At 36.1% G+C, this 576,716-nt stretch overlaps 1 protein-coding gene across 1 annotated transcript; it reads left to right on the top strand.

The window, feature by feature from the left end:
• Positions 1-99,937: 99,937 nt before the first annotated feature.
• Positions 99,938-555,959, top strand: THSD7A (thrombospondin type 1 domain containing 7A). The gene is made up of 28 exons (XM_059074016.2): positions 99,938-100,639; positions 295,076-295,907; positions 350,490-350,738; positions 353,995-354,176; positions 390,365-390,520; positions 391,830-392,042; positions 458,450-458,644; positions 468,755-468,989; positions 473,635-473,750; positions 486,856-486,988; positions 488,737-488,840; positions 500,489-500,683; positions 502,024-502,287; positions 518,052-518,230; positions 520,823-520,828; positions 522,461-522,594; positions 526,766-526,919; positions 530,138-530,282; positions 531,654-531,769; positions 535,214-535,331; positions 535,582-535,727; positions 536,146-536,320; positions 543,576-543,749; positions 547,727-547,822; positions 550,509-550,591; positions 550,940-551,150; positions 553,874-553,961; positions 554,728-555,959. Exons 1-28 carry the CDS (start codon positions 100,477-100,479, stop codon positions 554,810-554,812), a joined length of 4,947 nt encoding a protein of 1,648 aa, XP_058929999.1. The 5' UTR covers positions 99,938-100,476; the 3' UTR covers positions 554,813-555,959.
• The last annotated feature ends 20,757 nt before the right edge of the window (positions 555,960-576,716 follow it).

Raw genomic sequence — 576,716 nt, 5'->3', positions numbered from 1 at the left:
TGCAAATAACAAAGATAGGAGCAGAAATAAGTGAAACAAACACTAGAAAAACCATAGAAACAAATCATCAAAACTAAGAGTTGGTTTTGTGAAATGATAAAACTATTTGACAGATGTTTTGCTAGACTAACCAAGAAGAAAAGAGAGGACTCAAGTAAATAAAGCTATAAATGAAAGAGGAGATATTACAACTGCTACCACAGAAATACAGAGGATTGTAAGAGACGACTGTGAACAATTATGTATCAGCAAACAGGATAACCTAGAAATAAATTCCTAGAAACATACAACCTACAAGACTCAATATGAAGAGATAAATAAAATCTGAACAGACCATTAAAGAGAAAGGAGATTAAATCCGTAATAAAAAATCTCCCAACAAACAAATGTTCAGGACTAGATAGCTCAAAGGTGAATTCTACCAAACATTTAAAGAATTAATGCCAATCCTTCTCAAACTCTATCAAAAAAATTGAACAGAAGGGAACTCTTTCACACTCACTTTATGGGTCCAGCATTACCCTTATGCCAAAGCCAGATGAGGGCACCACCAAAAATAAAAAATTATAAGCCAATATCCCTGACGAACATAGATGTAAAAATCTTGAAAAAATACTAGGAAACAGAATTTAACAGCACATTAAAAGAATCATATACCATGATCAAGTGGGATTTATTTCTGGGATGCAAAGATGATTTACTATACCACAGATCAGTAAAGTGATACACCACATTAACACAGTGAAGGATAAAAATCATAATTATCTCAATAGATGCAAAAGAAGAATTTGACAAAATTCAGCATTGTTTCAACATAAAAACTCTCAAAAAATTAGGTAGAGAAGGAATGTACTTCAATAGAATGAAGACCATGTATGAGAAGCCGACAACTAACATCACATTCAACAGTAAAAGCCCAAAGCTTTTCTTTTAAGATCAGGAACAAGACAAGGGTGTCTGCTCCCACTTTTTCTATTCAACAAAATACTGGAAATCCTAGCCTGAGCAGTTAGGCAAGAAAAAGGAAAAAAAAACACATCCAAATCTGAAAGGTAAAAGTAAAATTGTTTGGAGATGAAGACATGGTCTTATATATAGAAAATGCTAAGATTCCACAAAAAAACTGTTAAAAATAATAAATGAATTCAGTAAACTTGCAGCATACAAATTCAACATAGAAAAATCAGTTGAATTTGTATACACTAACAATGAACTATCTGAAAAAAAAGATTCCATTTATTATTTTATCAAAAAGAATAAAATATTTAAGACTGAATTTAATCAAGGAGGTGAAATATCTGTACACTGAAAACTAATACAATGATGAAAGAAATTGATGACATAAATAAATGTACCAATATCCTGTATTCATTGATTGGAAGATTTATTTTTTGGATATGATACCAAGAGCACAAACATCAAAAGCAAAAATAAACAAGTGGAACTACATCAAACTAAAAAGCTTTTGCACAGCAAAAGGAATAGTCAACAAAATGAAGAGGCAACCTATGCAGTGGAAGATAGTATTTGCAAACCCTATATCTGAAAAAGGGTTAATATGCAAAGTATATAAGGAACTCATACAACTGAATAGCAGAAAAATAATCTAATTAAAAAATGGTGAACGAAACTGAATAGACATTTTTCCAAAGAAGATATACAAATTACCAAGAGGCATATGAAAAGATATTCTGTTGCTAATTGTCATGTAAAAGCAAATATTTTAAAACTACAGTGAGATATCACCTCGCATTTGTTAGAATGGCTATTAATGGAAAAGACCAAAGGTAGCAAGTGTTGGTAAGGGTGTAGAGAAAAGGGAACCCTGTACACTGCTCATGGACATGTAAATTGGTACAGTCATGGAAAACAGTATGAATGTTCCTCAGAAAATTAAGTATAGAGCTGCCGTATGATCCAGCAATCCCACTCTGGGTATATATCCAAAGGAAATTAAATCATTCTCCTGAAGAGATATCTGTACTCCCATGTTCACTGCAGCATTATTTGTAATAGCCAAGATATGGAAACAACCTAAGTGTTTGTCCAGGCATGAATGAAGAAAATATATTCATATATTTATATGTGTGAATGTTACTCAGCCTTAAAAAGAAATCCTGCCATTTGCTACAATATGAATAAACCTGGCGAACATGTTAGGTGAAATAAATCAGACACAAGAAGATACAAGTATTATTTGATCTCACTTATATGTGGAATCTAAAAATATCAAACTCAAAGAAGTGGAAAGTAAAGGTTTTCTTGCTGGGGGCCGGAGGGTGCGGTAAATGGGGAGATATTGGTCAAAGAGTAAAAACTTCCAGTTATAAGATGAACTAGTTTGGAGGATCTAACATATAGCATGATGACTGTAGATAATAATGCTGCTTTGTGTAATTGAAATTTGGTAAGAGAATAGGTCTTGGGAGTTCCCTGGTGGTCTAGTGGTTAGGATTTGGTGCTTTCACTGCTATGGCTGGAGTTTGATCCCTGGTTGGGGAACTGAGATCCTGAAAGCTGCGCAGCGTGGCCAGAAAAAGAAAAAAAGAATAGATCTTAAGTGTTCTCAGCAAGCACACATGGTAACTATGTGAGATAATGGTTCTGTTAATTAATCATTTAAAAATATATAGATGTATTAAATCATCATGTTGTGCATCTGAAATATATACTATTTTTATTTGTCAATTGTACTTCTATAAAGCTGGGAAAAAAACCATATCACCTAATTTAAGAGTTGTAAAGGAATAAAAACAAGAGCAATGAACCATAGCTTTCTCTTTTTTCTTTTTGGTATGCGGACCTCTCACTGTTGTGGCCTCTCCCATTGCGGAGCGCAGACTCCGGATGCGCAGGCTCAGCGGCCATGGCTCACGGGCCCAGCCGCTCCGCGGCATGTAGGATCCTCCCACTCCGGGGCCATGGCTCACGGGCCCAGCCGCTCCGCGGCATGTAGGATCCTCCCACTCCGGGGCACGAACCCGTGTCCCCTGCATCGGCAGGCGGATTCTCAACCACTGCGCCACCAGGGAAGCCCCTATAGCTTTCTCTTGACTATAAGAACAGTGAACCACAGGAGCAATGACACTTCTATGAAGTACTGTATTAAGTCAGTTTTGTCTTGAGATTTGCAGATGGTCATGTAGTTTTTATGCCACGCTTTCTCTTCGGTGGCTGATATGTATAAACAGTCATGCCTCCTTGACAGTTCATTTTAGCTAAGGAGGAACCTAGGAGAACAATACAGTATCTAAAATGGCTAATTTTTCTGAAGTTTGTTGAATTTGAGTCATTGAACGTGTGATGTTTGTTTAAATTTTAAAAAATCTTTTAGACATTAAAACAAAATTTTAGAAGTACTTTAGAGTTACACACCTATCAGTTTATGATGGCTACTCTTATGATATTCCAAAGAAAGGATATTATAACCTTGACAGTGACATAGATGTCTCATGGAAAGAGTTCTGATGTCCTCATGCCAGGATTGGGGGAGGGGGCGGTGGGGAAGGGGGAAGAAATATATTGAGCCAAAACAGCTTGCTTGATCCCACAATCCAGGGTGTACTTACTGATGATATCAGGAATTGAACATGTTCCAAATGTACCTATATGGTACTCATGTGTAATAACTTAAAGGTCATTCTAGCTTATGGTTGTGACTGGGCCTGAACACTCTTCTTAATTTCTGCATTTCCATAGTTTATAAACATAATTTGTCTATAACGTATTTTTAATCTTTGTGTGGCTTGAAATTGTGAAACTGGGTAGAATTAAAATCAGCTTGCAGAATACTGTCACTAAATATCGATAATATTTCCTGATGTTATTAGTAGATCTTTACACTGGTCCCTAGGCATAGTAAAATAATGAAGTGAGGGAGAATTAAATATCTTTACTTCCTTTTCAAAGTGTGGTAATCATCATTTGTCTAAGTCACTGAGATTGTTGTGTTTTCTTTAAAAGGTAGCAGTTAGTGCAATAATGTATCACCTTAGTGCTTCACCAAAGGGAGTTAGACACTGCTGTGAGGAAAAGCCCATGGGGGTTCAGTGCATATTCGCAGTTCTAAAGAAACTGATTTTAGATGAAGGCGAAGAGGTCTGCCTGAGAAAGGCTTTCCCCATTGCATAGAGCGGAGGAGACCATGGAGATGATTAACTGAGAGAAAGTTGAAAGGAGTTTTTCCTCCTTATTTTATATATACCATATTCCATTATTCATATTTTGGTGGATTTTACTACTGATGATTCATATCTTCATAATCTTATGTGATTTGATTGAAAAGTCAGGACTCCTTTTAGTATCTTGACTGGTTAATTCACTTTGGACTTTTAAGTTTTCATTGATTCATATGTAAAATGAGGATTAAAAAAATCTCTGTGTACTATGAAAGGTTGTGAGTGTGAAATGAGATAATGTAATAAAAGTATTTTATAAGCTGAAAGGTATCATTAATGTGCTAAGTAACAGTATTATGTATGTGTCCCTGTATAGCTGAAAGGATTTCAGTATAGCATACCATACTTTTTTTTCACTTACTTATGTATTTTTATTAAGACTTTATTATTTTAGAGCACTTTTAGTTCACAGCAAAATTGAGGGGAAGGTACAGAGGTTTCCCATATGGTCCCTGGCCCCCGAAGATGCACAGCCTCCCCCCATTTTTTTTTTTTTTTTTTTTTTTTTTTTTGCGGTATGCGGGCCTCTCACTGTTGTGGCCTCTCCCGTTGCGGAGCACAGGCTCCGGATGCACAGGCTCAGCGGCCACGGCTCACGGGCTTAGTTGCTCCGCGGCATGTGGGATCTTCCCGGACCAGGGCACAAACCCGTGTCTCCTGCATCGGCAGGCGGATTCTCAACCACTGCGCCACCAGGGAAGCCCTAACCTCCCCCCATTTTTGACATCCTCCACCAGAGTGGTACATTTGTTATGACTGATGAACCTACAGTGAAACATCTTATCATCCAAAGTCCATAGATTACATTAGGGTTCACTGTTAGCTTTGTACATTCTACGGGTTAGGACAAATGTATCAGTATAAGGATATGTATCCATCATTATGGTGTCATGCACAGTATATTTCCTGCCCTAAAAAATCATCTGTTCATCCCTGTTCATGCCTGTTCATCCCTCCCTATCTCCTAAGCCCTGGAAACCTGTCTCCATAGTTTTGCCTTTTCCAGAATGTCATACCTTAGAAATAGTACAGTATGTAGCCTTTTCAGACTGGCTTCTTTCACTTAGTCATATGCGTTTGAATTTCTTCCATGTCTTCTCATGGCTTAATAGCTCATTTCTTTACTGTGCTCAATATTTTGTCACAACCTATAAAGGAAAAGAATCTGAAAATACAGGTATATATGTATGTGCAACTGAATCACTTTTCTGTACACCTGAAATTAACACAACATTGTAAATCCACTATACTTCAATTAAAAAAAAATTTCAGCAAGAAAACAACCTGATTTAAAAATGAGCCAAAGATCTTAACAGACGCCTCACCAAAGGAGGTATACAGATGGCAAATGAAGATATGAAAAGATGCTTCACATCATATGTTATCAGAGATGTGCAAATTAAAACCACAACGAGACACCACTACACACCTATTAGAATGCCCAAAACCAGGACACTGAGAACACCGAATGCTGGCGAGGATGTGGAGCAACAGGAACTCTCATTCATGGCTTCTGGGAGTACAAGACGGTACAGCCACTTTGGAAGACAGTTTGGCAGTCTCTTACAAAACTAAACTAAACATACTTTTACCATATGAACCAGTAATCATGCTGCTTGGTATTTATTCAAAGGACTTGAAACCTTGTGTCCATACAAAAACCTGCAGATGAATGTTTATAGCTGCTTTCTTCGTAATTGCCCAAACTTGGAAGCAACCAAGATGTCCTTTAGTAATGGAACAGATAAATAACCTTTGGTACAGCCAGACAATGGAATATGTATCAGCACTGAAAAGCCTACCATACTTTTAAAAATCTGTATCCAAATGTGATTTATGGAATGATTAGTTGACTCCATTTATAAACTGCCTCTGAACCTCTAGTTTGACTGAAAAAACAGTTGCTTGTCACATGCTTCTCTGCATTATAGCCGTACTAAGTGGAGAAAACCCAGCTCTCATGCCATGGCCCACAAGCTCTGTGCCCATATCTCCACACTCATTTTTTGTCAGTCTACTAACCACTCCATGTACATCACAATGGCTTTCTAGTTTTTCACAAGAGGATCATTCCAATCTCAGAAAGTTTTTAGTTGGAATTTTCCCATCTTAGACTGTTCTTCTGCCACATTGCCTCATGACTTGCTTTTCACCTCATTTACAGCTCTACGAAAATGCCATCTCTTTGGAGAAGTCTTCCTTTGCTATTCAGTCAAAAATTTCCTCTCCCAGCCCACTCACTTTACTCTCTGTTCTTTTACTCTCCTTTATCTTACTCATAGCACTTATCGTCATCTGGCATCATACATACTTTTAGATCTTTTGTTTTGAATTTTTTTGGTCTCTTTCCCCACTGGAAGGGAGTCATGACATGGTAGAGCATTTAATAGCTTTTAAAAAAAACTGTATCCTGGCATATTGAGTGCTACATAGCACAAAGAAGGTGCACAACCTGAGTGTTGGAAGAAAGCAGTAAAGAAAGGAGACAACAAGAAAGAGAAGGGAGGGAGCAAGGAAGAAAAATATGGATAGATTCTGGGTGTACAGTTTGGTCATCAGTTGCTACTGTTTGCTAGTAAGCTAAAGTATTGCTTCAGTATTTGGATCTGATTTTCAGAGCATCTAAAGCTTGATTAAGTGCTCTATGACTTTTGAGACTGTCATATATTTCATGTATCTAAGTGGATATAGATTGATATTTCTAAATATGTACCTACATATATCTAATTACCTATATATTTCTGTTACTCATGCCTTCATGTGTGTGGTCGATATACTTCATTTCACTACATTATAGCTATTTGGGCAAAGAGCTGCTGTGTATTTTCCTGGTACATCAAAGAAAACAAAATGTTATAAACAGTGCAACAGAAAGTTGTACTGTGGTGGGTATTTCCCCTTCAGTAAGTATTAATAATGGGTGTTTTTATTGTTGTCATTGCTGCTTGTTTACTTATCCTTTGGTGAGACTACCAGGCAGCATTATTATTATAGCTGTCCACATAAGCTTTTTGTGGTATTGATGTTAATATGCACCTTAGTAAAATAATGAGTTTGATTTCTATCAAATTTACTGGCTATATTGTAAATACATTTTCATAGTTAATTAATAACTTGACAACTAATAGATCATAAATATTGCTACTTAGGTTTAAAATAATTAGCCTGGAGACCACATTGGTAATTATTGCCATCCAATGTTCTAATAGCTCTGTTCTTCTCTACAAATATAGACTTCATTTGTGAGAATCAGTCTCTAGATTTCCCTACTGTGGTCTGATGCAGTAGGTATTAAATCATTATATTTCTTCATTCACTGAGGTTGAGAGTGAGTTTGGAGTTGAAAGTAGTTCCTATTCTGTAATAACCATTGGTCTCAGTTATAGGTAGGTTTAGAATCTCATTATCCCTCTACTGCATAAAGGGAAGCACTTCTGAGTATTTACTCTGTGTTTTATGTGGCATATGTTAACATGCCCTGCATCTTGTTTTGTGTGTCATGATTTTTCTCCCTCTTAATATTCCTTTGAATCACTTTATTAGGGAAGAAAAAATCGTATTTTCTAGATATCTTACCAGTATAAAAAAAATCCTTGTTAATCAAGTTGAAAACTTTAAAACAAAATCGGTCTCAAATTTTTGTCAGCTTTCTACTGTAAAAGACAATTCAGAGAGCTTTACCTGATATGAATATTTTATTGAGTGAGAAACTGTTCGAGAGCAGAGACACTTCAAACCTCAAACTGGCCTGACACTCAGGGCCATAATGTTACAGGATGACTTATAAAGTGAAAATCAGAAAGTTTTTTAACCTTTACAAGGATTAATTATTACTGTGGGTATTTCCAGACAGCAGGGAATTGGGTAAAAGTGAGTATCTTGGAAGATGACTTAAGTTTGTTTTATGATTATCAGAGGCATTTATAAGAAATGACCTAAAGTAAGTTTCGATTATATCCATGAAATAAACTAGACTTAGTTTTGCTTATGTGGCTTAAATGATTTTTTGTCTGCTTGGGAGAATTTTAAGCTTGGTCTCTATTTTATTTTAATACTATTATATATTATGTATTACTTTTTGTACCTGTAAGATCTAGATTAAAACAACTTTCGGTAAGTTAAATGACATAGCTTTTCCTAATTATATTTTTTCAAACATCAGTAATACTCAGCATTATTATTCAAACTAGCTTTTTATGTTAGATATAAAATTTTAAGTATAAAATTGCATATTTCTTTAAAAGATCTCCTTTTATTGAATGCTAGGATGTTGATGCTTCTCTAATGATTTTTATAGGAAAAATGTTTCTTATGGATATCTCCTAACACTAGTGATGAATTTTTATTTGTAAACTTTTAAATTTACTGAGAAACATTTGAAGTATGAATATTTTCATTTTATGTCAAAGTAGTACAGTATGATCCACATATGAAGATATTTAAAAGTTTTCTCAAATTTCAAATTAGAGCCTAAATTTAGTATTCAGTATTACTGAAGTAAATTTATAGAATTATATAATATTGAAATATGGATAACCTACAGAAGTAACATTTTTTTAACCTGAAACTCCATTTCAATTTATGAGAATAGACCATTTTAATATCCTTTCTGTTTCTCCTTAAATATTATGATGTACTCTCTGTTTTATCCCAGTATAACATTTCCAACTGAGAGCACAGGCAATGATTTCCACCTGTACTGGAGGAAATTTATGTGTCCATGGATTTCATCAGCCTGACAAAGAGTATCATGACTCCACAAAATGTAAAAACTGCTACTCTAGATGGTGTACAGAATTTTGTGTATGATTCAGGGGTGTAGTTATTTACCAGAGCCCATTCATATTTAGGTATATTTTTATTTTGTCACATGAAATATTCCAGCATTTAGTTGTCCCTATAAAAATCCAAGATTATTATACCACTTTTCTTGCAGACTGTAAAGAAGATTGCATTTAACCTTCAGTTTAGAATCCTACTTTCAGTCTAAACAGGTATTGCTTATAAACAGCTTGTCACTCCTCCAAAAATAGTAGGGTCACCTGGACAATGAGAGAGTTCTTGTAATTTCTAAGGTCATCAGTTGTGGGTGTTTTTCTAGAATACCTGAAAGTTATGTAGTAAAATGTAAGTTTTCAACAAGATGATGATATTAACAGGATTTTAGTTCAAAACACTTTAATATGAAGTTGTAAAAAAGCCTGTTCCTATTGATATAAGCCCTCTCTTCTGGGGGAAATTAACTTTAACTTTAATTAATTTCTTTCTATATTTTTTTGCTAAGCTGTACTACAAAAATATTTGATTCCTCTGTCCTTACGGTCTCAGTGGAGGACAAACTCTCATTGTCTACCCTTAATAATGTACTCTGTACCCAATACTCTGACTTTTGCTCGAGGACTTTGTTTCCATGGTTATTCCCACCATCTCTATATCATATCCCTCTCATTTTCCTTCAGACTATAAAATGCTTTTCTTTCATAAAAACTTGTATTTAGTCTCTAATCCTGTTTCTCTCTAGTTTCAAGCTGTCTTCATCTCTCCATACCTGAGTTCCTTGAAGAGGTAATTTATTATCTTTGTCTCCAGTTTTTTTCTCTCAGTTCACTCTTCAAATTAGATGACCAAGACAGCCTCAAAGATCCCCTCATCTTGACTGAACTTTAGAAAAGCTTCTTCCTAATTCTAGGCCCCTAACTTTCCTTTTCTTAGAGCATTTACTTGAGAAAAATTGTGATTTTTCCATTCTTTCTCTACCCTGTGAAATGCAAATCTTTTAAAAAGCCTCTTGCCAGTTTTATTGGTACAACCAAGGAATGTCTTTTTCAAAGACCTGGGAGCCCTCCCTTAATCATCAAGGAAGATAGGGCCCCTAGCTGCCAGTTTCTGTGAAAGAGTGGGAAACCTACCTTTGGGAGACACCTTGCTCCAAGTTGTAAAACTACCACCTGTCATGAAGATAGGAGAAAGTTTACTTTGTCCCCAGGTAAAGCCAGTTAGCGAACACAGATGGCCTAAAATGCCCCCACCCCACCTCTTAAAACTCTGCAGCCCTTTGTTTCAGTGGAGTTGATCTCAGGCTGAGTCTGGTCTTTCTCCCGTCTTTCAATAGCCATGAATAAAGTCTTCCTTGTCTTTTTAACTTTGTCCAGTACAGTTTTTGCTTTGACCAGTACAATCTTTATTCCCCAAACACTGCTCTTCTTATCTTCTTCCACTAAGATCACAAGTTTTCTTGTAATGAATATTCACTTTTTAAAAACGTTTCATTAATTGACATCTCTAAGACTGTTCTTTAGTGATAACTATGACTTTTTTCTTAAAATTATATTGAACCTCTTGACCTTTCCCAGTATTTGTTCCTGATTTGGCAGTTCTTTAGCCATAATTGTTGGTAATCCACATGTATTCCTCTTCCATTCTTTACCTATACATCTCTATTTGGTTGATTTCAAAATATTTCAACTCCCAAATACATGCTTATGGCTCTGAAATATTCTTCAGGCCATACTCCTCTTGAGTTGCTAGACCATATTTCAGCTTCTTTCCTGTACCTCAACCATATGCCTCATAAGCATTTCAGAACTTTAATTTATTTGGAAGCTCACCTTGCAGCTTTTTCAGTGTCCTTTTACTGGATGAGTGCACACCTCTCCACACAGCTGGCCAAGCCAATAACTTGGGCATTGACCTAGAGCAGATTCATTAATTTACTTTTTCAAATACAAAGGAAGTGCCTAATAAATTTTGTTGAATAAAGCAATATGTAATATTTTATAAAATCTTGGTTTTTTTAACCTGACTTTATATCTTCTCTCTGAATGATGGCCAGGGAGTGAGATGTAGCCAGTTGAGTACAGCTTAAAAAATTAACCTGAGGATAGGGAGACTGATAACTTGGTGAAGGTTGGTTGCTTTTTGAACTATTAAGAGCCTAGCTCAAAATAGGATAATTAATTTATAACAACATTTCAGTTTATTAATGGGTACAGTATACTCAAAACCAGGACAAACTTACTGTAAATACTCAGATAATAAACAGTTAAATCTTTGTATGCCAAAGGCAAAGCTGAGAATATTACGTAGGTTCTTATATCATCATTTAAAATGTGATCATATAAAAATGTGAAAAAACAATTTATTCCCACCACTGATATAAAACCAGGCAGGAGCCTGATCTAGCCCACAGGCCACAGTTTACAAATACACGTTCTGTAACATATTATAAATGAGAGTATCAAATTCATGGTCCAATGAGCCTGACTAAAGCTTTTTAAAAAATTAATTCCAAATCTACCACCAATTATGCTGTGTGGTGTGCATGGATGCATGTGTGCATTGTGTATTTATTTTTTGCTGTGTTCAGAGTTTTTATCGGGACACGGTAATTTTAATATCTAGGGCTTAATTTTTATTCCTCTGTGTTCCTTTATAGTTTCTTGGTAGATGTAATTGGTAAAGAACTAAATAAATTATTTAGCTACATTTTTATTGCAGTTGTATGTGAACAACTAATCATTAGATGGAAATGAGATGAATTAAACTCATTTCTTGTCATGAAGAGAGAAGGTAATATTAGTCTAATTGGTAAATGCTAGAAAAAAAGGCAACATTTTCATTTATCACAAGATCACCTTATTCATGATATAAATTTCATTCAGAAGAGGTGTTCGTAGTTTATCTGTGTTAGTTTCTTTCTAGGGTTATGGAGCTCAGACACGCTTCCCCCGCCCCGACCCCCCCACTTAACGGGGCTTTATTTTAAGGATACCTTGTGGACCAAGGGAGCCCAGAGGAGCTAAAACTTTGTTTATCCTTGTCAGGGATAAGTCAGTAGCTCTTATAGTCTGTCAACAGCTCTGGTGACCCAGTGGGAATTTTAGCTCTGTCCTGATATGGCTCCCTCTTGCCTACTTCTCTCCTGTCCTACCTGCTTCCTTCTGCTTTGCCTTCCTCTCTCTATTCTCTGATCAGTGTTGTGACTTCTACTCCACGTAGATTTTGCTTACTTTCTTCTTAATGTTTGTGTGTGTTTGGCAGTTTTTTTGGTTTGTTTTTAAATTGCTAACCTTGGCACCTTCTAAAGGAATCTCTAATCAAGAAGATAGACATATTTCCCCAATGCTATGGAATTGGGGTGTAGTTTGATGCTTTGACCCATTTCCTCTCCTCCAAAACGTGTATTGGATTGGCTTTTCCTTATTATTTACTTACTTTAAAAATTTTTTATTTTTATTTTTTGGCTTTTCCTTTTTAGAGGCAGTCAAAATCAAAGTTTCCAACCTGAAACACTGTCATTTAAACAAGAGGATGGTCAATGTTTTTTTTTTTAAAAGGACACATTATGGTTTGAATATTGTTCCCACCAAGGGAAAATGAAATCTGATTTGTGGGCTTGACAGACAATCATAAATGTTTCTAGAATGTCTTTTTTTCTTTTACTGCTGCTTGGTTGTTGCATGTCTGCCATGTGGTTAAAAGAGAAACATGGAGATTAGGCCCATAGTTCCTAATTCTTTTAAATTCAACCAGTTTCTTTAGATCCATTTTATTATTTTGAGTAGCTGCTGATAATGACTTTTGGCCACTTAATAGTTCAGTCTGAACCTATCACATGGTTAGTCCAATGATTACTTATACATAAAAGAAAGATGGCTGTATTCACGGCAGTCGTGAAAGACTAGATTCAGTGCAGTTGACACTAGTAGAATGGGAAGTTAAATGTTCCTGTATTATTCCAAGAACAGAAAGGCTTAAAATAGTTCTTGGTATTCATAAATTTACAGATGACAAGCATTAAACCAGAGATTAAGGAATTAAGAGATTAGGACAACAGAAAAAGAGAGAGCACGGCATACAGGAGAGAGCAACCACAGTTTAACTCATGCTGATGGAGGCTTTGCAGGAATGCAAGCTCACAGTTGCCAAGTCGTGTGATTTATTTTTTTCAATTAAAGCTAAAAATCTGGAATTTATTGTTACAGAGTGTTAATGGGTTGAGTTGTGTTCCCCCCACCCCAACTTAAAATTCATATGTTGAATCCTTGTAACCAGTACCTCAGAATGTGACCTTATTTGGAATTAGGGTCTTTACAGAGAAAATCAAGTTAAAATGAGGTCATTAGATTGGACTCTACTGGAATATGATTGGTGTCCTTATAAAAGGGAAATCTAGGCACAGAGACACACAGGGAAAATGATGTGAAAAGACATAGGATGGAGAGGTCAACTGTAGGCCAAGGAGAGAGGCCTGGACCAAATCCTCCCCTCACAGGCTTCACGTGGAACCAACCCTGCCAACTCCTTGATTTTGGACTTCCAGCCTTTTTTGTGGCAATCAGTTTCTGTTGTTTAAATCACCTAGTTTGTGATACTTTGTTGTGGCAATCCTGTCACACTAACACACAAAGTATCCCTGGTTTTCTAATACTGGTAACATATTGAATTAAAGTTGAAACCCAAACATCTCCATCCCTTTCCCTTTTGACTCGGAAGTACAGCCCATTTCAAAAATTTTATCAAAGGCAAAGGGCCAAGTGCACCTGCCATTCTAGGGATGTTAAATGATAACTGAACATTTGGTAGTGTATTTGGGATTTGTTTCAATCGTTGGACAATAAACCTTGCTAATTATTACTCATTTTTCCTTTATAAAGGTCCCAAATTCAATTTATCCAAGAGAAAAGATTGTTGAAAAAATCAACACACTGGATCAAATACTTCTATTTTTCAATGTTCGATTTATTTATTTATTTTTAAACCAGACCATCTCAGTGGTTGAATGCCAACCTTTAGCCTATCGTTTATAGCAGGGGGAGAGGGTCACGACCAATCACTATGTAAGCACTCACCTGTGGTGGTAGGTATAGCAGGTAATCAGGCTTTTACAGACTACTTTCCACAATACTTCAATTCACTGATAAATACGTGTCAGATCCTGGCCGAATAAGGTTTGTCCAGAAATTTATAATCTTTACTCACTGAGTTATTGAAGAGTGATAAGTGAAACTCAAAAATCTTTATGGTTGGTCAAGTCTTATGGCATCCGTGTTCATCAAAAATTTATCCAAATCTGGAAAAATATAATAATCACAGTTGCAGGCAGAGAACAAGGCTTCAAAACTGATTTACCTTTCAAACGTAATATCACTCTTAGCTCTATTTAGATTCCAAATTGTTTAACAATATAATCTTGTTGGTTCTGTTAGTTAAATGAAAATCAGAATCAGCTGATCCATGCTGCTAGCAATTTTAAATAGTTCATAATCAAAAATAGGGTCTGTTGTTAAAGTAACTGTTTTCTCTTGCTATTTTATACTAAACCAGGCCTTAAATCAGTGTATGCTATAATAAATTAGAGAAGCATTAAATATGTATGTATTTCATAAGCTAAGGCATTTTTTGCTTTGGGAAAATATTTTGAAGAGATGTAACTAATTCAGTTAGATAAAACATAACTTTGAATGTATGTCTCATCTTAATCTGTGAAACTAAGAAGTTGAACTAAATGAATTATAAGGGCCATCTTGGGACCACAGGGAAAAAAAACAAGGACATATAGTTTTTTTTTTTTTTTTTCCTTAACATCTTTATTGGAGTATAATCGCTTTACAATGGTGTGTCAGGGCTTCCCTGGTGGCGCAGTGGTTGAGAATCCGCCTGCCGATGCAGGGGATACGGGTTCGTGCCCGGGTCCGGGAAGATCCCACGTGCCGCGGAGCAACTAAGCCCGTGAGCCATGGCCGCTGGGCCTGCGCGTCCGGAGCCTGTGCTCCGCAACGGGAGAGGCCACAACAGTGAGAGGCCCGCATACCGCAAAAAAAAAAAAAAAAAAAAAAGAAAACAATGGTGTGTCAGTTTCTGCTTTACAACAAAGTGTATCAGCTATACATATACATATATCCCCATATCTCCTACCTCTTGCATCTCCCACCGTCCCTAACCCACCCCTCTAGGTTTTGTCTCCTGTAGTTGTATAAAATAAGTTTTATTTGATGGTTAGAAGAAGAATATTATGGAAAAGTAATATTAATGTGAATACCATGTTCTTTGGTATAATTTCTTTCTTTACAGCCTTTTTGCTAATGGCACAAATAGTCTAGAGCATACATTTGAAGAAGTTACAGCCTGTTTTCTCCCCTATTTTAAACTAATGAGCACTTATTGAAGAATTTTTTTTTTAAGGGAAAACTACCCACAGACTTTAGTGTGTACCTCAGAAGACACTGGGGACAAGGCCATGTCACTTGCTAAATAAAATCTTCTAGCTGTAACTACTATTTTTACCTGCTTAATAAGCAGCAGACCTCCTGAAATACATATAAGTAAGCTAATGGTTTAGGCATTAGGAGAACCTATGAGGGGGACATATGAGGACATTGGGTGAACAATACAGAATCTTTTCTGCTTTGAAGATGCTGTAACTCAGGAAACACATGAGGAAAATGTGATTTTGGGAATAGAAACATATACATTTTTAGTAACAATTAGCTAGACTGGAAAAACTGACTTTTAAAGAATGATGCCCTGTACTTTCTCTAGAGAGCTCCTACAAATGTCTCCATGGCATTCTGTGGAGAGTTTACATTCTGTTTGGTAAAGCCCCTGGTGACACTCATAGCTTCTCTCCCAGTGCCACATGCTGATGACTCTAAATAATATATAACCCCAAATTCTAAACTGTGTACTTGCCATTAACTTTATAGGATTAACATATATCAGAGCAAGGAGAAAGAACAGGGTTTAGACAGCATGGTTTATTTTTTGTTATACTACTCGTTGTGATTGATATATGTGTAGCAGCTGGCTTTTATTTTTACACTTTTATTTTATTTATTTTTGGCTGTGTTGGGTGTTGTTGCGCATGGGCAACATGCGCAACAGGTTTCTCTAGTTGCGGCGAGCAGGGGCTACTTTTCGCTGCAGTGCGCGGCCTTTTCACTGTGGTAGCTTCTCTTGCTGCGGAGCATGGGCTCTAGAGCGCGGGCTTCAGTAGCTGTGGCTCGCGGGCTCTAGAGCGCAGGCTCAGTAGTTGTGGTGCATGGGCTTAGTGGCTCCGCAGGAATGTGAGATCTTCTTGCACCAGAGATTGAACCCGTGTCCCCTGCATTGGCAGGAAGTTTCTTAACCGCTGCACCACGAGGGAAGTCCTGCAACTGGCTTTTGGTATAAAATACGATTTAAGCCTTAGAGATCTATTAACCAAAGAGCCATGATTGGCATTAAATACAGTTATTCCATTCAGGGGAGTAAACTCATATTTGTAGAATACAACATCAGTTTTGAACGTATATTGTAAACGTCTGGGCAACATATCAAGATGTTTTGCCCAGTTTTTATAGGCTGATGTGATCCACATTGCCATGGTACGTTTTTTCTTCAAGTGATAAGAAGATAAATAGGGACTCTGTTGTATAATTGCTTCCTTTCATTTCCCAAATGCCCTTAACTGGATTTTAGGAAATACAAGCTATTCTCACAATAGGGCAGGTCAAAGCCCAGTAGTACCCTGAGTGACAACAGCATTAACCGGCAGTTATAACCATCAAGGGTACTGAACTCTAAACATGAGGAATTCATTTTTTCAAATGTAACACAGACTACTTAATACTTTACCAGATGGCAATAGATAAGTGGTAAGTGAGTTTTATTGCAGTTTATAATGCATATTGATATTGTAAAGTCAGTTTTATCATATTAACATTTCTAAACGTGTTTCGTTTTTTTCCATGTTTGTTAGCTACTGAAGGATGATGTCAACTATACTGATTTTTCTTGGGAATACACAGAGAAACAGCTAATTATAAAATAGCATAAAACTCCAGGCAAAGTAATTTGTTACTGTCCTTTCTTTAAAATGGACTGCCAAATCTCCATCTCATTTATAATATCTTTTGCTTCAGTAAAAAATGGTGAGAAAGGAAATTTTATGGGATTAATATTTTTTTGTATCTTAAGTACAAAAATCTCATGTGTTTTCAAATAAGTCTCCTCAGGTGCTTTTAAAAAGATGGATTTGGAAAGCCAATCTGCAGCTATTCTACTTTAGTGGATCTTGCTGAAGTGGAACCTAAGTTACTGACTAGTAACATCTCCTTTCTCAGAGTGATTCTGATGAAATGCTCCTGAGTGAGGGAAACGTGGAAGATACTAGAAGCAGCAACAGTTGATCTCATTACATGATTCAGTCATTAATTTTTCTTTCAACCATTGATTTAATAGATATTTATTAAATGACTGTCATCAGTAGCTTAGTATAGATTTATATAATGTTTCTGTTGGAAGAGATCAAAGGGTACAATCTTTTTTTTTTGTTTTTGTTGTCATTGATGTTTGTTTAGGACACTAACATTGCTATACTATTATTAAATTACAGACTTCATTGGAATTTCACTAGACTTTCCACTAACTTATGGAATTTTTTAGAAAAGGAAAAAGCAAGACTGAAGAGGAGTAACTCTTTTATTAAATTTTTTTTTCCATCTGGCACTCATGTTATCTCAATGATCCTTCTATATATCTATTTTCTGTATCTCTTTTTCCCCAGAAGTTTGTTTTTAATTTTTTTTCTTTTTACCTTTTGCTCCCCTTCATCCTTTTCTTCCACCCCACCTCCAACCTCTGGCAACTCCCAATCTATTCTTTTTATGTATGAGCTTGGTTTATTTGTTTTTCTTTTAGGTTTCACATGTAAGAGAAATAATACTGTATTTGTCTTTCTTTGTCTGACTTATTTCACTCAGCATAATGCCGTCAAATCCATCCGTGTTGTGGCACATGGCAAGATTTGCTTCTTTTTTATGGCTGAATGATATTTCATTGTGTATATATATATATATATATATATATATATATACACACCACAGTTTCCTTATCCACTCATCCATTGGTGGATACTGAGGTTGCTTCCATTTCTTAGCTCTTGAAAATAATGCTGCAATGAACATGGAGGCTCATATATCTTTTCTGGTTAGTGTTTTAATTTTCTTTGGATAAATACCCAGAAGTGGAGTACTGGATCATATGGTAGTTGTATTTTTAATTTTTTGAGGATTCTCTATACTGTTTTCCATTGTCACTGCACCAATTTACATTTCTAACAACAGTGCACCAGGGGTCTCTTTTCTCCACATCCTCACCAATACTTGTTATTTTTTATCCTTTGGATACTAGTCATTTTGGCAGGTGTGAGGTGATAACTCATTATGGTTTTCATTTACATTTCACTGATGATTAGTAATCTTGAGCATCTTTTCATGTCCTTATTGACCATCTGTATATCTTCTTTGGGAAAATGTATATTTAGATCTTTGGCATATTTTAAAATTAGGTTTTATTTTTGGTATTGAGTTGTATGAGTTATATATTTTTGATATTAGCTCCTTATAAGATATATGATTTGCAGGTATTTACTCCTCTTCAATAGGTTGCCTTTTCTTTTTGTTGATGGTTTCCTTTGCTGTGTGGAAGCTTTTTAGTTTGATGTAGTCCCATTTGTTTATTTCTGGTATTGTTGCTTTCGCTTTTTGGTGTCAGGTCTTGGTGATGAAGGTCAGATTTCAAAGAATCTATGTCAAAGAGCTTACCGTCTGTTTTCTTTTAGGAGTTTTGTGGTTTCAGATCTTATGTTCAAGGGTTTAATCCATTTTGATTTGATTTTTGTGTGTCATAAGACAGTGGCTGAGTTTTATTCTTTTTTGTGTGTCCAGTTTTCCTAACACCATTTATTGAAGAGATTGTTCTTTCCCATTGTATATTCTTGGCTCCTTTGTCATAAATTAATTGACATATATGTGTGGGTTTGCTTCAGGACTCTATTCTGTTTCATTAATCTGTGTCTGTTTTTATACCAATACTGTGCTGTTTTAATACCATGGCTTTGTAATATAGTTTGAAATGAGGGAGCACAGTACCTCTAGCTTTGTTTTTCTTTCTCTGGATTGCTTTGTTTGTTCAGGGTCTTTTGTGTTTCCACACAAACTTCAGAATTATTTTTTCTAGTTCTGTGAAAAACACATTGGAATCTTGATGGGGATTGCATTAAATCTGTAGTTTGCCTTGGGTAGTATGAGCATTTTAACAATATTGTTTCTTCCAATTTATGAGCACAAAATATCTTTCCCTTTATTTGTGTCTTCTTCAGTTTCCTTCATCAGTGTTTTATAGTTTTCAATGTACAGGTGTTTCATCTGCCTGGTTAAGTTTATTCCCAGGTATTTTATTCTTTCTGATGCAATGATAAATGGGATTGTTTTCTTAATTTCTCTTCCTGATAGTTCATTATTGATGTTTAGAAATACAGCAGAATTTGATATATTGATTTTGTATCTCACAACTTTGCTGAATTATTTATTCTGGTTTTTTGGTGGAATCTTTATGGCTTTCTATATATAATGTCACCTGGAAACCATGATAGTTTTACCTCTTCCTTTACAATTTGGATGCCTTTTCTTTTTCTTGCCTAATTGCTCTCTAGCTAGGACTTCCAATACTATGTTGAATAAAGGTGTTGATAGTGGACATCCTTGTTTTGTTCCTGATCTTAAAGGAAAAGCTTTTAGCTTTTCACCATTGAATATGAGATTAGCTGTGGGCTTGTCATATATGGCTTTTATTATGTTGAGGAACGTTCTCTCTATACCCACTTTGTTGGTAGCTTTTATCATAAATGGATTTGAGTTTTGTCACTTTTTCTGCATCTGTTGAGAGGATCTTATAATAATTATTTTTCATTTTGTTAATGTTGTGTATCACATTGTATGATTTGTAGATATTGAATCATCTTTTCTCCCTGGAATAAATCCAAATTGATCTTGGTCTGTTATCTTTTTAATGTATTGTTGAATTCTCCTTGCTAGTATTTTGTTGAGGATTTTTGCATCTATGTTCATTAGGGATGTTGGCCTGTAATTTTATTTTCGTACAGTGTTCTTGTTTGGTTTTGGTATCAGGGTAGTGCTGGCCTCTTAAAATGAGTTTGGAAGAATTCCCTCCTCTTCTGTTTTTCTTGGAAGCATTTGAGAAGGATTGGTATTAATTCTTTGGAGGTTTGGTCGAGTTCATTAGTGAAGCCATCTGGTCCTGAATTTTTGTTTGGTGGGAGGTTTTTGATTACTGAATAAATCTCCTTACTAGTAATTGATCTGCTAACAGATACTTTCTGTTTCTCCCTAATTAAGTCTTGGTAGGTTGGGTTTCTAGGAATTTATTCACTTTTCTCGTAGGTTTTCCAGTTTGTTGGCATATACTTGTTCACAGTAGTTGCTTATGATCCTTTATATTTCTGTGGTATTGATTTTAATATCTCCTCTTTTACTTCTGATTTTATTTATTTGCATTCCTTCTTACCTTTGCTGAGTCTAGCTAGGGTCTTGTCAATTTTGTTTATCTTTTCAAAGAACCAGTTTTATTGATGTTCTCTTTCATCTTTTTAGTCTTTATTTCATTTATTTCTGCTCTAATCTTTATTTCCTTCCTTCTAACTTTGGGTTTTGTTTGTTCTGCTTTTTCTAGTTCCTTGAGGTGTAAAGTTAGGTTGTTTATATGAGACTTGTTCCTTGAGGTAGGCATTTATTGCTGTGAACTTCCATTTATAATTGCTTTTTCTGTATCACAAAGTTTGGTATGTTATATTTTTATTTTTGTTTGTCACAAGGTATTTTTTTATTTCTTTTTAAAATTTCTTCTTTGATCTGTTGTTTGTTCATTAGCATGTTTTTAATCTCCACATTTTGTGAATTTTCCAGTTATTTTGTGTAATTATTTTCTAGTTTCATCCTGTCATGGTTGGAAAAGACGCTTGATAAGATTTCAGTACTTTAAAATTCATTAAGGATTTAAAATTTAAGGATTTAACTAACACCTAGAGGTGAGGTGGACTTACCAAAAATAAAGCTAGTTATCTCTAAACCTCCAAATCATGATCTAATGATTAAATTTCTGCTTTTTCATCAGACATATTAGTTATAAAAGTTTTTTCTTCTGTGTCCATAGATGTATATTCACTCAGAATATTAAATAAACCAAGTATTAGGCTCAGTAAATCTTGAAGATACCTTGCTTGGCTTTGACATATGTTTCTCTTTATTATAAAAAAGGCTCCTGGGCTTCCCTGGTGGCGCAGTGGTTGAGAATCTGCCTGCCGATGCAGGGGACGTGGGTTCGTGCCCTGGTCCGGGAGGATCCCATATGCCGCGGAGCGGCTGGGCCCGTGAACCATGGCCACTGAGCCTGTGCGTCCGGAGCCTGTGCTCCGCAACGGGAGAAGCCACAACAACAACAAAAAAGGCTCCTTCAGTCAGGAAAACAAACAAGAAACATCAGGGATTAGCTATTATAATTGGCACTTCTTCAGTGTTTTGTGTTTTTTTTTTTTTTTTTTTTTAAAAAAACACTTAAATTTTTACTTTTTTTTTTTTTAATTGAAAGAGACTTAGGGTATGGTCCCAATGAATAGACTAGAAGAGTTAATATGATTTTCTTTATACAAGTAGAGTAATATCCTGTAGAACAGAAGAGAAGCATTTTTTCAGGTAAGCAAACAAACAATTAAGAAATACACAAAGCCAAAAACCAGAAACTTATTGAGTTTGTGTACCTTTTCCAGCTATTTTAAAGAAAAAGAGACAAAGAAATGTATTAATATTTTAATAAAATTCTATTTAATAATTCCAATCACAAAAACATATGCAGATACGCATTTAACTGTCATTTTAAGTGTGCATAGTTTTCTCTTACCTGGTGACATTCAGAAAACTATTTTGACATACATAAGAAGGATCTATCCCTGTTACGAAGTTGTATTTTTTGTTCCTATCATCTTAGGAATTTTCTAGTTTCAAGCTGGCTGATTTTTTTTTAAAATAGCAAATTTAACACATTATTTCTTTTCAGAGCATTAGGAAAAAAATATGTGTATGCAGAGACATGGACTCATCCAAACTATTGTGTTTATCAAGGATATGAAAACATTGGTGGGAGCCAGTTGAGTCCATGCTGAGTAATTTTTAGTGGAAATGAGTTTGGCCATTTACTTTATGCGCTGGGAAATTTAAACAATATTGTTGAGTAAATATTGATACTGTTTTTGTGCATTCATTAAAGTGCAAAAGCTTCTCATTTTAATTCCAGTGGTGTGGATTAGAAGAAGGAAAGGATTAGATGGAAATACCCTGCAGCATAAATGTATTCATGGGATAAATTTGCTTTAAGTAGAGTCACAATTGCAGAGGAATCCCCATATTCTCATAGTTGCCCCTGAGATGATTTGACCATTTGGGGAGGAGAGGACCAACCACTGGTCGAACATGATTAGAAATAACATCAGCTGTTAATTAGGTAATAAAATTATTTCATGCCATAATTTACAGATGATAAGTTGTTAATTGATTATTTGTCTCTTAGATAAATAGCTGTAATAATGACCCATCCTTATTTTAACAGCCTTAGTGAGTTTCTCTCTAGGTCTTATGTATGATTGCTTTTCATATTAAAAACCATGGCATTAGAGTTGCTTTTTCAAATGTTGCTGTCCACCAGCACCAAATTTTATAATATGTTGTTAATATTGTGTAAACATAACTGCATTTATTTTAAGATATATTTGGAATATAATACATATTATGCTGTTCTTTTTAGAGAAAAATGTAGGTACTACATGTAGCTGACCCTAAAATATTTTTAGACAAATAACACTTTTTCAGAAAATGTGTTGGATTACATGAAAAAAATGTGTGATGAGGAAAATTATATGTTTAGAATAATGTATTCTAAACCCAGTGCTACCTTCACAATGGGTGGGACTACAGAGGTGGCAGTGTCTTTCTTTGTCAATAGGCCCAAAAGGAGATGGTTTAATATTTTTGCCCTGAACCAAAGTGACATGAGGGTTGTTAAAATTATAAAAACAGTTTAAGAGTTAAAGTAAGGATTTGAAACATATAAACAAAGTAATGGTGTGGCTACCTTTTATGTGCTTACTTACTTTACCACCATGCAATGGCCTGGGCCCTGGCAACAGACATGCTTCCCCATGCTAGATTTTACCTCTGCCTGTGCTAGATGTTTAATTCCATATTTAGTCTTGTTAAAAGAGCCAGGGTGAAGTGTTTCTCAGTGAGAAGTAGCAGCATACATTATTTCCTGCACCATCATCTAAAAGGCCCCAAGTTTCAGATGCGAATGCAGCCAGCTGACCCTTTAATTTTAGATGTGTTACACCCTAAGCAGAGAACCCACCTGTGTGGTGCTGAACTTCTGACCTAAAGAGATGTAATAAATGGACATTGTCTTGAGCACCTTATGTTGTGGTAATTTGAAACACAGCAATAGTAAACTACTAGCCTGTAGAATGTTTTATTTATACTACTGACTTTTTTCCAAACACTTCTCAGCTTTTTGGGGACATATGTTCTCTGTTCATTTTAAAATTATTTTCTGGTTCCCAAAACAAAAACAATAAAAAACAATAATAGGAAACATTAAAATTGTACTATATATTAATTATCAATCATATGGAATTATATTAATTTCAGAAAAAGGGAGTTTATCTCCACTTAAGCCTTTTATTCTTATTTTGATTTCCCAACATTATTGTATAATTTTATGTAGTTTATTTTTATTAAGTTTATTTTCAGTATAAAGACATTTTTATATTATAATTTTAGGTATTTTATAATTAAAAAAATTATTACTATTGAGAATAGGATTTTTTTTCAATATCATCTCCAAAGAAAATACATGTTCTTCATTTTCAATATGCACTTTCAAATACTTAATTTTCTTAGCTAATTGTATTAGCTAAACACTTTAAAATAGTGTTCAATAGTATTAAAACTTTGTTTTATCATTGCAGTGGCATGGTCAGCATTGTACTTTATGAACATTAATTTGTTTTGATCTATAGAATAAATTGGATGAAGAAGGGGTTTAATGGCAGTGGGGAGAACAGTTAGGATCTTATTTCAAAGTCCAGCATAGAGTAAAATGGAGCAAGGAAGCATTGCAGACATGAAATTGACAGAACTTGAGGAGTAATTGAAGTCCTGTTGTCGTGGATGAATTTCAGCAGACTTTGAAGTGTTAAATCTAGATGACTGTGCCATTGGTGATTTAATTAACAGATATGGGCAAGAGCTGGAAGATAGGAAATAGTTGAAGTCAGTTAATTTGGATAAGACTATTGAGTTTATAATGCTAGAGGAACATCTAGGTAGAGGCAGTTTGACTATTACAAGTCTCATGGTATGGTCAAGAAAGAAGTAGGCTGAGAACTCAAAAGTCTTAGATTAAATTATACCCCTGACTTAACCAGCAGTTTTATATTGGATAAACAAGTCAACTATTCTGAGAGGCAAGAGAGTCAGTTAAATTCTCCAAACATTTATTGAAACTACCATGTGGGAAGATATTTTTCTACGTATTACAGGGGAAGAAACCAAAGTGATTTGAAAGGCATCAAAGAGCTGTTATTAACTTTGCTGGATAAAGATGAGTTTAGGAGATACATGGATGGGGAAGACTAGATCTTATTGTGGAACATTGATCCAGTGTAGTGAATATGGTTGGGGATAGGCTAATAGGTTAAAATGGAAGATTGATTCAAATTTATGAGAAAGTTAATGCTCAAACCAAGTGTTTGGATCTTATTTCAGGTCACTAAGGAAGCATACTTTGTCTTTGACTAGGAAATGGCCTCCATCCTCACTGCATTAGCTCACAGTATCATCTTTTCTCATATGGATGGCTTCAGTGTCTTCCCATCTACACTTCCAGTGTATTCACTCTTTATTTCATTCTAACTACAGTGAAATGAAGGCATTTTACCTTCGTATTGTGAAAAATCCAATATATGTTGTTTTATCTCTCAAGAAAATTTAAGTAGATTTACATTGCTTATAGGATAAAAGCTAAACTCTGAGTATTGCCTACAAGATCATCCATGACTTCCCCTTTCTTCCTTCCCAGACTGTTGCTTCCACTTTCTACTTTGTATTTCAGTCATTCCAAACCTATTTACTATGCTCATTTACATATACCTGATCTTGTACATGTTTTACCTTTTGCCTAGAATACTTGCCCTTCCATTATGTTGCTTACTCAGGGCATGTCTATGAAGAATTGAAACAGTTTTATAGTCATCTTCTTTATGAGAACTGTCTCTGGCCTCCTGTCATGCTCATCATGGCATTTACTCATCTGTGCTACTGTTGTTTTGTATGCACCCTTCACTCATTGGCGTTGAAATACTGTTATTTGTTCACATCTCTTTTCCCCATTAGATGGACATTCTTGAGAACAGGACTTCTATTATATTTTAACATTTTCATTATTTGGTTTGAGATTTTTCATCTTGGCATTTACTTAAGAGCAGTTACGGGCTCTACAGGTCCTCTTTTAAATCACTAAGTAAGTGTCACTGTAGACAGATCCATGTTAATTGTCTGAATTACTGTCACTTTAGGTTCTAAACACTTTTCTAAATTGAAAAAAAACCCCACATTCATTTGCATAGTATAGGGGAGAAAGAGCTTATCTAAAACAAAAAATCAGTGTAGAGATCAATTCACTCTTTTGGAGGCTATTTTTTATAGCTTTTAGCTGAAAAGCACTTTACTCTGATGTTTACAAAAATTTTTAGAAAAATATATATTGAATCATTTCTACAGTCAAACGCTCACTTGTAGGTTTGCATCACCATTTGTTTCCATCTCAATTTAGGACCACCTTCTACTAGCACATTTATAGAACTGGGACATCTGCTATTCTTGGACACTCAGGCTCATGTAAGAGCCAGCTGCAGCATACATTATTTATTTGAACAGCTGGTTGATTTGTAAGTTTGTAAAGATTTCTCCTAAAAAATTCTCCCTCTAAAAGCATCAACGTATGATTTTTTTATTTTGTATTTTCCTTTTTTGCTTATTGATTTTCTATATACACAAGTTTGTATGAGCAGGACCTGGGTAATTAAAATAATAACAGTAAGAAATCTCTGAAATAGTGGCATCCACCCCTTAAGTAAAGGAAAAGGATGCATTGGATAAAGGAAAGGGATGGCATTATTTTATGTTCTGGAAGGCACTTATTAATGTATCCAACTTAAATATAAAAAAACTGTATTTTTATTTATACAAGTACTTATGAGTGAGTCAACCAGTAAAATTGATACATAAAGACTATGCATGCCCTAGTGGCAAGCAAAATTTTAACAGGTAAGCTTTAAAGAAGATTTATCTTCTAATTGATTTCTACAAATTTTATCAAAAACTGAATTACTTTTAAATCCTAAAATTTCAACAATTAGAGAACAAAATATTTAAAAAACTGAATATATTTTTCTTCCTAAAATGATGATATTGTTTGTCTTTGTTACTGTTATAAAGGTACGAGGCAGATACTGTTAAAAACAAACTGATATTAAAGTGGATTATGTACATATTTATCCTGTGTATTTTTTCAGGATGTTCACTGAAACACAGAGGATGAAAAAAGACTTAAATACCACACAAAGAGTGCTTGAGAACTCTTTCAATATAGTGTGCTATATAAATACCTGCCTATTTGTGACACATTCACTTACTTTTTTGTTTAGCTGAAGCTTATATTCTGAAACAGTCACTTTGGTGGCTGATCTGTGTGGATCACAACACCACATTATGGGTTATTTCATTATAGTGAGTACCATATTATGTGAGTGCTGATGTTTTTTAAACCATGGATTTTTTATTATATGTGAAAATGAGCAATTTTATTTATTAATATCGGTATTGTTTGTGTGGTGACATATATTGAATAGTCAAATTATGGATTACTCTATTTTGTAATTATCTCATTACATAGTTACGATACATGATTATTGTAGAACATTTGGAAAATAGAGAATTCTTAAATAACATATAAAGAGTCACTTTTTGCCTTGTGGTATATGTGTCCTTAGTAAGGTATCATGTAGTATATACTCTTAAGAAAATTTTCATTTAACATATATTAAACATTTCCCATGCCACTGATAACCTTCTGTGATATTATTATTTTTAAAGCATTCATACTATTCATTCGTAAAGATGATCCACAGTTTATTTAACCAGTCCCTATATTTGAACATCTGTATATGTTGAACACACCATCTCTTCTGTAGTCTTCTTCTTCTTTTTTTTTTTTTTTTTTTTGCGATATGCAGGCCTCTCACTATTGTGGCCTCTCCCATTGCGGAGTACAGGCTCCGGACGAACAGGCTCAGCGGCCACGGGCCCAGCCACTCCGTGGCATGTGGGATCCTCCCAGACTGGGGCACAAACCTGTGTCCCCTGCATCGGCAGGCGGACTCTCAACCACTGCGCCACCAGGGAAGCCCTGTTGTGTTCTTTATGTTAGAAGGGGGTCAGCAGAATAGAGACTGTAATGAAGAATATTGGTGATAGACATTTGCTATTATAAGTAAGTCAGCAGGAACATCTAAAAAAAAATGAATCTTTCTCATCCCATGATAAAATCCTAATTAAACATTGCTGTAAAGAACAAAGGGAACATCCATTTCAAGTGATATTGATACTTACTGTTGATGTACTCACCAGAAATTTTGCACCTGTTAATCCTCTTAGCGATAGCTACAAATTATTGTACACTTAAATTCATTTAGTAAACAAATATATGTTGTGTATAAAAAGTTTTAAAGTATCTCGAGTAGAAGTTCACCTAAACATAATATAAAAATCAGAACTCTCCCAATTTCACTACTGGGATGTATGAACAAAGTTTTAAACAATTAATGCCCGCACAAGAAGTATAAGATGGCATTTTTGTCCCAACATCACTGGATATCTTGGAGGTTTTTTTGTATTTTAACCAGTCTTTGTTTTTTATTTTTTAAAAAATTATTATTTATTTATTTTTTTGTGGTACGCGGGCCTCTCACTGTTGTGGCCCCTCCCATTGCGGAGCACAGGCTCCGGATGTGCAGGCTCAGCGGCCATGGCTCACGGGCCCAGCCGCTCCGTGGCATGTGGGATCTTCCCAGACCGGGGCACGAACCCGTGTCCCCTGCATCGGCAAGCGGACCCTCAACCACTGCGCCACCAGGGAAGCCCCAGCTACTATTCTTGATGCCTTTATTCTGCAAGTATTGCAGGGTTTTCATTTGCATTTTTCGATAACTTTATCATCATCTATGAGGGAAGAATTGTGCAGACACCGTGTTTCTCAGAAAGTGTGGTTAATTGACACTCTTCCAATTTCAAGCCTACTTTTGTGCAGGTCACATCTTCTCAGCTACACAGTGGGGATCAGCTTAATTAACACAGCTCTCAGTCACATCCTAGCTTTAAATAGGTTTCTCCTTGGTCTATACCTTCTCAACTAAAATCATATTTCTTTTTTTTAAAAAAATATTTATTTATTTGGTTGCACCAGGTCTTAGTTTCAGCAGATGGGCTCCTTAGTTGCGGCATGTGAACTCTTAGTAGCAGCATGCATGTGGGTTCTAGTTCCCTGACCAGGATCAAACCTGGACCCCCTGCACTGGGAGTGTGGAGTCTTATCCACTGTGCCACCAGGGAAGTCCCTAAAATCATATTTCTTATCCTTTGCTCCTCCATCCTCAGTCTGTATTTTTTGGGAGTAAGTTAGGTAATGGAATATGTGCAAAAAAAAATTTCTAGAGTTTAATTCTACCAAACTTCATTTTATATGGCTCAACTTCTTTCAGGCAGTAAATGGAATTTTTCAGTGTTTTGTTTTTCAAATCATAAAACCTGATTCAGAGTGTAACAGTATGAAGCATCGTTGTATATTTTCCAATATGAAAAATTTTTAATGCTTCATTGAATATCTTCATGATGTTATGAGGGTGTGTAGCAGTGGGGGCCACTTACCTTACCATGTTCTTTGCAAGTCTCCAAACTAGATTTTGTGAATAACCTCTGAGGCATCATAGTAGTACAGCTTCCAAGATAAACTGCATTTTGATTTTTATCTCTCTGCTTTGTCTCTGCCTCTCTTCTAACCTTGTAGACTTTTGCATGTGAAATTCTTCATGGTTCTGCTGGGTTTTTTTCCCCTCAACATCTTATCTCTCATCTATCTCAGCTTTCATATTTCTAACATCTACCTCTTTCTGCACAATACTCAGTTCTGCAATCTAGTCATGATGTCTATTCTGAAATATCTTGTTGAAGATCACATCCACTTATTTATTTTCCTGTTTCTCAACGAAATATATCTGATCTCTAATTCTATTATTTTTGGCTTATTTCATTAATTTTTCTTTCATTAACTTTCTTTTAGAAATTTGCCATTTCTAACCTTTTTGGTGATCTCATTTTCCTGCTTTTACAGGGTCGATATATCAGAATCACTTTGGTACGGAACTTTTGCTTGGGCTCCAAAGACCTGCTAATTCTGTAGGTTCAATGCTGCTTTTTTCCCTGTACTCACTTTTTTTTCCAGACACTATCACTGCTGTTCAATTCATCATTATGTTTCACTTATTAAGGAATAAAAGCATTCAAGCTAGCTTCTATATAACTGACTGTCCTCTTAAAGTCATCTCCAAGCACACCAAAAATACATTCTCTTCCTCAAATACACTTTATTTTCCAATCTCAAAGTAAAGCCCCTAATAAATACAGTTTCTTACATACTTTGCTGTTAAAACCTTGACTAGATAGATGCTAATCACAGTACAGCAAATGTAGTCATGAACTGTCCTTGACAGTCCAGATAGAAACTTACTGCCGTTTTTGAATTCCATGAGCACCTTAGAGATATTGGCATATGTCTGATATATTTTTGTACATGTCTGGCTTTACCTGTAAGATTCTAGAGCAGTGTGTCTCTCTTGTAGCAGTTAGCCAGATGGGGCTGTTGAGCAGTTGAACTATGATTAGTCTGAAGTGATGTGCTGTAAGTGTAAAATGCATACCAGATTTTCATGACTTACTGTGAATTAAAAACATGTAAAATATCTTAATATTCTCTTATACTGAACCATAAAAGCTACAAGCATGCTGCAGCTTTTAGCACACATACAAAAATGTCTGCAGAAATCTTTACTATGTTAACATTAAATCAATTCTGAAGTCACAGAGTTTCCAGAAAAATACCCTAATTGAAAGGAGACCTAGATCATCTGGGCTGTAGAGACTTTTTATTTTTTTTCCTTTTCAAGTCTACGTACACAACAAACCAACCGAATCATCTTCCCAAGTTTGAGCTCATTTCTAGTTTTTCACACTCTTTAATGGCCTTGAGGTGGAACGGTAATAAAGAGCAGTTAACTAGTTAAGTCATGCCTTTGAGGCCTGAACTGTGCAGTTTCTTAGGTAACAACGATTAACTCAGACCCTGAGCATTCTTAGGTAAATAAGCATTATTTGATAATGATCCATTCTGGGTGCTTTGTGTCTCATGAAGTCATGATTTTGGCTTATGATACGAGGACTGCTGACAATCTGACATAGGCACACTCTCAAATTGGACTTGTGTCTTTCTGGTATAAAATGACCTTGCAGCACCTGATGGACTTTCCCCCCTCTAAAGCCGGGAACACAGCAGTGTCCACTTGAATGGCAAATTGTGATAAAGTAGCAGGAGCGAAATTGCATAGCATAATCACTGCAATTTTTTATTGAATTGAGCCCTTTGCTCTTTCTCTTGACAGAACAGCTTATTGAATGTGCGTGTGGAAAACAAAGGCAGTAAAGAAAAATACCCCTTTTTTTTTTTTTTTTTTTGCCTGAGAATAGAATAGAAAGAAAATGTGTCTACTTCCAGAGTGTATTTAAGTGGAAGAACATTTTCAGGTCCAAACAGACTCTTTAGAAATATCATAAAACTGTGCCGCTCAAGGGCAATTCAGTGACTGATGAGGCTTCTGTCTGGCAGCCCTGTCAGCTTGAACAATGGAAGTTTCTTGTGTCGTTTATTCCTGGAAAATAGAGAAATTCTACCAACTAATAAAAATTTTTCATTAAAAGGTAGAAGGATGATTTTAACAGATGGCTAATGTTTTATTTTGTGCATTCAATAATAGAAGGTCTGTCAGCTGCGGCTTAAAGTTTTATAATGAACATGATTTAATCGAAAATCAGTTCTTCAGAATTTAAGGTAGAAATTAACAATGGGAATTTCTGGTTTGACTCATAGCTTGAGCATTGGTGCCATTTGGCATATTTGGAGAGATGCTTCCTGGCTTTTCTTAGCACTCTTGAACTTAATAACCTTTGAAAATAAAATACTGAAATTGTTTAATTTCACAGATTCTTCAGTTTAAAACAGAAACAGTAGTGTTATCACAAAATGTTTTGGTGAAATTTATTAATAGCCTAAAAGCCTCAATATTCAGCTATTGGATTTTATTTTCTGGTTACTAACCATTCCAATAGATGATTTATTATGATATAATATTTTCAGTGATGCTATAATCTCAGCTCATTGTATTTATGAAACCTAGACTTTTGTCATATCTTTTAAATATTCTTGAAAAAATACAATATTGAAGTGAGTATCAAGGGTCTTGGGACTTTTACCCTTTTGTTAAATTTTTTTCCTGTTATGATTTTTGTTAAGAAAATTAAAAACATGTTTTGGAATTAAATATATTCTCCATTAATAATAAATACTTTGATCATGATATTGTTTTTCTAAAAGTTACTTACCATGAATATCATTTTATAAAGTGTTTTGTTTTGGAATTCTTCCAAGGCGCAAGGAGTAGAAACCATGTTGTACTTCAGGCTTGGAAACGCCTTAGTAAATATATTTTAGAGAAAAAAATCCTTATTTGGCAGAATAGCTGGAAAAGGTGGCAGATATTTATTTTTATCTGTTCTCTGGGAATTCCCTACTGTCCATTTGAACTTCCATTATTACTGATAAATCTTAAATGCAAACTAGTAAGGTCTTAACTCAAAGAGAGTTGGACTTACAGCAATAAGAGTGGCTAAGAAACTAAAGTTTAGCCACTCTTGAATTACCCATTAGCTGTTTTTCACGTTTCTCTTTTATTGGTTTTCCAATATCTGTATCTGTTAACTGAATGAAAGAGTTTATTATTGAGCATTGATGTAAAATTAAGAATTTAAATAGGAAGGGCATTAAAATAGCAGAAGATAAGAATTTCATTTCTCTCCCTCCCCCACTAAAGCCTTTGGATTTATATATTTATATGGTTTTTACAATTTTGTTTGTCAATCTTCATGACTAATCTTATTTGGGGCTAGGAATGCTAGGATGAATTACACCCTTTTAGATGGTCTCTTTTAGTACTCTGTGTCTTTAGTTCAGTTAGGTAACATATATGTATTGGATTGGCCAAAAGGTTCATTTGGTTTTTTCCGTAAGATGGTTCTAGTAGCACTTAGTTGTCTTTAACTTCATTTGAAACAGTTTTGTTAGATTGTATGTGACAGCCGTCATATCAGTGTGCATTTAAAAAAAAGAACTATCAAAATTGGTGAATTTTTGTGTAGCCATTTTAATATTGAAGATGGAAGAAAAAAAGCAACATTTTTGGCATATTATGCTTTATTATTTCAAGAAAGGTAAAAACACAACCGAAATGCAAAAAAAAAGATTTGTGCAGTGTATGGAGAAGGTGCTGTGACTGATAGAATGTGTCAAAAGTGGTTTGTGAAGTTTTGTGCTGGAGATTTCTCACTGGATGATGCTCCATGGTCAGGTAGACCAGTCGAAGTTGATAGCGATCAAATCAAGACACGTAGAACAATTAATGTTATACCACATGGGAGATAGCCGACACACTCAAAATATCCAGCTCAACTGTTGAAAATCATTTGCCCCAGCTTGGTTATGTGAATCGCTTTGAAGTTTGGGTTCCACATAAGTTAAGCAAAAAAAACCTTGACCGTATTTGCACATGCGACTCACTACTTAAACATAACAAAAATGTTCCATTTTTATAACAAATTGTGATGGGTGATGAAAAATAGATACTGTACAATAACGTGGAATGGAAGAGATCGTGGGGCAAATGAAATGAACCACCACCAATGACACCAAAGGCCAGTCTTCATCCAAAGAAGGTGTTGTTGTATATATGGTGAGATTGGAAGGGAGTCCTCTATTATGAGCTCCTCCCGGAAAATCATATGATTAATTCCAAGAAGTACTGCTCCCAGTTAGACCCACTGAAAGCAGCACTCAGGAAAAGCATCCAGAATTAGTCAACAGAAAACCCATAATCTTCCATCAGGATAACGCAAGACAGCATGTTTCTTTGATGACCAGGCAAAAAGTATTACAGCTTGGCTGGGAAGTTCTGATTCATCTGCCATATTCACCAGACATTGCACCTTTGAATTCCCATTTATTTAGGTCTTTACAAAATTCTCTTAATGGAAACTGGAAGACTGTAAAAAGCACTTGGAACAGTTCTTTGCTCAAAAAGAGAAAAAGTTTTGGGAAGATGGAATTATGAAGTTGCCTGAAAAATGGAAGAAGGTAGTGGAACAGAAGTTCAATAAAGTTCAATAAAGTTCTTGGTGAAAATGAAAAATGTGTCTTTTATTTTTACTTAAAAACCAAAGGCACTTTTTGGCCAACCCAGTAGAAAAGAATTGAATGGTGTGGTAAAAGGTAAGGTTATAATCATTCAACTATTGATGGTACTCACAAAGTATAAAGAAAATTTAAGATTCTAATGTATATTTTATCTGATTTACTGATGCATATATTATATCAGCTTTATTAGAAATTGTATTTTGTTTTCTAGACCCAGATTTTATTAAGGTACACAAATAAAATGGAAAGCACTTTCATGTGAAATGTACAAGCAACCTAAATCTTTAAATGGTTTATTAAACCACAAAAAAGTGAAATTAATTTTATCATTTTAATTAGTATTTCTCTATGTAGCAATCATCTTGTACCTGATTTTATACCATCTGTTTGGTGTTTTAAAACTCCCTACTGGTTTACAGTTTCTAATTTGAAGAGTAAGTACTACAGATAATTTTCTAATAATTTCTTATTTCTTGCAAATCAGTGTGAAAGAACAGAAAACTGTGACTTATTGCCTCTCACATCAAACGTGCCGGTTTCTGATGGCCAAGATTGTGTAGGATTCTTCTTCTGGTGCATTGTTTCTCAGATTCTGTCCTTAGGCTAGCTTCCTTACATAATTGAAGCATGTTTCCTTTCCTGCTAACTCAGTTCCATTGTCTGCCTGGAAGGATACAGTTGCTGCAAATGCCCCTGCTGCTATTGTTTTGGCACTGATGGGCTTCTGCTGTTTTGGCATAAATGCTGCATTTACACACTGAGAATAGTTTTCTTGGCATTTGGGAGAACTGTTATCATGAACATGATGAATTCATGAACCAGAGTGTGTTTTTGCACTCTCTATTTTTAATTTACTTAGTGTCTCTGTTATGGTGCCTCAAATAAGCACTCATGATTTATTTTCAGTTTTATTTAGAGCACAGTATACTTTCAGGTATGCATCCTAACAGGTTTTGTTTTCCTATGATGTTATCTTTTATCTAGTTTATATTTGTCACTTAAAAACTAGTTTTGTTTATGTTTAGATTTATTTTTTAGCGGGCCCCTCCTTCGCCTCTTCCACTTTCACTATTCTGTAACAAGATGCCCCAGTCCTCCCACTTGAGTGGTGTCACTCGAGGTCAAGTAGGGAGCCAGGACTTATCATCTCCAAAAGCCAGTAACTAAGAACCCCATTATGTCAATGGAGACCACTTACAGAGCTTGGACTTCCATTCTCACCAGGGTGTAATGAGGTGTCCCTCCACACCTCACTGGGACGTTGTCAGAGGAGCAACAATGGAGAGGGAAATAGAATTGTGCAATTAGAGGAAAACATAAATAATCTCCATACTAAAGGTCTGCAGATGGATGTTAGAACTAGTAGGTATAAAATAAACAGGCCTGACATATCTACATCATCTCCAGTGTCCTCCTCCTACACGTTTATTTAGTAATTAAATAAGGAAGATAGTAGCTATAGAGTGCAGAGTCCTGGCAAGCACCCCTTTCACCAGGCTGTTGAGGTCAACATCCCAGTAATACATACCGGCCTCATATACTTGCTATTATAATGCACTGAGAAGGACATAGTGTCTCTCTATGATTTCTCCCAGTAATGCAAAATCTGAGCCTAATCATGAGAAAACATCAGACACTCTAAATTGGAGGACATTCTAAAAAAGTAACTGATCAGTAATCTTCAGAAGTGTCATGAGAGACAGGGGAGGGCTGAAGAAATCACAGACAGGAGGACTAATGAAACCTGCCAACGAAATGTTGTGTGGAATCCTGGATGGGATCCTGAAACATAAACACAATGTTAGAGGAAAAATTAATAAGGTCTCAGTATGTTCAAAATATTAGTTAAAATAGTATATCAAGGTTAATTTCTTAGTTTTGATAAATACCCTATGGTTAAAATGTTAACATAAGGAGAAGCTGAGTGAAAGGATCTTCTTGGGGTGTAAACTGTACTGTTTTCAAAACTTTTAAATGTGAGTCTAAAATTGTCACAAAGTAAGTTAAAAAATTTGGACATTTTTATCTTAAGCTGGTGAAGCAGAACATACTGTGATCAGCAAATTAGTTTCTTTAATTATTTCCCAATTCACTGTTTACCCTTTTCTTCCAGTTTTTCTAATCTGCTTATCTGACATTTCCTTAGAAGTATCTTTGCTTCACACTGTTACTGTTATCAGTGTAGACTGGACTCCTGAAGTTTGCAGAGAAATATCTGAGTAATGTTATTCCCAAGGACCATATAGTTTTTTTAAAAAATGTTTAATAAATATAAAAAGTAGGTCATGTAATTTTAAGGCTATTCAAAAGCATTTAGTTTCTAGGAAAATTGCAGTGGTACAAAACAGTACCCACCTGAAAGGTGGTTATTTTGAGTGTCCATTTGAACTTCTTCAGTTTTTGCTTCAAAGAAATATTTACCTCTTATGTTTGGGTGACTCTAAGTGAGGGAATGTTGGATGGATAGTTAGGAGAAAATTTAAATTAAGCAACCATTAAGGGCTGGATTACATTATGTTAACATAAAAAGTGAGAAGATAGCATTTTCCATGTTCTATAAAAGTTGTGTTTGTAACATCTGATAGATTTATTTATTTATTTTTTTATTTTAGGCAGGTCCAGAAAATTATCAGAGCTTTTCTTGCAGACTCGGCTACAGCTTATTGAGAAGATGGAGGTGGCACAGCTAATGGTAAGTGATGACCCTGCAGTAACGCTTGGTGGGTTACCTAATGCTTTCATGTACGTCTCATTTAATTCTCATAACAGTTTCTGAGTAGCTTAAAAGTATGAAAAACCAATACCACTATTATATTGGAGTGAAGGGGGTAGGGAAGATACTGTTGGCTAGAAAAAGCATCTTCTGACTGCTAAGTAGTATACAATGAGTAGTGAGTCATGTGCAAGGAGCTCAGGTAATTTTACTTTGAACTGTTTCTTTGTAATAAGGACAAAAGAGTTTAATTCGGATGGAACCTAACTTTTTATGGCTTATACATATTTGTTGATTTACTTCCTTTTTCCTCAGCGTTATGCCTGTCATTTTGCATTTTTGTCTGAGCTTTCCACTAGGTTGTGGAGAACAACCAGCGTAATAATATAAGTCTCAAAAAAAGGTGCATTGATTTTGAGTGTATCAAGTTAGCTTAAGAAGTTTATTTCATTATATTGCTGCCCAGCTGAGGTAAAAAGTTACAAGGAATTTTTGAGTCCTTTAAATTTTAGCCATTCTAACAGTTATGTAACAGAATCTCATTTAGGGTTTAATTTGCATTTCTCTGATGACCAATGATATTGAGCTAATTTTCATGTGCTTATTTGTCATTTTTGTCTATTGTGGAAGGTCTGGTCAAATTGTTTGCCTATAATTATTGTCAAATAATTTTGATTTGCATTTATTTTTTATTATTGAATTCTCAGTTCATTATTTTGTCTACCTGTTCTTTGGCAGGAAATATATTAAGAATATTTTCTGTTATGTGTGATATGCCTTATTTTCTAAATAGTCTTTCAAAGAGAAGAGTTTTAAATTTTGATATCCAATTTTTCACCTTACGTGTTTTTAGTGTGTATTTCTTATAACCTATCTTAGAAACCTTTGCCTACTCCGGGGTGGCAAATACATCTGTTTTCCTTGGGAATTTGTATAATTTTAACTTTTACATTTAGGTCTATAATTCATGCTGAGTTAATTTTTGGATATGGTAAAACTAAGGTTCAATATTTATATTTTTCCTTATGGGATAACCAGTTCTAGCACCACTTGTTGAAAAGGCTGTCATTTCTCCCACTGAATTGCTCTGGTACCTCTTTTGACAGTCAAATGGCCATGCATACGTGGGTTCGTTTCTAGACTCTCTATTTGGTGTCACTGAAATTAGCCTTTTGTCAGTCTCAGGCAGTGAAGATTACTGTAGATTTATAGAAATTTTTGTAATCAAGTAGTGTTAAGACCTCTATTTTTTTTTTTTTTAAGATTTGGTTTATCTCTTCTAGATACTTAGTATTTCCTTATATATTTTAGAATAAGCCTGACAATTTCTAAAAATAAAAGCCTGCTGCATTTTTGGATAGTATCGTCTTGAACCTACAAATCCATTTCGGGAGAACTTACAATTTAACAATATCAAGCCTTTCTATTAGTAAACACGGTGTGTGTGTGTGTGTGTGTGTGTGTGTGTGTGTAATATATTTTATATATATATATAAAGTATGTATATAGTGTATATATATAAAGTATAACTTCATAATATATATAGGATCCAGTGTGTATAATATCTCTTTGGAACTTGTTATTTAAGTTCTTAAAACATGTATCAATGTATGAGAAAATATGTGAGTAAATTTTAAGAGAAATTCAATATATAGCAAATTGGTAAACTGTGTCCCCGTGTCCTTGGCTTTTCCTAATTGAAAAAAGTCACATTAAGTTTCCTTATGCCAGTGAGAAAATGTTTCAAAAAATAGGAAAGGATGTGTAAAATTTGTTCATTATAGGGGTTAGGCCTGAAAAGAACTAGGGAACAAGGAAGATTCTCAGAACCAGACCCTAACCTGCATTTTGGCTTTTCATCCCAAGAACTTTCCTATTTATTTCTTTTGCCGCATACTGGTTTGCTCAAATTCTTCCTGAAAGTTCTTTTTCTTTCTCTCTTCATATCCTCTTATTGCTTTGTGACATATGTGGAATATGTAGCTCTTTTCAGTCTATTTAAACAGGGCCTCCAGGTCCATACCATGCTTAACCTTCCCTGCCTGTTCCAGTCTCAAGTTGATTTTCATGTATTCATAATCACATTTCTGCATTATTACAGTATCCTGGAATATGATTTGTTTGTCTTGGAGCTATGTGTTCATTCATAATAGCTTGGTTATTCTATTATACATTTTCACCTAAGCAAGTTTGTTATATGCTGTCATGTACATGTGTTTTATTATAAAGACAGGAAAAAATAGAGTTGGGTAGGTCTTTTTTATTCTTGTCGTAGTTTTTCATTTCTGTATGTGACATACTGGTCTTACGTCAACACCAATCAATTACAAGTGACTGGGCTTCCCTGGTGGTGCAGTGGTTGAGAGTCCGCCTGCCGACGCAGGGGACAAGGGTTCGTGCCCCGGTCCGGGAAGATCCCACATGCGGCGGAGCGGCTGGGCCCGTGAGCCACGGCCGCTGAGCCTTCGCGTCTGGAGCCTGTGCTCCGCAACGGGAGAGGCCACAGCAGTGAGAGGCCTGCGTACCGCAAAAAAAAAAAAAAAAAAAAAAAAAATTACAAGTGACTGTGTGCCGTGCCGTATGGCGAAAGACTGAGAAGCTGCTTCTCTACTTATTGGTTAAAAAGTGGCATAATCAATTAGCAGTGTCTATCAGGGTCTTGGGTGGGAGCTGCCAGTGTGTCTAACCTGCATTGTATTATTTGCCCGAAATGTGGGCCTATTCCTTTGCTAGTCCTCGTATCATAAACATGGTTCAGAAACTAATTGTAATGTTATTATCTCATTCTAGGTTTAGCATTTCTAATATTCTTATGGCATACAACAATGCTGTAGTAATTAATTTTGGTTTCATATGAGCATTTCTTTAATCATTGCATTTCCATTTCAAACCAAGCTTTATTTTTGTTTCTGTTTTTTTCCTGTCTATCTATGTATCTGTCTTTCTGTCTGATGTCAGTTTATCTGTCTATTTGTCTATCTCTTTATCTATCTATCTGTAATGATAGAAAAAAAATCAGTCCTTCATTACATATAGTTTGTGAAGCCCTGGGCCAGAGAGCATTGATTAACTTAAATGGCATCCCACATTTGGAAAAAAATTATAATCTAAATATGAAATCTTTGAAATGTGATTCGTAGTTAGCCCCAATTATTTTATGTTAAATTTTTTATGTTATGTGGAAATCATTGTTAGGGACTGTTTTTTCCCTTACCTTCTTGACACCCACATTGTTTCAGGTCTGTTGACTGTGTACTTTGGCTTTGTTTTGCTGTTTCCATGCATGGATACCTCAAATAGTTTAAGACTTGACTACAGATTTTAAATGCGTTGTTAAATGAAAATAGTCTGTTCTAGAGCAAAGACTTTAATCATCAGTATTCACACACAAGTTTTTACTGAATTACTGGATTCTAGGTATAGAGGTAATACAATGATATCGCTTTTTTTTTTTTTTTTTTTTTTTCCCCCGGTATGCGGGCCTCTCACTGTCGTGGCCTCTCCCGTTGCGGAGCACAGGCTACGGACGAGCAGGCTCAGCGGCCATGGCTCACAGGCCTAGCCGCTCTGAGGCATGGGGATCTTCCCGGACCGGGGCACGAATCCGTGTCCCCTGCATCGGCAGGCGGGCTCTCAACCACTGCGCCTCCAGGGAAGCCCTGATATCGCTCTTTAATGGGCAAAGTTTATTTTATGGTTAATACTTGCCTAATTAAAAACATTTTACCTATCTGAATAATTTTTCTGACAGGTGAATTATGTGACAAAGAGGTCTATGGATAATTATTAATTGCTTTGGCATATCTCATAATTAGTGATTACTTGTTTCAAGCCTTATACATTATTTTATTTCTGTGTTGTTAATAAGACTTAAAAATTAAATGTATTTAAACACCCTTAGGAAATATATTTCTTCATTTTATTATTACCTAAGACAGTTTTGTGTTAAACATTTGATGTTTAAGTTAAGTTAAAACATTGCTCTAGTTTCCTATTCAAATAAGTGAGTACAAAGGATATTATGTCTAAGGCCTTTCTTACTAACTTCCATATAAAATTTAGCAAATTGCTGTGTAGAAATTACCTTTTATTTATGAACCAATTTTATTAGGATTTCAATTTCAATTTTCTATATTTCTCACCAAATAGTAAAAACATTTTGTCAAATATTTTCATTCATTTTAAATCTAAGCTGGAAGAAAGCTGGGCAACTTAGTCTCCATATTCTTGTCCCTTCTTTAAATCATATTTAGTGTGATTTAGTTCATCCTAGTATGATTTCTTTTTCTTTTTAGTAAATCTGATCTTTTAGTCACATTTTCTCATTTAGGTTACTGAACTAAGACATGTTTATCAGTATCTTTTTATGTCTGTTATCATACTTTTATTGAATTTTTAGCTAACATGGATTTCATGTTTTACTTGACTATTAATGTATTGGTCTACTTTTAAAATCCATTACCTTTGATATTTTTAATTACCTAAATGCTTTTAAATCTCTGAATCATCTTAAGGTAACTATATATTATGAAGTTTAAAGTTCAATGCTACAATTCTTTCTAGAATTAAACGTTAATTCTACAGTATTCTTAGAAATATTTATGATGATGTATCCTTGTAAGCACTCAAAACATATTAATTATCACAAATTAAATAATCTAAAAATGTGTAAAGCAAAATAGCTCCTATTCCCTGACACACTGAAAACCTCAATTCTTTGAGGAAATCGGTTCTCATGTACCATTCTACGTCACTCTTTACACACGTACAAATATAAGCACACCTAATTTTCCTTTATTAACAAAAAATTGATACATTACATTCTAACTTGCCTTTTTACTTAGTGCAGTAGATAATTAACACAGCCAATAATTTATAAATAAGACACAGTTTCTGAAGTACTTATGTCCCTTATTACGTTTTTCTTAAAGAAGGCAAAAGACAAAGGAATGAAACATGTTCTTGACTATTCTAGTAAAAAAAGAAAGATGCCTAAAAGCAAAGTCCAAACCACGTTATGAAGAAATCATGAAATTATGTCTTCAAATATGTTCTTTGTTCCTTTCTCTCACTCTTTTGCTTCTGGGGCCCCAGTAATGCAAATGCTTTTTGCATAAAGAAGTTCCTTTAACATTTATTATGAAGCTGGTTTGGTGGTGCTGAACTCTTTTAGCTTTTGCTTGTCTGTTAAACATTTGACTCTCCTTCATATCTGAATGAAAGCCTTGCTGGGTAGTGTATTTTTGGTTGTAGTTTTTTCCCTTTCATCACTGTAAATGTATCATGCCACTTCCTTCTGGGCTGAAGAGTTTCTGCTGAAAAGTCAGCTGAGAGCCTTTTGGGAGTTCCTTTGTATGTCACTTGTTGGTTTTCTCTTGCTGTCTTTAATGTTCTCTTTTTATCTTTAATTTTTGCCATTTTAATTGCAGTGTGTCTTGGTGTGGTCCTCTTTGGGTTGATCCTCTTTGGGACTCTCTGTGCATCCTGGACCTGGATTCCTGTTTCCTTTCCCAGGTTAGGGAAGTTTTCAGCTATTATGTCTTCAAATATGTTCTTTGTTCCTTTCTCTCACTGTTTTGCTTCTGGGGCCCCAGTAATGCAAATGCTTTTATGCTTGATATTGTCGAAGAAGTATCTTAAACTGTTCTCATTTCTTTTTCTTTTTGTCTGCTTGGCTTTAGTTATTTCCACTACTCTGTCATCCAACTTGTGGATCCATTCCTCTGTATCACCTGATCTACTGTTGATTTCTTCTAGTACATTTTTTATTTAATTTATTGTATTCTTCATTTCTGGTTCTTCTTTATATTTTCTAGTTCTTTGTTAAAAACTTCTAACTTCTTGTTCTTTTTATCCAGTCTTCTCCTGAGTTCTTTGAACATCTTTATGATCATTACCTTGAACTCTTTATTGGGTAGCTTGCTTATCTCCACTTCGCCTAGTTCTTCTGGGGCTTTTATATTGTTCCTTTGTTTGGATCATATTTTTCTGTTGCTTCATTTTGTGTAACTTGCTGTTTTAATTTCTGTGTATTGGAAAATTTGGTTACATTTCCTGACCTTGGAAAGGTGGCCTTTTGTAGGAGACGTCCTGTGAGTCCCAGCAATACATTCTTCTCTAGTCTCCAGAGCTATATGCTCTAAGGCTGCCCTTTATGTCAGCTTTGTAGGTCCTTGTGTTGTGGCAGGCTAACAACTCTGGGAAGTCTGGTCGGCATTCCTGGCCTCTGGTCTGGTTGATTAGCAGGCTCTGCCTTGTGGGGAGGATGCTGGTGGGCAGGGGACTGGGTCATGAGGTGGCTAGCTACAGAGCCCAGGAGGGTTCTGGGGCAAAATGCTGGTTCATTGGTGTGTGAGGCCGGTCCTGGGACTGGTGCTGGCCCATTGCTGGCCCCTATGGTCTTTGGCTGCTGGGTCCTGGTGGTCTTAGTGTTAGTGCTGGAGCACTGGTGTTCAGTGCTGGGTCCTGGGCCCACTATTGGACAGAGTCATGTCCTGGGAAGGCTATTGGCTCAGGGGGTCTAAAGGCAGCTCACCTGCTAGTGGGTGAGTCTAGCTCTCCTGAAAGTAAGGCTTACTGACCTTTAAAGCTAAACATTTCAGGGGCTTATCTTCCCAGTGCAGGACCCCCAGGCTGGGAAGCCCAGTGTGGGGCTCGAACCCCTCACTTCTTGCGGAGAATCTCTGCAATTGTAATTATCCTTCTGTTTTGGGGCTGCCCATTTGGGAATATGGGTTCTAACTACACTGTTTCTCTGCCTGTTTTACCTGTCTCATTGTGGTTCCTTCTTCATATCTTTAGCTGTAGGAGATCTTTTCTGGTCTTTCTTATAAACAGTTTCTCTGTAAATAGTTGTAATTTTGGTGTGCCTATGGGAGGAGTTGAGTTCAGAGTTTTCCTATACCACCATCTTGACCACTGCCCCCAAGCTTGGTTAATTTTTTATGAAACAAAATACCTGATGAAAAGCAATGATATGCTTTCTCATTCATTTCTTCCAAAATCTGTATCTTGTTGCAGAAACTTAGAGCACAAATAAAACAGGGAACTTGACACTTATCCCTTTTTAACTCTTGAGATTACTTCATGAGGTAAATAAAGTCCTTGATGTTTTTCAGTAATGAATGAGCCAACACCATTTCTGGGGCATGAATAAAGAGAGGAAAAGAATATAGCATGCTTTGCAAATTACTACTGAACAAGGAAAAAGAGATGTTGTCTGAAAAGCTGAGAAGAAACATATACTTCATTATAAGTGCCTGAAAAAGAAAAAGTAGGGATCAGTTTGTTACTTTTAATAGAGTACAATAAATCTTGCCCTCTTGGGGTGGAGATAATAATGTATAAAGGGTATATAGGATGACAAAAATGAGAATGAGAAAGGGAGACAAAGTCAAGGAAGAAGAAACAAAAACCCAATACCAGATATAGAATCCACCCTGGAAGAAGTTAAAAGTAAGACTGATGCAATAGAAATCAATTTGTAAAATGGAAAACAAGCAAACAAGAGAAGCTATCCCAAACTGCAAAGAATGCGGGAGATGAAAAATGATTGACATGGAAGACAGAGATTAGAAGACATTATATGGATGTATAGTGTTACCGAAGAGGGACTTAGTAAAAACAAACAAAATCTAATCAAAGGAAAGAATAAAACTATTGGGATGAAGAAACATCTTTATATGTAGATTGAAAGCAACCTGTGTCTTAGACAATCAATAAAAAAATGCTTCAAACTGAGAAGTTACACCCACAATTTCTTAACCAAAATGATTAAGAAAATTCCTGTGTGATTCAAAGGAGTAAACATGTTAACTACAAAGGAAAACCAGGCTGTTATCTGACTTCTCTTGCGCAATGTTAAGTGCCAGGAAATGATAGAGTTATGTATGTAGTTTTTAGTCAAAAGTTTTGAAAAGAATAAAGAAAGTAACATTGACATTTTCAGATAGGCAAGCCCAGTTTTAAAAACTGAGGTCTAAGAAAAAAAAAATCTGTTCAAAAATGGGGAAATAATGGAAACAGAATCTCTAGTCCCCAAATTTCATGAAGTTATTAAAAACTATTTTTGTGAAAAAGATAATGCATAAAGCATAGTATAATAACAGTAAATTGACTTCAAAATCCCATAACATTAAATAAGCTTGGAAAGAATAAAACTTTGTGCAATGCCTTCTGGGCCCCATGACACCTAACTGGGATGCCCTGGCGCTGCCACTTGAGGGAGGTGACATTAAGGTTAATATTTTAAGGATTGAATTTGAAGGAATCTTATTTTGAGAAACTTGAAAAATTAGCAGTTATATAATTTAAAAGATAATATACCTTTAACAATGGATAAAAATTTTTAAAAATCATATATAAGAGAAATAAAACATTGGAAGCACAATAGTAGTAAATATATATGTGAATGGCTTAAACTTCTTACAAAAAATATCTCTGGATAATAATAATCTCTAAGTCTGTTCAACTCATGATTTGCGTACTTAAGACAAAATAATGTAGTATGATAAATATTCAAGAAAGAATAAATTTGTATAATGAATGGAAACAAATATTAAATACAGATGTGCTTCCAAGAAGGAACGGCCCTGGTAAAGCTGAGCTTTGAGTTGGGAACCGAAAGGAACACTCCCTAGGAATAAAAATGAGAAAGAAATAGATTATCCATCACTAAGACTGAAGCTCAACTAGTCTTTTTAGTCTCTGATTAAGATTATTTGGAAAGTCCGGTTCCCTAGATCACTGGCAGAAACATTTACATCCTCTAAAGAGAAAGATACTACCATAGTTCCCCCTTATCTGTAGGGGTTACTTCCCAAGACCCCCAGTGCATGACTGACACCAGGGATAGTATCAAACCCTATATAGACCTTTTTTTCCCCTATACATACATACACATGATAAAGTTTAATTTATAAATCAAGCATAGTAAGAGAATATCTGAATTGCCAACATCACCACTCTTGCACTTTGGGGCCATTAATAAGTAAAATAAAGGTTACTTGAACACAAGCGCCATGATACTGAGACAGTTGATCTGACAACCAAGACAGCTACCACGTGGGTAACGGGTGAGTAGTTTTTACAGCATGGGCATTCTGGACAAAGGATGGTTTACATTCCAGGTGGGACAGAGTGGAATGGTGAGTGATTTCATCACGCTTCTCAGCATGGTGTGCAATTAAAGCTTCTGCATTGTTTATTTCCTGAATTTTCTATTTAATATTTTTGGATTGCAGTTGACTCTGATTTATGGAAACTATGGAAAACAAACCCACAGATATGAGGGGATTATGCTATCATCTAGATCTTAAGTATTTTTACTTTTTAGATCTTTGTTAGTATTTCTAATGGGAAAATTCTTTCTTATATTTACTAGTGTGTATTCTTTCCCTTATATTCTATTTTATTACATGTATATTGTTAAAGGAGATGATGGTAAAGGTAATCATTATTAGCTCTAATTAGTTTTTTATATTTATTGAACAGTTCAATTAAAATCAGTTAACAGTTTTATTCACCATCATTGCCCATGAGATGAGCTCTGGAGAGACATGGGTGGGGGAGAGGCAGAGCTGAGTGTTATCAGCCTACAGGTGGTAAAAGAAAACTTGAATATGAAAATATTCTTCCACAGACAAAATGCAGAGTAAGCAGAGGGCTGAGATAGTCTTCCTCCCAAAGAGCAGATTTCTTCTTGAATAGAAAATCTAATTTCTAGATTGACTGTAGGGTAAATCAAATCAGTCTTTTGCAAAATAACCATCAAAGCAGTTTGCTAATTTAACCTACTATCTGTGTTGAACGATCCACCCCAATTTTTATCTGACATTGAGAGGCTAGACAATAAATAGATTTCATAGTGAAAAGATTTTAATTTTCAAGGTAATTCCTTGTTAGTCCCTGCTGAGAAGGACATCTATTCTTTTGAACTTTCATATGCTTAACTGAGTATGACTGCTATTTTCTTATTTTGCAGATTTCACATAGCTTATTGTGAACTTTAGAAAGCATCATAAACTTGTTGTATTGGCACTACCTCTTTTATTACTTGTATTTTATATATGTAAACTGAAAACATATTAGTTTCACCATTCCAATTCACTTCTGTTAAATCTTCCTCCCATGATGTGTTCTCTATAATCAGAAAGCCAGTGATAACAAAGAAATTAAAGACAGGTGCAAAATATAATTCAAAACATTCATCACACTATCAGTTTACATCTAAAGGTACATTACCCACCCGGGCCCACTTCTTGAAGCAGTTGTGTACTTTATGTTTGGTCATTAAAACTTCTTTCTAAGTACCTAGGGATCTGTTGGGACCTGTATTTATCACTTTGGTTCCCTTTAACTCTTTTTGTTGTCTGTGTGAAAATATTGTAGAATGGAAGCAGCTGTCCAGATTGCCATTAGGGGCCCATTCCCAAAGATGTCTTCCTTGAGCGAAGGAAGCATTGCAGGTGCCCTTCACTCCAGGAATTTGTGCCTTGAAGAACCAAGTGTCAAAAGTGAAATTAAGTGACAGGATAAAGTGTGGCAAACTCCAGTAGTGCCAGTCAATAGAAATCACAGCATGCTCTTAGGTAAATTTCTTTCTTTCAAATATGGAGAAGTCCAAAATCTGTTTCAGAAACCCTAAATTTAAAACTGAGTTTTTTCTTGTGGCTATTATACTATTTTCATTTGCATTCCACTTATTATTGTTAGTATTCATTTCACATCATCAAAGTCAATAAATTCCATTATGATATTCCATTATATTGCTAATTGCTTACTCTTTAGATATTTGTAATCATTACTATGATTTCAGGAGGATATTTTAAAGACAAACCTAGGAAAATGTAGTATTTTTTGATATTGAATTAACTCCAGCTTTATCAATTTGTTTCAGATAATTTATTTGGTAATAACCAAATTTATTATACAAATCTAAAAATGTCACTTCAGTACTGCTAACATCCACTTTCTTTTCACCATGTTAGCTGGCTTTATAATATTTTTCTGTTTTTTTTTTCATGCAGACATCTTTATTACAACTTTTTAAACAAAACCTTTACATAAATATTATATAAAATATTTAAGCTAGGTTTAAAAGTCAACATGACTAATATGATAGTTGATGCATTAAAGGTAAAATATATAGTAATGGCAGGCTGGGGTTTGAGCAGTGAATTATTGAAGACTGTTAATGTTTTGGGATTTCACCTCTGGGTACTTGGTCATAGCTCTGTCCAGACAGCAATATTTGCAAGCTTTCTAGGCCAGATGGTACAGCAATTAATTTTAGGGAGGAGAAAAAAAACTCAACAAAAATACAAGAGTTTAAAAAAAATTTCTTATTTGTTAATTTAATTAGAATAATACAAATTCCAAGCTATTAAGTACTGATTAAATTTATGTGATCAGAAATTGCCAATTTCTTTTTTATTTCAGTATAGTGGTTAGGTTAGGTTGAAAGATGCAGAAAAAATTAAAATACTCATGATTATCTCTTTTTAAAATTAAATTGTTATTTATAGGCATTGAAATGAAGATAATGTTTAAATGAGTTTTAGGAGTTTATATAGTATTTCAAATGAATGATACTTAGATATAAATGATAGCTAAGTAAATTGAATCTAGCTCTTTTGAGATTTCACTTGCCTCCTAGTCTAGTAAAAACGTGCTGAACTGAGATTCAGATAACCAAAGTTTGGCTTTCAACTCTGTTTCCAAATCAGTCACTGTCACTCCTTTACCAAGTATATTATCAAATTATTCAACACAGAGATTCTGTCTCCCTAAAATTTGTAAAGTTGGTGCACTCTGATGCAAAGTATAGAAAGTCAAGGCTTTATTTAACATCTTAATTTTGAATATTTATTATTGGAATTTGCTACAGGTACTTTGTTTAAATAAAACCAGTGTGGGCTGTTTAAATAAAAAAATTACTTTCAATAGTAAATAATATTTAAATCATATTAATGATAAAGTGACTTTTTGGAAAGTAGGGTTTAACAAATTTTTCGTTGTTATTATAGCAAGGTTTTATCTTAAATTTCTTTGATAAATATAATTGTGCCTTTATCTAACATTTATATTTTAAGTAAATATAAATGCAAAGGCAAAATGGCCAATTTTATTAAAACTTAGAGGTCCTGAAGATGAAGTAATATAAAAATAGAAACTGACACTACTAGCATAAATTTTCAGTGCTAATTAAGCTGTGGTCTGCTGGTTCCCATATGGTTTGCTTGGTTGCCATGATCACTGTTCTGTTATCTCCAGGGCTTGAAGGAGATATGAAAATAAGTGGAGGCCCATGTACCCATGGCCTAATGAGAATTGGGCAGTTAGCATAAGCAAAAATTTAGCACTTCCCCTTTCTGTTTCCTTCCATCATATTGTTTTTAATCTGTTTTGAGTGACATGTCAAATATTTCTTCTTTAAGCAAATATCTTTGCCTGTTGGTAAAATAGTTAAACTCAAGAAATATTGATAAGGATCTATTATATACAATGTACTGTGCAAGGTAATGGGAAACAACTAATATGGTCCCTGTTCTCAAGGAGGTTCTAGTAACATAGAAAGGATACGTATGTGAACAAATAATTATTTTATATGCTAGTTCATTGTTGTTTTCTTTCTTTTTTTTAACATCTTTATTGGAGTATAATTGCTTTACAATGGTGTGTTAGTTTCTGCTTTATAACAAAGTGAATCAGTTATACATATATATATATGTTCCCATATGTTTTCCCTCTTTGTCTCCCTCCCTCCCACCGTCCCCATCCCACCCCTCTAGGTGGTCACAAAGCACCGAACTGATCTCCCTGTGCTATGCAGCTGTTTCCCACTAGCTATCTGTTTTACGTTTGGTAGTGTATATATGTCCATGCTACTCTCTCACTTTGCCACAGCTTACCCTTCACCCTCCTCATATCCTCAAGTCCATTCTATAGTAGGTCTGTGTCTTTATTCCCATCTTGCTCCTAGGTTCTTCATGACCATTTTATTTTTTTTTACATTCCATATATACGTGTTAGCATACGGTATTGTTCTCTTTCTGACTTATTTCACTCTGTATGACAGACTCTAGGTCCATCCAGCTCACTACAAATATTTCAATTTCCTTCCTTTTTATGGCTGAGTAATATTCCATTGTATGTATGTGCCACATCTTTATCCATTCATCTGTCATTGGACAATTAGGTTGCTTCCATGTCCTGGCTATTGTAAATAGAGCTGCAATGAACATTGTGGTACATGACTCTTTTTGAATTCTGGTTTTCTGAGGGTATATGGCCAATAGTGGAATTGCTGGGTTGTATGGTAGTTCTGTTTTTAGTATTTTAAGGAAGCTCCATACTGTTCTCCATAGTGGCTGTATCAATTTACATTCCCACCAACAGTGCAAGAGGTTCCCTTTTCTCCACACCCTCTCTAGCATTTATTGTTTGTAGAAATATTGAGGATGGCCATTCTCACTGGTGAGAGGTGGTACCTCATTGTAGTTTTGATTTGCATTTCACTAATGATTAATCATGTTGAGCATTCTTTCATGTGTTTGTTGGCAATCTGTATATCTTCTTTGGAGAAATGTCTGTTTAGGTCTTCTGCCCATTTTTGGATTGGGTTGTTTGTTTTTTGGATATTGAGCTGCATGAGCTGCTTGTAAATTTTGGAGATTAATCTTTTGTCAGTTGCTTCATTTGCAAACATTTTCTCCCATTCTGAGGGTTGTCTTTTCATCTTGTTTATAGTTTCCTTTGCTGTGCAAAAGTTTTTAAGTTTCATTAGGTCCCATTTGTTTATATTTGTTTTTATTTCCATTTCTCTAGGAGGTTGGTCAAAGAGGATATTGCTGTGATGTATGTCATAGAGTGTTCTGCCTATGTTTTCCTCTAAGAGTTTTAGAGTGTCTGGCCTTAAATTTAGGTCTTTAATCTATTTTGAGTTTATTTTTGTGTATGGTGTTAGAGAGTGTTATAATTTCATTCTTTAACATGTAGCTGTCCAGTTTTCCCAGCACCACTTATTGAAGAGGCTGTCTTTTCTCCTCTGTATATTCTTGCCTCCTTTATCAAAGATAAGGTGACCATATGTGCATGGGTTTATCTCTGGGCTTTCTATCCTGTTCCATTGACCTATATTTCTGTTTTTGTGCCAGTACCATACTGTCTTGATTACTGTAGCTTTGTAATATAGTCTGAAGTCAGGGAACCTGATTCCTCCAGCTCCGTTTTTCTTTCTCAAGATTGCTTTGGCTATTCGGGGTCTTTTGTTTTTCCATACAAATTGTGAAATTTTTTGTTCTAGTTCTGTGAAAAATGCCATTGGTAGTTTGATAGGGATTGCATTGAATGTGTAGATTGCTTTGGGTAGTAGAGTCATTTTCACAATGTTGAGTCTTCCAGTCCAAGAATGTGGTATATCTTTCCATCTATCTGTATCATCTTTAATTTCTTTCATCAGTGTCTTACAATTTTCTGCATACAGGTCCTTTGTCTCCTTAGTTAGGTTTATTCCTAGGTATTTTATTCTTCTCGTTGCAGTGGTAAATGGGAGTGTTTTCTTAATTTCACTTTCAGAATTTTCATCATTAGTGTATAGGAATGCCAGAGATTTCTGTGCATTAATTTTTTATCCTGCTACTTTACCAAATTCATTGATTAGCTCTAGTAGTTTTCTGGTAGCATCTTTAGGATTCTCTATGTATAGTATCATGTTATCGCAAACAGTGACAGCATTACTTCTTCTTTTCCTGTTTGGGTTCCTTTTATTTCTTTTTGTTTTCTGACTGCTATGACTAAAACTTCCAAAACTATGTTGAATAATAGTGGTGAGCATGGGCAACCTTGTCTTGTTCCTGATCTTAGTGGAAATGGTTTCAGTTTTTCACCATTGAGGACGATATTGACTGTGGGTTTGTCATATATGGCCTTTATTATGTTGAGGAAAGTTCCCTCTATGCCTAGTTTCTGGAGGGTTTTATCATAAATCGGTGTTGAATTTTGTCAAAAGCTTTCTCTGCATCTATTGAGATGATCATATGGTTTTTCTCCTTCAATTTGTTAATATGGTGTAGCACATTGATTGATTTGCGTTTATTGAAGAATCCTTGCATTCCTGGGATAAACCCCACTTGATCATGGTGTATAATCCTTCTAATATGCTGTTGGATTCTGTGTGCTAGTATTTTGTTGAGGATTTTTGCATCTGTGTTCATCAGTGATACTGGCCTGTAGTTTTCGTTCTTTGTGACGTCTTTGGTTTTGGTATCAGGGTGATGATGGCCTTGTAGAATGAGTTCGGTAGTGTTCCTCCCTCTCCTATATTTTGGAAGAGTTTGAGAAGGATAGGTGTTAGGTCTTCTCTAAATGTTTGATAGAATTTGCCTGTGAAGCCATCTGGTCCTGGGCTTTTGTTTGCTGGAAGATTTTTAAATTTTTTTTAATCAGTTAAATTGCTGTTTATTTGTTCTTGAGATTAAGCTGATTTTCATCTTAGTAGTAACAGGAGGAGAGAGAGAAGTCTTTCATTTTGCACTTGCCAATGATAAGCTCCCAAGGCCCATGCCTTCCTTCATTCCCTGTGTGGGAGGAAGCACCTAATCTTGACCAGCTGGCCCCTCTGTGTGCACTGGGGAGGAGAGTGACAGGGTTAGACAGGGTGGATGCATCAGCTCCAACTTTACCACCAGTTTTCTGCCAAATGCCCAAATGAAGGAGCCACATCTTTGTACAAAGGGCAAGGCATTTCTATTTTCGATTGATAGATACTACTTCTATGGACTCCTGTTTTCAAGGCAAAGGAGAATTATTTGTTTAGATTTTTCTTTTAAATTCTCAACACAGCATCAGAGCCATGCCTTTAAAACACATATAAGATTATGTCGTTCCTTCGCTTAAAGCCCTGCCAGGGCTTTCTGTTTTGCTTGGAGTGGAATTGTAAGCCTTTAAAACTTCTCAGCCAGCCTTACACAACCTGGCTCCACATGACCCTTCCGTTCTCTTTTATTTTTCTCTCTCTTGCTCGCTCTTCTCCAGCCACACTGGCCTCTTTATTGGGTCTCTCACTCACCAGACACTCTGCTGCCTCAGGACATTTGGTCTTGTTATTCCTTCTGCCTAGAACACATTTCCCCCAGATACCTACAGAGTTCACTCCCTCACCTTTTTATGATCCTGGCTCAAATATCCTCTTCCCAATGAGCCCTCGTTAATCACTCTGTTTAAATTGAATCCCCATTCCAGCACATTCTGTCTTCTTTCTAGTTCATTTCCCAACACCCTACTTCCCACCTGGCATCCAGAATCTTTTCTCTGTATGCTTTTTCTTGGTTTTTGTTTCTTCATTAAACTGTAAGCGCCGAGGGAAGGGATTTTATCAGCTTGTATTCACCCAGACCCACAACAATGCCTAATACGTAAAGGTGCTTGATAAGTATTTGTTGAACAAAATAAATGAGATCTTTTATTCTCTGAATATCATGCATAGCATTTCTTTGGGTCTTTTGGCTTATTATAATGATTGCTAATCTTCTTATGGATTTCTATGAATCTAGAGGAATTTCTTCATTCCCCTGCGTATTTTGGGTTATAGTGCTAGAAGCTTCATTTTTGTTTTATATTCAGGACTGACAATGTCATCAGGGTTTTGTTTTGTTTTCTTTTTTTCACACACACTGTATTTTATTTTTACAAGAGATAAGTAAACTGACACCAAGCATTGTAAATGTATGACCACAACAAAAGCAACAATGATTGCAATTACCAAACACGAAACACACTTGTACTATGTAATAATATTGACATTCAGCCCAATAATCCTCCACTGTAACAGCTCCTTTACTGTGCAGTGAAAATTTGATTTGTATATTTTTTGCCTCTTTGTCCTTGTGGGATTTTTTTTAAAATTTAAACAGAAAGTAACAAAAATTATAATCACCCTCATCAGTTCACTCAATCCCATGTAATTAATTTTTTTTTATCTTGATCTTTTGTTAGCACTTTTATGAATTCATCAGCTTTCCATCAGAGTTCTGAAAATGCTTATTTATTCAATTCAGCAGTATAGTCAGTTACCAGAAAACTGTACTTGTCAGAGTCTTTTCCATGAATTCCTTGAAGATGAAATCTTTTTATAGGAACATTTTTGCGAAAGCATCAGAGTACACCCAGAACTGTCTGTAAATGACAAAAGACTTAAAACTGACCACGGTTAAAGATTTGATGAAAGTTCATAATAATGCAGTTGACAAGGAAATTTAGTTATTTCTGAGATATACATTTTAAAGTAATAACTAGAATTATGACCTATAACATTATACCAGAACGTGTAAGATTTTAAGAAATTTCATGTAATGTCTGAAACATTTATATTAACATATTTCTATAAAAATGACCCAAAGAAAGTTTAGTATTAGTTGTTTTTTTGTTTGTTTTTTATACAGCAGGTTCTTATTATTCATCAATTTTATACACATCAGTGTATACATGTCAATCCCTAGTGCCCAATTCATCACACCACCATCCCCACCCCACTGTGGTTTTCCCCCCTTGGTGTCCATATGTTTGTTCTCTACATCTGTGTCTCAACTTCTGCCCTGCAAACCGGTTCATCTGTACCATTTTTCTAGGTTCCACATACATGCATTAATATACGATATTTGTTTTTCTCTTTCTGACTTATTTCACTCTGTATGACAGTCTCTAGGTCCATTCACATCTCAACAAATGACTCAGTTTCGTTTCATTTTATGGCTGAGTAATATTCCATTATATATATGTACCACAACTTCTTTATCCATTCATCTGTCAGTGGGCATTTAGGTTGCTTCCATGTCCTGGCTGTTGTAAATAGTGCTGCAATGAACATTGGGGTGCATGTGTCTTTTTGAATTATGGTTTCTTCTGGGTATATGCTGAGTAGTGGGATTGCTGGATCATGTGGTAATTCTGTTTTTAGTTTTTTAAGGAACCTCCATACTGTTCTCCATAGTGGCTGTACCAATTTACATTCCCACCAACAGTGCAAGAGGCTTCCTTTTTCTGCACACCCTCTCCAGCATTTATTGTTTGTAGATTTTCTGATGATGCCCATTCTACCTGGTGTGAGGTGATACGTCGTTGTGGTTTTGATTTGCGTTTCTCCAATAATTTGTGACATTGAGCAGCTTTTCACGTGCTTTTTGGCCGTCTGTATTTCTTCTTTGGAGAAATGTCTATTTAGTTCTTCTGCCCATTTTTGGATTAGGTTGTTTGTTTCTTTAATATTAAGCTGTATGAGCTGTTTATATATTTTGGAGATTAATCCTTTGTCCATTGATTCATTTGAGAATATTTTCTCCCATTCTGAGGGTTGTCTTTCATCTTGTTTATGGTTTCCTTTGCTGTGCAAAAGCTTTTAAGTTTCATTAGGCCCCATTTGTTTATTTTTGTTTTTATTTCCATTACTCTAGGAGGTGGATCAAAAAAGATCTTGCTGTGATTTATGTCAAAGAGTGTTCTTCCCATGTTTTCCTCTAAGAGTTTTATAGTGTCCAGTCTTACATTTAGGTCTTGAATCCATTTTGAGTTTATTTTTGTGTATGGTGTTAGGGAGTGTTCTAATTTCATTCTTTTACATGTAACTGTTCAGTTTTCCCATTATTTTTTTAATGGAATATTATGTAGCTATTAAAAAAGAATATGGACAATCCAGATTTATAGGCATAGAAGAGTGTCTTGAATTCCTGTTAAGTGAAAATACAAGTAGTAAATGATGTCTCTAATGTCATTGCATTTATGTTTTTAAAAAGTATATACATATGTACATTTTTATATAAATAAAATCTAGAAGGATACTATCCAAGCAGTTAACAGTTATAGACAATAATTTCAAATGAGTATGCTTGGTTTACCATTTGAACCATTTAAATGAGCATATATTGCTTTCTTAATAAAATAATAATTCCCCCCAGTAATATTTTCCTCTCAAGTGTCAAGCATGCAATTTACAGTTCATTTAAAGGAAGAAAAAGGAAATGTATAGGTTTATGTGACCATCCGCAGATTTGCAGCATGTGTTAGATACAGATACCAGAGGAACGTTATCTTTTTATCCATTGCTAAATTCACTGGTTATCTTCTGGGTTGACCTTATTTTTAATCAGTCTCTTGTGAGCTCCAAATTTATTTGGTCCTTATAATTAGCAATGCCATTGAAAAGAAAATGACTCTTCTTTTGATAGTTTTAGTAGTAGTCCTAGCACTGGATCTTACTCTTCTGGCTTTCTTCCTGAGCCCATCCTTGAATCAGTCAATGTGATTTATTGGAAAGATACTTTGTCTCAGTCAGGCCAGACATGCTGGATTAGAAATTTTGCAACATAATTAAAACCTTCTATTACATAAGGTAGTTTTGTAAGAAAAAAAATTTAAGTCAGATCTATCAATATTTTACCTTAATACTTTCCTTATGTATTATGCTTAGAAATAAATGCCCATTTCACAAAAATATTTTCATAATTATTTATATTTTGTTTCAGTATGCTGATGGTCTCTTTTGGTGTTTAGCTCTTCAACCTATTTAATATTATATTGAGAGGAAATAATAAACAATTATCCCAGAATGATTACTTTCATTCTTTGCCTGTCAGTTCAGGCTGGCAGCTTTATACCTCACACACACACAGACAATCTAGAAGTATTTTTATTTTTGAGAGTCTTTACCATTTGTTACAGAACTTTAGCTCTAACACATGTTTTTTTTTTCTTGGTTGTAACAGTGTAACTTATATTACTTTGGATTTCTCTCTGTATATATGTGATTTCCTTTCTAGCTATTTCAATTTTCTGGTATTGGTATAGTGACTCATTTTTTTAAAAAATTAATTTTATTTTTATATGGCAGGTTCTTATTAGTTATCTATCTTATACATATTGGTGTATATATGTCGATCCCAGTCTCCCAGTTCATCCCTCCCACTTTCCCCCCTTTGTGTCCATACATCTGTTCTCTAAATCTGTGTCTCTATTTCTGCCTTGCAGACTGATTCATCTGTACCATTCTTCTAGATTCCACATATATGTGTTAATATATAATATTTGTTTTTCTCTTTCTGACTTACTTCACTATGTATGACAGTCTCTAGGTCCCTCCACATCTCTACAAATGACCCAATTTCGTTCCTTTTTATGGCTGAGTAATATCCCATTGTATATATGTACCACGTCGTCTTTATCCATTTGTCTATCGATGGGCATTTAGGTTGCTTCCATGACCTGGCTATTGTAAATAGTGCTGCAGTGAACATTGGGGTGCATGGGCTCATTTGGTTTTATTGTTATTTTTATTTTTTTTCAGCTTTTTTGAGGTATAAGTATATTTTGATTGAATGTCTATTGTATCTGGTAAAAGTATAGCCAATCCTGCTCTCTTTTGGTTACCATTTTCAAGGAATTTCTTTTTCTGTCCCTTCACTTTTGGCCTGTGTTTGTCCTTAAAGCTAAAGCGAGTCTCTTGTAGGCAGCATATTGTTTGGTCTCTCTCTTTTTTTTTAATCCATTCAGCCTCTGTGTGTCTTTTGAATGAAGAATTTAATCCATTTACATTTAAACTAATTATTGGTAGATAAGGACTTATTCCCATTTTGTTAGTTGTTTAAGACTATTTTGTAGTTCCTTTTTCCTCTTTTCCTCTCTTGTGATCTCTTTATGTAACCTACTTTTTTGTTGTTGTTGTGACACGGTTTTATTTCTTTATATTTTGTGTCTCTGTTAAAAGGTTTTTTGTGGTTATTCTGAGGCTTACATGAAACAACATACATTTATAATAGTATTTTAAACTGATAAAAACTTACCTTTAATTTCATACAAAAACTCTACACTTTTACTTCTCTTCCCTCAACGTTTTGGTTATTGATATCACACTTTACATGTTTTTATACTGTACTTCCATTAACATATAATTGTAGCTATAGTTATTTTTATTGCTTTTGTCTTTTAACTTTTACACTGGAGTTAAAACTGGTTTATGTCCACCGTTATAATATTTGAGTGTTCTGAATGTACCTGGATATTTGCCTTTACCAGTAAGTTTTATATGTTCATATGGTTTCATGTTGTTACTTAAAGTTCTTTCATTTTAACTCTAGGATTCCCTTCAGGGTTTATTGTAGGAGGGTCCAGTGATGCCTAATTCCTCAGCTTTGATTTTTGTCTTGGAATGGCTTCTTCTTTCCTTCATTTCTGGAAAACAGTTTTTCTGGCTATAGTATTCTTGGCTGGCAGTTTTTTTTCTTTCAGTGCTTGAAGTATATAAAACCACTCCTTTTCCTTGGTGTTGTCATGTTTTCTTGATTTTTTTGGTCATACACATAATCTTGTGTTGGTATCTGTGCATCTGAAAAAGCAAACCTTTCCTCTACTCTTTACAGACTGGTTTCAGCATGCGATGACATTCTCTTTTTGGTTCCCCAGGCTGATGGAATTACCTCCAGACTTGTAGTCAGCTTAGATTGGAGCTGGGTCACATGACTGTTGCTGGGTCTATAGTGGGTTCCACAATTGGTGAGCCTGTTACCAGGTGTTTGGGCAGACTGATCACTCAGTGAATGGGACTATCTCCAAAGCCTTGTTCAGTAGGGTTTGGCACTGAGTAAGGGGCTGCTTTAGGGTTCACATTTGGGTCCACAGATGTTGGGCCTGTTATAAGCAACGTATACAGATGGCCTTGAACTCCCACCAGGTCCCTTGGTAAGTCCTTGAGTGGTCAGGACTGTCCCCTTACTGTAGCTGAGAGAGGCTGGAACCATTACTGTTTAAGGGTCCACAACCAGCAGTAAGTACTACAGATGTCCTGCTTGAGGCATGTGCAGATATGACTCCTCCTGGGTCACTTAGTATATGATGTCAGTGGTAGAATAAAAGGCCCCTGGGGCTGTAGTCAAGTCCACAGGGTCAGGGTTGTTTCTGGGTCTGAAGCCAGGACCGTAGTCCCTGAGTCAGCCACCTCAGCCTGGACCTCTCTTCTCAGAACAGCCCTCTTCAGTCTTGGCCTCCACTGGGGTTCACAGTTTTCTACCTGGAACCCACAGCTCCCACAAAAATACTTTGTCTGTAGATGGCTGCTAAATTATTGTGTTGCTGGGGGCTTGTGAGCAGGGCACCTTCTATTCTGTCATTTTGCTGATCATTTTTTTTGTTTTCTAACCTTTGTCTCTCTTGTTTTGTGAACTTTGCAAGAAAAGTCCTCCTATGATTTCTTTCTCTTATTTTTGGCCATTGTTTCTTCCTTTCCTCTCTTTTGCCCCTGGAATTTCCACTGTAGACAGAAGGAATTTCTTTGAAATAATTGATATATCTTGTATGATTTCACATCTTTGTTCCTTTACTTATGAAAACAGGGAAAATTGCTTAAGCTTCGTTTTAACTTCATATATTGAGTTTTATGGAAATTGTCTTAATGCAGTCTGATGTTCATTCTTTCTACTGCAGTGTTTAATTCATCTGTATTTTAAATCTCCATTTCTTGATATCAGTTTTGTTCTTTTCTATGAATGCCCATTCTGTTTGGATAGAGGCAGTGTCTTCTTAAATCTTACTAAGATCATAAATCAGACATGTTTTAAAAATTCCTTGTTTTTTTTGAGTAATTTTATTTTCCTGAAGACATATGCTCTAATATGCACCTCCCCTTCTTTAAAATTTCTAGTATGTTTTCACATGTCTGTATAATTTTTCTCGTTTTGATGATATTTCTAGGTAAAGTCACAAGCCTTAATCACAACTGGTAACTGAGGTGAGTCCTATTAATATATCATTTGCATGCCTGTTTGAAGTTCAGTTCCAGATGACAGAACAGAGATAAACTTTTCTATGGTGGTTTTACTTTGTCATATTAGTGGTCCAGCTGCCTGGTCGAATTAGGAAGGTAGGAATCATCCAAAACAGTTGTGGCAGGAAAGAGCACCACTTCCTGTCTGACAGTCGGAACAGAGTCCCTGTTCTTTGCATTCTGTGCGGTGTGTAAGCAGCTAGTAAGCACAGTTCAGTGGTACTTCCATTTGGGCGACTTCTGACAATTCATCTGTTTCCTGAGGTTTTGAAAAAGATACAGGTGTGCTTCCCTAGGGACCTTATCCCTCTGGGTTAGGGAATATCAGTGTGGTTCAGCAGTGATTTCTTTTTCTTGCTTTCTTTTTTTTTTTTTTTTTTTTTTTAAAACCAAGTAGCCTCTTTCACCACTGAAGCATCTGTAAGGCAGCCCTTCCTTCAGATTCTTTTTCTATTTTCTATTTCTTGATTCCTTTTAATGGAGGAGAACTTCCTCAAAGTTTCAAGTGTGTCTATATCATCCATCTCTAGTTTCCTGGACTCACGCCAAAAATTGAGTGACTGGTAATTTCATTCATCCCTTCAGGTGAAATTTAGGGAAAGGGGGAAGAGTTGGACATGTTTAATGAAATTTGCCTTCACACTGAGAAGTAGACCTGATTTTTTTTTAATCTATCAAAAAATTTCACATTTTCCCCATTAAGTATCTCTTATTACATACGGCTTATCATTTATGTCTTTCCATATATTTGCATATATTTTTATCTGTAATATGTATTTAATATCCCTGCAGTTTAGTTTTGTTTATCAGTGTGATGAACATCTGTCTGGTGTATTCATCCAAAATTTTAATGAAATATATTAAAAAGAATAGATGTGTAGTTTGTCTTGAGTACTTACTTGAGGTTGTCAGCTCTCCTATTATAATCACTAATGTCTTTACTTGTCACTGATCCCAATTTATACTTTACCATATTTTTCTTAAGAACAGGTTGAGGGGCAGTATAACCTACTTTGCTCAAGATTTAATACTTTTGTGTGTGTGTGTGTGGTACGCGGGCCTCTCACTGTTGTGGCCTCTCCCGTTGCGGAGCACAGGCTCCGGACGCGCAGGCTCAGTGGCCATGGATCACGGGCCCAGCCGCTCCGCGGCATGTGGGATCTTCCCGGACCGGGGCACGAACCCGTGTCCCCTGCCTCGGCAGGCGGATTCTCAACCACTGCGCCACCAGGGAAGCCCAGGATTTAATACTTTTTATATTCCACTTTTCCTTAATACAGTATATATTCCAGCTTTTCTTAATTTATAAGACTAAAAACTTTACAAAGAAAATGAGAGTTGTCTAGGATATTATTAATAAATTCATGCTGTTTGTAGTGACCATTGCTTGCTCTTTTAAATGTTCACAAACCATACGCTTATTTCAGGCATACCTCAGAGATATTGCAGGTTTATTTCCAGACCACTGCAATGAAGTGAATATCGAAGTAAAGCAAGTTACACGAATTGTTTGGTTTCCCAGTGCATATTAAAGTTATGTTTATACTGTAGTTTGTTAAGTGTGCAATAGCATATGTCTTATAAAAACAATGTGCATACGTTAATTTAAAAATACTTTATGGCTAAAAAATTCTAACCATAGGGCTTCCCTGGTGGCGCAGTCGTTGAGAGTCCGCCTGCCGATGCAGGGGACATTGGTTCGTGCCCCGGTCTCGGAAGATGCCACATGCCGTGGAGGGGCTGGGCCCGTGAGCCATGACTGCTGAGCCTGAGCATCCGGAGCCTGTGCTCCGCAACGGGAGAGGCCAAAACAGTGAGAGGCCCACGTACCGCAAAAAAAAAAAAAAAAAAATTCTAACCATCATCTGAGCCTTCAACCAGTTGTAACTTTTTACAGTAGCAACATCAAAGATCACAGATCACCATAACAAATGTAATAATAATAAAAAAGTTTGAAATATTGCAAAAATTACCAAAATGTGACACAGAGACATGAAATGAGCTGTTGGAAAAATGGCACTGATGGATGTGCTCCGTGTAGGGTTGGCACAGACCTTCAATTTGTAAGAAACGCTGTCTCTGCAAGGTGCAGTAAACTTAAGTTCCATAAAAGGAGGTATGCCTATAATTTATTATCCCCTCCCGACTAAGATTGACTTGTTAGGTTCACCTTCTAGAGTGTTCAGTATCAAATTATCTCTCATGAAAGTACACCAAATTGCTTACATTAAATTACAAATGAAAAAAATATGGGACACAAATGATCTGTAAAATGTAAATAATTTTAGCCACATCTGCTTCAGATATTCTTGTAAAGTGGGATTTTGGAAACCCTAAAGCTGAAATACATTTTCATATTTTCAGAATATATACACTGTAGAATGTTGCAGACACTATAAAATTGTATACCTGTTTCTTATCATGTTTCTTTCTTTGTGTGTTTGGATGGTTAGGATGCTCAGCAGTCTTGTAAACATGATGTGTGACTAGGTCACAAGGCAGGAAGTGATGCCTTAGTTCATCTAAGGTTCTTATCCTTGTTTTCATTTTGCCTCAATTTACTCAATCATCCCTTTAAAAAGAATCCTATTATCCTTACTGTGTATACAACTTTGATATATGTCAAGTTATTCTTGGGATATGAAGGAATTGAATAGATGGGTAGATAATAGATAGAGAGACGGATTTGATTGAATTAACTTCGTTAGGGTTCTGAGACCATTTACTAAGAGTTTCCTTGTACATAGAAAAAGCCAAGTGAAGGTACAAGTGCCTACATGCCAATAGCTTGTATAGGAGCATTAGAAGGAAAGAGGACAAAGAAAGAATTTGAAAACATAGTTTTTAAGAATGGTGAACTTGGATTTGATTTAGCCATTCATTCTATTGTGTTTAATAGAAAAGTCACTCTCAAACAATGAAATGGATAAGTAGAATTAACAGTAAATAAATTCCTAGTATGCCTCAAATCTGAAAATTCTTCAATGCTTTTCTATTTCTACTTCAGTGGTGATAGCTGTCCAGATGTTTTGTTATTCAGGATACGCTTGCTTTGTTTGTTTGTTTGTTTACATTTCAAATGCCCTAGTCAGGATAGAACTGCTAAATAAGTAGTTAAGCCTGAACACCATTTGGATCCTCAATCAAATGACTGTCACATAATTATTGCACAGCTTGAAAAGGGATTTATGTCTAATCTGGGAAAAGAGCACTGTTTCCTTTGCTGTTTTCTGTTGTTTTCTAGTGTAATTGTTTGATGGTAGAAAGATGTAGCCTGATAGATTCTACTCTCACTATATATGTGAATTCATTTTTTGTAAAGGCATATTTTAAAATAATGGAAACTGAGGCTCCTAGTTACAGAAAATAAATCCATCAAGATTTAAAAATGTCAATTAATTTGAATTATTTGAATAAATAGTCATAAAAAGATATTAGAGGCTTTGAAAATAACTTAATAATAGCTGTGTTTTCTAGGCAATTTGGGTTTAGTGATGAAAAGCCCATCTCCCTCACTTTGGGGAAAATGCTAACCCCCCTGTAGTACATGTTAATGTGTTGTTTTGTTAGCCCTCGATGCCTGGAACAATCATTAAATTCAGTAACTGAAGTCTCATACACCCTTGCTCCTGTTTACCCTGCCTTGTACCACAGATGGACTAAATGGGCCTGCAATTCCTCAGGGTTTTAAAAAATTCTCTGTGATGGTTCAGAAATTGTGGCTGCACCATTGACATCCTACTAAAACAGCCTGCTGCAGTGTGACATCCTAGATGTAAAGCCTGCATAAGATGAAACCATAGCTTTGCTTAAAATCTCTTTATGGACTGTTAATCACCAAATATAATGGATTGCAAATATTTACTTGATCTGCACGTCTCTTTACAGCTGGGTTTAGATAATTCAGTCAAGGTTTGCAAAGCAAAGAGTTTTGTAATTCTGAATTTAATAAGGAACAACCCCCAGAAAAATACTGTGTGTTACAGTGATTTTCATTGTTGGCCATTAAATAGAAAAATGCTTTCATTTATGACATAATATGTAAAAACTGTAAAAACAGACTTAATATTATCTATTAACTATGTATAATTGCATGCTTAGGTTTAAAAGAAATATAGGTACACGAAAGTTTATTGAGGTTTTTCCCATGGGAAAGCAGGACATAGACAGTTCTGTTCAAAGGGCAGAAAAACAGAATAAAATGGATTCAAATCTTAGGAAAAGGGCTGTCACAGTTTTATTGATGATACTTTACTTGACTGATGAATAGAATATTCATTTCAAATGCACATAACATACACCATATCTAATTAATAAAAACCTATCTCACAGATAAGCTTCTTCTCCCCAAGTGGACATTGCTTTATTTAATATTTTTAAATTTACTGGTGAGAACATTTACAGGGGAAAATTTGTGCCCTGATTTGTTTGTCATTTTATTGAGTTTGCTTGTTTCTTCAGCCAATTTTTGGCTGTTTTGAAAATGCACAGCCTCAAACCAGCTATGTAAGTGAATCCTGTAGGAAAACCCATAGGATGAAACAAAAGGCTATAACAATAATTCATATGTAAAAACATTTACCAGTGATGATGATTGAAATGAATTCTGTAGGGAGAAGTTTATCTTCATAAGAACTCATTAAGATAAAAATCAGTGTTGGGAAACAGTTGTTAGAATAAACTCTAAAATCATCACAAAGGAAAAGAAACTTTGTACTTGAAAAGATAAAGAGCCTCTTGACTTTTATGATGAAACCTTCAATGTTTGGGAACTAATCAGTGTGGGTGGAGGATTCAAAGATTAAGTGAGAATAAATTTAAAAGCATACAAACTGCTCTAGGAGGCCTGTGAGGCACAGGCTAAATATTTAATTATCCTGTTTCTTTATCTATAGAGGGATCTAAATGCCATGTTGAAAGTCCATATAATGGGCATATCTTGAGTAAAATGTAAGAACCAATTACCACAACTTTGTGGCACATACAGCAATCAATGTGCTAAATCAATAAGAACAAGTCAGGTTAATTTGTGTTAATAATCTGTTCTTATACTCTAGCCATTTATTTAAAGTATATTGCAGAATAATAGGGGTTTAATAGCTACTTTACAAAGATTCTTCACAGGGAAAGAAAAAAGAGACTATGTAATTAGGGTCCAGGGACACTCTGTTAGGGCCTTGAGGGATGAGATAATCATGGGAGCAGGGAGGCTTTTATGCCACTTCCAAAGGAAACAGCATGTGGTGTGGTAAACCCCTGAGATTACTGGTGTTGACTACAGAATGGAGCCCCTGGGATATTTTGGGGAGGGGTGGCAAGGGAAACTGTATGGGGGCGGTTGGAGGCTTTTCTAATATTCCTGCATATCCTTAAGCCTAGCTTAACTTAATCACCTGTAAATTCACTTGCCTTACCTCTTGGGTAGCTTCATGCATTCCTGCTGAGGATGGCATGGATTAGGAAAAAAGATATAACTGAGGGTGTGTGTAAAACCAATTTACTTTAAAGATTGGTCTTTGGAAAACAAGAGCTTCAAAATGTAAACAAACAAAAACTTAGGGAAGGGTGGACTATTTTCAAATGTAGTATTGACATAAGGTGATTGAAACACTATTTGGATTGTCTGTATGAGTATGAATTGGTAATTACATCAGAATTATTGTTAATTTTCTAAAATGTGAAATCTTATGTGGTTATATAGAAGAATGTCCTTATTTTTAGTATGCTTAAGTATTTAGGGATGAAATGCCTGCAACTTACTATAGAGTAGTTCAACCGAAAAAAAAAAACATATTTTGAGAGAAATAAGAAGATATGGTAGAATGCCAAAAATTGCTGAATTGAATCTAGGTGGTGGATATAGAGATGTAATTATTTAATTCGTTCAACTTTTCTGGGTCCTTAAAGTTTCTATAACAAAATATTGAATAAAAGCTCTAGACTGCACCAAGGAGCATAGGAGACAGCTGAAAGAGGTCCCAATGATCCAAGCCAGAACAATATGAGCAACAAAAATAAAGTACTGGTTTATAATCTAAAGCATAAAGTAATATTGATATAAATAAATGTTTAGTTAAATTAATAAATGAGGGAAAAGAGGCAAATATTCCATGAAGACAAATGCCAAATAATTTATATAGATACTCCTTTCTAAAGCAGAAGGAGCATAGTTCCCCACTCCCTGTGAGCATGCTTCACGAACTGATTTCCTTCAAAGAGTGAAGAAGAAGGAAAAATAAAGCCTAACTTTATGCTGGAACCTGACAGACACTTCCTCAGCCAGGTGATCGAGGTCAACATCAGCATTTGTAAATGATGTGGATGATAGGTACCCTTGATAGAACATAATAAAAATGGCATTTTACCTCTATGTTCTTCTTCCCAGAAACGTAACCCCACTGTTACCATGAGAAAAATATTCAACACATTTCAGTAGTGAGGCAGCCTACAAAATACCTGGTGGATACGGAAAAAATACATTGGGGGCTTCCCTGGTGGTGCAGTGGTTGAGAGTCCGCCTGCCGATGCAGGGGACACGGGTTCGTGCCCTGGTCCGGGAAGATCCCACATGCCGCAGAGTGGCTGGGCCCGTGAGCCGTGGCCGCTGAGCCTGCGCGTCCGGAGCCTGTGCTCCTCAACGGGAGAGGCCACAACAGTGAGAGGCCCGCATACTGCAAAAATAAAAAAAAATACATTGGATCAGGGCAAAGTACATTGGATACAGAAAAACTGCATTAGGGAAAAACTAAGGAAATCCACTAAATTATGGACTTCAGTTAATAATAATTTATCAATATTGGTTAACTCTAACATATATACCATGCTAGTGTAAAATGTTAATAGAGAAAACTGGGTTTGGGATATATGATAATACTTGGTACTATCTGCTAAATTTTTCTGCAAATCTAAAAACTGTTCTAAAAAATAAAGTCTTTTCAACAACTTGTAGATTTTTAATCAGTGATTCACTTGTAGGAATTTACCTTAAAATTATTTAAATGTGTATAGAAATGTTGATTTTTAAAATGAAAAATTAGAAACAAAATAACCAAATATATGATACAGGTTCTGTGAATTATAGTGTGATTATACTGTGCAGCAATCAAAAAGTGTATTACAGGAGAATATTGAAGTAGAATAGTGAAAAGTCCATGAGCTAATGTAATGGAGAAAATGGATTACCAGAAATTTGTATAGTATGATTCCAAATTTCATGAAAGACATTATTTTTAAAATGATTGCTTGAGAAATGACGTAACTAGCTTTCTTCTTCATGCTGTTGTATAATGTTTATCCTGGAGCGTCAATTTTTTGAGCTGCTGGCATTACATTTTTTAAATTGGATGGCTGGGTAGAATATTAAAGACTTTTAAGTATTATATTTTGCAAAATTTCTGAAAATGGACTTGGATTTTGTGTTTTGTCATGATTTGTATTTAAGTGATAATGATTAAAATAATTCTAATTTAAGCCCCTTTTCTCTTGATCCACTAACCAATATAATTGAGAGTTCTATAATGGATAAAAAAATTCCAGCTTTAGTAATCAGCCTATGCAGAGTTGTTAAAAGTGTGTTTTGCTAATGATCTTTAAATTGGTGCTGAAAGATGTTTCTAGGTAATATAAATTATTCCCATTTTCTTTAACTCAAAGTATAAACTCTTTCAAATATATTAAAAATACACAATCAATATGTATCTATGTCCAGTTTAACAAAGTTAAATTTTATCATGTTTTCTCAAGATTTTTAAAGAGAAAAAAAGACTTACGATTAAAAGTGTTCCCTTCCCATCCCTCTGCTTTCACAAAGATAATGAATATCTTAAAGTTGGTTTCACTTCTGTCCACTTTTAAATAATTTTAGAAAGTATTTGTGTTATCATACATAGTTTTAACATGGTACATACTTTTATGTGTTTTAAACATTCACATAACTCAGTAATCTTGTTTGTATCCTTTTGTGACTTCACCCAATATTATATATTTGAGATTTATCTGTGTTTATAAATATAGTTGAAATTAATTGGTTTATTAAAGTATAAATATGCTATTTTTTTATCCCTACTCCTGTAGCTAAACTTAAAATGCATGGCTTCATTTAGTCTGCGTATGTTTAATAAATTCTGTTGTTTTCTGATGTAGCACTCATCCCATGCTTGAGATAAGAAAAGTGAGGCTTATACCATCTTAAGTAACTGATCAACATTCTAGCCAGTGAGCGCTAAAGCTGGGGTGTGAACTGTGCAGTGACTCAGGATAACAAACACTCAGTTACTAATTGCAATACCTTCCCCTGCTGATGGTTTATAAGACTTGTGGATATTAAAATGAGTGTTGCTAGCTTATGGATTTCAGAGGAATAAGAAGAGAATTAAGGGTCATAGCGTACCATGAAGAAAACAAAGTAGAAGACAACTGGAAATAAGTTATAAATGTAGTAACAAACTGGGTTCTTTTCCCTATCCACAATGTTTATTTCCTGATGATTAATTTATCAACTGAACACTCAGTGTGAAAATCCAAATTCAATTCAACAAATACCCACGGTGCTTATTATGCGCAGACTGCTCCTGGAAGCTGTGATACTGAATATTAAAAAACACCATCAGCTCCCAGAATTTACAGTCTAACTGTAGAGGTAAATAATGAAAATAAATTTCTGAATCTGGACACAGCATGATGAACTTATAGCATGCTGTGGGTTGTGTAACAGTCTAAAGATTAGGAAAAGGCCTCTAAATAAGAAAAAGTGATATGAATTTTATAGGACAAGTAGCGGTAAACCAAATAAAAAAGGTGGTTAGGAGTGTTTTCAGAAAGAGGAGCTATCCTGAGCAAAGACAGGAAGGTCTGAGTTTGAACTTTGAACTTGAGTGACCACAGTGTCTTTAGTGCAGTTATTATGTGTGAGGGGAAGAGGTGGGAAATGGTGCTCTAGAAATGGATGATAAAGTGATAGAGATATTAAAGAGTTGAGATAATTTCCTGAAGACAATAAGGAGCCATGGAGCATGTTTTAGCTAGGGCAAAAGCAGACCACATTTCTATGTTAAAAATGTGGTTTTGTTAGAGGCATTGACAATATCACAGCGAGATATCCTAGAGAAAAATACCACTTCTGAGACTAGCGGGTCCAAACCCAAGTTAATGGAAGTTGGCTTGGAGAAGAAAGGGCAAACTTAAAAAATATAAAATTAGTGACTCCCTAATTGCTTTCTTTATTGTCTATGGGGAAAGATGAACATGAACTTATTGAAAATGCAAATTTTAAAATAATTCCCAAATCTTTAGTTTTAGTGTCTCTTAAAAGAACTTGTGTCCATTTGCCCACTTATATTGTTCTCCCACATCTGTACATATTATACATGATCAAAATGGAACTCTTACACATTCTTTCCAAACTGCTCTTCCTCTCACGTTCTCCATCTTGGATGACATAGAGGGAAAATGAGTATGACTGAGAGTCAACAGAAGTAATACCACTTTTAGAATAGAAATTTCATAGTATCTTGTTGACTGAATGAAACTTAGTCTTATTTAAATTCTTTCCATGTAGACATGATATTGACAGATATTAGTAGAAATGAGATAGAAGCGTTAATGTGAGAGGAGATATATAATTTATTTCTGCTATTTAGAGGTCGGTATCTATGAATACTGCAAATAATCATTAATGTGATGTGGGGATTTACTTACCCGGTAATGAGAGAAGGGTTTCTCTAAAAATATGACTTAAAGATAGATCTTAACCCAAAAGTCTCTTTCTTAAAATGGTTTTTCAGAGCTCATTAGCCAAATCAATAAAACTTTAGTTAAGTGTAATATGTTTCTGTGAAGGTCCATTGTTAATTGAAAACTCTAGCTTTCATTCCAAGATTTAACTTTCCATCAGACTCATCAATAAAAATATTGTAAAACAACTATATTCCAAAAAAAATTAAAATTTGACGTACAATAATGTAATTCTTTTCTTCCAAGGACTCTTTGTGTATGTCATAGGTTATCAGTTAAATACCACTTAAAAATTTCCCCCTTTTGTAGAGAGAGTGACTTCCATAATATATTTGTCTTTTCCTGATAAACTAATTTGATAGTTTAAAATAAGAAAGTATAGTTTAAAAGTGAAAGCGAACAATGGATTGGATAAAATGTGGTGAGTGTTAAAGTGGATGATAGAGGGATGTTTTTATTAGATTAAAAATACTCTGTCTTACAACTGAAAATGCAAATTGTGCTGTGCCATAATGTTCCTTTCAAGCACATAAGGTAAAATTTGCATATCTAAATTGGATCAGGCCAAATCGGTTTCCCTAGTCTCCCTTCCTTGAGCATCAGTCAGCTTGGAAAAGCTTGCAAGTGATCCCAATAGTGAGTTTTTAATGTCCACATTCAAGAGTCTTTATGTATGCATATGTCTTTTGCTGTGTATCTACATATATGTGTGTATAGATGATTATGTATAAATATTGATGTATTTATACTGTATTTTTATTTTAATTTCTTAGAGATTTACAACAAAACTTTTCACCTTCTTCTTTTGATAATTACTTGCTTTACATGTAATATTACTTTGGTATATTTTTCAAAATCTTTCTACCCAATGTCCACATTGTGCTTTTTTTTGCACTAATATTTCTCTGCTAGTTGATGTTTTAGATGTGATAAATATTTGAAACTTTAAGTTCTAAATGAAATTACCTTTATATATTAATAAGCTATGTTCTCTATTCCATTCATCTTTAAGGAAATATCTGAAATATTTAATGAAAAAGAATAAACTGGACTTCCCTGGTGGTGCAGTGGTTGAGAGTCTGCCTACTGATGCAGGGGACACGGGTTCCTGCCCCAGTCCGGGAAGATCCCACATGCCGCAGAGCGGCTGGGCCCGTGAGCCATGGCCGCTGAGCCTGCACTTCCGGAGCCTGTGTTCCGCAATGGGAAGGGCCACAACAGTGAGAGGCCCGTGTACCGCAAATAAATAAATAAAAGAATAAGCTGTATTTTATGGAGCTATTTGTTACCCTAATAGAGCCTACATTTTATTTTTTTAAGTTCAAATTCTTACTCAATTTTTTTTGGTCTCTTTATTTATAGGTATATGCTGTAACTAAATTTTGCAAATAATCCACTATTTGACAGATACAAAGTTGACTCCACAATAGAATTTGCTTAAATTTTTATATTTACACATATGTTAACTTTATTTTAATTTTTTTCACTGGAATTAAAATTGTAGCTCAAGAACTTTGAAATCTTGTCATGGTTGATCACCTTAACACATTTATAGGTTTAGGTAAAATGAATATAATGTGGATGGCTTTAGTTGTATTGGATAACCACCTCATTATCAAGAGTTAAGCATTCCAAATCAAGCCCCCCAACTCTAGATGCTATTAATAAAAATCAGCCTTAGATATTTTTGTTAATAAAATCCAGTGTTAATAAGTCAACAATAGCTTTATGTCCAGTTAGTGTTTTAAAAAATTGGCAGTGTTTCTGTTTTTATAATGTCAGATGCACTTCTCTTATATTTGTGTATAGAGGATTCTGTGTTTTAACTAAATGTCATAGAAGTATTCTTATCCTGTCCATTCTTTTCCATTATAGGTTATTTACAAGATACTGAATATACTTGCCTCTGCTCTACAGTAGATTCTTGTTGTTTATTTTATAGAGAGTAGTGTGTATCTGTCAATCTCTAATTTATCCTCACCCCGTCACCTTACACAACCATAAGTTTGTTTTCCATCTCCCTGAGTCTGTTTCTATGTTGTAAATAAGTTCATTTGTATCATTTCTTTAGATTCCACATGTAAGTGATATCATATGATATTTGTCTTTGTCTGACTTACTTCACTTAGTATGATAATGTCTAGGTCCATCCATGTTGCTGCAGATGGCATTATTTCATTCTTTTTCAGGGCTGAGTAATATTCCATTGTAGAATATATATATATATATATATATATATATATATACCACATTTTCTTTATACATTCATATGTTGATGGACACTTAGTTGCTTCTGTGTCTTGGTTATTGTAGATAGTGCTGATGTGAACATTAGGGTGCATGTATCTTTTCAAATTAGAGGTTTTGTCTTTTCCAGATATATGCCCAGGAGTGGGATTGCTGGATCATATAAGAAACTCTAGTTTTAGTTTTTTAAGGAACTCCATACTGTTCTCATAGTGGCTACACTAATTTACATTCCCACCAACAGTGTAAGAGGGTTCCCTTTTCTCCACACCCTCTCTAGCATTTATTGTAGATTTTTTGATGACTGCCATTCTGACCAGTGTGAGGCAATACCTCGTAGTTTTGATTTGTGTTTCTCTACTAATTAGCAGTGTTAAACATCTTTTCCTGTGCCTGTTGACCATCTATGTGTCTTCTTTGGAGAAATAATTATTTAGGTCTTCTGCCCAGTTTTTGTATTGAGTTCTTTCTTTCTTTGTTTTTTTGTTTTGTTTTGTTTTGTTTTGTTTTAATATTGAGCTATGTGAACTGTTTGTGTGTTTTAGAAATTAAGCACTTGCTGGTCACAACTTTTGCAAATATTTTCTCCCAGTGAGTATGTTGTCTTTTTCTTTTGTTTATGGTTTCCTTTGCTGTGCAAAAGTTCATAAGTTTAATTAGGTCCCACTTGTTTATTTTTGCTCTTGTTTCCATTACTCTAAGAGACAGATCCAAAAAATACATTGCTGCAAATTAGGTCAGAGGGTGTTCTGCCTATGTTTTTTCCTCTATGAGTTTTATAGTATACGGTGTTACATTTAGGTCTTTAATCCATTTTTATTTTATTTTTGTGTATGGTGTTAGAGAATGTTTTAATTTCACTCTTTTACATGTAGCTGTCCAGTTTTCCCTGCACCACTTATTGAAGAGACTGTCTTTTCTCCATTGTATATTGTTACCTCCTTTGTCATCGATTAATTGACCATAAGTGTGTGGGTTTATTTTGGGGCTTTCCATCCTGTTCCATTGATCTATGTGTCTGTTTTTGTACCAGTACCACACTGTTTTAATTACTCTAGCTTTGTAGTATAGTCTGAAGTCAGGGGTTGTGATACCTCCAGCTCTGTTCTTCTTTCTCAAGATTGCTTTGTCTATTTGGGGTATTTATTTCCATACAAATCTAAAAAAATTTTTGTTCTATTTCTGTGAAAAAAATACCACTGTGAATTTGATAGAGAGTGCATTGAATCTGTAGATTATCTTGTGTAGTTTGGTCATTTTAACAATATTGATTCTTCTAATCCAAAAACATGGTTTATCTTTTCCATCTGTTAGTGTCGTCCTCTCTTTCATCAGCATCATATAGTTTTCCTGGAGTACAGGTCTTTAGCTAGGTTTATTGCTAAAGACCTTAGGTAGGTTTATTGCTAGGTATTTTATTCTTTTTGACGTGATAGTAAATGGTATTGTTTCCTTAATTTCTCTGATACTTTGTTGTTAGTGTATAGAAATTGAATCATGTATTCAATTTCTGTATATTAATTTTGTATCCTGCAACTTTTACCAAAGTCATTGATGAGCTCTAGTGGCTGTCTGATGGCATCATTAGGATTTATTATGTTTAGTATCATGTCATTTACAAACAGTGGCAGTTTTACTTCTTCTTTTCCAATTTAGTTTCCTTTTATTTCTTTTTCTTCTCTGATTGCTGTGGATAGGACTTCCAAAACTATGTGGAATAAAAGTGGCAAGAAACAATTAACAAAATGGCAGTGATAACAAACATATCAATAATTACCTTAAATGTTAATGGATTAAATTCTCCAACCAAAAGACAGCTGAATGGATACAAAAACAAGACCCGTGTATATGCTGCCTGTAAGAGACTCACATACATACTGTAAGTGAGGGGATAGAAAAAGGTATTCCACACAAATGGAAATCAAAAGAAAGCCAGAGTAACAATACTTATTTCAGACAACAAAATAGACTTTACAATAAAGACAGTTACAAGAGACAAAGAAGAACACTACATAATTATCAAGGGATCAATCCAAGTAGAAGCTATAACAATTGTTCATATATATATACATATATATATGTATATATATACACACACACACAACATAGGAGCACCACAATATATAAGGCAAATTTTAACAGACATAAAAGGAGAAATTGACAGGTACACAGTAATAGTAGGGAAATTTAACACCTCACTTACACCAATGGGCAGATCATCCAGACAGAAAATAAATAAGCAAACACAGGCCTTAAATAACACACTAGACCAAGTGGACTTAATTCATATTTATAGAGCATTCCATCTGAAAACAGCATAATACACATCCTTTTCAAATGCACATGGAACATTCTCCAGGATAGATCACATGGTAGGCCACAAAACGAGCCTCAGTACATTTAAGAAAATTGAAATCATATCATTTCAATGACTCTTTTGCCAAATTTATTTTTATTCAGAATTTCACTGGAATATATGAATGTTAAGAGTGTATGGAGTATAAGTATGCTTTATTTTAAATAGCCTTTGTGTATGATACATGAAGGACAACTTAATAAAATAGATAACCTAAAGGTGTTTTTGATTCTGGTAAAGCAGTTTCATAGTTTGAAAAAACTTTCCAGAAAAGAAAAAGGTGAAATGCAAGAATACACTACCAGTACTATTATTTAGATGTAATTGGCCCTGGACAGATCCACACATTTCGTTGTTTGAGCACATTCACCAATGTTTTGTAACCATGACTTCCATAATTCTTGGTTTTGTAGTGATTCCTGCTATGACCTATCTACCTCAAGTCCCTCAGTTTTAGTTCCTTTCTATTTGTACTTGTTTTCTTCTAGGTAATGAGAGGACTTAACAGAAGTCTTTGTGTAAACAATCACTATTTGAAGATATTTGGGCCTTTAAAAGGAAACTATTTTAGGAAAATGGCAGTTTCACATCATATTCTATACTTTTTGATTCCACGTAAGGAGCATATTTGGTGTACATTACTGATGATGAAGATATATAAATTTTATAGCTACATTGATTTATAGACATACAAATATATTTATACATTTATATTGCCTAGTTATAGAACATATACTGGTACTTAATTATAGTATAAGCACATGTAATTTTATATATACATATTTTCTCATATACATATATATTTACATATATATTTATGTCTATTGAGTTGTTTCTAGTTGAATTCATGTGAGTACTAATTTTCAACTTGGTTCTTGTTTCTTGGGCACACAGAATTCTCTATTTTTTTCCACTTTCTCCAGGGGAACAAATGATTAATTCTGATTTGTTGATTCTTTGAAGAAATATGTAGAAAAAATGAGATTGACAAAATTTTAAAATCTTATGAAATCAGTTGTTGCTGGAATAAAATTTTATTAAATGTTTTGGAGTATAATTTGGCAGCATCTGATAAAGTGAAGATATGCATGCTTGTGATGAAGCATAAACATAAGGGTGTTTAATGGAGAGAAACTTGCCTGTGTGCCCAGGGATAGTGTACAAAGATATTGAAGGCAGCCTTGTATTTAATAGCAATCTAAATGACCAGCAAAACCAAAATGCATACATAAAATATGGTATGTTTATGCAGTAGATTTTAAAGTGAACAAACATGAGTCATCGTCTGTGTTAACATAGACTGGGAAATATAATAGTTTGGGTTGCACAGAAGCATATCCTGAGACAAGGCTTTAAGTGCAGATAGTTTTTGGGGGAGAGGATCTCAGTGAATACCAATGGGGGGTGGAGAAATGAAACAGGAAAGAGAAGAAAGCCAGTAAAGTATGTGTTATCAAGTGACTGACAACTCTGAATAACTGGGATAAGTACAGTCCTGCTGGAGAACTCTGGTAGACTCTGTGAACAGGCTCACTTAAGTGACCAGGGATATCAGCATTGATCAGTTGCTTGTTAAGGGCTGCTGCGGGGGAGGAGAGGGGCTTATTTCTTGGTACTTAGGGCCTGATGTACCAGGATGGGTGAGCTCGAGTGGTCAAAGATAACAGTAGGCAAAGAGATGCCAGTGCTGGCAGTTCTGAGTCAGGGCCATGGCAAGTTCCTGGGGGATACAGGGAGACCCTGGTCCCCACTAAACTGATGATTGTGCTTGTTGGTGGAGATTAGTAGGAGGGAAAGGAATGGAATTGGGTCTGCAAAACAAATTCCATTTACATGATTTTTTTTCTTTACTAAGTAAAAATATTTCTTTACTAAGTAAATATGACAAAAAGTTAATGATTTTCAGTTCTGGTGTGGGTGCACAGATGTTTGGGATGGCATTTTTATTTATTTATTTATTTATTTATTTATTTATTTATTTATTTTATTTTTTATTTTTGCGGTATGCGGGCCTCTCACTGTTGTGGCCTCTCCCGTTGCGGAGCACAGGCTCCGGACGCACAGGCTCAGCGGCCATGGCTCACGGGCTTAGTTGCTCCGCGGCATGTGGGATCTTCCCGGACCAGGGCACGAACCCGTGTCTCCTGCATCGGCAGGCAGATTCTCAACCACTGCGCCACCAGGGAAGCCCGCTATTTTCAATTTTAAGTTATATGGTTGAACATTTTTTCCTGTCTCCTGGCCAATTTGTATATCACTTTCAGTGATCTGCTTATCAACAAACTTTATCCGCTTTCTTATAGTATTGTTAAACATTTTCTCTTTTATCCGTTAAAAAAAATGAAGGCAAATATAGAAAAAGCTTCTTCCAGTTTTTCTTTGTTGTGTGATCTTGTTTTTGGTGGGTTATTTTATTTTATTTGCTATTTGGATAATTAATTATGGTGAAGCCACATATCTTCTTTATGACTTCTGAGTTTTTGACTTTCGTAGGCCTCTTTACAAAATTTATAAAAATATCCTCCCACATTTTGTTTCAGTACTTATACAGTTTTGTTTTTATTCATGATTATGTCTTTGATTGATCCATAATTTAATTTAAAGTTTGAGGAGAGATTCATTATTCCTCACTTCCAAATGGCTGGCAGTTTGTCCAGACAACATTTCCTGTTTTCCTCATTGCTTCTTTGCTGATTTGAAATGTCCCTTTTGTCCTATTCTAAACTATCAAATAAATTTTTGTTTGTTTTAAAATTTCTATACAGTGGTTTGTGTGCAGGCCCACAGTTTTGCACACCTCCAGTTGTGCCACTCCCATGTTGTTTTTAAAATGGTAAGTTTATCTTGTATAACCAAATTCCTTTTTTTATTACAAGGACTGTCTTCAAGGCTGTATATTTCCATTTAAGTGCTAGAATCCACTTATCTGGTTTAGGAATGTCCTATTGCATATTTTACTATCCTTTAATCATATGGAGTAATGCAAGGAAAATATGTGTATAAAGTGGATTAATGAGCATGTATAGTGACTTAGGGAAAAGTTTTCTATTTACATTCAAATAGGTAGTTTTTTCTTTAGTAAAGTCCCCTTAGAAAAATTCAATTGGCTTTTTCTCTCTGTCTTATACAACTCTTGTTAATTCCCAAGTTCTTTTATTTTTAGCTTACCTCATTTATCAGTTATACATAGGATATATAATCATATTTTCTAACTGATTATTCTTAGTTTTAGAAAATTAATGATCATTTTATACATTAAAGATTTAATTTTTGACTTCTCATTCACTTAAAAGGCTTTTCTATTGATATCTTTGGATTTCTTAGATATATAATGTTATAAATTTTAGTTACTGATAATTTTCACTCTAATAGTCATTTATTTTCTTTCTTTTTTCTTAATTATATTTTCTTGTACTATTAGAATAATATAAAACTTTAGTGGCAACAGTGGCATTTGTATCTTGTTCACTAATTTAGTGAGAATATATTTAAATGTTTTCTGAAGAATATAATTGCTTTGTGGTAGGAGTCTTTTACCTCCTTTGTGATGTGTATCTTTTATCATTATGAAAATATGGATCAAGTTTTTTGTAAGAAACTTTATCAGATTTCTTTTCGGATCTCAGAATGTGTCTGTCTTTACCTAGTAATATGGGGGAGTATATAAGTCCTTATATATAAGTTCTAGTATTCAACCATCTTTGCATTCTGGGCATGGCTCTAAATAATATTGTGGTATTTTATTGCTCTACCAAGTAACTCAATTTGTCAATATTTTATTTCAAAACTTTGCATCTACATTTTTAGTGAAACCTTTTTTTTTTAAATTGAAATATAGTTGATTCATAATGTTGTGTTAGCTTCTGGTGTACAGCGAAGTAATTCAGTTTTATGTATATATATATATAAAATACATATATATATATACAAACACACACACTTTTTCAGATTCTTTTCCATTTTAGGTTGTTACAAGGTATTGACTATAGTTTCCTGTGCTGTACAGTAGGACCTTGTTGTTTATCTCTTTCATATATAGTAGGGTGTATCTGTTAATCTTAGGCTTCTAATTTATCCCCCTCCCCACTTTCCCCTGTTTGTCTGTTTCTATTTTGTAAAGAAGTTCATATGTATCTTTTTTTATTAGATTCCACATATAAGTGATATCATATTGTATTTGTCTTTCTCTGTCTGACTTATGTTACTTAGCATGATAACGTCTAGGTCCATCCATGTTGCTGCAGATGGCGTTATTTCATTCTTTTCTGTGGCTGAGTATGTATATACCACAGCTTCTTTATCCATTCATCTGTTGATGGACATTTAGGTTGCTCCCCTATCTTGGCTATTGTAAATAGTGATTAGGGTGCATGATCATTTCAAATTAGTTTTCTCTGGATATATGCCCAGGAGTGGGATTGCTGGATCATATGGTACCTCTATTCTTAGTTTTTTTAAGGAAACTCCATGCTGTTTTCCATAGTGGTTATACCAATTTACATTCCCACCAACAGTGTAGGAGGGTTCCCTTTACTCCACACACTGTCCAGCATTTATTTGTAGACTTTTTGATGATGACCAGTGTGAGGTGATACCTCGTAGTTTTGTTTTGCATTTCTTTACTAATTAGCGATGTTGAGCATTTTTTCATGTGCCTGTTGGCCATCTGTATGTGTTCTTTGGGGAAATGTCTATTTAGATTTTCTGCCCATTTTTTGATTGAGTTGTTTGTTTTTTTGATATTGAGCTGTATGTGCCATTTGTATATTTTGGAAATTAATTCCTTGTCAGTTGCATCATTTGCAAATACTTTCTCCCAGTCAGTGGGTTGTCTTTTCATTTTGTTTATTGTTTCCTTTGCTTTGTAAGAGCTTTTAAGTTTAATAAGGTCCCATTTGTTTGTTTTTGCTTTATTTCTTTCGCTTTGAGAGACTGACTTAAAAAAACATTACTACGATTTATGCCAGAGAATCTTCTGCCTATGTTCTCTTGTAGGAGTTTTATGGTGTCATGTCTTATATTTAAGTCTTAAGCCATTTTAAGTGTATTTTTGTGTATGGTGTGAGGGAGTGTTCTAAGTTCACTGAGTTACATGCAGCTCTTCAGCTTTCCCAGCACCACCTGTGGAAGAGACTGTCTTTTCTCCACTGTATATTCTTGCCTCCTTTGTCAAAGATTCATTGACTGTAGGATGTGTATTTATTTCTGGGCTTTCTGTTCTGTTGATCCATGTCTATTTTTGTGCCAGTACCACACTTTTTAAATTGCTGTAGCTTTGTAGTATTGTCTGAAGTATGGGAGCACTATGCCTCCAACTTTGTTCTGGTATAAGAAGAACTTATACTGATCCTTCTCAAACTCTTCCAGAAGACTGAAGAGAAGGGAACACTCCCAGAGTTATTCTATGAAGCCACTGTTACCCTGATACCAAAACCAGACAAAGACACTACCAAAAAAAGTTACAGGCCAGTATCCTTGATGAATAGATGCAGAAATCCTCAACAAAATATTAGCAAAATGAATCCAACAGCACATAAAAAGGATCATTCACCATGATCAGTTGGATTCATCCCAGGGTCACAAGGATGGCTCAGCATACTCAAATCAATGTGATATACCACATCAAAGAAAAAAAAAGATCAGACCACACGATCACCTCAGTAGATGCAGAGAAAAGATTTGATATAATATTCAATATCCCTTCATGATAAAAACTCTCACCAAAGTGGGTATATAGGGAATATCTCAGCATAATAAAAGCTATTTGTGGCAAATCCACATCCAGCATAATACTCAGTGGTGAAAAGCTGAAAGCCTTCCTGCTAAAATCTGGAACAAGAAAAGGATGCCAAATATCACCACTTTTTTCAACATCGTATTGGAAGTCCTAGCCACAGCAATCAGACAAGAAAAAGAAATAAAGTATCCAAATTGAAAGAGAAGAGGTGAAATTGTCATTATATGCAGATGACATGATACTCTATATGGAAAATGCTAAAGACTTCACACAAAAACTATTAGAACTGATAAATTCAGCAAGGTAGCAGGATACAAGATTAACATACAGAAATCGGTTGCATTTCTTTACACTAACAATTAAATATCAGAAAGAGAAAGTAAAATAAAACACTTAGGAAAAAACCTGACCAAGGAGGTGAAAGACTTATATGCTGAGAACTATGAAACACTGATAAAGAAAACTGAAGATGATTCAAAGATATGGAAAGATATTCTATGCTCTTGGATTGGAAGAGTTAATATAGTTAAAATGGCCATACTACCCAAAGCAATCTACGGATTTAATATGATTCCTATCAAATTACCCATGAGATTTTTCACAGAACTAGAACAAATAATCCTAACATTTATATGGAATCATGAAAGACCCAGAATTGCCAAAGCAATCCCGAGGAAAAAGTGAAATCTTAATTATCACTGTTATATCTTTGTATTATGCTGGCTTCAAATGAAACAAGGAAAAGAATGCAAATCCAAATGATATATTAATAACTCCATATGTTAGTTACATTAAATTGTAAGTGAATTTAGGGAAGTTGGTGAAAGAATGTGTCTTGTTGCACGACTCTGCTCTTCCATCCAGCTTCACATCAGGCTGTTTTTCTCCATTAGTATGATTTGTCTGCATTGTTTTATTTAAAATAAAATATATTTCTGTGAATCAGGTGGAAGCAAGAGTGGGAAGGGTGTAATTTATGTAGTTAAATATTGGTTAATATTTGATTTTGAATGGTAGAAAGATAGGATACCCCAACTAGTACATAAAAAGTGAAGGATTTTGGTGATATTTAGTACTTTATAGGGGATAAAATAATATTTCTTACTATATCCTTTCACTGGTTTACAACCAGATCAGTCTTCTCTTCCCACATATGAAAAAACACAGTCCCGCTTTTACTGTCACTTAAGTACTTCTGAGCAGTAACCATCAACTTTTTATGTTAAACCTTAATAATTTGTCAGTGGCATCACCAGTTCTAAACACATGATTAAATTACTTCAGCATCATGATATTTTTAGTAGTAAATTGCCATGGTTTTCCAATTATATTCTCTTAATAGAGTTTGATTGACTTTGAACTTTTAAAATAAAGGGTTAAAAAATAAAAAATAAAATAAGAGGGTTGCTAAGGTAACTGAACTTGATTTGCAACAAAAATTAACTTTTACTGTAATGGTACACTATTTCGGTGAACATTCCTATTTTTAACCCTCTTTTGAATTCATATTTATTAAATGAAATAAATATAATTTTGAACTTGATCTAACGGATACAAGGCAGACATGGAATTGAGTGAGAGGAGGGAAAAAAAGCAATGTCAAAGTTACATGCTTGCCAAACAAAATGGAAAAAGACTTTACTTGAAAGCTATTACTAGGAGAAAATGAATTTCATAGTTCTTTGTCTCTAAATCTAAGTGAAATATGAATATTTTAAATATTCCAAGATATAATACCTTGATTCTAATCAAAATAATTTACTGCAAAAATTAATTTGGAAATCTCAGTGGTGCTTGGGCGTGTAAAGAACACGTTATCAGATAAACACTCTCTAAAAAGTTGAATAAAAATAAAGCAATGTTCTTGGGCAAACTGTTTAATACTCCTTGAATTTCATAGTCTTTGAATTCAAGTTTGTTTTTGCTGAATCCTTTTTTAGTTCTCACTGTTGTTTCAATAATCAAGTAATTTTCATTCTTTTTATTGTATTTGCTAACTGGGATGGTGTGCACATTAACAACTTGTAGATATATTAAGAGCATCTATATAACGCAGTCTGTTTGCATTTCAAAATTGTAGTCAGAGTTACAATTCTGAAGATAAAACTCACTTTACAAGAGGTACTAAACTTTTTGGTGATTCAGTAGTCTCAAAGCAAGGAAAGGAGAATAATTTCTTAGGTTTTAAAAGCATTCCTTCTGTGTCAATCAAATAAATAACAGAAGCTTGTTAATACTTAGGATTAAAATTATAGATATAGAATGAAGCTTAATTTGATAATAGTTTCATTGTCTATCTGCCAACGAAGCCATAGAAGTCAATATAGACTATAAAGTTTAAAACATTTAAAGCTTGTATTTACCTGCATATTCCAGAGACATTTTAGAGGATGAATCTGTTTGTAGTGAGGTTGGAGTAGTTGAAGGAGTCTTGCTTGGAATTAGACTTGTCAGGCCATTGATAACTGGAATTATAAGTTACTAGATGGCTTTGTAATTCAGCAGCAGCTTAAGTTTCCTGCAGCCATGTAGGGAAATGAAAGTAAGGTTTAATCTCAGAGCAGTATGCATTCATGACCTTTTTGCTGTGTAGTGAACTCTGTTTAACGTTTCCACTTAAGGTGCTGCAGTAATCGTTAACTCAATAAGAATCTTAACTAAAATATAAACAATTGAATGAAGCTTTCAGTGCAGATTTTACTGGTTTAAAGAAGATTAACCTCTTAATCACAAGAAATTATAGATTTCTCTGTTGTTGCTATTACTAAATGAGTTCTCTTTAGTATAAATTGATTTGTGGGATTTAATTACCACATTTATATTATCTCAGTAAAATTAAGTAGTAAACTCAACTAATCTGGTTACTTTTAAGTGTTTCTCTATTGGATTCATAAAAGATCTTCAACATTTCAGGGTGAATGGGGCAGGAAAGATAGCCTACTACCATTCTGGTAGCCACATCCAATAATGAAATTTTGCATAAATTATGACTAGATGTAAATAATATTAATATTTTTCATAAGTAGTTTAATGAAAACTGACAAATAAAATGAACCAATTTGAGAAAGTCTCCCCAGCTCCAGATTTCAAAAACAACACTCTTTTTGATAATCTCTGGGTCACATAGTTACTAGGGAATTAAGATTACAAAAATATTAATTAAACTCAAAGTAACCACTATACTGTAAGTCCCATGATAACTTGGGTATTCTGCAATTATCTGTTGAAACACAGACTTGGTGTTTTGCAAAGAAATCATTTGTTCTGCCTTAGTGAAGCTAATTATTCTCAGTATGCAACCACAGTTTTCAAATTGCAAAAGGCACATCAGCCTTTGCTGTATGTTGCAGGAGTTAAAACCCAATCAAATGAGATAATGAAGTACATACGAAGAATATGATCTCACTTTTGCAATGCAATAAAAATGAACGCCATTCAAAATGTTGCAAAAATCATAATTTAGGGAAGAAAAACATGCTGTAAAGCAAATGTTTAGTATTCATTTTAATTACTTATTGCTTAGAGGTAAGCATTAGCTTTATTTATGGTGTAGTGCAGACTCTTTAACGACTGAAGAATATGGTGGCTATCAGTCCAATATGAAGCAGTATAATGCAGGAGGTTTTAAAATTTCATGGAAAACTAATGAAGTAGTCCATATTATGTCAGAGATAAACGTATACACTTGTAGGAATTTCATGAGAATATATTAAGAAAATAGTTATTATAAATAGGCTAACAGTGGTGCTCCTTTGTACTTGTGTGATCTGGAAGAGTGAAATAGATTAGTACTCTTATTCATTAAAAATAACATCTGTGATAATGTTAACAACATATTACCCATTTAAAAATCTCTCCTACTCTCTTTTTATTCTGTGAAACTTATTTTTTTCTAAGAGTATATAAACCATTAGTAGCCCCCATAATTGCATTATGAGATAGTGAAATACAGTTGGGTGTGAGTCTTTGTTGCATTTTACGAAAGAGAAATCTCTTGTAATTTAAACCCATTGAGTTAATACCTTTTTATATAGTTTGTTTTGGTGTTTTTCTTCCACACTAGCCATTGTCAGTGATGTTTCCTGTCCCCACCAACACTCCTTTTCAGTCACATGGGGTGAAAATAAGATGGATTCTAGGTTTTGTCCTTAGCTTGTTATGGGAGAAACCGGAGCAAGCTTCCCTTTTGGCTGCCAAGAAAGTACAGTCATCGCAGCCACGCAGCATGTGAAAACAGCAGGATCCAAACATCTGCAATGACAACACAGAGAGCCTGAAGTTTCTGCTCATTACATGCTATGGGGGCTGCCTGTCTGTAGCAGTTTACTCTGCAAAGTATCGATTGCGGATAAGGCCCACTGTTAGTTATTTACATGCCTAACAGTACCCTGGGTGTTGATATATTAATGGGCTTTTCTCTTGATTCATTTTACATTTTATCTTTGTGTACGTAATGCTGTCATATGTATTATGTTGTCCTGTGGTCGAGGGACATGCAAGTTTGGCTAGCCTGTACACTTCCAAGCTCAGTACCATACATACATGAAGTCTCAGTGAGTGTTGCATGATGTATATGTGAGTCACTGTATCTCCAGAGCTTGACACAGTGCTTGGCACATAGTAGGCACTCAGTAAACATTTTCCCATTGGTTGAATGAATGGGCCAATTTTCAACAAAAGTTTGATTTGGAGGACATAATGGAGATCACGTAAAAACTGTGATAAAATGGACTTTCACAGCCACATTTGGGTCATGACTTAAAAAGCCCTGGGAAGAGCCTCAATCTAGATATTTGTCTTGCATGATGTTGATAGTGTTGCTCTTGTCAGTGTTGTTTTCTTATTTTTATTTTGGACTAAAAATGTAAAAATTTTAGAATATTCAAACAGCTGCAAAATGTAGTTTCTATCACTTTTCATTTAGAGACACATGTGTTCATAAGGGCATTTTGTCCACACTCTCAACCCTCTTACATTGAGACCTTACAAAAATTTGGTAAATGAGATAAGTTGTAGATTAAATAGTCATGTTTGCTAGTATAGTTTTGAAGTACTGCTTTTATTCACATCCCAGTTAAGCTGCTTATGTTCATCTCTTTTCAGTTGAGTAAAGTAAAATTGCATGGTGAGCTATCATTCAGCCAAAACTTGGCAGTCCTCAACCCACTATTCAATTTAGAAAGGAAAACAAATTTTAAATACCTTTTTGTCCCCTTTATCACCTTCTGGGATCTGGAACATTTTCTGAGCCACCGATTAGCAAATGAAAGAAAAATTATTTTCTTTGTAAATTGCAAAAGGATGCCATTGTCATATAGTAAGACAGGTTAGCATGTGTATCTCAAGGGAAAAACTTTTGGAAGTAGCAGATCTGCCAGTAGCAATTAATTAGAAAGCTTTTCATACTGTTTTCAGCTATAAACGTGTACTAGCAGCTTGAGAAAATTGGTAGTGACGTCTGCTGTTGCCACAGGGTAGTACAATGGATGGAGTTAATTTACTGACATTTGGTTTTTTCTTAAAGTGTCCTATATCTTCATCTTACATTGACCTTGATTTTCGTTGCCAAATGATGAATTCAGCATAACTGTAGGTATTTTTATTGCATTATAATGCACGGTATATAAGATGTAAACATATCTTACTCTATAAAAATGAATGCATCTTACATTTGTGAATGCCAAGATGTGTTGAATAGCTGGTCTCTCTTTTTTTGTAAATTTATTTGATTTATTTTTGGCTGCATTGGGTCTTCGTTGCTGTGCTTGGGCTTTCTCTAGTTGCGGAGAGTGGGGGCTACTCTTCATTGTGGTGCGTGGTCTTCTCATTGCAGTGGATTCTCTTGTTGTGGAGCACGGCTCTAGGTGCACGGGCTTAAGAAGCTGTGGCATGCAGGCTCAGTAGTTGTGGCTTGTGGGCTCTAGAGCTCAGGCTCGTTAGTTGTGACGCACGGGCTTAGTTGCTCCTTGGCTTGTGGGATCTTCCAGGACCAGGGCTTGAACTCGTGTCCCTTGCGTTGGCAGGTGGATTCTTAACCACGGTGCCACCAGGGAAGCCTGAATAGCTGGTCTCTTTTCACCACCTACTAAGCAGAAGTATAAAGAAAGATGTGTCAACTTAAAATATCAGTAGCAAGACTGTCAAAAATTGTCATTAAAAAAAACAAATGTAACTTTTATATAACAAATTTTATCTCAAGGACAAGCTTGAGTTTTTAGTTCTGTTACGGATAATCGTATATGCCAAGATTCATTTTTTTCTTAGGGAAGTATTATACTTGCATTCGTTCTGCACATTCGGTTCTAGAACACTTGGGTATGGTTGTTTCTCTTTAATTACTTTAAAAAAAAAGTTCCTTTAAATTTTAGTCAGTCGAATTATTTATTTAAATTGTTTTCCAGTTTTTCATAAGTACTTTTTTTCATAGGAACTTTTCATGCATTTATTTTGTGGACCTTCTACTACTCTAAATAAATTCAAATTAGACAAATATTTGTGTCTATTATATTTTTAGTGCAGATATTCTCTACAAAACCACTGATTTTCAGAAAGCTATCTCTAATTTGGGCAACACAATGTATAGGGAGATTATGGTATCCTACTACTACTTTTTTTTGGGCCTCACCTCGTGGCATGAGGGACTTCCCCGACAAGGGATCCAACTTGTACCCCTTGCAGTGGAAGCACGGAGTCTTAACCACTGGACCACCAGGGAAGTCCGGTATCCTCCTACTTTTATTTCTTTTTTTTTTTTTTTTTTTTTTTTGCGGTATGCGGGCCTCTCACTGTTGTGGCCTCTCCCATTGCGGAGCACAGGCTCCGGACGCGCAGGCCTGGCGGCCATGGCTCACGGGCTTAGTTGCTCCGCGGCATGTGGGATCTTCCCGGACCAGGGCACGAACCCGTGTCTCCTGCATCGGCAGGCGGATTCTCAACCACTGCGCCACCAGGGAAGCCCTCCTCCTACTTTTAAACTTATCACTAAGTAAATGCGAAAGTTGTTAAACTGTTATTTTTTTCTATTGTCACATAATGATACCTTTCTCACTTATTTCTTCTGATATGAAAGGTTTAGCTGACATTTAACATATGAAAGTAATGAGCATCAATTAAATATTAAAGTTTGTTTTCATAGTTGATTAAAAGAAAACTAAAAATAGAAAATGCACTGACTTATTTGGAGTTTAATTGACTCCCAGTTAAACTGCGCCACCAGGGAAGCCCAAAACATTATGGGTTTAACATAAGGGTACTGCCTGATTCATCCCCAAACCCCACTAAAACGTCAATAGCAGAGTTTAAAATGTATAAATACGTAAGGCCAAATATAATGGAGAGGAGATAGTACAAAATAGTGATGTCAAAAATTTTTAGAAAAAGATTGAGAATTCAATCAGGAGAAACTTTTAAAATGACTCAGTAGACTAGGGGAAGCTGAGATCCTATATGTGTCAAAGAGTAAAGCAAATATATTTATCAGGAAGGGTCAGAAATCAGAGGCATCTCATACTCCGAAGGTGCAGTAAGGAAGGGCTGTCATGTTGTACAGCCCAGAGAGAGCCATTCACATTGTAGCTTATATGAATGATATGTGAGGGATTATGAAGTGAAGCCTGATAACCTGTCACAAAAACCTGTTCAAATATAGAGTTAAAGGAGTAATGCAGCATAGGAAACCACTATCTATTTACCTCTTTTATTAAAGATGCAGGGTATTTTCCCTCTACTGTTCTCTTCAGCCTTATGTGTTTTATACTTTTAAAATTCTTCTGTTCATGTTTCAGTGGGGTTTGAGGATGAAGCAGAGAGAACTCTTATGTTCAATCCATCATTTTACCTTTTATGAAGTAATCACTCCCAGCCTTCCTTCATTGTGAATTTTCTTTCTTATTTGGTCAAGTTAAACCCTGAGAGGTCTACCATTGCCATCTTAATCACTGCCAGCTCTCTAGAGAGTAGACTCCAATTTCTACATTTCAATGATTATTAATCTACTGTCTACCTATGTGCTCAACAGTTTGACCTGGAAACATGTAGAGGGTTATGACATCTAGGTAATCAGACAAAGAAAAATAATAAACGCTTTTGGGTGACACAGTTGCCTGAATGTAGGAATCTATGGTAGAGATATTGATATGTATTTATTAAATCTATTCCATTTTCTTCATCTTGGGCATACTGGGAGACAAATTTCCCAGCTTCCCTGGCAATTAGGTTGCGGCTATATGGTATCATTTTGTCCAATGATATGTAGAGAGAAATAATGTAGACATCACATAGAACTGTAGCACTCTCTTGCCCTCTGCTTTCCTTCAGAGGCAAACATGTAGGATACATGTTGAAATCCTGAGTCAAAAGATGGAAGTACCCTAGGTTCCTGGAAAGTAGAACCATTGAGTCAGTAAACTGGAACATAGATCAGTATAAATGATCTAATTTGATGAATAGAGAGAAAGAAAAAGATAACATGAACAGTGCCTCACAGATCTGTGAGCCAGCATCAAGCGTGCCAACAAATAGGTCATGGAAATCCCAGAATGAAAGGAGGGAGAAGTGAACAGAAAAAAATGTATTTGAAGAAATAGCCCTCAAAACTTATGAAATATGATGAGAAACATTTACCTAAGCACCTAAGAACCTCAACAAAGCCCAGATAAGATAAGAGACCTACATCAAATACAATAAAATTTATCATAAAACATTAAGAGAAAAAAGACTCATCAAGTGCAAAGGAACCACAATTGAAACCATGGATTAAATCTATTTCATCTTCCTTCACTAATCAAAGTCATTTTAAGACTTGCATGTCCTCCAAGCAGTATGTAGCCTAAGCAATAAACTGTTTGCCTGAATTGTTTTCTAGGAATTTGGAGTCAGCTGCTTTAGTTCCAACTGAGCTGGTTAAGATTGGATAGGACCTCTGATCCTTCAAATGAGCAAGCCTGAGTATCCTCTCAGTGACCTTATGAACCTGCATAGATCTGTAGCTTAGTAACACCTTCGCAGAATAACGATTACAGCACCTTTTCCCAATCACCTTTCCCCATGCTCCCCATGCCTCAAACTGCCCTGCTTCATTATTCATTATCCCATAAATACCTGGAACTTCTTGCCTTCGGGGAGGCAGATGTGAGATTTGTTCTCCCATCTCTCTTGGCTGCCTTGCGAATAAACTCTCTCTGCTGCAAACCTTGGCATCTCAGCATTTTGGCTTGCTGTGCATTGGGCAAAATGAACCTGGTTCAATATCATCATAAGACTAACAGCTAACTTGTCATCAGGAGCAATGGTTTCCCAAAGACATCAGAATCTTATGTTCAAAGAGTTGAGAGAAAACAAAAACTGTAAAGCAAGAAATCTTTATTCAGCAAAAGCATCCTTTAAGAATGAAGATGCAGTAAGCACATTACCAGCTAAACAAAGTCTGAGAGGATTAATTACCAACAGACCAGCCTTCCAAGAATTACTAATGGAAGTCCATCAGTCTGAAAGAAAATGAAACCAGAGAGTAACTCTAACCTACTTGAAGAAATGAGGAGTGTCAGAAATGGTAAACATGTTATTAAATATGAAAGAGCCTGTAAATATATTTATCCATATTTTCTCCTAACCTTTCTAAAATATATAAGATTTTATACAGAAGTATTAGTAATACTGTTTTGTTGGTTTTTTACCATGTATAGATCACATAACATAGGGGAGAAAAGGGGGACATGTTAGAAAAAAGAGGCTATATTTCCTGGGAATTAAACTAATATTCAACAGTATATAGTGAAAAGCTGACATAGGTAGATATTGTTGTCTTTAGAGTAACTCAAAAAATTATTTTAAAAAACCCTGGGTGGTTAGAATAGTATGACAAAAACATAAAAGAAGGCATAAAAGGGGAACAGAGGGGGAAAAATATGTAAGATGTATGTAAATGTCCATAGCAACATTATTTATAATAGCCAAAAAGTGGAAACAACACAAATGTCTATCAACTGATTAAAGGATAAAGAAAATACAATATATTCATATAATGAAATATTACCCAACAGGAAAAAGCAATGAAGTACTGATTCATGATATACCAAGAATGAACCTTGAAAACGTATGCTAAGTGAAAGAAGCCATTCACGAAAGGCCACATATTGTATGATTCCATTTATGTAAAATGTCAAGAATGGGTAAATCCATAGATACAGAAAGTTAGTGGTTGCCAGAGTTTGGGGGAAGAAGAGTAACTGAAAATGGGTTTGGGATATTTTTCTTTAGCTTTAGGAAGATGTTGTGAAATTACATGGTGGTGATAGTTGCCCAACTATGTGAATAAACCAGTGAATTGTATTTATTTATTTTTTTGTACATGGATCATCATAGCATCTTTATTTATTTTTTTAACATCTTTATTGGAGTATAATTGCTTTACAATGGTGTGTTAGTGTCTGCTTTATAACAAAGTGAATTGTATTTAAATGGGTGCATTTATGATATGTGAATTATGTGTTAAAACTATAATTTAATAAAGATATAGAACAAGTAGAAAATAAATAGCAAAATAACAGATGTAAATATAACCATATAAATAATTCCATGAAGTGCAAATAAACCAAAAACCAATTGAAAGGCAAAGATATTTGACTGAATAAAAAACAAACTCAACCATATGCGGTCTACAAGAATATACCTTAGATCTGAAACACAAGTTGGTTGAAAGTTAAAGGATAGAAAAAATATTCGCCATGCAGGCAGCAACCATAATAGAGCTGGGCTAGCCATATTATCAGGAAAAATAGACTTCACAACAAGGGAAAATTGATAGAGACATTAAAGGACATGTTCTAATGAGGTAGGTCAGTACGTCAGGATAATAAAACAATGTATGTGTGCATGCCTAACAGCAGAGCTCCCAAATATATGACATTAAAAAACTGACAGAATTAAAAGGAAAAGTAGACAAATCAACAATAATATCAGGAGCTTTCAGTAATGTGCTCTAAATAGTTGATAAAACAACTAGACAGAGAATCAGCCAGGATATAGAACATTTGAGCAGTGACATCAACTAGCTTGAACTTTATAGAACATTTCACCCAATGTCTGAAGAATACATTTTCTTTTAAGTGTGCATGAAACATTCTTCAGTATAGACCACAAGCTTCAGTATAGACCACAAGCTGGATCACAAAACAAGGCTCAATAAATGTAAAAAACTTGAAATCATGTAAAGTTTATTCTTAACACCAGTGAAGTAGACTTACACACAAGAAATAGATCTTGAAAACCCTCAAATATTTTGAAATAAAAAAATACATTTAAAAATAAGTCACACACACAAAAAAATAGTCACAGAACAAGGAATAAATCATAAGGGAAATTAAAAATATATTTTGAACTAAATGAAATGAAACACATATCAAACTGAATGTAATGCAGATAAGCAGTGCTTAGGAGGGAATTTTTTTGGCTTTAAGCCTGTGTCAAAAAATAAGACAGGTTGGGACTTCGTTGGTGGTCCAGTAGTTAAGACTTCTCCTTCCAATGCACGGGGTGCGGGTTTGATCCCAGGTCGAGGAGCTAAGATCCCACATGTGTCACAGCCAAAAAACCAAAACATAAAACAGAAGTAATATTGTAACAAATTCAATAAAGACCTTAAAAAAATGGTCCATATAAAAAAAAAATCTTTAAAAAAAAGTAAGAAAGGCCTACATAACTTCAGTAAGTAACCTAATTAAGTACCTAAGTAACCTAAGGCCTCAGTAACCTAAGTTTCCACCTTAAGAAATGAGAAAACAAAAAAAGCAATTAAGTCTAAGACAGAAGAAAGGAAATTATAAAATTAGAGTGTAAACCAATGAATTAAAAGAAAGAAAATCAATAGAGAAAAATTTAAGAAACCAGATGTTTTATGAAAAGATAGAAAAAAAAGACAAACCTTAAACGAGATTGATTAAGACAAAAGAAAATAGATATGAATCACCAAAATCAGGAATGAGAGAGGAGAAATCAGTACCAACCTTATATAATTTTTTTTTTTTGGCTTAAACAAGAGAAATTTATTTCCTTACTACTCTGGAGGCTAAAAGTCCAAGATCAAGAAGTCCACAGGGTTGATTTCATTCTGAGGCATTTTTACTTGGTTTGTTGACTGCTGTCTTTTCCCTTTGTCTTCACATGGTCTTTCCTCCTCGCATGTCTGTGTCCTATTCTCTTCTCTCTCTTTTTTTTTTTTTTTTTTTTTTTTTTTGTGGTGTGCGGGCCTCTCGTTGTGTCTTCTCCTGTTGCGGAGCACAGGCTCCAGACGCCCAGGCTCCTCCGCGGCATGTGGGATCCTCCCAGACCGGGGCATGAACCCGTGTCCCCTGCATCGGCAGGCGGACTCTCAACCACTGCGCCACCAGGGAAGCCTCTCCTCCTCTTATAAAGGCACCAGTCATATTGAATTAGAGCCCACACCAATGACCTCATCTAACTTTAATTATCTCTTTAAATACTCTTTCTTCAGATACAGTCACATTCTGAGGTACTGGGGGTGAGGACTTCAACATATGAATTTGGGGGAACACAGTTCAGCCCATACCAAGATACTTGCTCGTCTCTCTCTCTTTCTCCCCTCTAATTATGATCTCCTAAAAGAGAAGGCAACCTTATATAAATGTAACGATTTTGTGTGATTATTATGAACAAACTTTTGCTAACAGATTTGGCAACTTACATGATATGGGTAAATTCCTAGAACACAGTTACCAGAACTTATGGAAGAAGAAGTTGAAAACCTGGGTAGATCTATAACAAGTAAAGAAACTGAAATAGTAATTAATAATCATTCCATGAAGGAAATGTCCAGGCCCAGATGGTGTCAGTAGTGAATTCTAAGCATTCAAAGGAGAACTCATACAGTCCTTCACAAACTTTGAAAAATAAGAGAAAGGAACACATCCCAATGCATTCTATGAAGCCTGAATTATCCTGATACCAAAGCCATATAAAGACATCACAAGTAAGCTGCTCAACATCACTAATTATTAGAGAAATGCAAATCAAACCTGCAATGAGATATCACCTCACACCAGTTAGAATGGGCATCGTCAGAAAGTCTACATACAACAAATGCTGGAGAGGGTGTGGAGAAAAGGGAATTCTCTTGCATGTTGGTGGGAATGTAAATTGATACAGCCACTATGGAGAATAGTATGGAGGTTCCTTAAAAAACTAAAAATAGAACTACCATATGACCCAACAATCCCACTACTGGGCATATACCCAGAGAAAACCATAATTCAAAACGACACATGCACCACAATGTTCATTGCAGCACTATTTACAATAGCCAGGTCATGGAAGCAACCTAAATGTCCATCGACAGATGAATATATAAAGAAGATGTGGTATATGTATACAATGGAATAGTACTCGGCGATAAAAAGGAATGAAATTGGGTCATTTGTAGAGATGTGGATGGACCTAGAGACTGTCATACAGAGTGAATTTAAGTCAGAAAGAGAAAAACAGGTATCGTATTTTAACACATATATGTGGAATCTAGAAAAATGGTACAGATGAACAAGTTTGCAAGGCAGAAATAGAGACACAGATGTAGAGAACGAATGTATGGACACCAAGGGGGGAAAGTGGGGGCAGGATGATGGTGGTAGGATGGATTGGGAGACTGGGATTGATATATATACACTAATATGTATAAAATAGATAATAAGAACCTGCTGTATATATGTGTATGTGTATATATATATATATATATATATATATATATATATAAAGACATCACAAGTAACAGCAACAAGAAAAACTAAACAAACTCAAGACCAATATTCCTAATGAATATAGAAGGAAAAACCTAAACCAAATTTGAAAATCAAATTTAGTAACATACATAAAGGATTATACACCGTGACTAAGTGCAGTTTGTCCCAGGAATGCAAGGTTGATTTAACATCTGAAAATCAAATCAATTAATAGAATGTATTGATCAATTAAAGGATATATGACAGTTAAAGGATGCACAAAAATCATTTGACAAAATCCAACACCCATTTTTGATAAAAACTTTCAACAATCTAAAAATTTAACAGAACTTTCTCAATCTAGGAATGGAAATGGCGTCTATGAAAATCTATAGCTGACATCATAGTTAATGGAGAAAGACTGAATATTTTCTCACTCAGATCAGGTACCAAGCCAGGATATGAGCTCTCTCCACTTCTTTTTAACCTTGTGCTGGAAGCTTTAGCTGGTGTAACAGGGAAAATAACAATTACAATAACAGCAATTGTAATAATAATAAAAATGAAGGCTTTCAGATTGAAAAATGAGGAGTAGAGATGTCTATCTGCTGATGGCAGATTTATATGTTAAAAAATCTCAAGTTTGGAAAATATCTATTAGAGTAATAGGTGAGTTAAGCAAGATTGCAGGATATAGAATCAATATGTAAAAATCAATTTGATTTGTGTATTTTAGCAATAAACAATTCAAAGTGAAATTCAGTAAATTCTATTCACAAGAATGTCAGAAACAATGAAACAGGTATAATTTAACAAAATAAGTGCATTCTGCACTGAAAAGTATAAAATAGTCATGAAAATAATTTATGAAGATCTAAATAAATGGAACATTCCTGTTTATGAATGGGAAGACTCAGTATTGTTAAGATGGCTGATCACCTCAAATTGATCTGTGGATTCATTGCAACCTGTGTCTAAATTGTAGTAGGCAATTTGTAGAGATTGAGAAGCTGATCCTAAAATAGATATGGAAATGCAAAGGACCTTGAATAGCAAAAACATTTCTGAGAAAGATAAAAGTTGAAGGTCTTACATAATTGAATTTCAAAACTTAGTATAAGCTAAAGAAATCAAGATTGTGTGGTATGAGCATAAAGATAGGAATACAGGCATACCTCATTTTAGTGCTCTGTGGTTCACTGTGCTTTGCAGATACTGCATTTTTTACAAATTACCATTCTCCGTGGAGCAGGTCTTAATCAGTGACATTTTTCCAGTAGCATTTTCTCACTTTGCATGTCTGTCACATTTTGATAGCTTTTATAATACCTCAGACTTTTTCACTATTATATTTGTTATGGTGACCTGTGATCAGTGATCTTAGATGTTACTATGATAAAAAAGATAACAACTTGCTGAAGACTTAGGTGATGGTTGGCATTTTTTAGCAATAAAGTATTTTTATTTTTTAATTAAGGTATGTACACTTTTTTTAAGACATAACACTATTTCATTATTTCAAGTAGCATTCATTAATGCTGTTTAAGGGTAAGATGACTCTTATGCACTGGGAAAGCAAAAAAATTCCTGTGACTCCCTTTATTGTGATATTGCTTTGTTATGATGGTCTGAAACTGAACCTGCAGTATCTCTGATATATGCCTTGGAGTGGAACAAAAGTAAACCATTCCCTTAATGGTCAGTTGATTTTTTTATTACAAAGTGTTGAGACTATTCAATGAGAAAAATAACACTCTTTTAAATGGTGCTGGGACAGTTGAGTATCCTTGTGCCGAATAATGAGTTTAGAACTTTACTTCATACCATGCATAAAAATTAACTCGGATGGATCAGAGACTTAAACCTATGTGACCACCTCTTCTACTGGTGGCGTGCAGAGAGCCACCGTGAAACTCAGTGATGCTGGTGTCCTTCTTACCACTACCTTTCTGAAGGCCTTGGTGATTGGTGTGGTCTCTGTGTGTCCCCTTGGAGGAGCATAATCCTGTCTTGGGTCTTCCTTTTCCTTACATAATGTATCTACTCCAGCATGTCCCTTCCTTCTCTGACATTTCACTTTCCATCAGTGTTTCCCCAGGCTTCTAGGAACCACCAGTTTGCATCATCCCTTTCAGTCCTTGGTAGAGTGTTAAATTCTATACCCATGGAGTCTTTCTCCAAGTTAATAAACTCTCTATCCCTGTGTTCTGGCCCCTAATCAAACACTCTCAAAATCAAGCCTCCTGAATAGTCTTCTGGCTCCTACCAGTAGTTAGATGCTAATTAATTCTGGCAGCTCCTTTGCTGTGTAGTCCTTTTACTCTTAACAGACCCAACATGACTAGACTGACTTAATGCTGCGACTTAATCCTAGCTAGCAGCCTGAAAACTAGGAAAGGCGGTATGCCAGTACTTAACAGGGAGAGGTGGGCTGCCTTTGAAGGCTTTGAGAGTTCAGAGGAGTCCAGGGAACCAAAGACATGCACAGTGACCCAGAGAAACTTGTCCATGTATCAGGTTCCAGGTTTTCCTAAGCAGACCCTGATCTTTTCATAACAAACTTGCCTCAGTTCATCATTCAGTTATCTTTGCAGTTGTCAACTCTTAACTATTAAGTTTTAATTTGATCTTCAGCTTTTTTTTTTTTTTTTTTTTTTTAACTCTGCCACTGCAGGAGACAAGGGTCTCTTTTTAAGGGCTCCTTTCCTTCATATTTAGTTTTCAATTGTTTGTTAAAGGTCGGTACCTTTTCATTATCCATCTGTAGGACCAGCACAACTAGTGATAGCTAGTCAATTCTTTTGCCTTTGTATACATTATTCCTCTGCACCTTCAAAAACCTGAATCATTGCTTTGGCCTGGGTGTTCTGTGTGGAAGCATTCTCCCAAGTGAACCCCTGGTGAAATGTTTTAACGATTGGGATACTGCATTGTGTCAGGGACTATTGATGCCTCACATACCACCGAGGATGGGATCCTTATTGTAAGGCTTACAGTAAGTGATCCATTCCCCAAACCTAGAAGGATCTGAATCAAAATACTGTACCTTTTTACCTGACACTGAAAACAAGGAATCTGATTCTTCATAGCAGATTGTTTTTGTTTCCAAACAGGTTTAGTTTTGAGTAAAATGGAGAAACCATGGGGTTTATTTTCTTTCTGTAAAACTATTTGAAATTTAGAATCTCCCCTCCTCTCACTGCATATACTTACAAACCAGCAAACTAATCAACTAACCAACCAACAAAGTAGTTATAGAGAAAAAGGAATTGGAAAGAAAAAAATGGTGAATATTAGAGTTAGAATTGGGAAAGTAAAATTTGTGGCTACTTATTACAAAGATTAAAAAGGGAAATGTTTCATCTTTTAATAATCTTGTGGGTGTGGCAAGAAGGGGGGGAATAGAAAGAAGCCCCAAATTAATTTTTTCTACCCCAAATGTTGGTCAAGTATGACACCTAGAGGCCATACAAACAGAATTCCTTTGGGTGATTTTTTTTGTTTTTTATAAGGCAAGATGCATTTAGGTAGAGAAATTTATTTTAAGTTGTTATTTCAAAGTGGATATTTTTAGATGCTTCCCTATGTAGCTGTGAATAACTTTGTATATATTCCTTCACTTATGCATTGTTTTTCTTCATAAAAACTGATTATATTAAAAGTTTCCCTCTCTGTCAAGTAAATGAATTTTAGATGATTGACTTTAAATGCTGGTACTAATCCCTACAAGTCATTGTCTGTATGTCTTTTGGGTCTTCAAGTGTGGTTACATGCTTATGTTCTAATAAAAGAGGTAACACTTGTGTAGATCTGTACACACCCACCCTCTCTGGAGTTTGGAAACGATAGCAAAAATAATAAAGACAGATAAAAGGACAACACATGAGAAGTGATAGGTTCAGAATTGTCTTATTTCTAAATAATAAAAAACATATGCTTTGCATTTTTCATCCATTGGTTTGGAAACTTTTATATATCACTCGCTCATTAATACTTGAACAGTTATTTATGAAAAATGATGAACGATATACTTCATGGCAGGCTGTACAGATGGTCAATTTAATCTGCATCTTTGAGACTTCTCATGACTAAATTTTGACATCATGTCGTTAAACATTTGTGTATTATTTATGTCATATGCTAGAAAACAAAGATTGCTATGTCTTTCTATCTCTTGTAATCTATCAGTTTTATTGATAGGATTTATCTGACTGGACACTATAGCTTTCACAAAGGAACATGTATCTGAAAATATATATCATTTCTGTGTCCTCAGAGACCCATACATTTTTGTCCTCAAATGCAATAATGACATTGTTATAGAACAGATGTGTGGCATTGGCGGAGACAAATGTTTATATGACTTAGTCTCTGTAACCTTGTCCAGGGGTATCTTTATTACTAATTGTACATATGTATGTATCTAGAGTGATTTTTTAAAATTAACTCTTTAAAAACTTTTTAATTGAAGTATAGTTGATTTACACTATTTTGGGTATACAGCAAAGTGAATCAGTCATACACATATGTATATATCAATTCTTTTTCAAATTCTTTTCCAATATAGGTTATTACAAGATATTGAATATAGTTCCCGTTACTGTGTAGTCAGCCCTTGTTTATCTATTTTATATAAAGTCTTATGTATCTGTTAATCCCAAATTCCTAATTTATCCCTCTCAGCCTTTCCCCTTTGGTAACCATAAGTTTGTTTTCTGTGTCTGTGAGTCTATTTCTGTTTTATAAATAAGTTCATTTGTATCATTTTTTTAGATTCCACATATAAGTGGTATCATATTTGTCTTTGTCTGACTTCACTTAGTATGATAATCTCTAGGTCCACTCATGTTGCTACAAATGGCATTATTTCATTTGATTTTATGGCTGAGTAATATTATTTGGAGTGATCTTTAAGCACTGTATAAATTGAAAGTAAAAGAAGGAAACCAATTGTTGGCTAGTTTCAAACACTGCAGCAGAACATTAACCCTAGTTGTGAAATGGTCCCTGGTTCTTTTATATAAAGCTGAAGTTGTGGCTATGATGTTTAAACTCTTGACCAGTTGAGTAATTATTACACAACTGTGGATAAATATAAAAATCAGAATCTTAAATTTTCTTTTGACATTAAGCTATTAGGTATAGCATCTGATGGCTCTTCAAAGGGCTAAGTAATTATCCTGCACATCAAATTGTACTAGTTTGACTCCTTAGATTCTCTGTCTTCTGTTATGTAATGAGTTTCTACTTGGGTTGATCTGGGATTTCCCAAGAATGCTTAGAATGGGCTGATTAACAGAGTACTTCATTTTAAATGCTCTCTGTACCAGAATTAGATGATTTTAAGGTTTAGCACCCTAACAGTAGCTGAGAAATAAAAACAAACAGGATAGGAAAACACTGCCATTGTAGAGTGGTATTACAGCGTGTTCCCTAAGAAGACAGACCCAAGGAAGCCATACAATTCCTATTTTCTATTTTCTTCTTTGGTGTAACTGTTGAAACAAGTGCTCCTTCAGGGTGAAACAAGTGCTCCTTCAGGGAGCCACGTATAAGTTGGAATCATCCTTTTTTGTATCCCTTATCAACCTATAATCTTTTGATTGTTGCCTATTTTTCCACCAGTGAAGAAATAGTAATCCATGCTAGTTTCTCTCTCCTAATCACAGACTCACAGAGCTAGGGCTCTCTGAGCTGTTAATTCCCTCTTAGAGGCCTAACAGAGTGGAAAGTAAATAAGGACCAAATTTGCAACCTTCAACATTGCTAATTTCCTCTGATGTCAGAATACTTAAATAGGCAGGACCTGGGAATTATTTGATCAAAACCTGCTTTTAATCTAATGCATGCAGCAGGGCTGTGTCTGGAATGATCTGCAAAACGACAGACATCCCAAGAGAGCTTTATGGAAGGTTTCCTCTTTCAGAAACAGTAGCTTCCTCATTTTAAACTCTTGGGTTGGCTGTGCTGATGGAGCAAATTCATAGAGTAGTTTTCCTGCTTTTTAAATTTTATTTTATTTGGCCAGATATTGTTGACCGGATATGAATAGTTTTCTTTGGCTTTCTTTTTGCCCAGTTTTTAATTGGCTAAATGCCTTGATATTATTTTAGTTTTACTAGCAAATGAATTAGTAAAGGGTTAGTATTGGGGAGAAGAGAGAAAGAGAAAGGGCAAAGCATTGTCTGACTTCACACACATTCGTTTATTACTACTGGTGTAAGAAAGTGAAAACACAAAGAACAAAAGGCCCAAGCACATTAGATTATATAGATTATAAAGGCATTTTTCTACAGTAACTGTTAAGAGACATTAATGTCAAGGATTTTTTAAGTAAAGAATTTGCTAATTCGGAGATACACAAATAAAGGAAACTCACTTTGTTCTTTAATTTTACTCAGAACTGTGTGGATCCTTAAAGGTAGCATATTTTTGACAGAGCGTAGATAAAGGGATAGCACTTTTATTAACTTCATAGGTGAAATATAATTTCATGATTAGTTTTTGTAAAATGTTATCCATCTAATTAGATATCATTGTGGATACTTAATACTAATTCAGTTTTAAAGGCTGTTAAAAGACAAGGTACTTTGATTTGTAACCGTAGATCAATACTGCTCATATTTTTATTGGGAATAGATTCCTTTAAGTTAGAAAGAAAAGATTTAAAAAAGAGTTTAAGTGCCTTTCAACAGCAAGTAAACATCTCTGCTGTTTTCCTGTGTTTTTCACATCTGATCGTAAATACTGCTCCCCACATAAAGTAATTCAGAAGCCACGGCTTAAAAATAAATGATAAACACTGATGCTTTGCGTAAATAAATATATACTAAGAAGAACATGCCACTAGATCTAGCGTTTGACTCCTTGGTTGACGATGAATTTCAGAGCCTGTTATTTGTCATGCGGAAGCCTGTCGGGTGATGGTTCTTTTTAGTGGTGTATCCGTCCAAACATATTTCACCGCGCCATGTGCACTGGAGTTCTGTGGCGGGTGTGCTGGCTGTGGGTGCCCCCGCTCCCGTTCGCTCGCCTCCTTTCTTGCCCTGGCTCTCTCGCCTCCGCCTGCCTGCGGCTCCCTCGGTGCTCCTGTCGGCTCACGCCCCCCTCCTCTCTCGCCAGCTGGCAGCGGCGGGGGCTGCGCTGCCTCCCGGACCTCGGGACCTGCTCCGTCAGCTGGGGCCCCCTGCGGACGGCTGCCTCCCTCGCCTCTAGGACCTGCCACTCTGCGCGGAATGGCAGCGGCAGCAGCATCCCCGCCAGCGGCGGTGGCGGCGGCAGCCACGGCCACCGCAGAAGCTATTGTTCCCTGGTGTTAAACGCGCTTTCCCTCCTTTTCATCTGACAAGAACAATAGAGGGGAGAGCTTTGCGTTCTGTACTAGGGAAGACATTCCGAGGGCGAAGGAACATTCCCCGCCAACCGCGTCCCGGACCTGGACCCTGGAGCGGCTGCGGGCGGCATGGGGCTGCAAGCGAGGCGCACGGCGTCCCGGAGCCCCGACGCTGCGGGCCCGCGCCCGGCCGTCCTGCTGCCGCTGCTGCCGCTGCTGCTGTGCCCGGGTGCCTGCGGGGCTGCAGCGCCGGGCGCGGCGGAGGCACCCACCCTCTATCTGTGGAAGACCGGTAAGTGGGACGGAGTTCCCCCTGCTTCCCATCTTCCTATCTGGGTCCACATTACGGAACTGCTGGGCTTCAGGAGGGACCCCTGTGCTTCTGATGACCCGGGGGTACTGGGACCCTAAGGTTAAAAAGTACGATTCTTAGGAAGCAAAGTAGGTCATGACCGATGTTGTTTGGAAATAAAAACCTAACAACTAAAAAGCATTAATGAGTCACTGGACTATTTCTCTTGCAGCTCCGTAGTTAATGAGGGCAACCAACGTTGCTCTTTCGTAATTACGTGCAATATTTTTAACCTCGACGCTCTCATTCTGTTAGGACTTTCTTAAATATATTTCTAGCAAAGAACAAGCAAACATTTTAACTCCGGTCTTTATTCTGTGTTTAGGCAAACAGTTCACTCTGTGCCATGATATATATGGATATAGAGTTACATTTAAGGTACAGCTTATGTGGGACACGTGGAAACAAGCCAAGTGAGGGCAGTTCTGACAGTTGAAGGCAAATGGGGCTTCAGTCAGCTGACTGAGACCTTGTGAAGCTCGATTCTTAATGAGTGAATTGAGGGATTTTTAAAGTGTGCAATTGTTAGGATGTTTAGGTTTTAACTTCTCCTGCCTTGAAAAAGTTTTTGCTTTGTTTTCAACCAGCCAACAGAAGCAGCAACTAATTGTCCCTCAGAATCTCCCAGCAAAGTGCTGACTAGAGGTCCTGGTGTGAGGCAGTGACAGGCAGGAAAACAATACCAAATGAGGAATTACCACTGCCTCTCCTGAGGCTCCTTTCTCCTCTAAAGGACACTGAGAATTCTTCAGCAGACCTGAAACTTCGGGTTTATAAGAAGAAAGTGGGAAACATTATTCTTACTGCTTAGTGCTAGGACTGAATTAAGAGTTTCTTGGCAATGACTAGACATTACGAGAAGGATGCAGTAGATAGGAGGGAAAGTATATATTGGTCATGGGATCACAAACAAGTTACAGTTGAGTGTGTCTCTTTCCTGGCTTCAGCTGTCTGTAGCCCCCCATGCAGACAGATCAGTCTATTCTACAATTACACTGATACCCTGAATTTTTAAAGAAGTTGCATCTATCTAACAACTTAGTGAGGAGATTGAATAGAAACTTATTTAAAGCCAGAGTACAGAATTTGCCTCAGAATCTTGCATGAAATAACACACATAAACACACGTTTAGAAAAGCCATTTGGATGTTAGTGTTAGCCATGCTTGTTACCACTTGCAGTTTAAAGATCAGTTGATTAGTGCATGCAGATGAAATCAAATTGATTTTTTTCAATTTAAAATAAAGAAGATCTCTAATTTAGCTGAAGCCATGGTTTTAATTTTCCGAAGCTCAGTCATAACAAACACTAGTCAAACTATAATTTACCATTAAATGGTGTTATTTAGATGCTTGGTAAGAGCTTCTCAAGTAAGTAAGTGTTGGACAAAACAGTACTTGCCCTGTTGAAATTTGTACTATTAAAGTAACAAGAGCCAAGCAGTAATTCAGATCAAAGAAGAGGCTAGGCAACATTCACTGTGCAGCATCTGAGGTTGCAATACATGTCAATATAAATGTCATGGTGGGAACTTAAGCCAATAAACAGTTTAAGATAGTGGAAAGCTCTCAGGAGCAAGGATATGGAGACCTTGGTTCCAGTGCCAGTTCCAGCTCTTGCTAGCTATAGGAACGTTGGCATGTCACTTAACTTTTGACCCCCAGTTTATTCAGCTGCCTGTAAATGGGACCTTCTCCTGACTATTCATAGTATTATGAAGATCAAATGAGTGAGTGATGAGAAAGTAATCTGTAAACTTCCAAGTTATGTGCATGTACAAATATATGGTAGTATGATGAGAATAATGTGCTCTCTTTTATGGTGAGCCTTGGTTTGGTGAAAAAAATGGTGAATTAAACAGGAGAGCAAAATAATGAGCTCTTTATTTTTTTCCAGAGGGAAAGGAGACTTTACCATATCTATAAAGGAACTGAGAATAGTTATTGGAGGAAATAGGGAATATTTAAAGGAGAGGAATACACTGTAAATGAAGACAGAGATGACAGAATCATAAGTGTTCCTCATTTGATGAAAATAAAGAGTCAGGCAGGGATTTGAGAAAGAAAATGAGGTGAAACAATCCAAGATTCTAGTGGGATAAGCTTGGTCTTGGTAGAGCAGATTATTTGGAATCACATTGTTGGTGAGATCATTGAATTAAAGTGATGTAGTGAAAGGTACACTGGATGAGGAGCTAAGAGAGGAACTGTAACACTGTGTTTGTCACTAATGAGCTTTAGAATGTTAGCTAGGTCATTTAACAACTTTAGTTCTTGGTTTCCTATTTTGTGATAGTCATTGATTAGAAAAGATGATATTTAAAGGCCTTTTCAGCCCTAAAGTATGTGCACATATGCACATACATACACCATAAACATACATGTATGCATCTATACACATACATAGTATCTTAATGTATATATACATATATATGTACACAATATATATGAACGTTTAATGCATAAGGTATATTGTGTGAATGTTTTATTAATTCAGTCACAGCAAAGAGTTGTTGAGGACTCACTGTGTGACTTATTTGAAGTCATTGTGGTAGAGGCTGGCTAGGGTATTGTTGTCCCTGCCCCCAAGAAAGTTACAGTTGAACAATACACAACAATTATAACATGGCATACCATACTCATGAACAAAACACTGTGAGAGCAGAGAAGTTGTGTAGCTGATAGAAAAAATAAAAATGCAAGGCATGACAATATTCCTAGGTCTTAGAAGTACTGCAGCTCAAGTCCAGAATATGTGGTGGGAATGAATGGATTTAGTGCTAATGAGGTGAGTTGGGCCAGATTGTAAGAAAACCTTCAAACTATGGTAAAGATGTTAGAGTATAACCTATAAGCAGGTGGAAGCCATTATAACCTTAGAGTAGAGGATTGACATATTCTTTACCCAGAAGGGAGAAAGGTGAATTAAGAGGCTGGGAGGTCAGTGAGGAGAGGGACTGAGAGACAAAGGGGAACAAACGACTTATAGTGAAGGATGAGTAGAGGAGGGCTGGGGGCACATGGCAGAAGTGTTAGCTCAGGTTTGGAGTGCAGGGGACACAGTGTCTGCCAAGGAGAGGTGGAACTAATGCTATCTGCATCATGTCTGCACACAGTTAGTTGATTGAGACAGAGGATGTGAAAGAAGGAAGAACAGCTAGCAAATTCAGTCAGCTAATAGAGGAATTAGTGAATGGGTCGGCAGTTTAGGAGAAAGTGTTAGGCTGAAGGTATAGGCTTGGAACTCAATACATATATAATATTTCCAGGTATGGTAGTGGGAGGGATCATTAAAACAACAAAAATATTGAAAAGAGGGGCCAGAATACTTCCCAGAGAATATTGAGATTTAAGAGTCACTATGGGAGAGAAACTAGTGAAAGAACCTGAGAAAGTATGGTCAGAACAGGTCCAGAGAAAATGCCAGTAAATGAAGACGATATCTTATGAAGGGGATGGGGGCAAAAAGTATAAGACATTTCCAAGAGTCTGGAAAGGGGTTATGAAATATTTCAGAAAAGATCAAGTAAGAGGAGGAACTGGTAAGATAATTAACACTGTTTTGGGAAAAGACATTTTCAGTGGAGTGATAGAGCTAGAAACTTGGTTGAATAATAAACCAGATAGTGGAGAAGTTATAGTATTGATAAAGTGAATAAGCAAGTGGTATTTAAGTCCCTCTACTACACTGTTGTTTTTCAATAGAGAAAAACCCAAAATATAAGATATTAAAATATAAAAGTTAATGTTTCAACAGTTTTGTGCCACAGTCATTTGAAAGGTAATTGTTTGAATACTTGAAAAACATATTTCATACATGCAGAGTTAAAGTGCTTATATTATTGGAAGATGAATAATTACTGTTACTGGTGAGTGTTAGACAGTTTTTCACTTTTTAATGTTCTTGAATATGGAATTGTTTCAGTAATAATTTTGACTAATTATATTCACCTAGCAATTCCAAATGAAGTGCATTGAACAAAATGTGATTGAAAATGAGTCAGACAGAAGACAGTGAATACAACCAACTTTTATCAACTTATGCCATAGAATATATTTTCAAAAGGTCTTAATGAAGTAGTTGAATTAATTTTTATAATAATGAAATTACAATAAAATCCAAGAAAGATACACAGTAGCCATTTTTTCAGCATCAGGTGATGAGGGTATTTACAGTTGAGTTTTGTCTTAAGGAAATTACTTCTCACATTAAACACTTTTGACCAGGGTTCATGTATTGCAAGACAGTGCTATTAGTGACAGTCACTGTGTCCTTTACATAGTTAATTGCACATAAAATAATACTTTGTTTCCTCAGTTTAAAATAAAAAGAAGTGTTTTCTTTTTCTTTCATGTACTTATACTAATATAAAATATTCTACAATGTAAATGGAAAAATGTCCATCCTAATCCTGCCATTCACTAAATAACAAAGGAGAGAGGCGTGTTGTACCAGGTAGTAGTAACATAAGGGTGGCATTATCCTTAAAAAAGTGTTTTGCATTTCAGTTGTGCTTACAATTTGTCTTAATTTGGAACATGACACAGTTTGCTCATTAAATGAAGAATAGAGATGGAGCAGAGATAGGGATGGACAGGGTGTGGCCATCAATGTCAATTAATCTGGAACAACATGGATTGAAATATTTTATCCATGGGACCTATGAAATTATTTCATCTCCCTGAATCTTTTTCTTTCATCTCCAGCATGGATAAATATTATGTATTCTATAGGGGTTTTCTGAGGATTAAATACGGTAACATATGTATATATTAGTAGAGTGCTTGATACGTATTAGGACTTCAATAAATGGTAGGTTATATTATTGCTATTATTCTCTTATATAATAGAATGGTTACTTAATTTTATGACCTGGAACAAGGCTAGTAACTTTAGCTTCCTCTGAAGCATCTTTTCTTGTAAATGCACTAGAAATTACAAATTTATCTAGTTACAGGGCCAGATATTCCCACAAGTTATAAGGGAGGCAGCATTGTGGAATGGAAAGAACATGGACTTGGGGATCACTATTTAAATCTTGCCTCGACCTGACTAGTGAAGTTACTTAAACTCTCTGATTTTGTTTTCTCACCTTGGAGTGGTGACAGAAGTTCTGAAGTGAGAGGGTGTTTGTGAAGTTTTAACAGGTAGTAAATAGAAAGGGTCTAGCACAGTACCCTAAATATAGTAAACATTAAAAAAAATTGGTTCTTTTCCCATTCTTTACCTTTTCCTCTCCTAAAAATGACATATCTTGAAGGAATTTTAATGATCCAACACACTTATCTGTTTTCTCCAACTAAGGGACACCAGGACAAACAAATAAAACAAGTCTAGGAAGAGATGTTATTTTACTGTAGGCTTGTCTTTTCTTATTAGTTTGGCACTTATATGTAGACAGCATGGATCAAAGACCATCAAAATATTTTGAGCACAGATTCAGGGTGAATTATATAAATAGGTATTTTTGTACTTCATTTTGTTTAGTGTCTCGGGATTTCTCGGGAATCTGAAATTTCACATTCTTGCAGTTAACATTGTCACCAGTGCCCTCCAAATTAAATATTTTCACAGTAGAATTGTTTGTGGTTTATAGTTTGTTTAACATCTTAGGTGATTATTTAAATAAATAAATAAATAAACAAACAAACTACAGTTTATGTCTTGTTTTCCTACCCTTCTTTCTTAGCATACATAGCACAGTTAGTGCTTAGAATTCTTTAAGAGCTTATTGGTTATTTGGTCCAAAAAGTCAAATGCTCAGGTTTTATGAAGCTTTAATAGCTCAATGGACTGTGGTAACATGGATCACTTCTTATGCAAATTTTAGGTAGCTGTCTGGTTTGCAAAATAATGAAGGCCCCAGTCAGGACTGGCATTAAGAGTGCTATAGAGCAACACATACCCAGGTCTTTTCCTACCTTTTATTGTTATATAAAGAACTGGTGGTGGGATGAGATGCTGACGTTCTGATTAGGTTATTGGAGAAGTGTGATATGCTTTGGATCCTTTTAGGAGGAAATGAAGCCTCTTAGCCTCTGATTTAAGTTCGAGTGGTGACACTGGACAGTGGATCTCTCTGGGAAGGGGAGAGTGGAAGCCTCTAGGCTTCTTAATATGAAGGCACATTAGAGTGGCCCTTAATGACAGAAGCACTGGGGAAGTGGCATCCAGGAAAATATATCTTTCCTATCACAGGAACATCAGAGAGTGTGAGTTAGAGGTTCCAGTGAGTCATAAGATAGAGATTTTTTCTGATTCCCTTCATCAGAACTTTACACTTGACACTTTAGAATGCATTAAAATGTTGAAAAAATACAGGCATTTGCATTTAATCCCCAGCTACCGAAACAGCAAGAAAAGTACTTCTATTTGGAGGAAGAGATACAACGATTAAAAACAACCCCATACGGAAAGAGTGGGGGAAACCTGGTAGTTCTTAAAACAGTTGATGCCAAAAGTAATCTATTGCTTCCTATGTCATTGGACCTAACCAAAAGGATGTCCTCTCATCTTCCAGAAGAACTAGTGAGCTAATTGGTGTTTTGCATAGTTTACCATGTGAAATCATAATATTTGGGGTATCATTTTACTGATTCTGTATTATTGTATCAAAGTTATACTATGAGAAAAATGAATTAGGGGCAGATGGGGAAAAAATCACAAATACACTCCTTTATAAGGACAATAATTTTCAAATGGCACATGTAATAAAGTTCAGAGGGGCTCTTGTTCCAGGAGCCATCAGAGAGAGATGGTCCACATAGAGTGACATCAGTAAATTCAGGAGGCTCTATGCATGACTGCTAAAACTTGAACAGAAAGTAAGACATTATAAGAGAGAGCAACAAAACAAGGAGAGAAAAAAACAGGCAACTCATCTGCATTCCTTTGAAAATTATTTTTAATAGGCTTTATTTTTGAGCAATTTTAGGTTTTTAAAAAATTAAGCAAAGTACAGAGTTCCCATGTACCACCTCATTCTCTTCCCAATTCTCCCTATAATTAACATCTTACATTAGTGTGGCACATTTATTACAACTGATGAGCCAATATTGATACATTGTTATTAATTAAAGTCAGTAGTTCATATTAAGGTTTAGTTTATATTAGCGTTTGCTCTAATGTACATTGGGTGGTTTTGGACCAAATACATAGTGACATATATCCACCAATACATGTGTCGACCATTACAGTACCATACAAAGTAGTTTCACTGCCCTAAAAATCCTCTGTGCTTCATCTGTTCATCCCTACATCTCTCCCTTTCTCCCCCCAAATCTCTGGTAACCACTAATCTTTTTATTGTCTCCATACTTGTGCTTTTTTGAGAATGTCATACAGTTGGAATCATACAGTATGTAGCCTTTTCACATTGGCTTCGTTGTCACTCAGTAATGTGCTCCATGTATTTTCATGGCTTGATAGCTTAAGTTCCTCCATGTATTTTCATGGCCTGATAGCTCATTTATTTTATCAGTGAATAATATTCCATTGTATGAATGTAGCACAGTTTATCCATTTACCTATTGAAGGACATCTTGGTAGCTTCCAAGTTTGGGCACTTGTGAATAAAGCTGCCATAAACATTCATGTGCAGGTTTTTGTGTGGACCTATGTTTTCAGCTCTTTTGGGTAAATGCCAAGGAGTATGATTGCTGGATCATATGGTAAGAGTATGTTTAGTTTGTAAGGAACTGCCAAACCGTCTTCCAGACTGTACCATTTTGCATTCCTGCCAGCAGTGAGTGAAAATTCCTATAGCTCTACATCCTTGCTAGTGTTGTCATGTTTTGAATTTTAGCTGTTTTAATAGGCATGCAGTTTTATTTTGTTGTTTTAATTTGCTATTCCCTAGTGACATACGATATTGAGCATCGTCTTTTCATTTGCTTATTTGTCATCTGTATGCCTTCTCTGGTAAGGGATCTGTGTCCTTTTCATCATATAAATAAGAGTAGTAAGAGCCAGTAGAACTCTTTTGTGACAGAGTTCACAATTAAAGTCTTAATTCAGCCTGGGCTGCACATACTCTACCTCTTGTTGCTCTGGTGATGTGACCCACACTAAGCACAATTGTTTATATAAAGAGAAAACACACATGGGAATTAAGTAAAGAATAATTGGAGATATGGAGATGGGTGTACACTTGGTCTTGTTTGTTCTACCTTGAGGGAAAAACCTTGGGAGAGTGTTTGGAATTGATGAACAATACCTTGAAAGAGAAGAAGATGGCCTGATATATTAAAGGTTAAATTGGACCTGCAAGCTTGTGAGATTTTCAAGTACACTATGAATGTGCTGTATCTCTAGCTGACTCTGGTCTGGTTAATAAATCACGTACATAGCTACATATTCACTTTTCCTTGTTCTTGCATGGAGGAAGCCATGGGCTGGCAGAAAGTCAAGGTGCAATATCCTTCTGAACTTCTGGGAAACAGTGGAGGTCCACTATCCTGAACCTCTGGTAAATTGACCTGGGAACCAAGTTGTCAAGGCAACCTGCTATTCAGATTGCTCCCACAGAACTTCCTATGAACACAAAGTGCTGAGTACCCCGAAAATGGGGGTAGTAGGACAATGACTTAGAAGTGGATAGTTTGTGTGCATTGGGGTAGAAATATAGCACACGATGTTGCTCTATTGAGAGAGCTTGATAGAAAATTAGTTTTCCCAAGCAAATGTATGAGGCACAGGCATGGATTATGTGGCTGCAATAATTTAACTTATGGTATATGGCCAATGCAAGGCTTTCTAATTGTGCCACACAGTCTGGATAAAAAGTTATCCTTTGGATTATTATAGCAGTAATAGAATATTCTGAGTATTGTAGATGGCTATGTTTGCAAGTATGTTCTATAATATGCCTGCTAGAGAATGGCATCAGAGCACAAATAGTGCCTCTTTGGGTTCCATATTTAAAGATTATTTTTTGTTTTCTCTACCCAAATCAGAGAGTGCAACTGTAAATGTCAGTGGGACCCACTGTATTCAGGTACTTCCCCTTCGCAGTGAGAGTGCTTGCAGAGAACTGAACCTATAACTTGAAATGAAAGAAACACTGATTGCTCAGGAGTTAAATAAATATATATTTGTGTGCATTTGCATGTGTATATAATAAATAAAAGGCGATGTTCAAGAAGAGACTTTTGAGCCAAACATGAATGTTGACTTAATTTTATAATTTTTAAAGCATGTGATCTCTAATCTCTCTGTGTCTCATGTTCCTTAGACATGCCATAGGTATGATGTTAGTATCTACCTCTTCAGGTTATTTTAAAGATAAGTTGAGAGAAAACTGTAAAGTACTTAGACGATGCCTGGCACACATCAGTGCTCGTAAATGTTCTCTCTTACTTGGTGTGATCCTGGTGTGAGCTGTGAATGCCTCCTTTCTGGGATGGAGTTTGTTTCCTGGATCTATCTGGATCCTTTCCTTCGTTTTGAATCTTCTTTCTTCTTGGATCTGCATTTGCATCTCAAGCTTCTCTGCAACTGACGTTGCTCTGCTTTCTACCTGCTGTCAGAGCCACCAGCTTAGTTGCAAAGCCCTTAGCTTTGCTGTTTGCAGAGTTGTTCAAAGTAGTTTTAAAACAGAGACATTCTGCCTTAGTGTTTCATTTTTACTTGTGATGTTGCATATCTTTGCCACGCAAGGAATGCTGGAGGTGTGACTCTTTAAGTGGGACGATGTGTTCCAAAATTCCTTTGTGTGGAAACACCTAAGAATGTTCTTGGCAAGATTTTCCTGGTCTGTGATGCTGAGTGGAAGGGTGTAGGGAATGTACAGTGAATGCTGAGGCTTCCTTCCTCAAAGTCCTCTTTCCTCTCCTATAGTATGTTTTCTATTTCTCTCTCTCCCTCCCTACCTCTGTATGTAAATGAACATGCACATGTCATGTATATGCTCTGTATATGTACATGCACATCTCATATATATAAATATCCTACTTACACACCTCAATATATGCGGTTCAGAGTCTTTTGAAGGAAATTAAAATGTTTCTCAACTTGGAAGAGAAATGATTATTCAACATTTTTATGCCCATTACAACTCGTTTATCTGTATATTCTCTAAAATTTTCTAGCATTTATAAAATTATGGTAGAATTACAATAACAATATAAGACACCATTACAAGCATACATATACATGCATACATACCTAGATACATAAATGCATACAACATACATGCACATGCAAATAGCACAGTTATTTATGGTTAAATGACTACGCAGAACTTCACAATTTATCTGGTATTGTGGAAATTTTTATACCTCCTTGCATGTGTTTTATGTCTGGTGTTTATAGAGGTGAGTTTAAAAAATGTGTGCAATTACTAATACTTTTCACTAAAATATTAATTATACAAAATTTGTTATATTTTTATTTTAGAAAATTTTGTGCCAATACAACATTCATCAAGAGCCTAGTCATATAAAAGATCTTATTATACAAGTCCTTGCATTACCTCCCACTAAATTATAGCTTTTATTTTAAGATCCTTTTTATGTCTAACTATCTTTCTGTGTTTGCTCCTCTGGTGCCTGAACAGTCTTCAAACTGCAGTCCCTGCACAAATTTCCAAGAAGTACTTCTCTTCTAATAGCACTGCCTGCCAGCATGTCCAAGAACATCATTTATAGAATATATTACTTGTGAATAGTTTACATTGATTGTGATATCATTAAGGCAGTACAGATAACAGACCCAGGTGGAATGATCTGGATTAAATATTGTTTTATTCTGTATGTGTGTATATAATATATATGTTATATCTAATGTATTTTTTTCTATGGGAAATATAGTTTACTCAGAGCTACTACATCACACAACTTCAGGGACTCCAGTCACAGTAAAAAAAAAAAAAAAAAAAAGAAAAGAAAAAAGAAAAAATAATTGAGTAACCTTTTTCTTCATCAGTTTGTATCGATCAGGTTCAATTAAGTAAAATTGGCCAGTGCTTAATGCCTGCTTTTTTTTTTTTTGTTTTTTTTTTACGGTACGCGGGCCTCTCACTGTTGTGGCCTCTCCCGTTGCGGAGCGCAGGCTCTGGACTTGCAGGCTCAGCGGCCATGGCTCACGGGCCCAGCCGCTCTGCAGCATGTGGGATCTTCCCGGACCGGGGCACGAACCCGTGTCCCCTGCATCAGTAGGCAGACTCTCAACCTCTGCGCCACCAGGGAAGCCCCCTTTATGCCTGTTATTTGCCAAACTAGGTGCTGGGGGGCAAACATAACCAGCACATGGACCCATCCCTTCTGAAGTCCCCTATCATGGGTAAATAAGTAATTGTTGGTTAGTGAACTTATTACAAAAACAGAAGCCTATATAGATAGATGTAGAATGAGAAGGGGGTTATTATCTTGCAGAAGGAGACAGGGAAGGGAAAATTTCATAATACACAGTTTGAAAAATAAACCGTTTACAAAAGGGACAAAGGCTCTAGAGAGACAGAATTCCAGGCAAAGAGGAACAGTTGTGAAGACATTAAATGACATGCGTGTCCAGGGGCAGCAAGAAGTTTTGAGGCAGGAGGAGCAAGCAGGGAGTGAGTTGGGTGTGTCTGGAGAAGGGCGTTTGTGGACTATAGAGTGAGCAGGCCATCATATGGTGCTTAGCCTTTGTTAGCTATTGTTTGACTTACGGAATCTAGGAGCCTAACTCTATTTGGATGGATAAGATATTACTAAGAATAAAAGAATATATTTGCAAATATTAAGCCATATGTGAATTGATGAATTTTAGAAGATTGTTGATTGTATAGGAAAACCGTTAAGTAAACTGTTCTTTTTGCAAACTTTCTATGAGCAATGCTGTCTTTAAGTAATGCTGATTAAACACAGTTACTTCAAGAGTGGAGATCCTTTCTGGTTTATATGTAAGGGTGATTCAATATTTTTCCTCTACACTTTTTCTTTTTTCAAGAAGGTGTTGGGGGTAGGAGTTTTTATTAATTAATTAATTAATTTTTGCTGTGTTGGGTCTTCGTTTCTGTGCGAGGGCTTTCTCCAGTTGTGGCAAGCGGGGGCCCGTCTTCATCGCGATGCGCAGGCCTCTCACTATCGCGGCATCTCTTGTTGCGGAGCACAGGCTCCAGACGCGCAGGCTCAGTAGTTGCGGCCCACGGGCCCAGTTGCTCCGCGGCACGTGGGATCCTCCCAGACCAGGGCTCGAACCCGTGTCCCCTGCATTAGCAGGCAGATTCTCAACCACTGCGCCACCAGGGAAGCCCTACTCTACACTTTTGATTAGACCAATGTTGAAATGAGTAAATCTGATATCTATGTACTACTTCTCTGGTGGAGTCAGTGACAGAGAATATAATTGAGTGAAGTGGAGCAGCCGTAGTGTAAAGGCTGGTTGAACTCACTCTTCTCTATGGGGACTTGGTTAATTAAAGAAGCTATGCCACTCCTCACCCTGCTGAGGGTCTGTTATTTGCCATAATTTAGAGATGGGGGTTCCATTAAAAAAAAACTCTCATAAGGGACAACATTGTCGGCTAAATACAGTGTCTCGTGAGCCAGAGCTGGATTATGGGGTAGAAGTTCACAGCCTTTGCTTGACCATCATGTCAGGTCTTTAAAAATCTGAAGCTTAAATATAGGATGGAAAAGATAATTTAAAAATACTTTTTTGAGTTTGAGAGGATGACTTACATGAGAATACATGAAACTTCAAAATCAAAGTATCTGAACAGTCCCACTTCCAGCCAGCGTCAGTATTTCCCTCCACATTAATGCTGTGTTTCATTTGTTCTCACTAGTTAACAGGCCCTATGGAGTGAGAGGAGCTAGTTGGAGCAAGGCATCTGCTGCCTTGAGCTGGTGCGAATAATCACAGAAATGCAGTGAAGATCATAGGGTTCAATCACTCTCTAAAACAGCTTTTTCTGACAGTTTGCAGTGGTGACTACACACCACTAATGGGAGAGTCATCAGACTGGATTTGGATTTATGGAATCACATAATTCATAAGGAAAGCTTTGAGCGCCGCTAAGTTACATTTCTTACCCTGTCTCTTACTGCAAGGTTTAATATAACTTCTTCAGTTCCTTTGGCTTGTTTTATTTGAGAATTGGCTTTGAACTGCTGCAGCTGTGAAAATTCCACAGGAAGAGAATAAATATTGTAGAGCAGACATGGTGGTCTTTGAACCGTGGTTGATCAAGCGCTGCAGCAACATGGGCATCATGATGTCCCAAATCGTGATGAAAGTTTTCAGAGCTTTCAAGATCATTCTTCTCAAAGTAATTTTCTCTCTTGATAGAATCATCCACAAGCTAAATCAATTTGATTATTTAATGAAAGATATGAAAAATAGAAGAAAGAGTGATACTCATACTGTGTCATTATAGGCAATATCAATCACCTTTACTGGACATATACTGAGTATTAGAATTGCTGTCACAGCCATTTTAAACAGCTTTACTGGACATAATTCAGATACCATGCAATTCACCCTTTTAATGTGTACAATTCAGTATATTCACAGAGTTGTGTATCCGTCACTACAACCAGTTTAGAACATTTTCATTACTCCAAAAAGAAACCCTGTACCCCTTAGCCATTGCTCTCAAACTCCATGCTTTTCTGTCAGGCCCAGCCCTAGGCAAGTACTAGTCTACTTTCCATCTCTACAGATTTGCCTATTCTGGACACTTCATATAAATAGAATCATGCCTTATGTGGTCTTCTGAGACTGGGTTCTTTTACTTAACATATTTTCATGGTTCATTCATGTTATAGCATGTAGCAGTACTTCATTTCTTTTTATGCTGAAAAATATTCCATTTGTATGGATATACCACATTTTAAAAATCCATTCATCAGTTGATAGATATTTGGGTTGTATCCACTTTTAGGCTATAATGCTATGAACATTCATGTACAGGTTTTGGTGTGGACATGTATTTCCATTTCTCTTGAATATATACTTAGGAGTTGAATAGCTGGGTCTTATGAGAACTACGTTTAATCATCTGAGGAACTGCCAGATTGTTCGAACCATATTTTTTTGAACTCAGCACAGCACAATATATATTGTGTTTTCCAGGAACTTCAATTGTGATATAATTATCATTTGAGAAAATACATTACAATTCCAATAAAAATATCTTGTGTAATTAGAAGGTTAAGTAGTTGTGAAATGTAAGAAAGTGCTGTAGGGAACCTATTTCATAAGAATAAAAGCACATTTAGGAGGAAAATCTTGAATACACTTGATAGGATGTCTAGAAGAAGCTTCTTTTGGGTTTTTTTTTTTTTTTTTTTGTGGTATACGGGCCTCTCACTGCTGTGGCCTCTCCCGTTGCGGAGCACAGGCTCCGGACGCGCAGGCCTAGCGGCCATGGCTCACGGGCTTAGTTGCTCCGCGGCATGTGGGATCTTCCCGGACCAGGGCACGAACCCGTGACCCCTGCATCGGCAGGCGGATTTTCAACCACTGCGCCACCAGGGAAGCCCACTTCTTTTGGGTTTTTAATCTGATCATATAGTGAAGCTTCAGTAAAGAAAAAAAGTGGTTGGGATGGGAGAGGTGTTATGACTTAAAGAATGAGTGGATTACTTAATCACATGTATTTAAAATGCATAGAAAAATCTGCGTGAAACTAATGAAAAATTTAAATGTTAAATGCATTTTAGAAGTTGCCCATTTGGTTTCTACAACTTAGTATATGTAATAACAATACCTGCTTGTGTTTTCATGATAGTCTACAATTCTCTAGGCGCTCATACTCATGTGTTCTTTTACTGAATTCTCACAGTTTCTTCATTAATGTAGGGCAAGAAGTAATGTCCTTCTCCTTTATTGAAAGAGTAAACCAAGGTACCTGAGGTCAAGTAATTTGACCCAAGCCACACTCTTAGTATAACACTAGCAGCCAGGACAAATATCTTATTGTCTTTTATGCTATGACATACACAAAAATAAAAATTTTATACAAAACACTTTAAAATATATGCCTAATGTTTTAATTGAAGAGGAGATAGGGAAAATATTCTTGGGTTTTGTGAAGAGTAAGCTTCAAATATTTAAATTAGCATTATATGGTATAATTACTAGGCAATAACAGAAATTTAGTTTTAACACTTTAAAACAAGCATAGGGAGATACAATAAATGATTACAGATTTATATTTTAGTAACTATTTTGACTATTTGGTATCTTGATTGAGCATTTGACAATGTCCTTGAGATTTCAACCTTTACTCTCATAGTTTTCAGTTTTTGTGATATAAAATAATGACATGTTTTTTCTGAACAATTCATTGCCCTGTAATCAAATGTAAGCATATTCTCATATTGTTCCATGATGCAGTGAATCTTAACATTGAAAAGTATGAACTACTGCTTCAAGTCATAACTCAATATTTAATTTCAGTATATTGATGTTACCCTTTTTTATTCCTCTTTTTTTTAGAATGTTATATGGATTTAAACTGTAGATTTTGTTGACAGCGTCACACAGGAGTTTATCCTGAACACCATACAATGAAACATCCCAAATCTTCTTTACATCTCCCCAAATACCCGACAGAACTCTCTCTGTCACACACACACAGACACACAGACACACACACAGGCGCGCATGCACTTACACATAATCTCCTTTACATCTCCTAAGTAGTCTCAAGTTTCTTTCGCTCTCTCTTTAAAGTTTTCTTTGCTGCTAGGCTCTTCCTATCCCTTCTCTCCCATTACTTTCCACCCATTCTGTGGTTCCTTGTAGCTTAAGGAAACCAAGCATATAGATACATTAGTGATTTGGTTTGTATTACGTAAACTATCAATATAATGACCTATTATAAAAGTATCACAGTTTGTATTTTTTCCTTAAGGAGTAAAGATCTGCCTTTAAATTTAACTTCATTTTTGTTGGCCTTAGTTTGATACAATAGAAAATAAAGTATTACACTGAAAAAAATTGGTCTGACCATCTGTGTTGTGCTTTGGTACAATATTGCACTCCACCTTTAATTTCAGGGAATCATTTTCCAAGTATATTAACTGATGTAATTTCTTGAATAGGGATATTATTGACAATAGGAAATGCTGACTTGCAGTGTGCTGTACAGGGAGACTTGCATTCCAGCTGTAGTTTTCCTTTTCTTTTCTTCCCAGAAAGAGACGAAGTGAAAACCTGCCAGCATCATTATATTTGTCTCTAGGCAGCTAAACTATGATATATTCAGTGTGGACTACTGTATGGGATACAGCTGTGAAATGAGCTATAATTTATTATTGAAAGTAAAAGAACTAGTGTAAATTTATTCAAATGAATTTTTTTGAAACATTACAGTAAATAGGATTTGGAACATTCTCATTCTGTCTCTTGTACTTTAAAAATGACTTTTCCGGGGCTTCCCTGGTGGCGCAGTGGTTGAGAGTCCACCTGCCAATGCAGGGGACACAGGTACATGCCCCGGTCCGGGAAGATTCCACATGCCGCAGAGTGGCTGGGCCCGTGAGCCATGGCCGCTGAGCCTGTACTCTGCAACGGGAGAGGCCACAACAGTGAGAGGCCCGCGTACCGAAAAAAAAATTAAAAGAAAAAAAAGACTTTTCTGAAGACATTATATATCTTAGCACATGTGATGAAAGAGATAAAAATAAGGGATTTTTATCCCTAAAGTGTTCAGGGATTTATGTGGTAGGTTTCTCCTATCACCAGTGTGATAGGATTTTTAATTTGAATTCAGATCTAAGCTTATCTCTTCCTAAATATTGGACCAATATCAAAAATCCCTTTTGACAAAGTAGATGATTAGTTCCTGAATGTGTCATGAGCACATTGTAGAAGCATTTAACTCCTTAAGTATAAAGTATACAACCAGATAGCAATTTTACTTGGAGGAAAATGTGGACTATTCTTTGTATTTTGAAGGTCTTTACTAACTTTTGTACAGTACATGTCCTTATTTTAAGTTGTTTTGTGTGTGTGTGTGTGTGTGTGTGTGTGTGTGTGTGTATTTCATAATTCTCTTGGTTAATGTGCACAGGAAATTTGGTGTCTTAAAGTATGCTTAATGGACAGAAAAGACATTACACACAAATTACCAAGTTTTAAAATATTGTAATCCAATAAGATGTACTTAACAATAACATCATACTGCACACAATTTAATCTGTAGTTTATAGTGATGCATAACTGTCTTCAGAAGGCTGAAGTGTGCCAGAGTCTTCATTGTGAACAAAAATTTATTGCTGAATAGACTTATGAAGAAGTTCTGCAAGAAATTTTTTGTTGGTAGGATGCTGAATTAAGCCATATTTAAGAAGTCTTTCAGTCTTTCTCATTTAATTGTGTACTTTTAAGACATTTAAAAGTGGCAGTGTTTTTCTAGATGATTGTCTACATTCAAAAATTTACAGAAACCTATATCATCCTACTAACATCCACACCTTTGAGAGTTGAAATTAAACCATTCTAGGGCTGTGCTAATATCTTCAATGATTGTGCCTACATGTACAAGTGTATAATATTTCTTTTATTATGTGATGCATCATATTAATGCATCTAGAATGGACAGATAAATTTAAGCGGTAGACAAAGTGTTGTTATTTCATCTTCCAAGCAAAGCTATTCTCCCCCCTTCCCTGTTTTAATCTATTACAAGCATGTTAGTGATATCAGCATTAGGTGTGGTCCCCTTTGAGCCCCATTATTTACTGCACAAACATTTTCCACTCTGGTCTAGATCCTCTTCTAGCAATGGGGAAATATAGACACATAGGACTGGTCCCTTGGTCAGTCATGAGCTCATGTCTTTTAAAGAGATGCAGAAACACAACAACCATAAATCAGTGTAACTGGGGCTATCGAGGAGGCATATTTGAAGTGCTCTAAGGACACTGAAGAGGGAGAGATCAATTCATCTGGGCTGGAGAAGGGCGAGGATCAGGAGGGAAAGGCCTGATGGAGGATTTACAGTTAAGCCGGGCTTGAAAGTATGAGTAAATATCTGAGAGTTGAGAGATGAATTGATGGGATAGCATGCCTGGTAAAGTCACAAAAGTGTAAATTAACCATCGAAATGGATTTCATATTGTGAATAGCTCTTTCCCTGCCTGTGAAAACTACCATAACTCCCTGTCGGTGTCCTCAACCTCAGTGTTTCCTGTCAGTTCTGTTTTTTCCTTTATCAACCTGCCAGCTTTATGCAACAGCTGCAGTTTCTACCTGGTTTCTAATTCCTGGTTTGGTCTCTTATAATGTCTGCTTGAATTCCAAATTCTGACCTTAATCCTAACCAGTTACTTTTCCATGTTCTTCGGTTTCGTAGTTTAAACAAATGGTCAGTTTAGTTCACCTTCCTTGTCCAGCCCACTGTTCCACAAACCCCAACTTCGACATGAACCCAGAAATATCAAATAACTGTAATTGGTTATTAGATCCAACTCCCAGCCATATTTACCTGGGACCATGTGTCACACCATTATGCTTTGGTATGTATGAACGTTCTTTTGGGCTTTAGTGGGAAAACCAATGAAAATTTCTGTCAGGAAGTAAGTTGTATCTCTATTAGACCCAGGAATTAAGTAAGTGAGCAAGTTCCAGATTTACATAAAGTAAGTCATTTGTGTTTAAAGAATGTCTTAGCTCTGTCTTACTTGGTGATATATTGGTGCTTACTCTGATAATCAGTGTGGTTAACTCTTAGAGCTCCCCTTCATGTAAAATGTAATTTGATACATTTGTAAGGCTGTGATGATAAGGCTGTGAAAATCCTCCTACAGTAAGTGAGCTGTGATTTTTCTTTACCCTCATAGGCAACCACACAGAAAGGGAAGGATAGTTGTGTGTAGTAAAATGTAATATTTTGTTTGAAGTTCTTGGTACATAAGCAATAGATAGCTATAACTCTACTAGTAGAAGATTATGGCTTCCAAAAATTGCTCTCCTGTGAAGACTTAGACACCATTTCCTCGTGAAGTCTTTTGTGATCTTTCTTCCTGATTTGTGGTAGCACTTTAACAGATGATACTTGATTTCCTTTGCTTTGAACCCTGTGTATGTATTACACTATGTGCCTCCAGTGAAGTACCTGTAACTTTCTTTTTGATACTATATAGGTCTCTTACTGTTGAAATGTGAACATATTTAGTCAGGGGTTATCTTAATCATCTTTGTTACTATCACATACTAGATGTCAGTATATGGTTAATGAATGAATAAATTACTGCACCTTATTTTAGATCACATAATTTTTATATTACTTTTGCTTTACTTCATAACATTCATGGACAATTGTCTTATTTTATTAAATAATCTTAGAAAAATTGATACCTTTTAATGGAGTATATTTTCTATTATATTACATAATACTGGCCATTTAGGTTGTTTCCTTTTATTATGGAAAAGATGCTGTGAATTTTATTTTTGTAAATACATCTCTTTTGCATATCTCTGAGTATTTCTTTATAATGCAGTCCTAGAAAGAAAGTTATTCAGTTAAAAGGATGAACTCTTTTAAGATTCTTGGTACAGATTGTCAACTTATTATAACTACTAGTAGGGAATGGATGGTGCCTATGTCACATAACTAAAACTGGGCATAAAAGTTTATGAACTTTTGCCAATATGACAAATCTCAAGTCATCTATCTCAGTATTATCATTATTTTTTAATTGATAACTTTTAAATATGTTAAAATATATTTTTCCAGTTTGATGTATAATTATTTTGGTTGGTTTTGTTTGTTTATTTTGGTTTCTTTCTGAACTGTCTTGAAGAGGTTGGAGCTGGGCCCGGAGGTGTTCCAGCCTGGCATAATCAGAACCTCTCACAAGATGGAAGGAGGGTTCTGGGGAGCTGTGTATGGATAGGCAGGTAGATAGGTGAGGGGCAGTGAGAGGCCCTCTGGGGTACTTAGGATAGGAGAGCAATGAGGCATTTAGAAGATGGTTATGGGGGTGGGTATCAATATTGTTCTGACAGTGTATTGTTTATTGGTTATCATTCACTTTGGTATTAATTTAGAATTATTAATCCTAGTTGAGATCTGGAAAATAGGCTTAAAATGTTAGCTTTGCAAGAGACAAATCTTTTTTTTTTTTGGCAAAAAAAAAAAAATAGAAAGAATTCAGGCTTGTGTATTATAGTTGTAGTGAAATATTCATTGATTTAAAACTCATGTCAGGTGATCTTTTACAGAGAGTGAACTGCTCAGACCAAGCTTTAGGTGTGATCAATCTTTTCTTGAAAAATAAAAAGCATACTGTATTAATTTCAGTCATAAATTACTACTGTGAATAATTTGTCACATTTAAAATGGTTTATTCAAAATAATTTCAGGTTTAGGTGGGGCTAAAATTGCAGTATTTAATGTTATTCCAATTTCGTTTATAGTTATATAAGCCTTCAAATGAAAATGATGATAAAACCAATAATGTGCTTTATATTTTTGCTGGCTTTTATATTTTCTTCCCATATCATCTGTATATTTAAGAAAGCAGACTTTATAGTAAATAATTTTGATCCTTATTGATACCCAAAGTAAGTAGTATGTGGGAATACCTTTGTGTCAGACACATTTCAGGTTGTTAACCTTGATCAGAAATATTTAGAAATATTCATGCAAATAAGTTCCTGCTTCCATTTTTCCCAAGCCCACGTCCTCACAGATCTTAGTACCGGCCTTTGGTATCTGCTGGCCATAGCCACATGTAATTTAGAAGGCCTAAGGGTGTAGCAGACAGATTCTAAACATCTTTCTAAGAAAAAAATGAGAAGGCATTTAGTATTGGTGACTTGGGTCTTTGTCATGTCAACCTAAAACTTTAAGGCAAATCAGAAGCCCCTAGAAGGAGATAGGTTTCTGTGTGTGTTCAAGAGAGAAACAATGAGAGAATGAGAGCAAGAGAGGCGAGTGGTGTGGAAAGAAAAGGAGGAGGATTAAGTGCTTTCAGTCCATAAAAATAATAATGTTGCATTGAATATTTCAATGCAGGTGCAGGAATTATGCTGGAGGTCTTAGATTAGCAGTGGAGGGGAGACATGATACTGGATGGGAAAAGTAGGAAGCTTAAGACACAGCTGTGCAGCAGAGGAGACTGCCTGGGGGCTGACACCTGCATTCTCCTAGCTGCATGCTGGACACCTCTGCTCCACCAGCTCTCCGTTCACTACTTACTCCCCATGGGCCTTTCCTGCTTGCTTACTCCAGGTTCTGAACAGTGCTCTGCTTATCTTAAATCACCAATAGTAAATTGATCATCTAAGAACTACTGGGGCAGAACATCAATCTGATTTAACACAAGACTGTTTTTCACACAAGAAGCCCCACACATTGGCCTTTGTATTTATTTATTAAAAAATGATTGTATACCAACAACTGTTTCTAAACTCTGTGGACTAACGTTGAAGTCTCCTATTTATAAATTCTAATATATTTCCTTTTTACCATTTATTTGGAAGGATGTACTGTTTATAAGTCCACGTTCCAAAAGCTCTATGTTTTGCACATTGAGTGTTTGAATTCCTGGTGACTTAACTTTTAATAAAATGTTATATTTAGGTTTACCTTTTGAAATTTATTTATGGAGTTATTTCTATTTCTATTTAAAAAAAAATCTTTCCTGAAATAGAAAAAAATGTATTTCTGGACTTTATTGCAGAGGTTGAAGTTTGAACATAACCAAAAATAAGTGTTTTAAGAACATGAAGTGGAGCTACATTTCCTGACCTGAAGAGCACTGGTTAGCCTTGTGAGGAAGAACTGTGTGAATATTCAGCTGATCATAGGGCATTAAATAGATGCTGTTTTGCTTACAAAAAATTAAATGTGCTCCAGCTATCACAGGGATAACTCGAAGTAATGTGTTGTAGGTCAGAAAAGTATGACAATTAGAACTGCTTTTGATTTTTTTTTTTTTCTGGCTGTGCCTCCCAGCTTGTGGGATCTTATTCCTGGACCAGGGAACTGAATGTGGGCCCACGGCAGTGAAAACGCAGAGTCCTAACCACTGGACCGCCAGGGAAATCCCTGTTGGTGATTTTTGAATGAAGATCAGAATAAAAATAAAGAATCAATCACTGAATAGTGTTCCATTTTGCCCTTGAAAACATCTGAAATCAACCAATAAGACAAACATAATTTGTATTCTTTTGCAAAAGAGTTACAGTCAAAACAAGTGAAATTCTGAGACCTATGTATGTTGTAGCTTCACTATATTTTCATTTTTTATTTAAACATTTTGTAAAAATTTTATTTTATATTGGAGTATAATTGATTTACAAGGTTGTGTTAGTTTCAGATGTACTGTAAAGTGATTCAGTTACACATAAATCCATTCTTTTTCAGATTCTTTTCCCATAGGTTATTACAGAATATTGAGTAGAGTTCCCCGTGCTATACAATAGGTCCTTGTTGATTATCTATTTTATATTTTTAAGATAGTGATTCATAAATGGTGTTGAATGTAAGCATATTATTACCAATATTATTAATTACTAATTATTATTAATTACTAATATTATTAGTGATTCATTTATACATACATATATACATTATTTTCAGATTCTTTTCCATTATAGATTATTGTAATGTATTGAATATAGTTTCCTGTGGTTCTTATTTTTTATCTATTTTATACATAGTAGTGTGTATGTTAATCTTGAATTCCCAATTTATTCTTCCCTTGCTCCTTCCCCTTTAGTAACCATAAGTTTGTTTTCTATGTCTGTGAGTCTGTTTCTGTTTTGTAAATAAGTTCATTTCTATCATTATTGTGGATTTTGATATTTCAAATGTGTAAAATTGCATATGATTATAAATTTGTCTTAAAGTTGAAATCACTATGATTTATTTTACATTATAGTATTAGCTGACATTTCTAAGCCATATAATCAGATGTGAGTCAATAAAAGTTATCATCAAATCTTTTCATCTGTGCATGATATAAGGGAATTATGTTCTCTAAAGAAGCTTTAGAGAGGTGTTAAAAGATTTCCATGATTAGAATATTATCAGGGACCATTAGAAGTCTGTGGAGCGTTTTGTTTATATACATATATATATATATATATATATATATATATAAACAAATATACACATATTTGTCCAAAAACATTGCATGAATAAGATATAGAACCGTGGCCACAAGTGAAATAGCAAGTGCTTATACTTTTATTCAGTAAACAAAGATAATATTATATTATCACATTATGGTGCTTCTATAAGTGCTAACAATAATAAATACAACATAATGTTTCAATTAATATTTTGACGGTGTAGGATCAATCATTGCGATATAGAAAAGAGACAGTCTCCATTTCCTCCATATTCCTTTTGGAATGAGAAGAAATACAAGTATATTATTGCAATGGAAACATGAATGGGGAAGTCTTGAGTAGTAAACAAGAGGAGCAAGTCTGGGAATATGGGCTAAAGGTTAAGAGAGTTGACATGAATAGAAGTGTAGGCAGGTAGTAGGCTAAGATGTAATGACCAAGAGGTGGGCTCTGGCATAATTACAGCCTTTGGCAGGGAATCAGTGCACGGATTCAAGTTTTTACTCAATTCCCAGAACTGGGAGGAAATCTGAGGGCTTGAGGATAGTGTGAACAAGAAAAAAATATTTATTATCAGACTTAATTCTCCAAATTACCAGAATTAAGGTTTTTTTCTTTATGGAGTACCAGATGTGTGTAAATCCCCTATTACTTTTCCACAGTCTCAGTCAAATGGTGGGTGGGCTCAGCCTGCAGATGGGGCCTCTCAGGCCCCAGGTGTGGGGACTGGGCACTACCAGGCAGCTCATTAAACAAACAATGGAAGTGTTTAAAATTCAGTCACAATATTTAAAGCATTAAAGGTGTTACAAGCCTGGTTTCCATTTCCTGTGAAAAAGAGATATTAGCCTTAACCATTAGCTAGGAATTGAAGGTCACATGATATCATAAAGATATAATTTATCAGCCATAACCATTGTCTTGGCCAATTCATGCAGACTGGAACACTATGTATAGCATTTTGTGTAGCGCATTGAACAAATCTCCAAAAGTTTTTTAAGGAACTTGTATTTCAGTTGTGTTGAGTTTGAAGTTGATATATAGGTCTGGGGTTTTTTTTGCTTATTTTTACATCTATGTATGTCAAGAAATCTGTTCTTCATGTCATTTTTTTATAGGAAACTAACAATTTTGAAACATTTTAACAAATCTAGCTGAACATATGTTTTCTGGAAAATAGTTAAGAAATCTTTCTCTTAATACACAGTATTTAAATCCAAGAATCCACAAAAGGAGAACTTTAATCTTTTAATCAATATCGTGCATAAATATCTTGCTTAGAAGGAAAGAATACCTAATCATATGTTTCTAAAACCTGATTTTACTAATTTGGAATAAAAATGACTGATAATTAATTACAGATAAGTTCTATTTAATAATAGGATTGTCTTTAGTGGCAGAGTAAATAATAGGTTGTAAAAAATTGTTAAATATTCATTTAGATTTCTGAAATAGAAAATGTAAACCAAAATAATTTTAATAGCATTCAGTTGCCTTCTGGACAAGATCATTCAATTATCCCACAATTACGCTACATACAGTGTCTCTAGACTGAACTTGTCGTCCTTTCAGCATTGATACTTAAGAGACAAATTCCTCTTTACCATCCCTTCTCTTTGTCTCCTCTCTTCCCCCTGTTATAGACCTAGCTCCTTCCTGATATCTGACTCTTCTATTAATTCTGGAGAGGCCTTTAACATCATTTACACTTTGAAATACATTTGTACTCAAATAGAGTAAGAAATCATAGACTTTGAACTGATTGGAATTTCCACTCTTAGGTCTGTTACTTGTTACATTTCATGTGACTTCGCTTAAGTAATTACTCTTTCTAAGCTTCACTTTTCTCAACTAAAAAATATTGATTGAAATTCCTAATGTAAAGAATTGTAATGATTTCAGATAAAATCCCCAGCTAAGTATAGTCACCCGAACTGAGGCATTTATAGCAGCCCCAAGGGCCAGCACGCGCTGTTCTCTGCCTAAAAGGTACCAGCTGTCCTTACTGTCTTCACTCCTGCTCTTCCTTCAGGTTTCTCAAGAAAACATTTACGTTATCTTATTGTGTATTCCCTTAGCTCTATCTCTTTCTCCTTTTCTATATTTATCACAGAGGTTATTTAATATCTGGGTGATTATTTAATATATGTATTCTCATAATACTTTAAGCTTCCTAATGGTAAAGATTTTGCCACGTCTAGATTTTCTCATCTTTGTTTTTTGATAACATAGCACAGAGCTTGACACATTTTAGGCAGATGGTAGTTGGATGGATGGATGAATGGATGAATATATAGTAGCGGAAATATTTAATGAACATTTAATAAGTGTCTGACATTGTGCATAAAATAATTTAGCACATATATACACAAAAATCTATTAGGCACTTTTATATCCTCAATTTAATCATAGAAGGGCTGACTAACTTACCCAGTGATATAAAGATGGGAAAGAACAGAACTGGAAAAAGTAACTTATTTCCCACCCCACTCGTAACTCATCCTTTAGCCATCCTTCCCTTTTATTTATTCTGCTTACTCCTAAATGCAAATAAGCTGTCCCAGTGTTGGCACAAGCACAGGATCCAGAGACCTTTTTCAGTGTTCCTCCTCGGCTTCTCCCACAAGGTAGTGATCACACATTCACAGTCTCAGATTCAATAGCCTCAAGGCCTCTAACACAAAGTTGGCATTTCTTAAACTTTTGTTTGCATCAGAAGCATGGGAGAAAATGGTCACAGTGCCCACACCCTTTTCCCACCACAAGATTTTTAATTCGACATACAATCTCCATGTGATGATAATGCAGGTGCCATGTCTATTAATGTTGGAGGAACTTAAGCCAGCGGAACTCTGATTTGGGGAAAGAAACAGATTGTGTAGGGCCACTTAGGTATAGAGTAAGAACGTGATACAGTCGAGAAGATTCGTCTACTCTAAAAACAGGAAATTTCAGCGTTTGGAAAACGAATTCTCGCTGTTGGAGACAAAGTTTTGTTGAGAGCATAGCAGCATCTTTATGGTTAGAGATAGTTCTATCACACACAGTAGGCAGAAAAGCTGTCAACATTAAACGACTTTAAAAATCATACCAAAACACTGCCTGTGAGATGAGAAATACTCATTTGACAAAAGTAACACTAGAAGCATTCATGTGAACTAATTTAAAAGTGTTCCTAATAACCATGCCGTGTGAGAGTATGCATGTATATTCTTAAATATATGTCATTGTAGTTTTGTAGTAAGTTTGCCTAATTAGAATAATATACTCTGTGCATAATATCACAGATTTTTAAAATTTTTGCTCTTGAACAAGTTACAAAAACATGATTATAACTTACAGATTTAGTGTGGTTATTTTCATTGTTCTGTATTTTTGTAATTGTTTTTGCTGTTGTTGGACTTCATTTTTTCCCTCTGGTACAAAAGAAAAACTATGTAGCTACTCTTCCAAATATGAACAGATTTTACTTATTTTTTCTAATTCTTTAGAAAAATATTTTACATATTTGAAGTTATATGTGTTAAACTTTTATATGGGTAGATGTGACTATTTAAAATTATAACTCAGTAATGTTGACTACATTAATTTGGAATCCATTATATTTTGAGGGGTGAACTCAAATGTACCTGGTTTTGTTTTTGTTTTTGTTGAAATACAGTTGATGTACAATGTTATGTTAGTTTCAGGTGTACTACACAGTGTCTTGACATTTGCATACACTATGAAATGATCACCGTAAGTCTATTAACAATCTGTCCCCGTACAAAGTTATTACAATATTATTGACCATATTCCTTATACTGTATACTATATCCTGTGACTTATTTCTTATATAACTGGAAGTTTGTACCTCTTAATCTCTTTGACCTATTTTGCCCCCCACCCCTTTCTGGCAACCACCCAGAATGACGTTTTGTTTTGTTTTTTAGATTCCACATATAAGTGAGATCATGTGATATTTGTCTTTCTCTCTGGCTTATTTCACTTAGCACAATACCCTCTAGATCTGTCATTTTGTCACAGGTGGCAAAATTTCTTTTTTATGGCTGAGTAATATTCCATTGTCTGTATATACTACATCTTTTTTATTCATTCATGTGTCAGTGGACACTTAGATTTCTTCCATATCTTGACTACTTTCGACAGTGCTGCAGTGAACATTGGAGTGCATATACCCTTTCAAATTAGTGTTTTTCTTTCCAAAGGCACCTGGTTTAAAATCCTGTTTCTGACACTTTTTAGTATTATTATCTTGGACAGGTTTCTTAAGCTTGTTAGCCTCAGTTCACTCATCTGCACATCACAAAAGATTGATGAAGCATCTTAGAATAAAACATCTTTAGTTTCTAATTAAATGTATTTTTAGTTCCTCTTGTTATACGAAATGGAATAGCTTTATTAACTGAGCATTAATGTTTTCCTGATGCAGTTATGAAGTAATACAATTTGGAGCATGATGTAGTCTAAAAATCAATGTAAATAAAAACAATGTATCATATTAGGTCATTACAAACGAAAAGGACTCAGTACTGTAGAGTTTTCTTCACTGGAAAGTAAAGAATTTATTTGCCCAAATCCATATGCCTATTCTAACCAGTCTTATAACTAAAACAGGGATTCTTTTCTTGTGACTGTGATCATAGAAGTTGTGCAATTAGACTCTTAGCTTTAAAACAAAATATAGATATGTGATAAATAAAAGGGGTAAAGTGCTTTTTATATTATTTGCTAATATGTTTAATATTTCTTTCATATAGCACTATTTTCCCTAAAGTATGAATGTCATTGCTAATATATGTACATGGTGTTAATCTTGATTTTTCAAAATGAATAAAAGACTTAAAGAGGATTATCTGATTTATCAGTTATGTATTGACTTCACGCATTAATAACAAAATATTTGTTCTGTCCTTGTGTGTATTAAAAAAAACATGAAAATATTACTCAAATTACTTAAATAGTGTTTACACAAGTGTGGTCAATTCGTTAATATTCATCAGCAATACATGATTTATATACATTTTCATATGCATGTTTTATTTTTATAAAAGTAAGAAAAAAGGAACATAATTCTATTATAGTAGTAAGAAGATAGTGTGAATAATTTTACTCCTCTGTTCATGTTAATAGGACACAGATGGTTAGATGAATCCTATGCAAACTTTTTATCATAATTGTGCATTTGTTCTGATTGATGCTTCTGCCTTTGCCTCTGCCTGCATGTTGCTCACAGTGTCTGAATTTCGTATATTTTATTTTAAGATGAAGGTCTAGGTGGCTGAGTTAAATTTTCTCTGGTAAATTGTTTAAAATGCTACTAGTTTCTCAGGCAGTATTCTAAATTAAATACAAGTAAATTGAATAACTATTTTTGAGGTCATTCAAAGGAGTAATACATGCTTGATTATCTATTGAGATGATGTCCTACTTTTATTTACAAAGTAATTTAGCATGTGAAAGTGAAATTCCACAAGCATCTACTCTTAGAAGAGTAAAATGGAGAAAGTCAATGAGTGATGTAGAAGCTAAGTTGCCACAAATAACATCGACTTAAATGTATTACCCTTAAATAACATCAGTATTCTGAAATATGAATCAGTTAAATCTAAAAGCAAAATATTTTTATTTCTACTGGAGGAAAAAAGGTAAGAAAATATGCATAAAAATGTATATAATGTATATATATTTAATCAGAGTCATTTTGATTGGCGCAGTTTCTGAGAATTCTTCCATATTGTCTGTGGAGTCTAACTACAATTTGCCTCAAATAATTTTATCTTTTAGTGGCTTCTATTAGAGAGTTTTTTTCAGACTTAGAAGTGAAAACAAAAATAAAAAATACTCTCTGTCACACATTCAATTGAATGATAACTCAGCAATGTTATTTTAGTATGCATACATTATAAACCATATTACACATGCTGTGACTGTATACCTACAAAATCTAATATAGTATAGCAAAATATTACCACTAATGGGAAAGTTTGCTAAGTGGCTGGATGCAAGATGAATATATAAAGATTATATTTATTTTAAAAGTAACTAAGCAAACAAAAAAGGGAAAGACACCTTGTTCGTTATAAAAAATAACAGTGGCAAATCTATAAAATATAAAGAATGAAATTTAACAAGAGAAAAGCAAGACCGAAGTGAAGGAAATGATTATATTCCATTGAAAACCATAAAGCAAGCCTTCAGTAAATAGCAAAGTATGCCGTATTCTAGATGGAAAACAATATCATAAAAATGAAGATATCTTCCAAATCAATATATAAGTATGATGCAGTTGTGATCACAATACCAGTGGATTCTTGTAGAGACATGTGCAGAGTTATCTTGAAGATGATTATAAAACCTAATCCATGCTTGCTAACTGTTTACATTTAGCTGTCATTATGGTTTTAAAAAACGTTATGCTGGGGCTTCCCTGGTGGTGCAGTTGTTGAGAAACCATCTGCCGATGCAGGGGACACGGGTTCATGCCCCGGTCCGGGAAGATCCCACATGACACGGAGCGGCTGGGCCCGTGAGCCATGGCCGCTGAGCCTGTGCATCTGGAGCCTGTGCTCCGCAACGGGAGAGGCCACAACAGTGAGAGGCCTGCATACCACAAAAACAAACAAACAAACAAAAACCAAAAAAAAAAAACCAAAACACGTTATGCTACGCTGAATTTAAATTCAAAGAAGTACCAAACATACATGTCTTAGAACAGTTCTAGGAAACAGTCCAAGCGTAATTTGAAGTTTTACAGTTTATAATGATCAAAATTTTATTTGAAAGTAGTTGATGAGTTGACCTTATATAAAATTTTGAACTAGATGAAGTATTGCTTAGCTGTTTGCTGACTCTTCTTTTGGGTCTTCCTTGAGCCCATATTTTTTACTCCTTTCTCTTCTTCTCAGATATCTTCCATATTTCTTAGGGTTTCTCACTCCAGCAGTTCATTGCATACTCAGCTTCATTGGTTCCAAATTTTTTGGTCTCCATCCTGGTCAGATAACAGAAGAAAAGAGGTTCAGAGAACAATCCAACAAATGTGTGTGTTTATTTATACATTATGTACAAGATCTTCTGAATAATATGATACATATTTGAATTATAAGTAAATATCCTTATTTCAATCAAATATTCTAAAACTTAAACCTATGGACTAATAAAATGGATTATAATGACTGGAGCCTACAAATTGTGTTAGAATTAAAACTTTTTTTTTTAATCAGGCCATTACCAGAAAAGTAATTGAACACCATCTGCTATTTATAAAGCTTGAATTCAACTGTGATTTACTATATATAGATAGCATCATTTTCTGTCAAATCATAAATGGCTTGTAAATGCTACTGGGGGCTGAGTTTAGGATTATTAGAATATTATGTGACTTGAGTTTTTTTGTTGTTGTTGCGGTAGGCGGGCCTCTCACTGTTGTGGCCTCTCCTGTTGCGGAGCATAGGCTCTGGACACTCAGGCTCAGCAGCCATGGCTCACGGGCCCAGCTGCTCCGTGGCATGTGGAATCTTTCCAGACCAGGGCACGAACCTGTGTCCCCTGCATCGGCAGGTGGACTCTCAACCACTGCACCACCAGGGAAGCCCGACTTGAGTTTTTAATAGCATTTTTTCTTTCCTCCCTAAGACAGGAGTTCTTATGCTTGTGTGTGTGTTTGCGTGTGCCTGTGTATGTGTATTGACGTATATATATTTTTAAATAGATCTTTATTGGGAGTGTAATTGCTTCACAATACTGTGTTAGTTTCTGTTGTATACCAAAGTGAATCAGCCATATGCATACATATGTCCCCATATCCCCTCCCTCTTGAGCCTCCCTTCCATCCTCCCTATCCCACCCATCTAAGTCATCGCAAAGCACTGAGCTGATCTCCCTGTGCTATGCTGCTGCTTCCCACTAGCTATTTTACATTCGGTAGTGTATATATTGTCGATGCTACTCTCACTTTGCCCCAGCTTCCCCCTCCCACCCCCTGTCCTCTATGTCTACGTCTTTATTCCTGCTCTACATCTAGGTTCATCAGTACCTTTTTTTTTGGATTCCATGTGTATGCATTAGCATACAGCATTTGTTTTTCTCTTTCTGACTTACTTCACTCTGTATGACAGACTCTAGGTCCATCCACCTCACTACAAATAACTCAGTTTTGTTTCTTTTTATGCCTGAGTAATATTCCATTTTATATATTTGCCACATCTTCTTTATTCATTCATCTGTTGATGGACATTTAGGTTGGTTCCATGTCCTGGCTACTGTAAATAGTGCTACAATGAACACTGTGGTACATGTCTCTTTTTGAATTATGGTTTTCTCAGGGTATATGCCCAGTAGTGGGATTGCTGGGTCATATGGTAGTTCTATTTTTAGTTTTTAAAGGAACCTCCATACTATTTTCCATAGTGGTTGTATCAATTTACATTCCCACCAACAGTGCAGGAGGGTTCCCTTTTCACCACACCCTTTCCAGCATTTATTGTTTCTAGATTTTTTGATAATGGCCACTCTGACTGGCATGAGGTGATACCTCATTGTAGTTTTGATTTGCATTTCTCTAATAATTAGTGATGTTGAGCATCTTTTCATGTGCTTCTTCACCATCTTCCTTGGGGAAATGTCTATTTAGGTCTTCTGCCCATTTTTTTTTAACTGGATTGCTTGTTGTTTTGAAATTGAGCTCCATGAGCTGTTTATATATTTTGGAGATTAATCCTTTTTCTGTTGTTTCATTTGCAAATATTTTCTCCCATTCTGAGGGTTGTCTTTTCATCTGTGTATGGTTTCCTTTGCTGTGCAAAAGCTTTTCAGTTTAATTAAGTCCCATTTGTTTCTTTTTGTTTTTATTTCTGTTACTCTAGGAGGTGGGTCAAAAAAGATCTTGCTGTGGTTTATGTCAAAGAGTGTTTTTCCTATGTTTTCCTCTAAGAGTTTTATAGTGTCTCGCCTTACATTTAGGTCTTTAATCCATTTGGAGTTTATTTTTGTGTATGGTGTTAGGTAATGTTCTAATGTCATTCTTTTACATGTAGCTGTCCAGTTTTCCCAGCACCACTTATTGAAGAGGCTGTCTTTTCTCCATTATATGTTCTTGCCTCCTTTGTCATAAATTAGGTACCCATATGTGTGAGGGTTTATCTCTGGGCTTTCTATCCTGTTCCGTTGATCTATATTTCTGTTTTTGTTCCAGTACCATACTGTCTTGATTACTGTAGCTTTGTAGTATAGTTTGAAATCGGGGAGCCTGATTCCTCCAACTCCGTTTTTCTTTCTCAAGATTGCTTTGGCTATTCAGGGTCTTTTGTGTTTCCATACGAATTGTAAGAATTTTTGTTCTAATTCTGTGAAGAATGCCATTGGTAGTTTGATAGGGATTGCATTGAATCTGTAGATTGCTTTGGGTAGTAGACTCATTTTCACAATATTGATTCTTGTAATCCAAGAACATGGTATATTTCTCCATCTGTTTATGTCATCTTTGGTTTCTTTCATCAGTGTTTCATAGTTCATGTATACTTTTAAAGTTTAAAGTGTAGCTAATTTTCTTGAAAATGCTGTAATTCCTTAAAATGAATATCTCTCTAATTTTCTGCAAAATCCAAGATTGGGTACTGGTGCAGTAAAAACAAAAAGAAACCCCCCCGTCAATAGTCAAAGTATAATCTATTTAAAAAACATCACACTACTAAATTCTCTAACTTCTAGATATAACAACATTCAACTTACATTATACATGTTTGAAACTGTTCTCGAGGACAAAGTGTTCCAAGGCCAGTGGTAGTATTTATTAGGTATATAATTTATTTCATTGTTCTTGATACTTGGAAAAAATTAAATCCTGTTTCTATTCCATTGGTATCTTATTGTCCCTAAATATAGCACAGTTTAAAAAAGTAAACCTTCTGGTGCACAGTGCTCTGACATAAAGAATTTAGTTCTATTTTGAAAAAACCAAAGATGGTATGTGTGCTTTTGTATGATAGTAGAGTGGGTGGGAGGGATGTTGAAAAATGTCTCACTGGCAAGAGACTTATGTTTTAAGTGACTTTATGAAGATGAGCTCCTCATTATTGATTCTTAGGTCTTAGGTGATGATATTAAAGCTTACTGGAAAATGAAGCAAGCTTAAAGCTGGTACAGACCCCTCAGCTATGCTGCCTTTTTGTTCATGCTGTGGATTAGTAAGAGATTGACCTGAATTAAATCCTTATATCGCATTGTCTGTTAGAAAAGAAGCAGGGGGGAGAGAAGGAACTAGATGTGTAGAAGAGAAGAGATTTCCATTTTCCTTTGTATCTGATCTGAAGGACATCACTAGTGATCATTAATTCCTGAGCATAAGTTAGATATGGATATGATTCTAGGCCAGGGAGATGCTCTTCAGTTTGACTTAATAAGAAATTATCAGTTTAATTATGCAGAGAAACAATGACAAGTGACTGGATAAGCTCTGAAGTACTGACTATAATTTTTCAGGTTCTGAGTAAAATTTTTTTTTATGTTTCTGTGTAGTATATCCTTTATTTTTATATTGAAGAAGAAAGTGGTAGGAGGTATAACACATATATCTTGACCTCACATACTTCTTTATCTTTTACCCTCTGTGTTTTACTGAGTTTAATGGAAGTGAAATATATTAGAATATAATTCGGTAAATGAAAATGTAACTTAGAAAATCTTTATGCCCTTGAAAACTCCTGTTCTTCCAATTCTTCTCTTTTCCTCATTATATTACATTCATTTTTGAAAACAGAATCTAAGGTTCATTCTGTTTTTCTTCCTAAACTTTCCAAAATTTTATATCATTTTACATTGGCTAATCTGATCACCAGATGGAAAAAACCTTTGCACATTTAGTTTTTATTTATTTGTTTTTTACTTGTTCTTCCTAAAAATTTTTGAAAAAGAAAAGGAATACACAGGAGGCAGAAAAACATTATATTAGAAGTCCAAGGCAGCATTGTTAACATTACATGAGTCTTCTCATTTTGTTTTATTCAGTTATTTAAAAAAGAACAGTTTGAAATTAGCTGTTTATAAATTTTTATATCTGATTTTTTTTTACTTGAGAAGTAAAGTATAGCATTTCCACAGGACTTTCAGAAAGCATCAATATCTTATGTAATGACTGCATAATATTCCTTTTTGATTATTTTTATAATTTTTTATGTTTAGGTTTCTCCACTTTTGACATTGAAACAATACATCTTTAAAAATTTTTTCATTTCAGACTATTTCCTTAGTTTAGATTTCTAGAAGGAAAAAATATAGTACATTGTATTACCATGATTTCCAGATTCTTCAGTGTTTGCTTCTTTTAAGTCTAAATTTTATTTCTGTGGAAAACTTCTGATTTCTTCCTCAGAGGCAGAAACTTTTTTGAAGTTCACTCTTCAGTTTCTGTCTGTCTTAGCTCTCTTTGTCATTGCTTTATGTTTTTCCATTACATACTGGAAGAATTTTTTGGTATTGGTAATTATGTTTTGTTGCTTTAAAAGTAGATATTAAAATGTGCCATTCCATTCTGATGACTTGAAATACTTCTTACCTCCTTAGTCTCTCCTTTCACCCTTCTCATTGTCTTACCATTTCATCGTGTTAGCTTAATTTCTTCTGTGGTTGTCCTTTTCCCTTGTGCAGAGACTATATAATTCTTTTATTCATTTGGAGATACCAAACAGTTTAACGTACCTTTTTCATTTCTAGTAATAACTCATTGAACACAGACAACAAAATTTTAATTGATCCATGGGTGTCTTACTTTGAAATCATGGTGCTATGATACATTGCAGAGATTGAAGAACTACAACCCACAGGCCAAATCTTGCCCAAAATCTTCCTTTGAAAATAAGATTTAATGGCACACAGCCATGTACATCCCTTTACACATTGTCTGTGGCTGCCTCCATGCTACAATGGAGAGGTGAATAGTCATGACAAAGACTATATGGATATTATATTTGTATATTTACTCTGGCCCTTTACGGAAAATGTGTGCTGACCTATGAAATAGTGGAAATTAAAAAAAAATTGTGTTTTGTTATCTTTGCTTTTGGCTACCCATGCATTTCCCCTCTCTATCTTTTATTGGAATAACAGCTTCTTCATTGGATACAGTTGGGAGCTATTGCATTTACTACATGCTGAACAAATAACCTTGGTTAGTTTATTCAGATGTACTTCTCCTGGAATTTGTATTTGAGTAGATTGCATTTTGTAGTGAAGCTCTGGTTAAATTGTCCCCACTATAAGGCTTGTTACAGATATTTTGGGGGAGAGCAGAATTGGTGATAAACTCAGGAAGACAGAGCTTGGAGTTAGGAGTCAGATTATTAAGGACACATATACCACGAATAGTAGTTTGCAGTGGGCAGCCATCAGGAACTTTTCAACAGGAGAATGACATTCCGATTTATGCTTTAGGGCAAGCAGATCACTCTGCTGCTGTGGAAAAGCTCTGTTGTAAAATTGAAAAGCTTTTCCATTCACAGCAGAATGATCTGTTATGATGCAGAATAATCTAAGCCAGAAAGGGTAAGAAACTTCAGTCGAGGAGTAATGTTGAAGAGGTAATAGAATGATGTTTAGAGAGTAAAAGCAATGACAGATAAGATGAAAAAGTGAAATGGAGGGGGTGGCAAAGACAGTTCTAAAGGTTCTAGTCTGTGTGACTGTGTTTATGGTAGGAAATGCACAGGGAAGAGTGATAGGAACTAATGGTTTACTTTTTAGGCATATGAAGTTGAAGGTGTCTCTGGAAAATTTAGGTGAAGTTATAAGATGAATAGACCACCAGTAAGCAAAAGTAAAATTAAGAAAAACCTCTGGGGTTAGTACCAGGAAATGCCCCAAAGAAAGAGGTAGGCAAGGAAGAGGAGGAAGCAAACAGGAACAAGATGAAGCATCCACAGAAAGGAAATGGTGCAATGCGTCATTACTTTACATACATCACTCATTGCATGCAGTCCATCTGTGAGTTTACAATGTATAAATTATTTTTCATTGCTTATATGAAAGAACAAATAGCCATTAGTACCAATATTTGAAATGTAAAGAACTAGACTTTATAGGTTATATGCTCTTTATGTCTAAATATTTTCTTAAAAGGGAGACAGCAGTAAATACCTAGGCTGCCATAGTTTACTAAGGAATTTTCTTTATGAAACTTTTGTTCCTATGAGCTGATAAAGATTCACCATGAAACATACTTTACAAAAACTCCTCAAGTTTCACAATCAACTCAGCTTTGGGAAACTAAAATTTTTCCCCAATCCTTAATAGAAGGTAAACATATCTGATCTAACTGCCTATCCTCTACAATTTTGTAAGAAAAGGAGATAATGGGGAGAGGAGAATAATGTATTTATTGGTAGGAGAGCAGTCCAACAAAATTGCCATGGCTCTCTATAATAAGAGATAACAAATACCAGTTGCCAAGTCAATTGGCTGGAGGACTCTCAGTGATAATCAGAACAAGCTGCTGAGTCATGCAGACTTCAAGGTTTTAGGCTGTAATCTCAAACTATATTTGTTTATATATTATTTATTATATTTAATACTTGTTTTTCTTTTATATTACTATATATTTATTTATACTATATTTATTAGTATTGACTAGTCTGTGTCCTACCAGGTTAATTAAATACATATTATTAAAGTTGTCTGCAGAAATAAAAGGTTCAAATATAGTTTTATTTTGATCTTGTAAATTTATAGTAGATAAGTGGCTTGATTTTCAACTTCCTCACTATTTTTCATTCTTCACAATATTAGAAGCATGATTGCATGTTACAGTAGAGTACAAGGGGATATGTAGAATGGGTTTTGTGCTTTAAAGAAATGGTGACAGCAGTAAGATTTGTGAGTAGTCAACCCAGTGGAAAAATGTTTATTTAAAATTTTATTTCTTGAATAAAAATTACAGAAATTAAAAAAAAATACTTATTGTCTCACTGACTTGTCAGAATGACTATTGTCTACCAGTCTTTATATGTATTTTATTTTTATAAATTTGTAATATATATTTTTGGCATTTATATGTATATACATAAATATGTGTAACTGAATCTAAAACTCTTAAAAATCATTTGGTAAAAGCTTTTCTAGACATTAAATTATCAGATTTTCATCAGTATCTGTCAGCCTAATATTCTTCAAAGTTTTTACAATATTAGGAAAGTTTTAAGTGGAAACAATGTAATTTTTAATTTCCTCATGCAGAAATACTCCTTTTATCCCTCATTAGGAAGGTCTTACTTTATAAACTTTAATTTTTTGTTGTTGTTGTGCTAAAACAGGAAATGAACCAACATATAAGAATTTGAAGGGCTGAGTATGAAGCCATCCTATTGCAAACTAAGGAACCGTTTGCTCTTTTCTGAAGCTCCATCAAATCTCTATACAATTGCTCTTACTGTTCCTTCTGTGTAAATGTTGCCACTCTAAAGATATGTTACAACTCACTTCCCTTAGAGTGTGTAATTATTGTATTGTCTCACAATATTGGTTATCATATACCACAGTGAGCACCAGTCCTTTCTGTTTTATTTATTTTTATTTTTTGTACAGTATAGCAGTATTTGAGCGGTTTAATTTGATATTCAATCCCCAACAATTTGGTTGCCCTCATTATAAAACACTCAGCAGGTTTAGCTGAGTCATGTCTGCTTTTATTTTGACTCTGATTAGGAAGTCAATAAATATTTAATTTGCCCCTTTTAGATTTCCAGAAGTATCTTTACTTCACTTATAATCTCTTTTTCAGTACACTTTTTGTATCTCCTTGCCTCCTCTCATTGTATCTCCAAAGATTTAATTTTCAAATAATTATTGGAAGAGAAATATCATTGTAGAACAAAGATTTTGTTAATACTTTATAGTATTTTAGTATTGATTCTAGATATGCAAAGTTACATATACAAGTTTACTTTCTCCAGCAAATATTTATGACGCAAAATTGGACACCCAGAAGTTCATATCACATAAATTCTACTCATAAAGAGCTTAGAGGATACTTAGGAAGAAGTGCACTGAAATGAGTCAATATACACCAAGTGCCATAAGGGAAGTACAGATAAATGGCAGTTTAAAGGAAGATCGGGAGAATTTTTAAAACAAAGGTATTTTTTGAGTTGGTTCTTAAAAGACAAAGATTTATCTACTTTGAAAAGAGGATTTGGGGGTATCATCCTCTCTTGTCTGGTGGACTACAGTGGCCTCTTAACTGGTCTTCTCTCTTCCATTTTTGCCCTCCATAATAGCAGTCCCAGTGATCATGCATGCTCTTGCTTAAAATACTCCAAGGGCTTCCCTTTTCCTGTAGACTAAAAGCATAACCATTTACAGTGGACTGCAGTGCCCTACACGATTGGTTAATCATCCATCTTTCTGATCTAATCTCTTGTCTCTTTCTACTTTGCTCAACAAAGTTCCGGGCACACTGGCCTATATGTTGTTCAAACACATCACTTCAGGCCTTTGCACTTTGTTATTTCCTCTGCCTAAAAAGCCTGGCTTTGGATCTATGGGGAACTGGGTGCATTTGGTATTTCAAGTCAGTGCTCCACTGTCACCTGTTCAAAGAGCCTTTCCCTGACCATCCAATCTGTCTCCTCACCCTGAATTACTATTGATATTTGGTAAATCACTCAGTTTAATATTTTTCATTGCACTTATTGCTATATAACTTCTTGCTTCTTGTATGATTTACCTCACTAGACTATAGCAATAACAACAGCTAACATTTGTTGACAACTTATTATTTTCAGTACTTAGTCTGTTACTACTCGATGCTAAGTATTAACTCATTTAGTCTTCAGAGCAACAGTGGTCATTATATTATTATCTGAATTTTACAGATAATGAAATCCAGTCACAAAAGACTTAAAAACTCCAAGTGAGTGATAGAATTAAGTTGTAAATAAAGGCAGCTTGACTCCAGAGCCTGTGAATTTACCCACAGCTCTGTGACACAATCTAGTCTCCACACTGTCTTCTTTATCAGTGTCTAAGAAAGAGCATGTCACATTGTCTGCCTTCAAATAATTGTTAAAAGTTTAAAAGGACAGGCTAGGCCTTGAATAGTATGTGTGGGCATACATGGCTTGTGTAGAAGCTGAAGGGAAGACATTTTCCCAGCAGTGAATAATACCAAGAGGCTCTCAGTAAAAAAAATCGGGGGAATGTACAGGGAGTATTGAATACCTTAGAAATATAAATCTGGTCAGTAGATTTGGGCCAGACTACAGAATGACACATGCCAGATAAAATTAAGCAGTTGAAAAACAGTTGAGGTGTTTCAGTAGGAGAGTAACTATCAAATTTCTGTTTTAAGATTAACGTGGTAGAATCAAGAAAGAACAGTAGAATACTAAAGGTGGCTTCATCATGACTGCAGTAATACAGGCAAGAGATATTGATGACAAATACAGGGGGCTTATGGAAATCATTGGGAAGGATTAGACGCAAAAGATTGTTCATAGGTTACATAAAAACTTGCAGGATGGTGGTGTCATTAAAAAAGAGGGGAAACAGAGAAATAAACCAGCTCTGTAGGGAAGATGATGAATTTGGTTTGGGATGTATGGACTTTGCAGTGACTACAGGATGTTCAACTGGATATTCCACAAGGCACGGGCAGTCTGGAACTGGTGCTTCAGAGTGCTCATGGGTAGTGAGAATGGAAGTTACGAGTGTGGAAACACTGTTCCACTCTGAGTGATTCTCTAGTACAGCAGACTGAGAATGAATAGAGACAGAAAAGAAGATGAAAGATCCTAGGGCAACATCTTTGGAGCAAGGGCAGGAACAGAAACCAAAGAAGAACATGGAGAATATAGCATTAGGGGAGACTGAGGAGGAGAGTGTACACAACAGAAGAAGGGGGTGCTCAGAAGTGACAGTGTTCCCAAAGAAACTGAAGAGATTAAGAACTAAGAAAAGGCTATTGAGATTAGTTGATCAGTGAAGACAGAATCCAGACTGCAAGTGGTAAATGCCCATGGAGGGCAGGCATGTGATGCAAGTGGACAAAGCTGACTAGGTAAGGATGGTAATGACCTGGAGTATAATGCTCACTTCAGTTTTTTTCATAGACTGTCTTTTTGAGCATGTTCAGGTTCATAGCAAAATTGAGTGGAAAGTACGAGGAGTTCCCATATACCCTGTCGCCCTCACAAATGCACAGTCGCCCCCACTATCAACATTGCCCACCAGGAGTGGTACATTTTTTACTATTGAAGAACCTACATTGGCACGTCATAATCACCCAAAGTCCATATAGTTCATTTAGGACTATGTTAGGATTCACTCTTTTTGTAAATTCTGTGTGTTTTGGTAAATGTGTAATGACATGCATCTATCTTTATAGTATCACACAGAGTATTTTCACTGCCCTAAATATCTTGTGTTCCGCCTGTCCTAACCTGTGGCAACCACTGATCTTTTTACTGTCTCCATAATTTTGCCTTTTCTAGAATGTCATTTGGTTGCAATCATATAGTATGTACCCTTTTCACATTGGCTTCTTTCATTAAGTGATGTGAATTTAAATCTTCTCCGTGTCTTTTCATGGCTTAATAGCTCATTTCTTTTTAACACTGAGTAATATTCCATTGTCTGGATATACCACATTTTATTTATGTATTCACTAACTGAAGGACTTTTTGGTTGTTTCCAGCTTTTGGCAATTATAAATGAAGATGCCATAAACATCCGTCTGTGGGTTTTTGTGTGAACCTAAGTTTTCAACCCCTTTGGGTAAAAATACTAAGGAGTTGATTACTGGATCATATGGTAAGAGTTTGTTTAGTTTTGTAAGAAACAGGCAAACTGTCTTTCAAAGTAAATGAATAATTTTTCATTCCCATCAACAATGAGTAAGAGTTACTCTTGTTCCACATTCTCACTAGAAATTAGCATTGTCATTGTCAGTGTTTTGGATTTTAGCCATTCAAATAGGTATGTAGTGGTATTCGGTTGTTATTTAAATTTGTAATTTCCTAAGGACTTATGATGTGGAGCGTCTTTTCATATGCTTATTTGCCATCTGTGTCTTTGGCTCATTTTTTAATCAGGTTTTAAATTCTTAATGTTGAGCTTTAAGAGGTATTTGTATATTTTGGGTAATAGTTCTTTATCAACAATGTCTTTTGAAAATATTTTCTCCCTGTCTGTGGCTTGTAGTATTTTCTTCACATTGTCTTTCACAGAGAAGACATTTTTAATTTTAATGCAGTTCAGCTTATCAGTTATTTCATTCATGGATTGTGCCTTCGATGTTGTATCGAAAAAATTATCACTACACCCAAGGTCATCTACATTTTCTCCTATGTTATCTTCTAGGAGATTTATAGTTTTGTGTTTTGCATTTATATGTGTGATCCATTTTGAGTTCATTTTGCGGAAGGGTGTAAGGTCTGTGTCTAGATTCTTTTTTTTTTTAATGTGAATATCCCAGCAACATTTGTTGAAAAGACTGTCTTTTCTCCATTGTATTGTTTGCTTCAGTTTCAAAAGCAGCCGTTATACAACTTCAACTGTTTTGCTCTCAGGAAGTATGGATCAGTCCAGTGTTCCCTAATCTTTTTATGTTTTGATGAACCCAGAAATCTAAAATTTAACATTTTTTAATGCTTAAGTGTTGGTGATTAATTTAAAATTTATCTAAGCTATTTAGAGCCAAGCAGGTAACTCTTAGCACTAATGTACTCTGAGGGCCACCAGTTTGTAGCCACTGCATTGTGTGAGTGGTTAGTGACAAAATAAAGATTAGCAAGCATGTATAATTTAATGTTCTAATTTTTGTCAGCTGGGTGTGGAGGGAGGGAGATACCAAAGAAAGGTATTTAATATCATATTTGTTTGCAAGTAACAAAAGTCAAACTACAGTAGTTTTGGTTTGTTGTTGTTGTTTTTTGCTGTACGCGGGCCTCTCACTGCTGTGGCCTCTCCTGTTGCGGAGCACAGGCTCTGGACGTGCAGGCTCAGCGGCCGTGGCTCATGGGCCCAGCCACTCCGCGACATGTGGGATCCTCCCGGACCGGGGCACGAACCCGTATCCCCTGCATTGGCAGGCAGACTCTCAACCACTGCGCCACCAGGGAAGCCCTGTTGTTTGTTTTTTAATGAGTATTCTCTAGCATCCAGAGAGTTCTGTGGCTGAAAAAATATATTAAGGTCTCAGGTGCCTTTTGCTTTTTTACTTCACCGTTCTTAGCATTTTTTGTAAGGCCACAGCAATTGCAAGACAGCTAGCTGCTGCACCTCTAGACTGAACAACCACGTTCCAGGCAGAAAGTGGGAGAGACAAAGAAAGAAAACTTACTTCTCCTTGCAAGGTTTTGCCTTTCTTTTTTTTTTGGCTGCATTGGGTCTTTGTTGCTATGCAAAGGCTTTCTCTAGTTGCTGCGAGTGGGGACTACTGTTCTTTGCGGTGTGCAGGCTTGTCATTGCGGTGGCTTCTCTTGTTGCAGACCACAGGCTCTAGGCGTATGGGCTTCAGTAGTTGCAACACGCGGGCTCAGTAGTTGCAGCATGCAGGCCCTAGAGCGTGCGGGCTTCAGTAGTGGTGGCGCGTGGGCTCAGGAGTTGCAGCACATGGGCTCTAGGGTGTGCAGGCTTCAGTAGTTGTGGCACGCAGGCTCAGTAGTTGTGGCACACAGGCCCAGTTGCTCCGCGGCATGTGGGATCCTCCCAAACCACGAATCGAATCCGTGTCCCCTGCATTCGCAGGCAGATTCTTAACCATTGCACCACCAGGGCGGTTCCCTGCCTTTCTTTTTAATGAGGGAATCTTTCGCTCAGGGTTTTCTGGCTATATTTGTTTGGCCACAGCCCTGTAGCATGGCTATTCATGACTGCAAGGGAGAATACACAATGGAGTAATTTGGTTTGCTTGTCTCTATTATAGTGGAGGGTAAGAGAGAGTAGGATTAATGATGGCTTTTGTATGGTTGGTCCAATGTCTGTCACAGTGTAGAGGTGGAAGAAGAGTGAATATAAATAATAAACAAAACATTCTACAATGTGATGAAGGATCTGTTGGAGAAGGAACAATTGAACTTTCAAAATAAAAGGGAATAATAAGTAAAACAAGTTAATTTTTGAGAAGAGAGAAATAAATGAATTAATATGCAGAGATACTCCGTAATGGATAAACCTCTTTAAAGGAAATTACTTCAGATTGAAATTGGAATGACATTGACAGGAAAGCAGAAAAACGTCTCCAAGGTTTAGTGAAAGATGAATTAATTAAAGATTACAAATTAACCCATTTAAATTTTGAGAGAGGTTTTTTGTGCTTGTTGTTTCTTCTTTGTTTTGTTTTGTTTTGTTTTGTAGAGCAAAAGATTAGCGAATTACTTTCGTCGTTAAGTCTTGGCAAACTGATAGCAACTGTATGTGAAGTTCAGTTGAGGGTAGGACATATTAAATGTTCGGGATATGATATAAAATTTAGAAACTAGGTGAGTGAATTTAAAGTACTTATTGGAACATTATTTTAACAATTATGAATATGGAAGAAATAAAAGCAATTAGGGGCACATAATGTGCCAAAGGAATAGGAGATATTTGAGGGACAGGATTAAAATAGTGAAGAAAAAGAGCAGGTAAAAGTGGGAATTAGTAGATGAAATCAGAGATAATATTTCACACACTGTGAAATACTGTGTAACTTGAAAGACCTCCTTATACAAAATGTAAATGCTCAATAAAATGTAGTCTAACATTGAAAGTAGGGGTGAGCTCACAAGAATGAAAAGGAAATTTGAAGGGCCAGAAATAAAAGGATACTGCAATCCAGAGTTGTGAACCCTACAGTGAAGGGTGGTGTACAAACTTAATAATCAGGGAACTTGGATTTTTGTAAGAAGCTGAGGACAGGAGAAAAGGCTATGGAAATAGAAGAAGTAGGCAGTTGGAATTGAGACTTCCCACATAAAGTTCAGACATGCAAAGAGCTATAAACCCTTGCAAAAGGAGGAGTGTAATCATAGGTCTCTATTTCATATATTTAAAGTTCAAAATTGTACTACCTAAATAATGTGAGAAGTTAATTTATAGCGGTCTCTTTTGAGTTCCTTGAAGTACTTTGCAAAAGTCACCACAAACCCAGAATTTACAGTATTCCTATAGTCTGAATATTTGCTCACAGCATTCTGTTTGCAATATACACATAAAAATTGACTAAAGCTCAAGAGAAACTACAGACGTTATTATTCACTGCGTGAAATTATTGGCCCCGATCTATAAAAGTATGTTTAGAATGATTGAAAAATGCAATATGGAGTGAAAACTTCTGAAAACAGAAACAGTTACTATCCAAGAAGAGGGATATTTGAAAGGGAAGGAAGTAAACCTAGAAACAAACAAACAAAAATAGTAGAAATTGAAATTAAGAATTCAGTGGATTAATTAAGAGCAGATTAGGTATGGATGAATAAAGAATTAGTTAACTGGAAGAAGGCAAAGAAATTAAATTTAATGGAACAAAAAGAGTTGGAAATTATGGAAGAGGTTAAGGCGCATTGGAAGGAAAAAAGAGTTGATCTAACCAATATCTAATTGGAAGTTCATATGGCAGTATTTGAAGAAATATTGGTTGGGAATTTTTCAGAATTGATGAAAGACGTATCTCCTAAGGTTCAGGAAGCACTAAAGAACCCCAGTCAGAATAGAATAAATACATATATATAGATTTCTGGAAGGAATAACAGGCAAATATTAACAATAGCTTTCTTTAGCAAGATTAGGGAGAGAGCTTGGTTTCAGAGGAGGAGGTATTGACTTTTATTTTGTAACTTTCTGTGCAATTTAAATTTGTTAATGCTGTAATTTGCAGTCAACAGGGATTTTAAAAACTTCTTTATCTTTAAAAAAAGTATATACTTTATAAAAATGAACAGATAACAAGTGGGTAGTTATGGCCTATATTAATTAACTGATAAAGCAAAGGGGGAATTGTTTTTTGCATTTTTTAGTTCATTTGGATTCTCCTAAAGAGATATTTTTATTGCATCTTCAATATGGAAAGACAAACATTTCCTCTTTGCAAATATACAGGTATATCTAATTAAGAAGGCAGTATTGCCTTGACATTTCTTGACTATGGTATTTATTGTATAATAGCCATGACAAATCAGCAGATGCAGCCAGTTCCCCATCTATCTGTCTTCTCTAACTCACTAGCTGTTTGACTTCTAACTGCCCAGTTCTGTATTTATTTGTCTGAGGGACTCCTCTGGCCACTAAAGTCTGCTTTCTCTGCCTGTGGAGGAGGTCAAACATGCTTAATGTTCTTGAAGTAGCCCTTAAACGACAGTCAGTGAGGGCTGGTGTACAAATTCCCCAGTTGCCCCTCAGTAGATGACAATGAACCGGTAATTCTGTGTTGACTCTCCGAGTTTCCCTAGTGAGTTTAAGCTTCAGTTGCTTTGTGTGACAGCAAGTTTGACCATGTGTCCTTTATTGGCTCCCCCCCCCCAATTCTGTGTCTCACTTTCCTATCCCTCTACTAATGTTTCCTTTACGAGGAAATAAATTATGAACACTCAAATTATTATGTTACAGTTTGATTATGCAGGAACCATAACTAAAACAAAAGTAGCTTATTTTAAAAAAATTTTTGTAATCAAGATTTCAGTGAAATAGATGTTCCCCAGTCATTAAAGTGGAAAAACTTATATAATTTAATCATTCGTTATGGAAAAGTATCTACCTTGTAATATTTCAAAGAAGTCCCTCTTACTGCAGAAATCATTCCCTCTCCTTTTCTGTAGCCACACGTGCCACAGCAAAACATTTCATGGATCTATAAATCTAATTAAGTAGGAGAGAACCACATAATGTTACATTTTACATGTGTATTTTATTTTACATGTATAAAATAAAATAAGATTTTAAGGCCTTTTTAAAGGCCATTATTAAAACAGTTTCTGGCCTCAAATTTATTTAAGACCTTTGGCTAATTTAGGTGATGAATATTGTTTGGTCAAGTTTGAAAGTTTCAGCAAAACAGACCTGGATAGAGATTTTTCTCATCCCCGTTGCTTAAAGGTCATTACTTTTCTTCTTTCCTAAATAATATTTACAGTTCATTTGGGAAACTACTAGAAGTACAGAAAAGGAATGATTGCTTTTTCCAGAGTACCTGTGTCTGTATGTGTGTGTGTTTAATTAAAAGCTTTCTTTATCTTCTGCAATAAAGACATCATACACCCATCTCTAAAAATATTTTTTCATGTTAATTCCTAACATTGGGCTGATCATTTGTTGTGACAATCTGGCAGATTATTAAAACTATGGCAGATGGCCTCAGACTTTTTAATCAGAAAATCCAAACTGAAGGTTCTGGATTTTCCTTAAATCTTATCCTAAAGTATGAAGTGCTACAGAACAGATGGGAACATTCCTACTTGCTGGAAAAAAAAAAAATTCTCCAGTAAATGCTTATAAATTACATTATATCCTGGAATCTGTAACTGTGGTCCTTAGCCAAGGGTGATTTTGCCCTCCCAGGAATGCTTGTCGATGATGTCTGCAAACATTTTTTTATTATCATGACTTGGAGCAGTAGAGAGAATGGTCCTACAAACATCTGGTAAATTGAGGCCAAGAGGTGTGCTAAGCATCCTACAGTACGCGGGAAAGCCCCCTGCAACAGAGAATGTGTAGAGTAGAACTTGGGAAACCCTGGTCTATATGTTAGGATAATTTGCACATGTTTATTTTAATTTACAGCTACTTAAGATATTCAAATATTATTTTCACCTTGAATTTTTAGCAATAGAACCCTTTAGCAACTGGATTTCAAAACAGAGAAGAGGAATTGTCTTGTTTTCATTGTAGAGCCAAATCATTTTGTTGTTTATTTGTTAGTTTCTCAAACAGATGTTCAATAAATACACAAGTAAGAGTAACATGTGACTTGGCAGGTCTTTCTTATTTAGGATCAACCCAGGTTTTGACAATATCTATTTCATTTGTAGCATACACATTAACCATGTATGGAATAAAATGGACTCTGGGAAAAGGCTGTTAAAGTGGATTTTTACATGGGAATGCAGGTTGCAGAATGACCTTCTTTTTCTTTATCTCCTAGTAGAGTGCTTTATAGTGCATCTGCTTCTACTGTCTCTTACCTAGCACCCATGTTTTGATTCTCTATCCAGGATATCTTATTGCTACATAATGTTCCTGAGGAAATGAAAGCTCTCATTGTATTAATTATCCATTGCTGTATTAAAAAAATACTAAAACACCTCACCTAGTGGCTTAAAACAATAAACATTTATTATTGCACAGTTTCTGTCAGGTCAGAAATTTGGGGAATGGGTTAACTGGATGCTTCTGGAACAGGATCTCCTTAAGATTGAAGTAAAGATGTTTGTAGAGCTACAGCCATCTGAAGGCTTGACTGGTGCAAGAGAATCCACTTCTAAGGTGGCTCACTTGCATGCCCAGCGTGTTAGAGCTGGCTGTTGGCTGGAGACCTCAGTTACTTACCACATGGACCTCTGTATAGGGCTGCTTGAATATCCTCAAAACATGGCAGCTGGCTTCCACCAAAACTAGTGATCCAGGAGAAAGCAAGGCAGAAACCAGAATATTTTTTATGACCTAGTCACAAAAGTCATACACTGTCATTTCCACAATATCTGATTGGTTACAAAGATCAGCCTTATTCACTATGGGAGGAAACTGTATAAGACATAGAACCCAGGGGATACAAACCACTGGGGGCACTTGTGATTCTGGTTTCCACACTTTTGATATACTCAATAAAATATTTTACTATAATTAGCCAAAGTTTTTACTTCTGTATGTCACAGAGTATGTTCATAAATTATTTAGTTGTGTTTTATATTAATTCTGCAGCCCATTGATTGATGACTTGAAAAGGAAAAAGACTAGAAGTAGAGAAATCAATAAGCAAGTTAACATAATGATTCATTCAAAGGAGGATGAAGGCTAGGCTTATGGAAGCAGAAATAAATATAGAGTGGTGGGAAAAGAATGGGGAAATGCGGAGATGAGTACATAAACTTTGGATGTCAATTGGAGGCATATACTGCAGATGATTCTGAGAATTTTTACCTCTTCTTGTAGATAGAACATGACCTTAAGTGAGATAGCAAAACACCCAGGTAAAGAGTACTTTTAGATAATGAACCTAGTTTTGATCTTCTTGGCTTTGATATGTCAAAAAGAAATTCACATAAAAATATCCAGGAAGGAGTTGGAAACTTGGATCTGTTATATGGGAGAGGACACCTAACAAGAGATCTTGTCTGGGAATTAACTGCTAAATAGGTATAGTTAACATGGATAAAGTTGAGAGGGGTGTGTGTGGGGTGGAACATTAACATGGAGCAGAAGTGGATATTTCTTAAAGTTGGATGAAATACTTCTTGGTAGTACGTTATAAAATTGATGGAGTAAACACTATTCTCCAATTAAAGTAACTTGGTATAGTGAAAAGGACATCACATTGTGTCAAACCTATCTCTGGTACTAACTAGCAGATTGATCTTTGGCAAATCATTCAATTTCTCTCATCCTTACATTTTACATTTATTAGAGACTTAGGAAATCTCTCTAGTACATCTAGGTCAAAAAGTTAACGACACTTATGATGTTTCCATTTGTTTTATGTGAATATTAGTATTCTTGTTCATAGGATTGGTGTAAGAACAAAATAAGATAATGAATGTAAAAGTGCTTTATAAATTATTAATGCAGAATCTGCATGATGTTTAAAAATTAATAAGGATATTATATATTTTGTTTGTGTATATAGTTGGTAGAATCATTGGGTATATTTGTCAGTGTATGATTTCAATGTGACAGTTTCTGTTCACGTGAGAGTAGTTTCTAAAAACTCGGTATGCAGTTATTCTCTTTTAATTGTCCCTCTAGGCATAAGGCTCGAATTGTGATCTCTCAATATGAATATCATTCTTTATAATTTTAAAAATATTTCATTCATTTTTAAAGGTACTGTCCATTTATTTTGATCTCCTCAAAAATAGGGACTCGGTTATATTGAGCTTTATTTTTGTTGGCACTATTAACCACATACAAATCGTTAAAAATAGATGTGAAACTATAACTACCCATCAAATAAGTGTTACAACTTGGTTAGTCATAACTAAAGCATTGTCTAGTGAGTAATAATGAATGGCTTTATGTTTGAATCAAGTGTTGAAATGTGTGATGAAGATGCTTTTGTCTTTTAGGGATTCCTAGGAATCTATTTAGTGGTTTATCTTTTCCAAAGCCCCACCGAGAAACTGACACCTGAAGTCTGTTAATGTATCTACTGCACAGAGAAGGGTTTTTTTTGTTGTAGGAGCAGATGCAATTTTAACAGCTTCCATTGTGTAATATATTCAGAATGATAATAGAAAAAATATACCAGGTTCAAAAGGAAACCAAGCCACAATTCCCATACCAGTTATTTCATTCCTGTTAAATATTATTAATTTAATATAGATTTGCTGAATTCGACTTCAGTAATACCTTCCTTGCATCCATGGACTTTAAGTGGTAGGGGATTCTATAGGACTGTTTATCCAAGATGAACATTGGAAATTTAGAAGACACACAAATAGGTAAGATCTAGGAATCATCTTCTCTGTTCCCTACTCTGAGTCCTCAGTAAGGGGGATGATCTACCCATGTAGGTAGACTCTGAATCATATTAGAATACACTACATCATAGATGCGGGCCACAGTTGGCTGAAGGCTACAAGTTAAAGTGTGTGTGTGTGTAATTAATTTACATTTGTAACAGCTTTTGTTGTACCATTATGGCACAGTGATGGTCTTTCCTGTGAGTTTATTGGGTCTATGGGCTTTAATATTCTCTGTGTTTTTGGTACTGTGAGGTTTATCTTTACTGAATTGTGGTCTCCTGGTGGAAAAAGAGTGTAATGAATTCTTGAAAATGTTATTAAATGGCACAAAATATCCCCTTCTGCTGGTAGAGACAGCTATAACTTTGCATCCTCTCAAGGAAATGGGCGTTTCAGAAATTGAGCTGAGCAATGTATGTTAACTTTTTGTATTTCTCTCTTTGCATGTTATCTCTTGTGATTTGCTGTCATGCAAAATAAGCATTGCTTTGCATTCTGTTCTTGAAAATGATAAATTATATCTTTTAATGCTTTCATAACAACTAATATATACAGAATGAATGGCTAAATGAACAAATGTAGGACGGTTAGACTTCTTGATGTTAAATCAACTGCAGCATCTATAGCAATGTTTCAAAGGTAATAGTCATTGCCACTGATGGCTGAAATGCCTTAAATTTAACCTGGGCCTGATGGGAGAGAACCACTAATAATTGGAGTTTCACAATTTTTTTTTTTTTTTTTTTTTTTTTTTTTAGCTATGGAATACTTTCAAACTCTCCAGTGTTAGGACTTTTAAATGAAAACAATTGTATTAATTGTTAGGATGTGTCTTTGACTCTTTTAGAACACTTTTGTAATGTTTCATCAGTTCATTCAATAAATATAATGTCTATGTTTTCAGAAGCTGATGTTCAAAAATTTTACAAATTGGGTATGAAGAATGGAATAATAAAATCCCAAGTTTTATGAAACATAAGCAAACATTAAAACAGAAGAATCCAAAAGAGACAACCATGATGTAGTTCTTTACCCAGCATAATGTGAATTCAAAGTAGGTTCTGTATAAAGTCATAAAACAGAAAATGAGATCTGATTATAATGGACCACCCACTCTATTAGCAAATAAGGTTGTGAATAGTGACCAGATAATAAAGGGAAGGTTTTTTTAAATTTTCTTTTTCTCTCTAGGGAATTCTGAAAAGTTATAAAGCCTTCAACATTTTCCTTACAGGCATTGTAGTCTCAGCAGCTTGATGTGTTTCATTATTGGGACTGATTTTTCATATGCAGATTCAGTCTCAGGGGCAGAATTTCATACGTGAGGTTAGAGCAGCTTCTCCTACAAATTTGTTAGCTGCCCTGGGGAAGAAAATGAAACATATGCCCTAACGGTCATGTTTCAGATCTTTGCTGGTCTACAGAGAGGCAGTTCCCCACCCCGCCCCCCGCCCATAGAACCTATCTAGAGAATCATTTTCAGATTGCTTCATTGAAATTGCAATTCCCTTGAGCCAATCATGCCTTAGGAAACATCTGCTTCACCATCAGAAGAGGTCTACAAAGGAAGCCTACTCCACTTATCTTACCTTTTAAAAGAATATCAGGTCTCATTTATTTTACTTACCAAATGTACATTTATAATTACAGTAGTGAGGACATTTTGGGGGAATATATAGAAAATACATAAATATTTCATTATTTGAATGTTCATAGTTATTTTTATTAATTTATGGAACACTTAATTTGATTCCTTTTTGCTTTTTTTAAGTTGTTGTAAAATATACATGATAAAATTTACCATTTTCAAGTGTACCTTTCTGTGGCATTATTTTCACATTGTTGTGTAACCAGTACTATCCTCCATCTCCAGAACATTTTTCATCTTGTAACACTGAAACACTGTACCCATTAAAGAATAACTCCTCATTACCTCCTCCCTGCCAGGCCCTGAAAACTACCATTCTACTTTCTGTCTCTATGAACTTGACTACTGCAGGTACTTCATGTAAGTCTAACCACGCAGTATTTGTCCTTTTGTGGCTAGCTTATTTCACTTAGCATAATGTCTTCAAGGTTTGTCCATGTTGTATCATGTGTCAAAATGACCTTTTTTAAAGTTGAATAACATTCTGTTCTAGGTATATACCACATTTTATTTATTCATTCATCAATCAGTGGACACTTAGGTTGCTTCTACTTTTTTGGCTATTGTGAAAAATCCTGCTGAGAACATGAGCATACATACAGCTGTCTCTTCAAGAATCTAGTTTCATTTCTTTTTATTTTTTAAAATTTTTATTGGAGTATCGTTGATTTACAATGTTGTGTTAGTTTCAGGTGTACAGAAAAGTGAATCAGTTATACATATACATATATCCACTCTTTTTAGCTTCTGTTCTCACATAGACCATTACAGAGTATTGAGCAGAGTTCCCTGTGGTGTACAGTAGGTCCTTATTAGTTACCTATTTTATATATAGTAATGTGTAAACAAATGAACTTATTTACTTTCATTTCTTTGAGGTATATACCCAACTAGAATCGCTGATCATATGGCAATTCTATTTTTAGTTTTTTAGGGAACCACCATACTGTATCTCACAGCAGCTGTGCCATTTTACATTCTGTCAGCAGTACACAAGGGTTCCATGGGTGGACCTGGAGATTACCATACTAAGTAAAGTAAGTCAGACAGAGAAAGACAAATATCATATGATATTGCTTATATTCAGAATCTAAAAAAAAAAAAGATACAAATGAACTTATTTACAAAACAGAAACAGACTCACAGACTTGGAGAACGAACTTATGGTTGGTTACAGGGGAAAGTCTGGGGAGGTGGGGATAGAATGGGAGTTTGGGATTGACATGTTCACACTGTTATATTTAAAATAGGCAACCAACAAGACCTCCTGTATAGCACAGGGAACTATGCTCAATATTCTGTAATAACCTAAGTGGGAAAAGAATTTGAAAAAGAATAAACACATGTATATGTATAACTGAATCACTTTGCTGTACACCTGAAACTAACACAATGTTATTAATCAACTGTACTCCAATATAAAAAAAAAAAAGCCAAAACCTTTGAAAAGTGAAAGGGTGGGAAACACATACACACAGATAAATACACACACATATAATGAGTGATCCAAATGTTTTGTGCAATATTTGGCAATGCTGTTTCATGTAATAGTTCTGTGTTTCCAAATATTAAATGGAAATATAAAAAAAATCATAGTACCACAAGTTATCATTTCTAAAAAGATGATGTTAAATCTAGAGTACTAATAAAGCATATGTTTCAAGTTTAAAAAAACAGTACACATGGGTTCCAATTTTTCCACATATTTGTATAATACTTGTTATTTTCTCTTTGTTTTCTTTTAATTAAAAGCTATTCTAATGGGTGTGTTGATTCCCATTTTTTTGTTAAAGGTAATAGTGCATTAAAGTCTTTTACTTAAATCTTATATCTTTATTTTCTTAGACGACATTTCTAGATAGAGATTTATTGGCATAGAGGCAAGGCTAATTGTATGATTCTTAGCAAATTGTCTTACAAATTATTATTCTAATTTATACTCCAGCTAGCAGTATATGAGTGCCACTTTCAACAAATACTTACCAATGGTGGTTATTATTATTTAAGTTTGAGTAATTTTGTCGGCGAAACTAATTTTTTATTTTTTTTTGGCTGTACGCTGGCCTCTCACTGTTGTGGCCTCTCCCGTTGCGGAGCACAGGCTCCGGACGCGCAGGCTCAGCGGCCATGACTCACGGGCCCAGCCGCTCCGTGGCATGTGGGATCTTCCCGGACCGGGGCACGAACCCGTGTCCCCAGCATCGGCAGGCGGACTCTCAACCACTGCGCCATCAGGGAAGCCCTAATTTTTTTTTAATCAGTGAAGCTTCATAACACTCTATTTTTTTAAGTATAGTTGATTGACAGTGTTTCAGGTGTGCAGCAAAGTGATTCATTTATACATACATATATACATTATTTTTCAGATTCTTTTCCATTACAGGTTATTACAATGTATTGAATATAGCTTCCTGTGGTCCTTGTTTTTTTTTATCTATTTTATACATAGTAGTGTGTATCTGTTAATCCTGAATTCCCAATTTATTCCTCCCTTGCTCCTTCCCCTTTAGTAACCATAAGTTTGTTTTCTACGTCTGTGAGTCTGTTTCTGTTTTGTAAATAAGTTCATTTCTATCTTTTTTTTTTTAGTTTCCACACATATAAGTGGAATTCTTTTAAAATTCCACATATAGATTCCATATTTTTTTTTAGATTCCACATAATGTCACATTCCACATAAGATGTTTGTCTTTCTCTGTCTGACTTACTTTACTTGGCATGATAATCTCCAGGTCCATCTCTTTTGCTGCAAATGGCATTATTTTATTCTTTCTTATGGCTGAGTATATATACCACATCCTCTTTATCGATAGGCATTTAGATTACTTCTGTGTCTTGGCTGTTGTAAATAGTGCCACTGTGAACATTGGGGTGCATGTATCTTTTTGAATTATGGTTTTCGTCTTTTCTGGATATATGTTCAGGAGTGGGATGTCAGGATCATATGGTAGTTCTACTTTTAGATTTTTAAGGAACCTCTATGCTGTTCTCCATAGTTGCTGTACCAGTTTACATTCAAATTAACAGTTTAGGAGGGTTCCTTTTTCTCCACATCCTTCCTATCATTTTTTATTTGTAGACTTTAAAAAAATATATCTTTATTGGAGTATAATTGCTTTACAATGGTGTGTTACTTTCTGCTTTATAACAAAGCGAATCAGTTATACATATATATATGTTCCCATATCTCTTCCCCCTTGCATCTCCCTCCCTCCCACCCTCCCTATCCCACCCCTCTAGATGGTCACAAAGCCCCAAGCTGATCTCCATGTGCTTTGTGGCTGCTTGCCTCCAGCTATCTATTTTACATTTGGTAGTGTATATATGTCCAAGCCACTCTCTCACTTTGTCACAGCTTACCCTTCCCCCTCCCAATATCCTCAAGTACATTCTCTAGTAAGTCTGTGTCTTTATTCCTGTCTTGCCCCTAGGTTCTTCATGACCATTTTTTTTTTTTTTAGATTCCATATATATGTGTTAGCATATGGTATTTGTTTTTCTCTTTCGGATTTACTTCACTCTGTATGACAGACTCTAGGTGCATCCACCTCACTACAAATAACTCAATTTTGTTGCTTTTTATGGCTGAGTAATATTCCATTGCGTATATGTGCCACATCTTTTTTATATATTCATCTGTTGATGGACACTTAGGTTGCTTCCATGTCCTGGCTGTTGTAAATAGAGCCGCAACGAACATTGTGGTACATGACACCTTTTAAATTATGGTTTTCTCAGGGTATATGCCCAGTAGTGGGAGTTCTGGGTCATGTGGCATTTCTATTTTTAGTTTTTTAAGGAAGCTCCATACTGTTCTCCATAGCAGCTGTATCAATTTACATTCGCGCCAACAGTGCAAGAGGGTTCCCTTTTCTCCACACTCTCTCAAGCATTTATTGTTTGTAGGTTTTTTGATGATGGCCATTCTTACTGGTGTGAGATGATATCTCATTGTAGTTTTGATTTGCATTTCTCTAATGATTAATGATGTTGAGCATTCTTTCATGTGTTTGTTGGCAATCTGTATATCTTCTTTGGAGAAATGTCTATTTAGGTCTTCTGCCCATTTTTGGATTGGGTTGTTTGTTCTTTTGATATTGAGCTGCATGAGCTGCTTGTATATTTTGGAGATTAATCCTTTGTCAGTTGCTTCATTTGCAAATATTTTCTCCCACTCTGAGGCTTGTCTTTTCGTCTTGATGATTTCCTTTGCTGTGCAAAAGCTTTTCAGTTTCATTAGATCCCATTTGTTTATTTTTGTTTTTATTTCCATTTTTCTAGGAGGTGGGTCAAAGAGGATATTGCTGTGATTTATGTCATAGAGTGTTCTGCCTATGTTTTCCTCTAAGGGTTTGAGAGTGTCTGGCCTTACATTTAGGTCTTTAACCCATTTTGAGTTTATTTTTGTGTATGGTGTTAGGGACTGTTCTTATTTCATACTTTTACAGGTAGCTGTCCAGTTTTCCCAGCACCACTTATTGAAGAGGCTGTCATTTTTCCACTGTATATTCTTAACTTCTTTGCCAAAGATAAGGTGACCATATCTGTGTGGGTTTATCTCTGGGATTTCTATCCTGTTCCATTGATCTATATTTCTGTTTTTGTGCCAGTACCATACTGTCTTGATTATTGTAGCTTTGTAGTATAATCTGAAGTCAGGGAGCCTGATTCTTTCAGCTCTGCTTTTCTTTCTCAAAATTGCTTTGGCTATTCGGGATCTTTTGTGTTTCCATACAAATTGTGAAATTTTTTGTTCTAGTTCTGTGAAAAATGCCATTACATTGAATCTGTAGATTGCTTTGGGCAGTACAGTCATTTTCACAGTGTTGATTCTTCCAATCCAAGAACATGGTATATCTCTCCATCTATTTGTATCATCTTTAATTTCTTTCATCAGTGTCTTATAATTTTCTGCATACGTGTCTTTTGTCTCCTTAGGTAGGTTTATTCCTAGGTATTTTATTCTTTTTGTTGCAGTGGTAAATGGGAGTGTTTTCTTAATTTCACTTTCAAATTTTTCATCATTAGTGTATAGGAATGCTAGAGATTTCTGTGCATTAACTTTCTATCCTGCTACTTTACCAAATTCATTGATTAGCTCTAGTAGTTTTCTGGTAGCATCTTTAGGATTCTCTATGTATCATATCATGTCATCTGCAAACAGTGACAGCTTTACTTCTTCTTTTCCAATTTGGATTCCTTTTATTTCTTTTTCTTCTCTGATTGCTCTGGCTAAAACTTCCATAACTATGTTGAATAATAGTGGTGAGAGTGGACAACCTTGTCTTTTTCCTGATCTTAGTGGAAATGGTTTCAGTTTTTCAACACTGGGGACAATGTTGGCTGTGGGTTATCATATATGGCCCTTATTATGTTGAGGAAAGTTCCCTCTATGCCCACTTTCTGCAGGGTTTTTATCACAAATGGGTGTTGAATTTTGTCGAAAGCTTTCTCTGCATCTATTGAGATGATCATATGGTTTTTCTCCTTCCGTTTGTTAATATGGTGTATCACATTGATTGCTTTGCGTACATTGAAGAATCCTTGCATTCCTGGGATAAACCCCACTTGATCATGGTATATGATCTTTCTAATGTGTTGTTGGATTCTGTGTGCTAGTATTTTGTTGGAGATTTTTGCATCTGTGTTCATCAGTGATATTGGCCTGTAGTTTTCTTTCTTTGTGACATCTTTGTCTGGTTTTGGTATCAGGGTGATGGTGGCCTCGTAGAATGAGTTCGGTAGTATTCCTCCCTCTGTTATATTTTGGAAGAGTTTGAGAAAGGTAGGTGTTAGCTCTTCTGTAAATGTTTGATAGAATTCGCCTGTGAAGCCATCTGGTCCTGGGCTTTTGTTTGCTGGAAGATTTTTAATCACAGTTTCAATTTCAGTGCTTGTGATTGGCCTTTTCATATTTTCTGTTTCTTCCTGGGTCAGTCTCAGAAGGTTGTGCATTTCTAAGAATTTGTCCATTTCTTCCAGGTTGTCCATTTTATTGGCATAGTGTTGCTTGTAGTAATCTCTCATGATCTTTTGGATTTCTGCAGTGTCAGTTGTTACATCTTCTTTTTCATTTCTAAATCTGTTGATTTCAGTCTTCTCCCTTTTTTTCTTCGTGAGTCTGGCTAATGGTTTATCAATTTTGTTTATCTTCTCAAAGAACCAGCTTTTAGTTTTATTGATCATTGCTATTGTTTTCTTTATTTCTTTTTCATTTGTTTCTGATCTGATCTTTATGATTTGTTGCCTTCTGCTAACTTTGGGGATTTTTTGTTATTCTTTCTCTGACTTCTTTAGGTGTAAGGTTAGGTTGTTTATTTGAGGTGTTTCTTGTTTCTTGGGGTAGGACTGTATTGCCATCAACTTCCCTCTTAGAACTGCTTCTGCTGCATCCCATAGGTTTGGGGTTGTCATATTTTCATTGTCATTTGTTTCTATGTATTTTGTTGATTTCCTCTTTGATTTCTTCAGTGATCTCATGGTTATTTAGTTGTGTATTCTTTAGCCTCCGTGTGTTTGTATTTTTTACATATTTTTTCCTGTAGTTGATATCTAGTCTCATAGCGTTGTGGTCAGAAAATATACTTTATATGATTTCAGTTTTCTTATAATTTACCAAGGCTTGATTTGTGACCCAAGATATGATCTATCATGGAGAGTGTTCCAAGAGCACTTGAGAAGAAAGTGTATTATGTTGTTTCTGGATGGAATGTCCTATAAATATCAATTATGATCTATCATGGAGAGTGTTCCAAGAGCACTTGAGAAGAAAGTGTATTATGTTGTTTCTGGATGGAATTTCCTATAAATATCAATTAAGTCCATCTTGTTTAATGCATGATTTAAAGCTTGTGTTTCCTTATTTATTTTCATTTTGGATGATCTGTCCATTGGTGACAGTGGGATATTAAAGTCCCCTACTATGATTGTGTTACTGTCGATTTCCCCTTTTATGGCTATTAGTATTTGCCTTATGTTTTGAGGTGCTCCGTGTTGGGTGCATAAATATTTACAGTTGTTATATCTTCTTCTTGGATTGATCCCTTGATCATTATGTAGTGTCCTTCTTTGTTTCTTGTCATAGTCTGTATTTTAAAGTCTATTTTGTCTGATATGAGAATTGCTACTCCAGCTTTCTTTTGATTTCCATTTGCATGGAATATCTCTTTCCATCCCCTCACTTTCAGTCTGTATGTGTCCCTGTGTCTGAAGTGGGTCTCTTGTAGACAGCATAAATACAGGTCTTGTCTTGTATCCATTCAGCCATTCTGTGTCTTTTGGTTGGAGCATTTAATCAGTTTACATTTAAGGTAATTATCGATATGTATGATCTGTTCCTATTACCATTTTCTTAATTGTTTTGGGTTTGTTGTTTTAGGTCTTTTCCTTCTCTTGTTTTTCCTGCTTAGAGAATTTCCTTTAGCATTTGTTGTAAAGCTGGTTTCATGGTGCTGAATCCTCTTAGCCTTTGCTTGTCTGTAAAGGTTTTAATTTCTCCCTCAAATCTGAATGAGATCCTTGCTGGGTAGAGTAATCTTGGTTGTAGGATTTTCCCTTTCATCACTTCAAATATGTCCTGGCACTCCCTTCTGGCTTGCAGAGTTTCTGCTGAAAGATCAGCTGTTAACCTTATGGGGATTCCCTTGTGTGTTATTTGTTGTTTTTCCCTTGCTGCTTTTAATATTTTTTTTCTCTGTATTTAATTTTTGGTAGGTTGATTCATATGTGTCTTGACGTGTTTCTCCTTGGATTTATCCTGTATGGGACTCTCTGTGCTTCCAGGACTTGATTAACTATTTCCTTTCCCATATTAGGGAAGTTTTCAACTATAATCTCTTCAAATATTTTCTCAGTCCCTTTCTTTTTCTCTTCTTCTTCTGGGACCCCTATAATTTGAATGTTCGTGCATTTAATGTTGTCCCAGAGGTCTCTGAGACTGTCCTCAATTCTTTTCACTCTTTTTTCTTTATTCTGCTCTGCAGTAGTTATTTCCACTATTTTATCTTCCAGGTCACTTATCTGTTCTTCTGTGTCAGTTATTCTGCTATTGATCCCTTCTAGAGAATTTTTTATTGCATTTATTGTGTTCATCACTGTTTGTTTGCTCTTTACTTCTTCTAGGTCCTTGTTAAACATTTCTTGTATTTTCTCCATTCTATTTCCAAGATTTTGGATCATCTTTGCTATCATTATTCTGAATTCTTTTTCAGGTAGACTGCCTATTTCCTCTTCATTGGTTAGGTCTGGTGCGTTTTTGCCTTGCTCCTTCATCTGTGTGTTTTTCTGTCTTCTCATTTTGCTTAACTTACTGTGTTTGGGGTCTCGTTTTTGCAGGCTGCATGTTCATAATTCCCGTTGTTTTTGGTGTCTGTCACCAGTGGCTAAGGTTGCTTCAGTGTGCCGTGTAGGCTTCCTGGTGGAGGGGACTAGTGCCTCTGTTCTGGTGGATGAGGCTGGCTCCTGTCTTTCGGGTGGGTAGGTCCACTTATGGTCGTGTGTTTTGGGATGTCTGTGGCCTTATTTTGATTTTAGGCAGGCTCTCTGCTAAGGATGGGGTTGTGTTCCTGTCTTGGTAGTTGTTTGGAATAGGGTGTCCAGCACTGTTGTGTGCTGGTCATTGAGTGAAGCTGGGTCTTGGCGTTGAGATGGGGATCTATGGGAGATTTTTGCCGTTTAATATTACATGGAGCTGAGAGGTCTGTTGTGCACCAGTGTCCTGAACTTGGCTCTCCCACCTCAGAGGCACAGCCTTGATGCCTGGCTGGAGCACCAAGAGCCTTTCATCCACACAGCTCAGAATAAAAGAGAAAAGAAAGAAAGGAAGGAAGGAAGGAGGTAAAGTAAAGTAAAAGAAAATAAAATAAAGTTATTAAAATAAAAAATAATTATTAAGAAAAAATTTTAAACAGTAAAAAAAAAGGAAAAAATGGTCAGACAGAACCCTAGGAAAAATGGTAAAAGCAAAGCTGTACAGACAAAATCACACACAGAAGCATACACATACACACTCACAAAAAGAGAAAAAGGGGAAAAAAAAATATATATATATCTTTGCTCCCAAAGTCCACCTCCTCAATTTGGGATGATTCGTTGTCTATTCAGGTATTCCACAGATGCAGTGTACATCAAGTTGATTGTGGAGATTTAATCTGCTGCTCCTGAGGCCGCTGGGAGAAATTTCCCTTTCTCTCGTTTTTTCGCACAGCTCCTGGGTTCAGCTTTGGATTTGGACCCGCTTCTGCCTGTAGGTCGCCTAAGGGCATCTGTTGTTTGCTTAGAGAGGACAGGGTTAAAGGAGCAGCTGCGTCGGGGGCTCTCTGGCTCACTCAGACCGGGAGGAGGAAGGGGTACGGAGTCTCGGGGCGAGCCTGTGGCGTCAGAGGCCGGCATGACGTTGCACCAGCCTGCGGTGCACCGTGCGTTCTCCCAGGGAAGTTGTTTCTGGATCACTGGACCCTGGCAGTGGCAGGCTGCACAGGCTCCCAGGAGGGGAGGTGTGGAGAGGGACCTGTGCTTGCACACAGGCTTCTTGGTGGCGGCGGCAGCAGCCTTGGCCTCCCATGCGCGTCTCTGGGGTCCGCGCTGGTACCTGCGGCTTGCGCTCGTCTCTGGAGCTCCTTTAAGCAGCGCTCTTAATCCCCGCTCCTCACGCACAAGGAAGCAAAGAGAGAAGAAAAAGTCTCTTGCCTCTTTGGCAGCTCCATACCTTTTCCCGGACTCCCTCCCGGCTAGCCATGGTGCTCTAACCCCATCAGGCTGTGTTCACGCAGCCAGCCCCAGTCCTCTTCTGGAAGCCAGAGCCTCAGCTCCCAGCCCCCGCCCACCCCGGCGGATGAGCAGACAAGCCTCTCGGGCTGGTGAGTGCTGGTCGGCACCGATCCTCTGTGCGGGAATCTCTCCGGTTTGCCCTCTGCACCCCTGTTGCTGTGCTCTCCTCAGTGGCTCCAAGCTTCCCCCCCCTGCCACCCGCAGTCTCTGCCCGTGAAGGGGTTTCTAGTGTGTGGAAACCTTTCCTCCTTCACAGCTCCCTCCCACTGGTGCAGGTCCTGTCCCTATTCTTTTGTCTCTGTTTCTTCTTTTTTCTTTTGCCCTACCCAGGTACGTGGGGGATTTTTTTTGCCTTTTGGGAGGTCTGAGGTCTTCTGCCAGCGTTCAGTGGGTGTTTCTGTAGGAGTTGTTCCACATGTAGATGTATTTCTGATGTTTTTGTAGGGAGGAAGTTAATCTCCGCATCTTACTCTTCCGCCATCTTGAAGCTCCTTCTATTTGTAGCCTTTTTAATGATGGCCATTCTTACCTGTGTGAGGTGATACCTTGTAGTTGTGATTTGCATTTCTCTGATAATTAGTGATGTGGAGCATCTTTGCATGTGCTTATTGATCATCTGTGTGTCTTCTTGGGAGAAATGTCGATTTAGGTCTTCTGTCCGTTTTTTGAGTGGGTTGTAAGTTTTTCTTATATTGAGCTGCATGAGCTGTTTGTGTTTTTTGGAAATTAATACCTTATTTCTCACATAGTTTGCAAATATTTTCTCCCAGACCATAGGTTGTCTTTTCATTTTGTTTATGGTTTCCTTTGTTATGCAAAAGCTTTTAAATTTAATTAGGTCCCATTTGTTTATTTTTATTTCCATTATTTTAGGAGACGAATCCAAAAAGATATTGCTGCAGTTTATATCCAAGCATGTCCTGCCTATGTTTTCCTACAGGAATTTTATAGAAACCAGTCTTAAATTTAGGTCTTTAATCAATTTTGAGTTTATTTTTATATGTGGCATTAGAGAATGTTCTATTCCATTCTTTGAGGTGTAGCTGTTCAGTTTTCCCAGCACCACTTACTATAGAGACTGTCTTTTCTCCATTGTGTATTCTTATTTCCTTTGTCATAGATTAATTGACCATAAATGTGTGGGTTTATTTCTTGGCTTTCTATTCTGTTCCATTGATGTATGTGTCTGCTGTTGTTCCAATACCATGGTCTTTTTGATTACTGTAGCTTTGTAGTATAGTCTGAAGTCAGGGAGCCTGATTTCTCCAGCTCCATTCTTATTTCTTAAGATTGTTTTGGCTATTTGAAGTCTTTATTGTTTCCATACAAATTTTAAAATTTGTTGTTCCTGTTCTGTGAAAAATGCCATTGCTAATTTGATAGGGATTGGATTGAATCTCTTGAATGTCTTGGGAAATATGGTCATTTTAACAATATTGATTCTTCCAATCCAGATGGTATACAAACAGATGGTATATCTTTCCATCTGTTTGTGTCATCTTCAGTTTCTTTCATCAGCGTCTTATATGAAACCCATTATTATTGTGATATGCGATTATTATTAGGTAAACTTGTATTACTTATCATCTCTGGCTACTTGTTTCTGTCTGCACTTTTTTGTGAATGGTCTTTTCATGGCATTTGTTCATTTTTTTCTGTGGGTTAGTTTTTTTTTTCTGATTAGTAATAAACTTTTTATTATATACCTTACATGCAATTTTTCTTCTTAATACCTTTTTATAATTTTGCCATGTAGAAATTCAAAGTCTTAGCAATAGAATTTGGGTATTGAGTTTGTCTCGGTAACTGTGGCCCATTTTCTAGTTTCCTTATGTTGTCCTAACCAGGTAATCAGGTGGAACTCTAGGAATTATCCTGAAGTTTAGAACAAAATTCAGAAGAGGACAGCATCAAGTTATCTTTAATATAGAGATGTTCCCTATATGATCATTTTAATCCTTTTAGATGAAATAAAAATTTATTTGGATTCAGGAATAAAGCACAACATTTTGCTAAAGTCCAGTTACATGAGATGTTCTAAGAATTTTTATTTTCTTACAGTAAGGAAATCTGTTTTACTTGACTTAGCTAAATGTTCTTCAGATTTATTTTATCATGGAAATGTTGGGGGGTTTTGATGGCCTTTTGTTTATTTGTTTTTGTTTATACAGAATAACAGAGTTCTTCCAATGCTTGGTCTCTAGTTATTCTTTGGTAATATAACTACAGGATTTTGGGGAGACTTTAGTGTTATTATTAGAAAGGGGTTGTCCATCATAATTTTAGGTTTATAGTTAGGATTATACATAATTTTAGCACACATTGGAAATTGTGAAAAAATAGCCATCATTTGCCCTTTTTGAGACAGAATAAATTCATGTCATTCCTTTTCTTAAAAAAAAAAAAAAAGAAAGAAAAAAGAAAATTCAAAGTGTTACGCATTCAAATGTGTTTGATTTACCCCCTTTGTGTAAAATTCATCACTTTCACATTTAGAAGGTCATTACTCACTGTCTATGATGGTTGTTAAATATTTCTTATAATGCTGTTATTATTTAGTATTGATCTTACATTTAATTGTTAAATTTATGTGGAATTTATTGTGTGTTACCATGGACTCTAAGAGAGTGGTTTTTAACATCACAAAAATAGTCATCCCTTCATTTTCAACAGACATGTGATGGTGCCTTTATTATATATCAAATTCTTGGGTATGCTGGGTCTTATGTAGATTCTTCCATCTATTTAACTAATTTTATTGTTGATTCCTGCATAAGTATCAGTGTTAATTATTGTAATTAAAAAAAATACTTCTTTTAAAATGCAGTTTGGCCTCATTGCTACATTTCTTCAAATTGTTTGGCTGTTGTAGGACTTTTATTCTTCAGAGTGAATTTTAGGGTCACATTTCCACACTCTAGGAAAAAATATCACTAGAATTTTGATTGGAATTGCATATAGTAATCTGATAATAACTGCTTTTGTTATATCAATTCAATATAGATTGAAATTTGATGACTTGCTTCTTTTATCAGTGTTTTAAATGAGCTTTTTTGCATTGGCTGTATTTACTTTTTATTTTTTATTTTTGTATTGAATTATAAATGTACACTTATTTTTTCACATGTCAGACTTTTTCCTCTCTGTATTTATAACATTTTCAGTAGCTTCATATTCTGTCTTGGTTTTATTTTTACTTTTCTAATGAACATTAAATTAAAACTATTTGATTGTTGTGTCCATTTATTCATCTTTATTATTAGAAGTGACTAGAATGCATTAGTATGCAAATTTTACCAGGTTGAAAAGATGCTACTGTTGATGTTTATAATTGTGGAGAAATGGTTTTAAATATATTTATGGGCTTTTAAATTTTAAGTCTGTTTCATAATGTTAATTGTGATAACAAATATTTTAATAGTCAGTATTATTATATGTATCTTTTTCAGCTTTGACAAGTTAGCATGTGAGGGAAAAATCAGAAAGGAAAGGTGTTATGGGACACTTGTATGAAGAAATTGTCCTTTTTGTCTTTTTTTTAGCCTTTTAAATTTCAAAAAAAAAACTGCAAACATTTTTAAATGTTCTTATATTTATTAGGTAAACTTATAGATATTAATACATTTCTTCCTTTCACATATAACTATTATGTTTGATTTAAAAAATAGAATATATTACAAAAAATGCTGTCTTTTACTATACCATAAATAATTTTATTTAGCCAGAAGCTTAGTATATTCAGTGGATTTGGAGATAAAGACTATTAACCCATAAATATTGTCCTTGTTTTAGTATTATTATTTGCAAAGTGTAAATAAATAGTGACTCTTTTTTAAAATGGAAGTGATGTCATGCGTATTTTTCTCAGAATACTGAAAGCTTATAACAAATCATTTAAACCACACAATTGAGAATTATCTGTGATAATCCTATTTAAGATGCATTTCTCACAATGCATTTAGCCCGTGGTATGGAATAGAGGGGGTTTTAGGAAGATTTGAGTAATCATAAAATTCACATGTCTGATTGAAACTACATTTGTCAATTTTCGACTCATAATATTAGTCCTTTCCTGCAGAACATTGGTAAAATGTGGCTCACTACCAGGACTGACCTTGATGTTTGAAGTATGCTTTTGATTCTAGAAAAACAGAAAATATACTCTGTAGTTTCTTGTAAGTAATAATTTCATTAAGATTAAATATTGAGCAAACCTAAGATTAAACCAGATTATTGAAATTGCAGTTAAAATACAATTCTTGAAATGTTATTATTCATGTTAGCAAAATAAATATTTGATTTGGCTCTGAGTGTAACATTAACTATTAAAACACCAATCACTTAAAATTAACTGTGATCTAACTTTGATCCCTTGGAAATAATAAAATATAATTCATATAAATGACTGAATAATTTTATAAAAGTATTCATTATAACAATTTGATGTTATTTTTTTTCAAGTATTTTTTAAGTCTTTTAAATATACATAAAGATCACTGAATTGTCAGTTCAATATGTGAAAGAAAAACAAACACATGTGGAATAGTGGTATGAATGTTTCAGTCACAACAGTTGACAGTCAACTTCTAACATACGTCTTTAGACATATCTCAGTATTTCGTATTAGCATGAAATGCAGTAGTGACAAGGAATTACAAATTAAGATTAGAATAATACAAATGATATATATTAGAATAATATAAATAATATAAATGAAATCCAGTTTTCAAAAATGTTGCTTGTTTACATTGTTTAAATTTTAAGATGCTTGAAATTAATAATTGCTATATATTTCAAGTAATCATAAAAGTGCTTTTAGATTGAAGTTAGGAGGATTCATTGAAATATTTCTCATTAAGAATTAAACTACTGGGCTTCCCTGGTGGCGCAGTGGTTGAGAGTCCGCCTGCCAATGCAGGGGACATGGGTTCGTGCCCTGGTCCAAGCAGATCGCACATGCCGCGGAGCAGCTAGGCCTGTGAGCCATGGCCGCTGAGCCTGCGTGTCCGGAGCCTGTGCACTGCAACGGGAGAAGCCACAACAGTGAGAGAGGCCTGCGTACCAGAAAAAAAAAAAAAAAAAAAAAAAAAAAAAAAAAAAAAAGAATTAAACTACTGGTGAATAAAACTAAATTTGCAACTATTTATTGGGTATAAGTAAATGAACTGTATATAAATAAATAGAAATATTTATTTTACATAAATAAATAGAAAAACTACATGTAGTACTTTATAAATAGTAGGGATTCAAGAACTATTTGCCAAAATTAATAAAACAGGTAAGACAGGATTACATATGGAGTGGTAAGTGCCTTAGATGTAAATACCAGACGTGTTTCTAGCTAAACATACTCAAAAGAATTTTACTTAAAAAAATGTTTCCCTGCTGACCATTTCTTGGGGAATAGATCCTGAACAAGAAAGATATATGTCTAGTTAAACTCATTTATCATCACACGCTAATGTTAAATGGCAATGCAGTGATAATCTTATAGACTCACTTTCTTAAGTCTCAACCATAGGACCACCACAATTGATTGTTTAATAATTAACTCTTGTTTGGTTACAAATATATTTGGAATGAATTTTATGGGATAGCTTGCTTTGCAAATGATTATCTTAAAATCTATTAAATGTATTACGATAGGCCATGTGTTTGAAAGCATAAAGGATTGTGATGCTTGGGATGTTGAGGTTGATTGTGTTCCAGAAAATTTGTAAGCCAAGTGATTGTAATTCAAAATATATTTTTCGGGCTTCCCTGGAGGCGCAGTGGTTGAGAGTCCGCCTGCCGATGCAGGGGACGCGGGTTCGTGCCCCGGTCCGGGAGGATCCCACATGCCGCGGAGCGGCTGGGCCCGTGAGCCATGGCCGCTGAGCCTGCGCGTCCGGAGCCTGTGCTCCGCAGCGTGAGAGGCCACAACAGTGAGAGGCCCGCATACCGCAAAAAATATATATATATATATTTTTTTCATTTAAATATTACATTATAAAATAAGGCTTCAAAGGCAAATTATTGTATGTTATAAGTTCATGATGCATAATAAGTTGTCCTTAATTTTATCCTTTCTTTTAAAAACCTAAGATGCACATTAAACACGTGGAAAATCTTCCAGCACTTTTGAAATAAAACCATGGTCTCAGTGTCCTTGTTCAAGAAGTCTATTTCTATGCTCAGAATCTCTAAGATAGAGTTGGAGATCACGTTTGATCATACTCATCACTAATTTCCTAAATAAGTCCCACCTAAGTATCCAGAAAGAGAAAAGTGACAATGTAATGCATATACTGAAAAGAAGCTTTGAGTGTCATGCCTTCCAACCTGAAGATTCTTATTCACCTCTCCACTCTCTGACAGTTTAAATGATTCCATGTTGCCACAGATACGAATTACATGCCATTGTTTGTTTGTTTCCTGTGGTGTTAAGCTGGTTTATGATTGTGCTGGTGATGTTAGTATTTGAAATATTGAAAACTTAGTAGGTGGTTTTGCCTCATGACAAGCATATGGTTCCATTTGCCAATGTCCTTAATATATTATAGGACAACAAGCATTGTTAGTATCCCAGGCTCTTTTGCACATGAGCTTTGAAGGCAGGTCATACACAATCTCAACATCAGTACCGTCATTAGGATAGTAAATAGCTTGACAAATGTAGTCTTCTTACTCAAATTCTGATTAAATGCTTCTTGCACATTACTTATCAGATACTTCATGAGGGTTCCACTGGATTATATTTATTCTACATCCTTTGATTGTTAATGATCTTTCTCACATTATAAAATATTTAGAGGATAGACAATATATTCATTTCACTCCCTTTTCAGGTCCTCATTCATATTGTAAAAGTGAGCAGATATCTAGGATATCTTGAGGTCATCTCTCATTCCAACTCTTTATTCCTTAGATCTCCTCCCAAACTTCTATGTCTCTGTGCTGAGCTGTTTCCTCCTTGTGCTTTTATCTTCCCCAACCCATTGTGTTGCACCACAAAATTGCACTAAAATCTTTAATTTTCTTACTAAACAGAAAGCAATAAAGTTTTTCTTCTTTCATCAAACTTTGAACAAGAATTAATGAAGAATCTTTTATGTGCCAGGAACTCTCCTAGCTTTTTCAGTGAACATAAAACCCTAAAGTCCATCCATCTTGGAGCTTACTTTGGGATAATGCATATAGTAAAAGTGAAAATACTATGTAATAAAATATGTAATAATTTGAGAAGTGATAGAAAAAAGAAAATATACAGGTTGTGTTGCAGCTGAGTTACAATTTTAAATAAGTTGGTTAGACTAGGTCTCATTGAAGTGCCTTTAAATAAGGAATTAATATGTCTGGAGGAACAGTGTTTCAGGCTGAGGGAACAGGCCAGTACAGAGGCACGCCTGATATGTTTGAGAAGCAACAGAAATGCCGGAGTGGCTGAAATGAATGAACAAAATGGGGAGAATTATGAACAAAGAGATCAGAGAGATTATGAGGAATTAGATCATGTTGGGCTTTGTAGGCCCCTCTGAAGAATGACCTAATTCCAAATAAAATGGCATACTGGTACAGATTTCTGAGCCGATGAATAACATCTGATTTTAAAAAGTTAAAATGTCTTAAACCCATGGAAAAGTTGAAATAATATGCAATGTACCTCTGTACACTCTTTTCCTATATTCATGGAACTCTTTATCTCTTCCCACAATTGCTCAGTCTACACACAGAGCCACACACACACTCTTCCACTTTGCCTGTCATCAAAAGCTGTCTACAAACATGACACTTCCCCTAAATGTTTCAGTATGCGTTTCCCAGAAACAAAGACCTGCTCTTACAGAGCTACATCAACATTATCATACTTAATACAATAAATAATAGTTTCAAATTTCCCACATTTTAAAATTTACCCAGTTTCCTCTTAAACATCCTTTTCACTACCTGATTTTTTTTTTTTTTTTTTTTTTTTTTTTTTTTTCCGGTACGCGGGCCTCTCACTGTTGTGGCCTCTCCCGTTGCAGAGCACAGGCTCAAGACGCACAGGCTCAGCGGCCATGGCTCACGGGCCCAGCCGCTCCGCGGTATGTGGGATCTTCCCAAACCAGGGCACGAACCCGTGTCCCTTGCATCGGCAGGCGGACTCTTAACCACTGCGCCACCAGGGAAGCCCTACCTGGTTGTTTTTTAATCCTGAATAAGCCAAGACCCACTCATTGCATTGGCTGAGCTCTTTATTCTTCTCCATTCTGAGTCCTTCTCCCTCCCTCTGTTCTTCATGGCAGTTAATCTCTGGAAGAGTTCAGGTCACTTGTCCCATAGATCACCCTCATTCTAGATCTGTTTAACAGGCTCCTCATTATTAGATTCAGGTCATAATATATACTTTACTTCTTTCATATATTCGTTGCTTGGCTAGTTTGCAGAGTAAGTCAATCGTATAAAAAGTTCACATGACATTCACTTGTGTAATCTCTAGAAGAACAAACATTGAACCAATAGAGTTATTTGTAAAAGTCATATTCATTTTAAATGATAAATGAGACTCTTGGTGAGAGAATGATCTTGGGTTCAATACCCTTGAGTTTGCCTTGGAAAGTTGCGTCTTATTTACCTATTTTGTTTTTCCCATAGTGGCAGGCAGTTGATTTCTAAGTTTTGGAACATTCTAGTTAGATGTGCTATTGATGAAATTGCTGTTCAGATCTGATGACAATTTAATATAGTACAAAACTAGATTGAGTGACCTTTGCTGCAGTTGATGTTGGCCTTTCTTCTTGTTAAGTGACTGGACAATTTATCTAACTTAAAGGAAATATTGTGATTGCTAAATGGACTGTCATAGATAAGGATATACACCATTCATCTTGAAATGGTTCGCCAGGCAGTAGTAATAAGAGAAGGTCAAGGGGCATGGGACTGCATAAACCTTCTTTTAAAATTCATTGTCCTTCCACATATAAGTAGTTGTATTTTTTTAACTTTTAACTATTTATTCAGGGTCTAGTATCACTGAATAGACACTGTACACACCCAGTGGTTAGAATATGTTTTGCTAGATCATTGCAAAGTTAAACTGTTTAGATTTCTGTCTAGGATAAAAAGTAATCTCTGTTTATTCTTCGAGATGGGAACTCAAGCTCAGATGATTATCATTCAGTTAAGTTGCTCAGGTTCTGGCCTCTTTGTAAGGAAAATGGGATTTATTTCCTTATAGTGTCATACATGTTTGGGGTATATAGGTTAGAAGGGACAGACTATAGAGTCATAACCATTTTGGGGATAAAATGGAAGACTGTTGCTATGTACTTGTATGAAACTACTCAAGGGAACCAGTCTTTCTTCAGGAGACTTGAAGCAGGTGAAATATGTAGTATTCTCACTTAGTGACAGGATGTGTTACTAAAATAAACCAAAAAAAGTAGTTGAAAAACAGAATTTAAGTTGGCAATAGCTGAAGTTCTTTCTCTAGAAATGTTTATACAAACCATATATATTTAAATTTTCCATTAGCCTAAGCAACTTTTAAGTAGTGAAAGCATTTGTTAGTTCTGAGCTAGTATAATTTGCAGTTCTTCATAGGTAGCTGGTTACCTTTGGGACTGATGAAAAGTGCTATTCACATTGCTGTTGACTGGTATGTCTCACTAACACATGCCAAGACTGGGCAAGTCGTAGAGTTTTCATACTGTTATATACTTTCAAACCATTCCTCCCTATGTTAGGGAGAAATTAACCTCTTGAAATCCTTGGCCTATTTTTATAGTTTTTCCTACCTTAAGAGTTAGTGAACTATATAACCAGGGAAATTCACGTAAATTTTCTGAAATTTAGTTGTTTCATTAGAAATAAAATATTTGCCAGAAGGCTGAAGTAGAGTAAACTGACATCTTAAAGTTTCTTCTAAGTATTATGATCTATTATTTACTGTATTTGTTCACCCATAGTTACTCAAAATTATAATGAAATCAAGATTTAGATTTTAATAATTCAGCATATTGATCTGATTCTCTTTCTGATCATTACATGACAGTCTGCCTAAGATCATTATAGTTTCATTCCCTTTTCTTATTTATCCATTTGATTAGCAGGGATTATTTGTAAATATTATTTATTTAACTTCCATTGCTATTTTTAAAATAAATTTATTTACTTATTTATTTTTGTCTGCCTTGGGTCTTCGTTTCTGCATGTGGGTTTTCTCTAGTTCCAGCAAGCGGGGGCTAGTCTTTATTGTGGTGCGCAGGCTTCTCATTGCGGTGGGTTCTTTTGTTGCAGAGCACGGGCTCTAGGCCCACAGGCTTCAGAAGTTGTGGCTCTCGGACTCTAGAGCACAGGCTGAGCGGTTATGGCGCACTGGCTTAGATGCTCTGCAGCATGTGCAGTCTTCCTGGACCAGGGCTTGAACTGGTGTCCCCTGCATTGGCAGGCGGATTCTTAACCACTGCAGCCACCGGGGAAGCCCCCGGGGAAGCCCCCCCATTGCTATTTAATAGGAGACAACCATGTTGTCAAATACTGATGTAATCTTTCTGCCTTACTGTGAATCATTTAACTTCTGAGATTTAAGTTAGGATTGAATAATTCTGTTGTAGTGAATTATTGATAAATCTCTTAGAAAAATAAATTAGTACTTATGTATTTAAAAGGAAGAATTGCAGGATTTATATATATTTTTCTGATTTTTGATTGGAAGGAAATAAAGTAGTAAAGGGAGGAAAATATTTAGCAATATAATGAATAACTAACTGATCATACAGTTTAAATTCTTTTAAGATTTTCACAAAATCTGAGTGATCTCCTCTTTTACTAATCATAGTCTTATTGTAACTACTCCACAAAGCAAATTTTATGTTATCTTTACAACTGACATGTTTTTATAAAATATATCATCTTTAAATCCTGATAAAATGAGCAGTAGAGAAGAGCTGTGAAAAAACCTAAAGCAATTATTGAAATATCTTTTCTTCTGGAAAGGCAGAAACAATATTTAATGACCAGCCACAAATACTGCTATAATCATTGTGTTCTACAGATAAGGTGGTAAAAACTGATTGTTTATTGATAAACTAAATTGGAAGAGCGAGCAAGCTTTATTAATCTATCTACCTGACCTTTTGAGTATCTGTTTTCAGACACTATTCTATATGTTAGGTTTTATTTATATAAAAAGTATATGTACACATACACTATATAGATATCTGTGTATATATGTGTATATACATATATAGGTACACCTGTGCATGTGTTATGTATATACTATACATACATATGTATATGCACATACACACCTAACAATGCCTTGTAAAAATATTTTTAATTTCTATGAGCACAAAGGAGGAAGCATCTAACTTAATCTAATGGAGATACAGGCAGCCAAAAATTACCCAAAGAAGTGCCATTTTAGCTGAGACCTCAAAGTTGAATAGAGTCTGTAAGGTAGATGAGGACAGAGATGGGAGAAGGCATCTGAGGCAGAGAGAACAGCGTGAGTGTATGCCTGGCTGTGAAATGATTTGGTTGCCAGTAGGGTAGGAGCATAGTTTGTTTTGAAAAAAATAGTTGTATAGGAAAGTATTAAAACAATTCAGAATGGCCTTATTTGTCATACAAAACTTTCTTTTCGATTTTTTTTTTTTGGTCGGTGATAGGGACACAATAAAGAATTTTGAACAGGGGTTGGGATGAAATACAAACCAATTTAGTTAGAAATACAGTTGTGATATCAAAAGAGAGAAAGGTTTGAAGGCTGTTGTAACAAGAGTAAGAGACTTTTAAATTTGTCTTTTTTTTTTTTTTTTCCGGTACGCGGGCCTCTCACTGTTGTGGCCTCGCCCGTTATTGCGGAGCACAGGCTCCGGACGCGAAGGCTCAGTGGCCACGGCTCACGGGCCCAGCCGCTCCGCGGCATGTGGGATCCTCCCGGACCGGGGCACGAACCTGTGTCCCCTGCATCGGCAGGTGGACTCTCAGCCACTGCGCCACCAGGGAAGCCCTCAAATTTGTCATTTTGCAACTCTTTCATTAACATGTTAATAGAGTCTTCTCAAGGACACACTCTTTATATACCATGAGATAAATGCCCCTTATAAAAAAAATCCATGCTAAAAGCCTCTTTGTGAAAATAAGCTCTAATATAAGTCATTCCATCTGCAAGTATGTGATATATTGACCAAAATTGTAATGTTCAAAGGCATTATATCTTTTTCAACTTTAGATTAAGCAGATTTTGGATTTCCCTTTTCCATGAAAAAATACTGTTTTTTTAATATCTTATTTAACCAATAATGAAATACATTTCATTAATGAACACCCAGGGCAACTTGTATTTAGAAATGGGCTTACTTTTAAAAAATTGAGTATAAAAGTCTTAAACAGTGTTTGATGTGATTGAATTTTTCCTCAGGTTTCACGAACTGCAATTAAACCTTTAAAGTCTGCCACCAGATGTTTTGTTTGTTTGACATGTTTGTAATTTTGTATGGCCTCTCCCGTTGCGGAGCACAGGCTCCGGACGTGCAGGCTCAGCGGCCATGGCTCACAGGACCAGCCGCTCTGCGGCATGTGGGATCTTCCCGGACCGGGGCAGGAACCCGTGCCCCCTGCATCGGCAGGCGGACCCTCAACCACCGCGCCACCAGGGAAGCCCAGACATGTTTCTATCTTATCACTGTCTTAACAGTATGACAAGTTTGTATTAGAATAATAAATTAGAATACTATAATTGAGTATTTTTTATGTTCCAAAATATGTAAAGTTAGTGGATAATTAGCTTTTAAGTACTTTAAAAAATAAATGATTAGTATCAGGTTAGAACAAGTTAAACTTCATAAATTATTTCTGGTTAAAAGTAGTAATTTTGATTATTTGGTTTTTAATTGGGTGTTTGCTGATACTATTAGCACAGTATGTGCTAAAACCTCTGGTACAACATGAAAGCTATAATAAAATCTACTGTAAACCATCCATGAAGGGGACTTTTACGGATGTTGTGATTATGTGAGCCTGGAGGCTACATTGCTATAATTGGCCTCCTGTGAGGCTGGAGTTCTGCAATCCTTCCTGGAAACTCAGTGAATTAGAAGATTGGATTTCACAACATTTACGTTTGTTGACTGATACTTTTGAGTTAACAAAGTCCACGTATTCAAGCTTGTATCACTATTCTTTGGGTATAAAATGCAAAATTACATCTAGTTTCTTTTTTATCTAGTAGAGATTCAGCTACATTGATATTTCTGAAATGACTATCCAGTGAATTTTACTTGGTGTTCTTATTTTTGACACATTTATTCCTGCCTTTGTGTAAATGTACTTTACTTGTAATCCTCTAAATCTCCCCACATTTCATTCAGTTAATGTTTTTGATCTTCTAGTTTGGTAGTTTTATACTTCTTAGCTATTTAGTGGTTATAATAGATATTTTATCAGAAATATTTAAATTTACAAATTCTAAAGTTAATTACTGTTGCTTCCTTCTGCAAAATACAAGTGCCTTAGACTGTTTTAAATTAAATCACACTTTCCCAACTTATTTGATATTATTTATCATATTTAAGTTTTACATTTTTATTCCCTAAATATTAGATATTCTTATTAATAGAGAGGCATACCCCTGGTGATATTGCAAGTTCAGTTCCAGATTACCAAAATAAAGCAAATATTGAAATAAAACAAGTCATAAGAATTTTTTGGTTTCCCAGTGCATATAAAAGTTATGCTTATACTGCACTGTAGTTTGAAGTGTGCAACAGTGTTATGTCTAAAAAAACAATGTACATGCCTTAATTAAAAAGTAATGCTTTTGGGGACTTCCCTGGTGGCACAGTGGTTAAGAATATGCCTACAAATGCAGGGAACGTGGGTTCGATCCCTGGTCTGGCAAGATCCCACATGCTGTGGAGCATCTAAGCCCATGCGCCACAACTACTGAGCCTGTGCTCTAGAACCCATGAGCCACAACTAATATGCCCGTGCACCACAACTACCAAAGCCTGAGTGTCCTAGAGCCTGCACGCTGCAACTACTGAACCCACACACCACGACTACTGAAGGCTGAGCCCTCTAGGGCCTGTGTGCCGCAACTACTGAGCCCGCACATTGCAACTACTGAAGCCCACATGCCTAGAGCCCATGCTCTGCAGTAAGAGGAACCGCCACAATGAGAAGTCTGTGCACCGCAGCGAAGAGTAGCCCCTGCTCGCTGCAACTAGAGAAAGCCTGCACACAGCAATGAAGACCCAGTGCAGCCAGAAAAAAAAAAAAAACAAAAAGTAACGGGGTTGGAAAAATGGTGCCAATGGACTTGCTCAATGCAGGGCTGCCACAGATCTTCAGTTTGTAAAAAAAAAAAAAAAAAAAAAAAATTCAGTATCTGTGAAGTGCAGCAAAGCACAATAAACTGAGAGGTATGCCTGTACAGTCAATAATGGCTTAAATCCATATACGTACTGCTTCACAAATTTTTGGGCTCAATAACTTCTTTATGAAGTATGTTCTTTAGAAGTTCTCTTAATGAGAATATGTAGTTGGTCAGCTGTCTCAAATTGTGGGTATCTGCAAATGTCCTTAGTTCACCATTATTATGAAATAATGCTTTTCACAGTGTACAGTTCTAGGATGACAGATATTTTATCTTGGCACTTTGAGAAAATTTAATATATTCCTTTGTTTTTGGTGTTATGCTTCTAGATGTGATTTTTGAAAAAAATTCTACTTCTAAAAATTCACTTGACTTTCTGAATCTGAGACCTGGTGGTATCTTTTATGAATAGTGAAAAATTTTTAGTCATTCCTCTTCTGAAACTGCTTTCCCTCATTCTCAGAATACTGATTAGAGATATTAGAACTTCTCGTTCTTTTTCTGCTTGTCATGTATTCATGTCTGTCATACTGTGGATGATTTCTAAAGATCAGTACTTCAGTTCATTAGTTCTCTCTTCTGCTGTATCTAATCAGCTGTTTAACATTCTCACTGAATTTCTAATTTGCAGCATATCTTTCTTTCTTTATTTCTTTGGCTGCCCTACATGGCATGTGGGATCTTAGTTCCCTGACGAGGGATTGAACCCACACTCCTGCATTGGGAGTGCAGAGTCTTAACCACTGGACTGCCAGGGAGGTCCCTGAAGCATATCTTTTATTTGTGATTATTTTATTGCTTGTTTTTCAAACTACTTGGTCATTTTCATAGCCTCTTTATTTCTGCATACTTTTATTATTTGCTGTTACTCGTTTTTTTTTTTTTTTTTTTTTTGTGGTACGCCGGCCTCTCACTGCCGCGGCCTCTCCCGTTGTGGAGCACAGGCTCCGGACGCACAGGCTCAGCAGCCATGGCTCATGGGCCCAGCCGCTTCGCGGCACGTGGGATCCTCCCAGACCGGGGCACAAACCCGTGTCCCCTGCATTGGCAGGCGGACCCCCAACCACTGCACCACCAGGGAAGCACTGTTACTCTTTTAAGTAAGTAAACATTCTTGGATTATAATTCCATTACTTGCCCTTTTTGCACATATTAACTGTAATGTGTTGGTTTTTGTTGCCTTTTGCTCCTGGTTTTTCTTTTTCTGTTGAACCTCTGTTCCTTGGAACATTATTTATGGGAATTCTTTGAAGCCTGGGTTTGAAGTATTTTCTCCAAAAGTGTTTTGTGTTTTCTTCTGCCAGGTCCCTGTATCATTACCAGCATGGGGCCACTTAAAACTGATTTTTTACTTAAGGTACTTTTGACCAGTCATCAGCAAACTACAGCCTTCAGAACAGATTCAGCCTGCTGCCTGCTTTTATGAATAAAGTTTTATTGGAATACAGCCACAATTATGTTTTATTCTTGGCTGCATTTTCTACTACAATGGCAGAATTGAGTGGCTCCAACAAAGACCATATGGTTCACAAATTCTCAAGTATTTACTATCTGGCCATTTGAAGAAAAACTTTGTCAACTATGGTTTTATACCATAGAGGTAGTATGAATTCCTATCCCAACTGTTTAAAGGCAGATTTGTGGTTATGAATTCTCATAGGAAACTTTTTTTCTTATTCCCTTCCAAACAGAGACAGTGATGTTACAGGAAATGACCTTAACCCTCTGTCTTTAGTGTATCAGTGGATTCACCTGGTTGGAATCCTGTATTGTTCTTTGATTTGACTTCCCATTTTGAGCTGCTTTAAGACTTTGTCATATGTCCAGTATATTTTTAATCTTTAAAGCCATATCCTATACCATCAAAGGTGAATGAAAATGTACCTCTGGCAAATATAGATTTTAGCATCTTCTTGTCTCACTGAATTAATGTTTGTCATCATTTCTGCATCTGAGAATTTCCCTTTTCTATTTAATCAGCCCATGCATTTTAAAATATGCATGTTATATTTTATCTAGAATTTTTAGGTTCTCTACACTAAGAGGGTTTATCTAGATACCAGTTCCACCATATTACCAGATATGGAGCATAACCTATTTTAAGAATGATCTCAAGCCATGCTTCTTCTTTCAAGCCAGGGATAGCTAAAACCTACTGGCTTTAGATTCAGACTGTTGGACACATTTAATTGTCCACCGCTTTCTCTACATGTGGCCTTGGGCTAGTTATGTAAGCACCATTAAACCCCTATTTCATCTCAGTAAAATGATAATAACAAATGCACCTATTTCTTAGAGACTTTGTGACAATAAAAATGAAAGCTTGTATAAATATAAATACATAAGTATATATTTTTATATATATATATATATATATATATATATATATATATAGTGTTAGCATCTTGCCCAGCAATTGTAAGTGGTTAGCAAAAATGATATATAGTTATTATTAATATAATTACTACTACTACTATATTGGCCTGTTCTACAAATAATTAAGCCTATCCTTAAATCATTTATTCTAGAATGTAAAAATTAGTAGTTAGCACTTCACTAGCCTCTGGGGGTAAGAGAATAAGTATCAGATATTCACTATATTACATGTACTTTATGAAAGCCCATAAAAGATATTTACCCTAAGTCATAAGAAATGTTGCAGTGGACAAAGGGAATATTAACATTCTGGAGAATCAAAGGAGTCAGCTTTTAATCTGTCAATAACAAAAAAGTACCTCTAATCTCAGTCTACTCATTCTGGGAAGTTTTATGTTATAATTATTTAGAGCAAAAGAAAAGTGAAGGAAGTAAGAGTTTAGATTTCTGTAACACCCCTCTTGATTCTGCCCCAAAGTCTGTTATCAACAAAGAAACAAACGTGCTTCTTTTAGTATAATTACATTATCCTCAAGAACTTCCAGTGGCTTCCCATCTCTCTAAGAGTAATATCCGTATTCTTTACCATGATTATGTAAGCCCTGCATCGTTTGACCTGAATGATTTAACTCTCTGTTCTCATCTGCCAGTTTCCTATGTATTTTATAATCTCCAGTCAAAACTGCTTTCTTGCTATTCCTTGCTAAACCAAGGATGTGTCCATCTCAGTGTGTTTGCACCTCCTATACCCTCTGTTTTGGTCAACTTAATGTTATCCTATAATGTTATCCTATCACTGCCCGTCCTACTTAAAATAGCACCTTCCCCCATCACTTTCTACCCTGCGACTGTGCTTTATATTTCTTCCTCTTCCCCACATCTGTTATTATATTATTGTTTATTTGATAATGGTTTTAATGTCTTTCTCTCCCTACTAAAATAAAAGTTTCATGAGATTAGGGAGAGTGTACTTGTTCATTATGATATACCAAGTGCCTGGGCAAGTTCTTGGCATATAAAAGGGGTTCAATTACTATTATTTGAATAAAAGATGGATTCGAACCCAGACTAACACAGACTGCAACATAAAATTTTGCCCTTTCCATTGCACCACACTCTTCTTATTTGTAACTTCGGTTTAAAGCCTTTTCTCACCTTTCAATCTGATGCTTAATATTCATATTATTTCAACTATGTGCTTTTCTCTACAAACATGATTTTGAATTTCACCATTGACTATTACTTAACAACTTAGCCTAACAGCAGCCTTTCTCTGCCCCTCATGGTTTTTTCTGGGCTCATGAGGGAGATCTAGATACTCAGTGTGTATCAGAATAAGTCTAAACTTCTGAAACTTCCATGAGCAATCAATAACCTTTAGCCTCTAATATCAAAGTGATGGAATCTGGGGCTGGGTGTCCTAGACAGGGATGGGGGTTGGCAAGTACGGAAGAAGCTGTGCCATTAGTTTGAGGGATTACAAGTACTTTCAAAGTTGTGTTTACATTGCTTTCTCTGTGGACTTTTCCTCAGAGTCTAATGTAAGCTGCAGGAGGTCAGAGACTTTTGACAGTTTCCCATACACTTAAAATAGTACCTACTACATATTAGTGGCTTAATACATATTTTTTGAATGCATAGAATTGATATATTTTGAAGGTAAATTCAACAGCATTTGCTTATGGACTGGATATGATAAAATGAGAAGAAAGAAGTCAGTAATTTAAAGGATGAAATTTTCATTTATGAAAGAGAGAAGACTGGGAGAGAAACAGGTTTATGGGGGAAATAAAGGGTTTATTTAGGACATGTGCAGTTAAGGATGTGTGTGAGATATCAAGATAGATATTCTGAGTAGGTAGTGGATATATGATTGAGAAATTAAGGGAAAAGAATGGAGCTGGAGATAGCAATTTGGAATTCATCCTCAGGGCTGTCTAATGGCTGTAGGACAGCAAAGGATTCTTTGAAGGATACTTGGATGGGATAAGCTTTCAGAAGATTATTTTGGCAACAGTGCAAAGAATGAAAGAAATGTAGAAGAAACTACTTGAAGTGGAAAAATAATATTTTATGCTAAATAAGTAGAAAAGGTAAAGAAGTCTTGGACAAGAATAGGGGCACAAGGAAAAGAAAGGAAGAAATGGCTTTATGAGCATTTAAGAGGTGGGATCCTTAGGTTTCAGTAACATACTGAATATGGAGGAGAGAAAAAGGGAGGAATCAAAGGAGCCTGAATGAATAACCTGGTGCACTGACTTTGTAAATATAGAAACTAGAATATAGGGCTGTTTAAAATCATACACAGTGATGAAGTTGCTTTGAGATAGGTTGAGTAAAGTATCTTTAAACATTATTTAGTTTTTAGCTGAAACGTAAAAATGTAGGTGTATATGCAAAATTTTATTTTGAACATAGTCTTTTCTAGACTGCTTTTAAAATGTATTTGGCATATTTTTACTTTTATTTATCTAAAAGTTGTTGTAAATACACAATTACACAAATTCTTTTTTACTTTATTTCAAGTTATTTAACTGAAAACACCTAGCTGTGTTTCCAAGGAGTATTTGAAACATAAGCATATGAAAAAGTCTAACTTATAACAGGTGAACTGCAGAACTCATATGCCTTGAATACGTGCATTTGTTAGCTTAGAAATATGATTACATTGAACTTTCAAGGCTCAAAGTGAATGACACAGCTGGTTTCATAAATGTAGCAACCTCTTTTTATTTTGCTGTTAGACGATATTCCTTTAACTGTGTTATTGAAGGTAGTAGACAAACAAGGAAAAAAATGATTTCATATTGAATGATTTCAAATAACTATGGTGGTGGTCATGGAGGTATATTGCTCAGATATCTATGTGAGAAAATTTGGTTCTGGAAGCATGCTTCACTGACAGCCTACAGCTGCCACACCTTTGGATACATTAGTAGTGGGTAGTGGTCGATGCCAGGACCATGCTTCCCCTGGGCTATTCCCTGCCATTGACTGCCCACAGTAGGGGTACTAAGAGCCAAGCCATCCTGCTCAACAAGAGATTCTTCTGATTTGTATTTTTGGTCCAAACACTTCCCATCAGCCTGACTGAGACTTCCCAGAATTATGTCTCAGTCTGAGGCTTTGTCTACCCCGTCCTTTCTTCCCTATCTCTGTCATAGGTAAGAGGACTGCATCAAGGACTGAAAGGCTCCCTGTTACTTCTGCCCTTTCACTTTTAGTCTTAATAGCATTTTTCTCTGTAAATATCTTGTATGTCCAATCGTATCTTGGCATCTGTTTCACAGAGGACATAAACTGTCACACCTATGTTATAGTGTTCTTGAATTTAGGATTTTGCCCATGACCTCATAGTTTGCATATTTATACTTTTAGTTGGAATTATAATAAGTCAATGTGGATACTTGATATTGTGAGAAATACTTTATTCAAGATTTGTATGAAGTGTTCACCTATTTTATAGTATGTACCTAAACCGGATTTTGTCAACATCACCACTAATAAAATTTTTGGATAATTCTTTGTTTTGACAGGCTGTCTTATGCATTGTATGAAGTTCAACAGCATCTGTGGCCCCTCTACCCACTAGCAGCCAATAGCACTGTCTTCCATTCTGAAGACATTGTCAGATGTCTCCACACATTGCCAATGGCCTTTCATAGGTAAAATCGTTCCCAGTTGTAGAAATACAATATCTGGTAGAATCAATTATGCCCTAGGAAATAAGATATGGTCATTACAGCTGAAATATTAAGAAAGATTTTTAGGAGATGGCACTGAGACAGATTTTGAGGAATGACAATGATTTGCTTACCTTTTAGGCAGGATTAATTGCATGACCTAAATCACAAAAGCAGAAATAAAAGCACATAAAAGAAAGCAGTTTCCAAGGAGACTGTCTTGGCAGAATCAGAAGAAGGGTCCATACTGGTAGTGGTGCAGTAGATATTTGTAACTTCTATGATAGTAATATTCCCTAAGGCGAAAACTACGTATTTCCTCTATTTTATTCCCTTTATTCTGTCAGTTGCTATCTGAATCCTGTGTGGGGCCTCATCATGTGACTTCAGTGTGTCTTCTCTCCATTGTAGTGCAGACTGCTAAACCCGTGATCTTTGTGCCACAACTCCTTACCTAAACTCCCTACTCCCAGTTACTCCCTATATTTTATAATTTCAGTCTTTTTATTGATATTCTCTAGTTTGTGAAACATTTTTCTCATGTTTTTCTTTAGTTTTTTAAGTCACAATTTCCTTTATTTCTTTGAACATATTTATAATATTTGATTTAAATCGTTGTGTACTAAGTCAAACATTAGGGCTTCCTTGAGGATAGATTCTACTGTTTGTTTTTATCTATAAATGGATCAAACTTTCCAGTTTCTTTTTGTGTCTTACAATTATTTTTGTTAAAAAGTGGAAATTTAATGTGGCAACTCTGAAAATTATACTCCTCCCTCTCTGTTTGTTGTTATTATTGTTGTTCATATTGCTCTATATTTGTTGAAGGAAATTCATGAACTGATTCTGTAAAGTTTGGATCTAATTATTTAAAAAATCTAAACTAATGCCTCTTTTTATTCTTGATACTGGTAATTTATGTTCTGTCTCTCTCTTTCCCTCTCATCCTTCCCTATTATCAGTTTTGCTAGGAGTTTATAAGCATATTAATCTTTTCAAAGAGAACTTTCTTGAGTGTTTTTCCCATGTGTGTGATCTCATATCTCAGAACAGTTCAGAATACATTGGGACCCCAAGGTGGGTCCTTCCTTAATCTGGAAACTGGGCCCAGATTAACAGTGGTGACAGTGGCAGCTGCAGCAGACACAGTGATGGTGGCACCAACTGCAGCCATGAGAGAGAGAAAGGACTCCATGTGCAGGGGGTGCTGAGACCCACAATGGGAGGCCAGCTTGCCTTTTCGTTCCTCAATTTCATATCTACCAATATCTATACAAATATTAACCATCTGCCTGAGAGCTGGAACAGGTGGTTGGACAGTAAACTTTGTAAATAAATTATTACAAAGTTTACTTTGTAATAGTGTATAAGTGGACATTGCAATTAAGCTTATCGGGGAGGTATCAAAATTCTTACAAAAGTTTAGAATCGCTAATGTAATATTGCAAAGCCAATATACACAGGTTTAGAAATACAAATTAAAATTAAAGATCATCATATTCAATGGAAAAGAACAGTTTCGTATGAACTTCAGATGAACCAGTTAAAGAGAAAGACAATTTTTAAACCAGTTTTTCTTGTAATTGAAGATACAGTGATAGATGACATAAATGGGTATTTTGAATTATGTATAAATCTTAAATCCAATCTAGTTTCTTGTATAACCTCCATAAGTTATAGGAAATGCCCAAGGAAAGATTAAAATTCTGTTGTATAAATTTACCCTTAGAGTTAAATTAAAAATCTTTTTAGAAAGTTTTTGCATATTGAATCATCACCTCTAGATGTTCTAAAATTTATATTTCAAAATCATAACTCAGAATTTATCCTTATTTTGAACTTTATAGAGTACTCTTAACACCTCCACTAACAGTTTTATTAGCAGGAAGATATTTCTCAAAATTCAAAATTATCAAAAGTTACTTGTGATCCTGTATTGTCCAAGAGGGACTGACATTGTTTTCAGTTTTATCAAAGAATAATAAAGTATGAAAGTATACATTGTGATGACCTAATAAATGACTTTGCAAAAATATAAGCAAAAATCTTATGATCAATAGATATCACATGTATTAACAATGTATTATTATTTATGAAATTATATAAAATAGTGGCATTAAAATATTTTTGTAATTTGTAGTTACATTATTATTCATGTATCACTATTGCCCCAGTTACTTTTTATAAGTGAACTATTTCTAAAAGAGAAAGCTTTATGTTTTAGTATCTTTAACAACACTTCTACCAAAAGACTATTTTTTAGAGTAGTTTTTAGGTTCATAACAAAATTGAGATGAAGGTACAGAAATTTCTCATATATCCATCTATCCCCTGCCCCGATATACGAATGGGGGGGAGAGGTCCCCGCACCTCCATTATGAACATAACTCACAAGAATGATGTTACCATTTGTTACCAATGATGAACCTGCTTTGACATATCATAATCAACCGAAGTCCATAGTTTAGGTTTCACTCTTGATGCCGTACATTTTATGGATTTGGACAAATGTATAATGATATATATACATAATTATGGTATTGTACAGAGTGTTTTCACTGCCCTAAAATACTCTGTGCTCTGCCTATTATACATCTCTCCCCTGACCCAACCTCTAGCAATCACTGATCTTTTTATTGTCTCCATAGTTTTGCCTTTTCCAGAATGTCAAATAGTTAGTCACACAGTATGTAGCCTTTTCAGATTGGCTTCTTTTACTTCCAGTATGCATTTAAAGTCCCTCCATGTCTTTACATGGCTTGTCTTTACATCTCTTTTGAGTTCTGAATAATATTTTACTGTCTTCAGGTACCGCAGTTTTTTGTTTTTTTTTTCCTACCCATTCACATACTGAAGGATATTTTGGTTACCTCCAAGTTTTGGCAATTACTAATAAAACTGCTATAAACATCCAAGTACAGGTTTTTGTGTGGACATAAGTTTTCAACTCCTTTGGATAAATACCAAGGAGAATGACTACTAGATCATATAGTAAGAATATGTTTAATTTTATAAGAAACCATCAAACTCTCTTCCACAGTGGCTGTACCATTTTGCATTCCTATCAGCAGTGCATAAGAGTTACTGTTGCTCCACATCCACACCTGCATTTGGTGTTGTCAGTGATTCAGATTTTGGCCATTCTAATAGGTGTATAATAGTATCTAATTGTTCTTTTAATTTGCATTTTCCTGATGTCATATGATGGTGGGACATCTTTTCGTATGCTTATTTGCCATCTGTATGTCTTCCTTGGTGAGATGTCTAAGGTTTTGGTTGTTTGTTTTCTTATTGTTGAATTTTAAGTGTTCTTTTTATATTTTAGATAACAGCCTTTCATCAGATGTGTTGTTTACAAATGTTTTTCCTAGTCTATGTTTTGTCTTCTCATTCTCTTGACATTGTCTTTCTCAGAGCAAAAGTTTTTGATTAAGTATAGCTTATCAATTATTTCATTCATATATTGTACATTTGTTGTTGTATTTAAAATGGCATCACTGTACACAAGGTCATGTAGGTTTCCTCATAGGTTTTCTTCTAGGAGTATTATAGTTTTGCATTTTACATGTAGGTCTTTGATCCATTTTGAGTTAATATTTGGGTAAGGTTTAAGATCTGTGTGTAGATTCATTTTTTTGCACGTGGATGTCCAGTTGTTCCAGCACCATTTGTTGTTTTTATTTTAATTTTAATTTTTAAAGTCTTCTTTGAAATATAGTTGATTTACAGTGTTCTGTTAGTTTCAGGCGTACAGCCAAGTGATTCAGTTATATGTATATATTCTGTTTTCACATTCTCTTCCATTATAGGTCATGACAAGATTGAGTACAGTTACCTGTGCTATACAGGAGGTCCTTGTTGGTTATCTGTTTTTTATACAATAGTGTATATATTTAAATCCCAAACTCCTAATTTATCTTTCTTTCCCTCTGCTTTGGTAACCATAAGTTTGTTTACTACGTCTGTGAGTCATTTCTGTTTTATAAATAAGTTCATATGGTGTATATATATACAATGGAATGTTAGTCATAAAAAAGGAATGAAATAACACCATTTTTAGCAACATGGATGGACCTAGAGATTATCATACTGAGTGAAGTAAGTCAGACAAAGGTAGCATCATTTGTTGAAGAGACTGTTTTTGCTCCATTGGTGAATTAAATCCATAGATCAAGTGGGCAAGAACTGATATCTTGATAATATTGAGTCTTCCTATCCATGAACATGGAATATCTCTGCATTTATATAGTTCTTCTTTATCATTCACTACAGTTTGGTAGTTTTCCTCATAAAGATCTTTTACATATTTTGTTAGATTTATAGCTAGGTATTTCATTTTGGGGTGCTAATGTAAATGGTATTGTATTTTTAATTTCAAATTCTACTTTTTCATTATTGTTACATTGGAAAGCAGTTGATTTTTTTATATTGCAACCTTGTATCCTGCAACCTTGCTGTAATTGCTCATTAGTTCCAGGAGATTTTTGTTCCAGGAGATTCTTTCTAATTGCCTACATAGATGATCATGTCATTTGCAAACAAAGATAGTTTTACGTCTTACTTCCTGATCTGTATATCTTTTTTTTCCTTATTACATTAGCACGGACTTCCAGTATAATGTTGAAAAGGAGTGATGATAGGGGACATCCTTGCCTTCTGTCTGATCTCAGAGGGAACACCAGTTTCTCATCATTATGTATGAAATTAGCTATAGGATTTTTGTAGTGTTTATTAAGAGCATTCCCATTACACCTACTTTACAGAGTTTTTATCATGAATGGGTATTTGGGTTTTGTCAGATATTTCTGTCAATCTATTGATTTGGTCATGTGATTTTTTTTTATAGTGGTTGATTTGATGGATTACATTAGTTTATTTTCCAGTGTTGAACCAGCCTTGCATACTTGGGATAAATCCTGCTTGGTTGTGGTATATCTTTTTATACTTTTGTTTTGGATCTAACTTGCTAACATTTGTTGAACAATTTTGTGTATGTGTTCGTGAGCAATACTGGTTTGTAGTTTTCTTGTAATGTCTTTATCTAGTATTAGTATTAATGTTAGCCTCATATAATGAAGTATTACTTCGGCTTCTGTCTTCTGAAAGAGCTTGTAGAAAATTGGCATAACTCCTTCCTTAAATGTTTGGTAGAATTCACCAGTGAACTCATCTGGGCCTGGTGATTTCTGTGTGAAAGGTTATTAATTATTGATTCAATTTCTTTTGTAGATACAGGCCTATTTAGATTGCCTTATTTCTTCTTGTGTGTGTTTTGGAAGATAATGTTTTTCAAAGAATTGGTCCATTTAATCTAAGTTATAAAATATGTGGGCACAGAGTTATTTATAGTATTCCTTTATTATCCTTTTAATTTTTATGGGCTGTGAGGTGATGTCCCCTCTTTTCATTTCTGATATTTGTTAGCACTTACTTCTTGCCTCTTGGAAAAGGGTGCTGCATTTTCAGTTTGCACTGGACCCAGCAAATTATGTTACTCCTTAACTCTAAGGGTGTACATAGTTTGGAAATTTATACTTTTTATAATCTTTTACATCATTTGCATGCCTTTAGATGATTTCTCTTGGCTTTGTTCTGAGTTTTGTTTGGGAGAGGATTAAAGATTAAATTACAGAAATATCAAGAATACATGTTTGCTTTTCTTAAGTGTTCAACTGTTTGTGAGCTAACAATTTAAAATGCCAAATACTTTTAAAATTTCTTCCTATACTTTGCCTTAAAAGTGTTTTCAAGAACAAAATACCTTTCATAAGTTGGGAAACAGCTTCATCTCCAGTCATCTACGAGTCATATTCATGAACAAGTTTGACAGTCAGCCCCATTATCGGAAACAACCTTTATTTCATTCTCCTCCTATCCAGGCTTTTCCCAGAAAGAAACCTGTTCTTCACTCCTGAAATTTAATCAGTTCACCAGGTCTTATCAGTTCTGTCTTGTAAACAATTTAGCAAATGACTCATTTCCCTCCATTTCCACTGCTATAATCAGGCCCTCTGTACTTCAGTCGCATTCTACCTGGCCTCTTTGTCTTGACAAGGTGCCAGACTGCTCTTAAAAGTAAAAAAAAAAAAAAAACAGAATGTATATATATGTATAACTGAATTACCTTGCTGTACAGCAGAAATTAACACAGCATTGTAAATCAACTGTACTTCAATTAAAAATATTTTAAAAAAAGTAAAACTCATATAGTATACAGCTCCCCTATTTAGAGTTCCCTAGCTTTTGAATTAAAGCACAAATTCCTTCACATGGCATAGGTCCATTCATGATTTGGCAAATGGCCTCAGCCCTCTTGTTTGCAATCTCCATATATATTCTGACATGCAAAAACTGTTTGTATTTCTCTGAAAGTGGCCTGTTCTGTGAATACCATTGTGCCTTCCTACATACTTTTGTCACTGCCAAACATCTCTACTTTTCCATTGTTCTGTTGGTTAATGCCCTCCTTAAGACTCAAGGCTATATGTCACTTTGTCCAAGATGTTTTCCATGGCCTGCCAGAGAAATTAAACTCTCCGGGCTTTGTGCCTCACAAGATCCCCTATTCCATCTTTACAGCAGCAACATATTCACTGTAGAATTACTGTTCATTTACTTATCTATCCATACTAGGTAATCATTCTCTTACAGGTAGAGACTGTCTTCTCTTTCTGCATCTCCAGCACCTAGCACAGGGCTTGACATGTGCTAGACTTAAAACTTATGGAATGAAAGAATCAATGAATAAACCCAAGAAGCTAAATTGATAAAACTAATTTAGATTACAATATAAGTGTAATTGTACCCATTTAACAATTTGATTAAGTATGGATAAGGAAAGATTGTCAATTTATGGTGGAGAATCCTGGCAAACACTACCTTAGCCAAATGATCAAGGTTAACATCCCTAATGATGTCAAGTTGAAATGATGCACCCCTTACATATTAGGATGAGAAAGGCACTCTGTCTCTGAGGTATTTGTTCATAAAACCAATAACCACAAGCTTATAATAAGAAAAGCATCAGGCAAACCTAAATTATGGAACATTCTACAAAATATGTGACTAGTACTACTCAAAACTGTCAAGGTCATAAAGAAAATCTGAAGAACTGTCATAGTATAGAGTAGCCTAAGGAGACATGACAACTGAATTCAGTGAGGGAATCTTAAATTGGATCTTGAAGCAGTAAAAAGATATTAGAGGAAAAAAACATGAAATTTACATAAAGTCTAGAATTCAGTTAATAGCCATTTACCAATGTTTGTTTCTTAGTTTTGACAAATGTGCTATGGTATATAAGATGTTAACATTAGGGGAAATTGTAAAGATTATATTGGAACTCTTTATACACTCTGCAGCTTTTCTGTAATTCTGTAATTATTTCAAGATAAATGTTCATATACAGACTATAAGGATGAATGCAATAATTGAAAATACCAATAAGTGAATACAGTTTCCAGTTAAAGGTCAATTAAACATGGTATCATAAATATTTATGTAAACACACATTAATCGTTTGAATTGAAAACAAATGTACATTCATTAATCAATCTTTTGATGCCAGGAAGAGGTTTGCTCTACAAGTTTATTGCCACATGTTTTGGTACATTAGTCAGTATGAATGTAGGGCTTAATTTTAATCCAGTAAGGCAGTTATATTAAGGTCAAAAAAAGAGATCTCCTTCTAGACCATTATTGACAGGACAGTTATTGTATTAAAGACGTTTATCTGCAATACTCAACCTGGTATGTGAGAAGTCATGAGATGTTAAATTTCTATGATAGCTGTGGATTAGTTTTGGGTTCCTTGAAAATCAGGGCATCTCCAGAAGGAAAGTGTAAGACCCTTCAAAGTGCTATATCATGTCAGGCCATGTCAATCTAGTCTGTATAAAATGTCTGACAGCTGGTTTACATTCCAGGTAGTTGTGTTGGGAAGAATTCATAGGTGCCATCAAAAGTTAACAACATGGGCAAAGTTTATTTAATGATGGGATATTCTACCATTCATTAATTTTACCTAAAACTTGAATTAAAAAAAAAATCAAGACCCTTGTAATTCTTTATAGACAGTTTGAATATCTTTATAGACAGCTTGTAATTCTTTATAGACAGCTTGAATATCACATAATATAAGCAAGAAGTGCTTTTTGAAGAGATCCCTAAGTGTAATGTAGAGGTATTGGTTGGTGCCCATAGCATAGGAATGGGCAGACAGATCTCTATCTATTAATACAACTCTGAGTGTTTATAGAAGATAATAAAAATAAGTGAGTTTTTTGACAGTAATAAAAATATTTTTTATTTTTACTTTTCATTTACTGTTGACATGTGTTAATGTAAGTCCAGTGATATTAGAGCTTTCTATACAAATAAGTGAGTTTTCACATTAGTTTGTACTTAGTCTTCATGTGACTTCATGTTGTAGTTTGTCTCTAGTGTGAAATGACAGTTTCCAAGAGGAACTGTATCCCTGATAAAATACATTACATACTAAGAGGAATATATTAAAGTGTAGTAACTGAAAATAAAATCTGAAACCAGAATGGATAGAATTAGATTATAGAAGGGAGTGCAATGTTTATTCTTAATTATTTAATATTCTCACAGAAATACTGCTCTCCATTGAACTCATCCAAAAATTGATGAGATACTTAAAGAACATGCAAACTATAAATTTGAACTCTGAGATGTAGATGAATATTTCCAGTGGAGGATAAATTTATTTCCAGTTGCTGTAAATTTCAGGTCTAAGAGATAAGGAAATACAGTACCAGTAAAACTAGGTTCAGTGTTACATTCTAAACACCTTAACTATTATTGACCTGCCTTGTAAAGATAACACAAGTCAATAAAGCATTGGTACATATTTCATCTTTTAGGGCTATGAAGTATTTGTGTGCTTTCATAAATGTTAATGAAAGAGAATAGGTAAACTAATGTCATTGACTATAAATTAGAGTTTGGAAAGGCAGTAATGTGTAGCACAGTATTTTAAATAATAAATTTTTTTGATCTTTACCCTTTGAATAAATGATAAGCCTACTGTGATGTAGCTGATTTCTTCAGTAAGGGAAAGGAGTCAGGGCTCCTGATTGCAGAGGCACACTCTTAACCTTAATGGTAATATTTTTGAAGAATTATATTAGAAAGTAGCAGTTTCTAATGAAGAAAATCATAATGACACAAAAGACAGCCGTTAATTGGGTATGAATTACTATGTTTTAAAGCACTGGCTTTGGAAGGAGAAATGCCACCTTTGAATGAATAGCTTCCTCTGTCTGATCTGACCTCCTTCCACTTAGATGTGAAGGTGATAAATCACGAAGTGCAGCCACAGCAGGGATCCTTATTAATAGAAACATCCAAGACTTCTGGCAATCACTGTGAGTGCAAGTGACACACACAAAGGTTTTCCTTTCAGCTGAAGAGATGTACATTTTCTATGAGAATTTGTTAGAAGTGGATATGGAATTTCTGGGTTGTGCATCTGAGCACTTCATCTACTAGACAGTGTAGGAGTTCTTAGAATGTGTAGTGTCAACACATCAAGCCGCTATCACAACGATTTGAATTGAGAATTTTATATTATTAGAGTAGGTATATTCTTGAAACAAAAAAAAATCACTATTCAATTTATTTCTCTTTAATGAAAAAAAAATTGAAGCAATGAGCAAAGGATCTGGTTTTTACTAATTTAATCACTTGAAAGAGGAATCAAATTTTTAAATGACAACTTAAAACAGGAACTGGATTTAGTTATTTCCCCTCCCCCACTCTGTTACAAAGACAATTGAATCTGATCATTTCTTTTTAAATTATTTTTTTCCAGTTATCTTAAGTTCAGTTGTTCTTGTACTGCCTCTGAGTTTGACAGCTTCTTCTGAAAACTATAACCAGATGATAAGCAAGAAGCAGTGAGGCTCAATTTTGATTTTACAAATTTTCATTACTTCCAAAGTTAAAAGACTTGCTTGAAGGAATAGAAGGAGTATGAATTTAGGAAGCCTGGGTTTAAGTTCCAGATGAAGCCTTGTGTGACTTTGGACACGTTACTAACCCTTGAGATTTAGCACTCACATCTATAAAATAAAAATTACCATGCCAGCATTATCTAACATTAGTATTTTTGGGGTGAGTAACATATTAAACAATGTATGCACCTTCGTTTTGGAAATAGTAAATTTATATAAAGTTTGGAGGTAATATGAGAACTTCAACTATATTCTTTGTTTCTGTCATCAACATAGTTATTAAAAATTGATTTATGTAGATACTATATATCTTACTTTACATTTCACTTTCCTTTTGCCTTCCTAGAGGTGTTAGCTTTATAATTTAAAAATATTATCTCAGATTTACTTTAACCAATGAATACACAGAGGTTATAAATTTAATGAAACCAATACTTTATTTCCACTTATCTATCCAGTATTTTATCTATTATAAAGATAATATAACACTAGACAACTTGACTGAAAAATTGCTCATGAGCTTATTTCATTGTTCATCTTTTCAGTATATATATATAGCAGCTATATTCCTGCAAAATTAATTATTAAGTGTATTCAGTATTTTTCTGATGGGGGAGAGGATGGCCACAGGATAATGAATAAACATTCACTCAGAACTTGGCATGGCATGAATGTTTTAGATGAAGAGAGGTCTGTGTTCCTTTTGTATCTCTTAAGCAGGGACTAACTTTCCTGCCAGAGGTTAATTAAAAGGGTCTTTCCTGGGCTTCGCTGGTGGCTCAGTGGTTAGGAATCCACCTGCCAATGCAGGGGACATGGGTTTGAGCCCTGATCCGGGAAGATCCCATATGCCACGGAGCAACTAAGGCCATGCACCGCAACTACTGAGCCTGCTCTGGAGAGCCTGCGAGCCACAGCTACTGAGCCCACGTGCCACAACTACTGAAGCCTGTGTGCCTAGAACCCGTGCTCTACAACAAGAGAAACCACTGCAATGAGAAGCCCATGAGCCCCAACGAAGAGCAGCCCTGGCTCACCAAAACTAGAGAAAGCCTGCGTGCGGCAACGAAGACCCAACACGGCCAAAAAAAAAATCTTTCCTATAAAAATATTGAATCACTATGTTGTACACCTGAAACTAATATAAATCAACTATACTTCAATTTTAAAAAGTCTTTCCTAAGTCAAGAGCACAAAGCAGGGTAATCTTACAGAGAGCCAAACATCTTGTACATCAGCAGGAAAAGCCACAATACATTTAAATACCTACCAGAGTACCTAGGACACAGGGTAACCATGCCTGCTATTCTGGTATAATTATTAATAGCACCCCTTGCATTCTCCAAGTTTGGACAATGAATTACATAATCATTTACATAATAGGTACTCAGCAAATGTTAACATTCCTTTCAGTGTCCCAGTTTTTTGTTTTTTGTTTTTGTGGTATGCGGGCCTCTCACTGTTGTGGCCTCTCTAGTTGCGGAGCACAGGCTCCAGACGCACAGGCTCAGTGACCATGGCTCACGGGTCCAGCCGCTCCGCAGCACGTGGGATCTTCCTGGAGTGGGGCACGAACCCGTGTCCCCTGCATCGGCAGGCGGATTCTCAACCACTACGCCACCAGGGAAGCCCCAGTGTCGCAGTTTAAATAATAATTTATATGGTCACTATTTAATAAATGACAATTTCTTTTCTTCTACCAGAATTATTTACAGAAACAGTATTATGGTAAAACTAAAGTCATTTATTCATTGATTCAGGAAACATTTGAGTGCTTACTATGTTCCAGGTGCTGGTAAAATCACAGGGAACAAGACAAGTAAACTTCCTCACCTCAGAGAGTGTATATTTTATCAGAAAAGCAGACTTTAGGGTGGTAAATAAACGCATACATAATATACTTTTAGGGACTGACAAGTACTATAACATAAGCTGAAGATATGTAATTGAAAATAAAATGTTGTGGGATGAGGAAGGTACATTGAGATAGAGAAGGCATCTTTCAAAAAATGACCCTTGGGAAAACATTGAAATAACCTGAGGGAGAATGCCATTTAAATATCTTAAAGAAGGATATTTCCAGGACAGGGAACACCTTTCCTAAGTGTTCAGCCACTGAGATGGAAAAGAAACTTGGCATGTTTGATTAGCAGCAAGAAGACCAGCACAACTGGTGCAAAGTGTGCAAAGAAGGGATGGGGTTGGAGGGAGGTTGAGTGTCATGGCAGAGTCTGAGTTGTCTTCTAAATGCGCTGGGGAGCTATTGGAGGTGGACACAATCTGAATTTAGCTTCTAAAATGATCATACCACATGCTATGTGAAGAAAGGACCACAGAGAGGTGTATCACACTCCTCAAATACACCTCATCAGGTACTGGCAGCTGCACCCATCTCTGAGGCCATTGACTAGTTTCACCCAGTCACCATGGCTTCCAAATTAATGTGGGCAAGACCTGAGATTGCTTCTCTTCACGCTTGTGTCTCATGCCTCTCACCTTCCATTCTAGGGCCTCACTGAAGCCATTGATGTGTGAGATGCATGAGATCTTATTAGTGTCCATGCAAGCACAGTCTGGAGTTGTAGGGGAATTAATACTCCAGGCTGAGTCTTTGACGATTAGGAGAGGAGAGCATATGGATAGATTTTTCTCTCTCTTCCTCAAAACAGATTGTCTTGAGATAGAGTAGCTCATGTGGTCTCTTAAATGTCTGTCTTGAAAAAGGGAGCAATCCATTGTGCTTGGTATCAATCCATGGCCAGCATTGTAATGCACTCTGTTATTGGCTTTTTCTTCTCTGCCTGACCTACCACTCCTCCCTTTTGTTTCCTTTGGGAATTCACTTCCTAACACAAGAGACACATAAACTTTTGCCTTTCCTCTACTTTCTAGGGAAACCAAGCTAAGATAGGAAGATGAGAAGTAGAAAGGCTAGTTGGGAAGATATTAAAGTAGTCCAGTCAAGAGATGCTGGTGGCTTGGAATGTAGTGTTTCCTAATGTCTGGTAATCAAGAATGTTATTTAATTAAATATATACGTTTTTATTTCCTCTTTCTTCATCAGCATATTACCTACCTGTTTTGTGTTTTTTTTTTCTTTTACCTGCAAGAGTGAAACGCTCTCGTAAATGGTTTTATTTTGATCTCTTTTCTCTCCTCCAACAACTTTTTCATTTTTCTGTCATTCCTCAAAAGGCTTTGTCCTTCAGTTTATCACCATATTAAATTTTAATTATTTTGTTTGTGTTTCAAGCTCTTCCATTCATTGGCCTCATTAAAGTTATCCAAATTTATCATATTTCTTGAAACATTATAATCTCTTTACTGCTCAAAGTATGTTCATATTCCTAGGATTTTCCTTATTACCTTCTCCATAGCCAAATTTTGTCAGTCCAACAAGATTCACTTCCTTCATGAAGCATATATCATTTTTATCCTGGGCCACCCAATAATAATAATAGTGGATCCAACACTGATCTGTGTGCTTTTACATATTATTACTCTCAGAATTCCTGTGATGTATCCATCAGTAGTATATTACTTACCTGTTGCTGCTGTAGCAAATTACCAGAAAATCAGTGGCTTAAAACACAAATTTATGATCTTACAATCAGGATGACAGCAAGACTTTGTTCATTCTTGAGGCTCTAGGGAAAAATACATTTCTTTGCTTTTTCCAGCTTCTTGCGGCCACTTGCATTCCTTAGCTCATGGCCCCTTCCTTTTTCAAAGTAATATCTTCAAATCTTTCTCACTCCGACTTACCTCTTCTGTTTCCCATCTCCACTTTAAATATGCTTGTCATTACATCAAGCCCACATAGATATTCCAGGGCAATTTCCCTATTTTAAGATGAACTGATTACAACCTTAATTCCCCCTTGCCATGCAACATAAGATAGTCACAGGTTCTGGGAATTGGAGCAGGGACATCTTCAGGGGGCCAATGTTCTGCCTACCACAAACATCCTCACCATTTTACAGTGAGGATTCTGAGGCACAAAGAAGTTCAGGAACTTTTCAAAGACCACGAAGCTAGTTAGTAGCCATGAGCTTCAAAACCTACATGCTTAACCAGTAAGTCATACTGCCATCGCTAAAGAAGAGGAAGGCATTGCTAGTACTATATTATATTTAGATCATATTGGGTTAACAAGTGTTGGGTGAGATGCTATTTTGTTACATATATCTGAAAATAATATGCTAAGTGCTGTTATGGATGTGATGTTAATTGAACTTTGATCCAGCAGGCAAGGAACTGGGAATCTAACAAAGGAGATAAAACATAACAAATCATACTATTCTTGTGTTATACAGTATATCCTTGTTGCTTATCTATTTTATACATAGTAGTTTGTCTCTCTTAATTCTATACTCTTATCGTGCCACTCTCCTCTTCCCTCTCCCCACCGGTAACCTCTATTTTGTTTTCTATATCTGTGAGTCTGTTTCTGTTTTGCTAGGTACATTTGTTTGTTTTATTTTTTATATTCCACATATAAACAACTTCATGCAGTATTTGTCTTTCCCTGTCTGAGTCATTTCACTAAGTATAATATTCTCTTGGTCCATCCACATGGCTGCAAATGGCAGAATTTCATTCTGTTTAACAGCTCTGTATGTGTATGTACACCATATCTTCTTTATCTATTCATCTGTTGATGGATACTTTGGTTGCTTCCGTATCTTGGCTTTTGTAAATAGTGCTGCTGTGAATATTGGGATGCATGTATCTTTTCAAATTAGTATTTTCATTTTTTTCCTGATATACCCAGGGGTGGGATTGCTGTGTCATATGGTAGTTCTATTTTTAGTGTTTCGAGGAACTTCCATACTATTATCAATAGGAGCTGCACCAATTTACATTCCTACCAGCAGTGTACAAGGGTTCTCTTTTCTCCACATCCTTGCCAACATTTGTTATTTATTTTTTTGGTGATAGTCGTTCTGACAGATGTGAGGTGGTATCTCATTGTGGTTTTGATTTGCATTTCCCTCATGATTAATGATGTTGATCATCATTTCATGTGCCTATTGGCCCTCTGCATGTCCTCTTTGGAGAAATATCGCTTCAGGTCTTCTGCCCATTTTTGATTGGTTTGTTCATTTTTATTTTTTTATATTGAGTTGTATGAGCTGCTTATATATTTTGGATATTAATCCCTTGTCAGTCATGTCATTTGGAAATATTTTCTCCCATTCTGTAGGCTTTCTTTTTGATTGGAGATGGTTTCTTTTGCTATGCAAGAGCTTTTAAGTTTAATTAGGTTCCATTTGTTTATTTTTGCTTTTATTTCTTTTGCCTTAGGAAACATATCAAAAAATATTGATTTGATTTATGTCAAAGGGTGTTCTGCCTATGTTCTTTTCTAGTTTTATGGTTTCAGGTCTTAACACTTGGGTCTTTAATCCATTTTGAGTTTATTTTTGTATATGGTGTTTTACATGTAGCTTGTCCAGGTTTCCCAGCACACTTACTGAAGAGAATGTCTTTTCTCCATTGTTCATTATTGCCTCCTTTGTCATAATAAATTGATCATAGGTACATGGGTTTATTTCTAAGCTCTCTATTCTGTTCCATTGATCTATGTATCTGTTTTTGTGCCAGTACAATGCTGTTTTGATTACGGTAACTTTGTAGTATAGCCTGAAGTCTGAGAGGGTGATACCTCCAGCTTTGTTCTTTTTTCTCAAGATTGCTTTGGCAGTTTGGGGTCTTTTGTGGTTCCATATAAATTCTAGGATTGTTTGTTCTAGTTCTGTGAAAAATGTCATGAGTATTTTGATAGGATTGCATTAAATCTGTAGATTGCTTTGGGTAGTATGGTCACCTTAAAAATATTAATTCTTCCATTCCAGAAGCACAGGATATCTTTCTTTTTTTGGGGGTGGGGAGGGGCGGGGTATGTGGGCCTTTCACTGTTGTGGCCTCTCCCATTGTGGAGCACAGGCTCCGGACACTCAGGCTCAGCAGCCATGGCTCATGGGCCTAGCCACTCTGCGGCATGTGGGATCTTCCCAGACCGGGGCACGAACCCGTGTCCCCTGCATCGACAGGTGGACTCTCAACCACTGCATCACCAGGGAAGCCCTATCTTTCTATTTCTGTGTATCATCTTTAATTTCCTTCATCAGTGTTTTATAGTTTTCTGGATATAGGTCTTTCACCTTTTTAAGTTTATTTTAGGTATATTTTGGGGGGGGAGTTATGATTTAAATGGAATTTTTTTTTTTTTTTTACTTTTTCTAATAATTTTTTATTAGTCAATAAAAAAGCAGATATCTGTATATTAATCTTGTATCCTGCAACTTTATTGAATTCATTTATTAGTTCTAATAGTTTTGGGGTGGAGCCTTTAGGGTTTCTTATATAACGTATTATGTCATCTGCAAATAGAGTTTTACTTTTTCCCTTCTAATTTGGGTGCCTTTTCTTTTCTTTCTTTTTTCTCTGATTTCTGTGGCTAGACCTTCCAACACTATGTTAAATAGAATGACAAGAGTGGGCAGTCTTGTCTTGTTTCTGAATTTAGAGGAAAGCTTTTCAGTTTTTCAGTGTTGAGTGTGATGTTAGCTATGGGTTTGTCCTAAATGGCCTTTATTATGTTGAGATACGTACCCTGTATATCCACTATATGACTTTTTATCATCAATGAATGTTGAATTTTGTCAAATGCTTTTTCTGTGTCTCTTGAGCTGATCATGTGATTTTTATCCTTCCTTTTGTTAATGTGGTATATCACATTGACTGATTTGTGAATATTGAACCATCATTGCATCCCTGGAATAAATCCCACTTGATCATGTATTTAGTCCTTTTAATATATCGCTGGACTAGATTTGCTAATGTTTTGTTGAGGACTTTTGCATCTGTATTCATCAAAGATATTGCCCTGTTATTTACTTTTTTCATTGTGTCTTTGTCTAGTTTTGGTATCAAGGTAATGGTAGCCTTGTAGAATGAATTAGGGAATGTTCCATGTTCTTTGATTCTTTTGAATAGTTTGAGGTGGATAGCTGTTTGATAGAATTCCCCTGTGAAACCATCTGGTACTGGACTTCTGTTTGAGATTTTTTTAAATTACAAATTCAGTTTCACTATTAGTGATCAGTCTGTTCAAATTGTCTGTTTCTTCTTGATTCAGTCTTGGCAGGTTTTATGTTTTTAGAAATTACTCCATTTTTTTCTAGGTTGTACAATTTGTTGGCATGTAACTGTTCATAGTATTCCCTTATAGTTTTTTTTTTTTTTTTTTTTTATCTCTGTGGTATCAGTTGTTATTTCTCCTTTCTCCTCTTTCATATCTTATTTTGTTTACTTGGGTCCTCTTTTTTTTAAAATCAATTTTGTTTATCTTTTCAAAAAACCAGCTCTTGGTTTCATTGATCATTTCTATTGTTTTCTTGACCTCTATCCTATTTATGTCCTCTCTGATCTTTATTATTTCCTTCCATCTTCTGACTTTGGGCTTTGGTTTTCTTTTTCTAATTCTTTTTTTTTTTTTTTTTTTTGTGGTACACGGGCCTCTCACTGTTGTGGCCTCTCCCATTGTGGAACACAGGCTCCGGACACGCAGGCTCAGCGGCCATGGATCACGGGCCCAGCCGCTCTGCGGCATGTGGGATCTTCCCAGACCGGGGCATGAACCCATGTCCCCTGCATCAGCAGGCAGATTCTCAACCACTGCACCACCAGGGAAGCCCTCTTTTTCTAATTCTTTTAGGTGGTATGTTAGGTCATTTATTTGAGACTTTTCCTGTTCATTGAGGAAGGCTTCTATCACTGTAAACTTCCCTCTTAGAACTCCTCTTACTGCATCCCACTGATTTTGGAAAGTTGTGTTTCCATTTTCATTTGTCTCAAGGTATTTTCTAATTTCCTCTTTGTTTTCATCATTGACCCATTTATTTTTCCATGTGTTTCTTCATTTCCCATTTTTCTTTCTGTAATTGATTTCAAGTTTCACACCATTGTGGTTGGAAAAAATGCCTTATAGAGTTTCTGTCCTCTTAAATTTTTGAGGCTTATTTTGTGGCCTATTATATGATCTATCCTGTTGAATATTCCATGTGCACTTGAAAAGAATGTACATTCTGCTGTTTTTGAATGTAATGTCCTATAGATATCTACTAAGTCCACTGGTCTGTTGTGTAACTTAAGTCCACTGTTGCCTTATTGATTTTCTGTCTGGATGATCTGTCCATTGATGTAAGTGGTGTGTTAATGTCTCCTACTATTATTGTATTGTTGCCAATTTCTCCCTTTTTGTCTGTTAGTATTTGCTGTATATATTTAGGTGCTCCTATATTGGGTGTGTATATATTAACAAGTATAATGTCCTCTTCTTGTATTGATCCCTTTAGCATTATGTAATACCCTTCTTTGTCTTTCATTACATCCTTTGTTTTAAAGTCCATTTTGTCTGATATGAGTATTGCTACCCCTGCTTTTTTGTTGTTACTGTTTGTATGAAATATCTTTTTCCATCCCCTGACTTTGTCTGTGTGTGTCTTTAGCCCTGAATTGAGTCTCTTGTAGGCAGCATATTGAAGCATCTTGTTTTTTTTTTATTCAATCAGCCACCCTATGTCTTTTGATCAGGGCATTTAGTTGATTGACATTTCAATAATTATTGATAGCTGTGTACTTATCTGCCATTTTATTACTTGTTTTCCAGTTATTTTGTAGTTCTATGTTCATTTCTTATTCTTTTTGTTTCTTCCCTTTTGCTTTTCTTTAGTAGTATGCTTGAGTTCTTTTCTTTTTGGTTTTTGTTTATCTACTGCAGGTTTTCTGTTTGTGGTTACCATGAGGTTCATATATGTTTACCCGTAACATATCTACTTGCTTTAAACTGGTAGACATTTAAGTTGAAACACATTCTAAAAGATCCTGATTTTTTTAATCCTCTCCCCTGCATTTGGTGTTTTTGATGTCATGTTTTATGTCTTCGTGCTTATTGCTTAACAGTTTATTATAGTAGTTACAGTGGTTTTTAATAATTTTTTGTCTTTTAATCTGTATACTGGCTTATTTAAGTAATCTTCAGTCCTTGCTATTTGTCTGTCTTTACAAGTGAGATTTTCTCTCTCCTAAAGATTCTTCTTTTCCATTTAGAGAAGACCCTTTAACATTTCTTTTAGGATAGGTTTAGTACTGATGAATTCTTTTAGTTTTTGCTTGTCTGAGAAGTTCTTTATCTTTCCTTCTATTCTAAATGATAATATTTCTGGGTAGAGTATCCCAGGTTGCAGATTTTTCCCTTTCAGCACTTTGAATATATCATGCCACCCACTTCTGACCTTCAAAGTTTATGCAGAGAAGTCAGTCTTTCTTATGGGGATTCCCTTGTATATAACTCTTTTTCTCTTGCTGCCTTAAGAATTCTCTCTGTATCTTAGACTTTTGCCATTTTGATATGATATGTTTTAGTGTGGGTCTGTCTGTTTGGGTTCATCTTGTTTGAGTCCCTCTGCATTTTGTATACCTGAATATCTGTTTCTTTCTTTGGGTTTGGAAAGTTTTCAACCATAATTTCCTCAAATACATTTTCAATCCCCTTCTTTCTCTCTTCTCCTCTGGGACACATATAAGGTGAATGTTGGTGTGCCTGATGTTACCTCAGAGATGTCTTAAACTGTGTTAATTTTTTAAAATTTGTTTTTCTTTTTGCTTTTATGATTGGGTGGTTTCCATTATTTTATATTCCAAATCACCTATGTGTTCTTCTGTATCACTTAGTCTGCTCTTCATTCCTTCTAATGTGTTTTTTATTTCGGGTATTGAACACTTCATTTCTGATTGGGTCTTTTTTATGTTTCCTAGTTCCTTGTTAAAATTTTCACTGTGCTCATTTATTCTTTCCCCTAATTCAGTTAAAGTTTTTATTACCAATGCTTTGAATTCTGTATCTGATAAATTGTTTCTGTTTTATTTTTTTCCAGGGATTTGCTTTTGCTTTTTCCATTGAGAGCAGTTCCTCTGCCTTTTCATTTTGCTTAATTTTATCTGCCTCTATGAATTTAGGTTAAACACTTACCTCTTGAGATCTCAAAAGGGTGTTCTTATGTGGGAGCATCCTTATACAGACTGTGTGTGCCTAGTGCCTTTGGTGGGAAAGCTGGATTTGACATGGATGCAAGGCATGTCTTTCCTCAGGGTGTGCTGGCAGTTACTGCTTTGGTAGGGGGTGCGACTGAAGATGGAGGATCTAGAGCTGGAGCCAGGTTTGAGTTGGGACTTTCCCTCTACTCAGTGGCCATCAACACCCTATCAGGTGTGAGATCTGTTCCCAGGCTGCTGGAGCAGAGCCCTGGGGATTCTGGCTCTGCTCCCTTGAGGGGTCTGTTTTCTTCTCTCCCCACACTGGGACCCATGCCCTAGAGTAGGGGAATTGTGGAGCACAGGGGGGGCCTTTGTGGGCTCTTGGCTTGTGTAAACCACAGAGAGGTATCCAAGCTGTCTCTGATGCACTGCCTGTGCATACACTTAGAATTGTTTCTCTCACTCTTCACAGACGCAGCTTTGGGTGCAAGTCCCCTTGTCACTTACAGTGGGTCACTGACCCCTGCTTCTGCCACCCTCCCCCTATTGTGGGTCCATACTGCAGGGCAGGCAGGGTCTACATGGACTCTCTGCTTACACTGGGGCATGAGCCCTGATCGAGCACCTGCTGCCAGAGTTGTGGGCTGCTTCTGATGTGCTGCTTGAGTAAGTGCCAATGATGGCCACCACTGCTACACCCAGGCTCTACCCTAGGATAGGGTCACCTCTACATCTGTTGGCCAGGTCTTCTCCCCTGTTGTGGCTGTCCCAGATCCAGTGCCATGCTGTGACATAGAGTGAGCTGGGCCTGAACATTTGCTTGGCTAGGGCCGGGGCATGCATCAAGGTGGTGACAGGAAACCTAGCAGCCACTAAATGAGTCTTCTCTCCACCCTCTCTGCCCTGCCTTGGGGTCAGGCCAGCACACACAATCCTCTCACGCTGAGTCCAGGCTTCCCACAGCCCTCCTGTTAGTCCCAGTGGTCCTCCAACCAGTCAAAGATGCTCATGTCTCCCATGTAGGACTCCAAGACTAGGGTGCCCAATCTGTGGCTCTCACCACTCTCCTCAGAGTAGTTGGCCATCCATGTATCCTCCCTCTTTTTCTGAGTCTTCTCCCAGGGGCATGGTCCCAATCTGATCACCTTTCTTTCCTTCCTATCCAATTATGTGTGGATCTTTCTTACAGCCTTTGTTGTTCCAGGGTCCTTCTGCCAGTTTCCAATTAGTTTTCAGTGAGAATTGTTCCACATGTAGATATAGTTTTGATGTGTTTGTGGGGGAAAGTTAGATCCATGTCCTCTTATTCAACTATCTTGATCAATCTTCCTCAAACCTTTTCTTTTTAATCTTAGGTTTTAATTTATACATGGAAAATGATGACATGATAATATTTATCTGGTGCAAATATTCCTAGGAGACCTGTTCCTCTGAGAAAAAGGCAAATGTGGTGTTTGTCCAAACGAAGTGTCTCTAATTCCATTCCCTACCACCATCACACATAAAACAACTTCTGTCTTCAGAAGCAGACACTCCCCTCAGTCTGATCTGAGTTTCCCCTGGCATATAAAATACTCTTCTCATTATGTCAACAAAATGAAGTAAATGTCATATCCTCCTTTGAAGGTCAAGAATGCCTTTTTTATCATTTAGTTCTTCTTAGTTTTCCATTTGTATAAATGACTATTGTAGGTATACTTAGCCCTTTCTTTTGAGTATCAAGAAAAATGGTGGCTTTCCTTTATGATTTTGGTTCCGGAAGAGTAAAAACAATATCTAGAGCTTTCTTTTTGCAGCTTTACAAAAACTTTGAACAGCCCTAGAATGTTACAAAAGATGAAGAAATTTGCTCTGACTCCTATTACATGGACCTAGTTTATTATTATTAATGATTATTATTCAGAGCATCTTAGATGCATCTATGGTATCTCTGTTTACTCTAAGTATTCATCTTTAGAAAAGAATTTAGAAAAGAATTCACTCAATGTCTATAAACACTGTATTTGCTGCTTCCTTGCCTAGATGTTAACCTGAAAATTTAGTTGTCAATTAATTATGTTAGAAGAAGCATTGTTGAACTTTAAGTACTATGTATTTACCATGTGAATGTTTAAAACTTAATATACTTAAGTATGTTTACTATAACGCTTGAAATAATATACTGCCATTTGAGTATAAGAAACCAGCTCATATTGGTTCCATTTTTCTGGCCATACATTTTTCATCTGAATACAGAATATCTTTATGTATATGTCCATTTTACATCCATAGCTAAGAATGTAAAAACAAGATATTTATATGTATAAACTAAACCCTTGGCTTTGCTGTCTCATCATTCAAAAGTGTCATTATCTATCCAAGAATGAATACTAACAATTTTAGCTTCATGTTACACTATGTCAACTTTTGTTTCTTACAGATTCAGATGAAACAAAAAGTAATTTTGAGACTAATCCATAAAATTGTGCTTGAGAGTCAATTAATTATAATACATCATTCCCTGCCTCTCTTTAATATACAGAAACATAGTTCTGTTCCTGTGACATTAGAGATACTTCAAAAACTCTCACCAACAAATATATTCTTAACACTCCAGTAGAGTACTAAGAATTTGAGCTGGAAATGTGTATGCCATAAACAACTAGAGAACGGAAAGCATTTCACAGAGGGAATTTGAATGTGTAAGAAGACCTATTTGAAGAAGCAGAGGGTTCTTACAGAAAAGTGTTGTAACTTATAAAGGTGGGAAATTCCAATAAGTATAGCCTCTGGTAAAAATAAGATAATTAGATTTAGTCCTCTAAACAATAAAAATCATTGACAAGAAAATTTTTTAAATGATATAAAATTAGAGAAAAGATGCTTTGTCGAAAAAAGTGGAAGTTTATTCAATTACTTTCTCTCTTTCTCCACAGTCACATATTTTTTTAGGAAACAAGATGAGGTACTGTGTTATTCCCTGTGTGAAGTAAAATTTTTTTTTAATTGAAATTCCTATCCTTTGGAGCAATTTGCTTCCTAAGGAAGTTTACATTCTAGAAAAGAAAATAATATGGACATAAACAGTAGTAACGTAAGAAAGGTCGTTATCAGTGCTCTAAGAGAAACCAAAACAGTATCACAGGTGTTCAAGAGAGGGGTCAAAGAGGTAATACAAGGGGATCTAAACGGAAGAGATCCTTAGTTTCCAACTTATGTACAGCTCTCTGTTTTTAATTGTTCTTATTCAGATCCCATATCTTTCTCAATCATGTTGACCTCTCAGCATGGACTTTGTAAAAGTCTCCTTCAGACCTCAACTCCCCACACTGTGTTTAAAAACTGCCTCTTATGTACTGGAAGATGAGTTTTTCTCCTCAGTTACATTCAACATTACTTCAGCCAGATTAAGCCATCAATAGTTTTCTCTGTCTCTAACAGCTACGTAAAAGTGATACAAGACTCACAGACTTAGAGAACGAACTCATGGTTACAGGGGGGAATGGTCAGGGGGAGGATAGATTGGGAGTTTGGGACTGACATGTACACACTGCTATACTTAAAACAGATAACCAGCAAGGACCCCCTATATATCACAGGGAACTCTGCTCAATATTCTGTAATAACCTAAATGGAAAAAGAACTTGAAAAAGAATAGATACATGTGTATGTATAACTGAATCACTTTGCTGTACACCTGAAACTAACACAATATTGTTAATCAACTATACCCCAATATAAAATAAAAAATTTTAAAAAAGTGATACAGGAGCAGATAAAGAGATCAAAGGCTCTTAGAATTGCATTCTTTTTGAACACATATATCCTGGTTTTTTATCATTAAATGTCACTTAAGGAACACCAACATCAACATGAAGATGTCACTGTATGTAAGTCAAGATGTAGTTTCTGACTTTTGGAGCTATCAATCAAAATTCAGCAATGGTGATAACTTGGGTGACACTGACATAATATGAAGTGGAGGAACTCACACCTATAGTGTGTGGATATGTCACTTCTGCTTTTTGGTTAATCCTATATGCATTAGTCCCATAGGAAATGCCAATTTCCTGAGGGGTGTTTTTAGAGGACAAAACCCAGCATGGAAAGAAGTTGTCTTATTGAGAACATGAGATGGGATTGGTTTGTTAGTTGATGACGATAGAACTGTCATCAAAAATTGTCAGTCATTTTTCTCATACAAGTATATTTAGTTACAGTTCTGGGTAATTAACACTAGTCCATACTGTTTGAATATTTATGTTCCAAGGGCTATGTTTACTACAAGTTCATAGTTATAAGAGGTAGTTCGATGTCACTAAATATGTTCAGGGTCAAATCCAATATATATGTGCCTTTGAAATTACATTCTTTGAAGGCATTTAAAAAAAATCTGTGTGAGGTGTATAGGTTACAAACTTTGAAAATGATTCATCTGAAGAAATAGGCTTTCAACCATGGTTCATATGCCCTCACTTCCATTTGATAATCTTACAGTAAGGTCACTGCCATAGGCCTTTTACATGTACTTTCAAAGCCATAAAGATAATTAACTCTGTATCCAAGGTTAGGCAGTGTTCTGTAGATGGAGTTGAAAGCACATTTACTGTTGTTGTTGTTTTGTTGCTTTATCAATAGTTGAAAGGTCTTCACTACATGAGTAAATGTTGTTTTGTGTTTTATATGTATGCTATATACTATAGGTACAGTGTAAAATATCTTTGACTTTAAAATGTGCTGAAAATATTTTGAAAGATGAAAGCACATTGATACATAAGCTTGGAAGAGTAATCCCTGTAGGGTTAAGCTCACGAATAAGGATTAATTTCATGTTTAACATGGTTTCACTCACTTTGCATTCTGTGTTGTGCAGTATGCCACATGGATGACTGCACTTGGTTTTCACAGTTTTATTTTACATTTCTGAATTGTGGCTTATCTACTTAATAATTATGCATTATCATACTTGAAGCAATACATGGTCAATTTTTCAAAATCTTACTGTTAAGGTATTACCAAAGGATATCATGTGAATCTCTATTAAAATAAAAATATGTGTTCATGTTTTGCAAGATCAAATATGTACCCATGTATTTGATGCTCAATAAAAACACCCTCTCTTTTTTTGCACATAAAATCATATCTCTTCCATGAGGATTTTTTTCCAGAGAGACACTCTTAAAAATCCTTAAATAATGAATGGAATTGTTCTAAATTTATATGTAATTGTGTGAATATTCACTTATTAGTATTGTTAAAATGCCTGAAATGCATAGCATAACATACATAAACATTAGTGTATTTGTTTAAATTTTAGTGTAACACTAAAATAAGCTGGACTTAGAGAGCCATTACTTGTGATAGTGGTTAGGGTGATTAAGTATATAAGGCTTTTTAATAGCATTTTTGAAGGAGAGGAATGGAAAGCCATGTGTCATAATACTTCTTTTATCAACAGAATTTGTCTGTTTCCATGAGGCACAAATTAGATTCTTTTGCAAAGGTTGTCTGAGATTTAGTCTATAGTTTGATTTCCTTTGTCATTTCAACCAGATTACATTGCTGTTTTACAGGTGGATTGATTTCTGTGTGGCTCATTGCTTGTATTACTTATTTAGATTAGGCAGTTGAACTTACTCTAACTCCACAAGTGAACTAAAGTAGACTATGATGAAATAGTCAAAGAAAAAATGACCTTGAGATAACAGAAATAGACCAATTTTTTAACCCAAGCAAACTTGGGTTAACTTGACTTTAAGAATTCACTGTAAACATGTCATTTCTATTAATAACTCTGAGGCATAATGGAAGTAGTTAGAACTCCTAATTGTATGAGTTAAACATATGCGTTATACACAGTTGATGAATCTTTCCTAAATTATTAAGACTGTATTAAGAAGCATCTATTCTCTGTCAACAGCATGGTAGGCACTCTTGGGAATGCACAGTAATCAGAAGTCATCTTCCCTCAAGGAAGTTCAAACTTCATAGATTCAAAGCTTATTTTTATGAAAAGTAACAAAACAATTAAATGGAAAAATACATCACTATATTACGGAACAATACAATATGACAGTGTATATAGCACAAGGCACATTATCTGCATAGGGAATAAATATAGGATTTCAGGAGAAAAAAATAGATTCAGTTTATTGAAAAGGGACAAAGTTAAATATGAACTGTCTTGAAGGGAACTAATTAGGTTGCAGAGAGGCCAAAAAGAGCATTTTTAAGAATATAATGGTCAAAGCAAATTGCAAAGTGAGGCCATGTATATACATGGTATGTCCTGGGGAAGATGGAGAGGCTGTTTTAACTGGAGTACAGAGTTGGTTTAGGAGAAAGAAATATGAATGAAAAGGTCAACTGAGATTGCCTTGTGGAGGGTAAATGGGTGCACTACCAGATAAACAGCTGAGGAGCTCTCAGGGGATTGAGAAAATCTCAGGAGAGAGAAAAGAAAATATAAAAGGGATATTCAGTGAAAGATAGGACTCAAAAATGAGTGGCCAGCAGGCTGCAGGAGATGAGTAGTATTAATCCAAAGATAAAGGAACTGAACATGAGTTATAACTACTGACCAGTGTACTGGAGGATAAGCTAATAAACATTTATTTAGCTGAAATGTTTGGGTGAGGAGGGTAAGTTGTAGACAGAAATATCTTGTATTTGGCTCTTATTTTGAACCAAAGGTGAGGAAAATAAAAATGTAATATCCAAACAGTAAGTTTAGAGTCCTAATTTCATAATAAAATATATTGTAATGCATTATATAAAATAACACTTTGTATTTTAAATCATTAATTTTTATAAGACAAACATATAAATTAAAAATAGGGAAAAACAAGATTAAGGAATTTAGAGTGCATTTTATCTCCTCCAGAAGCTCCATTTGTTTTTATTTTATATACTTTATATAACATAAACAGAGAAATTAAAAGAACATTACTCAATTTAGCTAATAACTAATTTATATATTATTAATTTTGTTTTTAAAATGCTTCACTTCTTTTTTTAAATTCCTATTAAACATGTTGAATACAAAGTTTCAAGCTCTGGTTCTGAGTTCAGTTAAGGTGCAGTGTGTCTAGGTGCAAAATCATTCTGCAACAAAATAGGTGAATCCAAAAGGAAAGAATATATCATTGTTCATGCTTACTAAATCATGATGGTCATTTCAAATCCACTCACCAATGATAGAAAGTATACTGATGTTGTTGATGTTGAATATTTCCGCATTCATTATTAGCTGGTTGTATCTCTGTCTTCACTAATGTTAATCAGTTGTTTGGCAAACTAATTGGAAGACTTTTCCTATACATTCAACAAATATGTCTAAAATCTACTGAAAATCTTTATTTCAAACAAGTGAGCAAATTTTGACTCCAAATATAAGTGTGCATAGTGTTCATGGGGACTTCATTTGCTTAAAATACTACCTTGAAAAGACAGATTAAATATGTTTATACTTTTTTCCAAACAATGTAGTAGGCAGCATTCTTCTAGAAGTCAGTAAATTTGGATTTCTTTTTTTAATAAGAGAAAACTGTTCAATGTACCTTTAAATCTGATTCTTTTTTTTAAAGTAGTCCTTTTTTAAAAAAGTATCTTAAATTTATTTATTTATGGCTGTGTTCGGTCTTCGTTTTTGTGCGAGGGCTTTCTCTAGTTGTGGCAAGCTGGGGTCACTCTTCATCATGGTGTGTGGGTCTCAGTATCGCGGCCTCTCTTGTTGCGGAGAACAGGCTCCAGACGCGCAGGCTCAGTAATTGTGGCGCACGGGCCCAGTTGCTCCGCGGCATGTGGGACCTTCCCAGACCAGGGCTCGAACCCATGTCCCCTGCATTGGCAGGCAGATTCTCAACCACTGCGCCACCAGGGAAGGCCAAATCTGATTCTTTTTAAAGCATTTTACATGAGCACACCAGCAAAGCATTCTGTAGTATAAATGATGTTCACTATCACTGCCCATATATCATTACAGATTATTGTTAAGAATTTACTGTAGATCTTGGGTTTTTGTTTGCTTGCTTCCTTGCCTGCTTGCTTCTAAAACATAGTATAGCATTTTTGGCCCTTCACGCTTCAACTTCTTCCTCGCATTGCACTGTACTGGAAGGATGCAGTGAAAGAAATTCACATGTAGTGTTATCTTTTAGTAACCTTGCTTTAGAATCTATTTCATCAGTGGTTACCCTTACAGACAGTGGTCCCTCCACACAAAGCACCACTTTCGTTAAATGTCATCCACCACTCATAACATACCTTTCTCCATACATATTCTTATTTGCTGTCCCAAACTAAACTTTTCATGAGCTAAGACAGAACAGAAACTTTTATATTTGAGTCTCACTATGAGCAACCTCCCAAAATTACATAATTTGACATGCCTCTCCTTTCAGCTAACTCATCAGCAGTGTTTTCTGTGTGATTCTCCCCAGAAGTTTGCTGACAAAGGATTTTGTTTAAGTTGTTATCATATTGTTTACCATATATTATTTTAGTCATTTTCTTTGACCAGGGCAGAAGAAAGCTATATTCCTCTAATGGGACAATTTCATTAAATTATTTCATTATTAAGTTAGAAATTTAAAAGCTACTTCAAAATATTATTTAATTTAGGACATTTCTGTTAAGTGATGGTGTATCATAACTCTTAATGTTGCTGGAAAAGAGACAGAGGTTTGTCATTATTAACAAAATCTTTAGTTTTAAAATGTCTTGTTCACCATGAAGCCTGAAGGTACTAGAAAATAAATGCATTAAGTGTTACTAATATTTAGTGTACTTATTGATACTGGCAATGTCTCTCAGTCTACTCAGTTCTTGTAATATTTTGAGGGAAGTTTAGGTTTTGATCAATGCAAACCTCAAAGTACACTTACGTTAGTTAGTAATAGCTCTTGTGTATCATAATTCAAATAATCTCAATAATTTTACTGGTCAGTTTCTTATCAGATATGACTAGATTGTCATCGTTCCCAACCCTTCCCCCCAAACGACTGAAAGATAGTTTGTAATAGGAAAAGAAGAATCTGCTTTGCCAGTTTCTTGTTCACTTGTGTTTGCATACTTTGTCTGATCTTCAATTCATGTTCACACTTTCATGCCATATATTTATTTTGGGAAAATTGATTTATGCTCCTCTAGATTATATAACACTTCAATCTATGTATTAATATACAAGGAAACTCCAATATATTAAACGAGTGAAAATGAAAGAAAAGTTTAAATATGCCTTTGCTTGATCTCATTCTGACCTTCTTTCAGAATAGCATAGGTAGCCAATGGACTAAGTAAGGCACCAGTATTGATTTGTATGCTAAATATAAGCAATTCTTAATGTGTTTTTTATTTTATAGATAAAATATAATTTGAGTAAAAATTTATAGAACACCTGGAGAACTTTTTGTAGATTCTGATAAAGTAGGTCTGGGGTGGAATCTGAGAGTTTGCATTTTAACAAGCTCCCGGATGACTTAGGCTGCTGGTCCCTGGACCACACTTGGAATAATGAGATTCTACAACACTCCAGTGCATCTTCTCACAGACACCATATGAAGCTTGCTTCAGATTTGAAGACAGCTATAGACAATGGGGTATCATTTAAGGGTTTTCTAAGAGAAAATAAAATCAGGTTTATTTTAAGGACCGAAGAAAGAATCCAGTTAGCAAGCTCTTGCAGTAGTGAGGTAAAAAGTGTTAGTGTTGTCAATGGAAATGGAGAATAATGGATGTATCCTTAGGGAAAAGTAAATCTCAATAATATGAATGACCAAATCCTACTGATATTGAAATAACTTTAAGTACTGTTTTGAGATGGTGTTCTGTTATTAATTTAAAACAGAAATATTAAATCTCCTTCTAAGTAAACTAGAAAAATATGAAGAATGTAATGATATCTTTCACTTTTTAAAAACATGAAACCCTCATTGGTGTTCCACATCTGTCCATTGTGCTAAGTTGGTAATAGTGTATTTCAGTTATTTCAACATTTTGGTCCCAAAATGAATTTAGAGAAAGAGTAATAAATGAAGGTGTTCCTTATAATAGGTGTTTTTGTAGATGATATATTTAATAAGTTATTTCACCACTGGATTATTGTTTTGAATTGTTCCTTCCCCTTATTATGGGTGCTATCATTTTGAGATTTCACACTTTTTTGGTAGGGTGAAGGAGAACAGGAAGGGAACTGCTGCAATTAGAATGAAAGTATGATGGCCTAGAAAAAAAGGTCAGTGAAAGAAAAGACAAGGAGGCGGTAGGGAAGAAATGAATGAGGAGTTCAAGAGAGTTGAAACTGGATATCTGGTGATATTGGTAACAATCTCAATGACTCAACTTCACAAATATGTATCCATTGCCTGCTGCATTCCTGGTACAGTGGCAGAATATTGTCAGTTGCAGCCTACATTTTCATTAGAAAGACACCACCTATAGTGTGATATAATATTAGCACTGTGGTCTCAAGATTAAATTCAAAAATATCCGGATGCCTCTGAGGGAAACCTCAGAACCCCTGCTGTCCAGCCAGTGTTTGGTGTGTCATGTAGCTCTTATCAAAACTCCAGCAGCCTTGTCAAGAGCTATGCCCCAAACCTCTGGTTTTTATTATAAGAGAGACTGGGATGGATATGAGAAATTATTCTTCAGTGACTGAAAAGGTAATCTAGAAAACATGAGACCCACTAGGCATGAGGTATTTATGTTCTATGATTCCCACATCATTGTTGTTTCTTCAGACTATGGGAGACGATATAAGGGGAAAATAGGTTAATTTCAGCACTACTCATACACTGGTCAGAATTCATGTGGTACTCACAGATAAAATAGCCAACGTGGAAAAAATATCGGTTCAAATTGTGTTTCTCCTTGATTCATGTGTGCCATGAGGGACTCACAATCCATTTAGTATATCAGCATAGTCATTGTGCACCTCAATCAATTTAGTGCAAAGAGGGGAAAGGGAATCATTAGGGCGCAAAAAAAAAAAAAATCAATTCTGGGCATCTGTCTGCATACAGACCTCAGGCCAAAACAGATTGAATACCAAAAGATAGGCAAAAGGGAAATCCCACATTTCATTGTGCAGTTCTTTGGTGCTACTCCTGTTATGTGACTAATGAACCTTTCATTTTGAATCACTGTGTTTTACAGCTGCACCTAATCATTATTTCTAAGACCTAAAACTATAATATGGGCAGAAGCTTTAGATTAGGTGAAGCATGATGGATTGTCATTGTCAAATTATTAATAGAAAGTTTCATTTTATATTAGAAATATAAAATATGGTATTTTATTCACATCTCTCTTTTGAGCTCTGATTCAGCTGCCAAAATGGACTGTATCATTCAAGACTGCACAACTTTTGCCAAACGTTGTAGGACATTTGGCAATACATCTATTAAATTCTGTTTTACTGTAGTTCTTATGAAAAATGCTTCACATCATTGTATTTCTCTATAAAGCACATTTTTTTTTCTAAATAATGTTAAAGTGTGATCAAAGCACAGTGTGATAACCACAATAAAAGAAGAGCAATGCAAATTAGTGTTTTTAATTGAAATTGTTTCTGTTGAAGCATTAAGATTTTATATCCGTTTCAGTCTACTTTTACTGTAAATGTATTGTAAAATTTAATATCACAACACTGTTAAATTATTATCTCTTTTTTATAGATGAAAAAACAAACTCACACAGAGTAAAATAATTCATTAGGACTTGCAGCAAATAATTACTGAACCTACAGTTTGAACCAAATTGTTTCTCTAAACCTAGCACTCTTGATAATTAAGAACTAGAGAAAGCAACAGATTTGCACTAAAAGTCACACAAATACTCTTAGATGTTTAAGTAAATATGATATGGATATTCACATCTATTTCATGTACATATATAAACATAGAAAAATAACATGAACATCACAGCATACATAATAGAAGTCTATTTCAAATATATAGATTATTTTCAAACTAATTAACTATATAAAATTCAATCATAAAAAATACAAATAATTTTCCATTTTTTTAATGACCCTATTGACATTTCACTTTCCAATCTGGGTTCTAAGTTAATGTAAAATTACAGAAGGAGAAAGTAGTGAGTCTTAGTAAATCCACTGCCATTCAAAGCCAAACAAGCTAAGTCTTTCATAACTTTAACAACAAAAATATTCCAAAAAACAATATATCTGAAAGTGTTTGGTACAAATATTTATCATAGAAACTGTGTGCAGGTGCTTAAGCAAGTTCAGTCCCTATATACAGTTTCCGATAAGAACATCTCAGGTTTAAGAATATAAACTTAATCCTGTTAATCCTATTTCACTACATGTGTAATCAAGTTAACAAGCGTCATCAGGCATCCCTGGGAATTAGAAAGTAGGATTTATATTGAATTAATGCTTCTGTATGTTCAAAGTTTAGCATTTTTTTTTTTTTTTTTTTTTTTTTTTTTTTTTTTTTTTTTTGCGGTATGCGGGCCTCTCACTGCTGCGGCCTCTCCCGTCGCGGAGCACAGGCTCCGGACGCACAGGCTCAGCGGCCATGGCTCACGGGCCCAGCCGCTCCGCGGCATGTGGGATCCTCCCGGACCAGGGCACGAACCCGTGCCTCCTGCACCGGCAGGCGGACTCTCAACCACTGCGCCACCAGGGAAGCCCAGCATTTTGTTTTAAAAGTGCAAAGGATTGACGTCAAACCTGAAACTTAAAAATACGTTATTTTTCAATGATTCATGTTTGAATAGGATTTTATATTTTACAAAAAAAAGTTGATCAATTAAATGGCTTCTCTGCTATTTCTTTGATCTTAATTTTGAGGAGTGTCTTTAATTTAGGCATCGTCCTTGTCATAGTTCTTACACTAAAGGGTTGTATTTAGGGATTTTTTAAAAAGTGTGTTTCCCTGGTTTGATCTGGGAGAAACATCTCAATGTTTACTTTTTTGATTACTGTACTTACAGCTTACACAGCACGCTTGATCAGTACTTTTTAGCTGTTACATGTACTTATGCATATGTATCTCCTTATGTTCATGCACTGATCTCGGTACTCAGATATATATGATGGTGTATAAGAAAGAAAAGAACTATTTTTCAGTAACATAAAAAATTTTTTTTCCTTTTTAAAAACTCAATTTCCTTAAATGTCCACAACATGTTGAAAATAAGTTGAAAACTACTCTCAATCCACCAAATATCAAAATATCAAAATTTAGGCTTAAATAATACATTGTTATGGTGGGGAAAATATATATACACACATATATGTATATATATGGTAAACACACCTATTTTCTTTTTCCTTAATTAAATTTTTGCCTAGGTTTTGGTCCACAGTAATATTCCATATGACCCTTTATAAGCAATAAAATCTGTATAGAGTGCTGCTGTGAATACCACAGGGTAAGATCAGAGGAGTGTTACTTGAAAATGCTTACTAAAGAGATGCTTCTGCTGCATATTCCAAAAATGGAGCTATCCTGGCTTCACTGAAGGAAGACTGTGCACTGTATTGAATGCTGTACTAGAAATTATTATAGTTTGCCTCCAGAACACTGTTTACTCTAATATTCTGAATAATAACACATCTAGTTGATAGATGGCAACTCCGTTCTATATACTTAGGCAAAAAACCTTGGTGTCATCCATGACCCCTCTCTTACACTCATACCGCACATTCAACCCATTAGCAAGATTTATGGGCTCAATTTTGAGAATATATCCCAATTCCGCAGTTTATCACCACTTTCGTTCCTACTCTTTTGATTCAAGCCACCATCATCTCTTGCCCAGATTATTGCAGTAGCTTCCTAACTAGTCTTTTGATTCTACCCTTGCTACTTTTGGGTCTATTCTCAGTTCAGCAGCTAGAGTACACACAATCCTCCAAGAGCTTTCCATTTCACTCAGAATAAAACCAAAGTTCTTACAGTGTCCTTCAGTGTCTTCTATGGTCTGGTTCAATTACCTCCTATCTGAAAAGCTTCCACTAATCTTTTCCTTGCTTATTTTGCTCCAGCCCTACTGACCTCCTTGTTATGATCAAAACACACTGCTCATGCTTATACCTCAGATCCTTTGAACTTGCTCTTCTCTCTGCAGAAATGCTCTTTTCCCTCATAGGTATATGGCCAGTTCTCTTATCTTCCTTCATCTTCACTCAAATGAGAACCTCTGGTCATAGCTCCAGATAAAACTGCAAAGCCAATCAACCAACCAACAAACAAATAACAGACATTTGCTTTATCTGCTTTATTTATCTTCTTAGTAAATACTTATTATTATCTAAGTTACCATTTAAGTTACTTATTTATTGGTTTATTTTTCTATCCCCTCAACTAGAGCCAAGCACTGTAAGGTCAGGGACTTTTTTCTTTCCTTCACTGCCATATGCAACACACTTTGAACAGTGCCTGAAACCTAGCCGGCAATTAGTCAGTATTTGTTGAATGGATGAATGAATTTATTTCAAGAAGGTAGTTCTCAGGGATGGAAAATATACAGGCTTTATTGCTGCATTTGTTTTTATACATAATCAGAAATGTTACTACAGTGTTTTGGAGTGGTGATGAAAATAACAATTGTATGGATATTAGAAGCGAGTTTTGGCATATGTAAAACACTTTAAAGACGTATTTGTTTCTCTGGGCCAGTATTTTAAATTCAAATTATTTGTGTATCTAAATACCAAATGAATAACAGCTTCAAGTTTTCAAAGTCTTATGAAGAAGGCACATCTACATGATTGACATAAAGAAATAAAGGAAGCAGACTTCCCTGGTTGCACAGTGGTTAAGAATCCTCCTGCCAATGCAGGGGACATGGGTTCCGGCCATGGTCTGGGAAGATCCCACATGCCGCAACGAAGACCCAACACAGCCAAAATTAAGTAAATAAACGTATTAAAAAAAAAAAAGACATAAAGGAAGCAAGGAAAGAGAGGTATGCTACTTGGAAATGTAAATTAGCACGAAAACAAATTAATTGTATGACCTTGGGCAAATTACTGACCTTTTTGCATCATATCTTTTCACATTTTAAAAGTGAGAGTGTTGAACTAGATTAATTCTTGGTTCCCTAATAGCTCAAAGATATTTCATAAATGTATATGGAATATAAATTTGTTCTTGTTTAAAGCCTATGCATACACACAGAAGGTATTACCACTTCACACACTATTTTATCAAAAAAACACGTTTATTGAATTTCTGTTGTGTATGAACTGAGGGTCGTGAAGAAAATCTATGAAGACAGGCATGTTATCTGACTTCAGTGAGTTTACAGTTTGACTAAGAAGACAAACGAAATAGTATTAAAAAATGTGTAAATAAACCTGATCAATGGTATGATGAGAGTATATGATGCCATAGTGCCCTCAGGGGGAGGACCTAACTGGGTTGGGAGGGACAAATAAGGCTTTCTGGAACAAAATGTAGTTTGAGCCACTAGTGTAAATAAGAGTACAGACTACCCAGGCAAAGATGATGGGAAAGTTTTGAAGCAGGAAAGAACATATTAAAGGATCTTAGGGGCAAAAAAGGTAGTAAGAGTTCAGTATATATGGAGCATAGAGAGCGAGAGAGAGACTCCAAATGAGGTTGAAGCGTAGAGTAGGGCAAGATACCGGAAGGCCTGGAATAGCATATGAATTTTGCGTTTTTACCAAAGACCCTTGGGGAATGATTGAAGGGTTTAAAATAAAAATGTAAAAATCAGTTTTCCAGTTAAGAAAGATCACTGGGGTGGTAACTTGAAGAATGAATTAAAGAGGAAGAAGACTCGGTGTAAGGAAGAGTTTTCAGGCTGTCTCAGTAGTCCAGGTGAGAGACACCTGTGGCCACTTTATGGAAGTGCAGTGGGAATGGAGAGACGTGGCCTAATTCAGGATTCTTTAGGACTACTTGAGGAAAAAGCAGATTTGGGGGATAAGATTAGTTTTGTTTTGTACATGTTGATTGTAGAAGTAGAAAATGGAGTTTTCTAACAGTTTCATGTATTAGAAGCCTGGGATAAATGTCTTGCCTTGAGAAAATGATTTGCGATTCATAAGCATATGCTTGGTAATTGAAAGCGTGAGATTAGATGTCATCACTCAGGATACAGAGCAGGAATGGAGGAGGGTCTAAATGGGCCCTAAGGAGTCCCATCAGTTAGGGGATAGGCAGAGTAGAAGGACCTAGCAAAGGAGAGGAAGAGGAGCAATCAAGAGTTGTAAGCTAAAGCTGTAAGTCTCTGAAACACAAGGGAAAATAATGTTTAAAGAAGAGACAGTTGTCAAGAATGTCAATTGCTTCTGAACATCCAAGTAAATAGGGACTGAGGAGGATCCACTGGATTTATCAGTGTCCAAGTCTGAGGTGACCATGATGCTGGCAGTTTCAGGAGTGATGCAGGTGGGAACCAGTTGGTGGTAGGTTGCTTATAGGTAGAGGAGTGAAGAAATGGAAATAGCCACTTTGGATGAGTTAAGCTATAAGAAATAGGTTAGAGAAAGGCAGGAACTGCAATGCAACGTAGGATTAAGGGGGAGTGTTATTGTTTTGTTTTGCTTCATTAAATTGAGAGAATCTTGAGCATATTTAAAGGCTGATGGAAATGAGCCAGTAGAAGGAGATTAAGGATAAGGGAATGGTGATAATTAAAGACCTAGATCCCCAAGAAAGCAGAGATGGAATGCAGAAAATAAGAGGGATCATTCTTATATATTAGAAGGCACTTTGCAGAAAATTGGACTTGACAATGAAAGCCCTGGTTTCAGCTAAGGCAGGAAGATGGAAGGAACCTAGAAAAGAATTTATCGAAGGAGTAGGAAAGTTTGCTAATCCAGGTTTTATATAGGTGACCAAAAGGCTTACCTTTTCTAGAACATGTAAGATGTGACACTTGGCCTTATGTAGACTTTAAAAAGAACACATACGCACTCACACAAAGATAATATGTTTGTACAGAAAAGATAAAGTCCAGCTCTTCTTTTGGCAATAACAGGTACAAAATTCCTCAAAAACTATAAAGTAATGAGTTTGTCTGATGCTTTCTTTGACATCCTTTTTGCTTTCAATAATTTACCCATTTCAACACTGGTATCTATGTTTAAAACCTGTTGAGACAAAAAAGGAAATTTTCAATGAAATTCAGAATTTTATATGCCCAAATTTTACTTTGTCTTAAATTATTTGAACAAAAGTAGGACCCAAATATGCCTCTCAGTTATATTGTATTGTGTTGTGTATTTTTTAATCTTTAAAGGGATTGTGGATTATGTGACAACTTCTTCAGTTTTCTGGATTTATTTAAATTTAATTTTTATTTTATGTTGGACTATAGTTGATTTACAATGTGTTAATTTCAGGTGTACAGCAGAGTGATTCAGTTATATGTATACATATATCCATTCTTTGTCAGAATTTTTTCCCATTTAGGTTATTGCAGAATATTGAATAGAGTTCCCTGTGTTATACAGCAGGTACTTGTTGGTTATCTATTTTATATACAGTAGTGTGTATATGTTAATCCCAACCTCCTAATTTATCCTTCCCCACACTTTTCCCCTTTGGTAACCATAAGTTTGTTTTCGAAGCCTGTGAGTGTGTTTCTGTTTTATAAATAACCTCATTTCTATCACCTTTTTAGATTCCACATGTAAGTGATATCATGTGATATTTGTCTTTCTTAGTTCACTTAGTATGATAATCTTTAGGTCCATCCATGTTGCTTCAAATGGCATTATGTCATTTTTTTGTGTGTGACTGAGTAATATTACATTGTACATATGTACCACATTTTCTTTATCCATTCCTTTGTCAGTGACAATTTAGGTTGCTTTCATGTTTTGACTATTGTAAATAGTGGTGCTATGAACATTGGGGTGCATGTATGTTTTTGAATTATGGTTTTCTCCAGATATATGCCCAGGAGTGGGATTGCTGGATCATAAGGAGCTTTCTTTTTCATTTTTTAAGGGACCTCCATACTGTTCTCCATAGTGGTTGTACCAATTTACATTCCCATCAACAGTGTAGGAGGGTTCCCTTTCCTCCACACCCTGTCCAGCATTTATTGTTTGTAGACTTTTTGATGATGGCCGTTCTGACTGGTATGAGGTGATACCTCATTGTAGTTTTGATTTGCATTTCTCTAATAATTAGCAATGTTGAGCATCTTTTCATTTGCTTTTGGCCATCTGTATGTCTTATTTGAAGAAATGTCTATTTAGATCCTCTGCTCATTTTTTGATTGGGTTTTTTTTTTTATTACTGAGCTGTTTGTATATTTTGGAGATTAATCACTTGTCAGTTGCTTCCTTTGCAAATATTTTCTCCCATTCTGTGGCTTGTTTCTTTGTTGTGTTTATGGTTTCCTTTGCTGTGCAAAAGCTTTTAAGTTTAATTAGATCTCATTTGTTTATTTTTGTTTTTATTTTCAATACTCTAGGAGGTGGATCCAAAAAGATATTTCTACAATTTATGTCAAAGAGTGTTCTGCCTGTGTTTTAGGTAAAGATTTCTTATCAGCTAATTCTTCAGTCAATTCCTTATCCTCAGTGAATGCACTCAGTAGACTAATGCTATATTAGGACCTATTGATTAGAGCAATTTAGGCACAGATTAATTACTTAAAGGGAAAGAATGTGGGTAATTATCACAATTGTATACATTGTTTCCTCGTAGGCCCTAGCTGGGATATACTGGCAGCTAGTTCCACTTAACACAAGCTTTTTTTTTTTTTGCACGGTACGCGGGCATCTCACTGTTGTGGCCTCTCCCATTTCGGAGCACAGGCTCTGGACGCACAGGCTCAGCGGCCATGGCTCACAGGCCTAGCCTCTCCATGGCATGTGGGATCTTCCCGGACTGGGACACGAACCCGTGTCCTCTGCATCGGCAGGTGGACTCTCAACCACTGCACCACCAGGGAAGCCCTAACACAAGCTTTTTAATTATTCATAAAACCTATAGAATGTGCCAGTATTCAAACTGCAGATATTTTAATAGGTCAATATAAATGTGAGACTATTTTGAATATTTTATCAGATTAGACATAGTAAACAAAACAACCATAGTTCATATTGTATATACATATATACTTAGGTAGGTTAAGCAGTTTGATGGAAAGAATACAGTTTAAATATATAAAGTTGTTTAGAGCCTTCCTACGATCAAAAAAGCCCTCATACAAAGAGACATACAAATTGTGTTGCAAAACACGAGGTTGCTAATCCTTGCATAGTTTTGCATTTGCTATGCTATATATCAAAGAAAATTAAAGTACTCTTAAGTGAGAATGCAGAGTGCTCTTTACAAACTTGTGTTTAGGCTCTGGTCCAAAAGAAATTACATTTCCTTTTATGTAGATTACTTCAGTAATGATTGCAAATATATTGTTGGTAATCTTTGACAATACATAGAGAATCAAGTTTTGAGAAGTTAGTTGTCTTGAATTTCATAGAGAGAAACTTTTGATTTCGGAAGGTGCAGGTTGGCAAAGATCCTAGAAAAGATTATCTAGAAGGTACTCTGCAAGCTCTTCACAAAATAAATATCATAGTAACCATATGAAGATATGTATCTGGGACTATAGGCACAAATGTGCTAGTTAAAGACGTCAGAGTTTGGAGAAGCTAGGAGACCAACAAATAATACTTTATATCCACGTCTTAGTTTGGAACCAAATAAGAGACAAGAATCAGACGCAGATGGAGATAGAAATAACAGATTTGTGGATCGAGGGAAATATTGTCACAATGGGTTCCCTATTACTTTGCCGTGGAATTAGACAGACATATCCTCCTAGTAACACTCACAAGTGGACAGTAGATAGACTTCTCCATAGAGGCAGGCCAAATGTCAGAGAACAGATCAGAATTTGCCATCCTACGGAAAGGGTGGTTCCAAGAAAGAATGAGAGAAAGGGGCTTGGCAGGCGTTGTACAATTCTTTTGCTTTAATTCTCTTCCCTCCACGGAGAAGAGTAAATAAAGGGCGAGGTGGTGGAAGGAGTGAGAAGAGGCAGGAATGTGATTACAGTAGAAGTCCCTCCATGTGGAGGCAGGAGAATAGGGAAAGGAGGGCTTGCTGTAACAAGAGTGGAGGAGGTTCCTCACAAATGTAAGCAACAAAGATGGCTTAAGGGAGAACCCTGGTCATGTGGATATTTAAAAGGACAGAATAGTATATAGGCCACCTTTTATACACCTACCTCTGACTGAGAGAGATCACCTTCTTTGCTTTCATGCCGTTCCTGCAATCAGACCTTTGAATCAAGTCAAGTTTAGGTTTTAATATGTTAGGACAGTTAGCAGTATACTTGCAAATGATAAGTTTTTAATAAGTGTTACCTTCTACCCTCTTTGATTTATAAGAAAAATTATGAGCAAATGGTGGCCATGGGGAAGTGTGCTGTTTTTGCAAGGAAGAGATTTAAAGAGTTCATGATAAGAATAGTAGAATGTAAGGTGAGAAATGATTCCAATTCACGTAGGTTCTTTACTGATACTGAGGTTTTTTGTTTGCTTTCTGGGTTTTGGGTTTACGTGTTTTGTGTTAGTTCTATATTGTTATTTTTGTCGTTGTTATCCTTATTATAGGAGCAGTATGATAAGACTTTTCGTTCAGAAAGACAAATAGGACAGCCATGTACATAAAATGTATTGGAATGAGGAATAAAGATCTTCTATTAGGGTTCTCCAGAGAAATAAAAGCAATTATATATCACTTGTATGATTGGCTGAGAAGTCCCATGATCTGCCATCTGCAAGCCTAAGACCCTGGAAAGCAAGCCGGTGGTGTAAATTACAGCTGAGTCCAAATGCCTGAGAACCAGGGTTGCTGACGGTGTAAATTCCAATCCGAGGGTAGGAGAAGACTGATGTACCAGCTCAGCATGCAGGAAGAGAGGGAACAAACCTCCCTTCCTCTGCTGTTTTTTCTACTCAGGTCCTCAACAGATTGAATAATGCCCACCCACATTGGAGAAGGCAGTCTCCTTTACTGAGTCCTCCAATTGAAAGGCTAGTCTCATCATGATAGACCCTTACATTCCCACCCAGAAATAATGTTTAACCCAGGAACCCCATGGCCCAGTCAAGCTGATGCATAAAATTGACTATCAGATTTAAAAACCAATTTGGAGAATACGTAGGCAACAGTGATGTAAACATAAATATGATCAGTGGCAATAAGAACAAGAAAAATGGAATAATATGAGGCATATAATGAGTTAGAAGATACCTACTGAATAATCTGTTGGGTTGTATGATTTTGTTTTTGTTTTTGTTTTAGAACTTAGTGATAGAAGTTTTACAGGGTCATAGTTAAATTCCAAGATCCCAAAGCCCAGAAACCAGAGACTGGGGGAGTAGCAAGACTGCTAGAGAAAGCCCGTGTGCAGCAACGAATACCCAATACAGCCAATAAATAAATAAATTAATTAATTAATAATAATAAAAAAAGAACGGGAGAACCATAGAAGCCACTTGGCCAGATTTGCACAGCCTCACAGGAGGAAAAATGAGAATAGTGTGCTTGCCTGGGTCCTCTTCTTCATATGATTTTCCTGGATTTGCTCAGCTAACATGGATACTCCTCTTGCAATGGCCATGCTAAACAATCTGCTGTAGTTTGCAAGCTTGGAATTCTTTAAACCTGACTGAGAAGATCCATGTAGGCAGAGGGGCATCAAAGAGAAAGAATAATGATGCAGAGTACTCTGTGTACACGGTTTCCTGGCAAATTTAGTCAAATGGTCTTTATTGGCTCCCAGTATTCCATTGGTTAGACTATAATTCTGGACAAACTGCTTTTTCTTTCTGTGGCATTTTTAAGGAAATAGTTTCATGTAACTTATGAAAACATGCATTATTTGGTACTAATTCAACCAAAATGTTATTAGAGGAGCCTCAGATAAATGTCCCAGTAGTGCAATCTGTACAAAGTGGAAGATAAAAATACCCACCTTCCAGGGTTAATGCAAGGAGTAACTGAGAAAATGCAGGTAAATCACTGTGAATGTCACCAGGCACAGAGCACACAGTTTGCAATATTGTTAGACATTTATTTTATTAACACATTTGGCTATTTCAGTATTGCAGGATTTATTACATCTGTGCTTTTCAAACCTTTTTATTTTTTTAATGTGACCCTCATTAAATATTTTAAAATTGGGACTCAGTATACACACACATATACAACTTAAAAGTTTCAAGAAATAAAACCCTTGTTATGTGTAATGCACTGTGATATTTTTTTTCCTTTTTACTTTCCTATTACCTTCTATTCTGTTCTATTCACTTTTTTAAAAGGGCTGATCTTGATCTGCCTATTGGTTGTCACTATTTCAAGAAAGACTATGTTACCATCATTACATTGAATAAAATCTGAGTCCTATTAAATGTTCAGGACCCACTGATAAGAGTTACAAAGTTCAGGTGACATGGGAATATCTGGCTTCAGTGTACCTGCTGAATTTGTAGAGGTTTGTCACTAGACTGAGAAATAATGATCATCTGACCTCTATAATATAGGTTGAGGTATGTTTTTTTCTTAATCCTTAAAAAGAAAAGATTCTCATGCTTAAGATATGCTTAAAATTGCTTCTTGATATATATAATAAGCTTCTATAAATTACTCTGTCCAGGAAGTTTCCCTCTATTCATATACTTGTTTAGGCCCACATGAGTAATCTGCTAAAGGGGCAGAGTGACAGTAAATTCAGACCTCATTCTCAGAGCATGAATGAGCAGAGAGTCTTATTTATGACAAAGAGATGATAAATCAATTCATGTGTTTTTAAACTGCTGCTCACTACTGTAACGTGGCATGTTTTAGCCAAGCTGAAAGGCATTTAGAGAGGAAGGGATTATAAAAATATACTTGAACCCTGTAAAGTAGGATTATAAAAATAAACTTGAACCCTGTAAAGCAGGATCATAGTTTTTTTTCTTTTTTTCTTTCTTGGCCTATTTTGTAGTTTCTTCTAGTCCTTTCCCCTTCTGAGGAATGGAAGTGAAACACAAAGTGCCGGTCTCAGGAGTTGAGTTTTGCATAACTTAGTTGGGTGCTAACTGGTTCAGCAGCAGTGTGCTATGCAGCACTGTTAATTGATGAGCCATAGCTTCAGAGCTATAGGTAGATCAACGCATCCTGTGTTTGGAAGAATTAAGAAGATTATCTGTCTGCTCAGTCAGTCTTTACATATGCATGGACACACTAAGATGAATAATTGATTAGGGGCAAGTAGAGATGTAATGCTGTGGAAGTTCAAAGGAAGGGGAAATTTGACACTTATTCGTGGGCTTAGAATGTTCACATTGGAAGGGACTTAAGTTCGTCTAGTTCTAGAATTACTGTCTGCTCTGTGTTATGAATTGTGCCCTTTGCTTTGACTTACAGTTTAAGAAACCTCGTTAGGAAATTTATGATTTCTAAACGGGAAACAGAAAAGTTTGATTCCTATAATAACTTACAGTCAGCCACTTATTACCTTACCCTTGGATATGAGACTTGATGTTAGGATTAAGGAGAAGTGCCTTGTAAGGAAATAAATGCAGAGTCTAAGTTTGTGGCAACAAATCTGATGTTCTACTTGGGCCGCTGCAGCATCAGGTTCATCTGGGTCATGGATACCTGAGATCTGGCCAGTAGTTGTGTGCATAGGAAAGGAAAATAACTGCCGATATTTGGAAGTGAGGGGAATACCTAAAATCTGCTACCTAGATTAATGATTGTATTTGTGCTATATCTAAATGTTGACCTTTTCTAGAAGTAAATGATTACAGTAAAGGTTAGGTGACATGTGTATGATCTGTAAACTCCAAAGCAAAATGGCATTTTTTTTTTTTTTTTTTCGGTACGCGGGCCTCTCATTGTTGTGGCCTCTCCCGTTGCAGAGCACAGGCTCCGGACGCGCAGGCCCAGCGGCCACGGCTCACGGGCCCAGCCGCTCCGCAGCACGTGGGATCCTCCCGGACCGGGGCACGAACCCGCGTCCCCTGCAACGGCAGGCGGACTCTCAACCACTGCGCCACCAGGGAAGCCCCAAAATGGCATTTTATGTGGTGAGAGGAAAAGTTATCTGTTCCTTTCACTGGTTTATGATTACTTATTTATGGCTTATAAGCCCAAGCACAAACCAGTAGTGAATAATCTTTAGCTACTGTAGTAGACTGTGGACAGTAATATTAGGGTTTAATACATAGGATCAGCCCATCATCCAGGAGTAAACGGACCTGTCATTTTGTATGATGCTGTCATCATTCTTTTAGGTAAATTCACCACGTAGTAGTCCCAGTAAATAGCTGCAAGATAATCTGGAAACATACACCATAGACACAAGTTCTGTAGTTTTTCCCATTCATATTACATGGTTTCTTGCAAGAGGGTTTCTTTTGAACATTTCTCTTCATGTGTTAACTGGGAAGAAGGTTTTAGCTGAGTATTTTGTTTGTTTTGGGGGACAAAACAAAATCCAAATAAGTGAGCACCTTAAAGATAGTCCTAAGGCTTTTGTTGATATGAATACAAAGGTGGTAAATAACCAGTTCTTATCTCAACTAGGATATTCCCATATTAATTCGTCTTTGACCACATTTCTCTTGTTCAGAGTGCTTTCCCAAAAGATGAAATTGGAGCACAGCTGAGTTGCCTATTGTCATTGGAATCACAGACTTCTATCAGTTCTCATTGGGCTATAACCAGTTAGCATTTTTTTCCTTACGAAGATTACCATGTTTAGTACCTACATTGTGCTCTGTCTTATAGCTTCACATTTATTATTTCACATAATCCTAGTAACAGTCTCGTCTGGTAGCTAATTAGAATGCCACTTGCCTGATGAGGAAACTGAGGATGTTAAAGCATGGAAGTGTAAGTGTGAATCTGTATAGAGAGGGAAGAGAAACACAGGAATAGAGAGATTAACTGGTTTTATAACAAATAAATGTCAGATTTAAGATTGAAGTGGTATTTCAAAACCTTCATTTGGGTCCAGGAACGTCACATTCACCTGGAGGAATTGACCCAACAACTAATCAGTAGGACACAGATTTGAAGTCTGGGCTGTGTGGCTCAAGAGTAGGCAGTTTCTGCTCCTCTATAAAATCCTTCATTTATAGCACATGGAGTGGAGGAAAAAACCCATGGCTAGAAACGACTGAGGCACAAAATCATCAAAAGTTCCTTGCCTGTGTGTTCAACTAAATACTTAGAGCACAGTTGCTTATCTGATTTCTGTTCCTTCAACTTTCTAAGACTTTTTAGCAGTCCTTGGAAAGTAAATAAGACAGTATTAGGAATATTCCTAAAGCTTTTTTCTACAAGGGAAGTAAACTGAAGATTCTTTGTTTGCTGAATTAAAACTCTTTAATACACACATTATTTAGTAGATACATCTTAAGGCCATTTAATACCTTATTAAAGCAAATATTGCAAATAAAGCAAATTTTGTCTTATTGGCTCTCCTCAAACTGATAAATACATTATATTATCATATTAGGTAACAATAACAATTATCATTTGAATAGCAACTATGCGGCTGTTAGATCCTAAAACGTACATTCAACTATATATTGTTCTGTTCTCATTTTTGATATAGCCTGCATAATACCGTGATGATCTGAAGTAGATGATAGTCTGTAAATAGGGGCTTGTAACAAATAGAAATTTAACACTGCAAACATATTTTTTGGCATCTTGGGTGAAATAATAAAGCACTTCTCCTCAGAGCATTTTGCAAACTTAATTGTGCTTTCTTGAGAAGTAGGTGAGCATACAAATACTCTCTGCATTAGAACTCAAGAAGTACTTTTTAATTTGGTATGCAAGAATTGAGCAGGGGATATCTACCCTGCATTTTATGGCTACCCTCAAATAATTCTAGCCTCCACTGCCTTGGGACTTCTAGAGTAAATTTTTGCTGCATGTTTTTTTAGGTGAAAACTTACACTACCCGTTACTGTGTTTCATCTCTGAGACTTAGCCTTGATGGGTCGATGGAACAAAATCAGAATTACTGAGAATCTAATTCAGTTTCCCCAAGTGACTTAAAAGAAATATGAGTTACAGGAAGTACATGTTTTTGAAATTAGGAAAGTCACTGAGCAATAGCTGTCAAAGTTTTCTTTCTTCGTGTGTGTGTGTGTGTGTGTGTGTGTGTGTGTGTGTGTGTGTAAAATATATTTAATTAATTCTTAGTGCACTGGTTCTCAAGGCTTGCTCCATGGTCCACTGGCATCAGCATTACCTGCAAGCCTGTAAGTAATGCACATTCTTGGGCCTCATCCCAGACCTACTGAGTCAGAAACTCTTGGGGTGGGGCCTTGCAATTTATGTTTTAATAAGCTTCCATGGGATTCTGATGCTTGTTAAGGCTTTGAAACTACCACTTTAATGCATACAGCGGATCCCTCAATTTTCTGTGCTTATTCAGTTATTTGTGTTTTCAATAGAGTCACACTGTAAAACATTTAGTTTTACTGAATATTCACAAGATTCTTAAGTACAGTGGCATTAAAGAAGTTTATAGATCACACATGTATTTTACGTGCCCTTTTGAGAGTTAGCAGTCAGCAAGACTGGCTATACGAAGTTGTGTCCAGATAGGAAAGCCTATTTGCATTGATCCTGTTCAGAAGCTAGAGTACCTTCAGCTTCTATCTCACATGGGAAGGTAGCAGGCTTTAACTAGCGGGAAATACTACATTTCCTGACAAACTTGCTGTTCCTTCAGTGACCTCCCAGTCATGATTTACCTTCTAAAAAATCTTTTATTTCCCTGTTGATAAAGGACCATTTTCTGCAACCTCCAAGTACTGGTTCCTTCCAGGGATTTAATATAACCTTATCAACGCTAAGCTAAACTACTTCTTAGGTGTCTGTAAAGGCCTTATTATATTTTTTAAATAATACGTCAGATACAGACTGAAATGTAGACCAAAAGAGACAGCAGTTGAAGATGGGTAGAGAAGACACTCCTTCTGGTTCCTTCCATCACAGCTATGAGTTACGGCCATAAAATCAAATCTGAATCACAAGTGATTCAACTGTCCATAACTCATTTACCAGGCCAAATCAGGAGATTGATAAGTCAGAAAGCACAGCAGTCCTGACACTCAGGTGGTGTTAAATCATGTCAGCAGATTTTTATTATCTCAGGCTGATCTGGCTGTAGTAGGGTATTTGTGAATATAAATTCATGTGGTTAAGAGAATCAATCATTTACGAGGTATCATTGGGTGTGCCTACCGTGCACAAGGCACTATGGGGAGTATAAAGATACATGACACATTGAACCTGTGCAGCTTGAGCAGAGAGCCTACAAAAAGCAGGGACTTAAATATTCTGGATAAATGATTCAAAAGCCCTGCAGCCTTGTCGTCTTCGTAGACTAGCTTAGGCTTTACTAGTGATTTCCATGAGAGCAGGGGTCTTATCTTTTTTATTTTTCCAGGGCTTAATACAGAGTTTAGTGCACAGTCATTTCAAAATAAATCAAGGTTATTCAATTTCTTCCTTTTCTGAATTTTTCTTATAATTTTCTAAACCACTCATGTAGCATCAGTCATAGATTGCTTAGATTTCCATTATGTTTCCTATGTTGATATGTTTTATTTGCCAATGTACAATGTCTAGAAATCTGTCAGTCCCATTAGATGATACTCCGTATGCCTAAACTCCTGAGGATTATGCTTAGTTGACCCACAATGGCTATTTGTTAATGATTGTGGAAATAGCATATTGGAGTACAGTGTATTAAACCATGATTCAAGAGATGAAACATCATATAACACTTCCAGCTGAGTGAGTGGTTCAAAACTTTTGAATTCAGAGTAAACATAAATCCCTGGGCTAGAGTAAGTGGAGAAAACTTTAATGGTACAATTTGGAGATAAGATGGAATTTAAAGGTAATCTACTCAAAAGTCTCCATGTTACAGCTGAGAGGACCTAGTTCCTGAAAGAGTAAATGATTTATTTTAAAGGTCATATGGTTTTATGTTGATTTGTACTCTGTTATCTCGAGCCGTTGATCTTTGATTGATTTTATTAGAAGTTTTGTGCACCCTCAATAGAACATAATACAGCTATAGGCAAATATATATTAGAAAGCAAACAGTAAACATTTATGAGTTTTGTTCATTATTGGTTATTTTATTTTTTTTAAACATATGGAAACATTCTCAAACCTATGGAAAACATGAGCAAAATCCATTTGATTTTTTAAAAACTAAATATGTTTTAATAGTACCTATGATTATGAAGTATTGATAATTTATGACAAATATTTCAACGTGCGTAAATGTTTAACACTGAGTACTAAATTATAGCATTGTCCTACATTATCCTTACAATATATAAAGTGTCTGTTTAACTAGCTTTAACTCTAGGCTTTAAGCCAGGCATTTTGAAGATTAATAAATCGTGATTGAGCAGAGAAGCTGGAATTCACTTCCAAGTTAGAGAACTGGGGTGAAAAAGACTTTAAAGTGGGGAAAACTGCAAGGAATATTTGAGTAACCCCTTGGCATTCCTCAGTCTGATTGAGCTACATGCTATTTTTTTAGGTTTAAGAAATCATGGAGAGGGAAAGAGATAAAATATGCATATTCAAAGTTATGAGAGACTGTTAGGAAAAAAAATGAGAAAACATTAAGATCCTTGAATAAAATATTTTATTTGTATGAGCTTCTTTCACTTTCAAGAGTAATCTTGGCCCAAGCCAAATGAATTTCAAAGGAATATCAAATAAGCGTTGAAAAATGCAGACAAGGAAACGAGAGTGTACCACACACTGCTGTAGGCTTTAGAACAGATTCCTTTGGGTCTTTCAGCCTCTGGTTTCAATGTGCATTTTATATTAATTAAAAATAAAAATAAGATTTCTCCACAGCTGGGGAAGATCTTAGTCTCTCTGACGGTTTTGCCTGCCAGGCACACATATCCGAGGTTTTGCAGAGATTAGAATGATAGAATGTATTGATTTTAGCTAACAAATGGCAAAACAAAAGTCATTTGGGGCTCCCCTTAATAATAAATGCCCAGAATTTTCCATGATTCCTAAACCCAACAGAATTATATATACTGGTTCAGCAAGCAGCTAACACACTTGGTGTATGAGACGGTGTGGTGGTAAACAGAAGGTCTGTAAAAAATTAATAGCTCCATAACTGAGAGGCAGCATTCAAACCAGGAGGCCAAAGAACTCTTGCAAAGGCAAACGCTGTGCTTACTTCCCACTGTGGCTTCACCGTGACTTACAGCTAATTGGGCATGAATTCAAGGAAAAGCAGTGGAAGGAATCAGAAATATTAATGGTGTTATGGCTAGAGATGAGAATCTTTCAAAGTGGTGTTTCTGCACCAGGGGCAGAAAGGACTATCTCATTTCGTAAACTCAGTGTGACCCCCTTAGTTCAATGGTTAAATCATTTTGGAAATTTATTCCATTTTATATTTAAGCCAGTTGTATGTTTTACGAACCGTTTTCTCTAGACTGCACTTTAGTCTACCTCTTCAGTTCATGTTTTAAAAAATAAAGAAATGAAAATAACATCAATGAGAAACTCTTCTTATGTACAAAGAACAAGGTGAAAAACCCTGAATCAGAGCTGAGTGGATTGCTTGGTATCTGCTCCGTTCAGATAATGACAAGATGATGACTGATCACTCATTTACCAGTAAGTCATTGGTTCTTTAGACTCTGATAAATATATATTAATGATTTTCTGTTAAGCATGGGCTTTATCTTTGAAAATGATTAGAACACATTTCTTCTGTTTTATGTTACTTTACCTGGTTTACAGATACAGCTTGTTTTAAGAAGCAAATGTGTTCCTGCCAAGCAGTTGATATTTTTGTTTTTAAATGGTGTCCTTTCACAATCTTTGGACTATTTTCAAAACTCACGTGATAGAAACTTTTACAAAGGAAGATTAACCTAAATATATAAGGTTTAAGTGGATGCTAATAGACTACTGAACACAAGCGAAACACGTGTCCTGTCTTAATAGACACGCCTTGTGGATAAAAGTAGATTGTGTAGCTGCCAAAATATAAAGGATATTTTTGCAAACTAATGGCAGTTTCTTTATTTTCTGAGGAATTGTAGCCTCTGAAGTCTCATTGTGTGCTTTCCCACTTGAAAGTTTAATGTGCAATCCCTGCTTTGGAAAGTCATTTGCATCTCAATGAAACTAACGCTTAGTTTGATAAATATTTAGTGTGTATTCATACTCAAGACCATAGCATTTAGTTTGACACCGGAACAATACACATGTAGTAACTATAACAAAATGAGGTATGTGTACAAATTGCAAAGTGGTACCTTTTAAGCACATTTTAATGTAAATGTAGTGGCTGACAATACTACATTTAGGTAATATCTACATGGAATAGCAAACATTAGATCAATTTTCAAGTGTAAAATTACAGTAATTCTGAGACATTTTGTAAGAACCAGATCAATATGGCTTCAGAGTGTATTGGTAAAAAATATAACCTGAATCATTTGTGTAACATGGAGATTGTAATAATACAGATGTTATTCTTGATAATTATGTGCATTTATATGTTATAACATATTATGTGCTCACTCATTTTATTCAAACAGACTATATTATTGGCCAACTGGAAGCCTTACTATGTGATAGGTGTTCTTAGAGACACTGAATAACAGTAAGATTGGAATACAGAAGATGAGGTTTTTGAACCATGAAAGATAATTATTTTGGTAATCTCTGATAGACTCAGGGATTAATTTATAGAAAGTAATTTGTAATGGGTTGTGGTATTCCAACAACATTTTCCCATAGAATAAAGGAACCCCTTGCCCACTAAACCAAGTTAGATGAAACGTACCTAAAATACAGTACAAATCTTATTATAAAACCTAATAGATATGTAAAAGTTAAAAATCCTCCTGCATTCCTCAATTACCAATTTAAGGGCATATCTCCTCTGGTCCTTTTTTAAGGAAGAGAGAAAAGAAAGTGGGGATACAGTGTAAACCCAGGTGCAATAGTCTGATTGAAAGGGAAGTAAGAGGAAATCAAAGTCCCATGTGCCTCTGAAAAGAAAATAGGATTCCTGGAATCCCCATAACACCAAATCAAAGTCAATATCACTGGGTCACCTTTCGGAAGTAAAAGACGTACCTAGGCCTGGCTCATTTAAATTTGCTAATACTTTTATATTAGATTACTGAAATGTATCATAGGTACTTTTAAGCTTTGTGTATGATATTTCCTCACCTCAGTAGCTTAAACATGTTTTTAGGATATTTAACTGTTTCTGTGACTCTTATTAAGCAAATATAATCATGATGAGGCTTTTTATTTTACTTACTACACCATACCTATAAGTTTGAGTCAATTTCCCATTATTTGATAATATTATCTCAAATTAGCAGTGTAACAGTGACAAATACTTTTAAATTACGTGCAGTAACCCAACATTGCTTTTATTCTTCCTCTCTCTGCATGGGGAATTAATCACTTCCTTAAATCGGTCATAGTACTTTGAATGTATTTTTAAAAGTCACTTAGTTCTGAAATGTCAATTGATGATTAGCATTTCAAATATGGTGCAGCCATTAAACTTATCTTGGGTGAAGCACCCACTGACAGTATGTTTTTTCTTTGGAGAGCTATCTTATTTTATTTTTTAACATCTTTATTGGAGTATAATTGCTTGGAGAGCTATTTTAAACGAAGCATGTTAACTTACTTGATTTTCTTTATAGGGCCCCATAATATAGTTCCCAAACCACCACTCAGTGTGGCCTATTATGCCCCCAAAGGTCTCAGAAGCTATAGAGCAATTGTTTCTTAACCTTTTCTTGGTCGTGAACCACGAATAGAATGTAAGCTAAGGACCTTCTCCCTAGGAGGCAAGTGAGAGAAACAGCATATCCATGAATTCACATATAATTCATGGACCCCAGGCTAGCCTCAGGTTACAAACCCCACCCTGGGAAGCACGACTGGTATAAATGTTTCCAAAGTGTTATAAAAACTGCTCTTTGTGAAGCCCTTCCATAACTACTGCTTGACACTGAGCACTGTTAACAAAAGAAGGAAGCTGGAAAGGATTCAAAAGACGTGTGAAAACTTTGGCCTTTGGTAGGGGAGAATTTTGTCTGTTGAAACAAAAAGTAAGGTAGAGAAAGTAGTTCCACAAAATAATAATAACAATAATAATAACCATAATACAGTAATGGTTTTTATTTATCTAAGCTTATCATGTGCCAGGCTCCATATTAAGCACTTTACATGCCTAATTTAATTTGATCCTTGCAACATGCCTAATTTAATTTGATCCTTGCAACAACTCAATAAAATAAAGACTATTCCAGTTTTGCAGATGAAGGAACTGAGTCTTATAGAAAATAGCTAACAGGCTAATGCCACTATTAATAAGTGGAAGAGCCCAGCTCTAACGCCCAGGAACTGAATCATTATGCAGTATTTAAAACAATGACAGCTTTGTAGGTTTGGTAGCAGAAAGTTGAAACTCATGCAGTGGTGTTCTTTCTGATCTGAAGTATGAGACAAGTTTATATCTGGGAACTAAGGGGGGGTAAGTTTGATTTCAGAATATTTAAAATGCTTTTCCTTTTTTGATGGAATATGTGTCTCAGAATTGACCAGAGAAAATATGATTTGCAGAATTTATATGAGGATAATGATCATGAATTTATAAAAAAAATAATGATAATGTGGCTTTTGAGTAGATTTTTTTTCCAGCAATTCTGGGAGACTTTAGTGTAGGTATGGAGAAAGCATACAACAAAAAGATATTAGAATATTGACAGGACCACTAATGAAATTATAGGGTACTGTGTCAGAGATTAATAAGGGAAAATGTGAGAAAATCAAAGAAGTAATATACTCACAATTCCAGTGAAGTTGAAGAAAATTTTGTAGGGGGAATAGTTGAACAATCCAGCTGGAAGATAAAGAAATCGTATTCAGAAAGCATAATCTAGAACTGGTGATTCTGTATGAGGATTGGTCTTTTGCTCCAAGGATGCGACTTGGGGGTAATTGGATAATAGAAATGGAATTCTTTTCGATGCAAGTGACAAAAGTATAGCTCAACTGTTTTCAAGCAAAATTGGCGCAGGCGTGGAGGGTGAGAAAAGTACACAAAGAAGACTAGAGATGGAACCAGTCTTGTGTGACCTTTTGAGGATCCAGATACCAGTGAGACGCCCAAGGGTCTCTATCTCCTCTCCTGCTTCTTCTCCTTGTCCATCAAAGAAATTCAGTGAGGAAGAAACTGTACTAAAACAGTTTAGGGGAATATTCTATGTGTATCCCTATTCCCCACAAGGTTAAGTCACTTAAATTATATCTTGTTTATGATTTGGGAAGAACACCTTGTAATTCTATTAGCAACAAGACATATTTGGGTATACCAAGGTATGCTATTATCTATCTACTATTACTTACTGTGTCTTAAAAATATTGTATTTCTTATTTATCCTTATGTTTAATTTGAAAATGCTGAGGATTTTGGATTTCAGGCAGCCTTGTGTAATTAGGAGTAATGGTGTACCATGATTCATTGCTTTCAATTTTGCTTTAAAGTTTGATTAAAAGTTCAAATAACTTGTAGGTAGAAACTATCTTTTTCCCACTTGTATTAGGGGACCCTAATGAGGGTTTCCAATACTTTGTTCCTTGCAATTAAATGCTTGTTCTGTGTATAGAATTAGTGTAAAAATTGCTTTATGGTTCAGAGATGCCACTAATTAAGTGACAATCTAATGTATTCTGAAACCTGTTGTGTTTCCAATTCAAGTCTATGTTTGTTGCCAATTAAACCCCAATTAACTGCAGTTTCTGTGTGAGCAATTTTTTTCCCCCGCTGCACTAGAGGGGATGCCTTTAACTGAAGCTTCTCTAATCTTACAGCTTTGCTCCTCTTTCAAAAAAGATATGCTCTATGAAGCATATTCAGCGCATTTCAGTAAGTCCTGTTGTCCATCAGAGTCTATTTGATTAGAGCATTAGGAAGATATAATAGGTATAGGTGAAATCAAAGGGAAGGAGAAGGTCAAATCTAGTCAGACGCTGCTGTATTTAATTTTAATATCTGAACAAAAAATTTTAAAGTTCAGACTTCATATAAGATATCATGCCTGGCACTTTGCTTGTACATAGTAAATTTTTGCGAACATTTAAGAAGTACAGATATCTTCAGTAATGACAAATATTAATTCCAGAAGAATACCAACTTCTCAACCATGATTAATGAGAGAGCCAGTAGTTTTAATCGTGGTGCTGCCACTTATTGGGTGTGGTGAAATTACTTTTATTTAGGAAAATAAATTATATTCATTCTGAAATAAAATCTCTTTGATCCTAATATTTCTGAACTGCAAAGCAGGAATAATAAACAATAAGCACAGGTGTGTGTGTGTGTGTGTGTGTGTGTGTGTGTGTGTGTGTGTGTGAATTTGAAGATATTTTTCATTGTTTGCAGATGAGCTCCTGTGTCTGTACTTAGTAATTTAACACAAGTTGGGGAAGGTTTTTCTACACCAGAGTTTGAACACTTGAACACTGCCAGAAAGTGTTTTTGTTTTTTTTGTTTGTTTTGTTTTTTTGCGGTACACGGGCCTCTCACTGTTGTGGCCTCTCCCGTTGCGGGGCACAGGCTACGGACACGCAGGCTCAGCAGCCATGGCTCATGGGCCCAGCCGCTCCGCGGCATGTGGGATCTTCCCAGACCGGGGCACGAACCCGTGTTCCCTGCATCGGCAGGCGTACTCTCAACCACTGCGCCACCAGGGAAGCCCAGAAAGTTTTAATGTATGTGCAACAGTACACATGTTAGCTTGGTTGGGAGGAGTGAAACCAATGGGAGGGCCATTCAGAGAGCTGATCTTACCTAGAGAAAGGCAGTAGTCAAGAGTGTTGTGCATGTTTTCCCTGAGCAGAACTTCTCAGCTTTGAGCATGTCCCTTCAAAGTGTTGTTTGTTTGTTTGTTTTAGATTCTTTTTTAATGAAGTGTAGTTGATTTATAATGTGTCAGGTTCAGGTGTACAGCAAAGTGATTCATTTATATATGTGTGTGTGTATGTGTGTATATATATATATATATTCTTTTTTCAGATTCTTTTCCATTTTAGGTTATTGCAAGACACTGAGTAGAGTTCCCTGTGCTATGTACAGTAGGCCCTTGTTTATTTTATATATAGTAGTGTGTATATGTTAATCCCAAACTCCTAATTTATCCCCCCCCCTTCTTTCCCCTTTGGTAACCATAAGTTTGTTTTCTATGTCTGGGAATCTATTTCTGTTTTGTAAATAAGTTCATTTGTATCTTTTCTTAGTTGTAAAAAAGATGTAAGCAATATCATATGATATACTTGTTTTCTCCGGCATACTTCACTTAGTATGGTAATCTCCAGGTCCATTCAGACTGTTGCAAATGGCATTATTTCATTCTTTTTTATGCCTAATATTCCATTGTTTATGTGTGTGTGTGTGTGTGTATATATACACACACACATATACATATATACCACATCTTCTTTATCCATTCATCTGTCAGTGGACATTGAGGTTGCTCCTATATCTTGGCTGTTGTAAATAGTGCTGCTATGAACATTGGGGTGCATGTATCTTTTCAAATTAGAGTTTTCTCTGTGTATATGCCCAGAAATGGGATCACTGGATCATATGGCAATTCTATTTTTAGTTTTTTAGGGAACCTCCATACTGTTTTCCATAGTGGCTGCACCAATTCATTCCCAACAACAGTTCACGAGGGTTCCTTTTTTCCACGCCTTCTCCAGCATTTATTATTAGTAGACTTTTTGATGATAGCCGTTCTGACTGGTGTGAGGTGATACCTCATTGTAGTTTTGATTTGCATTTCTCTACTAATTAGCGATGTTGAGCATCTTTTCATGTGCCTCTTGCCCATTTGTATGTTCAGAGTTGTTTAATCGAGTGTCTTCTTTGGAGAGTTTCCAGAGGGCTGATCAGACATGATTGTAGTTTTCTATCTAGAGAAGCTAAGAAGAATTACACTGAGCTAGCATAGTCCCCGAGGCAGAAATAATAAGTTTGAAGAAAAGAAAAGGTGTCACCATAATATTGATAATAATAATTGCAGCTAATAGGTACTGAATACCTGGCCTGATCCAGACAGTGTTCTAAATGCTTCATATATACTATAATATTTAATTGCCAAAAAGATCTTATGAGATAGGTATTCATATTATCCTCATTTACAAATGAAGGAACTGAAGCACAAAGAATTATTTAATTTGCTCAGGCAGAATTTTAAGATGACTCCCCATGATTCCCAGCTCCTGGATATTCAATCAAACACTAATCTTGGTACTGCTGTGAAGAGATTTTGCAGATGCAATTCAAATTCAATTGTTGTTAAGGTATGGAGATTTATCCAGGTGGACCTAACTGACAAAATCACACAAGCCCTTTAAAAGCAGAAAGTTTTCTCAAGCTGGTGGCAGAAGTCAGAGATTCAAGCAAGAAGGATTTGAGGTCCCCTGACTTTTTTTTTTTTTTTTTTTTTTTTTTTGCGGTACGCGGGCCTCTCACCGCTGTGGCCTCTCCCGTTGCGGAGCACAGGCTCCGGACGCGCAGGCCCAGCGGCCATGGCTCACGGGCCCAGCCACTCCGCGGCATGTGGGATCCTCCCGGACCGGGGCACGAACACGTATCCCCTGCATCGGCAGGCGGACTCCCAACCACTGCGCCACCAGGGAAGCCCCCCCTGACTTCTTTAATGATGGAGAGAAAGACTGGAAAGGACCTGAGAGTGACCCCTACTGATAGCCGGCCAGAAAACAGGGACCACAGTCTTGCAGCAGCAGACCTTTATACTGTCAACAACCGAATTAGCTTCGTAGTGGGTTTTTCCCCAGACCCTACAGGCAACCACCCAGTCTAGCCAACATGTGACTTTAGTCTCATGGTACCCTGAGCAGACAATCCAGCGGTACCATACTGGACTGTGGCTTACTGAAGTTTGATCAAATAAATAAGTGTTATTTTAAGCTGCTCTGTTTGTGGTGACAGTAATAGAAAACTAGTACTGTCATAAATACACTGAGAGGGAACTTCCCTGGCAGTCCAGTGGTTAAGACTCCACGCTTCCAGTGCAGGAGGCGTGGTTTTGATCCCTGGTCGGTGAATTAAAGTCCCACATGCTGAGTGGCGTGGCCAAAATAATAAAGAAACAAACTGAGTGCACATGTTCTTAACCTGCTGAGCTCTTTAGGAGTAGAAGATAGACTGAGACACAAAACGGACCTCAGACCCAGGAAATACACATAGGCTGCAGTCAGAGTTAAGACTTGGAGGTGACGTGGTGCAGCCAGTAGCTGAGCATGAAAAATCATCTTCAGGGGAAAAGGTGATCTCAGATGTGCCCAGGTCATGAGAGAGATAGGAAGATATCTATCTACTATCTCTCTGTGTAGCTATGTAGCTATCTACTCTGTCTGAGAGACAGAGGCAGACACAGATTGGGTCAGAAGTTGGATCCCTCTGTAACCCACTTAGTATCACAAGAGTCAACCTTAGGGAGTGTAGCCTGGTCTGTAGGTGTTCGGGAAGTGGACAGAACGAGTGTGAGTATGTCACCTAGAGCCTTGCAACTCAAAATGTGGCTTGAGGACCAACATCACCTGGAAGCTTGTTAGAAATGCTGAATATCAGTTCCTGCCCTAGACCTAGTAAGTCAGAATCTGCATTTTGACACGATACTAGATAATTTATTTGCACAGTAAAGTTTTTGAAGCACTGCACTAGGAAAAAAGAAGAAACCAACAGTTTCTGTATTACATTTCTGTCAGTTGTCAAGTAGAGTATAGCTGAGGAAAAAGATCTTGATGGAATTTGAAATATTTTTCTTCATTTTCTGTGTTTTAGTATCCTCCTAGTAAATTGTAGTGATCTATATGGCTTAGAAAAAACTGTTCAGAAAATTCAAAGGATGAAACAAACGGATTGCAGAGCTAAGAAAGAAAATAACTCACATCCATGAATCTTCAGATGATTTGTATACGTCTTTAAAGAACGATCCGCATGTTCAGAATCTGTATGAATTGTATATGAAACCCTGATAATATATTTACTACATACTGCTTGCACTGTCTTATTTATCTGGGTATGCAGCATCCCACATAAAGAAAAGAACCCACACATTGTATTTTTTAACAGTTTGAGTGGTGTGCACATGTTGAAACATGCGACTAGAGCCCTAAGAAATTTTATTGCATGTTCAAATTGTAAAGCAAATATCACTATTTTAAATCAAACAAATCCTTTTTTAAAATTAATAAGAATTACAAAAAGAATTTTTAAAAATCAATATATGAAAGGGAGGTTGTTTTTCATGTTCTTGTAGAATAAAATTAATAATCAAAGATTTCATTGCTTTAAAGAGGACAGTGCAAAAACCTAGGCATATAAATTGACAAAGCAAACAACCTAGGCATATACATTTACATAGTTATTTAAAATTGTCATTTTTTCCAATGTGAAGCTGGAGTTACTTGTAGATGAAGTCTGTTCTTTTTCCTTGGGCTATGAAGCAATCATGAATACAGGAATACTTTATTAGAGAGATAAGGCAGTGAGAGCAAACAGGCATGAAATCCAGGGCACAACAATCCTGACAGGAGATTGCCATTAAGATCAAAATAAATTATTATAATTTTTAGAAATGTTTGTGAGAGATAATTTAGTCTTTTACCTACTTTCGGGAAGGGCTATATGTAAACAGACACAACATGAAAACACTCCAACTACAGTTTTGGCAATAAGATAATTTTTAGCAAAGGCTTTACCTGTGAAGTTCCTGCCATTTGGTTGTACGTTGAACTGTTAACTTTTTCTACTGAAGCCAATATGTGTATGAATTGTTAATTTGAATTGGTAATCTTTGTGTTAGGCTTGAATTTTTTTCTTATTAAGTGGATTTTTCAGTAGGGAAAAATAGAATTATATAAAACCCAACTACTTTCTAAAAGTTGTAAGACATTTCCAATATCATGTGGTTGGTTTGTATTCGAAATGAGTGCCCTTTATTATGTTTTGCACTATTATTGTAGAAAAAGAGAGTACATTATTTAATCAGTTTCCCTTTCATTATCCCATGAGTTGGAAGTCTGCCAGAAATTGATCCAACAAGTGATATCCATTTAACCTGATCTACAATCAGAAGACCTGTAAAATACATTCCACATCTTTTAGCACATTGTATGGCTTGTCGTTTTCAGAAAGTAATAGTGAAAATAGTGAACCTTCAATAATTACAAACAATTAAAATAAATATAACCTTATAAAATTTTCAACCAATAAATACTATTTCCATACAGTTTTAAGAATATTCTTCTTACACATTGTTCTGATTCAGCTTCAGAACCATGTATAAAAATTTTGTTTAAGATTTCGTTTAGAGCAGCACAAGATGTATTGGGACAAAGCAACCATGTATGTGTATACCTTCAGTGCCCTTTTTTGATATTTCTATCAATACAAATATAATCACTTTTATAACACACTCTATTTACATGAGATCCAAGAAATATGTTATGTGATAAACTGTTATACTTCAGTTACACAGATGGAAAGTTGAAGATGTCACCGTGAAGAAGTTCTGTCATCAAGCAGCAAAACTAGTGTGTTCTGAAATTAAGTGTGAGTTTGAAGGGGACTTTTTGAAATGTTACATGCAACATTTATTTATTTAGAATATATTTTCATCATCATAACTAACTTTGAAGGTAACACACTCAATTTTTAAGGATTCTTTCTGCCTTGTGCATGATTTACTTATAATTTATGTATTACTTTTATGTATACTTTGTGAGTTGAGCTCAGGAATTATAGTCATAAAATCAGAAAACAAACTGATGAGAAAATTAACAACCAGTGATAACAAATAGTTGGGACATCTGAAAGATGCAGAGCTTACATTAGTACTTTTTACTAGGAAGATATTTCTAGTGGGTTTTCTCCAGTTTTAAAAAGCATCATCAAAGTAGACCAATATTAGTGCAATATGGGTTTAATTTTATTTTAAAGTATATCATGTATTCCATTTTCTCTTCTCTATGGCTAAAGGACATGATTTTCTTTAAAAAAAGATGTGTTTTAAAGAGTGAGGCTGCATAAAGAAAGAATGAAATAACGCCATTTGCAGCAACATGGATGGACCTAGAGATTATCATACTAAGTGAAGTAAGTCAGAGAAAGACAAATATCGTATGATATCACTTATATGTGTAATCTAAAAATAAATGACACAAATGAACTTAATTATAAAACAGAAACAGTCTCACAGACACAGAAAACAAACTTATAGTTACCAAAGGGGAAAGATGGGGGGAGGAATAAATTAGGAGTTTGGGATTAACATATATACACTACTGTATGTAAAATAGGTAGTCAACAAGGACCTACTATATAGCACAGGGAACTCTGATCAATAATCTGTAATAACCTATATGGGAAAATCTGAAAAAGATAGATATATGTATAACTGAATCACTTTGCTGTACACCTGAAACTAACACAACATTGTAAATCAACTATACTCTAATGTAAAATAAAAATTAAATTTAAAAAGAAGAGTGAGGCTGCAGTGCTTGGCTAGAATGTGAAATTCCATGCCTCAGGGTCAGCCTCGAACTAACCTGAACACAGAAGTCACCCTGTCTTATTAGTATGACAGAGGTTCATGTATTTTCTTGCTGCAAATTTGCAGTCTTGGGCTTTTCTGGCTCTTAATTAGTTATCTGCCTCTTAGCAATGTTAAGGTATATTGACATTGTAAATGCAAAAGCAAAACAATCAGTAACATTTCAAGGCACCTATATACAGATATGCTTATTTTTTAAGTCACTTTGTATAAAATAAGAAGTAAACTTGAGCTACCTAGCTGACTCAAAACCTGATCTGATTCTCCAATTTTAGGTACCTATTTAAAATGATTAGAACTGTTAGTTTCTATAATTAACGTTGCTCTCTCTTCACATCACCATTTCTGAAATCAGCAAATTCCATAATCTTTGTACTTCCTTTCTGTGTTGGATGATTTCCAATTTGAAGTGTTGTTTTGAACCTAAATAGAATCAGCCCAGAACAGCTCTATGATACATTGAGAAATAAAGGTGTCTTTGGAGAGAGAACTTCAAGTGCGAATTAACTTGAAATAATTTAACCTGAGTGTGGAATAATTTGCAGTCTTTTTTCCTTGCAGCTGTGGGAATTGCTTCTATAGGCCCGATTGGGGGAATTGCCTGGCTACTTGCACTTTTGTCACATCTGTCAGCTGTAGCTGAATGGAAAATATAGTAAGAGGTAACATTACATAGATTTGGGAAGTTCCCTAGGGGGTCTTGTCTCTTTGCAGCAGTGAATAAATTATATGAGAGCTGAAATGAAATACAGTATTGTTGATTTGCCAAAGCATGAAATTTGAAAGAAAAAAGAAAATCATTTCTTAGATTCACTCTGTAAATCCTCTACAGCCAGAAGCTCCTGTCTGTCACGATCACAACTTCTGTTCCCCAAATCAGCCCAGTGTTATCTAGGAAGGTCGTGTTTTTTTCTGGTTTGTAATTTTTATGAAAATATTTTACAGAGAAATAATCATTAAATCATATTTAGATACATATAGTCAACAAATTTCCATTTTTGGAAAAAAAAATTATGTGGAGTCGGGCATGCCAGCAGACCTACAATATTAAGTGTCAGAATTCATCAAAGGTTAATTTAATATGATTATACAGTAAAAACAGTCAACAGCTTCCAAATCACATGGGGGCAGTTGTATAATATATATAGTTGAAACACCAGGTATCAGCAGTAGTTTACTAGAAGATGGCAATGTGTAGTGCTTATTAACATGCATTTAATTGGTGTTAATTTTAGTGGAGGAACTTTATGATTTTCAATTCCTAGGAAGGCTCCTAAGTGTAGAAAGTAAGTGACCTTCAGTTTGGTCTTCTTACTGTACATGTTCCTGCATTTCTACAAAGAGATCTTTAGGTAACAGGTTAATAAAAATAGGTTTTTCTCTCATCTTGAAGAGTTCTTGTGAAGGTTAACAAGAAGACATTTGAAAACAATTTATAAACTGTAAAGGATCAATAATGATTATTATTATCTCTTGGAGCTCAATAAGCAGCTGAAGAACAAGGATTGTGCATGCCTCTTGCTTGCGTGTTCACATAAAATATTTATCTCATTGTATAATCTCAAGATTTGCCTTGATGTTCATGCAAGAAATATTTCCTGCACATTAAATTTATGTAGAATACCACATGAGACATAAAATTATCAGTCATAAGTATCCTGAAGGAGTTTTTCATCCACAAATATGGTAGCGTATAACAAACATGAAGAGAAGAAAAACTGTTAGCTGAATTATGGAAAAATAAAATTCTGTTCTTCCGGAGGGGATCTGCGAGGACTTTTGGACGAAAGTTGGCCTTAAAGAGTTAATAAGCAGTCAACAGTCTGAGTCAAGTGGCGACGTTATTCTAAGTATAGGGAATGTAATACATTAAAGTTTTGGAAGATTCAAGGCAAAAGATAGATTGGCCAATGACAAATAATACAATTAGACGCAAATATAGGAAAACATTAAACTATTATATATTAGAACACTGGAAATTACAATATTTATTTGGAGAGCATAGGTTAAAAGAAACCATATCTCACAGTGGGAAATGTCATCAAAGTCCATTGTTAATCCACAGAGATGGCAATATATTTAGCCTCACCAAATTTAAAGATATTGAATTCATTGCAGGTATTTAAAAACTTGATAATGAATTTGTATTTCCAGTTTTCTTGAGCTTCTGATTAAAACTGTAGTGGTGAGTCCATATTCTCTTATCAGCATAATCAGAACAGAATTCATGTTCTAGTATAGATTGGACATTCTCTCCATATTATATTACTGCTGATTCTTCAATTGTTAATGCTTCTTACCTAGTGCCTGTAGGTATGTGAGTTTGCAAACCCTCATCTACTAGATCAGGAACTCCCTGTTTGACATTCCTAACAGTTTATGCTCCCCTCTCTTTGAACACTACCAAAACCTTTCCTTCTGAGGTAGCCCCGTCATGTTTCAGAACATGTTTTAGAAATTCTTCCTTATACTGAATTAAAATTCGCTTCCTAGTATCTTCCAGATATTTGTCTTAAATATGATTGATGAAGTCACATAAGAAGTCTAATCTTTTTTCCTATGGTAAACCTTTAAAATAATATATTATTTCCTGACAAGTTCATCCTTATTTATGGATTTAGTTACCAACCATGTCACCAACTGATTATTTTCCACTGCCTACTGAACACTTCTAGGTCTTTGTGTCACACAGAACTTCGAACACAACATGTGTGAATTGAGGCTAAACTCATCATCTTCCCCACCAAACCAGGTTCTACTTCTATATTCCCTAGCTTAGTAACTGACCTCAGCATTCATCAAATGACTCAGTCTAGAAACCACAGTCTTCCTAAACTCCTTGTGTTACTTCACATCCATATCTATTCAGTACGTACCACATGTACTGAAATTTATTTCATTCTTTCATCATTGCTGTGGACCATGGCAATAGCCTCCTAGTCTCCTTGTCCTAAATTATGCTCACCTTCAGTGTAGTCTTTATCCTGATGCCATAAAGTCTCTCTGAAATGTGGATTTTTGTGGTTATTCCCCTAATTTAAAAAAATGTCATTGGAGTACCACCGTATTCAAAATGAAGTTCAGACTATTAGCTTGCTTTTCAGAATAAGTTACTACTATGTTCTAATATACTGTCACACCAACGTTTAGTTTTCCATATTATCTATCAACTAACTCCTCTCCCAATATCTTTTCTGTCTCATTTGACAGCCTGACTCTCTTGGGACCTGTAATACGAGTTCAGTTAAAGCCTCCCTGGTCAGGCCATTCTGCTCTACCCTATTTGAGACAGATTAGGTACTCAGTTTTGTCTTTCCATAGTAACTTATGCATACAGCTAGCACTACACGGAAATCAGTATTTTCTTTTTTCTCTCTCTCTAATACTAAGTATGCTATTGAGGATACAGATATCTTGATAATTTATTGGAACTCCGGCATCTAGCAAAGAGATTGGCTCACATTTGGCACTCATTAAACGTTAATTGGATAAATGAATCAGTGACTACTTATAGGTTAATAATCTTTAGGTTGTCATATTTTCTAAGACACTTCATTATCCTGACTGTTCTTGATATACTCTCTGTTTTGCCAATACTGTCCTTTAATTAAGGTATATTATGATCAGGAAGAGATGAACAGGAAGACATAATTCTGTGATGAAAGATCTATGAACTTTAAAGTCAAATATACTTGGTTTAATATTTCATTCAGTTGCTACCTGTGTGATTATGGGAAGTTTATTCACCTCACTGGGTTTTGATTTCCTCATCCATAAAATATGATTAATAGTATCTGATCACAGGGTTATTGCTGAGATTAAATGATACAGTCTAGGGAAGGATTCTGACATTCAGCAAGTTAATATAATCCCACTCGAATATTCCAGGGATGTAAGCCTGTTGCAACATTTACAAATCAGTCAGTGTCATGGGCCATATTAACAAAATGAAGGATAAGAATCATATGATCATCTCAAAAGATGCAGAAAAAACATTTGACAAAATTTAACACCTATTTATCATAAAAACTCTGAACAAAATGGGTACAGCGGGAACATACCTCAACATTATAAAGGCCATATATGACAAGTCTGTGGTTAATGTCATACTCAGTGGTGAAAAGCTGAAGGTTTGTCCTCTAAGATCAGGAACACGACAAGGATGCTCACTCTCACCGCTTTTATTCAGTATAGTATTGGAGGACTTCCCTGGTGGCGCAGTGGTTAAGAATCCGCCTGTCAGTGCAGGAGACACGGGTTTGATCCCTGGTCCGGGAAGATCCCACATCCTGCAGAGCACCTAAGCCCATGCACCACAACTACTGAAGCCCATGTACCTAGAGCTTGTGCTCCACAACAAGAGAAGTCACTGCAATGAGAAGCCCTCACAGTGCAACAAAGAGTAGTCCCCTTTCACCACAACTAGAGAGAGCCCTGCACAGCAGTGGAGACCCAATGCAGCCAAAAATAAATAAACTTTAAAAATAAATAAATAAAACCCCATAGTATTGTTGGAAGTCCTAGCCAGAGCAGTTAGGCAAAAAAAAGGGGGGGATCCAAATTGGAAAGGAAGAAGTAAAACTGTCACTATTTGCAGATGAAATGATATTATATATGGAAAACTGTAAAGACTACATCAAAAAACTGTTAGAACTAATATACTAATTGAGTAATGTTACAGAGTACAAAATCAATACGCAAAAATCTGTCACACTTCTATGTGCTAATAATGAACTATCAGAGAAATTAAGAAAACAGTCTCATTTACTATTGAATCAAAAAGGATAAAATACCTAGGAATAAATTTGACAAGGTAAAAGGCCTGTTTACTGAAAACTACAAGACATTAAGGAAATAAATTGAAGAAGACATAAGTGAAAGATATTCCATGCTCATGGAATTGGAAGAATTAATATGTTAAATTGCCCGTACTACCCAAAGCAATATACAGATTAATGCAATCCCTATCAAAAGTCCAGTGGCATTTTTCACAGAAATAGAACAAACAATCCTAAAATTTGTATGGAATCACAAAAGACCCCGAATAACCAAAGCAATCTTGAGAAAGAAGAACAAAGTTGGAGGCATCACACTCCCTGTTTTCAAACTGTATTAGAAAGCTTTAATAACCTAAACAGTATGGTATTGGCATGAAAACAAATGCATAGATCAATGGAACAGAGTACAGAGCCCAGAAATCAACTTACGAATATATGGTCAATTAATTTACCACAAAGGATTCAAGAATATAAAATGGGGAAAGGACTATCTCTTCAATAAATAGTGTTGGGAACTTACCAGTCACATGGGAAGTAATGAAACTGGACAGCTATCTTCCACCATACACAAAAGTTAGCTCAAAGTGGATTAAAGATATGAACATAAGGCCTGAAACCATAAAACTCCTAGAAGAAAATATAGGCAGTAAGCTCCTTGACAGGTCTTGGTGATGATTTTTTAAAATCTGACACCAAAAGTAAAAGCAACAAAAGCAAAAATAAATAAGCAGGACTGTATCAAACTAAAAAGCTTCTGTACAGAAATGGAAACCATCAACAGAATAAGACAACCTACTGAAAATGGGAGAAAAATTTGCAAATCATGTCTAATAAGGGGTTAATATCTAAAATATATAAAGAACTCAGACAATTCAGCAAAAATACAACCTAATTTAAAAATGAGCAGAAGATCTAAATAGACATTTTTTCAAAGAAGACATAAAGATGGCCAACACGTTCATGAAAAAGTGCTAAACATCATGAATTGTCAGGGAAATGCAAGCCAAAACCACAATGAGACATCACCTGTTAGAATGGCTATTATCAATAAAACAAAAGATCACAAGTGTTGGTGAGAATGTGGAGAAAAGGAAACCTTTGTGCACTGTTGGTGGGACTCTAACTTGGTGTAGCCACTGTGGAAAACAGTAAGGAAGCTCCTCAAAATTAAAAAAATATAGTTACCATATGATCCAGTAATCCCACTTCTGGGTATATAGCTTTAGCTATATGCTAATGAAAACAAGATATTCAAGACATATCCACACTCCCATATTCATTGCAGCATTATCCACAATAGCTAAGACATTGAAACAACCTAAGTCTCTATTGATGGATAATAAATACTGAAATTGTGGTATGTGTATATACCCAATGGAATATTATTCAGCCATAAAAATGAATGAAATCTTGCCATTTACAACAGCATTCATGGACCTCTAGGGCATTATACTTACTGAAATAAGGCAGACAGGGAAAGACAAATATCATATGATCTCTCTTACATGTGGATTCTTAAAAAAAAGAAAGAAAGAAAGAAAAAAACTGTACAGATACAGAGAACAGATTGGTGGTTGCCAGAGGTAGGAGATGTGGGGGGTAGGAAAAAGGGGTGTGAAGGAAGTCAAAAGGTAAAAGCAAAATATACAATTCAGTGTTTTTAGTATTCTCACAGTTGTACAACCATTGGTGAAATCTGTTTAAAAAACTAGACTGAGTCTGGTGTGCTGTCTACAGCCAAAAGTATTAATGTAGTGTGAGCTCATCAATATTATATACTTGTTCCGTGCAAGTAAATAAATTTAAAAGATACACACCATTGTTAAGTGCGGTCACCTCTTAGAAAAAGTAGCTGTTATTTTGTAAAAGAAACAAAATTCATTTCTTTACATTAGGTTTATATTCTGGAACTCATCACGTCACTGCAATACATAACGCTTATGCTAAAATTTTTGTCAAATAGTCCTCCAGAATTAGACTTTGAACTCCCACTCTTTTGATAGATATATCAGTGGATTTATATTTCTGAGAAGTGGAATATAACAGTTTAATACATATAGGTTGAAAAATTGGAATAGGATGCCTATTGCATACTTCAATTCAAATATTGTGCCTATGTTCAGAGTCACGTTGCTCAAATACAAACCCACTTGTCTCTTTTCTGGTTGCTGTGGACTGTATTTAACAAGCTTCCTGAGCAGTGTGATGAACAATCTCCACACTTGAAAGCTTTACTACCTCATATTCAGTTGTTGGGATCACAGTCAGCTGCTCTCTGTACAAAGCAGCATCTGTCATTTCAGCCCTTTCATTGGTATTCTACCCTGTATCTGAATACTCTCAGTATTCAGCGTTACTGGAAAGCGCTATGATGGAGATAGAGTAAAGCTTGAATTTTAATGGCTGGCTTGGAACAGACATACAAATGTAGTGTAGTGTATCCGAATCCTGTTCTTCACCAATGGATATTGGTCCAACTGTAGTTTCTGGTGGCCTGGGAAGAGCATAGAGTTGGTCTACTTTTTGCCCTTGCTTAAAATGTTTGGAGGTAACAGCAGTAACTGAAAATGACATATCTAGAGTGACGCTGTAAAAAGCCCTAAATGGAGTCACTAACCATCTGGAGTCAGGCTTAGAAAGATAGCCAAGAGGTACAGCAAAATGAGAGCATGGGAATCAATGAGAGATGAAGTAAGTACTTAAGAGTGGCAAAACTTAGCTACACTCACTTATACCTTTACACACCTGCATATTTAAAATCCCAATGCAAAACCTCTTTGAGTACCCTTATAAACCTAATTACTGAGATGTTGAGAAAAATATGTGAAATTATTCCTCTGAGTTTTATGAAATAAATTACTCCAAAAATATTTATTGAGCTTTCATGAGAGAAGTAAAATAGATGCCTTAATTAGTTATAAATATTATAGAAAAATTTTCAAAAATATACATGCGATAAAAATAATGTTGTGAACCATATCAACAGCTACCGTTTATCATGGTACATGAACCCGATACATGGCAGGTTCTGTGCACATGTATTTTCTAATTTGCTCCAACTATTACCCTGGAAGTATTATTATCCTTGTCTTCAAGATAAGGGGACCAGAGAATAAAGCTAGTCAGTAGCAAAGGTTCTATTATTTTATTACACCTAACCCATTAATCTTCTCTTATGGAAATGAAATAATATGGTGTCTAACTGTGGTTAACCTTATCTTTAATATTCTGACTGGACAGCTCAGTGGTGCTAATCTTGACCTCCATACTAAATGTTAGTCTCATGTTGATTGCTTTCTAGCTAACTTGGAGCAATCACTTTAAAGTTCCTGAGTTTATTTTAAAATTATAATATGTAGTGAGTTTTGTTCTTACTAACTTTACTAGGTTATGAGGCTCCATCTAGTTAGTACATCATTGTACTCTGTGAACTGTCAAATGGTATACTTGTTTTTGATAGTGTTCTAGATCAATAAGTTTACTAGATTATAGTATGCACATATCTTCAAGATTTCACATTTCACAAGACTGTATATATCCCTTGTTAAAAATGTTTCATATATTAGAAACTTAAACGTATGTCTACATAATCAAAGTACAATTCTGTTTTTCCTACTTTGAATTCTCTTTAAGATGATTTGTACAAATTTTGACAAGTTTATAGTATTGAAAGTTCACTAGTTTAGGCTTAAGCATAGAAGCTAAGAATCATGAGGAATACATTTAATATTTCAACAGCATATTCTCTTCAAAAAATTGTTGTAGCTTGAGATTCCCTGTAGTTGCAAGATACAAGTTAGTATCTGAGGAAGTGACTCAAACAAAGGCTTAAGGGCTGTCTGGGGAGCCATAGACATGATCATAGAATCTTTTCCTGAAGGATTTCAACTATTAGGCTTAAATTATATTATTTTGAGTAAGATGTTACACATCTCACAGGATCCTTTGTTTTCAGAGTTCAATATTTAGGTCTAGAAATTCATATTGAAAAGTTAATTCCCAGGTACACATTTCACATGTTCCAAGATTCACCTCAAGAACATTCCCTAAAATGTTCTTGTTATTTTAAAGAAAGCTGTTTTCTTCAAATTGATTTAAAGCAGTTATATTTAAACTGTTTTGTAAGAATACTTGAGGTACTTGGGTGGGATGGGAGGATGGAGTGGGGAGATGAGAGTGATGGAGCTAACTAAATAACAGCATGCTCTTCAACCCAGTCCAGCTTTATCCTTATTTGTTATTACATTGAGCATCTGCCTAATATTTTAGCCTTTTTAAAAAATATTCAGCTGCTAAAACTGAAGAGCAGAATTGTAAAACCAATGGCCTAAAATAAAGCTGTCCTGTTTTCCCATGGGAGATAGAGAATTGCTCCTGAAATAATACACCCATCATATAGCCACGTGGATTGATCACCTTATCCATTTTATTTTCATAAATTATTATCTTCTTATTTAAGTATATCAGAAGCACTGTAAGCACACGCTTCAGTAGGAACTACGTGAAGCCATTGCACAAGACCTGTAATTATGCCCAATCCAAGTATGCGTTATTTCCAGATTTCAAATTTTGTAACCATCATTTCTACTCTTGACTTTCTTCCTCCCACAGATTTTCGTTGTCATTCCTGCTCCCATCATCTTTTATTGAGCTAGAACCTTTGGATCCATTTTGCCCTACCCAAGCCTCTCATAGATTTACATGTTACTCCATTCGACACTGGTGACTTAATCATCCACACAGGCTTTTTGTGATTGGGTTTTGTTAACGTAGAAATTTTTTTGGAGTTTCTCTGCCTTCTAATTGACAGAATATGTGTGATTTTTAAATATTCTCTTATTTGTTAAATTATTTATTTTATATCTGAATATTATATATATATTTTTTGAGAACAGTATTTCCTGTTTCATGGTTACCTATAGGCTTAGGAGAAATATGAATGTTTTCTCTTTTAATATCTTTTATATATTTGTATAACGTCCCACAAGAAGCTGTATGTAGGGAATTATAACATTTATACATCACTCTTGCAAAAGGATCTGTAGAATATGAGCTTTGGAAGAGCTTCAAAGGCAGCTGTATCCTGATCGGAAGGTAGATCTCTTTGTGCCAAGTTATCCTCTCTTCAGCTTTTATGGCAGCTTACCCTCTCATTCCATTAGGAAACCTCCACGGACCCCCTGGTCCAGGTTAAATATCTCTGTTGTACTCTCTTATTACCATGTACTTCTCTTTGGTAGTATTTATTACAATTGCAATTTTCCATGTGTTTTACTATAAGCATTTGATTAATGTCTGCCTCCCTATTGGACTTTGAGTTCCTTGAGGGCCAAGAGAATCAATCTTCTTGTTCATCATTGTATCTTCAGTGTCTACCCTAATGCTGGACCTACCAGGCTCAAAAAATAAGTGTTGAAGAAATTTGAGTAAATGCATGGATGTGAATTATTTCCTTCATTTGGAATTATGTTCACCCCAGACTTTAAAGGATATGAAAACCTAACACATCATGGACATTTTATTCATAGGTAAATAATTTCTTTCCAAAATATAAAAATGTCACCCTTCTTTTTTTAAAAAAAAAGTGAGGGCTTGCATAAATTTTATGATTGTATGACTTCAGTGTTTCAGTTAAATTTATCACTGATACCTATCTACTTTAGGTAACATTTTGTTACTTAGAAAATACCACTAAGTATTTAAAGGGAAACTAAAGATTGGTAAAGGAAGTATCATGCAGGTATCCCACTACATGAACACTTGTGGTCAACTCAGCTAACATGTTAAAAGGGACTATTTCAGCTAAGGAGGGAGGTTAAGAGTATCAGCCCCAAAATGTGTATAGTTGTAGTCTTTCTCTCCCCCTCCCCCCATATATATATATGTCTGTATATGTATGAATGTACAGACATATGTACACACACACACACATATATAAAAACGATTCTTGTAGGGAAATTATTGCCTTGTTTTCCCCATGGAGGAGATTTGAGGAAAGCATGAGTTGTTTGGGGAGTGGCAAAAATTAGCCTTCAGGGTGCTAACATCTCCCTAAAGGATTCTCAAGATGGATCAGCATATGTATCACGGAACAAGAGTCCTCAGTAAATGAAATTTGGAAGTCTCAAACTTCCATCTTCTGAAATACTGGGGCAACTTCCTTAAATAACAGATCTGAAGAGAAAGCACAGACATCAGCCTCAGCACAAATTTCCTGACAGGAAATTACTCTAAGAATTTCAGGAGACCGTGAAATGCTGGTTTTTTCTTCACTCTAAGAAGAATATGTGGTAATGTTGACTATTTAGGTTCATATTTGGTATTTACTATGAATTCCTTATTTGCCAGAAGCTAAACAACCCTTATAATATTCTTCTTGAAATAAAATGAAATTTACAATTTGGCAGCATTTTATTAACAGCCAAAGCTTTGAATTTAATGCAGGCAGATAACAAACCTCTGGAGCCCAGCTTGCTGGGAAAACTCAGCGGTCTTTGTCCAGTGCTAACCGTTTTTCTTTATTCACTCCAACTGGGTGAGAGCTTTCTTAATTGGAGTAGGTTCCATACATGAAAAGCTATCTTCATTCCACTTACTATTGATTTCTAAAGGCTTGACCTCGTATTTTTCGAAATTGTGGGTTAACCTTCTTGCCTCAAGGAGAATGGCACCTGGAATGACATTTCCATTTTCTAAAGTAATATGACCATAGAAGCAGAACTAAAATGACCCGTGACATTAACCCTATGGCTCTTAAGAGGATAACATCATTTACCTAATTTGGTAAAAGAAAACCATGATTTTATGTTCAGTTGACCTAAAAAAAAAAAAAAAAAAAAAAAAGAGCATGGATTCTGTTTTTCAGAAAGATCCTCAAAACCTTTTCTTAGTAGGATGTGACAAGGCCAAGGTCACAGAAGTCAAGTCTACTCGCTGCTCTGTCAGTTATTCGGTCATAACCCTGTTCCAGTAAGAGTTACTTCTTTATTCCCATCAAATTAGGGAAAATGACAGTTAAGAGAAAAGCATTTTATTGCACACCGTGATATCGAAAACAGTTGTTGAACCAGCAACTGCTTTGACCTGACATAATAGTTATCATTTTAGCAGCTTTAACCAGTTTGGTTGTAATTACTGGCCAATAGTTTGTTAATTAAAGAATTCCCCTGTTCAGACTCTGTAGCTTAATCCTTTATGACATAGCCCTATCATGGTTAGAGCTTACATTGTCATATCTTAAATGTTTCCTCTGTATTGTATAGAAATTAATTCTTATCCACATTTTAATCTTAAAAAGAAGGAAAGCCTACAAAAGCTTATTCCTACTTGAGAGAACAAATAGAGGAAAGACAGAGACAGAGGGATACTACTCTTTTTAAAAAAATTACTTTCTATCTACATGAATTCCAGTGAAGTCTATCTTTATTATATAAATATATATATTTTTTGCGGTACGCGGGCCTCTCACTGTTGTGGCCTCTCCCATTGCGGGGCACAGGCTCCGGATGCACAGGCTCAGCGGCCATGGCTCACGGGCCCAGCCGCTCCGTGGCATGTGGGATCTTCCCGGACAGGGGCACGAACCCGCGTCCCCTGTATCGGCAGGTGGACTCTCAACCAGTGTGCCACCAGGGAAGCCCCAATTATATTTTTCTTTGTAGCTGAACCATTACATTTCACTTACCACGGACATCAAAGGGTTGCTATGTGAATTAACTATGGTAATGCAAGGCAAGTTCAGAGTAGTTGACTTGATGAGGGGTAGGCACCCAGAACTCTTATTTCTTGGTCAGTTTCCTTCTCCACCACCCCCATTTCATACCTACCTAACTTTCCCTCTTGTTACTCTCCCCTCACTGCTCTACAGTCCTACACACTCCTTCTTTTCGTCTTCAGAACATTTGCTCATGTTTCTCTCTCTGCCTGAAATGTCCTATGCTTGCCCACTGTGTGGCTACTGCGTCATCATGCAGTCGTGTTTAGGTTTTACCTCTCAGGAAAGTCTGTCTGTGCATCCTGTGAGGTGGTCCCTCTTCTTTGCTAAAGCAGTATCCTTTTGTTCTCCCATGGCATCTTGTCATTTTGAACGTATGTGTGAGTGATTGTACGTAGTGCTTGTGTTCTTGCCATGAGACTGTATGCCAGTGAGTTTCAATCCAGGCTGCACTTTAAACTATCTCGGAAGCTTGGAAAACAGTACTGGTGCTTGGGCTCATCTGCAAGAAATTTCCAGTAATTGGCCTTGGGTAAGGCCCAGATATCAGTATTGTTTAGCAGTTCCCCAGATGATTCTAAATCAAAGCAGAGTTAACGGAGCTCTGCCCTGAGCTGCGGGAAAGCACCAGTCGGCTTCATTGACCACTAGCACAGGGCTTGCTAGGTATGAGACCCATTATGACCAACTATGGGATATGAATGTTTGAATTAAAGTCCGGCTTATTACTGACATTCTAGTTTTCTTTGTGAAAATATTCCTTGGAGATGATAAAAGTATTCTCAAGCAGCGATAGTCTAAAAGTTGAAGTGAAAAAGATACTTGCGAGTGGACGGAGCGCTTCTGAGCTTCAGAGTAAAAACTAACCCTGTTTTCCCCTTCCAGTGATGTAAAGAAAATATTTTCCTTCAGTTTTTTTTTTTTTTTACTGAGAAGAGCGTTTTAAGAATGTCTGCCACAAAATATGACCATGAGCTGTGTGTGTGTATGTATATTTCATTTTTCTTCTGAGAATCTATCCATAAATCACTAAAGCCGTAAACCAGTATCCTTACCATAGGATAGTCATTCCAACTTACTACAGTCAAAATAATTAAATTTTAAATATGTAAACTTGTTATTCGACTTACTGCTTATTAGCAAAATTCATTTTAGTTTTTAAATGTTATCTGTATTTTAGTGCACATTTTTTCACACCTGGTGATTTGTTTATATAATGAGAGCCAGAACAGGAGTGAGGCAAGTGAGGTGTTTTTCTCAGTGCAAAATTTTAGTGAGGGGGTTCCACTCAGTAATCAAAATAGTAACATTTTAATGTAATATTTTTAGAAATGCAAATTAATGCAAAAAATCCATCATGAAAATATCAAAATTGTAAATAAAGATTACTGCCATGCTGAACCATATCACAGTCTGAGGCAAAAGGAAAAATGTGCACCTTTAGATACATGTTTTGACGTATTTTATAATGGGTAATTTTTTCAGAACATTGTAGTTGATGAAAAATGTTTAAATGATATTTATGCTAAATATTTGGCACAAAGCTATTATAATTTTAATTCAGCTGAAGCTAATATTATTTTAGGTTGTCTCTTGGTCAAGAGAAATTGTCAAACATGGCCATTTTCTCAATTCAAAGTGAGATAAGCAAAGAAGTAGATTTTGAAAAAAAAAAAATTTGATGAATTTGCTTCCATTACAGCCAGAGTTCACAGATGTACTTGCGCCTCCACCATGGCTCCTTCACACAGCATTGTGACACACATAATGACTTTTTATTTATAAGGTAATTTAACTGCCCACCAAAGGTAAATGTGTCACACTATTAAACCAAATTAAAATTGTTGGTAAAAGTTAAAAGTGAGACAAAAGATGATTGTTCTGTATTGACAATGAAGGTTTAACATTTATGTCCTTTGAAATGTAACATAATATGGTACAAGCATAAATATGCAACATTTGTTCAAAATGGAAAGGTAATAGAATGATTCATAATTGTAGTATTAACACCTAACTTAATCTAAGATAGTATCAATATGTAATCCAATGAGAGAATTTTAATAATAGAGTGGAAGGCGAGTTTACTGGCTAGATACCAGCTTGACCCAATATTTTTTAATGCAATACATTTTAAATAGCAGTTGCACTTGCTGTTCTCTGATGGCAAACAATAAGAGCAGAAAAAATATTTTAAGCAAAAAATAAAATCAGAAATTATAATCCTGGGTTTTAAAAATATCTTTTTGAGGATTTTAATGTTGCCCCCATGAGAATACCTGAAAGAAAGAAGGAAATGTAATGATTCTCTAATTAGAAATACTGACAGGAAATGAGCAGACCTTCAAAGTTATGATATCAAGTATGCCAGAAGTTCTGGAATCTTTTTTTCTTAGATTCCATATATATGTGTTAGCATACGGTGTTTGTCTTTCTCCTTCTGACTTACTTCATTCTGTGTGACAGACTCCAAGAATAATTTTGTAAAAGTTAGGAATTGAAATTTCCCAAATTGGACTATATTCCATTCTTCATAATAATTGGCCTATTTTCTTAAAAAAAAATGAGAGGAAAAGAAGAATAAAGCAAAGAGAGCGAAGAGGAAAAAAAGTGAACATTATTTTCTTAATACCACTAATCATCAGAAGTTCAACATACTACTGATTATAAATTCTCCTAAATCTGTTAACTAGACAGCCACAGAATGAAAAAATTGAAATTGCTATGGAAAATTTTAATCACCTTTATTTGGATTACATGTATTACAGATGAAATGGGTACATTGTGTTTCATTGCCCTAGTAAGATTTCATGATAACCCGAAATATGTTCTTAATTGAACCTTCTGTTTATCTGTTTTTTAATATGTTATATGCATTGTATATTTCTAGTCATCTACCTATAAAGCTAAGCATCGCAAATTAGAAAATTTAAAGCAAAAAGAGATTTTATATGATCGTCTTTTAAAAGGGTGTGTAAAACTGTAAATGGGTTTCACAGCTATTCAGCAAATTGGAAATTACGATGAATAATCAATGAATGAAAGGTTGGCTCTGTGGGATATTTCTCAGCAAGAGGAATGTCTTCTAGACTTCAAAATACTCATGCCTATAAGATCATTTTACTGTTATTTCTACAATTTAAAAAATGAAGTATTTGATTATTACTAATAAACAATTTATAGCACTGAATTGCATCTGCAACAGAAAAGTAAACTGTTTTATCCTAGGAGTTTGTAATATCTTATAAATAAAACCACTTAGTGCTAGGGGCACAACCAGACACTGTCGGTGGAGCTGACCATTAGATTTCCCTCTCATTTTGAAGATTGATTTCACTAGTGCTGGGAGCATCAGAAAAGCAACTAAAAGCATTTGCTACTTTCCTTTCCCACTGTTTACCATTGAAGGTCCATTAATGTTCCTTTGTAGCCTTCATATATTACATAGACAGGACAGGAGAGCTCTTCATTATCTGCTGTTAGCCTACGGAACTGCACACGTGAAAAACTTTCTATGAAATTTGACACATCTTATGAAACTTCTTAAATCTTATGAAAAATAGCATTATTTTACATAAGTCAGGGAGTCTCACCATCTAAGGCCAGTTGCTGTGCTAGCTGCTGGACTATTATGAAAATGTGAGCATTTAACAAGAGGTATTAATTTAACATCATAGCAGTAAAGAGGTAGAAATATAGGGGAGCAGTTTGAGTATTGGGATCCAGTTTTCTTAGCTTAAGATACTCTGAAATCATCTTCAAAAAGATAGGATCGAATCTCTGTGAATAATAGACTTGTACAAAGACTTTGAAATATATGTCTTGTGGTTTTGTTGAATAAAGTTAATAATGTCTATAGTGCTTTGATATGAGGCCCCTCTGCCCCAGTGGATCACTTTATTAAACTATCAGAATCCCAGAAATGTGCAGCTTAGCCATGATGTCTTTGGTAAAAGTCAGTTTGTTTCCCGCAGGGCTATGTTAGATACATGTTCATACAGCATCAGAGTAAAAGATCAACTGTTATCACCCATTAACATAGGGTTATATTTGTTTATCAGTTTATTTGGCTACCTGGGAGAACCCTAAGGCAAACTCTTGAATACAGATATTCTCCTTCATGTATATGAAAAATCAGAACTCAGGCTTCAACCAGGTTGTGCCCTGCTGAATGCCTGGAGCATCTGTTCCCCCTGCCATTTTACAGCCACAGACCCTTAAATTCCAGCCTCTGCCTACTCGTTGAAGAGTCCCCTAAAGGTTCAAGCAAAAACTCCTTACCTCCGCCTTCATTGCTGTCCAGAATCTGGTGAAAACAAGGTTTCCAATCTGTGCCTCTCTCCTTATATTCTACATTGTAGCCAAAATAAACTCCTCAGTAATATGTTAATCCTAAAAACCTTCCCCCCCACACCTTTTATTGTTGTTGTTTCATGCCTGAGGAATACTACACATTACAACTTATGGTACTGATATTTGTAACACACATGTACACACACACATAAATATAGCACTACCTCGACGTGAAAAGTTTGGGAGAGTTGTCACTGGGAAAGAAAACGGCTCATATTTTGCAATAAGGTAACAAAGGTCTGGAAGACTGAAAAGGAGTTTTGAGGAACAGTAGATTCTTAGATGGAAGATTATACTTGGTTGGATGAGGCAATGTCTATTTCCTAATTTCTGTGGAATTATACTGATAATAGATAAATTTAGACGTGTCTCTAAATGGAGATCATAGATTCTGGTTATGACTTGTTTATTTACATTAATTTATATTCATAAATGTCTAGACGTAATAAGACTTTTTTTTTTAAAGAAGATGTTGGGGGTAGGAGTTTATTAATTAATTAATTAATTTATGGCTGTGTTGGGTCTTCGTTTCTGTGCGAGGGCTTTCTCTAGTTGTGGCAAGTGGGGGCCACTCTTCATCGCGGTGCGTGGGCCTCTCACTATCGCGCGCGGCCTCTCGTTGCGGGGCACACGCTCCAGACGCGCAGGCTCAGTAGTTGTGGCTCACGGGCCCAGCCGCTCCGCGGCATGTGGGATCCTCCCAGACCAGGGCTCGAACCCGTGTCCCCTGCATTAGCAGGAAGATTCTCAACCACTGTGCCACCAGGGAAGCCCCAATAAGTCTTTTTAAAAACCAAAAGTTTAACTCTTTTTAAGCACTAATAATTTATCTAGAATTAGGGAGACTACAACCAAAAAATAAGGTGGCCTGATCTTTCCTCTTAATTCCTGAACAATTACAGTCATTCATTTATTTGCGGGTCACTTGATACTTTGTACATTCTGAAGTTACAGCATTCTTCAACTTGCAGAGTGTCTGTTTCAGAGTTCTCTCACACTGGTTGGCCAAGCATCTTATTTTTTGTATCTCTACACATGATATAGTAGCTAAAAGGAAAAGAAGTCTTTAATTAATGACTTAAAATACTGATTTTTGAAAACTGTCTTTTAAGTGTTATAGTTCTATCACACTAAGAAATATTTCCTGTTGGGGGTGGTCAGAGGTAAAGGTCTTTCTTCTCTTGTGAGGTAGGTTTTTTGTGCATATTAACTGCAGAATTAATTATTAAAGTTATAAATCAATGAATTGATATTTTATTCTGTTCTTTCATATCCCATGTGGGACATTTCTGTAGCAGAGACCCTCTGTATACATAATGGCATGTGTATTAGTGAAATAGAAATATTAAGTGAGAAATAGCTTGAACTGGGGAACATGTCAAACCCTGATTCTAGGGGAAATGCTGAGTTATACCATAGACATAGCCAAGAGCCACTCATCTAAAAATACTATTCCAGCCCACCTTTTTTGGAACTTGGCTTTAATTTGGGTGGAGAATTCGGAATAGTGGGGAAAATCTGTATATTTACATCATGTATATCTTAACCAGTTATGCCCAGGCTCATTATTTGACTTCATGTAAATGTTTATCTTAATGAGATAATTTCTTTCAAGATAGAAGGCTAGATTAAATGTGTTTTCCTCTGTGTTGCACTTTCCTCCATCCATATCTCTATTTTAGGACTTCCATTTACTGACATTATAAAATTGGGAATCTCCCTAGGGCAGCCCTTTAACTCTTAGTTGTGTCTTATAAGTGTTTACTGTTTGTTGTATTCATTTATTCTTGTTTAATTGTGCTGATGTATTGTGAGGTTAAAAACCACAATACTTCCACATCTTATGGGGAAAAATAGATTTCACATCCAGAGAAGAGCACTGCACCGAGTTCAGAGACTGGTAGTTCTTGGTCCAGTTTGCTATCATGATTCCCACCTTGACCTTGGAAATATCACTTCAGCATTCTAGTTTCAATGTACACAAAAAGAAACATTTGAGTTCAGTGGTCTCTGAAGCCTCTTCTAACTTTAAAAGAGTATACACTTGTTTAACTGTTAATATTAAAGTTGTGCATGTTGTTTTCTCCTAATTCACATACTTTTATTTAATGTATGGCTTGGGGTTTTTCTAAGTGCTTTTTATAAAGCAAATGAGCAGTTCATTTAAGATTTTTTCAAGGTTGTTTTATATAATTTACTTACACTAAATCACAGGGATTATCAAAAAATCATGGTAGTCATAGATTACTCTCAGTTTCATAAGTTGATTTGTGAATGGGTTACTGATAACAAAATACTTGTTTAATCATTAACATTTATTGGCATTTAGACTGTGGGCCCAGAGGGAACATCATCTTTTTCAGGAGTGTGTTTATTCTACTGTGTCTGTAATTGACCACTGCAAGTACATTGGAGAGAAAAGATGCTTTTCTTCTCTCCATTTTGCCCTACTCTTAATATTAATTTAAAACTTATTTTAACTGTTGCTATTCGGAAGCTAAGTTTTTGATAGAAAATGGTCCATAATTAATAACGACTATTAAGAAGAAAGAGGAAGCATAAAAAAGAGTACAAATGTTTATGCTTGTAGGTTGAAGCAAGTTGATTTTGTAGGAAAATGTAAAGAGAATTGTTAACAAAGCTGAGAATGCCTCCTAGATTGTTCAACGACTAGACCTATATCAGTTCAGACAGTTAGCACTTAGTATAAATCCTGTTTTTTTAAATGACAATACTGTCTAGGTTCTACAGCATATGAGTTGACATTTTAGTTTTTCTGGCTTAATATGCTTGTATTAAATTAGAAGCCATTTTTAAATGAAGCAACCAGTAATGAATTTCAAATGTTTTAATTCCTCCTTTTCTTAAATTATTAACTCATTGCTCCTATAAAATGGAATATCGGGCTTCCCTGGTGGCGCAGTGGTTGAGAGTCCGCCTGCCGATGCAGGGGATACGGGTTCGTGCCCCCGTCCGGGAAGATCCCACATGCCGCGGAGCGGCTGGGCCCGTGAGCCATGGCCGCTGAGCCTGCGCGTCCGGAGCCTGTGCTCCACAACGGGAGAGGCCACAACAGTGAGAGGCCTGCGTACCACAAAAAAAAAAAAAAAAAAAAAAAAAAAAAAAAAAAAAAAAAAAAAAGGAATGTCATCCTTCATATTTTTTTAAACATCTTTATCTGAGTATAACAGTTTTACAATAGTGTGTTAGTTTCTCCTTTACAACAAAGTGAATCAGTTATACATATACATATATTCCCATATCTCTTCCCTCTTGCGTCACCCTCCCTCCCACCCTTCCTATCCCACCCATCTAGGTGGTCACAAAACACAGAGGTGAACTCCCTGTGCTATGTGGCAGCTTCCCACTAGCTATCTAATTTACATTTGGTAGTGTGTATGTGTCCCTGCCACTCTCTCACATCCTCACAGCTTACCCTTTCCCCTCCGCATATCCTCAAGTCCATGCTCTAGTAGGTCTATGTTTTATTCCCGTCCTACCACTAATCTCTTCATGACATTTTTTTTTCTTAGATTCCATATATATGTGTTAGCATACGGTATTTGTTTTTATCCTTCTGACTTACTTCACTCTGTATGACAGATTCCAGGTCTATCCACATCATTACAAATAACTCAGTTTCATTTCTTTTTATGGCTGAGTAATATTCTATTGTATATATGTGCCACATCTTCTTTATCCATTCATCTGTTGATGGACACTTAGGTTGCTTCCATGTCCTGGCTATCATAAATAGAGCTGCAATAAACATTTTGGTACATGACTCTTTTTGAATTATAGTTTTCTCAGGGTATATGCCTAGTAGTGGGATTGTGGGGTCCTATGGTAGTTCTATTTGTAGTTTTTTAAGGAACCTCCATACTGTTCTCCATAGTGGTTGTATCAATTTACATTCCCACCAGCAGTGCAAGAGTGTTCCCTTTTCTCCACACCCTCTCCCGCATTTATTGTTTCTAGAGTTTTTGATGATGGCCAATCTGACTGGTGTGAGATGATATCTCATTGTAGTTTTGATTTACATTTCTCTAATGATTAATGATGTTGAGCATTCTTTCATGTGTTTGTTGGCAATCTGTATATCTTCTTTGGAGAAATGTCTATTTACGACTTCTGCCCATTTTTGGATTGGGTTGTTTGTTTTTTGGTTATTGAGCTGCCTGAGTTGCTTATAAATTTTGGATATTAATCCTTTGTCAGTTGCTTCATTTGCAAATATTTTCTCCCATTCTGAGCGTTGTCTTTTGGTCTTGTTTATGGTATCCTTTGCTGTGCAAAAGCTTTTAAGTTTCATTAGATCCCATTTGTTTGTTTTTATTTCCATTTCTCTAGGAGATGGGTCAAAAATGATCTTGCTGTGATTTATGTCATAGAGTGTTCTGCCTATGTTTTCCTCTAAGAGTTTGATAGTGTTTGGCCTTACATTTAGGTCTTTAACCCATTTTGAGTTTATTTTTGTGTGTGGTGTTAGGGAGTGTTCTAATTTCATACTTTTACAGGTAGCTGTCCAGTTTTCCCAGCACCACTTATTGACGAGGCTGTCTTTTCTCCACTGTATATCCTTCCCTCCTTTATCAAAGATAAGGTGACCATATGTGTGTGGGTTTATCTCTGGGCTTTCTATCCTGTTCCATTGATCTATATTTCTGTTTTTGTGCCAGTACCATACTGTCTTGATTACTGTGGCCTTGTAGTATAGTCTGAAGTCAGGGAGCCTGATTCCTCCAGCTCCATTTTTCGTTCTCAAGATTGCTTTGGCTATTCGGGGTCTTTTGTGTTTCCATACAAATTGTGAAATTTTTTGTTCTAGTTCTGTAAAAAATGCCAGTGGTAATTTGATAGGGATTGCATTGAATCTGTAGATTGCTTTGGGTAATAGAGTCATTTTCACAATGTTGATTCTTCCAATCCAAGAACATGGTATATCTCTCCACCTATTTGTATCATCTTTAATTTCTTTCATCAGTGTCTTATAGTTTTCTGCATACAAGTCTTTTGTTTTCTTAGGTAGGTTTATTCCTAGATATTTTATTCTTTTTGTTGCAGTGGTAAATGGTAGTGTTTTCTTAATTTCACTCTCAGATTTCTCATCATTAGTGTATAAGAATGCCAGAGATTTCTGTGCATTAATTTTGTATCCTGCCACTTTACCAAATTCATTGATTAGCTCTAGTAGTTTTCTGGTAGCATCCTTAGGATTCTCTATGTATAGTATCATGTCATCTGCAAACAGTGACAGCTTTACTTCTTCTTTTCCTATTTGGATTCCTTTTGTTTCTTTATTTTCTCTGATTGCTGTGGCTAGAATTTCCAAAACTAAGTTGAATAAGAGTGGTGAGAGTGGGCAACTTTGTCTTGTTCCTGATCTTAGTGGAAATGGTTTCAGTTTTTCACCATTGAGGACAGTGCTGGCTGTGGGTTTGTCATATATGGCCTTTATTATGTTGAGGAAAGTTCCCTCTATGCCTACTTTCTGCAGGGTTTTTATCATAAATGGGTGTTGAATTTTGTCAAAAGCTTTCTCTGCATCTATTGAGATGATCATATGGTTTTGCTCCTTCAGTTTGTTGATATGGTGTATCACGTTGATTGATTTGCATATATTGAAGAATCCTTGCATTCCTGTAATAAACCCCACTTGATCGTGGTGTATGATCCTTTTAATGTGCTGTTGGATTCTGTTTGCTAGTATTTTGTTGAGGATTTTTGCATCTATGTTCATCAGTGATATTGGCCTGTAGTTTTCTTTCTTTGTGACGTCTTTGTCTGGTTTTGGTATCAGGGTGATGGTGGCCTCATAGAATACGTATGGCAGTGTTCCTCCCTCTACTATCTTTTGGAAGAGTTTGAGAAGGATAGGTTTTAGCTCTTCTCTTAATGTTTGATAGAATTCGCCTGTGAAGCCATCTGGTCCTGTTTGTTTGTTGGAAGGTTTTTAATCACAGTTTCAATTTCAGTGCTTGTGATTGGTCTGTTCATATTTTCTATTTCTTCCTGGTTCAGTCTTGGTAGGCTATACCTTTCTAAGAATTTGTCCATTTCTTCCAGGTTGTCGATTTTATTGGCATAGAGTTGCTTGTAGTAATCTCTAATAATCTTTTGTATTTCTGCAGTGTCCGTTGTTACATCTCCTTTTTCATTTCTAATTCTATGGATTTGAGTCTTCTCCCTTTTTTTCTTGATGAGTCTGGCTAATGGTTTATCAATTTTATTTATCTTCTCAAAGAACCAGCTTTTACTTTTATTGATCTTTGCTATTGTTTCCTTCATTTCTTTTTCATTAATTTCTGATCTGATCTTTATGATTTCTTTCCTTCTGCTAAATTTGGGGTTTTTTTGTTCTTCCTTCTCTAATTGCTTTAGGTGCAAAGTTAGGTTGTTTATTCGAGATGTTTCCTGTTTCTTAAGGTAGGATTGTATTGCTATAAACTTCCCTTTTAGAACTGCTTTTGCTGTATCCCATAGGTTTTGGGTCGTCGTGTCTCCATTGTCATTTGTTTCTAAGTACTTTTTGATTTCCTCTTTGATTTCTTCAGTGATCACTTCATTATTAAGTAGTGTATTGTTTAGCCTCCATGTGTTTGTATTTTTTACAGATCTTTTCCTGTAATTGATATCTAGTTTCATAGCGTTGTGGTCAGAAAAGATACTCGATACGATTTCAATTTTCTTAAATTTGCCAAGGCTAGATTTGTGACTCAAGATATGATCTATCCTGGAGAATGTTCCATGAGCACTTGAGAAAAATGTGTATTCTGTTGTTTTTGGGTGGAATGTCCTTTAAATATCAAGTAAATCCATCTTTTGCAATGTATCATTTAAAGCTTGTGTTTCCTTATTTATTTTCATTTTGGATGATCTGTCCCTTGGTGACAGTGGGGTGTTATTAAAGTCCCCTACTATGATTGTGTTACTGTCAATTTCCCCTTTTATGGCTGTTAGTATTTGCCTTATGTACTGAGGTGCTCCTATGTTGGGTGCATAAATATTTACAATTGTTATATCTTCTTCATGGATCGATCCCTTGATCATTATGTAGTGTCCTTCTTTGTCTCTTGTAATAGTTTTTATTTTAAAGTCTATTTTGTCTGATATGAGAATTGCTACTCCAGCTTTCTTCTGATTTCCATTTGCATGGAATATCGTTTTCCATCCCCTCACTTTCAGTCTGTAAATGTCCCTAGGTCTGAAGTGGGTCTCTTGTAGACAGCATATATGTGGGTCCTGTTTTTGTATCCATTCAGCCAGTCTGTGTCTTTTGGTGGGAGCATTTAATCCATTTACATTTAAGGAAATTATTGATATGTATGTTCCTATTACCATTTACTTAATTGTTTTGGGTTGTTCTTGTAGGTCTTTTCCTTCTCTTGTGTTTCTTGCCTAGAGAAGTTCCTTTAGGATTTGTTGTAGAGCTGGTTTGGTGGTGCTGAACTCTCTCAGCTTTTGCTTGTCCGTAAAGGTTTTAATTTCTCCATCAAATCTGAATGAGATCCTTGCTGGGTAGAGTAATCTTGGTTGTAGGTTTTTTTCCTTCATCACTTTAAATATGTCCTGCCACTCCCTTCTGGCTTGTAGAGTTTCTGCTGAAAGATCAGATGTTAACCTTATGGGGATTCCCTTGTGTGTTATTTGTTGTTTTTCCCTTGCTGCTTTTAATATGTTTTCTTTGTATTTAATTTTTGACAGTTTGATTATTATGTGTCTTGACGTGTTTATCCTTGGGTTTATTCTGTATGGGACTCTCTGTGCTTCCTGGACTTGGTTGACTATTTCCTTTCCTATATTAGGGAAGTTTTCAACTATAATCTCTTCAAATATTTTCTCAGTCCCTTTCTTTTTCTCTTCTTCTTCTGGGACCCCTATAATTCGAATGTTGGTGCGTTTAATGTTGTCCCAGAGGTCTCTGAGACTGTCCTCCGTTCTTTTAATTCTTTTTTCTTTCTTCTGCTCTGCAGTAGTTATTTCTACTATTTTATCTTCCAGGTCACTTATCCGTCCTTCTGCCTCAGTTATTCTGCTGTTGATCCCATCTAGAGTATTTTTCATTTCATTTATTGTGTTGCTCATCGTTACTTGCTTCCTCTTTATTTCTTCTAGGTCCTTGTTAACTGTTTCTTGCAATTTGTCTATTCTATTTCCAAGATTTTGAATCATCTTTACTATCATTATTCTTAATTCTTTTTCAGGTAGACTGGCTATTACCTCTTCATTTGTTAGGTCTGGTGGGTTTTTATCTTGCTCCTTCATCTGCTGTGTGTTTTTCTGTCTTCTCATTTTGCTTATCTTACTGTGTTTGGGATCTCCTTTTTACAGGCTCCAGGTTCGTAGTTCCCTCTGTTTTTGGTGGCTCATCCTTCATATTTTTGGAAACTTTGTTTTACATTCTTTTTGATATACTTTATAAAACATTATCTCTAATTTTTAACATATTGTTGCACTATAGATTAGAATAATATTTAAAGGAATAAAAAAGTTTCATCACCACTGGACAGTCAGATGTACTATGTGTTCCTTGATAATAAATTCATAAAAGACATTATTCAATAAAATATAAAATGCCTGGTGGTCTCCAGTATATGCTAGTAGCTGTGATAGGCAATATGTAATAGGCAGAATGTAATTTATAATAATATTATTACCTGCCATCCATTTGAACACCCACAGGAACTGCCCAGGATAATTTCTAAATGTATTATTTTTTTCCTCCTTGTGGCCTTTTGAGGTCCAAATAATTAATTGAGAATCAATGAGGTAAATAATCTGGTTACCTTTACCTGGCTAATTAGAGGATGGTTTACTTTGAAGAGAGTAAAGCCTCTTGGTTGCAAAAGGCCTTCTAAGCCCCTGAGCAGTCAAATATTTTTTATATTTGTTTTTATTTTAAAAACTTGCCATATGTGTCTGTTTGCTCATTCTATGTAAAAATGCACTCTTCGATCTAATTTTGTATCTGTAATCTTGTATCTGTAATTTTGTATCCTTTTTCCTTAGAGAGGGCTCCCAAACTGTACAAGCTTCAGATCTCCTTCAACCTGGATCTGTTCCTGCAGCTAAAAGTTCCCGAAGTGGGTGGCTCATCTTTAAGTCTCACAAGACTGCTTTTTTTCATTGTGCCCCACAGTCTTAGAGACCTCTCTGTCTAGTAAAGTAAAATTCCCTATACAAAGGGAGTTTTATCTGCAGACATCTAGAGATTACAAAAGGAGATGAGTGCTGCAAACCCCTTATATCCCATTAATTTGGGGGGGGTTATAATTGTCATACTACAGAAGGTTTTCTTGAGAAGGGATGAGAACAGCTTTTGAATGTGGGATGTATGTGGCTGAACGATCAAGAAAGGTCAGTTGAGGACACAATAGAAACCCAACTCACATTTGCCTTATTTTCCTCTGGGGCTTTAGGTCTTAACCTTAGTGCTTATTAGTTCTAGTCATACCGTATTTATTGAATTTATATGCCTGCAAAGCTGTTCTAGCTGGCAGGGTCTGAAAATTATTCGTAATTAACATTAATGGGCAGGAGCAATTTCAGTGGAAATTGTCGTCATGGCATAATAACTAGTTGAGAAGGTTGGTTCTTCCAACATTCACATTTCCTCCTTAGAAATAAGCTTTGTTGCATGACCTTACATATGCAGAGACAAACGGGGATTTTTCCTTCCTTTTATTTGGAATCTAAATGTGCCTATGCCATCAAGAAGCCCCCAAGTAAATTCTGCTTGACATCACAGAGAAAGCCTTTGATGCTACTTTACCTGTGGATTGGTATTGATGGCTCCTGAATTGTGAAATTCTCCTACAAGTAACAGCACGGTCAGTTTAATACTTAAGTCACCCTCTTCCTTGATTTGCATCCATCTTATTAGAAAGTGACACTCTCTTATTGATTCCATTCAACACTTGAAAGAGAAGATAAGAAAAACAAAAATGTAACAGAGATAAGAGGCTGTCAAGGTGATCTGTGGGTAGAATCTAAAGGGAAGAATTGTTCCCAAGGAAAACTGGGGTCTCAGTAAATGCTGTTAAGGGGACAGTATTCAGAGGTTAGAAAAAGCAGTTTAAGGTTACCATCATGTAGTTGAGAATCTGTTCTGCTGCTCTATCCTTAGTAGTAATTTAAGTGCTTTAGAAAGCATGTATCTCTTATCTTTTATGTTTCTATGTGCAGATCTGTTTAAAATGTTAGAGTTGATAGCCATATACAACCTGGCATCAAATTCAGTGGCTATTTGCTACTCATTGTTGAGTAACTAAAATGTCAAAATATGTTTCTGAACCTTAGGCAAATGTGATTTCTGATCTCTAGGTTTTTCCCTTTCAGTAATAATCATGCTAAGTGTGTGATCTATTTAATACTCACAACATCCCCAGGAGCTGTGTTCTGTTATCATCCTTTATATAAAAATGAGGAAATAGATGCTTACAGAGGTTAAGTAATATAAAGAAGTATAATAAAAGACAAGCATCTACACAAACCCAAATTAATCTGATACCAAGTATACTATTAGCACTCTGTTCTTCTGACTGCCGTAGATTGTATTTTGTTATAAATGGGGATAGTATACATATGCTTTGAGGTATTTACTTCAGAAACCCTGTTTATTGTTTTTAAGAGCTAATTTCTTTGCCTTTTTGAAATACCTTATATTAGAAACTTTTAAAAATCTTTCATAAAAAAACTATGGATGATAGAGACTGAAAGAAATAAAAGGTGAGGATGATAGAGACTGAAAGAAATAAAAGGTGAATAACAAGATTTTATAATAAGGGTGAGTCCAGAGAGCACCAGTGTAATACAAGGGGTGGATAAAAAGGCAGTTTTTAGTTCTAATGGTATCTAGAAGTAAAAAGCCCAGAATGTAGGATTTCAGTTTTTTTACTGTAATGTGTTACATTTCTTTTTTGAAGGAAATTTATCATAATTCATTATTTAAAAATCAAGGGAAAATAAAATGGAGAGTAAGATTAAAATCCATTATCTTATGAGGCAGAAAAAAAATCACTATTAGCATTTTGCAAATGTCATTCCGGTTATGTTTTTGTCCAACAAAATTGAGATTCTTTTATATTTAGTCTAATATTATACTTTGACTTAACAATACATATTGAGAATTTCTCATTCTCATTTTAATGTTTGATTTTCAAACATTAAAGCCAGTCTTGTATTTTTGGAGGAATTTCCAGTTGGTTATGATGTATTATCCTTTTAATGTATTGTTGGATTGGCTTTGTGAAATCATTTTCTTACATGTGTTTATTGAGATAGATTGGTCTGTAATTTTCCTCTCTTTTAATGTCATTGTCAGGTGTTGGGAGCACGGTTATTCTTACTCTGTAAAATGAACTGGTAATGATTACCCTTTCCTCTGTGTTCTGGAATATTTTAGGAATCAGCTTATCACAAAGTTTTTTGGCTTTTTTTTTCTTGGATGTTTGAATGAATTCACCAATAAAGCCATCAAGGGCCAAGAATTTTCTTTGTGGGGATGTTTTTACTATGAATTGAATAGATAGAACAATATGTATTTAAATTTTTTTATATCTCAATGTCTGTTTTGATAATTTTTGTGTTTTTCTAGAAATTTATTTCATTTGGTTTTCAATTCTTTTGGCTTAAGGTTTGTCATAATACCCTCTTTTTCTTTTTAATATCCACAAAATTTCTAAGGATGTCTCCTGTCTTATTTCTAATATTAGTCATTTGTAACTCTTCTCTTTTAAAAATTTCTCAATCTTGGGGCTTCCCTGGTGGCGCAGTGGTTGAGAGTCCGCCTGCCGATGCAGGGGACGCGGGTGAGTGCCCCGGTCCGGGAAGATCCCACATGCCACGGAGCGGCTGGGCCCGTGAGCCATGGCCTCTGAGCCTGCGCGTCTGGAGCCTGTGCCCTGCAATGGGAGAGGCCACAACAGTGAGAGACCCACGTACTGCAAAAAAAAAAGAAAAAAAATTTCTCAATCTTGAGGTTTATCAGTATATTTTTTAAATAGCTTTCTGTATGCAATATTTGATTTCCATTTCATTAATGTCTGCTCTTACCTTTATTATTTCCTTCTTTCTACTTCTTTGAGTTTATTATTCTTTTCTCATTTCTACAGGCGAATACTTAGATCATGGTTTTTACAGTTTTTTTAAATACTTGTAATTTAAGCACGGAAAATTGTAAACTTTTTTCTAAGAATTAGTTTAGCTTTATCTCACAAATTTTGATATCACGTTTTTAGTCTCATTTACCACAAAATAGTTTTTAATATCCATTGTGATTCCTTAGTTGACCTGTATGTCATTTAAATGCATATTGTTAATTTTCAAGCACTCAAGGAAAGTCTGTTTATCTTGTTGTTACTGATTTGTAGCTTAATTCCACTGTGGTCAGAGAACATACTGTGTCTGATATCTATCCTTTGAGATTTGTTGAGATTTGCTTTAGCATCTGCATATAATCAGTCTTGACTAATGTTTTGTGTGTATTCAAAAGAAAGAGTATTTATAGTGTAGCTTTGGATGCAAGGTTATATATATGTCAATTATGTTTATTTTGTTAATATGTTGTTCAAATCTTCTAAATTGCTAAGGGTATCAGTTAATAAGAGAAGTGTCTTTAGGGTCTTTTATTATAATTATAAATTTGTGTATTTCTCCTAGTTCTATCAATTTTAGCTTTATATGTTTTGGTGCCGGATGTTATTAGGTACATGGAAAATTTTACATATTTTATTATAGTGGTGGATTGATACTTTTATTATTAAATGTCTATATTTGCATCTTTTCTTAAAATATACTTTGATATTAATATATCTTTACCAGCTTTCTTTTGTTTAGTATTTGCATGCTATAATTTGCTTCATCTTTTGACTATAACCCAATTTCCTTTTATCTAAGGCATTACTCTCATAAACAGCAAGAATTGGGTTTCAGTTTTCCATCCAATCTGACCACCTTTGCCTTTTACCTGGGATATTTATTTATTTTACATCTGATGTAAATTCGTGCGTTTTGGTTTAAATATACCATCTTACTGTTTTTCTGTTTTTCCATTCTATGTATTTTTTTCTCTTCTTTTATTAATTATTTTTATTATCACTATTTCTCCTCTGATAGCTCATTAATTATACATTGTTTGGATAGTCTTTCACTGGTACACTTATATTCATTAATGTCAACTCTAAATTGGTAATTCTATCTCATCCCAGAAAATTCAATGACCTTAAAACTCTTTGCCTCTGTTTATCCCATCTTCTGTTGTTAACACTCTTAGTGGTATGTATTTCTATTCTATATAAATGTAAATCCCACTAGGCAAATTATCGTTGTTTCATACATTCAGTATTCACCTGGGTTTAGTTTTCCAGTCTTTCTTTATTACTTCCTGAATGATTTCTTCTTGGATTTTTTTTCTCCTGTTATCTTGTTTGAATTGTAAAGATTTCTTCATGTCCCATATGTTCTTTTTTTCAGTCTTTGCATTATGTTAGATATTTTAATTGAATTTTCTTCTTTTTTTAAATTTTATTTAATTTATTTATTTATTACACATCAGGTTCTTATTAGTTATCCATTTTATACATATTAGTGTACACATGTCAATCTCAATCTCCCAGTTCATCACACCACCACCATCGCCGCCACCCACCACGTTCCCCCCTTGGTGTCCATACGTTTGTTCTCTACATCAGCGTCTCTATTTCTGCCTTGCAGTCTGGTTCATCTGAACCATTTTTCTAGATTCCACATATATGCGTTAATGACAGTATTTGTTTTTCTCTTTCTGATTTACTTCACTCTGTATGACAGTCTCTAGGTCCATCCATGCCTCTACAAATGACCCAATTTCATTCCTTTTTGTGGCTGAGTAATATTCCATTGTATATATGTACCACATCTTCTTTATCCATTCGTCTGTCAGTGGGCATTTAGGTTGCTTCCATGACCTGGCTATTGTAAATAGTGCTGCAATGAACATTGGGGTGCATGTGTCTTTTTGAATTGTGGTTTTCTCTGGGTATATACCCAGTAGTGAGATTGCTGAGTTAATTGAATTATCTTCTATCTCACTGGCCCTCTTGCTGCTAAACCTATGTTAAGTTCTTAATTCGGTTATTGTATTTTTCACCTCTGGATTTTGCATTTGACTGTTTTAAAAATAGATTTCTGCTCTCTGCTGATATCCTTTGTTGTGTTTTCCAGTTTCTGGAAAACATCCATCACAGTTACTTAAACATGAAGGTCTGCTAACCCTGATAATATGGATCTCCTACATTTTGGTATTCAAAGCAATTTTTGGCTGAATGCCAACTGTTGCGATTTTTTTTTTTCAAGGGTCTTTTTTTGTTTTTTTTGGTGGATGTGGGGACTCTGTATAATTGACATAATCTTTCAGATAGGATTTTTATGTGTGTCTGGTGTTAGGCTATGGAAGTATCATCTTAATCTAGGCTGAAATTCAGCTTCAAATCAGCTGAATTTAATCTTAAAAATCTTATCATTTTTTCTTTTTCCTTTATCCACAAGTGTAGCCTTTGGAAATTATAACTGATAGCTGAGTTGTTTTTCTTCTTCCTGGTCAACCCTGGACATAATATTTTCTTCTCAGGTCCATAAAACTGCTAAAAGTTCTGCTCTTCTTTTTCACCTCTTGCCCATAGTTTAAGAAATGGAAAATGCCTCAAGGGTACAAGTTGAGACAAATCTCAGACTACTTATTATGCACTTCATTTTTGTCTGGGGTATTAGTTCTCCAAGTTCTTGCTGCATTCATATTTCTCTGATGACTTCAGGTTTTGTTAAATTTAGCTTTTCTAATTGATCTCATTGGAAAGATTGGTCAGGCACAAGCAAGTATAAGAGTCAGTGACAGAAGATGTCTTTCTGTGTTTTAAAAATTTGCACATTTTTCTCAATTCTAGTTTTTTTTTAAAATATTTAACTCTTCTATACATATGTAATTTATTTTGTTGTATATTACCAGGTAGAGATTAAGTGCTTTTGACAAAGAGTTAGTCAGGAGTTCAATGTTATTTATTATTTTTTTATTCATATATTTTATTATGTATTATTAATGTAAAATGCCACTTCATTATATTTTACTTGCATATATATGCTTCTGAATATTGTATTCTGCTGAACTATTCTTCAATTCATACTTGACTGTCATTTTTTTTTTGACACCAAATTGTGGCTTAATATAAAAGCAGACAAATCCCAGTAGCATTGCTTGAATTCATAATGTTTATCCTAGATACAGTTGATTGTAACAAAAGATGAAGTTTGGAATCATTTTCTTTTTCAAAATTGTTTTATTCGAATTTTTTATTTATATTAAGCTGAATTTTCTGTTAGTCTTTGCTCTAATTTTAAGTGTATGATAGTTTGTTTATGCTTTATATAAGCTAATCTTCTGAATAGGTGGGATGCTGCATGAGGGCAGTAGCCACATTACTTTTAAACATCATGGTATGTCCAGGTCTAGCACAGTACTTAGCAGATAGTTGCTACTCATTATCTCTTTGTTGAAAGCATAAATGAATTTATGAATTATTATTGAAAAAACTGACTTTTTTCCATTTTAATTCTTCACATCTAGGAGCACATGCCTCTCTATCTTGACTAATATAAGGGTATCTTTTATATATCAGTATAAAATAATTAGTGATCTGTACTTTTCAAACCTTAATACACATACAAATTATCTAGGAGTCTTCTTAAAATGTAGAATCTGATTCAGTAGGTTCGGGCTAGGTTTTGCAGATTCTGAATTTCTAATAAGCTACCAGGCATTATTGATGTTTCTGTTCCCTGGATCACACACTGGGTAGAAAGGGTCTAGGTTCTTAGATAGGACTTATGTGGAAATTTATATTTTAACGGCATTAAGGTATTGTGCTTATTGGGAGAGGTTTGTCCTCACTACTGTAAAGCAGTGATAAATTTTTCTAATTAGACATGTGAAATTTTATTCATTAAAATGTATTCATTAAACAAGTATTTATGTAGTAGCCGTTAATATGTGATACTCATTATCCTAAGCATTGGGGATAGAAAAATAACAAGACAGTATCTGCCTTTAAGGTACTAATGACCTATAGGGAAAAAAGACATAAGCAAATAATTGCAGCACAGTAAGTGCTATAATGGAGATTTGTTTGTGGGAAAATTATGTAGAAATGAACATGGCTAAAGCACAATGTTGAGAGGGAGCAAAATACAGGACAAATTTGGAGAGGGAGGTTCAGGTCAGATCCTGGTGGAATTTCTAGTTGGTGCTAACAAGCTTTGGTTTAACCTAAGAGCAAAGGGAAGGTATCAAAGAGTTCTATGCAAGAAGCTGACACAAACAGATTTGCGTGTCGAAGAACTACTGCTGGCTGCTCGGTGCAGAGAACAGTGAGAGGTGGGCCAAAGTGGAATTGCATGGCTAGCGTGTTTAGAATTCCAGGTGTGAGTATAGGTTGTTCTAGTGATTTTAAGCACATTAATAAGCTCCTCTGCTCTAATGGATAGCTACTGTAATAAATGGGATCTAAGTAACTCATGATGGGTCATTTACACAGTAAGGAAATCAGTGACAGATGGGTAATAACCAAAAGAGCTGGAGGTAAATGAAAGACGTTTTCCGTTGTTGTTGTTTGTTTTTTAATTTGAATAAGTTCAAAACCCAAAATATGTCAAATATTTTTCCTTTGGAAGTACCTCCAAAAAGTACAGTTTAAGTCCTAAGAAATATGCCCTTGATAAAATTATCGGGGTTTTTTCACTCATCCTCTTAGGCATATAGCATCCTACTGAGTTCTGCTAAGAATCTTAAAATACTTTCCAGTGCATCTTACGTGTGCTCATTTTCTTTTCAAGACAAGCAAAAATTACCATGTTTTCTAGGAGCTACAGAAAGGTCAGAGATAAAAGAGTTCCCTCACCAGTAGCCTCTGCTTTATAATTCCTTATGTCATGAAAACTGCAAGATATCAAAATAATATAAGACTGGAATTTTTTATGGCATAAAATTCTGAAAAACAGTTTATCTACAGATAAAAAATTCAGCCGTTGGCAAAATGAGTTTAAAAACCCTCTAAGAGATGGAGATTTCCTGTGAGAGCTGTGAATCTCAAATCTTAGGTGTAGTGTTTGTCACATTGAGAAACCAGAATGCTTGGGAAGATAGCAATTATGAAAATGTAACACATCCTCAGAGAAACACCGTGACATTGAAGAAAACGACATTGAAATAATGAGTCAACTATTAACACCATCAGGGTGAAAGAAGGCCTATGTGGGGAAAATAATTTGAATTCCATCACTTCTTGCAGTCATCTTCACAAGCATATTAGCAAGTGACAAACAAGTCTAAAGTAAAATACACATGATAAATATGCATCCTTCTGATGACAACCTCAGGAAAAAAATAGAAAGGAAACCAGTAGGTTAATAATGTTAAAGTTTACTAAATTAAATATCATTTTCAACAATCATGGGTGGCTCTTTCTTAAAAAGAAATAGTCATGCTTTACCACTTAATAGCCTAATGTCCTTAAGGCTTGAATTAGCTTTCAGGCACAAATTTTCTTAAGCTATGGTTTATTTTTCTCACCTATTAGCTCTGCAATTAATGAGTTTTTGGTGCTGAACTCACAGACTGCCGGTCCCCTATTGATGCTGGCAGGGTGGCCATCCTATCTGGTGCTTGACTTACACTACTGTCACTTTCTGAGTATACTATAACCTAGACCTCCATAGCTAGGGTACTCTATTTTCTAGCCTCTTGATAATTCATACAGGGTGTCAAGCTATTTGTTTTAATTCAGATCTTTTCCTTCGAGGATTCCTAGAAACAGCCATCTTCTGATAGCTCTTACAGCTCAACAAGTATATACTAAGGAGCAATCCCAATCATATCTTAAATGTACTCTGGAAAGAACTTTCATATGAATTTTCATTGGCAGTATAGCATTATACTGGGAATTACAAAAGGAACATGTCAAAGCTCCTGTCCTTGAGTGGTTTAAAATCTTACTGGAGAAATAGGTTTGCATAGGCAAAATCCTTGCTAAACAAAATAGGACACTATAACAAGAGGTCAGAATATGTAGGACAGACAATGTGAGAAATTCTCTTAAACATATATAGCATGAGAGGAGAATGAATGAGCACAATTAAAGCAGATTATTGAAAGGAAGTTAGGATTTACCTATAGTAAGGTATTATAAAATATATTAAGCTACGATTCACCTACAGAAAAGTTTCCAGTGCCTCCCCAACCTGGTCCCAAGCTCCCTTTCCTTTTCAGATCTATGTTCCACGTGCTTACTTATTTATACAGTCTTCATTTTCTGGTTTTGTCCATGTTGTCCCCTGTTCCTGGCACTCTCTACGCCCACACTAGCAGCTGTCAACCTTATGTCCCTTGATTCCATTTCTGCCTCTCCAACTCAGATCTCATTATTTCCATCAAGCTTTGAGTTCCCCAGTAGGAATATAATATCCTCCTTCTTTAGGCTTCTAGTGAACCTATTTTTCCTCTCTGACTAGAATACACAAAACTCTTTCTACTATTTAAAAGTATTGAGTGTTAACTTGTGATATATGACAAGGAGCTATGATTTAAAGTATGTCATTAAGGCTACTTTGCTAAAGTGTATGTCTTCTCATCCCCACTCTTCAAAATAAGGCCAAAAGAACATTATATGAAATTTACTACATGGCAGTTTTAACAATTGGGTCACATTGAACTTACCTCAGAACTTGTTGTTAATAATAAGTAATTAAAAAGAAGATAACAATGCTCATCTATGTTTTTCTACATTAAAAACTATTTGGAATCTTCCAATAATGACTTTTCAATAATGTGAAAGAAAATTCCACCAACCTCTGATTTCAAGTATTTTTTAACTTAAGAAGTTCATAGGTAATTGAGAGAAATAATTCTGATTCCTTGGATTAGCAAAGAGATGTGGATGCTTAATATTTTAGGTATTCATAATATTTATTAAATCAAACGGAATTGTTCAGTTAACAAGGTACAGTATTAGTATGAACAGGGACATAGGTATTAAATAATTAGTTAGAACTCTTGTGTTAAGAAATACGGGCAATCTAAATTGATGCCCAGAGCCGAAGTGGATACCTCAAAAAGACAAAATAAATTCTGCTGATATCCCTTCAAGATAGTCACATCAGTTCTTTTGGATAAATACCCAAAAGTGGGATTACTGGATTATATGGTAGCTCTATGTTTAATTTTTTTTTCAGGAACCACTATGCTGTTTTCCATAATGACTGAACCAGTTTACATTCCCATGAACAGTGGTCCAGTTTCTCCACATCCTTATAAGTATTTGTTGCCTTTTGTTTTTTAGATAATATCCTGACGGGTGTGAGGTGATATCTCATTTTGGTTTTATTTGCACTTGCCTGATGATTAGTGATATTGGGCATCTTTTCTTATACCTCTTGGCCATTTGTATGTCTTTAGAGGAATGGCAGCACTGTCACAATAGCCAAGATGCGGAAACAACCTGAATATCCATTAACAGATAAATGGATAAAGAAGATGTGGTTCAGGGCTTCCCTGGTGGCACAGTGGTTAAGGATCTGCCTGCCAGTGCAGGGACATGGGTTCAAGCCCTGGTCCAGGAAGATCCCACATGCTATAGAGCAACTAAGCCCGTTCGCCACAACTACTGAGCCCAGGTGCCACAACTACTGAAGCCCGTGTGCCTTAGAGCCCATGCTCCGCAGCAAAGAGAAGCCACTGCAATGAGAAGCCCCGCGCACCACAACGAAGAGTAGCCCCTGCCCTCCGCAACTAGAGAAAGCCTGCACGCAGCAACAAAGAACCAATGCAACCCAAAATAAATAAATAAATTAATTTTTTTTAAAAAAGAAAAGAAAATGTGGTACACAATGGACTTATCTAAAATAGTCAAACTCATAGAAGCAGAGAGTAAAAATTGTGGTTTCCAGAGGCTGGGAGAGGGGGAAGTGGGGAGCTATTAATCAATGGGCATAAACTTTCAGTAAGTTCTAGAAATCTGCTGTACAGCATTATACCTATAGTCAATAATGTATTGTACACTTAAAAATTTGATGCGAGTAGATCTCATGCTAAGTGTTCTTACCAGAAAAAAACAAAATTTTAAAAAATTAGGATTAAATTCTGGTAAGGAACACAGTCTTCGTAGTCGAAATGCAAGTTTCCTCTGTCCCTCTAGTGTGTCCTATTTAGCCTGGAGACCATCTGTGAACTGTGAGCCCCTATGACCTTTGTACTCTAGCAAATAATGAGCATTCAGTATAGAATGCTCAGAACATTTTTAGCACTGGAATTGCTTCCTATAATGAGAATTTAATTTATGAGTGTAATTTTGATTTAAACAATTCTCATTCCTTTCCACCAAAAGAATACTAAATTGATGCAGATAGATGTGTAAAGCATTTGCTTTGTAATTAGCCTAATTTTTCGTGGCATTATATGAACACTATATCAAAGCATGCAAACATATATTATGAACATTTATCTTCAAATATAACCTAAAAGTTATCAATTCTGGACCATGCAGTGGAATTACAGCGTTGTGAGAGAAAAGGTTTGGGGAGTGATAACTGAATGCATGGCACCTCAAGAACCTGGGTCAGAGTGTTGCTGATTAAGGAATCTGGAAGAGCTCAGAAGTGAAACGTACTTCTAGTTCCTTGAGTTGGCCTCTGGATAAGGATTCATTGAAGAAATAGATATTCAGGGACAGGATTTTCAATATGTGCCTTTGTCCTTATGGGGCTGAGTTAGCCAAGCAATTACCAAAAGAATGGCCATAGTGAGTAAGTTCATTACATAGCGTAATATGAATCAAAAAAGTCTAAATCTCGACAGAATATGTGTGAGATGAGTTAACAGAGTTAACATAAGAAGCTTGGGTGAGACTCATCGTGTTGAGATGGATATGAGGTTATTACCTTTTTTATCTCAATTAGAATAAAAGATATGTGGATGTGGTCAGGTGTTTTATTTATCTGTCTAGTCCATTTTATTTACTAGTTTCCAGATTGCTCTATTGTATTACTGCACAATCTAACAATGCCACAGAAAGCAACAAGCCTAATGATCAGACCAGAAGTCTTCTTAGGAATAAGAAAAAATAAGATTAGTATTTAGTTTGGAGTGTTAAAATATTTGGAAAGCTATAAGGAAGTGTTTAGATTAGAATTCTTAGAGTGGAAGGTTTTATAGGAATATTGCAAAGAAATCTGTAATAAATAAAGCTGACAATCACCAGAGTGGGCAACCTTGCTAAACAATGAACTCTTGTCACCAGAAGTATTCTATCTGAGGCTAAAAGAACTTAAGAAAGATTGAAGAAAGTTTATAAATTATTACAGGATCTCTGTGGTTGCTTCCAAATCACATATTCCAAGATAATGGTAAATTAGTGAATTATTTTTGGAGCCTGAGGCTACTTTGATAATTTACTAACTAGAGTTTGAGAAATCAATTTACTAACTAGAGTTTGAGTTCCAGTGTGAGCTATTGCATCTGAATTAAAGTCTCCTGTGGTAGAATGTGCAAGTGGGAAGTCAGAGAGCGTGAGCTGGGAAGTCAGAACGTCTGGGTTCTGACCCAGGCTTGGATAATGACTGTGTAAGCTGCACTTAACTTCTGATGGTCTAAAAGATCTTGCACTGTTTATCACTATGGTGTCCTTCAGTTTTAACTTTTACTATTTCTGTGAATGTGCAACTGTCAGCTCCCCTGTTCCTCATTTAACCATCTGCCTTAGTTGATTCTCTATCATACTCTTGGAACCAATTACTCAGTGAAGCCATGTTTATTAATGCCCTGAGTTAATTTCAGTTGATATATATTACGTTTTTTAAATGCATCCTTACTGTGATTTTAAATCAGGCAAAAGAAGTATTACATCTACATGTGTCTTCAAAAAGAGTGATGATGTCTTAAAGTATAGATTAGCCTAATACACTGGTATTAATATAATATGATTTTTAAATTATAGCTGTTTAATACTTGTGGAATTTGTCAGCCATGGAAATTTAATAATCAAGGAGAAATTTATATCCAAACACAGAAAAGTACATAGAAACAAAAATCAAAAAATGGATGCTTATTTCTGACTCCCTAATTTTTAATAAGATCTTAATGTTTTAGGCTAAAAGAAACTTTCCCTAGTTAAAGATATACTGTCCACAGTTATTAAAAAACAACCAACTGTATGCATCTTCAGCACTGATTTATTGGTGACATTTCTTTGAAGATAAAACTGAATATCTGATTTTATTAAGAAAGGACATGAGTTAGAAATACTCAACAGTGATCAAATGCAGTTTATTACATTTTATAACTTAATTTGGGGCTATCTTACATATGCCGTATTTTCCAAAGTAAAATTATTACATGAAAAATACTGATCAAATAATCTAATTCTTAAGAAATTTGTGCATGTTTATGGGTTATATTTTATCAAAGTTGGGAAGAGCCTCCTAAAAAATTAAGATAGTCTTCGGTTCACTTTCTGGGAAACTGAAGCATATGCATTCAAATCTTAAATTACCTACTGATTATTTTTCACAGCATGTTATAATTTTAAGCTCATGCTTAACTTTACAAATGCTTTACACTTGACTTTACCCATTATGGAAACAATAATCTAAGCTCTAGTAGACATTTCCAAGTCACTGATGTTGCAAATTACCGTCCTAAACTATACACTCAAGTTCCTTGGACACGTGGAGTTTGGAAAGATTAACTTGGCTTCAGATGAAGTATTTTGCTAGCAAAAATCATTTGTATTTAAAAAGTATATTTACAGATAATTTCCAATTACAGTCATATACATACCGATTAGTGTGTTGAAAATTAAATGTTTCAGGTATTTGAATTGCTTACTTCTAACTCTATATAATTACAGCATTTAGTGCGGTATCAATTATATGGAGATTATGAAAATATACAGCGATGCATAAGGGCATTGACTAAGGTAACCATGAAGAAAGGCTTTATAGTCTTTTGTAAAGAAGTCATACTTCTCAGTTTCCTAAATGTATAACTGTAGTCCTTTTAAGTAAGAAGATAAAAATGGAATTTATTTTTATCCTTAATAATTGCCTGTAATGCAGTCTTGCCCCAGTGAGTGAAAGGAAGAAATTAACATTTTTTTGGTGTTAGCCTTATTAATTGTAACATCACGTTAGGGGGAGAATCTACTTTGGTTCTGTTTTACTAGAGTGGTTTATTATATGCAGGGGAGTATTAAATCGTAATATATATCTAAAATTAGCTTCACACAAAAGTAAAAGACATGTACATATTTATTAACCAAAGTATGTGCAAAAAAATGTCCTAAATAATCAAACAATAAAGTATATTTTGGTTGGGTTATTAAAACAGCACAGATGTCAAAAGGTTGTTACTTCCATTCATTTTGATTTTCCATTTTGTGAAGATCATATCCATAATCTCACATTACTGACTAAAAATATATTGTAATTATAGAGGTATGCAGTTAACAGTGTAACATCATCAGAAGAACTTGGAATATATTATTTATAACTATGTATTTAATATGCTAGGCACTAGACCTAAGATGATAATGATGGTATTTCTGAGCTACTGTCTTTTTCCAGTGTTTAATAAGACAAGGAGGGTCTATTAGATCTATAATTGGCTCTTCCCTTTTTGCTTGAAGGTTTCAAATAAATTGCTTCTAGGCTTAAGGAATTTAAGAATTCCCCAAGGCTTTGAACTTGGCAGTAACTTCCTAGAACCTTGGCACCATGTTTCTATATCCAGAATTTTCTTGAAGTTTCATAAGATTATAGATTGAATTTAAAAATTGTTGGCTAAAGTTTGTTGTAGCATTATATGTTTTTTTATTGGGGTAAAATGTACATAATATAAAATTTGCCTTTTTATCATTTTAATTGAACAATTCAGTGATGTTAAGTATATTCGTATTGTTGTGCAACCATATTACCAGTAACCATCTCCAGAACATTTTCATCACCCCAAACGGAAACTCTGCCCACATCAAGCAGTAATTCCCCATTCCCTCCTTCCTTTAGCCCCTGGTAACATTCTGCCTCTGTTTCTATGAATTTGACCATTCTAGGTACCTCATATAAGTGATATCATACAATATTCGTCCTTTTGTGTCTGACTTACCTCACTTAGCCTAAGTTTTCAAGGCTCATGCATCTTGTACCATGTATCAGAATTTCATTCTTTTTTAAGGATGAATAATATTCAATTTTATGTATATACCATATTTTGTTTATTCTTCCATCTTTTTATGTTTCCACCTTTTGTAGTACTTTATTATCTTAATACATATCTATTTTCTTTCCTATCACAGCACCTAGCACATTGTAAGCCCACACTAAATGTCTGTTAAATGAATAATTAAACATGATAAAAATTCAGGCGTCTTCAGCCTTTAGCAATTTTGTCCTGAAGGTATAGTGTTCATAATATGATAGATGACTTTGGTTTGACATTTTTAGAGGAAAAACAAAAAACAAACAAAAACCATCATTTGCTAAGCATGAGATGTCACTTTTGTGCCATCTCCAATCCACATGGCTTCACCTCCACCTCCAGTCACTCCTGTGACTTCCAATATTGCACAGATTTAACTAGATTCATGTAGATGAAAACTGACTGCAACTTATCATAGGCTGAGCAGTCTACTTTACTAGAGCTTCTCTGACATTGTAGTGCAAGACGCCTGCAGAAACCCACTTAGCACTCACTCACGCACAGCTTGAAATTGTGAGGGAGTTAATGATCATGGGACCATTCTTGACCAATGAGGAATATGGGCAAGAGGATAAATGCTTTGCAATATCACCTGCTAGGCTGACGTACAGTAGCTTACTACTGAGAGTTACTAAGACTCTGACTTTTTGATAGATGGAGATGATAGATTGAGATGAATTGTAGGTAGGAAGTGAGGCATTTTGTGTTAGGGTCTAACATAACATCCTTGGAGGAATTACAGAAAGTAGTGCCACATCAGACATTCAAAAGATACAGGAGACATGGTCCACATCATATTCCTGTCTAATTGACCTGTGTTGTTTCTAAAAAAAGGTAAAACAAAACTGGATGGATCATAGAAGATGACAGCAAGCTGCTGTAAACTTAACGGCGTGTTAGGCCCAATTGCAGCTGCTATGAAAGATGTGGTATTTAAACTGCAACAAATCAACACGGTATGCAGATACTGATATAGCAAAGGTGTTTTCCTCAATTCTCATTAGTAAAAAGAATCAAAAGCTCTTTGCTTTTACTTGAGACTATATAACAGACCCAATCACTCCCTTACCCTGGGGACAAATTAACACTTCTGCCTTTTGTCAAAAAGCACATCACACTAGTCCACTATATTCATGACATGACATGGATTTGGTGACTAGGGAGGGATTATTTATTAGAGATATTCTAATAAAAAAAACCAGGGGCACCCTCAACACTTTGACTGGAAATCTTAGATCACCCAGTTCATAAGGTGTATTTTTTACTTTACATGACTGTAGGTGACAGTATTGCTTAAACTTTCTGTCATGATATAAGAATCCCCTTTTCTCAAATTTCTGTAACGTTCTCCTCACTCCTTTTTTTAAAATTAATTTTTATTGGAGTATAGTTGATTTCAATGTTGTGTTAGTTTCTGCTGGACAACAAAGTGAATCGGGTATACATATACATATATCTACTCTTTTTTAGATTATTTTCCCATATAGGTCATTACAGAGTTTTGAGCAGAGTACCCTGTGCTATACAGTAGGTCCTTATTAGTTATCTATTATATATATATTAGTGTGTATGTATCAATCCCAGTCTCCCAATTTATCCTTCCTTCTCTTCCCCCTTGGTAACCATAAGTTTGTTGTCTACATCTGTGACTGTATTTCTGTTTTGTAAATAAGTCCATTTGTACCATTTTTTAAAGATTCCATATATAAGCGATATCTTATGATATTTGTCTTTCTCTGTCTGACTTCTTTCACTCCGTATGACAATCTCGAAGTCCATCCATATCGCTGCAAATGGCATTATTTCATTCCTTTTTATGGCTGAGTAATATTCCATTGTATATAGGTACCACATCTTCTTCATTCATCTGGTTGATGAGCAATTAGGTTGCTTCCATGGCTTGGCTATTGTAAATAGTGCTGCAGTGAACATTGGGGTGCACGCATCTTTGTGAATTGTGGTTTTCTCCAGATACCTGCCCAGTAGTGGGATTCCTGGGTCATATGGTAGTTCTGTTTTTAGTTTTTTAAGGAACCTCCATACTGTTCTCTATAGTGGATGTACCAATTTACATTCCCACCAACAGTGTAGGAGGGTTCCCTTTTCTCCACACCCTCTCCAGCATTTACTGTTTGTAGATTTTTTGATGATGGCCATTCTGACTGGTGTGAGGTGACACCTCATTGTAGTTTTGATTTGCATTTCTCTAATAATTAGTGATGTTGAGCATCTTTTCATGTGGTTCTTGGCCATCTGTGTGTCTTCTTTGGAGATCTCACTTCTTTTTAAGTTCTTACTGGCAGCTACCATTAGCCTTTTTCTAACAGTCTTTTTTTTTTTAAGTACCTTTGGCTTTTACTAATACTTTCCTCATTATCCTTCCAGCTCTGCCCACTGCCTGGTTCCAGTATGCCACTCCCATATTTTACATTTTTGGTTATGGTAGCATACGTCTTCAAGGACCGTAGTCCGTGTTAGGTATCTATTGCTGCATAACAAATTACCTCAAAATTTAGCTGATTACAGCCAGTAAAATTTATTATCTCAGTTTCCGTGTGTCAGAAATTTGGAAGCAACTTAGCTGGGTGGTTCTGACTCAGGGTCTGTCATGAGGCTGTGGTCAAGACTGGCCAGGCCTGCAGTTATCTGAAGGTTGACTGGTGCTGAAGGATCTGCTTCCAAGGAGATCATGGGTCAACAGACTTGCATGGAGTCTAGCCTGAAGAAATCACCACTGCTGCATGCAGAGTTTAAAAGATTAAGTCACATAGGGCTTCCCTGGTGGCGCAGTGGTTGAGAATCCACCTGCCGATGCAGGGGACACAGGTTCATGCCCCGGTCCGGGAAGATCCCACATGCTGCGGAGCTGCTGGACCCGTGAGCCATGGCCGCTGAGCCTGCGCGTCCGGAGCCTGTGCTCCACAATGGGAGAGGCCACAACAGTGAGAGGCCCACGTACCACAAAAAAAAAAAAAAAAAAAAAAAAAAAAAGATGAAGTCACATAAAAATGAAATCTTTTTGTGTGAGGAAAGAAAACATTTCACAACTTTATCACAAATATTCCTCATAATACTGATACTTAGCTTACGGTTCAGATAGTATTATGAGACAATGGAAGTTAATGACATGGTACATATTATATTATGTTTTATAAATAGGAGAAATCAAGATTCAAAGAGATTAAGTAATTTTTGTAAGAGAGATCAAGTTGATAGGGCCTGAAAATAGATTACTATATTTGGCAACTGTGAAATCAGCTATCCTAGTCACTGATTCATCATTCATTGTCTCATCAGATTTAAAGAGCTTGTTCTAATTTTTGTACATTTAATTTGCTACTCATATAATTTCTTATTAAAGTTTAATTACTTATTGAAGATGAAAGCTCAGCTTGACTTCACAGTGATCTCTCCTTATCCACCAAACTGATTTGTCATTTGAGAGTTATATTTTAAATTAAAGTGAAATTAAATTAAAACTCAAGTCAAAAAAGTTATGAGCACTCTATTTTTTTCCTTTAAAAAGAAAATTTAATCCATTTTAGGTCAGTGAATATTCAAAATTTAATTGTTTTTATGTTGATAAATCTACACAAAGGGGCCTCCTAGAGAGAGTGCATACTTATAATTAAATCAATTAGTATAATATAGAATGGTACAGTATGCCAGGCATTCAGTTTACCAATCTGTGGGATTGTTTCAAGACAGACATTTAAGATCACATGTTTGCTTCTACACACAGCAAAAATTCTTTGAAATGACCAAAATGAATACAAAATAAAAAAACTTATTTTTCAAAGTTGGAAAAAGGGAGGATACTAGCAATTCTCCAGAAGGTTTGAGTCTTATGTAGACCACAGTACACAAAGGACTGGATTTAAGGGAATAAAGACTATCTGTGTAGTTAAAATAGTCAAAAGATGGACCCTCTGAGGAAATAAGCACATCAGATTCCCCCAATAGAAGCCCAAATTTGGAAAACTAGCAGTCTGTAGATATCAGGGAAAAAATGTGTATTCATAAATGGCTGTTTGGAGGGCAAACTGGTACATTTGGGTGGATACATTTGCAATACCAGATGTATCAAAAGCTTGAAAATTTGCAAAACTCTTGGCTAAATTACCTGACCAATATATAACAATCGATGTTTACTGTAACATTCTGTATAGTGTTGTAAAAAATTTTTTATAAGACCTAAATTTCCACAAATAGAATATCAATTAGGTAAATCATGGTAAATTGATACAACATGCCGTACAACCATAGTATAGATCTAATTGTGCAAACATGAAGAACATATGAGATTAACTGTCTAGTAGGGTCAGTCTTTGTGTGTGTGTGTGTGTGTGTGTGTGTGCATACCTGAGCCCCCCAACATTTACTGAAACAGTTATTTTTATAGCATATTGTGTAGTTAAAAAGCAAATTATAAAACAACTTATGGGATGACCTTAAATTTATTTAAATATATTTTTAATTGCCTAATAGGATGACAGCAAAATATGAAGACTAGTTACCTTTAGTTTATGGGATTTATGAAAAATTTTCTTTCCTGGTAATTAGCAGTAATTTCTAGGTTTTTTGTCCTACACTGATTTGCTCAAGTAAAAACGAAGAGAATTTTTAAAAATTTTTGTGACTTAATCAAGACAGTGTATGGTACTGGCACAAAAACAGAAATATAGATCAATGGAACAAGATAGAAAGCCCAGAGATGAACCCACGCACATATGGTCACCTTATCTTTGATAAAGGAGGCAAGAATATACAGTGAAGAAAAGACACCTCTTCAATAAGTGGTGCTGGGAAAACTGGACAACTACATGTAAAAGTATGAAATTAGAACACTTCCTAACACCGTACACAAAAATAAACTCAAAATGGATTAAAGACCTAAATGTAAGGCCAGACACTCTAAAACTCTTAGAGGAAAACATAGGCAGAACACTCTATGACATACATCACAGCAAGATCCTTTTTGACCCACCTCCTAGAGAAATGGAAATAAAAACAAAAATAAACAAATGGGACCTAATGAAACTTAAAAACTTTTGCACAGCAAAGGAAACCATCAACAAGATGAAAAGACAACCCTCAGAATGGAAGAAAATATTTGCAAATGAAGCAACTGACAAAGGATTAATCACCAAAATATACAAGCAGCTCATGCAGCTCAATATCAAAAAAACAACCCAATCCAAAAATGGGCAGAAGACCTAAATAGACATTTCTCCAAAGAAGATATACAGATTGCCCACAAACACATGAAAGATGCTCAACATCGCTAATCATTAGAGAAATGCAAATCAAAACCACAATGAGGTATCACCTCACAGTGGTCAGAATGGCCATCATCAGAGCATCTACAAACTATAAATGCTAGAGAGGGTGTGGAGAAAAGGGAACACTCTTGCACTGTTGGTGGGAATGTAAATTGATACAGCCACTATGGAAAACAGTATGGAGGTTCCTTAAAAAACTAAAAATAGAACTACCATATGACCCAGCATTCCTACTACTGGGCATGTACCCTGAGAAAACTGTAATTCTAAGAGTCATGTACCACAATGTTCACTGCAGCTCTATTTACAATAGCCAGGACATGGGAGCGACCTAAGTGTCCATCGGCAGATGAATGGATAAAGAAGATGTGGCACACATATACAATGGAATATTACTCAGCCATAAAAAGAAACGAAATTGAGTTATTTGTAGTGAGGTGGATGGACCTAGAGTCTGTTATACAGAGTGAAGTAAGTCAGAAAGAGAAAAACAAATACAGTATGCTAACACATATATATGGAATCTTAAAAAAATAGTAATGGTTCTGATGAACCTAGGGGCAGGACAGGAATCAAGACACAGACGTAGAGAATGGACTTGAGGACACAGGGAGGGGGGAGGGTAAGCTGGGACGAAGTGAGAGAGTGGCATGGACATATACACACTACCAAATGTAAAATAGATAGCTAGTGGGAAGCAGCTACATAGCACAGGGAGATCAGCTCGGTGCTTTGTGACCACCTAGAGGGGTGGGATAGGGAAGGTGGGAGGGAGGCACAGGAGGGAGGGGATATGGGGATATATGTATACATATAGCTGATTTACTTTATTATACAGCAGCAGCTAACACAACATTGTACAACAATTATACTCCAATAAAGATATTTTAAAAAAATCTGTGACTTGTGTATTTCAAAATGGGATACTGTGCAGCACTCATGAGACAGAATTTAATATATTACTAAGTTGTTTGTGCATTCGTTGATCATGGTAAACTAGGACATGCTGTTCCGTAAACAAATCCAGGAGGGAAGATGCACCATCTCATTTGAAGGATGTAAACATATTTAGTCAAACAAGAAACTGGCTCATCTGAGAGTTTTATAGCAAACAAGGACAGAAAAGAGTTTGCATAATTTTCTCATGCTCCTTTTATAGTGTTTATCTTTTATAAGGCTCTTTGGAACAGTTGCTAGCCACCTGTCAATAATGTGGCCTTTTATAGACTCAACCTTTTATTGTTCTCATGCCCTTGACATATAGAAAAACAGTATTAGAAGGAGTCAGTGTTGAATAGAGTGGGCAACATACTAATGTTAAATTTAAAAGACTGTCTTTTGTAGACTGACATAAAGAGAGAGTTTTGAGTGACGTGAAGAGAATAGGCACGTTATGAAATCTTCTTTAGGGGGAATAAAAATAAATTCATTATTTTATCAACATTTTTGAAAATTGAGTTAAGAATTATATTTAAAGCACTAGTCAGTGGAAAACGAAGCCAAGTAGCATTCATTTAAAGTTGTTGTAACAATTTTGCATAATATTGCATCAGTTCCAAGTGAAAATATTTGTGTTGTGAGTCTAACAATTACATAAATATTTTGTATATACAAACATTTGTTTTAACTTGTTTTTAGTGGAATAAGATATCCAGTATGTTTTTCTCGATTTACATAAAATCTGTCAAGCTTTCTACATGTATTTATTAACCTACATCCTAGAAGTGTTTTCATGATAGTGAATGAACACAATCCTACAAATCTGTATGCGGGAATACATTTGCATCCATAAAGGGACATTATCCAAGCTTTTAAGTAGAAAGGTGCCTATCTTTTGTTTTGCACACTTAGATTCCAAGTTCTCTGTATATAATCACGAACGAGAATAATAAAGGAAGCAAGTTTCAAACCAATGGAAATTCTTTCTATTCTTGCTAAAAATACAAACATCCTGATACACACACACATATACTCACGCACACACACACAACCTTTCCAACACCACCATTTCCCACTCTTAGTAATATGAGATGTGGGGCTACAATTTAATATTTGTGCAGAGACCTATGAATTAAATATCATGTTCTCATATTGTGCTTGGGAGACGACTTCATGTTTTCCTTGATAGGGTTTGCATATTGTTCTTTTCAAATTGCGCTTTAAAACATTTGTACTTCTTGAAACATGGTGGCTAATTGGGCTGATAATTCTTAGCTGCCAAGAGCAATTTTAGATGTGGTCCTCTTTCTGTTCAGTATGTGATTATTTTAAGACTACTTGGAGAACAGAACTAGACAGCTCTTCCTCAGGTGTGCAATGGTGAAGATCTGATTTTTCAATAGGTCTGTTAATTGGACACAAGTGCAATACCCATGGTGTAATGAAAAGTTATGATAGCAGATAAGATACCCTGCAAAGTGAATGAGTTTTCTTTAGGTTCAATTGTGATTATATTGCCACCTCTACTTTCACTGGTGCCTTCATGCGTTATTTTTTCCCCTTTAGGCTAGTATTTTTTATAGATCTCTAGAATTTTCTTGGGATGCCTATCTTCTGGTTTTCAATGTAAATATACTTGGAATAAAATAAACCCAACAGTGTTATCTATTGCTAGCTGGTTAATAGAATCTATGATAATATTTTTGGAATGGAAATTGAATTGAATTTGTATATAGAATGTATGCTTTTTCTAGTTATCTAAGTCAACTTTAGAAATTCTTATTCATTATCAATGTATATGAAATAGTGTAGAATTTTTCTTGAACTCAGTTTCTTTCTTTCTGTTGGCATTGATATCAACCACGTAATGCCTTGGATAATAAAATTTGCAAACTAAATTCTCTCTTTTCTGAACAAAATAATTGAGGAAATTCATTCAAAAGCCAGCCATGAAAATTAAAAGACATGATCAAACCAAATGTTGCAGAAGATAGGCAATGTTCTGTTCTTAAGGAGCCACTGAGTCAGTCTAATGTGCTAAACAGATATTGGCAAACTATTATTTAATAAACTAATTGCAGTTGTGGTAAACATGATGTGAGAGACATGCGGAGTGTTCTAAGAATGTGTAAGAAGGGATCTCTCCCTAATTTGATGTTAGTAAGCCATGGATCATTTTCAAAGTAACCATCATTCACTTTTATTTTTGAAGAAACTTATGAGAAAGACTGGAGTATTCTGATAAAATTTGGTTTATAAGAGTAATATCTTCACCTATCCTTATTTTGTCTAGGGTAAATTTCAAACATAATAGTTAACTAGCGTTGTATAATTCTGCTTCATAATTTTAGAGGGTTTGTTATTTAGTATGTGTGTTTTCCTTACTCAGTAATAACGCACAGACTTAGTCCACATTTTGTATACTCAGATTTCGGTAATAAAATATTAATTTTCATCAGTTAGTTGAAACACACCCATTAATAATAGTACAACCTACCTAAAGAGTACAATTAAATATTGTACTCTTTAGTGTGCCAAATCTATAACTTTTCTATAAAATTTTTTTGTTTTTACTTGGAGGATAAAAGATTAACTTCTTAATAGTCCTAGTATGATTCATCAGTCTAATTTCATAATTAATATCAAAGATTGGAAAACAAAATATCAAGAAGTTCTCCTGAATTACACCTTGGTTTTACACTTTGAGTTAATGCAAGACACTTATATTTTGAAATTTAGACTTAATGGCATATAGCTTACTCCTAACTTGATGGTCCAACATAAACGTATCTTTATATGCTGTATTTAGGATGAGAAATAAAGATTACTGTTGTTCAAGTATGAAGGGGAAAAGGAATAAATAGCAAAGATTTATGGAATTAACTAAAATTTCATACATTTTACTGTGTTCCCTTGAGAAGGGTCCCACGTTCTGATTCCCAAACTGGATATTTAGGAAATCTCTAAGAGAGCGCCAACAGATTTATGAATATATATTTTTCTTTGACAAATTAAAAATAAGATTAAAATATTATCAGATATTCCATGTATACAGATGTAATAAACTCACTGACTTTCTTAGCTCATAAAGTTTTGACATCAGCACTTTGGGAAGGCTTTTCCCTGAATGTATTTTAAGCCACTTGTAATTCTCTATATATGCATACGAACTTCATAAAGTAATGATATAGGTATGCCAAATTTTCATGGAACTGTGGTTAGTTAGCACAGTATTTTCAGTCAATCTGTTTTCTATTTACAACTCCATCATTCCATTTGTAATGAAGTTAACATCTTCAAGTTGTAAACATCTTCCTAGTTAAACAAAATTAAATGTTTAAATATAAGCACATTCTTCATATTTCATTCTTTGTAGATTAATCATTTTGTATATGAGTATCTAAGTCTCAAGCTCTGAAATCTAGCATAAATAATAAAAATAAAAGTCAGAACTAGAATCTAAAATCCAGGATGGTTTTTTTTATTCATTTAAGATGTGAACTTGGCAAGTCACCTCCCATCCTTGTCACTTGTTTTCCTCATTCACAGAGTGAATCTGTTGGCGTAGTTTAGTGGTTTTTACTTGTCGGCGACAGAAGCCTCTTCTCAGACAAAATCTATGTATAATCTCAACATACATAAAAATAATTAATAATAATGGAGCTTTTCTTAGGGAAGCAGCAATGAGGGAGGAAGGGAGTGGGGTGGGGCTGAGTGACCCTAGAGCCAGACCCGGTATGCTGCTCGACCCCTTCCCACACAGCCTATTGAAGGTGGCTCTAGTCTATACATCAAGTAATTCCTCAAATGCCAGGAACCACATTTTGAAAATCATGTAATTATATGATTATTACATTTCTTTAAAATTCCAAAATAATGTAATCTCTATTATATAAATTGCTATTTGTCTATTAAAGCCTTGAGAATCCTATTATCTACCTTAAAAAAGAAATGATATATACAAATATAAGTAGGTATCAATCTATGATAAGAAGGATTCTAAGGTAAAAAGCCCACATTTCATTTTAAAGCCACTGACCTAAGTATTCCTTAAAATTGCTCCATAATGCCAAGTAGTTCATATTTAGGAAATGAATAAATTGATAAAACTCAAAGTAACCCTTTAACATGCAGAAAATTCTAAAAATCTTTTAGTTAAATTTTAATTCTCTTACCCACCTTTCTATTTCACTGTGAAGATGAGAAAAAAATTTTTTTTTTTGTAAGTTTAAAGGCAGAATGTGATAGAATGAAGAATTTTTCACTTCCCAGCTTTGGTTACAAGAAAGTAAACACTTCTGTCAGCACACACGTATGCAACTAATAGATTCTTTCAGTCATAGTATGTACAGCAACAGAAAATGAGAGGGAAGAGAGCATATTCTACAAAATAGCTAATTGCCCAGGAAAAGAAAGGTCTGCAGGAGACAAAGTTCTTCACAAGCAGCCGTTTTCTTTGCCAGATAGTGAAATGAATTTGATGGTTATGAGGCAGGAGTAATGGGTTTTCACTATGACTAGTTTCTAATGTGAGCAAGGGTTCTCTACCTACCTAAAATTAAGCAAGGGTTCTTAATGAGCCAAGGGTTCTCTACCTACTTGAGATTAGGAAAATGAATAAAAGCAAGTTTTCAGTAATCCCCAAAGGACTCAAAATGAACTTGTCCCAGCAGTTACCTTATATAGACTCTGTGACACTGTTCCCCTTCTGCAAAACTTCTGAGTGTAGATCATTACTTTCCAACAGTCATGTACAGAGACCTACTTTATAACACTTCAGGGAAGTTAATGTACTAGATCTTGAAGTGCCTTTCTGGAACGTGAAGTAATTTGTAGTTTTCATCTAGTTAGCCCTGTTAACTCTTGTATTGTTTTTAGGTCCATGGGGCCGATGCATGGGAGACGAATGTGGTCCAGGCGGCATTCAGACCCGGGCTGTGTGGTGTGCTCATGTGGAAGGATGGACAACGTTGCATACAAACTGCAAGCAGGCCGAGAGACCCAGTAACCAGCAAAATTGTTTCAAAGTTTGTGACTGGCACAAAGAGTTATACGACTGGAGGCTGGGACCCTGGAATCACTGTCAGCCTGTGATTTCAAAAAGCCTGGAGAAACCCCTTGAGTGCGTTAAAGGGGAAGAAGGCATTCAGGTGCGAGAGATAATGTGCGTCCAGAAAGAGAAAGACATCCCTGCGGAGGATATCATTTGTGAGTACTTTGAGCCCAAGCCTCTCCTGGAACAGGCCTGCCTCATCCCCTGCCAGCAAGATTGCATTGTGTCTGAGTTTTCTGCCTGGTCGGAATGCTCCAAGACTTGTGGCAGTGGGCTCCAGCACCGGACGCGCCACGTGGTCGCGCCCCCACAGTTTGGAGGCTCAGGCTGTCCAAATCTGACTGAGTTTCAGGTGTGCCAGTCCGGTGCCTGTGAAGCTGAAGAGAGCATGTACAGCTTGCAGGTGGGGCCCTGGAGCACGTGCTCGATACCCCACTCGAGGCAAGTAAGACAAGCAAGGAGACGTGGGAAGAATAAAGAACGGGGCAAGGACCGAGGGAAAGGAGTGAAGGATCCAGAGGCCCGTGAACTGATCAAGAAAAAGAGAAATAGAAACAGACAGAACCGACAAGAGAACAAATATTGGGACATCCAGATTGGATACCAGACCAGAGAAGTTATGTGTACTAACAAGACAGGGAAAGCTGCTGATTTGAGGTAACATTTTATTACCATTAAATAAGTATGTCTCTCTGTCAAGACCACAGGCTAGAGAGTACTTAAGACCTGCTGTACTAAGTCTTGGAATTCATATGTGTACACCTAGGGTGAGCTGCCCCCAAGTGGGACTTTTTCCACTTGAAGACATTTAAACTTTTGTGATTTTCCTGAAGTTACTTCTGTTTTGTACATGTTTAGGCATTATGCCACTAGAGGTAATTTACATTTTCCTGTCAAAATCTAAAGCATGAGAGATTCTCCATGAGGTGATATTGCTTCTTTAGGTCAGCAATGCTGTTTTCACCTATAATGGGGGAAAAAAAAAACCGTAGTGGGCTGGAGTTTGGGAATTTTCAATTCAGATACTTATTTTAGTAAGAATAAGGAACACTTATAATCTCCCCAAGTTTATAGCATGTTCAGAATTACCCTATAAACAAAATCTAAACAACCACCCAGGGAGCTATACCTAAGAATAGTTCCTTTTACATTTTATTAAATGGAATAACTCTCCCCAGAGAAGAAGATGGAAACCAGCAGAAAGTAAGGTAAGTAGAGGTTATTTAATCATGAGTAGCTTACTTTAGAAAACATGTAATTAATTGACTGCATTGTCTAGACAGAAATTATTTGTCAAATTATCTCTGGGTAAATAATGACTATATTATGAAAGACTTCTCATGCATGATTTATTTCTTGTGAAAATGTTCATTGAGGATTATCTAAAGGGTATTATGTTTTCTGGATATTCTAAATTTTGCTTTTGGATAAGCCAGACCATCTGGGAGGGGCTTATTTGGATCACTTGCATAATTGCTTCTTCTGAAATATTTATGCAGCTATGATTTGGACTGAACTGAGAGAAATTATGGCAACATCACTCAGACTTTTATATCATATTTATTGTAGAAATGACATTGGAAGTGTCATCTACTCCATTGCAGTCTGTTCTCTTGATTAAAAACACATAAGATAAATTTCACTGAAGTCTCAACCCATGTGCTTCTGCTGAGCATCTGGATTGTTTTCCTTATGGCCCCTGGAAATCTTGTAATAGATTATGTTTTCCTGTTTACCTTGGGAACATAAGTAGGACTGTGTGGCATGCGTGTTGTTTACTGATACCCACCACCGACTTCATGCTCTTCTCACTCTCATTATTTTCTTTCATTCATTCTTGTCTAATGCTTTTGCTATCTATGGATTTTGAAAGCTGACTGAAAGCCTTTTTGGAGCAGGATATAGTTTAAATAAGTGAGTAAACAAGCAATTGATGTATCTGCCGAAGACAATTTCTCTCATCATACCATTGTTCTTCTGGTCACTATTTTTAGGATATTTGCTACTCCCTCTTTGTACATGCACAATTGGATTTTCTTTCAGCCATACAGTAATTTGCTCTCTCTCTGTTATGAGGTCATCAATCCAACTCTTTTCCTGGTCTTGCTAAAGGCTGCTTCTCCTGCTTTCCATTCCCCAGGTTCCCTGTAACTCCTTGAGAGGGGGAGAGAGAGAGAGAGAGAGAGAGAGAGAGAGAGAGAGAGAGAGAGAATGTGTGTGTGTGTGTGTGTTCACCTCTGATTCTGTGTCATGGACAGTTTAATTTCAATCCCTGTTTAATTCTTTTCTGACTGTCCTTTTCCTGGTGATTTTCTGATCTCTTTTCCTGAAGTATTACAGTTATATTAGTTATTTGGCTCCCACCGTGTAATTGAATAAGCCTCCAAGGCAACTTGAGTTGTCTCTTGCTGTCGCTAGGTTAATATGCTGTAGACATTTAATTTCATGTTGACTACTCAATTAAAAGTATAATTAGGGTAGTAGCTACCACTGCATAGAGCCTGATATTTCCATCCATTTATTTGTAAGCAAATAGATATAAAAATCTGTAGATCCTCTGCCGGGTGCTTATATTCCACTAGAAATACCGTATCTATTCCAATAAAATGGTAGTTGCAGGTATGTTATAACTTACTAGGGTATAAATTAAATATTATGTTAAACAAATTGCTTAATATTTCTCTTATTTGACATTTATAAATAAGAATAATATGAATAAATATATATATGATTAAGAAAGTCTTAGTAACGAAGATATAACAATTAGGTATTTTGCCTACATTTTTCTCAAACATTATACCATATCAGTGAAGCTTTTTAAAGTGAAGAATAGATGGATAGCTCCAACAAAGAACAGGACCACAGGTGAAAGACTTGATGATTAAAGCGTTTCATCTTATATCAAATTCAGAAACAATTTTATTGTGTAAGAGGATGAAAAAGTCATTTAGTAAGGCTAAAACAGTCCTATTACAATAACTAAGTGAATTTATCTAAATAAACCTAAGAATCTTGGGGAAGCAGTTCATAGGGCAAATAAAAATAATTTTAGTAGAATTGCTGCTAGAACTTCAAAGCTAAAGACGATAGATTTCCCATGCTTTCTACTTTCAAACAGACTAAAATCAGTAAGAATGAAAAACATGAATGCAAGTCCATCTTTTATGACAATAGGAAACAATCACAGTACCAAACCACAATTGATAGAGAAGATTATAGATTAACTTTCAATCTATAAATTAAATAGATCTAATTGAGGGAGGAAGGTTAAAGGGGCATTATGTCTTTATAGCTTTGTGAGCACTCAGAATCTCTAAGAGTAGCCTGAAACTTCTGAGGGGCCAGGTTAATGGCATGTTTTATGATGGCATGGTCAGTGTTAGTGAAAGGGCTGCTGAAGCATTCTTGTGTTCTGTTTGAAAACAGAATGGCATAATAGGACTGAGGGAAACTCACTATGCCATTATTGCCAAGAAAAGACTATTAGTTTGATGGACTGGGAGATTAAAGTTTTGGTGACCAGTGGAAGAGAATTATAAATCATTACACACACTATGACACAGGGGGCTTCCCTGTGAACCAGTGATTTTCAGCCAGGCTTGAATAGAGTCTTACCCCAGGTGAAGAGTTGTTTTGAAAGTTTCGACAGACGGCTCTTCAAGAAACCAAACGTATTAAAGAGAATATGGTCTTCTGAATCAAAACCAGAAGTAATTTTAGTATTCAAAGAAGAGTCAAGAAAATAGAATTTTAAAAGTGATTTGACAGAGCTCAGAAAAGACAAGGAAGAGAATTATAAAACAAGTAAATAAATTCACATTACATGGAACAGTAATTGAAAAATACTCAGTGGTAAGAGGAGTCAGTGAGATGGAGAACAGTTTAAGAACATCAACTCCAATTTTTTAAAAAGATGGTGGGTCTGGAAAGGAGATCACTATATAAAATTCTGGGATTCCTAAAGATAGGACCAGAAAAAGAACAGAAAAAAGAGAAAACAAGATAAAACAAAACCCCCAAAATATAATGGAAGACTTTCCTGCAGTTGGAAGACTTTAATCCACAGATTGAAATTGCACAGGGCCAATATTCTGGTAGAGGAGGCTGAAATAATGTCCTCATGGAAGACCTGGTATAGAACAATTTTATAAAGAGAGACAAAGAGACACCAAACCAAAGACCAGGTTAGTACCCAGTTCTGAAACACTAGAAGCATTTCCTGTATAGTCAAAAATGAGACAGGACTGCACATTATCTTCACTGTTAACATTGATCTGTAAGTATTAATCAATGTAGTTAAAAAGAGAAAGAAATGAAAATTGGAAAACAGGTGGGAATATTAAGATTTTTCCAGATGTTATAAAAAACTCAAGATATTCAATTGAAAATATAAACAATAAAATACCTCAATAGGGTGGATGGACACAAATATAATATCTCAAAATCAATATATTCCCTAGATGCAAACAACAATTAGCTAAACATCATGGACACAAAAAATTAAAATACCCCATTTACAATAGTAAAAATTCTGTTAATAAACCTAATTATAAAATTTCTGCCCATAATACCAGACTTTGAAAGTACAAAAGTAAATGTGTGCCTATCTAGAACATCTAATAAATATATCAATTGTCCCTACATTGTTACTGTAAAATTAACAAGAGAAAAATAAGTAAAAGCCAGGAAAATTCTGAAAAATAAAAGTAGAGAGAAAAGACTAGTGTCACAAGATAATTAAATGCATTTTATTCTTTGAATAATAATAATTTTATGTTAGTACATGAATAATCAGATCAGAAAAGGGTCTAGAAAAAAGCTCCTCAAAACCCTGCAGTATGGTGCCAATGGTGAAGGAGCATTTCCAAGTTTGGAGAAAAGATATAATTTAATCAATTTGTTTTTGTTTGGAGGGCAATTGCTTTGCCTCCTAAAGAAGAAGAAGAAGAAGGAAAGGGAAAAAAGAATTGTATCTCTTTTTCAATTGTATACCCAAACAAAGTCCAGGTTCATTTAGTACTTAAAAATGTTTTCTTTTTAAATAGTAGAAGAAAGGCTAGAAAGTTAGTCTCAAAATAAGAAAGGTATCCTTATGTGACCTATTAGGCCACAGAATGCAGAAAACATACAGGAAAAGATTCATCTATACGATTATATTTACTTGAATAAAGAAAATTTTGCTCAGGAAAAATGTTAACCAATTAAAATCCAAGTAGCAAATGAAGAAAAAATATTTGTGATATGTAAAATTGACAAAGAGCTAGTTTTCTTAAATAAAGAACTCCTAAAAATCTTTAGGGAAAAAGTCCAAAATCTAATATAAAAATCAGCATAAATTTAAGAGAATGAAAAGACAAGCCACACTGGGGAAAACATTTGCAAGACACATTTGATAAAGGGCCATTATCCAAAACATACAAAGAACTCTTAAAATTCAACAGTAAGAAAACAAACTACTGGATTAAAAAATGGACTAGAAACCTTAACAAATACCTCACCAAAGAAGATATACAGAAGGCAGATTAAGCATATGAAAAGATGCTTCACATCATATGTCTTCAAGTAGATGCAAATTAAAACAACAATATGATACCACTACACACCTATTAGAATGGCCAAAATCCAAAATAACGACAACACCATAAGCTGGTGAAGATGTAGAGCAACTGGAACTCTCCTACATTGCTGGTGGGAATGCAGAATGGTACCGCCACTTTGGAAGACAGTTTGGCAGTTTCTTACAAAACTAAACATACTCTTACCATATGATCTAACAATCATGCTTCACTAAGAATTTACCCAAAGGAGCTGAAAACTTATGTCCACACAAAAATCTACACATGAATGTTTATAACAGCTTTATTCATAATTGCCAAAACTTAGAGGCAACCAAGATGTCCTTCAGTAGGTGAATGGATAAAGAAGCCGTGTTACATTCAGACGATAGAATATTATTCATTGCTTAAAAAGAAATGAGCTATCAAGCCATGAAAACACATGGAGGAAACTTAAATGCATATTACTAAGTGAAAGAAGCCAATCTGAAAAGACTGCATACTGCATGATTCCAACTATAATATATGGCATTGTGGAAATGGCAAAACTATGGAGACAATAAGTAGATCTGTGTTTCCAGGGGTTAGATGGAATGGAGGGATGAATAGGCAGGGCACAGAGGATTTTTAGCACAGTGAAACTACTCCATATAATACTATGACAGTTGATATATGTCCAAACCCATAGAATGTACAACACCAAGCGTGAGTCATAATATAAACTATGGGCTCTGGGTGATAATGATTTGTCAGTGTTGGTTCATCAGTTGTAACAAATGTACCACTCTGGGGGATGATGGTAATGGGTGAGGCTGTGCATGTGTCGAGGCAGAGGTTATATGGGAACTGTTTATATTTTCAGCTGAATTTTGCTGTGAACTTAAAACTGCCCTAAAAAATAAAGTCTGTTAAAATCAGCAAAGGACAGAATCAGGTCAGAGAAAATATGCTAATCTTCAATCATAATTAAGAAATATAAAACATTTAAAATCTCATTTTCACCTGTCAAATTAGCAAATAAAAATGTTTGATAGTGTATCAGGGATTACAGCCTCCAGGTTTGGTGATTCACTAAAAGGACTCAGAGGAATCAGCATATAGTTGCATTCATAGGTAAGATTTATTACAGTGAAAGGATGCAAAGCAAAATCAGCCAAGAAAGATGTGCATGGAGAAAAGATGAGAGGAAACCAGAAGCAAGCTTCCAGGGTCCTCTCCCTGAGGAGTTTCGCAGCCTACGCTTGACACCTCCAGCAAAGAGCTGCAACAACATGGGCAAGGTGTTGTCTACTTGGGAAAGCTCACTAGAGACTCAGTGCCCCCAAGCATTTATTGACAGTTCATCACATAGGCACCCTCAACCTGGCATGTACAAAAATTCCAAACTCCCAGAGGGAAAGCAAGTATTCACCATAAATCACATTGTTTAGACAAACAAATTAGGCACAGAGAGCCACTTTATCATTTAGAGCAGTTTTATCATTTAGAGAAAATTTTATATCAGTGTAGGGAACTGTTTACCTGGTAAGTTCCCAGATGCCAGCCAAAGGCCAATCCTGCAAACAGTCCTTGTATGGATAGAAGTCTGAGACTTGCTTGCTATTTTATCAACAATAGTATTTAATATTAAAGAAATTGGGGAAAGAGTTGCTCTTATACAGTTTTGGTGGGGGCAAAAATAGGTACAAATATCTGAAAAATAATTTTATAATATGTGTCAAAATTAAAAATACACATTCCTTTGGCAGTGATTTTATTCCTGGAGATTTTTTCTAAAATATATCTGTGTAAATATGTGTACATCTCTCACTGTAGCATGATTTTTTACAGAAAAACAATCTAAATCCAACCAATAAAGGACTACTTAAATCAAGGTGCTTCCACGTGTGGAAGGCCATGTAGTTATTACCAAATGAGATGTGTATTTCAATCAGTGCAGGAGTATCATAGACTAGGTGGCTTATAAACAACAGAAAAATTTTTTTCTCACAGTTCTGGAGACTGAGAAGTCCAAAATCACGGCATCAGCAAATCTGGTGTCTGGTAAGGGCCCTCTTCCAGGTTGCAGACTGCTCACTTCTCACTGTATCTTCTCATGGCAGAAAGAGGGGAAGAGAGCTCTTTCTAGGGTTCCTTTATAAGTGCACTAATCCCATTCATGAGAGCTCTACCCTCATGATTATCTCTGAAAGGTCCCACCTCCTAATAGCATCACACTGAGGGTTAAGGTTTTCAGCATACGAATTTTGGGGGCACACATTCAGTCCATTGCAGTATGTGACTTCTAATTAAGCATAAGGGAGTAAAGGTAGTTTTATTTTAATTCACTGCCTTGAAATTAACCAGAAACACCAATAAAGGAAATAATCACTTCTATTTACAGTAAAAGAAAGAAAGTAGCCACATGAAAAAATCCAGATCTAAAGGACAGAGGAATATAGGACTTGAGGTGGGGAGATTCCTTTAAAGTAATTAGGACCCAATCCAGGAAGATCCATTCAAGAATCTTTTCCTTGGAATATCTCAGTCTTGGGAGGTGGGTGTGGACCATCCACAGAGGCCGTGGGAAAAGTCCCTTAGGATCCAGTTCCTCACCCTAGAACCACAGGGGAAGTATAGCTGGAGGAACAGAACATAACTCCCCTCATCTCTTGGCTGAGTGGAGTTGACAAAAGTGAAGTGGAGAAGAAGGGGATATAGGAGGCAGACATTTCTAGATTGCAGCAAGCATAGCTTTAAGGCTTGTAAGATCTAAGGCTTTGCTGTAAGCCACCCTCACATCTGGAAAGCTTTTAGCTGTCCCAGCTCACCAATTCCTGAAATAAAGACCTGACTATGCATTTCAAGGGCACGTGTTTCAGGAAGAACTGTGAAATCTACTATATGTAATACAAGAAGTATTTAGTGGAAGTAGAGCCTACTTTTGAAAATACCTTCCTTTTGAACACGCATTATTTTATTGTATTGTCTGACAAAGGGAGTTAGTTGTAATTATAAATCTAATGGAAGCATTGCAAAGAAGTGTGGAAAATTCAGCCTTGTAAATTCCTGAGGGAATAAGAATTAGAATTTAAAACTGATTTCTCTTGGCTAAGACAAAAAAAAAGTAGGTTTATCCAGCTTCCAGATAACCCCATAAATCAGACATTTTAGGCACAAATACCTAAGGATAAAAAATAACTGGGTCCATAAATATAGTCAACTCATCTTTGACAAAGAAGCAAAAGCAATACAATGGGGCAATGATAGTCTCTTCAGCAAATGGTGCTGGAACAACTGAATATTCGCATGCAAAAAAAAGAATCTAGGGCTTCCCTGGTAGCGCAGTGGTTGAGAGTCCGCCTGCCGATGCAGGGGACGTGGGTTCGTGCCCCAGTCCAGGAAGATCCCACATGCCATGGAGCGGCTGGGCCTGTGAGCCATGGCCGCTGAGCCTGCACATCTGGAGCCTGTGCTCCATAATGGGAGAGGCCATGGCAGTGAGAGGCCCGCGTACCAAAAAAAAAAAAAAAAAAAAGAATCTAGACATAGACCTTACACCCTTCACAAAAATTAACTCAGCCTCTAGCAACCAAGATGTCCTTCAGTAGGTGAATGGATAAAGAAACTGTGTTTACATTCAGACAATGAAATATTATTCAGTGCTAAAAAGAGATAAGCTATCAAGCCATGAAAACACATGGAGGAAGCTTAAATGCATATTACAAAGTGAAAGAAGCCAATCTGAAAAGGCTACATACTGTGTGATTCCAACTACATATGTGATATTCTGGAAAAGGCAACACTATGGAGAGAATAAAAAGATCACTGTTGCCAGGGATTAGATAGGACGAAGAGATGAATAGGGAAGGTTTTTAGGGCAGTGAAATTACTGTGTATGATATCATAATGATGGATATATGCCATTTTACTTTCATTCAAACTCAGAATGCACAACCCCAAGAGTGAACCGTAATGTAAACTATGGACTTTGAGTGATTATGATGTGTCAAAGTAGGTTCATCCTTGGTAAAAAATGTACCTTTCTACTGAGTAATGTTGGTAATGGGGGAGGCTGTGCATGTGTGAAGGCAGGGAGTATATGGAAAATCTCTGTGCCTTCCTCTCAGTTTTGTTGTAAAACTAAAACTGCTCTAAAATAAATAATCTTTTTAAAAAACTGGGTAATACATGAAGAGGAAAATAATCTAGTAAATTCTAGAAATACTGACAAATTGGAGTACTTTTCTCTCATTTTATCAATTTTCTTTTTCTTTTTTTAGTCTCTATATAAATTCAACTTTAGCATTTCAAATAGTAATGAATCATGCTCAAGTGACTTTCTGATTTTGTTTTCCTAAACTCATGCTTTTTTGGCATACCCTCTAAACTTCAAACTTAAATCTGTTGAATAGGAAATTGTATTTCTTCTCAACACAGTCTCTCTCTTTATGCCTGATTCCTATTTTACTCTAGGATACTTGTTGTTAACTACTCCATCCTCCTCTTTTAGGTTTTCTCTCTAGAATGGTCATGTAAAAGTTCAATATAAAGCTACTGGCTTTACAACAGTCTGAAAATTTCACTCAGTCAACAAGAGGGGAATTTAAGTAATGGATGATGATGAGAAATAAGTACTCAGTAAGAATAGGGAAACCTGTGCACTCATGGCTCCACAACATTGCACAAGTCATTTAAACTTTCTGGGACTCTGTTTTTTCACCCATAAACCATATGTGTGTATGGCAATAGGCAGTGATGAGTGAAAGAAGGGATCTTAAAAATTCTCTAAAGGCCTTCCAAGTTTTGTGATTCCAATGAACCTTGAACCAAAACCATACCTACAATTGTCATGTATGTTTTTCTTGGCAGAAAGTTAATTTTCAACGTGTTCCACAAATCAGTTCATTGTGAAACATGGGAATGAATGTATAGTATATGCAGTGCCTGTAGAATAAGACAGCTCTCCTGGTCTTGAAAGTAACTGCAAGCTTTTTCCTCAGTTGATGTGCTGCATGGCTCCCGAGGGCCCATTCCCACGATACGACTGTGAATCAGTGAAACTGCAAATCTTATCTTGACCTGACCAAAAAGAAGGGAGTAAATGGCCCACTTCTTAAAGTAATATTGACTAGTTTTAGGTTAGTCAGAATCCATTTATAAAATTACTACTTCTCATGCATAAATATCAGGCTTTTAGATGAAAAACTTTCTGTAATATCCCCAGTGTCGATTTGCCTGCCAGTTACTCACCAGCATTTCTCAGGAGCTTTGCCTCAGCTGCTTTCTGGCCACATCTGACTAAAGAAGTAGTTAATATGTCCACATTCTCTTGTAGATAATATATGGCTAACCAGAAAACCTTTGCTTTTCTCAAAATGTAGAACTAACTGGGCATATATTATATTTACCCTTAGAGAGTCACTCGCAGACCTTCTGGATCCTGCTTATGTGCCTGGAGGCTGATCTGGGAGCAGCATATCAATAAGCCTTCCCAGTTCTCTCCTTCCTGGTTGGGCTCTACCCACAGGAGGCAGCAGCAGTCTATCAGAAGGTGGGAAGAGAGGGGTGTTGGGGTATTCATTCTGTCTTCCGGGGTCAGCAGTGCCTGAGTCCCTCTAACAAAAGGCTTCAGCCCCTTTCCAGCAGCCCTCTTCTACTGCTCTGCATTTAGCTCCGTGCTGCTAAAATCCTTTTCTTGGTCCCTTTGTCACCTTGCGGTGATAAATTTCCCATAGTTGCCAGCCCCAGAGTTCTTCACCATCCCTTGGCGATATAACACTGCCCTTGCTGTTGCTGTTGTTAATAATCTTTTTGTTAAACTCTTCTGAATTAACCCATGTGAGTTTGTAATTTGTTTTCTGCTAACCTTGACATATACTAGAGTACAATATTAGAGCCAGAGAACTACTACTGTGTCATTGCTGGTTTACTTATTAACGTAGTCTTCATTTACCCCCATTCAACTAAGACAGTGCCTAGCCTCCAATAAATGTTTGTCAAAGGCTTAAAATTTAAGAGAGTGTTTGGTCTTGGAACTTGAGCCTTTTAGTGAATAATATGGAGTCAAGTAAGGCCAATGGGAAAATGGAAATTTCTGTAGATTCTGAAGAAAGTAACCAAAATATGTAAATAACTCAAGAGAGATAAGTCATATTCAACTAAGAGAATATAGAATATTTAGAATGTAGACTACAGATATTAGACCATTCAGGTGACATCACTTAGAATATATTTCAATATTATTGTGCCTGGTTAACACCAAACAAGTGCTGTTGCATAATTAGATAAAATATATATTCTATAGAACATAGAAAATGTACCATTCCTAATATTGTAAATGTATTCCAATAGTTTCCGAGCATTAGCTTATTTAGCTTAATCTTTAGTCCATTTATTAGCATTTTTAGTTATACTCTAAGTATATTATTTCTGTTTTTACATCTTGAAGCCACTAAGCTATTTAGTCATAACTATCAATTAATTGGTGTTGATGACAGCAAACTAAACGGCTAAGATTGTCAATATCCACCTATAAACATATCAAATTCAGAAATATCAGTGTGACCCTCAGAGTCACTTCCCCCATCCTAAGGTACCACTGTCTCATCATGCCTAGGATATCTTCACCTCTCCTACATCTGTCTCTGTTGCCTCCCAGGAGTATTTTTGGTTTAAATGATGATCCTGTCATGGGACAATTGAAAGGAAGTTCTTAGGTAGCTTTTAATATATGTTTAACTTACAGGAAAGCATTTAGGGCCGGGGCCAACCTTAAGCCACAGTGTAGATATCAAAGCTTAATGTTCCTTCACATAAACTTTAAAGTCCATTCCAACTGCCTCATTTTTTCCTCAGAGCTTTATTAATATCTCCCATTTGACTGTTCTAAGTTTAGCTTTTTTTCTTGAGCTGGTGTGAGAGCATGTTTCCTTGAGAAACTTCCTTGAGCGGACACTTCCTTAAGCAGCCTGGCCACTGACTGGGCAGTGACCTTGCATCTCCTTGGCAGCAATTTTGATCTCATCCATTGTTCTCTTTTATTTGCTGGAATGCTACCAGCTTTATATGGGTAGTACTGAATCTCTGTCTGACTGGAACATAACAAGAAGAATTTCAATGGGAGGAAATATTTTCAAAAGGAAAAAAAAAATCTACGTGGGATAAGGATTTTAACAAATCATTAATGTATTATTTGTATAACCTAATTAAGAATATGCTCACTCTTAGAATCTACTAATACATTGTGTTAGTAACTTCATGTGTTTTGTCTTAGTTCTTCCTTAAAGTTGTTACTTATATATTGGGCATTATTTTAGGCCTCTTCTCACACTTTCACCTTGCTATGTTCTGTATTGTTCTAATTTTGTATCATTTTATTATAGGTCGATTATCCAGTTTTTTTCCCCAGAGTTTTTTTGACAGATATTTTTTTCTCTGTTTAGTGTAGATATGTGGTTATTGATACTACATTTTAAAAGAATGTGATCATGGAAAATTTGTTTGGGTCATATTTACCAGGATAGCAGTTGAATTGTAAATGAACAGAATAACTGGGCTGTGCTTAATACAAGAAGCCATTGTACTTTGAAGATCTTGGAATGTTGGTACAGTCATGTACAGTGTAAAGAGCTGGAACAAACAAAGCATGTTTTTGATTAAAAAAATCAATTTTGACTGATACACTTTGGATTTTATATAGGGTTTCACAAAGTTTATCAAAAATGCAGTTCTCTGGCAGGTTCATGTCTATCAGGGATCCTGTATAGTAAAATTTAAAAAGAAATAGGTGAATTAAATTATGGTAGACATTGTATAGTTTCAGCTCTGTGGAAGGCATTGTTCCTGCACTTGATATCTTTAATTCTATTCATGAGAAACAAAGAGAAAAAAAAGTGAAAAAAATAAGTAAAATTACTTTAAATTACTCTAACTCCGTGTAGACCCAGAAAGTTTTTGTCCTTTATGAGTTGTATAATATATAGTTCATAGTTGGTAAAAATACCTGATGGAAAGATAAATCTAAGATAAAATACCTAAAGTTTTCAAGAGAAACCTGCATCTGTATTGACTAGAATAATTTGATAAGGCAACAGAATTTGACCAAGTTCCCCAAAATGGATTGTATTTGCCTACGTGTGGTGTGATGGGAAAAGTGAGCATTCCAAGTCAAACATAATTTTTTTTTAAATCTCAGATTTAAGAATGAGCAGGTTATTTGTAGAGAACAGTGAAGATAGTAAGGCATAGAAATCTGAAGGTTTCTCCAGTAAGCAGGGACAGAATTATGTTCACAAACAGGAAATGGCATGCAGAATGAATTGGAGGGCCCAGATTTTAGAATATGGGCAGCCAGGGCTTAGGTCATGTTTATAATCCAAGAATGGGGTGAGGGGGGCTTCCCTGGTGGCACAGTGGTTGCGAGTCCGCTTGCCGATGCAGGCGACACGGGTTTGTGCCCCGGTCCGGGAAGATCCCACATGCCGCGGAGCGCCTGGGCCCGTGAGCCATGGCCGCTGAGCCTGCACATCTGGAGCCTGTGCTCCGCAACGGGAGAGGCCGCGGCAGTGAGAGGCCCCCGTACCACACACACAAAAAATTAATAAAATAAATTTTAAAAAGAATGGGGTGAGGAATACCTGGATCAAGGTGTAAGTGCTGGGAATATTGAAGTCAAACAGACAATACAGAATCAATTTAGGAGGAAATTCAGTCTTGGCAATTTCCATGGAAAAGTTTGACTGTATCTTTGATCTCTGCTTGCTATGACCCTCTAATTTCCGCAACTGTGACCAGTAAATGACAAAACGCTAGGGTAGTTAGATTAGCTAAAATGGAACACTGGCAAGTAGTAGAAACAGAAAGACAACAAGTTGTCTTTCCTATTTTGGTGGTCAGCTATTTCATGCTCCTCAAATAATATATAGACTTTAAACTGGCCATTTTATTTGGGGTCCCCCTTACATAATAGATCATAGCCAAGGATGCTGTGGGATGATGCCAAAGCACTGAAGCTGATCCCTGACTGTCCCTGTGGATAAATTTTCATGATGATGACTAAGATTTTCTTCTACTCTTTGTTAAACATGTCCACGTATATCACTTTTGAGCCTTATAATTATGTGTGCTAGCCAAACTCTACACTCCCCAGGCTTTACCCTTTCAAAAAAGAAAAGAAAGGGATGTGAAAGAGGTTTCTTTTTAATAATCACTTCATTCTACTCACTCCCTACCACCAAGTCTGCTCACGTCTGTGAAGGGGTGTGGCTTAGCTTTTTTCTTCTAGATTATGAGTAAGGAAGGACTCCTAATCAAGGCATAGTAGATTAGTGGGGAGATGGGAATAGGGCCCAACTAGCAGGAGGCAAGAGAGGCTCCCAAGGCACAAAACTTAAGGATTCACTCATTCCCAGGGGCCTGCCAGTGCCTCCTTCAGTTTTGCTCCATAGGCTCTTAGCCTGACTTAGCCTCACCCTGGGTGAGAAGAGCAGTGAGTGGGCTGATAGTCTGAGGACTCACACGTCCTCTCTTCCAAAGGCTGTTCATCATCTGCATCTATATATTTATTCAGCAAGCATTTAGTAAGTCCCTGTTGTATGTTTAATCTTTTATTTGAAAAATAAGTTTTTATAGCACTGACCTTGATTATTTCTACCTTCTAACTTAGACGTTCCAAGAATCTGTCAGTATTTTAGGGAGGTGCAAGGAACTGTGAAGTTTGAACAGGTGTAAAATTATGAATTACTTTTTCTTTGAGACGAAGTGTCTCCCTCTGTGGAAGTCCCTTTGACTGTATTTTTTATTTGTGCCTTTATTCTCTTCTATATTTAAGTCGATGTATTATCTAAAGCCTTTCTAAGCAGTACCCATGCAATGGCATTTTGGAGACTTTCACTACTCAGTCTAAATTCCATCTGGCTTTTATATTGTTCCTCTATGGTTACTGGTTATTTAACCTAACAAACTCATATAATGTATTCATACTAATACATGGCTCTTCACTTTGTTATTAGAAAGGAATAATGAGGGGAACAATGTTAGGTGTTCAGACACACTAATAAGAGAGAGAAGTTAAGATAGATGAGTCTTTGGTGGCCCTTTTAAAGGTAGCGCCTTTCTCTTTAATTTGAGAAGAGGATGTAGTGTCCGCATCTGCTAGGTGCTTAGAAACTTAACTCGTATTAGACACTCAAGGAATAGTTTCATGGAAAAAAAAGAAATCATTTTATGCAACTGATTTAATTGACAGAACACCAGCGTCAAGCTTAGACTGTCTAGATTTAAGTCAGAATCCTACTGTTTATTTTTTAATTCCAAAATGGGGATAACATTCCTGCATTATATATGTGTTAGGATTTTTGTGAGGATATAAAAAAAAACTATGTGTGTAAAATTGCTGTGTAAATTGATGTGGTTGAGCAAAATGTGAATTTTTATTAATAGTAAAGTATGGCTTTAAAATAATTAGATGGTAAAGATCATTGAAAACAAGAAAAGAACACAGCCCTTTCCTTCTTAGGTTCATGAAATCCCTTTCAAAAGGGCAGAGTTGCATTACATAAGAGGAAAGAAATCGATGTCTAATGATTTTGCAAAGTAAAATAAACACCTTTTTTACATCTTTGTATCTTTAATATGATAGGATAAGACCAATATTAATATGGTAATATTTAATTTGTAAATATACACATTTTACTATGAATATGTTTTTCTGCTAAGCTCACAGAATCTTGGGTTCCACTCACACAATACAGAATAATTATTTTAAATTCTAGAAGGATCCAGAATATCATTAGTAAGATATTATCTTTAGCTACATCCTACTAAGCATAAAATAAAACTATTTTTTGTAAAAGTTATACTAGTATGGATAGTTATACTATAAAGGATATTTAAAGATAATTTTTATATAACTTGTGATATTCAACAAATGTTACATAAATCTGTGATAGCTAATGGCATTGACTATTTTGATATTCAAATAAATCAGAGATTTCCCTGAAGAATTACTGCATCACAGATTTCCATTGAAAAATCATTTATTGACTTAACATTTCTTAACTATTTCATCCTTAATTGTTTCCTAGCTTATAAGACAGTACATTCAACATAAAGCTAGATGTAAAGAGACTTCATTTATATATTTGTATCGTTAAATGTTAGGGGTTAATGTCTATAGCAACCCCTCCATAGAGACAGAATTCTGTGACTCAGTTCAGAACAATGTGGGGTTTTCTACACAATGCAGGTAAATCAAGGAAAGAAAAGTGAAATAAAACAAATCTGCAATCAAATAATTAAAATATGAAAATGAGGATTGTGTTGGAAATTGTGAAGAAATTGTTACTAAAGGGATGTCATAATTAGAATCATATAAAGTTTATATCTTGGCAGAAAGAAAGGAAGGGGTAATAAAGAGCTAAAAGAAATCAGTGGAAGGGTTGAAGTGAATCGAAGCTAATTTTAATTGAATTTGTCATGATTTGGATGATGCACTGTTGAGTGAAACACATAATGGATCATGTCATGTAATGTTAATTTTGACAACTATAAATCAGACTAGGAAACACTGTGAAATCATCATGAATGATGCATATGCTCTGCTGTGGCATCTTAATTTTAGACTTGCAAATTTGATTTCTGGAACTGTTTGCATTAGAACAACCAAAGCAGAGTGTTGTGAAATAAATCAGTTTGAAAAGAAAATATTCCCCAATGTGATTTGTGGAGTTTCTTGGTAAGAGTACACTGGTGACATACTTTTGCATAGCTTCATTCTCTCTCATACTTTCATTATGAAGCTGACAGTCTAGAGCCCAGGGGAGCCAGAGGAACAAGTGAAGCTGAGAATAGGTTGGAAGTAGGGGCAGGGGTTGGGAGTAGGTCCTATTTTGTTGGTATGGTCAGAGCTGTATAATCCATAGCGAGTGTTTATTGCTTGCCAGGGACATTTGCTGAGAATGGGTGATGGAAAAGTACAGGTTGAATGAACAGTAATGATGAAAAAGGTCTAGTTGTATCTTCTTGAGCCTAAATGAAGTGCCTCAGTTGTGCTAGATTAATTTGCTTTTGATAATAAGAACATGTTTTATATCATTCGTATGCAGTATTTTGTCAAGTAGAATGTGAACTACTTGAGACTGTCTCTTGATTCTTCTTCCCTATGCCTCTACTGTGAGAGGACTTAGAGAAGGTGCTCAGTGCTTGACAGCTACCAAAGGATGAGGGGGTGTAATCATTAACACCTAGTAAATGCAACCCCTGAAACTGCATCCATTGTTCTGCATGGATCGTCTCTATTAGAAATGACCACATTGGCAACATCACTTTTAAAAGTTAGAATTTCAGACATGTCTTATACCTGTAATCTCCTTATATGCATTGCATTTATTATTCCATTAGTATACAAGTACATGATAGTACTTCTATATGTAAATTAAATACATTAATCTAGGACAGTAAGCTTAATACCATAGGTATATCATAGATTAAAAAAAAAAAAAATTCTGGTGAATTTTGTCCAGAAACTTTTTAAAAGGGAAGATGGGTAAAAAGAAAATTTTAGACTTCGAAAAAATGCTAATAGTACAACATACTTCAATAAAAGAAAATGATTCTTGAGCACTTATTGGAATTACAACTTTAAGGTATGTGTAGAAGAAGAAAGGTATGAAGAAAAATAGAATTGTTAATTACTTAGATAACTAGTTTTTATTGAGAAGAATCATCATGTAACTGATCATATGTTTGTCAACCCCATGGTTTGCTTTTACCAACTTACTCTCTGGATTTGAGAGAGAAGTAAACCGGATGTTCAGAAAGTGTTGCACCAGACTAGAACCTCGCTCTAGGTTAGAGGTGAGTACTACCTGATAGGGGTGTGCAGTGTCAGCAATTTTCACTTATACAAAGGAGGAAATGATGTTATTTTGGCACAAATAGACTATTATAAAGTTGTCACATTATTCTAGGAAGAGAACAGAGCTAAATATTAATTATACAATCAGAAATTCATAACTATTTAAACTGACTCACAGATTAGGATCAGTTGATACTCATGTTTCCTTGTGCCTTTCTCCATATCCCCTACGGCCTTGAAAGTACAAAGATTGTAAAGAATAAAATTGTTCTCTACTCATATGGCTATATTAATTTAAAAGTCTAGATAAAGCACACAAATCATATCAAAATTTACCTTTGAAACTTAGTTGTCAATGCCTAGGTATGGTGGCAAAAATCATAGTTTAATCACTTACGAGCATTTGTTGCAGTTGTCAATATTATAAAATTACATTGAAATTTACATCTCAAAGCTTTGAAAATCCAGTACATTTCAGTAACAGTAAACGGAACCAGTTTCTTTTTGTTTCTTATTTGCTTATCATGTTTCCTTGCTGTGTGCCCTCTAGCTCATAAATATTACATAATGTAATTATTTTTTAAAAAATTAGTTTTATTACTCTTCATACACAATGGAAATTTTTTCTGTTTATGTAAATAATATTATCTTTAAGAACAAAATATTAAAATATAAAGAAAAAGTAAAAGCCACCTAGAATCTAACCACCCTGAAATAACCACCGTTAATGTTTTGGTGCCTGTGCATCACATTATGTATATATAGTGTATCATGTAATTTTACATAAATTTATTGTTATTCCCTTTCTTGAATCATATTAACACATCAAGCACATCCCGTTCCCCCATGAAGTGTTATGTTAACAAGCTATATTCATATGAACCTGCACATATTGATTATACATATGCATGCAAATGCACAGCTAACTTATTTTGCTCAGTTTTTAAAAATAGATCATATTGTACACATTTTTCTGTGTCCTATTTTTTGCTAAATAAAACCTCACAGAAACCCTTCCAATTTATACGGAATAGTTCTAATCCATTGTTTTTAAATTCTTAAGTTCCCTGTTGATGGGGTTAACTTTATTTCTGGTTTTTGACTACCAGGAACCAGCCTGCAATAAATATCCTCATATAAATTTCCATGTGAATTGGTATTTTTATTTATATAGGGCATATTCCCAGGTGTAGTATTGCTGGGTCAAATTTTATTTTAAAAGATATTTCTAGATGCTTTCTGAAAAGGTGGTAACATCTAACATTTGCATTCCCAATGTTTGAGATTACTCTTTTCCTCTCATTCCTCTAAACAAAAGCTCTGAGTTACTGCCAGTCTCATGCCTATCAAGTGACATAGCATTATTATTTGAATTTTCATTTCCCTGGGTAGCAAACCTGAGCATTTTATCATTTGTATATGGACTTTTGAGTTTCCTCTTCTGTGCATCTGCGTATATAATAAACAAAAGATATGTATTTTTTCTCTTTTATGTGTTTTGTTCTTATCAGTTTATAGTAACTCATGTGATTTTATGGTAACTAAGTCTTCATAAGATTCATTAATTTTTTTGCAAATTCACAAATCTGACTAGCACAAAGTTTAAATTTTTAAAATATCAGATATATATTTTTTTCTTTTACAGCTTCTACATTTTCAGTTGAGGTGGCCTTCCTAGTTACAGGTTACAAATTTAGTCTCCTAGATTTTCTTGTAAGACATATTGTGTTGTTTTAATTTTAAATTTACATTTTTTCTCTCTGGACTTTATTTTGTGTATGTACGTGCAAGATGGGGCTTCCTTTTTTAAGTTTTCTTTCTTCTGGACATATGGCTTTGCTGGCACCATTTTAAAAGGTCCTATCTTCCTTGTTTACTTGACCTATCAGTACCTCAGATTTTTCAGATTCTAATTCTGGATTCTGTATACTATTAGACTGATCTGTTTTTCTTCTCCTGTTCAATAGCATGTACATTTTTCTCTAGGGAATATATAATGTATTTTCCCATATTTGGAATGGCAAGTGTGCTCCTTCCTACTTCTTTTTAATGATTTTCTAGCTATTCTAACACTGAGGTCTTTATATCTAATTACAGGACAAACCATGTTGTGATTTTAACTGGAATAATTTATATTTGAATATAATTATAAACTACCAGCAAGACTGTATTATGGTTTTCTGTATCTTCTGCTCTTGTATTGTGTATCATCTTTTAAAATAATACATTATAATTTTTATATCAATTTTGAATATTTCTGGCTGTCTTTATTCCCAAATATTTTATAGGTGATTTTTCTTCTTGCTAATATAAATAGAATTTTTAAAATACTTCCATGTCTAGGTGCTTATTACAAGGGTAAAGCTATTGATTTTCATGTCTTTAACTTATATCCATCCACATGGCCAATTCTCTTTTTAATTCCAAAAATTTTTATTAGCGTCTCTTATGTTTTCATAGTATACAGTGGTAACATTAACAAAAGAAATTTCTCTCTCATCTTTTCCAGTGTTTATGTCAGTTATTTCATTTGCATGATGTTTTTGCTTGGGTGAACAAAGCAGTTTCAGCTGTAACAGTGATCAATAACAATTTGTTCCCTGGGGGCTTTATTTAAGTTCACTGAAATAATTATTTTTAATTATTAGTACAGAAGAAGAAATATGTGAACTAAATCAAGGCATTAACTAGTAATATGGTATTTCAGTTCTCTTATCTTCAGAAGTTCTGCAAATAGGAAACTGCAAATTTATTCTGTGCTTTAGATTGAAATTAGTATACTATAATAAAAATAATTAGAGATGAAAAGCCTTGTAACATTGACTGTGTTACACAGTCTATGTAAATTGAATCCTGTCTAAGGAAGTGCACAGTGTTACTAGTTAGAGTTCATGTTCCAGTAATTCCCACTGGAGCCCGGAGCTGGCAGTGAGACTTATGGTCTTCAAATACAGTAATACGTGTTCTACCTCTCTGATTGCTAGTTGAAGAGACTCTTGATAATGGCAGTTTTCAATTAACTCTAGATCTTAAATAGCCTGTTACTTAAAAAAGAGTAGTTAAATATTGAAACAAAACATTATGGTTAATTTACCTTTATCCTAGTTCACTTCCTAATTAGACCAGACATTAACATCTAACAAAAGGTAGGTTTACTATAACAACGAAGGAATTGGTGATTGTTGATAATCTATGATAAATAGAATGCTAAGTAGTGTGAACTTTTAATGTCATTTGCCAACCGTAAAAGTGTTAGAAATTTATTTCAGGTCTCTTTTAGTATACATATAATGTAGTTATAATCTGTCTACTTCCAATAAGGATTTGGGGGTGGTTTACAATAATAAAGCAACATGAATTAACAAATGAATGAACGATATATACATATATACATATGTAAATGCAATTAGTGAAAGAGGAAGGGAAGGAAGATATTATATGAAGTTTTAAAATCACATTTGTAGGTTAACTATAGCAATTGGAAACAGAAGTTAGATCAATATACCTGGGCAACTAGTAGAAAGAAATGAATCATGATTCTTACTTAATATGTGTCTGTGTACGTGTGTGTAGTGTGGATACTGGTTTCCTGTCAGCTGCTGGTGAATTTTGGAGCTCAAGTTTATATAACAGTTGTACAAAGCAGTTCAAGAGGGGTCAAAATACTATGGACCAGATAGACTGTTTCTTTTGGCTAGAGGAAATCTTGGGTTCCACAGAATGTCTTGCTTGGATGTATCTGCTTGAACTGCTTGCATTTATTTTGCAAAGCACTGATACACCGTTACTGTCAGTTCTAAAAATATTGCTTATGTTACCTATTCAGCAACTTTTTTTCTGAGTCTCCTTGAAGAATAAGATGAAAATTACCTTTAAAAAATAAAAACATTTAGCCCACCCTGGGCGTGCCGACCCGCCAGCCCCGAGTGCTACCTGACCCCCCAGGCGTACTCCACGGCCGTGGGCATGTGGTCGGTGGGCTGCATCTTTGGGGAGCTGCTGACTCAGAAGCCGCTGTTCCCTGAGAAGTCAGAAATCGATCAGATCAACAAAGTGTTCAAGGACCTGGGGACCCCTAGGAGAACGTCTTGCCCGCTACAAAGACCTCCCCGCGGTCAAGTAGACGACCTTCACCGAGTACTCACAACCTTCGCAAGTGCTTCGGGGCTCTGCTTTCAGACCAGGGCTTCGACCTCATGAAAAAGTTTCTGACCTACTTCCCTGGACGGCGGGTCAACGCAAAGGACGGCCTCAAGCATGAGTATTTGCGCGAGACTCCCCTTCCCATAGACCCCTCCATGTTCCCCACCTGGCCCGCCAAGAGGGAACAGAAAAGTGTGAAGCGGGGCACCAGCCCCCAGCCCCCAGTGGGAAGACTGGGCTACAGCCAGCTGGGCAGGACGACCTGAAGGAGGAGGGCTTCCACCTCGCGACCACGAACCAGGGGGCCTGGGTCCCGGGCCCAGGCTTCAGCCTCTAGTTCTGAGGCTCAGAGCCGACCCCGGACCCACTCTGTGGAGCGCCGCCCGCCGAGGCCCAGCTGGGACGGCGGCCGATGCTGGAGGAGGCGTCTGGGTCCAGATCCCGGTAGTGCCTTGACCGGGCGCCGCCCCTGCCGCGGGGCTGCCATGGACGCGACCTCAAGTCTAGGACTTCTGGTCTCATGGGGTTTTCCACGTTTTCTTTTTATTTTATCTTGGCTTGTAAATTTGTAGAATTAAATCACAGTTTTCTTGTTGTGGGAATAAAAAATAAAAACATTTAAATGAGTGACGGCGTCAGAGGATAAAAATCTGTGAGAATTCACAACCTTCTTCTGCTCATTTTACTATTTGATATTTTCCCCTTTGCCTATTTTCTCTTAGGGTAAAAAAGGAAATAAGTTGCAGGGTTGTATTCTCTCGAGAAGAGCAATTAGAGCAAAAGAAGAACTAGACTTTTCAGGGCGCTGTGGGCTACGGTGAAACCTTGGGGAGAGCTAAGGAGGGAATGGCTCAGGTGAGAATGAGAGAGCCTTGGGAACCAAGAGGGAAGGGTTGAAATAATTTAACAGTGAGCCACTTCCTGGGGTTTAAGCGAATAAGAGAAAACCAGCAATTTAATCACGGCTGCTGGGAAACACATTTTATAGACTCCTTTTAATGTGTGAGAGAAATTCAGAAAAGACTGAATTTCAACTTTGGCTCTGCTTTTTAAAGATCATACTTGGATGAGATAAGGCAATGCTCTCCAAAAATTTACTTCTGCCTCTCTAGGTGGCCTTGGATCAAAATTGTCAGACCATATTGTTGTTTACAGGACACGTTCCTTAATCTGTTACTGATGTTCCCACATACGTCCTCTGGACTTATAATACAGTTTATAAAATTTATATGTCCATCTTAGTGGGAAGAGAGAGATGAAATCAGAACACCACTCTGAGCTAATTCTAAGTGTTTTTTTTAATTTAAAAAATTTTTTTAAAAATTCTAAGTGTTTTGTGATGATGCATTTTCCTTTTAAAAGCAGAGAAATTGAGAAGTGGGACAACTTCATGAAGGTAGGAGTAGCAAATATGTCAAAAGTTATGGAGACTAGTAATGATGTTGAAAATATGCTTATACTGGTGCAGAGATACATATAAAAAGTGGAGTATTGAAAGGTTTTTCCTAGATTTACTTTGTAGCACAGGGAATTATATTCAATATCTTGTAATAACCTATAATGGAATATAATCTGAAAAAAAGATTTTATCTATTTTAAATTTTTGTATATAACAAAGAAAGTATCACAAATCAGTGGAGTAAGGAAAATTTATTCAATAAACAGCACTGTGACATTAGTAATGTATAAGAGTTTAGCAACAGAAAATCATTTTTAAAAATAAATTTAAAACCTTACTGTTCACAGTACAGTAAAATGAATACTAGTGAGATATTTTTAAAATGTTGAATAATGGAGGAAAATAGAAGAAAACAAAAAAATATTATCTAATTTGTGGATGGTTTCCTCCATTAAAGTAATTAAAATAATGGAGAAAATCACAGAGGTCAAAATTATATAATGTGGTAGATAAAATACACTGAGTGAGACCAGACAAATCTGGATTAAATCAGTGTTCTTTACTTATTTCAGACAGACTACATTTACCATAATTGCACATTACATTTAGAAACCGGTAACTGAAAGATAGCCAAAAGAAAAATTTATACTCTCCAGCTAGAGAGGGGATGAAGCTAAAAAATTGAAAGCCACTTATAAATAATAGAAATTGAGTACATTATAAATGAAAATACATAATTTGGTATTTGGCCAAAACAGTAATTACAGACTTAAGTGAATTTATTAGAAAAGTAGTATACTGGTCAGTTGTCTTATCTGCAAATAAGAGACTCCATAACAGCTAGTTTAAAAGCAGAAAGGAGTTTATTATTGGCAATGGACAGAGTGCAGAATTCCAGAGAGAGCCAGGGAAACAAGCTTTGAAGCCACATGGCCAGAAAAAGTACAGCTGGGAGAATTACCCAGTCCCACCAGGGGAGAGTGCCAGCAGAGGTCCCATGTCTTACTCACCACTCCCTCCCTATTCAGCACCCCTAAAGCCAGAAGCTGCACACTAGCTGGTGAAGAATAGCCAGACATTTGTGACTGCTTGCCTTCTTCTCAGGATGATCTCATTCCTTAAGCTGCCTGAAGTAGTGTTCATATCCTTTCCAAGCTGCATATAGTTGCATTTACTTATCTAGGCCACGTGTAACCCAAGCTTCAAGGGAGCCAGGATACCTGGTCTTCAACCTTCCAGTCTCTGATGTACACGAAGACATGCTCCAAGGATGCTGGAGTAGAGTGAAGTAAGATAGTCTGTGCTCTTTGCCTTGGTGGGTCATCCCCTTTTTTGGATGCTCAATATTTATAATACTTTGATTCCATTCTAATAATTCAAATATCAGTAGTAACAGCAACATGCTGTTGAAATTGAACTAGCCCTTTTACAGAGGAAAGTATGTTCACCTTCTCTCCAGTTTCTAAATATTCACTAAATTCCATCCCTTGATGATATTTATTTCTCTAAATCAACTACAGTCAAAATTTAGATAAATCTGTATCATGATATTATCTACCACCAGCATGCCCTATATAAAATAGAATGGACAATAGGGAGAAAAAATGAATATGATTAATATAAATGAAAACATATATACATAATAGAATAAGAAAGAAAAGTTAGCCCAATACTAGTTTCTGTAATTGTTACAAGAGTATAGCTGTGATATGTAACTAAGTTCTTTCAGTGTGTATTCAGTTTTCCTTTCACCTTCACCTAGAATTGCAGCTGTTCAGGATCCTTTATCTAGTGGAATGACCCAAACCTTGCATTCCCTGTTGGTTTGAGATTGGTAGATCTGCCTTCATAACACTAGACATGGCAGTACCAGAAGGCACCCCCATTGTGAAGCAGCACCTCTGTTTGCCTGTGATGATCACAGGACGAATCACCACACCAACTAAGAAACTCCTCCTTTTTTTGCTGCTTGATTTAGTGGCATGAAGAACCAAAAACAGCCTGTTGTTTGCATCAGCTTCCAAATCACTAGACATAATCTCTTAGTGGAAGCACTCATCCTTTGGAAGCTAAAACCTCTACAGCAGGATGTCCAAGGTCCTGCAAACCAAAATTTTTCAAGTGGATCATTAGATGTAACTTATTCTACCCTTTGGTTCCCAGAAATATGTATATTGCCTCTGAAAAAAATAGCACTGTATATTTGCTTCTGGTTCAGGTTAAATATCCCAACTTCACCAGCTATTTTTTCTCAGATGGCACCTTAACTGAAATATCATTTGACTATTCAATCTTTCCATTGGGCCAGTTACTTCTGGATGATGAGGGTACATGTTAAGACCAGTGGATTCCATTGTGATCATTTCATTGCTTTCATTCATTTGCTGTGTTTCATATATTGCTTCGATTCAGGAAGTTTAAAGCCCAGTAAATAATATTACAATATTGTTAAATCTATCAATGTATTTTTTTGTTGTTGTTGTTGTTTTGTTTTTTTTTTAACATCTTTATTGGAGTATAATTGTTTTACAATAGTGTGTTAGTTTTCCCTCTACAACAAACTAAATCAGTTATACATACACACATGCTCCCACATCTCCTCCCTCTTGCATCACCCTCTCTCCCACCCTCCCTATCCCACCCCCCCAGGCGGTCACACAGCACAGAGGTGATCTCCCTGTGCTATGCAGCAGCTTCCCACCAGCTATCTAATTTACATTTGATAGTGTATATATGTCCCTGCCACTCCCCCACTTCGTCACAGCCCACCCCTCCCCCTCCCCATATCCTCAAGTCCATGCTCGAGTGAGTCTGTGTTTTATTCCCGTCCTACCACTAACCTCTTCATGACATTTTTTTCCCTTAGAGTCCATATATATGTGTTAGCATACGGTATTTGTTTTTCTCCTTCTGACTTACTTCACTCTGTATGACAGACTCCAGGTCCATCCACCTCATTATAAATAACTCAGTTTCATTTCTTTTTATGGCTGAGTAATATTCCATTGTATATATGTGCCACATCTTCTTTATCCATTCATCTGTTGATGGACACTTAGGTTGCTTCCATGTCCTGGCTATTGTAAATAGAGCTGCAATGAACATTTTGGTACATGAGTCTTTCTGAATTATAGTTTTCTCAGGGTATATTCCCAGTAGTGGGATTGCTGGGTCGTATGGTAGTTCTATTTGTAGTTTTTTAAGGAACCTCCATACTGTTCTCCATAGCGGCTGTATCAATTTACATTCCCACCAGCAGTGCAAGAGGGTTCCCTTTTCTCCACACCCTCTCCAGCATTTATTGTTTCTAGAGTTTTTGATGATGGCCAATCTGACCGGTGTGAGATGATATCTCATTGTAGTTTTGATTTGCATTTCTCTAATGATTAATGAGGTTGAGCATTCTTTCATGTGTTTGTTAGCAATTTGTATATCTTCTTTGGAGAAATGTCTATTTAGTTCTTCTGCCCATTTTTGGATTGGGTTGTTTGCTTTTTTGTTATTGAGCTGCATGAGTTGCTTATAAATTTTGGAAATTAATCCTTTGTCAGTTGCTTCATTTGCAAATATTTTCTCCCATTCTGAGGGTTGTCTTTTGGTCTTGTTTATGGTATCCTTTGCTGTGCAAAAGCTTTTAAGTTTCATTAGGTCCCATTTGTTTATTTGTGTTTTTATTTCCATTTCTCTAGGAGATGGGTCAAAAAGGATCTTGCTGTGATTTATGTCGTATAGTGTTCTGCCTATGTTTTCCTCTAAGAGTTTGATAGTGTCTGGCCTTACATTTAGGTCTTTAACCCATTTTGAGTTTATTTTTGTGTGTGGTGTTAGGGATTGTTCTAATTTCATACTTTTACATGTAGCTGTCCAGTTTTCCCAGCACCACTTATTGAAGAGGCTGTCTTTTCTCCACTGTATATCCTTCCCTCCTTTATCAAAGATAAGGTGACCATATGTGTGTGGGTTTATCTCTGGGCTCTCTATCCTGTTCCATTGATCTATATTTCTGTTTTTGTGCCAGTACCATATTGTCTTGATTACTGTAGCCTTGTAGTAGAGTCTGAAGTCAGGGAGCCTAATTCCTCCAGCTCCATTTCTCGTTCTCAAGATTGCTTTGGCTATTCGGGGTCTTTTGTGTTTCCATACAAATTGTGAAATTTTTTGTTCTAGTTCTGTAAAAAATGCCAGTGGTAATTTGATAGGGATTGCATTGAATCGGTAGATTGCTTTGGGTAGTATAGTCATTTTCACAATGTTGATTCTTCCAATCCAAGAACATGGTATATTTCTCCACCTATTTGTATCATCTTTAATTTCTTTCATCAGTGTCTTATAGTTTTCTGCATACAAGTCTTTTGTCTCCTTAGGTAGGTTTATTCCTAGATATTTTATTCTTTTTGTTGCAATGGTAAATGGGAGCGTTTTCTTAATTTCACTCTCAGATTTTTCATCATTAGTGTATAAGAATGCCAGAGATTTCTGTGCATTAATTTTGTATCCTGCAACGTTACCAAATTCATTGATTAGCTCTAGTAGTTTTCTGGTAGCATCCTTAGGATTCTCTATGTATAGTATCATGTCATCTGCAAACAGTGACAGCTTTACTTCTTCTTTTCCTATTTGGATTCCTTTTATTTCTTTTTCTTCTCTGATTGCTGTGGCTAGAACTTCCAAAACTATGTTGAATAAGAGTGGTGAGAGTGGGCAACCTTGTCTTGTTCCTGATCTTAGTGGAAATGGTTTCAGTTTTTCACCATTGAGAACGATGCTAGCTGTGGGTTTGTCATATATGGCCTTTATTATGTTGAGGAAAGTTCCCTCTATGCCCACTTTCTGCAAGGTTTTTATCATAAATGAGTGTTGAATTTTGTCAAAAGCTTTCTCTGCATCTATTGAGATGATCATATGGTTTTTCTCCTTCAGTTTGTTGATATGGTGTATCACATTGATTGATTTGCGTATATTGAAGAATCCTTGCATTCCTGGGATAAACCCCACTTGATCATGGTGTATGATCCTTTTAATGTGCTGTTGGATTCTGTTTGCTAATATTTTGTTGAGGATTTTTGCATCTATGTTCATCAGTGATCTTGGCCTGTAGTTTTCTTTCTTTGTGACGTCTTTGTCTGGTTTTGGTATCAGGGTGATGTTGGCCTCATAGAATGAGTTTGGGAGTGTTCCTCCCTCTGCTATCTTTTGGAAGAGTTTGAGAAGGATAGGTGTTAGCTCTTCTCTAAATGTTTGATAGAATTCGCCTGTGAAGCCATCTGGTCCTGGACTTTTGTTTGCTGGAAGATTTTTTTTTTTTTTTTTTTTTTTTTTTTTTGCGGTATGCGGGCCTCTCACTGTTGTGGCCTCTCCCGTTGTGGAGCACAGGCTCCGGACGCGCAGGCCCAGCGGCCATGGCTCACGGGCTCAGTTGCTCCGCGGCATGTGGGATCCTCCCGGACCAGGGCACGAACCCGTGTCTCCTGCATCGGCAGGCGGATTCTCAACCACTGCGCCACCAGGGAAGCCCTGCTGGAAGATTTTTAATCACAGTTTCAATTTCAGTGCTTGTGATTGGTCTGTTCATATTTTCTATTTCTTCCTGGTTCAGTCTCGGCAGGTTGTGCATTTCTAAGAATTTGTCCATTTCTTCCAGGTTGTCCATTTTATTGGCATACAGTTGCTTGTAGTAATCTCTAATAATCTTTTGTATTTCTGCAGTGTCAGTTGTTATATCTCCTTTTTCATTTCTAATTCTATTGATTTGAGTCTTCTCCCTTTTATTCTTGATGAGTCTGGCTAATGGTTTATCAATTTTATTTATCTTCTCAAAGAACCAGCTTTTAGTTTTATTGATCTTTGCTATTGTTTCCTTCACTTCTTTTTCATTTATTTCTGATCTGATCTTTATGATTTCTTTCCTTCTGCTAAATTTGGGGGTTTTTTGTTCTTCTTTCTCTAATTGCTTTAAGTGCAAAGTTAGGTTGTTTATTCGAGATGTTTCCTGTTTCTTAAGGTATGATTGTATTGCTATAAACTTGCCTCTTAGAACTGCTTTTGCTGTATCCCATAGGTTTTGGGTCGTTGTGTCTCCATTGTCATTTGTTTCTAAGTATTTTTTGATTTCCTCTTTGATTTCTTCAGTGATCACTTCGTTATTAAGTAGTGTATTGTTTAGCCTCCATGTGTTTGTATTTTTTACAGATCTTTTCCTATAATTGATATTTAGTCTCATAGCGTTGTGGTCGGAAAAGATACTTGATACGATTTCAATTTTCTTAAATTTGCCAAGGCTAGATTTGTGACCCAATATATGATCAATCCTGGAGAATGTTCCATGAGCACTTGAGAAAAATGTGTATTCTGTTGTTTTTGGATGGAATGTCCTATAAATATCAATTAAGTCCATCTTGTGTAATGTATCATTTAAAGCTTGTGTTTCCTTATTTATTTTCATTTTGGATGATCTGTCCATTGGTGAAAGTGGGGTGTTAAAGTCCCCCATTATAAATGTGTTGCTGTCGATTTCCCCTTTTAAGGCTGTTAGTATTTGCCTTATGTATTGAGGTGCTCCGATGTTGGGTGCATAAATATTTACAATTGTTATATCTTCTTCATGGATCGATCCCTTGATCATTATGTAGTGTCCTTCTTTGTCTCTTGTAATAGTCTTTATTTTAAAGTCTATTTTGTCTGATATGAGAATTGCTACTCCAGCTTTCTTCTGATTTCCATTTGCATGGAATATCTTTTTCCATCCCCTTACTTTCAGTCTGTATGTGTCCCTAGGTCTGAAGTGGGTCTCTTGTAGACAGCATATATATGGGTCTTGTTTTTGTATCCATTCAGCCAGTCTGTGTCTTTTGGTGGGAGCATTTAATCCATTTACATTTAAGGTAATTATCGATATGTATGTTCCTATTACCATTTACTTGTTTCGGGTTGTTCTTGTAGGTCTTTTCCTTCTCTTGTGTTTCTTGCCTAGAGAAGTTCCTTTAGGATTTGTTGTAGAGCTGGTTTGGTGGTGCTGAACTCTCTCAGTTTTTGCTTGTCTGTAAAGGTTTTAATTTCTCCATCAAATCTGAATGAGATCCTTGCTGGGTAGAGTAATCTTGGTTGTAGGTTTTTTTCCTTCATCACTTTAAATATGTCCTGCCACTCCCTTCTGGCTTGTAGAGTTTCTGCTGAAAGATCAGATGTTAATCTTATGGGGATTCCTTTGTGTGTTATTTGTTGTTTTTCCCTTGCTGCTTTTAATATGTTTTCTTTGTATTTAATTTTTGACAGTTTGATTATTATGTGTCGTGGCGTGTTTCTATTTGGGTTTATCCTGTATGGAACTCTCTGTGCTTCCTGGACTTGATTGACTATTTCCTTTCCTATATTAGGGAAGTTTTCAACTATAATCTCTTCAAATATTTTCTCAGTCCCTTTCTTTTTCTCTTCTTCTTCTGGGACCCCTATAATTCGAATGTTGGTGCGTTTAATGTTGTCCCAGAGGTCTCTGAGACTGTCCTCAGTTCTTTTCATTCTTTTTTCTTTCTTCTGCTCTGCAGTAGTTATTTCCACTATTTTATCTTCCAGGTCACTTATCCGTCCTTCTGCCTCAGTTATTCTGCTATTGATCCCATCTAGAGTATTTTTAATTTCATTTATTGTGTTGCTCATCGTTGCTTGCTTCCTCTTTATTTCTTCTAGGTCCCTGTTAACTGTTTCTTGCAAATTGTCTATTCTATTTCCAAGATTTTGCATCATCTTCACCATCATTATTCTAAATTCTCTTTCAGGTAGATTGGCTATTACCTCTTCATCTGTTAGGTCTGGTGTGTTTTTATCTTGCTCCTTCATCTGTTGTGTGTTTTTCTGTCTTCTCATTTCGCTTATCTTACTGTGTTTGAGGTCTCCTTTTTGCACGCTGCAGGTTCGTAGTTCCTGTTGTTTTTGGTGGCTGTCCCCAGTGGCTAAGGTTGGTTCAGTGTGTTGAGTAGATTCCCTGGTTGGGGGGACTAGTGCCTCTGTTCTGGTGAATGAGCCTGGATCTTGTCCTTCTGGTGGGCAGGTCCTCGTCTGGTGGTGTGTTTGGGGATGTTGGTAACCTTATTATGATTTTAGGCAGTCTCTCTGCTAATGGATGGGGCTGTAGACCTGTCTTGCTCTTTGTTGGGGATAGGGTGTCCAGCACTGTTCTTTGCTGGTCCTTGAGTGAAGCTGGGTCTTGGTGTTGAGATGGAGGCCTCTGGGAGATTTTCGCCGTCTGATATTACGTGGAGCTCGGAGGTCTCTTGTGGACTAGTGTCTTGAGGTTGGTTCTCCCACCTCAGGGACACCGCCCTGGTGCCTGGCTGGGGCGCCAAGAACCTTTAATCCACACGGCTCAAAATAAAAGGTAGAATAAATAGAGAGGAAAGAAAAGGAAGGAAGGAGGGAGGGAGGGAAGGAAGGAAGAAAGGAAGGAAGAAATGAAGGAAGGAAGCAAGGACGGAAGGTGCAGAGGAAGAAAGGGAGGAAGGAAGAGAGGAAGGGAGGAAAGAAGGGGGAAGGAAGGAAGAAAGGAGGGAAGGAGGGAAGAAAGGAAGAAAGAAAGGGAGAAGACAGAGTAGTATAAAGTATAGTTATTAAAATAAAAAATAATTATTAAGAAGAAAAATTTCCTTTTAAAAAACAAAAACAAAAACAAAACAAAACAAAACAAAAAACAAAAAACAGAAAAATGGGTCGGTCTAACCCTAGGACAAATGGTGCAAGCAAAGCTATACAGACAAAATCTCACACAGCAGCACACACATACACACCCACAAAAAGAAAAAAAAAGGGGAAAATAATAGTATATCTTGCTCCCAAAGTCCACCTCCTCAACTTGGGATGATTCGTTGTCTATTCAGGTTTTCAACAGATGCAGGGCACTTCAAGTTGATTGTGGAGCTTTAATCCGCCGCTTATGAGGCTGTAGGGAGAGATCTCCCCCTTTCCTCTCTGTTCGCACAGCTCCTGGGGTTCAGCTTTGGACTTGGTCCCGCCTCTGCGTGTAGGTTGTCCGAGGGCGACTGCCCTTCGCTCAGACAGGACGATGTTAAAGGAGCAGTTGATTCGGGGGCTCCAGCTCACTCAGGCTGGGGGGAGGGAGTGGCACGGGGGCGGGGCGAGTCCGCGACGTCAGAGGCCGACGTGACGCTGCACAGGCCCAAGGCGCGCCGTGCGTTCTCCCGGGGAAGCTGTCCCTGGATCCCAGGACCCCGGCAGTGGCAGGCTGCACGGGCTCCCGGGAGGGCCGGTGTGGAGAGTGACCTGTGCTCACACACAGGCCTCTTGGTGGTGGCAGCAGCAACCTTAGCGTCCGACACCCGTCTCTACTGTCCGTGCCGACAGCCGCGGCTCGCGCCCGTTTCTGGAGCTCCTCTACGCGGTGCTCTTAATCCCCTCACCTCACACCCGAGGAAGCAAAGAGGCAAGAAAAAGTCTCTTGTCTCTTCGGCAGCTCCGCGCCCGGTTCTAGGGCTCCTTTAAGCGGCGCACTTAATCCCCTCTCCTCGCGCCCAGGCAGCAAAGAGGGAGGAAAAGGTCTCTTGCCTCTTCGGCAGCTCCAGACTTCTCCCGAACTCCCTCCCGGCCAGCCGTGGCGCACTAGCCCCCTTCAAGCTGTCTTCACTCTGCCAACTCCAGACCTTTCCCCGGGATCCGACTGAAGCCCGAGCCTCAGCTCCCGGCCCCGCCCGCCCCGGCGGGCGAGCAGACAAGCCTCTCGGGCTGGTGAGCGCCGGTCGGCACCGATCCTCTGCGGGAATCTCTCCGCTTTGCCCTCCGCACCCCTGTGCCTGATCTGTCCTCCGCGGCTCCGGAGCTTCCCCCTCCGGCGCCCGCAGTCTCCGCCCGCGAAGGGGCCTCTAGTGTGTGGGAGTCTTTCCTCCTTCTCGGCTCCCTCCCACTGGCGTAGGTCCCGTCCCTATTCTTTTGTCCCTGTTTATTCTTTTTTCTTTTGCCCTACCCAGATATGTGGGGAGTTTCTTGCCTTTTTGGAGGTCCGAGGTCCTCTGCCAGCGTTCGGTGGGTGCTCTACAGGAGAAGCTCCACGTGTAGATGTATTTCTGATGTCTCTGTGAGGAGGAAGGAGATCTCCGCGTCTTACTCTTCCGCCATCTTTAAGCCGTCTCTCTATCAATGTATTACATATGATTAAAAATACAGTATAGTAGCTTTTCTGAACAAATAAGGATGATTTAATGCCTAGCAAACCATTAAATCAATGATATGGTTATTATTAATATCAATGAAATTGATCATTAATATTTATTACTGTGTAAACGTTTAATGTACAGTAACTATTTCCAAAAGTAAAAGGTCTCCTGCCTGAGTACAGTGCTATCCATTAATGTTAGAATTAATATACTATGAAGAATAGCCCTAGTAATCAGTTATCATAGGATATGTGATATGATAAAATAACATATTGTAGTCAGTTCTTCCTCCTAAAATTAAAATCTATATATTTAAAAGTGCCCTCTGGAAAAAAAAAAACGTGCCTTCTGCATATATTTAATACACTGCCTTCATCCACTAAAATAAAAATTGGATTAATTTCTTTTATTGCTTTATTCTATTTGATTTAGGTAGATCTTCCTTAACACTTGAAATAGACTTGCAATAAAAGAAAACTGTATTTTAACTGAAAAAATATCTTTCCAAGCTCTCATAGTTTTGACAAATACGTACAAGTCAGGTTGAAAGATGAGGTTCTTTCACATCTGTGGTTATTATTGTCCAGATCAGACTTCCATTTATAAGTCAAAACCCTCTATGTCTTACAACATGTCAAATAGGTATTTAAACAGTGAACTACCCTCTCCTTTTTATTAATCTCTCTTAAGCATTCTATTCCACGTAACTCTGTAATTCAACAAAAGAACTTTCTACCATTAAAGAGAAATAATTTTGAGATTACGAGATACATATATTGGAACACAGCAAAAAAATGATGAGATAAAAATATAGCTAATAATAGGTACTTTTCCATTAAGTTAAACAAATATTCTAGCAGGAATTCCATATAGTTATAATGACTTTTCATTTTTCCTGTTTATTGCAATATACCGAAAGATGTTGATTATTAAGTCCTATTTCTGAATGTCTTGGTTTCTTCCCGAGCCTTTTGAAGAATGCATTATGGAAAGGCAAATAGAATTATCTTCTTTTAAAAGATGTAGCTTTCCCATTTTTCTCAGTGTAGAAAGAACTAAGCAAACTGTGTTCTTCATCCTACATACTCCATATTTCAAGAATTTATTAAAGAGTTTTTGAGTAGTGGGTGGGCGATTTTAAAGTACCATTTCTCAAGAAGTCTTTATATCTTCCAATTTAAAGTCTCGTCTCCAGTTTTAACACGTATAAAGTACCCTCTTTAGTACCTTCACCTGCTGCATTGACAATGATTTTTTTTTCTTGTTTGCTTGTTTCCATCATGTAGTTTATAAATTGAGTATATGTTATATACTGAGTAGATATACTCAGTATTTGCCTTAATACTGGATTTTTGCCTCAATACCGAGTATTGAGGCAAAATAAACAAATGAATAAATAAGGCTACAATATTTGAGGAATAGTATCACACATGCAGAAATTAGAGGTGAACCAGAGACAGTAAATAATCAAATGTCTCTTTCTGTGTCAGAGGAGATAACAGTTTTAGGTTAAGTGAAAGTTTATGTAACTTCCAGAGAAGAGAGTTAATACTGAAAGTTTGATTCAAATATTTATGTTTATCCATCTCGTCTTTGCCATCATCTTCATATCTAACATTTGTAAGAATTCACCATTTTCAAGGAGTTTTTGTATTGTTTACTCACATGATTCTCACAACTATGTTATAAAATAGAAAAGCCAAATGCTGCTGTCCCTAATTTAGAGACTCAGAAAAGATCAGTGATTTGCTCAAGATCATGTTGCAAAGAAAATACAAGAGTGCAGGTCTTTTCATTCTCCCCAGGCCAATTCTCTTCTTTTCTGCCACTCATTAAAAAGACAAAAAATGGCACCAGAACATTTAATTAAACAAAATTAAACTTTAGCCTTCAGTATTAAAAAAAAACACAAAAACACATAAATAAGCTTCTCTCACTAAAGTCCTTTTAGCCTCTCTTCCTAAGGCCACACCACCCTATCCTGATGGGTGTTCACCTAGAGCCCGCCTCAGCTCTTCCAGACCTGGTCTCTTTCTAGGTAGCTCTTTACGAGTTGAGCAGCAGTCATATTTGGGAATCCTTCCCTGTGTGAAGCAGAATTTCTCCTTTCACATACGTTTTACCTGCTCTGAACCAGTTCATTTCTCTTTGTCAATCCTGATGATTCACTGTTCTTAGAGACCAGCTCTGCTACTTTGTCACAGGGATTACTACTCAACTAAGTCAAGTCCCCTCAATTCTGAGTACGTCATTTGTTAATCTAAATTAATATTTTAAATTTCCCCCTTTTAAATCCAGTACTGCATAAAAATATCATGGGCTTGAGTAGGTGTTTGAAAAATTAAAATAGCCAGAGAGAACTAGGAGCTATAAAGAAGTGGAAGAATGCAATCAGTGTGCTGTGTCTCCACATCCATGAGAAAGTGATAGGGATCCTGTGCAAACCTTGAAAGTAGGGAGAAATGGCTCCAGCTGGATCAAGTGGACTCTAAGCCAACCATTGTGGGTTCTTGAGCAGATGATAAATTGGATAAATATAAAGTTGTCAGGTCATTATGACAGGGCATTGTGGGACGTTGTATGCAGGGGCAGATTAAAGAAAAATGGCAGTTTATCCTTTTACTCCTGACACAGGACAAGGAATACTTGGCTCAGTATGGTAAGAGTGGAAATGGAGATCAGAGGATGATCTGAGAAGATGTCCTATATGACGATTTGTGATAGCTTTTTGCTAATTAGCAAAACGCAGAGTTGACACTGAAGAATCAGGAGGTTTGGGAAAGATATGCAGCAGGTCAGTTTGAGGGGAAGATGTTGAATTTGGTTTGAGAGCTGTTCTATTTGAGGTCAATAGAAATATGTCCATAGTTATTCTAAGTTGAGCATGGTTATGGGTGTTCATCTAAAAGAGTGAAAGTTCAGAGAAAAGAGAAGAAGACCAGAGAAATATCCTAGAAATGGTGATCAAAAGCAGGAAAAGTGGTATTGTTAGAAAAACTGCATTCTGTTTTTCTTACAGTTCTATGAATTATGAATTAGATTTTATGATTAGGTTCTATACTAATTTCAATAGAGTAATCACTGGGACCTTCAGATTGTCCACACAGTGGGGAGTTAGCCAGGCCAAGTGAATGTTGATGGAATCCAGTGTCTATATAGAAAAGAATTTACGATCGTTATCACTGCCCCAAAGCTTCCTTGCCTTTAACTTTTTTCCCTTAACTGGGATATATTAGACGAATTCTCTCTCTTTCGTTAATCATAAAACTATGACAGTTAATCAGTGTTTGAATTGATACTTAGTTTCCTTTTAAATAATTGATACATGTTCTTCTGATTTTTAAGAAAAAAGTGTATTTGTCTATTCAGATGACCAGAACTTCTTTCTCATGTATATTTGGTCTTCATCCACGGTTTCTGGCTCACAGCTCTCAAACCCTTGGAATTTCCTCAGTGTAGAGAGACTGATAAAGGTGTCTTTGTTAATAGATGAGTTTTGGAAAGCACCTAAGGCTAGGGGCTGTTAATGAAGCCAACCTGTGATTAAAGGGTTGGAACTTCCAGTCCCACCCCCCTACCTCCCAGAAGAGGAGGAGGGCTGGAGGTTGAACCAGTTGCCAATGGCCAATGATTTAACCTATCATGCCTCCATAAAAACCCAAAGGGACTGGGTTTGGAGTGTTTCCGAGTTGGTGAACAAGTGGAGGTACAGATGGAGTGATCTGCCTGGTAAGGGCATGAAGCTCCATACTCTCCCCCATACCTTGCCCTATGCATGTCTTCTGTCCAGCTTGTCCTGAGTTATAGCCTTCTATAATAAATGGCTCATCTGGTGAGTAAAATGTTTTTACTTTGCGTTCTGTGAGCCCCTCTAGCAAATTAATCAAACCTGAGGAGGGGGTTCTTGGGAACCTGTGGTTTATAGCCAGTCAGTCAGAAGTACAGGAAACAACCTGATTTGTGACTGACATCTGAAGTGAGAGGATGGGGACAGTCTTGTAGGACTGAACCCTTAGCCTTCGGAATTTGACACCATCTCTGGGTAGATAGTGTTAGAATTAAGTTGAATTCTCTGACACCCAGCTGGTATCCAAGAATTGCTTGTTGATGCTGCACACGCCCTCCCCCGCCACACACACACACATCCGAAATTGGATGCAGAATCCAAAATAATGCCAAAATATCCTTGTGGCTATGTTTCCATTCTCTTTTTCTTTAGTTTGAACTTGAAAACGGAGACAGAAATTCCTTAATGCTGAAGAATGCCTTTAATGAAAAGAACTGCCCAAATCAATCATTGTCATGTGACACCGTTTTAGAAGTCTGTTAGGTTGTTCTCACCCTGTCTCATAAAGCTATCTGGAGTTTTCACTTGGGGTGGCTTTGGGATTGTGCCATGAATCTTCACTGTGGTTTGCCGGCTGGAATAGTATGGGTGATAAGGAAGCAGCTGCATGCAAGCATTCACTGTGCGAAAGGATAGAAAATGTACGCGCTGGCCCTTCCAGGGAGGCCTCACTGCTATAGCAGTTTACCCCATTACCAAATACTTGCAGCGGTGATACCCTCACATTCAGCTGCTGACCAGCAGCGTGGCCCTCAGCTTTAATACGGAGCATATGATCCCTCCAGCTGGCAGGTGACGCCATTTGGCAATGTTCCCAGCAGCTCAACAAAAGGTTTTCAAATATCAAAGCAAGCAGAAAGACCTCTGCCTTTATAAGGAAAGTAATTTGTGCATGCTTTTTGCTTCCATAAGAATTATTGCTTCTAACTTGCCAAATTTTGTGAAGGAAAGGGCACGCTTAGAAATGAAATTAGCTCGGAAAATGTGTAAACTGTTCATTCAAATGGATAAATAAGTGCAAAATTAGAGGAAATCGAAGTCTGTGCTTAGAAAAGGAATGCCGTTTGAACAGAGTTAAAGGTGGGAAAAGTTTTGTTGTTGTTGTTGTTGTTGTTGTTGTTGTTGTTGTTGTTGTTGTTGTTGTTGTTTTTGCGCAGGCTCAGCGGCCATGGCTCACGGGCCCAGCCGCGGATGTGGGATCTTCCCGGACTGGGGCACGAACCCGTGTCCCCTGCATTGGTAGGCAGACTCTCAACCACTGTGCCACCAGGGAAGCCCCATGGGGAAAGTATTTTTAAAACATCTGGACTCTCAATATCCAATTAATTGTTTGTAACATTTAAAATAAATGGTTTGAAGACCATTTTTAGAGCATAATTAACAAATATTCTGTGAATATGTATGTGTGCTACGATTTTTCACTAATTTTTGCCAGTTCCCAGTTCTGAAAAATTCAAGACAGAAATAAGACAATCTTATAGACAGGATCTTGCATAGTATTCTGTGTTATGTACACACCATAATTTATTTATTTAAACTTTCCATTATTTATAGCCGTTTATGTTGCTTCCATACGTTTGTAACTACAAATGTGATAAATGTCCTTACACTATATAATTGTGGGGAAAAAAAAGAATACAATTTGAACGTAGTTAGAGGTGGGAAAAGTATTTTTTTAAAGATTCAATCTGAAAACACAAACCAATAAGAATTCAGATTGGTTAGATTATGAAGACTTAAGAGTTCAATTTTATTGAAGAAAGGGACTTTAGAGGTCTTTTAGGAAAATGTAATTTCATCATATGGAAAAGCTACATGGTAGAAGAATTGCTACCTGATCAGAGTCATGCATCTCAAGAGTGGCAGTTTAGAAATGACTTGGGTCTCTTGACTATGAGCACAGCATTCATCAATTTCTATCTTGTTACAAACTGGGGACTCAGACAACTGAGCAATCCTCTTGGTCCATTCTTTTTTTTTTCCATTGGAAAAGCAAACAGTAGATTGGTAGGAAAAATAAATATACATTTGAATATTCTTATATTAACCTCTGAATATAATTTTAAAATTAAATCGTTTGTATGTAAGCATAAGAAATGGGACCACAGACATGCCTGTCAGTTGGCTGATGGCTATCTTGTAAATGTGAAAAATGCATCTGCCTCAAAAAGCATGTCATTTTTTTCTCAAATAGTCAGGAGAGTTACACTAATACTCTGTATATGGTTTAAGTTTAATACCCTTATATTTTCTTTACCATATTTTTAATTGAAGTAGAGTTAATTTACAATGTTGTGTTAGTTTCAGGTGTACAACAAAGTGATTCGGTTTATATATATATATATATATATATATATATTCTTTTTCAGATTCTTTTCCATTATAGTTTATTACAAGATATTTAATATAGTTCCCTGTGCTATACAGCAGGACCTTATTGATTATCTATTTTATATATAGTAATGTGTATATTTTAATCCCAAACTCCTAGTTTCTCTCTCACTCCACTCCCCACTATCCCTTTCGGTAACCATAAGTTTATTTTCTATGTCTGTGGATGTATTTCTGTTTTGTAAACAAGTTCATTTGTATCAATTCTTTTAAATTTTGCATATAAATGATATAATGATATTTGTCTTTCTTGTGTCTGATTTACTTCACCTAGTATGATAATCTCTATGTCCATCCATGTTGCTGCAAGTGGCATTATTTCACTTTTTTATGGCTGAGTAACATTCCATTGTGTATATGTACCACATCTTCTTTATCCGTTCATCTGTCAGTGGACAATTAGGTCGCTTCCATGTCTTGGCTATTGTAAATAGTGCTGCTGTGAACATTGTCCATAGCTTCGTATTTTTCAGGCCAGGATAGGGACAACCACTTTCATTCTTGGAACAAATTATGTAATCAAATTAAATACATGACCATGCTGCCCAGCAGAGTATACAAGCCTACAAATATATTTTGCTTTATACCAACAACATGAATATTTTAATCTAGTCTGAACATGATATTATATTTGTTCTTATTACAAACCTTGGGGATGCTTGTTAATATTATGAAAAGATTTAAGATATTATCCTTTATGTAGAAAATCCTCCTGTAACATGAATAGTGTTATTGAATTCATTTGCATCTTTACAGGAAGAAAACATGTCCTTTAATTCAATAAGAATATTATAAGTGCTTATTGTAGGCTAATTCTCAAGGAACTAAGAAAGATATATTGCTATGGATCTTGTTTATAAATGTTTTAAGTGCCAAAATGACTTATATTTCTGAAAAGTCATATGAGCTCATTACAGTCCATAGGCCTCATAAACGAGCTAGGCATTGAGCTGGGATTGAGGGGTTCCACATATTGGCTCACCCATCAATCATGCCGCTCTGGTGGCAGAGTAATGCTTCTCAGGCTATCTACAAGGAAGGATCAGATTTTGGTTGCTGGTTTTCACTTTCGTGTTTGTTCGATTTCCTACTGATCCAGTAACACGGTCCTACATAGTCTAGCATGAAGCTCACACTGTATGCCTCTCACCGTGGAATTCATCATTAACAAAACTGACCTATGCCCTGTTCATAGAATTGCATCTGCTGATCATGTGCTTAGGTGTTGGAAACTTCAACTTACTGTAACGGTGCCTCAGTACTTAGTTTCAATTCCTGTGCTTAGCTTATTGCATAACCCTAGCAATCAGTTGCCCTCCTCCATGAACCACATTATGACTAGTGCTGCTCTAGTGGGGTTTTCCTGTACTATAAAGGCAGAAAACTAAACCATGCTTCCCAAAGTCGCTTGCAGCCAGGTTTCTGGATGTGATTTAGATTCCAGCAGCATGCTAGAGCTGGGCTTAGATTCTGAACTCAGGTCAGGAGGAAGAGAGAAAAGCACCCATTTCACAGGGAAGTTTGTGCCCGAAGTGTGGTTTCCTGCAGCCGCAAAAGCAGCTGTATGGGTCAGAGAAATGGCTGTGTGATTCTGAGGGCTGCAGTTGTTCTTAGAAGCCTTCTCCTTCAGCCTATCCAGTTATTTTATAAACCACCTAATATCTGGTAATAAATCACAGTTTGTGTGATCTACTCGGTTTCTGTTGTCTGCCGGAAGAAAGGCTATACTGTTAAAGATTGATTAACCAACTGTAAATAGTGGATGGCTTCTATTTTTTGAGTAGTCGAGAGAGTTAGCTCTCCACCAGTGATCTCAAATTTCATTGTGCTTATGGATCACCTGGGAAGGTTGTTAAAATACAGATTCTGACTCAGTAGTGTAACCTGGGGGTCTGAGACTCTGCACGTCTAACAAGCTTCCAGTTAATTGCCATGGTGTTCGTCCACAGACCAAACTTTTAGTAGCAAAATTCTAGGTCAGACTAAGCCTTCAGGAATAACTTCCACCTCCAGAGCTCCTGACTACAGATGTTAGGCTTCAGCAAGATGATGAGAAACTATTCTGATCGCTTTTATTACTTTCCCTGGATTAGAAACAGTGGACCTATGGTGATTTCCAAGCATAACTACTATGACATCTTTTTTCTCTTTTGCCTTATTAGAACAAAAAGAGAAAAAGCTTTTTTTTTTTTTTCATATATCGATATCTATTTATCTGTTTATCAGTAAAGAGGAGACACGAGAAAGAAAGGAATTAAAGAAGTCTATTCTAAGCAAAGATACTTCAAATGGGGGATTTACAGATGTCACTTTTGGGCCACCTCAATGCGTATATTCAGCCTACCTATTTGTAAGGGATACACATTTCTTTTTAACATCTTTTTTGGAGTATAATTGCTTTACAATGTGTGTTAGTTTCTGCTTTATAACAGAGTGAATCAGCTATACATACACATATATCCCCATATCAACTCCCTCTTGTGTCTCCCTCCCACGCTCCCTATCCCACCCCTCTGGGTGGTCACAGAACACCGAGCTGATCTCCCTGTGCTATGCGGCTGCTTCCCACTAGCTATCTATGTTACATTTGGTAGTGTATATATGTTCATACCATTAGGGACACACACTACTGGCCAATAACTTACGACATTGTATTTTCAGTCTACTATTTCATCTGCTTTCCATGAGAAGGAAAAATTGTCAGATGGTGCTGTTTGGGGAGGGATGGTTCAGGCCACATTTCGAGACTTTTCCTGAGCTTCAACCATACCACCTAGGTCCGGAGTGAGTTCGCTTCACAGAGACACAGAGAAAAGATGTGAGATAGGATTCCACATGGCAAATAGTGTAGACGAAAGTGGGTAGATAGAAGCAGGCCCCTGTTTTCTGGAGACAGTAAGGAGACTGCACAGAATTGCAGGCTACTGGGGAGGAAGACTGAAAATTAATTGTGGCTGAGTGATGACCAGAGAGAGGGCCGTGGAAGCTGTGGCAGATTATAGAGAGCTTCAGTTACCAGAAAGGAAAGTTTGGATTTGATCTTAAGGAAATGAGAGTCCTGCAAAGTTTCTATTTAAGAAGCTAAAGAATGATAATGGTATTTGGGGAGGTTAATTAGGCTACCTTCGGAAAGAAGGTATATTTTTGTCAGGTGTTATGATTATTAAATGGACTACAGAAGTAATTTTAGGAAAAAAGTTTTGAAACAGCACTTTATTTTTGTGTAGTATAACTTAAATTATCAAAAAAGAAACAAAATGTAATCTACAGTTTATCAGTTTTACCTTACCCTAAAATAAAAAATGTTAGATACATTGGGTAATCAGAGTTTAAAAGTAACTGTCAAAAGTGTTTGTGCTCTGTCAACTTTTAAAATGAAGTCTCTTTAAAGACAAATATTAAAGTTTGCTCTCCATGTGTTTTTTTTCTTCTTTTTAACATATTTATTTATTTATTTTTAACATCGTTATTGGAGTATAATTGCTTTACAATGGTGTGTTAGTTTCTGCTTTATAACAAAGTGAATCAGTTCTACATATACATATGACCCCATATCTCTTCCCTTTGGGTCTCCCTCCCTCCCACCCTCCCTACCCCACCCCTCTAGGTGGTCACAAAGCACCGAGCTGATCTCCCTGTGTTATGCAGCTGCTTCCCACTAGCTATCTATTTTACATTTGGTAGTGTATATATGCCCATGCCATTCTCTCACTTTGTCCCAGCTTACCCTTCCCCCTTCCCGTGTCATCAAGTCCATTCTCTAGTAGGTCTGCATCTTTATTCCTGTCTTGCCCCAGGTTCTGACCGTTTTTTTTTTTTTTTTTTTTTTTTTAGATTCCATGTATGTATGTTAGCATACGATATTGGTTTTTCTCTTTCTGACTTATTTCACCCTGTATGACAGGCTCGAGATCCATCCATCTCACTACAAATAACTCATTTCGTTTCCTTTTATGGCTGAGTAATATTCCATTGTATGTATGTGCCACTTCTTCTTTATCCAGTCATCTGTTGATAGATACTTAGGTTGCTTCCATGTCCTGGCTATTGTAAATAGAGTTGCAGTGAACATTGTGGTACATGACTCTTTTTGAATTATGGTTTTCTCAGGGTATATTCCCAGTAGTGGGATTGCTGGGTTGTATGGTAGTTCTATTTTAGTTTTTTAAGGAACCTCCATACTGTTCTCCGTAGTGGCTGTATCAATTTACATTCCACCAAGAGTGCAAGAATGTTCGCTTTTCTCCACACCCTCTCCAGCATTTATTGTCTGTAGATTTTTTGATGGTGGCCATTCTGACTGGTGTAAGATGAGATCTCATAGTAGTTTTGATTTACATTTCTCTAATGATTAATGATGTTGAGCATTCTTTCATGCGTTTTATGGCAATCTGTATATCCTGTATATCTTCTTTGGAGAAATGTCTATTTACGTCTTCTGCCCATTTTTGGATTGGGTTGTTTATTTTTCTGATACTGAGCTGCATGAGCTCCTTGTAAATTTTGGAGATTAATCCTTTTTCAGTTGCTTCATTTGCAAATATATTCTCTCATTCTGTCTTTTCGTCTTGTTTACGGTTTCCTTTGCTGTGCAAAAACGTTTACATTTCATTAGGTCCCATTTGTTTATTTTTGTTTTTATTTCCATTTCTCTAGGAGGTTAGTCAAAAAGGATCTTGCTGTGATTTATGTCATAGAGAGTTCTGCCTGTTTTCCTCTGAAAGTTTGATACTGTCTGGCCTTACATTTAGGTCTTTAATCCATTTTGAGTTTATTTTTGTGTATGGTGTTAAGGAGTGTTCTAATTTCATTCTTTTACATGTAGCTGTCCAGTTTTCCCAGCACCACTTATTGAAGAGGTTGTCTTTTCTCCATTATATAATCTTGCCTCCTTTATCAAAGATAAGGTGACCATATAAGCATGGGTTTATCTCTGGGCTTTCCATCCTGTTCCATTGATCTTTATTTCTTTTTTTGTGCCAGTACGATACTGTCTTGATTACTGTAGCTTTGTAGTATAGTCTGAAATCAGGGAGCCTGATTCCTCCAGCTCTGTTTTTCTTTCTCAAGATTGCTTTGGCTATTCAGGGTATTTTGTGTTTCCATACAAATTGTGAAATTTTTTTGTTCTAGTTCTGTGAAAAATGCCAGTGGTGGTTTGATAGGGGTTGCATTGAATCTGTAGATTGCTTTGGGTAGTATCGTGATTTTCACAATGTTGATTCTTCCAATCCAAGAACATGGTATATCTCTCCATCTATTTGTATCATCTTTAATTTCTTTCATCCGTGTCTTATAATTTTCTGCATACAGGTCTTTTGTCTTCTTAGGTAGGTTTATTCCTAGATATTTTATTCTTTTCGTTGCAGTGGTAACTGGGAGTGTTTTCTTAATTTCACTTTCAGATTTTTCATCATTAGTGTATAGGAATGCAAGAGATTTCTGTGCATTAATTTTGTATCCTGCTACTTTACCAAATTCATTGATTAGCTCTAGCAGTTTTCTGGTGGCATCTTTAGGATTCTCTATGTATAGTATCATGTCAGCTTCAAACAGTGACAGCTTTACTTCTTTTCCAATTTGGATTCCTTTTATTTCTTTTTTGTCTCTGATTGCTGTGGCTAAAATTTCCAAAATTATGTTGAATAATAGTGGTGAGGTTGGGCACCCTTGTCTTGTTCCTGATCTTAGTAGAAATGGTTTCAGTTTTTCACCACTGAGGACAATGTTGGCTGTGGGTTTGTCATATATGGCCCTTATTATGTTGAGGAAAGTTCCCTCTATGCCTACTTTCTGCAGGGTTTTTATTATAAATGGGTGTTGAATTTTGTCAAAAGCATTCTCTGCATCTATTGAGATGATCATATGGTTTTTCTCCTTCAATTTGTTGATATGGTGTATCACGTTGATTGATTTGCATATATTGAAGAATCCTTGCATTCCTGGAATAAACCCCACTTGATCGTGGTGTATGATCCTTTTAATGTGCTGTTGGATTCTGTTTGCTAGTATTTTGTTGAGGATTTTTGCATCTATGTTCATCAGTGATATTGCCCTGTAGGTTTCTTTCTTTGTGACGTCTTTGTCTGGTTTTGGTATCAGGGTGATGGTGGCCTCATAGAATACGTATGGCAGTGTTCCTCCCTATGCTATCTTTTGGAAGAGTTTGAGAAGGATAGGTGTTAGCTCTTCTCTTAATGTTTGATAGAATTCGCCTGTGAAGCCATCTGGTCCTGGGCTTTTGTTTGTTGAAATATTTTTAATTACAGTTTCAATTTCAGTGCTTGTGATTGGTCTGTTCATATTTTCTATTTCTTCCTGGTCCAGTCTCGGAAGGTTGTGCATTTCTAAGAATTTTTCCGTTTCTTCCAGGTGGTCCATTTTATTGGTATAGAGTTGGTTGCAGTAATCTCTCATGATCCTTTGTATTTCTGCAGTGTCTGTTGTTACTTCTCCTTTTTCATTTATAATTCTATTGATTTGAGTTTTCTCCCTTTTTTTCTTGATGAGTCTGGCTAATGGTTTATCAATTTTGTTTATCTTCTCAAAGAACCAACTTTTAGTTTTATCGATCTTTGCTGTCATTTCCTTCATCTCTTTTTCATTTATTTCTGATCTGATCTTTATGATTTCTTTCCTTCTTCTAACTTTGGGGTTTTTTTGTTCTTCTTTCTCTAATTGCTTTAGGTGCAAGGTTAGGTTGTTTATTTGAGATGTTTCTTGTCTCTTAAGGTAAGATTGTATTACTATAAAATTCCCTCTTAGAACTAATTTTGCTGCATCCCATAGGTTTTGGGTCGTCGTGTTTTCATTATCATTTGTTTCTAGATATTTTTTGATTTTGTCTTTGATTTCTTCATTGATCTCTTGGTTATTAAGTAGTGTGTTGTTTAGCTTCCATGTGTTTCTATTTTTTACAGATTTCTTTTCCTCTAATTGATACCTAGTCTCATAGCGTTGTGGTCAGAAAAGATACTTGATACGATTTCAATATTCTTAAGTTTACCAAGGCTTGATTTGTGACCCAAGATATGATCTGTTCTGGAGAATGTTCCATGATCACCTGAGAAGAAAGTGTATTCTGTTGTTTTTGGATGCAATGTCCTATAAATATCAATTAAGTCTATCTTGATTAATGTATCATTTAAAGCTTGTGTTTCCTTATTTATTTTCATTTTGGATGATTTGTCCATTGGTGAAAGTTGGGTGTTAAAGTCCCCTACTATGATTGTGTTACTGTCGATTTCCCCTTTTTGGGCCGTTAATATTTGCCTTATGTATTGAGGTGCTCCTATGTTGGGTGCATAAATATTTACAATTGTTATATCTTCTTCTTGGGTTGATCCCTTGATATTTATGTAGTGTCCTTCTTTGTCTCTTGTAATAGTCTTTGTTTTAAAGTCTATTTTGTCTGATACGAGAATTGCTACTCCAGCTTTCTTTTGATTTCCATTTGCATGGAATATCTTTCTCCATCCCTTCACTTTCAGTTTTTATGTGTCCCTAGGTCTGAACTGGGTGTCTTGTAGACAGCATATATATGGGTCTTGTTTTTGTATCCATTCAGCCAATCCATGTCTTTGGTTGGAGCATTTAATCCATTTAATTTAAGGTAATTATCGCTATGTATGTTCCTATTCCCATTTTCTTAATTGTTTGGGGTTTGTTATTGTAGGTCTTTTCCTTCACTTGTGTTTCCTGCCTAGTGAAGTTCCTTTAGCATTTGTTGTAAAGCTGGTTTGGTGGTGCTGAATTCTTTTAGCTTTTGCTTGTCTGTAAAGGTTTTAATTTCTCCATCAAATCTGAATGAGATCCTTGCTGAGTAGAGTAATCTTGGTTGTAGGTTTTTTTCCTTCATCACTTTAAATATGTCCTGCCACTCCCTTCTGGCTTGTAGAGTTTCTGCTGAAAGACCAGCTGTTAACCTTATGGGGATTCCCTTGTGTGTTGTTTTTCCCTTGCTGCTTTTAATATTTTTTCTTTGTATTTAATTTTTGACAGTTTGATTAATATGTGTCTTGGCATGTTTCTCCTTGGATTTATCCTGTATGGGACTCTCTGTGCTTCTGGGAGTTGATTAACTATTTCCTTTCCCATATTTGGGAATTTTTCAACTATAATCTCTTCAAATATTTTCTTAGTCCCTTTGTTTTTCTCTTCTTCTTCTGGGACCTGTATAATTCGAATGTTGGTGCATTTAATATTGTCCAAGAGGTCCCTAGACTGTCCTCAATTCTTTTTTCTTTATTCTGCTCTGTGGTTGTTATTTCCACTATTTTATCTTCTGATCACTCATCTATACTTCTGCCTCAGTTATTCTGCTATTGATCCCTTCTAGAGAATTTTTAATTTCATTTATTGTATTGTTCATCATTATTTGTTTTCTCTTTATTTCTTCTAGGTCCTTGTTAAACATTTCTTGTATTTTCTGCATCCTATTTGCAAGATTTTGGATCATCTTTACTATCATTATTCTGGATTCTTTTTCAGGTAGACTGCCTATTTCCTTTTCATTTGTTAGGTCTGGTGGGTTTTTACCTTGCTCCTTAATCTGCTGCATGTTTCTCTGTCTTCTCATTTTGCATAATTTACTGTGTTTGGGGTCTGCCTTTTGCAGGCTCCTGGTTCGTAGTTACCGTTGTTTTTGGTGTCTGCCCCTGGCTAAGGTTGGTTCAGTGGGTTGTGTAGGCTTCCTCGTGTAGGGGACTGATGCCTGTGTTCTGGTGGATGAGGCAGGATCTTGTCTTTCTGGTGGGCAGGTCCATGTCTGGTGGTGTGTTTTGGCCTGTCTGTGACCTTATTATGAGTTTAGGCAGCCTCTCTACTAATGGCTGGGGTTGTGTTCCTGTCTTGCCAGTTGTTTGGCATACAGTTTCCAGCACTGTAGCTTGCTGGTTCTTGAGTGGAGCTGGGTCTTAGTGTTGAGATGGAGATCTCTGGGAGATTTTTGCCGTTTCATATTACATGGAGCTGGGAGCCCTCTGGTGGACCAGTGTCCTGAACTTGGCTCTCCCACCTCATAGGCACAGTCCTGATGCCTGGTTGGAGCACCAAGAGCTTGTCATCCACACGGCTCAGAATAAAGGGGAGAAAGAAAGAAAGAAAAAGATAAAATAAAATAGTTATTAAAATAAAAAATAATTATCAAAAGAAATTTTTAATTAAAAAAAGAAGAGAATAACCAAACCAAAAAACAAATTCACCAATCATAACAAGTGCTAAAAAGTACAGTAAAAAAAAAAAGAAAAAAAAAAAAAAACGGACAGACAGAACACTAGGACAAATGGTAAAAGCAAAGCTATACAGACAAAATCATGCACAGAAGCATACACGTACACACTCACAAAATAGAAAAAGGGAAAAAAATATATGTATCTTTACTTCCAAAGTCAACCTCCTCAATTTGGGATGATGCGTTGTTTATTCAAGTATTCCACAGATGCAGGGTACCTCAAGTTGATTGTGGAGATTTAATCCGCTGCTCCTGAGGCTGCTGGGAGAGATTTCCCTTTCTCTTTTTGTTCGCACAGCTCCTGGGGTTCAGCTTTGGATTTGGACCTGCCTCTGTGTGTAGGTCGCCTGAGGGCATCTGTTCCCGCTCAGACAGGATGGGGTGAAAGGAGCAGCTGATTCAGGGGCTCTGGCTCACTCAGGCCGGGGGGAGGGAGGGGTACGGATGCAGGGCGAGCCTGTGGTGGCAGAAGCAGGTGTGACGTTGCACCAGCCTGAGGCGCGCCATGTGTTCTCTCGGGGAAGTTGTCCCTGGATCACGGGACCCTGCCAGTGGCGGGCTGCACAGGCTCCCGGGAGGCGAGGTGTGGAGAGTGACCTGTGCTTGCACACAGGCTTCTCGGTGGCGGCAGCAGCAGCCTTAGCGTCTCATGCCCGTCTCTGGGGTCCGCGCTGATAGCCGCAGCTCGCGCCCGTCTCTGGAGCTCCTTTAAGCGGCGCACTTAATCCCCTCTCCTCGAGCACCAGGAAACAGAGGGAAGGAAAAGTCTCTTGCCTCTTCGGCAGCTCCAGACTTTTCCCGGACTCCCTCCCGGCTGCCTGTGGCACACTAGCCCCTTCAGGCTGTGTTCACGCAGCAAACCCCAGTCCTCTCCCTGGGGTCCGACCAAAGCCCGAGCCTCAGCTCCCAGCCCCCGCTCGCCCCAGCGGGTGAGCTCACTCGGGCTGGTGAGTGCTGGTCAGCGCCAATCCCCTGTGCGGGAATGTCTCCGTTTTGCCCTCAACCCTGTTGCTGCACTCTCCTCCGTGGCTCTGAAGCTTCCTCCCTGCCCACCCATAGTCTCCGTCAGTGAAGGGGTTTCTAGTGTGTGGAAACGTTTCCTCCTTCACAGCTCCCTCCCACTGGTGCGGGTCCCGTTCCTATTCTTTTGTCTCTGTGTTTTCTTTTTTTCTTTTGCCCTACCCAGGTACGTGGAGAGTTTCTTGCCTTTTGGGAGGTCTGAGGTCTTGTGACAGCGTTCAGTAGGTGTTCTGTAGGAGTTGTTCCACGTTTAGATGTATTTCTGATGTAGTTGTGGGGAGGAGGATGTTCTCCGCGTCTTACTCTTCCGCCATCTTGAAGCTCCTGCTCACCACTTTTTCATTTTTTTTTTTTTAGTCTTATTCCTCTGTGTCTGATACAAGGTGATTGAGTAATATCTGCTTTTGTCTCAAAGCCAAACTTTTGTTCTATCAGGCTTAGGCATCTGTGCTATCCTGAATATACCACATAAATGAAAAGGAAACTGTCACAGTGACATCCCATCTTCTACCAGGCTGCCCTTGCAGAAGCGTAGCCTATGCCTTTGACCTCCACAGAAGCATGTTCTCAGGAAGACCATAGTGAACCAAAATGGGTAGTTCCTGTAAGCTCTCTAGTGTCACCTTTTTGCATGGCCAGAATAAAGGAGAAAATGGTTGAGGGTGGCCGCTGAATAATTTAGTAAGCATGGGTGATTTGGTGATCCTATTTAGTCTCACGAACAATTACAAAATGAAATTAATATGCATCACAGTGTTCATGGACCTACCAAAGTCTGCTGTAAGGCCACGTGTGAATTATTCAGGCCTAAAATGAGCCCCAGTGTGTGAGCACTCAGCTACTCCTGTGGTGTTGGCTTTGAGCTCTGTTATGCTCATGGTTTTTAGAAGTATACAAGCCATCCAGAACTTTCAACTAAACCCTGATCCTTAATTCTGGATCTGTTTACTAGACATTTCTGCGTGTTGGATATGTACTGGATGTGTCCATATCAAATCAAGATAATAATGTTGAACTCAATTATCAACTGCCAGAAACTTGCTTTTTATTCCATGTTCTCCATTTCGAAGAATTGCAGTGATGCTCACCAGATTGCCAAAGCTAGAAACTTGCAAGTTATTTAATGACTCCTTCCTCTCTTTTAACCCCTTCAACTATCCATCAGGTTGTATAGTTTCTAACTCCCCTTTTTATAGTTTGTAACCCCTTTTAATTTCTATTGCCATTGCCTTTGTTCATACTTTGATAAGCGTCATAAGCAGAAAGATCTAGTTAGACTCCTAGTTCTGCTATTTTATCTAGACTTCAGTGAGACATTTAGATTCCATTTCCTTATCTTAAAAAAAAAGATGGATCTCCATCTTACAGAATAGTTTTAAGGATTACATGAGATACTCTAAGTAAAATTTAATACAGTACATGGCTCACACTAGACATTCAATGATGATTAATCTCATGTTCATAATCATACCTCACTCAGCCTGAGCAGTGTCTGGCACATAGTAAGCACTCAATATATATTTACTATAAATATTAATGTCGTAATCATCATCATCATTATCATCATAGTTAGCCTGCTTCTGATCTTATACCCTGTTATTCTGTCCTGCAGCCTACTATTGGAATTTACATAAAATACAAATATCATGTACTTTATGCTCCACAATGTTGAATGGTTCTCTCACTCACAGGAGGTGCTTTTCTGGATCTACATAACTGCCCTTGATCTGACCTAGGCTTCAATTCCACTCTTATTTCCACTGCTCAACTAAAACTCCTTACACTGAGGCCAAGGAAAAATTCGTATTTCCCCCACCCACCAACAAACAAAGAAAAGACTTTTATTTCATATTTCCATTGATTACCTTCACTCAATATGAAAACTTCGTAATAATGTACTACTTCATATAGCCTTCTGTGCCTCTCCAAGCAGCATTATATGCTTCCAATTTAATTACTATGATCTTGTCTTTGTACTGCTAAAGCCCAATATGTAGAGTTACTTGATTCACATTTGCTGAAATAATGGTATTGGAAAATTAAAGGAGAATCAAACTATAGATAGACAGATAAATAGGTATGTTTTATACATCACATATATTAATAACTGTATAATCATATAACTTAATACTGTTCTCATATTTATGCTGCTGATTTCTCATATGTAGAACCTGTATTAAAAATTGTTAACATGTATCAGGAAAACGTATTTGTTTTGACTTTTCCATAATTACTAAGTCCTCCTTAGAACAAGTAGCACATTTGCTAAGTGCTAGGGTGGTACAAATCCTGGGGCTGTGAAATAGTGAAACTACTGGATTCACAATGTGCCAGTAACCTTGGCACTGGCCTCAGCTACAGCAGTTGCTCTAACAAACTGAGTTTTACAGTCAGTTTAAACTGTGAGAAGCAGTAGGGCAAAGTGATTAAGGAAATGGGCTCTGATTTTAGAAAATACAAGTTCAAATTTCAGTTCCCTACTTACACATTCCTATATGGTCTTAAACACATTCCCTAACCTTTCAGAGACTCCTTCCCTGTAAAATGGAAATGATAATCGTACCCACATAAAAGAATTATTGGGAGCATTAAATGAGGTAATATGAATTAAGTTTTAAACAGGCTGTGCAGACTTTCAGATACACAAGACACACAAGACTGCCGTCTGGCATGTCTACTTAGAAAGATAAAGAACTTGTCATCATTGTAGCAACAGTCATTCCTCATCTGGTGGTAATTCTTCTAGATATCCATGCAGCACAGTTCAGATGGAAGAAGATAATTCAACATCCGGCAAGTCCAAGAGTTGCCTTGGCTTAAAAGTCTCAGGCCCCACAGGCGCCGATATCTCTTGAAGTGATCCCGTAGTCATAGCCTGCAAAGTCCACAGAAAAAAACAATCCCTATTCCAAGAGCTGACACATTCAGGCAAGCCCAAAGCTGTGGCTGCCTACCAGGTAGTTTTAGTTTCTCCAGAGCAAATGGAATTTATCAAAATTCATCATTGTATCATAAATAATATTATCTAGTAAAATAGTCGATATTTCAGGTTTCATCAGGTTACCAGGTAACTGTAACTGGAGGTATTTAACTGATGGTCAAATTCTCCACAAAAGATTAAAAGGGATTGTTAATTCTCTGCCTCTACGTAGAATATGGACTTTAAGTAATACACAGAGGATAACATATGCATATATGTATATGAATACAATCTCATGAAGGATTAGAAATGTATCTAAGAGGAAATTAACATGGAGAGTTCTGTAAAAAAGGAGTTATAGAGGTCATCGTTTGGTCATTATTTTGCCTGATTTTCATGGATAAACTCACAAGTGTTAGAGTGAAAACTTGTTCATCACAGAGAAAGTTTTGTTCGAAGGTTAGTGTTGTGCCTAAGGCATCATTAACACTCAATATATGCCATTTGAGTAAAACTGGGATTCTGGTCCTCTCTGTTGTTATAAGAAGAACAGAGCTGACTTACAGGGCCCTTTTACTGCCACTCTCAGATGATTCTCCTGCCCAGACCTCTCAGCTCAGACAAATTGACTTTGACGTATTGAGCTCTTATTGTCTCCTAGGAATGCAATTTTCGTACACATGCCAGTAGAATTAAAAAGATTGTATGTGAGTTGTTATATTAAAATGGACCTGCCTCTCTGTATGGTTGACTATCATAGTTAAATATAGCACCTGAATGATGAGGCAGAATTATCAATGAACTCTCCCGTTGCAACAGATGCCCTATCGTGGCAACATGCCTCCTGTGTCTTGTAAACATGAGCTACTAGTTACTGCAAATGGGCAAGAGTTCAACTAAGGATCGGCACAAGGCCATCCCATTCCAGGAAAACCCCTCAAAGTGCATATGCCCCTAGTTGATGACATTTGTAACATCATGTTCATCTTCGTATGTAGACATTACAATTTAGAATTCAACATCCCTCTAATTCAAGGAGGATTAAATAGGTAAGAATTTAAGCATAAATACTTTACTGATGAATTAGAGATCTATTTAGAGGATATCTCTACAGTAATATAGCTTAAATAGATTTATATTTCTAATGCTTACGATGTATTTAATTAATATACTCATATATTAAAGTATGATTAAAGTATCATTAAAGTATCATTAAAGTATGAACTGGAAAAGTTGATGTATTTGAATAAGCGTACATTGTAATTGACAGCTAAAGTTTCAAACAGTATTAAAAATAATGTTAAGCATAAATTAAATTACTTTTTCTGTTCAATATTGTATTAGTTACCCAGGCATGCTTATTTAAATCACTAAACAGAATGGAAATGATCATATATTAACAGATCTTGGTTCCTCATTTTCTAAATTAAAACAGATCTGGAATGAGTAAAATGAACAATATGGTAAACTTAGTTTCAGCTAATTTTGCATAATCGCTTTATTTTCTATTTCCTATGAATGGTTTAACAACTCTTACAAAATAGGAGGAAATGCAAATGTTAGCTTTGAGTCTAACAGCTTTTACACATCATAAATGTTGATATATTTTTAATGAAATTGGAATTGTTCCTCCAAGTAGAAATAAAAATGTCCAAGCTGATTTCACTCTGGAGTGTAGAAGACAAAGTTCATGCCCGCCTATGAGTCTGTGATGAGAATATTAATGCTCTTTTGCAGCTTTTGCCAACAAGAGAAGCTGCCGCTGACCTTCCAGGCCTGTGTGATCACCAAGGAGTGCCAGGTGTCAGAGTGGTCTGAGTGGAGCCCCTGCTCAAAAACGTGCCATGATATGGCATCCCCTAAAGGCACCCATGTGAGGACGCGGCTCATCAGGCAGTTTCCTATTGGCAGTGAGAAGGAGTGTCCAGAACTTGAGGAAAAAGAACCCTGTGTGTCTCAAGGAGATGGAGTTGCCCCCTGTGCCATGTGAGTAAATAAAGGATGGTGACATCTGCTGCCCTGTCTGCCCAAACTGCATGATCCTTTAGTGGTTTGATTTCAGCCAGACAGTATGTTGAGAAATAGAGATTTTTACAAATTCTAAGTAGAAAAATATCTCTCTACAAACACTATCCTATAAAAAATACTGGTTTTACAGGATAAAAGTGTCTTTAACAAGCTGTATTTCCCAGTCTCCACGAAAGTTAGATTTTTAACGGCAATTCCCTGTTTGTGTATTTTCTATAACGGGGATTGGCAAGCTTTTTCCATAAAGGAGAAGATAGTGAATATGTTAGCCTTTACAAGCCACATGTGTCTCTGTCACGCTTCAGCTCTGCCATTGGAGTTATAGGTAATATGTAAACAAATGAGTGTGGATATGTTCCAATAAAATTTACTTATAAGAACAGGGGACAGGTTGGATTTGGCCATAGTTTGTCAGCTAGTCTATAAGGTAAAATTAAGTTTCAAAATACAGGTTCCTATTGCTTATTGAGCAAGTCCTATTAAAATTCAGTACTGTATACAACAATTCCTATTGAACAGAGTAAAATGCTACATCAAAATAATGAGACTTTAAGCTCCTTCAGGACAAAGACTGCTTATGAACCTTGGGGGTGGGGCTTGTTTGTTTTTTAATTGCTTGCATGTCATAGGACCAGGAACACAGTAAGTGCCCAATAAATGTGCATTGAATTCAGATGAAATAAGACTAATTTTGAAATATTTGGCAGTATAACTATATTCTTTTGTTGTTGTTGTTGTTGTTGTTGTTTTGCGGTACGCGGGCCTCTCACTGTTGTGGCCTCTCCCGTTGCGGGGCACAGGCTCCGGACGCGCAGGCTCAGCGGCCATGGCTCATGGGCCCAGCCGCTCGGCGGCATGCGGGATCTTCCCGGACCGGGGCACGAACCCGTGTCCCCCGCATCGGCAGGCGGATTCTCAACCACTGCGCCACCAGGGAAGCCCACTATATTCTTTTAATCCTTAAAAAATATCATCTCCAAGACATTACTGTGAATTATCATGGTGATAAATATATTTCAGCTTAGTCTGAATATAGAATATTTATGACACGACTTACAGAATCTTAGTTTCTCAGTAGGTATGCACAAGCATCATTGAAATGTTCCCTGGAATATTTCAAATATTTAGAGAACATGCATACAGCTTGAACTTCATGACACAGTGAGGAGGAAAATTACTACTATTATTGCTCCTCCTCCTCCCATTTCTAACAGTAATAATAATAATAACAAAGAATAGTAATGATTCATACAAGATCTTCAATTATGCAGCACTTTGAAATCATCCCTTCTATGATATAACAAGTGATGGAACACTCTGGAGAGTTTTCTTTCTAACTACTCTGCCTGTCCTGCTGACTTGTGTGTTCCCCTCTACGTAACAGTTTCAAGGAAGTTGCCAGGTTCTCTAATCAGAGTGTTTTGTCTCCTACAAGTTTCTTCCATTTTTGTCTCAAGCTAGGTGTTTTATTCTTTATCCTCTCAAATATTCAAATGCCATTAACTATTAATTAAAATAAATCTCTATTCTGAATCTTTCTTCTAACCCTTTATGGTTGGTAGCATTTTTTTAGAATGTGTAATCATTGACGTTACTAAATATTTATTCCTCTCACAGAACTCCTTAGGATGATCTAAATTGGGACTCCTTTCTATAAAAAGACAAAATTTTCATTTTAGTTCCCCTAATAAATGATTTGTTTGGTTTTACTTTCCTTCACTGTCTTTCCTCCCAAGGCATCAAGTATCCATGTTTTTAGAATTGACCTGAATGCTGCACTTCCTTTATAAATGTATGTCAAGAATGTTGTTCCTTGATGACCCAGTCCTGCGCCTCTATTAACCCATGAATCCCCACTTTATAAAAACTGAAAAATGAGCATGAAGTTCAGCTTTACTGTCATGAAACTTTACCACTGACAAAGCAAAGCCTCTAGATGAGACATCCTAGAGCCCACTTAACCTTTCTGTCTAACTGAGGTGAACATTAGCACACCCATTTGTACCTATGTTGGCTGTTAATCTGATTACTAAGGAGGCATCTTGGTTAAAGTGAAACAAAGTGCTACATGAGCCATTTTCTTTGTGCTTTTAGAATATCCATTTTCCTCGAGGTGGAGAAATGCCATCACTTTCTATCTTCAGTGGCATCGGGAAATGGTTCCCTGTCTATCTCCTTAAAGCATGTGTTGGGCTGACAATCCCCTGACATTTTTTTCACATCGTAATCTTTATTGGAGCTTTAATTTAGAATCACAGATCATCTTTCCTGTGTTCCACTGATTAGAAACGTCAGCTCTTTTCATCATTCATCAGCACTCATCAGGGATGCTCAGTGCTACAGGAAAAAAAAAAACAAAAAAAACCCAAAAAAAACAAAAAAAATTATTCTCAACAATAAAGAGAAAACTCTGAAGTATGTTACATTTTTATTACTAACACACAATTATAATTTTGATCCAGTATGAAGCAGCAATTTTCATATATTCTGTTAGAGACAAAACAAATGTTTGGGTGACATCATTTAGAATGTGTTCCATTCTCAGATTCAGCCTTCCTTTGTTTATAAGCATCAAGAAAGGGCAAGCCTGAGTTCAACTTAATTGAACATAAAATTTCATGTTTTCAGCATTATGCTCTCTTTTCATAAAATATTTATAAGTAACTTCCAGTCGTTGCAATTAAAACTGGATCATCTTAAATTTAACCCCCTCTTTAAATGGAGCTGGGTGAGGATGTAGAGGAAGGGATTGAAACTGAACCTGCACCTTAGATGTAGTCTGAGATTAATTCAAGAGGAAAGTATTTTTCAGATTAATCTTTTTTTAAAATAATTTTTTACTTATTTTTTTAATTTTATTTTTGTCTGTGTTGGGTCTTCGTTTCTGTGCGAGGGCTTTCTCTAGTTGTGGCAAGCGGGGGCCGCTCTTTATCGCGGTGCGCGGGCCTCTCACTGTGGCGGCCTCTCATTGCGGAGCACAGGCTCCCGATGCACAGGCTCAGTAGTTGTGGCTCACAGGCCTAGTTGCTCTGCGGCATGTGGGATCCTCCCAGACCAGGGCTCGAACCCGTGTCCCCTGCATTGGCAGGCAGACTCTCAACCACTGCGCCACCGGGGAAGCTCCAGATTAATCTTTTTGAGGAACAAAAAGTGGAAGTGGAGAAAAGTTTTATTCAGTAAACAGGTTGCCACTGCCATCATTTTCTTTATCTAGGTATGGCTGGAGGACTACAGAGTGGACTGAGTGCCGTGTGGACCCTCTGCTCAGTCAGCAGGACAAGAGGCGGGGCAACCAGACGGCCCTCTGCGGAGGAGGGGTCCAGACCCGAGAGGTGTACTGCGTGCAGGCCAACGAGGACCTCCTCTCACACTTAAACACCCAGAAGGACAAAGAAGGTAAACTGTTTGCTTCTCAAGTACTCAACTGTGGAGACCAAGAGTGGGATCATACTGCAGGGGTATATATATGTAGCCGTTTGGGGCAGGAAGAGTCTTATTTCTGTTCACATTATGGCTGATATTGACTATGGTGAACAGTAGTCTAAATTATGGTTGTAAAAATAATTAATACAGTTGCATCTTTGGTCTGTTCTGATTTACTGACAAACTTCTCTTTAGTAGGAGTAATTAATTATAAAAATAGAATAAAGATGTATCTCATAAGGATACATATAGAATGCAAATATGTGTTCCAAAGCCCAAATTTTCTTTTCTTCATATAAGAAGTAAAACGTGCTTATAAAAAGAACACCTTATTTTGCTATAAAAAGAACACCTTATTTCAACCTATAATGGGTTGAAAAAATAAGTTAATTATGGTATTGAGTGAAAATTTCAATTTGAATTTAAAAGAAATACAGAATAAAACTACAGGAAAAAGTCTTTAACCCAAAGGCATGACTTCTTTCTTTTTAATTTTTGAATTTTATTTTATTTATTTATTTTTTCCAGCAGGCTCTTGTTAGTCATCCATTTTATACACATCAGTGTATATATGTCAATCCCAATTGCCCAATTCAGCACACCACCACCACCACTCCCCTGCGGCTTTCCCCCCTTGGTGTCCATACATTTGTTCTCTACATCTGTGTCTCAACTTCTGCCCTGTCTCAACTCTAAAATTCGAATCATTATTGGATCAAGTTTATATTCAATTAGTAGCCCTTTAGACCATACAAATATGAGACTTTTCAAGCAATGCTGTAAGCAGACCCTCTTACATTTCACTACCTGAGGGATTGCAGGACTTCTATCACTAATACATTCAACATATGTTGATTAGTTGCCAGGAGAGTTCCCAAAATTGTGTATTGTGCTGAGGATAAAAATATCAATATAAACTTCATGTCAGGAAAATGCTCATGGTCATCTTGAGGGCACACAACCAGCCCAGTAGTTATAATGCAGTATGATATGCATTATAATTGAGTTTTAGAATAACCATAGGGAGATCGTAGAAAGAGGAACCTTCACAAAGGAGGTGGAACTTGAGCTGAGTTATGACACATACACTTCATACAGTTAAGTGGGTCAGGAATGCAAGAGAGAGTTTATTCTAGGCAGAGGAAACAGCATGTATTAAAGACCAAAAGAAAAAGAAATATTCAGAGAAGGAATCTGACCAAGAATAATCAAAAAAACAGAAAGAAGGGAAAGAACCAAGAGAAATGGGCATTTCATAAAAGAAGAGATGGCTCCTTTGCCTCCACAAAAAAAGGAGTGGCACTGGTGACCATTAATTCTTGGGAAATAAGGACTAAAGTTTTGCATTTGCAACTTGAAAAATTTAATTGTTTTGTATCCACTAGCTTTACACAGTTTGTCAGCTCATTTATGAATCTAGCCTAGGGATACATTTTACTACTAACATATCTTGAGGTTTTAAGGAAATACCATAAAACGTGTAATGTTAGTACATTAATATTTTCTTGGCCACTTTAATGGCTACATTTTTAACACTCTTAGGTGGATTTATTATAGCAGTCCTTTCAGAGTAGTATAATTTCACTGCTAGAGGTAGATCAGATTTTAGTTTCTGAACGTGAGTTATATCCTGTAAGTTATTGCTTTCAAAAATATCCTTCAGAATTCTGAATTGCAACAGGACATTTAAAAAAATCATTTTGTCATAGAATTCCCCTTCTGCTGTCAAAGCACTGCAGAGCAACAAAAGTAAAAGTCACAGAAAAAAGGGAAAACACAAAGAATATTATTATTAAGATGTATCTGTTGGACTAAGGCAAATGCCAAAGCAGAGATTAATAGACATGGAAGTAGACAATTCACCTAAAATTAATATTTAATCATGTAAGTATGTAACATGAATAACTTAGGAATTTGTGCCCTTTCATGTTGAATACCAAGAATATCAATAAACCTCTTATAGTCTTTGCAAAAACAGCTGATTCTTGCTAAAAGTTGCAGCTTTTTTTTCCTCAGAACTTAGGCTGTGTGAGTTCCCACTAGAAGTACTTAACATCACCCAATGGGGAACTTGTTTAATATACGAGCATCCCAAGGGTGACATGTAAAGACTAAATATGTGTGAATGGAAAACAATTAGATTGTGGGCTGCGAAGATTGTTCACAGTCTGTCTTCTTAAACAAATATGAAAGAATGAAAGCTTACTTTATAAAAACAGGGAAACCTCTCAAAATAACTTCTTCATTCAATCCTAATTAGAAGGTACTGATCTCAAGAAATCCTGACCGTGTAACCATGAACAACCTACTCTAAGAGCAATTCATATTGCACTTAATTTGAAGAACAAGGACTACACTGTTGTTTTTGGAGATTCACACAATGTTTCCTATAAATGTCATTTTCACACATAACCAAACTATTAAAAATACCTTAATTCAAAATAAAATACTTTAGCTCAGAAATAAAATTTCTTGATACAAAAAATATTGTAAACAAGTGATATGGAATTCACATAAATTTCCTTTTTTGTCTTCATACATCATATTACACAGACGAATGATAATGACCACCTTAGCACAAAGGCAGGGTCACATTAAATCACTTTATTCACTGACGTATTTACTACTGTTAACTGACTCACCCCACACGAGGCCCTAAAAATTCTTTTCCTTAGAGCTAATATATTTAATTTGCAGAAAATTGAAATATTTATTATTAAAGTACTGACAAAGTGTAAAGTATGTTATTCAAAACTTGAAATGAGTTGAATTATCAGAATACTTATTAAGTTGGCGATGGCATCTATAGACAATAGGAAAAATATATCTACTTGATATTGGAGAGTATCCACATTTTATTCTTGGAATTCTCCCGATTCTAATACAATATTCAGATGATCAAAATTTCCATAATCACTTCTTTAGAACAAAGGCTTGACAAGTTCTGTACTGAGAAGACTTAGTAGTAAAATCTTTGACAGTTTCTGTCATCTGGCTATTCAGAATTCCAGTAGGCTTGAAGAATATCCAACTTACGCTAGCATGAAATCTATCCTTCTCAGGATATGACAGGACGAGGCCTTGCCCTTGGGGAGGTTATCAGTGTAACTCCTAGAAAGCTGATGAAAATGTTGCTGATCATTAGATGCATGAAAGCGAATTGACTTTTTTAAGAGTTCAAAGTGAATTGAAAGTAGATTTTAGCTATAGTAATTCAAGAAATTCTTCCATTTGATACAGATTGAACATGTTTTTAAATGAGGGGCACCAAAGGTATTGTTTATAAAGCACCATAAAATTTACTGCAATTTATATTATAGGAAATTTTAGAACATTCTTTTATAGAAAATGTATCAAATAATCCATACCGAAATCTGGATAAGGTCTGTGGGATTTGAGGTTATTAGGAAAGACAGCCTGGATAATGAGCCTGAATGATGACACAGAATGAAATAAACCAGCAGAAAGGTTTGGAGAATCAATAGAAAGATGGATTGAGGGAAGGATGATTGTACTGTGAATGGGTAGACAGAAGGATGAATAAAGAGCTCATGTTTTCCCATCTGCAAAGAAATAAGAATAAAATAGTCACCATCCCTAAATGAAATGCAAATTCTTTATAATTGTAGTTTTTTTATCTACAGTTTCCACAGACTAGCCCACTTCAGTCAACACTATTTTGAAAAAAAAAAAAAAAAAAGGCTATGCTTATGGTGCTATTTCCCTGTTATTTCAGAAAGTAAATATCAGAGAGTACATTGAAGTCTAGTGCTGCATCTTTGCTATCCATCACTTTTGAAATAACAGGTGTGTGAGACTATTTTGCATAACATTTCCATCAGAAATGTGTATCAGGATTCTCTATACATTCCCTGATATAATTCTTAAACCCTCTAGGAAAGATAGTATTTTACTTTCTATTTTGCTAGAAATAGATTGAAGCTGTCCCATGAAATAGAAATGATTTCATGTTTCTTATCTTTCTAGAACATGATTATATAGATATAAATTATAGAAAAACATAAAAAGATTTTTAAATTCACTGACTTTAAAATGTCACTTGGGGACTTTCCTGGTGGTGCAGTGGTTAAGAATCTGCCTGCCAACAGGGGACACGGGTTCAAGCCCTGGTCAAGGAAGATCCCACATGCTGCGGAGCAACTAAGCCCGTGCGCCACAACTACTGAGCCTGTGCTGTAGAGCCCATGAGCCACAACTACTGAGCCCACGTGCTACAAATACTGAAGCCCGTGTGCTCTAGAGCCCGTGCTCCACAACAAAGAGAAGCCGTTGCAATGAGAAGCCCGCCCACTACAACAAAGAGTAGCCCCCACTCACCACAACTAGGGAAAGCCTTCACGCAGCAACGAAGACCCAACGCAGCCAAATAAATAAATAAATAAATAAATAATTTTTTTAAATGTCACTAGGATAATACCATAATTATACAAGCATATATAAAGTTTGGTTATGAACACTTTTGTTGTGGTAAATTAATGAAGGTATAAACACTTTTCATATTTTATCATCATATTTTTAAACACACCACTTTGTGCTCTCTTAATCTTCCTACGGTAAAGGAAGAAGGAACTAAATCACATAATGGCTACATTTGGGAAACATAGCCTACACTGGTGCTGTGGGTTGTAAAAAGCACTGTGATATAATTATAGAATAACTAAAACATTCCTATGTTTTAAATCCTAAATCCCTGAAGGAAACAAACCTTCTTCAGAAATCAGTCCTCTGGATATTTTGTGGAAGAGAAGGGCTGTTTCCCTAGGAAATTTCTCTGTGATCAGTGGATTACAAAATGGAAGGTGAGATGCCAAGAGGTTTCAGCCATTGGGATGGAAGCTAGTAAAAACTTACATTCTGAGAATTAGGTTAAGCTGGTCATTGGTCTACCCCAGAGGTAACTTACAATTTTTGGTACAGGAAGAGCTTACTAATGACATGTCAGGAAGTATTCATCCAAAAAGGCAATCAAGGAGAAATATAATGAGGCAGCTCAGAAGTTGTATAAACATGATAACAATGCTTACAGTAACTTTGACTTAGTCAATGTTTAATAAACATTTGTTGTTTGACATGTTTACTCTCCCCTTTGTAAAATAGTACAATTTCCTTTTAAATTTGTCTGAAAATTATCTCTTCAGCGTTTCAGTTACCCTTAAACATTCTCTATTTCAGCTAAGGGCTATATCCACACACACCATTCTTCACCCCTGAATAATTAACTATTCACACCTCTGACTTTGAATAGAGGACACGTGATCTAGTTGTTAGATCAAATGATGAGAGTCAAAATGTATACACTTTGTGTCAGATTGGGCACTCATTTAAGAGAATAGTTTTATATGTCTATTTTCCTCTTTTCTAATTATATAGATAACTTAAAAATCTTTTGAATTTTCATCTTAAGACTACTTTCAAGAGAACCCCAGACAGATAATCAAGAAATCTGGTTTTCATTTCTGCTTGGCCTTATATCTTGATGCACATTACTTAACTTTATTTACCTAAAAATGGCTATTTAATTGCACTTATGTTACATTTCCATCAACATGGCAGACTAGAATAGCTGAAAATCATCCTTTACAAAATACCTAGACATTCAGGATGCAATATTGTTTTAAATACTTTTAAGAGCAGAACTGAGGTCTTGATTGACTAAACAATTTCCCAAAGCAAACCGTGAAGGCTGAGATGATTTCTGTGATTGCCCTTGGGTAGGGCTGGTACAGAACAAGGGTTTACATTATGGGGACTTGAGGGCATGACATAAACTTGTACTCAGAGAAAGAGAGTACAAGCAGAAATACTGCATTACTTCATCAGCCTCAAAGGGTTATAGCATCAATGATTGAGTGAGCAGAGAAATTCAACTTACCTATAGAGGGAGATAACAAGGAAGCAGATCAGCTTCAGCCTTAAATCAGGGCAAAAACAAACCTCTTCTAAAAATTCCAACTATGGGCCTGTACTCATGAGTTTAAGTTTCAAATGTATGGTACTTCCATAAGTCCAAAGACCACAAAGCTGAAAATTAATATAAGAAATGGTGTTAGGCAGTGGTATTAGCAAGGTGCCTGACATAGCAAAAGCAAAAACTCTAAAGAGTGGAATACCTTATCCTAAGCTGCAGAATTTTCCCAGATAAACTGCACCATTCAAATTGTGAACTACATGAGGAAAAATAATTCATTGTAAACAGGATTTAAAATGCCTAACAAACAGTAAAATTAGACTTGCAAATATTAGACTACATATTAGATTTGCAAATATTAGACTTGGAAATACTAGAAAAAGCAGATACAAACTATAAAATGCTAAAACTTATTTACGATGTAAAGGAAAAATTAAAACATTAAATATAATGAGTCATAATTAAAAAGACCAGATTTTTTAAAGACAAAAATAAAAGAAACAAAAGTTCTGGAACTGAAAAATAATTTAACTGGAAATAAACAAATGGGTAGATTATACAGTTTGAGATAAACAGTTATCAGTAAACTAAAGACAAATGTAAGCAAATTATTCAAAATGCAACACTGAAAATAGAAGTTGAGAATGAAAGCAAGGATAACAGTCATGAAGAATTAAACAAGAAGGTTCAGAGTGAGAGAATCAAGAGAAAAGATGAGAGAATTGTCTAGAATTGATGAAAGACAAGATATACAGCATCAAGAAAATTTGCAAGCAGGATAATAATATATGTACACTTTATATACAATGTAGTGAATTCTCAGCTCATCAACTCCAAAGACATATTAAAAGGAACAGAGAGAAGGAGAAAATTAATTACAAAAGAATTAACAAATTAGCAGTGAAATTCTCAACAGCTACAGAAGACCAATATAATAAAAATAATATATTGAAAGTACTAAAAGGAAAATAACCGTCAACTTAAAATTATTTATCCAGCTACCTATCATTGAAAACTACGGGCAAAATTAAGACAAAAGTGAAAGGATTAATAAACCCTTACTGAAAGTACTGCTGTATGATGTTTAGAAAGAAGGAAGTTGAACCCAGAAAGAGAAGAATGCAAGATGTGCAAAGAATTTGGTAAGCATCTGGGTAGTCTAAATAAGTTATAAATATGTGTGAAGCAACAACAATAATTTTCATGATTAAAACACTGTAAATTAGTTAATGACCAACAATAATATATGACAAGAGGAAATAATAAGGAGTATATTGTTTGGGAAAGCATAGAGATATTGAGCACCCTTATATATTACTAAGTTATTATGCCTGTTAAAAATTAAGAATAATTATTAACAAAAAATACATTATATGTATACACACTTTTCTAAAAGGGATTAAATAAAAATCAGTCAATTCAATAAAAGTACTGAACAAGAGGAAAAAAATCATTGTTTTCTTAGAGACGATCTAAGTAATAGCAAATAAAAAAGACTAAAAATCTAGAAATACGACTTTTCAAATGTCAGAGTTAAAGGTTATTACGGAAAGTCACTTTGTTTTTGTTATTATTATGAGATCAACCAACTGTATTATAAGTTTTTTGCCATGATCAAACTAAGAGTGTGGATTACTCAGTCCAAACATTTACCACTGCTGGAAAATACCTGAACAGATCACACGTTGTATTTAGGCAGTAATGCCATCTTTATATACAAAGTGCAGCTGAAAATTTTATTTTAACATGAGATTGATTTAAGTTATATATGTGTGCAGTGTCAAAACTATCCAGAAGATTGAATGATTGGATTGATTAAATAGCATTTGATAGAAAATTTTATTGGATAATCAAAACTGCCCAGAATTTTCTCCAGTATTTTTAGAGTGAACGATAATCTTCACAAACATAAAACTCAATAAAAATTATGTTGCTAACTTGATATTGTTCAGTGAAACATGAGAATGACTAAACTTTTAAAACTGAAGGAATCATCTGAAAATTCATGAGTATTTCAAACCTATCTCCCTTTGTATCATTCTCATTTTTTTCCCAGTTTGCTAATGGGAAAGGCGAATGACACTGGCTTGATTACTTAGACAAAGGTAATAATGACAAAGGAATTATTACCCAGAGAAGATAATAAAATTCATTATGTATGTTGGTGCCTTTGACAAATTCATAGATGGTGTGCTGTTAAATATGTGTGATACTAAGCTAGAAAGGATAAAACATACTAGATAATAATTTTTCTTCTTTTTTTTTTTTTTTTTTTTTTTTTTTTTTTTTCCATACGAGGACCTCTCACTGTTGTGGGCTCTAAAATTACGGAGCACAGGCTCGGGACGCGCAGGCCCAGCCAGCGTCCATGGCTCACGGGCCCAGCTGCTCCGTGGCATGTGGGATCTTCCCAGACTGGGGCATGCCCGTGTTCCCTGCCTCAGCAGGGGGACTCTCAACCACTGCGCCACCAAGGAAGCCCCTAGATAATAATTTTATGATGCAAAAACATATGAATAAAAAAATAGATAAATAAATAAAATTAAATTTTAAAAAAGAGATATGAATTGGCTAGACACATTGAAATTTCTCCAACAGTATTAAGTCTAATGAAATACTTACAACAAATACCTACACTTAAGACCCAAATGCCCACTCTAAAAGGAAATGATACCATAATGATGATGATGATGATATGATGACAGTGAGAGTATTGATTGTGTCTATTAAGGCACTTTGTTAATTATTTGGTTTCTGTGAAGATTAAATGTTTAATGTGGGGAAGGAACAGTTGGTTGGCATCGATTGCTTAATATTATTATTTTTTATTAAAGTAGAGTTGATTTACAATGTTGTTTTAGTTTCAGCTGTACAGCAAAGTGACTCAGTTATATATATATATATAACTGAATGATATATATATATATGATTATATATATATTCTTTTTCAGATTCTTTTCCATTATTATTTATTATAAGGTATTGAATATAGTTCCCTGTGCTATACAGTAAGAGCTTGTTGTTTACCTATTTTTTAAAATTTTTATTGGGTGTAGAGTTGATTTACAATGTTGTGTTAGTCTCAGGTGTACAGTAAAGTGAATCAGTTATACATATATCCAATCTTTTTTAGATTCTTTTTCCATATAGGTCATTACAGATTACTGAGTAGAGTACCCTGTGCTATACAGTTGGTCCTTATTATTTTCTGTTTTATATATAGTAATGTGTGTATGTCAATCCCAATCTCCCAGTTTATCCCTCCCTCCCCTTCCCCCCAGTAACCATAAGTTTGTTTTCTACATCTGTGACTCTATTTCTGTTTTGTAAATAAGTTCATTTGTATCATTTTGTTTTGTTTTGTTTTTTTGCGGTACGCGGGCCTCTCACTGTTGTGGCCTCTCCCGTTGCGGAGCACAGGCTCCGGACGCACAGGCTCAGCGGCCATGGCTCATGGACCTAGGTGCTCCGTAGCATGTGGGATCTTCCCGGACCGGGGCATGAACCCGTGTCCCCTGCATCGGCAGGCAGGCTCTCAACCACCGCGCCACCAGGGAAGCTCCATTTTGTTTTTTAGATTCCACATATAAGTGGTATCATATGATATTTGTCTTTCTCTGTCTGACTTCACTCAGTATGACAATCTCTAGGTCCATCCATGTTGCTGCAGATGGCATTATTTTGTTCTTTTTTATGGGTGAGTAATATTCCTCTGTGTGTGTGTGTGTGTGTGTGTGTGTGTGTGTGTGTGTGTGTGTGGCATCTTCTTTATCTGCTCGTCTATTGATGGACATTTAGCTTGCTTCCATGTCTTGGTTATTGTAAATAGTGGTGCAGTGAACATTGGGATGCATGTATCTGTTAAAATTAGAGTTTTGTCAGGATATATGTCCAGCAGTGGGATTGTGGGATCGTATGATAACTATTTTAGTTTTTTAAGGAACCTCCATGCTGTTCTCCATAGTGGCTGCACTAATTTACATGCCTACCAACAGTGTAAAAGGGTTCCTTTTTTTCTAAACCCTCTCCAGCATCTGTTATTTGTATGCTTTTTGATGATGGCCATTCTAACCAGTGTGAGGTGGTATCTCATTGTAGTTTCGATTTGCATTTCTCTAATAATTAGCAATGTTGAGTATCTTTTTATGTGTCAGTGGGTTAATGTTGAACTCATTCTGTATCTGTTCTCCTGTGTTACTTTTCTGAACATCGATCACAAGCTGATCAATGAAGTGTTAAAATTTGGATATCTCACCTGATATTCCTTCATTTACTCAATACATACCTACTGATCAACTGTTAGGTTGCACCACGGGTTAAGATGTTGAATATAGAATGTTTTAAAAAGCAGACTTGACCCCTGTCAGGGAGCTTATAACCTACCTTATATAACCAAACCTCAAATAACCTCGTATTAAGGCTTTGTTTACTGGAGGTTCAGGGTTGCCCCTTCACAAGGCTAACATGGAGAGACTTCTACAGACATGCCAGTTTGGGGCTCTTCAGTTAAAATCTGAAAATATACTACAACCATGGTCCATCCTTAACAAAGAACCTTTACCCGTATTCACTGGGTATATTATTTTTCTGGAAATCATGTATTTTCAAAATGTAGTTTAAAAATCACCTGTATGCTCTAAGAAAATGTAAAAATCCCTGGATGTTATCCACTGGGATTGTGATTCTGTAGGTCTGAAATGGGTGCAGGAATCTCTGCTTTTTTATAACAACTGTGTTGATTATAATAAGATGATTTTACCGTAAAGCTCATGATGGTCCTTTTAAAAGGCCCTTTCCAAAGCTTTGGGAGAGACTGGGATAGGGAAAGCGAAATCCATTTTTCTTTCTTTTTGAGGCCCAAGGCTTACGTAATTTATGCATTAAAAAAAAAGCTAAATTCCAAATACAAAATCAGCAAGATCTCTGTCAGGGTTTCAGAAGGGTCCTGTGCATGTGAAGCTCCCTGACCTTAAGCCTCATGGGTTTCTTAATGAATCTGTCCCAAATTGTAACACAGATTTTTGGCCTCTATTAGAGCTAAAGAGAATCAGTACATTAAGATGAGAAACAGAAGCACAGGCATTCGTGGCCTGAAAACAGGTTTCCCAAAGTTCTAGAGATAAAACGGGAGAACGGAGTGACTGGGAAAAGTCACTCTTTGTGTTCAGAAGTGAAGTAGAACTTTCAGTTCTAATATTGGTCTTAGTTATGTTCACTGAGCCCTAGTTTTAGGTCCCTGAGCTGCAAATCTTTAGAAAACTGCTATACCTTGCTATTAGTTAAGTTAGGAAATTGGTGAGGAAGAACACTTTATACTGAGATACTTTTTCATCTCACTTTATACCTGTAACCCAAGATGGAAAGAAGCCATAGCTGTTAGTAAAGGACCTTCCATTAATGAAAGAAAAACATTAGATAAAATGTCACATAACCTGACACTATCAAGTGACTGTACTATGTGTGCTTTTTGTAACCCTTAAGCACATATTTCATCGAGTCAGTTGTCGATGAATGATAGCACCAGAAGGAATTTTGAAATGAACACTCAGGGACCTGTGCTGGCGAATGAATAGCATTTTTTCAGAGGCACACTCCTGCAATCTAAGAATGTAAAAGAAGTGGTTTGTGTCAGGCTGTTCCCTGCCTTGCTGATGATTGCTCAATAGGGAGTAGCTACTCTCACCAGTGTTAACAGAGGAGTACAAACTACGTTGTGGAACTCATTAATATTTATTCCTTCTAAAAGCAATGGGCAATAAAAAGGGAAATAAACTGGGTAGAATAGCAATGGGAAAAGGAAGCCATGACAACAGATTCATCTTGAAAAGGTTTCACCATTTATTGCATACAAAAATACACTTGAAATACAAGGATCTATATTATTAGTCTGGAATCCACGAAAAATACCTCTGTGGGTCAACTAATTTATGAAAAAAAGTGTATATTGAACACAACCTAAGAATTTCAAGTAACCATCCATATTATTGTAGTTATGTGATTTTAATGTATCAGTTTACAATTTCATATTTCCAATATTCAGCAAAGCTACATGTTCTCAGCATCAGATTCTGTGCTGTTCTGTCTATAGACAAGAACTTTCTCTAAGCCAAGGGCCACCTGCCTGTTGCAACAGAGACCAGTGACATATCTTTTCCTTTTCTTGTGCTGCTTCTCTATTATCTGACTTGAAATACCTTCAACCATTGTCACAACTATCCACATATCTCCTGTTTCAAATTGTCTTTTTCACACTGTTAAGATTTCAGTGATCTTTTTTCATCCAAAGCCTATGCCCTTCTTATACTATATTACACAAGTTACCATTTGATTACATAGAATTCTGTGCTTTTACAGTTGCCTCATGAGTATTATGGCAACTCCCCAAGATTTTAAGCTTCTAAGGAGGAAATGGTACTTTTTCCCGCCTAAATTTTAATTGATCCATTATTCTTACCAGAGGTCTGGGTAGTTTGTGAATTGTGTCATTTAGAAATATCTTTGAGAGATTAAAAAGCCCTTCTATGAGAGGATGTTTACTTCCTAGACATCTAATTTATAGTGTTTCATTTTGAATTAATCTGTATGCCTCACTAACTTCATTCTTTTCCTCCTTTGTTTTCCTCTCCTCTGCAAAGGCTTAATGAGATAACATATGTAAAACACATCCTAGCATAAGGCCTTGCACTTATTATATACCAAATGAGTATTAACTGCTTTTGTTTATGTGTTTACTTTTCTGCTTAAATTGAGAAAAAGGGAGGAATTTTTTTAAATGATAGTTTTACTCCAAGCATTTTGCGTGTAATAAAGGCATAATTGTATACTGGCCTTGCTAGTTGAGAAACATAACGGAGGATGTATAATTCATGGAGTCTGTTTTCAGTATGTCTCAAAATCCTTTAGTGTATTTACATTATACATGAAATTGCTCCTTTCTTGGAAAAAGTAGACTTCCTTTGTATTATTTCAGAGCAAAGAGAAATAGAACTAATTTTACTTTTTCTGTGTTTATGGGAGACAGAATAATTACAGCTTCCCTTACTTTGTGACGCTGAATCCTTGAGAAGTTTAAGCAGCACTCTGTTGCCAACGGACTCTGAAGGAAATGCTTGCAATAACCGTGGGATTGTTTGGTTGCTCTAAAAGCACACTTTCATCATTGCTCAGCCTGTGCCACACTGGTCCATCTGCCCCTAACGTTACACAGGATTCCTGGGCTTCTAAAACCATATTGGTTAGGCAGCACTATGCCTAGGAGACCTTAACGTTTTTGGTCAAAATAATATTAATAAACAGATGCAAAAATTACAAAAAAGTCTTATTGCTTTACATGTCCTCAGCTAGGTCTGGTTAGAAAGCCTGGGATCAATTAAGTTCCTCCTCCATTAGGAATTTCCAGAAGTACTTTGAAAATAAAAAATCATGTTTTTCACTAAGAAAGCTGTTGATCCATTTCTCACTGTCTTTCAAAAATTCATAGCAAAAGGAGTAAGCAAAGAAACTAACATGTTGTGATGGTTTTCCTATTAATGCATGACTAAATTTTCACAGACATACCAAGACAGTAAGTGAGAGGACAGACTTGAGCCATTTTTTGACTCCATGTCTAAATTTTATCTAGTCTCATTCCTCTGCCCTGTGAATTTACTTAAGAATAAAAAACTGGGTACAGTAGCCATCCACTTTATCCAAATCACTGAAAGTAGTTGTATTATATTAAATTATCCGATGATATTTCTGTTTCAAAAATAAACAAAAATGCCATGGAGATCTGCCTCTTAGAAAATTGAAAGAAAATTAAGGATAATTTAATTCCCTTTTACGATTCAACACAATTAAGAGATTCATTCCCTGAGATGGTTCTATAAGGTCAATATGAAGTCTTGCCCATGGGCATGTGAACCAGTATTGTGTTGAATCTTATGAAATTGTTAGTTTTGTAGGTCAAGAGCTGTTGATTAGTGGCAATTTCCTGTACATCACCTGAAATGTACCTTTACTGTATTGTGTTAAGTCACCTAGTGGAACAGAACTACTCTCTTGCAGACTTTCCACTCTCAGAATCAAGCCTGCAGCTATTGGCTATGAATTGTAGTCATTCTTTCCACGTGGACAATATGCATTTGTGCTGTGTGCAGTGTGCTTTGGAGAGGGTAATGATTGTCTTCCGTAAAAATATGTAGATTTCCCTGTAGTAGATATTATTTATGGGAAGATAACATATTGATGGCTTGAGAGTGACTTGAATTTATCAAGTGGCTTTTATTCTATGCAGTTAGGAAGCTTCTGTATTATGTGATTTTTAATACTTACCTGTGCCCTACTTTGTTTTATGTAAATATATAAAATAAAAGGAGATATAGTCATTTTAAGGATAAGTGGGTGAGGAATGTGGGGCAAAGGAAAAATGCTAGTAGAAAGAGGATATCCAACCAATGATGAATATAATAAAGATAATGTACAAAATGTGTGCCATAAGATCCTGTGAATTTCTTGAAGTGGGACCAATAGTTTTAACTCTAAGCTTGATAGCCAATGCAAAGAAGAATAGTGTGTTAATTATGAAATTCACAGCATCCATTAGACAGTAGAAACCAGTTGTAAAGGAAAAGCACAATTTCTGGTTTTAGGGTCAGAAAGAAAATTCATCAGTAGGGCTTCTTAAAGAGGATAGTGTGACTATATTGCATTACAACTTCATTAACATCTGTAGTGTAAACACCACAATGAATTTTATAAGGAAGCTTTTTCTTTAAGCAGTTTTCCTCAATGTAGGCCACTAGCATAAATATGAAAGTGTAACTCAGGAAAGGCAAATCAGTAGGGATTAATGTGATACGGTACAGATTTATAGGTCTCTGCTAAGCAGGATAACCCAGGAATAGAGTTCAGAATATCTAAATGAATAGATGTACAGCTATTCCCTCAGGCAACCCTCCTCAGATCTTTGATAGATATTGAGAGGCAGAGAGTTCCCTTACATCCCCTGACACAGGGATCTGGAGTACTTTTATTCTGTTTTCTGTTTAGTTGCACTTAAATGCAGAGACACATTTTCCAGCCATCATCTAGGTGAGAATAGGATTAGCATCCTTAAATAAAATCAAAAGGCTTGAGAAAGACGTAAACTTGAATAAAATATGATCCACTTCGAACAGTGAGATGAGTTCAGAACTAAGTAGATGTAGGACAGAGAAAATGTTTAGACACAGATAAAGGAATATCAAAGGTCCTTAAATCTATTCCAGCACATAAACCATAGCAAAAATCGGATGACAGGTACAAGGGAGACCGAGCTTCGACATTAATGCCATCTCTTAGAAGAAGCAGTTTAACTTTCTGGTATCTTCTTCAAGATAAAATAATTTGCAAGTGTAAATCTATGGACCTAAATGAGTTAACTTGAAGTGATAATGATAATGAGGAGGAGGATTGAGAAGATGATAGACGCTTATTACATGTGAGACATTGTTCTGTTTTACATTTAGTAGTTAATTAGACCTTCACCACAAGCCTAAGAAGTACTGTTATTATGTAATATTGAGGTATAGAGAAACTAAATAATTTTACCAAGGTGTATGGCTAGTAAATATCATAACCCGGGTTGTGAATCAAAAAGTCTGCTTCCTGAACCTCTGCTCTTAACCACTATGCCATGAAGTTAGGGTTATTAATTGTCAGTCAGTTTGATGTTGAGGAAAAGTTACCTTCCCTCTAAGTGATACTTCTTTTAAAATATGTGCCTTTCTTTTAAATAAGTAATTATGTCTGAGAGTGGATGGTTTATTAAGGTTATTCCTATTTAATTACAGTAAAATTATACATATAATGTCCCTGTTTTCATTTACTGTGTCAGGAAGTTATTCATTCTTTCATTTATTTAGCTGATACTTACTGAATGCTGTCTATGTCTAGGCAATGTTATAAAATGCTGAAAATAGAGAAGTAAACAGCATGGATAAGTTTCTTGCTGTCACAGAGTTTATATATTTATGGAAAGAGACAAACTATCAGCAAAGAGATAAACAAGAAATTATCAGATAGCAAGAAGTACTATGCAGAGGATCAAAATAAGGTGATGTGAGAGAGGATGCCTGGGCAGTGATATTTTTTGGCACTCTAGGGTATTGTTTGGCTTCCCAAATTTATATATCTACTCACAAGTTCTCCTCTGAAGAACAAAATCATATATTTATATTCGTTTGACATCTCCAATCATAGCACTCAAGTGTGCTTGTCTCCCCTCCATACACTCTTGTAACGGCACAATAAATAAAAGTTTTAAAACAATATTGGAGTGCAATATACCTGAATAGTACAAATTCCATGATCTATTTAATACATGTGTTAAAATAAATCCCTTGAAGCTACTTAGGGGGAAAATAATCACTAACAGAATGGGCAACACAAAATAATTGTTTAGTAAATATTTGTTGAGTAAATGAATAAGTGGACTTAGTAATGACCTCCAAGGGTTGGTATATATGATTTCCAATGAATTATTACTTTGATAGTCAGAGAGATGAAAGTTATAAGATATGCATATTTAGAAATATATTACAAAACCTGGTAACTAAATATTTTAAATCATCAGGAAAGCAAGCATATTGTTAGGCTTCTGCTTCCAACTATAATTGAGTAACTGGAGCCCTCTCAATAAGAATAACTATAAAATTGGACAAAAATTACAAAGCAGCTGCTTTTAGGCATTAAGCAGCAAGCTGCAGAAAACTGTAACCACAATTTTGAGGCGATCAATCACCTCAGTCTTCTACTGGAGGGTCTCCTCTCCTAACACAGAGTAGGAAAAATGAAGACAAGCAGAGCATCAGGTCTTGCTGAACTAAAGAGTTAGGAATCTGAATTCCAGGATGCTGAAATGACTGGAAATTTCAGGGCAGGGTACAGAGAAAGGGCATTTGCACTGAGGGGAGTGGGGTGGAGTCCAGGCGTCTATGTGAGGATATCCCATGGGGCCTTGTCCCAGGGATGGGCTGCACATGTGCAGACTGAGACTCTGTGAAGTCTAGCAGAGATCCTATGCGGCAAGGCTGAGGGCTGAGGGGTGATAGAATAGGTAGTGCAGTGCTGGGAGATGTCAAAGTTCTAGCCCTGCAAGGATGAGAATACTCACTGAACACCTTAGCCCTCATGGCTTAGGAGTAAGGACCACGGTGTCACAGCCAAGTTCAAATTTGAACCAGACAAGCCTTAATCCAAATGTAACCAAGCTTGAAAAGATCAGAAGGATCTGCTAGCAATTTAACTGTTTGACAGAACAAAATTCATAAAGGAAGATGACATAACCCAGACTCTCTACAACGTATCATTCACAAAGTCCAGAAAGTACGATAAAAAGTTGCTCCAGGGAATTCCCTGGCAGTCCAGTGGTTAGGACTCAGTGCTCTCACTTAGTTCAGTCCCCAGGTTCAGTCCCTGGTCGAGGAACTAAGATCCCGCAAGCAGCCACATGGTGCGGCCAGAAGAAAAAAAAAAGTTATTCCACAAAATTAAATAAAGAGATCTGTTATCAAGAAAAAGCAGTCAGTAGAAATATACGTTGAGAGGACTCAGATATTACAGTTATCAGACAAGGACTTTAAGGAACTATTATTATAGATATTTTCAAAGGTTTAAAGGAAAAGATTGTCTTGGAGGGGGAACAGATGGGAATATAAAGGGAAAATAGACATAAGAATATGGAAATTCAGAAATGTAACAGATCTGCAGTAAAAAATTCATTGTGTTTAATTCTTGGTGCTAGCAAAAGAAAGGTTAAGTGATCTTGAAGACAGATCAATAGAAATTATTGGATCTGAGTAGAAGAAAGGGTTATTGATCTTGAAGACAGATCAATATAAATGATCAGATCTGAAGAACAGTGAGAAAGAAGATAGAGGGGGAAAAAAAGTGAAGAGAGACTCCATGATTGGTGAAATAATATCAAACTATCCATGTATTAATGATATTATAGGGAAGAGAGAGAGTGATATGAGAAAAAAGATACTTGAAGAACTAAAGGCCAAAATATTCCCAAATTTGTTGAAAAAGAAACCATCAACTTTCATATGTAATAAGCTCAGCAAAACTCAAGCAGGATAAATATAAAAATGACAACAAAAATACAATAAACTCAAATTTCTGAACACTGACGATGAAGAGAAAATTCTCAAAGCACCCAAAGGAAAAAACACATGATATATACATGTGAATAAAGATAACAAATGAGGGTTGAAATCTCATCACAGATAATAAAGCAGTGTCTTTGCTGAAAAAAAATTGTCAGCTTAGACATTGGGAATTGAGTAAGTGCCTCTAGGCCCCAGTTCTCTACCTTCCCCCAGAATAACATCCCTAATTTATTTCTGGGTGACAGGTAAAGGATCTGAGGCATCTCTACAATTTCTTCAGTTCCAGAGAGCTTTATCTGGTAGAACCAAAACCCAGAGTCTGAGGAAAGATCAGCTTTCCTTCTCATATCTGTGGTTTCTCAGATTTATTTGCTGCCAGCTGGTCTAATATGAGTCCTCACAAATGAACGTGGCCTTCCAACTTAAATCCTGCTGAGCTCATTGGCAGACTTTCCTCTAACCTGAGGATGGAGCTGAGAAATGCCACAGCCAAGAGGGTTCTTTGATGAATTCATCAAGACTGGAGACAGAAGTCATCTTGACAGAACACAAGAACCAAGTGAAATACATATAAGTCAAGATCCCTAGTTTTGGATCCACTTCTAAATATCCTGTCAAGAGTTCTTTTCAGGTTGTTTGCCACCTGGTCCTTCATCAAGTTGAAGCTAGAAGGTTAAAGCCTCTCCCCACTCCCATGCCTACAGTCCCTCCTTGCTTGGGCTGTAATGCTGACGTTTTCTTTTTTTCCCCACATTCAATGATTCTTTGTGTCAGGTTGAATGGATTTTAAAACATGTAGCTCTTCATGTAAACTTTGAATGATGTGTAATATTAAAAACCAAGACCGTTCCATTTTTTAAGGGTTACTTGAAAATACTCAGAGACACTTTGGGGTTAATCAGAAGGTCAGCAGAGTAAAAGGAAAATTCCCCACTCCATATAAATTGCTGTGGAGTCTCTCAGTTTTGCTTCCAGAGAAAAAAAAATATGAACTGTATGAGAACAGGGAATTTAAAAATAATAATAATAGGAGAGATTAGGAGTAGAGTTTTTAAATTGCACAAAAAGATTTAGAGGAAAAGTAGTGAGGTAATAATATACTCAAAATACCATTAAAATAAAAAATAAAAAATAAGATTTTCATTAATATAGGCTAGAAGTCAAGAAAAACATAAATGTGAAAAAAAGTTGAGATTAAAAAGTTTAAGGGCTTCCCTGGTGGCGCAGTGGTTGAGAGCCCGCCTGCCGATGCAGGGGACACGGGTTCGTGCCCCGGTCCGGGAAGATCCCACGTGCCGCGGAGCGGCTGGGCCCGTGAGCCATGGCCGCTGAGCCTGCGTGTCCGGAGCCTGTGCTCCGCAATGGGAGAGGCCGCAGCAGTGAGAGGCCCGCGTACTGCAAAAAAAAAAAAAAAAAAAAAAAAAAAAGTTTAAGATCTGTGAGATAAAATGTAAGAGAGGTTCATTAATAATTAATAAAAATTCAGCTCAAAATTTATTGATGATTTGAATGTGAGACCTGACAGCATTAAATGCCTAGAAGAAAACATAGGGGGTAAGCTCCTTGACATTGGCCTTGGCAATGAGTTTTAGATTCGACACTAAAAATCCATATTCTGAGGTTATTCTTAGGTTTCAATCCAAATGTAGTGCATCCAAACTTCTGGTCATGGTACCCCGGAGTTTGCTTCTTTAAAACAACCCCTCTCCTCACTCCCACCTTCCAGTAATTGTTGCATGCACTGAAAATTGGAAAGTCACTGTTATTAGGTTAAGCATGGATCCTGAAAATCATGATTCTACTCCCCGACCCAGAAATCAGTAACTCTGCATGTTCCAAAAAGCTCTGATGCTACATGATGACATTTTCCAACAAGCGATGTTGTGACTCAGCCACCTTTGACATTGGGATTTTTTAGAAACACATACTAGAGTTTAATGCCAGAAACTTCAGTGCTTTTTTTTATTTTTCAAGAAGTCTTAACATGGATTTCATATGTCTTACCATGAGTGGGCTGAACCTTACTTAGCAGCCCTCATGTTATAGCCTAATAAAGGGGGAATCTAGACATCTCGGAAACTTTGTTGAAATGTCCAGTTTAGTCCAGAGCTGCCAGCTGCGCTGGCAGCTGCAGAAATGGGTGGATTAATTGGAGATAGAGCATAACAGGGCAGGAATAGAGGTACAGGGAGGAGGAATTGGGATTCCTGTCAATTGCAGTGTTGTATGGAGCATAGGATGCTGATCTTCTGAAAGGCAGTGTGAGAAAATAGACTCATCACAGTCTAAAAGGTCAAGAACAAGGGAAAAGGATGCAGTGACAACGAAAAGTTAGATGTTAGTTGCTTGGACCAAAATCTTTGGAGTCATTCTAGATTTCTCTCTCTTTCATTCTCACAATCAGTTCCTCAGGAAATTCTTCAAGCTCTACCTTCAATATTTATCTGACCACTTCACCTCCACTATCACCCCTGGTCTGAAACACTATGTTTTACCTCCTGGCAGGTGTGCCTTGTCCCACCACAATCCATTCTCAACACAGCAGCAGAGCAGTCATTCAAAATCATAGGTCAGGCTGTGTCACTCCTGTGCTCAAAGCCCTGCCTCTGTGCTGCAGTTCATTCCACGTGAAAGCCCATCTCCCTCTTCTGCCCCTTGTCTCCTGACTCCATCTCCCATGCTTCTGCCTCATACTCCTTTTTCTCCAATCCCTTGGATCTCCTTTGCAATTCCCATACCACACCTTCTGCCTGGAATGTTCTTCCCCCAGACTTGTGCTTGGCTAATAACCCCATGCCCTCCTTCCATCCTTGTCTCAAATGTCTCTTTCTCAAAGAGGCTAGATGTGATCACCCTACTTTAAATTGCCCACCTCTCCCCCCCCACACTCTCAGACCCCTTCCTCTACTCTTTTGTCTTTTTTCATAGCCCTTTTTGCCTTATACCATACTATACCAGTTAGTAGTTCATTAAGCTTATTACTTGTAGGCTTCCCCACTCCCTCAATGAGTATTCCCACTGCAGGAAAGCTGACACCTCTGTTTTGTTCTCTACTAAATCCTGAGCATCTCTGTGTACCAGTATGTGCCTGGTACCTAGTAGGTGTTCAGTAGACATTTGTTGAGTGAGTTACTTAAGTAAATATTCACAAATATTGATCCTGACAAAGTGTAAGGGGAAATTTAGGAGTAATTACAAAGACTTAAGTAGAGAAAAGTAATTAGAATAAGCATCAGGTCTGAGATATGTAAAAATAACTGGGTGGGTCAGAAAATCAGAGTGGGCCTGGATCCAAGTAACTCATTATGACAGTGGTTTATTTGTAGGTGGTAAGTAGTTTTGAGGTTACAGTTCAAGGCTGCCCACAAATCAGGCTTTTGGCCTTTGACTCTGCTCCAGGTTGTATTTTATTTTTTAATGCCAAGACATTAGCAGGAAAAGCCATAAAACTTCTCTTTTATCAAGATCATCCTCTGTCTGTACAGTAATCAGGAAATGGGACTCTACACTTGGAATTCTATAAATGGAGATTTTGAGAAAAGAATAGAAGATTTCAGGAAAAACAGAAAATCTCATACTGTAGGTATTTACCTCTGTTTGCTTCTAAATAAAGTGTAGAGAGTAATAGTGACAGCAACCTGCTATGGAGAAACTTGAGTGAGTACAAGTTTAGCATAGATTTTTTTTCCCCCAGAAGAACAGGGAAAAGTTGATAAAATATGCCAGTGAATATGACTATGCTTAAGTCATTATCACAAATTATTTTTTCTTCACTATCCCATCAAGCGTGGTATTATGGACTGAATTGTGTCCCCCCCAAATTCATTTGTTAAAGCCCTAACCACCCGTGCGACTTTTTTTGGAGATGGGGTCTTCAAAGAAGTAACTAAGGTTAAATAAGATCAAAAGGGTGGAGCCCTAATCCAATAGGACTGGTGTCCTTAGAAGAAGAGGAAGACGCCAGAGATGAGCACACAGAGAGAAGACTGTGTGAGGACAGTGAGAAGGCAGGCAGAAGAGAGGCTTCACAGAAACTAACCCAGCCGGCACCTTGATCTTGGACTTGCAGTCTCCAGAACTGTGAGGAAATATACTTCCGTTCTTCAAGCCACCTAGTCTGTGCTATCTTGTTACGGCAGCCCGAACAGACTAATACACTTGATCATCAGAACAATTATATTTGGAGGAGCTCAGCAAGTCTCTGGAGCTAGTTGCAGGCCTTGTTTGATTAGATATTCCAACTTTTTAAATAACCCTTTTTAAAGCGAAAGTTGCAGTTCTTTGAAATTCTAACTGCTAAGGTTCTCTGTCATTATATTGTGGATAACATACAGGCTCCAAACTGCTTATTTTAATTTACAATATTTATTAATGTTATTTTCCAAGTTAGGAACATTGTAAATGGTAACTTGAGTCAATAATAGTGTGTTGTTGGAAGATTTCAGTGTGACTTTTATATAGATTATTCTACAATATGTCCTGTATTTTAAAAAAAAGAAAGAAGAAAAGGGAAAAAAAAAAACAAACCCTCATACTGCAGTGTTACGACAGATGGTACATCCCTGTAGTAGGAGAGTGATGTCCTCGTCAAGCTGTTGATACAGTTTGTGAAATTTAAATCCTAATATGATTGACATTGCTATGAAGGTATATAGTTTGAACAGTCCCATGTATTTTTAAATGTTCTTGTTTTATAGGAATCAGGGTCCCTGAGAGAAATTATCTGACATACGTTTGTCCCTATAAATACTTAAAAGGATAGCACAGTTCTGTTTTATTTGAGTCAAGACACGAGGATAGTCGTTTTCTAGGGAGTATGGCATTGTAAGCATAGGCATATGAACCTCTCTCTGTAATTTCCTAAAATGACCAGTGGAATATACAAAGAGAGGAAAAACCTGTGTCAGTCCTTGAAACCAGGAGAGAGCCCGTCCATAGGCTAGACCCTTAAAGGAGTTTCTATTTGCTAGGGTGTTACTGATATAAGATGGAAGGAACAGAGGCACCTGTGAGATTGAGTAGAATTCCTGAGATTAGTAGGAAGGGACCTGACAGTCCTCTCCCTGGCATCAGCACAGCAGAGTGAAGGCTGCAGGCAGAAGAAGTAACAGGCCCATCACTTGGTGCCCTCCTAACTCTGCTAACAGCAGACCAGCCGGAGGGTGGGTGGAGGCCTTTATAGGGAGAAGATGGCTTTCTTAGAAGTCTGCCCAGTCTGTCAAGTTTACAACACTGTTAGTGTTCATGGGCTAGCTCCTTCCCCACCGTCAGTCTCTTTAACACCCATAATTGAAAAGTTAAAACTAGAATATATAGCTGAGAAGAAAAGAAAGAGGAATGCTCTCTTCTTATTTTAATCTGGGCCTAAATATTCATTATTGGGATATTTGGGAAGAACCTTACCTAAATTTATGAAATGTATCCAGTGCAACTTTCGCTTGACTATTAAAACCAAGATAGAGCAAGCCTGCGCTTTAACCTACAAAGAATAAGCAAACAAAAAAATCAGAAAAATGTAAATATACCACAGTTTCAAACATAGGGACCATTCAAATACCTTAGCTCTGAAATTGTCTAATATAAGAAAAACAAAATTAAAAAATAGTTTGTGGCCTCAAATGTTTTGATTGGTGACCTCAACACAATTAAAGAGGTTATCCAAAGAGCAAGCACAGGCAGGCACAAAGAGAAAGAAAGCTGTGGTCAAACAGGATGGCCTGGGGATGAAAATCATGGCTATCAGTTCGTGAGCTGCACAGAAGCAGTGATGGTCCATTGGATACTGAAAACATTAATTATGGTGTAGAAAATGCACTCAAGACTGTCATGTATGCTTCCTAAGTAAACTATATGTCTTGTGTTAATATAAGAAATGATTAATCCAAAACAATAGCTCTGTAATGAATTAATCGTAGGCAGAAAGGATTGGCAGTAAGCTTCAAAGCACATTAAATACCAAGAGATAATTCTCAACCATTGTTTTAAATATGGTTGCAAAATTGATTAAAGAGTAAGTGTATTATCTTAAAACAATGCCCTCTATTATTAAGAAGGAAATGGGTTTTATGTCCCCATTAACTATACCAGCCTGTGAAAGATAAAAGAAATTTGCATGAATAAAGTTTAGTATAAGAACATCTTCAAAAAGCTTTAAGCAACCACTGATACATGTAGAATTTGATTAATTTTCAAAATATAGGCTTGCTTTATTTGCTTGACATCAGTTCTTACATCTAGCGGTAAGTGAGGGCTGAGTAAACCATCAGTAGAACCTTCGTGGAATTCAAACTACTTTGGTTTATACCCTAATTACTATCACATACTTGTAATAATTAAGAAAAACAAACCATCATTGCCACTGCCATTGACCCTATAGCACCCTTGGGCATAACATTCCTAACACAGTGGCAGGGCTTTGCACAGAGTAGGCATCTAATATTTATTTTAACACATTGAGCAATATAAGAACAAAGGAAAGGAAAGCCATTTGTAAATGATTTTATGTATAGATCTTTGGAATCTCTTTGGTTATCAGGCATCCTTATGTTTAATAATATTGGTCAGTTCCTGTACTGAAACCAAGACTTAAATCCAAGAGAATTTCCTTGTAATTTTGAATTAGCAATCAAATAAGCTTGTTTGAAGAAGCAATGCTATTTCAAGGAAAAGATAGATTTTCAGGGAAGACAGTGGAAAATAAATACAGTATCAGGAGACTTTGAATGCCTAAAATGCTCAACCATTTTGCTAAATGGATGAATGAATTATTAAACCTATTGCATTTTTCTCAACCTTTGAACCCTAATATATCTTTTGAATGACTCAGAAAAGGCATATTGTTGTACAAATAGGTCTGAAGTAGGCTGGGTGTGAGATCTGTCATTTAAAATGTTTTAAGAATCCAAATATCTATTTTCATGATAAAAAAAAGCTTAAAATACACATGTGGTGTATTTTTTAGCCATTAGAACAAAAATTATTTAGTTTTTAAAATTTAGTGTTAAAAATGGATGAGAATCTAAAATGTTTCTTATTAAAATACTGAGGACTCACTTGCCAGATAAATATCACTCCCTGTTTCTTCTGTCACCCCCACAACAGTAATCAAATAGGCTGTTTAAAAAATGTGTTTGTCTTCTAGTCAGGCCACCCTTAATATTATAGACTTCTAGGAATCGGAGTAAAAAATGGGGGAAGAACATGGCTTCTACTAATTGTCATATCATAGCATATAGCAAAGTGGATAAGAGCATGGTCTCTGAAGTCAGATACCAGCTACCTCTAATTAGCTGTGTGACCTTAGGCAAGTTACTTAATCTCTCTGTGCCTCAGTTTCCTCATCTCCAAATTTGGGATTACTACTTTTGTACCTACTTCATGAGATGGCTGTGAGGATTAAAAGAATTTATTTACTAAATTCAATATAAGTATTTACTATTATTATTAACAGTATAGGTGCAGAACAACCCATTTTAATAGTAATTTAGTTGGACAGCCAGTTCTTGATATCTTGTAGAATGAAAATTTAGTTCCATTCCCAACTGATGTATGAAAGTCAGAAAAATTTTCAATGACTGACCACCAGGGCTGATGTTGGATTATCTTGATAGCCTCATTTTACTATTATGACATACATATACAATATTAATAATCCCCATTAACTGTACTTTAATACATTATGCCCTATTTCAAATGTATTTGCATGTGTGTGTGTGTCATTACATATTGTTACATATTTTTGAAGCTCCCTCACTTATCCTTCCAAGATCACATAGAGTAGTACTTAGAAATACACATTGAAGATTATGGAACCAAACTGCCTGGATGTGAGTCCACAATATACTATTTCCTGGCTGTGTGACTTTAGAAAAGTTACTTAACCTTTCCATATTCAGTTTCCCCATTTGGAAATAATTATCTACCACCACCACCCCAAATGGGGATAATTGAAATACCTATCCCATGGGGTTTAAATAAGTGAGCTTTGCTGTGGATTGAATGCTGTAAGGAAGCAAGAGTAATTCTATAACCAGGTATCTTAATAAACCTTATTTGGAAGTAGGAAAGACTAGAGGGAGTCTAAAGCTGTAATTGATAAAGAAGCAGAGCTCACTCATATTAGCTGGGAGATGGGAATATTTGATATTTTGGCTGTTCCCACGGTGACCTTATTTTTAGTTAGACAAATGAAGTAGTCTTACTTTTTGTCTTACTCCATCATAGGCTAGCTGAAAAGATCAAGTCAGTTCCCAGACAATGGTGGCCACTCTCCTCTTTTCCAGACTTACGTATTTATCCCAAAACATGATGATAATGCTTGCTTTTTAAAACTTTATATGAATAGTATCATTTAGTACAGGAGTCCCCAACCCGCAGGCTGTGGACCAGTTTCCGAGGAAACTGGTCCCTGGTGCCAAAAAGGTTGGGGACTGCTGATTTAGTATATATTCTTCTTTGGCTTGCTTTCTTCACTCTTTGATACATATTTGTGGGTTTCATCATATCAGTGATTGTACTGTAGTTTATTTATTTCCACCTCTGTATAGCATTGTATTGACACCGTAGTATTGACACCATAATTTAATATCCATTCCCTTTTTTGTTGGATACCTGAGTTATTCCTAGATATTTGCAGTTATAAACAATGCTACAGTGACAGTTCTTATAAATATCTCCTGAGGTAAATGTCTGATGTCTGATAGCTTTTTCCAAACTATATACCTGGGAGTATGCCTGTCTTCAAACATACTAGAAAATTCCAAGCTATTTTCCAAAATGGGTAAAACAGCTTAAATTTCTACCAGCAGTGTTTAACTGCTCTGGCTGCTTCACATCTTCTCCAGCACTTGGTATTGTCAAACATCTAAGTTTTTTGATAAACTAGTGGATATAAAATGTCATTTCAGATGTTATTTTTTTATTAAGTCTGATAATCTTTGACTTTTAGTGGTTTATACTCTTGCATTCATTTCCTCCGTCTTATTCTCTGTTACATTTTTTTCTGTTTCATTGTTTCTTCTTTTGAATTTATTGCAATGGTTTTGTTATTGTTACATTGGTTCCCTTAGTTTGGAAGTTACACATTCTTATCCTATTTATATAAAGAGATTACCTTAAAATATTAAGGTCCAGACCTAAATGAATACAATCTATAATTAATATATTTACCTTGCTAAGTAAGGGCTTTAAACTGCTTTACCTCTGATTACCTTTCACCAACTTACATATTATGTAGTCTTGTATTTTAGTTCTATATTGCTGTTTATAACTGTCTGTATTAGTTTTCTATCACTACCATAACAAATTACCAAAAACTTAACATTTTATCTTATAGTTTTGTAGGTTGAAAGTCTGACATGGTTCTCACCTGGCTAAAATCAGGGGCTTAGCAGAGCTGCATTCCTTTCTAGAATCTCTAGAGAAATATCTGTTTCCTTGCCCATTCGGCTTGTTGGCAGAATTCAGTTTCTTGCAGTTGGAAAAGTAAGATCTCCATTTCCTTGCTAGTTAGGGACTGTCCCCAGCTTCTGGAGGCCACATTCCTTGGCCTTTAGCCCTCTCCTCCAAAGCCAGAAATGGCAAATCAAGTAACTCTCATGCTTTGAATCTCTCCTCCTTCTTCTTCCATCTCACCTTTCTGACCAGCTGGGAGAGGTTTTCTGCTTTTTAGGACTCATGTGGTTAGATTAGGCCAATTTAGATAATCCAGGATAGTTTCCGCATCTCACGGTTTGAACCCTGAAACACAGCTGCAAAGTCCTTTTTCCCATTAAGTTAACATATTCACAGATTCAGAGGATTAAAGCATGGGATCTTTGGGGGACCATTATTCTGCCTACCACCCTCCCCTATTTAATCATCATAATTCTGCTTTTATAGTCAACGTTTACTTTTACTCACATTTAGTATTTTCTTTGGCCACCATTCCATCTGGCGTCTTAGACCCTGCTTCTCTGTTCACTTTCCTTTGTATGAGAAATAAATCCTTTAGATATTTCCTTAATGATGGTTTGTTATAGTTTAACTCTCATTTTCTGTCTGAAAATGCCTTCCTTTGTCCCTGGTAATTAAAGAACTCTGGATATGCAAGTTCTATGACCTGGGATCAGTACTGCCTCAAGGCAGAGGCCAGCTTTAGGACTCTGGTACCATACCAGATTCATGCTGTGGATTTGGGGAATCATTTGAGGATTTTCCTTTCTTGTGATCCTAGTTATAAAATGGAAAGGTTTTATTTTTAAAATAACATATAGGCTTCTGCTTCCAGGAAGATAGAAAAGATGTAATTTTTCCTAATTCTCTTACTAAATTAAAAAAAAATCCTGAACATTATACAGTAAACAGACCATTAAGATGATCCTGAAAGTCGGAGAGGGAGGTAGGCAAGCTAGAGATTTTAAGACTCAAGAAATGACAAGACGCTGAGTTCCCTTGGTTTTCCTTTTGCCTCCCACATCTCAGACTTGTAGTGAGAGAAGACGACCACTCAGAAACGCCAGTGGGAGCAGATTTTAAAAGACCCTAACGCATGGGCTTCCCTGGTGGTGCAGTGGTTGGGAGTCCGCCTGCCAATGTGGGGGACACGAGTTCGTACGCCGGTCTGGGAAGCTCCCACATGCCGCGGAGCGGCTGGGCCCGTGAGCCATGGCCGCTGAGCCTGCGCGTCCGGAGCCTGTGCTCCTCAATGGGAGGGGCCACACAGTGAGAGGCCCGCGTACTGGAAAAAAAAAAAAAAAAAGACCCTAACACATGCTTATTCAGGCAATGTTTTAATTTGCTTCTAACACAATATGAAAATTAAAATATATTCTGTACCTATAAAAAATCAGACTTATAAGGAGAAAAAACACAAATTGGTAGAGTGGATTAAAAAGTATGACCCAACTATACACGTTCAACAAGAAACTCACTTCGATATATCAATATCCCAGGTTGAAAGTAAATAATGAAAAATGATAAATCATGAAAATATTATTCAAAGAGAAGCAGGAGTGACTATATTAATATCTGATAAATTAGACATCAGAGCAAAGAAAATTACCAGAAACAGAGAAAGACATTATATGATGATAAAGGGTCAATCCACCAAGAAGATAATGAAATCTTAAATCTATATGCACTAAACAACATACTACAAAATATGTGAGCAAAAACTGATAGAACTGAAAGGAGAAGTACACAAATCCCCAATTAAAGTTGGAGATGACAACATTCTACTCCCCAAACAAAAATCAGCAAGGATACAGAAGAACTCAACAACATCAACCAACAGAATTTATTAAGCATTTGTAGAACACTCCAACAACAGAATACATCTTCTTTTCAGGTATCTATGAAACATATGCTAAGATAGACCACACCCTGATCCATAAAACAAAGTTCAGCAAATTTCAAAGAATTTAAATCATACACAGTGTGTTCTCTGAGCACAATTGGAACCAAATTAGAATTCTATCGCAGAAAGATAACAGTCTCCAAACACTTGGAAACTAAACAACCCATTTCTAAATAAGCCATGTGTGAAAGAGAAATTCTCAAAGAAAATCAAAATACTTGAACTGAATTAAATGGAAATATAACATATAAAAATCTGTGAGACACAGCTAAACAGTGCTGAAAAAGAAATTTATAACACTAAATGCTTACATTAGAAGAGGATAAGACACAAATCAATGATCTGAAATCCTACTTCAAGAACCAAGAAAAAAGAGAGCAAAATAAGATGAAAGCCAGCAAAAGGAAGAAAATAATAAAAATGAGAACAGAAATCAGTGAAATTGAAAACAAAAACAATAGAGAAAATCAGTGAAACAAAGAGCTGGTTCTTTGAACAGACTACTAACGTTGAAAACTCTAGCAAGACTGCTAAAGTAAAAAAGGGAGAAGACACAAATCACCAACATCAGGAATAAAACAGAGGCTATCACTGTTGACCCTATGGACAGCAAAAGAATAACAGGGGAAAAACACAGACAACTTTATAAACATATATTTGACAACTTAGACTAAATAGAAGGAATTTTAAAAATCAAAATAAAACTATAAACTACTGTAACTCACTCACTGTGAAACAGATCATTTCTATCCAGAAAATAGGAAAAGAGGGAACAAAGACCAAGATATTAGAACAAAAAGAAAACTACAGACCAAAATCTCTCATAAATACAGATACAGAAATCCTTAACAAAAATATTAGCACTTAGAATTCAGTAATACTTTATAAGAATTGAAGACTAGGACCAAGTACTGTTTATTCAGGGATGCATGGCTGGTTCAATATTGGAAAATCAGTTAATATAATCCACCGTATTAACAGGCTAAAGAAAAAAAAATCACATGATAACATCAAACAATGGAGAAAAATCATCTGACAGAATTCAACACCCACTCATAATAAAAACTCTCAGAAAAATAAGAATGGAGAGAAACATCCTCAACTTGGTACAGATCACCTACAAAAGCCTACAGGTAACATCATGCTTAATGGCAAAAGACTGAATTGTTTCCCTCTAAGATTAAGAGCAAAGTGGCTGTAGGCATTCCTTGCAGCTTCATCACTCCATCTCTCTCCATTATTGCAGTATCTTCTTTTCTGTGTGTCTTCACATGTCCTTCTTATAAGGACACTAGTCATTGGATTTAGGACTCACTTGAATCCAATAGGACCTCATTAGCTAATTACATTTGCAATGACCCTATATCCAAATAAGGTCATGTTCTGAGTTTTTAGTAGACATGAATTTGAGCAGGGGGGTAGCACTCTTCAACCCAGTACATGTACCCTGGCTGTATCAATGTCAGTATTCTGATAGTGGTATTATACTATAGTTTTGTGAGATCTGACTCTTGGGGGAAACTGGGTAAAGGGTATATGGGATCTCTGTGAGGTTACAATTTCATGTGAATCTACAATTATCTCAGAATAAAACATTTAATTCAAAAAATTATATATTCACTGTTCTTAGGAATTATGCAGTGAGTATATTTTCAGAATACCTCATTGGCCACATTACTAGAAACAGATGATTTAAGTTTACCTCCTATAATGAATTTTTTTCCATCGTGATACTCTAAATATACAAATACAAAAATATTTCAAACCTACCTACAAAAATGTACCAGTTTTATTTTTTTGTTTGTTTTATTAAGTCCTGAAAAGTTCAGACATTCTTTGATGACCTTGTGAAGTATACAAAGTACATATAATTGAAAACCCTTTAAGTTGTATGAGAACAATAAAAGGTCTCCTTTATTTTCAAGAGATCAACAATAAGGCAAAAATATCTAATATATATTTCCTTGGAACTTGTACTGGATGAACAATTTCTTTATAATTTCTAGTAAAATTATATAAGAATAATGACTGGGCCATTTTAGAAAATTTAGTTCTCAATATTTGAGAACAAGGGATCAGCAATAAACACTACATTATGTAATACAAAACTATAGGAATTATATCCCACAGATTAAACTAGAACCCAGTAAGATCTCCTGGGTCTGTTCTTTACTTCATTATTGAATCACACTGATTCCAAATAAATCTTGGGCAATTGCCAAAAAAAAAGACCACTTTAAAGGAGTTCAACTAGTATCTGTGATTTACATTAATCAGCATATACTGTTTATAGGCACAGAGTTGACTTTGTTGAACCTGTGCTCTCACTACCCAAGGCCCTCTCTTTTTCTGGCTGTAGTTTGGTCCCGGTACCTCCAATGGTCAGTCTGTGCTATGGGCATGAGGCTTGAAGTGGTAGCCTCATATTTGCCAGTTCTTTGTATGCCAGGGAAGGTCTAAGATAGAACCCCACCAGTTAGATCAATAATTGTGTGATGCACATTTGTAAAACTGGCCGAGAACATTTATTTACAATGTTTTTTTAAATAAAAAATTGAAAATGCAAAAAAAAAAAGAAATCAGCATATACTGGATAAGAAAACCTATAATGAAAATCACCAAAGGAATAGAATCTTACAGAAAATATTCTCCCCCTGTGTTTCTTTGATTAATAAAAGATAGATAGATAGATAGATAGAAAGTTATCTGTAAAATTGAGGCTACTGTCAACTGAAAAAAAAATGCACAATGTTGAGAGTTGTGAGTTAAGTTTATTTGGGGTGAAAATGAGGACTATAGCTCAAGAGATAGCATTTCAGATAGTTCTCAGAAACTGCTTCAAAGAGGTATGGGGGAAGGTCAGTATATATGTGATTTTGGTGAAGGGGGAGTACATGCAATCAAGCACACATTTTTTGCAGAAGGTTGCTGCTAGTCACAAGGAGCAGACGTCACCATGAAGGGTTTTAGTGCCATTTCAGATATGGGGAGATGCAAGAATTGGGCTTATAAAATCTTCTCCTGAAGATATCTATCTGAAGGCCTGTTTTGCCAGTTTTTTCCGGAGCACAGGGTGTCTCCTTCCTGGTCTCCACCCTGCACTCCTTTCAGGGTATGTTGAAGGTCAGCATGACTGCTGACCTTCAGCAGCTTACGGTTTAATCCTTGTAGAAGCAGATAGCAAGTGCCACTTTTTAGTTGGTACTACTTTTCAAGGACTGTATTATCTCAATGTTGATTTGCTCAGCTTAGCAGAAGATTTTAAGAGTATTTTGCTTCAAGCAATACTTCCTTAAGCCTTTATTCGTCACATTTCTCTTTTAATAGCTCAAGAAGAATTTGTGACTGATTATTCTATTTGATTTATTCAAAATACACCAAGAGCTAAAATTAAGCTTTAGAAGAATGGCCAGGAATTAATGTTTGTACCTTTTTCCTTAATAAAAACTGTATTTTCCTCCTACAGTTTTCAACCTTATATATAAAATAAATTTCTTCAGGCTGTAATCATAGTTCCCACAATTGCATGCTCAGTAGGCTTCCCTTTGTAGTAACTGTAATTTTCAACACTATATAATAACACTAAAGACTAAAGTTACTTTTAGTCAATTGAAAGGAAAAAAATGGAGACTTTTCAGGTAATTATACATATAACCACTAATTTAAATGATAGTCTGAAGGATTCAACAAGTGGAGGAATTGCTTAAGTTAATTTGCAGTTACAGGAGTTTTTCTTCACATTGTAGTCTTATATTAGTCAAGATTCTCTGGAGAAACCGAAGCAATAGTATATATACAGATATGTAAGAGGAGATTTATTATAGGAATCAGCTGCTGGGATCCTGGGAGTGAGCCACTGGTATAATTCTCAGTTTCCCAGAACCAGGAACTCTGATGTCCAGGGGGAGGAGAAGATGGATATCCCAACTCAGGAAGAGAAGGAATGTACCCTTCCTTCACCTTTTCGTTCTATTCAGGCCTCAATGGATTGGATGATGCCCCGCCCACAGTGGCGAGGGCAATCTGCTTTACTTAGTCTACTGATTCAAATGTGAATCGCTTCCAGAAACACACTCACAGAAACACCCAGAAACAGTGCTTTACCAGCTATGTGGGCATCCCTTAGCCCAGGCAAGTTAACACATGAAATTAACCATCACATGACTCTTACACCTGTAACAATATTAAAAACAAATTGTTTTATGTGAGATATGTATCATTGATGTCATTTTTTTATATTCAGAGAAATGAAACATTTATTCTTGTATTTTCTGTCATCAGTGTGCCAAGCACTTTCACTGTTGGAAAGCAATCCAATTAATCATTTTTGGCTTTGCCTTATGTTATGATACAAATTAGCAACAATTCTGATAAACTTAAGGGAGAATGCTCTTGGTGCTAATGCTAAGCAAATTAGGGATGCCCAGTCATTTATTTTCACTGCACTGTGTGTGTGTGCGCACGTGTGTGTGTGTGTGTGTGTGTGTGCGTGCGTGCCGGGGTGGGGTGGGGTGGTGGGTGGGGGCCGGAGAGTGGGAGGGGATGAAAATAAGTACTCCTAGGAAGAAAAAATAAAAAACAAAATCTTTAGAATATTTTTCAGAACTGAAAATCTGTGGCAGAAAGAGGAGATAATAGTCTTTGGGTAGCATTTATGATTGTGTGTGCAGAAAGTTGAGGGATATACAAGTACCTACAGTTTGCTTTAGTGTTTATACTACAAGCAGATATATTTAGCACTTTTACTTAAAACTTAGGATAATATAGTTGAAAATATTTTATTTTCTCTGTGAGCTTCTATATGCAATCCCATGCAACTGGAATTTGATAGTCCTTTACATAAAGAGAATGAGAATTAGCTAAGACCTCTTATTATTTCAGGCTTCTGTGCTACATGCATGGGCATTTCAAAGTATCAGAGAGTAACAGGGGCTAGCTTTTATTAAAGGAAATGTGTGTCTTAAGACATTTACTTCTCAAAATTTTTATGACAGTAGTAAACTTTATCCTCTTCTGATGTCCATAAAGTTCTAAGTATCATTCTTAGTTAGTCATTTTTAACCAGAACTGTGGACACCTTCTGATGTTAACTATCAAATATATGTGCTGTACAAAATAGCCAACCTGCAGTCATCATAGTAGAAGAGAAGCAAGGGCTGGCAGTATTTATACACAGTTCATTGGTCAACTCATGAACTAATGTGGACAATTATAAATTTGTCCCCTTAGCAATTCTGAGCTTTGGATCACATATGCAAATAGTATATTCTTTAAAGTTCTGGAAAGTATCTGGTGAGTCATGCAGTTGGAGATAGAGATGCCCCATTCGGTGGCCTGAGCTTTTCCTTCATCATATCCATCAGTTACGTTTCTGCAGACCAAAAGGGAAGGGGGACTGCTCTGCCAGAGCCACTCAGTGGAGATTTTTTTCCATATACATTAAAGCTGTAGTTTCCCTCCTACTCTGTTCAGTCCTCTAAATTCTACTTTTTTAGAACCTAACTATAAAATTTTAGAAATAAAATTTACCCGTAAGGATTATTTTACTGACTAGGAAAGTTAGACTCAGCATTATCCATTGCATGGCTAATTAGTGGTGAAGCTTGCGGGAGTCCAGCTCCTGCAGGTCCAGGAATACCCGAGGGATGGACAGCGTCGGCGAGGGGAGGTTAAATAAATCAATAACACTGTGTATGTGCAAGCATGGTCTCATATTTTATTTTCTCACAGTCAGATTTATATACCCTAAGTGATTACATCATCAGGTGCATAGCTAAAACCTCAGAAGATATTCATAATAGATTGTACCTAATATTTCTATATGTACTTTTAAAATAATTCTAAATGTTCTCAAAACATCATTGTTTTTTCTTAGAGTTGATTCAATCCGTACTAATAACAAAGCCAAGCTAATATGTAAACAAACCATTAAAAGAAACTATGAAGGAGGAAGTTCCCTAAATTTTCCTGTGTGTCCCAGAGGTCCACATGGATAAGTCTTAACAATGTACCCCTAAATCATCTACAATATAGTTCACAATTTAATCTATCACTGTGTTCTTCTGGGCAAGAAGCCTTGTCTGAATGGACGAGTCAACAATTCCAATGTTGGCAGTTGACTCTGTATGATTAATTTATCCTTATACCAGAACTAACAATACCCATAATCATTTATTACTCCCATGTAGGGCCATTGTTTTTTATTATTGGTGTTTTCCATAGAAACAACCCTACATTTCCAGGTTGTTTGTTTTTTCTCCCACCAGCCAGGGGCTGTTGTTAAAAAGTCCCAATTCATAGGTTTTGGTTTGGGAGGGGGAAGAGGATGTTTTACACGGTTAAGCTTGGGACGGGGGGCAAACCCCCCATGTGCTTTTTCAAGGCACAAGCACAAAATTACAAAACAGCTCAGAAGAGATGTAGTCAGCTTCCTGGGCGCAGCACTGCCCTGCAGCACTGTCTTGGATTGTTGTTCCATGACCCTGTCATGACACAGAGGCTCCAGGTTGGCTTCCACCAGAAGCTGGTGATCAAACAATCTGCAAGACTTCTAGCCAATTTCCTTTGACTCTACTACACTGCTTCTTTTCCCCCAACTCCTTCTCCTTTTATTCTCAGGATGGAGCTGAGAAGCATTCGAGTAATGTCTTGGTGGCACTTCTTTAAGCATGTTCCTTCTCCATAGACAAAACTGCTCTGAAAAATCATATTATTGACCATAACAATCTGTTTAATCCTTAAGGAACCTCTGTTTTTCTCCAAACAGCCTCAAAACCAGTGGACGTGAAATCGTGCTCTGGCCCTATCCCTAATACAACACAGCTGTGCCACATTCCCTGTCCTATTGAATGTGAGGTTTCACCTTGGACAGCTTGGGGACCTTGTACTTACGAAAATTGTAATGACCAGCAGGGCAAAAAAGGTACGTAATATTAAAATGGCATGCTTAAAACTCCCATCACCTGGGTCAAACCATGAATTATTAACAAATGCTGCTCTGTGTTCCTGTGATCATTCATTTGCAGTATTTTCCCGAATGGCTAAAGAGTATTGATCTTTAGCACAAAAGAATCATAAACCTATGTGGTGATGATACCAGAAGATTAAAACTGCAGAATGTAGGCAAGATGCTTGTTAATTTAGACAACAGATGGAGAGCATCTGAGGCAGTTGTGCGGTGGTTAAGATGAGCTGTCGTGTCAGACTGACCCGGATTGGAAAACCTAGTGTGTCCTCTGTTGTTTAGATAAGTTAATTAACTTATTTAAATCTTTGTCCCCTTATCTGTAAAAGGGATATAATATGATCTGGCACCCAAGTTTTCTTTAAAGATTCAATGGGATAAACATAAAGCACTTATTTCGTTGCCTGACCTGCAGCTAGTGCCTAATAAACAGAACTACTTATTACTTTGAAGGTAAACAAACAAATAATGACTATTGCTTTTATGATGCAAATAATATATCTAAAAGGAATAGAATAAATGCAATTGTTCACTACATGTTCGGCATGGTAGAGAATTTTCACATGATCTAGTAATTGAAAACATTTTTCTATTTTGTTTCAAAGGACAGTTTTCTAGTGATTCTAATATATTCACATAGCAGTAGACAGACTTATTAATTTTGTTATACATTGTCAGAAAGGGCAACACTTAGGTGTTATTAAAGCACAGAGCAGGACTTTGAATACTCCTTGTTAGAGCCCAGATGGTTTATATCCTGAATTCAAATTTCTGGGGAGTCTTAATTCAACTAAGGCTTCAAGAGAAAATTTCCTGAAATCATGCAACTTCTCAGAGGTTCCTTTTCAAATTTAACCAGGTGATCCTGTTGAGGAATTCAAAGTAATAGCACTTTTGTTTGGTCGTGAATATTTCTGAATAGCTTGAGATTTTATTGTGTCTTTGAACATTTTACAACTACAGACTTTCCAGATCAACCAATCACCTCTCTCTCTGTCTCTCTTTCTCTCTCTCCAGCCCATTCTTGCTTTACTTTTACTGTAGTAAGCTGACACCAAAAGTCCCTCTTTGGCCATTCTGTTTATTCATTTAATAAATTATTAATGAGCTCATGTTAAACTAGAGTTTGAGGATACACTAGTGATTAAAGCAGATATGAATTCTACCCTCTACCCTCATCCCGCTTTCACTTGGAGTTTCATTCAGCCTTCTGAAATATTCAACGCATGATGCTAACAGTAAATATTTTCCTTCCCCAACAATTCAGGTTTTAAACTGAGGAAACGGCGCATTACCAATGAGCCCACTGGAGGCTCTGGGGGCGCTGGGAACTGCCCTCACCTACTAGAAGCCATTCCCTGTGAGGAGCCATCCTGCTATGACTGGAAAGCAGTGAGGCTAGGAGACTGTGAACCAGATAATGGAAGGGAGTGTGGTCCAGGCACTCAAATTCAAGAGGTTGTGTGCATCAACAGTGATGGTGAGCAAGATTATCTATCCTGCTTTTATCGATGTCTGTTTGACCCTGGAGATACGGTTTTCCTTACGTTAAAATCTCATGTCTTCTCACATCATAGCTGGTTCCATTTGCAAACACAGAAATAGCTGCCCCTTCCTTTCTTCCTTTCCTCCCCTCCCTCCCCTTCCTTCCTTCCTCACTTCCTTCCTTTCTTCCTTCCTGATGGTGGCTGTGGAGAGGGTCTTGAACAATCACAAGGTATTCTTTACTTTGAAAACAGGTAACATAGAATAAGAAACCATCATCAAGGCAGTGTGTAAAATTGACAAATTTTAACATAACAAGCAAAGGTAACATTTTTCTTCTAAGTGTTTTTTTTTCCCTATTTGCCATGGAAAGTGATATGTAAATAAAAAAAGGTTGTAAGCATTGGTTGACTTGCCTTTAGAAGCCTTCATCTCCCACCCTGATACTGTGTTCTAGTAATATATTTTAATTTCCAGCCTTCCAAGCCACGAGGCCTGTTGCAGCCTAGAGTTCCCGAATCAACCTTCTGAGCTCTAGGGCCTCTCTTCTAGGAATGTCATAGAGCCACTGGGACAGAGATTTTCCACAAAGTTCTTTCCTTGAGCCATGGGAATTACCTTAGACTTTTACGACTGATTTTTGTTGGATAAAATATCCTATCTTGCTGTTAGCCCTGATTTAAGATCTTTACATTCTTTCCAAGAGTGCTGCTACTGTTTCAGGGAGATTCCCCCTTATTGTTCAGCAATGCCTGAATCACACTTGGGAAACAAAGAACTCCCCCAGACGTAGTGTAAAACCTCTGGCTAAGAGCATCTTCAAGGTTCTTCCAACTCTGGAATCCTGAGACTCTGCGCATCAGAGCAGCATGAGCACCACACCCGGGGGTCCCATGGTTGACAGGTGATGCTGTTTACAGCATATGCAGGAACATTCTGGTGCCCCCTCAAGGGCACTGGAACATCTGGTAACCTTCGTGATTCCTTCCATCCTATTTTCTTCCGGCAAGCAGAATTGTTACCTCCTGTGACTCAATCACTGCTCAGCAGAGAAAGGTACTCTCTGGGGTAAGAGGCTGACAGACACTGCTAGTACTGAGAAATTAGCCTTTCAACTTTGAAACCTACAGTGTTGTCTTTGTCCAGGGCCCAAGGTAGTCGTGCAGGACAGCATCAGGTAAAATCAGAGCCAGCACTTGAAGTTGGAAGGTGAAGAGAGGATTATTGCCCCAGATATTTTACGATGAATGCCGCTTTTTTCTCTGTAGATATTAGAATTAGCTGTGATACATCCTCTCTTTAGCTTTTACTCAGTTCTACTCTAAAGGGAAAGAAAAGGAGATTAACATCTAGGAAAAAGAGAGCAAATGGAACACATTCTGTTGTGCTTAAAATCCTAATTTGAATTAAAAGGCACTCTATATTACTATCTGAGTTGCTGTAGAAACAGCAAGGGTCATATTTATTTTAGTATCGTTAGTGACTTCCTTAATGATACTGCTTCTTGATACCTTCTCCTCAATTTAAATAATTTTTCTTATCCTCCAATAGACCTAGGGAGGAACTGGGATCCCAGATATAAAAAGTATATTTGCATGGACTAGGTTGAAAAAAAACTCTTAAGATGAAAAGTTAATTGTGCATGGAACCTCTGCCTAAATATTATAAAATGAAAAATCAGATCTCACGTATTGCAGTGGTCTTCCTGGATGTTTGTGCAAATTGAGTATATTGGAAATGTACTAGAGGAGGTGGCTATTTTAAAAACAACAGTGGTTAATTTTAATTCTGTCAGCTAAAAAATATTTTGTGGCACATATAATCCCCTCCTAAATTGTCTTGTGGAACATTAAAGAGCAAGAAGAAGAATGAGTTAGATATGTCGTTATGTTGGAAAGTAATGTATGTTATAACCTAAAAGGCAAATTGATAACTCAGTATACAACAGCTGGTTTCACTTTGTCCGCCTAACAAACACAATGAATTTTAAAAGGTAAGAAATGTATTATTAATATTCAGTTTGTTATTATTGTTCATTATCAGGACATCTCCTCCGTCATTACATTTTACTCCCTGACATATATTAGTTGTCGTGCAATTCAGTGTTTTAACTGCCTCAACTACAGGAATGTATAAAATCAAGAAAATGTTTTATTATAAATCCTAGAGGCTGTTCAAATTTATATATAACTGAAACATAATTGTGTTGTGAGAATCACTGCAAAAGCTGGAGACCTGTAAATACTACTCCAGTATTATCATGTGGTCACCTGGTAAGTGTTTAGCAGCTGCACCAAATGTCATTTTGTAATTAAATCGAGCCCAGGGAATTAAAGTTGATTAGTTGTACAGACTCTACCTCTAGGCCTGGCTGTGACTATAGATTTTGTTTTATAATTAAGTTAAAGCTCAACTAGGGAAGTGAAGAATTAGAGCCTGTGAATCTAGCAAATAATAGAAAGACTGCTTTTTCTCCCACCTTCCTCACAAATTTCACCACTTTGTTAATGATCTCAAAGCATTTAAAGTCTCTTTTTTTCTGAAGTATTCTTTATCCAGGCTTCTGATATCATTAGGATTTGTTGCTGCTGTTATTATCCATTTTTCCAATTGTCTTCTAAGGAACAGGGTTGACAGAGGGTTGAGAGAGCACCCAGGAGGAGTTTTATGTAGATTGTCTGACAGAGGTGTGTAACAAAAATGCACGGTGAAAGAGAACTCAGAAGACAATTAGACTGTCCAGGAAGAGAGAAACATTTTATGTGTAACAGAAAAAAATATTACTCATAATTTAAAGATTGTCAGAAAAGCAATCCCAGACCTCTGGGCACCAATACAGGAACTACTTTTAAGGTCTGGTGGTAATGGGTCAGGGTGCCGAGCGGAATCCTAGAGAATGTTGAACCTATGAGAAAACCCAAAATCTGCTTTCTTTCAGTTTTTGCAAAATTTGTTTGTGTTTTATTTAAAGGTGTAAATTGGAGAGGCAAGAGTATTTTGTTTCCCACATTGGTTGGTTAGAGACAGAAGAAAGCAAGGCTATTAGGCTGAAAGTCAAAAAATAATCTATAATCTATTGATTACTTAAGGATACTGTAAACCAAGTATTGTTTCCATATTTCCCTCCCCTCTGTTGAAAAAAGATGAATGATACCATCTATATTGCATTACCGTGTGTTCTGTTCTAGATATCAGAGTACTGACACCTTTCTGTGTGAATTTCAAAACCACAGTTTTGTTGTTTTGTTTTTGGTATTTGTAAAGGAGTGTCAGATTCCTGTCTTATCTACAGACTTAATTACAATCTATGGAGGCAAGTCCGAGAAAGCTGCATTTTTATGAAGCTTTCTGGATAGTTCTATACACAATGAAGTTTGTGAATCACTGTACTAAAATGACAAAAGGATTGTTTTGGCGGAACCTAAGACCTGATTCTGTTACCCAAAGATCCCCAGTACCAAAGCTTACTGGCTGGATTTGGGTAATGCTGAAGAAGACCTATGATTAAGAACACTAAGAGAGTAATACTGAAGCAAGCCTTTAAAGTAATTTTTTCTGCCGTTTTTGGGGGGGAACCATTTCTGTATAGCATCAGAAGTACCAAAAGAACTGACTGTGAAAGATGTTTGAAGATGAACTTAATATCCCAGGCACTGGCTTGTCATGCGACTGCTTAGTCTTCCTGAATTTTTACCATCATTTTCTTCCTACTGGAATGAGATATGTATCCACATATGGGTAGATGGAAGGGAGGACTTGAATACTATTTATTTCCCAAGTAGTTTATGTTGTACTCTTTTTTCCCCAGGTACTCAGTATTAAGAGGAATGTAAGGGCATACCTGATATCTTGAGGTAAATCAGGAGTAAGCTCCTTAAAAAAAATGGAAAATTTTTGTCTCTGGAAAACAGGACTCAGTATGGGGAGAAATAGGGCAAGGTACTGCTCTGCTCTATTTTAAGCCTAGTACTACAACTTGTATACAGTTTACAAGTTATATAAACACTGAATTAATTTGTCCAAATACATATTTATTAAAGAGTAACAGTTTGGATGGGGATAAAGATATGTGGAATAAAGAGTAAAGGGTAAGGAGCAAATCATTCCAGGAAAGGAAAGAGAGAAATTACAAAGCTTATAGTTGAAACTAATATTTTGTCTGGTTGAGAATATTCATAAGCCCTCCTTGAAGCATAGGTCATGTCAAGCATTAGGATGCCCACAGTTTATTAAAGGTGTGCTCCCAGGAGACGCCAGTAAGAGAAGGGGAAATAAAGAAGCAAAATAGTGAAAGGAGAGTGTGTCTTGGGTTCCCAAGACCACCCCCAGGTTCTTTAATTAACTAGGGGAACTTACAGAACTCAGCATATGGTCATACCCACAGCTATGATTCATTTCATCAAAAGAGTACAAAGCAAAATCAGCAAGAGAAAAAGGCACATGGGGCAAAATCCAGAGAAAACCAGGCACAAGCTTCCAAGAGTCCTCTCCCAGCGGAGTCACATTGGTTATGCATAATTTTTCCACCAGTGAATTGTGACATGTGTGAAGTGTTGTCTACCAGGGAAACTCACCTGAGCCTAGGAGTGCAGGGTTTATATTAGCTCAGCCATGCAGTCACCCCCTGCCTAACACATAGCAAAATTCCAGACTCCCAGAAGGAAAGCAGGTGTTCAGTATAAGCCACTTTGTCTGTATGAATACTTTAAGCCTACTGAGCAACACTTATCATTTAGAGGATGTGGAGCCCTCCAGAAATTCAAGGTTCCAGATGCAAGCCAAAGGCCAGCCTAGTGAGCAAGACTGTCTAAGGCTAACAGTCTCAGGCCTGCTAAGTTAACTCTTTTCTGCAGGGAACACCAGAGTTGCAGTCTCAGTCTAATTAGGTGAGACACTCTGGAGTGTAAATTAAACCCCAAAGCTTCTAGCTTTAGAAGTAAAGGAGCTGGGATTTTATACTCTCACACCAGTCACCATTGGCCCACAGATGCTGGCTGGGAGGAGGAAGGTGGGTCCAGGAAACTTCCAGCTCTCTATGTTGGCCAGACCACCCTAGTGCCCAGGGCCATTCAGGTAAAGGTCAAGAATGAGATATAAGCAGCAGAATCTGATAGATGGGTGCAAAGATCCAGTAAAAGGAGTTTTCAGGGATCTAAGCTGGGCGAGATCACTGTACAGGAGGGAGGGAGATCCAAATATGGTGGGAAGGAGTATAAATGTGTATATACTAAAGCAAACCTAAAACCTGGTAACAGTGTCTTCTATACTACAGAGGAATCCCCATGAGGATATAGTTTCCAGTTTAGGGAAACACCTTGGGACAATTTTGGTTGACAAATCTGCAGTACTCTCTACATTGCCTGGATAATAAGAGAAGACCTGAGTTCTGCAAAATAAGAGAATTTTTAAGTTACTTCTGGTAGTATGGGGAGAGAGGTAAGCAGTTTGGGAATGATAAAAGAGAATGAAAGATAGTTCTAGGAGAAGTGAGAGTAAGGATCTTAAGGATGAAAGAGAAAAAGTTTGAGGACGGCCACAGATAACTGGAAATACCCTTTGATATGAAATAGGTGATTTGGTCTCATGGGTTTGATCAGGATAGCACCATTTTCTTGAGGTCATTATTGATAGCACTCCCATTTGTCCCCCAAATTGTCCTGGTTTGGAGAAAAGTAATATGATCACCCTAGAAATGACTGATAAATTGTGAAACAGAGGAGACAAAAAGCATATTTTTGCTTTTTTTCTGGCAGGATAACACCTTTTGTGCTATATTTTTTCATAATTATTTATCAGTGATGGACAAGAACATCATAATACACAAGGAGGAGTGATGAAAACTTAAGTTAAAATTTGTGTAAGTTTATAAGGGAAACTAACCTAGGATTTGCTTCAAAAACTTTGGCAAGAGCTCAGGTTCAGATCAATTGAAATATCTGTAGAGCTAGTTGAGAACACAATTTCAAAAGCATGATCACTCTTTGGAACTGGAATCTACTTCTTAACACAAATTACACAGCCATTACATGGAAAAGCTGATCTTTTAAATGCAAGAATACGTCCTATAACTGAATTGTTTTTCCATGATTTAAGCCATAAATCAACTAAGGAGTTTCCTTCCTGTAGAATGCTATGCCATTTAATGTGTTTGCAATATAATTAGGTTGGATATTATGCTTAAATCTAAGGTCCCTTACTTTACAATTAGGATCATCTAACACTGTTGGTAAGAGTTTGTTTCCTATAATTGCATTGAGATTCTCTATTCAATTTGTTGTAAAGATGAAAGTCATTATAGTCTTTTAGAAAATTTAAGACAATAGGTTATTCTTCAGTGTTGGTTTGTAGTAATCACAATTTTATTTTGGCCTTAAAAAATGTGGCGTCAGATACTCTGATCTGTCTTCTGTGTGTGTGTGTGTGTGTGTGTGTGTGGTATGTGTATTATAATATATTTTGATATACTGTAAATAAAAAGGTTTTTTTTGTTTGTAAGGAAGCCATCAGGATTGAGCCAGCGTTCTTTTGCATAGCAATGTCTTAGCAAAGAGTAGGGTTTTATAAGGAATTTTCTTCTTTAAAGTAGGTTAGTTACAGCAGAAACCTCAGATGAAAGTTAAGTGAACAGTAGTTTGCTTGCCACTTAATAGGATGATATAAATTTCTCACTAAGTGTTATCTACCACTTCAAATGGCAAATGCAAGAGAAAAGAGCCTTTCACTTTATAAGTGGTCAAGTGCCTTAACACAACCCAGGGCAGCCAGTTTTCTCATAGCTGGGTCAGTAAAAGCCAGTACGATAGAAGGCACATCTTTCAACCTAACAGATGCATCTCATCCCTTACATTATCCTTCCCTTTTTTGCTTCTGTGACTTTGCTCATCTCTTATCTCACCTGTCAGACTTTGTTTTCCCTTGATTTCATTGATTCTCCATTCCTCTGATGTCTTTCCTCCCTCTCAGGCCATGTATCATTTAACTGTTGCCGGATAACAAACCACTTCAAAACTCATTGGCTGAAAACAAAACCCGTTAGGATTTCTCATGATTCTGCGGAGTTCCTGTTCCAGTTTTACTGTGCTCACTCGGAGAGGGTTGGCTGTGACTGGAGGAAGATCCAAGATGGGCTCCCTCACGTATTTTGCATCTGATGCTAACTGCCTGCTAAGGTGCATTGGTGCTTCTTCACAGGGGCTCTCATTCTCTGTTAAGCTAGACCAGCTTCCTTACCTGGTGGCTGTAAGGGCACTGCTTTTAAAAGGACAGAAACAGAAGCTGACAAGCCTCTTGAACTTTTACAGTGTCACTTCGGCTACATTCTTTTGGTCAAAGGAAGTCCTGATGGCAACTCAGATTTAATGAGGAGAGAAATAGGATCTACCGATTGATGAGAGACGTTATGAAGAATTGTGGCAAAGAATTAAATTCACTACAGTCCACCCTCTGGTCACAATTGTTTTCACTCCTCCCCACATGCAAAGTACACCCTTTTCCACCGGAGACCATCAGAATTCTCATGCAGTTATGCCATCAGGCTTAAAATTCACTACCTCATGTTCTGCATCTAGTTCAAATATAGATGAGGCATCTCGGGCACAACAATTCAGGTGTGGCTACTCTTTTCTTCTTTGTATGTTTTTCACATATTTGCTTTGACCTCTTACTTTCAGAGGCTCTGTTTTGCCCCATGAGGCAATTTGTCAGATTCTTTCCTGTGCATTTCAAAGTCATTTAGTGCTATCCCTGGATTATAGATTTTTTTGAGGGGAAAAATAAATCAGAAAATATAAAAATAAATATATAGGCTCTTATTATGTACAAATAATAGGACAGTCTCATTTGATCAAATTAAAATGATAGAACTTGACTTCTTAAACAGAATTGTGCTATGTATCTTCCACACAATACCACACACATATCAAAAACAGTTATTTCAGATGATAGGATTAGTGTTTATTTTAAAAACTTGTAAATGTTCAAGGCGCTTTTGTCCCTAACTTGTATATTGTTATTCCTTTCTAAGTTTTAAAAAAAGGATTTTATTGTAGTGCTTAAATCTTATTATTAATTAAATCCTGTATTCAGAAACCTTTCCTGTGAGTTTAGAAAGGACTCAGTCCTACAGAATCTATCTGTTTAGCTGAATATCTGAATAATTATTTAAGGTGTCAAGACATGGAAAATATAACTCTCATATTGAAAGGTATTTTAATTTGTAGATGTAATAAAAATTTGAATCATTCAGATAATTAACTTTCCCCAAAAAATGAAACACTTTTGTCCTGCACCTAACATACATAGTCCTTCAAGATCTTACTATACACCAGTGTGGTGCTTTTCACAGAGTGATTTATGAAAAATGATTTTCTTTAAGATATTGACTTCATATAATCCTTGTTTTATGTTATTTGTCACAAAGAACCTGATTTCAGATTGAAATCAGAAATTTTGGTTTCTAGAGTATGGCTACTCTTGAATCAGAGGGCTTTGAAAAAAAAAAAGACAAGATAACCTTCTCCACACATACAACATACAATGATGTAACAGGGACCAGGAAATCAGAATAGGCTCTCCCACTCAAAGATGAGAAAAATAGGAGATGTTCAGCAGTCTCTGGTCTATATCAATTCTAAGACCCAGCCTGTCGCCCCTATACCAGGGGCAGGGAAAATTCCTTGATCTAAGCCTATGTTTTCTGAGAGTAGTTCCATAGCCCATTTTTCTCCTTGGCTCTTTGTTCTTCACCCTGGGATCTTGGATTTTCCATAAGATGTCTTGCCTTTTCCATAAGAAATGGCTCGTATTTATAGCTGAGGAACTTTCTCAATCTGCCTTCTGGCCATGTAAATCAGAGAGTCTGGAGTCCTTTTATTCATTTTGAAATGTTTCAGTTTCTCTAAGACCAAGCTGACAGTGTTTTTATCAATATAACACTCTTAAATTGTTTTGGGTTTCTTAAGAATCTCATTGGAGGTTACTCCGTGGCACCAAAGCCATATCCGTAATTTGGATAATTTGTTTTTGAAAAAGCCTCTCTTTACTTTGGGCCATGTATGAGGCTGCTGTGGAAACTACCTTTAAGATTTTTAGAGGCCTTTTAAAAGTCAGAGAGTCTTCTAAATACCACTTAAATCTTTCTGAGGTCGTCTCAAAGAATTTTTAGCTACATCCTTGAGCTTTTTTTTTTTTTACCTTAGGCCATATATTTCTCTGAAAATCTTTTGCCAGCTAACCAGGGGTGAGAAACAATTTTATTTTCTATTTCAGTATATCATGGCATCATCTTAATTCCAACTGCACACTAATTATTCCTTTTTTAGTTTATTTCTCTCCCTATATCATCATTCTCAGGGTAAAAAAATTAAATTGACACTTCTAACCTCTCTTCTGGAAATGTCTAGATTTATAGGTCCATTAGATATGTTTTCTGTCTTGCAAGTTTCTATAAGCAACAGTTTTGAGAATTTTTCCATCAGTATGTAACACGATGATGTTACATCTAACATTAACAACCTTTTCTGTCTCCATCCTCCATTAACAATCTTCTCACCTACTTTTTAACCTTTACCTACCCCAAGTCTCAAAGCCATTGCTATATGTTTTAGGTTTATGGTAAAGAAGCACCCCATTTCTAGGTACCAAGTTCTCTACCAGATACATATGCTGTGTAACAAACCACCCTAAACTTAATGATTTTTAAAAAAATTTTTCTCAATTATGTTGGTTGGCTGGGCAGTTCCTCTGTTGGTTCCTCCTGGGATCACTGATGCAGCTGCACTCAGCTGGAGGGCTGGCATGGATGATGTCCAAGTTGGCCTCACTAATATCAATGTAGGTACTTCATTTTTCCTCCATGTGTCCTGTCATAGCCCTGTAGACTAGACCAGCTTCTTTTCAAGGTGATCCCAAGGCAGTGTTCCAAAAGGGCAAAACAGATGAAAGACCTTGTAATGCCTGGGTTCTGGAATAATCATAAGGCTGCTTCTTCTTTGGGTCAAAGACAGTCCCAGGGCTGGCCAGATTCAGGGGATAATGGACTCGATTATACCTTTTGATGGGAGTTGCTTGTCAGAATTTGTAGACATATTTAATCTACCACAGGCTACTTCCTCTGTTTCCTGTATGCTGTATTCTTTCTGTGCTTCCTCTTTAAATGTTAACATTCCCTTTCAACCTTCTGCTTTTGAGATCTACCTGGAAGCTCCAACTAAACCCTACTGGCATTTCAAAATCAGTATGTACCAAAGTCAAACTCATCATCTCTCCTCCCAAACTGGTTTCTCCTCCAGTTTTCCTCACCTAGTTCATAGCACCACAATTTGCTCAGTCCTGTTGACAGAGTGACAACTGTGAAGTGACATAAAGGAGGTGGAGAAGCCAGCCCCGTGAGAATCTGGGAAGATAATATTCTGGGCAGAAGGTACACGAAATGCAAGACCCTGAGGTGGGAACTGCTTTGAATCTGAGGAACAACAAGGTGGCCAGTGTGGTTGGCATAGAGTGAATTAGGGGCAGAATAATCAGGGATGAAGTTAGAGGAGGTTATGGAGGAGTGAGACCACTAAGGGACTTTGGCTTTCAGTCTGACTAAGTTGGAATCTATTGGAGGGTTTGAGCAGACAAGTAACGGGAAATGAGTTTTGTTTTTAAAAAATCGTTCATGTTGCTTTGTTGAGAATCACCTTTGGAAGAGTGGATAAGAAACAGTGAAGAGGCTATTGCAATAATTCAGGTGAGAGACAGTTGTGAGGCTTAGATAAGGGTTGCAACAATGGAAGGGGTTAAAAGAGTTAAACTGATTGTCTAGGAAGAATTAAGGCAGTTAATAGAGATAGTGGGATCCCGAGATCAGATTTTCCTTATCTAGGGATTCACAGGTCTCCCACCAAACATCCTCTCTTGATCATACAATTTAGCTGCTTAAAATCTCTCGCTGGCTTCCTGTTGCCTTCTGCATAAAGTTCAGAGCTATTTGGGAATCACAGAATGTCTCCCCTGATCTCTTCTGGTCCTTTTACCAGTCGTATTTCTGACCTTCTGTTTATTACATCATTGTACATTTTATAGAATTTGGTTATTTCCACTTTGCTATTACCCATTATGCCCTCTATAGTATTAGTTACTGTGGGGTAGGAATCATGTCTTATTTATTTTGGTATACCTATTTCCTAGCCCTGTGCTCCATATAACAGATTGTCAATAATGAATCTCTGATTCATCACCAGTGTCTTGCTTTCTTTTATTCCTAAACATCACATCCTTTCAGGAAGTGGCTCTCAATTTCTCCTTAAGTAAACTTTTGTTAATGCTCTCACTGCAAATTCAAACTTTGCCTACCAGATGTCAGATAAAGCATGACACCAAATTGCACACTCTATTACCATCTCAATATGCCTTCAAATTGCATTACCCTCAAGTCTCAGTACACCAGAGCAAAACAGCCACTGCATTTGCATAAAGAGAAAAACAGATTGTTCATAAAAACCTATAATCTGAAGGATTCTTCTAAGAGCATTTTATCATTAGTCTGATTTTTGCTGAGATTCAATTTTCTGGAGCCCAGTCATTGAAGCACTAAGTATGGGTTCAGGTGCTAACTTTACCATTTTCTTTGGCAAGTTACTTAAATCCTCTGTGACTAAGTTTCCTTATCTGTGAAACTAGGATAGTACAGTTACCTACTCATAATATTGTTGTAGAGTGTAAATGAGTTAATATATGTTAAATGCTAAGAATTGTGCTTGACACATAATAAATACTGTTTAAGTATTTGTTGTTACTATCATTCATTTGAGATGAGTTCAATAGTGAAAAAGGGAACTAAGCACAAAAACCATTCTTTTTTGTTTGTTTCTTTGGCTAAGGATAAGAATTTTATTACTTACCCATATCGATCAAGTGATTTACAGTTGATCTCTTCTATTTTCATAACAGTCTCATAAAATAAGTTTATTTTCAAAAGCATATATATGTATATAATAAGTGTATTTTCAAAAGCATATGTATATATATTATATATATATGTATTATATATTATATATATATCCTTACAGAAATGAGTGCCTGCTTCTTTGTTCTATTAGCTATCAGAAAATAATAAGTATTATATAATAGTAAAATTTCATCATAGAAAATCCTTTCACCTGTTACACAAGGAAATAGATGTCTGAATTGATGTTTCTTTTTTTCCACTTGACACAGACACATGCTATTGATTCAAATTATTATTGAGCTAGTAATGTCTTCTGAAGAGAACTAAGATTATTTGAATTTGACCAAATTTTGAAAATTAATTCTCATAACATATTGCTATTTTAAAATATAGATTATGACTATGCATTTTATATTCATATGATGTAAGAATTGCACTGTGTCATGCACAGAGAATTGTAGTTTTCTCTCTTTCCTTAGAGAGATAATAAGCTAGTCAGAAACTGGACTTCACTTGGTTAATAGATCAGAGAATGTTTTTGTGGAATGGCAGTTAAATATCTGAGAAAATAAATCTATAGTAATCTTCGAACTTTAAGACCACTGGTATCCTAAAATACTCCCCAAAAATCCACATTAGGAAGTAAGGCTTAGCTGTGATCCTCAATCTGAGATTTCTTATTTCAGGAGCACCTAGTGTTGAAATGGGGAATAAGATATGAAAGAAAAGCTATAAGATTAATACAGTGCATTTTCTTGATTTTCAGTTTTACCAATAGGCTAAAAGGGGATAAAGAATTTAAGTAAATTAACAAGTAAAATTTTTAAATCTTTGATCTTAAAGTCTTAAATCCTTGATTAAAAGAATTGCTAAATTGATATAAAATTTTTAAAGATATATGCTTATCATGTGTTACTTGCCTCCTCAACATTCATTCATTCTCTTCTCTCATTAACTGTGCCTCTGATTTTTCTTTGAAGAATTCACCCATCCCCCAAACGTATTCACAAGGTTTGCTGGGATTGTACTTGCCAAAGCTGTATTCCATCTACTTTGCCATAGTGATTGCTTTAAGGATGAGTGTATGACCCATTTTGGGCTAGCAAGAGAGAATACACCCAAGAACTTGTGCAGAAGAAACTAAAAGATACTGGAGCTATCCAGAGTCACTATATAAAGTTGATAATATAAAAGACAGGGGTGGAGGTATTTGTTGGTACCATTTGAGCCATTGAATCTATACTATCCTCAGCTGAAGCCATTTTTAATCCTTACCTGAGGTCATTATTTAAATCAGTAAAGTCTCTTCATTATTTCTATCCCAGAATAGATCTAACTGATACAGAAAGAGACTAGGAAGTTAGTTCCCACTTTGAATGAGTGGCTACGTGGGCTCATACTCCCAGATGTATCCAAAATTCGCCTCTAAGCAATTATTCAATCTCTATTTTCCTTAAGAATATGTCTATGAACCATTTGCAAAACCTTTACATTATGCTAAAGAAGGGTCAAAAGTGGCTTTTCTGAATAAGCTAATTTTTACAGAAGATTTCTCAGTAAAAAGAATGCAGGGCAACAGTCTGGTTGGAAGAAGAAGGACTTGTTTTATATCTTCACAGCAGTTGATGTTAGATAAAGAAAACATCAGTTGTCCTTACCAAAGCAGAAGTAGGCCAGCAGAAATGGTGCAGTGTCTAAAGTGCCTCAAGGCATCTTTTTTTTTTTTTTTTTTTTTTGGCCACTATTGTTACAAGATTCTTTTTATCCTTCCCATTCTCTTCTACTCCTTTGACATTGAAACATTCCATTGCTGGACATCATTGTAGAGATCATAGAAATGACTTGATGTCACAAAATTTCTGCCTGGTACTTTTTAATGGAGGATTGGTCAAAAAGTTCATTCGGGTTTTTCCATATCATCTTACAGAAAAACCTGAATGAAATTTTTGGCCAACCCAGTGTTAAGATTCCAAAATGTCAACTTTGATTCAGAGCTATATCAGAATTTTTAAATAAAAAATGTGTGCAGTCAGCCTTCTGAATATTTAGTTTGGGCTTTTCTAGGATACACAACCCAGAAGATTGCCATATGCCATGAGACAGCTAGAACCCTCTAAACAACATTTAGAATTGTTTGAACATTGGTTAGATCTGTAAGAGTCTGCTACTTAGGCTTATTCATTCATCCATTCCACAACGTTTATTTAATGCTCTGTTTCAGGCAATTTGTAGCATGTGCTAGTGATGTGATATACTAATGAGAGCTTCTCCCATCCCAACAAGCACCTAGTTGGAGATGGGAAAATGTATAATCAAATCATTTTAACATAGTGCAGTAATTTCTAAACTAGAAATAAATTCAGGGTGCTAAGAGGAAAAGTGGGTAGAGTTTACTCTCTACCTTGGAGAGTCACTGAAAAAAGGAGATGACTTATGTGTTTACTCAAAGGATAAATAAAAATTCTTAAGAAGATCAGTCTATTTTAGGCTAAATGAACAGCTATGCAAAAGCACAGAGGTGTGAAATAACTTGGGATGTTTGAGGAGCTGCAAATATTTGGATATGTCACTACAGAATTTGTGTTTGGAAAGTTGAAGGAGATAGTCTTTGTGAGTGATACCAGACCATGAAAGAAGCCAAGTAAAAGAAACTCTGTTCCATTCTATTGGTATTAAAAATGTTCTGCTATGGTCAACAGGCACATGAAAAGATGTTCACCATTGCTAATCATTAGGGAAAGGCAAATCAAAACCACAATGAGATATCACCTCACACTTGTTAGGATGGCTATTATCAAAAAGACAAGAAATAACAAATGTTGGCGAGGATGTGAAGAAAAGGGAACACTTGTGCTCTATTGGTAAGATTGTAAATCGATTCAGCCACTGTTGAAAACAGTGGAGGTTCTTCTAAAAACTTAAAATAGAACTACCATATAACCTAACAACCCCACTCCTGGATATATATATGGAAAAAAAACCACTAAATCAAAGAGATATATGCACCCCAGTGTTCATAGGAACATTATTTACAGTTGCCAAGATATGGAAGCAACCTAATTGTCTATCAACAGTTGAATGGATAAGAAGCTTTGGTACATGTATACAAACACAAACTCACACAATGGAATACTACTCAGCCATAAAAATGAACAAAACTTTGCCATTTGCAACCACTTGGATGGACTTGGAGGGCATTACGCTAAGTGAAATAAGTCAGACAGAGAAAGACAAGTGCTACGTAATATCGCTTATATGTGGAATCTAAAAAATACAACAAACTAGAGAATACAGCAAAAAAGAAGGAGACTCATAGGGAACAAACTAGTGGTACCAGTGGGGAGGGGGTGGGGAGGGACAATATAGGGGTGGGGGAATGGGAGATACAAACTATTGGGTATAAAATAGGCTCAAGGATATATTGTACAACATGGGGAATATAGCTAGTATCTTGTAATAACTGTAATGGAAAGCAACCTTTAAAAATTGTATAAGAAATATTTTTTAAAAATAAAAATAAAATTTTAAAAAAGTGTTCTGCTATGGAGGTGGTATAATCAGATCATTTAGAAATAAAACTTCAACCATAGCAGAGAGGAAGGGAGTTGAGACAGATGCTCTTATTCTTTTTTAAACTAAAGTAAGAAGTATATTTGTCTTTAACACAAAATTTGATCTAGGAATAATCCTGAGGATTTTATTGTAGTGGAATTTGTGTTTAATCAGAGTTATTGATGTTCACTTGTTCCCCTGACACATTAAATGTAGAAAGTAGGGGAATCCACATATTTTAGAATTTATGTTTTATATATTTCATAGAATATGAAAGATGTTTTACAGGTTGTCATAATGCTAATGAAAAGAAGGAATGTTCCAAATTAGTATGATCTGGCAAGTAAATGAAGAAAGAAGTTATACTGAACATTTTTTTATTTTTAAAGAGCCCCTGATAATGTAACTGTAAGGATGTCTTTCATAATTATTGGAGAAATCCATATCTAAATGTTATTATATACACACCTCTAACATCTACATAAAAGTAAAGAAGACTGATAGATTATTATAATATTGGTGAAAGTTGTAATTTTTAAATATCACATTTTATATGCCAGGAATACTTGAAAAAAATGGTAGCATAATTGTATTAATTCTATTACTTAGAAGTAGTGGGTTGTTTAAGGTTTGTATTCCTGGAATTGATCTAATCATTTATATGATAACAATGATTAAATCATAATAACAATGATTAGATGTTGAGATTCATAAGAAGGCAGACAGCAGAAGCAAGAATAACTACAATCCTGCAGCCTGTGGAATGAAAACCACCTTCACAGAAAGAAAGACAAAATGAAAAGGCAGAGGATTATGTACCAGATGAAGGAACAAGGTAAAACCCCAGAAAAACAACTAAACAAAGTGGAGACAGGCAACCTTCCAGAAAAAGAATTCAGAATAATGATAGTGAAGATGATCCGGGACCTCAGAAAAAGAAAGGAGGCAAAGATTGAGAAGATGCAGGAAATGTTTAACAAAGACCTAGAAGAATTAAAGAACAAACAAACAGAGATGAACAATACAATAGCTAAAATGAAAAATACACTAGAAGGAATCAGTAGCAGAATAACTGGGGCAGCAGAATGGATAAGTGACCTGGAAGACAGAATGGTAGAATTCAGTGCCCCAGAACAGAATAAAGAAAAAAGAATGAAAATAAATGAAGACAGCCTAAGAGACCTCTGGGACAATGTTAAACACACCAACATTCGCATTATAGGGGTCCTAAAAGGAGAAGAGAGAGACGAAGGACCCAAGAAAATATTTGAACAGAATCTAGTCAAAAATTTCCCTGACATGGGAAAGGAAATAGCCACCCAAGTCCAGGAAACACAGAGAGTCACAGGCAGGATAAACCCAAGGAGAAACACACCGAGACATATAGTAATCAAATTGACAAAAATCAAAGACAAAAATTATTGAAAGCAGCAAGGGAAAAATGACAACATACAAGGGAAGTCCCATAAGGTTAACAGCTGATTTCTCAGCAGAAACTATACAAACCAGAGGGAGTGGCATGATATATTTAAAGTGATGAAAGGGGAAAACCTACAACCAAGATTACTCTCCCCAGCAAGGATCTCATTCAGATTTGATGGAGAAATCAAAAGCATCACAGACAAGCAAAAGCTAAGAGAATTCAGCACCACTAAACCAGCTTTACAACAAATGCTAAAGGAACTTCTCTAAGTAGGAAACATAAGAGAAGAAAAGGACCTACAGAAACAAACCCAAAACAATTAAGAAAATGGTAGTAGGAACATACATATCAATAATTACCTTAAATGTGAATGGATTAAATGCTCCAACCAAAAGACACAGGCTCGTTGAATGGATACAACAACAAGACGCATATATATGCTGTCTACAAGAGACCGACTTCAGACCTAGGGACACACACACACTGAAAGTGAGGGGATGGGAAAAGATATTCTGTGCAAATGGAAATCAAAAGAAAGCTGGAGTAGCAATACTCATATCAGATATAATAGAGTTTAAATAAAGAATGTTACAAGAGACAAGGAAAAAAAAAAAAGAGACAAGGAAGGACACTGCATAATGATCAAGGAATCAATCCAAGAAGATATAACAATTATAAATTTATATGCACCCACCATAGGAGCACCTCAATACATAAGGCAAATGCTAACAGATATAAAAGAGGAAATCGACAGTATCACGATAATAGTGGGGCACTTTTAACACCTCACTTACACCAATGGACAGATCACCCAGAAAGAAAATTAAGGAAACAGAAGCTTTAAATGAGACAATAGATCAGATAGATTTAATTGATATTTATAGGACATTCCATCCAAAAACAGCAGATTACACTTTCTTCTCAAGTGCACACAGATCTCCAGGGTAGATCACATCTTGGGTCAACAAATCAAGCCTGGGTAAATTTAAGAAAATTGAAATCATATCAAGCATCTTTTCTGACCACAACACTATGAGATTAGAAATAAATTACAGGGAAAAAAGCATAAAAACCACAAACACATGGAGGCTAAACAATACATTACTAAATAACCAAGAGATCACTGAAGAAATCAAAGAGGAAATCAAAAATTACCTAGAGACAAATGACAATGAAAACACGATGATCCAAAACCTGTGAGATGCAGCAAAAGCAGTTGTAAGAGGGAAGTTTATAGCAATACAATCCTACCTCAAGAAACAAGAAACATCTCAAATAATCTAACCTTACACCTAAAGGAACTAGAGAAAGAAGAACAAAAAAACCCTATGTTAGTAGAAGGAAAGAAATCATAAAGATCAGAGCAGAAATAAATGAAATAGAAACAAAGAAAACAATAACAAACAATAAAACTAAAAGCTGGTTTTATGAGAAGATAAAATTGATAAACTTTTAGCAGACTCATCAAGAAAAAGAGGGAAAGGACTCAAATCAATAAAATTAGAAATGAAAAAGGAGAAGTTACAATGGACACCGTAGAAATACAAAGCCTCAAAAGAGACCACTACAAGCAACTCTATGCCAATAAAATGAACAACCTGGAAGAAATGGACAAATTCTTAGAAAGGTACAGTCTCCCAAGATGGAACCAGGAAGAAATAGAAAATATGAACAGACAAATCACAAGTAATGAAATTGAAACTGTGATTAAAAATCTCCCAACAAACAAAAGTCCAGGATCAGATGGCTTCACAGGTGAATTCTATCAAACATTTAGAGAAGAGCTAACACCCATCCTTCTCAAACTTTTCCAAAAAATTGCAGAGGAAGCAACACTCCCAAACTCATTCTACAAGTCCACCATCACCCTGGTACCAAAGCCAGACAAAGATACTACAAAAAAAGAAAATTACATACCAATATCACCAATAAATATGGATGCAAAAATCCTGAACAAAATACTAGCAAACAGAATCCAACAACACATTAAAAGGATCATACACCATGATCAAGTGGGATTTATCCCATGCATTCAAGGATTCTTCAGTATTTTCAAATCAATCAATGTGATACACCATGTTAATAAATGGAAGAATAAAAACCATATGATCTTCTTAATAGATACAGAAAAAGCTTTTGACAAAATTCAATACCCACTTATGATAAAAACTCTCCAGAAGTGGGCATAGAGGGAAGCTACCTCAATATAATTAAGGCCATGTGACAAACACACAGCAAACATCATTCTCAATGGTGAAAAACTGAAAGCATTTCGTCTAAGATCAGGAACAAGATAAGGATGTCTACTCTTGTCACTATTATTCAACATAGTTTTGGAAGTCCTAACCACAGAAATCAGAGAAGAAAAAGAAATAAAAGGAATACAAATTGGAAAAGAAGAAATAAAACTGTCATGGTTTGCAGATGACATGATACTATACAGAGAGGATCCTAAAAATGCCACCAGAAAACTACTAGAGTTAATCAGTGATTTTGGTAAAACTGCAGGATACAAAGTTAATGCACAGAAATCTCTTGCATCCTATACACTAATGATGAAAAATCTGAAAGAGAAATTAGGGAAATACTCCCATTTACCATCACAACAAAAAGAATAAAATATCTAGGAATAAACCTACCTAAGGAGACAGAACATCTGTATGCAGAAAACTATAAGACACTGATGAAAAATTAAAGATGGTAGAAACAGATGGAGAGATATATCATGTTCTTGGACTGGAAGAATCAACATTGTGAAAATGACTATACTACCCAAAGCAATCTACAGATTCAATGCAATCCCTACCAAACTACCAATGACATTTTTCACAGAACTAGAACAAAAAATTGCACAATTTGTATGGAAACACAGAAGACCCCGAATAGCCAAAGCAATCTTGAGCAAGACAAACGGAGCTGGAGGAATCAGGCTCCCTGACTTCAGACTATACTACAAAGGTACAGTAATCAAGACAGTATGGTACTGGCCCCAAAACAGAAATATAGAAATATAGTGAAACAGGATAGAAAGCCCAGAGATAAACGCACACACATATGGTCACCTTATCTTTGACAAAAGAGGCAAGAATATACAATGGAGAAAAGACAGCCTTTTCAATAAGTGGTGCTGGGAAAACTAGACAGCTACATGTGAAAGAATGAAATTAGATCACTCCCTAACACCATACAGAAAATTAAACTCAAAGTGGATTAAAGACCTAAATGTAAGCCCAGACAGTAGGAAAGTCTTAAAGGAAAACATAGGCAGAACACTCTGCCATAAATCACAGCAAGATCCTTTTTGACCCATCTCCTAGAGAAAGGGAAATAAAAACAAAAATAAACAAATGGGACCTAATGAAACTTAAAAACTTTTTCACAGCAAAGGAAACCTTAAACAAGATGAAAAGACAACCCTCAGAATGGGAGAAAATATTTGCAAATGAAGCAATGGACAAAGGCTTAATCTCCAAAATATACAAACAGCTCATGCCACTCAATATTAAAAAAATAAACAACCCAATCAAAAAGTGGGCAGAAGACCTAAATAGTCATTTCTCCAAAGAAGACATACAGATGGCCAAGAGGCACATGAAAAGGTGCTCTACATCACTAATTATTAGAGAAATGCAAATCAAAACTACAATGAGGTATCACCTCACACCAGTAAGAATGGGCATCATCAGAAAATCTACAAACAACAAATGCTGGAGAGGGCGTGAACAAAAGGGAACCCTCTTGCACTGTTGGTGAGAATGTTGATACAGCCACTATGGAGAACAGTATGGAGGTTCCTTAAAAATCTAAAAATAGAATTACCATATGACCCAGAAATCCCACTACTGGGCATATACCCAGAGAAAACCATCATTCCAAAAGACACATGCACCCCAATGTTCATTGCAGCACTAGTTACAATGGCCGGGTCATGGAAGCAACCTAAATGCCCATCAACAGACGAATGAATAAAGAAGATGTGGTACATATATATACAGTGGAACACCACTCAGCCTTAAAAAGAATGAAATTGGGTCATTTGTAGAGACATGGATGGACCTAGAGACTGTCATACAGAGTAAATTAAGTCAGAAAGAAAAATATCGTATATTAATGCATATACATGGAATCTAGAAAAATGGTACAGATGAACTGGTTTGCAGGGCAGAAATAGAGACACAGATGTAGAGAACAAATATATGGATACCGATAGGGGAAAGCGGGAGCAGGGGGGTGATGGTGGTGGGATGAATTGGGAGATTGGGATTGACATATATACAGTAATATGTATAAAATTGATAACTAATAACCTGCTGTGTAAAAAATAGTTAGAAAAAAGTTGATTGTTCTGATGCTTTTAATTTAAAAATTGATTTTCTCATATTTTCAATTTAGTATGAAGAATATTATGTATTTTATGGTACTTTAATGCATTCATTTATAATGAAGTTTCTTAGCCGTGTGGATTTAAATTAAATAATAACTTTATGCTGTTTAGATGGAGTGTACTCAAGCATGGTCAGTTGATTACAGTGAGGGGAAAACAGGAAACCAGAGTTGTATCTGAGTCATGAAAGAATCCTTTGCCTTTGTTCACAAAATCATATCCTCTTCTTATAATTTGATAAAAGCATTTCAAAATGGACTTACAAATGTAGCTTTGGTAAATAGAAAGGTTAATGTTAAATGTGAAATACATAATAATGTGTATGAAGCATGTACCTTTCAGCCCAAGAAAATGGACGTGTTTATCTCCTGCTAAGATTAAGAAAGTCAGGGCTGGTTCCCTGCTGTTTCTTTTTAAATAATCCCATAATTATTTAGTCAAATTCAGGGAAAAAATATTTTTTTGAACTTTTCTTTTACAAAATTGTACTTCATGTAGATTTGGGTATGCATTAATCATTGTGAATTAAGTAAATCTCGATTTCTTAACAACTTTACTCTTTCTCATAGAAGAATGGCAGTAATTCTTTGAAGTAGGGTCGTCCCATTATTCTAATTTGACTGCCCACGTTTGTGAGAGGAGGAAAAGAGCATATTGGGGCCATTCAGAGCACCCCAGATAACTCAGACTATATGATGCTCTGTTTCTGCCAGGCTAAGTACGTATGACATATAAAGATTGAAAACGTTTTTACAACCAAACCACTGCTCTATTTACCTAAAATATTCATCTATCTTAAGAAGTTTCTACATCCATAAAAAAGATTATTCATCTGAGACAAATTAGTTTCACCTTAAAGTTCACTGAAACACTCAAAAGTGTTACTCTAAATGAGTAGGGTTCGTGCTTTTTGTAAAAATGGTACAAGTCTTAAACCTGTTACAGTTGAACCAGCCAAGCTGGTTGCACGAAGAGGAAGAATTATAAATTATTATGATCTTTAGAAGGTAAACAGTATATATTATAAACCTCAAGTATGTTCATCTATATCACCTCTAGTAAGCTACTCTGAGGAATAATACCCAAAATGTGGAGGCTTAAAAAAAAAATTGTCTGTAGCATATACTAAAAGGAGTAAGAATAGAGTAGCCAATAAAGAAGACCTAAAAGGAACTGCAAGAAAGAGAACAGAATAGAGAGAATGTCTTTGTGTAGGAAAATGTATTAGTCATAATAATTATTATTATGAAGGAGGGCTGTACAATCTATTCTGGTCTATTGATCTCCCTATTATTCTTTTGTAGACTTTCAAATATTCACTGGTAAGTCATTTTTCTAAGTTGTAAATTCACTTGTTGGGTAAAGTTTTGACTGGGAATATACAAATCTTTTTTTCTTTTTTCATAAATGGGTGTTTGATTTTGTCAAATAATTTTTCTATATATGTTGAAATAATCATGTGATTTTTCTTTCTTAGTCTGGTGATAGGATAGATTACATTAATTGATTTTTGAATGTTGAACCAGCCTTATATATCTGGGATACATCGCACTTGGTCATGATGAATAATTCTTTTTATACATTGTTGGATTTGGTTTACTGCTATTTTGTTGAGGATTTTTGCATCTGTATTCATGAAAGATATTAGTCTGTATTCTTCTTTTCTTGTAATGTCTTTGCCTGGTTTTGTTATTAGTGTAATATTGGCCTTATGGTTAAGAAGTTAGAAGTATTCCCTCTGCTTCTATCTTCTGTAAGAGATCACAGAGAATTGGTATAATTTCCTCCTTAAATGTTTGATAGAATTCTCCAGGGTACCCATCTGGACCTGATGCTTTCTGTTTTGGAAGGTTATTAAATATTGCTTCATTTCCCTAATAGATATAGGTCTAATCAGATGGTCTATTTCTTCTTACGTGAGTTTTGGCAAATTGCATCTTTCAGGGAACTGCTTCCTATTTTTGTTATTTTTTCAGGGGTTGTGGGTACAAGATCAAGGAAGAAAATAGATCAGTGAAAATGACAGAAGAGTCATTATGCAGAAATACAGAGAATAATAAAATGTCCACATGGCTTAAAGCATGTTTGTTTGGAGGACAAATAGCTTACAGAGAAAACCTCTCTGTATGTATTATTTGTATATATTATTAGACCATTGTGATTATCAATCCCTTTAAATTTTTTAAAGAATACAGTAGTTTATTTATGAGCAATATGTGCCTAGATTAAATACATGGTCAGAGAAGTATCTGAATACAGGGTTGGGAACTAGATGACTTTGCAGGCTGTCTGCCTCTCCTGTCTGCTCTCTCTTCTCTCTCTACTCCGATTGTGGTCCATATACCAGCTGCATAGCATCTCCCGGGATCTTGTTAGAAAGGCAGAATCTTGGGTCCCACTCTAGAATCCAGATATTGGGTCCCACTCTGAATCCAAATCTACGTTTTAAAAAATTGAGGTATAGTTTTTAAAAAATTTTTATTGAAATACAGTTGATTTAAAATGTTATGGTAGTTTAGGTGTACAGCAAAGTGATTCAGTTATACATACATGTATATATATTCTTTTTTAGATTCTTTTCCATTATGGTTTATTGAGTATAGTTCCCTGTGCTATCTATTTTATGTTATAGTAGTGTGTATATTTTAATCCCAAACTCCTAATCTATCCCTCCCCTCCTTCCCCCTTTGGTAACCATAAATTCATTCTCTGAGTCTGTGAGTCTATATCTGTTTGGTAAATAAGTTCATTTGTATCATTTTTTTTAGAGTCCACATATAAGTGATATCATATGGTATTTGTCTTTCTCTGTCTGACTTACTTCACTTATGATGATAATCCCTAGGTCCATCCATGTTGCTGCAAATGGCATTATTTCATTCTTTTTTGTAGCTGAGTGATATTCCATTGTGTATGTATACCACATATTCTTTATCTATTCATCTGTTGGTAGATACGTAGGTTGCTTCCATGTCTTGGCTATTGTAAATAGTGCTGCTATGAACATTGGGTTGCATGTATCTTTTGAATTATGGTTTTTTCCAGATATATGCCCAGGCGTGGGATTGCAGCATCATATGGTGGCTCTATTTTTAGTTTTTTAAGGAACCTCCATACTGTTCTCCATATGGCTGCACCAGTTTACATTCCTACCAACAGTTTAGGAAGGTGGATTATGCAAATCTTAAATGAATTTAGACAAAACTGACATCTTTATTATGTATAACCTCTCCGTCTAAAAGCTTGGAGTATTTCTCCATTATCTGTCAAGTTTTTTCTTTATTTTCCTTAGTAGAGATTTGAAAATTGTTTTTTATGTCAAAGAAAGATGCTCCCAGAGAAAGAGATGGAGTGATACGATTATTGCCATTAGTTTCACCTTCTAGTGCCTGTGTCTCTCATTTAGTAATTATTTTCTAAAAGCAAAAGTCAATATATTAACGCAAAGACTTTAGCCATATTTTTAGAGGGATCACAACGCCTGATTTTTACTTATGACTCTGCTTCTAAGTAGTTTTTGTATAATGCATTGAACTTTGTGAACCTTCCATTCACCGAAGTGCAGAATCAACACAGAACTGAAAATGGTGTGATACATATCTTAGATCTTAAGAAAGTATTTTTTATATTAAAATTCATGTTACTACTAATAAAGCACCATTTTCCTGTAACTTTTCTTTGTAGTTTGGGCATTGAGAGAGTGATCTGAGTTTGTCAACTATGATAATCCTTTTATTTCTTTGGCATTCAAATTCTACAGAAATATTTAAAATGCCTCAGAACACCTAGTGCAGATTATCCTGAAAGGGACAGGGAATGCTTAACGAAAGAAAAATACCGTATGTACCTGTTGATAGTTTTGATTAAATGTGTGCTCTGCCTTGATATTTTAATTTTCCAAGTACTTTCATATTATAGTAGAAACCGAGCAAACATTACCACAATAAATATTTTCCTGTAAGAGAAGTGAAAGCAAAGGGCTGATGGAAACTAAAAGAACTCTAATATTATGGTTCCCACAGCCCTGATATAATCTGGTTCTATATTCAATGTTTTAGCATTAAACTGATCATTATTTTATCTTTTATTTACAATAAGTTATTTATAATGATGCAGGATGCCCTAATAAGAATAATTATTCTTTAACTGTCAAGAACAGGTTTTATCTCACATTGTCTCTTATAGTAGCAACCAAAAATAAAGAATCCAAAAAACAAAGCCCAAGGATAAATGAGAAAAATACTTTAAAACAGCAGGTAAGTGTTAACTCGTATCCATAAACATGAGAGTGAAAGAAAATTTATAAATCAATGTGATGAAATAGTTACCCAAAGAACATTTTAAATAATACTGATTTCTACTAGTTCTGTTTAGGCAAAGTGACCTACTTCAATTGGATACTTGCCTAGTGGCCTGTGGGGAAACACGTACTTTTAAAAGGAAATGGGGGGATTCCCTGGTGGCGCAGTGGTTGGGAGTCTGCCTGCCGATGCAGGGGATGCGGGTTCGTGCCCTGGTCCAGGAGGATCCCACGTGCCGCGGAGTGGTTGGGCCCTTGAGCCATGGCCACTGAGCCTGCGCGTCCGGAGCCTGTGCTCTGCGACGGGAGAGGCCGCGGCGGTGAGAGGCCCACGTACCACAAAAAAAAAAAAAAAAAAAGGGGAAGGAGGCTCTGACTTTTGGGCTTCTAACTAGGAATTCTGTCCTCTCAATAACTAACGGGATGATGAATGCCCTCATGCTGGCAAATAGTGCTGCCTCCTTACTGCTCTTCTACAGTTGAGTTTTTCCCTGACAGTGTCATGAATGTCCCTACTATCAAAGTTTTTATTAGGCCCGAATTCTCCTTTCCCTAATTTTGGTCGCACCTTGCCTGGATTTAGTAACTAAAGAGCTTAGAAACTCTAAAGTTTTAGGACTAATTTCAGAAATCTAGCTCAACTCTATATCAGAAAGGGTTTATGAAATCTTTTTAGAAAATAATAATCAGGTATAGTATTTTCCATACGAAAATATATTCTAAGTTGCTCTGTACAATTGCCTTTTCACCGAATTGTTTTACTTAATGTGCCTATGTTGAAGACACTATCACAAACGGCATGTGAAAGTGTGGTAACACTTATGCATTAAATTATGTACTATCTCCTTTATGAAAATTGTGGGAAGAAATTTACTGTTTTTTTAAAATCAAGAACAATTTTACCTTTCCTGAAAATAGTTCGATTCTTGGATGGATTTTGTATTTGATCCCCCTTTATGTTGCCAGCTAAAAAGCTGAGAACTGGGTGTCCCTGGTGGTGCGGTGGTTGAGGGTCCGCCTGCCAATGCAGGGGACACGGGTTCGTGCCCCGGTCCGGGAAGATCCCACGTGCCGTGGAGTGGCTGGACCCGTGAGCCATGGCCTCTGGGCCTGCGCGTCTGGAGCCTGTGCTCCGCAACGGGAGAGGCCACAACAGTGAGAGGCCCTCGTACCGCAAGAAAAAAAAAAAAAAAAAGCTAAGAACGAAGATTATGAGGAACCTGTAACCAATATGTGGGATTTTGTATGCACAACCGCTTGTATTAACTTCGTTTCTCAAATGTCTGTACTTGTTAAATTTATTACTCAACTTTTTCCTTACTGTTAGCTAACTTTTAGGTGCTGCAAACTACATTAAAACTTTGTTTGAAGCAAGATTATATAGGAATTAATTAATGTATTAAATTCCCATTTCCAGACATCTGCCTGGAACTTTGGAGTCAGCCAATCAGAAGGTAGTGACTGCCTGTAACTGCTATAGCAATTCTCTTTTCCTGTCACTTCCCAATCAGTCCTTTGAAGGCAAAAGTCTTACAATGAAAGCATTGTGCTATGAAAACTCATTTTTTTAAGATTAATTTTTGTTGGAGTATAGTTGATTTACAATGTTGCATTAGTTTCTGCTGTACAGCAAAGTGAATCAGTTGTACATATATCCACTCTTTTTTAGTCTTTTCCCATATACTTCATTACAGAGTATTGAGTAGAGTTCCCTGTGCTATACAGTAGGTCCTTGTTGATTATCTATTTTATATATACTAGTGTGTATGTGTCAATCTCAATCTCCCAATTTATCCCTTCCCTCCCCCTCTTTCCCCCCTGGTAACCATAAGTTTGTTTTCTTTAACCATGTGGCTCTATCTCAGAGCCCTAAGCTTGTGACTCAGTGTCTCTAGACAGTTCTGTCTCAGAGAAAACACTCGCCAATTAGCAAATATTTTTTTTTAAATTAGTAATTATGTATAAAGTTCTTTGAAAATGCAAGGCTGTGTAAATGTACTTGGCATGTTTCATTCTTTAAAGGTCTAAGAGAACGGAAGGTGACCTAGATGACATTTTGTAATTGGAAAGTAGTACTACTAATAGGGCAGCTCAAGTTGAGCACTCTTTTTCATATCTTTGTGTGTGTATGTATAGATATGCAGAATATATACATACATTGTGATGTATGAAATGTCTGAGTATGTGTTTATTATCACTGTGTTCCTTAAATGATCACTAATAATCCAATCATAATTGGTGATGTTTTGAAAATTATCTGATAAAAGCACAGACATTTTAAAAGATTACATTTTGGAAAGTAATATGTGTGGGGTTTTCTTTTAAGTAGCCCACTCAGCATACTGATTTCCTGTAAGACTCTTCAGTATAGTTGTAGACTGGTGGTGTGCATGTTGATGCTTCTTGTTCCCATAACTAAAATTGATTCCTACCCCCCGCACTGAGACCTTCGCTTGTCATCAAATTACTTTTTCTCTTACGCCAAAATGACATTTGATTGGATTATTCAACAGAAGAAGGCTTCCATCATTGAGTACAATCAATATGCTTGTGTTCACTGATTTTACAGACCTTTCAGTGACTACCTTCATAAATGAAAGCTGGAATTGTTCAGGTTCTAGTCAGATTATACCAAAACTTGAAGTATTTTTACAACTGTAACCTCTTTTATCAACCTAAAATATTCAGCAAGTCTGTTTCTAAAAAATATTATGCACTCACATGTAAATATATCAATCAACAGACATTTTCAAGCACTCATTATTTGCAAGATTTGCAAAAGTATGTATAGGCATGGTTCTTATTCTAAAGGACTTATATCCCTGTAGCATATATGGAATATATACATAAAACATAATTGACAATAAAAATAGCCCACAATTAAATGTAAATGAGTCGTACTGTTAATGATAGAAGTAATATCTATCATTTATTATAATAACTATTATGTACCAGGTTCTTATACTGTGTTCAGCTTTTACATCTATCACATCTAATCTTTGTAACAGCCCTTCAAAAGAGTTAGTTTTAAATCCATTTTGCAGACAGGGAACTAATAACCTACTGAAGATTGTGGAGCTAAGAAATAGTTTAAAGTTTAGCTACCTTTGACAACGACTACAGTATGTCAAAGCATTATATTGCATCCCCATAGATGTTATAGGTTTTCAGAAGTTAGAGATTGCCTCCAGCTATAGTTGTCAGGAAGACTTGACAGAGCTGGTGCAGACTGATTAAGCATTTCTTGGTGTGAAGGATTTTCAAAAGTTGAGAGAGGAAGAAGGGGTTCTAAGGTGGGGAGAAAAGGCACAAATTGGTTAGTGAAAACAAAAGGAGGAGGACCACATGCATCCTGGAGAATTAAGCGTACTGAAACATACAGAGTATGAGTTTCATCTGAAAGTAGTTTTGAGGTAAAGTTGAGGTGAGAGTCAATAACATAAGATTATAGAAGGGCGTGCATGCCACCTAATGGCTTGCTGTTTATTATTGAATGTACCACGTTTCCTTGAAAGCTTTTGGGGGAAAGTATAATACTATCAAATGCTGTATTAAGACTACTGTATTAATCTGACAGCACTGCAGGATAGAGTGTGAGTGTCTGAAGTAGAAGAATTAGGAGACATTTCAACTACTCCAAAGATATGAGGCTAAGTTTCACAAGATTCATGCAATGGAACTAAAAGATTGTAGGCTAGTGATATTTTTAAGGACAAATCACATCTTTGCAATTAAACAAATATTAGTAGGAAGTTGATTCAAGCATACCTTCAAAATTTAGGGGCTAACTGGAAAAACAATGTTACCACAAAGAGATTTATCTAGATTTACAGGAGCAAGTGACTTTGAGAAGAAGGGTTATTTAGATGAATTAGTTTGTATATGAGATATTAGCAGCGTAAGTAAGTTGAAAGCACCAGCAAATGATGAATATGAGATAGAACATCAAAAGAGATGTCAGGAAATGAAGTGTGGCTTCTCAAATGTATAAAGATATGTAAAACCACCAGACTAGATCAGATCTCTAAGTAAATAAAGTATAGTTGCAGTCAAATATAATTCTTGTCTGAGTTACTACTATATGCAAAGTATGCACTAGAAAATTTTAAAGGTAGTAATTTAGTTTCTATTTTATAGTAGAATGAACTGAGACTCAGGGTAAGTAGTTTATTAAAGTCATAGCTGTGAACACTTCCACTACTGATAATGAAAGAGTAATAATTAGGACTAACTCTACTTCTAAGGACAATTTAAAAGGCTGGAAAAATAAAATTGTAGAAATGTTTGAAGACACTGAAGAGCTAACCAGGCTAGTGAAGGATTGCAGGTCAAAGATCTGAGAGGAGAATGGCAAAAATGTAAGTTTAAATGTAAATGTAAGTCAAAAGTTCTACTTGTCACAAAACATTATTAAGATCATGGAACGGCAAAAGAAAGAATGAAGGAATATATGTGCTGACAATTTTCTGTATTCAGGATATATAAAGAACTGCTACAACTCAATAAGAAAAGCACAGCCATTCCAATAGAATAAAAACCATCAGGAGACTTGAGCAGATATTTTTCAAAACAGACAATTGTAAACCAATAAATATATTAAAACATACTCATTGGTAACTGAAAAATGCCAATTAAAACCGAAATGCTATACCACTACACACACACCAGGATGGCTAAAATTAAAAAGTTAGACAATACCAAAAGTTAGTGAGGATGCAGAGGAAGAGAACTCTCAAACACTGCTGCAGAAAAGTGACAGTTTGCCCTTGCCTAGCAAAAATGAACATATTCATCGCCAGTGACTTAGAAAACTCACTCCTAAGTATGTACCGAAGAGAAATGTGGGCATAAGTGCATGAAAACCATATAAGAATGTTAAAACCTTATTCCTGTGAATTTCAAAAGGCAACAAAACTAAACAACGGAGCTAAAAATCACAATAATGGTTACTGTAGGGAAGAGGGAAGGAGAAATAGTTGGAATGGTCATGAAGGAGCACCGTGGGCTCAAGGCTGCTGACAGTGTTCTCTTTTGCGCTCTGAGGAATGATTACCCAGGTGTTTGCTTTGTGACAGTTATTGAACTGTATGTTTTTTTAGAACATTGCCATATGAATACTATATACTTCAATAAAAATATAAGTAAAACCAAAATACTAAAAACAAGAAAAAAGTCATCTAACTAGAATATGGAAGTAAGGGTTTCAAATTCAGGTCTACCTAACTTCAAGGCCTATGAATGATTTATCCTCATTCAGTAGAACAGATACAAGGAGTAAAACTTTGGTGCATATTCAAATTTGGTGAACAAATTTGTCAGGAAGTCTATATCAATGAAGAGTGAAAATGGAAACATTAAAAAAAAGACCTGTGAATGAAATCTGTTCCTACATTATCTACTGTTATTTTTTTAACATCTTTATTGGAGTATAATTGCTTTACAATGGTTGTTAGTCTCTGCTGTATAAAAAAGTGAATCAGCTATACATATACATATATCCCCATTTCCCCTACCTCTTGCATCTCCCTCCCACCCTCCCTATTCCAGCCCTCTAGGTGGTCACACAGCACAGAGCTGATCTCCCTGTGCTATGCGGTTGCTTCCCACTAGCTATCTATTTTACATTAGGTAGTGTATATATGTCCATGCCACTCTCGCACTTCATCCCAGCTTACCCTTCCCCCTCCCTGTGTCCACAAGTCCATTCTCTAAATCTGCGTCTTTATTCCTGTCCTGCCTCTAGGTTCTTCAGAACCTTTTTTTTTAGACTCCATGTATATGTGTTAGCTAATGGTATTTGTTTTTCTCTTTCTGACTTACTTCACTTTGTATGACAGACTCTAGGTCCATCCACCTCACTACAAATAACTCAATTTCTTTTCTTTTTATGGCAGAGTAATATTCCCTTGTATATATGTACCACATCTTCTTTATCCATTCATCTGTCGATGGACACTTAGGTTGCTTCCATGCCCTGGTATTGTAAATAGTGCTGCAGTGAACATTGTGGTACATGACTCTTAGAATTATGGTTTTCTCAGGGTATATGGCCAGTAGTGGGATTGCTGGGTCATATGGTAGTTCTATTTTTAGTTTTTTAAGGAACCTCCATACTGTTCTCCATAGTGGCTGTATCAATTTACATTCCCACCAACAGTGCAAGAGGGTTCCCTTTTCTTCACACCCTCTCCAGCATTTGTTGTTTGTAGACTTTTTGATGATGGCCATTCTGACTGGTGTGAGGTGATACGTCATTGTAGTAATGATGTGCATTTCTCTAATAATTAGTGGTGTTGAGCATCCTTTCATGTGTTTGTTGGCAATCTGTATATCTTCTTTGGATAAATGTCTATTTAGGTCTTCTGCCCATTTTTGGATTGGGTTGTTTGCTTTTTTAATATTGAGTTATGTGAGCTGCTTGTATATTTTGGAGGTTAATCCTTTGTCAGTTGCTTCATTTGCAAATATTTTCTCCCATTCTGAAGGTTGTCTTTTCATTTTGTTTAAGGTTTCCTCTGCTGTGAAAAAGCTTTTAAGTTTCATTAGGTCCCATTTGTTTATTTTTGTTTTTATTTCCCTTTCTCTAGGAGGTGGGTCAAAAAGGATCTTGCTGTGATTTATGTCATAGCGTTCTGCCTATGTTTTCCTTTAAGACTTTTCTACTGTCTGGCCTTACATTTAGGTCTTTAATCCATTTTGAGTTTATTTTTGTGTATGGTGTTAGGAAGTGTTCTAATTTCATTCTTTTACATGTAGCTGTCCAGTTTTACCAGCTACACTTATTGAAGAGGCTGTCTTTTCTCCACTGTATATTTTTGCCTCCTTTGTCAAAGATAAGGTGACCATATGTGTGTGCGTTTATCTCTGTACTTTCTATCCTGTTCCATTGAGCTATATTTCTGTTTTTGTGCCAGTACCGTATTGTCTTGATTAATGTAGCTTTGTAGTATAGTCTGAAGTCAGGGAGCCTGATTCCTCCAGCTCTATTTTTCTTGCTCAAGATTGCTTTGGCTTTTCAGGGTCTTTTGTGTTTCCATACAAATTGTGCAATTTTCTGTTCTAGTTCTATGAAAAATGTCATTGGTAGTTTGATAGGGATTGCATTGAATCTATAGATTGCTTTGGGTAGTATAGTCATTTTCACAATGTTGATGCTTCCAATCCAGGAACATGGTATATCTCTCCATCTGTTTCTATCATCTTTAATTTCTTTCATCAGTGTCTTATAGTTTTCTGCATACAGATGTTCTGTCTCCTTAGGTAGGTTTATTCCTAGATATTTTATTCTTTTTGTTGTGATGGTAAATGGGAGTATTTCCCTAATTTCTCTTTCAGATTTTTCATCATTAGTGTATAGGAATGCACAAGATTTATGTGCATTAATTTTGTATCCTGCTACTTTACCAAATTCATTGATTAGCTCTAGTAGTTTTCTGGTGGCATCTTTAGGATTCTCTATGTATAGTATCATGTCATCTGCAAACAGGGACAGTTTACTTCTTCTTTTCCTATGTGGTTTCCTTTTATTTCTTTTTCTTCTCTGATTACTATGGCTAAAACTTCCAAAACTATGTTGAATAATAGTGGTGAGGATGGGCAATCTTGTCTTATTCCTCATCTTAGTGGAAATGGTTTCAGTTCTTCACCATTGAGAACAATGTTGGCTGTGGGTTTGTCATACATGGCCTTTATTATGTTGAGGTAAGTTCCCTCTATGCCTACTTTCTGGAGTGTTTTTATCATAAGTGGGTGTTGAAATTTTGTCAAAAGCTTTTTCTGCATCTATTGAGATGATCATATGGTTTTTCTCCTTCAATTTGTTAATATGGTTTATCACACTGATTGATATATTTAAGAATCCTTGCATTCCTGGGGTAAACGCCACTTGATCATGTGTCTGATACTTTTAATGTGCTGTTGGATTCTTTTGCTAGTATTTTGTTGAGGATTTTTGCATGTATGTTCATCAGTGATACTGGCCTATAGTTTTCTTTCTTTGTGACATCTTTGTCTGGTTTTGGTATCAGGGTGGTGGCCTCGTAGAATGAGTTTGGCAGTGTTCCTCCCTCTGCTATATTTTGGAAGGTTTTGAGAAGGATAGGTGTTAGCTCTTCTCTAAATGTTTGATAGAATTCGCCTGTGAAGCCATCTGGTCCTGGGCTTTTGTTAGTTGGAAGATTTTTAATCACAGTTTCTATTTCAGTGCTTGTGATTGGTCTTTTTATATTTTCCATTTCTTCCTGGTTCAGTCTGAGAAAGTTGTGCTTTTCTAAGAATTTGTCCATTTCTTTCAGGTTGTCCATTTTATTGGCCTGTAGTTGCTTGTACTAATCTCTCATGATCCTTTCTATTTCTGCAGTGTCAGTTGTTACTTTTCCATTTTCATTTCTAATTCTATTGATCTGAGTCTTTTCCCTTTTTTCTTGATGAGTCTGGCTAATGGTTTATCAATTTTGTTTATCTTCTCAAAGAACCCACTTTTAGTTTTATTGATCTTTGCTGTCATTTCCTTCATTTCATTTTCATTTATTTCTGACCTGATATTTATGATTTCTTTCCTTCTGCTAACTTTGGGGATTTTTTGTTATTCTTTCTCTAATTACTTTCAGTGTAAGTTTAGGTTCTTTATTTGAGATGTTTCTTGCTTCTTAAGGTAGGATTGTATTGCTATAAACTTCCCTCTTAGAACTGCTTTTGCCTTAGCCCATAGGTTTTGGGTCATCGTGTTTTTACTGTCATTTGTTTCTAGGTATTTTTTGATTTCCTCTTTGATTTCTTCAGTGACCTCTTGGTTATTTAGTAGTGTATTGTTTAGCCTCCATGTGTTTGTATTTTTTATACTTTATTTCCTGTAATTGATATCTAGTCTCATAGTGTTGTGGTCAGAAAAGATACTTGATACAATTTCAGTTTTCTTAAATATACCAAGGCTTGATTTGTGACCCAAGATATGATCTATCCTGGAGAGTGTTCCATGAGCACTTGAGAAGAAAGTGTATTCTGTTGTTTTTGGATGAAATGTCCTATAAATATCATTGAAGTCCATCTTGTTTAATGTATCATTTAAAGCTTGTGTTTTCTTTCTTATTTTCTTTTTGGATGATCTGTCCCTTGGTGAAAATGGGGTGTTAAAGTCACCTACTCTTACTGTGTTACTGTAGATTTCCTCTTTTATGGCTGTTAGTATTTGCCTTATGTATTGAGGTGCTCCTATGTTGGGTGCATAAATATTTACAATTGTTATATCTTCTTCTTGGATTGATCCCTTGATCATTATGTAGTGTCCTTTTTTGTCTCTTGTAACAGTCTTTATTTTAAAGTCTATTTTGTCTGATATGAGAATTGCTACTGCAGCTTTCTTTTGATTTCCATTTGCAGGGAATATCTTTTTCCTCCCACTCACTTTCATTCTGTATGTGTCCCTAGGTCTGAAGTGGTTCTCTTGTAGACAGCATATGTACGGGTCTTGTTTCTGTATCCATTCAGCCAGTCTGTGTCTTTTGTTTGGAGCATTTAATCCATTTACATTTAAGGTAATTATCAATATGTATGTTTCTATTACCATTTTCTTAATTGTTGTGGGTTTGTTATTGTAGGTCTTTTCTTTCTCTTGTGTTTCCTGCCTAGAGAAGTTCCTTTAGCATTTGTTGTAAAGCTGGTTTAGTGGTGCTGAATTCTCTTAGCTTTTGTTTGTCTGTAAAGGTTTTAATTTCTCCATCAAATCTGAATGAGATCCTTGCTGGGGAGAGTAATCTTGGTTGTAGGTTTTTCCCTTTCATCACTTTAAATATGTCCTGCCACTCCCTTCTGGCTTGCAGAGTTTCTGTTGACAGCTCAGCTGTTAACATTATGGGGATTCCCTTGTGTGTTATTTGTTGCTTTTCCCTTGCTGCTTTTAATACTTTTTCTTTGTATTTAATTTTTGATATTTTGATTATTATGTGTCTTGGTGTGTTCTCATTGGATTTTTCTTGTATGGGAGTCTCTGTGCTTCCTGGACTTGATTGACTATTTTCTTTCCCATATTAGGGAAATTTTCAACTATAATCTCTTCAAATATTTTCTCAGTCCCTTTCTTTTTCTGTTCTTCTTCTGGGACCCCTATAATTTGAATGTTGGTACATTTGATGTTGTCCCAGAGGTCTCTGAGACTGTCCTCAATTCTTTTCATTCTTTTTTCTTTATTCTGCTCTGTGTTAGTTATTTCCACTATTTTATGTTCTAGGTCACTTAGCCATTCTTCCACCTCAGTTATTCTGCTGTTGATTCCTTCTAGAGAATTTTTAATTTCATTTATTTTGTTGGTCATCATTGTTTCCTTTTTAGTTCTTCTAGGTCCTTCTTGAACGTTTCTTGTATTTTCTCCATTCTGTTTATGAGATTTTGGATCGTCTTTACTATCATTACTCTCAATTCTTTTTCAGGTAGACTGCCTATTTCCTCTTCATTTGTTTGGTCTGGTGGGTTTTTACCTTGCTCCTTCATCTGCTGTGTGTTTCATTGTCTTCTCATTTTGCTTAACTTACTGTGTTTGGGGTCTCCTTTTTGCAGGCTACAGGTTCGTAGTTCCCTTTGTTTTTGGTGTCTGCCCCCAGTGGGTAAGGTTGGTTCAGTGGGTTGTGTAGGCTTCCTCGTGTAGGGGACTGATGCCTGTGTTCTGGTGGCTGAGGCTGGATCTTGTCTTTCTGGTGGGCAGGGCAGCATCTGTTGGTGTGTTTTAGGGTGTCTGTTAGCTTATTATGACTTTAGGCAGCCTCTCTTCTAATGGGTGGTGTTGTGTTCCTGTCTTGCTAATTGTTTGGCATAGGGTGTCCAGCACTGTAGCTTGCTAGTTGCTGAGTGGAGCTGGGTCTTAGTGTTGAGATGGAGATCTCTGGGAGAGCTCTCACTGATTGATATTATGAGGGGCCAGGATGTCTCTGGTGGTCCAATGTCCTGAACTCGGCTCTCCCACCTCAGAGGCTCAGGCCTGACACCTGCCCAGAGCACCAAGACCCTGTCAGCCACACGGGTCTCGGCCCTGATTCATGCACTTCCCATCACTCCGCCAGCTCCTGCCTCCGTGCCTCCCTCCCTTTCAGTTTGATCATTACTTCCCTCATCCAGTGGGGGACAGAGGGCAGTGCAGAGGATGCCAGCAGGCAGCTACCCTGACGCATCCTCATCTGCACCACACGCTGAGCTTGCCATGTCCTTCCCAGTCATGGGGCAGGGTCCGCAAAGACAGCCCAGCTGCCGGATAGACCCACAGTCCCAGTGAGGAGGGAGGGCTATCTCCTCTTCTTAACTGATGTCTTTTATAGTCAGTGCCACAAAATGTGAATATTTATTATTTCACATGAGTTCATTTTGTCCACTGGACTAGATTATAAATTCCTGGAAACCACAAGTCTTATTTAGTTGGGTTTTAATTACCCACAGCACCTAGTTCTAGGCACATAGCACGTATATGGCAAATATCTCTTGTGTAATACAATATCAGGCGAAGAATAATCTGATACATACTTGTGTGCTTTTTTTCCCCCTACTTTCTCTTCCTTCTACTATGTTAATCAGTTGATGCACTTTGTCAGGAAAAGAATGCTTGTTATATTTTGTTCACTGATGTATGCACTGTACCTAGAATGGTGCCAGCACACACGTGAATGAAGATTGATACTTCTCAGACCATTCAGTTATATATGCCATGTTTCTGCTTTTCCATCAACTTAATATACACTCTCCTACCCATATATTTCTATTGAAATTCTACTTATTCCTTAAGAGCCAAATTGAAAGGTCTTTTTCACAAAATCTCCCTCACTCTTCCCCTCAGAACCAAATGCTTTCGCCTTGCATTCTATTGATAGTAGTAATTTCTTTGTATCCCTGTCATGGCTTGTATGATGCTCTCCTTGTATTACTCTAATTTGAGCATGTCTGTCTCTCTGAGTTAAGCTATAAGATAGTAGATTATGGGAGGAAAGCATGGGGAGAAAAAGCAGACACTATCATTTTTTAAAGTTCTGCATTCCAGACTCTGAGCAGGGTCTGGAACCACTTCAGAGTCTGAGCCACTTCAGCTTTAAGTTAGAAAACGTGGCCAAGGTGACACATCTAGCAAGGGGGCAACCTCTTCTTCATACCCAGGTCCCTGTGGCTCTGAGGTCAGTTCCTTTTTCACCTCTCCATGCTGCCTCCATAGCAATGTGTCTGCCTTATCTCTCTGTGGCTCTTTCAGCTAGTGTCCTCCATGGAGGTGGTCCAGAAAGAGTTGTAAATCTGAATAGTTTGTTGGGTCTTCACTTACAAATGTTGAATTCCTCTGAAGAGCACCTGATTCTGTGTCTGTTGGAAGAAAGCACATTAGCATATAGAGATGCTGTGTCTGTTGGTTTTCATAAAATATCAGAAAAATAAGCCTACTACAAAATCCTCTTCCATGTATCTCATTATATGCATCTTTAAAATGTGCTTTCTGTACAAGACATTTAACAAAGTTGTGTTTTTAAAGTAGTGTAGTTATCTTCTGACAGCTCAGATCAATAGAAGGCCCTAAAAAAGGACTTTGAGGTAAAATGTCAATTTTACCAAAAGCACACACCAAAATATTACATTGTGTGTTGGAATTTTCTTCTTTTATCTGACTCCCTTGTGCTTATTCTTTACTTTATAGCTTGTACTTTGTTATACTCAGTGCATTTTAATGACATAGCTGTGTTTCAGGAAGGAAAACTTTTTTTTTTTTTTTTACTATCTCAGTATGTAGTAGGTTTTGAAATGTAGTTTTCTGATTTTTTAAATTATATGGAAATGTTTCTACCTTCCTTTGCTTAAGCTGTTGACTCTGTGAATGTGACAGATGGCAATGCATTTTACATCTAAAAACAATTATTGGTATGGGAATAATACTGTTACTTTCTCTCTTTTATCCCCTTGCATCCTGTAAAGATTTTATCTACATGACCACTACTGTAATTCTGAAAGATAACAGCAATATAAATAAAGATATGTATGTCCTCCTATTACCAAATAGAGGTCCCAATGAAATTATGGATTAATTGGCACTGTATCCCCAAATTCAAGTTCATTATTAAACTCACATGGTGTCTCCTAAGGAATTACTTAAGTATATCCAGATTTTCAATTAAAATTAATATTTAATCTTTCAAAAGTGCAATTTAAATTCTGCTTGCTTATTTCTTCTGTAAAGAAGTTGTGTGGAATTTTCTATTATCAGTAAATAGCTGACTTTTTTCTTCAGAAAAAGAGAATTAAGAGTTTTGCAGACAATTAAGAATTTATAACCAAAATATTATTTACGACATTTTTACACCAAAGCCAGACAGTGGCCTTAGTACATACACAAACAAGGTCATCTCTGCACACAGGCAAGGTCGACTGGCTTGTGAAAGCCTTGTTTTATAGGAAGGTGGAGGTGGGTGGCTATATTGCATCAGTGACGTGCAGTTTCATAATTTCTACTCTGGAAGAGTTAACAAATCTGTAATAGGTCACCTGGAGTCATTAATCAATTCTCAAGAGTCATTCCTAGGGTACGAAGACATTAGCTAGGCTTAACAACCCTACTTATCTTCTGTTCTGCCTTTCCTGTTTCAAAAAATGGGTTGATGTATTAAAGTCTCTGATTTTATGAGTGTATTCCATGTATGCATGTAACCTTTGGGGTAGAATTTATTTTCAGTAAGTTCATTAAATTACTAATTAGCTTATAGCTAGAATACAGCTTAAAATAAAAATGCATACAAATAGTAGCTCTTAGAACTCTCTAATTAATAGGAAGGGGAATTGGCAAATAACTTTTAAAAATGACCACAATCAGAAGTTCTTATCTTTATATAAACAACTTTCATTCACTACTTCGTCACAGTATATTCTAAATTGTGATTGATACTGCTACTTGAAATATTTTGACAGGCTCTTACTGTGGTTTGGCCAGTCATAGTTACGAAATCGCAACTCATTTAGCCAAAGCAGTACTCTGCTCTTCTCAGCAACTTTTGAGATTATATACCTGGAGACTAAACCAAGATATTATGTATGCAAGTCATCACCAGAGGTATACTGGAAAGACTACTGAAATATGAATAAAGAGACATGAATTCTAATCCCAGTTCTGTCACTAATTGTAATAACTGGACAAATCTTTTCCACTATCATATCACCAGCTCAGTTTATTCATCTCTTAAAAAAAATGGACAAAGTCTCTAAAGCTTTAATTTTCTATGCTGATAACTCAGTATCTGGCAGTGAATCCAACTTAATGCAATGACATTAAGTTGTTTTCATGATTAGTAGATGATAAGTGAAATTTCCATATTAAGTAAATACATTATATTTGATTATTGATACTTGTGCTGATTTAAGGCACTGTGGATTATTAAATTGCCTGTCTTGAATATTTACAGGATCAGAGAGGAATTCTCTTCTCTCAGCTAAAAGGTAGAAGTGCATGGGTTGAAGTCAAGTTGACAACTGTTAGAGGTCAGCCAGAGATATTGGGTTGGCCAGAAAGTTCATTCGGGTTTTTCCATAAGATCTTATGGAAGAACCTGAACGAACTATCTGGCCAACCCAGTATATCAACAAATAGAAAAATAGGATCAATTTTCCATCATCATCTCCTATGATTGTTTGATGCCAATCTTGTTGGAGTTGTGACTATTAAGTTAAAATATTACATACCCAGCAACTGATTGTATTGTTCTGAGGGCAATAGGGCCAATACAGAGTCCAATAAATAAATTTCATTGTTAGAACAGAAACCAGAATCATAGCAAAATTTTTCCATTTTCAGTTGAAGGCATGTATTTTAATATCTTCTAATGTAATGTTAATCAAGAATTCCAAGAACCTGGTTGAGGCAACAGAAATGTGTTTTGGGGGGATTTGTTAAGACTGCAGCCCAGGAGACACAGATCCAAGAAGCACTTGAATTGTGTTCTGCCGGACTACAAAATGGGGGAAGCTTATAAAGGCAAAAAACCCTAAGGTTATATAAATTGTCAAGATTTAGGAATGGAGCTGGCAAGCAGTAAGGGTGCTTGGTAAGCAAGGATTGGTTGGGGTTCGAAATGATTACCTAGTTGCAAAGGGGGTGGGGAGGCAGACTTTGAAATTACAAGGTTGCAGCTAGTAGCTGCTTACAGGTAGTATTTTGAAAACTGCTGGTGCTGTCCTTGTGTTTGACACAGTTTAGAGAAAAGTTCTCAGTGATGCAAGAATGTGTCTGAAACCACATGCACAATGGCCACCCGGCTCCTGAACCATAGTTACTCCATTTTGATTTATAAATGATCTTAAATATGTCATCAGGGCTTTCTAATGTGATTCCTGATTATATGTAAACGTTTTTTCTCTGTAGCTACTGTTTTTGTGAATTCATTTATCACTTATTTTACCATTCAAAGCAAAAAGAAAACAGTTTTAAATGAGTATAAATACAAAGCAGCTGGTGATCTGTTCAGACCTGGATGAAAACCTCCTTCCTGATGAGTTAGGGATGGAGTAACAGAAGTCACTGTTTCTGAGGCTGAGTTCCCCACCCAGTGTTGATCATTCTTAGTTTTGGAGCCTCCATGCAGTTTTAGCCAAATGTCCCTATGTTCTTCTAAAGAGTAAAATAATATTCTTGAAAAAAAAAAGAAGCAAGTAATTTTAAATATGTTTAGTATTTTTTAAATGTTACCAAATAATTATACTGCTCACCTGTTTAAAATCTGAAATATTTGATGCATACAAAAGATCTTACAGTATTACATGTCATAAAGCATCAACATCCATTAAAATATTATCCAATTAAACAAATTGAACTTTACTAATAGAATTGAAACTCCCTGGACCCTCATGACCTCATCCCTCTGGTTCCTATTCACCCCTTCTCCAGAGTGATGTTCTAAGTGAATTTTTTGTTCATCAATTTGTTTTTGCATATTACATGGTTTTTCAACATATGAAGGTGTCCCTAAGTATTTTATGTTTACTTATTCTGGAACTTCTTATAAATGATTTTAATTTACTTAGTAAATATTAACTGATTGCCTACTTTGTGCCAGGCCCTGTTTACAGGTAATGGTTATAACAGAATTAAAATAATGTACCTGTCTTCATGGACCTCACATTCTAGGGAGGAAACAGACAATTAAAAAGTAAATAAGTAAAATATCATGAGTCAGATGATGATAAGTACTATGGAGAAAAATACACAGGGTGAGAGAGATGGGAGAGTATATTAGTTTGTTTTGGGTGGTCAAGGAAGACCTCTCTGGGGTGCAACGTTTAAGCAGAACCCGAAAGGAAAGAGGTAATAAGCTCTTAGGCAGGTGTGGGAAATCTGTGCCATTTGCGGGGAAGAATGAGTGTAAAGACCTGAGATGGAGCACACCTGGCTGGTTTGATGCTGAGCATGACACGAGTGTGAGCTGAGTGTGACTCTGTGTGTGTGTGTGTGTGTGTGTGTGTGTGTGTGTGTGTGTGTGTGTGTGTAGGAGAGATAGATGAGGGGTGGGTAGTAGAATGTTGCTGGGACTAGATCCTGAGGGCCTTTATAGACTGCTATAAACACATCACGGTTTTTTGTTCTCTTTTTTTAATTGAGGTGACATTCATATAACATGAAAGTAACTGTGTTTTAAAGTGTACAATTCACTGGCATTTAGTATTTTCACAATGTTATGCAACCACCACTGCTATTTAGTTCTAAAACATTTTTCATCACCTCAAAAGAATACCCAGTACCCACTAAGCAGTCACTCTCTGTTTTCTTATCCCCCAATACATGGCAACTACCAGTCTACTTTATGTCTCTATGGATTTGTCTGTTCTGGATATTTCTATAAATGGAATCACATGATATATGACCTTTTGTACCTGGCTTCTTTCACTTAGCATGATGTTTTCAAGGCTTATCCACATTGTGGCGTGTATCAGTACTTCCTTCTTTTTTAATGTCTGAGTAATTTTCCATAGCCCTCGTTTTGTTTTTCCACTTACCTGTTGATGGACATTTGGGATGATTCCATGGGACTGTTGTGAATAGTGCTGCTATGAACATTTGTGGGAAAGTGTGTGGGCATATCTTTTCAATTTTCTTGAGTATATGCCAAGGACTAGAATTGCTGGGTCATATGGTAGTTCTGGTTTAATGTTTTGAGGAACTGCCAAACCTTTCCACTATGGCTGTACAATTTTGCATTCCCACCAGCAACAAATAAGGGTTTCAATTTTTCCATGTCCTCAACAATGCCTATTCTTCTTTTCTTTTTATTATAACCATCTTAGTGAGAGTGAAATGGCATCTCATTGTGATTTTATTTTCATTTTCCTAATGATTAATACTGTTGAGCATCTTTTCATGTGCTTGCTGGTTATTTGTGTATCTTATTTGGAGAAATGTTTATTCAATCCTTTGGCTATTTTTAATTGGGTTGTCTTTCAGTTGAGTTATAAGTATTCCTTATTATGACTGCCTAAAGTCGCTAGGTGTCATTCATTTATTTACTCAGAAAATGTTTAATAAGTTTGTATTATGTGCCAAGTACTTTTTTAACCATTAGGGATACAGCAGTGAGAGACGAGCAGCAAACAATATCCCTGACTTTGTAGAACTTGTATTCTAGGTGGAGGAGACAGAACAAACTCACAGAAAGATACAAGGCATCCTTAATGTATATATTTTACAATAACAATTGGAAAAAATACCTGGAAACAAAGAAAGGTGTTGTGATGGAGAGCTATGAGTGGGGAGAAGAGTATCTTAGACAGAATAGCCGGGCAATGCCTCTCTTTGGAGAAGAAAGTTAAACAGAGATGGGACGTGAGGGAGCAATAAAGCGAATATCAGAGAGAAAAGTATTACAGCCAGAAGGAAGAGTCCAGACAGGAGAATGCTTCAAGTGTTCTGAGAGTGTCACAGAGGCCAGTGTTCCTGGAAAAGGGTAGATGTGACCAAGAACCAAATCATACAGGGCCTTTGAGGGCTTGGGAGATAATTCCACATTAATGGGAAGCTACTGGAAGATTTCAGGAGAGGAATGATGTGATCAGAATTGTTTTTAAAAGGATTGTCTGGCTCTGAGTGGAGAAGAGCAAGAGTGGAAGCTGGAACCTAGAAAGTGGTCGAATCAGTAATAAAATGATCAGGATACAAATGATCCAAGTACAATAGCAGCCATATACATCAAGGAGAGTCCTTATATTTAGTAGCAAAATACATTTTCATTGCTAAGAAAATATTTAATTAACAGAAAAACTTAAAAACATTGAAACGTGTATTTTGCAGCGTCCCTTGGTGAAATTATCTGTACATGCTGGCACCTCTGCTTTAGTCCTGCTTTAGGAGTTGTGCTTGCTTCTCCAGGATCTCTTTATCCCTGTATTGTTCTCATAAGACTTAATTTGTTTCAGAAGTACTTTTAAAAACAGGTACTCTTTGTAAAACACTCTTAGATTCTCCATCCTTTAATTCCAGATTCTTATCATGCCAAGTCACTACCAGAAGGAGAAGAAACTTGGTAATGAGCCCCACAGATATATAAATCTCAAGCCGTAATGCATGACCCAGTCATGCAATAACTGCCCAAATGACATTTGGTTAGTATGCTTCATTTCCTCATTATTCTGAATCCTTCCTTTACTTTTAACCATGTACAATTTCCCATAACTTTATTCACTAAACATGCCAATGCTATATGAATTTCTGTTTTTCACTCTAATGGAAAGTTCTCTCCCTGAATCCATCTAAGCGTTTTTATTATGTAAATTCTCTAGTGTATTTAATTTTTTGCCTTAAATGTATGTTCGAAGTATCTGCTTTTAATTTTGATGTTTCTATCTGTGGCAGCACTTTTATTCCCGATTCTACTTTAAAAACTATTTCTTTGGCCTAAAGGTTTGTTCAGTTTTTTCCGTAAGATGGTTCTAGTAGCACATAGTTGTCTTTAACTTCATTTGAAACAATTTTGTTAGATTGTATGTGACAGCTGCCATATCAGCATACATTTAAAAAAAGACTTAACAAAATTGGTCAATTTTTGTGTAGCCATTTTAATATTGGAGATGGAAGAAAAAAAGCAACATTTTCGGCATATTATGCTTTATTATTTCAAGAAAGGTAAAAACGCAACTGAAACGCAAAAAGATTTGTGCAGTGTATGGAGAAGGTGCTGTGACTGATCAAACGTGTCAAAAGTGGTTTGCCAAGTTTCGTGCTGGAGATTTCTCGCTGCACGATGCTCCAAGTTCAGGTAGACCAGTTGAAGTTGATAGCCATCAAATCGAGGCAGTGATTGAGAACAATCAACGTTATACCATGCGGAGACAGCCAACATACTCAAAATCCCCAAATCAAGCGTTGAAAATCATTTGCACCAGCTTGGTTATGTTCATTGCTTTGATGTTCGGGTTCCACATAAGTTAAGAGAAAAAAAAACCTTCATGACCATATTTCTGCCTGCAGTTCTCTACTTAAACATAATGAAAATGTCCCGTTTTTAACACATATTGTGACGGGTGATGAAAAGTGGATACTGTACAATAATGTGGAATGGAAGAGATCTTGGGGCAAGCAAAGTGAGCCACCACCAACCACACCAAAGGCCAGTCTTCAATCAAAGACGGTGATGTTTTGTGTCTGGTGGGATTGGAAGGGAGTCCTCTATTATGAGTTCCTTCTGGAAAATCAAAGGATTAATTCCAGCAAGTACTGCTCCCAATTAGACCAACTGAAAGCAGCACTCAATGAAAAGCATCCAGAATTAGTCAAAAGAAAATGCATAATCTTCCATCCAGATAACGCCAGACCGCATGTTTCTTTGATGATCAGGCAAAAACTGTTATAGCTTGGCTGGGAAGTTCTGTTCATCCACCATATTCACCAGACGTTAAGCCTTCAGATTTCCATTCATTTAGGTCTTTAAAAAATTCTCTTAATGGAAAAAATTTCAATTCCCTGGAAGACTCTAAAAGGCAGTCTTTGCTCAAAAAGATTAAACGTTTTGGGAAAATGGAATTACAAAGTTGCCTGAAAAATGGCAGAAGGTAGTGGAACAGAAAGGTGAATATGTTGTTCAATAAAGTTCCTGGTGAAAATGAAAAATGTGTCTTTTATTTTTACTTAAAAACCGAAGGCACTTTTTGACCCACCCGGTACTTGACCTTCTATCTTTTAAGTCTTCTACTCTAATTGTTTGAATTAAAAAAAAATCCCCACGGATGAATGGATAAAAAAGGATGTGGTTTAGATACATAATGGAATATTATTCTGTCATGAAAAGAGAAGATATTTTGCCATTTGCATTGGACCTTGAGCACGTTGCCCTAGGTAGGATGGGTCAGACAGAGACAGGTACTGTCTGATGTCACTTATATGAAGAATCTAAAAGAAGGTCAGACTTGTTTAAAAAAAAAACAAAACAGAATGGAGTGGTGGTTACCAGGGAGTGAGGCAGGATATGATTGATAGTATTTAAGGGTACAAACTTATAATGAGTACTAAATAAGCCATGGAGATCTAATGCACAGTATGATGAGTATAGCGAATAGTACTGTACTATTATGATGTAATGTGATAATATTGCATCAGTGGCAATCATATTACAGTATATAACTGTGTCAAAGTAACATACTGTACACCCTAAATTTACAGGTTGTAACATGTCAACTTTATCAAATAAAAAATAGTTCTTTTACAATGTAATATTTTTTGAAGCATGGGTTGTAGCTGAGTTCCTTTAAATATTAATTCTTAAATCATTGCTACTTTAAGTTGAAAAGGCAAAAGGAATTAGACTCTCACATCAAATATTGGAAATGGATGTTTGGAATTAGTGACCATTTATTTGTAAAACATTTTAGAGAGAAGAATTAGGACAACCGATGAAATGCACTGCAAAATTTTGATTATTATTTCCTTTTATCAAAGTGTTTTAATCTGATATTGAGGATACTCAGTTCTACTAAAGCAGAATTTAATTTTGTCATCCTCTGATGCTTAATAAGTTGAAAACTCTTCCTAAACATTGATACCCTATCAAATCCATTTAAGTGCACACTGAATCGAAAGAGAATGTGATGGCCACAGTTTGACAGTCAGGAGTTCCAAAACATACCTGCGTCTCTGCAGTCTCTGCCTCGTACGTACAATGAAGATAATAATGTACCTGAACAGTTATCCTTAAGGTAAATTTTTTCTGAGTGGAAGGTGATATTAAGTAATAAAGATTATCAACAGTGCATTATACTGCAAAATGTGTTTACCAACAGGATGATCAGTGATTTCCATGCTATCTTTGAAACAGTGCTGGATTGGGGATTGGCTTTGTTTGAATTGCTTTCTCAGTAACTACTTCATTTCTATAGTGTCCTGAAGAAATGGAATGGGGTGAATTTCTGTCAGTACCATTTATTGGAAGATGTACCAAAACATCTTGCTTATGTCGGCAGATATATGTCCATTAAAATTACCTTATTGATTTATGTTGGATAGTTTGATTTCTGGATTCGTGGCATCTGCGTGGTCTTCTGTAATGAATTCTCACAATTATTTAGCCTCAGTTCCTTTGCTGACATATATTCAGTTTTTGTTATCAGGCCTTATATAACTTCTTATCTTTCCTACTCCTAAGTTGTTGACTTTGGTTCTACTCTTGGTTGGCTGAACTTCTTCTTTGTTTCTTTTGTTTTGTTTCAAGGAAATCGCATTGTATGTTTTTAATCCCATGCATCCTTGAGTGAGATTTACTGCTTTTGTATTTAGTTTGTACAGTTTCCTCACATGTAAAAGCAAGATATTTTCTGCTTTTCAAGATTATTGTAAGCAGTTTATATAGCACAGGTTTCTGACCCTTGGGAGAAGTGTAATTTGTGTTTCTTGGTGCATCAGGTAATTGAGCACAGTGTTGTGAAATGGTATCTATAATCTCTGTAATGGCCTCATACATAAGAAAATAACAAATGTTTCATCCCTAAATCCTAACTTCATATGATCATTGAATGAATAGTAGAAACCCAGCTATATCATTAACCTGTGGTGTGACCTTGGGCAAGTCTTTCCTTTTCTGTGGGCCCCCAATCCTTAAGCTGAATCACTCCCATATCTTTTCTTTCCACACTTTTCTTTTTTTTTTTTTAACATCTTTATTTGAGTATAACTGTTTTACAATAGAGTGTTAGTTTCTCCTTTACAACAAAGTGAATCAGTTATACATATACATATGTTCCCATATCTCTTCCCTCTTGTGTCACCCTCCCTCCCACCTTCCCTATCCCACCCCTCTAGGTGGTCACAAAGCACAGAGGTGAACTCCCTCTGCTATGCGGCAGCTTCCCACTAGCTATCTAATTTACATTTGGTAGTGTGTATATGTCCCTGCCACTCTCTCACATCGTCACAGCTTACCTTTCCCCCTCCCCATATCCTCAAGTCCATGCTCTAGTTCCACACTTTTCTGATTCTGTGTGCACAACAGTCTTTTATTGGAGAATCATGAGATTAATCACATATTATTCAACTTCCATTCCTTCTCTATAATATGGGTATAATAACCATGTGTACCTCATAAGATTGTTGGAGAATTATATTAGCTAAAACCTGTAAAACACTTCGTGTCTAACACATAGCAATGCTCATAAATGTCAACAGTTATCAGTTCCAAATTATGATTTTATGTTCATGTCCTTTAGAGTGGAAATGGAAGCATAGTGTTCACATACGATCATAGCATTTACTTATACTTGACTCATTATAAAATTTATCACTTGAAAAATGTATGATCTTAGAATATTACTAACAAAATTTTCCTATTTGGGTATCTATCGTTATTCTTAGCATTGACTTTTCAGTAACTTAACTTGTCTAAAAATCTTAACTCCCCAAATACCCTGTTATTTTGATTCTGTGTATTTCATCTCATCCATTCCCCCCCACCCCGGCTTTGTAAGTCCATCCAAACCCAAGCAGAGTAGCTTACTGTTCCTACCCTCAGGGTAAAGACTTCAAAAGTCTTAGCACATTAGCTGTAGAACTCATTCTGCCTGCATCTTCTCTCCTTGTTTGATCAAATAGGCAGCCTCTATTCCATCTTTCAGATGTACACATAAGCCAAGCACTTTTTAAGATTTCTCTAGTTCAATAGTGGTTTTGATTTTTTTAATGCCTTCTGGAGAGCATTGTCTTGGCACACAATGCTAGAAGATATAGTTTTACAATAGAAAGTAGTCATGTTGATTTTATTTTATCTTCATTGATACTGTTCAGCAGCTACTTAAAGAATTGGGGAATAAAAGCGCTGCCAGTTTGCAAGTGAATGTGATCATAGTTTCCTCAGTATTCAGGCTGGTTTTCAGTAAAAGAGTTCAAGTGTAACTGTTGTTTATGTCTCTTCTTTCTTTATTTGTTTACTCAGTTATTACTTTGAACATTTATCCTCATAAGCATATAGGGCCAATGCTCCCTAAAGCTTACTTATCTAGTTACTGCATATGTTCTGAACCTCCGATTATGAAAGTACAATGTAAAATAGCATATATTTACATGCAGGGTCTTAAAAATAAATCAAAAGATGAGATTATAAATCAGATAAAATTTTATCTGAAAAAGCATTGCTTTGTAACCCAGTTATTTTAGTTGTTTTGCTTTGTTTTGCATTTTAAACTCTCCTCCTGAATGCTTCTATTTCTGGCATTTTGTCAAGCTCCAAGCTTGAAAAAAGAAATGCATCAAAGGTCAAGTTGCTTATAAAAGCATTACTGAAATGTCAGAAACAATTACACTGAATAGAAGAATAACTCTCCAAAGAAATGAAGCATCCATTTATTAAAAGTTGTGACTTTACTGTGATTCCATTTCTCAAAGTTATACTGTTGATGATTTCCAGGTTGTAATATGCTGCATAGAATTGGTCTAATTTAAGGGTAGATTATACTCTGAAAGAAAAAGAGAAGTGTATTTTGAAAAATGCACTAGTATATAGGTTTGGGTAAAATATTAACTCATATTTATTACCAGTTTTTAATCAAGTGTCTACAAAATGCTTATGCCTGGAATTTAGCATGTTATGATAGAGAGAACATGAGCTTTGGAGTCTAAGAATGTGGGCTTGAAATCCTGCCTCTGCACTAAGTAGCTTATGACTTGGGGCAAAGGAAAAAAAAAAAAAACTGTTTGATTCTCTATTTTAAATGTTGTAAAATGTGACTAAGAAAAATATTTACCTGTTGAATTAACATGATGATCATTTGCTGGACACACAGTACGTACTCAAAAATGTGATTTCCTTTCCCTTCATTCAGGATATAATAATCAGTGTGAAGCTATTATAGGTTTTTAAGCAGAAAAGAAACATGAGAGATCATCTTACCTTGAATTGCTGTGGTAGGTAGATTTAGATCAGAGAGACATGTAAGATTCTTGAGCTCAGCTGTGTGATTTCTTTTGTTTTACTTTGTTTTCCTTTGAAATTATAATGGGAACTCTGGGAATTAAGAGAACAGGAGTTATAAATAAATTGTTGATTAAACTCAGGGTGTTATTTGTAATATTTAACAAAATATTCACTGATCAAGACACAAACACGGACCAATCTGAAAAGATGCCTTAATCTATTGGTCTGTTTTTAAAAATCAGTGTGTGTTTTTCTTTTAAGCCAGCACACACCTACTGAATATTAGCACCATATTTACCTGAGAAAATTGTATAATATCTGTAGCCTAATCTAATTACATTTCAATTTTATAAAATATTTACTCTTTCCTGTAAGAGCGAAGTTCCCACTAATGTATACCTATACTTGATTTTAGATTTGGTGTCAAATTATATTATGTATGTATTGATATAAATGTGTGTGTTCCTTCAGAGCAGCAATTGTATTTTATTGATTTATGATTAAATAGCCCACTTAGTACTCATCAAAGTACCTTATAAACAAAATGTTATTACCCCCAAATGTCTTTATTAGGAAATGACTACTATAAAATTCATTACTTAGTCTCTTTATAGAAGATGAAGTAAAAAAGAGCCCACTCTGATTTACTTATGTCTCCTTAAAATACCTTAATTATTGCTTCATCTCTGGGCTTGAGATGAACAACAACAAGAATTACTTGAGGTAAATTAAGATGATGCAGTGGGACAATGTTATTTACTTTTAATTAAATAAGTATATATAATTTCTAGTCCCAAATATGACTGAGAATTTACTTTGAACTGTCAGTCCTTCCTTCCTTCCTTCCTTCCTTCCTTCCTCAGAGATGAGTAGACAGAATAGCTCCCAAACACTGATGTATCAGAATCATTTAGGGATCTTTCTTTCCCCCAGCTGTATTGAAATGTAATTGACACATAACATTGTGTAACTTTGAGGTGTACAAGGTGTTTATTTGTTACACATACACTGCAGTATGATTACCGTCTTAGTGTTAACATCATGCTAAGTGAACTGTCAGAGAAGGACACATACTATATATGATCTCACTTATATGTGGAATCTGAAAAAGCTGTGATTTCCACGGACTGGTAGTGGAGGGGTAATGAGGAGGTGTTGGACAAAAAGCACAGACTTCCAGTTAGAAGATGCATAAGTTCTGTGGATCTAATATGCAGCATTGTGATTATAGATAACAACACTGTGCTATATATGTGAAAATTGCTAAGAGAGTAGATCCTAAATGTTCTCACCACAAAAAAGAAATGGTAATGATGTGATGTGATGGAGGTGTCAGGGATCTTTTTAAAGTAAATGTTTCTAAGATCTTGCTTTGTAGATCCAATTGAGTAATCTTCTAATGGGACCTGAAGGTAGGACTATTTAGAATCACCACCACTCCCCACCTTCCTCCAGGTTTGGAAAACAGTGAACTAGGGTAATTTTTCTATCTTTTCCCAGATCTTTGTTCTCATTGGCCTTTAATTTTCACTTATGTTGATTGGTTCCTGAGTTCCATTTTGGCCCATCTCTGTCCAATCAACTCCTTCTTTATCAGTACAGATATTAATGTTTTATAGAACTCTCATGTTTCCTTTCTGGAAATATTCATTAATCATGGTTTGGCTTTGTTTGATCTTAACAGAGACTTTCTATTTCAGTTGCTGAGCATATGATGCTCTCTCTCTATCAGCTGTAGCTATCCTTTTTTTTTTCTTAATTACAAACTCTTTCAGTTGTTATTAAGTCTGAGATGGTCCTGAACAACTTTTTATAAATGTTAAGTCTTGATGAAATGGGCTGGTGTTTCTTAACACATTTGTGATTTTCAGTATGGAAGTGAACAGCTTTTGGACCAATTAATAGAATAACATTTCTCCCATCAGTGAAACTTTATTTTCCCTAGGATTCTTTTCCTGTGATTTGTTAGCAAACATTGCACTACAGCAATGCAAATTAAAGGGACAGACTGCAACTTAGCTCTCAGCCTACAGTCTTCATGGTCCAAACTTTCTGTGTTTCTACATGAGGGTCATCAGAGGACAAAATGGAAGATCTTGGAAAAGATTAATGGTGATGATTAATTATTTGGATTAGTTTCTGCTTCAGAGCCTTCCATGTAGAAAGTCTCCTTTATTTTACTGTTCTCTCTTCCTCATTTCCAATCACTTAACTTTCATTCCCTCAAAACTCTGTTCAAATTTCACTGCATTCAAAATGTCTCCCTTAAAAAAATGTGTTATTTCTAATCACCTATCAATCCACAGTCTCTAATCACCTATCAATCCACAGTCTATTGGTGAGCCAAATTTTACACTGTTTATTAATGAATGTTTTATGTGATAAATATAATATATCTAAGTCATTTGGTCTTCTTAATCCTGGCAGGATTCCAAAGTCAAATATAGGTCTACTTAAATTTTTTTTTAAATTTTCCCATTACTCCATAGACTTGTTTCTACATTGTGATCTTGTTATAGTTATCTGTAGAATAGCTATACTTTCTTTTTATTTTTGTGAATATGAAAGAGATCCCCAAATGCAGACGTGCAGAAAGAAAGATGGTAAAAATTGCTTTAAACAAGAAGATTTACAAATTGAAGTTGGTTTTTAACCTAGTCCTAAATGGTTGATAAAGGCTTGGAGTCATCCTTTTCCAAGCAATGTGGTCTCCTGAGCCTAATCTTTTTGCAACTATACCCAGAGCAGGGGAAATGGATTTGCTAGACAAGGTATGTCTAGTGGGGACAGATGGTTGAATGTCTTAAAACACAACAGACATGTATGAATGCTTGATCTGGAGAACTACAGGGAGTCCTTAGAGGGTATAATGCAGTCACAGCACTGTGGCTGGCAGACTATTTGATTAGTAATTTGCAGGACAGATTGGAAATGTGAGACTCGCTCAGAGAAAGAATGTGAGATAACCAAGACCTGAAAAAAGAAAAAAAAAATGAATATAACAAAAGGAAAAACCACTCCCAGGGCCCTCATCCACAAAGATACTTACAAGATTGCAAGAGGAGCTGACTGGGATGCAGCCCGTAAGATGCCTTAATGGGATAGAGAGTGAGACTGGAGAGATCAACCCAGGAGTTGTATTTCATCACAGATGAATACATGAAACATAAGCTTTTAAAGTTAAAATAATTAAACCAATAGATTAAACATGACTGTTTTGTTGATTGTATTGATAACTTCAAAATGTTCCTGAGATATAACTTTTTTCATTTTATAACATAATTTCTCTCATTTAGTACTGTACTACAGTTCAGTGTAACTGCATCACAACACTTCCAAAAGAAGATTTTTTTCTTCTTATCCAGAAGATGCCTGAGAGGCTTGATAACTGAAAGTAGTTGTGCACAGATATTTAACTTATAGTTTTTAAAAGTTGGTGTCAATTCGGAACAAAAACCACATTTACAGAAAGATAGACAAAATGAAAAGGCAGAGGGCTATGTACCAGATGAAGGAACAAGATAAAACCCCAGAAAAAAACAACTAATTGAAATGGAGATGGACAACCTTCCAGAAAAAGAATTCAGAATAATGATAGTAAAGATGATCCAGGACCTTGAGAAAAGAATGGACACAAAGATCGAGAGGATGCAAGAAATGTTTAACAAAGATCTAGAAGAATTAAAGAGCAAACAGAGATGAACAATACAATAACGGAAATGAAAAATACCCTAGAAGGAATCAATAGCAGAATAACTGAGGCAGAAAAATGGATAAGTGACCTAGAAGACAGAATGGTGGAATTCACTGCCCCAGAACAGAATAAAGAAAAAAGAATGAAAACAAATGAAGACAGCCTAAGAGACCCCTGGGACAAGATTAAACGCAACAACATCCACATTATATGAGTCCAAGAAGGAGAAGAGAGGGAGAAAGGTGCCGAGAAAATATTCAAAGAGATTATAGTCGAAAACTTCCCTAACATGGGAAAGGAAATAGCCACCCCAGTCCAGGAAGTTCAGAGAGTCCCATACAGGATACACCCAAGTACAAACACACCGTAACACATAGTAATCAAATTGGCAAAAATTAAAGACAAAGAAAAATTATTGAAAGCAGCAAAGGAGAAAAGACAAATAACCTACAAGGGAACTCCCATAAGATTAACAGCTGATTTCTCAGCAGAAACTCTACAAGCCAGAAGGGAGTGGCATGATATACTTAAAGTGATGAAAGGGAAGAACCTACAACCAAGATTACTCTACCCAGCAAGAATCTCATTCAGATTCAATGGAGAAATCAAAGGAGTAAGGAGTAAGAAAGGATGTGATAGGATTCCCTGGTCATTTGTGTTTCTTGGAATGTAACTGCCTTCTTTGTGAGTTCAGTTCTTTCTGAGCAAGTTCTGGTTAAGTTGGAAAGTGTGGCCCTTCAAGGACTCTGCTTACCTACTCATACGTGTAACATGATAGTACTCACTCTGAGTCTCACTGAATTCTCAAGCTTCATAGGTCTGCCAGAATTCTATTGTCATGGGGCATTACAACATTATGCAAACGGAATAGCAAGACTAGGAGGGCACACAGATTGTGCATATCCAATCTGCTCACATACAGGCTCTTTTGTTACATCAGACTTAACTTGCAAATCACAAGTTCAATGACAGAATTATTAAGAATTTCAAGATGGTAAAAAAAAAAGTTGGTGGCAATTATTTACTGCATAGAGAAATAAACGAACATTATAGGATGCCACATATCTTGGTACGTCTACTTATCACTGTGAGCTAAATATTCTCTAGTATAACTCTTAAATTTAAATTTTTTATTGAGGCTCAAAATATATTTACAACACAACTCTAAATAATTTTCAGAATATGAACTGTAAAATTTGATAGTCATAATTACATAAATTGGCTTTTCCAAGGATTTCCCACACTTTAACAAAAAGAAAAACCCAAAATTACTGAATATGAGGGTCATGCTGTGAGTTTAGTGCAATGGTATTTGCTAATATCTTTCTACAAGCCCTCTTATAAGCAGAACTAAGGAAAAAATTATTAATCACATTAACTGAACTTGATTGAAACACAGTGGTGTTTAGAATGGAGCAGATCCTTCCACAGTGGTATAGGAGAGATGTTCAACTCCTCCATTGACAGAAGGAGATTAAAGTAGGCATGGCACTGTTATAATATGTAACCTTTTTAAACTATGTGCCAGACATTGAGCTAGGGACCTCATTAAATCATTTTTATTTAATATGCACAACAGTACCATAAATAAATATTACTATTATTTAGCTTCCATTTTGCAGGTTAGGAAACTGAATCGCACAGCGGCTAAATAATTTGCTTGAGAACACATAGTTGGTAAGTGGTAGAACCAATATTTGAACCAGGACAGATTAACTTCTAGTTAACTAAAAAAGTACATTTGGAAGAGATGAAATTAACAGTGCAGATAATTTCAATCTCAGAAACAATTTAAAAGAATGAAGTCAGAAGAAAGAACTAATCAAGAATGAAAATATGAAATAAACAAAAATCTTCAGAACTAAGAATGAATAAAGTTTTGTTTAATCTTAAATAATGCCAGAGGTAAAAGTATTATTTGATTTTTCTAGAGTTTCCAGAGTGCTTTTATAAAGATGAGTCATTAGCCTTTTAGTCGTTGAAATTAAACAAAGCAGGGTAATCTGGGGTTCAGGCAGATGAACAAAATGATAATAGGAAAAGGCATAAAAATGAAATATTAATTTAAGAAAACACATCTCACACCTTTATCACAAAACACATGTACTTTCAGTTTTACCACTATCATATTGTACACATAGAGGACATGCATTTAAAAATGTGCCATGGGGGCTTCCCTGGTGGGGCAGTGGTTGAGAGTCCGCCTGCTGATGCAGGGGAAATGGGTTTGTGCCCCGGTCTGGGAGGATCCCACATGCCGCGGAGCAGCTGGGCCCATGAGCCATGGCCGCTGAGCCTGTGCGTCCGGAGCCTGTGCTCCTCAACGGGAGAGGCCACAACAGTGAGAGGCCTGCGTACTGAAAAAAAAAATGTGCCATCGACTTCCCTGGTGGTGTAGTGGTTAAGAATCCACCTGCCAATGCAGGGGACACAGGTTCGAGCCCTGGCCCCGGAAGATCCCGCATGCCTTAGAGCAACTAAGCCCGTGCGCCACGACTACTGAGCCTGTGCTCTAGAGCCCATGAGCCACAGCTACTGAAGCCCGTGCACCTAGAGCCTGTGTTCCACAACAAGAGAAGCTACCACAATAAGAAACCTGCAATGAAGAGTAGCCCCCACTCGCTGCAACTAGAGAAACCCTGAGTGCAACAACAAAGACCCAACACAGTCATAAATAAATTTAATTAATTAAAATTAAAATGTGCCATGATAGTTGATGTTAAACAGAGGCAGAAGTCATGGGACTGATGTCAGTTACAGTTTACCCTTTTTTTCTGCCTAACCCCAAGTGAAATCCTTAACTAGAGTTATTAGGAGAGGAAGTCATTAAGGTAGTAATAACGAGTTGTTTGCCTAATGCCCTGTTCACTAAGTGGGCAATTTATAACATAAGTGCCTTAATTGAAGGATTTAGCAGAAAATTTTCATCATTTCTTTATAAAAAGTCACTGTATTTACTAGGCTTTTGTTAGAATGGGTTTCATCTCAAAAATGAAGTTAAAACTTATATTACTTTTTAAATTTAATTTTATATTGGAGTAGAGTTGATTTACCCATTTGTGTTAGTTTCAGGTGTACAGTAAATTGATTCAGTTATACATATACAAGTATCCATTCTTTTTCGGATTCTTTTCCCATATAGGTTATTACAGAATATTGAGTAGAGTTCTCTGTGCTATACAGTAGGTCTTTGTTAATTATCTATTTTATATATACTAGTGTATATATGTTAATCCCAAACTCCTAATTTATCCCCCCCAACTTTTCCCTTTGGTAACCATAAGTTTGTTTTTGAAGTCTGTGACTCTGTTTCTGTTTTGTAAATAAGTTCATTTGTGTCATTTTTTTAGATTCCACATGTAAGTGATATGATATTTGTCTTTGTCTGGCTTGCTTCATTTAGTATGGTAATCTCTAGGTCCGTCCATGTTCTGCAAATGTCATTATTTCATTCTTTTTTATGGCTGAGTACTATTCCATTGTATATATGTGCCACATCTTCTTTATCCATTTCTCTGTCAAAGGACACTTAGGTTGCTTCCATGTCTTGGCTATTGTAAACAGTGCTGCAGTGAACATTGGGGTGCATGTATCTTTTCAAATTATGGGTTTTCTCTGAATATATTCCCAGGAGTGGGATTGCTGGATCATATGGTAGTTCTATTTTTTATTTTTAAGGAACCTCATACTGTTCTTTATAGTGATTGTATCCGTTTACATTCCCACCAACAGTGTAGAAGAATTCCCTTTTCTCCACATCCTTTCCAGCATTTATTGTTTGTAGACTTTTTGATAATGTCCATTCTAACTGGTGTGAGGTGATACCTCATTGTAGGTTTGATTTGCATTTCTCTAGTAATTAGCAGTGTTGAGTCTCTTTTCATGTTCTTTTTGGTCATCTGTATGTCTTCTTTGGAGAAATGTCTATTTAGATCTTCTGCCCATTTTTGATTGGGTTATTTGTTTTTTTTGATATTGAGTTGCATGAGCTGTTTGTATATTTTGGAGATCAATCCTTTGTCAGTTATACCATTTGCAAATATTTTCTCCCATTCTGTGGGTTGTCTTTTCATTTTGTTTATGGTTTCCTTTGCTATGCAAAGCTTTTAAGTTTCAGTAGGTCCCATTTGTTTATTTTTGTTTTATTTTCATTACTCTAGGAGGTGGATCCAAAAAGATCTTGCTGCAATTTATGTCAGAGAGTGTTCTATCTGTGTTTTCCTCTAAGAATTTTATAGTATCCACCCTTACATTTAAGTCTTTAATCCATTTCGAGTTTATTTTTTGTGTATGGTGTTAGAGAGTATTCTAGTTTCATTCTTTCAGATGTAGCAGTCCACTTTTCCCAGCACCACTTATTGAAGAGACTGTGTTTTCTCCATTGTATAGTCTTGTCTTCTTTGTCATAGATTAATTGACCATAGTGCATGGGTTTATTTCTGGGCTTTCTGTCATGTTCCATTGATCTAGATCTTTGTCTTTGTGCCAGTACAATACTATTTTGCTGACTGTAGCTTTGTAGTATAGTCTGAAGTCGGGGAGCCTGATTTCTCCAGTTCCATTTTGCTTTCTTAGGATTGCTTTGGCTATTTGGGGTCTTTTGTCTTTCCATACTAACTTAAACATTTTTTGTTCTAATTCTGTGAAAAATGCTATTGGTAATTTGATAGGGATTGCATTGAATCTGTAGATTGCTTTGGGTAGTATAGTCATTTTGACAGTATTGATGCTTCCAATCCATGAGCGTGGTATATGTTTCCATCTGTTTGTGTCATCTTCAGATTCTTTCATCAGTGTCCTATAGTTTTCAGAGTACAGGTTTTTTGCCTCCTTAGGTAGGTTTATTCCTAAGTATTTTATTCTTTTTGATTTGAAGTAAATGGGATCATTTCCTTAATTTCTCTTTCTGATCTTTCATTTTTAGTGTATAGAAATGCTAGAGATTTCTGTGTATTAATTTTGTATCCTGCTACTTTACCACATTCATTGATGAGCTCTAGTAGTTTTCTAGTTAAAGCTTGTATCATTGCCTACATTAGGGCCTCTAGTTGGAAAGTGGCTGCTGACAAGGAAGGAAGGCAAGTTTTTATCTCAGGGTCACCTGTTTCAATTTTGCCAGGATTGTGGAGAATGAAAACACAGAGACTTGAGAGAACAAAACAAAGAAAGGTGGCATGGAAAAGAACAGAGTAGGAATATAAAAGATAAACTTACTGAGGATGGAAAGAGTTTGAAGAAGATGATGAGAAAGGAGGAAAATTCTGAAAAAAAATTATACTATGAAGACCCAAAATTGTTTAAAGATATTTAAAAGTCAATAGGTAAAAAATATTTATATTTTATGTAGAGATAAATAATATCTAATTTTTTATGTATTTTCTTCCTCTATATATATAAAGAAAGAGAAGGTGAAGCTAAAGATAACATTCATATTATAAATTGGGTATAAATTGGTTGGTTAAAATAAAAACTGCACCAAAGTTACACAAGTAAGGAGGACTTTAGACTGTTACACTGGAGAGAAACTAAAAATCAACTGCAGAAACGAAAGATGTTTTTTAAGCCCTGAGGTGAGCTAGTGGAAAAACACTGGAAGATGTAAGAGAAGAGTTTGTTCAGTGGGATGTGATGAGCACACTGAGTTATTCCTGAGTTTGCAAAAGTTTTCTCTGTGATTAGGTCATCTGTGTTTGCTAATTGGTGCCCAATGAAGAAAATAGGTACCTACCATACTGGGAGATTAGGACATTATCTTCTTTGATGTTTCCATGACAGAGATGGTTCCCAACTCTTGAGATAGACATTTCCTGGTTTGTAAACTGGCAAGAGGCTAGGAGAAGATTTACACAAATTTCAAAGGGGCAGAAAGAAAATTTACAGTTGCAATTTTTCTAAAAATAGATTTTCTAATAAAGGGAGGTCAGGGACCTAGAGTCAGGAAGAAACCTGTCTAAAGTTTAGTCAAACTGTGGGTAATGGTAAGGCCATCTTGGTCAGGTTCTAGTAAACCATCAATTGGAAATATATTGGGCTGGCCAAAAAGTTCCTTCGGGTTTCCATAACATTGCACAGAAAACCCAAATGAACTTTTTGGCCAACCCAACTCAATGTAAACACCAGTGGCTTTTTCAGGAAAGCAACATATGTTCTGGGATTTCCAACTCATTTTTTTCCCTCATCCAACAAATATTTACTGAAAAACTCTTAAGTTTTAACAATAACTGAACCAAGGACTCCAGATATAAAGATGTAGAATAAGACAATATCTCTGGTCAGAAGGTTCTCATAGGCCAATGGAGGTAAAGGTGAGTAAACAGACAAGTATAAAAAGTCTTAAAGAGTGTTATGTCTACAACACTGTGGAACAGAGAGGATAGAGCACAGCCCCATCTGGGTGGTTTGAGAAAGAGAAGGTTCACAGAGGAAGGAAATCCAGTCCTAAAGGATAACTTAGCAAGATGATGGGGCAATGAGGCATGGAGAACAGTGTACAGGAAATGATAGAGGAGTGAGAAAGCAGCATGTCAGTTCATGCAAAAGCAAATAGCTTTGAGTGGATAGAATTTAGGGAAAACATGAGGCAATGGTGGAAGATGAGAATGTTCTCTGCTCTAGTAAGAATTTGGCCTTCAGCTGATAGGTATCCGGGAGACTATGATGCTCATATTTGCATTTTCAAAATACACCCTTGTGTTCAGGATGGGTGATTGGCTGCAGGGGAAATGGAACACAGCAGGAGGCCAGAGGAAAGTGTGAAATGGTGTGGAAGAGAACGTGGAGTGAGGCAATACTTAGTACCTTGAGTAAATCAGACTCACTACCTGGATGTGATTGCAGAGGGAGTGCGGGGATTAAAAATGATTTGGAAACTTCCCATTTAAGTTGAAGAGATGTGTAGCTTCTCCTCAAGATGGGGAATGAAGAAAGAGTTACAAGATTCAATTCATGAGTCTTTTACTTCAATAAGCTGAGAGTGATTCTGGACTTACATGTTTTACAGTTGTTTTAAAGTTCAGATAAGGTGGTTATATGAAAATGTTTTCTAGGAGATCTAGGCAAATATGAGCCCCCATTCTTTTCCGGTCTCAATTGTTTATTGAATTTATATTGGTTATTAATATATAAGTAAGTATATGAATAATGACTTTCACTATCAAAAGTCAATATGAATTTTTAAGACAATTTCTGAAGAATACAAAAGACATTGTCAACTTAATAATAATTCTTAGGGTTACTGTAGAGTTTGTACAGGTCTGGCCAAGAGGAATCTGATCCCAAGGTTACAATACTAAAGACTTTCTAAATAGTATGCTTTTAAAAAAAAAATCTTGACTCTTTATCTGGTTTCTCTCTACTTTGATTTCTCCTTTCTGCTTACCCTCCTCTCAGTTTCATTACACTGATGAGTTTTGAATTTGCAATGGCTTCTGGAGGTGCATTGCACATAGTGCTACTGACACTGTTAAAAATTAACCATAGTATAACGGAATCACCTTGCTGTACACCTGAAACTAACACAACATTGTTAATCAACTATACTCCAATATAAAATAAGTTTTTTTAAAAAAGTCAACCATAGCAATCTCCACATTTCTATGATTTAAAAAACTCAGGATGATGCCAGGGACATTTATGGAATAGGACTAAACATACATTTACCTTACATTAAAATACAGTTCATTATATTTTTAATGTATCAATGTTCTTAACTCTTAAACTATAAAAACCTTCATAAACCAAGGTTTATCTTTTATATTACATTTAAGCTTCACCACAATGAATGCAATAAACTTTCAGTATATACTTTTACCAAGAAAAGAAAATGTCTATCCTCTGACCCCAATTCTCATTTTGTTTTACTTCTCTGGAAATCTTCACGAATTTTTAGTGTAATTACTTCAAGCTGATGTTTAATTCTCTTATCCTATAGTAGGAAACGCAATTGAATGAGAGGAGATATTTTAGAAGAGTTCATGAGAGTTTGGTTGTATCCATGAAAATAGATTTAAAAAGGGGGAGGGCTTCCCTGGTGGCGCAGTGGTTGAGAATCCGCCTGCTGATGCAGGGGACATGGGTTCGTGCCCCAGTCCGGAAAGATCCCACATGCTGCGGAGCGGCTGGGCCCGTGAGCCATGGCCGCTGAGCCTGCGCGTCCGGAGCCTGTGCTCCGCAACGGGAGAGGCCACAACAATGAGAGGCCCGGGTACCGCAAAAAAAAAAAAAAAAAAAAAAAAGGGAAATTTGGGAGTTAAAGTGCCAAAATACATGTTTAAGTTGATTAAAATGATAAATTATTAAAAACATTCTTAAGATTATATTTATGGAGAAAAATGTTAAATGGGTGTCACCAACTTAAATATTTAAATATGTTTTTGAGTTCATAAAAATAAACCCAAGCATTTTCATTTTATTTCTCAACCTCTTGTTAAAGTGTTTCACAAACAATTTTGAATAAGATATACTTCAGGGAAGGCTTCAAAGTAAGATGTAAATTGTAATATGTGGACAATGATTCATTCATTTACTTCTGTGTTATATATTTCATGTAAAATATGCATTTTTTAAGATTTGGTTAAAATGCCTAGAGCTTGATGTGGGGTCGGGGGTGAGCATGTTACATAAAAGCAAAGCAGTCCTTCGAAACTTTTTATGTTGGAAATGCATGCCAAAAAATATAGTATATTTAATACACAAAGTCAAGCGTGAGAAGGATTCTAAGTGTTGGCATCACATTCAGAATAGCAAGAAATTAACCTCAGAAAGATTAAAGAAAAAAATCTGCTGGTTCCTTGACTTCTTTGCAGACAAAGGCTCATCCATTCTTATCTCCTTTGGCATCTCACGTTCTCCCTACCACCATAACAGTTAAAAAGGTAGACTGGGGAGTTGGTTAGAACTCAGTTCAACTGCTTCTTTAGTCAAACTTCTGCTAATTTGAGACAGTAAAATTAAACTTATTGAGCTTGAATTTCCTTTAAAGTGAAAAATACATATTAATATCCATGTCAGAAATATGCTGTGAAAGATACAAACTTTCTGTTATAAAATAAATAAGTCATGGAGATGTAATGTATAGCATGGTGACTATAGTTAATAATACTATATTGCATATTTAAAAGTTGATAAAAGAATACATCTTAAAAATCTTCATCACAAGGAAAAAATGGTAACTATGTACAGGGACAAATGTTAATTAGACTTATTGTGGTGATCACATACAAATCTTGAATCATTATGTTGTACACCTAAAACTAATGTTATATGTCAATTATACCTCAAAAAAAAGAAGGCTGTTGTCACAATTAGCTGAGATGATGTATATAATATTCATAGCATGGTGCCTGACCAAAGTTGGGCAATCAGTAACTATTCATTGAATGAATGTTTTCACCCAGGTATAAAGAGAAGTATAAAGGGAAGTCCCACAGAGAAGTGAATGATGTTAGGTAGGAAATCCAGATGAATTTGTTTTATATAGCTGCCCTTTCAAGAGGCAATTCAGTTCTAATCAAACCACAAGAGAATAAAGGCAAAAAAATCTTAGAGCAATGCTTTTCAAATTTTACCTGTATACACATCACCCAGGGATCTTTTTAAAATGCAAGTTATGATTTATCGGTGGGATCTGAGAGACTGCATTTCTAGCAAACTCCAGATGATGCATATGCTGCCTGTCCACTGAATACACTTTAGCAAAGTCCTAGACCACTAGAATGCACGGTATTTTAAGAAATACTGTACTTAAATCCATATTTGTCTAGTCCAACATTCTATTTCCTAGAACAACAGCTTAAACTTAATTCATTTATTCACATAGCAGATTATCTTGTGTCTACTAGGTGCCAGGCACTGTTTTAAGTTCTAAGTATAAAATAATGAACAAGACAGATAAGAATCATGCCCTTATTGAGCTTGTACTCTAGTAGTAGGATCAGATAATAAACATGTAAGCAGTTAATTAAAATAGTTTCTAGTGGTGATTAAAACTATCACGAAAATAAAATGAAGTTACAGTGAGATTGTGTATGATCAGTTAAGGCTCCCCTAGCAAGGAGACAATTGAACTGAAACCTGAATGTTGAGAAGCAGTCTGCTGTGTGAAGATATGAAAGTTTCATGAAAAGGGAAGAGAGAATGCAAAGGCAACAGTGAGATTGGTCTGTAGGAGGAAAGGAAAAAAAGTCACTGTGTCTAGGGCATAATGCCATTATTTAGATGCAAGACCTTGATGGGCAATCAGGAGCAATTAGAGGGGCAAACAGGGGCAAGGTCACACCAGACAAAGTTGTGGGACCGTGGGGGGTGGGATGTGTGTAGAGCGGGGACTGCCAGGGAAGAAAGTGAAGTAAATGCTGAAATCTTGGAGGTTGGATCCAAAGTGGGTCTGAACAACTCCACAGAGGGTTAAGGTGTACTCTAGAAGGAGTTGGCTTACAGGAAAGTACACCTGACTAAGCAGAAGAAGGTGAGTGAAAAAGATCTAACATAAGGTGTGGGACACAGGTTGGGTGAAAAAGAAAAAGACTAACTCAAAAAGCAAGAAAGGTTAAAACTGTACATCCCTTAGGTTTACACTACAAGAAACAGGAGTGTATTATTTATGTCATGCAAATTAATGTAATTGCACACAGGTAGCACACTCTCCTCTAATGTTGCAGGATGAATTAAATTTTTCTAAATAGAAATGATTAAGTAACTATTATAGAAAACACAAAACTATAATTCCTGCTTGACTATAAGCTGTAGCCCCAAACTTGCCTTACTTTTCACAGAATATTAGAAATGAAAGTGAATGAGAGTAGATAGAACAATAAAAGATAGCAACAAAGGAAATAAGACATATGCAGGCCCCTCTTTGCACTAAGAAAAAAGTCTAGTACACACAAGAGTCATTATGTAAATTGTAGAGTATTACATGTTTTGGAGTATAATGATTTTTGTATTGTATCTACCATATAATCTATCATATCATTTATTGGAATATAAGCCAAACTCTAAAGCCAGTAAAACCAGAATTAAAGGAGATCTTCTCACAGATCAGAGTAACTAAAGCAGAATGAATAATATAATGATGACCCAACAGTCATTTTAGTGAGTCTTACTTACTAGTGAGCAAGCCTAACAATTTAAAGCCTTGCAAACTAGTGGCTGTTAACATGTAAGTGCATTCCAATTGACTTCTGATTTTGCCTAATGATTTAAGGCCCTACAAACTAGTAGCTATTGATGTTAGAGCATTTCAAATTGACTTCTGATTTTCTGTCTTTGTTTTTCAAACACATGAATAAAGGACTGTCCATTCAAAAGATGCTCCTAACCCTCCATCAGTGACAAACAGCTTTGAGTTGTTGGCTTATCGCAATGAAGAAGGGCATGATTAGTCACCCTTTCTCATCTGAATGCCTAATGCCTCAAGGCACACACCCATCCAGAATTATGGATATATTCTGTGGCAAAACAGCAGATTATTTTTGCCTGTTTGTATATTGTTTTACTCTGTTCCATTGACCTCATTAGCACCTATGCTTACCAGCTAAGCCACAGAGTTCAGACGTTTTCATACTGTATTTTGGTCATTTATTGTAATTCTTCTAGTTTTCTTTGGCATTTATTAACAGCAAGAATATTTTCTTCCTCACTGACCTTTTGTATATATCCTTTCATTTACTCAAACGCTAGATGAGTGCCAGTCTCTAGAGCTTTGTGAGTAACAGAAAGAGTGGAGTGAGATGAAGCTAGAAAAGAAAACAGGAGCCAGCCACATCATTTGAGGTATCATAAACTTTTGAGAAATCTGGCCTTCATCCTAAGAGCAGTAGGAAACTACTGAAGAGTTTTAAGCACTGGAGTGACACAATCTTACTTCTGCCGTTAGCTTACTTTGTTGTTTTTTTTCCCCCTTTCCCAATGGGATCACTGTAGCCAGTGGTTTTATACTACCATCCTATTATTTATGTTTCCTGGCTATTTCCAACTAACAGACTAATTTTTTTAATGAAAGAAAAAGGTTGCCAATTGTGCAAAAATAAATTCTCTGGGAGACACAAGAGAGTTTGCAAATAAGAGAATATGAGTTGGTTCAGGAAAACAAATGGTACATGCTATGGATAGGTTCATTATTTATGAATGATGGCTCATGTCCAATAATGAAATAAAGGGGGTAGACATATTTCTTTGATGCTCTTTATTGCAAAGATTAATAATGTAAGTATAAAAATCACTTCCTAGGGCTTCCCTGGTGGCGCAGTGGTTGAGAGTCCGCCTGCCGATGCAGGGGACATGGGTTCGTGCCCCGGTCCGGGAAGATCCCACATGCGCAGAGTGGCTGGGCGCATGAGCCATGGCCGCTGAGCCTGCGCGTCTGGAGCCTGTGCTCCGCAACGGGAGAGGCCACAACAGTGAGAGGCCTGCGTACCACAAAAAAAAAAAAAATCATTTCCTGGGCAGGTATCACAGCATAGAATACTTGTAGCAATGTGCTTGATCTACACACCCAAACACTGATAATAAAGAAGCCTCATTTAGGGATCAGTCGATCGATCTATCTTATCTATGTATCTATTCATTCCTGGTATTTTTTAAACATCTGGCTATAGTATGCAGTGATTCTTTTGGTTTTGCTTTTAACCAAGAACAAGACGGAAGTAGCCTAGTTTATCTTGGTGCCCACCTGGTTCCAGTTGCTCATTTTACATTATTTAAAAATGATAGACTATTGGTGATGATGTCTTTCCCAGGAGAAGAAGTTGACAGACAGCTGTGCAGAGACGCCATCTTCCCCATCCCTGTTGCTTGCGACGCCCCGTGTCCCAAGGACTGTGTGCTCAGCATGTGGTCTACGTGGTCTTCCTGCTCCCACACCTGCTCAGGGAAAACCACAGAAGGGAAACAGATACGAGCGCGGTCCATCCTGGCCTATGCAGGAGAGGAAGGTAAGGTCACCAGCTTCAGAAGGGACTTAGGTTTCTTCCAGAAGTTGGTGTGCATTTTCTTTGTGTAGCCTGGTTACGATGATGTTCTACAAAAATCAACTTCCAGAAATCCAGCAATCCAAGGAGATTTAATATCTGTTGACATATTGGGCAGCTTGCGCCTGTTCCCCAAAATTAACCTTAAAGATAGATCTTTAATAAATAAGACTTTGAAAAGTGAACTCACTTTGCCTTTTCTCCCTCCTAATAATTCAAGTTCTTTCCACTTCAAAGTGTTAAACCTGTGAAAAAATTTGAAAATGACTCTCCACATTGCAAATTTCAGGTTTCATTGTTTTTTCTCTATTTCAGTAGTCAGTTTTTCCCATGAAATCATATTCTACCTTCTCATAAATAGTAAGCTTTATTTTAAATAGTCACCAGTATGACTGTTGCTTGACTAAAAATTACATGGATTTCTAGCATTCAGGTTCCTGAGCATAGGCTCTGAGATCCAGAATGTAGATTGTGTTCATTTTTAAAATACATTGCTCCTAAATCACTTCACCCTATTGGGTAAATAAAGCACAGGTTTTTCATATATTCATAGCTCAGTTGTTCAAGCTTTATTGTCGAGAAATACAAGGCTCTTGGTAATTGTCTCTCAAGCCTGTATCCAGATGCTAATTTGGCCTCTGTGTGACTGGGTGATATAATGTCATATTTAATCTTGTCATTCTGGAAAATAACACAGGATTAAGGAAAACGTAGAAATAAGTCAAGTTCTGTCACATTACGGCATGTTCTGTCTCAAGAATATAGGCGTATGTTATTTAAATGTTATCAGGCTGAATGACACTTCTCCATTCACATTTAACACTAGTAAATAATGATTTCTGTTTGTAGTAAGCACGTGTTTCTTTATGTATACCTCCAAGTAATCAATTTTGGAGGAGTTTTCATATTGTCTATTTCATTTTTCTGTTTATGAAGCATTTTAGTGATAGAAATCTGCTAGTGTTCTTACTTAATCAAACTTGCTATCTGTGTATGTGATTCTATGCAAAAATATAACTACCTTGGACTTAAGACATAGGAGAAAATTTAATATATTTAAAATAGTCAACCTATGAGAAAATTTAGTATTTTCTTTAAAGTGTCCAAAAACTTTTTTCTGGTCACCTCAATATAATTTTAATTATTTGCTACCAAGATTTAAATGTATCTATGGAACCTAATAGAAAAATAGAACCTTTTAGAGACAAAATTATATTCCTTATGTTGTCAAACAATAACTCTAACCTTGTATAGATTATATTCAGACTTCACACTCTATCAGCTCAGATTATGTCTTGGGCTTCATTAAAATTAGATCTGTGGTCACCCTGTTTCCTATAAATCCATTATACTCTGCAGACACTTGCTGTGTGACTAGTAATAAGTGACTTTTCGCCCTATGAGTCACATGGCTGAGATCTTGCCATGCTTGCAGAACTCACCAGATCATTATTTCTGTAGACATGATGCTTCACACTGAAAGGTCATGGAATGCTTTAAAGGCAAAAATTTATGATTGTTGTTTGGTATGTATCATCCACTTAGTTTGAAAGTGTGGGACTTCGATAATTTTTAATGAAGGCTAATAGCTGCATCATAAGCAACCCATGCTGGAAAATTACAGATGTGTATATAGTTAATCATAAAGGCATGAATTCAAAACATAATTGTAAATGGAAACTGTAGAGTAAACTCTGGCAATAAGGAGTCAATCTGCTGCTATTTGTCTTTGTTAATAACAGCTACAAAAACTGGTATAATTATGTGAAATATTTAATGAAGAATTTATATTTCAAAAACGATATAATACCTATTATTTGCTGGACACTGAAACACATTTTCTTTTCTTCAAACTAAGCCTTTTCTAATTCTGAGCTATTTTTAAAATGATTTAGGAACTGCATTTGCAGGAAGTTTAAAAATATGTTTCCCTGCCAATTAGCTAACCCTTTATAATTTTACACAAAAGCAGGTATTTCTATTATTCCCCAAGAATTAGTATTTTGTATATGTCATAAATGTTCTTAATTATCTGTGGATCAGAAAATTACTGTGATAATGTTAAGGGAAAAGATCACCCTAATAAAATTATATATTGAGTAAACATAAGACATGAAATTATACAACTTTCTGGTGAAATAACTTACAGGACAAATGTATTTATCTGGATTTACAAAATAAATGCTGCAACCTATACATTTGTACTTTTATTTATCTAAGTAATATAACCTCTTTGTATTAATAAGGAAACATTAAGTTGTAGTGTAGTAACAGCCCATAAGTTCAGTAACTTAAAAAAACAATTATCTTTCCCTCTTGGGAATTTTGCTGCACTGACAGGTGACTCTCCAAGGCAGTCTGTCCTACATGAAATGTCTCAGCATTGCACCTGCATATGAAGGCCTACCTCACAATCCTCATGCCACAGGAAGAAGATAGCTAGGGAGTCTATCTGCTGATTTAAAAGCATCCGCAATTAAACTCTTTCATCCAGAAGTGATTTGTGTCATTTACACTGACATTTCATTATCAAAGCAAATCATATAATCATGACTTGAAGTTGAACCTAATTTTAAGAGGGGCAGGGGAAATATAGTCCTACTGTGTGCTAGAAAGAGAGGAGTGCTGGCTACTGGTCTTACCCCTGGTTTACCGGTCTTTTTTTTGTATGTCTGTATGCATGTGTGTGTCTACCTCTATGTCTATATGTATATCTATTTCCATATATATATGTGTGTGTGTGTGTGTGTGTGTGTGTGTGTTTGTGTGTGTGTGAGAGAGAGAGAGAGAGAGAGGATTATTCCATATGGCCCCAGGGCAGTAGATGAGCTCTCCATTGTTAAAATATTATGACTTATTATTTCTTTGTTCCTATTAAAAGAATGATAGAATAGTAGAATAGCACTTCCTTTTCCTCATGTTATACTTTCTTTTTGCTTTCCTTCCCTTCGTTTCTAGGCTCTGTATCTCTCTTCCTGAACAATTTTATCTGCAAAATCATTAAGTGGCACCAAGCAGTTGAGCATCTGTGCCAGCAGGTGGGGGGTCTGCAGTGGTCCAGAGGGGGTTGTCAGAGCCCAGGCTGAGTGAGATGAGCATCTCCAGTAGGAAAAGGATGGCCTGGCATGAAGTGTCAGAGACACTGAGAAGTCTAATGGGGTCGGGATGGGGGGAGCATGGATTATATAAGAGGGTAAAAGCAGCAACCCAACACAGGATGCCAGAGCACAAGCAGGGTGAAGAGAGAATCCCAGCATTGAAGCAGCCAGCCCAGTGTGAGGTGTTGGAGCCAAGCAGGAATGAGGAGGGTTTCAGTAATGTGGGGTGGCTGAATGCAGGGTTTCAGAGTGTGGGCAGAGTAAGGAAGATATCCTATGGGTACAGCAGTGAAGATGGCAGTGAGAGATTGGAATAATCTGGTCTGGGGGAGTGACCAAATAGGTACCTGTATTAAACATAATAGGAGTTGGGTTTCTTATTGCTAGAGAAGGGAGTTATAAGTGTGTTAAGAAAGAAAACTAGAATAAACCCTATTGTAGTATATTGGAACTTGAAGTTATCAGTGTGAATTCATGGTGTCCGATTTCTAAATCTAGACATAGAAATAAAATACAAACATAAATATGATCTGTATTCATGTTATGGATGTATACATGTATTAGCTCTGTCCACTGAAATGACATGAGAGCAGCAGGACCATAGTAGCAGTAAGTGCATTCAGCACTCAGATCTTGGTGTCTATGCCATTCTCCAATGAAAGGAACCAGGGCTTTCTGGAGAAATAGCTGATTCTACGGCTGAGATAGGAAAAGTACAAGAAGTTCCTGGAGGATCTTGTGCCAGAAAGGAAGGAAGAGGAGAATATGTCAAAAGGTCACTGAAGCTAGCTTGAAAGGTCTCCCACTGGCCACAAACAGGAACAATGTGAATGCCAAAATAACAGCTGGTTATAACTCTTTAAAAGAGGAAGCCATATATCCATACTTGATATAAATAAATGTATTAATTGAAAGTCTGATGAAGAGCATTATATTTACAATCTTAAGTATCCTCCTAATGAAGACGTGTGACAGACAGCATCTTAATCCAGTGATTAAAGTTTACATCATCAGTAATGGGGCACACGCAAAGCATGTGTTCCTGGTGTGGTGCAGTGAGAACGTGGCATCACATCTGTAACATCCCTATCACAGATACATATTGTAGAATCTAATCATGAGGAAAGATCTGACAAACCCCAGCTGAAAGACATTGTACAAAATAACTGGCCCCCTAAACTTCAGAAGTGTCTAAATTATGAAAATTAAGGAAAGGCTGAGGAAGATTGAAGGAGGCTAACAAGTCATAACGTCTAAATGCAACACTTGATTCTGAACTAGGTCCTTTTGCTATAAGGAATATTTTGGGATAGTTGGCAAGCTTGAATGGGTCTGAGGATTAGATGGAAATAATGTATCAGTGTTAATTTCCTGATCTTAAATATTGAATGTGCTTATGTGTAGGAAAATGCCCTTGACTGCAGGAAATGCACATTGAAGTTTTTAAGGTAATAGGGTATCATTTCAATAACTTCTTCCAAGTGATCCAAGGGAAGAAACTATTGATAATACTTTTAATTTTCCTATAATATTGAGGTTGGTTCAAAGTTAAACAAAAAATAATAGAATGAAAACAATTTGAATACAATTGCTTTTCATAGCATCTTGAGTAACATTAGGTAACCTATTATTTTGTGTATCGGCAGTACACAAAAATGTCATAAAATGCCTCTTATTGAAATATTGTCATTTGGAAACCAAATCACAAATGATAGCAACTGGAGATAGATAATGTACTGGAGAAGGTAAAACTATTTCTTTTCAACTTAAAAAATAAAATTGTGTGTGTGTGTTTGTATCTTACTTCCAAAGCGTTGACTTTTAGTTAAATAAGGTTAGTAATTTGCTTTTTGATTTTTTGCTACTTTGAGGTAAAAATCTTCCTTGTATTTTGTAAAACTACAGGAGGGATTCCAAGAGCGACTTCAGAATTATTTCAGGAGTTCTAAAAGGATGCCGTCTTTTAACATTTAAGTCTGGCATGTTTTTAATGTAAATAGTAGTAAGTTGTATTTCAATGAAAAATTTAAAACTGATGTTAGGTTTATGGCCTTCTCCATTTTTTTAACTTGTGTTACAGATTCTTAACAAACTTGGTTTCAAAAGGAAAAATGATTTTCAAAATGTTTTCCACTGAGTATAGCAGTAACTTCTGTTAGTTCTCATTATAGATTCAATTATCCTTACAAAGCAAGAAATGAGAGAATATTTATTTTTGTAAAGTTCAAAATGAACTGATAGTATAACTTCAGCAAAATGTTAGTGTCTTTACACCTGCTGTGTACATGCAGAGAATGGAGACAATTGAATAAAATTAGGCCAAATTTTCTCTCAAATAATTAGTATCTTCAAAAATTATATTTTGCAGTATAAAACATTGGGGAGAGGAATATTTCTATTTTATTTTGCTTAGTTTTTATAGTTAAATGATTTTAATTCTAAGAATCAGGGAGTATTTATATTTCCTAGAGGAATTTGAAGAACCCAGGATCTATTTTATGTGTATATACACACATAACTCTGACTTCTAAGCAAATACCGCCACTTCCTCATCTTCCTATTACTGACTTGAAATAGGAGTTCTGCTTCAGTCTGTTCCTACAGGACCACCAGGCAGGATTTATGCAGACGCCACAGTGGGACGTCTTCTACCTTTTACTACAAGGGGGAAAAAGTGGAAGGGGTAGGGGCTGCAGCAGAGTCTCTTGAGGTTCTCTATGGCTAACGCACTTCCAATTAAATTCCCTGAAATCATTCCATTGCCAATGTTCTTTTCATCCGCAGTGGTCTGCTATCAAAGTGATTAGGGCTGCAGTAGCAGGCAAAGTTACAAGTATCTTAAAACTGTACTTCATAGTACACTGTAACTTCTTCTTCTTAGCCTGAGCCCAGTCCAATTCCTTATTGCCAGTTACTTCCCTGTGTGGACTCTCTACTCCAGTTGACTGCATCTATGTTACTAATTCCCAGGGTCATGCCTGCCTGAGTACCTTTGCTTTTATTTATTTTTTCTTCTGCTTAAATAAAATCCTCCCTTCCTTTTCTCCCTTCCCTGAACTCTGCTTATTAAACTACTACTCCTTCAAAACTCATATCAATGCCTTATCTCAATAATCTGAATCATTTTTAGTACCCCCCAAACTAATGTAATCTTACACTTTTGAATCCCAATTATACTAAATACCTCCTTTAGCATAATTATTATATTCTACCTAGAATTATATACTCATTTTTTTTGCTCAACTTATCCCCCTATTACTTTTCTCCACTGCATTATAAGATCCTTGAGAGTAGCAAGAATTATTTCTAACCCCTCTAGATATCCCTTGAAGTGCAGGTAACCATTGCATATTACAGTCAGTACATAGGTTTCTAATTAATGTTTTGAAAAGCTTCTTTTTTTTTCAATTGGCCATCTAAATTGTAAGGACTTCAATGCCAGACCCAGTAACCCTATAGTTCTGTTAAATGTTTCCTAATCAAGCTTTTTATGGGCCTGATGTGGGAAGGAAAAGTCACTTTTTCATTCCTAAGAGAGAAGTTTCACATAATAGTTGGTATTTTTATATGAACATGAAAGTTTATTTATATAGCAAGATTTCATCAAAGTATTATAAAGTCTTTCCTTTTGGTAGAATGATAGAAAATCTAAATAGTCACATTAGTATGAAGTATATGTTTTTATGTATAAGAGGATTTTTAAAAAAATACGCTTATCACTAATTTTGTCACAGATGACATTTTATAATCTCCCCAATACTACAGAAATGGGAATATTCCCTGATGTCTGGAATTAGATCTTCCCATAAATAATAAGTAAATTCAGTATTATATCTATCAGTTTTTCAACCATAAAATTATTCCCCAAACAACATGACCATGCTGCAGTGACTGATTACTCCAAGCCATGCTTTCCAAATTGCCACATTGTTATTATAATTAAGACCACATTGGGGCTTATCTGTGCAAGTATCTTGACATCAGCCCAAAACTGCTGATGTGGCTTTAATGTGGATTGGGGCAAGAAAATAAATAGTCTTTATGTCTGTAAACTTAACAGTTATCTTGTAGCTCCTGGACACGTTATGCTGATGTTGTAGAAGCTCTTCTTTTTTTCAAAGCCACGTAGTGAATTCCAATGTCAAAAACAATTCAGAGTTTTAAAATCACAATTTAAATAGCATACGTATACTCAAAGTGAAAATGGGGTAAGTAGGGACACACATTATTTTGTTGAAGAAGGATAATTTCACCCTTAATATGAAGGTATGGTTAAAATAGTTATGTAAAATGTCTACAATTAGCATGTGTTTTCCTGAGAAATAAGGCTGGACAAATCTAGGGCCTCAGGGAAATGGGTAATAAGAGTGCTCATTTATTTCTCCCCAATCCAATTAGCAGGTTGAGAAGTCGTTCCTATTCAAATCCTAAACTTATTGCTTCCAGTGATGGAAGATAGGATATGAACTGTGACAGATGTTTTCACCTTCATGAAGCAGGGGACAGCAATGAAATGCTGTTTAATGCAGGCTATTCAGATGTTGATCCCGTGTTCAACACTGCGTAAGTGATTATAAATTGCAGTTAAATTCTCACGTAAACTGCCTTCTGATTTATATGCTGAATAGCGGGATGTCCTTACTCACAAATTAAATGATACCTAAAGATCAGCTCAGGGTGTGGTTTTGTTTATGACTTTTACCCAAATCTCAAGCTTTAGAGGCCATCTTCCATACTAGGGTCACTAGCTATTGAATCACTTTTTCTTATTTTTTTTAACTTTTTTAGACTTGCTTTCCTAATATCTAAAACCCACCTCTTATTATGTTCAGTATTTCCTCCATTTACTATTACAAATATGTGTGATGAACACCCAAGGTTTCTGCCGTTCCACATGAATAACCAGTTATTTTCTGTTCTTAAGATGAAATCCAGAGACTACATAAGTTTGACTAGATCAAATTGTTAATAAAGTAAGCAATAAATTCCTCCAATACTCTGCTTTTAACAATATAAAGCTTTTTATTTTCATAGTTGACATTATAAATAGCATAGTGGTAAGAAACTTCCTAAACTCCTGTTACTGTGGCCGCATCATTTAATCTGTATGGGTTCATCCACTTTATAATTTTTAACTTGTACAGCAGCTGTGGATATTAAATGAGGTCCCATCTACAAAGTACTTATAATGGGGCTAGCACATAAAAAAGTTCCATATTGGCAACTCCACACCATATTCTATTGATTAAAGGACACATCTGTTTTAGCCTTCATCATCTCTATAATTACTACATCTTAAAATGGATGTATTTTAAAAAAATTTTTATTGGAGTATAGTTGATTTACAGTGTTGGGTTTCAGGTGTACAGCAAAGTGAATCAGTTATACATATACATGTATCCATTCTTATTTTTTAATATATTCTTTTCCCATATAGGCCATTAAAGAGTATTGAGTAGAGTTCCCTGTGCTGTACAACAGGTTCTTATTATGTATTTTATATATAGTAGTGTGTATATGTCAATCCCAATCTCCCAATTTATCCCTCCCCCCCTTACCCCCTGCTAACCATAAGTTTATTTTCTACATCCGTAACTCTATTTCTGTTTCGTAAATGAGTTCATTTGTATGCTTTTTTAAAGATTCCACATGTAAGCAATATCACATGATATTTGTCTTTCTATGTTTGACTTATTTCACACATATGATAATCTTTAGGTCCATCCATGTTGCCACAAATGGCATTATTTTGTTCTTTTTTATGGCCGAGTAATATTCCATTGTATATATGTACCACATGTTCTTTATCCACAGTGGATGCATTTTAAAATCACTGTGGCCAAGCAGCAGTTATAACACAGTTTTCATTGCTAGTACATGTGAATTTCATTATTATTCCTGGGGGCAATAGTAACCTCATGATATTTCTGCCAAAAACAAAGAAACAAAAACAGCTAAGGGCCATTTGAGGAAGGAAAATAAACCATTCCTCAGTTGTTTGCTTAAACCTCTCATTCATAGACATCTTCTGGTATGATTAAAAATGCAACAGCATCAGAACTTAGAAATAGGTACCAGTATCCTGGAAGAAAATGCTGGAGACAACAGGGGAACACTCTTGAAGAAATCCTGCATCATGAACACGTTCGATGCCAGAGATGATAGTGTAGGAGAACACAAACTTTGATGAGTGTGAGTCTAAAACCTACTTGAAATATTTGGATTCTGAATGTAAAGAAGTTTTAGGAATAACTTCCCTTTTAAAGTATGTAAAAGGATTATATTTAAAAAAATTATGTCTGTAAGTCATACAAAGCTATTTCAGTCAGCATACAGTAAAAATTAGAGTTGATAAAAAGTATTGTAGTTTAATTTGCAGCCATTTCTCTTTCTTTGGGACACATAAAATGGTGTATCCCACAGTCAATCACATCTTAGATTTGAAGAAATACGATATTATCATTACTACATGGCTTCTCCAATAATGCTATGGAAGGTCAGAAAGCATCAGTTGATTTTAAAACCCCTGTTTCTAATCACCCTAAATCCTAATTCATTGAAATAAGCAGCACTTTGAAACCTGTAATTAAGGCTTTTATTTTGAGGGATAACATTTGAAAACACAGTGGGTTTTCTCCATCCACAGAGTCTCAATGCCCATGTTTCCCCTAGTTAGCAATTACATAGGCTTTATTTGTTCCTCATTTTCATCTTCTCTAGTGAATAATGGCCTCTCTCTTTGAGGTCCTCCTGAGTGCCCCAAACCAAATATCATATATACCACATAGTTTAAATTTTAAGCCAGACCATGCCAAATGAGATGAGATTATTATGCAATTTGCCTTCCTAGCAGTGTGCTGGTCACATGTGCTAATAAGTGGCAGGTATCATTGTTATTGTTAATTACAAGGAACAGAGAATGGTAAGGTTCCTGTTGGCACCATATCTAATCTGCTAATGTTGTCCATTTTTATAGGTGGAGCTCAGTGTCCAAATAGCAGTGCTTTGCAAGAGGTGCGCAGCTGTAACGAGCATCCCTGTACTGTGTACCACTGGCAAACTGGTCCCTGGGGCCAGTGCATCGAGGACACCTCAGTTTCGTCCTTCAACACAACTACAACTTGGAACGGGGAGGCCTCTTGTTCTGTTGGCATGCAGACAAGAAAAGTCATCTGTGTGCGGGTCAATGTTGGCCAAGTGGGACCCAAAAAGTAAGGGCTTTAGAATGACAACAGTAAATCCTGTGGCCAACCATGAAGGGATTGGCTTAGGCTTTACTTGCTTCATGAAATGAAGCATTTGATTCTTATCATACCTGGCCTCAAGAGTAAGACTTCTTTGTTTTGAATGCAGCCACTGATAAAGTTGTAACAGCTTGAGAGTCTTGTACCTGGGATCCATAAATTCTCTAGAAATCTTTCTATGTGGTATCTACTTTCAGTGTTACAGTAGCAGTTTCTGGTTTTATTGAGCTAGTGAAGCAATGAAAGAACTGCTTGCTTTTGGCCTGGCTGATCAATAATGACAGTATACGAAGTCCTAGCAGTGGAGGTCATCCATGACCTCCTTTATATCCGTAGGCTATGGAGGCTGCCAATCTAGTTTAATTGGGCAGTAGCCTTCTATGCTCTGCCTTTCATTTCCCCTAGAAAGAACTATATCAAAAATACTGAGGCCAAACTTATTACATCTTTTAATGGTTAAATGAATAAGCCATTTATTCCCAAGAGAGAGGCTTAGTATAGGATGAGTGTTACAATAAGTAGAAAAACCATCAGTTTCTTACTGATGGTTAGTAGTGTAACAACAAGGCAAACAATTTGCTAGAGGGAGGGGCAAAGAACTAGAGAGCTGGTATAGTGTATGTGCCTTGTGAGAAATATAAACAAAAACATGTCGTAGCATAACTGGGCTAATTATTTCTTAGACAAAGTTAATCAGTTGTAAATATATATGCCAAGGACTTCCCTGGTGGCAGTGGTTAAGAATCCTTCTGCTACTGCCGGGGACACGGATTCAAGCCCTGGTCCAGGAAGATCCCACATGCTGCAGAGCAACTAAGCCTGTGCACCACAACTACTGAGCCTGCGCTCTAGAGCCCGTGAGCCAAAACTACTGAGCCCGCGTGCTGCAGCTACTAAAGCCACTGCAGTGAGAAGCCCGTGCACCACAACGAAGAGTAATCCCCACTCTCCGCAACTAGAGAAAGCCCGCATGCAGCAAGGAAGACCCAACACAGCCAAAAATAAATAAATTTATTTAAAAAAAATATATATATATATATATATGCCAAGAGGAAAAAAGAACTCTTTACCTTTTGAGATTTAGACAGCATAAATCTTTTAAAATTCAAATCATCTTAGCCATGTGAAACATGGAAAGTTAAACCCATCAGTTTGCATTGATATAAAAATGGCCTCATAATTTCCAAATACTTGGCTAACTGCTTAGGTATCATGTGAAATCTTAAGCATACTACTTAACAGATTCTGGCTTCAGTTTTCAAAAACTTTTGAAGGGATTTAATGAAAAAAAATGTAGTAATGTAAGCACTCAATAAACCTTAGAAATTGTATTTTCTCTTAAAAATTTGAGATATTTCTTAGTGTTTCAGGGAAAGGATAATAATGTAACTGACATATGACAAACTCCAGGGGATAAATAAGAACCCCATTATGAGTTGTTTTTTACTAATGGCCAGGGTTCTGGACATTAGCAGTATTTTGTCCCATACTTTGTTTATGTACTTTGAAATTAAGAAATATATTAGAAAATACATGCCAAAAAGACTTGAATACACTGAGAAACAATTCCACATGCTTAATGGGTAGCCCCAAACCAATATTTTAATAGAAATAATGTTAAAGTTATAATGAATCTAACAAAGGATATTAATGTGAACTGTATTAAAATTCAATAGCAGTAACAGCAGAAACAGAAGTCCCCAAGTGCTGGAGAATTGTGGGTCTTTCTGGGACAAGCAGAGAGGTAGAAATATTCACTGTAGAGGGTTATAACCTGACCAACTTGTCATGGTACAGATTGGAGGGTTATTGTGCTGAGCTTCTATGGGTAAGCTCACTCTGTTCCTATTTTGCAGTTAATTACTTTTTAGATGTTGCTGTTGCTATTTTCCTCACTTATGCAAACTACAAAATATATTTCTGAGCAGTGGATGTACATATGCACAAGCCTATGTGTGGAAAAGCCTGGTGGATTAATGTTATTAAATCATTCAGTAGAAAGGGTATCCTGAAGCCCCATATCAGACCACCACAATAATCCATTAAAAATGTGCTTTACCCTTGCAGCCTTTATTCAATGACCTGGATACAAGTATAGATTTGTTAAATCAAATGGGTTTACTTTGCCCTTAAAGTTCTAAAAAATTAAGCAAATACTGTGAATTCAAAAGAAAATGTAACTACCCTTATGCCTAAATACTAAGTTAAATTCAATGACTGCTTTTCAGTACTAGGCATTTGAAACAAAAATGCAAATAGAAACCTTTTTTGAAACTCCTCTTAATAAAACAGATTACTGTGCAATGGTAAAATCAATGTTATTGATCTTATCTATCCTCCGAGTAACAAACTTCAACTCCTATCACATCTGTTTAATTTGACCTTGAATAAGATTTGGGGGAAAATCAATTCCTTGATTTAAACCACAGACACTAAATACAAACAGTACAAAGAAGAAAAGAAGCATGTTGACTGAACCAATTGCCTCACCAAAGGAAGTCTGAATTCATTTTACTGGATGTAATCTAGGCTGTATAATTTATCTTTGTGTGTTCATTTAATGGCTTTGTTTTTAGTAATTTTGTTCTCCACAGTTAACCAAGTATCTTGCTAAGGAAATTTCTAAACCATATAAAACAGAATTTTGGAGGTTGTCAATGGTAACGTAAATTCCGTTGATTTACTGAGGGCTAAAATTTGAAGAGCATGTAATTGAGTAATGCTCTCCCGCTGTTAAAGTTAAAAACTGTCTCATTGAGGAGGAGTGCTTCCAATAATAATTACTAATCAATAGTTCCATAGTTTCAAAAGAATTAACAGGATTATATGTGTGTTTTGTCATGTAATATTTCCTGGTTAAGCATGTAGGTTGTTATAATTCTAGTGATTTATAATCTCAATTGTAACAAAACATTACCTTCTATGATTCTTGTCTAAATTTCTTTGCCATCCATGACCTTGAGTAGGCACAGGAATTAGGAAAATCCAAGCCTATACTCAACATAAACCAGGGAGATAATTTCTTTTTGAAATGTTGAATCCAATATATTTTTTAAAAATCCGCTTTCAAATAAACCCTAGTGTTACAGAATGAGAGAGAAAGGCATGTATCTGTATAGCTGAATAGAACATAATACTTATGGATGAGATAGGATATGTAGATTAAAAAAATTATAGATATATCAAAAATGAAGTGTCAGCAAAGCACTATAAAGAAATTATGAGAAGGAAATGAATGATGTTGATTTTTTCACTCATAGTTCAGTTCTGAAAACCTGATTAACTTATTTGTTGAAAGAGTTTATCTTGACTTAACAAAAAATTTGGCTTCTTCTATGGGGAGTAGTTTTAAATCTCATTTTTCACTAATTTGCCAAATTATTCCAGCAACAATTATACTGGTTGTTTGGTTTATTTCTTCACTGCCTCTTAGCTTACTTGTCAGAGATTGATATGACCTCAAAAGAGAATTTCTTAGGAATCAGAACATTAAATACTTTTAGTTACATGAATTATGTTATTATATTTTGTTGTCACAATATACATCTTCTTCTAGTGTTCATGACCAACATTTGACCACTAATGATAGTAGAATCAGATTGTGAAGATGCAGAGAAGAATTAGAAAATTTGAAAACCATGTAATACGTATACAATAAACAAAACAGTATATTTAAAACTCATAATCAGCTTCCTAAAATTATCTTTTAGGAAGTGAAAACCTTATATAGTGTAAGACATTTCAGTGTTTTATCATTTTTCTCTTGTTTTCCTAATAATATATTTTTGGTGTATTTTTTAAAAATAGTAATTAATTTTACTATAATTTGTGTCAAGAACACAGTGTTTTATTTTTCTTTAAATTACTTATTGGCTATTTTTGTTTTATTTATATTCACTCTTTTCTAAAAATATTGTAATTTATAAAAATATTTAAAATCCAATTTAAAACTAGGAATAAAATGGAAGAAAAGATAAGAGTAGAGACAGTGAATGAAACCAGGAATAAAACAAAAATTGTTTATCTTAATGAGCTATACACTTTTATTATTTTATTACTTATTTGTTATGAAATACATAGCTGTAAATACAATATTGGTTTTTGAGCATATACTATATATAGAATATACTCCATTATAAATTTATTTTGTGCTAAACATATTTTGTAAAAATAAAGTGCAGAATAACCTGGAAGTTTATAATTGGCAATAAGCCTATTTAGTTATACAGAGATGTAGCATTGGGTCCTCAAATTGGTAATTTGAACTTCCATAAATTTCTTATAAAGCATGTTGGAAAATATAGATTTATTCATGGAGAGATTGTTATAAATGGATAAAATACAATTATTATATTTTCTTCTACATAGCACAATTACTATAATTAAATTTACACTTCCTGCCTTGAGAAGCTTTATTGAGGTTCAGTTTAGAATAATTATTTTGGTTTTATAGCCCTTGTCAAAAGCAGAAAGGATCCTAGAGGTTAAGTTAAATAATACAGATTGATGGTGGCTGTTTAGCAATTTCAGCAATAAACATTCTAAAGATACAAAATTACCTGGTTTTCTGGATTACTGTAGAGGTCTAATAGTTTCCCTTTGCTTTTCCCAGGTGTCCTGAAAGCCTTCGACCTGAAACAGTGAAGCCCTGTCTGCTTCCTTGTAGGAAGGACTGTATCGTGACGCCATACAGTGACTGGACCTCATGCCCTTCCTCGTGTAAAGAAGGTATTATCTGCAGAGTTTTGAAGGAGGTTCACCTAGGAACCCTCTCACTGGGACTTCCAAGTTCCTTTGGTTGAGCAATGTTTTTATTCTTACATGGGGCTGGCTGTGTAATCCTGGTTTGGCATGAATGCCATAAAATTTTGGTTTCCTTCTAGAAAGTAATACAGCTTTTAGAATACCAAACAAATGAGTTTTATGCCAAAACGGACTTAAATAACTTTATACAATAGATCAAGGTGAAAGGATTCTAAACTTTATTGTTTCCTTTAACATTGATTCTAGAAGAATGTATAGTGGCCTTATGTATTTCAAAAAGAATATAGAGTGATCTTCTCAGGACTCATGGCTCTCAACCTGCTTAGTGGCAAGAAATAGCCATGGGACCAGATTCAGTACAGATTCAATTATATGACCCAAAGGATAGGAATAAAGGAAAGAGAAAAATGGTCAAATTGTACCTCTGCCAACACTTAACATGACATGAGGCACTTACGAGACGAGGATTTGTTCCCAGTTTGGTTTGTTTTTGCCTTCATTACTCACAGACAAAACCCTTTAATATCATGGCAGATACTTTGTTAATTCTTTACCCTCCAGGATAGGGTCCTTTCTCGTTGCTGCTGAGAAAGATGTGAGCATTCTCCAGGTGACTTATGCAGTAAGTGATCACATTGTCTCTCGGTGTCACAAATGACACTGTCTCCTATTTTTTTATTTTACTCTCCCGACAAATAGAGACAGTTTTTCTTCAGTTCCTTTTATGCTTTTACTTAAGCTTCTTGACTCTCACTACAGAGATTCAATTTAAGAATCAACTTTTAGGACTTCCCTGGTGACGCAGTGGTTAAGAATTCGCCTGCCAATGCAGGGGACACGGGTTTGATCCCTGGTCCGGGAAGATCCCACATGTCACGGAGCAACTAAGCCCGTGCGCCACAACTACTGAGCCTGCACTCTAGAGCCCATGAGCCACAACTACTGAGCCCGAGTGTCACAACTACTGAAGCCCACAGGCCTAGAGCTCGTGCTCCACAACAAGAGAAGCCACTGCAATGAGAAGCCTGTGCACGGCAACAGAGAGCAGCCCCTGCTCACCGCAACTAGAGAAAGCCTGTGCACAGCAACGAAGACCCAACACAGCCAAAAACTACATAAATAAAATTTTTTTAAAAAGAATCAACTTCTAGTTTAACCACTGTTTTAAATCACCAGAATTTTTTTTTAATCCTGGAGATATTACATAAGATTATAAACTTAATAGTGGATAGTTTTTACAGTGTGATTATTTTATATAGTTGAAACGTGAGTTCCTTTTCATGCTTTTTCTGTTTTAAATACCCTTGAAATAGCAAATAACTTAAACCTATTCTTTTTGTTGCAGTGGTAAATGGGAGTGTTTCCTTAATTTCTCTTTCACATTTTTCATCATTAGTGTATAGGAGTGCAAGAGATTTCTGTGCATTAATTTTGTATCCCGCAACTTTACCAAATTCATTGATTAGCTCTCGTAGTTTTTTGGTGGCATCTTTAGGATTCTGTATGTATAGTATCATGTCATCTGCAAACAGTGACAGTTTTACTTCTTTTCCAATTTGTATTCCTTTTATTTCTTTTTCTTTTCTGATTGCCTTGTCTAGAACTTCCAAAACTATGTTGAATAATAGTGATGAGAGTGGACATCCTTGTCTTTTTCCTGATCTTAGAGGAAATGCTTTCAGTTTTTCACCATTGAGAATGATGTTTGCTGTGGGTTTGTCATTTATGGCATTTATTATATTGAGGTAGGTTCTCTCTATGCCCACTTTCTGGAGAGTTTTTTATCATAAATGGGTGTTGAATTTTGTCAAAAGCTTTTTCTGCATCTACTGAGATGATCATATGGTTTTTATTCTTCAGTTTGTTAATATGGTGTATCACATTGATTGATTTGCGTATAATGAAGAATCCTTGCATCCCTGGGATAAATCCCACTTGATCATGGTGTATGATCCTTTTAATGTGTTGCCGGATTCTGTTTGCTAGTATTTTGTTGAGGACTTTTGCATGTATATTCATCAGTGATATTGGTCTGTAATTTTACCTTTTTGTGGTACCTTTGTCTGGTTTTGGTATCAGGGTGATGGTGGCCTCATAGAATGAGTTTGGGAGTGTTCCTTACTCTTTAGTTTTTTGGAAGAGTTTGAGAAGGATGGGTGTTAGCTCTTCTCTAAATGTTTGATAAGATTCAGCTGTGAAGCCATCTGATCCTGGACTTTTGTTTGTTGGAAGATTTTTAATCACAGTTAAAATTTCATTACTTGTGATTGCTCCGTTCATATTTTCTGTTTCTTCCTGGTTCAGTCTTGGAAGGGTATACCTTTCTAAGAATTTGTCCATTTCTTCCAGGTGGTCCATTTTATTGGTATAGAGTTGCCTGTAATAGTCTCTTAGGTTGCTTTATACTTCTGCGGTGTCTGTTGTAACTTCTCCCTTTCCATCCCTAATTTTATTGTTTTGAGTTCTCTCCCTCTTTTTCTTGGTGAGTCTGCAAATGATTTATCAATTTTGTTTATCTTCTCAAAGAACCAGCTTTTAGTTTTATTGATCTTTGCTATTCTTTTCTTTTTTTTTCTACTCTGATCTTTATGATTTCTTTCCTTCTACTAACTTTGGGTTTTGTTTGCTCTTCTTTCTCTAGTTCCTTTAGGTGTAAGATTAGATTGTTTATTTGACATATTTCTTATTTCTTGAGGTAAGCTTGTATCGCTATAAAATTCTCTCTTAGAACTGCTTTTGCTGCATCCCATAGGTTTGGGATCATCATGTTTTCGTTGTCATTTGTCTCTAGGTATTTTTTTTATTTCCTCTTTGATTTCTTCAGTGATCTCTTCGTTATTTAGTAGTGTATTGTTTAGCCTCCATGTGTTTGTGGTTTTTATGCTTTTTTCCCTGTAATTGATTTCTAATCTCATAGCGTTGTGGTCAGGAAAGATGCTTGATGTGATTTCAATTTTCTTAAGTTTACTGAGGCTTGATTTGTGACCCAAGATGTGATCTATCATGGAGAATGTTCTGTGTGCACTTGAGAAGAAAGTGTAATCTGCTGTTTTGGGATGGACGGAATGTCCTATAAATATCAATTAAATCTATCTGGTCTATTGTGTCATTTAAAGCTTGTGTTTCCTTATTAATTTTCTGTCTGGATGATCTGTCCATTGGTGTGAGGTGTTAAAATCCCCTAGTATTATTGTGTTTCTGTCGATTTCCTCTTTTATAGCTGTTAGCATTTGTCTTATGTATTGAGGTGCACCTATGTTGGGTGCATATATATTTATCATTGTTATATCTTCTTCTTGGATTGATCCCTTGATCGTTATGTAGTGTCCTTCCTTGTCTCTTGTAACATTCTTTATTTAAAGTCTATTTTATCAGATATGAGTATTGCTACTCCAGCTTTCTTTTGATTTCCATTGTCATGGAATATCTTTTTCCATCCCCTCACTTTCGGTCTGTATGTGTCCCTAGATCTCTAGTGGGTCTCTTTTAGACAGCATATATATGGGTCTTGTTTTTGTATCTATTCAGCGAGCCTGTGTCTTTTGGTTGGAGCATTTAATCCATTCACATTTAAGGGAATTATCAATATGTATATTCCTATTACCATTTTCTTAATTGTTTTGGGTTTCTTTTTGTAAGTCCTTTTCTTCTCTTGTGTTTGCCACTTAGAAAACTTCCTTTAGCATTTGTTGTAGAGCTGGTTTGGTGGTGCTGAATTCTCTTAGCTCTTGCTTGTGTGTAAAGCTTTTGATTTCTCCATCGAATCTGAATGAGATTCTTGCCGGGTAGAGTAATGTTGCTTGTAGGTTCTTTCATTTCATCACTTTAAATATGTCATGCCACTCCTTTCTGGCTTGTAGAGTTTCTACTGAGAAATCAGCTGTTAACCTATGGGAGTTCCTTTGTATGTTATTTGTCATTTTTCCCTTGCTGCTTTCAGTAATTTTTCTTTGTCTTTAATTTTTGCCAATTTGATTACTTTGTGTCTCGGCATGTTTCTCCTTGGGTTTATCCTGTATGGGACTCTCTGCACTTCCTGGACTTGGGTGGCTATTTCCTTTCCCATGTTAGGGAAGTTTTCGATTATAATCTCTTCACATATTTTCTCGGGACATTTCTCTGTCTCTTCTCCTTCTGGGACTCCTATAAATGTGGATGTTGTTACGTTTAATGTTGTCCCAGGGGTCTCTTAGACTGTCTTCATTTCTTTTCATTCTTTTTTCTTTAGTCTGTTCCGCAGCAGTGAGTTCCACCATTCTGTCTTCCAAGTCACTTATCCGTTCTTCTGCCTCAGTTATTCTGCTATTGATTCCTCCTAGTCTATTTTTCATTTCCGTTATTGTATTGTTCATCTCTGTTTGTTCTTTAATTCTTCTAGATCTTTGTTAAACATTTCTTGCATCTTCTCGATCTTTGCGTACATTCTTTTCTCAAGGTCCTGGATCATCTTTACTATCATTATTCTGAATTCTTTTTCTGGAAGGTTGTCCATCTCCATTTCAATTAGTTGTTTTTTTCTGGGGTTTTATCTCGTTCCTTCATCTGGTACATAGCTCTCTGCCTTTTCATCTTGTCTATCTTTCTGTGAATGTGGTTTTTGTTCCACAGGCTGCAGGATTGTAGTTCTTCTTGCTTCTGCTGTCTGCCCTCTGGTGGATGAGGCTATTTAAGAGGCTTGAGCAAGTTTCCTGATGGGAGGGACAGGTGGTGGATAGAGCTGGTTGTTGCTCTGGTGGGCAGAGGTCAGTAAAACTTTAATCCGCTTGTCTGCTGATGCGTGGGCCTGAGTTCCCTCCCTGTTGGTTGTTTGCCCTGAGGTGACCCAACAGTGGTGCCTACCCAGGCTCTTTGGTGGGGCTAATGGTGGACTCTGGGAGGGCTCACTCCAAGGAGTACTTCCCAGAACTTCTGCCAGTGTCCTTGTCCTGAGGGTTAGACACAGCTACCCCCCGCCTCTGCAGGAGACCCTCCAACAGTAGCAGGTAGGTCTGGTTCAGTCTCCTATGGGGTCACTACTCCTTCTCCTGGGTCCTGATGCACACACTACTTTGTGCGTGCCCTCCAAGAGTGGAGTCTCTGTTTCCCCAAGTCCTGTAGAAGTCCTGCAATCAAATCCCGCTAGCCTTCAAAGTCTGATTCTCTAGGAATTCCTCCTCTCGTTGCCAAACCCCCAGGTTGGGAAACCTGACGTGGGGCTCAGAACCTTCACTCCAGTGGGTGGACTTCTGTGGTATAAGTGTTCTCCAGTTTGTGAATCACCCACCCAGCAGTTATGGGATTTGATTTTATTGTGATTGTGCCCCTCCTACCATCTCATTGTGGCTTCTCCTTTGTCTTTGGATGTGGGGTATTTTTTTTGGTGAGTTCCAGTGTCTTCCTTTCGATGATTGTTTAGCAGTTAGCTGTGATTCTGGTGCTCTCACAAGAGGGCGTGAGAGCATGTCCTTCTACTTTGCCATCTTGAACCAATCTCTCCTTAGCTTTCTTCTCCTCGTTCTCTCAAAGGACATCAGTTACTTGCTAGGGGCTAATATAAGGATCTGGGCCCCCACAGTGATCCACTCTCCAAATGGCCAGTGAGCACTGACAGCCACAGCAGTCAAAGTTTTGAGGCAGGGGAATCCATGGTGTAGGTGAGGGACCCCAGGGTCTGGTCTCAGTGATTTCATTTACAGTAAGATCTTGGGCAAGTTATTCCATTGGGTTGCTGTGCATGGTGTGAAAAATACCAGGTTTGAAGAGTTCTAGATTCAGTGGTACTATAAGCCAGGGCATAAATCAGACAATGATAAATGCTAGAAGAAAAATAAATAAGGGGAAGGAGAATAATGAGTAACTGAATAGGGGTGACATTTCATCAAATAACATGAGTTTTAATTTGACCTCTGCTGATGATTTTTACAGTTCTAAGAGACTGATTTACTCTTCTCTGACCATTTATAAAATACAGAAAATTTTATGTGACAAGCTGTGATAACTTATATAAGGCACTTAAAAATTCTTAGCAGAAAGACGAGGGAACAAATAGATTGTGAATACTGTACATGTGTTTATTAAATTAATACTCATCTGTAATATATGCATAAATACTTATTGCATTTCTATTTTATTGATTACTGTACTTAACTAGCACATTGATGGCCCCACAGAGAAGAACTTCAGAAAAGTTTTGATCTCATTTAAAATGTAGAACTCTTCTACATAGATCAGATAATGTAAGACTTACATGATTCAATAACAAGATTTAGTGGTAAAACAGGAAGAGCTCTAGAGAAGAGACAGGGAAAATAATAGGGAACAAATATTAGGGAAAATCTTGTTGAAAAAAGGTAGAAGAGGCCTCTTTGAAAGAGAGAAGGCATAAAAGAATCCCAAGTGATCAAAGGTATCAGGAAAAGTCTTAGTGACCATGAAAAAGATGTGTTGTTCAAAAGAAAGTGGGATCCAACCCACTGAAGGTTGGTGTGTGTCGAGGAAAGTCAAGATGTGAAGTTGGAAAGGAGAACAGAGGCAGGTTGTAGAAGACCGAATTAGATTTACTCATATACAGTAGGACACAGGTTTTAGTTTTCAAACATAAAGATGAGTAGTGAGTTTCATGGTATAATGGAGTGAGTGGACTTTGAATCAGCAGATCTGGTTTGGACACCTATCTTGGCCACAAAGCAGCCAAGTGACCTTAATCTCTCCAGATACTTAATCTCTGCAAGCCTTCCTTGGTTATAACATCTTTGAGTTGTTCTGTGGCAAAAACGATATAACATATGGTAAAGTGCTCTATGCTTTGTGAACTGTATTTCAGCTACAGCTACATTATTTGTTGTCTATAGTGATTATAAGTTCCTGTAGGAAAGGCACTACATAGTGCATATGGTCAGAATCTGGTAAATGTTTTAACCTGGTGTATTGAAAGCATTCTTTCTTAGAAGTTCAATTATGTTGCAACATGTGGAAAGTATTTAGGTCATGATGAAGGAAAACTTACTAATACAAATTTCTGATTATTATTATGGAGGATTTGTTGATACATTTACTGATAATTGTTTTTAGTTGCTTCACTGTGTCATTAAACATCATAGATATTTTTTTAAGCAATCATTCACTTTTTTCATTCTACACAGATTTTTCAAGTAACTGCAATTTACCAGGCACAATTTTAAATATAAAGGATATAGCAATAAACAAGGAAAACAGTTTTCCTGCATTTAGGAAGCTTATGTTCTAGTGGTATGAGACAGAAAAGGCATTTAATGATTGTTCTAATGTCTCGATGCATGTGAAAGACCAAGTGAACAATGCAGGGTGGGTGAGAGGGAAGAAGATGTGACCTCATTTTGGAGAGTACAAAAGTGGGCAAGTTAGTAATATGTAATAGAATTTGTAATAGGCAACATGGAGTACCCATTTAGTAATGCATCTTAAAAAGGAATTGCTCAACACAGTTACCAGTGTTTCTTCAGCCGTGTTCAGCTGCCTGAGTGAAGGAAAGCTGTAGGAAAATAATTAGCATTGATTAAGGTCAGGGCTTTTCCAGAAGAGTACAAGAAAGGGAGAGAAAAACAGAGTCAAGGGTGTTTTCAGTGGAGTGCTTATGTAATAACAAAGTGTGGAATCTAGGGTGGGGTGGGATGGAAGTGAGGTTTCATAAAAGGGATGATATAGTGAAAAAGTGATTGGGAAAGTGGATTGGCAATCTTGATTGAGTTTGAAGAATTTTTAGTAAGATGAACTTTCACTTTTAGTAAAGTAGGTGAACTAGAAGGTTAGGAGAAGTGACCAGAAATTAATGTTTGAAGATGAGAATGTGCAGGTATTGATGATGATATCATCAGGGGCATGAACAGAAGAGTTAGTAATTGATGCAAGATGCAGGAAAAGGTCATCGGAGGTGAGGAGGTACAGTAATTCAGAGTCCAGTGCCTTGGATGGAATAACCATGTGGATGCCCAAACCACCAAAGGGGTTGCTAGGGTAGGAAGAGAAAGGATTACAGTGAGGGATGTTCTATGGTCATTAAATAATGAAATGTTGGTGGATTGGCTAGGTAGAGCCAGCCTCCACCGGCAAAGAATGTGAAGGAAAATTTCTAAGAAGAGATTGGAGATGAGAGACAGTGTGTTCCTTTAGGTACAGTTGTGGAAAGATTAGAGGATAGAAAAGAAAGAGAAATTGAATAAGGTTATGCACAGCTTGTATGCTGTGGTCCAGGTGTGATGGAAGACATGCAGGGGGGATTGAGGGTGCTAGTTTCTTGTGGTGCGACAGGCATGTTAGATATAATGGGTTCAGCTGGGATAGTCTCTTGGTGAAAGGTAGGTAACTGCTGTAAATTGAAATGCGTGCTGCCACTAGGATACTAGTCTTCTCTGAAGCTCCTGGGTGGTAGTGGCCAAGGAGTGCAAGAATGCCAGCTCAGGCATCTGCTGTCCTGTGAGCAAGAGGTTCTGAGATGTGGAGCTGTGTTTGGCCCAGCTCAGGGCACATCTCACAGCCAGCAGATCAGCCCTACCTGTTCTATTTGACAGCTCTGTGCTGAGTCTCCTAGAACAAAAGACTTTCAGAAATCTTAAACCTGGGCGCTCAGACTTAAAAAGAATAACTATAGTTGTGTATTGAGGAAAAAAAGAAAGACTAGGGGGTTGGCAGAGGGGCTTGCTTTTGGACACAGTGCCAAGATGCTTTGCGTGCTGGGAGAAACCTTTTCTGTTTCACCTGTAGACTGCTGTAACTGAGAATAAGGATACAGTGGTGTTATAGAAGACTAGCCTTTTGTCATAGGGAAAATAAAGCAATGACATGTAGTTAGCTTTTCATTATTTGGTATGAAATGGAAATAAGGCAAGCTTTGTTGAAATTACACTGACTTCTGCGTGCAATTAAAAAATGTTTAAAAATGTGAATGTTCAAGGATAGATGATAGCAAATGAAAATTAATTCAGGAATGAGGTGGTTCTTTTAAACTTAATTCTGTAGGTAAAATCTACATTTTGTAAGAGTTTGAACTTATGAAAATGTAGAGCTACCCTCCTTTTTAAGTCACTTTAAATAGGTAAAATTACAGTATAGTATTGCAGAAAGTGGAACAGAGTAGCTTAGGATTCCAGGAAGAACAAGCAGAGTAATTTGAAATATTATTCAGCCCTCTCTTATGATATGTCTTGAAAAATCAGTGCTGGTAAACATCAGTATTGAACAGAAAGTAATTTAATCCTCAAACCAGTGTACTTGTTAATATTTCCAAATTTTCATAAATTTTTACAAAGGGCTTTATTAAAGATGGAAAATATTTCTGCATATAAATTATTTTTAACTCTAATCTTTAAAAAATCAATACTTTTGATCAAATAATACACTTGGCTGCTCAAATTGTGTTTGCTTCTTTTTTTCTTGCTACATTTATTGACTTGAGGGCTAGCAGGGTTATTGCAGAGGCATCTTTTCTACCTTGATGCCCTCAAACAGTACTATGCTAGAATTACCCCTCAAAGATCTGAAAACTGCCTTTACATTTTACTTCTTGCATGAAACGTTTCCCTTTCAATTTCCTCTCACTGTGCTGCTGCAACCTGCCATCCACCTCGCTTCCAGCTTAACCCATCTTAGTTTTGCCTGTCCTTTAAATCTGTCCATCAAGGAACTTATCCAGTGAAATTTATCTTGAATGTCTTAAGATATCTGAAAAGTGCTGTAGCTGAGTGAGAGATTACATATCCTCTGAGTCTCTATGGCCCATTACCACATAAATGTTTTCGGAATATATAATCCCTTTTTTCTCTACCTATCCTAGGTAGGTATTTTCAAGTATAAACACTCTAGGATTATTCCTTTATTTTTCCCATGCTTATTATTTCCAATGAACAAAGTGATACCTTATTTTTTATTAATACTAAAGAACAGACTTAGTACCCATGTGCATAATACTCTAAGGAAATGGATATAAAAGAAAAGAGAATGCTAATTTATAATCCAGTTGAGAAGAAGTGAAATAAATGTGTTTGCTCATTCAGGAAACATTTATTAAGACTTTACTCTGTGTGACCACTGTTCTACGTGCTAAAACACAAAGATAAATGGAAATTATGTATGTATCCCCACCTCATACAATAAATTGGGTGTAAATATATGTGGGAAACTCTAAATATTATAAAATTCCACACTTGCCAACTCAAGTTATTAGTTAGGAGCCTTCCACTTTTATTAATTTATTTTTTAACATGTGCTGTAGCTTTCCCTTTGTCTGCACTCTGATTTGAGGGCTCTGTAACTGGCAGAGCTCTAAAGTGCTGTTGAGTGTATGCGTAATTTGCTAACTGCGATCTGAGAAGAAACGAACCTCCCAGTGGATAGAAACATGCATGTCATGACAATTCCTGTGTAACCCCATTAAACTTCCTCTCTAGGTGTTATGGCTTTGGAATGTTCCACTTTAATCAGGTCACAATCTCTAACCTGTGGGCTGTGCAAGGTTAAGGTATTTGAACTTTTTTATAAGAATAAATGGATTCCCATTGTGGGATCAATTATGGAAGTGAAAAGCATTATCATGGTGTTATATATCAGGTACAAACTTGTGGAGATTGTGATGAGATGGCACTAGAATGTCTCAGAGTTTTATATTAGGTGACTTTTTTGCTTTCAAGTCAATAAACAAAGTAGAATTGAAACACTAACATTTGCTTGCTGCTTCCCAAATCTGAACAGCCCTGGGTAAATACCAGGTGATATTTAGGTAGTTAATGACCAGGAGCTTCAGTCTATATGGTGCCACTTATGCTGTTCTCATTGTCCCCTCCAGTCTGTGGATCCCTTGGCCTCAATTCTATGTCTGTTTTGTATCTGCAGGTTAAAAAGGGTTGGAGAGTTATTGACTCTTAAGAATTTCGACCACCTGGGAAACAAAGACCTGCTCCTGTTTGGTCTTTCCCTCTTTTCCCTGTTAAAAACCAAACACACACCTCCCTCCTTCCCCCAATGCTAAACAAATGATAAGAATGCTCATTTAGTTTGTATAGTCTTTTAAAAAGATTAAAGACAGAGCATAAATATAAAACAAAAGGAAAGGTAATAGATAATAGTGTAAAAAAAGCATGGAGTCAGGTAGTAAATAGGGTAGAGGGAGGGGAGAAGAAGAGAAAAATTATAATATAAAATCAAAGTTAAGGTAAGCTCCTGCAACTGAGAAGAAAATTAGCTCTGAGATTCTGGTGAACAAAGCAAAAAACAGAAGCACAGTGGATTCTTAACGGATTGTCAAGGGAAACAAGATTTTTCCTAGCTCTAAATTATTAGAGGAATTTATCACGTGGGCCTTAATATAGGGGTCATTGAACAATATAATGGATGGAGATAGCATTACCAATTTTATTAAAAGTCCTATTGGCACTTCTTCGATCTTTCTTAGATAAATTATACTTAATATGTAAAAGCTGCAGCTGGCATTCAAACTATTATTGCTACAATTTTTAAAAGTCTGTGACAATATTTTCAAATACTTTAACTCTCTGCTACCCACTACTTCCACCCCCTAGTTCCGTACTTCATTACCGGTAGTATTCCAACTATTCACTAAAATAGTTAATTCAGTCATTAATAGTACACGTTTCCCACACTATAGGAATAATCCTAAAAAGTTACATGCAAATTCTAGAATCTTAAATTGGGACATCCATGGTTAGTTATTCCAGTAGATCTCAAACCTAGCTGTTTACCACCGTTTCCTGGCAAGCTTTGTAAAAATCAGATTCCCACATCCACAGATTCCCACCTCCAGCTCCCAAGAGATTCTTATTTAGTAGTTCTGGGTATATGCGGAGAAATCTGCTTTTAGTTTTTTGTTTTTATTTTTTCAAAGAAATTCTCCTATGTAGTCAGACATTTAGGAATCACTAATCTGATCCATTCTCCCATTTAATACAGGAATCTTCAAGTCACACTGCTAAGAGTCAGTGGCCAGACTGTGTTGAGGGATACCCTGACTTCATGTCAAAGGATGTTCCATTACTGGAAACTTCTATTTGTCAAATCATATTTTTCTACGAACACAATGACTTTAAGGGTATTTCATTTCAGTTCTGCTTAAACTTACACTATTAGCAGCTGCTAACCCTTCTAAATTTCTGTTTCTGTAGTCTACATATCAAATATTTAATGATCTTGAGAAAACATGTAAATTCATCAGGGGAACTCTATTAAAGTAATTCCTTAGGGGATTCTTTTGTAAGCAAATTCATGACATATGGCTATTCATCTTTAAAGTGTATATATTGTAAGTTAGAATGTATTTAATTAAAGTTGTCAAGTTTTAGATATCATCTGTTTCTCATACTAAAAAATTCTGAGCATCTTTATATCAGCAATACTGTCAATTTGATATCTTCATCGAAGGTAAATCTTAATTATTTCCATTGTTTTTGTAACATAATTTGGAGTAAGTTATTTATAGTAATTGTTGCTATTTTGAAGGCTTCTCTAAAAATTCTGCCTCTAGGAAATGACTTTCATTTCACTACTTACAGCTCAGATGTTTAGGATGTGACCTGAATTAAAGATCTTAAAGTGTTTAACATGAATAATAAATGACTAGAATAATTTATGAGTTATACATTTCAAATTAAGTGAATAACAAAAAATAGAATTTCACATTAAACCATTTAATATATTCTCCTAAGAAAGATTCATTAGATGTGTATGAGTCCCATGTGGTAAACAGGGCTATATGAAACGGCATGAAAATAAACTTAAGGCAGAGAAAAACAGATTAATTAGATCTGTCATATTTCTCAAGGGGGAAGAAGCATACAAAAGAGCAATCACGTTGTAAGTGAGCATTAGGAAGACTAGTTGACTATGGAACTATTTTCTCCATTCTTCACATTTTTAAATACACATTGATTGGCTTTCATTATAAGCGGTCTTCGGGAGAATTTAGGAAATGACTAGACGAGGCCTCTCAGTCAGGGATGTCAAAGCACGTGGAGCTGGAAGCAATGTAATTTCTTCACACAGGCTGGTATTTGGAGATTCTTTCATCAGTGCAGAGAACAGAGGTTAAAAAGCTGCCTCATTCCAGGGGACTCCGGAATCAGGAAGCAGACTCGGCACCGGGTCATCATTCAGCTGCCAGCCAATGGAGGCAAGGACTGCACGGATCCTCTCTATGAAGAGAAGGCCTGCAAGGCCCCTCAAGTGTGCCAGAGCTACAGGTAATGGAGTGAAGGAAAAGCCTTCTGAGCGATGCACTAAGCAAAATACTTCAGGTTCATGGTCCTTCCGACAATGAGAAAAGGAAGCCAACACTGCCCGCAGACTCAGTGGAGTTGAGGATGTTTATGACTGCAGGTCCCATCTCTTGCCTGTTTTAAAGAGCTGCTTTGCTACTGAAATCATCTCCAGGGACACAAATACTTGTGTAATCTTCCAAGCTGTATTATAAGCTTTAGGAGCTTGAAGAGTTTCTTATGTTGATATAATCTATAGAAAATGCAGAAAAGTGATTAATAATTATGAAGCATATGCTTTTGGAAGCAATTCTTTTTCACTTAACAGGAATAGCCTAAGCATTCCTCCCCTGGCTCCAGCGAGCACCTGTTCCTCATAAATGCTGGTATTCTGGGTCTCACGAAATGACATCTTTGTCTCAGTGATGTTAGTAAGATGTCTGTTTTGTTCATTTGTGGCCACCTCAAGGAAAATTAAGATTATTGAAGCTATATGTCATCATCTTGATTATTAGAAAAATTTTTTTTCATAACTATGAAAAAAATACCTAATTGAAACTTGATGTGGTGAATAATTGCAGTCCTGACAACAAATGAAATATTATGGCATCAATTGATGGAAGGTGTGATCCCCAAATAATAACTTAAGATGAAATTGATGGCAAATTTGTCATCTAAATTTATCTGTGTTTAATTCTGAGATGACAGGCAGTATAATTACATGCTTTCATGATGAACATTAACTGTTAGCCCAAACTTGTTTATTTGGGGGATTTGTTTTTGTGAAGTGTATTATAAATTGCAGCTTCTGAGTTACCCCTACAATGCTAATCAAAAGAGCACTGTACAAAAGGCTCATGAGTTGAATGCAATTTTATAACTTGAATGTAAAATAAATATACCTTTCTAAAGTGGAACACATCACTTCTGGTACTATCTGGATACATCTGCTGGCAGTCCTAATCATTAAAAAGGCTAAATGTGGGACTTCCCTGGCGGTCCAGTGGTTAAGATTCTGTGCTTCCACTGCAGGGGGCACGGGTTCAATCCCTGGTTGGGGAGCTAAGATCCCGCATGCCTCATGGTGCAGCCTTAAAAAAAAAGGAAATAAAAATAAATTAAAAGGCTAAATGCTATTAGCAGAGTCCATTCCTTTAGAACTTGACAGTGATCGCCTCTTGTCTCCACTGCAACAGGAAGTACTTTTATATTTCGTGCTGCTTTTTATAATTCCTTGATGAAGATCTAAATTAAATTTAGATAGGACTTTTTAAAAAATAGATCTTTATTGGAGTATAATTGCTTCACAGTACTGTGTTAGTTTCTGTTGTACACCAAAGTGAATCAGCCATATGCATACATATGTCCCCATATCCCCTCCCTCTTGAGCCTCCCTCCCATCCTCCCTATCCCACCCCTCTAGGTGGTCACAAAGCACCGAGCTGATCTCCCAGTGCTATGCTGCTGCTTCCCACTAGCTAACTATTTTATATTCGGTAGTATATATATGTCCATGCTCCTCTCACTTCGCCCCAGCTTCCCCTCCCACGCCATGTCCTCAAGTCCATTCTCTATGTCTACATCTTTATTCCTGCCCGGCAACTAAGTTCATCAGCATTGTCAAATAATTTCCTGTTTGCAGTGGTCAAAGTCACGCTTCCTTGGCATTGTGTCTCTGTGATTTACTAGTATGTTTGCTTCTTCTCTATGAGGCTTCTGTTCTTTCCATATAGGTGGAAGACTCACAAATGGCGCAGGTGCCAGTTAGTCCCTTGGAGTGTGCAACAGGACAGCCCTGGAGCGCAGGAGGGCTGTGGGCCCGGACGCCAGGCAAGAGGTGGGAGGCCCCATTCCACAGTTGATTTGCTTTGCATTTCTCCAACAGCACTAACTTAACCACTAGCTTGAAGAGTTTGTCATTTTGAAGCTATGCTAGGCAAACAGAGCAAAGCAGGTAAGAGTCTGCTACCACCCATTCTACCTTACACCAGGACCCAGAAACCTGACTTTTTAAATTGGGTCCTTAGTTCTTTGACATTAGTTCATAACTCCTCTGGTTAAACTTTCCCCTCATTCATATCTAGAAGATGATCAGACCAAGCTCTTGAAAGTGTTGTGACATAGTTGTACACTGCAACTTGTTTTTGTTGTTGTTCTTGTAATTAGTTTTTGGCTCATGGGATTCCATAACACTTTGCTTGTCACCTTAACAATCAATAAGATCCTTACATCATTGCCCGTATGCATTATATACGTGCATGCATAAAATGTAATATAATTGGTTAACTTTCCCAGAAATTCTCAGTAACGACATCCTTGTCATTGTCATGGCGACCCCCAATTCTGTTCATATTTAGTACTGATTTTTAAATGGCAGATTTATGTACTCTAAACCTGCCATATGTGGATTGCAATCTGTCGACGCTACTAGATAACATGGTTTCTTGCAGAAATGAGTGATGGAAATGTTTCCAACTTGCCATGATTATTTACTAGATATTATGGATAGTACCTACATTCCAAGCTTTGGAACATGTTACTTATACATGTAGCAAATTCGATCTCTAAAGAGTACATGATTCTTTTTACTCATGTTGAGTTTTAGAATGTAATTCTTGCTACATATCTAAAATGTAGCTGAATATGTAATTGAATACACAGCCACCTTTTTAAATTCATAAAAACATGCTTTGCACCCTCATTTGTAGTTACGTATTGGATGATGTTGTAGAACTCTGAACACACAGAATTAGATTCCAGTTTTTGCTGATTTGATCCGGGACCCTTTTTCTTTACAGTGAAAAGATTGCTTTTTTAAAATTTGTGAAAAATAGCTTCTTTTTTAAAAAATCTTCCATTATGATAGTCATTTTAGGAATCTTCATTTGAAACATAACATTTATTTTACAATTAATATTAACTATCTAGTGATTTTTAGGATTTTATTTTATATGCTTATTTTTCATTATGTATCCTCCACCATCAGCATCTGCTAAAATATAACTGTCTCCCTTTACAGTTATAAAGACTTAGGTATTTAGAATTAAAAGTCATTCTCCCCATTTGAAACCATTCATGGAGAAATTGAAGGATATAAGACTTTCTTGTCATGTCTTGCTAATTCCTCCTTGAATCAAGCATACATTTGCATACAATTTGGACCCTACATAAAGTTTATGATGAAAGCAGGTGTGAGTTTGGGAATCAAGAAACGTAAGTTTTAGTCCCAGTTCTTTCACTAATACAATGTGAGTTTTATTCATCCCTTTACCTTTTTGGGTATCAGTTTATTTAGATGGGGAAAAAAAGAAAAGAGGGCTGGACCAAATGATCTTTCCAATTTTCCTATTCTACAGTCTATGCACAGGTGATATCCAGGGAGCTAAGTGTGACATGAAGTTAGGTAAAAAGATGAAAACCGTATTTTTGTAGAATACCACTGGAGGAAATCTGAGATGTGGTGGAAGCTGCACAAGTGTGAAAACAGCTTTAGTTTCAAACTCTGTTACTTAACTGCACAACCTTGGTTTATTTATTTCCTTCCTCTGAGGCTGAGAACATAATGATCCTTTCAGCGCTTTGCACATATTAAATCTTCATTAAATGTTAATTCCTTTCCCCTTCCTGTTAGATCATGGCCTCAGTGAATGTATGCATAGATCACTGTAGGCATAAAAGGAACAATATTAACACGGGTCTTTTGTTTTTTGACACAATCTGTATAAAAAAATTTCTTTCTGTGATTACCAGTGATCTTTTCATTTCCAAATTTGAAAACCTCTGCGTATTCCTCATCCTAGGTGACTACTTTGTAATATCTACCCACCTCCACTGTGACAGGGATCTTCGGCTTCCTCAGTGCCACTTTCTCCTGCCTTTTTGATGGTTCCCGTTCTTGGTTTCCTATTACTGGTGCCTCTTCCTCTGCCTGTAACTAAGTAATGCTTCCTCATCTTGCCATATTTGTCAGACTACTTTTTCTATCAGCAATCTTATGGGATATCTGGGAAGAGAAAGTGGCATTATAACAAGTAATATATGCATAAATATACTCAGAAGAACTCCTTTAACTTCTATATGAAGATAATCTTTGTTACCTTGATAAAGATTTTTTTCTTAGAGCCTATATTTCTATGGAAACATGAAAAGGGGAGAATTAAGAGAGTAGAAATATCTTTTTTCTTTTTTCTGGTACGTGGGCCTCTCACTGTTGTGGCCTCTCCCGTTGCGGAGCATAGGCTCCCCGGACGCGCAGGCTCAGCGGCCACGGCTCACGGGCCCAGCCGCTCCGCGGCATGTGGGATCTTCCCGGACCGGGGCACGAATCCGTGTCCCCTTCATCGGAAGGTGGACTCTCAACCACTGCGCCACCAGGGAAGCCCCGGAAATATCTTTACTAATGGCAAAAAGGCAAAAAATTCTTTTTTTTGATGGTCATGGCTGTTTTCAGAACTCCGCATAATTGACCTATTAGACTCTTGCTGTTTCCATCTTTGCCCTTATCCAGTCAGAGACTTTAAAAATGCCGACTTCTGCAGCTTTTTAATAATTAAAATAATTGTGTAGTAAGGATTAATATCAGTCAGCAAATACTGTGGAGAAGCTACCCCCTTCCTCTCTAATACTTCAGACTTTCTAATTTCAGGCACTCACGTAACTATGACTGCATTCAGAAGACTGTGTAGAAAGAGCCGTAAGTGTCAGGAAGGAATGAAGATGTTCAACCCAGGGTATTTAATTTGATTAGGAAATGAGATCACTGGTAATATAACCCAACAAGTATGCGTTAAAGACTGAAACCAATCCGTTGCAAAAGCAGTCATTTGAAGCTAAAGAGCTTAAGAAAGATCTAAAGGATGAGCTGGGACTTGACTTGTACTGTAATGTTAGAATAAGTAGAAAAGAGAAAAGAATACAAAATGAGAGCGGTTCTGTAAGTTAAGCATTTGAGGTAGGAAAAACAAAAACATTAAATGTGTTCACAGAAAAGCGGGTAGATTGAAGCTCTGAAGATGTGAGCTGGAGCCTAGGGTAATTTTGTAGAGGACTATAAATGTCAGGATCAGTATTTTCGACCTTGTTCAATAAGTGGTAGGAGCAAGGACCTGATGAAAGCAGTGCTTTATCTGTCAGCGTGTACAGAATAAGTTAGAAAGATAAGACACATGGGTCTGGATGCCAGCCGGAACGCTGCTGTAGCAATGCAAGGTTGAAGTAATAAGGGCTCAGATTGGAACCACTGTAGTTGGAATGGGTAAAAATAAATGGATTTTCCACATACAATAGAGGAAAATAACTTTAGGACTCAATAGCAGACAACAGCAACAGAGGCAGACCTAACTAAGTCAAAGAGGATCGTATGATTTTTAACTCCAATATTTTCAGCTTGTATAGCACAGGGAATTATTGTTTTAAAGAAGGTTAACAAATACTCTGTGTGAATCTTCTCATAACTGGAAATCTTATGAAATCTTGAAACAGATCAAATTTAGCTTTTGAATTGAGATGTGCTGTAATTGTAAAACACTGCATTTCAAGGCTCAGGAAGAACAGGATTTATCTTGGCTTTCATTCTGATGTGGACTACATTTTGACATGATAATTTAGATTTCTTCAGTTAAATAAAAATATCATATGAACCAAAAAGGAGTTAATTTACTAAGTATGCATAGAAAAGAAATAATGTGTGTCTCATATACTATGCCTCACTCAGCAGAACACTTACAAGGTCACCTTTTATGATTCGTTTTCTCTAAAATGACTTGAACCTTCCCTGTTAGTAGAAAAAAATATAACTCTAAATTTACCTACCAGCTTCTAGCAAGCCATCCTTGTTGTTCTCCTTTTGAGTCACCTGCACCTACTTTTAGCCACCTGTTAAAAAGTGGCCATTATAGACAGACTTTCATTTTTACTCTTAGTACTATTAATAGCATAATTGTTCCAAGTGTAGGAACTATCCCTGGTGATGCATTTCAAAGGAGCTGGGAAGCAGTTATGTTTCCAGAGCCTCTTTAATGAGTCACTAATGGTAACTGCTTACCATCTCAGCACTGGCACTCGCAGTAAAGCAAATTATTGAGAATCAGCCTTACTCACAACTGGGTTAGAATAACCCAGGCATAAGAAGATAGGAAGATTCTGCTACCATCAAGTAAATGCAATCTTGACCAAGTCTACATTCTATGTATTTCAAAGCTATGTGAAAGTGCTTTCTGTGGAAATGCTTTACACTAGAACACAATAGGAAGTTAGAAGTAGTAAAGAATTTTAGCAAGGCTTTGAATATCGAGGATGGTGTGTTCCAGGAAATTTTATCTAACGGTATAAGAATGAAAAAGAGAGAGGAGAAAGAGGTATTTTAAAGACGGAATTAACAGGATTTTGCAATTTTAAAACTTAAATCATTCTTGAATCTCACAGGGAAATTTTAGAGGGCTTTTGAAATAGGAATCTTTCCTTATTGTCAATAAAAGAAATGCAAATAACGTGAAGTTATGTCCACAATCTATTTAATTTTTAAGTGTATAAACAGGGTCTGTTTGCTTCATGCTATTCAAGTCACTTGTGTATAAACTTTTAATGGAACTGTAACCTCTGCTGTCTCTTCTCTCTGCTCACATTTCTACAATTCAGATGGCATTTAGAGGGCTAAGTTATTGATTGGTCAGTGACTATGTCACTGAAACATAGCCATACTAGCCGTAGCTAGAGTTCTCATTCCATTCGCATTCAAAATAAAAGAGGTGGCTCATATTAATGACAATTTTGGACAATTTACTTATTTTTCTCTATGACTGCCCTAAAGGACAATGTCACTACTACTTAAAATGTGTGTGTGTGTGTATATATATATATATATATATATATATACACATATATGTATATATATGTGTGTGTGTGTATATAAATCCAGTGTTTATTACTTTGTGACATATTTATACCAGGAATATGATGCAAAAATATCATCGATTAGTTGCTGGGATGTTATAAAAATAATTTCTAATTTACTCTTGCTCAATCTCTGTGTTGATCTTTTTTTTTTTTTTTTTTTTTTTTTTTTTTGTGGTACGCGGGCCTCTCACTGTTGTGGCCTCTCCCGTTGCGGAGCACAGGCTCCGGACGCGCAGGCTCAGCGGCCATGGCTCACGGGCCCAGCCGCTCCGCCGCATGTGGGATCTTCCCGGACCGGGGCACGAACCCGTATCCCCTGCATCGGCAGGCGGATTCTCAACCACTGCGCCACCAGGGAAGCCCTCTGTGTTGATCTTAATGCTATTTCCTGCCAAGTGTACTTTCTATAAATTAGATGGAGCTAGAGTTAATAATCCCCAGGGCCAACCCTACCTATCGTAATCCCCCACCCCCTCTGTATCCTTGCCTGCCAAGGAGTGTCCACTGTAATGTTAACCTGTGACTAAGATTTGACATCAGTCTCTTTATGTGGAAGCCAACATGATTCAAATGTATTCTCAAATCCAGACCACAGAAAAAAGAAAAAAACAAGTTTTATTATATGCCTCACATGGCAGGGACACTCCTGGTCCTGGGAGTCCTCACCTGACACCACTTATTCGTTAAAAAGGTTATTCAAGGAAAGTCTAGGAATAAAAAAGAAAGTTCTAATTTTCCCTCCACCAAAATTAAATCCACATGACTTTGTAGAATGTGAGATATAAGTATTTAACTACAATTTATGCTGTTATTTTTTGCGAGCAAATATGCTTAAATTAAGTAGCTTAAACTGTGCTGACACCTTTTGCATCACTCTTTTGCTTAAATTCTGGTCCAATTTGTTCTTTTTAAAAGATTATATCTTAGAGGCATTATTGAAGTTAGGCCCAGAATATCTGGGCCAGTTTATCTCAGTAACTCACATTAATCTGTTAATTTTCAGAGATTGTTGTATAATAGGAATGAAAATAACGGAAATAGAAAAAGAACTAGGTAAAAAAGAGTCAAAGAGCTTGCTTTAAAAAAATTTTGCACAGACGTGATTTTTAAACTCTTCTTTGGGCTAATATACTTATTAATTACCGTGTAATATTTTTGTACTCTTCATTTATATAAGCTATTATTTAAAACTTCTAGAATTATTTCTACTTTTAAATGGCTTCCTCTAATTTTCTGTGACTATTAGCATTCTAGTTGATTTGGGGATTTGGGTTTTGTTTTATCTCTCTATGAGAGTCCTGTTCATAAAATGATGATTAGCATTTGCTATTTTTTAAATAGCTGATAAAATAAGCTTGACACCGGGATGTCTGTCTTTGTGATGGTTCCTCAATGCCAAGTTAGTTGGTTCGTTGTGATGCAGTTAGTTAACCCTTTCCAGATCCCAGTCAAGGATCTCGCTGACCTTGGTCTAAGCTACTCCATGGGGAGCTGATTATTATTTCCTAGTAAGTCCCCACAGAAGGACTTTTGCATCTATTATGAGCATCAATAAGGCTAGGGATCATTGGTAACTATTTAAGATCAGTAAGAAAGAAAAGTACATTTCTCTCCCTTCTGCCAGAGTTACATTCACAAATTGTAATCAGGAAGTGTAATTTGGCAAACTTGCCAGTGAAAATCTCTTCCACACAGAGAAAGACCAGGATCATTAAATCCACCTAGTAAACAACTGGAGCCCTCTTGCATTATTTATAGGTTTGGTCTTATTTCTAAGCACAATTAGGTCTCTTGGTAACTAGCTCCCACTCACATTAAGCTTTTTCTTTTTTATTTCTACATGATTCATTCTCACGATTGTCATTTTTTTGGTAACACCATAGGAAAAAAAATCACTGCTCTAATCACTCAGTCTGGTGAACATACTCTGTCTCCAGTGCTACCCAGATGCGGTTGCTGTGGGATAAACCGTGCTAATATGGCTCAGTTTAATAAATAAAGTCTCAGAGCTCCTTGAACTCTTTGTTACAAATAATCCAACAGTTTTCCCTGCACTCGGGCCTTGATCTTATTCTGTTTCCTGTAATGAACTTCGTTGTGCACATTTTAGATCTAGTCATTTATTTCACTCTGATTATTCAAACGAAATGACAACATGGTCTTGCATGCCGAAGGGCAATCCACAGACCAATAGAACTCCTTCTTTTTGTGCATCCTGAATAATAAGGGCGTTTCATTCCTCTTCAAGAAAATGAAGATGAGCAACTCCATTCTGAATTCTATTAGATTTATTTCAGAGCTGCATCGGTAGCCTTCCATTTACATACTCATATATGCATAACGCAGATATCCATGTCCTTTTAGCTCAAACCAATGTTATCTATTCCCTTTCATTTCAGGAACGTTTATTAGTCTCCTCTTTAAAACATAGCTCAAAATTCAACTTACATGAAAACATTCTGGAATTAACTCTACTTATTCTACTTATTAATCATTTTTATTTAAATTCATGGGAAGCTGCAAAGATGCACAAAAGTAGAGAGACTGTGGTAATGAATACTAATCGTGTAGTCATCACTCACACAGCTTCAACAGATTTCAACATGTTGTCACGCTTGGTCATCTGCCACTCCTCATACCCTTAAAGAGATTTTGCTGGAGTATTGTAAAGCAACTCCCAGGTAAGATATACATCATCCATAAATACCTAATATTTTTTAAACATAGCAAGAGTATTATTATAACACGAAACAAAATTGAATAATTCCTACCATGGCTAATACTCATACCACGTTTAATTTTCCCCCATTGTCTCAAAAATACCTGTTTACAATCAGTTTGTTCAAATCAGGGTTCATAAACGTCTCCACATTGCATTTGGCTAGAATATTTCTTTAGTCACTTTTAATCTAACAATTTGAGCTTCCTTTTTCAGAGCATTTATTTGTTGGAGAAACTGGCTTTCTTGCTCATCTTTCCAACATTCCCTCAGTATTGATGGGCTGAGCTTGCCTAGCTTAATTTATAAGTAAGTCACAAAGTAGTCATATGAATGTCTCCCAGCCTGTCCGTGACACTTAACTTCTGTGCTTCATAGAAATTAAATAAAATGTAAATAAAACAGATGGATATAATCAGCATAGAGTTAAAGATGGAATTTTACTATAAAGTAATTATTTTGATATATGCCGACCTCATTAAGAAGCTTCCGTGGTCATTTTCATGGTAATTCATCCATAGGGCAACATGGGTTTTGGCCCTTCTTCCTAACAAGGCCTCAGCCCAAAGAAAACTTGCATAATCATTATACACAAGATATGCATCCTGCACCTGTAAATACAAATACAGTTGTCTGGGTATGTGTAGCTTTCTGCTGTGCAAGGAAACCATGCTTAGGATGACGCATCTTTTCTACAGTTAAGACCACCCTGGTTTCAGTGTCTTGAAAATGATTTTTAAGATTTATAAAGTTGAGAGACCAGATGGTTTCCTTTCCAAACATTTATGTTTTCTTCACCCTAATAGCAGGAAGTTCATTTCAGATTACGTTCCTGTGTTTGAATTGTTGTATTTCCTCCAAGTCATAATAGAAACAAGTTGAGATGTGTGATAAACTTCAATATATTGTACAAATGGTACCGTTGCTACTTGTTTGGATCACACTGCATGAGTAATTCACTCAAGGTACTCTGTCTAAATGCTCAGATAAGGGGAGTGACATGCTGAGTGGGTCTGAATACAGATTTTGGAATTTTACACATCGTTTCTTTTCACCTACTTGAGATACTTTTTGAGATTTTACGTACTGCAGGTGTATAGGCTTTAGATTTATGTAAATGGTATAGATTTGCACAGAAGAAATTAGTTTCTGGAATTGTATTGATAGTGGTTTTACTTTATTATATTTTGGTTTTTTGGTGTCCCTTAATGTGACTATGGTTGGTGCAATTATGAAATAAAATTTATAACAGAGAACCTTAGAGAGAAGACCTTAATGGAGAACTTAAGGCAATTTCATTTAGTTTAAAAGATTTATAGTCAAGTCTCTATTTCAGAGAACCAAATTGGAATGCTTAGATAAAAGTAGGCTTATTTCAAAGAACATAAATTTAATTTTGTAGTTTTCTTTCAGTTATAAACCTTGTGACCCTCTTCATAGTTTAGAGTTCTGATGGTGAAATTTCTTATTTTCCAAATTAATCATTCTTGAGGTTCCTACATATTCTTATCAGTAAAAGCCTAATATTTTCCTCTTTATCCATCTTTCCTCTTGAGCATCCTTGGGCAACTTTGCCCACAAATTATCAGAGCTTACCATGTATAAACTGTTTAAGCAAGAGTAGAGAGAATTGCAAAATCACGTCAGCTTATTAATATACTGCATTTTATGGATTCCTCCTATACCAATCCACAGATAACATTCTTCCAAGCTACATGGATGCTCTTTTTTGGTCCACTCCTTGTACTCCATGTTTAAGCTCCCCTTAGTTCATTCGTACATGCTCAGCCTTTGTTTCCCAAAGCTTGGCACAGTGCCAGGGTGATTGGGGTACCAAAGGACCTTCAGTTTTAGTCACAAGTCTCAGGCAAACATATCCTAGTGACTCGAATACTCAGGCTCATAGGCCTTAAGCTTGAATGTGCATAAGGACATCTGAGCAACTTGCAAATAAATGCATTTTCCTTGACCTCACACACAGAGATCTCATTCAGGAGCTCTGGAATGAATCTAAGAATCTTCAACTTTAATAGCATTCCAGGTGTTTCTGATGCCAGTGGACATACCCTACCTACTGCTGCGTGTTTGAATCATCAGGGAACTTTAAAAAGATGTTAATGCCTGGGACCCTGTCCTCAACCAATTAAATCAGAATGTTGAGTCTAGCAAGGGCATAGACATTTTTCCAAAAGCTATCCAGGTGATTATCATCCGCAGGTTGATTTCAGAGCCTCTACCTTAACACTGGTCTGATAACCACAGTGCACCAGACAACTCCTCTCCCAAGTGGTGAGAGTCTCTTTGGAGCACTTAATATTTTTTCCTGTCACATAACCTTCCTGAAGGCTACCACAGTCCACTCAACCAGGTTTTCATATCCGTGAAATTCAGGGACCGCTTTCTAGTCATGCAAATTGGATCTTCCAATGTTGTGCGTTAAATGAAGAGATATCTATAGCTAAGAAATAGGTGAGTTTTCACCTACATTTGCACAATTATGTAACTTTTTCTACAGTAGTTGCGACAAGTTGTGTTCACCTACACAGAGAATGGCTTCCTTTGCTAAAATTGTTAAATCTTTTTACACACCCCAACACACAGTCCTATACTACTGGGTGTTAAGTTTTAGCGTACAGATCCAGAGTCTTGTCCAACCTGGGGCCCTGTGTGCGCTAACTGTAATTTAGGATCAAAATGCCAGGCTCCTTCATCTTAGTTTCATGATGATAGAATTCTGAGCAGGGCAGAGACCAGCTGCAGTGTCAGCCTAGACCACAAACCTGAAAGTGCCATGTAAATCAGTCTGACTGGGCCATTTAAGCTAGTTCAGTGCAGTCTTAACTTCAGGACCAAGGTCTAAATGTTTCATCTGCTTCCCCAATACAAAAATGAAGTATTTCTAAAACCAACAGCAGGAAATGGTGGAGGGAGAAACAGGACTTAATTAAACATCACTTGCTCTTTTTCATTAAGACCTGTTACCTTTAAGCAATTCTACATTTATGTTCAATATGTAATACAACTATGACTTGGTTTAAAAAATTCAGTAGAACAATGTCTTGGGGAAAATAATATATATAAGCCAAAAGTATTTGACTGTCTTTGGAGAGTCCATATGTAATTGTTGGAAATGTCAATTATGATGTGATAGATTAAGATTGTTAAAAGTTTTTGTCTTATTTAAAATTCATGGTTGTTCTTTGTGCGTGTGAAGAATTTGTACACAAAGGGAAGTGGGGAACTTTGACACCGCCTCCTCCCATTAACCACTAACCACTTCAAAGCCATCACAATAAACTTTGAGCATAATTTAAAAAACAAAAACATGCTTTCTATGCAAATGGAGCTTCACAAGTTTCATAAGTGTTCTCTCTCCACCCAAACCTTCCAACCAATTTGCTGCCAACAAGACCCTTCTGTATAGAAATCCCAGAGTGGACAACGGTATGAAAACAACTATTAAAGATATGCGGTGTCTCCCAGCACCACCATGAATATGTTTAGTTCAACATAAACTATTATCAGAACCCATGTATTATTTATTTGTCTCTTAATTCATTTCTAAGTATATTCCACATGTGACTTGAAATCCTTAATAGCATCTAATTAAAACTGCTAAGTGTGTGTGTGTGTGTGTGTGTGTGTGTGTGTGTGTGTGTGTGTCTGAGGGTTATCTGTTATTTAAAAATCCTATAAGATCAATTTAATGACTACTGTGATTACTAAAAACACTCCTACCAGATTTCTGCTGCAAATAAAGAATTAAAAGAGGACTCCTTTGACTGAGTAAGAAATGTTAGGTTAATTCCTAAATTACAGAGTAATTACAGACATTCAGATTCATGATAAACAGCTTTTTGCTTTTCCTTTAGCCATTACTTGTCGAAAGCAAGATGGTGGACAGGCTGGTATCCATGAATGTCTCCGGTATGCAGGCCCCGTGCCAGCCCTCACCCAAGCCTGCCAGATCCCCTGCCAAGATGACTGTCAGTTTACCAGCTGGTCCAAGTTTTCTTCATGCAGTGGAGGCTGTGGTGCAGTTAGGACCAGAAAGCGCACCATTGTTGGTAAGAATAATTGGGATGCCAAAGCCAACACTTGTCAAGGCAGAAAAACACAGTAAAAAGTCAGGCCAAGATAGTTCTGACAATGTACTTGGAAAATGCACAGATATGCGTTATTATTGTTATACTAACACATAATTACAGCAATGGATTCAGAGCCGTATTTTGATGTAAGTTGGCAGTGACAGATGCATTATGTACCTTTAGTAGAACGAAAAAGTAGCCTTGAAAACTGAACTCTGTCTCCCCATACAGTATGCAGTAGATTAATTTTTGGTTTCAACATGTACCTTTGGTGGATAACCTACGGACAGTGAAGTACTTGGAGAAAAGTTTTTTGGGAACATGGGGAAAGGTCGCCACTTCTGATGCACTCAAAAATATTGTCAGTGGCAAAAGAAATCTAAAAATATTGGTGCTAGTAGAGTATTCAGAATTTAAAGTTGTAAAATGATCCAGCTGTCATAATGAAGACAGTTGAAAATTATATAAGGCAGCTTATGAAAGTTAGCAATAAATATATGTAAAACATATGTAATTAGTTACATGCAGTATAATTAAAAGTATATAACATATATGGCATAATATAAATTATGATCTAATTAAAATAATATTTTTCAGGCACATATTACTGTTACATTCAAGATTTTTTATTTTAAAAGGGAATTTATTTAGATTTATACATAAACCATTTCTAATATTTTTACTGTGATATTAAATATCTTAATTTTGAATATTATTATTTCCTACATTAATCACCAAGTATGTCAAAGTGATTATTTTTCAGAAATACTGAAAGATGCAAAATCACAATCAGAAAAGTAAATGCAAAAATCTCACTTTCTGAATCGTAATCCTGTATAACTAAACAAAAGACTTAACAAAAGAGTCCGAATAGACTCTTATTTTGTTAAGACTCTCTCTTAACAAAAGAGTCCGAATAGACTGTGCAGGTCAGTGCGGTGACTCTCTTTCTCCAGTTCTTATTTTCGCACATGTTATAAAGGAGAGAATTGTGCAGTTACCTCAAACTCCCCAGTCAGTGAAAGCACATGATCATTTGAGAGGATTTTAATCATCTTGAGGAGTGTAAAATTCAGCACAACAGTTAGTGCCTTATTCAAAATGGGCTATTTTTAAGTGAGAAAATAAGAGAAATTTCACTATGCAAAGCACCCAGTGCTAACAAAAGCCTACATAGAAAGCGCTACAGAGGGGGAAAATGGCATTTATTTATAGGCTACTGTTGAATACAGTTAAAAATAAAGGAAGTTTAGGAAAGGAGAAAACTTAGGGATGCTTGATATTAATGATGATATTTTCCAACTTCATTTTCTCCACAGGAAAAAGTAAAAAGAAGGAAAAATGTAAAAATTCTCATTTGTACCCCCTGATTGAGACGCAGTATTGTCCCTGTGACAAGTATAATGCACAGCCTGTGGGGAACTGGTCAGACTGCATTTTGCCAGAGGGGAAAGTGGAAGTGTTGCTGGGAATGAAGGTACAAGGAGACATCAAGGAATGTGGTCAAGGATATCGTTACCAAGCAATGGCGTGCTACGATCAAAATGGCAGGCTCGTGGAGACATCCAGATGTAACAGCCATGGTAATCCAACTTTTCTTCACTGTTATACATTTGCTGTCTTTGGGCGTGGAGGTAAAATGCAAGTGTGTCAGAATGGAGAGAAATGAAAGTTTACAGGAGTGTGTTCTAAATTGAACATTAGGGGCACCACTATGTATGTATTGATATATCATTTATATGTATGTAACAGGACATTCGGTGGCACTTGCCTTGTCTAGAAGTTGGCAACTAAGTCCCAAAGTTGGTGAGAGGGAAGACTTTCTGATGCCAGTGTATTTCCACTGGCATCAGTAGGCAAAAATGGTGCCAGAAACCTCCCTTGGGGCAGATCCAGAGTCTACTAAATAGTCTCAGCAATCCACACAAAGTCCCTGTACAGAAAAGGAGGGAGGAGAAGAGAAGATTGAATTTAATTTGAGAATAAAGTGTTAAACTAGACAGACTTTTAATAACCGAACTGGCAAGATTTGCGACGTGCCTAAGATATCAAGTGACAGAGGAGAAAGACTGAAAGCTGCAATTGGTGAAAACTCAAACATCTCGTTTATTCCTCATTAAGCTGAGATTGGCCCAAACAAACAAAACTAGAAAAAGGTACATACACTTTGGAAACTTTTGATTTCCAAACAAACAAACAAAAAATCAAAAAGAAGCTAAAATACTGTGACAATCATTGAATTGCCCAAAGTTTATAAAGATCAGTTTACAGTGTGTCAGCCTGAATCATGGATGTCACATATTTGCAAACAATGCACAGTGATTCTCCTCTCTTCATGGAGATGACCTAACAAAGATGAGTTAAATGACTGGGAGGGAGGGATATGGTAGTTACCCTCCAACCTTGCTGAAGTAACTTCTGCTGTTGGAACAGTGCTCCTCCATTTTTATTATATGGTTCAGAAAACAACGTGAACTAATGGGACCATCTCACATATATAAACTATTATGGGGTATCATGGTGACACATTTATGGAATCTCTTAAATCTGTCCCCAAAACAGTTTCCAAAAACCCCGACTTTTATTTTTTACCTTATCTCATAATTACTGTTTTATCAAAGTCTAGTGATATAAGCCCCCATTATGAGTCCATTATGTTGAAGCTCTAGATATAAATATTTTGCATGCATACATAGCTATGTTTAAGATTATCCCATGCATATAGAACAATAACTAAAAAGAGTTTAGTAAGCCTTGAAAAACTTCTGTAAGAGTAATTGAGTTTTTTTATTCTCTATATCAAATAACATAGGTGCTATTAATTAGATACCAGGAGAAATGTAAATGAACTTTGCATTCTGAGCTGATACAGTAATGTAGAAGATCATAGTTAGTCATTAAAATGTAAAAGTGAAGATCACTTTAAAAATGTTTCTCCTGAAATGTAGCATGTGTTTGCTCACATCTTAAACTGTTATGCATAGTGAATCACCAAGATAATCATTTGTTTTTAACATAACCTTTGAGCTTTCAAAATGACTCTCACGTATTCTCACTTTTACCTTGACCTGTTAATTAGATGCATGAGAGCTTCAGTAAGACACTTAAGAGTCAATCTTATTTTTAGAAAAAAAAAACAACTTTAAATATATCTTGTGACTCTTCACGAAAATGTTTGATCCCTTGAAAAAAGTAAAAGTACAGAAAAACTGAAATTGGCCAAAGGCAGTAGACTTTCTGCCTTAGCACTGTCAATTCAAAGCATGAAGAATTCAGTAGTGTATTCTAGAAGAAAAGCATATGTAGAAAAAAAGATGGGTCCCTGGCAGCACTGAACTTCATGGAGATTGTGAAAGGATCTAAGATGTTTAAGTGAACTGTTCCAGTTTAGTTCTTTGTGTCTATCCAGCATCACTCCTTTCTCCTTAAATCTGATCTAAGATGGATGTCCAATGGGATATTTTAGCTTCTACTAACATTTTTACTCAAAGCCTGAGGAAATTGAGTGTCTCTTGCCTGATTTCTTTGGAATTACTGCTGCTGTTCTGTCAATGCCGATAATGATAGTGGAGTGCTGTCACTTTGATGCTCTATCCTAGGCATGTGCTAACTTACAGTTTCTATGACCCCTGCCTTTGCTCAGCCAAAGCAGCTTCCAGATGAATGGTGGGAATGGGGTTTAAAGTGGCTTTCAAGAAAAAGTCTCTTACGGCTTTCAGTTTAAACATAAAATTGATCCCCACATGTACGCAGTACAAAGACACTAATCCCCTACCCTATTCAATAGTGGCCTTATGACACTTCTACTTAATCTGTGTTATCCATCTGTGGATCATATTATCAGTTATTATACTGATAAAACAGTTTGACTTTCATCAGCTTAAGTATGTTATTTTAGGTCATTTCCCATGTGGTCACCTTTTTTTTTTTTTTAATGTCTGAAACTCGCACAATTCTATTATGTCTGGAATTTCTCATAAGAATAGACTCTGTACTGAAAAGCAATATATTGATACTCCAAAAATCAGATCTTAAAGTATACCTTGGGAGCCACATAAGTGTTCATCCATCCTGATATACGGTATTAAATATAGTTCCTGCACAAATGTTGATATATAAATACATTTTTGGCATTTATCCTGATATCATAATACAAATCATGTATACTTACTTTTGGTATGAAATCTTGAATGGTGTCACTATTAGCAACAGATTATAAATCATTAAAAAACCAAATTACACATTTTCTACTTACTGCTAGAATACTCTGAGGTCTTAATTGGTTCACTAGAAATTGATTGCCTTGGCACATAGTACTAGGTACTTCTCAAGTTAATCACTTCTAAAGTTTCACAGAACAAGAGGTAGAATTTCTGGAACTTTTTAAAAATTATATCATTTAATCTTGATATTTTAAAGAATGTTAGAGGTAACCTAGCTTACGCAAGGTACACGTATACAAGATTTTCATTTAAATATAAGTGATAGAATTTTATTATGCTGCCCCTCAATCCTACCCAGAACTCCCAAAAGTCCTTATTCTGCTCTACTTTTTGTATTTCAAAAGCATGTATCACTCTATAACATACCATATAATTTACTTATTTATTGTATTTATTATTTATGTTTTATCCTGTACAAAAATGTAGATTGATGAGGGTACCTTGGACTACTTTATTCACTCATGTATCCCAGGCACCTAGAATAGTAGGTGCTCAGTAAATATTTGTAGAGTGAATGAATGAGTGAAGAGGTGGAGAGAATTTTTGTAGGTGTATTTGATGCACAATCAGGCTTGGACGCTTCCTTTTTTCCAGACAGTGTCCTTCGCTCTGTGTTACAGTTCTGGAATATAATCCAACAGATCATTGAGAACAACTAAGATCTTTGGAATAAAGTGTATACATGCCACAAATTTCTATATGATATTCATCAAATATTTATGCTTCTCTCCTCCTACTAATTGGTAGGTAGAAGAAATAATAGTCACACACCCATTCCACTGAATTAGTCCAGTAATATCGATATTGATAAGTCTCTTTATTCCAGTTTAAAGCTTATTGTTCAGAATTGTCTGCTTTGTACAACACCAGATTTGGACAACAGCTTAATCTCTTGGTTTATATTAGTACTTGTGACAACTTGCTTTTTCCCAGCCTGTGTTTACAACTTTAATTGGGAGTATGGAATGTTCATTTAATTCTCTTTGTGTCCACTCATGTTTCCTTGAGAAAATAAGGAATAACATTTCTATTAGATTTATCTCAAAGGGACACTTTGAAGGCGAATTGGATAAAGTGTGAAAATGTCAGATGCTGAAGTCTTGAGCTCTTTGAGTTACATAATTCCTTCCAGACACTTCTCTTCAATCTTTACTCTCAGCAAATTTGTCTTTGCTGTTCCTTAGAGGGAGTTTAAGCCATAATGTACTATCAATAGATATTCTAAAATTGAACTTAATTTTATTTGTGATTTTGTATCATCTGTTAATATCAAGTAAGCAGAAAGGCCTGTCTGATATGACTGTTCTTCCTGAGCCCCTGCTGTTGAATATACATAGGTCTCCTATCGCCTAAAAGTAATATGTTGCTTTGATGCCTCTCAAATACCAATTTGGAGAGCCCAAGAGGAAACTCAAGAATCAGCTATTTGGTTAGATTACTTGTTACCAAATGTTTTCCTAAAGGGCCAGATAGCAAATATTTCAGGCTCTGCAGGCTAAAACGTCTCTGTAACAACTACCTAATTCTGCAGTTACAGAATGAAAGCAGCCATAGACAATATATGAGTGAATTACACAATTATGTTCCAGTAAAACTTTATTTACAAAAACAGGCTGTCAGCCTGGGCTGTCATTTGCCAACTAGGATTTAAACCCTTCTTACTCAGAATGCCATCTACAGAGCAGCAGCATAGCCATCACAGGAAAACCATTGGAAATGCAAAATTGAACCCACATTGCAGACCTGCTGAATGGGAATCTGCCTTCTGACAAGATCCCCAGGGGGTTCTATAACACATTGAAAGTTTAAGACTACTTCTCTGGGTCATGCAGACACTCACAGGGTTTGGTAGGGATCGTGAGATTTATTAACCTTGGTGAGAAAGGCCTATGAAGATCATTTCCTAGGGGATCACAGTGTGATGCTGTCTTAGGCAAAATCATCAACACCCCACAGGAGATAGTTCACTTGCTTACCAGCTGTGGGCAAGAGAACATTAGGAAACTTTTGAAATTTGTAAAGATGGGTCTTTATAAAGTGAATGCCTGTTTAGGTATGATTTTGAAAACAGAGTGAGTCTACAGGATCTTCTGTGGAAAGGATATTGGCAAGTTAATGATTGCCCTGAGCAACATCTTTTTTTGGTTCAGATAGAGAAATAAGAGAGAGCTCTGGGTTTATTCACTGCTCTATTCATAAACAGAATACAATATTATATTGAAGTGTTGTGTGCATTTGACTTTGTGCACTCAGGGTTCATGATCCAATGACTCAAATTCTCAGGACTTTGTACTGCCATTTGACCATCATGCTGGCATTTAAACAGCTGTACTACTTATTTTAGGTCACATTACACCTTTTAATTATTTCAGTTTGTCTTTTAACTGTAGTCACTATTGAATTGTTCAGCATAGTTTGTCTAATGCCTTATTAGTGTAAGATTAATTTCCCTTTAACATTAATTTTTAAATATAATGATTTATATTCTTCCAAGCTTTCTCTCTTTGCCTAGTATGTTTATGAATGATATTACAGAGGACCTTCTGAACATTAATGAATGGCTTTATCAGTTGGTTTTGTAAGCATCTGTAGGATTCAAAGTATGCCCATTAAAATTTGATATTTTGCAAAACCCTTGCTGGCACTCACAGTCTTTCTTACAAGTTGTTTCATAGGTAGTTTGCACTACAGCACTAAGTATTAGAATAAAAAGAAAGCTCTACAAATTTTACAAGTGAAACGAAAAGCTTTTTAAGAAGATATTTTCATATTATAACTATAGCTGACCCTTATATGGCAGCATTTAACATTATTGCCTAATAGCCTAAGCGATCTACATCCTATTTCACCAGCCTCCTGAAGTTATGATGTGGATGATTTTAAAGCAGGTTTCATGTTTAAATGACATCCGTTGATGTTGTAAGGAACTATAAATACCAGATGCTGCCTTATTCAGTCATAAACTCTAGTATACATGCCACAGGTGTGGGATTTTTTTCTATTAGAATTAACAGGAACCAAAAAAGATCATCAACAAAACTTAGAAAAGGAATAAACACATCCTGGGTGTATTTGTGGTACAAGTGCCCAATTGAATTTTTTAAAATTCAGAGAGAACTCAATCTACAAGTAGATTTTAATTCAAGAGCATGTACTTTTAAGACGTTGTGGAACTCAGGATACATCTGATAAAGATAATTATGAATATGAGGAGGGTAGATTCTGAGGATAACCTACATGACCACTCAACCATAGTATACCTGGAATGTATTCCTTTTTGTAATGGGATTCTATAGAAGATGATATAAGTTTAATATTAGAGGTTAATTAGAAACAAAATTGAGTGAGAAATTGTGCCCTATTGTAGTGGATGCTTGTATTTGAGGAAGAGCATGTTAAATTAAACCAGGGAGAAAAGGCAATAGAGTTTTGTAAATAAGCTGAAATGGAGTTGATTTCTCTGAAAAGCTTTTTCAGTTGGTAGTATTTTTTTTAATGTCTAATTCATTTCAGAATTTAAATCTTTCATTTGATAGTACAGATGAAGCTAGTGTTGCTTTTGCAGTCATCATTAACAATTGAGATCTTTTTCCTTTCAAATGTAAAAGACGGGCAGGGAGTGAGGAACAGACTTTTCCTGAAGTAGCAGTTGCAAGTTTAAAGAACCAGGGAGGGCTTCCCTGGTGGCGCAGTGTTTGAGAGTCCGCCTGCCGATGCAGGGGATACGGGTTCGTGCCGCGGTCTGGGGGGATCCCACATGCCGCGGAGCGGCTGGGCCCGTGAGTCATGGCCGCTAAGCCTGCGCGTCCGGAGCCTGTGCTCCGCAACGGGAGAGGCCACAACAGTGAGAGGCCCTAACAGGATCCCTGAAGGAGGACCATAGAGGTGATGAGGGAGACTTTCCTTGGAAATTTTCCTGTAGCTACCATCATGTCGTGTGTGATGGAAAAACATCTGGTGTTATCATTTGATTCTGTGTGCTCCATGTCACGGAGACCTCAACTCATCTGTTACTTACTTACAAGGTTTTCAAACTGGGCTCCATGGAGCCCCTCAGGCCAGGCTGTCAAACATAGCCTCCAGAATATCCCATACACCTACTGGGCTTTCCAGCTTCTTAGGAAGAACGTGTTTCACTGCTTAAAATAAATTTAACTGCCAAGAACAATTCATTATTTGCGACAGCAACAAAAAAATTAGTTTATCTTTGCCTTTATCAACAATTTCTATTATGTTTTACTCCACATCCTTTCTATTGGCCTCTGACCCCGTTTTCCCCTTAATGCCTTAGAGGAAGGATAACGCTAATTTCAGTGAAATGGCTAGGAGTGGTAATCTTGCTGCTATCTATGATAATGTTATTGATATAATCACAGAGTTGTTCATTACTTATGTTGTGTTATAAGGTTTCATAATTCATAAAGATAATGACCCTCATATAGATTCCTGTTACATTAATGTCCTGCAATCCAAAATAATTGTAAAGCTCTCTGTTCCATTAGTTGAGTTTAGTCTCATTCTTAAAACATAGGTCTTAAAACATAGGTCTTTTTCTATTTCAAAGCATCATCAAAACGGTCATGTAATGAGTAAAGCTTATGCATAAGGAATTTTCTTTGGTAAATGTATGAAGAAGGCACTATATATTAGACATAAGCCATATCAGTGGGCTCAAAAAGTAACCTGAGAGCACACCAACACATTTGTGGGCATTTTAAAGTTAAATTTGAAAGGAAGATCTTTACTTGTAATTACTCTTCATGTTTATCCCATTTCTTCATAGTCACATTGAAGGCCAATTTAGCCCTTACAGGAAATTTTAGTTAATTTACAGAAAATAAAATGGTCGTTTAAAATAGTCATTAAAAAAATGTTCAGGAAGTTTATCTACATAAGTTTCCTCTCCCTTTGCCATAGGTTTGACCTTTAATGCTTTAAAACTTTAAAGTAATTTAAGAAGAAACTTTCTTAAGTTTGGGGGTTTTGTTTTTTGTTTGTTGACTTTTGCATTTTTTTCCATATTTGGAAATGGACCTAAAAAGGCCTGATTAAACATTAAAACTCTGTACAGCTCAAAACATGAATCCAGTTTTAATGCGTTATAATTACAACGTATCATGATGATCTGTTGATCTATTTCTCACTGGTCCAGTGAGATGCTATAGGAAAAAGTTAATAAGTATAGAATGCAGTGTCTGAATCATTCTCCTAGAGATTCACACTTCAGATCAGCAAAAAAAAAAAAAAAAAGAAAAAAGAAAGAAAGCTCAGGGTGAAGAGACCTGCTTAATGCAACAATTTTCCAACTTACTTGACCACAGAATGCTTTTTATAAAAATTATGTCTAACACTTACTAGAATCCAGTAAACTAGTGTTTAAAGATTATCCTTTGGAAATACTTCACTGTCAGTATATGATTCTTGTTGACTAAAAGAACAGTGCCCTGCATTGGATCAAGTTTAAAAAAAAAAATCACTCTACTAAATTTCAAAGTTAATTTATTTCCTGTTACTTCATAATCTGAACACTCCATCAAATATGATGTTTATATTGCTGACAAAGCCCTACTTCCAAAGTGGGTTCTTAGAACTTTTTTCTGATTTTTAATATCAGTTAATATTTTAATATTAAAGTTATAAATGTTAAATTTGGGGGGAAAAGTCCATAAATGCCTTAATGTATGTAATTATTCCCAAAGTTTTAATTTGGTTGAATAAGTAAACTATAGATACGGGCTCTTTCATATATAAGTTTATTTCCTTTTTTAATAAAATATACATCTGAAAGTAGAATGCAATTCTGACACTAACCACCTGGGTTTGGGCCAAACTTCACAGGTTAGGGGCTCAGTCCTCTACGAGACTGCCCTCACTTCAGACACTAGCTGTGCACTTTCAGGGTCCCCAGGTCAACCTCACTTCTGACCACCTGGCTACAGATTTGGGGATTCCCACTACCCCCTCAGTAATTCACTGGGATGATTCAGAGAACTCAGGAAAGCACCATTACAATTACAATTTTATTATAGCAAAAGGATAAAAATCAGAACCAGTTGATAGTAGAGACACATGGATGAGGGCTGGGAAGGTCCCAAACACAAGGCGTACATGTCGTCTCCCCATGGAGCTAGGAGGCATCACCCTCTTGGCCCATGGATGTGCTTTACCAGCCTGAGCTTTTGTATCCAGAGCTTTCTGGGGGGTTGTATTATGTAGGCATCACTGAATCATTGACCACACAGTTGAACTCAATCTCCTCTCTCCAGAGTTTGGGAGGATATCAAGTGGCTTAAAGTCCCAACCTTTTAAACACATGGTTGGTCTTTGGTTTGGTGGTATAATCATACCCCTTCCTTAGGCATCTTCTTATCATAATTTCACATGTAATCCAAGAGGCCCAACAAGAATAACAAAGATACTCCTATCACTTAGGAAATTTCAGGGCTTAGAGGCTGCCTCCCAGGAATCTGTTTCCCTCCCAGGGAAACATACCAGCCAAAGTCTTTGTTATACAGCAGAGAGTTTTAGAGTTTGCTATAAGAAATGGCCTTGATGGTGAACTTGTACATAGATATGCTACCTGAATCTGAAGGTGCCTAGTCATTGGGTAATCTCCCAGTATTGGAATAGCAATAGCTACAAAATTCCACAGCAATTAAAACTAATGTTGAGGGTTTCCCTGGTGGCGCAGTGGTAAAGAATCCACCTGACAATGCAGGGGACACGGGTTCGAGCCCTGGTCTGGGAAGATCCCACACGCCATGGAGCAACTAAGCCCATGTGCCACAACTACTGAGCCTGCGCTCTAGAGCCCGTGAGCCACAACTACCGAGCTCTCGTGCCACAACTACTGAAGCCTGTGCACCTAGAGCCTATGCTCTGCAATGGGAGAAGCCACCTCAATGAGAAGCCCGTGCACCACAACGAAGAGTAGCCCCCGCTCACCACAACTGGAGAAAGCCTACATGCAGTGACGAAGACCCAATGCAGACAAAAGTAAAAAGTAAATAAAATTATTTTAAAAAAACAACTAATGTTGAAATTTTCTGAGAAAATCTGTATTTAGCAGATATGAAGATATGCCTTCATATGTATATAAAACAAATAAATATAAATAAAATAGCATTTCATTGCAGTTACATAAATTTACCTGAACACTTCACTATGAAAATTTTGATTGCCCAGTGTTGATTCATAACTTTCATACATTGAATATAAGAATCTGGGTAGAACAGTTGATTATAGGAGTTTGGAGTAGTTTAGTTTCTGTGGCTTTTCAATTTATCAGTTCTTAATATATAATTACAAAAGAATATTCTGTTCATTTTGAAAATATTTTTAAATGATTTTTTCAGTATTTTCAAATCCACAGGGACCACAGTAGATAAAGTTCTAGCTAAGTGTTCTCATTCGTGATTGCAGTCATGTGCATATAACACATATTTAAGTAGGAGAGGTTTTTCAGGTCTCTTTTGAGATTAATCCAGATGTTTCAGATAGAGTGCCAGTGTTGCTCATTCACACAGCTGTAAATCAGAACCAACCAATATTTTCCACGTGCTTTCAAAATGAATTCTTTAATCTATCAACAGTGCACCTTTACAGCACAATATAGTAATCGTGAGAGTTGCTGAAACCTACTTTATCTGTACATTTATAATTCAAATGAATGAGGTGACTGGATATATGTCAAAGGCAATAAGTCCTCTAGTTGCCACGTAAAGCCTGCTAGTGTTCTGTATTCATTTCAACCTGAAAGCAGCCATCAGAATAGATATAGATGCAAAAAATACAATCAGAAGTCAGAGTTTGATTTTTCCATGTGTCAGGTTCAGTGTTGAGCTACTAAAGTTTTAACACCCTAATTGTGAAGTCATTTATTTTACTCCAGCATTCCTCAGGAGCCATAAATTGCTACAAGATGCCAGCAGTTTATTTAGCCTTAAAACGCTTCAAATGTTTCTGTCTTTCTATCCCCCATGATTGTTTGGTGTTAATTGCCCTCACAAATGATCTTAGCAGAGAAGACAGGGGAATGCTTATCTAGCAGTTCACTAGTAGCATTAAGGATTAATTTTAATTGTACTAAATAAACATGGCAGGCAATTATTGACTGTTGTTACACACTAGAAGATTAAAATGGAATGCTAAGCATTATACTCTTTTGCAGTTTTGCCTTTACCTCAGTGCCTAATTTGTATCTTTCAACAATTTAATAGATTTTTATTTGAGAGACGTTCTCTAGAATACTCTATTGGTAGATCAAACATAAAAATTTTATATCTGCTTACTTGAAAATACAGTGTGTTTCAGACTAAAGTCAGATATGACATATTTCACCAATGCCATAATACTTCAACAGATAAAATGGAAAGAAAGAATTTCCATTTATCTGTTACTCTGAAGTAGTGACATGAAAAATCATGTGATTCTATTTTCAACTATAATTACTGAATAACAAAAAGGTTAGAGGTTTACTTTTGCAGTCATTTTGATCTTTAGCAAGGTGGAAAATGCAATTCTAGTAATATTTCAATAATTTATTACCTTCGAAATACTAGTGTCCTTTAACTAAGCTATTGATAATATTTGGAAGTAGTTGGGATTTTTTCTTAATTCATTGTCTTTTACAAACATTAAATAATCTGGTTACAGATGGCATTCATTTGGAAATGACTTTAGACATTTGTACAGTTTGATTCTATTTCTTAAACTATTACTATGAAACACAAATTATTACTGGCCCTATCAGGAGTTACATTTTTAAGTATTGCACACTTTATAGATTTATTTACTGGCTGTGTTGATTGAAAAGGAGAATGTGATTTGAAATATATTTTAACTCAAAATAGTGAGCTGGGCTTGTTTTCCCACCTCAAACCATACTTAAAGTCAAAGTATGAGCTTTAAGTAGGTCATGGTAATCTGTTTGAAGAACAGTTATGCTTTTCAAAATTTTGGTAAACACTATTGTAAAGTACTTTTTCAATTCTCTATTGGACTTCCCTGTGGACTATTATCAATACTCCAAAAGTCTTCTTCAATATCAGAAGTACATTCAAAACTCAACATTAACATCTTCTTTCTGTATTCAGTATTTCACAGCTGGCAAAGCCCCGGCTGACACATCTGCCCCCTTGAAGATTCTCTGAGACTAATTCCCACTTTTGAGCATTCTTTCATTGCATCCTGCTCTTCATACCAAATTCATGATCCCATCTTTTTAAAAAAGTTTTCTTTTATACTTACAATTTGCTGATATAATATGCATATCCTCTGAGGCATCAAATTCACTCCTAGGAATATGCCTAACAGAAATGCATATGTATGTTCACCACGAGACATGTTCTAGAATGTTCATAGCAGTACAGTTGATAATAGCTTGCCATTGAAAAATACCCAAATGCTCACAAACAATAGAATGAATTAAAAAAACATAATATAGTCACTCAACAGAGTACTATACATTAATTAGAATGAATAATCTTCAACAACATGCAACAGTATGGATGAATCTCATATCACAATGTAGGGTGAAAGAAGGCTAGCACACATGGGTATGTACTGTATGATGCCATTTACATAAATTTTTTTAAAGTAAAACAGTTCTGGATTGTAAGAAATCAGGATAGTAGTTGCCTATGTGAGAAGAGGTAGTGATTGGAAGGCAACACAAAAGAGGGTTCTGGAATAGTGTTGGTTTCATGTATGTGTTCAGTGAACTTTATACTTTTGAAAGATACACTTTTGTGTATCGAGACTACAATAAGTTTAAAACAGGTGATGTGTATATTTGACAAAAATATAGAAGATAATACAGAGAGAAAAATACCACAAAACTACTTCTCACCCAGATTTTGTTGATTGTTCCTGTGTCTTACAACAGAGTTCCTTAATTTCAGTCCTACACACACACACACACACACACACACACACACACACACACACACACACACACACAAAATAAGTACAAGTAAAACTGGTGAAACTTGAGTAAACTCAATGAATTGTATCAATCTCAGTATCTGGGTTGAAATTATACTTTAGTTACCATTGTAGGAAACTGAGGAAAGTATGCATGGTACCTCTCTACATTATTTCTTACAAGTATATGTGTCTACAATTACCTTAATAAGAAAACTTTCAATTAAAAAGAGAGGGAGTGATGAATAAACACAAGAAAATATATTAATTTCCAAAAATCAGGCACTATCCCAAGTGAACTGTATTGTAATGTCTGGGGTTGCCAGAAACCTGTACTTTTTTTTTTTTTTTTTCGGTACGCGGGCCTCTCACTGTTGTGGCCTCTCCCGTTGTGGAGCACAGGCTCCGGATACGCAGGCTCAGCGGCCATGGCTCACGGGCCCAGCCGCTCCGCGGCACATGGGATCTTCCCGGACCAGGGCATGAACCCGTGTCCCCTGCATCGACAGGCGGACCCCTAACCACTGCGCCACCAGGGAAGCCCAAAACCTGTACTTTTAACATGTGTTCCAGGTAATTTATAAAGCAAGGCGAGGAAATACTATGTAGTAAGTTGGCTAGCTTTTTAACACTGTATCAAGTCAGGACACTTTGGGCACAAGCTTATAGATTATATCTGTCATACTGGTTTTTAGGTGGTCTTATTTCACTGTAATAAAAGAAATCAGTGTTTGTTGGCTCTCTTTTAAATCTGCCTAGAATAAAAAGAATAAAATACTTAGGAATAAGTTTAAGAAAAGAAGTGCAAGACATACACTAAACACTACAAAACATCATTGAAAGAAATTAAAGAATACCTAAATAAATGGAAAGAAATTCCATGTACCTGGATTGTTAAGATAGCAGTACTCCCAAATCGATCAAACTGTTCAACACAATTCCTATCAAAATCTGCCATTTGGGGCAAAAATTGACAAGCTGATTCAAAGATGTATGTGGAAATATAAGAGACCCAAAACTTTCTTGGAAGAAAAAGAACAAAGGAGGAGTCAGACTTTCTGATTTCAAAACATACTACAAAGTGACAGTAATCAAGACAGTGTGGTGCTGGTATAGAGATCAGTGGAGTGATATTTAGAATCCAGATATAAACCCTTATATTTATAGTCAATTGATTATCAACAAGGGTACAAAAACAATTCATTGTAGAAAAAATAGTATTTTCCACAAATGGGCCTGGGGTAACTTGGTAATCACATACAAAGGAATCAAACTGGACTGCCTATGTTTTAACATATACAAAAATAACTCAGAATGAATCATATACTTAAATATAAGAACTAAAACTATAAAACTCTTAGAAGAAAAAAATGGGTATAAATCTTTATGACCTTGGATTAGATAATGGTTTCCTAGATAGGACATCAAAGCATAAGCAACCGAAGTAAAAGTGGATAAATTGGACTTCATTAACATTTAAAACTTTTTTTCTTCAAAGGACACTATAATAAAAAAGACATAATAAATTTCGACAAATGTAGAAATTGGAACACTCATACCTTGCTAGTGTAATTGTAAAATGATAGTCACTTTGGAAAACAGTTTGGAACTTCTACAAAAAGTTAAATACACTGCAAGATATATACCCAAGAGAATTGAAAACTTGTCCATACAGAAACTTGTACACAAATATTCACAGCATTATTCGTAATATACAAAATGTGGAAAGAACTAAAATGTCCATCCGCTGATGAAAGGATAAAAAAAATATATGTATACAATGGAATGCTATTTGGTTAATAAAAAGGAATGAAGTACTAACACATGCTATACCATAGAAAAACCCAGAAAACATTACATTAAATGAAAGAAGCCAATCATAAGACATAATGTTTGATTTCATTTTATAAATTGTTCAGAATAGGTGAATTCTTAGAGATATAAAGTAGATTAGTGGTTGCCAGGGAGGGGAAAATGGGAAATGACTGCTAATAGGTATAGGGTTTCTTTCTGTGGTAATGAAAATGTTCTGAAACTAGATGCTGGTCATGGTTGCATAACTCAGACTATATTAAAGACCAGAACGTGAGCTGATTTTTATAGTATATAAATTGTGTCTCAATAAAATTTTTAAAAATCTACCTAGAGTTCCTAGTATAAGTTGTTTACATTATGATTTCCAAAATCAAATCTTTGATGTTGATGTAACATTGTAAGAGCAGAGTGTTTTCTTGTTTCAAGAACAACCACTCCCCATAGTATGACTGATAACATTCAACTCTTGACCAGAGGAATTTTGCTCTTTCCACTTATTTGCCTTGAGGACAATGGTGATAAACTGATACTGTGAAATGCCAAGTTGGTAATGAGGGACTGGTCAAGGAAAATGCTCCCATTTCTCAAAATAAATCTGTAGACTCTTAAGTTAATTGACTGTGTGATTTGATGGAATGAGTACTAGACTAGACCTCAGAAATCCTATCCCTATCTCTTACTGTGTGACCTTGCACTTGTCAGTTATCTCTCTGTATTTGTTTTCTTATCTGTCCAGTAGAGCATCAGTACATGCCCCAAACATTTATAATATCTGCAAGAGAATCAAATGAATACAAGGTGTGAAGGTGCTTTGACAGCACTATAAAAATACGAGGCATTGTTTATTTAACATCCTTCATTTGTCTTCCTCAGACTTGATTTTCAATGAAGGGGAACCATAAGGTGCTAAGTTAAATGGTTCCTTCTGAATATTGATTGAGAGGGTCTGGCTTTCTTCTTGAGGAAGAATGTTGCATGGACTCAGGCACTTGAACTTGTGTGACATTAACAGATAGGATTTTATAGAAAACTGTTATAATTTTTTTTAATGTATCAGTCTGGCCACATGAGAATGATATGGCAGCAGACAGGCTATTGTCAATTAAACACGAGCTGTCAGGAAGTCAGAAATGTTGAAATATGGTGAGCATGAATCCTAAGCAGATCATATGACAGCTGCTCAGCTGTTATTTTAACAGAGTCACTGTGTGTATGTGTCATTTTCCCGCAGAATTTAATTTGAGTCCCTAACGACAGAGACATCTCTGCATTTGCATGTTGCTGTCAAGTCAAACTTGGACCTTCTACATGAGCTAGAATGGTGGGTAGTAAAAGGCGAGTGACATGTGGAGGAGATGGCTCTTGTCTCATTTTCCTCCACTCAGGTTACATTGAAGAGGCCTGCATCATCCCCTGCCCCTCAGACTGCAAGCTCAGTGAGTGGTCCAATTGGTCACGCTGCAGCAAGTCCTGTGGGAGTGGCGTGAAGGTTCGGTCTAAATGGCTGCGTGAAAAACCCTATAATGGAGGAAGACCATGCCCGAAACTGGACCATGTCAACCAGGTATTTTCTACCATTGGGAATATTGTAAAATATTTTCTAGTTCACAATGATCTGTGTTTTTAATCCAAAATAGAGAAGAATAAATAATAGCCGCTGAATAAGAAATTTGACCCACTTTATATTTAGAATGCCTGAGTAAATTATTAAAATCTCAAATCAGATAGATGATCTCTGTATTCTCAAGAGATTTATTTAGTACACTGTATTATATGTATATGCATATTAACATAATTCATTGGAAATAAAAATGAAATCTACTTTTGAAATACTGTCAGGGTATTTAATCTGTTATTATACAATAATTTGTGCGCTGAGAGCAAGATTGTCTTTTTCTGATAGATCCACTAGACTCTCAGAAAAGACATCTCAATTTCCAAGTACCTAAATTAAAATCAAAGTATATGGGTTTGGGTCTAAAAGTGGGGAATATATTCTGTACATTTACTTAAGTTTGTTCAATATGAAATATGTTAAGAAAAAAGAAATATACTGCACTTCCCTGGAGGCAGTGCTTAAGAATCCGCCTGCCAATGCAGGGGACACGGGTTCGAGCCCTGGTCCAGGAAGATCCCACATGCCGCGGAGCAACTAAGCCCATGTGCCACAACTACCGAGCCTATGCTCTAGAGTCCGCGAGCCACAACTACTGAAGCCGGTGCTCCTTAGAGTCCATGCTTTGCAACAAGAGAAGCCACCGCAATGAGAATCCTGTGCGCCGCAATGAAGAGTAGCCCCCGCTCACTGCAGCTAGAGAAAGCCCACGCAGAGCAACAGACCCAATGCAACCAAAAATAAAAATATATAAATAAAATAAATAATTTTAAGAAAAGAAGACAAATATAAAGATGGCATCAAAGTAACCATATGTTATCTATCAATTTGGTGATTGGCCTTTTCAATCTTATGTGGAACTTTCTTTGACTTTGGATGCACACCTTGTTAGCTGCAGTTCATAGCTGCTACTCGTGTTCCATTGGAAATAAAATGTCTAATGGGGGGAATTGTGACTAGTTTAATGTAATAAAAGATTCATCAGGTATTGCCATGTTTGGCCTACATGTGAATTAACAAAGAGTGAATTTCACACAATATGTGTAGGTATTAAGATGTATGTTTAAATTTAAGTCACAAATGAACCAATTCATATGTATGAACTAACCTTAAATATGTAGGGATGTTTCATACACACATAGATTTTCTAATTTGAGTCTCCACACTGCTTACCCATCCGTTTGCCTTCCCAAATTAATCTAAATTTGTTCATCACAATTTATAGAGAAAAGAAAAATAACTTTTGAATAAATCGATTAAGGGCCAAGAAAGTGGAGAATTAAATTGCATAGAAAATACTCCAAAAGAATGTTGACTTTTTCCCCCAAAGAAAAATTGCTGAACTTGCCCTTAAATACAACTGAAGGTGAATAATACACTGCACTGCTGCCATCTACTGGTAATCGAGTTTCTCTGTCCTAGTGAATATTTCCAAAGAAGAAAATGCATGACCCCGATTAAACAGAATAACTGAAATGTAATGTTTATAATACAAAAGAATATTGTTCTACAAGATTTGGAATCTTGAATTTCCAATAGTAAATTTAAATTTTAATAAATTTTTATCCATGATTCAGATAAATTCTACACATTTTCATACCTTTAGTGTATACGTGAACAGCCAGATTTTAAAATTAAAATGAGCTGTTTGCCTTAGCATTTTTTAAATAGTGAATTTGCAGAAGGTCAAATTGGTTGTACCAAGTTGTCTTTGCTTAAAAACTCTTTAACCTAAGCCATTTCTCTGTCACTCTGATATAATCTAATGCAGAGTGTGATAAGGACATCTGAATATTTGTTATCAGCCTACTGGTGGTATATTGAGACATGAACAATGGAAAAATCAAAGCTAAAACAAGAAATAATAGATTCCTGAATCTTTGACTTTGAGCACAAATGTTCTACATTAACAAATAGAAACTTCTAGGGATTTATTTGTTAGTAAAATGTTAGGAAAGTAAAGAATATGCAAAGGTTTGTGTAAGTGTTGAAAATTGTAAATCATATAGATTTTTACTGCAATTATACGTTCCTCGGTAATTAAGTTGTACTTTGCCTTGAGAATGATCTCTGAGGTTCTATTTTCCAATTGAGGAAGCAAATCCCCATTTCCTCAGAAATACGGGTGGATGGATGGATTAAAATCAATATATCCGTCAGTCAGTCAATAAATCTATAGATAGTCCACTCACAATTTGAACCACAAGATATTTGCAGTCATATATTGATTCCCCATGATACGTATTTTGACGTCTACTCAGTTTTCTAAGGTTTCTTCATACTGCCCATCAAATCCTTTCCTTAACTTGCTGTTTGCAATACTCATTTGTGTATCTTAATTGTAAACAGTAATAAGGAGTTGGTTTTTCTCTTTTAAGGTCTAAGAAAGATGTTCCAATCATTCACCAAAAAAAGAAACACCTTTTATATATGGATAATATTTGAAACTTAGAACATGAGTTCTTCTCATCAAATATACTGACATTTTAACTTATCTTTGTTTCTCTCTCTTTTCTTCATTCCTGGTGAACACTACTCCAGGCCCAGGTAAGAAGTTTTAAACCTCATCGTTCATAATAGAGTGCTGTTTGTTTTCATTTTACTCCTGACATCAGAGAATGTATTTCTTTTCCTGCTATTTCTTTTATCTTTTATAGGGAAAAACATGTTTTCCATAAAATTTTTCTTCTGCAGCTATTCCCTTTGTTTTCCTAGCATATTACATGTGTTTTCTCATTTTACTATCAGGGCCTACAGGGATAGTGGAGAACAAGCATAATTCACCACCCTTGAAAAGGCAATGACACCTCCTGTTCATGGTCGCATGCTTCTCGGAGAGGGAGAGGGAGAGGTGCAGGTGGGCTCAAAGCGGTAGCAGGAGGTGGCTCTGAACTGATTTGTATTCACTCCAGTGTAGGAGATTAAAATGAAAGCCATCAAAGGATTAGGAAAGGTGGCATTTCCCCTTCAGTTGTTCCCTTCTCCACAACTTGTAGGGTATTATTTTACTAAATACTAAAATAGTATTTAGTCCTATTTTAATACAGCACCCAACATGAAGGTGATAACTTATGACAGTAATTACAGATTCTCACTCCAACAGTGCACACTTTTTATTCCTATGTGGAATAGGTCCACTTTATTCACTTTACTTGGATGTTTAGTAAAACTAAAATTTGCACAAAAGAATGGCTCCAAAGGACTATTTAAATCTATATTTTCTGGAATTAAATAGTTATATAAAATATTCATGTAGTGTGTGTGTGTGTGTAAAATAGGAAATAAGAGTTAAAGACTTTGAAATGATTTTAAGAGACATTTTTCTTTAATGGTTGAGTCAGCTCTGTTGCAGTGGATTATGGTCCTTTTTTTCAATTATTTAGTCATTCTTCTTTCTCACTGAGAAAAGAACATAACTGGTTCATTGTGCTAAAAATCCTGAAACAGCCAACCACACCACCCCAAACCTGGGGCTGCAAGGCTTTATGGGCACCAGAGCAGAGACAATTTGCTTTGTTTTATGTGGCCCTCACTGCTCTGTACCTGTGTAATATGAGACCAATTTCAGACCTTGCTTCCAAGGTTTAGTTAGTTTTAAGATAGCTTTATTTCATATTCTTTATCTTCTAATTTAGTTTCATATATGGAACACACACACAAAATTCTTATTGGTGTACATACTTATTTGGAAAACAGTCCAAATTATACTTATTTGAAAACAGCTACTTTTATATGCTTACTTAATTAATTCATTAATTCTTTTATTCATTTATTCATCTTACTCAACAAATGTCTATAGAATGCCTGACATATGAGCAAGCACCCTGGGCTAAGTATTGAAGACACATGAAACTGTGAACAGGACATATGGCCCAGGAAATTAGAATACTATGTGGTAAGGGTCAGTCTAGGAAAGTACGGAATGTGTCTTATGTGGTCCATGAGGTCCAGTCTCCAGCTGCAATGTGATAGAGGACCAGCACAATACAACACAGCCATACCCTTCACTGCTAGAACTCTCAAGAGATCCTCTATATTCCTGTTTTAGAATAATGAACAGTAAAGGCAAGGCTTCAGAGTAGCTAAACAAGAATATCATGATAACTGTGATATGAAGTGTTCCCACTTACCTCATGGGGTTCCGTGAGGTGAGGTCATTGAGAACCGTGTGTGTTTCAGGTGTATGAGGTTGTCCCTTGCCACAGTGACTGCAGCCAGTACGTATGGGTTACAGAGCCATGGAGCATCTGCAAGGTGACCTTCGTGAACATGCGGGACAACTGTGGAGAGGGCGTGCAAACCCGAAAAGTGAGGTAAGGCCAAGCCTAGTTACACAGAGAAGCAAAGGCACAGCCACCTCGCGATTTCTCATGTGCCAACATGAGCTTGCCCTCCTCCCAATCTCCTGAATGAAATTGTCTTCAATTTTATTTTTATGGAGTCTGTGGTCATAGAAAGCTCTAAAGGGATCTGTTTCCAGCAGCAGTTTATCATCCTCTGCCTTCTGATTTTAGGAAGCTTTGCTTCAAGGTACTCTTGCAGGGAAAGGGCTGCATATTGAATGTGAGGCGAATGAATGCAGATTTTCCAACCCCAGTAACTTCTTCCTTAAAGGTCAAATATATTTCTAACTGTATCTTAGTGATAATCTTTTGTCAACTCTTTATCCTTTCTGCCAAACTGGCTATCTTTTGAATACTCTCATCTGCTCTAGGAAGCCTTCCCTAAACCGCCCGCTGGCTAGTACCTCTCATTTGTTCTCTGAACCACACTGTCCGGTAGGGTAGCCACTAGCCACGTGTGACTATTTCACTTTAAATCTATTAAAATTAAATAAAATGCATTTCCTCAGTCACACTAGATCCATTCTAAGTGCTCGATAGCCACAGGTGGCTAGTGGCAATTCTGTGAGACAGCACAGTATATACATTGTCATAGAAAGCTCTACTGAGCAGCCTTGTTCTCTAATACCCCACATACCCCTCACTGTTTTGAAAGATCCATCTACATGTCTGTCCCCTTTATTAAATCCTGTTTCTCCAAACTGAGACCCTGTCATATTCACAGAACTTCCCTAAAACCTAATACAATTAAATTATTGTAATATGATTAAATTAACTCACTACACTATCCCTACACCATCTACATATGATCCTTAAGGGTCTCAAACCTGGGAAACAAGTATATGAGGCTTTATTATCTCCACTTTACAGAGTAGATTCAGAAGTACTAAGTAGTGTGCTGAGAGCACACACCTAGTAAAGTGACAGTTGCATTCAAACTCAAGTCTCTTGTCACTCTTTAAGTACAGCCAGTTTCTTCTAACTCTGCTGAGTGACACACAGTAAAGAAAAATATAAAAACATCCCAAACCTGACAACTCCTGTTGTGAAGAATCCCTTTCTCCTCATGACATAATTTTTCATGAATTTAAGATTCCTATTTCTTAATCTGTTTCAATAGGAAAGTAGAACAAGTTAACGTTTATATCATAAAACCTTGGCACACTATGTAAAACATTTCTTCCAGTAAAAATAGTCTCTATCTCTTTTTTCAGAAGCCCATCTGAACTCTCAAGTTATTTTATGGAGTAACTTTTAAAGGTGGATGAGGTGGGGTGGAGGTAATTAGTTAATAGAGAATCAGGGAAGAAAAAGACAGAGATTCTGTTTTCTGCCAATCTTCTGCCAAATTTAAAATTTCTCTTTCAAATATAAAAATATTTTTCTTATATTACAAATTTGATCAGGTTGTGTTTTTTGTTAGTAAAAAAATATATAATAAAGAATTTCTTTCGGCTTTCCCTTCGGCTATCTGTGTATATGTTGCTTCTTTTTGCTTTGTGAATAGGTATTCTCAACATTTCCAAACACATCTTGAACAAAGTAACTTTTCTGGTCAACTTATTTTTCCAGTAAACATTTTTAATGCAAACAGAGAAAAGAGAAGATCAGTATTGATTAGAATTTATGATTGTGTAATAATGTTTCTTTCTCGATTCAGTAGTATACCTCCCAAACCTTACCCTCTGCTACTTAAGGTCAAATATCCTGTTAGATGCAAGCATTGGGTGACATTTCAGGACAGAGGAGTCTATAAGAGAGCTTCAGGTTTCAAAATATCTCATTCTTTCTCTTTTAGGATGGTGTGACATCAAAGACTGAGTAATAGTAGTGGTTTACCCTGCTGGGAAGGAATATTTTTTCACTAACATTTTTGTAGAATTGCCAGCACATGATGATAATAAAAACCAAACAGATTTGGTTATTTCTAATGTTGCTTTTGAATTTTCTGCAGGCAATGCATCCCCTTATTGCTACAACTGTGGTGGGCATCTGGGCCCACCCTTGGCCTCCAACTTGGTGGTTGTTTTCTAAAATAGTTCAGTATTCTCACAGCATAATCCCTTCTCCTATGGAAAGGAGAAAAGGCCAGGAATTTGAAGAAAGCAAATGGACTTAAAGTGCTTTCCTTTGGGCTCAAGACTTGATCCAAATATTTATTCTATTCTACAGTGATAAAAGTATCATTAATACCAAGTCAAATAAATAAAACATAATCTGAATGAATGTCAACAAGAAGGGTTTTTTAGCAGTTGTGGCACATTCAAATGATGGAATTCAAATATAATCATTAAAAATTATGTCTTGGAAATACAGTTAATAACACATAAAGATTTTTATAATGTAGTGTTGATGTTTTTCCTAAATGGTACAGATAGTAGGTGAAGTTTGCTCCTGTTTAATGAAATGAAAATATACGTTTAAATATAGTAGTCTGTTAAGAATGGTTATCTCTGATAGAATGTAATGAATTTTTATTATTTCTTGTGATTTTCCTAAAATGAATCTATTATCTGTATAATAAAAATGGAAGGAAAATACCTTTGAAAGCAAAGTTTTATGCACATAACTACTTAATAGAGTATTGAACAGCTGTCCTTAACTTTGAATCAATAGGTAATTTTGCAAGTTAATCCTTGTACATCATGTCAGGGCCTCACATTAATGTAGTCTTTTCTTAGCAAATCCAACTTTGGAGATTGAACTGTCCCGTCTGCTCCATGTCCTCTCATAGCTGCTGTCAACAGAACATTTTTAAAATGCCACTGAAGCTAGAACTTTTTTCCTGGGAAACTAAAATTCTCCCAGAGAAATTTATAATTTTTTTTCCTTCAACAATGAAACTATATAAATGTCTATCTACATTTGCATATTTTTGTGATTACTCTTTATATATTTATTCAATATCAAAAAAATGCAAAGGTGGGTATTTGTGTGGATATTTTTCCAGGTTACAAACCCAGTTAAGACATAACCAACAGCTTAGTTTTCCAGTCTGAATGCACTCCACAGGAAAACCACATTTCCCTTAAAATTAGCAGCACTGTATAGAAACATGATTCTGCAGAGGAGATTTGTGAAGATGCATTGTCCCTACTGATTGTAAATCCCTGAGAAAAGTTGACATTCCAGGTATAATTGGTAATGTAATGCAACCAACAGTTTAAAACATTGTGATGGGTTTGAGAGGCTTAAGAGCTCAAGCCTTCCTTTTCATCTCCTGAAATGAAGTTCTCTTCCCAAACCTATTAATTTGGTTGACCTTCTCTGAGTTACAAGTGAGGGATAAAGTTTTTCTCTTCTATTCGAAAAGTGCCTTGAGAGATTATTAACTACAGTACAAGTTAAGTCTGGTACTAGCCACATTAACTAGATTCCCAAGAGATGACTAAGGAGCCCTTTAAGACTGCTTACAATAGAATGAAATGTAATAAAATGTTTGAATTTGTTCTGTTAAAAAGAAAACTAACAATAAAAAAGGTCAAGATATAGGAAGATCCCAACAACCACGTTTAGAGAATTTGTGCTATTATTCTTATGATTGTCTCTTCACTTCTGCCTTTCTTTTAAGGTTATCAGCAGATGGGAAGCTAAAATTATTTTTGAAATGACAAAACAACTTGATAAATGCCGTCAGTTACTTTCTCAAAACCACTTACTGAAATCTCTCCCTAGGAGATTTCATTGTGCCTTGTCTTCCATCATATATGAATCCGCCTTCTCCATGGAATTCACCATTTTCCTCAGAAGAAAAACATGCATTATATTCCAAAATTGTAACCCATCTATGAATATCTTTGGTGAACTCATTAGTTTCTGCATCATATATGGGTGTAAATGACCCTCTCCTTTAAGAGGAAGACACATAGTTTATGTCCACAGAGTGTATACACAGTGGCTATAACTTTAAAAGATTATGGTGATATATGCAAGCATAGATTTTTAAATCATAAGCTATACAACTATGTATGGGAGGCAGAGATCCTTTTACGTCTTTATGTTTGGAGAATTTTATTTATTAAATGCAAAGCTTCCCATCCCCTACCTCCATGGTGATGTCTTATGAAAAACCTTGTACCTTATGGGTTGGCCATTGTTCAATTGTCCCAGTTCCTTCATTGATAGGTATGTTTTCTTCTAGATGCATGCAGAACACGGCAGATGGCCCTTCTGACCACGTAGAGGATTACCTCTGTGACCCAGAAGAGATGCCTCTGGGCTCTAGAGAGTGCAAATTACCATGTCCTGAGGATTGTGTGATAACTGAATGGGGTCCGTGGACCCGATGCACTTTGGTGAGACAATTAACCATTTATTAATGTAGAATTTGCTTAATTCCTTACCACTAAAGCTTTAAGAATATTTTTAAGAAAATAATAGCTTGGTTACTAAATTAGTTACCAAAGCAAGGTGTATTTTTGGCTACTTCATTCTTATGACTGTGCCATTTAAAATCAGCAACGTTTGGACTCACACTGGAACAGCTCAACCTCTTGCAAGCTTTATGCTCCTCCACCATTCTCCTAAGCCCAGCACAAAATGCCTTTTTTTTGGCTGCGTTGGGTCTTCATTGCTGCTTGTGGACTTTCTCTAGTTGCAGCGAGCGGGGGCTACTCTTCGTTGTGGTGCGCGGGCTTCTCATCGCAGTGGCTTCTGTTGTTGTGGAGCATGGGCTCTAGTCGCACAGGCTTCAATAGTTGTGTCTCGTGGGATCTAGAGCACAGGCTCAATAGTTGTAGCACACGGGCTTAGGTGCTCCGCGGCATGTGGGATCTTCCCAGACCAGGGATTGAACCCATGTCCCCTGCATTTGGCAGGCAGATTCTTAACCACTGCACCACCAGGGAAGTCCCAAAATGCCTTTACCTTTGCTTATGAATTCACAGCATGTTAAAAACTGCAGTGGTGATAATGATTCCCTCCAGGTAAAGGGAAAAAGAATGAAAATCTAGTAGAAATACTTAAATGGTGTCAGGTTATTATCATCCCTTGCTTTTTGCCCAATCCATTTTAAATTGTAGGAATAATCTTTTACACAGTTAGGGGTATGGCAGCAGGAGTATTGACACTCAAACGCAAAAGATCCTGGTAAGAAAGGGAGTAGAAAGAAGAAAGCTGTGCATCAATGAATCTCTTTCCACACACTGACTCTTGAGTCTCTTTGGGCCTGGAAAGCCAGCTGAGAGTTTCAAATCACACAAAGCTTCTAGATTTCAGCAGCCCGTAGGGCCTCTTCCATGGGACCCTGGGAGAGTCCCTTGAAACAGAACCGGGCTGATGATGTGGGAAATTTGGCTTACCCTTGTGCACCTTTATAAAGCTGCACACTTCAGAATGGCATCAAATCATGGAAAAGATACATCTAATGTGGAATTAACTTGTTGAAATATAATATGGGACAGATACATGTTTTCAAAGAGAAATATATTTTCTATTTCAGTGTTAACATTATTAAAGATGCTGATTAGCAGCCAACTGATAGAGCAGGGGCAAAACAGGGCTGGCAGTTGACTTGGATACAGGTTAAATTGCAATTAAGAATCAGCTGTTTCATGGGGCTTCCCTGGTGGCGCAGTGGTTGGGAGTCCACCTGCCGATGCACGGGACACGGGTTCGTGCCCGGGTCCGGGAAGATCCCACGTGCCGCGGAGTGGGTGGGCCCGTGAGCCATGGCCGCTGAGCCTGCACGTCCGGAGCCTGTGCTCCGCCACGGGAGAGGCCACAACAATAAGAGGCCCGCATAACGCAAAAAAAAAAAAAAAAAATCAGCTGTTTAGCAAGCATATGCAAATGATTTTCTATTCTATTTAATTCTGTAGCATCAGATTTGAAGTTTGTTTCTGATCTTAGTAACCAAATGTTTTCAAAACAACACTGTACCAGTAGGAGAATGGCAACCAGTCTTTTTAATTAGTGCTAAGTTGTGTTTGTGTGCATATATGTGTGCACATTAGGAAAATAAAGGTTGTATATAACTAGTTATTTAAAGTTCACCCTTAAAACCGTTTTTCAGGTCCTGTCAGCTATATTGGATAGATAGATAGATAGATTGTAATTTCTGTATTGGTGATCTACAATAATTAATATGACCATATGTATGTGTTTGTGTATGGATGATGTGATGTATCTAGTCATATTTGACACATAGGCTCTTTTTCTCCCAGTTTTACTGAGAAAAAATTGACAGACATCATTGTATGTTTAAGGCATATAGCATGATGGTTTGATTTACATATATTGTGAAATGATTACCACAATAGGTTCAGTAGCATCCATCTTCTCAAATAGGTATGATGAAAAGAAAAAAGGAAAAAAATTTTCTGCTTGTGATGAGAACTGTTAAGATTTAGTTTCTTAACAACTTTCCTGTATAACACACAGCAGTTTTAGCTACGGTCATCATGTTGTACATTACATCCCTACTACTTATTATCTTATCACTGGAAATTTGTACCTTTTGACCACTTTCCTCCAATTCTCCCTTCTCTCCTACCCCCACTTCTGGTAACTGTAAGTCCGATCTCTTTTTCTATGAGTTTTGTTTATTCTTTTGTTTTTTAGATTCACATATAAGTGAGATCATACAGTATTTGTTTATCTCTGTCTGCCGTTTCGCTTAGAGTAATGCCTTCAGGGTCCATGCATGTTGTCACAAATAGTAGGAATCCTCATTTTTTATGGCTGAATAATATTCCACTGTATAATTATACTACAACTTATCCATTCGTCCACTGGTGGACACTTCAGTTTTTTCCATATCTTGGCTATTGTAAATAGTGCCGCAGTAAACAAGGGGGTGCAGATATCTTTTCAGGTTAGACACATCTCTTAAGCATCGCCGACTGAAGAAACACACACAGCTTAAAAGTTGCGAGTTAAGCTTTATTCGGGGATCTTACTGAGGATTATAGCCTGGGAGACAACCTTTTAGATAGCTCTGAGGAACTGCTCTGAAAAGGTAAAGGAGGAACCAGGATAAACAGTTTTTTGCTGGGAAAGAACATACAGTCAGACATCAAAAGATTACTGCTAATCACTAAAACAGACATCTCTAGTTAATGACTTTAGTGCTTTCCTGTGTGTAGGAAGATGCAAGAATCTGGGCTCATTGAAATTATTCCTTAGACATGTATCTTAACAATCTTGGGTCAGTATCCAAAGCACAGAATGCTACCTCTTTTTCTCCATCGTGTTTCCCTCAGGGCACATCACCTGCAGCAGCTGCAGTGGCTGGTGCCTTGATCATTGTAGAACTGAGACAGCAGGCAACATTCTTTGTGCACTGGAATGGCAGACAACATTCCCTGTCCCCAGTATCTTAGAGCTAGAAGGAACATCAGAAGCTCATCCAACACCTTGATTTTATAAATGAAGAAACTGAGGTGTTATGAGATTGTTTAAGTTAGCCAGTGTCCCAAAGGTTCTAACTCTTGCTCCAGTGCTCTCCCTAATACTTCAGCTCTTGTGTGGCTGAGTAGTCACCTTTCTGAGGAGTTATATTATTCTTTGTCAGCCTTGCAATCAAAGCAGTTTCCGGCAAAGGTCAGCTGATCCCATCAGACAACCTGCTGATGAAGGAAGAGCCTGCCCTGACGCTGTTGAGAAGGAACCCTGTAACCTGAACAAAAACTGCTTCCACTATGATTATAATGTAACAGGTACGTGAATAGTCATCACCTTATAATAGAGTTAAAGGCCAAATCCCACGTCTGTCAGCTCAGCAGCAGTTCCGGAAGTATTGTTCAACTCCATCTGCGTGCCTTTTGGACATGCTGCTTACTCTCCCAGAAATAATTCCGTATTAAATGAAAGAAATATTTATCTGCCTTATTTTTAATCAACATCAAAATAGAGAATGAAATTATCATGCAAACATTAGCTCTTAAGGCAGACAGTGAATAGTCTAAGGGGTCCTATTTAAGCCACCCTCCCACTTTCAGAAGGTGCACATAAAAGATACCTTCCCATGGGTATCAGTTGATTGAAAGATGTCTTTCTTCTTCAGAGTGTGTTTAATCACTGTGAATACTGGGACAACAATTCTTTCTGTGGGGGCAGTTCATAGGCATGATTAGTCTGCTGTAAAGACATCAGCAATCTTAAGCTTGCCAAGAAGTGCGTGAAGAGAATATAAACATTTCAGAGATATAAATATTATCAAAGGTATAGGTGAAAAAAGATAGATGAGTGTTTTTTAGAAAAAAAGGCTTATTCTAAATTCCATTTCTTTCCCAAACCCTCATCTCATACCATCAAGGCATATACTCTAGGAAGGAAGACTTTCATGGTTTGTATGACTTAGGGCAACACTGAAGCTTATTTTGGAATTTTTCCCAAGTAATTTTCACACCAAAATAAACCCCAGAAACTGTATGGTGACACACAGCAGTCAGATGGGCTTTTTGCTTCTTTAGGTTTTTCTCTTCAGTTTCCTTTCATGACACAATGAAATCACAGTTCTCTGGGGCATGCTATGTTACCCTGGAAAGAAAGATAAAAGAATTATTTTGCAAAAGACATATAATAAAGGGAGTTAAATAAATATGGCCAAAGTGATTTTGAAATAAATAAGCATACATTTTACAGTATTCTACGGTATGGACAGTAAGTGAAAGATAGTTTTATTTGGATATAACTACCTAAAGTACGAGCCATTAGAATTATGATTATTTTGCTTAAACAAAAATGTTGAAATTTAAATTTCTACTTTCGTTAGGAAAAAAGTTTTTAAATGACATTTGATCTGCAGGCCACAGCCATTTCTACAGTATCACCAAACAGCTAGCTAGCAAGATTGTCAGGGAGACATCTGCCTCAGGAATAGTCCCTGTAGCGATGTGCAATGCCAGCATTTCCATTTGACTCCAGATATGTTCAAAGCCGGGGCCCATACGCTCTGCGTGTGGGATGATTGATTGCGGGGCTTAGGAAGCAGTTGTGAATTAAATATGGGATTCAGGTCATCCGAGTTTCATTTGAAATCCGGTTCATACATAGCCTTCTGTTCTGATATGCTCCCTTCCTTCCAGACTGGAGTACGTGCCAGCTGAGTGAGAAGGCAGTTTGTGGAAATGGCATGAAAACAAGGATGTTGGATTGTGTTCGAAGCGATGGCAAGTCGGTTAACCTGAAATATTGTGAAGAGGTGAGGGGATGCTGTGTTATGTCTTTGCGAGTAAATTCTTCCCTAGTAATTTCAATTCATGCTGAGCCAAGTGACCTGACCGGCGCTTTATGCAGCTCGTTGCCAGCAGATGTTTTCGGCACTATTCAGAGGCTGCTAAACACTCTCTTGAAAAGAGACACTGTCCAACACTACTGATTTCTACACATAATTTCCTGTATTTTGTTCTGCTTGGAGCCCCAAGGTATGCTAATTAGCCTATTCTGGAAGAAGTGCTTGGGGAACAATAAGTAATCAAGGTGAATAAAGGCAATAAATCTTAATCAGACTACTCATCATCTTTTGTAATTTCATATGAATTTTGTGTTGCCTGGGACACCTGCCAAGAGCCATCGTTTATTCTCTCTGTTGCAAAACATTGATAGCATGTGGTTTGGTAGCAGATTTTGATATTAGGATCTAATACCCAGCTGTGAGAGTCTAAGACTCAGGTCTGGATAAGAGAGAGCTTGAAATTCAAACAAAGGATTAGAGTGTGCCATTAGTGTCTTTTAAGTACAGAGAATTGTAACTGTTAATTCTCCAATTTACAAAAGTAATGTTATCATTTCTAGTATGACCTTAGGAAACGCGAGAAAACATAGTCTTTGTCCTTCGGTAGCTTTCATGAAGCTACACTTTGGGTTTTGGTTATTTGGTCTGGTTTCCAGACCAAAAGGGCACTCACATTCCTGACAGATTTTGACTCCTCCTGCATCTGAGGCCACTGGGTTAAACATGAACCAAGATAAGCAACAGCCTCCGTAGACCTGCAACACCCGGGAGGAACTTAAAACCTCATTAGGGTTCAGTAGACACGGGACCATGACTTCCGTCTACACATCCTAGGGGTTATTATAAGCTCACGGTAAATTATTCAAAATCCTAAGGGAAAAACTCAAGATGGAAATATTTTAATCCATTTGATATCTTTGATATTATCATGTGGACCTAATTTAACTATCTGTATCTCTGTCCATGGGAACAGAGCTCCCAAGTGTGCTGAAAACAAATTGTTGATAGTTAATAAATTGCTCTGTCATCTTATAACTTAGTCAGTTACTGCTTTAGATTTCATCAGAAATTTTATACCTGAATCAGTTTGGCTTTGAAACTAATAACATCGAAGTGATGTGACAATTATAAAAATAACATTATTAATGAACGTTATTATTATAGTTATATACAGGCTGGAGAGCTTTCTGTGGTCTACCTCTAGTTGGTTAATATGTCTCTTTTTTTTGCATATGCACATTAAGTGTCCTCCTGGGTCAGAATGAGATAACTATTAATAGCTCTGAGAGCTTTTAGAAAGCTAAACCCAAATCATACAAGACCAGTTTTTAAATATTTCATGACTACAGGACAAAGATATAAATAGGGCCTTTTATTTCTTAAGTGAGATGTGGGTAAAAACCTGAGAAATAATTTTAAGTATCCAGGAACCTAGATAAATTTCCTTTTATGTACAAATATTATAATGTTTGAATACTGTGATGACGGGGATTCAAATCATAACATTTTAGTAAACACTGTATTCAGGGAGAGCAGTGCTACTCTCTGCAGGAATTGGATTAAACAACTCATATCCCATTTTATCCACCCTAAAAAGCAGTAGACTTAAATAATAACCCTGAGAAAAGCTGGCTATCTTTTTTAACAGTAGATTGCCTACCTACTAATACATGTGCAAACCCTGAATTGAGTGCAATAGCAATAGCTAACTCTTGCTGTTTCTCTAACAGCCCAGAAAAAAGATGGCATTACTGTCCAACAAAGAGGAAAATTAGGGTTAAATCCACCCAACATTTATATAGCACTTTTGTCTTTGAGGTTTTTCAGACATTAATTCACCGGATACCTAATAACTGGTTTCTCCTTTCCTAATCTTTATCCCTGAACATATGTTTAGATAAATGATAGATTAGATAGATGATAGGATGGATAGATAGATAGATAGATAGAAAGGTAGGTAGATAGATAGGTAGATAGATATAGAGAGAGAGGAGAAAAAGAAGCTACAACAAATTTAAGAGAAAAAGTAGTACAGAGTTGAAATGTCTTACTACCGGGTACCCAAAATATCTGTAAACAGACATCCTTTTTAAGCCTCTAGTGAAATAAATAAGCCAGTAGTAGTTGAATTCTGTGATTCAAAACCTTTTTCCATCAAACTATTAGGTACCTTAAATTTAACACATCATTTTTATCATATCACCTTAAAACTTCTAATCTCCAGTGATTATAAGTGATTTAATTTAATTTTAAATTAAGTGATATGGTAAAAGTTTTCATACCAAATACTCAGCTTTGTCAAGTATTACTGGTGGAGAATATAATGAGAGTGTTTACAGAGGGATCTGGTACATAAATCATTGATCTGATCCTCTCTCAGTGCGTAACTTAGAGCCAAGAGTTGTACTTGAACCGCAACATAACATTTCAGAAAAATTTTCTTTTGCCATTTTCTGCTCTATAAATTAGACACTATAAACTTACTTTCATGCAGAAATTAAAAAGGTCTTGAAAATTCCCAAGGATTACTAATTTAAAAAATTGCACTTTCCTAACAAGCTCTTAATTTTTCTATTTCAATGCTACTTTGTACCTTTGACTTTTTAAATGTTTGAATATACAGTGGATGCGTTTGAAATCTTATCCTTTATTTTAAAGGTAGAATACTTAAGTAATGCTACTTAATGCAGTAAAATGCACGACATTATTATCTGATGAGAGACTAATGCCAAAATAACAATTACACCGCAGTTAGCTGCTGAGATCAGTTTTAGAAGAGAAAATCTTAAAAAAACAAAAACTAAATGTATATAAAATATTCATAATAAAAATTCTAGTGACCCACCCCTCCTTTTGAGAGAGGTAGCTTACTTTAAAACTATTTTATATTATTTTAGTACATTATATTTTTGGTTTTGAGTGGCAGTTAGTCTTTAACCTCGCTCTTTTTTCAGACTGACATGCACATGTAAAAATAAATAATATCCCCAAAATACAATTATGTATCTATATATTGATGATACTCTTGGTTTTTAGCTAATAGAAAATATTTGTGCTTCCACCTATTTATTCCTCCTTTAGGGAAATTCAACTAATTTGGAGATTACATCTTCCTTTTTTCATTTTTTATATAAAAAATTCAACAATATATAAGTATATTGAGTAAATGGGCTCCTCTATTCATCCTGTTTCTTTTGCTCCCACTCTCCTGGATTGAACCACTTTATATTTTTAACAGTTTGGGTCTTTGTCCTGCAGACATCTTTTGGTTTTATTATGCATCTTGCTTATTCTTCCTCTCCTCTCCTCTCCTCCCCGCTCCAATCTTGCCCTTCCTTCCTCCTTCCATCAACACTGCACTGTGGTCATGCCTTCCCATCAGTACAAATAGATCTACCTCTATCCTTTCAGCTCGGCCTGGAGAAGAACTGGCAGATGAACACGTCCTGCATGGTGGAATGTCCTGTGAACTGTCAGCTTTCTGACTGGTCTCCTTGGTCAGAGTGTTCTCAAACATGTGGCCTCACAGGTTTGTTTGTGCTTTATTTGGCATTCGACTGATGGTCAAGGAATATGAAATAAAATGTCCCTCTTGCTTTAAGTCACATCAGATAATCTGCAGAAAGGTTGAATCGGGGTATCTTTCTTTCCAAAACATCTAGGCCTTACTTGTTCCTCTAATCTCGGAAGAAATGTCTTTGATGCCTTCTCCCAATAAGATATGTGCTTGCACACCTGTAGTGTATCACTGTGGTTGTATCACTTTGTATCTCTTAAAGGAAAAATGATCCGAAGAAGAACAGTAACCCAGCCCTATCAGGGTGATGGAAGACCGTGCCCTGCCCTCATGGAACAGTCTAAGCCTTGCCCAGTGAAGCCCTGTTATCGGTGGCAATACAGCCAGTGGTCTGCATGCCAGGTGCAGGTAAACAATCTCAAGAAGTTGTATGGAAGTGTGTATTCTTTATCTGGAGAGACTTGGTTTCAGAAATATTTCCAGAGCTTACAGATAGCATGTTTCCTGTTAAAGATTTTAGGTACCTTGCCATTTCATAACTGTTTAATTAGTTTTGATAACAAGCACTCCCTGTCCTGTATTTTAAAACCATTTGGAGACTGATTCATTTTAATGAAAATTTATTTGCCTATCCTTGGCTAGAAAACAAATAAATTGTTCATGCTATGCTTTATAGCTAGTGCCCTATAGGACTTCTTCCCTAGGGGTTCAAATGCTCCTTTAACTGCTCATAAATCAAAATCAGTGGTGCAGAGATGACTGTAAGCGATGAGCTAACTAATGAATTATTTTTTTTCCTAATTAGTTATTTCTTCCTCCATTTCAGGATGCCCAGTGTGGCGAAGGGACCAGAACAAGGAATATTTCTTGTGTAGTGAGTGATGGGTCAGCTGATGATTTCAGCAAGGTAGTGGATGAAGAATTCTGTACTGATATTGAACCCATTATAGATGGTAATAAAAAAGTGGTTCTTGAGGAAACCTGCACCCAGCCTTGCCCAGGTAACAACAGCGAAACAGAATTTGTACTTTGGCCATTCCTTACCAGGACCAGGGTGGAGAAGGGGTTGCATGTATAAGTCTAAGTTAAGAGATGTCAGCAGTCTTCTCATTCAGTAATATCTGTGCCAACAGCTAGACACTGTAGTGTGGATGAAAGGGCACTGCCTCCTTACTGCCAGGTGGGGGTGAAGTCCAATTCTCCTGCGTGGCCTCTGTTGACACTCACCACCCCCCTCGAGTTTTAACTTCCGCAAAGAATGGAAATTAAGGCCTTAGGCTTATGCTTGACAGGGAGAGTATCAAAATTCTACCCCTAGATATATTAGCTAAAATATATTAGCTATTAGATATAATAGCTAAAATTCTACCCCTAGATAAGTTACCATTCAAGAGTGAGAAAAAATACTATCATGGAAGAAAAGTTTGAATGAAAGAAATTCTGATTTAGTGTTGGACACAGAGGTACAAGCAGGAAAATGTAGAAATCAAACGTTGTATATCAAGTAGTTTAGAAATAAATAGCAGGAAGTAATAAGTTAATGATTAGGAATTTGGGCTTGATGCAGAGGACTTTAGGGTAGATAGAAGGTCAAAATAACCTCAGTGTCAAGCATGACCCTATGGCCTTAAGAAAGATATGGGGGCAACAGTGTGTTGGTGGGCTAGAAAAGAACAAGATTGGAAGTGAATTGCCTATCTTTTTAAATTTTCATTTTATATTGGAGTGTAGTTGACTGACAATATTGTGTTAGTTTCAGGTGTACAGCATAGTGATTCAGATGTGTGGGTGTGTATGGTCTTTCTCAGATTCTTTTCCCATACAGATTATTACAAAATATAAGTAGAGTTCCCTGTGCTGTACAGTAGATCTTTGTTGATTATCTATTTTATATTTGGTACTATGTATATGTTAATCCCAAACTCCTAATTTATCCCTCCCCCTCACCTTTTTCCTTTGATAACCATAATTTTGTTTTCGATGTCTGTGAGTGTTTTGTAAATAACTTCATTTGTATCATTTTTTTAGATTCCACATATAAGTGATATCTTATGATATTTGTGCTGCAGTGAACATTTGGGTGCATGTATCTTTACAGATTATGGTTTTCTCTGGATATATGCCCAGGAATGGTTTTGATGTGCATTTCTCTAATAATTAGCAATGTGGAGCATCTTTTCATGTGCTTCTTGGTCAGCTTTATGTCTTCTTTGGAGAAATGTCTTATTTAAATCTTCTGCCCTTTCTTTAATTCTGTTGTTCTTTTTTGGGGGGGGGGGTGTTCATTTGTTTGATATTGAGATGCATGAGCTGTTTGTATATTTTGGAGATGAATTACCTTGACAGTCGCATTGTTTGCAAATATTTTCTCCCATTCTGTGGGTTATCTTTTCATTTTGTTGGATTCCTTTGCTGTGCAAAAGCTTCTAAGTTTCATTAGGTGCCATTTGTTTATTTTTGTTTTTATTTCCATTACTCTAGGCGGTAGATCCAAAAAGATCTTGCTGCGATTTATGTCATAGAATGTTCTGCCTATGTTTTCCTCTAAGCATTTTATAGTGTCTGGTCTTACATTTAATCCATTTTGAGTTTATTTTTGTGTATGGTATTTGAGAATGTTCTAATTTCATTCATTTACACATAGCTGTCTGGTTTACCCAGCACCACTTATTGAAGAGACTGTCTTTTCTCCATTGTATATCCTTGACTCCTTTGTCATACATTAGTTGACCATAGGTGCATGGGTTTATTTCTGGGCTTTCTATCCTATTCCATTGATCAATATTTTGTTTTTGTGCCACTGCCATACTGGCTTTTTTGCTCTATTTTTTTAAAAAATATTTTATTAGAATATAGTTGGTTTACAATGTTTTGCTAGTTTCTGCTGTACAGCAAACTGAGTCAGTTAGACATATACATATATCCACTCTTTTTTAGATTCTATTCCCATATAGGTCAGGACAGAGTACTGAGTAGAGTTACTGTGCTACACAGTAGGTTTGTATTACTTATCTGTTTTATCTATAGTAGTGTGTATATGTCAATCCCAATGTCCCAGTTTATGCCCCCCTACTTTCCCTCTGGGTAAGCAACCATAAGTTTGTTTTCTACATCTGTGACTCTATTTCTGTTTTGTAAATAGGTTCATTTGTACCATTTTTTTAGATTCCACATATAAGTGATATCATATATTCATCTTTCTCTGACTTACTTGACTCAGTATGACAAATGTCTAGGTCTATCCATGTCACTGCAAATCGCATTATTTTGTTCTTTTTATGGCTGGGTCTCTACAGACAGCATATATTTGGGTCTTGTTTTTATATCCATTCAGTCCGTCTATGTCTTTTGGTCACAGCACATAAAGACTGAAAGTGAAGGGATGGAAAAAGATATTCCATGCAAATGGAAATCAAAAGAAAGCTGGAGAAAATACTCATATCAGACAAAATAGACTTTAAAATAAAGACTCTACATAATGATCAAGGGATCAATCCAAGAAGAAGATATAACAATTGTAAATATTTATGCACCCAACATAGGAGCACCTCAATACATAAGGCAAATACTAACAGCCATAAAAGGGGAAATCGACAGTAACAAAATAATAGTGGAGGACTTTAACACCCCACTTACAGATGGACAGATCATCCAGACAGAAAATTAATAAGGAAACACAAGCCTTAAATGAACATTAGACCAGATAGACTTAATTGATATTTATAGGATATTCCATCCAAAAGCAGCAGAATATAGTTTCTTCTCAAGTGAACATGAAACATTCTCCAGGATAGACCACATCTTGGGTCACAAATCAAGCCTTGGTAAATTTAAGAAAATTGAAAGTTTTCCGACCACACGCTATGAGATTAGAAATCAATTACAGTAAAAAAAAAAAAAAAAAAAACTGTAAAGAAAACACAAACATGTGGAGGCTAAACAGTATGTTACTAAATAACCAATGAATTACTGAAGAAATCAAAGAAGAAATCAGAAAATACCTAGAGACAAATGACAATAAAAACACAATGATCCAAAACCTATGGGACACAAGCAAAAGCAGTTCTAAGAGGAAAGTTTATAGCAATACAGTCTTACCTCAGGAAACAAGAAAAATCTCAAATGAACAACTTAACCTTACACCTAAAGCAACTAGAGAAAGAAGAAGAAACCCAAAGTTAGTAGAAGAAAAGAAATCATAAAGATCAGAGCAGAATTAAATGAAATAGAAACACAGAAAACAATAGCAAAGATCAATAAAACTAGAAGCTGGTTCTTTGAGAAGATAAGCAAAATTGATAAACCATTAGCCAGAGTCATCAAGAAAAAAAGGGAGAAGACTCAAATCAACAGAATTAGAAATTTAAAAAGTTAAATGGACACCACCGAAATATAAAGGATCATAAGAGACTACTACAAGCAACTCTATGTCAATAAAATGGACAACCTGGAAGAAATGGACAAATTCTTAGAAAGGTACAATCTCCCAAGACTGAACCAGGAAGAAATAGAAAATATGAAAAGACCAATCACAAGCACTGAAACTGAAACTGTAATGAAAAAACTTCCAACAAACAAAAATCCAGGACCAGATGACTTCACAGGCCAATTCTATCAAACATTTAGAGAAGAGTTAAACCTACACTTCTGAAACTCTTCTAAAAAAATTGCAGAGGAAGGAACACTCCCAAGCTCATTCTACAAGGCCACCATCAGCCTGTTACCAAAATGAGACAAAGATATTGCAAAAAAAGAAAATTAAGAATTTTCTTAATTCTGTAATAAAATTAAGAAAATTAAATGTAAGACAGAATACTAAAAACTTAGAGGAAAACATAGGCAGAACACTCTGACATAAATCACAGCAAAATCTCTTTCCATCTATCTCCTAGAGTAATGGAAATAAAAACAAAAATAAACAAATGGCACCTAATTAAACTTAGAGGCTTTTGCACAGCAAAGGAAGCCATCAACAAAACAAAAAGACAACCACAGAATGGGAGAAAGTATTTGCAAACAATGTGACTGACAAGGGATTAATCTCCAAAATTTACACAGCTTGTGGAGCTCCAAATCAAAAATACAAGCAACTGAATCAAAAAATTGGTGGAAGACCTAAATAGACATTTCTCCAAAGAAGACCTACAGATGGCCAGAAGGCACATAAAAAGATGCTCAACATTGTTAAGTATCAGAGAAATGCAAATAAAAACTACAGTGAGATGTCACCTCACACCAGTCAGAATGGCCATCATCAAAAAATCTACAAACAATAAATGCTGGATAGGGTGTGGAGAAAAGGGAACCCTCCTACCCTCCTGTTGGTGGGATTGGAAATTGGTACAACCACTATGGAGAACAGTATGGAGGTTCCTTAACAAACTAAGAACAGAGCTACCATATGACCCAGCAATCCCACCCCTGGGTATATATCCAGAGTAAACTGTGGTTCAAAAGGATACATGCACCTGATGTTCATTGCAGCACTGTTGACAACAGCCAAGACATGGAAGCAAACTAAATGTCCATTGACAGAGGAACAGATAAAGAAGATGTGGTACATATATACAATGGAACATTACTCAGCCATTAAAAAGAATGAAATAATGCCATTTGCAGCAACATGGATGGACCTAGAGATGATCATACTAAGTGAATTAAGTCAGACAGAGAAAGAGAAATATCATATGATATCACTTATATGCAGAATCTAAAAAAAATGATAATAATGAACTTATTTACAAACCAGAAACACTCACAGACTTAGAGAATAAACTTATGGTTACCAGGGAGAAAGGCAGGGAGGGATAGATTGGGAGTTTGGGAGTGACATGTACACACTACTATAGATAACCAGCAAGGACCTACTGTATAGCATAGGGAACTTGGCTCAATATTCTGTAATAACCTAAATGAGAAAAGAATTTGCAAAAGAATGGATACTTGTATGGGTACAAGTGAATCACTTTGCTGTATTCCTATAACGAACACATCATTGTTTATCAACTATACTCCAATATAAAATAAAATTTAAAAAAAAGAAATCTGTGGTAAACGATGTGAAGAAAAACTGCAAGATCCCATAGTAGCATAGAACAGGGCAATTCACCATTTTAATTAAAGCAATTACAAATCCAGGAGGAGGCTGGTCTTCTCTTGTAAAGTACAGTCTATTCATTTCCATTCCTCTCTTGCTAGTTTTCTCCAATGATGGCTTTTGAAAGCTAGCAGCATGTGAGCTAATAAGCTTTAAAGAGTAGAATACTGAAGTAGGAAATGCATTTCAGATACTTAATGTCTTTGGCAGGCAGAGTGTAGTTTTATTATTACAATGTTTTATATGGTCAAAATATAAAAATATATTTGGTACAAGTCAATGCCTCACACTTATTTGCTGTTATTAAATCTTTGAAGCTTGATGTGGATTATTCTGGAGTGATAATTATATAATCCCCAGACTACCATTAAAAGATTTATTGAGTTTTGTGTCAAAATACACTATGTGAAGTGATATAAGCACAGAGATAAAGCCTGTTAGTAAAAAGGTATATTTTACTTCCACGTTGTTTGCAGTCACTGAGGTGAAGTTACACTACATTCATATTGACAGGAGTTTCTCTATCTTATTTTTAATAGTTTCTCTTGCATAATTAAAAACTGAGTAAGCCAAAGTAGCATTTCCTAGGGGATATAAATATTCATAAAACTTTCTTTGACTACTTAAAAATTCTTCTTAGTTTTTTTCTTAGCACTTCCAAAATTTATTAGAATTTTCTTCATTTTAGGATGACATTAGACAGAGTAATAATGACACACTATAGTAAAGGTGTACAAAGATCACTCCACTTTAGTATTATACATGTATCTGCTAGTCAGTAATTCATGTCTTTCCAGGATTTCTTAATCCTGGCACAAGAAGTTTCTTCATTAATCAGATCTCCAGGTAATTTTGTGCCAACATTAGATATCGTCAGTATAATATAAGGCAATATAAATTATTCATGCAATATGGCTGGAATAATTAAAGTGATAAGAATCCCTTATGGATTTGTGTTTATCAAAATGTACTGCATCCTCTGAACAGTATCACCAAGCAGTCAGTCCTGAAGAATGAATGAGTATACGAGAAAGGTGTATTTCATTAAATCTTCCCTGTTCTGAAAATGGTTGAAGATGAACACATGATATACTATGGCCCAACAATTCCTCTATAACTGTAACTATTTTCTAGTTATATACCCAAAAGAAATGCATATGTAAGTTCACCAAAAGACTCATACTAAAATGTTCACAGCAGCAGTATTCATAATAGGAAAAATTTACAACTCTCCACATGCCCATCGATAGTAGAATCGAAATGTAAATAGTGGTATGTTTATAAATAAAGCACAGCAGGAAAAATGAGCAAGTTAGAGCAACATAAATATGTGATGGTTCTCAAAACATAAATGAGTGAAAGAAACCAGACATTAAAAAAGTACATATGGTTCTATTCCATGTATAGCATGAGGAGGGTTTCTGAGATTCTGAGAATGCTCTGTTGCTTGATTTGGAGGTTGGTTACATGGGCATTTAATCAGACTGTGAAAATTCAGCTATCTGTGCATTTATGATGTGTCATCATTTTGCATGTATATATTACTCTTCAATAAATAATTGAAAAAAAGGGAGGAAGTTGACTGAAGATGTAGATCAGAGGAAATTGTGTGCATTTTTGCCACTACTGCAGCTGCTTGGTTAGCTGTCTCACCTCCACAACTTTGGGAAGAAACAGAAACCAAGCATAAATACCAGCTTTCTCAGCCTTGGACTTAAAGCTCTTTGAAATTCTGAACACGTAGAAGACAAATCCTATGTATATTTCCAATTTCTTTTAATAGTACCAAGTGCTTAATAAACCCCTTTATGATGTTAATGACAAGAGTGATAGTAGCAGGTTTTAATCAAGTATTGTTGTCACTTAAGAGAAGGGAAATCATGATGGACAAGCTCCTTCAAATCATAGTTTATCTTTGATATCATTAAGCAACACATATGCTATACTCAGTAACATCCACTCAGAAAATAACACTATTAATACAAACTTACAAAACCACATACAAACTTGCAAATATTAAATACTTATACAAATCTTACAAATATCATGAATGACTGGCATACCTAAAAACATTGCTCAGTAGGGTTAAACATAAAATGATTATCTGGCTGGCTATTCTTTACGGGTATGGGTATAAACTACAAACCTGTGTTTTGCAGGTGACTGTTATTTGAAGGAGTGGTCTTCCTGGAGCCTGTGTCAGCTGACCTGTGTGAATGGTGAGGACCTAGGTTTTGGTGGAATACAGGTCCGTTCCAGAGCGGTGATTATACAAGAGCTAGAGAATCAATATCTGTGCCCAGAGCAGATGTTAGAAACAAAATCATGTGATGGTGAGTGCTACCATTCATAAAATCTATTTATTTTAGTTTTGTGTTGATAAGCAAAAGTATAAGATATAAAATGTTCTGTTAAATAGGCAAATTTGCTAAGATATCACTTAAAGTTGAGAATTAAGGGTATGATTCCGAATTCTAAATATTTAGAGAATAAGTCTTGCCACCCTTCATAAATGAAATATTGTAAAAATATTTCCAAGTTTTATGAGCTAAAGAAGGCTGAGATAATTAGGAGCAAGTTATTTGTACACCTGTAGCAACCCTGATGATGTGTGAATCTAAGAATATCCTCAATTTATTTAAATCAAAAGAAAGAAAGAGGGCTTCCCTGGTGGCGCAGTGGTTGAGCGTCCGCCTGCCAATGAAGGGGACGCGGGTTCATGTCCCGGTCCGGGAAGATCCCACATGCTGCGGAGCAGCTGGGCCCGTGAGCCATGGCCACTGAGCCCGAAAGAAAGAAAAATTACAAAGCAACACAAAATGAGATATTTTACTATATTCTTGGAAATTGATAAATCTAAGTATTGGTAAGGATTAGTCTGAATTTGACATACAGCATATATAAAAATACATCTTTATATGTCTGTGTGTATATATGTACATACACATAGAGCCATGCACCCAATATAAACAATAGATGACATTCACAAGAACCACAGAGCATTAAAATGTTCTAGTTTGGGAACACAGAAGCAATCTAAATGAAAAAAACAAAGAATTGTTATCTAGTGGAGAATGTCTTGCTCAAGAAACAACCCTCTCATTCCTGCTTGTGTTCTGAAGCAATTGAGTATGACATATATTAGCAAATACGAGCCAAAATAACATCTATATTACTGAAAAGTTGAAGAAAGCTTAGAATGTTGGAGAACAATGCTTAAAATGAAAGCCAATTGAGCTACATGCCTTAACCCAAGAATTATAGAATTATCCACCTTCTTAGTTAAGTCTTCTCAAATTTACCAACCAGATAAAACATTTCATATTCCTGGGTTGGTAAAGGAGAGAAAGGTCAGAGGTTACAATGAATGAAATAATTCCCAAGAAAAGAAAAAGAATTGTTTACCCTGAAATGACAATGAAGTAAAATTAGGAATCAGTAACAATTGCAAAGAAATTCTCCCCATGCCCACACAGAAGTGAAAACTGAAAGCTACATTTCTAGAGCATTACATATCAAATGTTATGCAGGATGCAGCACAGAAGTACTTAGAAGGTAATTTGAAGCTTTACATTCTTATATAGGAGGGAGAAAAGTTTAATAAGAGCTAGACTTTCAACCCAATTTTTTTAAAAAAGGGAAATAGAGCGTATACAGTACTGATAAATACAAATTCAATGAGATAGAAAACAAATAAACAAGATAATAAACAAAACCTATAGCTTGTTTTTTTTAACCAAACTAACAAAATAGACCACCTCATGCAAAATCAATGAAGAAAAAAAAAAAGGACAAAAATTACTACTATTAATAAAATAGTGTTTAAAAATATAATTCTATGAATAAATTTTGCTAATAAATGTAAAAACTTGACAACAATTTAGAATGTTATTTATGAAGAGTAATAGAGAAACTAAACCATAGATTCTGCAACTATTAAAAACACAAGTCTATCAAATATTCTCACACATGCACACACTAAAACCTAAATGGCTTTAATAATGAGTTTTACTAAAATTTAAAGAAACAGACAACTCCCATTTATTGTGAAATCTTAAGAAATAAAACAAAGTTGGGTAGAAAAAACAGATGACGAAAATCTCCCCAATATAACACCAAAATCACAAACAAAAATGAAAAAAAATTCTTTTAAATCAAAATTTGAATCTTCTACACTGTAAAATAGATCATAAACAAAGTTACCGGACAAGCCACAGACTTAGAAAAGATATTTGTGAAGTCAATTTTAAGGAATTAGTGTCTAGAACAACTATCCTAAATCTTTTCAGCATTCCAAGACAATTTCATACTTGTAAAATTGCTGAATACCCCAAACTGCTTTTCTCTGTGAGTTATATATATCAAAATTTTTCATATTAAAAAATGACAACTGATGTTTTAAACTATTTGATAATTTATTTGAAACAATCATAAATCAATTTGTTACCATAAATATTTCCTGAAAAATAACTATTTTCCAAAACAAAAAGAAAATAACTTTAATTACAGGCAGGGTCTCGTTTTACACTTTTTCAAATCTCTGGCTTAACATCTGGCTTAACAGAAGACAGCTGGCTTCTCTTCTCTGCTTCTGCATTCAGTCTATTGCCATCTTAGTTTAGTTTATGTATATGAAGAAAATCCAGCCTTACTTACCCAAGTGTGTAGTTAAAGGGGAAAATCCTCACACACGTACTCTGAAAGAATGTCAAAGTCTTCCCTGGTCCCTGGACCATAATTTGAGAATTGTTATTCTAGAATAAAAAATTCCCACAACGCAATATGAAAAGGCATAGATTTCAGTAGGAAAAAAGGGGTGGGGGAGCCAAAAGATATACAAGCAATTCACAAGAGGAAAACTAAATGCCCCAAAACATTTTTCTCACTGTTTAATAGCTTTGGTAATCAACTACAAGTTTAAAATGACAAGATAGCTTTCCATACCCACAAGACTGATAAGAAATTTAAATCTGGAATTTATAAATGTTTGTGAGGGTTTAGAGTAATAGTAACTCTTATTCAGGGCTGGTGGGTATATAAACTGTCACCTTTTAAAGAAAAGAATGAGCTGTATTTAGTAAACTTTCAGCTATCCCTACAGTGATACCCAGAAATTTCCCTTCTAAATATTTACCTTGAAGAAGCACCAGGAGGCTTGCACAAGATTGACCACTGAGGCACTGTTATAATAGCATAAGTTGAAAACAACCTAAAAGTCCACCCATAGAGGAAATAGCTAAATAAATTGTAGTAGATAGTACCATGGAATTCTATGTAGCAGTTAAAATAAATTGACTATGTCTGCATTAAAAAAATCATATAGAAATATTTCATTTATAACATTTTATGTTATATATAACATTGACTATTAAGTTTCAAAAAGATGTATGTATCATATGTATCAGTATGATACTTTTTAAATTTTAAGACTGCCTAAAGGACTTCCCTGGTGGCATGGTGGTTAAGAATCCTCCTGTCAATTGTTCAACCCCTGGTTCGGGAAGATCCCACATGCTGCAGAGCACTAAGCCCGTGCGCCACAACTACTGAGCCCACGCTCTGCAACTGCTGAAGCCCGCGTGCCTAGAGCCTGTGCTCTGCAACAAGCCCGTGCACTGCAACGAAGAGTAGCCCCTGTTTACCACAACTAGAGAAAGCCCACACGCAGCAACGAAGACACAACACAGACCAAAAAAAAAAAAAAAAAAAAAAAACCTAAAAATAATTCTATAAATCATTTATAGGTTGTATATATTTATACTTACATTCTATTTATATTAAAAGAATTTAAAACATCACAGAAATGCATGTATCTACTTCAGAAGACTGGGTATTGCTGGAGAAACAAGGAGGGAGGATCAGATCAGGAAGCAATATAATAGAACATCAAGTTTGTTACTTTTTTTTACTCATCAACAAGCAAAAAAAAACTAAAGCAAATATGACTAAATGGTAATATTAGTTAAAATTGAATGATGGGTAACTGAATATTTTAAAAATTATTCTCTGTCCTTGTCTGTATGTTGGATATTTTATAATACTTCAAATTAACAAAATTAAATTGAAAATCCAGGTTCACATTAGATAGTATGACAGCAGACGTGGAAAATTAGTTGGAATTTAGGTATGTATCTGGAATTTTGTAACATTTATACGGCAACTTCCAGATAATAACTTGACATTTGAATCATTCAGGATGGACTTCTCATCCCTTTCCAACTGTTTATAAATATTTTATTAATACCCTATCTCCATGACTGTTCCGCTGGCCTACAGAATGCCTCTGTTAATGTTTATTATGTTCCTGCAGATGGACAGTGTTACGAGTATAAATGGATGGCTAGTGCTTGGAAGGGCTCTTCCCGAACAGTCTGGTGTCAAAGATCAGATGGTATAAATGTAACAGGTAAACCTCCCATTTCTTTGTTCTTTGAAAGTCTTCCTGTAACACGCATGTAATTGGTTAAAGAAAATAATTAAGAAAACGAAGATATTCTTTCAGTATTCCACATGTGGTTGGGTTCAGGACACCAGAGCTATGCACCTGATGACCAATGACAAATTATTTTACTGTTTAATGTTTCAATTAAATTCTCCCCCACCCAGCCATTTTAGACATTGCTGCTATAATTTAATTAAAATACTGTCTAATTCTAATAAATGATAAGTAAATCTCAGATTGTTTTTCCTATAAATCTTATATATTAATAACTTACTTCTTACATGCTAAGAAAGTCAATATTTTGTTGACTCTGTTTCTGTGCCTTAAAGGCAATATACATGCAGTCCAAAACTATTGCCATGAGAATATGATTACACAAATCCAAATATTTTACTTAAATTCAGAAATCTATGATTTATAGAAGATCTATTGGTAAAACTCAAGCCCAGAGCATATGAGTAGCCAATCTGCCTACACTGTCCCAAGTCAAAAATCATTGTACATTGAAAGAAGAAATCCAAATGAAAACTTTTTTTGAATTTCCTTTGACCCCAATATTCCCCCAAGAGCTACTCTAATCTACAGTTACTGAAGTTTCCTTATCTGAGTCCAGTAAATGCAAGGGATCCCAAAGACCCTTTGAAGAGGGAAGAAAATTGGCTCCAGAGATGGAGTGAACCACCCTGCAAATTTTCTACAAAGAAACCAGGGTCAGAACAGAACCTCAGCCTCAAGCCCATGGACCCAAAGATCTAATGTCTCTTCTTAAACAATGTATTTGTAGAGATCTAATCTACAGGAATCTGCATAGAAGAGCAGCAGCCTGAGTATTGACAGTTAACTGTTCAGGGGGACCTGCTGACTTGCTGCCATTGTTTTGACCCTCTGGCAGGGAGAAAAAGTAATGTGCATTTTGTTGCCTCTGAGTAATGTCCATTTATAAATTTAACTGTAATAGCTACAGTAAGATGACAGGAGTGGGGGTTGATATGCTCTTTGGAAAGCATTAATTTTTATATTGTATTTTAAATTACCTGGATTTATTGAAACCTAATTACTCATTTCCTCCTTATGAAAGCTAGAGCAGGATGTCAGATTGTATTCTTGTGAAGATAAGATTTTATACTTGAGAAATCTGTGTTAAGAAACACTTGATAATAGCAACTCCCAGTGGATACATCTATAACAAAGAAAAGACACCTACCAAGAAACGCTTTGCTCTCTCATACTGTTATTTTCTGGAAGAAAAATCTGTTCCAAGCACACCACTCTCAGAGGCAACAGGGGGAGACACAGTTCTAGGAAGAGAAGCACAGGCTTTCTGAACCCAAAAGCATTATACAGGTGGTCCACTCAACTCAGATGTTGAAAATGTCTACATTCTTCTTTAAACTATTCAGAGGGTATTTTACAGCTTTCCCAGAGAATCCTATTAGTTTTCAGTGTTTTTTTTTCCCCAAATGTGGATGCAAATAATAGTTGTCTGCCTTTTCTTGTACGTGTTAAAAGCTCTTTTCACACTGAAATTGGGGCTATTCCCCAATGCAAAGGTAAGTCAAATTTTAAAAGACTTACTTACCTGTAGAAATCATATTTTCAATTTCTTTTCCATATAAGTAAAGTATCCCATGTATTTATTCCCTTCTAATGCTGTTTTATAGCCCCCCCCAAAAATGTATAAATGATTTATTTGTGATAAACTCTGTATGCATTCTTCTTCCATCTTTTAGGAGAGATGAGATTCTTTATGAGAAATAGACAAGCATGTAAAGTATATTATCTACCTTGATTGATTGCTTTAATTTTATGAATAGTTGTCCTTATAAGAAACTCAAGATGCTGTTTTACTTTGTCTTCATATGTTTAATGATGATAACTTCAATATGGCCATGTAACTGCAACTGCCTTGCAATGACTAACTGCTTTTCCATAACAATTTTTCTGTGAATATTTTGTTTACGATATAGAGAGATAAGGCAAGGAATTAATAGGCACCTTTGATTAGATTCCAGAGGATCATCAATTCCACAAATAAAGGAAAAATTTTGCTTTGCTAAAATTCTAAGTTGAACAAGTATGGTTTGAAAGTATCAGTTCTTTCCATGCCACCAATAGTGTTTCTTTATGACATCTATTCTTGTCTTGAGACTTCATTATAACAACTTCAGCACACCTGAATTAGTGATTTTCTCAAAAAGAAATATGTATTATAAAAATACATATACAAGATAGTTACATGAATTAAAGGGACATCTAACATGGAAACACTATTTATTTGAATAACCAAGAAAGAATTTTAAAAAAATATTAAATCTGCTTTTTCGTGCTGGACTTGGTCTCAGAAACTGTGATAAATAGCTTGCAGGCAATTAGTGTTTTCAAAGTAGCAACTATAAAATCATCCATTCAACAGGTGCTTACTGAGCACCTGCTGAGTGACAGCTACTATGCTGTCTCCTTTGAATAAGAAGAGCCTCAAGATCCTAAATAAAGTGGTCAAGGTCAACCAAATATTTCAGTCAGCTGCCCTCAGAAAAGGCTGTGGGATTCCCAAGGTGGTTCAGGATTCAAAGACAAGTCTACAACAATGATGTATTTTTAATCATTGCAAGAGATGCTACTTGTCAAAATATGATTTTCTGTTCTGCAGGGGGCTGCTTGGTGGTGCGCCAGCCTGATGCTGACAGGTCTTGTAATCCACCGTGTAGTCAACCCCACTCGTACTGTAGCGAGGTATGTGTGAATTCATTAGAGTAGGCAAGCCAGCTTCATCATTTGTCACCCCACTGCCTCTGGTACAGTCCATTCCCCCACCCCAAAAAAGCATGTCTTGAGGCATCAAAATTCTATTTTGGGACCTCTCCTTTTATCACTATAAACAATCCTGAATGCACTTGCTTCTACTGTTAGAATAAGTTTGTAAAGGGACAAAAAGTGTGTTCTTTTTTACGTAGTTATGACAGAAATTACGTGAAGTAAATTCCCAGAACAATATTTCTTTAAAGCCTGCTCTTCAAGTCAGGTCTGTTATGCTTACAAAGATCACCTTGCATGTACAGCATAAGTCTTGTTCTCCTGCAGACAAGGATATGCAGTTGTGAAGAAGGGTACACTGAAGTCATGTCTTCCAATGGTACACTTGAGCAATGCACACTTATCCCCGTGGTGGCGATACCCACTGTGGAGGACAAAAGAGGAGATGTGAAAACCAGTCGGGCAGTACATCCAACCCAACCCTCCAGTAACCCAGCAGGACGGGGAAGGACCTGGTTTCTACAGCCATTTGGGCCAGGTGAAGTGACTAGACAGTGTCGATGTAGAATTCTCTAGCTATATATTTAACCAATGCCAAAGGATTAAAAAAATGAGCAAGCATTTTCATATGAGTTAATTATTTTATGTATAGTCATTTATGTTGATACTGCCATATATTATTATAATTTTCTATTATGAAAAATGCACTCATGCTGAAAATTCAGAAAAATGAAATTACTTTCTTCTGAGAAAAATTTTAGGATTGATATTTATTTTAATTTCAGTCCTAAATTTAGAAGTATAATTATTTTCACCTTGAACCAAGAAATCTGACAATGAAAATATTAGGAAAAAAGTGTTGTCATTCAGAACTCGAACAAATTAAACTATAAAGACATTAAAGAATTTTCCATTTCACCACAGAGTGTTAAATATTTGAACCTTAAATAGCAAGATCAGCAATGCAGGAGATACTTGGCAGCCAGACCAATTTCTACCAGCCCTTACGGTTGGCACACTCAAATACTCAGAATCTATACTAGCACCAGATAAACGGGGGCAGGGAATGGAGCCTTCCTGTCTAGATGGGACAATCTAAACTTGGAGACTGACCAGACACCTGTCATATTCAACAGACAGCTCGTAATATATCTAGTAATGGACTTGAAGCCCATACAGACAAAAGCTTGAAGCCTCATCAGACGCTATCCTTACTCTATACCTTTTCTCTCTTCAGTTGATTGAACCATATGCTTAGCCCTAGAACTAAGCTGGTGCTTAAAAATGTGCTGCAAGAGCTATATGGTAACTAAGATCATGACACTTTTTCTCACACCCTAGAGGGATGACTAGTTCATGACCGAAGGAAATCTCCAAGCAAAGCCAGGCATAAATTACTTCCTGACTCCGTTAGAAACATGAGAAAGGAAGGAAGTGATTTGCATAGCCAGCACATCTCCATTTTTAATGCATTTAGTCAAAACACTTTCCCTTACTGGTGAATCACTATTGGGAATTTTTTTTAAAGTATGTTCAATATTTGGGTGATTCATATTTAACCACATCATCCCTGCCTTGATTAGGTTTCGAGCTGAAAATAAAATTTATTTTGTAAAGCTGACCTGTTTCTGTAAAGCATGGGAAACTCTTCCTCTCAGTGTCCAGGACAGTGGACCAGCAAATGACCATTTGCAGTCTTGACCCTGAACAAAAATCCAAGCAGATGTCCTCACCTCACATCAAAACTGATTTTTAGGGGGCTTCCTTGGTAGCGCAGTGGTTGAGAGTCCACCTGCCGATGCAGGGGAAATGGGTTCGTGCCCCGGTCTGGGAAGATCCCACGTGCCGCGGAGCGGCTGGGCCCGTGAGCCATGGCCGCTGAGCCTGCGCGTCCGGAGCCTGTGCTCCGCAACGGGAGAGGCCGCAACAGTGAGAGGCCTGCGTACCGAAAAAAAAAAAAAAAAAAAAAAACTGATTTTTAAAGAGAGAATATTATTATTGTCATTTTTCATTTAATATATAGTTTTCCTAAAGTGAACATTTTAATATATTAAAAAGGTACATGTTCTAAAAACATACAATTAGACCTTGCTCTTGGTTTATGAAAAACCCAAAAATATTTGTTGAATTTCTCTCAGGGCAAATAAACCCAATAGAGCTCTTTCGATTTTGAACCCAGACTCAAATTTTTTAAATCTTTAGAACTGAGGGGAAAAAAAATGTATTTAGAATATTAACTTCGTTTATTTCCATCAAGTAGAACCCCTAATTGATCCAGCTCTAGGCAAAAAAAAAAAAAAAAAAATTTCATCATACTAATTTGCTTCTGATGCCTTCCAAATATTGGATAAACCAGAGTCTCTGTGGGGTCAGTTTGCCCAATCTATAATTTTAATTCTAAAATCATATGTTTAGCTGTATGTGTGCAACAGAAAATATATGTTGGTGTGAGGATCAAGTTCAGTTAGGCAAAGTCATTAGTAGTATCAGTCGTTTGAAGTTTATTCAGAATATAAAACTGAGAAGTTCAAAGAGAATGAGACCAGAAAACCAAATTTTAAAAGTTCCTGTCATAAAACTGGAAAAAAAGAAAAATTCCTGTCCTGATTCCATACAATAGAAAAGGTAGAAAAAAGTTATTTAGAGATCCTTTTATATGGTAATCAAACTTGGCTGTTTTTACAAATGATATTGTCAAATCAGTTTTAAAGCACGCTCTAAGTATAAACTAGATAAAGGATTATTAATTTCAAAAATGTTAAATATATTTACTATCAATTCATCTGGAAAAAATATTTAAATGACACAGTTTACATTGAGATACCTGTCAGATACCTGTCCTCAAAGTTGTAGGACTTTCTTGAAATTGCATTATTTTTTCTTCTCTTCTCACAATTGCCATTCTAAAGAGAGAATGAAAATCAGAAGAAAATGTTTATATTAGCGTTACACATATATTGGGTTTAAAAGAAAATTCAGATAAGAAGCAGCAGAAATGTAGACCTGTTAACTTGAAATCTGAACTTGAATTCCAACTTCATTGCTTTTCAATTCAATTTTCATTGATAGTTTATCTTTCATGAAGGACTATCTTAACTCACTATAGCAGCTTTGCATTAATCATTAATTATGCCTAAGCAGTAATTCATTTTGAGTTTTGAAAGGACTTGGTCATATGTGACTGGTCATTGGTTGTAGTTAAAGACTGTCATATATATACCAGACTAATGTAAATTAATGACTAATATCCATTCTTCTTAGATGGGAGACTAAAGACCTGGGTTTACGGTGTAGCAGCTGGGGCGTTTGTGTTACTCATCTTCATTGTCTCCATGATCTATCTAGCTTGGTGAGTGTTTAAATATTTCAAAATCTAAGGGGATCTCTATTTCAGAGGAACCACTTTCAACTGGCCATAACCAGGAACAGCAATCTAATGTCTCAAATAAGTATTCCACATTAGTGGTCATCTGAATTTCTGAATAAGCATGGCTTTAGTCTTAGATAGTCTAAAAACTACCAAATCTGAGCCATTTAATTTCTGAAGATGAGCCAGAGCTGCCCCAGGTCATCTTCTCAAGTATGTTCTCCTTGGTTCTGTAAGCAAATATTACTTTGTATACTTAGGATGAACTGTAGATTTTTATATTGAATTTCTGAGGAAGATATTATATTATTATATATTATATAATATAATATATAATAATATAATATAAGATATATTATTATTATATTATACCCAATTCAACTATCTTTTAAAACATGTATTAATTATAAATTGTGTTATTTATAAAAGTTTATGGACAAATATAAATGATGACACTATAACATTATTTCCATTGTTAGTACTAGAGGAATTCCATTTAAACAATTCATCTTTTACAGGATAATAAAATATTTGAAGGGTGCTGTTTCAAGTTTATTCAGAGCATAAAACAGAAATTTAAAAAACAGAAAATCAAATTTTAAGGTTGAATTTAGGCAGTGTAGGCAATTAAGCAATTTAGGTTTATCATTGCTTCCAGTTTTTTCATTTAAAACAATAAAACAATTGCAATTGAATATTGATTTTCTTTCTCCCAACTTTAATGATTTTTTTTTTTTTTCCTTTACAGCAAAAAGCCAAAGAAACCCCAAAGAAGGCAAAACAACCGACTGAAACCTTTAACCTTAGCCTATGATGGAGATGCAGACATGTAAACCATAACTTATCCTGCAACAACCAGTCTCAGCTTTCTATCTTTGCTGTAGATATCCAGAGGCCACAAAGCTATTCAAACTGTATGGATTAAAATACATTGTAACTTCTTAAAAGATCATCATAAGAGTGAAAATCACAGTGCCACTGGAGATATCAAGACAGTACCACTTACATAGAAACCATCAGCCTTGAGAATTCTAGGAGATTTAGTTGAATACATGCTGCATTCTGAGAGTTTTATGTGATCTTTCTGAAATCTACCAACTGATAATTCACTTTCATCTCTAAAATACGGTGGTGGGCTTGGCCAGTTAGGATGCCTGATGCAAGCCTCTGTCTGCAGTTAACCATAGTAACATTTTTGCATGAAGAGTTTATACCAAGATCTCTACACTACTATAGTCAAACCTAACAACATATATACTCAATTGATGATACACATTATGTCAGATTATGTACTTGTTAATAAGCAATTTTAATGGTGAATAAAGATAAACTCTAAACTGAGCAGAAAACCCACTGAATAAATTCAGCATCCTGGTGATTGATGGTAGTTTCATTGACCTGCATTTCAGAGGCAAAGACCCTTTTATAAGACTTAATTCTTGTCTCTCTCCAAACTACAAATGCTGGACAGGTACTAGTACCTTAGAAGAGTCCTCAAGTTCAGTATTTTATAGTGGTTATTGTCTGGAAAACTAATTTGCTTGTGTTAATACAGTATGTTTCTACTTTCTCTAATTTTCAAACTGGTTGCCTGCATCTTTTTTGCTATATGGAAGGCACATTTTTGCACTATATTAGTGCAGCATGATAGGCACTTAACCAGTATTGCCAGAGAAACTGCCTCTTTTCATATGGGATGAAGACATCTGTGCTCAGAGTGTCATGGAGACATTTACAAGTTCTTGTGTCCTAAAGAGAGTAAAGTTCAGTTGGGATGGCGACAAGGATGGAATTAGCTATTACATCTGCTGCACACGCTTCCTCATCACCGCAGCCATTGTGAAATCAACAACATGGCGGTAATTTAAGTGTTTAAATCCTGAACTCACTAACTCTCCAAAAGATGGATCCCTCTAGTTGGTTTTTAATTGTACTTTGAAGGCTGTTTATGACTAGATTTTTATACTTGTTATCTTTGTTAAAAAAAAAAAAGAAAAGAAAAAAAGGAGCTGGTTGTCTTTTTAATTTTGAGCAGATGGAAAAAATGTGTTTGTGATTTTTGTAACTAAAAGAAATCAAAATTGTGTGTTGATTATTTCTTTCTCCCTGATTTGTTTTCCTAGTTTCCTATGGAATGTCTTTCAAAATCCATTGTTTTGTCTTTCTCACCAGTAAAATTTGAAGTGAATCTTTTTAATGTATGATATCAAAAACTAGAATTTTTAAAAGACAAGAATATTTTGTCCAGGGCTTCATTAAATATCTAGACCAAGGGTGGCACACTTTTTCTGTAAAAGGTCAGATGGTGAAGATTTTCAGCCAGGTCTATGTTGCAACGTCTCCATTCTGCCGTTGTGAGAACGCAGCCATAGACAATACACAGTACAGTACCTAAAAGAATGAGCATGGATGTTTTCCAATAAAGCTTTCTTTAAAAGAAGTCAGCAGGCCACATTTGTTGTGGTTTGCTGGCCCTGGTCTAGAAGCTTTTCCAGTGCTAACTCACTCTCCATTGTGTCATCTTGAGCTTTCATTCATTTACCCTCAGACTGCGATCAGTGTTTAATTTCAAAAATGAAAAACAGTCATTCAACTTATCACTGTATTGGAAGTAGCTATATTTTTCACAGATGTAGCCCTGGGAATGGCACAGTAAAATGATATCTAACTCGGCTGGTTTCTTTTGTATGAAAGGAAAATTCAAAACGTGCCATTAAAAAAGCGATACCATTTTTCAGGCAACATTTATTGCGACAACCTTTGGGAGACGGAAGGACATTACGTTTTCAGGTCTTTAAAAAATAGCATCACAAGCTATTCTATCTTAAACATAGCTGTGTTGCTACACAAGTGGTTTGGACTAGAAGGTATCTTACCTTCATACTAGAGTTTGAGCTCCCCCCTACTGTTTGCTAGAGTATTTGCAAAGATTACAAAAGATAGATTGGAATGTCGTTGTCCCTCAAATAAACAGATTTCTACATATTTCGATAAGCATTAAATGTGGTAAGCACTAATTCCTTATTCAATATTCATTGTATTAAGCAACATGTAAATCATTTCTAAGCAAACAGGATGTCAGGAAAATGAGAATTTTACCTTAAACCAAGGATTTAGCATAAAAACAAATTCCATTTCATCTGTCTTATTAAAGAGGAAGACAGAAATAATATTGTCACCCTAAAACTGTGATTGTCAATATATGTACTCAGGGGTCTTCCAGATAATCCTCAAGTTGATCTCTTTGAATAAAATGAACTCCATTTGTCCAAAATGGTTGAGAAATAGTCTGTTGCAGTTACTTGAAGAGTTTCACTGACAGTCTTATGAAATGCATGCCATACCCAATACCCTTGAAATTGTTGACTAGAATAAAATATTGTTGCTACTAATGCTATACTTACAATCATTTAAAAGTCATTAATTCAGAAAGCAGATCAGTATCATCCTACCTATATTGTTAAAATTAAATGAACAGATCAACATAAAATGTCATGAAAATACAAGATGTTTTTACTCATAAATTGATTACCTTTTACAGATATGAAGGAAACTAGGTTCAATGTGATCTTAACACTAGGGAACATACTGGAAGTTCATCATTAGGATAAATAAATACTGGATGGCCTCTTGTTAGAAAGGTACAAAGAGGAGAATGTAGCTAGCTGACTACTGTGGACAAATGAAGGTTATTATATTCATGTTTATAACATGAAAATGGCCTTATTTTTGTTCTTGGCATGAGTCAATAATGAGTTAAGTACTTTACTGGAATTTCGTCAAAACCTTATTCCTCCTGTTCATTCTAAGAATTCAGGAGGGCAATATAGTAGTAACTTGTCTATTGACACTTTTGCCTTACGAAAATGGTCTGTGAGCCCACAAAGATTAAGAATTACTGTTCTATAAGTATGAAGGTTTGCTTGGTTTTAGAAAAAGAAATGAAAAATAATGACACAGTATTATGCTATTTTGTTGGACTGTTTCCATTTAAATGACATAGAAGTGGCATAACTGATCTCTCTTGAAAGAGGGTGGTTCGCTCATTCATCAATATCTAATCTAGGAAATTGACCACAATCCTTATTTCAAAGCCTTTTTGAGGACTCTGGTGTAGCTTAAAGCTAATTTAAAAAGGAGTGCATAAAAGCATGTTTTTAATTATAACAAAGCACAACTACCTATAACAAGACAAATATTTATTGAATTATCACATGTAAGACATTCTGCTAGGCACTGTAAAATATTAGTAATGGCTTTTGTTTACATACATACCTAAGACATTCAAAACAAGGAAAAATGCTTAATGAGTGAAAATGACACACACATCACCCTTCACTCTAGATTTAGTGTTCAACATGGTTAGTATTTTCCCTTATGTAATGTCCATGTCTCGGGCCATGCTGGCAGGCTTTGGCTATATGGCTCCTCTACCCTCAGGCAGGTGGCAGTGGTCATAGTGGCAAGTAACACCTCTCAATTTTTTTTTAACCTCCTCTAACTCCCTGTATATCCTTCTCCTTTATGATGATGTTCAGTGCCTGGTCTCTGTCTACTCTGCTCTCTTATCAACAACTAATCTTGTCTGCTTCCCTCAGAACCACCTTCTGCTAAACATGCCTACATTTTTAATTTAAAAAAAGCAGTGAATACCTATATGTCTTTCCTATTGGAGTCAAAGTGTCATTTAGAGTGTGAACAGGTTGATTTAAACAGAATGTACTGGTCAAAGACATGAGTAAAAAATAAAGAAGAGCTGTGGAGGACATGCAAAAAAAAAAAATTAGACGTTTTCTGTAAAAATGTCAATTCCTACCTTAGATTTAGTCCTACCCAGTACTGTCCCCCTCCACCAATCATCCCCTCGTGCCTTTGTCTACGTGCTAGTCTACAAGACAGCGGGGGAGGCCTGCACGTTTCAAAACTTACAGAAAGAAGTGCCTATTCTTAGGCTGAATCAAGGTTTGAACAGATTTGCAAGAATGAGGCTTCCCAAATGACCCAGGGTCTCACTATTTGTAAAAATATTACCAAATTCATATATGTTTCTTGTTCTATTTCCACTCTAAGCTTGAGGGTATTGAAAGGAGAGCAGTCCATGAACAAATCTGTGAGGAATCACATCAGACAGTGATCTTTCCTGGGTCTAATTAAGATGTGAGAACTGAAACTTCTGCCTGTCCCTTCTAGTCCTGACCTCAGGTGGCTAGGAGTGCAGAGCAGGCTTTCAGGTGTCTGAAACTGGAGTGTGGGCCCAGCAGACATGACTCTTTATAAAAAGGATGTTTTCCAGTGATATAATTCTGTATCTAGCAGGGAAACTGAGAAATGGTTATGTCTATATTATGAAATCAGTAAAACAAATGCTAAATGGATAGAGTTAATTTTGTAGTTTTATGTTTTCGTGCTTCTACCAAGGCAGATCTTAAAATGGCAGTTATATGAAGACATTTAGCTTGTGAGAGTCATGTTTCCAGTGATCAAAAACCTCTAGTCTATTTATACTATCACTGGGTGTCAGTCTTGTGTTTTGTAGATTTTTTTTTTGAAACAATAGTTTCTAGACTACCACTTTGAACCCTCAGTGAGCTTTTCCCAAGTATTTTTTAGGACTCTATTTATGTTTATTTTTTCAAAGGAAACATTAAGATTTCCTTCCTGATACTTTTTCCTGCCTATTTCTAGTACAAAGATTTGAAGCGATCAGTATGTCATTGTAAAATATAACTTTATTACATTTGCAATGTCTTTCTATAAATTATAATCCCCTAAATATGTTTTTGGTTAATTTAATTACCTGAGTATTTATTAATATTTTGTTTAAGTAAGGAGGCAGCTGTCTAAGAAGTTTTTGTTAATATTACTTTGTAAATTGTGTAATGTAATTTATTTTAAATTATGTACATTTCTTTTTTAACACACAAAATGTCTATGTACAATTAAGTACAGATTTGCAAATAATGTCACTAATCTTTATGCAGTTAATATAGATGGCATGTGAAGATGTAATATGCTTTTTTACATTTTCATATGGGTTATTTGTAAATAATTATGTTGGTGATAAACAAACACGGAAATCATTTTCATTCTACTCATGTGTATCTGTGTTTTAATTTGCACCATTTGCTGCTCAAAGGTGGGTTAGATTTTTTTTTCAGTGGAAAACCAAATCTTTTTACTACTGTACTGTGCTTTCCTGGGTCTTTTTTTTTTTTAACAATTCCAATTTAGAAAGTTTGAGAGATGCAAGCCTTTACTTTAAAAGTCTGAAGAGGCCACAGATTAATCATCCTGGACAAAGGAACTCTTGGTTTCCAGTAAATTAAGAAAGACTAAATAGCAGAGGACCATAAGATACTCTAGAATACAGAGGGCAGCTCTTCCTTCCCCCTCAGTCAGAAGGTGAGCCTCTCTCTGTCCATTTTCCCTATGTCTACCAGTAAAAGACCAATCCTAAAAAACAAGGCAGAAGCTCACACATTAACAAATTAAGATCCCCTTCATTCCCAAAATTAAGATTCACACATTAACAAATTTAGGAAGAGATGCACAAATTAGATAAACTACTGCTAGGGTAGCTTTCAACTAAAACATTTTCTGAAATCGCTGTTTGCTAAAATATAACTAATGAGCAAGGAACCTGTTAAACACAATATATGAACCACTCAAAATATACAGCTAGCCTCAAACACTTGTTGAAAAACCTGTGATCTGCAGTCTTATTTTCTGTATTGTTCATTACAGCTCAATCTAGATGAAAAAATTTTAAATAATCCACATATTTCTTTATATGTATCTGGACATTCAAGTCAATTACTAACTTCATTTTTTATTTTGCATCTCTAATTTATGTCCTGCAAACAAATATGAACACAACTGGTCTACATTTTGCTGGTCTGAGTCCCTAGTGATTCCTTTCATTGAACTCTGAACATACTCCAAAGAAAAGCCAACACGGGCTTCCCTGGTGGCGCAGTGGTTGAGAGTCCGCCTGCCGATGCAGGGGACGAGGGTTCGTGCCCCGGTCCGGGAAGATCCCACATGCTGCAGAGCGGCTGGGCCCGTGAGCCATGGCCGCTGAGCCTGCGTGTCCGGAGCCTGTGCTCCGCAACGGGAGAGGCCATAACGGTGAGAGGCCCGCATACCGAGAAAAAAAAAAAAAAAAAAAAAGAAAAGCCAACACACACTACAATTTACAGGTCTTAGTGTCAATTACTCTGAAAACAGTATGTACATACAAAAATGCTTACATGTAGTCAGACTTTCTGATGTTGCAGTCTTTTTATCTTTTTTTTTCTTCAGATCACTCCCCTTCCCCCTTTCCACATTCCTCCATAGCATCTCCCTGCCAAGGTAACTCAAGTCAACAATCTGATATGTATCCAGCCATATTTTTCTCCTTGATCATATAATCTGAATATGATGGGGACAGGGGTAGAAAAGGAGAACACAGAGAGAGAGAAACGGCTAAATTTAGTAGATACAATTAGAAAACAGCTTCATTTATTTTCCTACTACTGTTTCAAACACACTAAAATGTCCTTTGTCCTCCCCTTGGCAACCCTAATGCAAATCCCATAGATCTTTGGTCACAATTTGAGTTATGAAAAACACTCAGTCCAGGCTAAAACAAGACATCAATCCCTCTCATTATTTTCATTTCCTTGCTGACTAGCAAATTTGAGCAACTTTTATCTTTTCCTGTATGTGTTGGCTATTTGGATTTGGTCCTCTATTACATATCATTTTTAAATGGCAATTTTGGTGATACCAAAGTGGTGGTTAATTTTAGGCCATCAATTAAATTTAAATTTTTCGGTAAAGAAAGATTTCTGAATTTTATTTATCCGCAATCTAGTTTTCTATCCCAGGCAGAGATGCTCTTATAAGGGCCCCTGCCGCTTCACTGCCCCCAGCTCTCTGCTATTTCTGAGCATGCTCACCTGCCCTCTCATGCTAACCCTTGAGGCCAATGTCACATGGAGGTGATGAAGTTGGAACCCAATCTTCTATTAAAACCACACACTTTCCTTAGAGCACTGCCCTTACTGTTATCTCTACCTGGAACACTCTTCCCCTTGATATAGGCCTGGCAGCTCCCTTACTTCATGCAGGTCTCTGCTCGAATGCCACCTCATCTGAGAAGCCTTCATCGATTCCCTCTGTCACTTTTCTATCCTCCTGCTCTTCTTTAGTTTTCTTTATGGCACCTTCTATTATGTTTCTTTTTTGGATGGTGGTTGTGTTTTTACTGTCTCTCACACACACATGAGAGAGGCCAGTTCTTTATCTGTTTTGTTCCTTGCCTGGAATGAAGCCCAACATGTAGTAAGAATAAATTCTTGTTGGATGAATACATGAACAAAAGAATTAGTGAACTGTGAGGTTTATGGACAAAGAGTAGTTAAGGTTAATTAGGAAATCAATTATAAAGAGACCACTAGGGTTAAGTGACCAACTAATTCATCCAAAGCTTAAAGTTGTCAGTACTCCATCATGAATCATTTTATATTCATTTCACTTGCCACAAGTATGTTCACCTAAATTCCTCAGAAAGCACAATGTTGTGACATGGGAAGAATAGTAACAGAGCACTTGAAGAAATAAAATCAGTAATGACTGAGCCTGGCATTATGGAAGAATGACAGCTGAGGACATGCCAGGAAGATGTGGGCTATGGGATTTGAAAAACTATCTTGAGAATGGAGTCTATAAAAGAGAATTCTGTCATAGCTTTCTCTTAATTTGAATTTCATTGCATGGGAAATTCCAGTGGGAGACATGAGGGAGCAGGGAATACCGAGAAATAAAGGAGGGAGGCTGATTAACAAAATGGCAATTGCAACAAGAAGAATAAAATATCCAGGAATAAACCTACCTAAGGAGACAAAAGACCTGTGTGCAGAAAACACTGATGAAAGAAATTAAAGATGATACAAATAGATGGAGAGACATACCATGTTTTGGACTGGAAGAATCAACACTGTGAAAATGACTATACTACCCAAAGCAATCTACAGATTCAGTGCAATCCCTATCAAACTACCAATGGCATTTTTCACAGAACTAGAACAAAATTTTTCACAATTTGTATAGAAACACAAAAGACGCCAAATAGCCAAAGCAGTCTTGAGATAGAAAAACAGAGCTGGAGGAATCGGGCTCCCTGACTTCAGACTATACTACATAGCTACAGTAATCAATATGGTATGGTACTGGCACAAAAACAGAAATACAGATCCATGGAACAGGATAGAAAGCCCAGAGCTAAACCCATGCACATACGGTCACCTTATCTTTGATAAAGGAGACACAAAAATACAGAGGAGAAAAGACAGCCTCTTCAATAAGTGGTGCTGGGAAAACTGGACAGCTACACGTAAAGAATGAAATTAGAACACTCCCAAACACCAAACACAAAAATAAACTCAAAATGGATTAAAGACCTAAATGTAAGTCCAGACACTATAAAACTCTTAGAGGAAAACATAGGCAGAACACTCTATGACATAAATCACAGCAAGATCCTTTTTGACCCACCTCCTAGAGAAATGGAAATTAAAAAAAAAAAATAAACAAGTGGGACCTAATGAAACTTAAAAGCTTTTGCACAGCAAAGGAAACCATCAACAAGACGAAAAGACAACCCTCAGAATAGGAGAAAATATTTGCAAATGAAGCAACTGACAAAGGATTAATCTCCAAAATTTACAAGCAGCTCATGCAGCTCAATATCAAAAAAACAACCCAATCCAAAAATGGGCAGAAGACCTAAATAGACATTTCTCCAAAGAAGATATGCAGATTGCCAACAAACACATAAAAGAATGCTCAACATCATTAATCATTAGAGAAATGCAAATCAAAACTACAATGAGATATCATCTCACACCAGTCAGAATGGCCATCATCAAAAAATCTACGAACAATAAATGCTGGAGAGGGTGTGTTGAAAAGGGAATCCTCTTGCACTGTTGGTGGGAATGTAAATTGATACAGCCACTATGGAGAACAGTATGGAGGTTCCTTAAAAAACTAAAAATAGAACTAACATACGACCCAGCAATCCCACTACTGGGCATACACCCTGAGAAAACCATAATTCAAAAAGAGTCATGTACCGGGGCTTCCCTGGTGGCACAGTGGTTGAGAGTCCGCCTGCCGATGCAGGGGACACGGGTTCGTGCCCCGGTCCTGGAAGATCCCACGTGCTGCGGAGCGGCTGGGCCCGTGAGCCATGGCCACTGAGCCTGCGCGTCCGGAGCACAGCGGGAGAGGCCACGACAGTGAGAGGCCCGCGTACAGAGAAAAAAAAAAAAAAAAAGAGTCATGTACCAAAATGTTCATTGCAGCTCTATTTACAATAGCCAGGGCATGGAAGCAACCTAAGTGTCCATCAACAGGTGAATGGATAAAGAAGATGTGGCACATATATACAATGGAATATTACTCAGCCACAAAAAGAAATGAAATTGAGTTATTTGTAGTGAGGTGGATGGACCTAGAGTCTGTCATACAGAGTGAAGTAAGTCAGAAAGAGAAAAACAAATACCGTATGCTAACACACATATGTGGAATCTAAAAAAAACAAAATGGTCATGAAGAACCTAGGGGCAAGATGGGAATAAAGATGCAGACCTACTAGAGCATAGACTTGAGGATATGGGGAGGGGGAAGGGTAAGCTGTGACAAAGTGAGAGAGTGGCATGGACATATATACACTACCAAACGTAGGGTGGATAGCTAGTGGGAAGCAGCCACATAGCACAGGGAGATCAGCTAGGTGCTTTGTGACCACCTAGAGGGGTGGGATAGGGAGGGTGGGAGGGAGATGTAAAAGGGAAGAGATATGGGGATATATGTTTATGTATATGTATAGCTGATTCACTTTGTTATAAAGCAGAAACTAACACACCATTGTAAAGCAATTATAGTCCAATAAAGATGTTAGGGCTTCCCTGATGGCACAGTGGTTAAGAATCCGCCTGCCAATGCAGGGGACACGGATTCGATCCCTGGTCCGGGAAGATCCCACATGCCACAGAGCAACTAAGCCCCTGTGCCACAACTACTGAGCCTGTGCTCTAGAGCCCATGAGCCACAACTACTGAAGCCCACACGCCTAGAGCCCGTGCTCCGCAACAAGAGAAGCCACCACAATGAGAAGCCTGTGCACCGCATTGAAGAGTAGCCCCCGCTCGCCACAACTAGAGAAAGCCCAAGCAGCAATGAGGATCCAATGCAGCCAAAAATAAATAAATAATTTTTAAAAAAAGATGTTAAAAAGAAAAATGTTAAAAAAAATAAAAGAAAAAGGCAATTGCAAATTTCTTAAAATAAAACCCTTGTTTCAGGATATAAAAGCAGCCTGACTATCCTATTAGGTCTTAAACTATATTAATTTACTTTATGGTATCAATAAGTGTCAAGTGCTATAATATTTGCTTGCTTTAAAGCAAAAATAAAACAGAAAGCACAGAATAAAATTACAATTCAAAGTGTTTCCCAAATCCCCATTATTCATTTTGGAATAATAGAGGGGGACATTCAGCAATCATGTTAAATACATTAATGGACCATTTAAAATCCATTCCTTCTAGAATGCAGTGTCTTGATTTCCTGGAAGAGTGAAAAGAATTTCAAAATCAGAGTCAGTCGGTGAGTCTAGAAAGTAGTATGTAGGAGAGAGTGAACATCTTAAGGGGCCTGTGTCCTCGTCTTTCATAGTGATAAAAACCCTGTCAGGGCTTCCCTGGTGGCGCAGTGGTTGAGAGTCCGCCTGCCGATGCAGGGGATACGGGTTCGTGGCCCGGTCCGGGAAGATCCCACATGCCGCAGAGCGGCTGGGCCCGTGAGCCATGGCCGCTGAGCCTGCGCGTCCGGAGCCTGCGCTCCGCAACGGGAGAGGCCACGACAGTCAGAGGCCCACGTACCGAAAAAAAAAAAAGAAAAAGAAAAACACAGCCCTGTCAAACCACATCCCCACTGACCCTCCAGCTGCTAGTCTGACAGCTGATGTATAACTGTACCCTTTCACAATTTATCTTTATAAAAGGTTCTCTCATTTATAATTTTCATCTGGGGTGTGTGTGTGTGTGTGTGTGTGTGTGTGTGTGTGTATCACTTTTTACTATCTTTTCCCCAGGGCTACAAGTCTTCTGATGATACTACCTTTCTATCTATGGGAAAAATAATTTATATAAATAAATCAAGAAGCAAGTATCCTAACTGTAGAAGGAGTCATAATGGACAGGATTTTGATCTGATATTTCTTTAAAAGATCTTTAAAAATTACAAGAAAATTAATTTTTGTATTCTCATGCTCATTCTAATGTCTATAAGTAAGAATTCACAGCTAAATCAAATTAAAATGTCTCCAAAAATGAAGTAGAAAATGATGGACTGAAGCCATGTCTAGTAGTAAACATGGTATAATGCATGTTGCAAGATTATGGCAACATTTGTTCAGCGATAAAAACTAAACTAAAGATGGGACTTCCTTGGTGGCGCAGTGGTTAGCAATCTGCCTGCCAATGCAGGGGACATGTGTTTGAGCCCTGGTCTGGGAAGATCCCACGTGCTGCGGAGCAACTGAGCCCCTGTGCCACAACTACTGAGCCTGCGCTCTAGAGCCCGCAAGCCACAACTGCTAAAGCCTGCACACCTAGAGCCCGTGCTCAGCAACAGGAGAAGCCACTGCAATGAGACGCCCACAAAAAAGAACAGCCCCACTCACTGCAACTAGAGAAAGCCCGCAAGCAGCAACGAAGACCCAACGCACCCAAAAATAAAAATAAATAAAAATAAAAATAAACTAAACAGGACTTTGATAAAATTCTCTTGAGAACAGGCACCCTATTGGCTTTCAAAAATTAACAATTCCTAGCCAAAAATATTTAAACCAAGGCAGATGCAGCAGTAAATTGGTATATATGTTACTTAGACTACAACACCATGCATAGACACAGTCCATAACTTTTAAGAGCAGTACCTTCAATTGGCAATTATCAGATCCTGCATATTATACAAAGTTTGTTTAAAAATAAAAACAAACAAACAACTAAGGGGGGACCAGAAACCTTGATTGAAAGTTCCATTTTACTTTCTGGTAGGATATAAGAACAGGGTCAGAAGAACAGAGAAGAACATGTAAGTGACTTTTAAACTTACGAAAAAGATTCTCATGAACATTCATAGTTGAAGAAGTGCCATTTAAAACAATGACGCTATAGATGAAGAAAATAAAGTTTGACAGTATATGATCTTATGAAATATGAGGCAAAAAAAAGATTTTTGTTTATACTAGTGGGGAAAATATTAATTCAAGTCAATGAAGGGCAATGTAGCACTGTTTTTTAATTAAAAATAAACATATCCTTTGACCTACCAATTCCATTTCCAGGAACTGATCCTAAAGTCTAGAGAGAGATATGATAAATAGATAGAGTAAGAGGGAAAGATAGATAATAAATAACATGTGTGGTATGGGTGTGTACGCTTTGTGTGTGCATGCGTGCATCTGTTGACAAAGATGATAGGTATGTAGATAATTGATATAAAGCCTGTGAACAATAATATAGTATAAGGACATTATCACATTTGTAATTACAAACATATGGACGCAACATAAATGGCTATCAATAATGGAATGTACCATGGTGCATTCATAACACAGTACTACCCAAGAACCTATCTATAAGATCCTCTTATTTCTGTCTTTAATTTTTCAGAACTGGGGACTGGCAAAAATTAGTGAAAAATCAGAGCACACACATATTCACAAACTATTTCTTAATTATGCTCTAACAATGCCCTTCAAACCATTTATTTTCAATCTTACAAACAATTGATTGGAAACTGAGAGTCCAGATTTTTGGTACAAAATGAAACTTGGAAATATTTCCTACTGATCATGTACTTATAAAGCCAAATTAGAAAATGATTACAGTTGAGGGCACTTCAATATAAATAAAAGGGAAAATAATGCTAAATATTTGTCATTTGGAATAGATCTTTTTTTTTAAGTTCCTATCTTCTGAAATAACTACCAAAAAAAAATTTTTTTAAACCCCTCTGGGGCTTCCCTGGTGGTGCAGTGGTTGAGAGTCCGCCTGCCGATGCAGGGGATACGGGTTCATTCCCCGGTCTGGGAAGATCCCACATGCCGCGGAGCGGCTGGGCCCGTGGGCCATGGCCGCTGAGCCTGTGTGTCCGGAGCACAGCCGGAGCCTGTGCTCTGCAATGGGAGAGGCCACAATAGTGAGAGGCCCGCTCGTACCCGCAAAAAACAAAAACAAACAAACAAAAACCCCTCTGGCTCATTGCTGCTAATGTGAGACTGAACTTTGGAAGTGCCAAAGAAACAACAAAAAAGAATTATCTTGCTTTTAGTAATTGCCTGGAGTTAAATTTAATGAACTGAAAAGGAAGGTTTCTGCAGCATTAGGGAGAGCAGCTGGAGAAAGAAGCCTGTCTGTAGTGGTCGGTGCTTACCAGCTAATGAGCAAGACGTTTGCAGCTCATCTGGACTTAGAAAAACACAAAACACCAACTTGGAAGCACAGAGAACTGCTAATTGTCTTTCTGATTAGATATCCAGCCTTGATTTTCAAAGCTAATAAAGTAGGTACGGAAAAAAAATCTCCAAACATATGTATTAGAGGCCTCTGGGGGACAAAAATTGAAAAAATGTTTATCCAATTGGATTATCACTATATATCTTCTGAAACACTCTATTAGAACTTGGCTATGAAGACCAGGAACAACAAAGCACATAAGAAACTTCTATTTCCCATCCAGAGGTAAAGATACTGGGAATTTAACATAAATGGTCAATCCAAAGGTAGGTGTAATGAGAACGCTAGATGCCATGTGAAAACATTCAGTTCTCAGGTTCCCCGACTGCTTCATTAACATGGTGAAGCACTATGAGTCTGAGAAGACCACTTGGTTAGTGAGATGTCTGAAACCATGCCTCAAACCAATTGAGAAGTGGTATTTGCTGAACACAGGCAATGGCATGTGGTATGTATCTCTCTATCCATTCATTCATTCATTCAGTAATAGTTGTTAGTCTACTATATGCCAGGCACCATTCTAGGCTGTGAATGGTGGGAAGTGAGAAAGGAAAAAACCCAAAACTTGCCCTTACTGATCATACATTTTAATGAGGGGAAAGACAATAAAGAAATCAGGAAAACAACATTGTAAATCAACTATACTCCAATAAAAACTTTTTTAAAAAAAGGAAGGAAATATAACATGCTTGTTGGTGAAAGTTGCCATGGAGAAAATAAAGTAGGATATGGTGATAGGGAATGCTAGAGCACTGAAGGGGAGTCCCCCACCATAAGGGTAATAATTTGTATTCCTGTACCCAATTCCCCTGGGCAGGGTGGGAGAGAGGGGTGAGGATTCACCACACCACAAACAAGCAATTCTCCGGATACCAGCTGGGTGTCCAAGAATTCTACTCAATTTGGACACTCTCTTCCTGGAGACAGCATCAGGTTCCACAGGTTAAGGGTTCAGTCCTACAAGACTGCCCTCCCCACAACGTCAGATGCCAGTTGCAAGTCCAGGCTGTCACCAGACTAGCTATAAATCAGGGGTTCCCATGACCTCCTCCTCAGGTTCAGTTTGCTAGAGCACCTCACAGAACTCAGAGAAACATTTACTTACTAGATTACCGATTTATTATAAAAGGATGGAACTCAAGAACAGTCAGATGCAAGAGATGCATAGGGCAAGGTATGGGGAAAGGGCATGGAGCTGAGGCAGGAGATAGAAGGGCCCCAGGCTGAGAAGCTGGAGTCAGCCTGTCCTCTATGGGCAGGCACTCCAAGATAAGATAATAGCAGGAGTGAGGAGGAACGGAGCCCTGCCCAGATAAAAGATAAAGAGACCATATGTTTCTCATTCTTGAGGTCAAGGAGACCTTCCCAACTACACATGCTAAGAAAGGCTCCTTGGGAACCAAAAAGGGAGGAGGCACCACCCCATAATAGGTGGTGTCAACCTTCCCATAGGTCTCTGTGCTACAATCCATCTTGGCTAAGAGACTCGTGCACACAGGGGAGGACCCTGAGTTATACCAAATATGGACCCAGAGCCAAGCAAAGCAAGATTATTGGCCAGAGGAAACCTGGGAGAAGTTCCCCATATAAGTGAGTGCAACTCTCTCTCGGAACCTGCCCATGTGTGCCTATTCATACGTACCTTTTTCCTCCTAATAAACACCTTACTTGTAACACTATTTTCCATCTCTTTGTTGAAATTTATTTCTACAAAACGGACAAGCCAGAGCCTTGTCACTGGCCCTCGTAGTCTAGTGGCTAGGATTTAGCACTCTCACTGCCTCGGCCTGACGTCAATCTCTAGTTGGGGAACTGAGATCCTCGTTCAAGCCGCTGCAGGCTGAGGCCACCCAAGATGAGAGCTTTCATACCCTCACGAGGCTCATCACTCTCCCAGCCCCTCCACATGTTCACCAACTTGGAAGCTCTCTGAACCCATTCTTTTGGGTTTTCAGAGAAGCTTCATTACATAGGCATGACTGATTAAACCACTGATCATTGGTGAATGAACTCCATCTCCAGCCCCTCTCCCCTCCCTGGAGGTCTGAGGGTGGGACTGAAAGTTCCAACACTCTAAGTTGGTCCAGTCCTCCTGGCAAACAGCCCCCATCCTTGGGTGAGTTCCTGAAGTCACCTCATTAACGTAACACAAGACAACTTATTGCTCTCATCACTTGGGAAATTCCAGGGCTTTTAAAACCATGAGCCAGAAAACATGGACCAAGACCAAGTACACATGAGAAATACATATTTCTCTGAATATCTGAGTGACCAAATAGATATATTTCTTATGAATCACTATATCACTGTCAACCCCCCAGGTCTTCGAACATGGATCCCTTACAGCAAATGATCATAAATATCGAGATACTAGTACAGTCCTAGAATCTCAGTCATTACTAACTGTCCAGTCGACCATCATATTTTATGAAAATACCTCCCAGAGGGAGGTCACTCAGATTTTCAGGCTTCCATTTCATCTTGTCAGGTTCCAAAAGCAAGAGTGTTCTCAGCAATATATGGCTTCATTCTTTCAGGCATCTAGTATAAATGAGCTAAGCAACAGTCTCATCTCTTGTTCTGAACTTCTTATGAGCTGTTAACATAATACTGAGTTTCCCTCATTACATAACCCATTTATTCATTCCTTTACCTAGAGCTACTATTTTAACTTCTAAGGTTACAAAGGTACAGAACTAGTACGATATCTTTACCACCAGGCAATATAGCTGCCTTCACCGTTAATCCCAATTTTGCCAGATGGGTGAAGACACATCCTACCCCATCAGGCCCTTAGGAATTCTGTCTGACATAAAGGTTAAAAATATAGTTTCTTGCTTAGGAATTATCCCTGTTCCAGCCCTTGTAGTTGCAGCCCTGGTCCTATGACCATTGCATCATGTAAGAAAAAAAAAAAGGTTGAAGTGATGTGGGGAAGAAATTATACCATCACCTTCTCCATCCCCTCTTTGCCAGATCCACCAAAAAAAACAGAAAAATATCCAGTGGCGACACTCCTTTAGCCCCACTCATGTTCACATTGAGTATGAACACACACTCACGAAGGTGTGTGTAAACCAGCCCTTCATGCTTTTATCTCCCCTTGTTTTAGACAACCAATGTTTTAACTGCCCAGTCCAATTCTGTCAGACTAGTAATCTGAGGAAGATATGTCTCTGCCTACTGTTGGACATTATCAGTTATAAAGCAAGTTCATTTGTCTGAAGAAATGATGCTCAGCATTTAAATTGGTGCAGTATTTTCTCTTCCAGTTCTTTTATGGCATTCAGAGTATTTCCAGCAGTCTAGAGTCAGTGTCTATTCCTGTCAGGAACCATTTGTAGTCCCCCCCACCTCCACCCAGGGCTACCAACAGCATCCTCAGCTTGTCTTGCTGAGCTCTGTTCAGGACCTTCCCACCAGAGAATCTGCCACAGGGCCATCTGCAGTCTCTGTCTGTTTTGCTGGCAGACAGAACAGCTCTTACTGACATTTTGTGCCTCAGAGGGTACAAGAGGAATATGTCTAGATTAGGCTCAACTCTGCATTGCTGCAGTGCCTCCACATCCACTCATTTCATGGACCCGATGGTATCTCACAGAAGCACACAAGGGTATCTGCTTGTTGATTTCAGTCACCTTCCAAACCTGGAAGGGAGTTCTTCTGATGGGCATTGACACGTCTTACTTTAATGCCTCCTTCAAATTCCCACAGTGATAGCCACAGGACGATGCCCCATAAAGGCATCCCTTTAATAGGCCTGGTTTCTACTGCCTTTCTACCTGACCATACGGCCAGGCCATTGCCACTTTGGCAGCCACGCAAACAGTGGATTGGAGACTAGATGGAAGACTACTGCCTCAGTCTAGGAAAGATAAAATGAGAGCGGAAGGAAGGAAGGAAGAGTAGATGTGAGAAGAAGATTTCTTCAAGAAATGTTAATGAAGTTGAATTGATGGAAAGTAACTTCCGGGTGTTAGCTTAATTGCTATTTACTAAAACTGATAATGCAGAATAAAATTTGGATTTGGGAGCAACTGTTGAGTTTCAGATGACTCCAAGACATCCAAATAGAAATACTCAGGGAGATTTATACAATAGAGTTAAAGCTCCAAAACTGTGGATTCAAATTTGTAAGTCATTAGGTCTCAGCTGGATAAGATCACCCAGAGTGCTGTGCAAAGGGCCAACCCTAAGAAACACCAGTATTTAATGGGTAAAAAAAAATGAAGATGCATTTACAAAGGATAGTGTTCATATGAAAACGAGAGAGAACAAGACGAAAGTGATATCAACAGCCAAGAAGAAAAAAGCTTGTCAAAAAATTGCAGAGAAGGCAAAGTGAGATGAAGATTTGGATCTACTGCATTTGGCAATTTGGTTATTGCTGACCTTTGTAAGAGCAGGGTCAGAGGACTGTTGGGTGCAGCAGTTGGTGGAAGGGCAAGTTAAAGTTGAGGTCAGAAGAAAAGTCATTTTATAGATTGTGCTATTGAGGTAATTGGCCAATAGCACAAATAGGACATTTCCCTAAAAAATGGAAATACGTGATAGAACAATAAAAATACAGGAGATACAGAAGGTAGAAAAAGACAGTTGCTATTTGCTATTATAATGTCTGTTTCAAGTTTACTGCATGAATGGAACTAAGAGTTTAGCATGCATTATTATTTCATTTGAATAAAGGCTCGATGAGGTAGCCTTTTTCATCTTTAAAATGGCAAAACTGAGACTCAGGCAACAAAGCAGGCACATGGACCCAGCCAGTCTCCAGGACCCATCCTCTTAACCACTTGACCATGAAAATGTCAAACAAATGTGAGATTCTTTACTGGAACTACAGACAGGAACTATAATTCTTTTCACCATACTGCTAATCTTTAAGCCTTTAAAGAAAGCTCTCATGTCATTTTACAACTCCTTTTCAAGCAAAACATTGCCAATTCTATCACCGTGCTTCAGATAACATTCGTTTCTCTTTAAACTTGCCTTTTATATAAAAGGATTTGAGGTTCACAGACTTCCTGCCACCCGTCATTCCACTGCAGACATTCTCCAGCATACCACTCTTCTTCAGATAAAATGCCCACAACTGTAACAACATGCCAGATGAGGTCAAAACATCGTTGTTCTGACATTAAGCAATAATACGAACATGCTAAGATCATAGTCACATTTTTTTGTTCATACTGTCCTTTAAAATAACACTTCTAAACTGTCATATTCTCATGAAGGAGAGCTGTGAATTCTTCCCAATACTGCACTTACAGTGACATTCAATCATTTGCATTTATATATTACATAATTTTCGTTTCATTTCATGGTCCCTGACTTTTGAGAAATTTTGAAGACTTGTCTATAAACCAATCTATTACTATCTCCCATCTTTGCACTATTTGTGGGTTTAGTAAGCACATTTATATCTTCACCCAACACATTCATAATATTATACATGATGAGTAGAAAACAGACCCTAACTACTCCCCACAGACTCTCATTCATTCACTCACTCAATAAATTTTTATCAAGAAAAGGCTTCTAGGGTGCTGTTAATGTTTTATTTCATTACCTTGATAGTGATTAAATTTGTGGGGTCATGTTAAGATAACTTGTTGAAACAAAAAACAGACAACCCAACTGAAAAATGGACAGAAGACTTTAATAGACATTTCTCCAAAGAAGAAATACAGATGGCCAGCAGGCACATGAAAAAATGCTCAACATTGTTAATTATTAGAGAAATGCAAATCAAATTACCCATGACATTTTTCACAGAACTAGAACAAATAATCCTAAAATTCATGTGGAACCATAAAAGACCCAGAATTGCCAAAGCAATCCTGAAGAAAAAGAACAAAGCAGGAAGCATAATCCACCCAGACTTCAGACAATACTACAAAGCTGCAGTAATCAAAACAGCGTGCTACTGGCACAAAAACGGGCATGTGGATCAGTGGAACAGAATAGAGAGCTCAGAAATGAACCCACACACCTACAGTCAATTAATCTTCCACAAAGGAAGCAAGAATATACAATGGGAGAAAGACAGTTTCTTTAGCAAATGGTGTTGGGAAAGTTAAATCACATGTAAATCAATGAAGTTAAAGCACAGTCTCTCACCACACACAAAAATAAACTCAAAATGGCTTAAATACTTAAATATAAGACATGACACCATAAAACTCCTACAAGAGATCATAGGGAAAACATTCTCTGATATAAATGGTACCCAAGTTTTCTTCAGTCTTCCAAGTCAATAGACATCAAAACAAAACAATAGGACCTAATCAAACTCACAAGATTTTGCAGCAAAGGAAACAGATTTTACAGCAAAGGAAACCATAAACAAAATGAAAAGACAACCTAAAGAATGGGATAATATATTTGCAAACAATACAACTGACAAGGGCTTAATTTCCAAAATATATAAGCAGCTCATACAACTCAACAACAACAAAAAATCCAAACAACCCAATTGAAAAATGGTCAGAAGACATTAACAGACATTTCTCCAAAGAAGAAATATAGATGGCCAGTAGGCACATGAAACGATGTTCAACATTGCTAATTATTAGAGAAATGCAAATCAAAACTACAAAAGGGTACTATCCCACACCAGTCAGAATGACCATCATTAAAAAGTCTACAAGTAACAGATGCTGCAAGAGGGAGTGGAGAAAAGGGAACCCTCCTACATTGTTGGTGGGAATATAAGTTGGTACAGCTACAGTGGAAAACAGTATGGAGGTTCCTAAGAAAACTAAAAATAGAATTACTATATGATCCAGCAATCCCAGTCCTGGGCATATATCCAGACAAAGCTATAATTCAAAAAGACAAATGCACCCCTATGTTCATAGCAGCACTATTCACAATAGCCAACACATGGAAACAATCTAAATGTCCACTGGCAGATGAATGGCTACAGAAGATGTAGTACATATATACAATGAAATACTATTCAGCTAAAAAAAAGAATGAAATAATGCTATTGGCAGCAATATGGATCCAACTAGAGATTATCATACTAAGTGAAGTTAATTCAGAGAGAGAAAGACAAATATCATATGATATCACTTATATGTGGAATCTAAAATATGACATGAACTAACCTATCTACGAAACAGAAACTGACTCACGGACATAGAGAACAGATTTGTGGTTACCAAGGAGAAGGAAGTTGTGGGAGAGATGGAGGGGGAGGTTGGGGTTAGCAGATGTAAGCTATTATATATAGAATGGATAAACAACAAGGTCCTACTGTATAGCTCAGAGAACTATATTCAATATCCTATGATAAACCATATGGAAAAGAATATAAAAAAAGAATGTGTATATATGTATAACTGAATCACTTTGCTATACAGCAGAAATTAACACATTGTAAATTAACTATTCTTCAATTTAAAATGAATTTAAAATTTAATTTATTTAATTAAATAATTAATTTAGTTAAATTAAATTTTTAAAAATTGAAAAAAGAATTTTTTGGACTCAATACTTATAGTTTGTGCAACAAAATAGAGTCCAGAAATAAATCCATTCAGTTTAAAATAAAAGGTGCTAATTCAAATCCATGAGGAAAAGATTAATTATTTAATAAATAGTAGTATAGAGACAATTGGGTAACCATCTGGGGGAAAAAAATCCTGAATAACTTTAAGGTTACTTTGACAGTTTTCTTTTAGAGTTTATTCTTCCTTTAATAGTCTGTGATATCTTGTCATCTTTGAATGGCAGTTTTCACCTTTAACATTGCAACTTTGTCATTTAGCTTTGCATTTCCTGATTTGGAAAGTACTTCAATTATATCATAATTTGCTTATTTTTATTTCCCTTATTGATTAACTTGTAAGCCAACACTCTCTCATATTTAAAAGTTTCCTAAAAAAGATATGTTATAATTGAGCAAATTAATTCCTAGGAAAAACATTAATTAAAAAATCTGACTTGGCAACAACATAGGATACATTTCTTTACCCAGTCATTCATTAACAGATATTTACTTGTGTATCTAATATGTGTCAGGCTATATGCAATATTCTACAGACACCAGTGATGAAAATATCATAATCCTTCTTCTTAGTGGGCCCATGATTCACTGATTCACTTTTCAAGAGAAATCAAGAGAAAGAGTACTTTAGACAAAAGAAAAGGATCA

This window comes from Kogia breviceps, chromosome 9 (assembly GCF_026419965.1).
Source record: "Kogia breviceps isolate mKogBre1 chromosome 9, mKogBre1 haplotype 1, whole genome shotgun sequence".
NCBI lineage: Eukaryota > Metazoa > Chordata > Mammalia > Artiodactyla > Physeteridae > Kogia > Kogia breviceps.
Note: the sequence above shows the minus strand (reverse complement) of the source record. Positions and strands in the feature narration are given on the sequence as shown.

Bases quoted from the DNA above. Each gene is read 5' to 3' on its own strand.
- THSD7A (XM_059074016.2), top strand. From the start codon at position 100,477: ATGGGGCTGCAAGCGAGGCGCACGGCGTCCCGGAGCCCCGACGCTGCG. The intron at 530,283-531,653 runs GTACGTGAATAG...CCTTCCTTCCAG, and splicing joins CTATGATTATAATGTAACAG to ACTGGAGTACGTGCCAGCTG. The intron at 543,750-547,726 runs GTGAGTGCTACC...ATGTTCCTGCAG, and splicing joins AGAAACAAAATCATGTGATG to ATGGACAGTGTTACGAGTAT.